This window comes from Rhinolophus ferrumequinum, chromosome 15 (assembly GCF_004115265.2).
Source record: "Rhinolophus ferrumequinum isolate MPI-CBG mRhiFer1 chromosome 15, mRhiFer1_v1.p, whole genome shotgun sequence".
Lineage (NCBI taxonomy): Eukaryota > Metazoa > Chordata > Mammalia > Chiroptera > Rhinolophidae > Rhinolophus > Rhinolophus ferrumequinum.
Genome location: NC_046298.1, coordinates 27,459,137 through 28,035,852, shown reverse-complemented (window position 1 = coordinate 28,035,852; position 576,716 = coordinate 27,459,137). Strand labels below are relative to the sequence as shown.

General features: G+C 46.7%; 5 protein-coding genes, 1 long non-coding RNA gene and 1 pseudogene across 11 annotated transcripts; 4 read left to right on the top strand and 3 right to left on the bottom strand.

The window, feature by feature from the left end:
* Nucleotides 1-4,181: 4,181 nt before the first annotated feature.
* On the top strand, nucleotides 4,182-21,644 carry MPHOSPH6 (M-phase phosphoprotein 6). The gene is made up of 5 exons (XM_033129478.1): nucleotides 4,182-4,317; nucleotides 9,808-9,920; nucleotides 17,700-17,790; nucleotides 20,058-20,152; nucleotides 20,966-21,644. The coding sequence occupies exons 1-5, from the start codon at nucleotides 4,267-4,269 to the stop codon at nucleotides 21,096-21,098; spliced, it is 483 nt and encodes a 160-aa protein (XP_032985369.1). The 5' UTR covers nucleotides 4,182-4,266; the 3' UTR covers nucleotides 21,099-21,644.
* A 22,801-nt stretch (nucleotides 21,645-44,445) lies between these two features.
* HSD17B2 (hydroxysteroid 17-beta dehydrogenase 2) lies at nucleotides 44,446-92,782 on the bottom strand. The gene is made up of 5 exons (XM_033127086.1): nucleotides 92,515-92,782; nucleotides 58,967-59,179; nucleotides 54,492-54,677; nucleotides 49,563-49,700; nucleotides 44,446-45,559 (listed from the first exon to the last, which is right to left on the bottom strand). Exons 1-5 carry the CDS (start codon nucleotides 92,780-92,782, stop codon nucleotides 45,186-45,188), a joined length of 1,179 nt encoding a protein of 392 aa, XP_032982977.1. The 3' UTR covers nucleotides 44,446-45,185.
* A 336-nt stretch (nucleotides 92,783-93,118) lies between these two features.
* Nucleotides 93,119-124,584, top strand: SDR42E1 (short chain dehydrogenase/reductase family 42E, member 1). 4 transcript variants are annotated; one of them, XM_033127088.1, is made up of 3 exons: nucleotides 93,119-93,202; nucleotides 121,339-121,433; nucleotides 121,985-124,584. In XM_033127088.1, exons 2-3 carry the CDS (start codon nucleotides 121,366-121,368, stop codon nucleotides 123,093-123,095), a joined length of 1,179 nt encoding a protein of 392 aa, XP_032982979.1. In that variant the 5' UTR covers nucleotides 93,119-93,202; nucleotides 121,339-121,365; the 3' UTR covers nucleotides 123,096-124,584. The 4 variants fall into 4 exon arrangements, with proteins under 4 accessions (XP_032982979.1, XP_032982981.1, XP_032982978.1 ...); XM_033127090.1 differs by lacking the exon at nucleotides 93,119-93,202 and adding an exon at nucleotides 93,905-94,157; XM_033127087.1 differs by lacking the exon at nucleotides 93,119-93,202 and adding an exon at nucleotides 114,145-114,389.
* Nucleotides 124,585-141,566: 16,982 nt separating this feature from the next.
* PLCG2 (phospholipase C gamma 2) lies at nucleotides 141,567-288,977 on the bottom strand. Of its 2 annotated transcripts, XM_033128135.1 has the most exons (34): nucleotides 288,845-288,977; nucleotides 283,364-283,601; nucleotides 236,431-236,574; nucleotides 234,170-234,263; nucleotides 233,409-233,456; nucleotides 218,097-218,181; nucleotides 216,349-216,432; nucleotides 211,990-212,033; nucleotides 210,224-210,296; nucleotides 205,856-205,957; nucleotides 204,985-205,103; nucleotides 203,229-203,314; nucleotides 201,451-201,571; nucleotides 200,914-201,082; nucleotides 197,607-197,711; nucleotides 196,493-196,582; nucleotides 195,702-195,877; nucleotides 194,244-194,444; nucleotides 193,122-193,241; nucleotides 190,326-190,506; nucleotides 188,758-188,829; nucleotides 185,406-185,515; nucleotides 182,130-182,226; nucleotides 180,696-180,762; nucleotides 178,694-178,851; nucleotides 175,883-175,985; nucleotides 174,256-174,465; nucleotides 172,589-172,734; nucleotides 171,511-171,625; nucleotides 170,376-170,543; nucleotides 162,347-162,435; nucleotides 146,206-146,390; nucleotides 145,397-145,460; nucleotides 141,567-145,297 (listed from the first exon to the last, which is right to left on the bottom strand). In XM_033128135.1, exons 2-33 carry the CDS (start codon nucleotides 283,554-283,556, stop codon nucleotides 145,418-145,420), a joined length of 3,798 nt encoding a protein of 1,265 aa, XP_032984026.1. In that variant the 5' UTR covers nucleotides 283,557-283,601; nucleotides 288,845-288,977; the 3' UTR covers nucleotides 141,567-145,297; nucleotides 145,397-145,417. The 2 variants fall into 2 exon arrangements, with proteins under 2 accessions (XP_032984026.1, XP_032984025.1); XM_033128134.1 differs by having other exon boundaries at nucleotides 145,120-145,460.
* Nucleotides 171,484-174,181, top strand: LOC117034807 (uncharacterized). The gene is made up of 3 exons (XR_004425140.1): nucleotides 171,484-171,639; nucleotides 172,316-172,403; nucleotides 174,054-174,181. It is a non-coding gene; the product is annotated as an uncharacterized LOC117034807 (long non-coding RNA).
* Nucleotides 288,978-328,990: 40,013 nt separating the features above from the next.
* CMIP (c-Maf inducing protein) lies at nucleotides 328,991-565,826 on the bottom strand. 2 transcript variants are annotated; one of them, XM_033128172.1, is made up of 21 exons: nucleotides 565,195-565,826; nucleotides 420,999-421,124; nucleotides 409,642-409,692; nucleotides 383,674-383,835; nucleotides 378,969-379,010; nucleotides 373,306-373,368; nucleotides 370,808-370,888; nucleotides 365,010-365,113; nucleotides 363,390-363,494; nucleotides 355,715-356,068; nucleotides 346,979-347,044; nucleotides 345,682-345,708; nucleotides 345,344-345,392; nucleotides 342,692-342,799; nucleotides 340,031-340,147; nucleotides 338,322-338,462; nucleotides 337,513-337,560; nucleotides 336,240-336,386; nucleotides 335,294-335,399; nucleotides 333,834-333,904; nucleotides 328,991-330,958 (listed from the first exon to the last, which is right to left on the bottom strand). In XM_033128172.1, the coding sequence occupies exons 1-21, from the start codon at nucleotides 565,492-565,494 to the stop codon at nucleotides 330,905-330,907; spliced, it is 2,322 nt and encodes a 773-aa protein (XP_032984063.1). In that variant the 5' UTR covers nucleotides 565,495-565,826; the 3' UTR covers nucleotides 328,991-330,904. The 2 variants fall into 2 exon arrangements, with proteins under 2 accessions (XP_032984063.1, XP_032984064.1); XM_033128173.1 differs by lacking the exons at nucleotides 420,999-421,124; nucleotides 565,195-565,826 and adding an exon at nucleotides 418,351-418,497.
* Nucleotides 359,807-360,085, top strand: LOC117034825 (cytochrome c oxidase subunit 6C-like; annotated as a pseudogene).
* Nucleotides 565,827-576,716: the final 10,890 nt, after the last annotated feature.

Sequence of the window (576,716 nt, the reverse complement as noted above, 5' to 3'; positions counted from 1 at the left end):
GACATATTTAATTCTCCCATTGTCATAACCACTAACTGAAGTTTAGTAATTATTTACCTGCGTGTCCTGTAAGGCCACTTCTTGCATTAATGCTCTAATTTAGCCAAGATAGCCACAAAAAATTGATAGGACTTGGTAAGTAGCTGAATGTAAGAGCGGAAGGGCTATATTACACTCGATTTTTAGGCTAATTGACCTCGAGTCACAATTTACATATAAACAGGCAGCCAATAAATACTTGCTTATTAAATGAAATAGGGAAGCAGGAAGAGGGAGCACATTTTATGAGAAAGAGTAGATTTGATGTTGGCTATTAGTTTCTCAACTGACACTCTACCAATTATTTGTCCTTCAGGGCTGTGCTCTTCTTTCCTGCCTTAAGTATATATTTGTCCTTGCCGTTGCTGTTTTTGCTATTTTAAGGATTATCTCTTCTTTGGGTTATGGCACCCAATTTCTCTTTAAAAAGCTTTCCCTTCTCCATTTTATATATTAATACATGGACTATAAATCAGGTCTTGCCCTCTCTTAGCTAAGACTCAATGAGACTCTCTCGTAGACTTTGAAAACTTGAGTATCCTAAGAGCAAAAAAATCAGCTGGTGCTCATCATTCTTTCAGTGGCACTAAATTCTTGCTTACTAGATCCCTGGACCACTTTGGTTTCCATCCCGTTAACTAGGCCTTGCTCTCAGGCCTTTTCATTACTTCTATGAACTACCCAGTATCCTTCTAAGAAACCCCCATTTTATCTTGATAATAGCTAATAAGCTATTATCAATGTCGGGCACTTGCCAAACAACAAAATAACAGAAGCTAACACAGAAAGGAAAGAAGGAAGGGGAGAGAGGAAGAGAAGAAGGGGGAAATGCAAGCCATATATGTAATTTTAAATTTTCTAGCAGCCGCTTTAAAAAGGAAACCGCTGACATTACTTTTAATGATAGGTTTTATTTGAACCACTGTGTCAAAACTATTATTACAACATGTAATCAATATGAAAAAATACTAAGATATTTTACTTTTTTCTCTCCAAGTCTTTGAAATGTGGTATTTTAACACTTACAGCCCATCTCAATTCAAATGCTAAATTTTCAAAAGTTAAAGTAAAATGCAGTCCTTCCAAGACCATAAAATGTGTATAACAGGAAAATATTTTATACTGCTAGTTTTTAAATTTAACTAAAATATTCAGTTCCTGAGTCACATTAGCCACATTTTAACTGTTTGGTAGCTACATATGAGTACACCTACTGTACTAGGCTGAATAGCCTTACATATAATTGGCTACAAGAGTGAAGAGACTCGGGACCTTTTCTTGATGGATGTAGTAGTTGGAAGGAATTGGGAAGTTTTCATACTTCCCAGAAATTCCATTATGAAAGGATTCAGAATTGTGAGAATATGTATAGAAATTTCTCTTCCCCAAAATGATGTTTCCTTGGCTGTGTAACTAAAACAGGTTAACACATTATTGTGAGACCCAGACTCTATTCTACAATTTAGTAGCATAGAGAGATCAGTTACCTTCCCTATCAGAGAGTTTAATTCAAAGTTAAAATTACATTATCACATACTCTTAAATCAGTTCATTCATTACATTTTGATGGGTATCAAGAGATTTTGAAGATTAGTTTTAATTATAAATATTTTCACTGTCAAATAAAAATGTAGAAATTTGAATGACAGGTTGGAGAATCTGAACATTATCCCTCAGCTAACAGTTATTGTACATATTGGAGTAGGAGAGTGACATAATGAAGTCAATGTTTCAGGAAAACAAATCAAAATCCAGTGTGCAAGAGGTCCATAGGGAAGGTGTGGAGTTTCTAGCATCCTTAGCTAGTGTACATATACTCTTATTTCTGTCAGGAATTATTATCCTTTTACACTGAGAAGATATGTGCTCATCCTTCAAGGTCTAGTTCAAAGTCAGCTGTTTCTTGGATGCAGATGGCAGTGACTTCTTCACCTCTGATCCCACAGAACTTCTTTCAAAATCCTGAAGAGAAGTCAAATTCAGAGACAGACAGTAGAATAGTGGTTGCCGGGGGAAGAGGGAATGGGGAATTATTGTTTAATAGGTACAGAGTTTCCATTTTACAAGACGAAAAGTGTTCTGTGGATGAATGGGAATGATGGTAGCACCAAATTGAATGACTAGAGGGCCTTTCCCCAGCCTAACTCCTTCCCTTTCAGCTCTCAACTTAAATGTCACACCTTTAAAGGCCTTCCCTTTTCCAAGCCAGAATGGTTTGCATACCTTTGCTACACCCTCTCATGAACCCTGCACTTTTCTATAGGACTCTTATTACAATTGTAATCTATAGCTAATTATATGGTGTAATTAGTTTGCTAGGGCTTCCATAACAAAATAGTACAGACAGGATGGCTTAAACAACCAAACTTTACTTTCTCACAGTTCTGGAGGCTGGAAGTTCAAGATCAAGGTGTAGGGAGGTTAGGTTTCTCCTGAGGCCTCTCTCCTTGGCTTTCAGATGGGCACCTTCTCCCTGTGTCCTCACATGGCCTCTCTTCTGTGCGTGTGCATTCCTGGGGTCTTCCTGTGTGTCCAAATTTCCTTTTCTTAAAAGGACACCAGTCAGATTGGGTTAGAACCTACCCTAAAGGTTTCGTTTTAACTTATCACCTCTTTAAAGGTCCTATTTCCAAATGCAGTCATGTTCTGAGACAAAATCCAGATGAATTTTGGAGGGAGACAATTCAACCCATAACAGGTAACTAGCTCTATTGTTCCCACTTGGTCAACTCTATGACGACTCGCATCCGCATTTAAGGACCTTTGCAGTTGCTAGTCCCTCTTTTTAGAACATGCTTCATACAGCAGGTTTTTCTTAACTTTCAGGCCTTAGCACGATGGTCTTGTAAGAACCATCTCAGACCATCTTATCTAAAGTAACCCCCAAAGTCACTGTCACCTCCTCATTTTCTTTCTTCCATGGCACTCACCAGAATGTCAGCCCCAGGCAAAGGAGGTCATGTGTTTTTCTGAACTACTGTAGCACAGAGTTTAGCCCAGTGTCTCACACAGTGTGGTGAATGAATGAGTTTTGATAACCACTTACCAAACTGTAATTTTATTTAATCCAGTGAGAAAACCTTCCGAGGCAGGGCTACCTTTTCATGAAGCTTTCCGAATCTCCCCTCGTAACACTTACTTGCTGTGAGAACTCTGGCAAGTCCCTTAACCTCTCTGGGCCTCCGATTCCCTAAATATATGATGACAGTAACACCTTTTCAGGGTTCTTCCGAGGATTAAATAATACCCGTATGGTACCCAGCACAAGAATTTGGCATGTAGCGCATGTTATCAGCTGAGATGCCATTAGGCTGGGTGTTTCCCAAAGTGTGGCACCTGTGAAAGGTGTGCAAAATGTTTAGCGGTACAGAGCACTGAAGCTATCATCTTTTCAACGATTTAATTGGAAATAAGGTTGTGTTCTCGCCCTCATGTATCTTTGATTATCTCTTGCTATTCTTCCTATTTAACAGAAAGATCATTTCGGTTCAAAGACGCACACAACAGTTAACAGGTGAATTTAACATGGTTTTCCATTGTATTGCTGAAGCCAGAGCGCCAGGGCTTACACCCACCTCCCTCAGTCTGACTTCGAACTAGCGAAGGACCCTCCCTCTACCTCAGTTTCCTCAACTGCAACACGGGGATAAGAACAGTACCACCCTACAGGGTTATCGTGAACATAAAATGAACTATTACACGTCATGTGATGCAGAACATAGCCCGCCATCCGTGTTAGAAACACGTGAAAGAAAAGGATGGGGAGGCAACCGACTCAAAGGTCTCACGAGGACAACTGAGTCAACGACGCGCGACAGGACTGAGTCCGTAAGCGGGGTGGGACTCGCCACTGCCAGGCCCTGGGTCGCTCTGCCCCGTGCGGAGCCTGAGGGGCCGGGTTGAAGCCCTCAGGGGAAGGCAGCCGACAGCTCGCAGCGACCAGAGCTCCGCCCTCCTCCGGCTTCAGCCTCTCTGGGGTCTCCCTCCCGGCGTTAAGATTCTCTGCCCCCGTGGCGGGCGGTCGCGCCCTTACCCTGAGCTTCTAGGAGATGCATGCGCTCCCTGAGGCGACACGCGAAGAGCCCCTGACGCCTTCGCCCACGAGAAGCAGGGGCGGGGCCACAAGGCACGGAGACGCGCTCTACGTAAAATGACGCCGCTGCGTACGCAGCAGCGCGCGTGCGCAGTGGGGCTCCTGGAGGAGCGCGGGGCCTAGCGGAAGCCAGCATGGCAGCGGAGCGCAAGACCAAGTTGTCCAAGAACCTGCTGCGCATGAAGGTACAGGGACACTGGGGAGCCATGCCGGGAGGGTAAGGCCACCTGATTCTCCCGGCCTGGCCGAGGCCGAGGCACTGGGCGTGCGGGGGCGCCAGAGAAGCGCCGGAGGGCATCCACCTCTCGCGCTCATTCATTCCCTTAGCGTCTGCTCTGCGTTAGGCACTGGGAACCGGATTAGAAATCCGGCGTATTCTCTCTTAAAGCCGGCGGGTGGGAGACGCAGACACGTAAGCGAGCAGTTAGGATACAGCGTACTACGTGCGGTGACGCTGGAAGCGCCCGCACCTCGGGGAACTTAACGTGGGCTTCTGCGGGAAGTGGTCCTAGAGACTGAAGGGTAGGTGGGAGGGTGGGGAACCTAACAACATAAACTGCGGGAAGAGCGAGTTCAGAAGTTTGAGAGGCAAAAACCAAAAACCCATGGTGATTTTTAAGAACTAAAGATAATTCATTATGTCCTGAAGGCAAGTAGCAAGAAATGGGCCTGGAAATGTAGGCGGGTCATTAACATGCAGGAAATTTTAGGCCAGATTAAGGAGTTGTTTTCTTTACCTTGTGAGTGTTGGGAAGCTATGGAGCACAGGTAGCAGTTATCAGCTGTGCCTCTTACTTTTCAAGGTTACATTAACTGTCCTGTGAAGAATACGTTGGTGAAAGAAAGACTCGACAGGACAAAATTGCAGTCAAAAAGACCATCTAGAAGTTTAGATGATTTGAGTGAGGGGCACAGTGGCATTGCAATGGAATTATAACAGTTCAGGTGAAAGTGAGTTATGTCACCCAACGTTAAGCAAAATTGATTTTTATATTTCAGATTGGATCAATTTAACCAAATGTCAAAATGGCGGAAAAAGACAAGGATAGATAAAATAAATACAGGAATTAAAATAGGAAAAACAACCAATCCTTAAAACTTAAATAATAATAGCAAACATTTACAGTTCTTGCTGTGTGCCAGACACAGTTCTAAATGTTTTGCATGTATCAACTCAAGAAATCCATATACGGTGTTTCCCCGAAAATAAGACCTAACCAGACAATCAGCTCTGATGCACCTTTTGGAGCAAAAATTAATATAAGACCCGGTCTTATTTTACTATAATGTAAGACCGGGTCATATAATATAATATAATTAATATAATATAATATATACTGGGTCTAATATAGTATAAGAGCGGGTCTAATATGATATAAAATATAATATAATACCGTGTCTAATATAATAGAATTCCGGGTCTTACATTAATTTTTGCTCCAAAAGACGCATTAGAGCTGATTGTCCAGCTAGGTCTTATTTTCAGGGAAACACGGTGATAACTCTTGAGGTGAGTGCAGTTATTATCCTTCTCTAATAGTCATAGCAACTGAAACAGGGAAGTAATTTGCCCAAAGTTACTGCTTATAAGAAGTGTAAACAAGACTCAGACTCAGGCAGTTGGTACCAGAGCCCCTTGCTCTTAACTACTTCTGGTCGCTGAATACTTATAGATGTAAACTGTTAAATGTCGTGTTTAGAGAATTGTGGAATTTCCAAGAAGAGGAAGCAAGGCATAAATAATGTTTTGAAAGATTGGACAGTAAATATTGGATGGGCAAAATCTGAGTGGAGTTGAGCTAAGGTGTAACTAGGAATGGATAGGGTGAGGGTAGCGGGTAAATCATAGCATAATTTAGTTTCCAAAGTACTTCTTTCATGCATATTAGCAAACTTTGAATCTTTACTGAACAGTTTTCTTGTGGCTTATGGTATGTAATCATGTAGATTTCAAAGAAGTGAAGTGGATTGACAAAGCAGACCCTGAAAAGATTTTAGCAGTTGTTTTAGCTCTTGGATAAGTCAAATGAGGCCGTACTGGGTGATTAGGGCTCAGATCAAAGAGCCCTGACTTTGGAAGTAGGAATGAAGAAATTGACTAAAATTATTCACCTCTAACGCGAGTGGTTCAGAGAGACTCGACTACACATTGGAAGCAAAGGAGAGGGAAAAAAATACCCAGGTTCTCTATTTGGGTTAACAACTTCGGGCATTGATAAGAAAGAACTTATTGAAAGGCTAGCACGAGACACTATATATACAGACAGAGTGGAATGTTTTATGAGAAGGAATGAAGCAGCTGCCTGATGTTGCAGTATACAGTATAGCGCTTCAGCCAGAGCTAAGTATAGAGCAAGAAGGAGAGGGTGGAGGATTTAATCTTGACTCAGTTGTTTTCCAGTGTACTTGAAGTCCTCTGACTTGGGTCAGCTGTTGGGCTGGAGGTTGATCCTGATGGGAAGTAAAAAGTGAAGAATGTCAGTGGAATGTCTGTCGGTATGATGGAATTGTTGTAGTGAGGGTGCTTATTTGTGATTTTAGTTCTTTTGGACTCTTAAGACATTTTTCTGTTAAGAGACAGATAAATACTTGAGGCTTGTGGGCCAGTCTCAGTTGCAACCACTCAACTCTGCCATTGTACCTCAGAACCAAATGCGCGTGGCTTTGTTCCAATAAAAGTTTATTTACAACAGAAGTCAACCCTAAGGGCTGCAGTTTGTGATACCTGCTGAAGGTCCTCAGTTGTGAGTACAGCTAAATCACTAGTTTTAAAGTGTGTTCTTAGATGCTGTGGAGTCAGAAGAATTGAATTTCTGTCTGAGTCTGGAGTTGCTTTATTCCATAGTAACTGGGTGTTCTATCCTTTCCATATGCTTAGAAATGTGTGTGTGTGTGTGTGTGTGTGTGTTTCTGTACATACTTGTATGTATATGGTTATTTTGTGTACCATAAAGAATGTCTACTTGACTTAAAAATAGGAGGAAAAAAGGGCAGTTGGCAAGATTGGTGAGTTTTACTACCAAGAACATGAGTGATGAAATGAGACATCGGGACTTAAAGAGAACCATCCAGAAAGGAAATCTGGAAAAATAAGACAAGTCTACAGTCGGTTACATTCAGAGAAGCTTTAGTGAACTCTTTTCTGTGTACCAGGTGCAGCCTAAGTACCAGTAATGCAAGATGAGCAAGAGACATGGTCTACGTTCAGAACCTCAGTCTGTTGGGAGACACGGAAGAAGCATAATGAACGATAAGGCACTGTTTATAATAAGGCTCTTGTAGAAGCAAGGAAGGCTTACCAAAGGACACATGCCCTGGGCCTTCACCAGAGAATATTTTCTCAGGCAGAAAATGGAACAGAAATGTTGAGTAACAGAGGCAGAAGGACTGGCTATGCTTTCCATAAACTGCCAGTGCTTTCCTGTGATAAGGATGTAGGTACAGAAGTAAAAGAATGAGGACAGGTGAACAAACAGTGCAAAGCCAGGAAATTGACAGTGGTACAATCCACAGAGCTTACTCACATTTCACCATTTTACATATACTCCTTCATGTGTGTGCATTTGTGAGTGTGTGATACTTCCATACAATTTATTGTGTGTAGATTCATCTACCACCACATTCAAGATAGAGAACTGTTCAGCACCACAGGTTCCCTCAAGCTACCCCTGTGTAGCCACACGCACACCCTTGTGTTATCCCTAACCCCTGGCAACTACTAATCTGTTCTCCATTTTTGTAATTTTGTTATTTCGAGGATGTTATATAAACAGAATCATACAACATGTAAGCTTTGAGATTGATTGGCCTTTTTCACTCAGCGTAATTCCCTCGAGATCCATCTAAGTTGTCGAGGATATGAGTAGTTCCTTCCTTTTTGTTGCTGAATAGTATTCCATGCTGTGGATCTACCACAATTTATTTTAACCATTCACCCTGTTGAAGAGTATTTTTTTTTTCCTCCTTCCTACGCCTCCCCCCTCCCTCCCCGCACCCCATTCTGGTTCAAGCCGTTGTTTCTCAGTCTAGTTGTGTAGGACACAGCTCCTCGTCCCATGCTGGTATTATGAGCCTTGTGCTCCCGGCCGCTGAGGCAGTCATTCGGCCCCATCCGCCACTCACAGCAGCTCACGGCAGCCCAGCCCCAGGGAGAGCTGTTGTTCACAGTCTTAGCTGTAGAGGGCGCAGCTCACTGGCCCACGTGGGAATCGAACCCGCAACCTCAGCACATGGCGATCCAACCACCTGAGCCACCGGGCCTGCCCCTGAAGAGTACTTTTGTTTCCTTTTTGGGGTTACTACAAATACAGCTGCTGTGAATATCTGTATGAGTTTTTAAATAGACGTAAGTTTTCATTCGTATGAGATAAATGCCCGAGAGGACAATTGCTGGGTCATATTGTAAGTTCATGTAAGAAACTGTGGAGCTGTTTTCCACAGAGGAGACCCAGCTTCCCCACATCTGCATCAGAACTTGTTATTCCTTTATTTTATTTGTGAGCATTTTTCAAGTTTCGTCATTTCAGTAGTCATTGGTAAAGCCATTATGTCTAAAAATGATGGTGGTTTTGGAAGAGTTAGAATGGAGGGAAAAGTAATATGGAGCCTGGATAAGGGAAAGAAATGAGGATAAAGGGAAACCAGTGGAATCCTAGACTTCACTGCTGGGTGTTTTCTGAATTTCTTTTTTCCCACATTGATACTTTATGATTTTGCTGTGATTGACATCTGGGTGTGTTCGCCTGTCCCTGGAAATAGGGCTATTTGTGCTAGGGAAAGACTAGGAGTAGGACTACTATTTTCTTTACTGGCATACTTTGAGTTGAGCTTCTACAAATTTTAAAATAAAGCATTTCAGAGGCTATAAGTGCTGAGCAAGCTTACAGATCTAGCCTTACTTCAGTCTACATTCATAGAGCCCTTACTGCACAGCATTCGTTATGCTGGTACTGATGAAGGAGACTCCACACATAGTCCCCGTCCGGAAGTCTCCCGAAGAGACAGATGCTCAAGAAATTAAAATGTGGTGTATTGGTTTGAGGGTGCCATGGGAAGCTTCTAGGAGAGAGATGCTGGTTTTACCTGTATTGGGGACAACTTCACAAAGGTGGAGTAGCTTTGCCTATATCAGTTACCTGGCAGAAGAGAGTGAGAAGGGCGTTCCAGACCAAGATCAGCAGGTGCAAAGACCAGTGGGCTCCGTGGGTCAGCGAGAGATTCCGAAAATACTGAGCCTCTCATCCTTTTACTGCCCCTCACTTCCTTTCTCCACCTACCTCGCCTGATCTGTGGATCAATCTTTTGTCTTAGTCCTTCCTCGCTTGCCATTATGTACAACTGGCCACACGTAGTGTAATACTTATGGAATACAGTTGTTTTTGGTGCCTGTTTTATTAAATCCAAAAAATCTAAAATACGGTAAAGGTCTTTTTGAAGTCTTCTAAAGGAAGTATACATGTTGCTTTTGTTTCCGCTCTGGCAAGCTCCCAGCCAGCCTAGTGTGACCTTGTCAAGGGCAGAGTTAAGCTGCTCGATCACCCTCCCCCCACCTTCACTCATGAGATGGGATTCCTGGAGAAACGAGAAGCAAGTGGAAGGATAAAATTATTCGAGTTTTCTTTAGCTCCTAAGTTGGGAAAATTAGTTGCTGACACTGATTTTGTTTGTTTTGACAGTTCATGCAAAGGGGACTGGACTCGGAAACCAAGAAACAACTAGAAGAGGAAGAAAAGAAAATCATTAGTGAAGAGCACTGGTACTTGGATTTGCCAGAGCTTAAGGAGAAGGAGTAGGTTGATTAGAAATTCTTTTGCTGACACTTCGGGCGTTACAGAGGGAAATCCCTGTAAATGGGACTCATTCCAGTGTCCTGAAGCCCATGAAATAGCATCTGTTCGGTTTCTTGAGTTAGTCTTCCCACTAGATTTCTTAAAATTATTAAACCTATAAGAGGTCTGCTTGGATTTATATATTTTTACTGGCCGTCGGCCATCATTTATATGTTCTTTTTTTTACATTGAATAAAGGAATCTAGCCCATATGTCTCTTGTAACAGCTGGGGACCTTTATGCAAATCTGTAATGTACTCTCTATATTAAGTTCCAAAGATTAGGTGTGTACTTCAGGCCTCTAACAGTTTTTGTTGTTGTTGTTGTTTTTGTTTGTTTGTTTTTCAACAGAGGTCTTTATTAGGCTGAGCTTCTCAAAGGCAGGTCAAGAGCGTTTTGTTTGTGTCTTTTTTTTAAATGTTTACTATTAATGCCAATCATCTTAGCTAACATTTGTTGCATCTATAGTGTGTGCTAGGAACTGGTCTAAGCACTATACGTCTTAATTACTTAATCCTCATAGCAAACTTGAGAGCTAGCTACTATATTTCATCCATTTTATAGTTGAGGAAACGGAAGCTTAAGAGAATAGCTTGCTCAGTCACCCAACTCATTGTTGCTAAGGCTGGGGTAATGCACTAGATCATTTCTCTTCTGCCTTTAAGCTTGGTTGGTACTTGGTTGGTACTTTAAGCTTGGTTGGTACCTAGGATAATTTTGAATAAAGAAGTGGTGGATTCACATCATCCATTAATTTATCTAAATTCTTCTGGAAGCTACGTGTCATTTCTCCTTGATGCTTTTCTTACCATAGTAAGCTCTGTGGTCTGGTAGTTTTACTTAAACTTTGTCAAATGACTGAATGCTGCTTATTATCTTCAGGCACATTTATGTTTTTCCTTTTTGTTTTTAACATGTTACATTCCCTTGTTCACTTGACTAACGTCTGGATCTTTTTGGGAAGGTTAGATACCCTTCTCTAAAGATAGAAATGTGTCGTACCAGCAGGGACGGAAAGAAGGTGCTTTGTTTTCTGGGCTTGCTTCTCTTTGTACTTGCTTTTCTTTACTGCTTCTCTGAGGATGGAAGATATTCGTGAGGAAGGGGAAGATAATGCCAGAGATGGTTTGGATTTGGGAGCAGGGAGTGTAGAAAGGGGCCATTACTGGTAAGGAGCTGTAATTTAATTTTATGCCTTGACTAAGCTAGCACAAAGAATCCCAGAGACCTGGTTACTTTTATTGCTAGGCAGGACGATTTCTATCTTGTTTTCAGTGTTCCCCTACCCCAATACAGCACATTATCCCCAGACAATGACATTTAGATTCCTTTCCTAGGAGGTAAATGTCTCAGTTCTTTTGGGCTACTATAACAAAATACCACAGCCTGGGTAGCTTATACACAACAGAAATTTCTCTCGGTTTTAGAGGCTGGAAGTCTAAGATCAGGAGAATATGCCTGAATTTATATTCCCTCAGGGTGAGACAGTCCTGCAGGAAGTGTGGTGCTGGCTGAGCTAGATAGGGCCCATGAGAGAGGACCCTACAGAGCAGTAGTTCTCAAAATTTGGGGCTCAAGGACCATTTACATTTTTAAAAATTACTTAGAAACCATAAAGAGTTTTTCTTTGTGTCATGTCAATATTTACTATGTAAGAAATCAAAACAAATTTTTTTAAATACTCAAGTAAGAAACAACTGCACTACTTAGCATAAATAACTCGTTTTGCATGAAAAATAACTTCCAAGACAAAAAAATACTAGGGAGAATAGTGGCATTGATTTACATTTTTGCAAATCTCTTTAATGTCTGGTTTACTAGAAGACAGCTGGATTCTTTTAACTCCTGCATTCAGCCTGTTGTAGCATGTTATTTTTGGTTGACGTATATAAAGTCCACCCTCACCCAGGTGATATAGTTAAAAGAGAGGGGTGAAAACAATGAACTTTTCATAATCATTGGTCTAACATTTTGAATAGATCTTTTGTTCATGCATAATTTCATAACATCATGTATTTCTCATTTGGAATATATTAGTTTAATGAAGTATATAGATTTTTCAAATAACTCATTTCATTGTACAATATCAAAAATCACATTCATTAATATCACCATGGGCTTCATCAGAAAAGCCTTTAAGTATTGGGAAGCTGTCAAGCCCAAAGTGACACATACAAGCTATTCAAAATTCTAATTTTTGCTTGGAAAGTTGAATTTTGTTATTGGGAACAAGTATTGTCAGTTGTTTCGCTTGAGGTGACAAGTTTACTTTATTCATTTTCAAGAAAAATGTAGCTAGTTTAACTTACAACTTGATCACACAAGTGCATTTTCTCAAAACAAGTCATCATACCTCAGCCGTCACAAGTACCTTATTATATATACTTCCTATTTTGTGTAGAGAATATTTTATGAAGTATAATCAAGGGCTGGAGATTAGTAACAAATTGTTACTGCTTAATCAAGCACATAATTATTGGCTTTTTTTTTTAACTATGAAAGTCAACAGTGAACAATGCAATGACTGCTAGTACAATCTGGTATTACTACATTAATCACTAAGATGTGATTTTACCCATAATCGCTTTTGCACTCACTGTACAAATGTCAACATAGTGAAAAAGACAATGTCTTAGTGTTACCGTGAAAGTAATTTTGACCTTCTACCATTATTCGCTTCTCTCACACCTTTCCAGTCATAGAGGCCTCCTTTAGTCTAGAAATTCTGTCTCTCAGGCCACTTGCATTCCTACATTCCCCCCTCAGGGCCTTTACTTTCAACTAGTCTCTCAGGTGTTCTTCCCCTATGTATGGGGAATATATCTTGTTCCTCGCTGTCTTCTAGACTTTGGTCAAATGTCACCCCATCCAAGAGGGCTGCCTAGACCACACTTCATAAAGCAAACAAAGACAAATTCTTTAGATAAAAAGAATTTGTATGAATTGGATAGAATTCTGTTTGCATGTCTCTTGGTGAAAGGTTGAAATTGCTGGATCATCAGGTTGGTGTATTTTTAACTTTAGGAGACGCTTTCAGACCAGTTTCCAAAGTAATTGTACCATTTTACACTTTCACTAAGGAAATACAAGAATTCTGGTTCTCCTACACCCTTCCAATATTTGGTGTTAATCTTTTTTCTTTTACCTATTCTCCTTACGGTTCTTAATTTGAATTTTCCTGGTGACTAATTTCCTGGTTACAAAATGCTTATGTGTTTATTAGCCATTTCCATATCTACCTTTGTGAAGTTCCTATTCAAATCTTTGGTCCATTTTTTCAAAATGATGTGGTTTTGTCTTTTTTTCTAACAGTCCGTATCACATATTTTCCCACTCCTCTATACATCTGTCATCTGTTTTATTTTTGATATATTTCACAGTAAGTAGCAGGTGTCAGTACATTTTTATCCCTTAACTAGAGTTCGATGTTTATATAGGATTTTTATTTTCTTTTTAAAGTAGAGCTTACATACTTCTATACAGATAGAAGTTCTTTATATTCTAAATACAAATCCTTTGCCAGATGCATGTATCATGAATACTTTCTCCCAGTCTGTGACTTGCCTGTTTATTTTCTGGGTTTTTTTGATGAGCAGTTATTAACTTTTTTCCTTTTATAAAGTTAGTTCTTTCTAGATCCTGTTTAGTGAATCTTTGGCTGTACCACGGTTGCAAATATATTTTCTGTGTTTTTGTCTAGAATTTTTGTTATATTAGCTTTTATATTTTTATATGAGATCTGTCTCTAATTTTTTGTGTATGGTATAAGGTAGGAATCAAGGTTCATTTTTTTCTGTAGATAGCCAGTGGTCCCAGTACCATTTATTGAAAATACTTCCTTTGACTCATGCATTGTTTTGATGCTCTGGTCAAAAATCGAAAGTCTAATTCTGGACTTTATTCTGTTGCATTAATGTATTCCTCTATCCTGTTGGCTTGATGACGATTGTAGTGAGTCTTGAAATCAGGTAGTGTAAGTTTTCCAATTTTATTCTTTTTCAGAATTGTTTTGCTAGCATACATCCTTTGCTTTCCCATATAAATATTAGAACCAGATTGTTAATTTCTCCCTACCATCCCCTTACCCCCCAAAAAAGTAGGACTTTAATTGGCATTGCACTGAATCTGTAGGTCATTTGGAAAGAATTGATCTCTTAACAAAAATGTGCCTTCCAATCCTTAAACACAATATATCCATTTATTTAGCTGTTATTTAATTTCTTTCAGCAGTGGTTTATAGTTTTTGGTGTAGAGATTCTATGTATATGTACCATTAAATACAGCTCTACATATTTCACGTTTTTAAATCCTATTGTGGCCCTTTTCCCCAAAATTACTTGTTGTTGTGTACGTAGAAATTGATAGTTATATGTTGACTTTGTATTCTGTAACTGTGCTAAATTAACTCACTGACTCTAGTAGTTTTTTGTTTGTTTGTTTAGTAGTTTTTTTGTTTTGTTTCTGAAGATTCCTTAAGGTTATCTACATATGTAACCATGTCACCTACAAAAAAAAGTTACACATTTTACTTTGTTTTCTTTCTTTATTTCATTGGCTAGGACCTCCACGGGAGCGATGAGAATGAACAGCCTCATATTGTTTCTGATCCTAGGGGAAAGCATAAACTTACACTATTTAGTATGAAATGCTGTGTGTTTTCACAGATGCCCTTTGTCGGCATGAGAAAGTTTCCTTTCTCTTTCTAGTTTCTTGAGGAATTTCATGAATGATGTTGAGTTTTGTGAAGTCATTTTTGATGAGATAATCATATAATTTTTCTTATTTCCTCTGTTAATGTGGAAATTATATTGATTTTTGAATGTCAAAACAACCTTACATTTCTGAGGCAAACCTGTTGGTATTTATTTGTAACATAATTTATTTTAATTTACTAATATTTTAATAGTGATTTTTGCATCAATGTTCATAGAGGATATTGGACTATATAGACTTCTTTAGTATATCTAGAACTATTCTGATTTCTTAATTCAGACATTGCTTTTTTTTTCCTGTTCTAAAACTTCTGTTTGGTAATTTTTCATAGTTCCCATTTTTCAATTCATGTTCCTATTTGTGTCTTCCTTACATTCATATTTTTCTTTAAATCCTTGAACAGATTTATAATCGCTATTTTAAAGTTCTTTTCTACTGATTCGATCATCTTTCTTTTTGACTTGTTTTCCTTCTGTTAATGGGTCACATTTTTCTGCTTCCTTACATGTCAATTTTTAATTGTGTGTTACATATTGTGTTATATTGCTGAGCATCTGGATTTTGATGTTTTCCTTAATAAAGGGTTGAAATTTGTTCCATTAGGCAGTTAATTTACATGCCAATCAGCTTGAGCCCTGTTTTTGTTAGAGCAGCTTTTATAGCCTTTATTATAGAGCTAGATTAGTCGCGCTCTTAAGATGTGACCTTTCTGTTCATTGTCACAGGGTATTCAGCTTGGTCTCTCCACTCTGGGTAGACACAAGTCAAATATTTCCCTCCTCTGGGCAAGGTCTCGTCTTTGTGCAACATACAATTCCAGGGTAAATTTTCTTTCTCAGGTGTGGTGCACTGGAAAGTGGTCCCCAGATAATATCCAGGCCTTCATCTCTGGAATCTATGTTACCTTATATGCCAAAATTGACTTTGCCAGTATGATTAACGTAAGGATCTTTAGATGGGGAGATTATTCTGGATTATCTGAGTGGGTCCTGAATGTAATTACATATATCCTTATAAAGGAAGACAAAGAGAGATTTCATGCACACAGGGAAGGCAGAGTGACCATGGAGGGCAAAGACTAGAGTGATGCAATCACTATCCAGGGAATGCTGGCTGTCAGAAGCTGGAGGCAGGGAATGAATTCTCTCCTGGAGCCACTAGAGGGAGTGCAGCCCTGCCAACATCTGATTTTGGTCCAGTGAAAATGGATTTCAGACTTCCAGAATTATAAGAGCATAGATTTCTGTTGCTTTAACCCACCAATTTCGTGTTAATTTGTTACATCAGCCCTAGGAAACTAATGTACCAGTTAATTCTTCTCCTCCTTGAAATCGTTATTTTTCCCTTGGCACTGTGGACTTACCCAGCTCATGTACAACCTACTGCCATGTTTCCCTGAAAATAAGACCTAATTGGAACATAAGCCCTGGCATAATTTTTCTGGATGCTGGTAATATAAAATAAGCCCTAATGCGGCTTTTGGAGCAAAAATTAATATAAGACCCAGTCTTATTTTAGGGGAAATATGGTAGGGCTTATTTTATATTACAAGCATCCTGAAAAATCATGCTAAGGCTTATTTTCCGGTTAGGTCTTATTTTTGGGGAAATACGGTATTCAGCCAGGGATTCAAAGGGACCTCATAATCATTTCTGGAATTCCTTTGTGCATCTCCCTTTCTCTGGTATCTTGACCCCTATATTTTAGCCACCTCTGTAGCCCCAAACATCGATGTGTCCCTTCAGTTCAGTGAGACTGGGCTCTGTTTGAACTCTCGCCCCCTGCTTCACAGTCTACAAATTGCATCCAGTCAGAAGGCGGGCAGTCATGGGGCTCACTTCGTTTGGTTTTCTTCTCTCAGGAATCACAGCCCTATGCTTTGATTTGTTCACTGTTTCTTATTTTGTTCCATTCTCTAATTGGTTGCAGTAGGAGGGGTAGTTTGGTACCAGTTACTCCCTTATGGCCAGGAGTGGATTAATCAGCTTCTTTTTTATTCATAATATAAGTGTTTTATTTATTATCTGGCACCACTCTGTGGAATGTAACCTTCATGAGAGCACAGGACCTCTTATTCACGGCTATCTCCCCAGCTTCTAGAACTGCCTGGCATGCAGTGCGGTTTAATAAGTGTTTGCTGAGTGAGTAAATGAATGAGTGACTCTTGACAAGAAGCAGGGCCTGCTTTCCACCAAGAAGCCATAAAGGCCAGGGATTTGCTTTCCTCGCATGCTTTATGTTTGATAGCAGGACTATAGTCAGGTGTGCTTACCTGGGATTGGGGTCATGAACTGGTAACTCAGAGGAGAATCCCTTTTGGAGACCGAAGCATTGTTTCCTGCACACTGTTTCCAGGGCTAGAGTGGTCTGCCTAATGCCCTCGGTGGTGTCCAGTATTTGTCCCTCTTAGTAGCAGCAGCAGCGTCATTTTTACTAGCGTAGTTTTATATTTTATAGCCTGATAGTACTTTTGGGTCGACCACCTCTCCACCCTTATTTCTGCCCATTTTCCAGTTCTATTCATCCAGCTTTCCGAGTGATTCTGTGAGATACCCAGTAGACTTACAATGAATTCCTTCTCTGCTTGAGTCATCCAAGGTCAGTCGTCGTTCATAGCCAAGGGTTCCGACTAAGAAACTCTATTAAAGCTGCCCAGGACTCTGACTTCTGGGTATTTAATAAGAACTTGGTGGGGGACATAAACGTCAAGGAAACTACTTCAAATTTGGAAAATTCAGGCTTATTATAAATACTTTAGGTATCTACATTGTATAGGCATTTATGTAAATTAAACGTAGTATTTACAAGAGGCTGTGCCTACAGACTGCAGCTTTTGTCTCCTAGTACCTTTGCTGGCCAAATTAGTCACTTTTCATTTCTAAGCCTCGGTGAGAAATCTTACTGTATTTTTACTTGATTCTACTGAGAACTGTAAGATCGATTTTTCATTTGAAATCTTGACTTATATTTGCTCTGCTTTGTTACAAGTAGAATGCTATTAATACAGGTTCATTTTTCCCACTCAGGAGTTTCATAATAGAAGAGCAGAGTTTCTTGTTATGCGAAGATCTTCTCTATGGAAGAATGTCATTCAGAGGATTTAATCCTGAGGTTGAGGTATTAAATATAATGGCTTCAAATTTTTAAATTTTCCAATTGAATTCTTTCTGCTGCTAATTGGGTTTAGGTTTTCCCCCCACCAGGTACCATTTCTCCTCATTGTATAGAAAATAACAAGCCTTGAAATATTGCCATAGCTATTTAAGGAAATCGCAGGCATTGCAGTCTAGTGTTATGGTAGAATTGAGTGGATAGTTTAACGTAGCAGTATCCGCCCCTGACAGTGCCATTGTAAGTGTTCGAATTTTAGCTCGGGTCTTTTACAGGAATGGCAGGATTTTATTCACATGACGATGCTATTATGAAAAATTATTTCCTGGCATTTATAAATATACCTTTTCTAATGGAAAAATGTTACTTAAAAATTTAGTAGTTTGACTTTTTAATGGATAGGTTTTAATCCAACCTTATAAATAGGTTTTTAAATGAATTCTTTGGGTAGTTTGTTTGAAAAGTAAACGTTCACCTTATAACTGAGCTATTTGTTTGAATTTTCCTGCCTCAAGTTTATAAAGAAGCACAGGACTTCATTTAACAAATATTAGAATTCTGGCTGTGTATTAAAAGCCATCCAATCAGGTATGTGACCAACCAACTGGATTTTTGTGATATAAAGCATTAGTTGTATAGCTAACACGTAAAAGCCAGGGTTTCTTAGCCCTGGGTACTATTGACATGGAGCCAGATCATTCTTTGTGGTGGGTGCTGTCCTGTGCATTGTAGGACATCTAGCAGCATCCCTGGCCTCTGTCCTCTGCCCACTAGATGCTAGTTACATGCGCGCGCCTACACGTACATACACACACCAGTTGTGACAACTAAAAATGTCTCTGGACATTGCCAAAGGTCGTCTGTAAGCAGAATCTCCTTGGTTGCAAACTATTTCTGTAAGGATGCCTGTGCAGGCCCACAGCAAACCAAGATAATTGCCACCGTTTACTTAAAGGTATCAGTTGGTTTCCTTTTTTTCCCCTTTTTGATTTGATAATTAAGGTGTTCGATTTACTTTATACAACATCGACACCAGAAGTGTTTATTTTTAATGTATGCTCTCCTTGTTTTGGCCTGCATAAAGCTTTAGATTGGGAAGAGAGAGAACAGTGGGGCAAAGGAGAAAAAAGTGAAGATAGTGGTGTGTGATGGCCAGAGCCTGGGGCAGTGGGTAGACACGTACTCCAAAGTGTGTCTGTGACATGGGAAAAGAAGTTGATATGGCCCTCAGTATTTGATGTGAGAGGTCACTGGAAAATGATTTAAATTACTGGCACTCTGTACCACTGAGTACATTCTCCCTGGGGAACTATTTGGCTTGCAGATCTGAGCTGTTGTAAAATGTCAGAAAAGTTCAGTATGCCTGGGTATGAAAAAAAATGATACCTACTTGAGAGTACTTATAAGCAGGATGTATTTAGAACACATTTAATATTGTATATATTTCTAGTGACACCTGGCATAAAGTTTATTTGTTCAGTAAATACGTATTCTGTGCCTGTGGCGCACCAGCCCTCTTGAGGCACTGGAAATGCAGTAGGGAACCCAAGTGTATACCCTCACAGAGCTTGTATTCCTGAAATAATTGTATTTTCGCTCCTTTAAATGTATAGCCTTTGATATAAATAAAGTATTATACTTTTTTTTTTTTTTAATAAATCTGCCAGAGGGTAACTGTCAAGAAAAGATTAATGTGAGAAAAAAAGTTGGAGGAGAAACCCATGGCACATGGATATCATGTTGGGATGCATTATCCACCCTTGTGTTTGGGGGTGAGACAGGTCCTCCCCATTGTTCCAGGGCCAGCCTTCCAGTTCTTCTATCCAGAAGATACTTGGTTCCCCCAGCACCACCACCACCAAAAAATTGCATTGAAAATTACTCTTGACTATAGTTCGTCTTCCATTTGACTCAAAGATTGGAAGTTCGGAGGAAATCTGAAAGTTTACTTTTTCTTTCCCCCACTCACTAGAGTGTGTAGCAGTGTGCCTGCTTTACATGTAAATAACTAATAAGATTTATTACCTTAAATACAGTTTGAATTCATTAACAGGAGGTCTAATCTAGTAGGGCTTTGTCTTAGTATTTGTTTAATTCAGAGCTGACTTATGTTAGCACATTGTGGAATTAAGTGTTACAGAGAATCCCTTATAAATTTTGACTAGTCCTGTAAATTCTGTGACTTCTGTTTCTCTACCTTCAAGTACATTTGACACCAGTTCCTTTCACAAGCCTTTTCCAGCCCTGACAGCCAGTGTTGGTGTATTTTCCAGAAATTAATGCTTCAGATGAATGCTAAGAACAAAGCAGAGGAAGTTGAAGATGAAACAGTGGAGCTTGACGTGTCAGATGAAGAAATGGCTAGAAGGTACCCATTACCTTGGAACAGCTTTGTCATCTGGGCCCAGCATGCATGGGCCTTCACGTGTGCTCTCTTACCCCGTGGTCTACCCAGCAGGAAGATGGCCATTTCTGCTTTCTCTACCATGGCCTGGGGGACCTCCATACTGTCATAGGCTAGCAGTTGAGGGCTCATTTCTAGTGCTGCTTCCAATACATATTTCGAATATACATCTTAGTTTACTTAGGATAATCCAAAAATAAAAAGAGTGGAGAGTTTAATCATTCTTAGAGAAGCTCATAAACCAGACAGTTTATTTTAATTATAGTTTTGATTCTTCTCACTCTTTGTTGCATATTTGGTGATATTCTTTTTTTTTTTTTTTAATTTTTTTTATTGGGGAATTTTGGGGGACAGTGTGTTTCTCCAGGGCCCATCAGCTCCAAGTCGTTGTCCTTCAGTCTAGTTGTGGAGGGCGCAGCTCAGCTCCAAGTCCAGTGACCATTTTCATCTTTAGTTGGAGGGGGCACAGCCCACCATCCCATGTGGGAATTGAACCGGCAACCTTGTTGTTGAGAGCTCATGCTCCAACCAACTGAGCAATCCGACTGCCCCTCCGGAAGCTCAGCAGCAGCTCATTGTCTTCAATCTAGTTGTGGAAGGCGCAGCTCACTGGCCCATGTGGGAATCAAACCGGCAACCCTGTTGTTCAGAGTTCACGCTCTAACCAACTGAGCCATCTAGCCATCCCATGTTGCACATTTGGTGATATTCTTGATAAGACTTAATTCCTACCTTTTTTATTTGAAATCAAACGTGTACTATCTGTCATCTTAACAGATATGAGACCTTGGTGGGGACAATTGGAAAAAAGTTTGCCAAGAAAAGAGACCGTGCCAATTATGAAGAAGATGAAAATGGAGACATAAAACCAATGAAAGCAATGAAGATGTTCTTAAAGCCCCAAGATTAAAATAGATGATGCCCTGAGATACGGCTCAGGGGTGCCTTCCTTGTGGGAGTTAACGTATTTTGGAACTCATTCCAATGGTTTTGCTATAGTTGTTAATACTGTAATGTTTATTTGTAATGTTTATTGTAAAGAAATGTATAATTCTGGTAACATGCTGTTTTTGAAACAGATGTGCGATGGATGTTATACATCCTTTGCTTAGTGGTGTATAAAATTCATCAAGAGTGGATTTTCAGTCCTTGATCTTCAAATGTACATAGGTACATAGTTTCTTCCTAAAGATTTTTTTGACCTCAGATTGTTTTTTAAATATATCTCTCTATTGACTGAACTTGAATTGACTCATAAGTTAAAACCAGTATTTAAATTGTCCTTGAGTATACAATTTATTAATCACGTCAAACCAATTTGCACATACATTTTGGAGTCAAATATTGTGACAGTTTATTATGTGTAAATTCATAAAGAACAAACATACCTCTACAGTCTGAAATATTTGCATGCTTCTAGGTCATTGTCAGTTTGTGGATTTCTTTTTTTTTTTTTTTTTGTATAAAGCCTTAACAAAAAAACAATTATTATTCTGTAATAAACATGTTTTCATATACTTTTTCTATTCTCTTATATTTTCAAATAATAATTTTAGTCTAGTTCCGTATTTTTCCAAATAGTAAGAAAACAGCCGCTAATTTAGAATATGATGATATGTATGTATGTGTGTGTCTCTGTTTGGAGATATATACCTAGAACTTCTAAAAAAATACTGATTTCATTTCACTTTGTTCCTAGCAACTAAATGAGGTGTGTGTCTCCTCTCTCTCTCTGAATCTCCTTAGATTTTGATTGTTCTGTGACCTCAACTCTGGTAAGTTACTGAAAGTTGTGAATTTGAAGTTCCTCTGGCTCTTTTTGATTGTGGAGGTGAAAGCAATGCACCTTCCAGCTCTCTACGTCCTGGAGCAGAAGCCAGAAGGTTTCCCCAATGCTTTGCCAGCACCACAATCCAGGAATTTATGGCATGTCTTATTCATCCTCATGATATTCTGCACAGCATTACTTAATGTAGATACCATTTTGCAGTAAAAGAAATGGGGCAGTGGGCTCTGGAATTCACTGGTCTTAGCCCATACCCCATCACAGGAGCAGCAGGCATCACAGAATGGTGGAATGGTCTACTTAAGACTCAGTTATGGCCCTAAGTGGACTACAACACTCCATCTTACAAAATGTAATGTATTGAATCCATGACCACTCAATGGGGCTGTTGCTCTCCTCATAGTCAGAATGTGTGGTCTGGAATCAAGCAGAGGTGGAGAGTGGCTCCCCTCACTGTCACACCCACCAACGCATTCACAGATGTTTTGCTTCCTATCCCTCAGTTTTGAGCTCTGGAGATCTGGGTTACCCAAGGAGGAGTGCTCCCACCAGGGAACACAGCCGTGGTTCCATTAATAAAGAAATTGCAACAACCTGGTAATTTTATCACTAAACAGGCAAAGGAGTTTGCTCTCCTGGCCCATGCCATGTGATCTTGGGAACAAAGGGGCATTGTGTCGTTCCTACACAATGGGTAATGGGGAAAGATGTGGAACCCACGGGCATCTTTTAGCACTTCTGTGTCCAGTGACAAACTAATGGAAAACTACAACCACCTCAAAAAGGCAGGAAGATGTAGACCCTTTAGGCAATGAAGTTTTAGGTCACCCTACAAGGTATGAAGCCTGAGCGTATGAGATCCCGTCTGAGAGAAGAGGAAACATGGAACATAAAGAGGAAGAATGAAGCTTCTTAATTACATCCTTGTGATCAATTATAGAAACAAGTGAGCAGTTAGGCATATTTTCTTCCTTGATGTATGTGTACCCATTCTTTCTTTCTCCTCCTTGCTCTTACTGTATACGGGATTCAGTCTTGAAGTATTTAGTCTGGAGATACTAGAATATTCAGATGGATCTGGGACTCAATTCCAGTTAGTATAAGTAACACAGTCAGGGGATGAGTGAAGAGTGTGACTATCTCCCAGAAACAGATACGATGTCAGATGGGACTTTTGTCTCCTTTTGGAGAAAGGGTGAGAACGTTTTTTGTACAAAGTATGTTTGCAATTTGTTAAGCAGAAATAGAGTTGTTTTTCTTGTTATGGGAAGTTTAAACATGTTTAGAAGTGTGTGCGTGCGGATGCTGAATGGCCCAAGGGGACGGACTGTAGCAGATACTAACCTGTTTCTCGGATTCAAACTCACCCTTTGATATCAGCTTTTGGTGCTGGGCTGGGGACTCGGCAAAACCCATTTCTCCTTTGCCACCTGGCTCCTTATTGGGATTGGCCAGTGGAGGACCAGAGGGAGATGGCAAGATTAGAGGAGGAAGAAGGAACAGGTCCTTTCTGTCTGCTTCTCTGCTTCCTGTTCTTGTCACCTCAAAACATCTCTTCACCCCAGCAGAGGCTGGTGTTTCAGTAACAATCATTGATACCATTCAGTGCTCCTTCCTCAGATAACTGCCGGGTACCCTGGCCCATAGGACCCCCCACTCAGCTCAGACACTGGTATTAACCTTATCAGAGGTCAAGTTTCAGCTTTCTGGTCTCTCCACGCTTCTAAAATTGAACAATTTCAACCTCTTCCCTAAGAGTGACAGCTTGCTGCATGATATCCTAAATGTTGTCATTTTGGCTTTTTTAGTTCTTTAATCCCAATGAACAATTCTTTTTTTTTTTTTTAATTAAGTGTATTGGGGTGACAAAATGAGGGTAAAAAAGATCAATGAACAATTCTTCATATTGAATTTGTTGAAATAAGGGTGGCTTTTATCTCTTGACTAGATTTTTCCTGATACAGACTCATCCCAAAGCATCTGTAAAATCACAGGTTTGGTGGGCTTGAAATGCTTTTTCTACTCAGCATTCAAGTTTACAGTTATTAAAGTAAAAATGTTCAGCCATGTGCAACTTCCTGGAAGTTATCGGATGTAACCAGTAGTTACCACATTTTGGGAACCACTGCCCGCAGCACAGTAACACCCATTGACGTGGTTGCCACTTCCTTCATATTCATCTTCGTTGTCAAGCTACTGTCCTCTGGGGACTGTATCTTATCTTTTCATTTGCCCCTGTGCCTAGCAAGGAATGTGGCCCACATTTAAGCTTTTAGCAAATGTTTCTTCAGTGAATGAATGATAGATGATTTGGAAACCAGTTGGCCTACAAAGCCTGTTTCAAGCACAGTGCCATGGAAATGAAGACCGACAAAACGAGAAAACTTACAGCAGGGGAGTCAGCCAGCATCATTTGTGTTTTAGCAGAGACTCAAAGACAGGTAGAGGCATGGGAAAGCCTTACTGGGAATAAAAAGGGACATCTTCAGAGAATGCCTCGATTGGAGGCTGTTGGCGAGGCAAAGCTGTAGATTGCTAACTAGAAGCCGGGTATCCTATGTGATTGGTTAGTGATGAATATTTGACTTTCTCTGGTTGGTCCTAAGTTGGAAGTGGGGACAAACATTAGGGACACTGTCGGTTATTAATCAAATCTTTACCATGTGGAGCCAATTGTTAAAGAAGTTACTGTTTAGCTTCCTAGATTGTTGCTGGAGGTAACCGTCTGGCTTCCTTCAAGTCTGACATAGAGTAGGCTGGCTTCCTGAGTTTGTTGGAGATAAAGGCGTTGGTTTCTTGGGCTGCTGCAGGTTATGGGTCAAAGTTCTGTTTTTATATATGGTCTGGCCATTGTCTGTATATTCAGTCTCTCAGTGCTCGTTTAGTTCTAATCACACTGTAAAATACAACAGTTTGACCATGTCTCTGTGGAAATAGGTAGGCACCTAATTTAAGAACACTCCACTTGTGGCATCAAGGATGTTTGTGGCTCCAGCTCTTGTGCTGGAGATGGACACCTCAGCATTCAGTGCCTCAGAGACAAGGCCATCAAATCAGGCAATTGAAACCATGTGCTACCCCAGATCTTGGGGAGGAAAACTGAATACCGTTGGCGAATGGATATAAAATTCAATTTAACAGACAATTATCATTTCACTCATAGATATACAGCCACCCATTCACTGACATTCACGTTGGTCGATAAACTTCATCAAATTGGGCTATTTGGGGAGAGAGAGAAGATGTAGCTATAATAGTAATTTCAAGAAAATCCCTAGAATCTTCCACTTTTTAAGATGACCTTTATGAAGATACCAGTTTCTCCACTTGCCTGCCAACACACATTTTCCCACTCCTGGCCTCAGAGAATACTCCGGTGCCTTATCATTTGAGTCCAAGGTGTGTTGGCAGCTTCTTAAAGAGAGTCTCTCATCAGGCATGCCTTCTCTTTGTAGGAATATCCTTCCATGAGCAGTTTATTAAAATTATTTGGTGATTCTGTAAGTTCTTATAAGCTATAAGCTTCTCACTACGCAGTAAGTTCTAGTTTTCATTTTAATCATTGTGAAATCATTAACCCAAAAATGTACCGTTCAGCTCTTTTTGGAGAAAGAAATCATTTGCATAGAAAGGATACCACTTTCCAAACCAACAGCTCAGTTTTACATCCTGAGTTTCCTTTCAACCTACGCAGATTTTGCTGTTTTCCATGTGCTCCTGTGTCGTCACTTGCCACAAGAAAAAGGGATGCCCTGAGTTTCAGATGGTCATTGTAAAGCACCCCCTGGCCAGATCTGTCCAAAATCACACTGTTCTCCATAAGGCATATTTAACCTGGATGGTATCTCTTGGTAATATCTCTTCCATCAGCATTGAATGTGAGAAAATTCTGCCTTCCCGTGAGTAGCAGAGGTAACCCGATGTTGCAAAATTGCAACAGGATCAAACAAGACCAGGTCATGATGACCATCGGACAAATATTGACACTGTGATTTCCAGTGTCTTCTCTCTCTCTTCTCCCACTCACGCAGACTCTCACACCCACAACCCCCTCGCTGACTTCTGCCCTGACCATTGTCCCTGATGGTCACTTCCCCACCTGTGACACTCATGTCAGATGGATTCTATCCTTGAACTTGACACTTCCCTCTTCCTACCTTGGACTCTCATTATCCTCATGGGGATGGCCATAGTCAAAAATGGAGAATAACATAGGATCAAGTCTGCAGTTCAAACCATAGACCAGGCGTACGTTAGGAGGGTACTGTACAAACCCACACTTGACCATTGGAGATTCTATCAGGTATTTAATCAAGAAGGGAACTGATAATGGTGGGACGAAGGTGTTACCTGGAGGAAAATAAAGCAAGGTGGAAGCAGTTGCTCTAATGGATGGGTCCCCAAAACAGTAACCACTCTGCTGTTTATGTTATGAAATGAGATCTGTCATTCAATGTCAGCCATGTACCAGGAACATTTCTGACATTATTCCTTTGACTCAGCCAGGCAATAAATTATGGCCGAGGGTGTAAAGTGTTGTCTCTATTTTACCCGTGAAGAAACCGAGGCACAGAGACATTCAGTAACTCACCTACTGTCGCACAAAACTGTTAAGTGATAGAGCGAGGATTTGAACCTAGATCTACTGCCCTTAAATTCCATGCTCTTTCTCTAATGTCACACTGTACAGAAAAGCAAAAGAATAGAATTGGGAAACAGCCTAGCCCCATAAGACCCTAATTTTTTACAAACAGAGTCTTTCGGAATAATATTGCCTTTTATATAACTTATCTTTTACAGATTATACAAGTTAAATTTACACTAGCAATCACTTTTTAACACAAATGATTAATATTGTAAATGGCTTATTCTCAATATTAGTAAACCCATATTAAGAAAGATTGTACATGTAAATCTATGGTAATAAAAAGAATTGGGAAAACAGTTGATGAATATTCACTGGGAATATAACCATATGTCATCACATATTCACTTAGGTCATATTCTATAAAATAGTATCCAATTAAAGCAGGGATTATGCCTCAGTCTTCTTTGTCTGGTTCGAACCCCAACTTCCTCGTGCAGAGCCTTGTAAAAAATAGGTGTTTAATAGATAACAGTGAATGAATGAAAATCCTGTCTCTAGTATTTACCCAACCTCACATAAATTTTTTTTAATGACTCTCTCTGTGACTTTGTTTAATAAATATTGGACTCCTCAAGGATTTTGCATACTTGATTGTTTCACAAGGTAAGTTTATTTGCAGGCATACTCATAAATTCACAAACTCAAAATCTTCAGTTGTTCAAGTCTCCAAAGTAATGGAGTAGGATATTAGTATTTTCCCCCAGGAAGTCAGAATTATTAAATTCTTAGTTGGGATGTACTGCTTCCTTCTGATTTAATCCAGGTATCTGATTCTACTCTCTTGTCAAGTGAAAGATGCAAAACATTTAAGGCTAGTTCTTCCCAGAAATTAACTCCAGGACCTGCTGCATCTGGTAAATCTGGCTGGGGAAATTCTGAGGCAGAACATTAAAAATGACAAATGGCTTCTTTCTGGCTGCCTATGGTAAAATACAAACGAGATAGAGAGAGAAAGTACTGAAAGAACTGTTTAGTTCTGTAACTGAATTCAGAGAAAATTTGAGGGCTCAGGGTGGTCTTCCTAGCAAGTAAAAGGTTCTCAAAGTAAGAAAATGCAAAGATCAAATCTGGCGGGTTGTCAATAGAATTTGGTCTCAGGGTGAATTTGGAGGTAAATCCTCAAAATCGGGGATTCAGCTGTAAGACCATTTTCCCATTTTGAAATGTCAGAAAGATTTAAGGGTGTGTCTCCTAGGCCATCTTTGTCATATAAAAGAGATTCCAAGTATCTTAAGGGCATTGTCACTGAATTTGGGGGTAGTTTGCTATGCAGCATTGTATACTGAAACACCAAGTTTAAGACGTTAGCCAATCCTATGTGTACAAGGTGTGGCATCTCCATGTTTCTTTCATTTGCATTTTTCTGGCTACTATCGAGTTTGAGAAGCTTTTTTTTTTTTTTAATCCCTGTGAATCCCCTATAAATTAGATGACAAGGTTTGGAAGGACAGGGAGGACAGGGGGAGGGGGGCGGGGGGAGAAGGGACGGAGGGGGAAGTTGCTCTGAATTCACCAGGAGAAATCAGCTATATGGGATAAACTGCAGTGTAGATAATGCTGGAAAGAAATTTCAAGGGAAGAATCCCAGAATGTTAGGTTGCTGGTTGACTCATCCTTATATAGGTTTGTGGAGCTACTATAGCTGATTTCAGGAGACTTGTTCAATAGATCATGGCCTCTGCCCTTGATTATGGGAACATTGGCATCTGGATTTCTAGAAATTACAATCCAAATGGCCAAATGTACAGTTCTGGGGTGGCTTCTATCATCTTTAGCGAAAGTGGCAGAAGCCTCGAGAGCCTCCAGCAGGAAAATAATAGAACAGGAAACCACTGAGTCAGAATCCTCCCTGGTTTTAAAAGAAAGTGAGGCTGAAACTGTTTCTGCTCATGTTGAGGCAGACACAGCTGGGTGCCAGCAGAGAGCTTCAAAACGCCCTGCAGTTCCCATGGATTGGCAGTTAGCCATTCTTAAATCAGAAACTGGATATTTTCAATATGTATACCTGGGAGCAGAAGAGCAAAACAAATAAATACTTGAAGTCTTCCTGAGTTTACTTCTCATAGTTGAAGAGATTACCAAAAACAAGGCCACTAATAGATGCCAATGATTTCAATGGTGGGAGGAAACTAAGAAAAGCTCTCTCGCAAATATGAATTATGCACATTGGAAGCTTATTGGCTTTAATACTTAAAGTGTTAGAATTTGTACTGTCTTATTCCAAAAATTCTAATTCATATTGAATCAACTCAATCTAATGATTTGAATATGAGCTTACTCTTCGTTTCCTTGATCAAGAATAAATACTTGCGCTCTCAAAAAAGAAAAAGGGGGGAGGAAAAATGGAAAACTCTTTCTTTACTGGACTTCCCTAAGAAGGGCCCAAGGAAGAGATCTGCTTCAAGATGAAGATTTTAAAAGTAATTCTTTTAAAAGCTTGGGACCAAATCTTTACCATATAGGTCTCTTTTATTTTGACAGCCTCTCAACTAGTAAAATACATTACTGTTTTTAGTCAGTACTGAGGTATAATTTACATATGATAAGATTCACTTATTTTAATTCTACGGTTTGATGAATTTTGACAATTGTATTCACTCGGGTAACCTTTACCATAGTGAAGGTATGAAGTGTTTCCCTCCATCCTAGAAATTCTCTCCAGCTTCTCGAGTCAATTCCCAACCTCCTGTCTAAGGCAACCACTGATCTGTTTCTTTTACATTACATTAGTTTTGCTTGTTTTAAAATATCACATAAATGGAATCTTACAGTACGTATTTTTTTGTACCCAGTTTCTTTTGCTTAGTGTAATGTTTTGAGATTTATCCATGTTGTTGCCTGTTTCAGTAGTTTGATCCTTTTGAATTGATTTATGCTAAATCACTCTTGATTCAAAGAAACTAATGTAGCCTAGCTCATTCTTTATTTTCTTGCTAAAGAATAAATAGAAAAGTAAAGAAAGGAAAAGAAAGAATGCCCCAGAAAAACCTCTGAACCTGCAGAATCAATCCATTTATTTTGACAAATCTATCTTTGTCTAGAATCGTTCCCTGCCCTATCCTGATTCCCACACTCTCCTACAGGCTTCGGTTCTAGATAAAGACAGTAAGAGGGGAATCTAAAATGGGTGGAAAAGAGGGAAATAACAAGTATTCATTGTAATGTCAGACTTACCTGCAGCAGCAGGGACTGTAATCTGTCTCACTAATCCTCCTATTATAAATTTTTATTGTTGACATTCTGACTGGCCACCACCTTGCAGAAGCACTGACAGAATGGAGGGAATTAATGTGGAGAACAAGTAGGTCTGAGTAGTGTAAGGAGCGGACTGCTGCAGAAGCTCTTTTTGCTCTGCCCATTTTCTTAGTCTTACCATTCAGCATACTGCAGCCGACTATCAACATCTCTGTGCCAAAGCCTTTTTCCAAATTTGTGGAAGAGCATTCTGCCTGGCACAGCACCCTGGAAGTGCCAGAGACTTAACTTCTTCTGGAAGCAGCCCTCAAGCAATCACTGATCAGAGTTGGTATCAAAACACCCCATCATCACTCAGGAGGGATGTTTGGAGGTGTGTGTGCATAACAGTACTTCAGAGAATTTTCCCAGGAATTGGGCTCCAGTGGACCTCAGTGCTAACTTGCTGGATAAAGCAGCGTATTGGCTGCTTTCCTTTCCCCTCACTACCCTCCAAGTTTTTCCTGCACCTCCAAAATACACTGCTTGCACTTGAATCCTCACCTCAGAGTCTGCTTCTGGGGAACTTAAGATAGTAACTCAGAACCAGGCATTTGAACAATTTTTATTGACAACGGAAGAATAGACAGACAGATGAAGAATAGATAGATGATAGATGGATGGATAGATAGATGATAGATCGATAGAAGAATGGATGGATGGATGGATGGATGGATGGATGGATGGATGGATGGATGGATGGATGGATAATTAATACATAAAATCAAGAAAAGAATCATTTGAAAGGAGAAAGATCAGAGACATTTTTATCTGGAAATTTTATATTGATTAAATTCAAATTTTCTTATTGAAAGTTTAAAAATCACAAATTGCTTTTATTTTTTTTCAAAGATTTTTATTTTGGAAATTTTCAAACCTTTATAAAAGTAGATAGACTAGTGTCATAAATGTCTATGTACCCATTTTCCAAACTTCAACAATTATCTATTTATAGCTATTTTGTTAATACTTCCACTCACTTTCCCCACTCTATATTATTTTGAATCGAATTCCAGATATCATACCATTTCATCTGAAAATATTTTAGTGTGCATGTCTGAAAGATAAGGGCTTTTAAAATAATTGTTATCACATGTAAAGTAATTAAAATTTCTTAATGTCGTGAAATAGCTAATTAGTGTTGAATTTTTCCAATTATGTAATAAATGTCACTTTTTAAATAGTTTGTTGTTTAAATTGAGCTCCAAATAAGGTCTCTACATTGTTACTGGTTGATGTTTCTTTTAAGTCTCTTTTAATCTGTAGGTTCCCCACTCCATCTCCCTCTTTTTCTTGCAACGCATTTGTTGAATAATTGCTTGATACATTTTAATTTAACAAAACATGACTAAATCTAATGTAAATTACATTTTTCCTTCCTTTGAGTCATGCAATTTATAACCCAGGGTTAAGCCAGTGCTTTGACATGATTTCTTCTTTTCTGCAGACTAATGTTGGAAACTTTTATTTATGTTGTGGGAGGCATTCTCAAAATGTAAATGCTTGGAGGCTGTGGAAACAGACATATGTATATGAAAGTAAAATCAGGACTTTCAGAAGCTGGATAAGTAGAGAGAATGAGAAAGCCAACGATAAATGCCAAATTACTTTTTGAGTCTGGAAATTGATCATGTCACTTTGCTTAAAATGTTTCTATGGTTTTCCACTACACTGAGAATAATACTCGAGACTAAACAGATGCAGACTATTTCCAAGTTTAAAAACGTATAACCAAGCCTAAAAACATGAGATAAAATGTTCCAGTAGCCACCAGGGGAACTTAGCCACAGTAATAAGCGGAAATCAAAAGTGTGTGGTGTGGGAATGTAAATAGTACAGATACTTTGGAAGACAGTTTGGCAGTTTCTTACAAAATTAAACATACTTTTACCATCTGATCCAGCAATTGCGTTCCTTGGTATTTACCCAAAGGAGTTGAAAACTTATTTCCACATAAAAATCTGCACACGGATGTTTATAGCAGCTTGTTCGTAATTGCCAAAACTTGGAAGCAAGCAAGATGTCCTTTAGTAGGTGAATGGATAAATAAACTGTGGTACATCCAGACAATGGAATATTATTCAGTGCTAAAAAGAAATGAGCTATCAAGCCATGAAAAGACATGGAAGAAACTTAAATGCATATCACCAACGAAACCAATCTGAAACGGCTACATACTGTATGATTCCCACTGTATGACATTCTGGAAAAGGCAAAACTGTGGAGACAGTAAATAGATCAGTGGCTTCCAGGGGTTGGAAGGAGTAGGGAAGAGGACAGAATAGACGAAGCTCAGGAGATTTTTAGGGCAGTGAAAATACATTGTGTAATACTACAATGATAGATACATGTCATTACACACTTGTCCAAAACCAAGAGTGAACACTAAGGTAAACTGTAGGATTTGGGTGATTATGACGTGTCATTGTAAGTTCATCAACTGCAACAAACGTACTGCTATTTTGTGGAATGTTGGTAGTGGGGGAAGCTGTGTATATGTGGGGACAAAAGTTATATGGGACATCTCTGTCCTTTCCCCTCAATTTTGCTGTGAACCTAAAAGTGCTCTAAAAATGTGGCTCAGCTGTGAATCTAGACAAGATAAATCCTTTGGGAGCTAGGTCTTGAACTCAAGTTTAGAAATGGAATTACTCTTGATAGTTCACTTGAGTATAGAACATTGGATTGAGATTTGTTTTCACAAACCCAGAGATCAAGAGCTGTTATCCCTCCCTGAAAGAAGTACTGAACGATTAATTTAAGAAAATAAAGACAATGTTATGTCATGAGAGAAAAATTAATGAAGACAGAAATCAGCAAAAATTGGTTGGAAAATCTGAATATACATTGATTGTAAATCATTAATTATTTAGAAAATTTAAGTATGCATTGACTATAATCAAATTGTCTGGTTTTCAAAATAATGTAAATGGAAAAAACACGGAAGATGGGAAGGAAGCATTTTGAGGGAAATTAAATTGTGCTAATAATATCTTATTCAAGAGGAGACTAGAAATACACATTTATTTAGATATTGTTTTTTAAACTATAACATTAAGTGCACATATTAAAATTTTGAGTAACCATTAAAGGAATTGAAATAGAATATGGCTAAGTTAAAAATAGGAGCACAAAAAAACACAACTCATCCGATGAGACAGAAAAAGAGAAAAGAACCAGAATCATATGGTATTGGCATAGGATAGACAAAAAGACACATGGAATAGAAGAGGGTCCAGAAATAGACCCATATCTATCTGGTCAGTCATTTTTTTTTTCTTTTTACAAAGGGGTCACAGCGATTCAGTGGGAAAGTCAAGTCTTTTCAACTGTGATGCAAGGACAACCGGATATCCATGTGGAAAAAAAGTGAACCTTGATCCTTAATCCCACCAGTGTGGACTACACAAGTGTATTCATTTCTCAAAGCTCATGTGCTTAAGGTGTATTAGACATGATTATGTCTCATTCCTCCTTAACCTTTGTTCTCACCCTAAATGTTACCCCCTCAGAGAGGTTCTCCATAACCACTCTGGACTGTCAGCACCTTCAGCATTCTGGATGGTACTGACTTCAACCTGCTATATAGAGGTAAAAGGTTCTCTGGCCAAGATTCCTCATCCCCTCTGCTCTACAACCCACCTCCATCCCCCATGTTCACTGGCTCTGCTTTCCTCGCTGAGCCCCTTCCCCGATAGGTTTACCCCACTCCCTCCCACCATCTCCAGCACCTTGCTCCCTCTGTTACCTCCTTACCTCCCACCCCATCTCCTCATCTTCTTCCACTGGAAACGCTTGCCAGGCTGCCTCCTGCAAGATGCTGAGGATAGCAAGGCAAGAGGTAAATAGTAACCACTCTTGGTTGTTAGTTTGAACGTTGAGACCCCAAATTTTCCCTGCTTTCTGGGTGTTTTATCAGAGTCTGTGTAGTTAGTTATTCAGTACCTGACGAATTGCTGCACAAGATCCAAAATCATTCCTGTGCCCCTAGAGCAGAAAGCTTTGCAGGGAAGTGGAATCAAAGCTAGATGACTATCTTCTTTCCCTCCAGCTGCTACTTGTTTATTCCCTTCAGTCTGATGCTAACTTAGGTCTTGCAGGATTCATTCTAAGAAGGGGATGACAGAAACTGTCCTTGGAGATCATAAAGACTCAGCAAGGCTGACATGCATGGTTGCACAAGTTGTGCGTTTCGAAGTATACCCTACTAAGGCAGGGAGAGGGGCCTGAAATCCCGCCTTCAGTCCTCTTACCAAGCCATTTACCCTTGGGACTGTGTCTGTCTGGCTGGCAATTAGCAAAATTGTTTACTAATCTGCAAAAGGTACCACAGAAGCTAGCATCTACCCTGAAACTTAGCCTGGGGAAGACAGGAAGGGACACTGGCTTTGGCTGGATTCAGAATTCCTGTAGCGTTCAGGGCCCCAAGGTCCTGGAAGGCAAGGGCAAAATGGCCTTGTTTTACAGGTTTTCCTGAGCAGGTCTGAAGGAAGGCGGCCTACAGACATGAGCCAGTTTTCAACGAGGCCCATTATCTGATGTTTAGTACAGCTAAACCACGTACTAAAATCATCCACAGCCCCTGCCCAGCAAGTTGCATCCATCCACTCAGCTTTGGCCAGAGCTCCCCTCACTCCCTCCTGGGACTCTGCCACCTGGCCTGTGCCAGGCATTTCAAAACCAATTACCAGATCAAATGGATTCTGCCACTTGTCACCTCAGACCAGACCTGTGGACCTGGGTGCTGAGCCCCTACGTTGGGGCTGACTTTACAATCAGGCCCAGGCAGAACTGTGAGCACCCATAGGTGTTAAATGGGGATTGGAGTCATTTCTCAAGAGTCTAGGAGCAGCACACATCTGAGTTGGAGTGGAGTTAAGCACCCTGGCGTGTCAGGCAGTTATTCAGGGAGAGCTGTCATCCTTCTTACACCTCCAGGGGCTGGTTGCCAAGGTGTTCCATCTGTTACTGGGTTCTTTTCAGAAGAGCCAGCAGTGGTTGGTTTAGGGGAGCCCTTTGTGCTAGGAGAGCCCTCTGGGCACTCACACTTAATAGCACTGATCGCACGTTTCCATCAAACAACTATTTATGGAGTTGCTGCCTGTTTGTCTTCCCCGTGATACTGTCAATTCCCAGGAGAACAGGGATCCTTTTGTTTTGTCCCCAGATGTGTCCCCCAGTGACTAGCATCATACATGGCACAAGGTAGGAGCTCCAGAAAAACCTGCTGAGTAGGAGGAGGAGTTGGTGGGTGAGAGATGAAAGAGAAAACCTGAAGCTTGGGGTGGAAACAGGACTGCCTCCTTTGAGCAGTGTGGACTGGGTCTGGCTTGGCATTTGTACCCCTGAGGGGGACCAAAGACAGAGTGGAAAGGAATCACAAAGCAGAAGCGTTTGAGCTCCAGTTGGGCAGGATATATAATACCGGAAATGCTTCTTCCCTTAAAGTCTACTTTGTCTGGCATTGTACATCTTTACTAACTTACTTTTGACCAGTGTTTTCCATGGCAAATCTTTTTTTGTTTTCCTGACTTCAATCTTAGGATGTTTCTCTTGTTGCCACGTTCTCATTTTCAATGTCTTTGTAGAGACTGACCCTCAGAAGTCTGAGGTCAAGTCTTGGTACATTCCTGTCTAGTACACAGTGAGTGATTTCACTCTTAAGTATTATAACAATGAAGCAGAAGTCACAGGATGCGAAGACAGAGATGTCACATGTTCCACTTTCCCTTTACTGCATACAAATCACAATGCCAGGTATTACCTGCTCGGCTTCTAGCCTCTGCCTCCTTGTGCTTTCCTTATGCTTTTCTTCAACTGTCCATTCACAGCTTTCCTGAGAGAGAAAATGCTCTGTCCCCTCTTATCATTTCACTCAGGACAGAAATGAAAGATTCGTGATGACACTGAATTAGTGTTCCTTTACCTTATTTGAAACATTGATGAACCATCAATATCCCAATATTGCATGGAAATATAAATGTCAAGTGTCATTTTCAAGCAGGAAATTTTGTTGACAATTTGAACACTGCATCATTATAAGAAATAACAGTTCAGCAAAGGACATTGACACACAGTTACGTCTTTGCTCTGACTGCAGATTTATGTGCCTTTATGAGACGAAACACATAGGCCTGAGCTCTATCACCTAGGAAACTTGTTCTAGAATAGTAGCAGAAGGCTCCAACAGCTTCCAATGGACTTCAATAAAGCTTGGTACATAATAGGTGCCACTGGATGCCTTGGAATGAATGAAGGATGATTGCTTCTCCTCCTCTGTTCTAATCTTCCCATTTCTCTTGATAACAGCAGGTCCATGTACTGGATGGAAGGATCATACACTCTGTAAGGTCACTAGCAGCACCCAACATAATTCCCTTGTAAGCTCCTCACCCATTTAACACAGAATTCTCTGCACCTGATACGATCAAAACAACTGATCAGTGTGAGATAAAGGGCTCTGAAGCCATGTAGCTTGTCTGTGAAACCCTGACTTAGGAAGAGCAAATGAACATCCATGTAGGATGGAAAAAAATAGCCTTCTTTGAACTCTCACCTTCCTTCAGTGAGAGATGATATTTCTCTAGTTCTTTCCTCGTGGCTAAGCCAGAGCTTTGACTTAGTCACTGGAATAGCATCCACTAGCCATGGGAGATGCTGTCTGGAACTTCTACACCAAGTCATCATCACCATCGAGGGCTGGACAAGTCAATTTCCTGTCATGCATCAGTTCTCATCAATTGGTAACGGCTATAGGCGTATGTGGAGCACAATGCAGAAAAAGCATCTGAGGCTTTATTTAGGCTTGGTGGAAAAGATTTTCTGATTGCTTAGCAATCCATACCTTGGTTATTGTTATGAAAAAAACATCATCTAAAACTTGGAAATAAGTCAACAGTATATCTGTGGTCTTTTTAGTATCATGCCCAGAGCATTGTCTAAAAGTCTACCTCAGGACCACCTGACTCTAAGGAAATGTGACTTTGCTTGACTTACAACTTACATATTGAGTAGGGACCTAGCTCTATAAGAATAGGTATTAATTTGGAGAAAACCTATAGGGTGAAATTAGGAGATACATTCTGATCAGTAGAGAAGATAGACCTGAAGATGAGTGTATTGTTCTGTAGAATCTTAACCAGATTTGTATCTAATTTAGCAATCTAATTCTAGCATCCTTTTATGATTTTAAGACCACTATATTGTACATCATCTTCTCATATCCTATCTGAGGCCAGCTTTACCATCCTGCTGGTTCTCCAATTAATATGTTAAATAAAACTTTGATGCATGCACATTGTGTATTTGTTTTAGGTTTTAACGTCTTCTGAAAATTATTCCTTGACATGCGGGAGGAGGAAGTCATGAGTTTTGCATGGAGTGGAAGTCATGAGTTTTGCATTCCTGGCCTGGAGCCCAGAGAAGGAGAAGGGTTTGAGGATATTGCCTACCCAGGCTTGCGTTCTGCATCTCATCCCAGGCTCTTCATCTGCCAGGGAACCAGCTCTGTCGGTAGAGACTCATATGTGTTATTAGTGGCCTGCTGGGGCCACCAGGTTATCTAGTTATGAGAGAGATCATGTTGCCTTTCAACACCATTAGTGACTTAATGAAATCCCACTGATGTTATGTAAGATAGTGATATATCACGTCAAGCCCAGCTCAGAGAAGTCAGAAGGAATGAAACTTGAAGTATGGAGTAATAACTAACATTTATCGTGTGCCTACTATTTACCAGGTAAGTTCGAAGTACTTAACATAGACTACGTTATGGAATATGATGGCCACTCTATGAGAGAGGTACCATTAATCACCATCCTCTCCGTTTACAGATGAAGGGACTGAGGCATGAGGTAAAAGGAGTGTCTCATAGCTCATCAGTGGCGGAACGGAGATTTGAACACTAGAACAATATAGGCTCTTAACCCTGCACAATTTGCTCCTTTCACAAATTAGAAGTTAAGCAACTCAACTTATAAAGCTCAACTCTTGGGATGATGAGAAAGTTCTGGAGAGTTCTGGAAATGGAGAGTGGTGATGGTTGTACAACATTGTGAATGTTCTTAATGCCACTGAATTATACACTTAAAAATGGTCAAAATGGTAAATTTCGTTAAGTATATTTTACCACAATTACAAAAACAAAACTCAGTTCTATTACATAGTAGACATGCGACTTTATGATGATAGTACCTACGTCATGAGGTTGCTGTAAGAATTAAATTGGTGAATCCAAGGAAATTGCTCAGCAGAGTTTCTGGCACATAGGAAGCCATAAATGATTGTTAGCTTAAGAGAAGGGGAAAAAAAGACAATAGGGATTATTATCAGGAAGAGTAGGAGGCATGAACTTCATTGTTTGTCTCTGAAAGACTCCCTGTGCTCTCCTGGGTGGAAGAATCATTAACCAACCAGCAGTGAAAGCTCCCCTTTGGATCAGGGTGTTCCTTCTCTCGGTTGCAAAGATTCAGAGCTGCACTGGCCTTTTCACTATCCAACCTCAACCTAGAAAGGCCACACCAATGTGACCTTATCTCCATAACGAATGTGCTCAGATACAAAGAAGAAGAAAACAACGGTTATTCCTATGCGTATGGGGCCCTTATTCAATGCCAGGCATTATAACTAAATCCTTGGCATTACTATCCTACTTCATGATCACAGCAACTTTATGAGATCAGCATTAGCATAGCCCGTTTTTTAGAGTAGGAAAAAACAAAAACGCAAAAAAACCCTGGGATGCAGAGAAGTTTAAACACTTGCTGAAGGTTGCCCAACTGCTGAACAACAGACTCAAATTTGAACCCACGTCTATGCATCTTCGTTCCAGCTGCTATAACAAATTACCATAGACTGGGTTGCTTAAACCACAACCATATACTTCGCAAAGTGCTGGCATCTGGCAAATCCAAGATCAAGGTGCCGGCAGATCTGATGTCTGGTGAGGGCCTGCTTCCTGGTTTGCAGATAGCCATCTTCTATCCTCACATGGGAGAGACAGAAAAGCAAGCGCTCTCCTTTCTCTTCTTATAGGGACCTAGACCCATCACAAAGGTGCCACCTTCATAACCTTATGACTTCCCATAGATGTTCCTAATACCATCACACTTCCTAATACCATCACACTGGGGGTTAGGATTTCAACACATGAATCTGGGGTTGGGGGAGGAACACATTCAGTCCATAACACTGTGTGCCCGTATCATATCATACAACCTTGCTGCTCTGCCACCAAGAATGTGACATGTGTAGAGTGATAGTAACCAGAATTCAAAACACAAAACAAAAACAAAACACTGTACAGAGGGAGAGGAAAGTAGTCCTTTGATCTTAAAATAGGGAGAGACTAGAAGAATCCCCCAGGTTCTTTTTATGAGCCTCCCTGGAATAGTGTCCCCTTGACCACCTCTCTCCCTTTCATCTCTCCCAACCTGCCCAAAATCTTACTCTCACCCCTTACAGTAGAGCCCAGAGCCTTCGGTCTGGGGCGGCCACTTCAGGATCTGGGGTGATGAAGACGTTTCTCAGTAGAAATCAAAAACAGGAGATAGGAATCCAAAGACTGTCTGAGGCCCCATCCTGCTGTGTCCCTGCAGATGGGGCAGAGTCCGAGCCAGAGCAAAGAGATGGAGAGAGTGACGGGGAGGGTGCACAAGGGGAAACACACACACCAGCCCTTTTGGAGAGGGTGCACCCTTCGGGGAGACAAATACCCTGAGGACCATGCAGATGTGGGGCTGCGTGTTGGGAGTGAGCCCGTGAAAACACTACAGTGACGATTGTGATGTAAATCAGAACGCTCGTGATGGCAAGTAACAGAAACTGAGTTCTGGTTGTCTTTTAACAACATGGGAGTTATTCGATGTGTGTGTGTGTGTTTCACATGATCAAGGCAAGGCTAGATCAGGCTTGAAAAATTGGGGGCCAACTGTCTCCAAAGGGCCAAGAATCGGGAAACACAACCACTGTCATTTGTGGGACACCACCACCAGTACTCTTTGTATCCCTCAATCAACATTCCGTATCCTGGGAAGGTCATATGTTTGTCTTTGATGTCCAGGTTCTAGAGGCCAAGATGCTGAAAGAGGCAGGATTAAGATGTCTGGCTTCTGTAGTTGAAGGAAAAGCATTGCTTTCCACCAAGACTTCACTCCTAGGGAATGATTTCCAAATAGGAAGGTAAGTGGATGCTGAACAGCACCCACCCCACGCCTCCCCCTTTACAAAATCCACCTGTACAATGGCAATGACACATATAGGCCTAGCCTTCTTCTGAGTTTTCTGTCCTGTTCGGCTATTCCCCATGAATAGTCAAGATGAAAGTGTGAGTTTTGAGTTCATCAATGATAATTTCTTGGATGAACATTTAAGTCTTACCTAAAAATCCTACCCAGAACAAAGAATAGCATAGCATATTTCAAGTTAGGACCCTCTCTATATACAGAATCAATTCAGCATGGGATGGTCAGTAGAGAGCGCACAGGGCAATGCCCAAGAGAGAAAACCTCATTGTATCCAGCCATGAATCACTGCCTATTATCAAAATAGGGGGAAGAATAAAAAGTGGAGCTAAAACAAAGATATCTCTGTGTTAAAATTCCCAGGGAAATTACCTGGTGGCCAGAACACCCTCGTAGGGATGGAGTGACCTGAGAAGAACAAATAATTTGCTTGTTGACCTTCCTGTTTCCCATGGCTGGGATTTGTCATGTTAGTCACCTCCATATTTTGCAATATGGTAAATAAGTTCTGTGATGATTCAGGACAGGATTGTATAATGCTAGACTCAGTGTACTTTATGCAGTTATCCCAGCCAAGCATGATTCCAATTGCCAGTCTAGAATTGCCAGTGATCAGCTGAAATCTTTGGTTTCCACTATGAGACTCGGCAAGGATTTTTGTTTCTCCTTGTTCCAGAGGGACCATGCTCACAGACTGTGGGGATAAAAACCCAAAAGAAATTTCAACTGAAAACTTGCTTTCCTACAGGAGAGGGCTACTGAATGATAATATCACCCACCCTAATCTTTTTGTCTTTAGTCTCATCTCTTTCTTTCTCCCCTAGGACATTACTGCCTTCCCTATTTTTTTTCTGTCAAGCATTATTTTATTCCTCGTTCGTCACTGAACCCTTCCCTAGAGTCTGTACTTGTCAGGAATTAATTCTATTGTAAAAGATAGAAACCCAACTTGAAATAGCTTAAAAGAAAGGTATCGGTTCACACAACTCAGAAATCAATGCAAATGGTAGCTCTGCAGGTATAGCTAGACCAAGGGGCTCAAGCTATGTCATCAAACCTTGATTTTTCCTCATCATTCTACTCCATTTTCCTCTATCCTGGCTCTATTCTCTACCAGACTCTCCTCTTGGTGGGCTCTAGAAGCTTCAGTTTAACATGGATGTAACAGCAAGAATGGATACTCTTTTTCTCCCAGTGCCCATTAGCAATACTTCCTTCATTGGGAGACGTGATTGGCTCTTCTTGGGTCATGTGCCTACACCTGAACCAATCATTGGAGCCAATGGTATAGGTTGATGAGCCTGGGTCGTGTGTGCACCCCTATGGTGGGGAGATAGGGTGCCTTGAATGACAGTCTTACCAAAATCCTCCAAAAAGGAATTCTGGGCAGGCAAAAAAGTAAACAAACTCAGACTACAAACATCTTTAGATCTCCCTGTCTTCAACCTTCAAATTAGTGCCCAGTCTCTCCTTCTTCCTTTTGCTTCTTGTTTCTCAATGTGGAATTCTGAGTTGGGTGTTGAGCTGGGACTCAGAAACACCCATTTAGTCCTGCCATGGCTACCCGTACACCTGAGACCCCAGAGAGAAATATTGGCTTACAGGACAAATCAGTAGACAAACACTTTATTTTGAGCCACTCCAGAGATGCCAGTGGTCCTGAGTGGACCACTATGAGTTGGACAGGAGGTACCACCACCCCAGCTGTTTGCATGGAATTGCTCTAGCTCTTCTTCAGAATTACACCATCGAGAATGGCATTCTAAAACATTCTAAAACATGGTCTTTATCACTAGTGGAATGAAACTGATGAAATTTAATGTTCCATTCAAATAAAATAGTAAAGTTTATTTGTAGGTCTTTATTGGCCCCCTGTTTAATAAAAGAAATGACATTTTCACTGAGTGCTTTTTCTAATTTTTCCTTTTTGCCTGGGACTGCCATGAGAATGGTCCACTTTCCTCTTGCCAGCAGTGGGAAAATACAGAAGAAGAAGAGATAAAGGGTAGTGGGTAGGGTTTGACATGGGATTTACATGGGATATTATGAGGCCAGGTATTAAATGTACCTTGCAACCTTCCCTTGAGCAGAAGAGCAGGACTGGGGGGAATGAAATACTTTTTGCCAGGAGTCTCGTTGTTGAATCTCCTGTTCACCATCCCTTCTCCCAATAATTCAATAAATTGTGGTCATAATGGGGGCTTCCCTCTGCCATTAGTTCTTACTGGTTTCTAAACCAGCAGCATCAATTACTGTACAGACATTGTCAAGGCATGGCGGTGTTATGTATGTAATACTTGTCTCTTTTTTCCTGAGGTATTGTGCTAAAAGTGAACTATATTGGAATGCTGATTAATTTTTTCAGGTAACTTAGCCTCTTCTAGTTTAAAATAGGGTCCTCCTGATGAACGTGCAGTGGAATTCCAGATTCTCTTTGCCCTTTTCCTCAGAATCTGAGTTCCTAGGGCCTGGTGTATTTCCCCGGCACCAGGGAAGCGGCACTGTCTCTTCTTTACCTGCCTCCAGTTGGATTTCTCATCCTCACTTCAGCCCCCAGCTCAAGGCTGTCCCCCTGGTGGCCTCTGCTATAGCGTTGTCCCACCCACTCCCCAGGGACCCGGGCTTTTCCTTCCTACCACTTATCCCTGCTCTTGCCCTGAGACTCATCAACTTTTCCATACCTCCCCACTCCCACCCAAACCCAAGGGAGTCATGATGGGAGGGGCGTAAGATGTTGTCGGTCTTTCTCGGGCTAAAACAAGCCACCCTGTGGTTTCTTTCCCTCCTAGGTAATCTGAAGATAGCGTGGAAGCTCTCCTGCAGGAAACCAGTTAGCAGCTTCTCTGATACGGGATTATCAGACCCACCTGGGTTTCCAGACAGCATCTTTTCCCCATGCCTCACAGAGTTTTCAACCCCTGGGAGGCTGCAGAACAGAAAGTAGGCCCCACACTCAGGTCTCAGCCTGATGTCTCCAGCTCTCCCCCACTGTCCTCAAAGAGCTCCCCCACCCTCCTGTGGCCTGACCCCGTAACCCACAGCCTGCTTACTCTCTGCCTTAGAGTAGTGGTTCACAAACTTGACTGTGCATCACCTGGAGACCTCATTCCGACACAAGTGGCTGGGCCCACCCCGAGAATTTCCAATTCATTAGGAGAGGTCAGTAGAATAATGGTCCCTAGCAATGCTAAGGGCACACAAGTTCCAAGAACCTGTGAATATGGAACCTCATATGGTAAAAGGGACTTTGTAGATGTGATTAAATTAAGAATATTGAGATGGGGAGATTATCCTGGATTATCTGGGTGGGCCAATGTCATCACAAGTGTTCTTATAAAAGGGAGGGGGTGGGGTCAGAGTCAGAGAAGGAGAGGAGGCAATGGAAGCAGAGGTCGGAATGAGGCCGCCAGGAGCAAAGGAATACGGGAGGACTTTGGAAGCTGGAAAAGGCAAGAAATGAATTCCCCCTTAGAGCCTCCAGAAGGAACACAGCTCTGCTGACAACTTGATTTTAGCCCAGTGAGATCCATTTCAGAATTCTGAACTCCAAAACTGTAAAATCATAATGTTTATTATTTTATCTGTATATTGTGTTGAGTGGCCGAGTCATTAGTAATAGGTTGCTGCAACCATAGGAACCTGAAAGGCGAGTGGGTTGGCTCCTGAGAACCTGCATTTCTAATAGGTTCTCAGGTGAGGCCGTAGCTGCCGGTGTAGGGACCACGCTTAGAGAACCACTGGCTTATAGTGAAGAACACAATGCTCAGTCTTCCTCCAAACTCTGGACTGCAGGTTAGACACACTCTGCCTACTCCGTGTCTGAACTGTGGAAATGGAAGTGCTGGCCTTGACAACTCAAAAAGTGCCTATTGTGGAAATCAGTGGCTTTACTTGACTTTTTTTTCCTTTCTGTTCTGCCCTAAAGCAATGGTGGAGAACCACTGGGCGGCTGGCATGACCAGACATTAAAAATGCAATGTATTAATAACTTCCTAACTGTTATCTCACTATATTGTTGTTTATTATTTTCTTGGGGGGAAAATTGCAGAACATTGTCAGTTTATCTACTTGCCCCATATCTCCATGAAGTTGGGAAACAGAAAAAGAACCTGCACATTCCAGAAAGGAAATGAGACAAAGGGAGGGTTACAATGAGCAAGATGACTGGACCTCTGCTTCCCTTATGTCAGGCTGATATTTTTTCTAATTCCTTTTATGCCCCCTCTGTTCACGAGTTCCTCCGCCCCTTTTGCCCACCCCAGGTGAACCTGGCAACACCTCCCTTAGTATCTGATATTGCTCTCTTCAGCCAGGCTTCTCCTGGTAATAAGGCTGGCTTTCCATCCTAGGAGGCTGGCTTTCCATCCTGGGATGCTTATCATGGAGGTGATAGGGGTGGTTACTATGGATACCAAACCAGCCAGTCATTCGACATTTCCTGTCATTTGACATTCCCTGGGTCTGCCAAAAGGCCTTTGAGAACTTTCTTGAGATGAGAGACCTAATCCTATTATCTCCAGGACTCCTGGTCGGTAGAGGAAGGGAGAGGAGGTACACAGAGTGCTGATTACATACACTACATCCAATACCTTGGATGCAGTTGTTATGTCAGGACATCAGTGCACAGTTAGAAAGAGTCCATTTGATTGTGGTCCTTGCCATTTTCTCCTCCTCTTCTCCCTTCCTTCTTTCATTTTTTTCTCTTCATCTCTCTTTCACGCCCTTCTCTCTTGGCAGGCAATGGAGTCCAACCTGGATTTCTGTTCTAGCTCTGCCTTCTGCTAGCTGTGTGGCAGTGAACTAGGAACTTAACTTCTCTGATCCTTAATTCCCTTACCCATTAGGTAGGGGTGACGACACCTACCTTGATTCTCGGATGAGAACTAGATGAGAGAATATCTAAAATGTATCTGATGCAGAGTAGGAACTCAATCAAAGCTCTCCATGGTGGTCATTTCTACCCTCCAGTCTTCTCACCGCTAGGTCCCAACAGAGTTCACAAGAAATGCAAGGCAGGACACCACAAATTCAATGAGAAGCTCAGGTTTCCCTTTCATTCCAAAACTATAGCATTCCCCACTTATTTGCCTACGTGGCCTTCTTCTTCCATGGAGGCACGCTTAGTGCTCTCGGCAGGCTACTTTCAAAGCAGAGTTTTCTTCTATACATTTTCTTGCTAAAATAATCAACTATGCCAGTCGGGCAATAGGAAACGAAGCAGAGCCACAGGTAAGTGCCTGAACCCGGCGTGTAAAAGGCAAAGGGCCTCTTCGCAGAGATGGCGTGCCGGACATCCAGGAGCACGGGGCACACATCGGGATTGGCATACTTCTGCGTCAGGCTGACGAAGTTCCGTTGCTCAAGGATATAGTCCTGGCCGTAGTCCTCCAGCACGTCAGGGGTGAGGTGGTCCAGGATGTCCTTCTCCAGCTTGTCCCACATTTCACTGGAGCCTACGATATCTGGGAGGCGAAAGGAAAGGGAGGCTCAGATGGCGGGAAGTCCCAAACAGGCACGACTGCCCCCTAACAGGGAAGCAGGCCCTTGTGAATTGGCTTCTGTTGGGAAGGATGGGTCTTCCCAAACACATTTTAATATGTGTGTTTGATGATGGTATTATATATATACATATATATATTATGTGTGTGTGTGTATATATGTGTGTGTGTGTGTGTATTTATTTATATTTTACTGAAAAGTGCACAGATGACTGGGTTTCCACAACCAAATAGCCCGTGTAACCAGCAACCAGATCAATTAAAGGACAAACCGGACTCGAAGCCTCCTCTTTCAGCCCCCTTCCCTGGAGCCACTATCCCAATTAATGAAATAGAGTAGTTTTGCCTGGCTTTGGACATTATATGAATGGAATCGTACATTACGTTGAGAGACTCATCCATGTTATTGCATGGTCACTCTCATAGTTTTCTGTTATGTGACTATGCCATAAATTACTTATCGACTATACTGTGATGGCCATTTGGGTTGTTTTCAATTTGGGGCTCTTAGAAATAATGCTGTCACAAACATTCCAGTACATATCTTTCAGGACTGTTATATACAATATGAAATATAATGCATACACTATAATATATATTATATATACACTATGTATATATTGAGAAATAATATATTTCTCAATGTGAAAATAAGTAAATAATAAGGAGATGTATATGTTTTTAAAATTAATCTTCTCTGAGGTAATTTAGTTGTGTGTGTCTTTCTACATTTCCTCCTTGTTCATGCAAACATATATACACATAGAGGGCTTTGGTTTAATTCTATTTTACCAGGAACAAACCAAAAAAAAAACCAAAAAGGATCATACTATATGTATTTTCCAGGAATTTGCTTGTTTGTTTGTTTGTTTGTTTTTGCTTTGTAATAAACCACAGGCCTATCTCCTGGTCAGTGGCTATAGATTGAAACCAGGAGCAGCAGAATTTTCCATTAAACAGCTTTTAGTCAACCATTTCTCTATCAAAGGATTTTCCAGTGGTTCCTAGGTTCCACCATTTTACGTGGTTCTACCATAAACCATCGTGCACAATATATCCTTTTGTATTTCGGCATTTACTTCTGTAGGTTCCAGTCCCCAAAGTATGGGTGCCTGGTCAAAAGGCACATGCATTTTGAATTTTAATAGCTACCAGATTCTTTCCAGAAAGATTGTAGCAACCCACACTCCCTCCTGCAAAGTATGTGATTGCTTGGGGATCGCTGTGGGAATGAGATTTTGTTTGCTTGCAAGCTTGTGTGACTCCCCAATATCAAGACCACAGGAGAGCCTCACTGTGAAAGCCAGTGAAATCCAATTATACTCGTGGGAATGCAAACAGAGTTCCAGTGGCTCGTTTCTTTTCATGAAGGCACAACACTCTATTTAAAGAAATGATTGCCCTGACAATTACTCTGGAGGCTTCTGGGTCATGAAAAACATGTTTACATGAACTATTATTGTTCTTACAACTACCTCTCCCACAGTCTCTTTCACAGGCTGGAAAATTCCTTTCCCTCGCCACTTGCTCTTTAAACACCTCATGGACTATCTAACCACTCTTGTGGGTACCCTGTCTAGAGTCTCCAAAGCTCCCTTTATTGGTGACAAAGCCACCAGCCCTTTGTCAACCTTCATCTGCCCCTTTTGACACACACCTACCCATCCCCTGCCACTTTGGGGCTACACACAATGAAATTGTTAAGACTACCTGGATGCAAATCCCATCTCTGCCTCATGTTGCTTCATATTAGCTCTGTGGCTTAGGAAATTTCTTAACTCCTCTGAAACTCAGTTTTTTCCCTGCAAAATGGAATTAGTGTGATGCCTACCTCAGAGGTGAGGATTAAGTGAGATTGTGCATGTGAAGTGCTTAAGAACTGCTAACCATGTAGTATGTTTTAGCTATTGTTATTGCAGAGCACCAGAAAAGCTGGCGCAACTCCTTGAATGTCTTCAGATGCTTTTTGTGCCTCTGAAGATTCCTTTTCTTATCCCCCACTTCAAGCATCATTTCCCAAACTTGAGTCCTCAGCCCTCCTTTGTCTAGCCTCTTGCCTTAAAAGAGCCCATCAGATATCAGCTTTAAACTGAGGGCAGTCTGGTATGAAATAAAGGCTCCGGGCACTGCACCTAAGAAGCTGGTTTCAAATTCCCCAGCATCGCGGTGTGCCAGATACTCATACTGGGTTGTAATTTACCCCCCTCCCCCCACTGTCCTCACCTAGCAAATGATATCAATGAAATCTACCCCTCAGGGCTCTAGTACAGATTAAGACTCATGTGAAAAGGATGGGAGTATAAATTGGAGCAATATTTTAGAAAACAGTTTGGTATTATCCAGTGACATTAAAGGTAATTAAACTTGATAATCCAGTCATTCTGCTCCTGGGTACGTATGGTAGGAAAAATCATGTACACATACACCACAGTACATGTGCCAGGAAGTTCATAACTGAATTCTTCATAATTTTCCAAAAGTGACCTCAATAACCCCTCAACTGTAGAAAATTTGTGACATATTCACAAAATACTACACAGCAGTGAAAACGAATGAACCTCAACTACACACAACAGAGAGGAATTTTGGAAACATCATGTTGAGTGAAAGAAGCCAGACACAAAAGAATGCACACGTGTTGATGCCATTCAAAAACCAGTACAGCCAAACTCGATTGCTTGGGGATGCGTGTATGGATGTAACACTGTAAAGAAAAGCAAATGAATAATTATTACAAAAAGGAAGAGAGTGGGTCACGTGTTGGGAGTGGACAAAACTGGAGAGGACCATATAGAGGCTTCCAGGTGCCGGAAGTGTTTTCTTTTTTGATTTGGATGTTCAGTACATGAGTTTTTATTATAATTTGTTCAACTACATGTGTATATAATATATTTCTCAACTAAAAAATAAAAAAGATCCACAACATCAGGACAGAACATGTGGAAAGCAGCTAGTGTCTGAGAAGAGCAGCTCTCCCTAAACGTTAGCTATACCAATTTCAGAGAATCCTCGAAACTAGAACTTAACTGCAGAATCCAGGCACTGCTCCTAGGGAGCAGAGTGGCTCTTTGGTCCAAATGGCGCCACATCTCGGTGTTGGAAGTTTTCTTTGTCTGTGTCACTAAACCCTCAATCCTCCAGCCAAGTTCAAAATCAAATCCATCATTCCCCGCTTTCCACGAGCTCTCAGTCAGCTTTCTTCTTTCTGTGTCGTGTCTTCTCTCCCAGCCTCTCAGTCTGTCAAATTTGGCATTATCTTGGACCCACTGAATTCCCCCCTCTATCCAGGGAGTCCCCACGGTGGGAACCCCTCTCAGGGCTTCATCTCTCTATTCCTACTCCCCTGGTCCATCCTCTCAACCTGGGTGGCCCAAGTGTCTTTCTCTCTGTCTTCCGCCTAGAATAGGCCTTTCATACAGTCCTGCTCCTCCTGGCTAACACTCGTTTGACTCTAGGGTTTATTTTTGAGTATGTTAGCCATCCCTCCCAGTTTGTGGTCTTTTATTAGACAGGCTTTTTTTTACATCTTCACTTGAATCACCAATTAAAGGTTTAATAGCCCAGAACTAAGCATTGAGCCATAGGGGTAGCCATCTGCCCAGAATTCAGAAATTCAGGGAGAGGAGAGGAGAAGAGAGGAGAGGAGAGGATGGCCATCTCCTTGGGGGGCGAGGGGCAGGTAGAAGAGAGGTAGGTCATATTCTTCAGAGGGGAGGAGGTGGTGTTTGAAAAATACGTGACATCAAAACATGACAAAATACGTGACATAATTCCTTTGTGGAAGGATGCAGGGTCATAACCATATATGGAAGAACTTGGCACTTGCCCCTCTGTTCTTAAAAGAGCCCCACCCATCCCAACCCTCTTGGCTGGTTGACTTCTGAGGGGTTCAGTTTGAGCAGAACAAAGGACCTTTAGCATCTCTTCCAGGATGAACATTGCAAGACCCTTCAGCTCAGATACCCACTTGTTCTGAAGCCTCCAGGCTGGATGACAGAGACTTTAACTCCCCATTTAGAAAGCTCTTGTCTCATGACCGCTGAAAACATCGTCAGAGCCGCTTTGGATGAGCCATAGGCTGCCAGCTTTACCATTGGGACCCCTCCTATGGAAGTAATGGGAGAGAAAAAAAATCAGGTCTGATGTTTTCAATTGTTCATCCACACAGTATTTAAACAGCACCTACCGCATGCCAAGAACTGACATCAGTGGTGACTAAGGCATACAGGACCCTCTACTGTCAGGTGAGTGCATATTCTTGGTCACCACTATTCGTCTGGCTTCTTTCCTTCTGCCTTCACGGCTGCTCCATCATATCTGGTCCAGGGACCAAACCGAGGGTAAGGTTCGATCTCTGCCAGCTTGTAAGCTAAATGTGATGTAGGTGGATAAAGAGCACTTGCCTCAGCCTCTGACCTTCTTGTTCAGCCAGCCGACATTCTGAGATTCCCGGTAGACATACCTTCCCGTGGTAAGGGGTGAGGTGGGGAAGAGGCACTGTTCAGCTCATTACAAAAGAGAGCAAAACATTCCATGGAACCATGGGGCGTCTCTGAAAGAGTGTGTGAGAAGGACTTATTCTCGGAGGGCTAGTTAGGGCTGAAAAAAGACGCTCTTCATCCCACCTAAGTCACGTTTAGCTTAGAAGCTAAGTGAGATTGAGAGGGTGGGCGCAGAATGTTTTCCTTATTGTGTGAAATACATATAACATAAAATTCACCATTTGACAATTTTAAGATGTACAATTCAATGGCGTGTAGTCCATTCACAATGTTGTGTAACCACCCCCACTGTCTAATTCCATGTTTTCAATACCCCAAAAGGAAACCCCATACCCATGAAGCAGCCACTTCTTTCCCTCTCCCCTCAACTCCTGCTTTCTATCTCTGTGTGTTTGCCTATTTGGGACATTTTATATAAATAGGATTGTCCAATATGTGGCCTTTTGTGTTTGGCTTCTGTCACTTACCATAACCTTTTCAAGGTTCATCTATTCTGTAGCGTATATCAGTGCTTCACTCCTATTTATGGAATACCATTCCATTCCATGGATAGACGACATTTTGTTTCTAAATTCACCAGTTGATGGACATTTGAGTTGTTTTCGCCTCTGACTAATCTGAATAAAGATACTATAAACATCCATGTTTAAACACTTGTTTTCTGTTCTCCTGAGTATATACTTAGGAGCAGGATTGCTGGATCATATGGTAACTCTCTATGTTTAACTTATTGAGGAACCCCAAATGTTTTCCGCAGAGGCTGCCTCATTTAACATTCTTACTAGCAATTGAGAAAAGTTCCAATTTCTCCACACTCTTGCCCTCAAGTGCTATTTTCTGGGGTTTTTTTTATTATAGCCATCCTCGTGGGTATGAAATGTTATCTCATTGTAGTTTTGATTTCCTGCAGTTGTTTTTGAATAGCCCTCTTGGTGATGCTAATGCACCTGAAGTTTGAAAAAATTGTCCAGGGACGAGTAGCATCCACTTAGGAACTAGTTATAAAAATGCAGAATCTTAGCCCCTCCCCCCTCAGACCAAACTTAATCAAAATCTGCATTTTAACAAAGATCCCAGGTGACCAGTACACACATTAGTGTTTGAGAAGCACCAGTGTAAGAGACAGTCTTAAATTGCTAACAGTTCCTAATTATCATTTAAACACTAGAGTTAGAGTCTATGGTTTTGGGGGGGTTTTTTCGCCCCTGTTTGCCTAGTATGTCCTTGCTTGATAGTTTGGAAAAGTGAGAGGAATGCAGAACTTAGAGTGAAACTGATAGACTGGGTTACCGACCCTGACTCCAGCGCTTGCCAGCTGGATGATGCCGGGCTAGAGTGCGCTTGATATAGAAAAGGAATAAATACCCACATCCTGTAGACCTTATTGAATTAAGAATTACATGACTTTAGGCATGTAAGCATCTAATACAACTTCGCCCAGAGAAAGCTTCTCAGTCTCATTATACTCTCTTCCCCTTGGCCTACACTAGCCCTGGCTATTGCGTGAGAGTTTCCTGGAAGTAACTCAGCTCTGGCTTCCTCTCCGATCACGGAGCAACTAATGGACCGGCCGAATAATTAGCCAGATGATTCTCTTAAGGCAGCCAGCTCAGCAAGAAAATGTCCAGCAATGACCCCACCATAAACTTCTCTAGACTAAGACCCAGCTCAAACTGGAACCATGAACTTGGCTAGATACCTATAATTTATAGACTTGTAACAATCTCCAAGGCCACTTACTTTGGTGTAAAGTAATTTTAATGCATTTTAACCAGTAACTATGCTAAGCACTCAGACCACACAATACATTTACATCTACAGCCCATACCAGAGGTTCTCAACTGGGGGCGATTTGGGGTGACTCACCCCCAACACACACACAATGGACACATGGCAATGTCTGAAGATTTGTCAACCCTGGGGGTGGGTGCTACTTACATCTAGTGGGTTAAGAACACAGATGTTGCTAAACGTCCCAGAGTGTATCAGACAGCTGCCCCACAGAAAAAAATTAGCCTTGCCCCAAACATCAATAATGCTGAGGCTGTGAAACGCTGCCTTAGGCTCAGGTGCTGGGTCACCCTATCATTAACAGATGATAAAACTGACACATAGGCGAGTGAGGTGACCTGCCCCAGATTACTCAGCTACTTCATAGAAGAAGAGGATTCAAATCACAACTGGCTCAAAATTGCTGAGGCCTGAGCCATTCTGTAAGGATTTTTTTTTTTCCAACCATTCTATTCAAGCTGAGCTTGCAGCTGTATACAGGTTTGACTCTGTAATTTCTTAAGAGGAAACTGGCCAGGAAAAAGTTTTGAGATCTCTCAACATAAAGATTTTTCACCCGCTCTTTGCACAACCTATCAAAAAGTTGCCTCTCAATTCCTCTGATCCTTGGTTAAATATTTATCTAACCACCCTGCCAGGATTTGGGTTAAAGAGCTATTTCATTTCTGTGGGAGGGAGAATAAATATGATTACAACAGACAAAATTCTACCAAAGAAGGTAGGGTCAAATCTAAAAGCAGTGACTTGTTAGGGGTTAGTGTGTGACAGGGAACAGCAGGATGGATGGTAACTTAGGGTCACAATCAGGGGTGAGGATACCAGCAGCTGGCAGGATAAAAAGCTACAGGTTGATATATACAGCCAGCCCCTTCCTAAATGTCATGGCAGATGGCTCTTGAGTCTCCAACTCACGCTCTGCCTAGTGTGAGTGATGATTAAACGTGTGTCACTTTCTCTCTCACACAGCCCTAAGAAGAAGCAATTACTATGATCCCCAGGATATAATGAGGAAGCTACAACTCAGGGGTCCAGGACTTTGTCGTAGGTCACTCAACTGTCAGTGGCAGTGCGGCCTGGTGGCTCATTTAGTTAGAACACGAGCTCTCAAAACAAGGTGGCCGTTTCAATTCCTGCATGGGATGGTGGGTTGTGCCCCTTGCAACTAAGATTGAAAAACGGCGACTGGACTTGGAGCTGAGCTGCGCCCTCCACAACTAGATTGAAGGACAACTACTTGGAGCTGATGCACCCTGGAGAAACACACTGTTCCCTAATAAAAAATTTTAAAAAAAGAAAAAAATGTCAGCGGTAAAGACAGGATCAAAACCTGGGCAGTTTATCTCCCCTCCGCTTAGCTGCCGTCTTCTCCTTTTTGAAACCTTATTTTACCTGTATAACTACATGAGGTCTTTTTCACTCTTTCTATTTCTTGTTCCTGTTTGGTAGGGATAGGAGGTGTGGGAGAGAAGGATGTATATTAAAAATGCGGTTGACTCTTCTGTGCATCTCCTAGAAAAGAATTTAAAGAAACATGTTTCTACCCTAACCTAATCCTTACAAGAGCGAGGCAGGAGGGTCAGAGTCAAGGAGAGATCGGAAAATGAAGGAAGGGGCCATGAGCCAAGGAATGCAGGTGGCTTCCAGAAGCTGAAAAAGTCAGGGGAACTAATTCTCCCTTAGAGACTTTGGAAGGAATGCAGCCTTGCAGGCACCTTGATTCTAGCCCAGTGAGACCTCTGATCTGTAAGATAAATTTATATTGTTTAGCCACTAAATTTGTGGTTATTCGTCATAGCAGCAAGAGTAAACTAATATACCTGGGTTGATGGTGCATCTACCCTCCTCCCTGCTTTTCATCCTCCCCCGCCCCGCCTGCAAAACAAAACAAAGAAATAAATAAACAAACTGTGTGGGCTGACCTTAATACCTAGCATTGGCTGTCCATATCTAGTCTCACTCTGCCCCCCAGCTTTCCAAGCACTCCTAGAGGACATCTTTTATCACATGAATATGATGTCACATACATGAGCATTGTTTATGAAAGGAAGACTGTTAAACCCTTGACTCAAGTTGTTGACTACTGATTGAAATGGAGAGAGGTGTGTTTTCAAATAACACGCCCTGACCCAGTTGCCTTGAGATTGCAAAATAGTGGGAATGATCTTATGGGAAAATACTCAGAGCAACCGAGACATGAGTCTCTGACAATGCCAACAGTGTGGAAATATTTGCCCACTCATCTTACAGGGAGAAAAAGAGTCTGCTGAGTTTGGGAAGGTTGAAACCAGATTACCTGCAATGCTGACATTAACCATTTGTAGGATTTCCTGTCCTGTCTGTACGAGGAAGCTTGTGCGTGGACAGTCACATTGCAAAGATATGCAACACCCTTAAATCTTCAGTAATGAATAGATGAGTTAGAAGAGTTCACACATGAAAAGATTTGAAAAGCAGAGAAAGCTTTGATTGTATTAAGAACAACAGTAAACATCCAATTTGACTAATCTTGACCCAGCCCTGTTTGAGCGTGTCCTGCTTTCCTGTTCAGCCCACAAAGAATGCAGCAAGCCATGTCTTGCACGCCAGGGAAAAGACCAGCTTACCCGCCATGCTGCTGATATTCACCAGCCTCCCCTTGGATTTCCTAAGAAGAGGCAAAAATGCCTTTGTGACTTCCACGGCCCCGAAGAAGTTCACCGCCATGCATCGTTTGTATTCTCTCATGGGAATGAGCTCCCCATCAGCAGGTAAGCCAAGGATCCCAGCATTGTTGACCACAGCCCACAGTCCTGAGAACAGGAAAGAACGCCTTTACGTCTGGGTAAGGCTGGAGAACAGGACGATTTTTTAACACTTCAAGTTCTGGAGATTTAGGACCTAGGCAGATCACTTAACATCTCTAACCTCAGTCTTGAATACCTACAACGACCTACCTTAAGGGGTTGTGTGGGGAGTACATTTGTGAAATATTAAGCAGTGCTTTTTTGGAGGTATTTTCTTTTGCTTCAAAGCCCTTTCCTACATCCAGGCAGCTAGAGATTTGTTACATCTGGAGAGAGATGACACATCAAGGGGAAGGGTTGTAAGAGTCTACCTTGTGTTTCTTTCTCTAAGGAATATGTAAAGACCATATAATATCTTTAACACAATGCAGGATGACATAAGAGCCTGCCTTCCCTTTTCCTTAGACTAGAAGGATTCCTAATCCAGGGAAACAGGAAAACTAGAGCACAAGGGCCAAGAACTACCATGTTTCCCTAAGAATAAGACCTAGCTGGACACTCAGCTCTAATGCATCTTTTGGAGCAAAAATTAATATAAGACTCGGTCTTATATTATAGTATATTATATAAGACCAAGTATCATATTATATTGTATTGTATTATATTATATTATATTATATTATATTATATTATATTATATTACATTATATATTATACTATATTAACCTGGTCCTTATATTATATTATATGACCCAGTCTTATATTATAGTAAAATAAGACCAGGTCTTATATTAATTTTTGCTCCAAAAGACACATTAGAGCTGATTGTCCAGCTAGCTCTTATTTTCGGGAAACAAGATAAGAAGATTGCTGAGTCCAGAGCCCTATTTTTTTCCCCAACCAGCCTGATCCCCTTGATCAGAATCACTAGGAGGGCTTGTTCAAACACAGATTGCTGGTCCCCCTCCAGAGAATCTGATTTGGGACATCTGGGGCAGAGCCTGAGAATCTGCATTTCTAACAAGTTTCCGGGGGATGCCGAAGCTATTCTAAACCATACTTGGAGAACCACTGTCCCCACATAGTGGTTTGAACCTTGACTGAACATTAGGGTCACCTGGGGGGCTTTTTAGAACCCCAATGCCCAAGTTATACCTCAACCAATTAGATCAGGAACTCTGGGGTCGGGGAGTTAGAGGAACTTGGCATTGGTAGTTTGTAAAATTCCCCAGGTGATTCCCATGTCCAGGCAAGCTTGGGAACCCCTGCCGTAAATAGTAGGAAAGAAGCAACACTAAAACTCCAGATGTTTCTGGGGTGAGGGATCTGGAACAGAGGTGAGAGAACTGCGTCTTCTTTATCTGGGAGAAACAGAGGTGACAGGGCCTGGGGTGTGGTTAGCTAGACAGACCGGAAGCAAATTCTCTGAGTCCACCATGCCTCAGCATGATTTAGAACAACAGTTCTCAAGCGTGATCCAGAACCAGCAGCATCCTCATCAACTGGGAACTTGTTGGACATGCCAGTTCCGGAACCCTACTTCAGATCCGCTGGATCAGAAACTGGCGGTCAGAAATTGTTGAAGCTCAGCATCTGATACAACCTGCCCTCGAGGTGATCCTCATACACACTCAGGGGTGAGAAGCTGTGGTGTGTGCAGGAGAGGAATAAGCCTCGGTGCTGGCTGAGGCACCAAAATGGCAGGAGGAAGCACCAGCCCTAACAGTGCGTTTCTGATGGCATCAAGGATGTAGGGAGCAGCCAACCTGTGTGAGGAGTACATGGAGCGCTGGGCATCTCCACAGGGGCCAGCATGAAGCACTGACAGTCCAAGACAAAATGTCCCATCCCCAGGAATTTAGATGCTTCCCCGGAGAAATGAGATAAAGCTCAAGATGACAGAAATGGGCTTTGCCACGTGGCAGAAAGATGGCTCAAAATAGAAATTGAGTTCCGTCATAGAAAATAAAGTTATGATTTCTTGCACACCTGAGTTGGTGGTCTGACATTTGCACACAATAATGATTGGGAGCAGACAGCGAGAGGATGCCTGGCACATAGTAAGGCTCGACAGCCCGCACGAGGAGGGTGACGGGAGAAGAGGCTGCCTCCACTAGCATCTCCAAATGAGGGTTTTAATTCACTCAGCCTGATGCACACCTTTGACCTGTCAACACGCAGACGGCAGCTTGAGAATGCCCCTAGAACAGCAGTCGGCAAACGTTTTCTATAAAAGGCCAGATAGTAAATATTTTAGCATGGCAGGTCATACGATCTCTCAACTCTATTATTGTGTGAGAGCAGCCAGACTATCTGTCAATGAATGGGCGTGGCTGTGCTACACTAAAACCTGATGCATGGACATTGACGTTTGAATTCCATATCATTTACATGTGTCAAAAAAATCCTTCTTCTGATGTCTTTTAACCATTTAAAAATGTAAAAAATATCCTTAGCTCACAGGCTGTACAAAAACAGGTGGCAGAGCTATATCATAGTCTTTAAATGACAAAGTTAAAGAGATAGACAACAGATTAGTGATTGCCAAGGGTTAGGGATGAGAATATGGTTCTAAAAAGGCAGCGTGAGAAAGCCTGATGGTGATGAAACAGTTCTGTATTTTGATCGTGTTGATTTTTGCACAAAGCTACACGTTATAAAATTGCAGAGCTACACACACACACTTGCATACATAGACGGTAAAATCTGAATAAACTCTATGGATTATATCAATGCCAACTTCCTGGTTTTGCTATTGTACTAGAGTTATGCAAGCTGTTAACATTGAGGGAGACGGGGCGAAAGGTACACAGGATCTCCCCGTACAGTTCTTTCCACGTTCCTGTCAACATACAATTGTTTAAAAATAAAGCATTTAAAAAAACAGGCAAGGTCATTGTTTGGCAATTCCTGCCACAGAATTCTAAGCTGGATCCAGACACGCCCGAAGCCACCTGGACTTTTCGGTTACATGAGCAAATACATTCCCTCTATACTTTAGCAATTTTGAATTGGGTTGTGTCACTTGCATCTGAAAGAATCTTGATGGAAACATGGTTCTAGTTGTCAAGGAACCTAGTGGTAAGGAGTGGGGGATGAACAGATATTTATAATAATGCAGTAACACGGGTACGAGTGAGTGGCCTGAAGACAAAGTGAATAATGTCATGGATGACCAGGAAGGTCATGCAAGAGATGTTATGTTTGAGCCAGGTCTCCTGTGGGAATAGAGTCTGCAGCTGGATGAAGGCAAGAGTCTTGGAGAAAGAGTGAGACCAAGAAGGAAATTTTGGCAAGAGGAGGCTGGATATGCAAAGATATGAACTAGAACATTCTATTCTGGAAACCATTCAGAATTGACTGAGTGGATCAGCAGATATTGCAGATTAAGGGTTTGACAGAGGCCATTCTCCTGCAAGTCCTTCAAATCCTTGTTTAGATTTGATTTGATAGTGGATAGAGAATCACTGAACCACTTAAGGAGACAAAGCAAAACATATACCACAGGCCTGGCTCATGGGAGGAACTCAAGATGTGAAGGCTCTGTATTGTTGAAAGGGTTGTTCAGAGATGGACGACATTGTGAGATGTGCGAATTATAAAGGTCACGCTCCGTTTGGACAGTAATGGGGAAGGTCAAGCCCAGATGCAAGGAGGCCATTGTGGGAACCCAGATGGAAGATGGGGCCTGCTCTAAGCCATAGCTGCCTGGAGACGATAGGAAGGGGCTGGGATGATAAAGATCTAGGAGGTAGAATTGACAGGACTCGGAACCAAAAGGATGCACGGCTCAAGGGTAGCTGCAGGTCTAAGTGACCCCCAGGTTGCCTGCTGGAATGACAGATCAGGTGGCAGTGCCAGCATCCGAGCTGTGGGGTGCAGGAGGCTAAACTGATTTGCAAACTGGCCGCAGAGGAAAGTAAAATGAGGTTGGTTTTTGACAAACCTAGGTGCGATGTTGATAACCATATACATATAGTTCTGGATGTTGAGGAGAGGGCTAGGTGGGTAATACAGATTTGGAAGTTACTTACATCACAGTTGCTTAAATCTCAGTGTTTCTCAATTCTAGCAGAGCAGTAGCATCGCCTGGGGCGCTTTAAAATATACCGATACCTGGACCCCCCCTAAATAGGATCTTATTTACAGCTGACATGCCCAGCAAAAGGCGGGCAATATTACGGGCCTTGTTCTTGAAGTATTAGCTGAGTTAGTGTATGTACATACTGATATAATTGGTTAGGGCTGGGGTGCCCAGGACGGGTGGGTATCACGGGTGTGTGACCTGTGCAGTCACACAGGGTCCAGTGCTCCTGAAGGAGGCAAGTGAGGGTGCGGGTGGCTGACGGCCGTACCTCTGTTCTGCACCTTTTGCACCACTTTGCTGTATGCATCTTTTATCTGCTGGGGGTCCGTGATGTCCATCTGCAGCACAGAGAGGCGCGTGGAGCAAGTTCTTCGCAATTCTTCTGCTCCTGATCCCTTTTCATTCAGAACTCCGGCAAACACTGTGAAGCCCAGCTCGTCCAGATACTTGGACAAAGCATGGCCAATCCCGGAATCGCCACCTGCAAGGGGTCAAGGCAAGAGAAAGTGGGCTCAAGCCAAGAGGGCAGGAGAATTATTTAATAAGGAAACACTGCATGGTGGTCCACTCTGGAAAGAGTGGGTCTTGAGGAAGTTTCTTGATTTGCAAAGTGAAAAATGCGCAGAGAAGCCTCAACAGACCAATTTCTCTGTATTAAAAAAACGGGGAGATGAGGGAGAATTTGGGGTGGAATAATACATAGAAGGGGAAACACTGATGGGGGGATGGTCCAGGAGTGACTGGTGGCCAAAGAATTTAGGAGAGAATAAAATCTCTCCTTACTAAATCTGGATTTGTGTTATATTTGACAGTGAATGAATAAAGCCAAAATTCACAGGAGGACATTTGCTTGTACTTACTCGTGAGGAAGGGTAGCATAAAGGCCTGGCCCCACCATCTCTACCTGTGCAACCCAGATTAGGTTATTTAACTGCCTGTGCCTCAACTTCCTCATCTATAAAATGGGCCTAATGATAGTACCTACATCAGTTAATATTTGTGACATGCTTCACAGTGGCTGTTCCAAGTAACTATTACATAAATCTTTTTCTTTTTTCGTTTTCTTAACAAAACTATGTCATCCCTCCTGATTTTCAGGTCTTTATATGCACAATATTGGTAAATGGGTAGTTTGACTCTACTGACAGCTAAACACCTTGGTTAAGACTCAGACTGCCTGATTCCACCTCTTCCATGTCTGAGCTTTGGGAAATATTACATATAATTGTGTGGAATCTCCACTTCATCTGGGAAGTGGGAGTATAAAAATATCTCCTACCTAGACTGACCTTGGAAGTCAACAAGACAGAGTATGTTTCGCACAAGGCCCAGCACGTTCTACATAGCTATTATCAGACATCATTGTGGCTCTAACCCAGATATCATTTCTGATTTACAATGTTAGAGATCAGGTAGTGCTGGCCCCAGTGTTATAAGGCTATGAGTTTGTACAGGGGTCAGAGGACCTCGGGAAAGTATGTGGCTGGCGAGCCACTCCCTGCCAAGATAGGATAACCCTTGTGTACTCCAGAAACCCAAAGACGAGGCTGGGGCCTTTGTGAAAAAACTAAGAGTTCCATCAGTTACCCAATAGTAGCCTCTGAAAATGATCATACCTAGTACAAATTGAGTGTTCATCAAGTGCCAGCCAGCCTCATACATATTAACTTAATGAAATCTTCCAAATACCCTGGGAGGTAAGTCATTTTACTATTTAGGGGGAAACTGAGATACAGAAGGATTAAGTCATTTAGCTGGGACATGGCAGAGGTCGGATATAAACATCTAGAGTATGAAATATTCACTTCTTCCAGAGCACAGGGCTTGGTGGTCAAAAAAAGCATGTGTTGACTAAATGGGCATTTAGGAGGGCACTGGAATGTGAATTCCTTAGGAACAGAGAGTCCTGTGTCACTAGTATTGTGGGTACCTGACTCAAAGAAATGCTCAACAAACGTTTGTTGAGTTGGATGCCTACCCCAATAGCAAAGTGGGGGAAATGCTGGGGTTGGTTTTAAGTTATGCCCTTTGAGATCATTCTGTCTCTAGTGGCCTGGAAACCCATCAACTTGGAGCAAACAAGGAAGACTAGAGTCGCATTTGTGCAAGATTGGAATGAATTTGAAATAGTGAGTTATTCTAAAAGTATTAATAAAGTCTCAAATTACGTGCAAAACGGAAACAACGTAAATCACTTTAACTCAAAAGGGTTCAAAACTGTTCTAACTGTAAGTAGATTTCTGCTGTTGCCACATGGGGGCGCCATATTAGCTGGTAAACAAATCTATCCCATCATTTCTTGGGTCAAGTCTTAAACTAGGCAAGTTGTGAATAATTTGAGTTTAGGAGTTCTTCAGGGTTAGGTACCTTGAGTGAAACACCCCATGTTGTAAAGATAAGACGGCACGTGTTCTTGGACACAAGTTGGATGCTACATTCAGAAAGAGGGATGAAGGGGGAAAAGTCTGCAAGCCTTTCAATGGTTTCTAGTCATTATTAAAACATCATAGAAGTAAAAGAAGAAGAAGAAGAAAAGAAAACAAACTTTAAGATCAGCAGTGGGATAAGGAAAAGAAGAAATTACCCATAACTTCATCAATCAAGCATAACTTTTACATTTTATTTTGTTTTTTTCTTCTAGTCTTTTTTCTATACACTGCTCTTTAATAATTACAGTTATGGCACATATAATTTGACAACTAATTTTAAATTAATATTATATAAACCAGTTTTACATGTTCTACATAGTCTTCAAAACCATAAACCATAATTTTTCACTACTCGATAAAATTCTCCCTATTAAAAAATGCAGCAGAGAAAAATGGTGAGAGCCTGGATTCTGGAGCCAGGGCACGTAGGTTCAAATCTTGACTCTGCCACTTATCAGCTGTGTGATTTTGGCCAATCACTTAACCTCTCTACATATCAGTTTCCTCATCTATAAAGTGGAGTGACACTAGGAACTGCCTCATAGGCTTGTAAGTGGATTAAATGATTTAATATGTTTAAGTAATTGGAACAGGGCCTGGCACATGGCGGTCGCTATCCAAGTGTTTGTTAAATAAGTGGAAACTTTTTAAACATTCTTTCATTGGCTACTTCTAGTTCCTGGAACCAAAAGGGTTTTCAGTTCAGCGTTTATCTCAGAAGGTCATCACAGCTATTCCAACCACAGTGATGAATCAGCCAAGGACCATGGCTCTGCTTTCTGCCAGCAGTCCCATCTCTCTCAGACCCTGGCCCTAAAGCTCCTCTATGTCCCCACTTTGTCAATAAAGCCTTTGACCAATAGCTGCTTAAGGCAGAGCTCCTCGGCAGGTGGGTATCTTCAGAAGCACCAAGGCCCTTTTTCATACTGGCATTTTACTTCTAACAGTGACATGAACAAACACAAATTGAAGACCTTCTCTGTATCAATAGCAGAACACACTCTGAATATGTGTTTGGCTTGGCCCACATAGTGTGTTTTGTAAAAATTTACACAAATACTTCAAATCAGATGATTTCACCTAAAAATCCAAGTCCGTGGTTTTTCTTGATTAACCGGGAGATGGGCCAACGCCAGGCCTGCATTCCTACAATTCCTCTGAGTTGAAGCTGAGTGGCTTCCCCCTCAGTGGCTGCCTCCTTATATGGGCCATTCTCTCAGTTATAACAAGGCTCAGTGCTCCCTCGTGTGCACACATTTCCACTGCCAGCATTGCTTCATAATGTGAGCAGGATGTGGTCAAGATGACGGAGGAGGTAAATTCGTGTTTGCCTTCCCTGACCACCTCAAAATTACAACTAAGCTACAGAACAACCGTCATTGAGAATTACCGGAAGTCTAGCTGAACAGAAGTCCTGCAACTAAGGACATACAGAAGAAGCCTCATGAAGACTGGTAAGAGGGACAAAGACGCAGAACAGGCTGGTCCCACACCCGTGTGTGACCATTAAAGATCAGGAGGGATATCTCAACTGTGCAGGTTTCCCCTGAGGAGCAAGGGGTCCTGGCCCCACACCAGGCTCCCCAGCCCAGGGTTCTAGGGCTGGGAAGAGCTCAGCCAGAATCCCCACCAGTGGAGACTGTGGCTGAGTGAGACGGAGGGGAGCTGGCGTCCCAGTATTCCTCTTAAAGGGCCCATGGTGGGACTTACATGCTGACAAACTCACTCACTCTGAACTCCAACACTGGGGCAGCAGCTCAAAAGGTGCCAGGGACATACAGGGAGAAACTAAGTTATCTGGCTTCCAGGCAAGAGCTGGAGGGGCAGCTTTCTCCCCAGAATTGTTGGCAGAAGTCATTATCCCCGTCTCAGTGTGCAGACGCAGGTGGCCATCATATCTGAGTCTCCATCAACCTGGCTGACACCTTTCCCCTAGCTTTGGTAATTGTCTGAGACCTCGCCCCACCCAACTTGCAGGCCCACCCAAGCCTCTCAGTGGCTTTTCCATACAATGGCCTGTTCCTAAAAATCTCAAAGGTTCACAAACCCCAAACAAGTAGCATCTGGCCTCTGCTTGCCCCATATCACTTGCTGAGCAGCCCCAAGCCCAGTATTGGTGGCAGCTGGCCTTGGTTTGAGGCTTGGCCTCTTCTGGGCACCTCTGAGCCCAGTGCGAGTAGCAGCCATCTGCGGAATGCTTTGTGGCTCATGCCAGGTGGCCCCAGGCAGGTCACAGGCTGCGTGCGTGCGGCTGAACTTTGCTTGGGTCAGGGCCCCTCCTGAGTACCAGCTGGCCTCCTTTGCACATGACACACTCAAAGGACAGTCTGGGAAGGCACTGGAGCCCTGCAAAAGCAAATCGTGCACCATAGGGTCAGCCCCTCCACTGTAGTCATGGCCAGTACTCACAACCAATGAGGCCAAGGATCAGTCCCTCCCATTGATGTGAAAACAGCAACCAAGTCTCAGCTACAACAGGAGGGCACTCATGACCCACAGAAGGGACACACCTGGAGCACCTGGCTCATGTAACCAGGGAGACTGTGCCACTGGGCCTCATAGCACACCTCTACATAAGGTGATTCTACTAAAGCAGGGAGACATAGCAGCTCTACCTAATATATAGAAACAAACACAGGCAGGCAACCAAAATGGCAAGATAAAGAAAGAAACATGTCCCAAATGAAAGAACAGAACAAAGCTCCAAAAAAAAGAACTAAATAAAATGGAGACAAGCAATCTACCAGATTCAAGAGTTCAAAACACTGGTTATTAGGATGCTTGATGATCTCAGGGAGAACTTCAACAAAGAAATAGGAAACATAAAAATGGAGATAGAAAACATGAAAAAGAACCAGTCAGAAATGAAGAATACAATAACTGAAATGCAGAATACATTGGAGGGAATCAACAGTAGATTAGATGAGGCAGAGGATCAAATCAGCAATTTAGAAGATAAGGCAGCAGAAAACACATAATCAGAATAGCAGAAAGAAAAAAAAAATGAGGATAGTTTAAGGGGACTCTGGGACATCAAGCATACCAACATTTGTGTCATAAGCCCAGGTAGTAAGAGTCCCAAACAAGATACACCCAAAGAGGTCCATGCCAAGACACATTATAATTAAAATGCCAAAGGTTAAAGATAAAGAGAGACTCTTAAAAGCAGCAAGAGAAAAGCAGTTAGTTTCCTACAACGGAGCTCCCATAGGACTATCAGCTGATTTCTCAACAGAAACTTTCCAGGCTAGAAGGGATTAGCATGAGATATTCAAAGTGATGAAAACCAAGATTACTCCACCCAGCAAAGCTATAATTTAGAATCAAAGGACAGATAAAGAGTTTCCCGGATAAGAAAAAGCTAAAGGAGTTCATCACCACCAAACCAGTATTTCGAGGAATGTTAGAGGAACTTCTTTAAGACAAAAAATGATTAAAAATATGAATAATAAAATGGCAATGACTACATATCTAATAACAATTACTTTCAATGTAAATGGATTAAATGTTCCAATCAAAAGATAGGGTGGCTGAATGGATAAGAAAGCAAAACCCTTACATATGCTGCCTAAAAGAGACTCACTTCAGATTGAAAGAACACAGACTGAAAGGAAAGGGATGGAAAAGATATTTCATGCAAATGGCAACAACAACAGGAAAACTCTGGAGTAGCATGACTTATACCAGACAAAATAGACTTTAAAACAAAGGCTATAACAAGAGACAAAGAAGGACCCAGTGATCTCACTTCTGGGTATTTATCCAAAGAAACCCAAAACACTACTTTGAAGGGACATGGGCATCCATATAGTCATTGCAGCGTTATTTGCAATAGTCAAGATATGGAGGTAACCTGGGTGTCCATCAATGGCTGAATGGCTAAAGAAGAGGTGGTACGATGGGATATTACTCAGCCCTAAAAAGAATGAAATGTTGACATAGATGGACCTAGAGGGTATTATGCTGAGTCAAGAAAGTCAAACAGAGAAAGAAATATGCCATATGGTTTCACGTATATGTGGAATCTAAAGAACAAAATAGATAAACAAACAAACTCATTACAGAGAACATTTAATGGTTGCCAGATGGGAGGGCATTGGGAGGGGTTTGAAAAAGGTGTAGGGATTAAGAAGTACAAATCCGTAGTTACAAAATGGTGATGGACATATAATGTATAGCAAAAGGAATATAGTCAATAATATTATATGTGGAACCTAGAGAATAGGATAAACGAACAAACAAAACAGATGTAAGCTCATAGATACAGAGAACATTTTAATGATTGCTGGACTGGGGGGACATTGGTGGGATGGTGAAGAGGGGAAGGAGGTTAAGAGGAACAAACTGGTAATTACAAAATAGTCATCGGGATGTAAAGAGTATATATAACATGGAGAATATAGTCAGTAGTATTGTAATAACTGCATAGTGTCAGACGAGTACTGGATTAATTGAGGTGATCACTTCATAACTTATATCTATGTCCAATCACTGTGTTGTACACCTGAAACTAACATAATATTGTATGTCAACTGTAATTGAAAAATAATTTTAAATATATATTTAAAAAAGAGTATATAGCTAAAATAACTTTAAAATAATATTATAAAGGTGCGTACAGTAGTTAGTTCGTAAAAATATTGTTATGGCTTCTGTTCTCATTCTAAATAAGTATTCACTTTTCATACCTAAAAAAAAATAATAATGTGACCTGCCACACCTCTGTAGCTTTTGAGCCCAAGATCCTTGATATACGTTGTCCCATTCACACATGTTCTCTAGGTCAAAAGCTGTTTGTCTGGAAACCTGTAAAAAACTAAAGAGGAAAGGATACAAGCAATCCATCAGCTTGCCACCCTCATGTTGACACTGCCTGTTCCCTATAAAGTAGATTAAGATATGATCAAAGAGTAGATAAATAAGACTCAAGTGCACTTACGACTTCCGTGAGGGCCATTCAAGGCTCAACTCCTAATTCTGGAAGAGCAAAATGCTTGACAATTGTAGCACCAACAACCCATCTACCTTGCCCGTGGCACTCTAAAAGGATAGTAATTGTTGGGTGGTGAGGCCCTGGGGAAAAAATCTTTATGTCAATTTTTTAATGAAAATAAATGCATTTTTCCTGTAATACAATCTCTAATTCTCCCATACTATTGTTATTCCTATATTAAGATAGGCAACTGAGATGCGAGATATTAAACACTTGTTCTAGGCTACCCAGCTGGGATGTGCTCGGGTCAGCTCTCAAACCCAGATTTGCTCTTTATAAAGCATGTTCTTTTACTGCTATGAGTCACTGTCTCCTTGAGCACCTGAACAGGGGAAGGGGGATGTAAAAAGTGCGAACACCAATGATGGGAGCGGTCTTTCAGAGAGGGGTTCCCATCACTGATGCCAGCTCCCTCCACAGAGAATGGACTCCCATCACCTGGGCAACAGCATAAACTCCTTACAGCTGCTCTTCCAGAAGGGAAAATGCACCACTTCCTCAGTGGTGCATGAGGAAACAACTCCTAGCCTTGCTGCAAAATAGGCAACCAATCAGAGTAGCCCTGGGGGGTCTGAGCACGTGGCTGGATTCCCAGACCACAGTCTAGTCCTCATGGCTCTCCTGAACTCCACCTGCTGCCACCCCAAACTCAAGCAGAACTCATCACCAATTGCCCCCAGTTGCTTCACCTTCTGGAATTCCTTATTCTCCTAAATGGCATCACCCTCCTTCCAGTTACCCAGGGCCAACATTTTCTCTCCCAATGCTCACCTCCATTCAGTACCTATACTTTCCATACCAAGATTTTGGCATCTCTCTCCATACTTCCTCTTCTGCTCCTTACTGAAAAAACAAACAAACAAACAAAAAAAAAACAGCCAACTCATCTAAGCTCAGCCTGTCCTCAGATCACCACCAAGCTGGGGCTATACATACTCAAGAGCAACAGAAAATAAAACCATAATTGTCCCAAATTTCATATTACACCTGTTGAGAGTATTCCAGTTAAGGAACACTAGATTGAACTCTTGATACTCTTGACATCCCGAAATTGATGCTGATGGGGATTATTGTGCAGTCAGCTGAGATGGCCAGGATTTCAGAAATCCTCTGCCAAGACCACAGGCCAGTATCCAGACAAAGGTGGAAAAACTCTCTCTTGGCAGAACTTAGGGGACTCAGCCAGGACTTCCTAGCCCCATAAGACTCAGAGAATACTTTTTTAAGAAATCTATCAAATACCCACCTCCTTAAAAAAAGAAAGAAAATAAGAAGTCTATTCAACCGTTGATATCCATGACCTTAAAAAAAGGTGGTGCTCTGGCTTTCCCTAAATGCCAGTTTTAACTCAAGTCCCCTCCTTTAGTGAGCACTCCATGGAGAAGAATGCAGGCAGCAGAGAGAAGGAACTAAGTCCCCCACATCAGGGCAATGACTTTACTGGGATACCTAGTCCACTCTTCTATATCCCCTGTGCCTAAGACAGTGCTGAGCACATTGTAGTGGCTCACTAAATACGTGCCGAATGACAAAGTGATGGGCGGATTAAATGAAAGTATCATAGTCCAGCCACCATCATCTTCTCTGTTACCTTGCACTACACTGGTTTCCTGAACTCACTTCTCCTTCCTCAAGCCTGCCTACCCTGCCCTGCCATCTGCCTGACTCCGCATCTCAAAGGAGATCTCAAAGTCTACTTTTCTTCCGCTTCACAGCCTCAGAGGTTTTCACCTCCCCTACACTAAACTTCAAGTTCTTTTAACCGGCATCAAAGCCTGCACGATCTGATTCTAATCTGCCTTTCTGGAGGCATCTTCCATTGTCCCACTTGTATCCTGAATGCCACACATCCTCATACTCGAACTTTCCTTTGTTCTTCCTTACCCACGTCTTTGATCACATCGGACTTTTTGCTATTCCTTACCAATTCAATTTTTTAAAAACTTTTCTACAAAAGAGCAGAGTATTGTATCCTGGACTATGTACCCACCTTCCATCTACAAGAATTACCAACATTTTGTTTCTTCTATGCCCTCCCCACACACTTTCTCTTTTTCTTGTATTTTAAAGCAAATCCCACACTTAATTTCATGTTATCCGTAAATCTATAAATAGGTCAGTATACACCACTAAGAGACAAGGACTTTTTAAACTTAACTATATCGTCATTAGAAACCTGATAAGATGAACCATTTTTGTTCAATGTCATTGAATACCCAGCACGTATTCACATTTCCCTGCTTATTTAAAATATGTCTTCTTACAGTTGGTTTGACTCAAGGTACAAATAAAGTTCACATATCACATTTGGTTTTCATGTCTCTTAAGCCTCATTTATTCTATACAATTCTATTCGCCCCCCTTTTTTATGCCATTTACTTGTTGAAGATACTGAGGCATTTGCCCTTTAGATCATGCCCACACGCTGAATTTGTTGAATTGCTTCCTTGAGCTGGCGACCTTCTCCTCTGTCCTTCGTATTTCCGGTAAAGTTAAATCTAGAGGCTTAGTTAGGCTTAACTTTTTTTTCTTTTTAAGATGGCCTGGTACACCGTGCTGGGTGCCTTCTGCTGTACCATGTCAGGAGATGCAAGGCTGAGGGATGTCCCACTTTTAGTGATGCCAATTGATCAGTGTATTCAATATAAAGTTCCCCATCAACCTTTCACATGAGGTTTAGCCTACGTTAGTGACATTAATAATTGTTGCCTCCATTCATATTTCATTCAAGATTTACAAGTCATGATGTTTCTACTTCTAATATTTCCTCTGCATCTATTAGCCAAAATTGTGGAAACTGACAAAAAATTTAAACTGCACTCATTAGCACCGTAATTAGTAGTAATGTTGTAATTATTTTGAACTGTCCCATGTGTGTCGAGAATAAAGCAAATGAAGTATTATGTTAATGGCATTGGGAACCAAGATTTTTAGCCTAAAATAAAAGAGATACAAGTCTAAAAATCAAACAAGTAAAAGTCTTGTCATCTTAAATTTGAATTACAAGTATCAATGTGAATGCGTGATTTATTTTCTTTTCAAACATCACATATTCCCTAGTTCTGTGCCTAGAAGCAATGACCATCCCCCAAATTAATATGTTGAAACCCTAGTCCCAACGTAATGGCATCAGGAGCTGGGTCCTTTACGAGGTGATTGGGTCGTGAGGATAGGGCCTCACCAACGGGATTAATGCCCTTATAAGAAGGAGCTATTGAGGCTTGCCCTGAGAATACAAGAGAAACCTGCGGTAAGCAACCTGGAAAGAGGGCTCGCTCTCTCTCACCAGCACTGGACTGCGCTGGCACCAGAACTGTGAGAAATACATTTCTGTTGTTTATAAGCTATCCAACTTATGGTATTTTGTTACAGCAGCCTGAGCCGAGGAAGACAAATTTTAAGGTGTCAATTGTTTAACAATTAGCTCCCCACATTTCTGAATATTTCGCAATTGACTCTCTAGAGCCTGTACAAGCTGACTCCAGCACCACCAGAAATACACAGCAGCTTAAGGAAACGTACAGGTGGTTATCAGGAACCTAGAAAAGATGCACCACGGGAAGGAAAAAGAATATTTTACTTGGTGCCTAGAATGTGCCAAGTGGCTCATATCAGCGGTATCGGTACTAATTTATTTCCTACCTCAGGACCTTTGCACATATAATACTTCATCTTTTCTTTGCCTTGCTAGGTCATTCTCATCCTCCAGGCCTTAGCTTAAATGTCCTGACGATTGTGTTTAAAGTAGATGTCCCCTACTTCCCAGAGTGGACATTCCTGTGACGTACCATCCAGACTCCCTTCTAGGAAGGACTTGCCCCAGATTCTGTGAATGCTGTCAGCAGATATCCTTCAGAAGTCAGCTCCTCTGGGGATTGTCTCAGCTATAGGTCCACATTCCCGAATGTGGTACACATCCAATATCTGATCAGTGCAGGAGCACACAGGCCTATCCATTTCAGCCCAACTTGGGAGAAATCAGAGGGTCATTCCCATCCTAGAGCTCCCCGTGGCATTGGCCACCCTGCTTCCTTTTCTCCCTTCCATCGGTGCATATCCTAGGGCTCTCCTTCCTTAACAAACATCTTGCATGGTCAATTCTGCCTCAGAATCTTTTTCCCACCGGATCCAACCTGCACCATTTCCTATCCCAAATCTTAGACTGCATTATTTTTTATCTCAGCCTTTTCGCTGTTTCTTCAATTCAAAAGTATTGTATTTGCTAATTGAATTGCTTTTTTCTTATTTCCCTAGTGGAATATAAAGCAATGATTTATGCTCAGAGACTGTTTGTACTTCTATCCCTATGCTATCAACAACAGTGCTTGACTTGTATTAGGTATTCAATAAATTTTCAAAGTAAATTAAATTCTCAAACTATAGCCAATGGTGCACTGATGGGCCACAAACAGGTAAAATTCAGATCCTTTATTAATGACCGTATTCATCCATTCATTTTTTGACATACATCTAACTTATCAAAATTTATATTCACAGATGAAACTGGAGTACACAGGTGACTCTGATTTATTCAGCATTCTACTGAGAGTGGATTCCCATGAAAATTTGCATTAGCATATGGCAACCAACACACAACAAGGCTGGTGTGGGAATGGGTGGAGTACGTACATGCTAATGAATTTTGTCCCATACAAGGTAACTAAGTCCCAAAAGTTTGAGAGCTTTATGTTTATATGTGTTACCTCAGTTCATGCCTAAGATCTCAAGATAAAGTGGGTCTTTTTTAAAAAATAGATTTTAATTATTTAAAGCAGTTTTAGATTTACAGGAAAATTGGAAAGACAGTATAGTTTCCCTATGTGCCGCATAAAATTTCCCATTATTAACGTCTTACATTGGTATGCTATATTTCCTACAATTAATGAACCAATATTGATACATTATTATTAACCAAATTCCATACTTTCTTACTTTTTACTTAATGAGTTTTTCTGTTTCAGAATTCCATCTGGGATCCCACATTACATTTAGTCATGGTGTCTCCTTAGGTTCCTCTTGGCTGTCACAGTTTCTCAGACTTTTCCTTATTTTTGACATCTTTGATAATTTTAAAGAGTACTGTTCAGGTGTATTTTAGGATGCCCCTCTACTGAAATTTGTCTGATATCTTTCTTTTGATTAGACTGAGTTGTGTGTTTGGGGGAGGAGATCACAGAGGTAAAGTGCCATTTTCATCACATCATATTAAGAGTATATAGCATCAACATGATTTATAACTGTTGATGTTGCCCTTGATCTCTTGGATGAGGTAATGCTGTCAGATTTCTCCACTGCAAAGTTCTTCTCCCCTCACCCCCCAATACCATACTCTTGAGAAAGAAGTCTCTATGCATAGCTCACACTTAAGGAGTGAGAAGTTATCTTCTCCTGTACAATGGAGTATCTACATGAATTATTTGGAATTCTTCACATGGAAGCTTTGTCTCCTTGCCTTCATTTATTAGTTTATTCAATTATTTATTTATATCACTATGGACTCATGGATATTAATTTTATACTTTGGGTTATAGGTAATCCAATACTTCTTTATTTTACTGCTCAAATTGTTCCAGCTTTGGCCATTTGGAGCTCTTTCAGTTGGCTCCTATGAAAGTAATACATCTTTTTATTCCCATTTTACAGATGAGGAAAACAAGCTTCAAAGAATATAAAGTTTCCACCATCAATCAACTAACAAGAGGAGAAGTGCAATTAGCATCATAAGATTCTAAGGCACACATTTGGGTTTTTTGGGTTTTTTTCCCTATTCACCATGTTCCATCTGAATATAGTCAATCTTTGTAAATCAATAACTAGGGTATATATTGCCTGATGGTTACTTAAGGCAATAATAGTTTTGAGATTATCAGTCTGCTATGTACATTATAGAAAACTCCTTTAGGTATTTTTTTACTGATTATAGTGTATACCTCAATGAATTTTCACAGAGTGAACCCACTCATGCAACCAGCACCCAGATTAAGGCACAACATTACCAGCTCACCAGACATCTCCCTTGTGCTCCCCTATAGTCACCCCCACCCCACAGGCTACCACTATCCTGACTTCTAACAGCATAGATCAATTTTGCCTAATTTGTATTTTAATTAAATGAAATCATACATGAATCCTTTTTGAGGCTATATTCTTTTGATCACACTCCTCTGATTTGGTTAGTGGAATTTTTTTAAAGCTTCCAACCATATATTTCACAAGAAAGGTTACAAGCAAAGTAACACTTGTAAAAACATGTTAAGCAACTACATAAAAAAAGTGCATACTACTACATAAAAAGTAAATTTACTTAAGATTAACGTAACACAAAGATACAAAAACCACCCAGAGGTGTAATTAAATTGCCTCATTATCCCAAGTTGGCTTAGTTCTTCCTCCCTATCATCATCTAGAGTTTCATCTACAAAGGCTGCCTTCATAATGTCTCCGTGGGTCTTTTTCACAGGAAAGGTGGTTTCTGACTGACAGGATGTCATTCCTGCCAACACATAGCCAAAAACTCACTCGGCTGCTTCAAACATATAGGGGTACAAGACGTGACCTGCCAACTTTGATTAAAATGATTGCCTTGAAATTCAAGAGATTTCTGATTTACAGAAGTTCTCTATTTTCTGTTTCATTAACAATCACCACCTAGTGTTTAATAATCTGACATCATATCCCTTTCAACAGGGATGGCAAATCCTTGACACTCTTGCCACCACATGCTTCTAATGCCACCATGGACATTGTTCAATCAAAGCACTCTCTCCCTTAGAACCTACTTGCCCCAACACTCCTAACCAACCAGAGATGGCACAAAGGAGGAAACCTATCTGCCATCCCACTCACACACAAAACATTGTGTTATTTTCTGGTAGGATCCAGGCTTTCATTGTATTGTTTTCTAGTGAGATTCAGGCTTCTAATTTCTACTCCACCTTTACCACATATGTCCCCCACTCGTGAACCTACTCTGGCTCCCACTAGTCTGATAAGTAATGGATGAAGTACCCACCTGGGTTTCAATTATCTCTCTAATTTGTTCATACCAACCAAGCCCAACTTCAGGACCAACTTTTTATTCCAGTCAGGCTGGTTTCTTCAGTATCTCACACAATTCTGCTTTTTCCATCCTGTTCCTGCCTATCCTTCTAATAATCATATATTTATTCATCGATTCATTCTTTTAACAGCTATCTATTAAGTGCTTACTATGTGCCGTTATAAAGTCCTCTAGATCATGGAAGTACAGCAGTACCTAAAACCACCCAAGTGCCTGTCCCATGGCATTTACATTGAAGAGGGAGATGGGATACATTCAAGAAACAAACAAACAAATGCATATGGTGTCAAGTGGTGATGCAGCAGAATAGAGATGGGGAGGAGAACGATGTGTTCTGAATGGAGATCAGGGAAAGCAACTCTGAGCAGGGAGCAGCCAACAGATAGTCCAGGGAGGCTGCTCCAGGCATAGGGAAGAGCAAGTGCAAAGCCTCTTGGACAGAGACATAATTGTTAGAGGAGGAACAAGGCGGCCATTTTGACCAGAGCAGAGTAAGTGAGGAAGAGAACAATAGGAGGTGAATCAGAGCAGTAGTTCAAGGCTAGTTCATGTGTGGCCTTTAAGCCCGTGGTTCTCAACCAGGGCAATTTCCCCCCTCCCCCAGGGGACAGCTAACAAGACCTGAGACACTTTTGGTTGTCATGAGTTGGATGGTGCTACTGGCCTCTACTACGTAGAGTCTAAAGACTACAATGCACAGGACAGCCCCACAACAAGGAAGTATCTGGCCTGATGTCAACAGAGCCAAGGTTGAGAAACCCCGCTTTAAACCATGAGGAAGACCGTGGCTTTTGTTCTAAGTGTTATGAGATATCATTAGAAAGTTTTAAACAAAGGAGGGACAAGAACGGACTGAGATTTTAAAAGGATCACTTTAGATACTGTGTAGTAAATCGTAATTTGAATAAGTAGAGTGATATAAAAAGCTACCATTGATAGTTGAGACACTGTACTAAATACCTTACCCAAGATATCTTGGTATTTTTCTTCATTGTTTCTACCACTGATACTATATTATAATTGGTCTATGAATTTCTAAATATTTGTCTCTTTCAATAGAATGTAAACTCAATGAAGGCAAGAATTTTGCTTTGTGTCCTGTTGACTCTCCAGCAGCTAGGATAGGGTCTGGCATACACTGGGTACTCTGTATTTGTTGAATAAATTAACAGGTCCAAGGGTCAATCTGTTTATTTCACAGACACGAGGACTGAGTTTTAGTATTTGTTGCCTGAACCATGGCTATGAGCAAATCTATATTTTGTGGCAATTCCCAGGAGAACAATCTCCAAGTTTGGTGACAGTCCCCAGAAAAGAAATTTCCCAGTGGATGATAGTCTAGGTGAATTGTCTAAGTAGCTATTGCTACACTTTGCTAATTTTTGACATCCATGTCTATTTATTCATTGGCTCACTCACCAATAAGTTTTTATTGAGCTCATATTATGTGCCAGGCACTGTGCTACATACTTGGGATATACGGGCGAGGAAGATAGATGTGATCCCCATCTGTATTAGTCAGCTCAGGCTGCCATAACAAAATACCACAGACTGGATAGCTTACACAACAGAAATCCATTCTCCCACAATTCTGGAGGCCAGAAATCAGAGACCACGATGCCAGCATGGTCACATTCTGGTGAGAGCTATCTTCCTGGCCTACAGGAAGAGAGTTCACTGTGGGCCTCATCACTGTGTCCTCACATGGCAGAGAGAGGAGAGAGAAGAGTGCTCTGGTATCTCTTCATATCAGGAAACTGATCCCATCATGAGGGCCCAACCTTCATGACCTCAGCTAAACCTGATCACTTCCCATGCACCCCATCTCCAAATACCATCACATTTGGGGGTCAGGGCTTCAACATATGATTTTACAGGGAACACAATTCTGTCCATAGCACCATCCTTACCAAGTTTACAGTCCAGTCTGAAATACAGACAGCACATGCACGATACAAAAAAGAAAATCATGAGCTGTGGTAAGTGCTACAAAGAAACGAAAATGAGTGTTGGGATGAATGACTCAGGTGGAAGGGAGGGACCTGCCTTGAGGAGGCAGATCATGGAAGTAACAAACAAATCATCAAAAATTTAGTATCATGAAAAATTCCTCATTAATACCTTTTATGCTGATTACGTGTTGAAATAATACTTCAGGTATATTGCATTAAAAATATATTATTCAAATTAATTTTATCTGTTTCTTTTTTGCTTTTTCAAAGGTGACTATCAGAAAATTTTAAATGACTTATGTGGCTCATGTTATATTACTATTGGACAGCACTGCCATATACCATTGCCTCCCACTAAAGACTCTAACGGGGAAGGAGAAAGGGTAACACACCAAAGAGATGAGCAGGGGTGGGAAAGGAAAGCCACATGTCATGAGGCTGAGAAGTCCAGTTGGTGGAAATGACTAAGTGACATTTTAAGAACAGGGCAGTTTCCTAATGGTTACGGGTTTCTTTTGGGGGCGATGAAAATGTAGAATTCAGATAGTGGTGACAGTGGCATGGCCTTATGAATATACTAAAAACCACTGAATTGTATGCTTTAAAGGGTGAATTTCATGGTATGTGAATTACAGCTCAATAAAAAAGTAAGATATAAAAAAAGATTTGGGCAGTCTAAAATCTAAAATGTCTGCTATAACAGAAGACCCTGGAAATATTTTCTAGAAAGCTTACTACTTCCAACTCATCCATATGCATAACTTGTGTGTGTGTGTGTGTGTGTGTGTGTGTGTGTGTTGAGGGTGAGTAATTAAGAAAAGGGGGCTCTTACATGTTTTGACTAAAAGCAGGGTAAACAAAGAGTTCACCTTCACTAGAAATCAGAGTCAAGGTGACCTGGAAAAAGATGAGCAAGATGAGCTTGAGAATTTGCAAACATTTTGTGGAAGACATGGATGGATCTCTCACAGGAACTCAAGCAGATGATATCTTGACCTAACAGGGCAGGGTGACTCTTCCTGATAGCTGAGTCACTTAGATTATCAGGAACCACTGAATAATTAAATAAAAACATAAAACTTCTATCTATGATTATGTGTCCTAGCTTAGAACCTCCCTTGCATGATGCAAAGGGGATACCGTGACCATTGGGCAGGCTCCATGTCTACCATGTGTTGGTTCCCTAGCAGCAAGCTGAGATGAAGCTTTCTCCCCAGGGGCAATAGCACACAAGGTCAAGTTTTCTCTGTGCGCAATCTCAGAGTTGATTTAGAACATCTTTAGAAGCCAGCTGCAACCAAAATACCTCATTCAGGAGCAGGCCCGGTGGCTCAGGTGGTTGGAGCTCCATGGTCCTAACTCCGAAGGCTGTCAGTTCGATTCTCAGTGGGCCAGTGGGCTCTCAACCATAAGGTTGCCGGTTTCGACTCCCGCAAGGGATGGTGGGCTGTGCCCCCTGCAACTAGCAACGGCAACTGGACCTGGAGCTGAGCTGCGCCCTCCACAACTAAGACTGAAAGGACAACAACTTGAAGCTGAACGGCACCCTCCACAACTAAGATTGAAAGGACAACAACTTGACTTGGAAAAAAGGCCTGGAAGTACACACTGTTCCCCAATAAAGTCCTGTTCCCCTTCCCCAATAATACCTCATTCATTAGTTTACTCAGCTTCTCTGTACCCTATACTGGGCTGGGTGCTCAGAGTAGAATGGTGACTGAGGTGGACCCAGTCTCTGCCCTCAGCGGGTTTACAGTCCGGTGGGGAACTCTGCGTCCATGGCTGGCTCTATGGACTGCTGCAGTCCTGCTAAATTTATCATCTGTTATGCTGGTATTTGTTGTCTCAGTTTGCAATCTCTGTCATTGTCATTTTTAACTCAAGAAAATAAAAAAGAATGGTAAATGATATCAATGATCTCTTATCCCTTCTGTAGATGCTGCACATGGGTGTGTCAGTCTTAACCAGTTTGGAACTTGTGCTTCTTCCAAATCTCCCCTGCTCTTGATGTTTTGGGCTTGGCTTCATTTCTATGCAGGCCAGGTCCCTAACTCCCTGGCTTGCATGGGCGTTGTGGGCTCCTGCTGAATTCTGCACGAGCCACACAGCCAAAGCCTGTGCTGGGAGGAAAAGAAATTCTTGCAAGCTCTTTTAGTTAATGTGTTACGACTAGTTGCAACAGCAGAGGAACACCAAGAAGCGTAAGTCATAACCAAGAGCTGTCATTTAGCAAAATGTTTATTTAATTGGGAAATAACAGTAGAACAAACATTTCTTGGAAGTGTAGTGGACATCTGTTGTTTTTGCTGCTATAAAAGGCAGTATTCCCTAGAGTAAAGAAATGGCAAATTGGCTAATTGAAAGAAAATTCAATAAAGGGTGTGGGAAGAGTCCGAAGACAGTGGGACACCCCCGGACATGTAAAAGTCAGGATCTCTTTTCCTAGGCCTAAAGGGGCAAGGGAAGGGATTTGTTACTGGAATCTGGAGAGAATGAACGATAGCCTTTAGGCAAGGGAGTTAAGCAGTGCATGGTGACCCTGCTGGAAGGGAGTCAGGGGGCGTAATCTGATGTCACGATTCTCCCTTCCTCCAGCCTGTAGCCTGTGCGCCCCATTGGCTGAGCTCGGCCTCCAGGATAGAGAGCAGAGTGGGGAAGATGGATGGAGAAGGGTGGATGCAGGGTAGATTTGCCTGTAGCCAGCACATCTGCTCAACATCTATCTCCTCTTTTTCTGGTAACAGGACCCTACTTTGGTGTGGGGAATGTTATAAGTTGAATTATGTCCCCTCCAAAAAAGATATGTTGAAGTCCCAACCCCAGTACCTCAAAATGCGACCTTACTGGGGTTGTTGCAGATGGAATTAGTTAAGAGGAGGTCATATTGAAGAAGGGTCAGCCCTTAATCCAGTATGACTTGTGTCCTTATAAGAAGAGAGAAATTTGAACACAAACACATTGGGAAGACAGCCATGTGAAGATGGAGGCAGAGATTAGAGCTGTGCTCCCCACAAGCCAAGGATCACCTGGGGCCACCAGAAGCTGGAAATGGCAAGAAAGGATCCTCCCCTGGAAGCTTCAGAGGGAGTGAGGCCCAGCTGACACCTTGATTTTGGACTTCTGGCTTCAGAACTGTAAAACCACTTGAAACAATTGTTCTGTTGTTTTAAGCCACCCAGCTTTAGGTGTTTTGGTACAACAATGCGAGGACACTGGAGAGGGAGCCACCCCTTCCCTAGCACATGTGGTCTTGGTTGAACTGCCCAACCTACCCGGGCTGGGGGGGAAAGATTCCTGTTTCCTGGAATGTGGATTTTGAGCATGAAAATGGAGAGATGGACAAGACCTAGAGTCAGATGTCAGTGATGCCACTTACTGGCCTAGTGGACTGGGATGGGGGCTAACCGCTTCTTGAGGATTTCCGAGCACGTAGGACACCTCAAGGGGGTACCTGCTGAGAGAGCTTGGGTGGTGAGCAAAGTGGAACTCATTGGCAAGTCTACTCACAAGAACTCTGTGCTAGAACCATTTTGGAGATATGAAGGTTTCCTTCTGTGGCGAAGGAGGAAAAGGGGAGCATTCCTGCCCACACTCAGTTTCCTGGGTTTAAGAGACAGTTGGACAATATCAAATTCATTATTCCCCACGCCTGGAGAAGACAGAGAAAACAGAGGCTAAGAGGACCCTGGCCTAGCATCCCCATGTTCTGCAAGAAGCCAGAATATGCACCTGAACGTTGGGCCACCACACAGAGGGACCCGGCCTCGCCAGTCTCATGACCCACTAAGGAGGGACGTGAGATTGGTCATTTTTCCAAGGGACCAGCCCCACAAAAATGATCTCATCTGACCAGACATGGCTCTATCATTAAAGCACAGATACAACTTGACCCTTGGTCACACTACACAGAGGTCATTGGCTGAGCATCTGTGATTTGCTTCACAGCAAATAAGGCACTGAGAGTACGGTGTTGATTCCTGTCCTTGATGATGGTGAGCTGCACCAGCTTCCAAGGGCACAGGAAGGAGTATCACAATCACCTGGGGTCTGGGAGAGAGCAGGGAGGACTACACAGCTAATCAGACACTCAAGGATAGTATCCCCATTTTGCAGATGACTAAACTGACGCTGTTAATTAAGCTGTCTCGGGTCATGGAGAGCTAGGAAGCCAGAACTTGCTGACTCCAAAGTCCATGCCCTTTCTGCTCTGCTAGGTCATCTTTCATCCTAAGAGGACGGCTCTGCATGCCCCAGAGTCCCAACTTGCTCCTGCATTTGTTCATGCATGTGTACATTTGTTCAACACATGTTCATTGGGTACCTACTGTGCACCAGCAGCGGTGATAGATGCTGTAATACAGAAATAGTCCAGGAAGTTGAGTGGTGTCTGGGGGCAAAGATACTTACTAGATAAATAAATGTACATTTAATTTCAAGGTGAGGAAAGTGCTATGAAAGTGGCAAAGAAGATATGCAGATTGAGAATAACAGCTGGAGACTTAAAATCTGGACACCAGGAAACACCTACTCAGGAAGGTACTATCTGAACCAGTAGTGTTTCAACTGGCCAGTTATGTTGCCACCATATGACATTTGGCACTGCCTGGACATTTTTTGGTTGTCACAGTTTGGGGGGCTGGGGTGCCATAAGCATCTAATAAGTAGAGGCCATGTTTGCTACAATGCACAGAACAGTCCCGACAACAAAGAATTTTCTGGCCTAAAATGTCAATGGTGCCAAGACTGAGAAACCCTAATTTAAACTAAGATAAGAAGGTGAAGAAACTAGTCCTGTAAAGGGGCTCCACCTACTTCCAAGCATTCCAGGTGGAAAAGAATGACATATGCTGAGGCTGTAATGCCGGGAAAGGGTGTAAGATGAGAGGGACCAGATTTTTCAGGGCCTCAGGTCTTGGGCAAAAGTTTGGCTTTTTGTTGTCTACAGTAGAAAGTCAAACCAGAGAGGCCCGCTGTCATGCCAGATCTCATGCCTTGTCTCTGATCCCGCTCCTCACACATATGCAGGATATGGTGAGGCCAAAAAGGAACACCAACGGAGCCATGGATAGGTGATTCACACCACTATATTATCGCTGGTGGCTGGGTTGGAGACACAGAAAGCAGGAGCCACACAATCTGCAACCTGCCATTGCTCCTCTGCCAAACAACCAACCAACGTAGCTACGGCAGTTATATCAGTGGCTAATGGCTAACCGGTAACGGCTGATGGCCACCTAGTCACAGCTGATGGCCGTCTACTACCCAGAACCTTTCCACATGAGGCCGAGAGCCTGGAAACTGCTCTCTGGGACTCTGTCCCCACACCTGCTCTGGCTACCCTCCAGAGAATGTGTTAGAGTGTCAAGAGTGAAATCCCGGAGGCCGAGAATAGCCCAGGAAGAAATGGCGGCAGCTTTGACTAGAGCAGAGGTAGTGACGGACAGCAGTGGGTGTAGCAAGGTGCATTCTGTAAGTAGCCATTACAGCACATAGGGGGAGGAGGAGAAAGAGGGATTAAGGCGACTCTCAGGATTCTGGTCTTCACAGAGTGCCGGTAGTGTGGGGACGATATGGGGAAGACGGAGCCAGGGCCAGGTAGGCGGGGGTCCCAGGTAAAGAGCTCCGATTCAGACATGTAAAGTCTGAGGCAGCCAGTGGAATTGGGGACTAGGAATTGAGAGGAATGCTCATGCAAGACATTGAGCTGTGGTTCATTCTCATTGTAGGGCTATGCATTGGTTTCTAATGAAACACCAACGCTCAGGTGACATGCCTTAGAGCAGGTAAACCCAAGCTCTGGGAGTAGGGACACAGGCATCAGTAGCTATTAAAATTCCACAGATTTCTGGCACAGGGATTGTTGATGTCCACCAGACGTGAGGCACTGCCCCAAGGCACAGACCTTCTCTGTGCGCATGGCAGCCCACAGTCGGCTGAGTAGCCTCTGGAACTCTCTCTAGTTCGTGTCTATTTAAAATTCTGTCTCTGCTTTTTCAGTGGTTGGCTGAATTCTACCTGTCAAAACAATGAACTGCTCAGAGTCTTGGGTGCTCTTGGGTTACTTGCAGTGCCGGATCTTTTGTTCTGAAACTCTCTTGTTTATAGCAGTTATCAGTCTCCTGGCGAAACCCCAGGGCTGCTCCATCACGTCCACCCCTTTGGAGACGGAATATTTGCAACCACCTTTGCGAACTTTCTTTCCAAACAACTCCCAGCGCTCTTCACTTCCGTGGACTCAAAGCAGAAGAAAATACATTTCACACCTGTTCTAGTCTTTAAGTTCCAGTTCAATACCAATGTATTATTCTCATTAGGCATCCATCATGTGACATGCTTTGTACCTGGCACTTGGGGATACCATGATCAATGAGAGGGATATGGACCCTGATCTAGAGCGCTCACACTAGGGTATCTCAACCTCAGAGCTACTAACATTTGAGATGAGGGGGCCATCCTGTGCATCGTAGGATGTTTACCAGCATCCCTGGCTTCTACCTACTAGATGCCAGTAGCATGGTTCTGTGCCTTCCCCCACAGTTTTGACAACAAAAAACATCTTCAGGTATTGCTAAAAAGCCCCCTGGGAAGCAAAACTGCCCCTCGTCAAGAAACACCACTTTAGGAGGAAGAAGATATTAAACAAATACTCATGAAGGTTGATTAAAGGTGATGAAAGGGGCATAAAAAGAGAGATCTAATTTAACTTGGCTGGAACAAAGAAATAAGAGCTCATAATGGAGACTACTTGTTCCAGCCCAGAAAATAGCTGGTATTATTTCCATCGTGATGCTCTCTGATTATTTTAATGTCTTTTGTCTTCTCCAATTTCCTTCCATACCACTCACTGATTGTGTATTATGCAGCCAGGCACAGTGTTAAGAATTTGGCATGCCTTATTTCATTTTATTCTCATAACTATCCTGTAGCCATAACTGGCACCACAAGCCATTGAAGATTTGCTTTATAAGGAAATTGCCTTTTTCAACCGATAGCATTGCATATTAGTCTTGTAAACTAAATAGAATAAGAGCGGAGACACCCACGGCTTCTACTTTTTCTTTGCTCCTTAGACAACAGCCCTTTACTTCATCAGTTAGCACAGTCCTTTTGGCACGGTGAGTGTCTTCTGATTTCATTTCATTAGTTCTAGTCTGGTTTGTATCACTCATACCGAGATAGTACACTATGTTAAATCTGAGTCAACATCTCAAAGGAATGTCAAGAAACTAAAAATGGTCCAGAGGACGCTGAGTAGAATGGTGAAGGTTCTGGAAGCCAGACCATGGGAGGTATAGTAAAAGGAATGGGAAAATATAGTGCAAAGCAGATTTGGCTATAATATGATATAGTCTTCACACTTTTCAATGGCTATCATGCAAAAAGAGTGCTTAAATTAGATTATGTAACTTCTAAGGGAAGAATTGTTATACTGATGGATGATTCAGGGAGGCATATTTTGGGCCATTATAAGGAAAATATTTATAACTGTTAGCATGGTATAAAAATAGAATGATTTCTCTGAAGAGGTACAGAGCTTTTTTTTAATTCAAACAACCCCAGTAGATGAAATGGATGATCCTGAAAAGGGCATTCAAGCTTTGGGAGATGGTTAGTTGAAATAAAGTTCAGCTATGACTTAATGTAAAACCGAAAGTGGCAGAATGAGATGCTCTTTCCCCCTCACCACTTTTCCCCCAAATATCATAACTGACCCGTAACAAGTAGAGTGGGTCAGGGGAGATTCCTGGCACGTGGCCAGACTCTGCCTAGGGAACAGGATGCCATGAAACCCTAACCCCCTACATTGTTGTCCCTACAAGATGCTCCCCTAAAAAGACTAATTGGTTTATCTGTATGTCAACACACACTTCCTGTGGCTTATTCTAGAAGCTTTTCTCAAACTTGAAGTGGGAAAAAGTGTGTGTGTTGGGTGGGAGAATTCTCAGGAAGTGACTCCCTCCATCTCGTATTCCAGGGCCTGTTACACTCATGCTCGCTCTCCTCTTTCCAGAGCTGGGGGGTAAGGGGGGTGAGGGGAGAGGGATCCTATTTTAGCAACCTCATCTTTTGACTATCTTGTCACAACCCTCATGCTGCCATGTTTGGCTAAGAATGAAAGTTACCATCTCAGTTGCCCTTTGTGTGTTGTCTGATTCCATGCTGGCAACAATCCCAGTGAGGTCAGTAATATAATTATCTCCATTTTATAGAGAAGGAAACTGAGGTTCAGACAGGTTAATTAAATTGTCCCAGGTCAGAAAGCTATTAAGTGGCAAAGCCCGAGCTGGTAGCCAGATCAGTCATTGTATGAAGTGTGTGGTCTTAACCCCTGCACTCTACTTCCCACCCTGAATGACAGTGACCAGAGCTACACTTAGATAGACATCCATTATGGCTTTGTTTCAAGAGAGGAACATAGTTTTGATTTTGTTTCTAATCCCCTTCTTGATGCCCAGGTTTAGTTTGACTCTGGAGGCCACGGGACCTCAGTAGATATGCATCTTTAAAACATAGGATTCATTGAAACTCGGATCGCTCTCCAGTGTTTCAACTGACCTATCAGAGCCTTTTGTCCATACGAGTAGAATTTGGGTTCTATTCAATCTAAGATTGTGTTGGGCATTCTGTCAAATTAAAAAGCATCTGGCCCAGTCCCTGGACCTTGAGTCCTCTGTACACAAAGGGCATTCAACACAATGTTCATCATGGCTTCTGTTCTTGAGTTTTAGAATTGTTTTTCAGTGGACACGTATCTTTTCAATGTCCTGTTTATGGCACAAAGTCCATGGGAGTTGGCTGAACACAGAGGAAGGATGTTTTGACGTGAGCCAGTGGGCAAGGGGGAGTCAGGGATTACCAGAGTATTGCATGTAGTGAATCCTGTGTTAAAGAGGAGATGCTGTTTTGTGACGATGGTGGATGGGATGAAAGCCCCAGGGGGTCCCTCGATGAGCCAAACCAAACAAGTTCCCCCATTCTACTCCATCTCTGCACTAGACTTCCTCATGCCCCCTGCTTACCTCACCCCATCTTGTCTTCTTCGGCACCTGGATTTACTGATTTTTCTTTCCCAGTCATCTGTTTATCTCCATTTGGTTCAGCACAACAGAACTGTCTGAACCATCCACCTATTAACTTGGTGTCTCTTGCTTTGCTTCAGAACCTTTGCCCATGCCGTGTCCTGTCACACACGATGCACTTATACGGTGGAAAGTTCACGAACTTAATTGTCGGACCCCGTATATTGACAACCTATGATCGAGTCTAATCCCTGATTCTGAGGGCCCAGCATTGAACGTAAAAATTGGAAGGCAGGGGATGGGATGAAGGAGAAACATCTGGGAAGGGTTCATCTTTAGAAGCATAAACAGGGGATTCCAAAATCATGGGGTGATCAAGGTTCAGATACTGACCTACACAAATGGACGCGGCAGTTTGGGCCTTGGGGGTGTAGACAAGGACACATTTTTATCATTTTTTGAGGTAAGAGCTTGTTTGTATTAGGGGTCCTGCTGAAAACTTTGGGTTTTACATCCCTGGCAGCTCTTGACTTTAAAGGTAGTAATATCTTTTTTTAGTACAATACTTGGATAGCATACAACTTTTTTGAAGAGCTGATAGGTATCTAGAACTTTCCTGGGAGTTTGGGGGAAATATACCATATGACCTCCATTGTCAAGGATCTTTGCACTCGAGAAATTTGGACTTTATAGGGATGAGGGGCTATAGAAGGATTTTATAAACAGGGGAATGTGGATTGATTAGCTTTATATTTTAGAAAAGCATTCTTCTGGCTACAGAGTAAGGGTGGAGAAATGAGAGGCAGGGATAACAACCGAGACACTATTACGATAGTCCAAATGAGACACAAGGAAGCTCTGAACAAAGGAAGTAGCGTCAGGAATAAAAAAGGAAGGGAGAGAATCAAGACGTAGGGGAAGGTCATTGAGTTATGAAGAAATGTCTGGTTGGGTGAGGCAGTGAAAGAGGAGTCAAGGATAACTCTCAAGTTTTTGATTTGGGCTAATTGAGATGAGGATTCAAAACTGACTGTGAAATCTCTGACTTAGGCAGATGGGGTGGGTGACGCTAGTGCCATCAACAGAGAAGAGGATATGGGACTGATGGCAGGACTTAGGGGGAAGTTAGAGAGTGCAGTCTGAGATATGTGGACCCTGGGACGTTCAGGAAGCGAAGGATATGTGATCCAGAGTGCAGGAAACAAGTCTGGGCAAGGTGTAGAGACTGACCATCCCCAGAATACAGATGTCAAGGGATGCCATCCATGGAAATGAAAGGACTATGGTAGGGCACGAAAGCTGTAAATAGGTCCTAAAGGAAAGCACAGGGAAACGTGGGGTATACGGAATGCTGGCATTCAGGGGGGTAGACAGAGGAAGATGAACCCATGAAGAAATTACCAACAAAGAATAGAAAGAACCTGCAGAAAATGGTTGATGTAAAGAAGTGGAAGCAGGGGTGGGAAAGAGGTGGAATAGACAGAGTTAGGGAAAAGCTGAGAACCCGAGAAGTTAAGAAAGAGGATTAGGTGATGGGATAAGATTATTTTAAAATATGCCAAGTTTAAAGTTTCAGTCTAAAATCCTGAAACTATGAATCAGGAAGTCAAAAGAGTGTCAGGTACACAAAACTACATAGAATCCATTGTTACCACAGGAGCAGGTAGGACTTAAATGGTAAAGAATGTGGCAAGATAAGAGAGCTAAGGACAGAGTCACAGGGGCCACCTTGGGGGCGGGGGAGGAAAAAGAACCTGGAAGGTCAAGGGACAGAGAATGCATGGAATTGCTGTATTCTGGAAGGCAACCGAGGCCATGTCAAGAAGGCATGGAATGGAAATCAAACTCTGGTGACTAGAAGGGCACCAGTCACCCTTAGGAGAGCAATTTAAGCAGCCTGCTGAGAGCCAGAGGATGTTCTGTTTGTGCCACATCCTGGATATGCAGAAGCACACTTGGAACCAAGTCATCACAAAGCCATGTCCACAGCAAGCCAACAATTCAGGGCAGAACAATGGGGCCTCCAGAGCTCAGTTGTGTCACTCTGTCCTTTCCACACTGGTGACTCCAGCAAAAAGAACAGGCAGAGATAAGGTGACCCCAGCAAAAAGAACTAAGCAAGTGAGCAGATTGGGACAATCCCATTGCGTCCAGCCAAGGACCACAAAAAGGGGAGGAAATGTCACCAGCTTGGTTGTTTTACTTATGGCTCATTCATTCATTCATTAAAACTGTACTGGGCCTAATGTGCTCAGAGACTGAGAAGGGGCACATGGTCATAAAGGAGAGCTGGTCCTTGCCTTCATACTGCTTGCAACGTATAAGGGGGAAGGGGCTTTCATTCCATGAGAATTTCCCCAACCAAAACACCTCATCAAGAATGCCTAATAAAATCACTATTCAAACTTTTACAAAATTACCCAGGTTAACTAGACCTTTCTATGCTTCTCTGTAGAGGGCTAAGGTAAAGCTTAAAGTGAATTATAAAAGGATATGTACACATGTAAAAAATTCTGATAGACTGGATTATAGGCTCCCTGCAGACTGTAATGATTCTTTATTATATACTTCAAGGACTTCTTCCCTGGCACCATTAACCATCACTTTGTTGCTTGTGTTTCTCCAGTCTTTTTCTCCAAACTAACCAAGGTCTAGTTCTCGATTTCCATCTGCCGATGGCTTTCCACCTGCACTGCCCCCTCTCACTGCCCTTAAATTCAAACTTGTCAGTTGTACTCTCAAATCATCGCCCTTTTCAAACACCCCTATCCCTGCCATTGGTCCCTTCATTTTATCTTTTCTCACCTGCATCTCTTGCATCCAATCAATTGCCAAGGTCTGTATCAAGCAGAGTCTTGTGCGCATAATAGATGTTCAATATTTCCTTGCCAGTTGAGTGGACACATTTTAGATCCTGGACACTTTTATAGGCTACTAGTAACCGTGGCTATAACACTGATAATGACAGTGGTTTAGAGCATGGCTTTGAGTAGTAGATGGGTTTGATCTGGGGTTAGTGATTGGACATATAATTCCTTCAATCACAAGATGTTTGTTATTAGAATTGTGAAAATCAGATATAAAATGTGTGTAAAGCTCTGAGCCCAGAGATGTTATTTCTCTCAGTGCTGTCAATGTTTACCATTTCAATAATCTAGTGTTAAATCCAAAGGAGCCCAAATCCCAAGCTGATGCCAATAGTAAATTTTAGAACCTTAACCGGACTATTTAATAGGTCCCAGAAGGAGTCACCAACCACCTATGACCTTTTGTTTAGAGCATAATATAAAGACCTTCACATAAAACAGATCCTTCTTTCCCTGCCTGATCCATCCTCCACTGTACCCAGTTTCAAAAATTCCAATTAAAAATTATTCAACTCAGCGGAGTACAGCATTAAGAATAGAGACAGTGGAAATGTAATGGCTCTGTGCGATGTCAGAGGGATAGTGGATGGGGGGGACGGGGGTTCACACAATGTGAGGGATATAAATGATAAACGTCTAAGTATTACTTTGTCTTGTGCACCTGAAACTAATTAAAATAAATAAATAAATAAATTATTCAACTCAAGTTTTAAAACCAATTAGCCTGGAAGACCTTCTTAGTTTTCCTCTAGAAAGCTACCTTTTAATTTAAGGAGGCCCCTCCTTTGTCAAGCTTTCCCCTTTCCTCTACACTGGAGCTGTATCCACCCCTGAGCTCCATGGCTTTTGGGGAATCCTCCTGGAGGTGCCCTCTGTAGCCCATTGCATGGCTATACAGAGTTAGGTATGGCCAGATCTCTTCCATTGGACTGTGATGCCCTCCAAGTGGATGCCCTGCTCACAGTAGATGCTAACTTGGTAGTTAACACACAAGATGAGTGAGAAAGACTGGAGGGGCCAGAATGAAAGGACTGAGGGCCGCAAACCACAGTGAACTTTGCATCTTCTAACGAGCTCAAAGGGTAGGCAGAAGAAGTATAACACACATCCTCAGAGGAGGAGGGAGTAACCCCCATGAATGTGGACCAAGGTCAAGGAAAACAAGGAACTTTGATCCCATCACTTGACAACATAACAACTCTTTAATTTCCTTCCCCCATTGCTTCTGGACAATACATGGCACGTACTGAGAACTCAATAAACAGCTGTTGAATGAATAAATGTATGTTTGTTTTCTCCATTTCTTTGTCAGCCTTTTTTCCTCTTTGTTCTCTTTTTGTCCTCCCTAACCCCACTCCCCAACCTTTCCCCTCACCATCCCAGTACACAAAGATCACATTTCCCTCTCTCTTTCTTTCTCTCTCTCTCTCTCTCTCTCTCTCTCTCTCTCTCCCTCCCTCCCTCCCATTCTCCCTTCTTCCTCCTCCTCTCCCTGTCTCCCATCCACTAATTCCATGTATAAGAGTGTGTGTGTGTGTGTGTGTGTGTGTGTGTGTGTGTGTGTGATGATTCCCAGTTTACAGAGAAGAAAACAAAAGTTCAAAAGCCCAAAACTGGGTACCAAAGATCGCACAGCTAGGAAGAGGTTGTAGTGGATAATGTCATACTGCCCTAGATCCCTTAGTCATTTTGGTGCACTCTAAGCCATAGTGTGCTTCACTCCCTACAGCCATTCCCTGTGACTTTGTCTGAGGGTTTGTCCAGGAAGCTGGAGCTCACTTAGCCAGTGGCCAAGGAGAGCCAGAAGTGCCTGGAATTTAAGTCTTCCCTTCTCCCTACCTCTGAGAGGGGTGGGGCTGACAGCCCTTAACTAACGATTGACAGGAGTGAGGGCATAAAGACTGCAGCTCCCTGGTGGGCAATGGAGACAGCTCCCATGTGTGACCCCTACTGCCTCCAGCCATTAAGCCAACGTGACCCTCAGCGGACTTCCCTTGATGCTGCACCCCATGTGGCCTCCGCCCCTTCCTGGTCTATCTTTCCTACTCTAGGCCCGGTGTTCCTTGGAAACTTTCCCAATAAATCTCACTCACACTGTAGGGATCCCTAAAATGATCTCCCTAAAATGTACCACTTTGGCATGGGAACTATTTTGAGCTGAAGGTAATCAAGACCCTGAAGGCTCACGAGAAACTTTTCCTTTTCCTTTAAAGAATTTAAATGAGGGGTCTTGGCCATACATTATAAGAATTGTCACCAGAAATAATTTTTTATGACCTCTCTATAGGGTAGGGAAAGCTACTTAGTATTGAACATCTACCCTTTTTATCATCCTGCAAGGACCTTACTCCCCTCTGAAGGCCCGAAAGCACCTTACATCACCCTTAGCTCAGAATGCCATATACACTTCATTTTAATTTTCTGTCCCTGAACCTCTCATGTGTGGGGGGTTCCCATATATGCACACGTAATTAAATTTGGTTATTTTCTCTTGTAAATCTGTCTCATGTAGATTTGATTGTTAGACCAACCAAAAGAACCTTGAAGGTAGAAGAAAGTTTCTTCCTCCTCCACAACACAAATCCTCATCAAGCCTGCCTCTGGAGAACCTAGCCTAAGACAATGTAAATACAGGATTCAAACTCAAGCCTGACATACTTCAAAGGTTTTTCCCACTAAATTGTGGTTGACATTCTATTGCAGTCACACAGGCCTGATCTTCATTAATTTTATCGTCATTTTAAAAATGGAAGGGTCCCTGTAGCTTCAGGTACTTTGAAGACAAATGTGTTCAGACACTCTATGCTAGCTTATTTCGTCTTCTTACTATAATTACACGCATATGTTTCTGAGACAAAACATCTTGGAATATCTTAGCAAGATAAACTAAGTGACTCAAAGAAAAAAAACCTTATTTTTTTTTAACTTGTCCTTGTAATTCTCCTATACCTGGGTCCATAATTAGACACTAAAATGGACTTCACTCTTTTAATGTGATCCCTTTTAAAAATATTTTTATTATATAAGTAATAGAAGTAATATTAGAGAAATTCTAGGAAAAACATCTAGGGGGGAAAAGATCCAAGTACCCTAATCCAATCATTCACAAACGATTTCCTTCCAGTGCTTGTTTATTGTGTGTGTGTGTTTTGTTTGTTTTTTTAATTCATGTGACATGGTTGCAGTCTTGCTCAAACACCTGGATCTCCTGCATGCTTTCCTTTAGCTTAGTTTTCCATGGTGTAACACAGTCCTGTGGTTGTCATTTTTAATGGTTGCTCATTCTTCCACCCGGGGCATATACTGTAATTTGTCACCATTTTGACTGTTTTTGCTATTTCACTATTTTAAATAAGATTGTGCTGAACAACTTTGTGAATATACCATTTTGTTTGACAGCTACCCCTTTTCCATATTTCACATTATTTCTTTAAGAGAAATTTCCATATCTTGAATTATCAAATAAAGGAATGATATTTATGAGCTTTGATATACACTGCCGCATTTCTCCCAGTCCCCCCACACACTAAAATGTGTACCAATTAATGACATAAGCCAACCTGACACAAAGGTTATTCCAAGTCATGGTGACTTATGTTTTTTGAGTTCTGATCTAACTAAATGAATTCATTTTAAATCTCTCCACTTAGTACAAAGATCTTGAAACCTCTAGAATTACACTGAACCTATGGCATTCCTCATTAAAATGACAAAGAACCTGATGGGGACATTTTACTTACCCTAAAACATATGTCATTCCTTTCTTAATTCTAAACTTTCGCTGAGGGATTAGTCATTGGGCTTGAGTTGCCTAAGAGAATCAGTCATTTTACATACCACTAAACACAAGTCAGGACATTTCAGTGGCTGATGTGGACTAACTGACTTAGGTCAGTAATTTGACAGCATTTCTGATTGCCTACATCTGCAGAAGTAGAGGGGGAAGAATACTGACAAGATAAATAAGCCAGAGAGGATTCTTGTTTTCTCAGTTACCTTGAAGTTTGCCTGAGGTTTCCTAAGGTTTAGTATTCTTATTTACTAGCCTTAGAAGTGTTGCTCCCTGAAATTGATTGCCCAGGAATACTTGGACCTCCAGGAGATCATGTCACATTAGTTGTAATCATGGCATTGTTTTTTTGTTTTTTTTTCTAACATGCTTAATTGTCCTTGCTTTTCTCACAAGTGGAAAAGTACTAAAAATAAATTCAACCGGCAATTATTCTGAAAACCATTTGTACTTGCTACTACACACAGGACAGAAAGACGTAGACCGCTATTACAGCTTTTCACCCAGCCCACCCAGAAAATTCCAGTAAAAAAGTAGAAAACCCAGCCAGTCTTCTAGCTGCATGAGTCCGGGTGATACAAGACATTCATGTAGGTCAACATCCCATTGATCAACTGAGTTTATTTTTTACCTTTGAACTGTGTTTTGTTTTTTTTTTCTGGTTGTTAAAGTTGTTTTTGAAGAAATTTGTTTTCCATAGCACTTCTAAACTCATGTGCCAACTTGCATTTCATTTTAAGAGAGAATTTAATTGTTGGATTAAAGTAAAAGGCAAAATAGATAAGACACTTTACAGTCCATTTCTCCATGAATTGAGAAAATCCCTGATTTGCTTCCATCAACACCCCATGCTTGCTTTCACCCCTAGCAGGTTATAGCCACTGGGTGTGGGGTAACAACAAGCCAGCAAATAATTCTGCAGCTGATTTCCTTACGTTGGCAGAATTTACTGGGTTGAGATAATACTGGGTAATCCTAAATTACCAAATCCTAAAACCCAATCCAAGCTCAAACTTCACAACCAAACAAACCGGTTTAACAAACCACGGGAATTTAATTTGGCCTCACACTTGCAGCGGAAAAAGAAACACAACAGAAGAAAAAATGCTGGCAGCTCAGCTAACAAGCAGTCGCCTTCTGGACTCACTGCCAGCTTGATCCAATTAAGGAACGTTAGGGGTCTAATGACAGATATGAAGACAAAGGTTGAAATGAGACACAAGTTTCTGGACAACAGCCAGGCAAACTGCAAAGTTTCTAAACCTAGTGAGTCCCATCAATATTTAAAAAACACAGAAAAGTACAAAGATAACCTGGCTTTACAAGCTTCCTTGCATATTTAGGGAATAAGAGCCAAGGTCTAGAATACAGCCAAAAATTAATCCCAGAACAAAATTCCATTTAAACCCAGGGGACTGGATATAAGGAAACACATGAAATATGCAGGTTTGCTTATGAGTATTTATCCTGGGAGATCAACAAAGTCATGGCTTAGGTCCACTTCACCTTCCCCGTTCCTCTCACATGCAGCTCCTAAAGAAAACAGACCAAAGCAATGTCGTGAAAGCCACTTGGGGGATGTGCTTTCATTCACTCCATGCCAAGTGTTGAATTTTTAAACCAAATTTGAAAAAGTCCGGCTGAGGCACAGCAAGTGCCAGATTCTGCCCCGAATGAGAATCGCAGCGCAGCGCCGTCCACTTACCTGTGATTAGCACTGCCTTTTGATCCACAGGTAACAATTCTTGACCAGATAAGTAAACATACACGAGAAAACATGACAAGGAGAAGAGAATCAAGCCCCAGAAGAGGGACAGGCTGAGCAGGTAAGCCCCGCCACAGAAGCCTGCCAGGCAGAACACCGTTCTCCCCACCTGCCCTGGCCTCTTCTTGAATTTGTAAAGAACCAGTCCTCCCAGCGCTGCTGTGACAGCCAGGCAGAGCCATGCTGTCTCAGAGAAGACAGTGCTCATTCTCAGAAACTCCGCTGCACCTTTTTGTGCACAGGGCAAGTGGGCAAAGGCTGGCTTGGAAGCAGCCTGGGTTGTATGAACGGAGAGACAAAAAGGGAGAGGTGGTGGGGGGAAACAGCCTCAGCACGCTTTGAATGAGCCTGGATTAATCATACTCATACAGGCACACATTTCCTAGTGGTAATGTAAACCAGCGTGCAGTATGATATAAATACCAAAGCACTTCCTATTTGATTGCTCCCCCCACACCCACTGCACACGTGACACGTACGTATTCTCATCCACAATAAACATGCATTAGTTTTTTAATGACCTCTGGAGAGATAACTAGTTGGATAATTATTGACAGATTCAATCTGAGCTGTGAATTACAACATCTCCAGCTCGTAGGAAAACATGCTTCTCCTTTAGGAGTTTACGGTATGTCTGTGTCCAGTACTTGTTCTGACGTGTGTGTGTGTGTGTGTGTGTGTGTGTGTGTGTGTGTGTGTGTGCGTGTGTATGAATCCAGGCAACTGGTGAGGTTTGGAAGATCGACTCTGGAAGGGGAAGGCGTCGCTGATTTTGTCTATGTCCGTAGGATTCCTGCTACCTGAGCCAGGCTAAAGGGTAAGTGGAGAGGGAATATAGAAGAAGAGGAAGAGATTTATGGCAGATGTAGTGCTTTGGTCTTGTCAGAAAAGAGAGATGCCAGGGTGAGATAACGATGACAACACAACTGATAATGGCCCATATCTATTGGTACTTTTCTGTGCCATGTTTAGCTACTGATCCATTCGTTCTCTGCGTTGAAACCCTATTCTCTGCCAGTCTCTGCTCCAGGCACTGGCACGCGACAATCAACATGCTTGGTCTCTTTGAATACCTTAGGATGGTAGGTTCTATTATTGTAGTAATTTTACAGGTGAGAACACTGAGGCACAGAGAGGTTAAGAGACTTGCCCAAGATCCCGTGACAGTGGAGTCCAGCAGCCTTGTTTCAGAGCTTTATGCTGTTAACCATTCTATTCTACTGCCTGTCTTAGGCAAAAAATAAAAGCCAATCAGAATGGTATGTACTAGTGCTCCCTTACCTTCGCCTCATTGGAACCTTAGGGAACACTTCAAGGTGGATATTATTACACTCACTTTAGAAAGAGGAAAATGGAGGCTGGGAGAGGATAAGTAATGAATCTGGATCCACACCCATGATTTACTAAAAGCCAGGACTTAGAGAGCTGTAACTACTAGAGTCAGCAACAAGCTGACTGTCCCAAGAGGGCGCCAAACCACCTGGGCTTACAGCATGCCGTGTTTGTGCCCAGCACCTGGCAGGGAGGGATGGAGAATTCCAACAAAAGCTGGACACTGCTGTATCTGGAGTTCTCACTTTAAGGTCAGATTATCTATATTCAAATCCAATCGTAGCTCTGCCACTTACTAACTAGGTTGTCCTGGGTGGGTTACTTCACCTCCCTAGACTCCCACCCCTCAGCTGTAAAATAATAAAAATACCATGAGAAAGCACTTAACATATCCTGCCTGGAACACAAGAAGGAGCTTCATAACTGCCAGCAATTTGTTTTTTGGGTTTTTTTTTTTTTTTTTTTTTTAGACAGAACAGGCTCTCTGGCTGGACTAATAACCAAATGAACATAAGACAGAGTAACCGGAGAACATAACCAAATTGCATTACGTATATACGAGTACACATGGGTGTTCCATAAGAATATGAGACTGTAGGGCAAATCGGGAAGTTAAGTCTTAGATGCCATCTTGAGCTAAGGAGAAGGAGGGTTGTTGTCTGGGACTTCAAAAGGGAGAAAGGCAATTCACATGGAGATGGAAAAGCAAATGTTTGGTAAATAAATGTTGGCTGGGCCACCTTTAACAATGGGACACAGAGAGAACTTTGGGTTCCTCCTTGCCTGTCACACAACAGTTTCTATTAAACTATAGTTATCTATGATAACAGGCTCCTTTCCTGAAGCAGGTCCCCTGCCTAAATTCTTTTGGGCAATTAGGGCAAAGGTCAAGGGTTTTTCCTGAGTCTTTTGTTTCTTGAAAATCACAAGCTTAAAATAATCAATATCCCCAAGAAGCATATTTTGGTGTGGCACACTCTGCTTCCCTTCTCAGGAAGAGCAAGAAGAGTAAAATAAAGTGCCCAAATGAAATGTTGACTTGTCCTCAAATGTGGCTGAACTTAGCACGAATTGAGGAGAGGGAAGAGGACTGCAATGACAGATGATCTGGAGGAGGCAGGATTACGGGAGAAATGTACCCAGCAAACAATGATGTAAGAAGGTAGATAGCGCTTTGCACTGGGTGTTGGGAAGCTGTCTCTGGCCTCAGATGAGCCTTTGGTGAGTCACTCTTTGGCCAGCTCAGCTGTAAAGGGAGCCAACCTGGGCTCAGGGCTATTTCAAGACCCAAAGGGAGCGGGAGGCTGGGTGTGAAACATACTGTTTTGTGGGACTACGAGGGGTGATGACAAAGTCATTTAAGGGGTCTCGCATGGGGCCATGGCACCTCTTGTCTGCCCTCCCAGCTTCATGGACAGCTGAGGTGGGGAGATGTTGCTAGCTCCAGGCCAGAAAGCTTAGGGAGAAGGATCTAGAATTCCCCTTGGCTAGCCCTGAGATCTCCCTCTCCCCCACAAACCTCATTTACTCCTGTCAGCCATGAGTACACCTGTCGCAGGTGCAGGTACCTCTGTCAGGCTATTGGCCTCACCAGCCAGGAGGATTCAGACAAGGTAGACCAGGTGTCAGATAGCTTTCCAGGTGAAGATACAGGATAGTCATTGCTCTATGTGGGGGCCTCAGCACTTTGTCAGTGGCTCTGACCCTGCAGTTGGGGTCAAACACTCATGGTGGGTTTTCTGATGGGCCCACACCACCAGAGATGAAAAAAATCTCCTGGTGGCAGCCCACGTTGCTTCCTAGCTGCTCAGTTCTGGCGCTCCCAAGGAGAGCGCAAACGCTGCTGTGAAGTAGAAGTCTAGGTAAGGATGGTCCTTGCCCTCTGATGGGGAAGGAGGTACACAGTATTAAGAGGGTGAGCTTTACAGCCTCACACAACTGGGTTCAAATCCTGACTTTGCCACTTACTAGCTGTGAAGCATTGAGCAAGTTACCTGCCCTTCCTGAGCCTCAGTTTCCTCCCCACCCTAAAGGAAGCCCAGTGCCCTGGCGTTTCTAAAAGTGATCGGCATAATTCTTGCCTTATGTCTGGCAGGACAATAGCCACATTTCTCATTGTTAGGAGTACTCACTGCCTCAAGAGGGCTAAGGCCCTTTTCTCCTGGGCAGAGGGAGTGGTTCTTGCCAGCTTCCTCCCCCCTTCCCCCGGCCATCCTTCACACATCTGCTTGAATGTCAGCGCCACATCACCTAACCTGAGTAGCTTCTGTCACCACACCCTATTAATTCCCTTTGCTGCACTTAGCTCAATGCATAATTCTGTACATTCTACATTTTTAGGGTTTTCCTGTCTCCCTTACTAGACTACGAACTTCACGAAGGCAAGAATTGTATCTGTTTTGTTGTTGTTGTTTGTGTGCTATACACCAAATGCCTAGTGCCTGGCACATTTCATGTACTTAATTAATATTTGTTGAATAAATATGGGAAGGAGAAGGTCTCTAATGAGTGCCTTGTAGGTGGCAGGTTTTTGCCAGACAAGGAGGAATTCAGCAGTGAATAAATGGACCCAATTCCTGATCTTGGGGAGCTCTCAGGAGTAACTGCCACAGGAGCAGTGACTAGTGGGGGTGGGTGGGGGTGGAAAGGAAGGTGTTTTTTTTTACCAATTGGAAACAAAGATGGAGTTGCAGAATTCCTAGGTGAGAATTAGCCCAACACCTTCTGAGCCCCATATGTTTGCATTCCTTTGCCTGAGAATTTCAGGGTCCTGGTCCTAGAGTAGCTGCTCTGCCTCTCAATGAAGACTTAATTCAGAAGTCTGAATTGAATTGTGTCTCCTTGTTGTCCCCATCGTTTTGTCCTAGAGCTACCTTCAGCCATCCCTCTTTGGCCAATGTCCCATTGCTGGTTCTTAGCTTTTCAAGGGGAAGGAGCCAATTGGATCAGTTCATTCTTGCTAGTGATGCCAGTGGGGGGTCAATATGGTGCTTCGTTCCTTTTTGAAGGTACCTTCTGAACACAAAATATCTTACCCAAAAGAGAGGATTTCCCAACCTGGGGGAAAAAAAGAAGCTGAGAATCCTAGGATGTATACTTTCTTAGAATCAGTGAATCTTGAGTTTAGAAGGGAATTTGAAGAAGTAATTCCCTATCTAAAATGGGGATTCTCTCTGTAACATCTCCACCAAGTGGTCATCTAGTCCACTGTCAGGACAAGTGGACTTTCCAGTTCAGGACAGCCGAGGGTATCAGAAAGCTCTCTTCTAGAAAGAGCTCGACTGTGGCATTTGTCTTTCCTTACCCACTTGGAGTCACACAGACCAGATCTAGCCCCAATTTCCTTCAGATATTTGAGGACTGCTATCATGCCTTACCTTCTCCAGGATGATGGTTCTAGGTTCTCTCAATGGCCCCATATGTACGGTAGAATGGTTTCTCTGGTGCTAAGTGCCTGAAACAGTCACATTTTTAAGAGTTCAAACGTTAAAAAAAAAAAATCATTGTGTTGCAATAACTGAAGAATATCTTGCTATGGTGAGTGTAGCATGGTGATGGAATAATTCACCAAGTAGAGAATGACCAAATGTTGATGTCAGGATGACCTAAACTTTAAGATGTGGGCAGGGCAGTACAAGAAATAACAGAGCATCTCAGGGACATCAGGGCTTTCTGGTAACACAGGTTTTGTTAGTGTTTTCAAGATTTGGGGTGATGACTCGTGTTTTAAATGTTAAATTATAATTGTGCAAATGTTACATATGTTATTTCAAACAGTGTGGTGGGGAGGAGAGCCAGGAGAAAACAACCAGAAGTTAGAGTTGGATTAAGTCATTTTTTCTGTCATTGAAACATTGTAGGGTAAAGATGTTTCAACTCTACACTTACCAGGCAGAGTCCGATTCCAAACAGGTCAGATCTCGTTTATTATATGTCAATTTTCAAGAATCCTTAGCGTGGACAAAAAAGAGGTTCTATGAAAAGTAACCTCACAGGGTGATCTGATCATAAATTCCTAACTGGTCATGGTGGGGAGTCACGCCCAGGCACACAGCTTTTTAGAAAAAGGCTTATCTTTGCCATTAGCAAGCCCTGCCCATTGTGCATCTAGGTTAGTACACCTTTGAAATAAGTAGTAACCACTCCCAAGAGAGCATATAATCTTATTAACCATCCTGTAATCCAATCCGCGGCTTTGTTTTCCCCCACCTTCATGTAAACTTCCTTACATTCCTTCCTTAATTCCAAATGCATAAAAGAAACTGCAAACTGTCATTCTTGGGAGCATTTGAGATCTTGCGTCCCAGCAACTGTCATCAGTTTGGGCTCAAATAAACTCATAAAGATTCTCTACAGGTTTGCATGTCCTTACGTTGATATTAGCAGCCTGGCCCTTCTTAGAATGGTATTCAATTACTTATATCTCCCCTGGAAAGGCTGGGCCCAGAACGAAAAACAATATTTTCAGTACAGTTGTGTATATATATATATATATATGTATTTTCCATCCCCATCTCTTTTCAGCACTCACCATAGCAAGGGGCAATAACCACACCAAGAATGGAAAAGTCAATCACACACACACACACACGCACACACACGCACAAACATGCACTCTCCTTTCTTTAAATTAAATAATTATGTTTAAGCACAGATTATGAGGTTGTTCTCTTTCTGTCAAGGAGTTTTGTAATCTCAGTAAGAAAGATTTAAATATTCCTCTATAACCCTGATGCTTTATGTATACACAGATAAATGACCTGAATACTCCCAAGTCTTTGGCTTTCCAGGACTTTTCTTCTCTCTCCTAAGGCTGCAGGCCTAACGCCTCACACAGAACATCTACATTATCTTGGAGGATTTGGGGGGATTTACATTTCTCCTAAAACTTTTTCTGCTTTTTTTGGTTTTTCTGCTTCCAGTAGGTCCAGAGAGTTCTGGCTGCCACCAGCAGCAATTCAGTTCCCTTGCGCCCTAGCAATTCCCTTCAGGCTGCTGCTTAGGACTCTGAGCTCAGAACCTGTTCTGTACCCAACTGAGCCACCAGCAGGTTGGCCTCAGCACAGGGCTAAATTCGGACAGGCTGCACTTCCTTTAGCGGTCCTGCCTCACAGTTTTCCACAGCCCCAGTGAGACAAGGCTCTTGTGTATAACAGACTTTTGCTAGAAGCTGGGAGGTAGCAGGGGGAGGGGGCACCAAAGAGGGCTGTACAAGGAACACCAAGAGCGTCGATTGCTCACCTCCCTGCTCATTGAGGCCCCTTGGCCCTGCCGGCCCCTGGAGAGATTTCTCAGGCTGACCCTCTCTCCTGGGACTCTGCAGTCTGCTCATTTGCAAATTTTTTAAGCCATGGACCCTTTTGTGCAAATGAAATAAAGCAAAGGCTGATAAAGCAAAGGCAAGTTTAGCTGTCCTGGTGGAAGCTGAGATGAGGGCAGGCAACCACCATGCTGGGCTTTTCCATCATGACTGCGGCAGCCCCGGGGTACCTGGACACAAGAGCAGATGATCATTGATTTATCTCAACTTGCAGTGAGGAACCTGAGGAACAGAGAGGGGACAGTACTTGACCAGATTCATGAGGGCAATGAGCATCAGAATTCGGTGTACAACCCGGGCTTTTGCGGTGTGTGTATCTATGGGGGTAGGTGCATGTATGTGTTCGTGCGCACGTGTGTATGCATATATGTGTGCAGATGTGTATGTATATGACTCTGTGTGTGTGCATTGTATATGTGAAAGGCTGATGCGGTTCCATCCTTGCTCCTTTACAGCTCTCAAGTCCGGCTGCTAAGCATCTCCTTAGGCTCTGTCGTCTGTGCACTGCAGATAACAGTAATATTTCCCTCATTGTGTTCTTAGGGGGGAGTATGTGAGCTCAGTAAAAAAGGTATAAAGACTTTAGTTGTTGTTTGTTTTTTGAGGGAAAGGAAAGTAATTTTGTCCTGAAGTGAGGCTGGTTGTTGCAGAATGGGAAAGAGGGAAAAACAGGGCAAAATCTAAATGTAAAAAGAAAGTTGTCAAAGTTTTGTGGAAAGGTCTCTTGAGAAAAGAAATTTTGTGTGGTTAAGCTAAATAAGATTGGAATGAATTTAATTAAGTACATGAATTTAAATATCAAAAGTAAGCTGATGCAAAATTAGAGTCTTTTTTGGGACCTGGAAATGGCTTTAGGGTGTTCCAGGAGGCCCCTGGAATACCTCAAATGATTTGTTTTCTCTCCCTCTAAATGAGAAGTATTAGGTTGGTGCAAAGATAATTGTGGTTTAAAAGGTTATAATTGCAAAAACCGCAATTACTTTTGCACCAACCTAATAGTACACTAATTATACTTGTTTGGTGTATTGAAATGACATGGGGGGGTACATTGTCAAATATAGTGACATTGAGTTGTTTTTTTTTTTTCTTATGTTGTATTTGTGTAAGGACAGGTGTTCAAAAAATAATGTGAAGATCCTGGAAATCTGAGATATCCTGACATAAAAACTGTCACTAAAATATGGCATGTGTAGATAAAGTCCATTCTGTTTCTGCAAAAATGACCCCTCATTGCCCGACTTTTGCCATCCTGATATCTTTGTAACACGGCAACCAGTTTGCTCCCAAATCAGAGAAAATAAGATGGGTAAACAATGGCTGTAAATGAAGTAAATCATCAGGGCTGTGGGAAAGCCAAGACGGCCACTTGGTTCTTACAGGCTCCCTAACAAACCCCATATTTCCATTTTTGCATTCCTTCATTCACATAGTGCGTGTAAGCTGGACTTCATTCAACTGCCACTTCGTATGTGTTGTTAACATGTTCTTGTTCTTGTACATCTATTTTCTGGATGAGATGAAGCATTTCCTTGTCTCAGTCGCTGATGCCCTCACAGTGACAAAGAAACTGTTAGGAAATGTGTGTCCCACTTGGGGTATACCTTCCAAGTGCTCCCTCAAGGCTATTTACCTAGCCTCACCACATGCCATGGGACAGTGGCTAAGGACCTGTCACTGTTTTCCTTCCCAACCTCAGTTGAATGGCCTCTTTATACCGATGACATAATGCTGACCTGTGAAGATGTGTCTCTGCTACAGAAAACCTTGCAGGCTTTCCTGGACCACCTACAGCAGAGAGCACGGGCAGTGAAGCTACAGGAAATTCAAGGTCCAGTCACCACAGTAAGGTTTTTGGGAGTCATATGACTGTCACAGACAAAGTACAAGCCTACCCCATACCACGTAATATAAAAGAAGCACAGGCTTTCTAGGAATTCGGGGGTACTGGTGAACTTTCATACCTCCTTTAGCACAATGCTTTTGCTCATTTTATCACCTAGTTAAGAAGGAATATATATGTGACTGAGGAGCTCAACAATAGGCTGCCTTCAAAAATGCTGGTTAAACAGATGATAACTCTTGGAATCCCAGGTGGGAATGCCGTTTGAATTAGATGTTTCAGTTTCTCCGGAAGGCCTGGGCTGTGCATTATGGTAAAAAAAAAAAAAAAAAAAAAAAAAAAAAAAAAAGAGAGTGAGTATCCCTTGGCTTTTGGTCCCAACTGTAAAAGAGGGCAAGAGATCAGGTACATCCTGACAGAACAGCAATTATTGGCAGTGTATACGGTGCTCCTGCAGGTGGAGGCTCTTAGTAAAGAACTGCCAGTTACAGTAAGAGCTTCACTTCCCATCACGGGGGGATGACAACGTGCTCCACTCACCGGCCTCTGCCACAGCTCAGACCCCTCTGCTGGCTAAATAACATGCCTATTTATCACAGGGGAGTACTATCCCCGAATGCTCCTGCTCCTAGTCCTGTGCTCCTATCCCTCCAACCTGCAAAACAGAAATAGGGGAAACTCTGGCTTGGGCCTGACGCCTCTAGCGATCGAGAGCCACCGATAGCTCTAACCAGGGCTTCTACCTACTTGCATAAGAGTTGCCATTCAACCATCCACTGATTCTATCTGGATGGAAACAAGAATAAGTCACAGTCGCCGTGGGCTGAGTTAAGAGTGGTCTGGTTGATAATCACACATAAACCTTTAGCAACTGACCCGTTAGTGGATGCTGCGAGCTGGGTAGATTAAAAAAGTGGGCACTGTAGTGCCTGGGTAGGACAGCAACAGAGCCAAGAAGGATGCACTAGAGCTTGAGCTAAGGGCAGTGCCTCTAGAGCCAACAATGGTTAGAGTCTGTCTATCTATTCACCGAAGATCCTGACCAGTAAGGGACTAGAAAAGTTAAGTACTATGTCTGGATAACCCCATCAAACAGATAGTGGCTGGGGGTCACATTTCAAAGGACTTGATATACAAGAGTGGACAAAAGAACATGATATGGAATGGAGGTTCCTCCTTCCCTATTATCCACAATCAGTTGGGCTGGTGGGACACATAAATGCGGTTCTTAAGCCACAGATAAAATTGCTAAATTGAAAACCTACCTTGGCCAGGTGGACAAAAGTGTTTCCCAAGCATTAATACATTGAAATGACCAACCAGTGGGACCTATTGCCACATATGCCAGCTTAGGATCTCAGACTGAGACCCCCAACATGGTAAAGGTGTGGAAAACGAAGGACATGGCAATAGCCTGATGCTTGCCATGGACCAGTGAGCTATAATAATAATGATAGCACAAACCAAGCTCTATTGTCCCTGGAACAGGGGCCATTTGCTGGAATCTGCAATGGGACATTCCACCAGGATGGGTCAGATACATCATGCCCCTGAATGGGGTGAAACTGCTCAGTCTTAAGTGAGACCCTGTCATCCTAATGCAGTTGGGACCCACGGAGACGCACTGTACGTGGATTGGTACATGCACCATTGAAAGAAAGGAGAAAGTAGGGGTCCTAGTCTGGCATATTCCTTTCCCATTCACCTCCTCACACCAGAAATCACCACTTCCCCTGGCCAACATGTATGGTTTACACAGCCTGGCCAGATTCCCAAGGCCATGGCTATATTAACATCTGAAGGTAAGGGACCAAGTGTCATTCTCATAAGAGAAGACCTCCCAATTCGGTAACACGTATAAAACCTCAAGTAAATGCCCTCCGTGATCGAACCCCAAACCTAGGCAACCTATTAGCACACTGGTTCAAATCCTGGGGGCATGATGAAAAAAGTGACTAATACTTGGATTGCTTCTACTAATTGACATGTATCTGTATTGTTGCTGTGAACTCTATCTCCAATGCAGTTGTCTGGTGACTAAATGAGTAACCTCCCTGCTACTGAAGCCCTTCGCTGACCACTCAGGACACCTCGTGGAAAAGGAGGACGCGTGAGGTTGTTAAGAGCTGGTCACGAGAGGTGGAATGTAGAGGAAAGACTATTCCATGGCATGACTGCTGCCTGAGCACTGCCAGACCTGCCAGCTAGATCCGGGGCACAACAGAGATCGCTTCTCCTAAATTCCCTCAGAGACTATCTTATGGCTGCCTCCCTTATGCCCAACAGTGTGCTGGTTTGTGCCAGTTCTTGGAACAGGCCATTGCCCCACCCCAGCAAACATGATAAGCATCTCATATGTAAGATCCCTTTATGAACTCTTAATGTAATGATACAGTTGTCAGCCTCTTCCCCCAGTCTCTCCGGTCTGGGAAATTTTTCCCAACACCATGTATCCAAATATTTCTGTCTTTCTCCTTATTCTGCCTGTTAAATGTCTTTAAACTAGTCTACATTTCCTGTCTCCACTTCCTTTCCTCACTCTTGGAAAGGACCAGAGTATGACAATTCTACCTTGAATGGAGGTGAGTGATGGCATGGATGCCCTGCTCTCTAGGCTGAAAGTTTTGCCAGCTTCTTGCTGCAGCAGAAAGGGGGCCATGCATCTCTTTCCATGTCTGTCAGTCAAGCCAGAGCAACCATTCCATCAAGGCCACAATAACAATAGGTCCTCTGGAAGCAATACTTAAATGTGGTCTAGAGACAGTGCCCAGTTTTCTCTGGTCCATGGTGGGAGGATGGTCATCAGAAGGACACGTGCTGCATTTTTATAAGATTGAATTCATTTAACTTAAAGGAGTATCTTCGGAGATTATAGCCTTCCCCTCTATTTGGCATTAAAATATCTTCACGTATTAAATGGGGGTGATAAGATATCACAGTTTAGTTATTTGTTTGTTTGTTTGTTTTTCAGTTTTGATGCCCTTAAAAAATTACAAGTTGGCAAGCTACACACTTCCCCAAATTTTGGTCTGAAATCTACCAGTGTTCAAAATATAAAAACATGGGAGCCCCACTAACAGAACATGGTGGATATGAGTTAGACCAACCTTGGGTGGAAATCCAACTCTGCTACTTACATGATTGTGTGAACTGCCCTCTCTGCTTGAAGCTACAGGTTTCTCATCAATAGTGGGATAATAATTCATACCTCGTATTGGTTATAAAGATAATCTATGTAAATGGCTGGCAGAGTTTTCAATGGCAGTCATTATTACAAGAATTTTTTGGGTCTCACTGAAAACTCTTGCAATGTAATTCTTTCAGTTTTTGTCCCTTCTTCTTAAGACTTACAAATTGAGAAATAAGAGCTGAAGGCAACCAATAGCACAATTTGGCAAGGCTTCTCTCCTGTAGTCATAGCTCCCCAGGCTGAAGGTTCACAGAAGGAAATACACTTGCATCTGTATCTCCAGAAGGGAGATTAAATCTAGGATGAGTCTATTACAAAGAAGACATTTCAAAATTTGAGCACACAGCTGAATACCAAAAGTAAATTACACCATAAGCCAGATGTTCCAGGAACTTCTTTTCCATTTTTTTTTTTTTGCCTGAAGGAAAAGTTTTAGTTCATAAAGAAAACAATGAGCAGAAATTGCTATCACAAAATTGTTCATCGTTATTTAAAATGAGCCCATTTGAAAATAATCAAAGATGTGCACCATGATTTATAGAGAAAGTTGTTCATTTCAGTGTTATTTATCATATATAAAACATAGACACATTCTAAATGGCTTACCATAAAGGATTTGTTACATAAATGACAGTACTTTCATTTGATGGACTGCCATACCACCGTTAAAAATCATGTTGTTGAAGAAAAGTTAATAACTTGAAAGAGGGTTCGCAATATTATTGAGTAAGGAGAGAAAGTTACAAAATAGAATATGCATTGTAATCATATTTTACATCCAAGATATGAGCTGGAACTTCCTGTACTTTGGCATTCAGATTAAAATTGGCTCAAATTCCCAATCCTATGGCCTGGGGACATTAAAGCTTTCCCAAGATTTCTTCATGATCCTAGGGACCTACCTTCTCACAGTTTCTTCTGCCTCTTGTCAGTTACCACTTCTGTCTCTCATTCTGAACTCTGTGTAACTCAATCTCTCTTTCTGTTTGCAAAACAAAATTTATCACAGTAAAGTCAACTTCGTTAAAGTTCCTCCTACCTTTAGTGGTTTGGGAGTTGGGATGGAAGAGATGGAGCAGATGGAAGAAGCATTTATATCACTGTAGTGAGGGGAATAGTGGCCCCCAAAAGATATGTCCATGTCCTAACTCCATGAACCTGTGAATATGACATTATTCGAGGGGGCTGGGGAAGAGTATTTGGAGATGTAATTAAGTTAAGGATCTCTAGATGGGATCATCCTGGATTAGGATGGACCCTAAATCTAACAACAGATATCCTTCTAAGAGATAAAAGAGAAGAAAACAGAGGGAAACTTGGGGTAAACCATGCGAAAATGGAGGCAGAGATTGGAATTATGATAACTCAGCCAAGGAACACCTGAAGCCACTAGTAGCTGGAAGAGGCAAGGAAGGTCTTCCCCAAGAAACTTCAGAAGGAGCATGGCCTTGCCACACCCTAATTTCAGACTTCTGTCCTCCAGAATTATAAGATACTACATTTCTGTTGTTTAAGCCACCAAGTTTGTGGTAATTTTGTTATGGCAGTCCTAGGAAACTAACGCAATCTCCAAAGTGCATATAACAGTAAAGGGAAATCTGCTTGCTAACAAGGTCCTTTGTCTCCTCCCGTCACCACCACTGTGGAATTTCACCAACCTTATAGATGCTTCCTTGAGCTTCTCTTACTCTCTCCTTAACCCCCTCCTCTTCCTCCTTCCCTTATTATCCTATGGACTCTAACTTTTATTCCCTCTATCCTACAGAGTTATCAGCTCACAGCTCGCTCTAACTCCTATTCCCCAACTTACATGTTATAAATTTATTCCACCCACAGTCTTCCCCATCTCAGTGAGGGCAACTGCATCCTTCTACTAGAACAACATACAAGCCTTGGACTCCCCTGCTCTTTGACTCAACTGACATCCAACCCATCCAAGAAATCTTGCTGCCTCTACCTTCAGAATGTATTCACTACTTGACCACTCCACTGCTACTAACCTTGTGCAAGTTACCATTCCTTCCTACCTGGATGACAGCAACAGCCTCATAATAGTAGGTCCCTCTGAGTCCACCCTTGTCTCCCTACAGTCCATTCTCAACCTAGCACCAAAGAAATCCTTTTATAAACTCAGTGATATCCTATCACCCATTTGCTAAAAACTCAGCAAAGGCTCCCCACCTCACGCAGAGTAAAAGCCAAAATTCTTAAATGGCTCCATGGCTAGACGATCTGGCCTCCATAGCTCTAGGACCACATCCCAGATTTCTATCACCTCATTCATTCCATTCTAGTCACAAGGACGTCCGAGGCACTCCTCAAACACATGGGTACACATCTGCTCTGACTTTTCCCTTGGAACACTTGTCCACCTGCCCAGCTCCCTGGCCTCCTGCAATTCCTTGCTCCAAGATCTCCTGCCCAATGCGTCCTGCCCCCATTTCCTTCCTCGTTCACGTGCTCTAATTTTTTCCATAATAATAATCTAAGTAATAAATTCATGGCAACAACAACAAATTTCACAATCAATCAATCAATCTACCTACCAAAAATGAAACAGTTGCCACAAAGTTTCTGTTATATTTATGAGAACTGAAATATGAAGTCTTTTTTTTTTTCTAACGGCTAAATCATTAAATATACTTTGAGTCATATAACTCAAAAACTATTCGAATACTTTGACCTGGCTGATTGATTTGACAACATGGAACTACTTGGTCAATGACATGATAAATATTTTCCAAAATTTGCATGAGGTATACCTCCCGTTACGTCGTTGTTTTAAAATATATTTAAAACACACTATCATATTAAAGGATTTTAGCAAAAATATGGCATTCGTCTTGAAATTAACACTATTTTGATTTACCCACCTCTGAATGCACCTAGTTAAACAAGATGCCTCTGACTGAAAGAATAACAGCCACCCCACAGAGCCACTCTGCTGATAGAAAAACCGTTCCTCATTTCCAAGACCCTAGGATCCATGTTGTACCCTTTACGCCCACACCCTCCCCGACATTGTCTCATTCACGTCCTCTTACCTAAGGCTCTCTCTTGGTTTCATCTCGTTCCACAGGACTTAGGGGAGTGGTGTGGAGGCGAGGCATCTTTGGACCTTGAAGGGCAGGAAGGGAGTGAAAAGGCAGTGCTTGGTCTGGCCTCAGGATGGATTGTCTAAGAGATGATCAAACCTTGCAGACTGCCAAGATTAACTTGCTGATGCTCTGCATTATTATTCTGGTTAGAAGGCCACCAGGAAAACAGAGTGAAAGCCGAAGGAATCGAAAAAGAAAGAATGAATCCAAGAGAATCTGCTAGGCAAATTAAACTAATATGAGAATGAAGGAAAAGAAGGGAGGCGTCAAAATGGTACGGCCAAGGCCACATATTGCTGGAGATAAGGAATCCCCTTGTGGACATTAGATTAAGATCAATGGACCATCCCCATAAATAAATCCCAGCGGCAAGTGTATATATGTTTTGGAGTCATCAGCTCAGTGGTCAGAGTTGAAACCAAGAAAACTGAAGAGTTTTTTCAGGTGACGGGTGTACATTATAGAAGAAAAGAAGGCTGAAGGAGGAATCTTGGGTTTGACCCAGTTAGGAGCTGGCAAGAAAAGAAAAGGGAGCCAAAGAAAGAAAATGGAGAGCAGAGCTGAAGTAAAAAGAGAACAAGGAGAGGAAGGAAAAAGAGGAGAGGGGAGGCAGAGCAGAGCATAAACAGGCAAGTGTTAGTTAAAGAAGAAGGGATTCTACAGGAAAAAGTGATCCTGTCAGTGACAGAAATTCAAATACCATCTTTCCCCCAAAATAAGACCTAACCAGAAAATAAGCCCTAGCATGATGTTTAGATAAGACATCCCCTGAAAATAAGCCCTAATGTGTCTTTTGGAGCAAAACGTAATATAAGATCCGGTCTTATTTTCGGGGAAACACGGTAGCTGGCAACTAGTGAGGAAATGTTCTTTGCAAAGAGGAAAATCTAAACAAATGGTAAGTTTTAATTTGTCTTACATACTGAACCCCTAGTGAAACATCTGTGCAAGAATTGCAATTAGTACCACATAAGGAACTCCTAGCATTCGCAGCACTGCCTTTAGTTTTGTAGATGCATCTGAATAGTATGTACATTGCTTTTCAAGAAATACCACCTGAATGTTCCTTACAAACAAGGATGGAGAAGTAAAAGGAGTTTCAGCTCTGTACCATGCACCACTTATTTATATTACATTGTACTTCCATGGTCTCTGAGGGAGGGAAACATTGGGGTATGCTGTGAGTTAGGTAAACACCCACTAAATATTGATACATGCATAATTCAAATGACTAAAATAATCCCAGCATAAAATTACCCTTGCAGTCAGAGGAGAGACAACATGGAGTAATCTGATCACGAAAATTAATACAAGTCAATTCTCAAATTTTAATGTAGTTAATTGAAAACCACTTATTATTCAAACATCACTTCCTCTCCTGGCTTTTACCTTTCTCTCTTTTCCCTGAGTAAGAGGAAGGTAAGAGGACAGCCTCATGGGCAAAGCCGTCACATTGAGATGGTGGAGCAAGAGAATTATGTTTATTTTTCTAAGGCAGTGGCTTCTCAACTTTTACCCACATTGATTTCGCCACCTATGACACACTTCTGTGGGCATATCCAGGGTAACAGGCATCCTGTCCTCTCCCACTCAAACAACATTGAAATTACAATGACATCAGTGTAGGTGTAATCTTTTTTAAAATAGTTTAATGAGGTATAATTCACATATCACAAAATTCACCCATTTGAAGTCAATGGTTTTTAGTATTTACAGAGTCATGCACCACATTTTGTCATCCCAAAAAGAAATCCTATATCCATTAGCAGTCACCCCTCCCCACCTCATTTCACCTCGAACCCCCTAGCTACTGGCAACCACCAATCTGCTTTCAGTCTCTATGGATTTGCCTATGCTGGACATTTCATATAAATGAAATCATGTAATATGTGGTTTTAGTGATGGTCTTCTGAAACTGGCTAATAAAATATGAGCACATTGTTTACTAGGCTTATCCATTGTAGCATATATCAGCACCTCATTTCTTTTTATGGCTGAATAACAGTCTACTTGTATGGACAGATCACACTTTGTTGATCTGTACAGTCATCGATGGACATTTGGGTTGTTTCTTCTTCGGAGATATTATGAGTAATGCTGCTGTAAACTATCCCCGTACAAGTTTTGCTCACGTAATCTTGAACTTGATCTCTAACAAGAGCAGCTAACCCTGGCCACGGGGTGTCTGTGGGGGAACACAGGCATTGTCTTATTTCTTCATTTCAGGAATCCTCTGTGCAGAGTCAGGGTTCAAATATTTATTGCTTCGACTCCAAAGTCCATGCTTCTAATCTCCTTGCCATAGTTCCCCTAAGTCTAAAAACTAAATAGTTCAATCATTCATTACTTTAAGTTGATGACTATTCCATAGGTAAGACATTAGTTATGACACCTCCTAGCTGATCGTAACACATCCTATTTGAAAACCACCACCCCTGAAAAGGTGGCTCCCTGGAGAAATTATAATCAGGGGTAGAAGGAGACCCCTAAGAATGCATGAGGACAGTGCTTTCAGATGCTGCAGTTCCCCCAAACCAAAGCAGGACTCTAAAGAAGCTCCAGAAGCAGTCAAGAGGGTTACTCTGACTGCTACCTTCCATGTCAAAAAGAACTTTGCAGGTGTGATTAAGTTAAGGTTCCTGAGATAGGAAATTTATTCTGGATTATCTGTGTGGGCTCTAAATGTCATTATAAGTATCCTTATAAGAGGGAGGCAAAGGAAGATTAAACTATAGAGGAGGGAGAAGGCCATGTGACAACAATGGAGCAAAGAGAGATTTGGAGCTGCTATATTATTGACTTTGAAGATGGAGGAAGGAGCCATAAGACAAGCAATGCAGAGAATGTAGCTCATACGCTGCAAAAGACAAGGAAACAAATTCTCTAGAACCTCCAGAAGGAACCAGACCTGCCAACACCTTGACTTTAGCCAAGTGAAATTGATTTCAGATTTATAGCCTCCAGAACTGTAAGAGAATAATGTGTGTGGTTTTAAGCCATCAAGTTTGTGGTAATTTGTTACAGCAGCCATTGGAGACTAATTTGACATCTCGGGCTGAATAATCAGTCCCGGTCAGTTGAAATATACCATCTCCCAGCTACAGTGAATGGTTAAGAAATTATCACATGACCCATGACTGTCCAATCAGAGTCTTCCTTAGGACTTGTGATGAAAATAAAAGAAAAACAGTCTTTCTCAAAGATCCAAGGTATTAGGAAGTTGTTGTCTTTGATGACCAGTGAATCCCATCTGCTGCCACAGGAAGATTACCAGCTAAAACAGTAGTAGGGGGAGCTGAGAGATGTAGAGGCAGAGCTCCGATGATATTTGAGGCCCTGAAGCTAGATCCACCTTCTGAGCTTCCAGTTACAGGAGCCAATCATTCTTACCTATATCGGGATGGATTTCTATGATTTGCAACCAAAAGAGACCTAATTAACATAGTTGGTATCCACACTCTTCAATCTCTGAAAACAGTAAAGAATAAGTGTTAAAGATAAGCTTTACTATCTCAGGAGGTCCTTGGTGTCCTTTTAAGAAAGCTCTAAATGCTTGACCCCTAAACAGAGATCCTGTGGCCAAGACACACAAAGTAACATTTAGTTTTAATTGGCACCATTTAAACATTTAGTGTAATCAGTACTGAGAGAGGCATAGGTAATAATAATGAGCTATTTCTAAGTTTTTAAAAGGAAAAAGAAAAACTATTGACTCAAATAAGATGTTTGATAATTCTGAATATGTGCAATGAATGCTTATAAAAGACTGTTAAGATGATTAATTGTTGAATAAATAAAATATAAACATTCATTTTATTACTTGGAGAGTTCTTTAATATATAAGGGGGGAAATTTTATCAAATGCACTGAAAGTGATCAATGTTAGTTTCCCTTTCTTAAAAAGAAAATCAATTATTGAAACCATTAACCACCAATTCAAAGTAACTCTATGTTTTCTATTTATTTCTCCCTTTTAATTTTTTTTTTTCATTTGTGGAAGAACATAGATTAATCCAGGAGCTAGAGCAGCGTAATGGAACGAGCATGGAGTGTAGAGGAAATTGGAGTCAGAAGCCTTGGCTTTTAGTCTTAACTCTGTCAATTACTAGTTCTATAACCTTGGCTAGTCACTTACCCTCACTTGGCTTCCAGGTATAACAAGAAATCTCTTACCCATCTCAGAGAGTTGTAGTGGTAAACACCTTTAAGAGCAATATCTCTCAGCCTTAACTGTGCATGGGAATTCCCTGGGAAATCCAAATTTGGTTAGAATTTTTGCAGATTCTTGCTAGGTGTGGAGTGGGACCTGAGAGCTGCATTTCTGAAAAGCTCCTAGGTGTTGATGCCGTTTTACACTTTTGAGTAGCAAGCTTTTAGGGTGTCTTCCAAGCTCACAATGATTTCTCTTCTCTAGAAACTGCTTTACTTTATAGCAGTGGGCTGTTAATAGTTGTCCTTCTACCCCATTGCCATGGATGACTATAGAAAAGGTGATTTCTGACGCAGCCTGGGCCAAAAGAAGGTCTCACCTGCAAATCTGGTTTTGAACAAAGACAGCCAGAGATGTGACATTTATTCACTTGCTCATTCATTCAGCAATTCTTTTTAAATTCTCTCTATGTCAGACACTATGATAGACAGTGGATATACACCAGTCAATAAAGCAGGTCTCTGCCCTGATAATGCGTTAGCAATGAACAGGATCCTTTTAGATGGACAAAGTGATGTGAAAGGATAGGAGGATTTCAAAAGTTACAGACACCTGATTGAAATAGGGGTGTTGGGGAAAGCCTAGTTCTTGCTTCCCTTTCTGCAGAAACCTGAGAGGCCACATGTTGAAGACAATGGCATAACAAATGAAACAAGACTGGGTCCCTGTGTGATTGTGTGGAAGAGAGCCGCTTTCCTGCTTCCCTGCAGACTGAATTTGACTACGATAAGAGTGAGAAATAAACTTTTATCGCACTAAACCACTGAGATTCAGAGTTTATCTATTATAGAAGCTAGCTGTAAATACATTTACTGCTTACTGTAAATACATAAATAGTCACCTCTTTCTGAGACTCTAAAAATTGCTCTTTTTTCACTTAAAGTAACTAGAGCTACTCTCTACTACTTGAAACCCAAAGAACCTTATGCATATAATTTCTGTGAGGATCCAATGAGCTAATAGGTGTGAAAGTACTTTGTGAAGAATAAGGGTACACCTATGAAGAATTATGACTGTAAATTGATTTTTCTGTAAAGTACCCACTCTCTGGATATATTAATGGGGGAAAGAAACTAAACAAGCATTGACATATAAACTCACACTGCGGTCATTTCTTTCTCTGGTCATTTCTATCTTGATTTCTTGTTCAGACCTTTACAAAATCAACTTTACTAAATTCCACTAAATTGCAGTGGAAAGTAAGGAAGTAATTATAAAGTTTGTAATTTTCCTTTAAAACGTGCTTATTTTTTAAAAGAGTCCTGGGTGGCACAAGAATATTAACATTGAAATTTACCATACTTATTCTCATGTGCTATCAACTTGCCATAGATCTGGGCATCCCTGAGGGGATCTGAAGTCCCCAAGGGAAATCTGTCTTCTCTATTACATCCTCAGAGGAGTCTTTTCTTCTTTGGCTACTGGTCCCAAGAGCATGTAGCTGGTCTCCCAGCCCCCTCACTATCTTTCCTCTTCCCCTCTTCTAATCTTTGTGCATCTTGGGCAGCAAGAGTAAAGCTGTTCCTTAAGACTATTTGGTACAATCATATCTCAGTCTCCTACAATTTATAGCTGGATCACAGTTGACCACAAGACAGGCGGACAAGGTCAGAGATGCCGGTTCTGGAGACTTAGCTTTCTTCACCTGGTCTTCATTAATGTTTGGATCCCAGGGCTTGAGATTGTTCTTGTGACTTTGTGTTGTTAGTGGAAAGTTAGCAGGAAATGACATACTTCATATGAGGTTCTATGAGTCTGAATGTGGCAAGAACAGCACACGAAGTCAAAATCTTCATCCTTTGAGCCTGCAAAACGAAATCCTCCCCAGCCAGGGGTCAGTTCGTGTGTGTGTGTGTGTGTGTGTGTGTGTGTGTACACAGAGCCTGCAACTCTCCATAGAACCAGATTCCTGATGAGCAGACACAAGATGGGCCTCTCAGGGAGACCTTTGAATACTGATGCCAGCTTTCCTTTTTACATGACTTTTAGTCTTTGGTTCCAGCAACAAATGTTAGTCTTGGCCTCATTGCCTGCTCAGTGACCAGACGAAGTAGAATTGGAAAAAATAGTGAAAATTAGGGACACAGGAAAACATATGGACACACATAAATGTGGAAACTCAGAGATAAATAGAGACTTTAAAAGATACAAGGAGACTTTAAAATATTCTGGAGTCTCATAAAGCCTCATCCATCCGTCCGTCCATCCATCCATCCATCCATCCATCCATCCATCCATCCATCCAGGCAATACTGACTGAGCTGAGCCCCTCCTATTTATCAGGTACTGTGCTCAACATTAGGGGGCACACAACGATGGAGGTGGAAGTCTAAAGGCAGAAACTGGAGGTGGGAATAGCAGTAGTCCTGACTCTGTAAGGACTCCCACGAAGTTGCAATACAGGCAGGGACTGGGCACATGTGGGAGATTCGTGAAGTGAACCTGCTGCCTCAGCACAGGTGAGGGTGGACGAGAAACCTGCACATCATAGAGATGCCAACACCTCCGGGCTTCCTAGAAAGATCAGAAAGTGGCTCCAGGAGGCCAGTCAGATGGCTCAGGAGGTGCCAAACAGGGGTGGCACCAGGCACTGTGGTCTGGGCCTCCCTGTTTTGTGCAGTTCACTGTCGTGGCCGTTGTACGCCGGTGTGCTTGGGCCAGGGTAGAGAGGGCCGCCCCTGCGCGGGGACCTGGGCGGGGCTTGCAGGAGCGCGGCAGCTTCAAAGAGCGTGGCGGCAGCTGAAGGTGACCCTGCCTGTACCTGCGCGGGGTGGCAGCCCAGGTGGGACGAGCTCAGTCAGCGGTAGGTGGTTCGCAGCGCCGAAGTGAGTAACTGACACAGGTGACGGGAAAACCCTCCCCTTTGCGGTTCTTGCGGATTCTAAGGAGCCAGGCTTTCTTCTAGCTTGGCTTTCTAATAAGTGGCGAAGGCCTGAAACACTGGCTCGCTCCTGGGTGGTTTTGTTTGTTTTTTGGTTTTTTCCCCTTGACTTTGTTAAGACCGCAGGCCGCGAGCTCAGAGCTTTCAGCGGCATCTGTATATGGCATCTGTATCTAGCTACACTTGATTCACATCTTTTATTTTCATCTCACTTTTTTTGGAAAGATTACTTTTCTGACACATAATTCTGGTTTCCCATTTAAAGTGGCAATGTAAGGTTCCCATTTAAAATGGATGTATTTCTTGTAAAAAGGTAAGTAGATCTAAATTAAAACATAATAGGTAACTCATAGTACCAGAGGTACCAGGTGTGAGAGAAATTGTGAAGGTGGTAAGTGAACAATACTGCACTGTCCCAACCCAGCTAGGGAGTCCTACATGATAGGTCCACCGGGAAAGGAACGCGCATGGTCAGGTAAATTTAGTAAGTTTTTATTGTAAGAGAGCAAGAGTTTATCAAGCTGAGCAAAGACAGCTGCAGCCCAGGCTGCATGTCTAAAGGAGACTTGCAGCCCCGAAGGAGGGGGTGAGGAGGGTTTTATAGGGGCTATGCTGACAAGGTAGCATTGTTTGAATAGAAAATGTTAACTGCCTGCAAAGCAGTCGTTGGTTTATGGCGTTTTCTGTTATCGCAAGTTTGGCTCTGTCTACAGGTGCAGGCCAACAGACATTTTGTTGTTTTCTTGCAGATGTGGCTCTGTCTCTAAGTCAAGGTCTCTGAGACCTAACATTCAGACACCTACATTAAGTCAAGGTCTCTGACATTCAGAGAGCTAACACTACAGACCTCACTTCAAGCCCTGGGTTTAACTTGCTGCTTATGACCGACCTGCTTCGCCATGGATCAGTTTCTTTCTTGCTTTTTCTTTCTTGCTTTCTTTGATTTTTTTTTTCCTTCCAGCTTTATTGAGATATAATTAGCATATAACATGGTGAAATTTTAAGGTGTACGCTGTGATGATTTGATCCATATATCAACTGTGAAATGATAACCACAATAAGGTTAGTTAGCATGTCCATCACCTCACATAACTAGAATTTGTGTGTGTGGCGAGAACTTGAAGGATGTCTTTTTTAGCAACTTTCAAGCATATCATACAGTATCATTAACTGTAGTCACTGGTGCTGAGTATTAGCTCCCCAGAACTTATTCTAACTCATCACTGGAAGCTTTGTTCCCTTTGCCCAGCATCTCGTCATCCTCCCACCCCACCCCCACGCCATTCTAACCATCATTCCACTGTTTCTATGAGTTCAGGATTTTTTAGATTCCACATGTGATTGACATAGTATTTGTCTTTCTCTGTCTGACTTTTTTCACTTAGCATAATGCCATCAAGGTCTATTCGTGTTGTCACAAATGGAAGGATTGCCTTCTTTTTATGGCTGAATAATATTCCATTGTGTATCTATTTACTACATTTTGTTTATCTATTCCTCTGTTGCTGGACACTTAGGTTGTTTCCATGTCTTGGCTATTGTGAATAATGCTGCAATGAATATGGGGGTGCAGGTATCTTTTCGAGGTAGTGATTTCATTTACTTCAGATGTATATTAATATATACAAGTTTCTTCACCTCTGACCCTTGGTCCTCATATCTGAAAAGCTGAGGATAATAATAACAACCTGACAAGATTGTCCTGAGGCTTCAGTGGTAAATCTTTAAAGCCTTTAAAGTTCCTAGCCCATAAAAAATAATAAATATAGCTATAGTTGCTATTTTCATTTTAGCAAAGAGGAAACAGGATCAGAGAGGTTCAGTGACTTGCGCAGGGTCACACGGGGAATTGGTGAGAGAGCCAAGTCTAGGACCCATATTTTCTGATTTCCAACCTAGGAAGCTTAACCCCACACCCCTACTACCTCTACCTCATGGGACAGGATAGGGCACCTCCTCCCTGCCCCTCTGGGAATTGGAGAGACCACTATGAGGTCGCTGGATATATTAGCTATGAAAGCCTCCACAGGAGTCAGGTCAGTAAATTTGGGATTAACAAATTAGTACTGGTCTCAGAGGGTTATTAGGAGCATCAAAGGAAATAATTCATGGAAAGGGCTTAGCATAATGCCTGGTATACTGTAAGGGCTTAATAAATGGCAGCTGATGTTACTTGGATATGTTGAAGTGGCAGACATGCTGAGCTAGAGAGAGGAAGTACAAGTGTAATACTCCTTGCAGATACAGCAGAAAGGGGCATTTGAAAAGGTTGCAGAGTACTCATTCCATTTGAATTTACAATCTGCCAGATACTTCTTGTCCCTGTAGATATTCCTGGAGAAATGGCCAATCCTCACAGGCAGTTTACATAGTAGTTTGGGAAGCAGATGGGAAATACCAGTTATAAAATTTTATAATTACTTTTGTCATAAGCATCGTGAAGAATTGCAAGGAGGTTTTGTGCAATAATTGGGTAAAAGGAGTTTAAGTGGGGAGCTGGACAAGAAGATTAAATAAGGTGGTGAAAATAGACAGCTGCCCTGCCATCTTTAGTTATATTGAAAACGATGTGCGCAATTACCCCTCTCTGTCATGAGTATATCGACTTTCCACTTGGTGCTCTGTCCTTAGTTAATTTTCTCCCCAAATGCATTTGGCCTTTTTGGTTTTACACTTCACATCCCTTTTACCTGTATCAGGGTTATTCTCCTTATCGTCTCTAACTACTTCATCGTTACTGCTTTGACTGCTTTATATTAAATACAAAAATATTCAGATCACGCATGGAATTTGAACAGCACGGTTTCTAAGCCCTCTAGCCCCAGTGTGGTTTCCTCCTCTGGATACAGTAAGAACACAGTTACCTTTTGCCTCCAGTCAGTAAGTAGTCAGGCAGTCATTTAAAACACGCCATGGTAGGATTAAACGACCTGGAGATACTTTTCTCTCCCTTAAAGTAAATAAAGTAAATTTTAATTTTTATGAAAGCAGTCTTCAGTTCTCCTCTGTGTTTCATACTCCAGTGGCACTCGATTTGTATATTGTATTATAATACCACAGGGCTAGTCCCATCATCACGTTGAACTCATGGGATGAAGAAACTGTGTGCACAATCTAAGGTTCTTATTACTAATCCTTAGCATTTAATTAGTTCTTTGTAAATCTAAAGCACTCCTACTCATTTTTATGAGTTTCTTCTCATCACTTCCCCGTGAGATGTCAACTTTATTACCCTCACTTTATCTTCGTATTATCAAGAGGTCAGGCAGGTTTTAAATTTCATTTTTTTCCTGTTTGTAATTAAGATTCCCTTTTCTTGATCATGTATTTAACTTTAACCTGTTTCCACTGAAACGTCTGCTCGGGTCAGATGTGACCCTTCCCACTGACCTAGAGGAAAGCAATTACTGAACAAAGCCACATTTTAGAGGAGCCGTAAAGCAATTGCAATTATAAAGGCCAGTCGGAGTGCCCAGGCCTAGAAGGAATCAGATGGAAACAAATTAATAAAACAGAAGCCATAAAGTATATAAAAATGAGGCAGCTGATTAAAAAAAATAAAAGAAAGAAAGAAAACGTGTATACTCTCTTTATCCCTGGCTTAGTGTTTACGGGAATTTCTTGTGGTTTTTCTGTGAAATGTGTTCGCTGCAGTTTTTCTGTGCTGATTTTAGGGAGCCAGGAAGGGAGGAGGCGGCTCCTGTGAAGTACCATTAATGACTGATAATGTACAATCTGTGAAGGTTTTACCGACCCGGTAGATAGGCTTGTTTTCTTTGGTGTTTGTCCTGACAAATCATTAATATTTCCTTATTCACCTTTCTCTTCTGACCATCCTGATCAGGTCAGTTATCTAAGCTCTTGCCTCATATCATCCTGGAATTAGCTGGAAGGTACTGAGGAGTAGCATGAATAGGCCTGGCAGGTCTTCTGGAAGCACTATTCATTTAAACTTGTGCGTCCCCAGCTTGATCGATGTGCACATGAGCCATGAATGACCTGTGGCCTTGAGACTGGACTGGAATGTGCAGTTTTAAAAACAAAGCATAATTAGAGATTAGGAATAAATTCTGTTGGAATTTTCTTAATTGGACTCTCTGAGGCCTCGTCCGTTTCTGAACCCTTCCAGTGGAATCCTTGTGGCACAAAGAAGAATATCTTACACTTTGTTCTCTGGTATCGTAGTAATCAAAACTCTATGAACCCGGCAGAGCATTTCTAACACCTGTGTGTGCTTTTTCAGTTTGTGGCAACACCTTCCTCAAACTTGTGGGCACCGCCTGCTGCCATGTCGTTGAGTTGCCTCCCGCTCTCGTCCTAATCTCAGTTTAGCCCACTGACACTTTATCCTCGCCGGTAGCCCAGATCCTCATCACTCCTTACTCTTACTCTTACTCTTGCCGGTTTCCAGGCTCTCCCTCCTGCAGGGAAAGCATGATCTTTGGTAAGGGGCAAAGTGATGAGGCCATTCTGTAAACCTCCAAGGGCTTTCTGTTGTCTATAGAATGGAATCCAGACTCTCCCGAAGGGGACTCAAAGCTGTCTCCAAGCTGACCCCAGGCTGTCCTTCTGCCCCAAGTCACAGCCACTCCCTTTGGCTTCCGTTGGTACGCCAGCCACAACAGATTTGCCATATTAGCTGCCCTATACCAGCCTTCCCTGTTACCATTCCACTAACTTATGAGGCTCCCAGCCTGTTGTAACCCTCTGCCTCATCTCAGCTTGCCTAGATCTTCCTCTTGTCCCAGTACAGCTCTCATGCTTACTCTTTGACAAAGTCTTCACTGATCAGACCTTCAGGATCGATTTCTGCTCCCCGCCACCCACCTTAGTGCTCTCACAGCACCTTGTTTTACCGGCATTATTACACCAATCTTGTTTTCTCCTTTTCGCCTTGGACTTTAGGTATTTGCAAAATATCTAAATTCAAACTTGTAAGCTTCATTGTAAGCTCCAGGATGCAGGAGATCTGTCTAATTTAGCTTCATGTCCTTTTCACTCCAGAACTTTATAGGAGATAAATTAAAGTGACAGTGTTAATTGGCATATGTAACAATGACTCTTCTTAGCTACTGCAGTGCCCTGCATAATGTGTGCGCCCCATAATTTTACTCAGTTGGATGTATTTCAGTGTTCAAAATCATCCATAAATTCAACACCTACTTGTTGAGCGTCTACTGTGTTCTAGGTTCCAGGGGGGACATGCCAGTGAAAAAGGCTAAAGGACTCAATTCTCATGGTACTTAACGTTCTATTGGAAGGCGATCAATAGTAATTTTAGATAGTGAACTGTGCCATGAAAAAACAAAGCAGCATTTATGGTACGGGAGAACTGTTTTAGGTGAGGCGATCAGAGAAGCCTGTCTAAGTTGAGTAAGTGACATTTGAACAGATCCAAATATTGAGAAAGATGCAGCCAGACAGTGATCATAAGGTCACTGTTAGGTAAATTAAAGAGATGCTGGTACGTTATTCTTCATGACTTTTCTTGTAAGCACAGCTGTGGCAATTGCTTAGTCAAACCTTTGGAATCCGTCAGGCATCCTCCACCCATTTTGCTCAGTGTTCCTAATATTTCTCACTCTTCCCTTCCTGCGTACCCTCAAGCCACGGAGACAGTCATTTGCTGAATCTTGTCTTCAGCTGTCACACCTATTGATTTCTGCATGGATGATCTGGTTAGCTTTCCTGGCAATCTGACCTACGTAGTACACTTCTCCAGGAGAATTTGCGAAACGTTTTGTAACCCTGTGCTTTTGAGAGACCTCATCATGCTATGTGGGAGTGTAAAAGAATACTAGAATCCCCAAACTCTAGAGCTTGCAGAAAAGGAAATTCAAGAAATGACATCCATGGGGCACCCATATCATGTCAGGCGGTTTGCTGGGCACTCTTTATACACTATCCTATTCGGTCTTCAGAAGCCTGTGAGCTTATTATCAACTCCACTTTTTAGAGGCAGCAACAGGCTCACAGGGATTAAGTTGTCCAGGTGACGCTGGTCGCTTGCAGTCTCCCCGCCTAACCACTCCTGTGAATGTCTCCATGGACTTGAGTGAAGGAGCCTGTGCATTCCCAGTGCATTGGAGGGCCTGTGTGCTTCCTGCTCCCTTTCTTTTTAAGTGGAAAGAGCTGAGTCGCCCACTCTTTGCTTGTTTTGTCTTGTTCTTGAGAGAATAGGGTCTTGGAACCTTGAGAAAAAATTATAGCTATTTTTATAAGATGTAATTTATAACATAATCATTATTATTATTTTGGCATAGAAGAGGAGGGACGGAGAAGTGTGACCCCCATACGCATTGAGCACATGCAGTACTTGCAAGATTTCCTGGAGGTGGGGAGTGTGGCTTGCTGTATGGAGGGAAATTTTTGCTCCCCTCCCCCCCTTTTTTTTGTATCTAGGGTTACCAGAACACCAGTATTAAACTATGTTGCCGTGTGAACTTTAAACAAAAGATGTTGGAAATTTGCTTTAGAGTTCTGTCCTTGATTTTTCTGATGCATGGGGGGAAATGCCTCTCCTTACCAAGTTGAATGAATTCTTTTCAACAAGGCTCTAATTTTTCCCAAGGATTAAGAATAATGCCTTATGTTTGGAGAGTGCTTTGTGGTTTCCAAAGCACTCCCAGGTAATTATCTTATTTAACCTTCATACCTACCTTGTCCGGGAGGCAGGGCAGATGTTTCTGTTCTCATATTACAGAAGAAGAAATTTGAAGTCCAAAAGTGAAAGGGGAGGAGACGTTGGCTAACATCCCAGTTATGATTAGAACCTAGGTCTTAGCTTTTCTTTCTATTAGCGGATACTGCCTTTTTGTTTTTGTTAACCCAAATTAGGGACAGTCAGGTTTGCATTTGGATTAGTAACTGTGTTGCATATTTCTTTCTTACAGGTCCAGTTATCCTTTTGACTGTCACATATGGACTCCCAAAAATCTCCGAAGGATAGTGTCCTCATTACAGGAGGAGGTGGCTATTTTGGTTTCCGGTCAGCACATCTATAAAATATGTCCCTAGAATTATTTTACTGGTAGTTGCTGGAAAAAGTAGCTTTCAACTCTGACATTAATACAGTATAGACTTTTACTTGTTTGTATAGCGTTAAGCCAGGAATGAACTATTTTGTCCACTGCTCAGATACTGAAATTGAGAACTGCGGATATATTCCAAGTTAAGAAAAAAAGCCATTGAATCTGAGAGGGGAGATATTCACATCACGAAAAACAATTTAAAATAATAGTGGTTCTTTCAAAGTTATTCGTCAGTATTCCACAGAATGGATGGTGGGTCCAAGAACAGAGAGACAAAGTGTAACACATAGATGCCACTGTCTTTGAAGATAAAAGCCTCTCTCATGTAATTTAAGTAAATTCGAGGATTCTCATTTTTGAATATTTGCATAAGTAAGACTTGCCCCAATGAACATGTAAAGCGAGGGACTCAGGATAAGCTGTGAAGACTTGGTCGGTTATTTTACATACTTTTCCTAGGCATAGCTTAACAGTGATTTCATCTAACTGTTACTCTTTTTCACTTCAGCTTAGGCTGTGCTCTGAACCAGAAGGGAGTCCACGTGATTCTGTTTGACATCAGCAGCCCTTCTCAAACCATTCCAGAAGGAATCAAGTTTATACATGGAGACATTCGCCACCTCTCTGATGTAGAGAAAGCCTTCCAGGATGTGGATGTCACTTGTGTGTTCCACATTGCCTCTTATGGTATGTCAGGGCGGGAGCAACTGAATCCAAACCTGATCGAAGAAGTCAATGTGGGGGGCACAGACCACATCCTCCAGGCTTGCAGGAGGAGAGGGGTGCCAAGATTAGTTTACACTAGCACTTTCAATGTCGTCTTCGGAGGTCAAGTTATCCGAAATGGAGACGAATCTCTGCCTTACCTACCTCTTCACCTCCATCCCGACCACTACTCTCGGACCAAATCAATTGCAGAGAAGAAGGTGCTGGAGGCCAACGGTACAGCCCTGGAAAGAAGTGATGGGGTCTTGAGGACTTGTGCTCTGAGGCCAGCTGGCATCTATGGGCCTGGGGAACAAAGGCACCTTCCCAGGATAGTGAGTTACATCGAGAGGGGCCTGTTCAAGTTTGTGTTCGGGGATCCCAGGAGCCTGGTTGAATTTGTCCACGTGGATAACCTGGTCCAAGCTCACATTCTGGCCTCAGAGGCCCTGAAAGCGGACAGGGGCCACGTTGCTTCTGGGCAGCCCTACTTCATCTCAGATGGCAGACCCGTGAACAACTTTGAGTTCTTTCGGCCTCTGGTTGAAGGCCTGGGCTACCAGTTCCCATCCATCCGCCTGCCCTTAACCTTTATCTACTGCTTCGCTTTCCTAACAGAGATGGCCCACTTCGTTGTGGGTCGACTCTACAACTTCCAGCCCTTCCTCACCCGCGCGGAAGTTTACAAAACTGGTGTCACACATTACTTCAGCCTAGAGAAGGCCAAGAAAGAGCTAGGCTATGAGGCTCAGCCGTTTGACCTCCACGAAGTAGTAGAATGGTTTAAAGCCCGTGGTCATGGCCGAAGTCCTGGGAGTCATGATTCTGAGTGTCTTGTTTGGAATAGGCTATTAGTCTTCCTCTTGGTTATGGCAGTTCTCACATGGCTGTCTTCTGTGATTCTGTCACTGTGAACGAGGTACTAAAACTAAGGAGCCGATCACACTTGCTGAGATGGTTTTCAAGAAACACGAGTTTTAAAATATAGATAGATAGATAGATAGATAGATGATAGATAGATAGATAAAGATATCTGGTGCCAAATTTTGGCTCTTCAAATTGCTACTCAAGAATAGATTATTGGATTAAGTCTTCATTTCTTACCTCCTTGCACTAATCCTAATGGAAGAATGAAGAAGCAAAGATAAATTTGAAATTTGGCTTCTTGTGTGTCCTCTTTCTTTAGATGGGTGCAGTAGAAGTCATTTTGTAGCCATAGACCTAAACTTAGTTAGGTCTGGAAATGTCTTCCCTGAATTTCTCAGAAGCCAAAGACATACTTATTTCTGTTCCATACACTACACCTACTTAAAATGGACTAAAACGCACACTGATACGGACATGGCAAAATGCTAACAGGCTTGAAAATGTGTGAAAAACACCAAATTGGGCCAGATCCCTACAGACCAACCCTCTGAGGAGCTGGTGGCTATTGCAGGGGGCCATTAGCTATTTATTGTGTAAGTTTTGAGAATTAGTTTTTGCCCTTTGTGATATAAAGGCATTACCCGTGTGACCACATGCTAATGTTTGATGTTTAAACAAATAGACCTTTATCTGACCTTACAGGATTCTTTGGAGGATTAAATTAGACATGGTTATAAAGTGCCACTCAGCATGCTTAAGCCATTATTTTTATTAATATTGTTATTATACATTCCTTATGAGTGTTTTCTTCCTTTGGGGTATTCTGTTTAGACAGGGCTGCTGCTGCTAACCTTTCTGGAATGCCTTCGTGGTGTGCCCTCAAAGTCTGTAACAAATGTGTTTGAATATACTCAGTTTTTGTGAAGTTTTGGTGTTTGAGGCTAGACTAAAGTTTAAGAAACAGCTGTAAGTCTGATGATTAAGGAAGATGACCAAGCCGGTGATGCCATTCATAATTAAAAACGAAGCAGAACTCTAAACTAATAGACTGGCTTTCTTACTGGAAGAATTTTTGGTTCTCTGAAGGCCATTTCCAATGAGGAATGTTTTGAACAAGGGCCTTGTCCAGCCATCCACGGGGACTGCCTTGGAAGACATGCAAGTTGTTGCATAGGAACCAAAGTGGAAAGAAGACAGAATCTTGACCCAGGCCATGATTCCAGCTACAGAAAGGACAGTATTAAAACATTGTAAAATAGCATAGATTGCCCTGGAAAGTAATGTTAGAGTTGTTCTGAGAGTCATGCTGGAAGAAGGATGCCAAATGAACAACCCCTCCTGAGTGCTGCTTGGATGTTTTAGAAAAAGTGCTCAACTTGATACCAGAAGAACTATAACCATGAATAGTTTGTGTGACCTTATCCAAGTGACTGAAGCCTCTTATGCTTTAGTTCCCTCATTTGGGAAATGGGAATGACTGTATTTGCCCTTTCTATAAACCCACCTCACACAGTTTGTTGGAAGCATAAAATGAGACGTGGTGAAATATTTTTAATATATAAATTGCAACATAAATGTGGTGGCAGTATTGTTTTCGGTAAAATATTTTTGGAGTCTTATAAGATGCTTTTGCTTTTTAGTCCACGGGGAACTTCTATAAGCACCTGCAGCTATCTAACACTCCAGGTGCTATGGGGCAGGTTTCTCTGCCCTTTACAGACTTACAGTCTAGTAATGACATGGTGTGTCCATACGAAAAGGTCACTCATAGGCCAGATAAGTACAGTAAAACATTCATCCATTGCCACTGAGAGGTATCGCAGACTTTCAAATCATGTTTTTAATGAAGTCCTTCAAAAGAATGATAGCTACCGTGTTTTCCCCGAAAATAAGACCTAGCCGGACCATCAGCTCTAATGCATTTTTTTAATTTTTGCTCCAAAAGGTGCGTTAGAGCTGATGGTCCGGGTAGGTCTTATTTTCGGAGAAACATGGTACTTCTCAGTTTTCTCAAACCAAGTATACTGTACATAGCGGGGTTTTCCTTGTTTTTGTTTTCCACCATCAAGATATCTCAATGAAATTCAGGATTGATATATGGGCTTTATTGCCATCCAGGTCTGAGACATTTGGCCATTCCACAACATTTGACACAGTTGTCCACTCTCCCTTTGAAAAAATAGTTCATTTACTTTTCATGAACTTGCACTCTTCTGGCCTTTTTCCTGTGATGTATTATCTATTGCGACATAACAAATTACCCCCAAGACATATCATCTTAAAGCAATAAACATTAATCACCTTCTAGTGTGTAGGGGTCAGGTATGTGGATACAGCTTTACTGGGGAGCTCATGCTTAGTTATGGTCTCCCAGGAGAGTCGCCTGACGGCATTGGCTGGTGCAGCAGTCATCTGACAGCTTGACTGAATCTGGAGGATCCACTTCAAGGATGGTTCATCTACATGACTGTTGGCAGGAAACCTCAGTTCCACAGCATGTGGGCATCTCTGTAAAACTGAATGTCCTCGTGACCTGGCAACTGGTTTCCCCCAGAACAGGTGATCCAAGAGGGCAAGGTGGAAGCTGCAATGGCTTTCATGACTTATCTTCAAAAGTCATACTCTGTCACTCCACAATATACTGGTTACACAGGTCAGTCCTATTTAGTGTGGGAGGGAATTACCCGAAAGTGTGAATACCAGAAAGGAGGGCCATCTTGGAGTCTGGGCTCTGGGCTCTACCCTCTGAGTGATGCTCCTTGTCCATGAAAAGTAGCCCACGTTTACAGCTACATAGTTTCCTCAGCCTGCTTTTACCCAGTAGCATTTTGGGGGTCCAAAGCCTCTTTACATTTTATACTGTAACTCTCAGTCCAAGCTGATAGTGTCATTATGAATATAATTCTTTTGAACACTTTATGTGTCCCCTATGGGGACAGTTCACTCCATTAGGCAAAAGCCACCCCCACAAATTTCTTTGAGATAAGTCCTTCTCTACCTCGGGCTTTTGCTCAGACTGCTGAGGGACAATACTCTTTGAGATCCTCACTGTCCGAACAGCTCTCTGAGGTTCTATCTTAGGTCTCTCTGAGGTCTTGAAGGGTTTTATAGTCACAACCTCAGTCATGCACTGTCTTTCCTTCAGTATCAGATTGGCTACTCAGGTTAGTCCTATTCCATGTGGGAGGAGACCTAAGCAAAGACATCAGTACCAGGAGGTGGGGATCATTAGAGGCCACGCTGGAGTCTGCTACCATCAGACAGACTCCTGCATCTCAGCAGTTTTCTTATCTCCTCCACTCCCATTTTAAATGGTAGATTTCTTCAGTGCTCAGAGCTGGGCCCTCTTCTAATACCATACTTTCTCCCTAAGTGATCTGTCCAAGCCCCTGGCTTTAGTGTCCATCTCTATTCCAAAACTATACTGCTAAATTTATATTTCTAGCCCAGACCATTTTTCTGAGTTCCAGACCCATCTACCTCTGCATCTCCACCTGGATATTTCACCTGTACCTTCCAGGCAACGTCCAAAATGGAAATTCAGAGTCCCTCGAAATTCTTATAGGCTTTCGTTCCTTAGTAAATGTCACCAGTATCCAATGAATTTCACACACACACACATTCCTTTTTTTTTGACTATAGAAGGTTTATTTCATGTCTCAGCTTCAGTCTCTTCTTCCAGAGGCCTTCCATGATGCCAACAATTTAGGTTTGGTCCTTCTGCTCCAAGCTCTTAGAGCGCTCTCGTTTTCTTGTACAGCCTTTATCACGACTGTAATAGTCTAATTGTCTAATGCCTGTGAGCTCCATGAGGGCAGCGACTTTGTCTTGCTTCCTACTGAATCCCTAATGCTTAGCACAAAACAGGAGCTCAGGAGGTACTTGTTGAATGAATGTTATCTTTTCCCTTTTTTAAATAATTGTTTGTTTCTAATTTACTGTTTCTAACCTGTTGAAGCCTGGGAAAAATAACCAACATAGTAGAATTGTGTGTAAACTAAGTCATGATGAGGCCTAGATCAGCATGAGGGCTCCAAGTCCTCCCCAACCTGGGGGTGAGGGCCTCCGCAAGCACTTCCCAGCCCACAAGGCCACAATGACCTTAGCTTTCTCTGGCCAGACTTCCTGGACTCAGCCAGGGCCTCTCAGGGCAATGCCACTCCCTCTGGGCACAATACGTGAGGCCATTCCGCATGTGACATGGTAGAAGATTAGGTGTCGCAAGATGTTCAGAGAACGGGGAGGGATGTGGGCAGAGTGGAAGGTTATCTTTCCTTCCACTCTGTGGAGGGAAAGCTTCCTCCACGTCTCAGCTGAAAACGGACCACTTGAATCAACTCAGTTTATTACCTGAAAGCTAACTCCCTTCCTTTCTACGGCCAAGAGATACTGCAGTTAAGGAATTCCATTAGCTTCAGGGTTCCCAGCTACCCTCACCTACCCTCACCCTTGGATTGAATTCCCAAACCTACGTAAAACTATGAAACGACGCTCATGCTTGTGCATGTGGGGACCCTCCTACACACCTGGGCATCAGCCACCCAGCACCGCCACCCCAAGGTGGGCTGTCACGCAGGGCGGCCTGCGGGGTCTCTGGTCCCGCTCCCCACATAAGAACGCAGGACATGGTGAGGCCAAAAAAGAACACCCACGGAGCCATAGATAGAGGAGTCATACCACTATATTCTCCCTGGAGGCTGGGGTGCAGACACAGGAGGCAGGAGCCACACTGTCTGCAACCCGCCATCCACTTGTCTCTGCCAAACAATCTCACTTGCTAGCAATCCGCTTCTCTGCAATCCGCAATCCACACTCTGCCGTTTGCAGGCTCAGCCACCATCTTCTTGCTAGCCCCATTTTTCTGCTAGCGTTGCCACGGCAGTTGTATTAGTGCCCAATGGCTCACTGGTTACAGCTGACGGCCAACTAGCCACAGCTGATGGCCATTTACTACCTGAGTGAGCACCTTTCCATGTGAGGCCAAGAGCCTGGAAACTGCACTCCTGGCTCTGTCCCCACATGGGCAGTTATCCATTAGCCTGTTGGAGGATCACTTCATTAGACGAAGAGTCTTGTAGTGGAACACAGGTAATGCCCAAACTGCACATTCCTGGAAAAAAAAAAGGGGGGGCCAAGTAGGCCTGTTAAAATACTTGATTCCCTTACTGCTGTTCTGGTCCTGGGTGGCAGAGGTGCTACATTAGGAACAGTGGCAGTTACTGGAGGCCAAATGACTAATTCTGGCTCCATCTTACCTAGGCTATACTATTTCTCAAGCTTACGGAATAGACCTAAGGATTATTTTCAAGAAAATTTTTGTTTTTATACCACGTATCAGTGAAATCATATGGTTCTCTATTTTTCCTGTCTGACTTATTTTGCTTAGCATTATAATCTCAAGATTCTGAAATCTATGTAACTTTACTAACAATTGTCACCACAATAAACTTTAATTAAAAAAAAAAGAAAAGATTTTATTTTCCTCAATCACCTAATGTGGTGATTATAAGAAAACCAGTATTGCTTTGTCACAGATTTATTAATAAGTTTACTAACAATTATCGGGGCATCTCCTACTGTTGTGTGGGGAGTCATGCGGGGCAGCCTGCGGGGTCTCTGCTCCTGCTCCCCACATAAGAACGCAGGATATGGTGAGGCCAAAAAGGAACACCCATGGAGCCATAGATAGGGGAGTCATACCACTATAGTCTCACTAGAGGCTGGATTCACACGACGTGCGACCTACCTGCTGCCCGCTTTTCTGCCAACAGACCAACTCTCCTCGACTCCCCTCGACTCCACTCCCCAACATAGCTGTGGCAGTTATATTAGTGGCCAATGACTCAATGGTTACAGTTGACGGTCAACTAGCCACAACTGACGGCCATCTACTACCCGAGCCAGCACCTTTCCACGTGAGGCCAAGAGCCTGGAAACTGCACTCCTGGTTCTGTCCCCACACCTACCTTGTATTCCTTTCCAAATCCCCAGCAGCTCACCTAGCCTTACAAATAGGTGTAGCCTGCAGAATTCTACTCCCAGGCGGGACCCAGCTGGGTACCCGGGGCTAATGCCTTCCCCCACCCCTCTTGCCCCGTTAGCTTGCCTTCGCAGCCAACACCAGCAGTTAGTATCTTATTAAAATTGTCACTGTTTTCTAGCATTCCTTGCTTTACAGTGACAACCCACTCCCCTTTTCCATGAGAGAAACCCATCCCCAGCCCTTCCAGGGGGCTGACCTCCACCTGCAAGGCCTGGCAAATCAGAAGACCATTGCCTTTCTGATTGCAGTCAGTGGGACAAGTTGGGCCAATCAGCGTCCTCTTCTCAACTTTTCTCTGGGGGCTGTGTGGAGTAAATTCTTTCTGCTCTGGTTGCTTCATGGGGAGGTTAGGCTTTGGTACTGCCATGGACTCTCCTACACCGAAGGAGAGACTGAACTCTGATAATGGTTGGTCTCCAGGCCCCAGCCATGAGTGAAGTATAGCAGAACTAAGAAATGGAGAGAGAGCACTCCATTGGGCCTTTGCCAACACCACTGGGCCTTTGCCACCCAGGCATGCCCAAGGCTCACTTCGTACTGGATCACCCTGTCACGTGAGTCTCGGTATATTTTCTTTTCTGCTTAAAGCCTTTTGAGTTTGATTTTTCTCCACGAATTGGTCTTTGCTTACATTTCACTCCTGGGCACAGGTGACCATACTCCGTGGTTTCCAAAGGTACTCACTCTGCATTCACCTGCGTGCCCTCTTTGTTCAAAAGGACTCTCTTTGAGCCCCTGGGGAACTGAACATTTTCTGGTGTTCTTCTTCCAGAATTGGACTAATTTCTTTTACTTGAATCATGTATATTCGGGCTGGACCTACCTTTTAGCAGTCTAATTTAAACTCGCTTGTTCTATGGTAAGAAAATTGTTTGACAAAGTGATATGTTCCCCAGAATTTTGGTGCCTCGTGAGGGACTTTGTCTGTTTTGTCAGCTTCTATATCCAGAGAATATAGAACAGTCCTTTCATCTGCCCAATAAGTGTTTGTTGATTGACTGAATGCATTCATCAGCCAGGTAATTTCATCTGACAACTCTGATATCCTAGTTATCTCTTCCTTTAAGCCTGTGACTCGCAGTCCTACCAGTAAAAAAAGAACACTGGAGGCCTAAGGTGAAAGAGAGAGAGAGAGAGAGAGAAAGAGAAAGAGAGAGAGAGAGAGAGAGAGAGAGAGATGCCAATATTTAATACAGTATTATTAACTATAGTCCTCATGCTGTATATTAGAGCTCTAGATTTATTTCAGGTGCACTCATTACAAAAGAGGTACTATGTGAGGAGAAATGTTAATTAGCTTGACTGTAGTAATGTCACTTTCTATATGTATATCAAATCATCATGTCGTACACCTTAAATATATACAATTTTTATTTAAAAAAGAAAATGTATTCCAGTCGCGTGATGTCATGCAGAATAGCAGAGTGGGAAACTCTAGGAGTCAGTCCTTACCAAAACAACCAGTAAACTGGGGGGGATAAAATGATCAGAACCAACAGTTGAGGCACTCTTGATATTATGTCTCCTTTACCACAATACAAAATATGTCTGCAGACGCCAAACTCTGCCCCTGGAGGTTCTGATTCAGAAGGTCTGTGCAGGCTGGGAATCCTCACTCCAGGTGTTTCTTATCTTCCCACAAGGAGGTGAAATGCTGCCGGATACCAAACATGTGCTCCCTTAGCAACTGCTATGTGAGAGGCTCCTGAATTCTCCATTGCTCTCCCCTTCCCAAGGCTTTGCCATAGCAGGGTCTCAGCACACCTTTGCTGAATGAATGCATGGGGAGATGGGACCCACAAAAGGACCTCTCTGCTCCTTTCTACAGGCCTAGTTGTTGTTTGTTGACTGACAAGCAGTGCCACATCTCAGTGCTGACTTCTCCAGCCCACTTGGAACCTGCTTCTTTTGGCCAATGGGCTCCTGTTGTGGCCCATCCAGTTGGGCCTGGTACCTATCTTTTAGCCCTAAATAGCCATTTGCTATTGAAAAATCTAACCTGGCCAGACCACAGTATCTCTAAATTGGGCAAATCCCTGTGAGGTGACACTTCTGTATTTTAGAACTCAGGCACACCAGGAAAGATAACCTTTGTCATTGAACTGAAGTACTGATGACTGAGGAGAAATCTAACTCAAGAAATGACACACAGCAAAGTGACCTGAGCAAGTCTCTTTCAGCCAACAAACCAGGGATTTATCTGCAGTAATTTGCAATGTTTATTTTTAACAGAGCTGGTTGAGTCATGCAAGTAATTTCAAAATTCTGCTTTACTAATATGTAGGATTTTAATCCTGGCAAATATTCTAGATGTCTTTCCCCCCCAGTCCTCCAGGGAAGCCTATTACAGATATAAAAGTAAAATACTGTCTTCCCAATATATATTTTTAAATTATGTTATAAGAATAAATCGCCTCGTTCTCCTAACCATCCCTAAGAGCTAGTGTCCTGAATAGGGAATATGGGTCTGAAATGCTCCCCAGCTTAAAAGAGGAATGGTTTGCTATGTTGCTGGGGTAACTACAAAACCCCCACTGAGTTGTGGCCAAGTCACTGCCATTGGGATTTTGCTTCTGGATCTGTCCAACATTGGGATAACGGTAGATATTAATCTGTCACCCTCATTGACTAAATTACTCAAAGACAATCATTCTTAATAGTTAATTGCTACTATTTTTTGAGTGTTTGCATACTATGTGTAAGGCTATTTCTTAAGCTCATTTAGTTCTCTCAATGACTTTAAGAAGTAGGTACGTAAATTTCCAGTTTACATGTAAGGAAATGGATGTTTAAAGAGGTAGAGAATCTTGCTCAAAGTCACCCCAAATCACTAAGCTAGGAAGTGGCAAAGCTTGGATTTGAGCCAGGTCCACTTGAATCCAGACACCAAACTCTTGACTACCATGTCTGAGGTGACTTTATGGTATTAGCATAATACTGTTCAAGACCAAACATCACCCAAACTGCATTTGCAATTTAACTATTTATTTGTTGCAAAAACACCATGTAATTGTATGTAGTGACTTTTGCTGCACAAACTCATAAGTTATATCAAGAAGCAAAGCAATATTGTGCCATGTGAATGTGTGTGTGGCAGGGCTTGTGTGTGTGTGTGTGTGTGTGTGTGTAAGTAGGTTAATCTACTACAATTCTACTTCATTAAAATAAGGAGTATAGCATGTTAGAGCCCTAATAACCCATTGGACATCCTCCAAGAACAGTTGATTTGCTTTTGTACCTAATCATATACTGACATTGGTCATATTGCACATGTCTTAATCTCCCTCCAAGTTGGCATCCTAAAGCAGGATCTTGAGAGGAGAGCCCATGTATTATTCAGTTGATTGATAGTTGCCTCCCTTTCAGTCTCTTGCATCATTCTGGGCATGGAACATGGGCCGAATAAAAAAATAAGCCAAATAAAAATGCAAAGTCCAACTTGTAGAGATACCCTTAGTTGTTTAAATTCTCCCACAGAAAGGTGGACTTCTTCGAAACACTTCAGAAATTTCTCTAAGCACTGGGAAGACCTTAGACCTTTGGTTCAAGTGGAAAAGAATTCTTTGTGCTCATGGCCCTTCTTTGCTCAAGGGACTTGTGCGTTTGCTTGCACTTCCTTAGGCAGCATCTGTCTCTTCTTTGCCATCTCTTATTTGCAATTCAACTTTGGGCAAATTCGCCTCATCTGTAAAGTGGAGATAATGCTTTCCCTATTCATCTCACGTGGGAGCTTGTGTGGATAAAATGACATGAAGGCCCTTTGGTAACCTGCAAAGAACTAATGCACATAGATCCTTAATTAATGGTAGTTCCGCTGGGAGCTGAAGGGTTTGGAGGAGAAGCCAGTGTGTACAGGAAGAGATATAAGACATGCTATTTGGGTTTGAGGCATTCAAGTGGAGTGCTCCGTAAGTAATTAGCAACGTCGGACTGGAGTTTAAATGAAAACTGGAGGTTTAGATAGCGATGGTGGTCATGAAAACATTTCATTGAGTCACTACTATGTAACAGGTGCTAGTTTGTTTACTGTGGTTTTAGATACCGCATTTCAATGATGTTTTGAGCTCTAAACTGAAAAATGTGTTATTTTTGAAGTTGCAGAGTAGATTACACCATACTATAGAAAAAAAATGGTAATCTTTGCCACTCTCCTTTAATTTTTGATGTATTTAAACACTCACAATGGTGTTGTGAGTTGGTTTTAAACTGCAATGGACTGAAAAGCCAACTCAAAATGAGATACTCAGCCATATCTGTCAAGCTCTTAATTCTATAAACGCAGAAGTCTTCTCTTTAGTTTTAAAAGGACCTATACAAATAATGCACGAATTAATACATTTTCCTTGTAAAAAGTTGAAACACTGCAGATAAAGCCAAAGAACGCTTTTACCCACGTGACCCAAATATGGTTTATGTATATATTTGCATAGAAAATAGGGCTGAAGTGTTTGTTTTTCCCCATACTTTTTTCCCCCACAGTTCCTTCTGCTACTTGTGTTTCTCACTAAAGACTACATCATGGTGCTCTACCAGTATTAGTACCTATATAGGTAGATATTTGTATATTAGTATTCCTTATTAGCTGACATAGGTATGCAGGTATATAAATATAGTGACTGTATGTCTCAGTTTGCCCAGGACCATTTCAATTTTGTCTGTAGTCCCATCCTAATTTTTAATAGTGTCCCCTTTCACTTTCAAATGCACTGCATTTTGCGTAAGTTATATAGTCACCTTATTATAGAAGATATTAAAATGATATAAAGAATTAAGTATTTTTTTCATATTATACGTATCAGACATTTTTGTGAAGTAGTTTAGAGTGGGTAATGTCATTTTGTACCTGCATAGTAGAATCTAGTAGGAAACACTAAATTCTGAGTATGCAGTAATAGTCTACCAAGACTGAAATATCAGTATAAAATCAACTAGCTAAATAAAATTTTATGTACATGTTTGTCAGTGATCCTTTTCTGTAACTCGCAGCAAAACACATCTAGTGGGTTCAAAGGAATTCCTTGACAATACATGCAAAATAAAGCAAGTATCAGTAAAAATTGATGAAACCATGCAGCAAACAATAATAACACATTCGAATAAATTCCTCTGCCAGGAGCCATTTGTGCATGTGGAAAAAATTAATATTTCAGTAAATATTGGTACAAATTATGCACCACAATGATACACTTGAAAGAATTCCAATATCAGCCTTGTGAATGCATTAAAATGAACTCTTTCACAGAATACTACAGTATTCAAGCAACAAAGAAAACTTCAACTTGATATATCAACTTGATATTTCAGTAAATATAGCAACATAAGTCCAAAGGTATTTGTAAAAAGCATCATAAATGTTTTACTCAGCATTTTCTCAAAAACCTAAAATGCCATCTGCGCTGCCTGAGTGTAGGTAATTCTCCTTATAATTCTCCTTGTAATTGGCCACCGCTGCATTAGTAGTAGAGTGAATAACAGCATCAAACAATGAATTGTCCTTCTTGATATTGTGATTGTTGTTCTAGTAATCCTGCCTCAAATTTGCAAAACAGTGAGACATACCCTGCTTGGACAAGGATGGACGTTCAGAGCAGGTGGAAGTGCTGGCCTTGCCCACACCCCAGGCGGGAAGACTTCTTGTTCTGTGTGCACATCAGAACTTTCCTAACTCATGTGGGTGCTACAGCTGCGAGGTCTGACAATTAAGTGCGTGAACTCATCCTAGAAAAAGTGCTACATATCTCATTGCTGAATATCACTATGCTCACCTTCGAAGTCCTCCCCTTGGAAAGTTATGCACCAACGCCAGTGCCTGGTCTACCCTTCAAAGCAATTTTGGAACTCTTTTTCTGGAATGGCTATCAGAGCTGTCATCAGATTACCTTGATGTCCTGAATGTCATCCAAATGTCTTCCTTTCAATAGTTCCTTTATCTTTGGGTAAAGAAAGAAGTCACTGGGGGCCAGATCAGGTGAGTAGGGAGGGTGTTCCAATACAGTTATTTGTTTACTGACTAAAAACTCCCTCACAGACAATGTCATGTGAGCTGGTGCATTGTCGTGATGCAAAAGCCATGAATTGTTGGCGAAAAGTTCAGATTGTTTTCATCTAACTTTTTCACACAGGCTTTTCAGCACTTCCAAATAGTAAACTTGGTTCACTGTTTGTCCAGTTGGTACAAATTCATAATGAATAATCCCTCTGATATCAAAAAACGGTGAGCAACATTGTTGCAATAAGTTCATGAACTTAACTGTCATATCTTGTACCTCTCCCACCTCCCTGCTAATCTCTCCAAGTCACCAGTGTGACTCAACTACCTCCAGGGATGAGGTCTGTGAGCAGGGAGATCTAATTCTTAAGACTGCAGTTCTGCTCCCCACCCTGGGCACACCTGCTGAGCTGCAACCTAGCTCCAAGGGAGGAGCCTCAGCCCGTGAGCTTGGTGGCTCCCAGCCTAGATCTTGCCGTTGTAATATAGGACCACTAGAAGCATGATACTTTTTGATATAATGATGTCATGGAATGTGTTTTATTTATGACTATCAAATAAGGTAGCTATCTATAATTTTTGTAACAGTGGCATAGCATACCATAGTGTAAGCATACCACTATTGATTTAGCCATGTCTTTGGTGGTGGTTATTCCCTTTCTTTCTAGCTTGCCACTTTATCAAACAACACAACCATGAATGCTCTTATACACATCTCCTAATGAGTCTTGACAGTAGACACCCAGAAGTGGAATTAGAATTTTAATAGGTTCTACTGTGTCAGACGTTCATTTAGCTACTCATTTAAAATATTACCTCAGAGTAGCTTAAAGAAACAGGGGGGTTTTGTTCTCATATAACAAAAGGTCCACAAGTCAGCAGGTCTGGCAACATCAGGTAACAGCCGCCATCTTTCCACACTCTTTCATTCTACTGATCCTCACCTCACGGTCCTGAGAAGGTGGGTGTACTTCTAGGCAGCATTCTAGGCAAGAAGAAAAGAGACGATAAGCAAGGTCAAAGGGAATGCCAGCTGCCTCTGTTTCATTTTCAAAGTTTTCCTGAAATCCCATTCATTGATTTCTTCTTACACCCGTCGTCTAGGACTGAGACCCATAGCTACCACAGGACCAACTCTGAAAGGTAGTGAGGGCGATGGAATTATGGGTGGACATTTAGTCATTTTCATTTTAATGTAATATTGCCTATTTGTTTATGCTCCCAAATGTCTTAATGTAAAGCTGAGTGTAGTCTTTTCCCTCTTTTTTAATCTCCTCTATAGGTACAAATGATCATTTTTTAAAACTCCTGATACTGTTCATTTGTGCTTTCTTTTTTCTTAATTTATCTATTATATTAGTCTTTTTTTAAAAGAGCCATTTTATCAGTTTTATTAGATTTTAGTTCTCTGCATCATGAATTTCTTTTATATTAATTTCCTTTTTTACTTTTGAGGGTTTTATTTTTTTCTAGCTTTTAAGTTAAAAGTTCAGATCATTTATTTTAACTTTATTGTTTTAGAATAAATGCACTTAAAGCTCTAATTTTCTTCTTTCTGAGCAGAAGTTTTGTCCCTTTAACCTAGAAACATATTTTAGAAACAGGTTTTAAAGTTTTCAAGTATAAGCACAGTGGCAGGGATATCTTTTTGTTTGTGACCTCCATGTGGCAGTGAATTTGGACTTGTATTAGAGGAATTATAATAGTTCTCCCCCAACCCCCCGTCCCAAGGCTTGGTGTACAGTCAATATTTGTAAATGTGGTGTGCCTGAATCCAATTCTGGTTACAAAGTTCAGTGTGTGTTAGTAGGAGCATATGTGTGCATTTGATCGAATTTGTGACTTGTATTATTCAGGTTCTCTATGTCCTTAGGATACGTTATCCTAAAAATAAAAGGCCAAAGTGAGAGGCAACAAGTATTTACTTGAGATTAAAGAAAAAAAAAAGCTATTAGGGAAGCACTGATTCAGGCAGAAACCCAATTAGTGTTCCAATTAGGAGACAAAGGCAATGGGTATTTATGAGAAAGGGAAGGGGAACAATTATATCAGTAGAAGGAAGGCATTTCTATCGGTGCAGATAAACTAACATAGTGACATTAATTCTAAACAAGGTTTTTAATTTTCAGCCCGATAACTCTCAGTTCAGCAGTCACAATATCTGCTGTCTTGTTATTTTTGCAAGCAATCGTTTGGGACATAATGTTGTTTTAGGTCCAATCCAAAGGTTCTTTTGCCCTGTTTTAACATTCCAGATGTTTGAGGCATAGACGTGCAAGGCAGTTCCTCTGGGATGGCAGCTCTGACTCCATTTTAAAGTGGCTCCGTTTGTATTATTATTATTTTTTTACATTTCTGTCTCCTTAAACTATAGTTTTCAGAGAGAGAATGTTTAGACCCTAACTATAATTGTGAACTTATTTTTTTCTCCAATCTGCTTTATGCTTTTCAAAACTATGCTGTGAGAAGCATACACGTTTGTATCTGTTACAGTTTGTTGAGGCAACGTTCCTGTTACCAACGTAAAATGGTACTGTTCTTCATGGTGCTAATATCGGGAAGGGGCGCGAGGACTATTTTTGCAGAAGAGGGAGCTAAGAGGTTGTATTCCAGGCGTGCTGCCTACGTGCTCAGGCACAGAACTCAAGCAGACGTTAATCGATGACAAAGAGCAATCTCTTCAAAAGATTAGAGATTCCACTAGGACCAACCCTGCAGTTAAGTCCATGGCAAATGAAACACAGGTTGTGCTTTACAAGAGTTAAAAACCAACCTGCCCCTATTTTTCTTGTAAATTACTGAAGTTAAAGATAAACTCACCATTGTTCTTCTAGCCTTCTTTCCCCTCATACCAATGAATTTTCCATGGAAGTGGAAAACACATATAAACCCAGCCCAGGGGACAAAGGGGGTCTCTCTTCCACGAGCAATTAGAGACCGCTACTCTTGTCTATGGGGTGGCCTTTGTTTTCTTACTTTCTGCTAAAAAAACTTACTTTTACTTCAACTCTATGTCAGCTCACGTTTGAATTCTTCCCTATATGAAGCCAAGGACGCTCTTCTCCTGAAACAGCACCTACCTGGCATTGTAATTTGTCCAATATTAACAATGCTGCACCAGTTTTATTTTTATTAGAATTTGCCTGATACATCTTTTTTATACTTTATTTTTTCCTTTAGTCTCCGTCTCTCTTCCTCCCTCTATTCCGCTCCCTCCACCCCTACCTCTCCTTCTCCCTCGCCCTTGTTTTTTTTTCATTATTATTTATTCTTCTGTTTAGATCTTCACCTATGAACCAGAAAGCTTGACTGTATCTATATCCCTCTTTGGTAGAGCAACCCTGCTGTTACATTTGTGCCAAGCATGGTGACGTTTCTAATATTTAAAAAGGAAACATTTCTAATATTTAAAAAGGAAATCAAACATAACAATGAGTTAAACTACCTTTCCCTATCTCAGTCACATCGCTTTTACCTTCCCCACTTGACTCAATCTTTACCAAGATGTTCCTTTCAGTCCATTTTTATACGTTTACCTATCTTATCTGCATGTCTATTACAAGCAATATTATTTTGCCTGTAGTTTTTTTAAAAATGTGTGTTAATGGCATCTCTGGGTATGCATTGTTTTGCATTTTGCTTTTCTCAATTTATTTAAACGTATCCATGTTGTGTATATGCTGTGCTCCATACCATTTCACCACTTTATTCTATTCCATCTTACAAATACCCTATATGAAGGTCTGATAATTAAGTTGGCAAACTTGTTGCAACGAAGTTGCTAACCTTTTATCATATCAGAGGGATTATTCATTATGAATTTGTACCAACTGGACAAACAGTGAACCAGGTTTACTATTTGGAAGTGCTATGCATGAAAAAGTTAGATGACCTGAACTTTTCGCCAACAATTCACGGCTCTCGCATCACGACAACGCACCAGCTCACATAGCACTGTTTGTGAGGGAGTTTTTAGCCAGTAAACAAATAACTGTATTGGAACACCCTCCCTGCTCACCTGATCTGGCCCCCAATGACTTTTTTCTTTACCCAAAGATAAAGGAACTATTGAAAGGAAGACATTTTGGGTAATATGACGATGGCTCTGATGGTCATTCCAGGAAAAGAGTTCCAAAATTGCTTTGAAGGGTGGACTAGGTGCCGGTGTCAGTGCATAACTTCCCAAGGGGAGTACTTCGAAGGTGACCGTAATGATATTCAGCAATGAGGTCTCGAGCACTTTTTCTAGGATGAATTCGCGAACTTAATTGTCTGACCTCGTATTCTCCTATGTCATTCTAATTTATATTGTTCCATTTTTTACTTTACTACATTTTTGAGTCTAGTTTCTTTCACTCAACTTGTATTTGTGAGATCCATCCATATTGTTACATGCTGTTATAGCTGAGTCATTTGTCATTGCTGTATATGCTCCATTATAGAAACAATTTACCAGTTCTTCAGTAGCTGGACAATAGGACTCTTTTTCATTTTTGCCTATTGTGAATAACAGTACTGTGGACACTTGTAAATGTCTCGGTAGCACACGTAAGCATTTCTATTAGGTATATATCTAGAAGTGGAATTGCTGGGTCATGAGGTGTGCATATAGTTAACTTCAGTAGAGAGTGTCAAACATCTTTATTATGTAGTTTTGTACCAATTCATATAACCAGGGTGCCAGTTGCCCTTCATTCTTGCCAACAGTTGGTAGTATTGTTAGGCTTTTTAGTTTTTGCCACTCTAATAAGTTGTGGTGATACCTCATTGTGGTTTTAATTTGCATTTTCTCTAATGGACACCTTTTCATATGCCTACAGCCATTTTCATATACTCTTGTGAGGTGCTTATTCCTGAAATATGCCCATATTTTTTTCTAACGGATTGTCTTTTCCTTGTCTTTTCCTTATTGACTTGGAGTGATGAAGTCATATTTAATTGAGGTTGTTTGTTAGATATATTATTGCAAATTTCTTCCATCCTGTGGCTTGCCTTTTCACTCTTGTAACTATCTTTTTTAATAAATTTTTTAAATAAATTTTTATTGGGGAATATTGGAGAGCAGTGTATTTCTCCAGGGCCCATCAGCTCCAAGCTGTCCTTCAATCTAGTTGTGGAGGGCGCAGCTGAGCTTCAAGTCCAGTCGCCATTTTCAGCCTTTAGTTGCAGAGGGCACAGCCCACCATCCCATGGGGGAATTGAACTGGCAACCTTGTTGTTGAGAGCTGGCGCTCTAACCAACTGAGCCATCCGGCCGCCCCTCTGGCAGCTCATTGTCTTCAATCTAGTTGTGGAGGGTGCAGCTCACTGGTCCATGTGGGAATCAAACCGACAACCCTGTTGTTCAGAGCTCAGCGCTCTAACCTACTGAGCCATCTGGCCGCCCCTATCTTTTGATAAATACCAGTTGTGAAGTTTACAGAGTCTAATTTAGCAGCCTTCCTTTGCTGTTTTGTTTAAACAAGTTTTTCCCTACTCCCAGGTTGTGAATACCTTCTAGAAATGTCATTGTTTTAGCTTTTACATTTTTATCTATAATCTAACTGGACTTGATTTTCGTCTGTGGTATATGTAAAGTAGGCATCAGATTTCATGTCCATCATCTGTTATACTGAAATAAATGTGCTTGGTAGATACAAAACTAGTCAATATCCTGGATCAATGATCAATTGAATCTCCACTAGACACAATTTGCATTTCTATGGACAAGAATCATCTGAATTACTCAAACAATGAAAGGTGTAGAATCAGATAATGCAGACAGCTGCTAGCCTATATATTATTGTTTTTGAATTTGCCTTTGAATCAATTGTAACATTTTATTGGTTCCCTTGTTAATTCATGAGTTAAGTACATTTTTTGACGTGTTTGTATTATATCTTTATGAGAGTTCTGATTTTATCTATTTTAAAAAATGATCTTTTATCAGTTCTAATTCTTTCTTTGCTTTTAACCACTTGCTGTTCATCTTCTACTGCAGGGGTTTATCATAGTCCTTAAATTTTTGGACCAGGGTGATTAATCCAATCTTGAGGGGCTGAGGGTTGGGGGTGGGACCGGCACAATAACACAACACTGGAGATTGTTGAGAAAACACAGTGATTGACAGTTCTAGCATGCCATCCTAACTGAGAAATACCTCATTGCCCCTCTAGCACCAAACATTCTTCCCATGTTTAATTCAGTGATGAATTAAAGAACAGTCATGTATTAATCTTATAAAAATGGGTTTCTGCATAGAATGAGTTTTTCCGAAAGTAAGATAGAGCTGTAACCTAGAGAAAAGTGTTGTAATAGAATAGAAAAACACATTAAAAAAAAAAAAAAGAATTGTAACTATACCTAGCTCATGGCTGAAGTATTTCTTTATTGTTTTACTTGTGAGCAAAAATGAGTAGCTTTAAAAAAGAAAAGAAAAAAAAAAACCAGTTCTGCAGATTGTTGCATTCATTCAGACCAAATTTTTATTTTTTAAAAATGTGATACAGCCATTTAATTTTCACAATATTAGCCAACATTTATGTGACTCATACACATATTTCTCTATGTACACACAAGCACACACTATTTATATAAAAAATAAATTAAGCTTTAATAATGAAACACAAGTTTACAAATGCAGCTTTTTAAAGTCTAATGGAAAATAAGAAATGTAGAAATTTCTGAGAGACAGGATCTCTGTGGAATCTGGCTCTTCAAGATGAAAATATATTGAAAATTAAAAACCTGAGACAAATCATTGTGTGTTTTTCAAATGCCAATTTTGTAATTCTGCATATTTCTTAATCTAATTATTAACTTTTTGGTAACTAGAATATGGCTTTTAGGGTTGCCTCCAAAAAGTTAAATGTCATACAAGTTGAGAGTTATTACATTCCTTTTAAGTGTTAAAAAGTATTTAGCCATCCTTCTTGCTTCCAAACACAACTCATCATTGAGTGACCCTTGATGAGCAACTTAAAATTTTATGCTCAGATATCTCTTAAGTGAATTTTTTATTTTTGTCTAAAATTTTTCATCAGACATAGTTACAAAGGATGTAAGTCCTGGCACATTGTAGATACTGCATCTTGAAATAAAACTGGTACATTCCTTTTTAAATTTAGCCAAGAGGCTCTAAATTCAATACTTATTTGATAAGCACCATCATCCTTTCACAAATCAAATGAAGAAAGCAATTTTTAATAGTAGGAAACGTCACATTTTTCCTTTTACTCCTTGGATTTGTGTTTTGAATCTACTCCCCCCTCAAAATTTTAGCCTAATTATTTTTGGCCTTTTTATGGCTTAATGGGAGAGCTGTAACACAATTATATAATATCCTATCACCATACGGCTCTATATATTTAAATGTTTCTTTTGGATTGAGCTTGATCGATAAATATAGTACAAATTTGAATAAATTGTTAAACATAGTATGATTTCATTGGCAATGTATTACTTAGGGATATAAGGAAGGTTTTTTCCCCCAAATTATTTCATCTGCCTGTAGATTCTCTCTGTTAGGATGGCCATAGTACAGCATCAACTCTATTCTCCTTTTAAATTTTCCATATGAAAGTGTTGATAACCCCTGTTCACATAGGTAAGTAGATGGGAACAGAAGGAGTTTTGTGATAGCAGGGTAACTGAATTCTTCTAACTCCTTCGGAGTTACATGCTAAAATCTTCAGAAACTTGGGGTGTTCCTTCAATTTTGTTGAAAGCAAAGAACAGGGAACCACCAGACTTGCAAAAGGACTTGTACCCTGTGGTTAAGAGGCATTCACTGTGTAAACATCTATCTATGTTTTGAATTTTATCTCTTGAGTCATGCTCTACAGTAAAACTGAAAATGGGGAAAGATATGTTTTCTTTTGTAAGGGAGAAAATGGCGTTTTCTCAGGCAGATGAGTCTTAAGAAAATGTACAATAGGAAGGTGAGGATATGAAAATTGATCCCCTAAAACTATTTGAGCCTGTGTATTCCTTGCCAAGCTCTGGTAGACTGCTTAAGTAAGGCTGGCCTAGTTGAAAGACCATAAGCCTCGGTGGCTTAAGTTGAGACTTTTTTTTAACTAGGTCACAAAGCATGTACAGTTGATCCTTGAACCGCACAGGTTTCAGCTGCATGGATCCCCTGATACGTGGATTTTTTTTCAATAAATGTCATAAATGTATTTTCTCTTCCTTATGACTTTCTTAATATTTTCTATTCTCCAGCTTACTTTATTGTAAGAATTTAGTATATAATACATATAATACACAAAATATGTGTTAATTGACTATGTTATCAGTAAGGCTTCAGGTCAACAGTAGGCTATTAGTAGTTACATTTGGAAGGAGTCAAAAGTTATATGTGGATTTTCAACTGCACAGGGTGAGGGGGTGAGCACCCCTCACCCCCGTGGTGTTCAAAGGTCAACTGTGAATTATTAGATTATGTTACCTGGCTGCCTTCTTAATACAGCAGCAGGTCCTCAAATGTGTTCCAGTGTACCCCAGTGGCATGCGATATTCCTTGGCAAAAGGGTTCTGAGATCAAATTTGGGGCATGTGATATTCTACACCCCTCTTCACTGTGAACCTTAGACTATCCAAGTTTCACAGAGGAATTACTTAAATTTGTATAACCTAAGTTTCCCAAACTCAAATGATCCAATCAGCCTTCCCCCTTTATTTTTCCATGCAATAACTGATACCAAAATAATATCCTTAGGGAAACGATGAACAGAAGCAGTTTAAGACACATACAATCACGGTTTGGATCCATCAGTGCTGCCGTCATCTTTCAGGATGTTCCTGTGACTATTTCACTTGACCCGAATTAACTGTGCTTATCATTTGACGATTAAACCACAATCTCAGCTAGGTATTTTATAGGACTTGGGTTTTGTGTACCCTCAAACCCTGGCACCGTGCTTGGCGTATGTATGGTGGTGCTCAAGACATTTTTGTGGAATGAAGGGATAAGGTGTTTTGAGCAGACAGAGCCTGGTTGGTTTTAATGTACTCTTCAGCAATGCATACGTGTTAAGCCCAGGATAATTAGAGGACGGCTATGCGGGTTCCTAGGACCCAGATCTGTCCAAGTAAAGCCACCAGTCTTACTGCTAGTGTTTCCCTCCCCACCACAGTCATTTTTCAGTTATACCTTATTTCCCCTAAGTCGGTTCTCAATTCACTTGAAGTTGAGACTCTACTGACCACTCCCCTCACCACTGTCCTCATTTTTAAAAAGCCTTGTTAAATCATCACACTGTATAAATCTTTCAATTGTATCTTAAGAGGCAGAGGACTGTTATCTTGTCCTAGGTAGGTTTGTCCCACTGGGGAAGGCTGTATCTGAGATTTTTGGTAGCTTTCTAATGCTTAAGCTTTGCTGCTCCAGAAAACTGGGTAATCCAGAGAAATACCCGCCCTCCCCAATGAAGTCTAACTTACATCACCTCATTTAATTAATCACTAAACGACCTCTTGTCTGTGGTAGCTGCAGAGCCAGAACTTCTCTAGCAGTTGTACAGCCAGCTCATTAGTGGGCAGAGCAGTTGTGCAGCCAACTCATTAGTGGGTAAGAAGCTGGCTGAGCCTTCAGTGGGTCTCTGTTTCCAACAGTCTTTTTAAACCAAAAAGTCTCCAAGATATCCACCTCCTACCCCCAATAACTCCAGTCACAAAGCCAGTCTCTACCGTTAACTAGAAATTGTCTTAATGAACAGAGATTCCAGCAACTCAGTTACTAGAGCAGGAGGTCTGTCTAGTCAGCTAGCCAGCTGCTGGTAGTTAAAGTGCATTGGGCCGAGCCCGCTGGCCTGGGGCAGGAAAGCTAGGCAGATGTGGCAGTCAGGCGCAGGGCTCCTCTCTGGACCCTGGTGAAATCTGATGGCCTTAATTTGGAACCATTTGCCTTTTAGTTAATCCTTTTTGGGAGCTAATTTATTAGTTCCTTACATTGCAGGCTCATCTTCCACGGAAGTCAAATTACCTGGGTCTTTAGAGGCTGGAAAAGGAATCCTGCTCAGTGTGTGTGCAGATTGTGCACAGACAGTTTAACTGTTCGAGATTTTCACTTTTTATTCAATGAGGTTTGGAACACGAGAGACCAAAAACGAGGAGCGTAATTTTGGGATCCTCTATAGAGAATTATAAGTTAAGAAATTGTCCAATATGAAAAAATAGGAAATCACCCCTACTCATGCTGAATGGATCTTCTTCACAAGTGTCATCTTGATAGCAGTCTTGAAGAGAAGATGACATCACAGATTAGCATAGTCCCAGGATCCGAATACAGCACATTCTCCTACTTACAAACACACGCACACACACGACACCCTTACTTTACACATGCATCCTGGCTTCTATGAGTAAAACTTGCTGTTGCTGACTCTCTTCTCTCTTAACCTGAAATAAAACACATTTCCCCGTCATCCATTAGGCTAAGACACAGGCCATGCACTCTGTAACATTTCTCTGTCCAAACACATCTCTGCCACTCACGGCTGGATGATACAGGGCTGAGTCAGGGAGGGGCCCCCTAGCAAGACATTTAACCTCTGTGAGTCTCAATTTCCTCCCTGGTCATTGCACTGGGGTGATGGCCGTTCTGCAGGTTGAAGCAAAGATGAAATGAGAATAGTATGGGTAAGGAGTCCACATACTGTTTCCCATTGGAGGCTGGTATGGTCATTTTTGGGGGGCTGGTTCTTTGTTGAGCAGAACTATCTGGCACATCGCAGGACACCAGACATACCTGGCTCTCCCCCCCCCATTACATATCTGTAGCACAATCAGAGGTATCCCTGATGAGGGTGGGGGTGGGGGTTCTGCCCTGATTTAGAACCACTGGACTAGCCCATTCTTGGGAACTTGCTAGGGGCTCTTTAAAAGGAGGTGGTCATCATTTATTTTCACTTCATATTGAAGAGTCCTTCTATGGATGACGTCTGACTTAGGGAAGGTGCAAATGCTTAAGATATTACTGTAAGTTAATTTATAGAGCAAAGAGAACTAGACCAAGGCTATCAGTCAAAGGATTTCTAAAGATGATGGCACCTCCCTGAAGCCTGGCCCCAGGTACCCAGGGTCACTGTACTTGAAGGAGAAAGACCTGAGGATGTGCCTGCAGGGGGGGCAGGGGCTGGTCTACCTGCGGTTGCACTTCTCCTGGTACAGCTGGAGCTGGTTCTCGTTGACGTTGAACTCTTTAACCAGTGCATCCCGGTTGGCATTGCGCAGGTTCTGGTGTGTGTCATACAGGAAGAGCTGGTTGTTCAGCTCTTCTTGCCGCCTCCGCAGCTGGCGACAGGAGGAATACAGCTCCTCTTCACTCTCCTGGAGAGCAGAGAAGAGAACAAGCATGTGGTGACCGTGTCTTCCAAACCAGAATGTGGGCCATGGCATCTTAAGAGTGTGACTGAAGGGAGCCTGGGGCAGATGCTTTGTAACTAACTGGGATTATCCCAGAAAACCCAGGGCCTACTTTCACCAAAGAAAAAATGGGTAATTATTTATTCCTTTAGAAGCAAGCAGTTTAAAAAACGCTTGTTCACATCAAGGATGGTTTTATTGTGAAACCCTGGAATAACAAATGCCGTTGCCTGTTGATCCTATTTCTTAAACAAATCTGGTTTTGTTCCCACTGTTCTATGTCGCCTTCAGGCCCTTGTCCCAACTCAAAAGGTCTAAGCAGCTCTGTGCTTAAAGCGGGCACACAGCAGGCAAGGGAGAGAGCAGCCGAACACGAGGACAGCAGGGTAAGCAGGAGCCAGCAGATCATTAAAGTCTTACACGGCCCTTAAAAGGTAACACACTACAATATGGATGAACCTTGAAATCATTACAGTAAGGGAAAGAAGCCAGTTCCAAAGGACCACATACTATGATTCCATTTATTTGGTTGGTGCAAAAGTAACTGCAGTTTAAAAGGTTAAACTGCAAAAACCTCAATTACTTTTGCACCAACCTAATATATGAAATGGCCAGAACTGGTAAATGCATAGACACAGAAAATTGCTTGGGGTGGGCATGGAGTGAGTGGAGACAGCTAATGAGCAGGAGTTTCTTTCTGAGGTGATAAAAATGTTCTAAAATTGATCAGGGTGATGGTTGAAAAATTCTGGGAATATACTAAAAACCATAACCCTTGACTTGTACACTTTAAATAGGTGAATTGTATAATACATGAATTCTATCTCAACAAAGTTGTAAGCCCCCCGCCAAAAGCCAAGGGCACACAGGTTATGCCCCCAGAGATGAGCATGTGACTCAGTTCTAGCCAGTAATGATGTCTTGCTCCCCGACACCACCATCTCCAGGCATGTGATCCAAGCCAGGCCAATCAAAAGCCTCCATAGAACTTTGGGTGAGGCTCTTGGCTTGGTAAAAAGGTTTTTTTTCTTGGGGATCACCTGAGAGAGTGACGAATGTTTCCAATTGCTAGTGGCCCCTCTGCTATCATGTAGAGAAAGTTGGGAATTAAGCCAAAAGAGGGAAACAGAAGCACTGGATGAGCACCTGAATCCAGCCATGCCTAACACAAGTCCAATCCCTAAACTCTGCAGTTGTCTGAGACAAAGGATTCCCTCCTCATGCTTAGGGGGGAAAAAAACCAACTTATCAGTGTAAGAAGTTTGGGTTTTCTATAGGAAAAGGAGAAGGATGTGTTTCCTTACTGATGATTTTAAAAGATTACTGACTGTTGTGTAAAGAATGGCTGCTTGGGAGGTCGGACTATTGGCTGCTACTACTGATGGAGCAGTTCAAGTGACAGACTCCGGGGCTATAAAAACATTGATATATACAAATGAGCTCCTTTGTCATTTGTTTTTACAAAAAAGAAAATGGACTCAGACCACACCTTGCTCTGCAAAATTTTTTTTCCACCTTCGCGACCTAACAAACCACCGTGGATATCCCCCAGGATAACAGGTAGCACTCTGGCTTTGGCAAGTAGAGAGGGTGATGGTGACGGTTATTTTGGCTACTCACAAAGATGCAGAGGAGTAAAAAGACAATTTTCTTTGCACAAGGAGTGGAGGTAAAATGGACAGTCCCTGGTGACTAATTCAATGTACTGTTGAAGGCATTGGGAAGAGTCAGTAATGACTTTGCTTAACTTTACGCCCTTCCTCGAGGAGACCAGCTTTCCTCCCTATTAAGAATAAAGCAAAGCAAAACAAAAACTCCATGTAAGTCTTAACCCTGTACTACAAATGGTCTCTTTTCACCTTCTGTCCAGCTAGAAGAAAACAACTTCTGTTGTTTTCATATACATGATGACTATTTGTTATTTAGTTTAAATTCAAAATCTACCTTTTATACGAACACTTCTGTAATTAAAGCCCTTTATCTCCTTTTCTGAATTCCAAAGCATTTATAGCTATGTTATATAATTTAGTCCTTAGTATTCCAAATATATAACATTATATATATAACATTCAGAAAAGTATATAAACATATACAGCAGGTCCTTGAATAACGTTGTTTCCTTCAATGTTGTTTCATTATACCATTGATTAAAAAAAAAAAATTGATTCCAGCCTGAACCACTGTCCGTGTGGAGTTTGCATGTTCTCCCCATGTCTGCGTGCGTTTTCTCCAAGTACTCTGGTTTCCCCCCACCTCCCAATTATGTGCACATTAGGTGAATCGGCGTGTCTCAGTTGTCCCCGTCTGTCTGAATGGCGTGGGTGTGAATGTGCCAGGTGATGGAAGGGCATCCTAGCCAGGGTGGGGTCCCACCTTGCACCCTGAGCTGCTGGGAGAGGCTCTGCCACCCAACCCTGAACTGGAATAAGCAGGTTGGAAAATAATTATCTTTCTTGTTTTTATTAAGCTTCCTTAAATGTATGTCTAGCTCACATTCATTTCAGTGTTGAATATTATCAGTGTTTGAGGTCTTTATGTTGAAGCTTAGTGATGTGTTTGTCACCAGAACTATGCCACGAAACTCTTGCCATTAACTCTTATTTTTATCAATTGGCCTATGGTAAAATTGGTTTCATTATATATCTTTTCGCTTCAAGTCGCAGCTTCCAAGTACCTATTGAGGACGTTAAGTGAGTGCTTACTGTATATATTTTAATGAGTAATTAATTTTAATGAGCAAACAGCTATGGAGCCATCACCAACTCAAACTAGAACATTAACCACTCTAAGCAACCCTCCCAATCAAGACCCTCTCCGTCCCTCTTAGAATTTGGAGACAATTATTTCCTGGTGTCCTTTTGAGTCTGAGTTGTCACACAAAAATTTAGCTTGTTTTCCAAGTCTCTAGTTATTTCTGTTTTCTCATATATTTTACTGATTTCTTTGTTCACCATTGTTCTTTGCCTTATATTGCCTCTTGCTTAAGAGTAAGTACTTTGGTAATTCTTTTAGCAAAGGTTTATTAGTACTAAAGTATCTGCTTTTGTATGTCTGAAAATACCTTCATTTTGCCCTTACTCTTGAATAGTAGTTATTAGGATATACAATGTCTAGACTTATAGCTATGTGTCTTGATCAATTTTGAAGACATCCCTTAGTCTTTAGGCTGTTATTGCTGTAGATGGGGGTATTACGGTCATTGGTCGATATTTTGTAGGTAACGTGTATTTTCTCTGTTTTCTGTTTTATCATTTTCTCTTTTTCTTCGTACTGCCAATTCAATATGAATTATCAATACGCAGATCTACACTTATTTATATTGCTGTGTTTATAACTGGACGACGCATGTCTTCTATGCTGGAAAATTCTCAATCATCAACATCTCAAATATTTTATGTTGGAGTTTCTCATACTACCCTCCTTTTTTTTTTAACTCTTGTTTCTCATATTTACATCTTATGCTGTGTTCAAAGCAAATTCTCCAACACAATCTTCACATTTACTCATTGTTTCAGTAACTACATCCTTTCTGGAATTTCCCCCTTACTAGGCTTTAAAGCAACTTTTTTCAAGATTTTTCAAATTGTGTTTCCAAAATTTCTAATTAGTCCTTTCATTCCTACATGTTCTTGATTAATAGTAAGAAGAGTTTTGTTTTGCTTTTTAATTTATTGGGGTGACATTGGTTAGTAAAATTACATAGGTGTCAAGTGCAGAATTATATAATACATCATCTATATATTGCACTGTGTGCTCACTACCCAGTCAGTTCTCCATCACCATATATTTGACCTCCTTTTCCCTCATCTACCACCCCCCTCCCTCTTTACCCTTTGGTAACCACTTAACTATTGTCTGTGTCTATGAGTTTTTGTCTTACTCATTTGTTGCTTTCAGTCTTAAAATGCATGTTTACTCATTGGGTTCTTTTCAAAGTTATTTTCAGATTCACTGGAGTGAATTCCCTTGCTTTTACATTTGTTGTCTATACTGGCGTTGTTTTCCTCAAGTACTTTAAAATTTTAATATGTAAGCCCATCTTGGATGGGAAGGTTGGTTCCTTCCTTGAATCTATATGTTGGCGTCTGGTTTTCTGAATGTTCTAAATGGGGATCTCACAAGGGCCGGGTCAGCAAAGTGTTAGGGTGATGGCTTGGAGCTCGAGGTTCTCAGGAATACTACACACCTCAGTCTGTGTCCGGGCTGCAGGGCTGTGTCCACTTTTATCCCAATCCCTCAGGCAAGCAGCTGACCACTGGCCTGAGTCCTGGCCACGGCCAGATCTCTTTTTTGGGAGGGTGTTTCAGTGACGCCTACCTTGCCCTGAATCTTCTATTTGTGCGCAGCCTTCAGGCCCCATTGCATCAGCCACAAAAGTGAAAGAAATAAATGAAGTATCCAAACACAAGGAGTTTTAAAAAGAACAGAAGTTGAAAGAAAGCAGACTGAATCAGTGAAGATAATAGTTGAATTAGAAAATGAAAAAATAAAAATATAAAATAAATGCAAGAGCTGGGTTGTTTTGTAGGGAAAACACAAAGTCAATAAAATAGATAATCCGTTATCTAATTTAGAAATGTGTCATAGCCCAAATAAGACATAAGCATAGGTATACAATTATGGATAAAAAGAAATGGAAAGAACCTGTGAAATAAATCAAAACCAAGCTGATAATAGAATGAATGTATGTATTCATATTTATTATCAGTCTCTTATATTCCATTATATATGGTAGATAATACATACATATTTCCTATTATAGGAAATTATCCCATGAGAGAAAAAATTGAAGAGACTAATTTTATCCTAGAAGAAAGTGAGAAAATGTTATAATCATGCCCAGAAAGTTTCACAAATGGTGTCTTTAACATCTGTTATATATAGGTAGCAGTTAACTTCAATTCTATTCAAAATGTGCCAAGCCCTGAGAAAGAACGAAGATCTTCAAATAATTTTAATGAAACCAGCATAACAAAGCCTTACCAGAAACTACAGACTGAACTTTCAGGGGGCTGGTAAAGGGGATCAAATGTACGGTGATGGAAGGAGAACTGACTCTGGGTGGTTAACACACAATGGGATTTATAGATGATGTGATACAGAATTGTACACCTGAAATCTATGTGACTTTACTAACAACTGTCACTCTACTAAACTTTAATTAAAAAAAAAAAGAAAACCACTGCAAAAATCCTAAATAAAATGTCAACACATACACTATAGAAGCACATTAAACAATATCACCCTCCTATATTTTGCTAAGAAATTCTTTTTTCCTAATTTCTTAAAATGACTGTTTTACACCTATGCTCTCTTCTGACCTCTCCAGTCTCAGCTGATGGCCTTACTTCTTGTTTCACATAGAATACAGAAGAAATTACATGGGAAATCTGCCCCTCCAGGCCTCTGTACCACATCCCATGCCTTCTTTCCTGCTGGCCCCAGGGTCCCATCTCCTCCTTCCTCATTTCTTCACTCCTGCACATACCCGTTCTCTCTCCTGTGTCATTGCTGCCCTTCTCTACTAAGTCATCCCCATCACCAGCAAACACATCTGTAAAGGCTCTCCCTTGACCCCACATCCCCCTCCAGCTACGGACTCATCTCTCTTTTCACCTTCACAGCAAATGTCCTTGAAAAAGTCCTGTGCTCCCCATCAATGTGTCATCTACTCCCACTTGCATTCTCAATTTTAATTTCGGTTTTTATTAATTATGTATGCACGGAGTTGAAAGTGTCAGGAAGTACTATAAGGATTATTACCAAAAACCCAGCTGTCTCCTTGTTTGCCTTCCTCCACCCCTCATGACCCCTGCTCCCCAAAATCGATAGTTGTTTATTTTGATTATTGACAGTTCTTTTAAAAAAATGCTTATACTGCAAGTTCTTGGTTTTTCAGTTTTTAGGGATTATTTGCAGAGAAAGATTTGGCTCATTTCCCCACATACTCTTTTATCTTCCCCCATGGAGCTATTTCCAGTTTGGGTTATGTCAATTTATGTTTATGTTGTGATTTTATTATTATTCCCACTTGTACCTTCGGTAACCCCGTTATACACACACACACACAAACATACAGAAGGTGCCAAAAACATGTATACATATTTTAAGAAAGGAGAAAGCTATATTAAAATTACGCTGATGGTAACCACTTTGAGCACCTCTTATAATTGCAGAAGTCAAACATGACTTGTATTCATCTTTTGTTATCAGTATATATTGAGTATTACAATTTTAATACAGTTTTTTCCTGTCTTAAAATGTGTATACATTTCTTTGGCACCCTCTGTACGTATGTATGTATGTATGTATGTATTTTTTTTTTTTTAATTTAAGATCCTTGAATTCTTGGAGAACATCTGTGGTAAATCATACCCAGCCTGTGACAAAATCTTCATGGGAGTTCTCTAGTTTTTTCAGTTTTTATCTCCCATATCTCCCAATTATGAGCAATGCTTTTTTCTCATAATTATTTTATGATGAAATTTTAAACAATAGAACAGAGTTCTCATACACCCCATGTCACCCAGATTCCCCAGGGTTAACATCCTGCACAGCGATTGCACAATTATCAAAACTAAGAAGTTAACACTGATGCACTACTTACCTAAACTACAGATTTTATTCAGTTTTCACTGGTTTTTTCACTAATGTCCTTTTTCTGTCCATGTTGCATTTAGTTCCTGTGTCTGCTTAGAATCTTCCAATCTATGGCATTTCCTCAGTCCTCTTTTATCTTTTGTGACCTTGACACTTTTGAAGAATACTGGTCAGTAATTCTGGGTTTGCCTGGTGTGTTCTCATAATTTGTTTGAGGTTATGCAGCTTTGGCAAGAATAACACAGAAGCAATGTACCCTTCTCAGGAAATCCATCTTATCACCAGTGGTAATGTTGATCATTTGGTCAAGATGGTGTCTGCCAGGTTCATCCACGGTAAAGCTGCTATTTTTCTCTTTCCAATTAATAAATTTCTTGAAGGAAGATACTTTGATACTATGCAAATATCTGTTTCTCCTCAAACTTTCACTCACTAATTTAGCATCCATTGGTAGAACTTACCCATAGCAATCACTTACTGTGGTGTTCCAGTGGTGATTTTTGATTTCTTTCATTCCTTTCACAATTTTTCCATCGGAATTCTTCTATAAATAGGAGCTATCTCCTCTCTCATTGAATTAGTAAATATTCACACGTCCATGAATGAATAGTTTTATTCTATGGGTTATAATCCAATATCATTATTTTGCTCAAATTGTTCCAACTTTGGTCACCAGGAACTCTTTTGGGGTGGCTGCTATGCCCCTTTGAGAACTTCAAAATAGTCCATTTTATATTTTATGTCTCAATGCTGAAATCAACCACTGGTCTATAGAGCTTTGACTTCTTTTACTGGAGAATGGTATTTAGAAAGCAAAATGTGGGTGCTTAGGTGTGCTCATTGCTACTGGGGTGTCATTGGTTCTCGGCTTTCTCAGCAGACAGCCAGAGTATGTATGCATGTATGTATGCATGTATGTATGTATGTATGTATAGTAACCAATGCAAGCACACATTTATTTCTGTATCTACCTATTTGTATATCTCTCTATATTTTTTTAAAGTGAGTTTATACTGATACTTCTTATTCCAATCAAAAATTAATTTTGGAAGGATTGATATATATTTCTACATGTTCAGGTGTTGCTTTATAAGCCATGCACTTTATTTAAATTTCTCCTAATATGTTGTTATAGTTTTTGTTAATATCATGAATGAGATTTCCCATCTATCCCTGCTTCCCACCCCACATTTCCAACTGTTATTTCTAGAATAAAGCAGTTAAACGTAAGAAAAACAAGATAAACAAAAATCAGTCTCCTCAAAATTGGAATCTTTGTTTTTTCAAATATATAAGCATAAGTTGTTAATAGATAGTTTTATAGCTTCATCACAATTTATACTGATTATTTCATTTGACTGGTTGTATTTGCAGCATCTAGCGGTTTTTGCTGTTTCTCACTAAACATATTGCTAATTGTGCCAGTGTTAAATCATCCTTGCATTAGCAGAATAAACTACTTGGTTGTAATATATTGTTCTTCTGGGAAATAGCTGAAAATGACTAATTTCTTTTGGTATTTTAACATCTGTATTCAGAAGTAGCATCGATCTATGATTGTATGAGGGGGAGGGAAGGCATACTCTCTCCAATTTTGAAAGTTATTTAGCTTCAAGACATTGATTGGAGCATTTCCATTTTTCTATTGACTTCAGTGGATTAAAATCAACTCCAAGTAGAACATAGCTATAAAACCATCTAAATGTGATACCTGTTTTATCCAATAGGTGTTTTATGACCCTTCAAAAGTTTCTTATAGGGCTTTGTTAGTTCTGTACTGCTTCTTGAAACAATTTTAGCTCTTTTACATTCTTCAAAGCAGTCACCCATTTGCTGTCACTTTTCAAATTTATTTACATCCTCATTATTTGGTGTTCAGTCTCCTTTTCAATACTTACTCTTGTATGTTTTTGCTCTTACTTTGCCCCTTGATTAAGCAGTCACAGAGTTTATTTCAGTGGTGTTTTCAGTGAATCAGTATTTGTTTTTTCTTCTATTCTCTTTGTTTTTGTGTGTGTGTTTCATTCAGTTGGTCTTTATCTCCTACTTTGTTCCTATTAGTCTATGAAAGTTTAAAAAATTTTTTAAGATGAATGATTAGTGCATGTGTCTTAAGTCTTCTGTGGGTTTTAAGGCAAGTACTTTGTTCTTCTAAATATAATTAATTATGGCATAAATGTTTTACTACTTTGTGTGCAATTTACTTGACTTGTTCTAATTTATTTCATCTAGGAATTTGTTATTTTTAAACAGGAAACATTTTGGCCATCTTTCATTTTCTTCCAAATTTTATCAGGTTGTAGATAAATAATGACTTATGAAATCATTATTTTTTAAAATGTATGAAGGTTTTCTCTGTGACCAAGTATGCAATCAAATTTATAAAGTTTCTGAGAAATTGAAGAAAACAGTATAAATTATCCACTTATAGGACACAAAGTTGTGTGTCTCTTAAATCAAACTTGTTGGTATTAATTTGGTCATCTGTCCTTGCTGATTTTCTGTATAACTAAACCTTTCAAATTCTGAAAGATCTTTTATGTAATTTGTTTAAAGTAATCTTTGTATTTATAGGTGCTTTTGTTTTATATATTTAGGTACCACAGTGTTTCCTAATTAACCACTTATATCTTGTATCCCTTTTGTAAACCAAATATTCTATCATTACATATTGTTCTTCTTAGCTCTTTGATACTTTTGATCTTAAATTCTACTTTGATACGAACTTTTCTTTCACGGTTTTTCCCAGTAACTCTTCCATTCCTGTTTTTTTTTTAACCTTTCTTCCTTTTTTGTTTTAGGCTTATTTCTTCTAAACGTTGTGCAGTTAGATTTCTTTGCTGCTTTTCTAATAGAGAATTCAGCCTATTCATTGATTCAACTATAAGTTATATACATTCCATTTTGATTACTGTACATTTTTCATTAATTTCTTCTTTCATACTTTTCCTTATTTTTCTTCTCTTGATTCAAGTTCCTATGTATCTTCTTTGTTTTCTCATTTCGCCTCTGCTTTTCAATTCTTATAGTGGTTACTTTCTGTGTTTTAACAATCCTAAGTAACATTACATTTTCTTTTTACATCAAAATATCAGAATTAACTCTCCCCTTGCAGAATGCTTTGTTTTTCTACTGATCCCCCAGGCATCAAAGTTGAAACTTTGTAGGACACCTATATTTTACTTCTTAACTCCTGAGTTCAGCTGGTACTTAATTATTTTCAATTCCAGACTATTACAAAATTTTTCATTACAATGGTTCTTCTATTTCAAGAACCCTATGTGACACCTAACATCACAAAATTTTAATCAGACTGTTATCATACTGTAAAATTTAACTGTACTGCAAAATTTATTTTTTTATTAGTTTAAGGTATACAAAACAATGCTTTGGTTAGACAAAGTGATAACCTCCCTCCCCCAATCTACTACCCCTCTGACATTGTACATAGCTGTTAAAATTCCACTGACTCTATTCCCTATGCTGTACTCCACATCCCATGACTATGTATATATGTATTAAATTATAGTTGACATTCATTATTATTCAGCTTCAACTTCAGGTGTTCAGTGCAGTGGTCAGGCATCTACACCATCCATGAAGTGGTCTCCCTAATAAGACAAGTGTCCATCAGATACCCTACAAAATCTTTACAACATTATTGATTATATTCCCCAAACTGTCTTTCGTATCTCCGTGGCACTCTTGTGGTTACCAATCTGCAAAATTTATTATTTTCGTCTGTTTATCTCCCGATCTAGAAATTTCTCTACTGATCAGTTTTCATTGATTGAGATGCTTTCTTGATGTCACCCTTGAGTAGGATACATGAGGTATATAAAATCTTGCACATCTACAAATACTGTCGTGTTGCCTCGATATGTGGGGGGCTAGACACTGAATTCTTCTGTCTTTTTAGTCTGTAGATGGCATTCCACTGTCTTCTAGTTTCCAATGCTGAAGTTGACAAGTCTGATGTTGGATTTCTTTGATTTTCTTTGTAGATAACTTACCGTGTTTCCCTGAAAATAAGACCTAGCCAGACAATTAGCACTAATGTGTCTTTTGGAGCAAAAATTAATATAAGACCCCTTCTTATTTTACTATAAGACTGGGTATAATATAATATAATAAATATAATATAATATAAAATACCAGGTATAATATAATATCAGGTCTTATATTAATTTTTGCTCCAAAAGACACATTAGAGCTGATGGTCTGGCTAGGTCTTATTTTCGGGGAAACATGATAGTGTGTTGGCAAGTTCAGGTTTTTTATTTATCTTTGGAATTCAAAACTTTTACTAAAATACAATTGGGGGTGGGTGGGTGTGCTTTCTCTTCATCCTTTTGGGAATCAAGTAAGTACTCTCAAGCAGCAAATCAGAGAAAATTCCCTCTGTTAACTGTTTCATTACTACCTCCCCACCCATCTCTGTTCTACATTTTCCTTTGAAACACGCATCTTAGGTCATTTGCATCTGTCCTCTGAGCCTATCTTTTCCTTTATGAAATCCATGGTAGTACTACTCTGGACTGTGAGATATTTCTTCCACATGTTGGGTCACTGATGTGAATCTCTGTTTATGTAGTGGATTTTTAAATTCAAGAAATTTCAAATTCTAGAAAGTCTTGTTCGATTCTCTACTTGGATATTCTTGAATAGCTCTTATGACTTATGTGATAGAGTTCTCATCGGGTGCTTCCAACAGCTCGACTTCAGCTGTCAGCTACCTGTACCAGGTATCCACCTGGGTCTGTCTTCCTCTTGTGGCTCTGTGCCAGTTCTTTTTTTTTTCACTGTGTGCTCATGGTTTGCTGTTCTGTAGTCACGTCAAATTGTTGGGTCTTGGTGGCAGGCACAGCAATTTCTGCTCTTTGAGTCAACACTGGGCAAACGGGCAAACTTCAGCTGTCAAAGCACAAGGAGGGTCTTTCTCTGTGCCTCTGGGTCTCCCAACTGTAAGAAAATCTTCCCCAACCTCAAAAACCAGGACCAACTCAGAGTGCAGCTCCCCCTCCTGGTCCTCTAGGATTCTAGAGTATGTGCCTTAGCCTTTCTGCAAAGGGATTCACACATCTCTTCTGGCGGAACCCTCCCCAGGAACCACAGCTTCCTAGTCCTTCCACTAGGCTATCCCACCCCTTGCACCCAGTGCAGAGTTAAACACCGTCCACCCCAGAATGAGGGCAGCCAGTTTTCTCAAACGCATCCTCCAGGTACTGCCAGCTTGCCCATCAATAATGGAGTATTCAAGTTTCCATACTTTTCTCCTGTCCCATTCTTCTGAATCTCATAAGTTTAGATCATTTGAGTGGAGGCCCTTTCCAATTAACAGCAATATTGGATCTAATACATCAACTTAAAAGAAACTATTTTCTTTCAAAGAACAATTCGACATGTATCCAAAACTATATGGTCTTTTTTTTTCTCTTTGATCTATTATTCCATTACTAAATACTTTGCCTCAGGAAATAATTTTTAATCAAAAAATGTTATATAAAGACTTCCATTATTTATAAAGTAAAAAAACTACAAACAACCTAACTGTCCATCAGGGAGAGAATGGCTAAGTGAATGAGGGATCCCCACTGATGAAATAGGCATTAATGGCTTGGAAAATCATATAATAACATAGAAATATGCTTAAAGTCATCTGTGAAGTGGATAAAGGGCACACATTTCATAGGTATCAGTTGAATATAACTATGGATATGTCATATGCAAAAAAATTATCAGGCAGACAAAGGAAATAGTATACCAAAATGCTAATAGTGGTTATGTACAGGTTGTTTATGGGTATTTTTTCTCCCCGTTCTTCTTCCTGCTTCTCAAATTAATAGAATGGTAATAGAATGGCGTTTAAAATACTTTTTGTAAAATACTCTTTGTAAACCATATACACAGCTGAGTAAAGGTCTAAGAATTGATAAAGTAATTGTGTCATGTAAATGGCTTCTTCAGAAGGAGCTGATAATGCTTATTGACAGTTTTCCGAGACTTTAAACTCTCTCAGCAAATGTTTTGTGAGTAAACTCCATCTCGGCCCTCACTGGATCAATCATTTACTAAGATAAATCTCCTGTGAAGCTGTTTAACAGAATCTCTCACTGGCCTCACAGAGGATACGATGATAAATAAAACAAGGTTTGACCTTGGGCAACAAGAAATCCCAGGTCTATGGAACACAACCCAGCAAGTCCTCATCACACTGCAGAGCAGAAACACCAAACAGCACCTGTGGCTTAGAACCAGGTGACAGATGTGGAATTACATAAAAGCTTGAAAACCAGCAGCTGAAATGAAATTTGCACATACGAAATTGGCACCTACTCAGACAGCTTTTCTGCCAAAACTCCTTCACAGAGCAGATCTGCGTGAGTCAACTTCACTTGGAACCCCACCCTATGCCCCCACTTCTCTGCCACACTCCAGGGGCATCCCCAACAGTACCCAGTGTGTGACGCTTCCCCCATACAGGAAGTCAAATCTGAGTAAACACATTTTCTTTTAAATATAGTAATTTCTCTGCTGCCAGTGATACCTAATTATTTAAATTATGTATAATGTTTCCAATAAGTTTACGACAGCTTTGCACAGCAGTGTCTATACAAATGCTTTCCTACGACCATCTGCACCACTTGTATCACTTCATTTTTCTGTGAATTGTCTGCAAATGGGCTTTATGTACACGGAGAAGCAGCACTGGTTTCCTTTCCCCAGGCAACAGCATCCCAGATCCTTCAGTGGACTGGGGAGAGGAAAGCTTGACAACGCCAAGAGTCTTCAAACTTACTTCTTCCAGGCTTTTGCTGGAGGCCCTGGTTTTACAATTTTACCATCCTGCCAAATGAACTGATCCTACTAATTCCATATCTGGGAATCGATCCTAAGGAAATATTTCTGAATTAAAGGAAGGAAAGATTAACAACATGAAGATGTTCCTGAGAGCCTTATCTGTAAACTGATTCCATCTAAATGCCCAGCTTAGAGGAATGCTTAATCTGTGGTTGATCAGCTTGATGGAAAAATCCGTCAGTCATTAAATGTCAATGAAGATTAGGTAATGGTATGAAAAGTGCTTAAATTTTGCTTTAAAGTGGTCGTTCTCAACAAAGGATGATTTTGCCACCCAGGGGACATTTGACAATGTCTAGAGATAGTTTTGGCTGTTATACAAGGGGAGAGGGTGCTACTGGCATCTAGTAGATCTAAGGCAGGGATGCTGCTAAACACCCTACGTTGCATTGGACATCATCACAAAGGATGATATGGCCCCAAATGTCAAGGGTGTCAAAGTTTTAAAAAAAAAAAAAAAAAACTTAAAAAAAAAAGTATACATGTATACATGAATTTGTATTATTATCATTATTACACTTCCATAAAGAATTCATTGGCCTAGGAAAGGAAGAAAGCAAACAAATGAAATACTAGCTTTATCTACTCATCTCTTTCCCTAAATAATAATACTATACTTTCCACACAATCTGGGCTGTGTGTGTGTGTGTGTGTGTGTGTGTGCGCATGCGTGCGTGCGGTTTTTTTTAACCATTTATACAAAATAATATATTGTGGCTTAAGTCTTTTAATGGATTTCTTAAAGACCTCAGATAGTCTTACTAATGATAGATTGACAAATGCATAATTCATTCTAAAAGAGGAGAAATTTAAGACTTGGGCATTCTCAACAGGACCCGTTGGCTGACTCAGTTGCCTGGTAAAGGGAAGAATTTATGTAAACTTTCATGACTGAGCATTTCTATCATTGTAAGAATCACGAAAGGTTATTTTTTTTGATCCATAATTTAAGGTTCAAGTGAAAACTATAATATTCACATAAACACTACATTTATTTTGACAGCCTAAAGCATTAACATTTAAAAATTTGTTTCAATATGGAGAACTTTCCATTTTCCATCCCCTTATCCTTTTAAGACAGAATTTCATCATCATGAACTTATTTTTTACCAACAAAAAGTGATGCCTTTGGCTGTCACTGAGGTTCTAGGACCCCCACCTAATGTGCCTTTTAAGTCTCTGTTTCCTGTTTTTACTGCTTTCTGACTTATTTTTGCATCCATCTCAATGCTTCTAAAATGCTTTGGAGTGTAAAACTATCAAGGTTGCAAAAGCTGAATGTAAGGGAAATAGCTCTGCAGATAAGCCTAATCTCTCCTCTGAGTCAAGTTCATGAATTTTTACTGCATGGACTATGGCTGTTAAACGGCTTCCCATCCCTGTAATCCTCCTTCCCCATTTGGTAGGACTCAGCTATATTCTGGAAATTCCCTAAAAAGCAACTTCCAAACCACTGTTGAGTTCTTACAGCCTAAAGAACCGTACAGGCTGTGACTTTTCTACCCAGAGAACAACCAGATGTGCATCCAGGAGCACTGACCAAGCCCACGTTAGCCTGCTGGGGTCCAGAACCACAGTTTTTCTAGGTTATTCCAAGAGAACTGGAGTGACCATAAAACCCCCCTAGCCCATGCTGGGTTTTGTGGTAGGGGGATGGGAAGATCTTGGGAGATCTTATTGGCCACATATGAGGCCTTGCAAAAACACATGCCAAGTGGGTTTCATCCTCTGTGAGAGGCCATCAAGGAGATTCTAAAGCTCCAGAATCACAGTAAGTATCCACATCTTCTCCCACCAGCAAACCCCAGACCGGAACTACTCACAGCTTAGTGCTACGTCCTCAGCCATCTTATCCTCTTCCATGGTTCAAGGAGGCCAAGTCCTTTCTGCCAAGTCTACCCTAACTGGTTAAAGGATGGACTGAAAATATCTTCAAGGACTTGTCAAACCAAAAGGACCGAGAAGGCAGGCTCCTCAAGCAGCATAGAGAACCACAAGAGGAGTGGCACTCACTATGGAAAGTTGCGGTCCATGAATTTCTTTCCCAGGAACAGGCCATGACAAGGCCTTGTTGGATGCTCTCAGACCTTTTCAGGGATTACCAAAGATCAACAGGCAGAGAAAGGCACCCGGTAGGATGAACTTATCTAGAAGAGCATCGTCTTGCCAGGCTTTTGCTAAAATGAAACTATGATGAACTTCCAAAGAGCTTCACGTTTTGCAACTCCGTAGCCTACTCGTAGAATCGTACCACATTCTTTAAGGATGGATGCTGGGAGCAAAACCCTAGGACCTCTGGGGAAATCTGTAGCTGAAAAGAATTCTTCTGTAATGATGTGGCGTGTTTGGCTAGATAATTCTCAATGGGTTTAAGTCCGTACGTCAACTGTACTCATTGGCCATTTACACCCCCACCAGCAGATGTACTGCAGGGAACCCCAACACGTTTCTCCACTCACCAGGACTGGCCGCATCTCACAGAACACCAGGAGGGAAGCCAGCTCAATGTCTTCACTGTACCCGTTCTTCAGAGGAACAGATCTAAATCCTGCAGCAGGATGGAAAAACAATGCAAAGGCAATGATTTACTCAGAAGAAAGTAAAACCCACAGAACATTACACATTGAATTTAGAGTGGCTGCATCTGTGGTTCAATTCCTTAAATACTCCTAAGGCCGAAAGACTCAAAAGAGTAATGAATCCTCACATTCATTTCCTTTACAGAGTGTAGGACGGGGAGTGTCTTTAAAGATTTCCAATGGGAGGAAATCTTCCTGTGCCTCCACTGTTCAGAGAAGTATTGATCCTCCTCCTCTGACAGCCTTCCCAATTTACAATTAGGTCCTATGTCTGGCAGTCATTTAAATGTTTATTTAGAGGAGGGTTGAGGTAGAGCTGAATTCCCTGGCCACTACCATCCATTAAATAATGTTTATACATCTCAAAGGTTGGTTGGTTGGCTTGTTTTAATTTACTATAAAAGAATCCAGAATAAAAGTGAAAGTCTCCCACCCACTCATAATGCCTTATTCCAGAAGGAACCATTGTTAACAGTATCTTCCCAAGATAATCTGTGCATGTGTTTGAGTTTCCTTTAAAATCACAAAGGAAAGTGCCCTGACCTAAGCCATTCTGAATCTTACATTTAACATTGTGTCTTGGGGATTCACTATATGGCCCTAGATTGACTTGAAAGCTTTATATATATATTATTTATTAGGGATTTTTTCCTGCTTCTCGAGGTAGGCCTGTATAACTATAATATTTCCTCTTATAACTGCTTTTGCTGCATCCCATAAATTTTGTAAGGTTGTGTTTTCATCTACATTTGTCTCGAGGTAGTTTTTGATTTCCTTTTTTATTTCTTCTTTGATTCATTGGTTGTTTAGAAGCATGTTGTTAATCTCCATGTATCTGTGATTTTTCCAGTTTGCTTCCTGTAGTTGATTTCTAGTTTCATGCCATTTTGGTCAGAAAATATGCTTGATATAATTTAAGTCTTCTTTAACTTATTGAGGCTTGTTTTGTGGCCTAGTATGTGATCTATCTTGGAAAATGTTCCGTGTGCATTTGAGAAAAATATGTAATCTACAGTTTTTGTATGAAATATTCTATAAATGTCTATCAACTCAAACTGGTCTAATTTGACAGTTAAGGCCATTATTTCTTCATTAATTTTCTGTCTCAATGATCCATCTGTTGAGATAAGTGGAGTATTAAAGTATCCAATTATTATGGTATTACTGTTAATTTCTGCCTGTATGTTCATTACCATTTGCTTTATATACCTGGGTACTTCTATGTTGGGTGTGTAGATATTTACAATTGTTATATTCTCTTCTATTCTCTTCTTGGATTGACCCCTTTAAAATTATGTCATTCTTTGTCTCTTTTTACATTCTTTGTTTTGAAGTCTGTTTTGTTGGATACGAGTGTTGCTACCCCAGGGTTCTTTTCATTTCTATTTGCATGGAATATATTTTTCCATCCTCTCAGTTTGTGTGGGTGTGTTTTGATTTAAAGTGAGTCTCTTGTAAGCAGCATATAGATGGGTCATTTTTTAAAAAATTCATTCTTTTACCGTATGTCTTTTGATTAGAGCATTTAGTCCATTTACATTTAGAGTAATTATTGATAGGTATGTGCTTATTGACATTTTATTCATCGTTTTTTCATTGTTTTGTTTTTCTTCACTGTTCCTCCTTTTCTTGATCTCTTTCCTTTTGATTTGATCGTTTTCATTAGTGTTTAGACTGGATTACTTTCTCTTCATTTTTTGGTGTATTTTTGTTAAGTTTTTGGTTTATGGTTACCATGTATATCCTTCCATATCTATAGCAGTATGTTTTAATCTGATAAGCATTTCAGTTCAGTTATATGCTGAAAGCACTACATTTTTACTCCCCACCACTCTTTGTTTTTGACACCATGTTTTTTATCTTTTTGTTTTGTGTATCCCGATTGTTTATTGTAGTTATAGTTAATTTTGTTACTATTGTCCTTGAACATTCATATTGTTTTTTAAGTGGTTGATTCACTATGGTGATTGTATATTTGCTTTACCAGTGAAAATTTTTCCTTTCCTAAATTTCTTATTTCTGGTTATGGCCTTTTCTGCATAAAGACCCTTTCACATTTCTTGTAAGGCCGGTTTAGTGGTTGTGAACTCCTTCAGTTTTCACTTGTCTGGAAACTCTTTATCTCTCCTTCAATTCTGAATGATAACCTTGCTGGACATAGTATTCTAGGTTGTGGATTCCTTTCTTTCAGTACTTTAAATATCTCCTCCACTCACTTCTGGCCTGCAAAGTTAGTTGCTTCTGAGAAATCAGATGATAACCTTATGGGTTTCCCTTGTATATGACTTAATATTTCATTCTTGCTGTCTTTAAGGTTGTCTTTTTTACCCTTAACTTTTGCCATTTTAATTTACAATATATCTTGGTGTGGGTCTCTTTGGGTTCATCTTGTTTAGAACTCTCTGTACTTCCTGGACCTGGATGTCTGTTTCCATCCCCAGATTAGGAAAGTTTTTCTTTCCTAATTTCCTAATCAGACATTATTTCTTCAAATATTCTTTCTGTCCCTTTCTCTCTCATTTAATTAATCATTATAAGGATCTCTCTGGGATCCTTATAATGTGAATGTTAGGAGGTTTGACGTTATCCCAGAAATCTCTAACATCATCAAAAAATTTTATATTTTCATTTTGCTGTTCTGATTGGGTGATTTCCACTACTCCTTCTTCCAGGTAGCTAATCCATTCTTCTGTATTAACCAATCTGATGTGGATTGCTTCTAATGTATTGTTCATTTCAATTACTGTATTTTTCTTCTCTGATTGGTTCTTTATTACATTTTCTATCTCTTTGTTGAAGTGCTCTCGGAGTTCCTCTCTTGTATTCTCAAGTTTATTGACCATTTCTTTGAATTCTTTATCAGGCAAATTACTTATCTCTGTTTCACTAGGGTTTTTCGCTGGAGTTTTTTTCTTGTTCATTCATTTGGGACATATTCTTCTGTCTCCCATTTTGCTTGACTTTCTGTGTTTGTGCCTATAAGTTGGATAGAATAGTTATCCCTCCAAATCTTGAAACAGTGGTCTCTGTGTAGGCTACATGTTGAATAGTTTTGGCGGGCCAGTTGTAGCCAGGGCAGGCACGTATGGTACCTGGTATGTCTCTTGGCCTGAAGGTATGGATTACAGGTGAGGCAGCCTGGTGTGTACACGCTTCCTTGCTCTTCTAATCAAGGTGGGGCTAAGGGAGCTGCTAGTTGCGTTCTTGGTGTGCCCTGTTTCTTTAACTGTCTGTGATCAGAGCAGACTCTGGGTGAGGCTGCTCTGCATGCTTGTATCTGGCTTGTATCCGGGCTATCTCAGGGTGGGGCAGTCCTGTGTGCATGCACAGTTGCACTTTGCTAGTTCTCCCTCCCTTGTGAGCACACAGCAGCACCCCACTCACTCCGCAATGGGCATCCCTGTATGTGGGCATTGCAAACTTTTGCTAGCTCCACACTTTCTTGGGGTGAGGCAGCCCCCATGGGCAGCAGTGCCCCTCTATCGCCACACTTTCTCTGAAAGAGGCAGTCCTGCATGAGGGTACCACAGAGTTTGGCTGGCTCCACACTCTCTCTAGGAGGGGCAGCCCCACATGAGCACCCGGTAGCACCCCACTATCGCCACACTTTCTCTGGACGGTGTAGCCCTACTGGCCGGTACTACAGCGTTTTGTTAGCTCTGCAGGCAAGAGAGCCCATTGTGTGCGCAGCCCACGTGGATGTACCCACTGGGTCATTCTCCAGGTAGAGGGGCTCCTTGTAGGCACACTATGGTGCCCTCCGGGGACCCAGCTCCAGGAGGGGTGGCTGGAGCCTGCAGGTCAGCCAGAGAACCGGGATGGAGCTCTGGCCTGCTATCCATGTTCAGGGGAAACGTAAACAGTGGAGATCACCAGTTCTTCCGGTCCTGGGTTGTTCCCTCAGCTCCTAGGGAGCTCTCGTGGTTCCCCTCCTTCTCTATGAGGTCTCTCTCTCTCTTGCTTATTGTGCAAAAGCTGTTCAATTGACTCACAGTTGTCTCAGGAAAAACTGCTCTGTATACAGGTGTATATTTGATGTGTTCTTGGAAGGAGGCCAGCTCATCGTCTACCTCTGCTTCCACCTTGGACCCGCCTCTCTGAATTGAAAGCTTTTATGTACATTGTGGCTACTGATTCTCCAGGAAAAGCGATGCACAGACACTATTTCCTCTGTGCCTTCCATCATTCAGGTTTGGGCTTGTTTCATGATGATTCTTACTTCTCTTAGAAAACTTCTTATACTATCAGTTGATTTATAACCTTTAAATAATATCTTTTGAATCAATCACTTTCCACTGCGAACGAGGAGGAAATCAGCATGCCCTCTCTCCCTTTTCTTCCCCTATTTTGAGTAAACCCTATTGCTTCTACTAGACGTGGTGTGTAAGGTGTGTGTTCAATTTTGTAACCATAATTTTCCCACAAAGGGATGCTTAGTTGTATTTTTCTGACATTTATACAGCAAAGCTAAAAGAATATTATAAGAAACACTTGCACACTCACTACCTAGATCTCACCCTTAACCTCTACTACCCATGTTTTATCACATTTCTCCACCCCCCAATCTATTGTGTATGTGTGTGTATGTATTTCAAAGATGAAGGTATCTGTACATGTCACCCTGAATATGTCAGCCTTTATCTCATTAACTAGAGCTCAAGAGTTGTTTACAGTGTTCTTTTTCTGATAAAAAAATTTACACACAGTGAAATGCACAAAATTTTTAAAACATGTTCCAATGCTCACCTTTTTCATTTTCTTCAGTATGAGCTCGTGGAACATATAATCCCTGAACTGTGCATGTTTGAATGCATCTGCCTGTTACTTTTATGCTTGAGTGACAGTGTGAGTGGGTATAAAATGCTCACACTCTTTTACCTGGAGGATTTGGGGGGACATTGCTCTCCTTGAATACTATTGTAGAGAAGTTTTCTGACCTATTTACCCCTTACAGGTGACGAGAATGTTGGTTATCGGTTTGCTGGTTGTTGTTTTTTTGCCTGGCTACCCACAGAATTCTTGCTGTCTGGCCTAGTGCTTCTCTAAGTTTAAAGCAGATGTGAATCACCTGCGAATTTTACTAAAATGCAGATTCTGACTCAGGAGACCTGAGGTGGGGCCTGGGATTCTGCATCTCTAATGAGCTGCTCTGTGGACAGTGGGGAGTTAGTCCGTCTAGGTGTTAGTCTAGGTGTTGACTGACCATTAGAACGTACCGGAATGCTGAGCACGCATGGTGTCCAGAGAGGCTGCCCGGCAGCCCATAACCTCTACTAACATGGTTCCACGCAAAGTGGCATTGTTGCACTCAGCACATGCCCCCGAATTTGGAGCGGTGGGCTCTGTGCCCTCTACTGAATGTCCCCGTCTCCATGGACCTCCTCTCACTACCCACGTCTCGTGGTTATGAGCAGCCCCTTCATGTTGGCGTCAGGACTGAAAGCTATTTGCCTCGTTCCTCCGAAATAGAGTCTGATTCTGTTTTCACTCTTGTTGATGTTAGTTGTGTCACAGAGGAAAGGGAACTAGAGAGCTCTTTGGAAGTAAGATCAGTATTTTGGCTTAGGAGGTGCCTCCAGGGTAGCCTGGACAGTAGGGAGAACCTGGGGTTTGAAGTCAGACATTCCTGGGTTTGGATCCAGCTCTGGTCTTACAGGTTGTGACCTTGAGCAAGTTAATCAACATCTCTAGGCCCCCCCAATGTGCTCATAGTTAAAAGTGGAGATGCTAAAACCCCTTTCACAGGGTTGCTGTGAGGATTAAAAGAAAGAGTTTAAGGCACCTAACTAACACAATAAATGATGTTTTTCTTCCTTCCCGAGCTCCAGCTGGCTTAAAAGCTTAAGTGCGTCCCTAATGACAAAGGGCAGTTTATTTTTGAGTTTGGAAGGCCCCCATTGCCTTAGGCTCAAAGGATTATTCATTTTATTTCACTGCCTCCATGAATATGAATGTGCCAGGCAGTGTTAGAAGCTGGAACAGAGAAAGAGAGAGAGACAGAGAGAGAGAGACAGAGAGAGAGAGTCCTTACTATCTCACAGTTGGGGGAAGGGTCAGTTTTCATCATCCTTGAGATTTTGTTCTTTGTTAAATCTCCAAGCTAAGTCATAGCATTTTCTAGATGAATTGACACAATTGGGTGGCCAGTAAAGAGAGTTCATGAACTCCGACCTCTCTCCAAGGCACTGGGAGGGGCTGCAGTGCTCAGGTCCCTTATCCTTTAAGAGGACGTGGGTAACGAGGGGCAACAGCAGAGCCGCCCACCTGTGCAAGGTGAGAACAGTGGACGTGGGTTAGGAATGGGGGGGCACCCTATTCCTAACTATAAAACTAAATCTGTCTTAAGCCTTAATTTATTTGGCTAATGTAAAAGAGGCACGTTACAAAGTTAACAACTGCAGCTAAATTGCTGGGTTTAACATAGTTTAGTGTGGGGAAGTGAACCAAGAGGGGTTGCCAAATATCTTCGCCTTACAAATGAGTACCCGCTGTTATTATTTATTTAATTAGGAAGCTCAATATTTCTAAAACGCTAGAGAAAAAAAAATCAGGCTGTTTAAACATTTCTCAGGTTCTTAATCTACTCATTTGCTTAGGAATTTGTTTCCCTGATGATAAGAGGGGCAGCCACGGTCTCACTCAGTTTTCTCCACGTGCCATCCCAGGGCCATCTGAGGCGCTGTCTAAACATGCACATTCCTAGGTCCCACCCTGCACAGGGTGAATCCACACCTCGGGATGGGCTCGGCAACCTGTATTTTCCAGACTCCCCAGCATGCCTAATGAGGCAAGTGCCTCGTGGTGGAAATGATCACATTTATGACACTAATACGAAAGGTAGAAGTTTAGGGAATGACTGATATGTTCCACGTTGAGGGGAAGGAAAAAAACACACCACAAAACAGGATCCAAGGTTTCAAAACAACATCAAGAGAAAAAACTATCTTTGTACATAAATCACTAAAATGAGAGTGAACTTTTTCACTTGAAAAAAATAATGCTTAGGAAACAGGAACAATAACCTCATGAGGAATCTAGAAGGATCTTATGTCTCAAACAAGGGAGGAAACAAATGGAATCTGACGAGTGAGGGCCTGGTTGTCAAACATTCTACGTAAAATCCAGCAGGAAAGTAAATTAGAGAAACTGTATACAAGATAAGCATAATCACATTTACAAAGTAGCACCTTGGATAAATGGCCCCAAATCGCCTCTCCTGGGGGAGTGAGTCTATCTGCCTTGTTGGGTGGGACTCCATCTCCTGATAATTAAGAGTTGGTCACAGGACCCAGCTTGGCGTGGTCCCAGGCAAACACAAAATGACCCTTCTCAAAGCATTAAGGGTTTTTGTGTTTTGTTAGGCATGGAAGAAAATCAACAACTGGAAGAAGAAAATCATCTCAATTTTACAGAAGGAAGGGGAAGTTCTGAAAGCTTCAGTAACTTGCCCAGGATGACCCGGGGAGGTGGACCTACGATTAGAACTCACAGCAGTTGCTAAGGGCCTTTTCCTTCCCAGCCAGAGAGAGGGTGGGAGAGCCAACCAGATGTACGTAAACCCCGAGCCCTGGCTGAGGCTAGGCAAACAGCTTCTCACCTTTCCAGATGAAATCAAACCACAGGGCCAGGTGGAAAATCAACTAATAATCCAATTCTGCAGGCAGACACCTGACTTGAAGGGCCCAGCACCCCATCTCATCACCTTCCCCTGTGCGTGCTAAATGATGGGCTGCACACATGCCAGCTCGTGGGAACTACCGCAAGCGCAGCTGTTCAAGCCCCCTAGCCAGTTTTGCAGGCATTTCCTAAAACACCAGGAAAATGCTCTTTCATTCTTTTTGAAGCCAGCAGCACAGAGCAAAGAACAACGCTAGCCTAAATGGAACATCTTCCTTAAAATGCCTCTTACCTGATTTGATGCCTTTAATGGGGTAGGTAGCATGAGCCAGAAAGTTGGGGTCGCTGAACATATCTTCCTCGTATACCACAAAGCGCAGAAATGCGAGGTTCGGGTCATAAATTTCAAATGTCACCTTCTCCTGCGTTGGAGCCCAAACAGGGCTGAGGCCATTGTCATCTGGAAGGTGATCAAAGCTTATTAGAGGTCCCATTCGTCCTGCCCCCCCACCCCCCAAAAAACCATCTCCACGTTCATTGGCTTTAAATCTCCTTAGCAACTGGGTAAACATGCATCTATGCCAAGATCTAAGAAAATCCGAATAATCTTTTTTCCAGTAGCAATCCTGGGAAAGCTATTGTAACAGGCCCGGCCCTCAGTAAGGACGGGGAGGAGACCACCTCCCCTTTCTACAGCTCCCATCTCCACTACCTGGGAGGTGGAAGGGACAGGTGGCAAACGACCCAGCTGGAACAGGTGGGTTTGGAAGAGGTGAGATGGGAGAGGAGTGGATTCGGCTCTCTGAAGAGGCAGAACCAGCGTGGGTTCTGTAGTTGTCAACGGAAAATCAGCTTCCTAGAGCAAGGCAAGTAGTCAACCTGCCACCCTCCATAAATGCCAGTTTCACTGGTCAACATGTGAGTTGTTCACTATGCTACCTTTCCCCAGGGGCAGTGATCCCGGGTCTCACCAGGCCCACAGCCCCTTCCTGGCTTCAAACAGAAGAACAAGCATTTCTCTTAGCCTCCCTGCCCTCTGTGGGAAAAGATCACCCAGGTCAGGCTGCAGCCTTTGGGTCAGGGAGCCACATCCTCTCTGTGTCTCTGCTTCTTAGTCTGGGACTCAGTTGGCGGAAGCAGATGGGGGCTGTTGCACAGAGAGGATCCCCCCTAGTGTCACAGTGCAGAGAGCAACAGCCTTGTCTGGCATGAGGTACAGGCAGAGAAACGCAGCACCGGGTACAAGTCCAACTATTTAATCACATGGCCCTTTGTTTCCCCTCCCTGAGCTGAACGCAGGAGCAAGAGGGATGAAGGAAAAGACCTGGGCAACCAAAGCACATTACAAAATCCCCAGTGAATAGCATCCCCACCGTGTGACTCTACTCACTGGAAGTTTAAGGGAAGAAAGGACCCAGGCAACTTACTCACAACTGTCGTCTTAAACTTGTTGTTGTCATATTCGGCTCCACAGATTTCCACCTCCACAAAGGGACATGCAATACTTCGTCCAGGCTTGGGGAGGTGGCGAGCCCCGAGAACCTAGGACACCAAAGGTAAGGACTGAATTCTCCCAGATCTGTCCTAACAAGTTCTCACTGGTAGAGTAACAAGTGCTGAATGGATGGGCTAGCACGGAGCTCAGTTTGGGCTCTGGAGTCAGACTGCATGAGTTCAAAGCCAGCCTCAGATCCTCCACTGGAGAAGTCCTAACAACCTTCTGAGGTGGACACCACCACTGTTGCCTTCTCGTGGATGAGGAAATGGGAATGGAGAGTTGGGGTGGATTCCCACAGCTGTTAAGATGAGCCAGGATCAGAGGCCCCATGCCATCAGACTCAACAGGTGGTCCTCACCTGAGCACAGAAACATCCACCCAGGGGGCACCCTCAAAGACAGAGCATTTAGTCACTGGCTTTCCCAGCTCCCAAAGGATGGGGAGAGTACATGACAGTCTTCTTGTAATTGATCTTCTTTCAAAGACCTTTGGTTACAAAAGTTTCATTGTTTTTCTTCTTTAATCTTAGGAGAAATGTAATTTATCCCTCTACTTTGCATAGTTTCCAAAAGAGGTAGAAAACAAACATTCTTACAGAGACAACACATTTTCTGAAAGTTGAATGAATTTTTAAAAGCTTCCACCCTTAACTCTGGCCACTGGGGAGGAAAACGCTCCCTTCCATGAAGACGCAATGGCCATTTCCCACATGCTTTCTTTCCTTCTGTTTCTAGCCAGAAAATGTCCTCATGGGGACCCAGGAGATAACCTGCTGGACCCCACAAGGGATGGATTCATACCTTAGCCCAGCAGATGACACGGGTAAGGTGACCGAGATGAATTTGGGGACTATCTCCCGCCCCTTTCCCTCTAAAATGACCCTGGAGTACACTGTATTTAAGATGCTCAGACCATGTCCCACAACAGGTGTGACTAGGCACAGGGCTGGGCCCTCCCAGTGCCACAGCCCTGACTCCCTGGGAGAAGGAGGCGGGGGGTGGCCTTACCTTGACAGTCAAGGTTATGAGGATCTTTCTCTGGCACTCAGGTGGCATGGGGTCATACTTCTCGTTCCTCATGCTCTCGGGCTGTAGGACGTAGCCTGTCCGCCCATTGAGTGAGAACAAGGCGTGATTCATCTGCATGTATTTATCTGGGAAGGAAAGGGCACCGCTGCTGTAAGTGAGGCAGGAAAAGGCTCACCTCCTGGGCCAGGCGGTGCTGGGTCAGAAGTGATTGACACATTTTTCCAAAAATAATTTGAGTCAGTTGTTAAGCTAGATATCTAACTCAAAGAAAATGAGTTTTTAAAGAAATCCACTGGAAACCCGTATTATTGGAAGAAAATATGGGCTTTGGAAAAAAGTCTCAGACCAGGGAACACCTTTCCAAGTATGTATGACACAAAATCTAGAACCATTAAAAAAAAAATTATTAGAATCTATTACTCAAAGCTAAAAATTTCTACATAGAAACATTTTCCCGTAAGTTCAGACATGCTGTGGAAAGAAAAATCATTTTAACTCAAATGACTTTAGATGTATATATTTATCTAAGAGATCTGATAAATGCGTGCTATAAATACCTACAGCCCATTAGAAAAACTGGGTCAGAAGCATCAACAGACGTTTGTGGAAAAGAAAAGGCAAACACTTCCTTAATACATGAGCAATGGGGTCGTGTGATTTATAAGAGCGATACCAATAAGGGGTGCTCTAACGACAATGTACCATCAGTTTTCACCTATCACATGGGCCAAGATTGACAAAACTAAGTTGGGGACGTTATGCTGAAAGGGTGTATGTAAACGCTTTATCCATTTGAATTTCCACCCACAAACTGTCTGGAGGCCCGTGGCCAAGTGTCTCAGCTCAGGCACCCCTGGGTCCAAATGTTCACTGGTTGTTGTCGGGGCCAAGCTGATCGAAATGCCAGTGCTGTCTGACCCACCCTGCCCTCCTGAGAATTCTGTCCCATAGATGCACTCCCACATCTGTGAAACGACGCTCACAAAAGGTTATTACAGAAGGCAGTGCAGCTGTGATAGCAAGTGATGGGGAATAACTCCAATGTGCCTTAGCAACGGTTGCATAAAGGGTGGTTCCATTCAGTGGAATCCTCTGCAGACATAAAAACAATAGAAAGGACACTACTGATGAACAGATCCCCCAAAGAGGCTTGAATTAACAATAGTGCAAACCACCGTGACTTACGCTACCATTTGTGTAAAAGAGTTTTGCATGTTGGTTTCTCCCAGCATGTGAATATGTCTGGAAGAGAGTCTGAGAGTGAAGGCTTCAAAGAGAGACGAGACAGGACAAGAGGAAAGCGTGCTGAGGAAAGCCACTGAACACCTGGATCCAGTTGTGCCTGAAGCTGGCTCAACTCCTAGCCTTTTTTATTACACGAGATAATACATTTCCTTTCTCTCTTAAACCAGACTAACTCAGTGTCTGTCTCTTGCCATCACAGGGCCGGCCGTCAGGCGTCCCCCTCAAGCCCCTTCATCACTCCATTCAACTGATGGGCCTCTCACTAGTGTGTTGGTTGAACCGTTCCTAAGACAAATCAAACATTCCGGGACGCTATGTCCCACTGGTGGCCCCAGCAGACAGTGCCTGGAACAGCACCGTCACCATCTTGGATTTGCTGGCCACCATCAGTCCCCCTTTACCTGCAGTCTGGAAATTGAGCGCCACCATTTGGGAGCCACAGAGCCAGAGGCGGAAGGGATCGTAGTTGGAGGAGTCTACCCTCTGTCCCTTTGGGTAAACGCGGGTCAGGCCCTTTTGATTGTACTTCAGAAGCTCGATGGGTTTCTGTCTGACGACGCTGTCAGCCTTTGTCTCCACAAAAGAGCGGATTTCTCGGAAGTCGGGGTTTTCTGCACACACAGAGAAGGAGTCACCATTTATTCTGCGTCTCACGCACAGTCTCAAGGCAGAGGCTGGATGAGCGGGTTGTACCATGAAGCCAGGAATGTCTGTCCCTGACAAGACAGGCACATGGTTCTAATGATGATGTCATACCTGGGGCTGCTGCAGGCTCCCGCCCTTTGCGAATCCCAGATAGTAAAAGGGAGCCCAGTCTTCCCACAGCCTTTGTGTCTGGATTGCTGTCGTTTTCTTTTTTGTTTAAAACTATCAACAGCCTTCCACAAGAAAACACAAAAGTGGTACAACTGTAGAAGAAGGGAGGGTGGGGGCATGGCCTCAGGGATCAGCAGGTAGGAGGAGATCTTAGGAGTGAAGGACCAGACGGTACATCTGGCTTCCTCATCACAGATGTTGGAAACACAGATGAGTGAGCCAAGCTCTTGGTGGAGGCAGAATCAATGGCCCGCAGGAAGGGACGTGAGAGGGGAGAGGGAGAATGAGTGGGAGGAGAGGGTTGGGAACGTGCAAACAGTTCTTTGCTTGGGTGAAGCTTTGCTTCTTCACATCGGGCTGTGGTGGGACAGCCCCCAAACCTGCAGAGCCTGGCACCTCTCCCTGCACGTGGAGGTGCCCAGGGACCATTAACTCTGGGGTTTAGTACTGTTTCGCTGGCCTTGTCCTGGAATCACAGATTCGTGAGATCAAAGATAGGAGTTGCTCAAAAGGCTCAAAGAAAGGGGGAAGAAAATGTGAACAGGATCATTATTAGATCAAAGAACTGTATACTTCAGAGAATTTGGTAGAAGATTATGTTTTAATCCTTCTGTTTGAATCATGGCCCTCAAAGATAACTGGGTCCTGATCCCTGGAACCTGTCAATATGTAGTTTTGTATGGCAAAAGAGACTTTTCAGATGTGCTTAAATTAAGGAGCTTACAATGGGGAGATTATCCAGACCCTAAATGTAACCACAGGGTCCTTATAATAGGGAGGTAGAGAGAGATTTGACCACATAGAAGAGAAGGCCATTTGACCACAGAGGCAGAGATTGGAGTGACGCAGCCACCAGAGCAAGGAACAGATTCTCCCCTACAGCCCCTGGAGGGAGTGGCTAAAATCTGTCAATACCCTGATTTCAGCCTTCTGGCCTCCAGGACTATGAGAGAACAAATATGTTGATTTCAGCCACCAAGTTTGTAGTAACTTGTAACAGAGCAATAGGAAACTAATTCACCCTATGCGAGGCTTTTCCTGAAGATACCACAGAGGCTGTTTCGTCAGCACTGTGGCCCTAGGATAAACTCAAGGGCAGGTTCCGCCTAGAGCAGTTAAGAAGGAGTAGAGACCACACTCACTGTGCCCTGTGACACAAAAGGAAACCAGAGTTTTCACCGTGTCAGGAGACAGAGTCATGGGAGACAGTACCTAAATTGTCCTTGGTCTTGCTGGTTGGTTTGCAGTAGACGACCAGGTCCGAGAGCTCGATGGCGATTGACTGGTTCTTCTCCCAGTACCTCATGTTGTTCTCCTGTTTGGGGCCAACCATCTTTAGTTTCAGCGCTCAAGCCAGCACCTGAGAAATCCCATCCTCCTAGCTCACCTGGCAGGACTTTTCCATCCCTCTGAGTCCCTTCCTCTCCTCTTGGCCCTCCCTCCCGCCTGCTCAGATCTTTAATATACCAGGGGGTGCCAAAAAAATGTATACATATGACTTGGATTCATCTTTGGTTATCGGTACATAGTATTACAATTTTGACACAGTTTTTTCCTCTCTTAAAATGTGTATACATTTTTTGGGGCACCCTCTGTCGTTGGATGTTTTCCTTTTCCCTACCTCTCTTCTCTTTCCTTCTCTTCCTGCCGAAATTCTTGACCAAGTAGTTTCCACCCAGGATTGGTGTCTGTCCAGTACCCCACTCTCCTTAACCCTCAGCTCTAGGCTTCCTGCCCTATCCCTTCCCCTAAAACGACACTCTTGTAGTTCATCCCATTGTAGTTCTCCAACCCCATGACCTCATGTCCTCCTGGGCTCTGTGGACCAAAGCGTCCCTGTCATCATAACTTGCTGTGTCCTGCATCCCTCGTCTCTGCAATGTACACAGCCTCCTCCTACCTCTGACTTCCCCCATCACGGCTACATCCCAGGTTCCCCTGGGCCCAGGCTACATGCCAGGGACTTGGGAACCATTTCCGCTTGGAGGAGCCGCTGTCAAATCCATTTCCATCAGTCTACCGAACAATGTGCACGTGAGACAGGAGTTAGCAGAATAAGCACTTGGCACATTCTTAAAACAGCAAAATGGGAAGTTTTCATCCCCAGATGCATATACATTTTTTTGGCATCCTCTGTATAATAAGACTTTAAACTTTTTCTCATGAAATCTTAGCAAATGTAAAAAACCAATTAAAGAGGAATGTAGATCAAAGACAGACTCGTTGCCTTCAACACCTAAGCTTAATTTCAGAAGCCTTCAGGTAGGAGAGGAGAGAAAGCAGCAGGGAACCCTCAAGGGATGTCACATTTTTCTTCATGAAGAGAAGTGGAGAGCCAGGATGGACCAGGACGAGAGTATCATCACCATGCCTGTACCACTCTGAGCTCTACACTCGGCCCACGCTCAGGAGAGGTTCGGGGGCCTCAGGAAAAAGTCTATGGAGAATAGTTGCAAAGGGCTTCCTCCCTGGTCTTTTTCTCCATTCTCAGCGAAAGGGGCCCAGAATCACAAATATGAGCACATGCTGAGGAGGGTCACATGCTGGCAAATGGTGCCATACATATCATGACAACTGTTCAACCGGGCAATGAGGAGATGGGGGAAACGATCTTTCAAATGAACCTTGGGACCGTGGCGCCCCCTTGTGCCACAGATCAGTACTGCACTGGAGGCCCGAGATAGCAGATGAGATGCTCCCATTAGGAAAAGTGGGAGCAAACAGCCTGTGGACCACAAGTTCATGGTTTCATCCCATGGGACTGGTGATGGTGTGGAAGCTTTGGGAAGAATGAGGACCCACCTGAGAGGCCTCTGACTAGACTCTGGGAAAGGAAAAAACGGCAGGCCCTGGCAGGGAGGGTGCTCGTTCATCCCACCAGCCCGCTGCAGAAAGCCTTCTAAAAAAGTGGAACTTCACTCCAGGATGTTCAAAGGGTGAGACACAGTAGCCAGAGACTGGCCAAGAGGTGAGGCACCCCAGAGAGAAGGGAAGACCAGGCTGATGGCAGCTGACCCTCCAAGAACACTGAAGGAGGGAAGACTCATAAACTATAACGAGAGGTGGGAGGGGCCCAAGGGGTCCTGGGAAAGCTTTAACATCAATCAGTCCTGTGGGTCAAGACCTATCTTAGAAGCAAGTGAGTACATGGGAGACCCTAGAATGTCTTCCCAGTTGTATGGCCACAAAAAAGGACAGCTGTACCTTGCATTTCCCCATGTCCTCCTGGTACAATGACGACGTGATGATTAAATACTTTCGTGAACTGAGCCCTTGCTGTGTGCCAGGCACCAAGCCCAGCAGTTTTCATGCTTCGTCCCATTTCATCCTCACTTCATCTTTTGAGTTAGGTACTTGGCTCCCCATTTTGCAGACAAGGAAACTGAGGCCCCAAGAAGTTTGGTTACGTGCCCAGGATCCAGCCCTGCCAGGATGCAAACTCCAGTATGCCGGGTTCCAAACCTCCCATTCTGACCCAGAACCTCATCCTTCTCAAAACACTTCCAGCCAAACACTAATGCTCCAGTCAGGATCACCCCGGAAATTTTATTCCTGTCTAGAGCGGAAGTTCCTCCACAGGAACACAAACTTCTGAAGGGAAAGAATGGGGTCCTGTCAATCAGTATTCCGAGGGCCCACTGTGGGTCCAGGGAGGTGAGCTCAGTGAATGCTCGCTGTGGAAAGGATCCAGCCTGCTTTCAACAATATTTGGAGATAAGAAAACACTCACAATAAGGAAGGCCAAACTTTCTTGTCAAGATACAGCCCCAAATATCTGGAATCACTATACTCTGAGCCTTCTGACCATTCAAACGCAACTCAGCTTCCCGGGGGGACATCCTATATCCACTTCCTCTTCAAAATGATTGGAGTTATTGTCTGAACCGACCGCATCACCTCTGTGAGTTCTGTGGGGCCCCTGGGCCTGCTCTTCCTGCTGCCCAGATCCATCCACATCTCAGCAGAGTGCCAGAGACCTGAGCATACCAGGCCCACCTGAGCCCAGGTAAGCAAAGGGCCTACCTTGGTGTCAATCTTCCAGGTGATCTCCCGAATGCTCTGAAACCACTCGAAGAGCTCTTCCACCTTGTCCGTGGCAAACTCCACCGGAGGGTCACCCTGCTTCTTGGGCTCCAGGATAAAGACAAATGACTTCTGGTTTTTCCCGTGTGGGGCTTTTACTTTGGGAGAGAATAACCAAAGTCCTGATCAGCGAAGAAAACCACGAAGACCAGACTTCACGCTGCCTGAGCCACTTCTGTCATAAAACCAACCCAACCACCATTGCTGTAATCATGGTCAGCATTGACTGGAACATCTGCTTTGTATCAGGCAGTGTCCAGAGTCTTTACACACGTTACTGCTTAAGGTATGCAGCAGCCTGAGTAGTGTTTGCCAAAACGATATGTCCGCATCCTGACTCCTGATACCTATAAATGCGGCCTTAGTCGGAAATAGGGTCTTTGCAGATGTACTTAAGAATCTCAGGATGAGATCATCCCTGGATTTAGGGTGGACCCTACCTCCAAGAACTAGTGTCCTTCTCAGAGGAAGGAGAGGGAAATCTGAGACACAGACACAAGGAAGAAGGCCATAAAAGACAGAGGGAGAGATCAGAGGGATGCAGCCCCACGCCCAGGAACACCAAGGATGGCCCGCAGCCACCCGAAGCTAGAGGCATGGAATAGATTCTCTCTGCAGAGGAAGTGTTTTCTAGATAAGAAAATTAAGGCTACGACAGGAGAAATTATCTGCCAAATAACATCATTTACTAAGATCTCTGAGCTCTTAGGTGCCAGGCAATATACAAAGCAGATGACATGCACTGTCTCTTATTTAATCCTTATCATAACCTTTTAGGGGTGCTACTCTTGTCGTGCCCATTTTACAGGAGAGAAAACAGAGACTCGCTGAGGGAAAGTAACACATGGAAGGTCCCATACTTAGTAATGGCAAAGCTGAGTTCCCTATTCGTAACCACTAAGCCATGCGTCTGTGCTTTGCAAACACGGTACAGGAGACAATACAAAGAGCAACACAAGTGAGTTCCAGCTCGTCAATTTATCCACCTGGGGACATCAGGCAGGGCTTGTGGTCACTTAAGAGCTTGGTTTTCTCATCTGTTAACTGGGACAAAGAATCCCTCTCCTACCTACCCTGTTGGATTGTTGTCAGGAAGAAAAAAGAAAAAGAAAAAAAAAACCAGATACTAAATGGAGAAAGCAAAGCACTGTCACTAGAAGCAGAAAGTTCCTCGCCCTGCAGAGACCACGCTCAGGCCTCCCCACTGAGGGCCTTGGAGGGACAAAGCCCAGCTAAATGGACTGATGAATAGTAGGGAACGTGGAGGCCTGTTGCGGAAACGTGGACTGCCCAGAAAAGGAAGCTGTTGGGGCCTCTTGCCCAGAATGTTCTCCTAATTGCCTTCTGTCTCTTCATATGCAAGCTACTATATCCTCACTTAAAAGCGGGCATGGTTGAGGCTCAGAAAGTTCCATATAAATCACAGCCCTGCCACCGGTGTATAAGCCTGCATGCCTGGGGCCATGCATTCACTCCTCCCTTGCACCAGACTCCAATGAGGGCAGGCTCAGCGGAGCAGCCAGGAAGTGGAAGTTCAGAGAGAAATGACAAGGCCCAGGGTCTCATAGCAACTGAGAGGCAGAGCTAGGCTTAGAACTGGACACTCCCAACTCTGTGTTCCATCGCAGCCCAGCCTACAGCCCAGCTCCTCTTAGAAAAGCATGGGAAACCCAGGAGTATCTCTGAAATGACGTTGGGAATAACATCTAACACTTGTCTAGCACACACTCTGCACATGGTGACTGTGTTAGCACTTTACAGATATTAAGAGCAGACAGAACATTGTAATCAGTGACCAGCCTGGCCCACAACTTGGCTTCAGCATCCAAATCAAGGCTAGAAGGACCAGTGACCGCCACCTCCTCCTTGCCTGGGGCAGTTCTGAGGCCAGGCAGTGGGGCATCTGGGTGGGAACCCAGGCTAAGACCACATGTGCACGTACCAACGTTATAGGTGTTGAGATCTAATATTCCTCTGCAAAGAGACCCTAAAGGATTGTCTTCAATAATCTGTGAAGAAACAAGACATAACTCACGTTAATCTTAACAGGAATAATCACAAAAGACAACCAGTTTCCAAAGCACACCGCTTAGCAGAGACACTGCCTATGGAACTGTTTAAAATGCATTTTCATTACAGGAGACGTCCAGGGGGAGAGAGCTACATAATGAAATGTGTTGCTGATATGGACCGAGCAGTGAGCAGGTGCCGGCAGGTTCAGCGTTTCATTTTTCCAATCCATAAAAATGTGCCTTGTGATTTTCTAGAACAGGTTTTGAAGCGTTCCCATGGATCTGCTTTCAAAAACAAACTAGATCCTTTATTCTGACATGATGATGAAATGGGACTCTCTGGACTCCTAAAGCCCAGCTCAAGAACCCTCTACGATGCCCCGTGCCCTGTGGGACCGGCACCTACGCTCTGTGATCTGGCTTTAAGGCCTTGGTTAGCCTTCTAGCTCTACCTCTACCCACTGGACATTTGAACCCTCCCAGGGTCCAGGTAAGATGGGAAATATCTTGGTCTCAGGAGAGGAGGCAGAATGGTGCACCCGGCCATCGCTTGTATTCCCCCATCCCTCCACTAGGACAGTGCTCACTGCGTGGGGAGGGGCACCACGAACAGACACAGTGAGGGAGGAAGGAGTCACGTCTCTCCCTCAGGTCAAACACACTGCACAGAACTGCGTTCCTACCACCACACCTTTGCTTAAGCTGTGCCTCCCACTTGGAAATCCCCCCTGCCCATCTCTTGCTGTTGATCTCTAACTTGACTTTTAAAGCTCAAATCCCCCTTCCTCCATGCAGCCTTCCCAGACTGCCTCAACTCCCTTAGAAAATTCCTTGGGCTCAAATAGGACCTTGAAGTCCTTATTACAGAGTTCCTCCCTGGTGCAATGCTGTCCCACTCAAAGTGGCTGCTCTTTGCTCCTTCTGGGCAAGAGGAGGTAGGGCACGGAAACCAGGTTTGCAATGTCACCAGGAGGGCCTCAACTCACCTTCTACTTAGGCCCGCTTGCTTATTCACACCAAGCACGTTCTGAATGTCTGGCTGGCCAAGCTAAATGTGTTTCATTTGCAAGCTGCTTTAAGCAAAGGACAAATTCCCCATTTGGCCATTTTTCACTCCAGAGGGAATTCGCCTGCATATTCAAAGCCTTCCAGCCCAGCACAACCTGACGAAAACATAACGGCTTGTCCCAGTGACTTTCACCCACAATAGCTCGGGGGAACACTCCTAATTTCCACGTCACTCTGTTGTCCCTGTTCCAGAGCTCTATGGAGACCACACGGCAGTGCGTGTGCTATGTGCCCACTGAGATGGGATTCCCCGAAGAACAGCACCACCAGGTACTTCCCTGCTGATGGAGCCTTACCTGCTTCTCTAGTTCCTCCACATCGACTGTGGAAGTGTCCTCGACGTAATTCGACGGGAAGTACTGTTGGATTCTGGTTCCATAGTCTCCTTTCCACCTAGATGTAAAGAGAGGGCATCAGAGGGCCTCCCCTCAGCAGTGTTAATAATCCATCACTGCTTGTTAGAGCCCCGCTGCTGGTGGAGGAAAGAGAGCAAGTGAGCGCAAGAGGTAGTCATTAGCCGGGACAACAGAACATTTCAAAGGGATCCTCTGCTTTTTTATCAGCAATGAGTGATGAGGGGGAAGTCCTCAGCCCATGAGCCTAATGCTTGGTCAAAGACATCAAAAGTCAACAGTGTCCATGCTTTACACGGACATCAGAAGCCAGAAAAGGCACAAGCTCTAATCTGAAGCTGGTGCAATCGCATTTCAAGGAGGGCCGTGAGTTTAGAGACAATGGTGGGATAAAGAAGGTTCCGGAGCCGGAGAGCCTGGAATCGAATTCCAGTTCCATCACCAGTTCCATGAGCACTGTGTGGCCCGGACTCTCCGTCTGTAAAATGGGAATAATCCTAGTGCCTCTTCCAGCGGGATTGATTGGGACTACAGGGGTTAACACATGCTGAGAGCTTTAAACAGTACCTAGTATATAGTAAGTGCTCAGCGGTGTTAGTTCTTGTTGTTCAGCTAAAATACTGCCAGGGACCTTCTTCCCACCTCTGCAATGGCACTAATAACATGGGACATAATTGATCTGTGTATGTATCTCAACTCCACTACACGGTGGGCACCTCTAAGATTCTGACCCCAAGTCCAGCACCCGGGCACAACCTCTCGTGTGGACCCCTTTCTGCAGCCAGGGGCGCTTTCCAAAATGCGTCTCTGACCACACCACACTGACAGCTCCCGAGGCCTTCAGAAGCAAGCCTAGACTCCTTAGCCTGGCCGTCAGAGCCTATAGGGTCTGACCCCAGGGACTCTCAGACCTCAACTCCCACCTCTCCATGACTCAGACTTGACATTCATTCCAGGCAACCTGTCACACACATCCCCACGGCGCCCCCCGCCATGCTGCCTAGTTTCCATGCCTTACCCCATACCCTTTGTATTCAGCTTGCTCCTACTAACAGTTGAAGACTCAGCTCAAAGGTGCCTCTTCCAGACGTGTCCCCTGACTGCCACCTAGGCTGAACACTTCTTCTGTGCTGCTGTGGCATCGTGCCCACAGCTGTCAGAACACCCTGCACCTTGCCGTTAATTTATACCTTTCTCAAAGGTGTACGATGTGACACCTTTCTCAAGCTTATCACATCTGCACTTCACTAATGTTTACTGACCCGAGTAAGCAGGCGAAGGACCGACTGTCCCGTGGCCTGGTAGAAATACAGGCTCACCAGCTGTAAGCCATTTTCACACCCTGTCACCTTCACTTCTCCAGCCCCGTCTCAGGCCAAGGCGGGCTGTCTTCAGGTGCCTCTGTGCACCGTTTGCCCAGAATTACGTGGTCTGTGCCTGTTGTCCAGGCGTAGTTATTAACAAGAGCATTTCCTTCCCTCTCAGATGCCTCCTAGTTTACACAAAACGTATTTGGTCCCCCTTAGCTATCCTGGAACCAGTTAGGGAGGATGCAAAGATAAAAGTGTTGTGATGCAGGCATCCCACTAGGTGGCACTATTGCCACCAGAGAGAGCATGAGGAATGGGGGAACCTCAGCTGGGCAGTTTGCTCACGGTCTCCCACCAAAGCCCTTTATACCAGTCTATTATTTCATCTCAATACGAGAGCCTGGGAAATTTGGAGAATGCCACATCGGAGGTGTGGAAAGGGATGAGGCTCTTCACACCTGGAAAAGTGTGTGATTTGGAGTGATTACCTGGGCTCTACCCACAACTCCCGATGTCAGTCACCTGCATAGAAATGGAACCTCAACAGAGGCAGGGTACAAAAGCATAATGAGGGGGCACTGGGGCCTGGGGGAGACGCTGATTCTGGCTATGCCACACAGAGTGGACGGACTTTGGGAAAGTCAAACCTCTGTCAAAGGGAGAAGCAGATGGGTAACACAGTGTTTGGCAAGCTGGGGCTGGGAACATGCGAGGAGGAGCTCTGGGGGCTGCAGTCGGAAGGGCAGATGTTAGCAGGGAGGCCAGACAGGAGCTCCAGGCCCCCACTCGAGGTTCAGCAAAGCACTCCGCTGTTACCTGTGTCTGACTCTGGGAATCCTGGTAAGAACTGGCTTGGAAAGAGGGGTTTCTCCAAATTAAAAAAAAAAAAAAAAAGACTTTGAAAACCTCTGGACCTAGTATATGAGTTAAGGTTAAGAGTGTGGGCTCTGGAGTCAGAAGGCCTGGCTTCAAATCTCAGCCTGCTGTGTGGCCCTGGACAAGTTACTGTACTTCTCTGTGCCTCCGTTTCCTTGCCTGTAAAATGCAGATAATAAAAGAAAGAACCTTATAGGGTCATTGTGTGGATTAAATTAGGTATTGAAATAAGTGTTTAAAATGGTGCTTTGACACAAAGGTGCTCAATTTGAGCTGCTATTCAGATTTCTAGGTCAGGCCCAGCTGTCTTGTGGGAGGAAGAGATGCGGGCATTGTGGGGTACTTGACTCTCTGCCAGTGCTCATGGTTATGAACGAGTTCTTATTGGTCTAAGGTAGAAATCATCCCACAAAACCACCTGCCCTGGGACCTACGGATGGGCAGCAAATTTTTCTTCCCAGGTGAAAAGGGGTTAGAGGTAACTAAACCCTAGCACACCTACGTACTTTTGGCCTAAAAAGTGTGCCCTCTTCAATCCAGGACGGGACTATTGCACAGGGCAGAGGACTAAGCCATAGCATAAGCATTTGAATTTAAAATAACGCACAAGCTTGTGTCTGGAAGAGCCTGTGCTATTAGTAGTTGTGCCATTTTGGAAAGCCTCATTTGCCGCGTCCGTAAGGTACGGATAATCATAGTCATAACTCCACAGGTTTAGAATGCGGATTTGGTTAGATGACATATGAAAGCAATTAGCATAATGCATGGCACACAGTAAGATCTCAATAAATGATAGCTGCTATTACAATTAAAATAATATATAATATGATGTGATATGATATGATAATTATTACTGTTGTTTATCCACTTTTTCGAATAGAGCACGTATACATCAAGCCACTTCCCAGAGCAGGTACCACAGATGAAAGCTAGCTCAGAATGCAGATAAAAGGGGTCAGAGCTCAGACAGCAATTGAGTCTCACCACCAAGAGGGGACCAGTCAAGTTCATCTACTAAGCGGCTCAGCCTTACCAGCCCCCGGGCTCCTTGGAGACGTTGTGAATGAGGGCACCACGGCAGAAGCTCAGCTCATCACTCTGCTTGGCTTTGTAGTCATACAGAGCTTTCACGGTTCTCTGAGGCTTTCAGGGAAAACAAGAAGGAAAAAGGTCAGGCGGACGAGAGCAGAGGGAGGCGGCTGCATTCCCTGGCACATTTGGTTCTTCTCATTAGGAAGTGGGAGGCTTCAGTCCAAGGTTACAGTGCCATCTGCTGGCGAAGTTGTGGCATTGCAAAGGAGGCATAGTCCCCAAAAGTCTCCAGGGAGTGAAGCGGGGGATTGACCCTGTCAGCCATACCACCACTTCTAAAGTCCTCAGTGCCCATGCTCAACAACCTTCCCAGAAGTTCAAGCTCAACACTCCCTGGCCATGCTGGGCCTCGCCAGTATTTCACCTAGGTCACAGGTCCCCTAACTGAACTCCTACATGACACTGACATTTTGCAAGCCTAACTGAAGTACTTCTCCATTATATTCACCGAAAGGCGGTCTCTGCATTGGCAGGAACAAGCAAGCCGGAACTTACTCAGGATAAAAATTTTCTGCGATGAATTTGCTTTAACGCCTGCTGTTTGTCAAGCATAAACCTATGGCAAAATGAACACCCAACACAGCAAGCAAATATTAATGGGAAACACCTCTGCAATTGTCAAATCTGCTTAGATAGCAATTTTCCCCTCCCCTTTCCCAAGGAAATGGGAATGGGTTTTATAAGGAATCCAGGAAAAATGTTCCTCAGAGCACAGCCTATGGAGGCAAATATGTGGGTTCAATTTATTGCTCTGTCCCTTGCTAGGATATAACCTTGAGGCGCTCGTAGCCTCAGTTTCCCCATCTGTGAAATGGGAATTAAAACGTAATTTGCTTCACAGAGTTGTTGAGACCATTAAATGAGACAAGGCACGTAATGATAAAAATGACGATATCTAGCATTTCTTAGGAGCTTTCTATAGTCAAAGCACTACTCTAGGCTTTTTATCTATAGTATCTCCTTTAATCCTCTCCACAACCCAAACAGGTAGGGAGCAGTATGTTTATGCTCATTTTATAGATGAGGAAACCGAAGCACAGAGAGATGAAGTACCTTTACCCAAGGTTAACCAGCTGGTAAGTGGCTCAGCTCAGAGATGAATCAGTTAATGTGAGTTATTGCCATACTCATGATGTTCCTTCAGAAGCGATCTAAACTGGGTTCTATAAGCTCTGCCACAGGAACCTCCAATCAGAGGCTAACCAGATCTCCTGCCCTTATCTCCCCCACCTGCAAATGGAGCCTGCTCTACCAGCACGTCTTGCTTTCAGGGTGGACATAAGGATCAGAGCCACATCTTTCCCCATGAAATTCCACAAGTCACTGCCAGGCTCGAAGGCCACAAGGAAAATATAGCCAATACTAGAGATGGTGGTGCCATATAATGGCTTCCATAGGGAGCAAGTCTCCAGCCTGACAGATGGTCCTCCATGAACTGCAAAAAAATAAGCCATCCATCAGATGACCAAGTAGACATGTGGCAATGAAAAGTGGCTAAGAGCACACACATCACTCTTAGCACAAAAGCTTTCCTAGCTATGTGACCTCAGCAATTATTCAAACTCTATGTGCCTCAGTTTCCTCATCTATACAATGGGCACAAAAAAACTAGTATCCATTGCACGGGGCTTTTGTGAAGCTTAATGAGCTATCAAGTGCTTAAACATTGTTTGATGTGTGATCATCGATATGTTACCTATTATTGATCCAGTCATTCCAGTTCTAACAACTCATCCAAAGGGAATAATGCAGAAAATGCCCAAAGCCTCACACATGGAGAAGTTCATTTTAGGGTTAAATAGAAGAGCGAAAACCAGATATGACCCAAATGGCTATTGAAGGGGACAGAGTGAAACTGGTGCAGCCACCCAGAATATTGTGCAGCATTGAAAACATTCTTGTTTTAAGTTAAAATTCCAAGCCATGTATTTCATCTCAATCAGGTGGCCTACCAGGTTAAACAAAAATAGTCATTAAAAAGATAAGCAGTGTGGAGAAGCCCCCACATGGCCAAGTGGCAAACGAACAAAGCAAAACCGGCAGGTGCAGGTGGTAGTGACAGTAAAATACATGCAGGTGAAGACCAGAGGAGACAGAACACCCCAAAATGTAGACAGCTACCGCGTTAGGATGGTGAGACTAGGACTGGTGATTTTTCTTATTTTCCCAAAGTGGGTTTTTTTTAATTGTTGTATCATTTTTCAATCATCATACTAGTGATGATTTTATTTCGAGGCGTTCACCCCAGTTGGGCAACTAGTGATCAATTTCATCAGGCAGTCGTGTTTTACGTGGCTCACCTGGTAGAGGAACATACTTCTCTACAACTTGGTTCAGTTGCCAGGATTTAAATATGGGGAGATTTCACATAACACATCTAGATTACTGGCTTGTCTTGAGAAATCGGGCCTGGCCTGCTCCTGTTCACGGGGAGTGGCTGCCCTTGAGACAAGCTGTGTGCTCCTCAGCTTACTGTGGTCTTCACCACCCCCTGACATCCAGCTGACATGAAGCCACGTCATTCTCATTACCAAAGCATCTGTCACTTCTAAGAAAAGCTTTTACAATTCAGCTAAGTCCCCTAACACATTTTGCACACAGCTCCATTCGCCTACAACTTTTTGAGACTTCATTTCTTGTTGAAAAGGATGTGCTTTGGCCAAGGAGTATACGTTTTAAATAAAGGAAAAGATATAAGTCTCTGGACTTCTACAGAGCCCACCAGAGGGGCCACTTCCTAGTCAAGAACTGTACACTAATCACGTGCCAGGCAGCCCCCCAAACAGAAACTTCACGTCATTCTTCCTCGGCAGGCTCAAACTAAATGTGAGATGAAACCAGAGCCAGGAGGAGCTGGGGGCTAAGAGTAAAATCCATCCCTCTCTGCAGGAAATTACACAACAGCCAGGGTGGGAATACGAGATAGCGTTCACACTGCAAGGAGGTCAGTGAAACAAACGGAATTTATAAACGCTACCAACTCAGTCGGTGAGCAAGAGACGTTTGAAAGACTTTTAATTAGAAGCCATCTGGCCCAAAGGTGGTTCATCAAACCTCAGAATTATAGCAAGGCACAGCTGCATTTAGATGGATTTCTATTAACCTCTTCCCTGAAACTAGATGTCATATTGTCAATCATCATTTCTTCCAAAAGAGAAAAAAAAAATTTTTTTTGGCCAAGTTTTCCAAAATGTATGACCAGGAGTAGCGGGTGCGGGGGGATGAAGGGAGTGGTGGACTCCATGTCCATCTGGGGACCAGGAAATAGTGTGAATTAAAGGTTGGCACTGTACCATAGAAGGATTGATTTCACTGGGATCCACATACATTCTGCTGACGTCATACAGGGAGTTTATATCTCTTTCCTGAAAAAGAACAAAGAAAGATAAATGGAAACATCCATGCTCCTGGGACAACCCTTAAATTGAACGAGGATTCCAGGTCCTCCTGGGTCAAAGAGTTGAAATGTCACAGTGTACTCATGCCTTGTGGATAGACACAGTGAGGAGCTATCAAGAAGTTCCCCAAAACTTGGAAACTTTACCCCAAAACGAGAAAGTCCCCTATCCTGGCCTACTGTGTGCCAGGCGCTGTGCTCCTTTGTAAAAACAAAAAACCCTGACTGTGCTAGAGCCCATTATGATGTCTCTTCCTGACCTGCATTTAGTGTCAATAGCTTGTAACTGGCCACCGTGGAAGTATTTACACCATGGAAATTGGCAAATGCCACGGACCAAGGCTTCTTTCCTCAGAGAGCTGGTTAAACATTGACTGCACACACTGAAGACCCATCCTGCCCTCTGTCTCTCTCTCACTGGGCTCCAGCCACACTGGCCACCATTCTGTCCCTCAGAGTCAGCTCAGGGCGTGCTGCGGCTGCTCCCCCACCTAGAATCGGCTTCCTTCCCAGCAGCCATGGCCAATTCACTCCCTCTTCTAGGTTTCAGCTCACATTTTAACTCTCTGCAGGAGGACTTCTTTGACCTCCCTCACCTCAATCTAATGTAATGCCCACCCCTTGTGGCCCCATCCTTTTTGATTTTCTTTGATTGTAATTCACACTGCTTGAAGGCGTTTTATTTATGTGATTATACGTTATCCAGTTCCCCTACTTAGAACCTAAATTTCCTAAGGGCGGACTTGTTCCATCATACTCCCAGTATCTAGAACCGTTCCTGGCACATGGTAGGTGCACAATAAATCTTTTTTCAGTAAGTTAATAAATGCACTGGGTAGCAACTGAGACATGGTGATGAGATCAGGTCCCTTTTCTGCTCAGAAACTTCCAATCGCTCAGGATCAAAGCAAGTGTCTTACAGTGGCCCTATACCTGCAGCCTTCTATCAATCCCCATCCTTATTAAGTTCTACCCTTACCCTGGCTCACTCAATTCCAGCCACACCGGCTTCTTCTCTGTGCCTCCAGGCACACCCTCACCTCAGGACCTTTGCACTTGCTGTTCCTTCTTGCTCTATAAAGCAGCATGACCCACTCCTTCACCTCCACTAGTGTCTGCTCAAATGTCTCCTTCTCAGTGACATCTTCCCAGACCACCTTTGAGAATGGCAACCACTTACCCATCCACTTGTCCACGTGCCCAGTTTGTTTTTCTCCATAGCACTTATCACCAGCTGACATTTGATTTGTGTTTTTTTTTTCATTCATCTCATTTATTATCTGTCTTCCCCACACTGGACTGCAACCAGCATGAGGGCAGGGTCTTTGTCCACTGTGTTCAATTTTGTATCTTCAGGGTATCAGATACATGGCTAAGTGCTCGGTAAAAGTTTGCTGAATGAACAGATGAACTAGAACCTCAGACAAGATACTCTACCAAATCCCTAGTGAGTCAACCGCATACCATATTGTAGCGTTCCAGGAGCTCAGGGGTCACAGGGTAGCGCAGTCTCATCTTTCGGTAGAGCGCATGCTTCTCATAGTAACTGACGAGCTCCACCAGGCTCTCGAAATAGGCAGAGGTCCCCAGCACGAAGTGCCTGCCGTCCCGGTTGATGCGACAGTGCTTCACCTTGCCCCTGGCCCTGGAGGGGGAAGACCACACTGGGCTGACACACCGAGATCCTGGCAGCCAGACAACTGCTATATAATCCCTGCCTCTTAGGAACAACCTAGTTGTCCATCCTTAGGGGACCAGGTCATAAAAGGATGTAGCGCTCCTATGGAATACAATGATGTGGGTCTTTTCAAAACGGATACAGAGGAGCCTAGGAGCCTGTACCTCAGAACAAATACTGGGGAGTGATTCAACAGCTGGTTCATCTTGCCCTTCCACTACTTCCCAACTGCAGGACTTGACTTTTGGGGAAATACCCTAATGTCCAGGTCAGGGTCGGCAAACTATGGCCCACAGGCCAAATCTGGCCCACCCCCCCATTTTTGTAAATAAAGTTTTATTGAAACATGGCCACATTCATTTGTTTATGTATTGCTTATGGCTGCATTCACTCTACAAAGGCAGAGCCGAGTAGTTGCAACAGAGATCACATGGTCTGCAAGGTCTAAAATATTTATCCTCTGGTCCTTTACAGAAAACATTACCAGTCTCTGCTCTAGAACTCAGGGACTTGGTGCCCAAATCCTTAAAACATATCTAAAAATGGACCAACTAAAGCAACAGTGGAATTTTCTTTTCCCCAAAAGGAAACAAGTCTTTTATTTCCTCACCCATTTGAAACAAGAGGCAGAAAAAAATCCAAAACAGAACAGGCTCCTCAGTTTTACTAGCTTTCATCAGCAAGAATAGAAACATTTGGGAAAATAAGTTTTGACCTTAACTTTACAGCCAAGAGCATCTTTTCATTAAAACTGTCTAACAGCACAGTTACTATGGGAGAACCACTCATCTTTTAAAAATGTTGCACCGGAGAGACACTTTGTATGGTTTTAAAACACATGTCCTGTTTAAGCCATTTTTTCAAAAAGCCCTGTAAAAATTTCTGGAAGACTTCTGCTTTCATAGCCCTTTGCAGAGTTACTTTAATAAATTAAATTTAAAAAAAAAAGAAAGAAAGAAATACTGCTGAGTGGAAGAAAAAGCTGCAGAATGAAACTATAGTATGATTCCGTTTTTTAAAACTAGAACAGATTACCCACTCACAAAATGGCACCATATATTTTCCACAGGTATATACATATGCATATAAATATTTTTTTCAAGTCTCGACAGAGACACCAGTGAGAAAACTACTTTCTACAAGATAAGAACTAAGATGAGTAGGAACACAAGGGGCTTTAGTCTTCATTGCAATGTCTTCAATTTTTATAAGGAGACTATATTTATACAATTAAAAATTCATTTTAAAGCTTTTTACAAAAGCCCCCTAGGGCAGGGTGGCTCTAGGATATTAAGACCGTGGGTCAGGTTCTGGTAACCTCTCTGAGCCTCAGTTTCCCGGGGATTTCCCAGCAGTGCTGGGGATTCAAAGCTCCCGTCTCCTGGCAAGTGTTAGGTTACCCAGGGCAAGCGCTATGCAATGTATCCAGCACCCAGAGGGTACTCAATGCATGAATGCTTAGGAAAATATAAACAAAGGCAAGCTAAAACGAGCTTCCCTGGGCAAGAGAAGGAAACAGGAGCAGAGCTGAAGTATGAGTTGTGACTTCAGGTCTCCTGGACTGTGTTGCTATATGTCAGCGGGTGCCACGTCCTGAGGTCTTATCTTTACCAAGGAGCCCCTGGTCCCACCAACGGACACCTCCCATCCATCACTCCCAGACGACTACATCTCTTTGCATGGATTGGAAAGCAGTGAAGAAAGAGCACAGACTTTGGAGGTGAACAGGCCCGAGTCTAAAATTCTGACTCAGCACAGGACTAGGCTGTGTGGCTCTAGATAAGTCACTTAACCTCTCTGGGCCTCCATTGCCTTATTTGTAATAAGTACAGAACCAGCACAGACACAATGGGCTTGAGGATGCCTGAAATATGGCCCCAGAAACCACTGGATCTACCCCTCACCAGCTATAATGAAGGACTCAACCAGATGAAGTCTCAAAGACAACCCAGAATCTGAAACATTAGCTATCACCATCATCAAGAATAAACTGGGGCTGGGAAGACAAAGAGACAGTAGGATGAACTGGGTCTGAACCACCCCCAACATTGTCATTGGTAGAAACTGGAGAAATCAGGTGTCTTGGGGTGGAATTAAAGTACAGAACCACAGTCCTAGAGATGGTTGGTCTATACGGCTTTCCCACTGGCGGCGCTGGGTGGCAAGTGAACATGGGAGGAAGTCAGATCTCTAACATCACTGATCTGGGCTGCCAGGGCTGCCGGAGTTCGAATCCCAGCTCCACTACTTCCTGGCTACCTGTTTCAGCCAGTTACTTAACCTCTCTGTGCCTGTTTCTTCCTCTGAAAAATAACGATCATGGGTCACGGACTTGTTGGAAGATAAAGTGAGTTAATATAGAACATGACTCTCGAGAAAACAGAGCAGGGCCCAGCACTCTGAGAGCACATGTTAGTGTAGGCAGCTTTTGTTATCATTATTGTCGTCACTGTTGCTGACCCCCTAGGGAGAGGGGCACTGTGAGCGAACCCTCCACCGGCACTTCCCCCTTTGCTCTCCACACCTGGCCTTCCTAAGCCTCCTCTGGAGAGCACGCAGCAGGCTCCAGCCTGTGGACGTACCTGAAGGTGATGGCGTAGGAGTCGCTACCTTCCCGCTTCCGGATGAGAAAAGCTCCATCTCGGGGAACCCGCATCAGCATGTCCTCCGCTTCTCCACGGCTCAGCCCATCATAGTACCACCTGCAGCACAGAACCAGGAAAAGGGCCAAGTGAGAGGGCCGCCCACAGAGGAGGACACAATGGGCTTGAGGATGCCTGAAATATGGCCCCAGAAACCACTGGAAATTACACAGTGGGTCTCCCATCCAAAACGCCTCTGAAGATAGCTTATTTTTTCAAGACCACTAAGACATACACAGTTTGGGTGAAATGTTAATGTAGTGGGTCTGTTTGGAGCACAAGAGAATAAATCAACTAATCTTTCCTCCCCCAAAACCCCCTACACACACATTGGCCCAACTCTGAAGAGCCAGCATCAGAGGGAGGTACAGTCACTGCAGAGCGTCTCAGAAAATCGGAGGCACAGAACACAGGGGATAGGGTTTTAGACAGGTTTTGTTTAGTTGGTCTTTGGTTACTTGTAAAGATGATGTGAAACAGCAAATTTTAAAAGGCAATCCATATGAATATAGACAAGAGAAATAAAATATAAAGGGGCTGATATCTGGCTTTCTCAGAAATGTGAATTTTAACAGCCTTCTGCTTAAACCTTGTTTTTTTCCTTTATTTCCAGAATGTGTTAACCCTTTGCAAGGCATAACTGATACTCACTTTACCAGGTAAAAAAATAATGAAGGGAAAACCTTTACAATTACTCTTTCCTTGTTCGCTTTCAGAACAGGAATAAGCTTTGACAAGCAGAAAGATATCACCAGGGCAAAATTAACCTCTGAAAATCAAGGCCCAGGCGCTCAAGAATATGAAGATAAAGTAGAAGAAAGGAAGGGAAAGAAAAGAGACAGTGGGGCAAAAGCAAAGGAGAGCAGGTATTTGGAACTGTGGCCACCCTGGGAAATTTAAGAGACCCCGGAGGGCCCGGGTGGTGAGCCACATGGGCCCCAGCACACCCATGAGACTGGCTTTTCAGATTGTTGAACACAGTCTGCAAGGGTGTCTGCATTCCACTAAACCCCTGGAGTTGCCGCCTGAGTTCCGCTGCCCTGAGAACCCAGGTTCACGTACGGCTTTGATTCATGGGGGTTGGGGTTGGGCACAGGGTCAGTGAGCCGGAGCTCGAAGTCGGCACAGCGCAGGTGCGTCTCACGGTAGTGCTGGATGAGGGCATAGATGCTGGTGAACATGAGGTTGTCAGTCAGGTAGTACTTCAGGGTCCCGCCATCCATGGTGGAGCGGATCCGGCAGTGCTGAACCCGGTTGGACCGCCTGCGGGGAGAGGGACAATATCAGTTCCCAAGTCAGGCTAGCTGACCCTTTCTGCACCCTGCGTATCAGAGAACACAGGCCAGGGCCAGAATTGCAGCCAGGGATCCCAAGAGGTAGACACTGGGTGTGACCATACAGGCGTCCCTTTGCTGGTACAACAGGCCCAGGGCTTTAGCACAAGTTGACCCTTTGGCCTGGATTCCGGGACATCCTACTGACTTCCTCCACCCACTTGCTCCCTTTTACCTACACAACTTCTACTTTGGAGCCAGATGACCTAGGTTCGAATCCTGACTGTGCCACTTACAAGCTAGTGACCTTGAACACGACCTGTCCTCTCTTATTATCTTAGTGGCCAAACAAGGATAATAACAGTATCTGTCTCATGGAGGTTTGTCCTGAAGACTGAACGAGATCACACACAAAATGTGCTGCCCGGCACATAGTAAGCATGTGTTACCACAATTACTCGTACGTTGTTATTATAATCTTTATCCTTCAGGTTTCATCTTAAAGCCACTTCTCTCAGGAAGTCGTCCCACCCCCAAAATTACCTTAGATCCCTCTCTAACAGACTTGCATAACATGTTGCATTTTTCTCATTGCACTTATCCAACTACAATTATGTATCATTTGCATGAGTACTTTTTCATTGTCCATCTTCCCCACCAAACTCTAGTCTCCATCAGGACAAGGCCCCTGTCTGTCTGGTCACTGCTAACTCACAGTACCTACCACAGAGCAAGCACTCGATAAGTATCTTTTAATGAATGAAAGCATGGATGGATGGAAGAATGAATGGAGAAAGACCATGACAGCTCCATAAGGCTGCCTTTAGAATCTACTTTAGAGATGAGGAGATGGAGAATCCAGGAGGTTGAGTGAATTGCCCAGAGTCATACGACCTGATCCAGGACCGGAACTCAGGAGAGGTGAGTGGAGGTCACATCATATTAAGTGCAGGGTCAGATCCTGTCTTTATTTAAAATGTTGATATTTTGTTCATCATAAATTTTTTTTGTATAACTTCTGATTTTTTTAAACCTTGTGTTGAAACATCGCTAATCTTGATTACTAAGTTTTTTGGGCCTCACCCCCCTCACCCAAGTCCTGCCCCATACAGCTCACTAAATGAAGTCCGGGGTTCCAGTTCAGGCCTGCCTGAGTCTGACCTGAGCTCCCACCACTTGCCACCCAGCTTCCCATCTGGCCAGCTGCGAGGGGAATGTGGGCATGCCCAAGGCCGAGGGCCATTACCAGAAGGACAGAGTGTAGTCATTGGGGAACCTCTCGCTCTCCCGCACCAAGAAGGTCCCATCCTTGCCCCCTGTTTCATTGCAGTATTCCTGCAGCAGCTTCTCGGCACTTATCCTCTTCTCCACCTTCTTGTGGAACCACTTCTCTCCAAAATGCAGCTCTGTGGGAGGGGTATCCTGGACAACAAAGAGAAGAGGGGTTTCTGAAAACCTGGACAAGAAACCCAGCAACACCAGACTGGTCCCTCTTTACATGCTTACTCGGAGGGCTGGATACTGACAGAGGCTGGCCTCAGCCTGCCCTCACTTCAAGAGGTCTGGGAAGACAGCTTCCCATGCTACCGCTGCCTGCCACTTACTCCTGACAGCCCCCATCTGCGGTAGCCTCCAGGAATCCTGAGACATGGATGGGGTGAGGAGTCACCAGTTCAGCCCTCAACTCTATTGCAAAGGAAGTCTGAGGGCCATAATGCCCTGGGGGCTATACTCAAGAAACACTACCAACGAGAGCCAACAGCCCAAGGGGAGAGGGCAGCAAAGCCACGGACCAGGCCAGGGTGTGGGGCTGGACAGAACATCCAAATGTCCCCATCCTCCTTAGGGAGCACAGGCCATTCAGGTCCTTCAGAGAGCGGGAAAGACCCTTGAACCTCATTGGTTAAGCCCCTGGTCCAGCCAGCCAATCAGAGAAGAGCAAGGCAGGCCTTGGTACCCAAAGAGGCAACTCCTTGGGCTGAAAACGTCCCGGTCTGGTGGCCACAGGATGAGAGGAACAGTCTAGGAGGTCTTCACCTGGGGCAGTTCCTCTTCCATAGTCTGTTCGATGTCATCACTGAAAGACAGCTTGGCATCCGCGATGGCACAGTAGTGCCGAGTCCATTTCTAGAAAGCAAAACCTGCATTAGCTCTTCCCCAAAGTCTCTGCTCCATCAAATCTGGAGTCCAGGGCCCCCACCTGGAATCACCCAGCATTCCCTGGGGGCTTGCCTTAACAACTTCCACAGATATTTACAGTGGTTTCACAGAATTTGATCCTCTTTGAGATGTTTCTTTTAAAATATCTATTTTTTGGGGGGTTCTCTTGGCATTTTCAGGATATTTTTTATTCAATGTACCTAAGGGTAGATATGACTTAATATCAAATTTCTATTTCATATTTAAATTGAAGCCTTTTATGAATGATGGGATTGTTTTTTTTGTGTCCTTATGACTGTCTTTTTCTATTTCATCTACTTTTTAAGACTTTCAGGATTTCTCCGCCAGTTTGTCTAGAGACCCTTTCTTCAATATTTAATTGTGATTTAATTCTTTATTTAAATTTTAACCATTTTTAATGTTTATTTCTAGGATATAAGAGACATGTGAAAATATACTCAGATGGATTTGCCTGTTAGGTTAAGGAATATAAGAAATGGTGTTAGCACTCAAAATGCCTTCTTCTCACCAAAGAAATAAGATTTCCAAAGGAACTGTCCTAGATTGGAAGATACTAAGGAGTTAGGACAACTAAATGCATTGTTGCAACCCGAGTGGGATCCACCACCACAAAAAGCACATTAGTACACAAACTGGTGATATTGTAATAAGATCCAATGTTAACTTCCTGATTACAATAATTATGCTCTGATTATGTAGGATGTTAGTATTTGGAGACTCTAGGTAAAGGGTCTATGGGAATTCCGGTGTGTGTGTGAGTGTGTGTGTGTGTACATATGTCGTGTGCCATATTGAATACAACATTATTTCCAAATAAAACATTAAAAATATAAAAGAAAAATAAAGTTTCATTATAATGATAAATTCACTTGGGTCCAAACGGGAGTAAGACAGGAATATTCTCAGAGCCCTCCAGCCGTCCTTGGATGCATGCAAGGCTCTATCTAACAAGAGGAGCGAACAGACCCACCTGATCGATGGAATCCCACATGTACAGTTCACCCTGCTGCTTGTGCTCGTCTTTCTTATCCTCCATGTTGACATCTACGTCGCCTCGGGGGCCCAGCTTCTTATGCTGAGGGGGAAAAAAAAAATGCACATAGCCCGACTCCCTCGAGACCCAGGTTTAGGATATCTGAGCCAGCGAACATTCATTGCCATGAGCCGGCCAGCAAGCAGGCACGTGCAGCAGCCTACTTCAGGGCCTTTGCACTGTCTGTTCTCTCTGCCTGGCTCCTCTCTCACGACATCCAGCTCTGTGCTCGGTGTCACCTCCTTGGAGGAGCTTTTCTCAACTATTGACCTAAACACAGCCCACCTTCCCTTTCCCATCTCTTCACTCTTTGGCCCTTGGTAGTTATTTTTCATGCTCTTAGTCCTATGTCTTTCCATGTCTCTGTTTGTCTGCTGTCTTCCCTGCTAGAATGTTAAGTCCCATGAGGACCATTGAAATGGACCATTAGAAATGGTTAAAAGTTCCCTGGGACTTGGTTTCATTTCCTGTTGAATCTCCTGTGCTAGCTCAGCAGACAGTGAGCGTGCAATAAGTACTTGGTGAATCAATGAGACCACCCGTGTGCCCGACATTCTCCAGGACACAGAGAGAAAGGCAGGATCACAGTCCAGTGAGCACAGAATGGGCAGGGCAGCAGAAGGCATACTGAGGATGTAGAGTAAGAAGACCTGGGTATAAACAGCACTGCTGCTACTTTATCAGCTGTGTAACCCTGGGCAGGTGGCCACACTTCTGAACCTCACATTTCTCATCTGTAAGACTAAGGTGATGACTACAACACACTCACGTGGGTGAGTACTGACCACCTAGACAAGCATTTATATATCCCAGGTTGTGGTGACCTGGTGGAAGGAGCTCGGGATTGAGAGTCAGACCTGGGTTTAAATTCAAAGCCTATCACTTTATTGGCTGTGTGACCTTGGCTACGTGACAATCTCTCAGTCTCAGTAACTTTCTGCATAAAGTGGGGATAATGACACCTCTAAAGGATCCTGTAAGCCAAAGGGCATGTAAGATACCTGTAAAAGGTAAAGCATGACAGAAAGTGTTCCATTTTGAACAGCCTTTAATTATTTCTTTGGCAAGAACTAACTGTGTAATCTCAGCTGAGTCATTCAACCTCTAGACCTCAGTGTCCACATCTGTAAAGTGGGTGAGGGGCTTGGGTAAGTTTTGCAGGGTTTTGATGAGATTGAATAAGAAAATACTTACAACCATGCCTAGCTCTAAAACCAGTATGGCACGCACTGGTTTTATCACAAATGCTGTCTCCACCCCCTTTCCCTGAAATAGAAAGTGGTGAGCCATGAAGTACCACCAGTGGGGCAATGAGTGCTGTAAAAGGAGCCTTCACACCCTGAAACGGGGGTACACAGAGAGCTGTCCTAGCAGAAAGAGGGAAGTGACAGATGCGCTGGGAACAGAAAAATGCAATGAGGTCCCCTGAAGACTCACTGACCGAATGCCTGAGAAGACGGGGACCCTCCCTGGCCCAGCTTCCTCTGTCATTTGTCCTGCCTTTCCCATGCTGGACGCTTCCCTTGGCGTCTCAAGTGAAAACTGTCCCAGGATCTTAGCCAAATCCTCCAAATAGGCTGGTACTTTTAGCCCCGAAGGTACCAATGTCCCCTCCTCTGAATGGGCCTTAGCCAAAGCCCCCGCCCCGCACCCCACACCCCCCACACACACTGTTGCTTCTCTGTTGATGGGTCTGTCTCCCCACTAGACCATGACCTCCTGGCACATAGGGGATTGTTCCCAGTATATCTTGGTGACCCGTGACAAAATCTGCCTAGTAAACACCTGTCCATCCTTCCATCTCAGCCTGCTAGTTGTCAACAAAATCCATCCAGCTCCTTCCACTAATGGCTGCCCTACTAGAGACTTCACATCCCAGCTTCCCTTGCAGGTGGTGTGGGCATAAGACTAAGTTCTCACACAGAACAGGACACACTGGGACGTGTACAACTGACATTCACTTGTTTACTAGAAATCGCTGGCCCTAGACCCCCTCACATTCCCCTTTCTGTGAGCTGGAGCTCTACCACACACACCAGGATGGTGCCCTAGGGCAAAGCCTTTACCATATACACCATGGGCACATACACCCCCCACCCCACCCCTTGAAGTCTGGGGAAGGCTGTGGACCCCTTTCTCAGAATAATATTTATAATGCATAAAATTATCAGGGAAACTAATTCTATTGGAATATAATTATTAAGATAATAAATAAAAATATTTGCAATATACTAAAGATGTTCTTTTTTTATAATATCTTATATAAGATCTAGAGGCAGATCCACTAACTACCATAATTTCAAAATGGTGATGAGTACAACATTATTCTGACATATTTGCAATAACTGTAAGTGTGACATGAAAATATCCAGGATTTCTGCTGATGACAAAGCCCCAAGTGGCTTGTTGCCAATATTCATAATAGAAGGAAATGTTAAAATTTTACTTACAGGTTAATAAAAATAGGCAACATTTTTTTCCCCAAAGTTCACACACCACCCCTCCTGAATTCTATCTGTGGATTCTTTGGAGATCTGCGGAACCCCAACTGAAAACCCTTTCCCTAGGAGACTGTAGAACAGGACCTAGGGTCCCTGGATAACCTTGTGGGGCCAGAGCTCAAAGCTTCTAGAACACTCTCCCTCAGATGAGGAAAAAATGAACTCATATGCTTTACGCCACTGTCTCTATCCTCGTAATACAAACACCCAAATGTCACCCTTCTCCGCGGCACCCCTGCCACTCTTGGGCACAGCGATCACTCATCTCTCCCCACAGCACTTGGTACACCACCCCATTAGTGAATGCAGCCTTTTGGGGCAGCTGCCAACCTCCAGTCCATCTCCCACACTAGACTGGGAGCTCCTTAGGGCAAGAAGAGTGCCTGGGTCACGGGAACACCCCCAACACCTCGCACGGGATTCAGAGAGGGGCGTGGCGGAGGCTTGCCAAAAGAATGAACGGTCATGAGTTAATACTTACATGGAACGTGCTATGGGACAGGCACAGTTGTAAGCCCCTGCCCACGTCCTTTCACGTTATGCTCACAGCACACCACCCATGTAGGTTCTATTATTATAGCCAACCCCCTCCCAGCACACAGAGCCACCAAGAGGTTAAATGACCTTGGCCGGGGTCACAGACTAGGAAGGAGAGCGGTATGAGCCCAGGCAATGGGACCTGGAGTCCGTGGCCTGAGCCAATGGCTCTCCTGAGTGAATGACAGTAGCCCAAGGTCGCCTACCTTGATGATGATCTTCTCCCGCAACTGGCTGGGTGAGGGCAGCTGGTCAGCACTGGCCTCCGTGGGCTTCGTCAGCAGCAAGTCACCGAACACCTCCTTGAACACTCTGGCCATGTAGCGCTGCTGCTCCACGCAGCAGTGCTCCTCGATGGACAGGATCACTGGGAAGCTGTGGACAGGGGGGTGGGGGCCGGCCGGCTCAGCAAGGGGGGCAGGCGGCCCATCTGTCGGCTCATTAAGGGGGACAGTCTCATGGCTTCCCAGCACCAGCTTCCTCCGGGCTCTCAAACCAGGAAGTGACATGTGCTATTGGCTTTGTAGGGGGCGCCAACAATCAGCTAAGGAAGGACTTCTTGGCAGTGACTTTGGTCAAGATGGAGCCCAGCTGGTATGTTTGTGTCTCTGTGTGTGTGTGGGGGGGGGCAGTGGGAGGGAGCGGCGGGGGCGGGGGGACGAGGTTCGGATCTGTCTGACTCTCTGCTCAACCTTAGCTCCCTTCTCCTTAAAGGTGAACCACCTGGAAATCAGACAACTGACCTTGAGGCGACAAAGGCGTGATCTTTGATGGCCTGCACGACGTCATCAAACTTGATCTTCGTGGTCCGCGTCCAGCCGTGATAGATGATGGGCTTCCCATCCGGCCCATCCCAGCAGTCCACTGATGGGAGAAACGTGCAGCCTCATCACCTGTCCGTCACGCCCCACCTCGCAAGTCCACTGATGGCAGACACGCTGCCCGGCCAGCCACTAGATCAGCCCTGACCCCCAGGCCAGCTCAGTTATTAGAACATGGAGGCCAAATCAATCATTATACTCAGGGGCCACCCACGTGAGGATATGTGTTATCTGTGCACATATGTTACTTGTGTGGTTACGGGAAGATTTTGGTTGTTTAATTAAAGGTCCCTTTGCAATGCAATACATTTGTCCAAAAGAAACGGTTTTAAATATTTCTTTTCTAAAAAGACATTTATGTGTATGTTACTTTCTGATTTTACTGGTCTAAACCTTGGCTTGCTTTTTTTGCTAGTGGAAATAATACACAGCAACATGAAATGTTCTTCTTAAAGGTTCATAATAAAATATTCAAACAGAACTAGATTATGTAGAAGGTGAACATCCCCTATATCGTCATCCCTCAGAGGTAACAGGAACTCACAGTTTCAAACTTAATTCTCTCACATTTGCTGTTTCCCATGGGGGAGAAAGTATAAATGAGGCAACAGTCTGTAGGAATAACTGTTGTTAAAGTTTGATCAAATATATGGTGATGGAAGGAGAACTGACTCCGGGTGGTGAACACACAATGGGATTTATAGATGATGTCATACAGAATTGTACACCTGAAATCTATGTAATTTTACTAACAAGTGTCAACCCAATAAATTAAAAAAAAAGTTTGATGCCATCATGAATTTTTATTTTATTTTTTAATACCATTGGAGCCTAATTCAGTGGTTTGTGCCTTTTTTCAGCCCAGTACACCTATGAGCCTCCAGTGGTTAGGTCAGGCTGGGGAATAAGAGGTGAGGAGAAGGGAGGAAGCAGCTGGCTTCTGGGCATGTCCAGGTGCCTGGAATCACCTGCATTGGGGTGTCTGTGAGCAACCTTGACAAGAACAGTAAGGATGGCATCCATGGCTGGGCTAGCTGCTAAAACACGAAGGGCATTTATTTCCCTTCCTCTAAAAACAGCCCATAAAGAAACCAAGGGAGGACAGAAGGACAGTAAAGCCATCTTTGCTACTGGCTCCCATTGCTATCAGGACCCTTTCTAGATGCCCAGAATTGCCACCTAACAGACTGTGGCTCCAACCCAGCAGGCTCAATACCACTCCTTGTCTTGATGGCCATATCCCTTACCCCAGATGCTACGGGTACCTGGCTACTCCCTCGGCCTCTCCCACCCATCCCCACTATTAAGGTCTTTAAGACAAAAAAAAGGAAAAAAAAGAAAAGCATCAAGTAACTACTGTGTTTCCCCGAAAATAAGACCTAGCCAGACAATCAACTCTAATGCGTCTTTTGGAACAAAAATTAATATAAGACCAGGTCTTGTTTTACTATAAGACTGGGTAATATAATATAATATAAAATATAAATATAATATAAAATAAAACATAAATATAATATATAATATAATATATAATATAATACAATATAATACAAAATATAATACTGGGTCTCATATTAATTTTTGTTCCAAAAGACGCATGAGAGCTGATCATCCGGCTAGGTCTTACTTTCAGGGAAACAAGGTATAAGGCTACCCTCAGTTCACTGTAGGTGTTATCTCCACCGGAAAAGGCTACTCACACTCAATGCAGCGACAGCCCATGCGCAGACAGCGGATATACGCTTCCGGAGATGACTCACTCCGCAGCTGGTCACCTGTGAGGTACCTGAAGGAGAAGAGGTGGGCCTGCACCTCAGGGAGTCCCTGGGGAGCTTCTCATCCCAAGCTCCCAAAAGCCTGAGTTCTTCCTGTCTAGAAAGACCCATGGTTAGGATTTAGGCCAGACACCTGCCATCAGGTGGCCATGCCTTAGACTCAGGCCATGATCGCAGGATGTGAATAACCACCTTGGCAATCCAAGCGTAGGGTCGAGACCATGTGTTCTTTTGAGGAGAATTTGGTCAAAGGGTGTCAAGAGTGAGACTAATAGCAGATGATAAATTAAAGATCCCCACATGGTACCCACTGGCCCTCAGTCTAAACAGGGCAAAGATGGGCCATCAGTACCTGGAAACCAGGTACTGACTAAATGATCAACAACTATTAGTGGAATTTACTATGCTATGAACTATGTCCACCAGACATAAAAATACATATTTTTATGCCCTCTCCTCCTCCTCATGTCCTCCTTTTTAAGAGTTTACCGTGTTTCACCAAAAATAAGACTGGGTCTTAGGTTAATTTTTGCTTCAAAAGACGTATTAGGGCTTATGTTCAGGGGATATCATCCTGAAAACTCATGCTAGGTAGGGCTTATTTTCCGGTTAGGTCTCATTTTCGGGGAAACACGGTAGGTTCCTTAACTCGCTTCTGGGTTTGGTAGAATTGACAGGTGTGACACGAACTGTTAAACCAATAGACATGGTGAGGAAGAGAGAACCATGAAATCAATTTGCCCCTGAAAAAGACTCTAACTTCCAAAATGCCTGGAGATAACCTTAAGGTTTCCTCTCCAAACGCTAAAACCCCTTCTCTCCAACTCCTGCCTGGAATGATACTGAGGAAACCATCAATCTACAGCAGTCTAGGTGCCCATGGTCCAAAGTCTTCACCCTCTCTCCTTACAAGGCAGACTTAATATTGGAACTTGAGGGTAACACCATTTCTCTCTTCCAGTCTATTGTCATTTTTCGTAATCAGGATAATCTTCCAAAGATGTAAATTTGAGCATATTGCTCTCTGGCTTAAAAGCCATCAGTGGCTCCCACTGTGCTTGCCATCACTCAAAGATTCCACTCAAGCTGACCCTGCTAGCCTCCTCTCCTGGCACTCACACCCACGCCCCGGAATTCTACAGTCTAGTCTTAACAGACCCCTCTCAGTTCCTCCTGCCTCTGGACCTTTGCACATGCCATTCCTCTGTCTGAAATCCTTTATCTTGCTTGGCCACCTGTTCTCCTCTCACCAATTCCTGTCCATCATCAAGATTCCCCTCCAAGCACATGAGAACAGGGCTGTTCTGTTCTGCTCTGTTCACTGCTATATCCCCAGTACCCAGCAAGCACAGGGTAGACACTCAGTAAATACCAGTTCAATGAGAATTCAATTGCTTTGCCGTGGCTACTATGAGATGTCCAAACCATGAAAACGAGCTTTCTGATTGACTTTTTAGAGCCACAGGAAAAGGATTATAGCAATATTATTAGTATAACAATGCCAACTGGGCAAAAGAGGTGCTATCCCCGACCCCTTCCAGAAGGGTGTACATATTCCAGTCTCAGCAGTGTGGCCCTACACTCCATCCACTTCCCACATGCTTTGCCAGGGCAGTGCCATTGAACACCTGCCATATTCCCCTTCATCCACGACCCATCCCGGGCTGGTGGCTAAACTCACGTGTTATGTGATGAGGAGATCCAGTAATGAGACAAGGGATTGTTCATTTCCTGCATGTCCACCACATCATACTTTTCATCCCAAATGCTGTTCTCTCGTGAAAACAGATACGTGAGGAACTAGGAGAGTCACAAACACAAAGACGAAATACCGTGGTGAAGATAAGGATGGGTGGTATCTGGTTGTTTCGGGTGTGTGCCAACACGGGGAAATAGTAGCTCTGATATGTTCACTCAACAGATGGTCTCTAGGTCTCCCTTACCCAAATTTTCAATACAGAAACTCAGATAGCAACAGGCTGTTTTGACATGTTTCATTGACCTATACAATGGTTTTCCTTTTAATATGTATCCTAAAATATGTTTCTACAAGAGTATATGCTTGCCTTATATAAGTTTTAAGGCAAAATAATACCCTGAACATTTGTGAACCCACCAGCCAATTGAGAAACAAAACATTGACAGCCTCATAACATCTAAAAGGCAGGAAATTTCATATCCCAATTCCTGACCCCTTTTTTTTTAAAGGCAGAAGATTGAGTGGCACAGGGGTAACATTCTGCTTCCTGGGAAGAATCTTACAGGGGACAGGAGCTTCCTGTTCTCCCTCAGTCTCACCTCCCCTGCTGCCTCACTCAGGGCCAAATGCAACCATCCATTTTCACAGCGCGAAAGTACCCCATAAACCTTTGGATTTGTTGGGCTTATAATGCATTCCTGGGCTCCACACGCCCTCTAGTGGCTAAATCGAAGAACACACCCAGGCAACAAAATCAATAGAGAAGGATGAGAAAAAGGAAAGGCTGCAATAATAATTCATTACCTGGAAGAAAAGGAGCCCTTGACTAACTTGTCACCAGGAGCCCACTCACCTCATCGACAAACAAGAAGGGCTCGGCAGTTTCCCTCATCGTGTCATCAATAAACTTTGTCATCCGCTCACGGACTTTGTTCAGATCCTGAGCCCAAAGCTCCTTAGAATGACAAAGAGAACAAGAAGTCACCAAAAAGAGGACAGGCAAAAACGTTAGGTCAGACCACCAGGGTTACTTGCCTGGCTGATCCTGGGCAAGCCACCTACCCTCTCCGTGCCCCCTCACCCATTGCACGGGAGTAATAATATCTACGCACAGAGTTTCTGCGAGAACACACATCATAAAAGTAACTACTGTTTTCCTCTCCAAACCCTAAAACCCCAAGTATTCATCAGACAGAGGGATGAAATAGGACCCACAGACTCAACTTTGACTAATGCTTTCTGGGTTCCAAATAGTCTAAAACTTCTACTTTTAAGAATCAAAGCAAATGTGCTACCAGATGCGTGTGTGTGGTTGTGGGGGAAGGGTCAGCCCAGAATGTATGAAAGAAAGAAAAGCTTAAGGACAGATACAAATGAGGTGGCGAAGAAATGGCCTCCCTAGCATGTGGGTACAAATCAACAATGAGCCTTGCGGTTGATTCTTACAAATCCACCTGGATAAGGGACACAAAATAGGGAGGAGAGTGGGGAACAGTCAGTTCATTTGAATAGAGGTGTTTTTGAATACTGAAACACGAAACTCAAATTATAGGATATTTAATGCAAAGGCCTTGCCAGGCCTAGATGTCCTCAAAAGGCCAGCAGCTTCCTCCTTCCTGCTACAAAGATTTCGCACAAAAGTCATGTGTATTTAGCTGATATAACCGGGAACTAGTTGGCTGTGAATAAGAAATCTTTTGCCTAAAGGAGTTTAAAATACAAATAGTCTGGAGGTTAAAAAATGAACCTACATAGGGTTCTGTGCTAGGCATCTAGAATAACAACAATGAAAGGAGTAATAAATGGTGATGGCAGTTAGCACTGGGCACCGACCATATGCTAGGCTCTGTGCTATATCTTTTTCACGTAGTGGCTGATTTTGAGCTCACACAATCCCAGGAGGTACATATAATTCTCCATGTTATATAAATGGAGAAACTGAGGCTTCAAGTCATTAACACCTTGACCCAACAATGAGCCTAGCCTAACCCAAGCACATTAGTTCTCGGGTCTTCTTTTTAACTCCCTTTCTACAGTGTCACCCATCTACCCAGGGCTGGATTGGGGCACAGTTAACCAGTCCCCTAATGGAAATTTAGATTAGTTTCAAGGTTTCATTTCTTAAAAATGCTGCCATGATTTCTGTAGGATAAGTTCCTAGGAGGACAATTATTTAATCAAAGTGCATAAACCTTTTTGCAAAGTTTTCATTTTATTGCATATTGCCAAAGTGCTTTCTAAAAAGCTTGTACTAATTTGGACACCAAGTGCTGCAGTGATTATTCTACCGTGTTTCCCCAAAAATAAGACCTAGCCAAACAATCAGCTCTAATGCCCCTTTTAAAGCAAAAATTAATGTAAGACCTGGTCTTACTTTACTTATAGTAAAGTAAGACCGGATCTTATATTTATAGTAAAATAAAACTGGGTCTTATATTAATTTTTGCTCCAAAAATTATAGTAAAATAAGACTGGGTTATATAATATAATATAATATAATATAATATAATACTGAGTCTTATATTAATTTTTGCTCCAAAAGACATATTAGAGCTGATTGCCCGGCTAGATCTTATTTTCGGGGAAACAGGGTATATGTGAGCACCCATCACCCCAAACAAATGTCCTAGATGATGAGCTCTGCTTCATGCCAACATCCCACAGAGCACCAGGCACGTGGGACATTAAGGGTCACCCAGACTGATAACTCAGGGTCCCCATCCTTGACATCATGTCCATCATTCCGATTGCACTCACACAGATGCCCACAGGCTGTCTCGCACGTGAAGAGCTCCTATACTTTGTTCCTGGCCTGTATCCCTGATCTCTGAGGGCACAGCCCAGAAAAAGGGCTAGGGTGGGGAAAGCCTGTGATTCTCCCCTGTAATAAAATTAACCAGCACTCGGTGGTAAATTCTAGGCTATAAGGCTACTTGTGTCCAGGAGGTTAGCCATTTAACTTCTGACAAGGAGAAAATTCTGAGATGCCCTAAATTAAATTACCGCAGACTAGAAGGTGGATAGAAGGGACAGGAGAGGTTAATCAGTTAACAACTGCAGGGCAAACTCAACAAAAGACTGCTTCCATTCCTGAGTTGAAATGTTGAATTAACTTCCAGGTGGCTACGTACTTCCACGATTATCTAAAGAGAATTGCCAGGCGCCACTGACCACCAGGAGCCTCAGCTTCTTGCTTACGCATGAACTTTCCGGACTGTCACCCACCAGACTCTGCATCTATCCCGGAACTAGCCCTGCTTCACCTTCATCCACGCATACACACCCCCTTTATCTATAGCCAATGTAAATTCTTTCAAAGCAGCTGTGTCTTTCTTCCCCACACTATTTAAATTAAAAAAAAAAAGTCAACCGCAGGACAATGGTATGTTTGTCTTCTCCATCTAGCCCTGGGGCTGGTGGTGCAGACTGCAAGCCCCCGGACCTGGTCCTTTTCTGGCCAGCATATAGCTCTGATAAACCCTTTCTTTCAGAAAAGCTTTGGACCATGTAAGGTTTTTAACACTTCAATAGCTCCCTACAAAATTGGGTAAATCAATGCAAGGAAGAGCATGGTGAAAAAGGAAAAAACCCTACGCCTCTCTCTCTGCTTCACTGTACTGGCAGCACAGTACCTAGCATGTAATTGTGCCCAACAGAGTTCAGTCAGCCCCCTTCATTTGACTTCTCCTCAGTGGAAGCTCAGTGATTACTCGCATTCAACCTCCACATGGGGAAACCATGACACCTCAGTGTCCTCGGTTGTCATTTATCACATTACAGTAGCTACCACTATTGCCTGAGCCCTCTATGTGGCTGGCCTCGCACAAACTGTGTGTCTCTGTTCATTATTTTCTCTACAATCAAAGAAATCTGAACACAGGCTGTGTGTTGGATGACGTTAAGAAAGCAGTGTTGCTTGTATAAAGTATAATAGGAGCGTTACGGTTATGTTGTTGTTTTTTTTTAAAGAAACCCATTTCATAAGAGAGACATACTGACGTATTACACGTGAAATGATAACATTGTCTGTGGTTTTCTTTAGAATTTTCCAGCAAAGAAATGAAGAAGGGGGAAAGGGAATGGAGACATGGAGATGTAGAAATGCAGAATAGATGTAATAGAATTGGCAAAATGGTCATAATTTTTAAATCTGAGTGATGGGTACATGGAGGTGCATTATACCGGCCTGTCTACTTTTGCACATGTTTGAAATGCTCAGCAATACAAAGGTTTTTTAATGAATTGAATAGAGTTATGAACCTAAAACTGCTTTAAAAATAGTCTATTAAAAAAATAGAGAAAAAACGTAAATGAGACTCCAGTGATATCAATAAAACATTACATATGTATGTGACTATGCATGTAGACTACATATACACATATACAAAGATCACTACAATCTTCTCTGACCTCTACAATTCTGAGAGGCGGGGCTGTCACCCCCATTTATAGAGCATGGGGTACAGAAAGGTCAAGCTACCCGCCCAAGGTCGCACAGTTAGTAAGAGGATCTCAGATTTCTCTCAGTCTAACTCAGTTTCTCAGCTTGGACACTACTGACATTTGGGGTCGGGCAATTCCTTGCTATGGGAGGGCTGACCTGTGCATTTTAGGATATGGAGCAGCATCCTCGGCTTCTACCAATCACATGCTATTAGCACCCCCTGCCCAGCCGTGGCAACCAAACCTATCTCCACACATTGCCCTCGGGGGCAAAACCACCCAGTAGAAAAGCACTGCACAACACAGGACTCCTTAGGCTCTGCCACCAGCTTGGAGCCCCTATGCAAACACCGGGAGACTTCCCACGTGTCATCAGCTTAGGGACACCTGTGCTATTATATCCCCCAGAGGACCTGGCAGGCTCACCCACCTTAGTCACATCCTTCATCAGGCTCAAGGGAGACTTCCTGGGGAAGTGACACCTAAGCTGAACCAGGAGGAGCAGAAGCCAGCCAGGTGACGACACACCTGCCCGCAGGCCCTCACTCCATCGCCTGCCTTGGAGTCCTCTCACTCTTACCTTTGCTCAATCTATGCCTTGAAAAGGAGCTAATGTGAGGCTGTTCTCATCCCAGAGTCTAAGACACCAAAGTGGCGTTGGACAGGGAAACTACCACGGTTCCATGACAACAGATGGCCAGGTGAAGGTAGGTGGTGAGAAGGTAAGAAACTGTCCAGGCAGCTCCCCCCGGACCCCGCCCCCCTGTTGTTCTCTCACCTGCTGCTCATGTAAGAGAAACCGCTGGAAGTCGTGCAGGTGAACAGCAGAGGCGTCAGGCCGGTCAGTGTTGCTGCCCTCAGGGAAAGAGAGGGTGTTTAGATAGGGACACGTTTCCACAGTCCAGAGGTAATCCCAGTCAGTAGGCTGGCCAACCAGGCAGCCTGCCACCCGGACACGCCGCCAAGTCCCTCCACAGTGCCAGGTGCCGGCTGGCCAACGGAAAGAAAAATGGGACCTAGGCGACATCCATGACCTACAAAGGTGCAGAGAATGCCAGGGCCTCGGAGAGCAGGCTCTAGACTCTGCCCTCAGCTGTTCCCAAGTGGTTCTGCTGCTGAAGAAGTGGGAGAGGGGAAGGAAGAACAGCACGGACGTGCATGGGCCTTGAAAATGCTTTGGTTGGGCTGGATGTGGACAGCATTTAGGGGGAGCTGGAGAAGTCACTGGGCCACATCAGAGGGTCTCCTCAGAAGCCACAATCCAGTGTTTGCTGAGCCATCAAGCGCTCTGAAGCAGGAGTGGGGGCCGGAGGAAGCCCCACAGACTCTGAGAGGATGGGGAGAACCAGCTGGAACATGTAAGAGCTGGGCCATGGAGTGAACAGAGGCCCACTGTTGGGAGAATTTTCCATTAGAAACCAGGGAATCCTGCACTCAGAATAAAAGGAGACTCTACCTGGGCCAGCAGCTTGCTGACAGATGGCCTTGTAGAGAGATGTTCGTGGATATCAAAAAACCGGTACCTCACTAGCAGGCACAAGTAAGCCTGGTTTCTATGGAAAGTACATTCTATAAAGCAGAGCTGTCCAAGGGAATGTGTACTTTTCCCTGAGCACTTGCAGAGGGGTGGGGAGAGAGATCTTTTTAAAATATAGGAGATAAACATGCTGTAAGCTTTCTTCCCTTACTAAACACTCAGGGTCCAAAAGTCGATTGTCTTTCATAATGAGTGTATTTCTAACCTTCTTTGCTAACCAGCTTCATGGTCTAACACTAATCTTTTCGTTAAAATACTATGTAAAAATCAGGTTCGTTTTATATATATATTGGAGTCTGGTTTACAAAGCGACAGAGGGAAAAATTTCTGGAATGTCCACATCAGTGAGGGCTGGTTCCGAAAAGCAGGCGCAGATCAGCATGCCGCCAATCGTGTTCTAAGTGTTTGACACCGTGGCAAACATTTCTCCCAGGCACATAGGCTCGGGAAACAGAACACTTCATAATGAAATCCCCCACATGGGGAATTAGGAGCACAATAAAGGTCCTGACAAGTCCTGCAGGACTTTTTAATAATATCATTATTATTATGTACAGGCCCTTGCCACACACCACGTGAAGCACTGTATACGCTTTGACTCGTTTTATTTCAGGTTAAACTTGCTAAGCCAGGAACTACACCGATGCACTTGGCCGCTAACATTGTTTTAATTTGTGTAAAAAAAAAAAAAAAAAACCTATTAACCAGTAATGTTCTATGAATGTTCTATGAAGCCCACTCCAGGAAAAGAGGTCCTGAAGCATGCAGACTTCTCTATAGAACCTTCTGGGCCACCCTCCCAACACTCTACAAAACCTGTTGCTACTGTTCATGTTTATCCATGCCACAAGCTCGGCATGGCCAACCCCCTGATAGGGGGCACCCCCACCCTCACCCCACACAGATGGCCCTCCTGGAGCCAGCTGGCTGGGCTGGGAGGACCCAGAAGAGCACCAATGCCTGGCACAACCACCCAGAGCAACAACAATCCAGAAGAGAAACCTCACCCCAAAATGAACACGGAGGAATCCTTTTTGAATTCATCGAGAATCTGAAATAGAAAATAGAAGGAAAACACACACAAATAAGAACTTTAGAAAAGTCAAGCCACGTAATGCAAATAAACAGGTTTGGGGGGAGGCGAAAAAATGATCACTGTAATTTGTGTGACGCATTCCAGCAACTGAACAGATTTTTTTTTTCTGTTGAAAAAGTATCATCGTCATTTGTGTGACTGGTAAACATTCAAATAGAACTGAAACTTAGGAAGCAAAAGGCAGACGTCTTCCTCACCTCTTTCATAATCTCATTCCTGAGAAGAAATCACTCTTAATAATTTCGTAGGTTTCCTTCTAGAATTTGTTTTACGGACATTAGTTTAATTATCTTTTACCATAACTTTTTGCTGTTGTTTCAAGCTCTATATATTATTCTACAACCTCAAACAGTTCTGCCTTTACTTTGAAAATCCACACTGTATTCCATAATATATAGTATATTATTGATTTCCTGCTATTATATATCGCGTGTTATAAAAAATGGCGTTGTATCTACCTTTGCCCACTTCAGTATTTCTGTTGGGTAGATGCCTAGATGGGGAAACACAGGGACACGGGGTGTGCGCATGAACTTTGGTAGATTCCACAAGCGGCTGTCAAAACAGTTGTCCCGACCGGCACCCCCGCCAGCGAACACACTGACTTTCCTATATCCTCACTGCTACATAGCAAATCCTTAACACTTCAGGGTATTAGGTAAAAGTATTTAAGGCAGGATTTATACAAAATCGTACGAGAAAAGGCAAGTGGGTTAGGGCACCGATGAAATAAGACGGCCATGGGTTGATGACTGCTAACGCTGGCTGATGGCTACGTGGGGGTTTGTCATACTATGATCTCTACTGGCATATGTTTGAAATTTCCCTTTAATACAAAAGTTTTAAAAATGAACACCAATGGCTGGGCACTGAAGGTGGGCCAAGGAGCAAATCCTAGCTCTGCGGCTTACTAGCTGCATGACCTCCAGCAATTAACCTCTCTGAGCCTCAGTTTCTTCATCTGTAAAATGCGGATGATAACAGGACCTTTCTCACAGGTTTGTATAAATGTATGTCAAACACTCACACAGTGTCCAGCATAGAGTGCACACTTAGGAAATGTTAGCGATGATCTGTATTCGTAATATTATTATTACAGCCTAGTTAGAGGTATATCCCCTCACCTGGGGGACATGCGTGGAATTACATTTCTTATCATCCTGCTGCTGCCAAACTTTTGGAAGCTCTGAAGCTTCTGAGAGCAGCAACATAAGCAGGTGGTTAGACACAAAGAAGAGCTGGCAACTTCAAGTTGGAATCCTACAGCTGTGCACCAGCAGGAACCCACTCCCTAGATTTAGATCTGGGGGTTATCAATCACCATAAACAACCGTATCTCCCCATGGGGTCCAAGAAATCCAGCTGAGCTCCTAAAAGCACACAACTGATGCTTTTCTCTGAGACTCAGAAAGTAAATTACATGCTAACGGTTGGGGAAGGGAGTATTTACCTACATAAGAGCAGTGAAGTTTCTCAAGTAAATGGCCAGTAACTGTCTATAGAGCTTGGGGCTTTGTTATCCAAATTCCAAGTTGCTGAATTAATATGTGCAGTGGCCAAACTAGACAGTTATACCATCCAGTGGTGCAGCTCACACACTGTCAACCCAAAAAGTCTTTAGGGCCAGGTAGACTACATAAATCAGTAGAGAGCTGGGTAGCAGGTAGCATATCAAATCCTTAACACTCCAGGGTATTAGGTGAAAGTATTTAAGGGAGGATGTATACAAAACCATATGAGAAAAGGGAAGTGGGTGAGGGGAGAAAAGGGAAGTTGCTTCCTTTCTACTCAGATGTCACCATGGGGAATTCAAGACCCACATATAACCAGATCTCAATTTTTGTTTTCGAGAGAAGCGAAAAACCTGAAACTTAATATGAAATCTCCAAGTTTTAAGTATAGGCAATTCATTAGAAAAATAAAAATTTAAAACCACTAGGCCACATACAACCAAATGCAGGCTGAATGTGGCATTCTGGCCACCAAGGGCAACCTCTGGTACAGACTTTTTTCCTCCCAAAACTGAGCAATCTAGGGTAACCCCAGAGGATTCAGGAATTCTGCAGAAATCTGACTCAAATTTCTTTCTCTCCCTTTTCCTTCTCAAACACACATACACATTAGCCTTAAAAAGAACCACAATGAAAAGTGCAGGCTGAAATATATCTTATGTGGAGTTTTATCACAGTCGAGACCATCAATGGGTTAACCTGTGCTGACAGGTAAAATAGCTCTTATGGAAACCTTATTCACAAGTTTTGCCTGCCATCTGCCTGATGAGACAGCACCCTGAAATTTCAAGGCAACCGATTATAAGAACTGTTATTTGCAACTACTTATCTTGAGTGACTCAAGCTTTTCTCAATCCTGGTCAACTGCACAAGACAGCAATTGTCGCTACTCTTGATTTCACAGGTACACTGCCATCAAAACATTGTCATCGTTCTCAAGGACTGACTATAAATAAAAGTTACAGATCTTAACTTAAAAAGTATTTTGATGAGCTTTCATGCAGGTTTACTTTTTGTAAGGTTTCATATAAAAGAGGGGAGGGGAGCTATATAGTTTTCAACTTTATAACCAATGACCGGATTTAATACCATTTTGTGAGGAAGAAAAAGACTGCTTTCGCCAAAATGACTTGCTCAGTTAGAAGTCAAGTTGGGGCTGGAATCCAGGTCTTTGAACTCCCAAAGCCTACAATCTTTCTATTCTATTTGGCAAACCAAGAACTAGTTATCATATATGTGAAAAAGTGAACACACTGTAATTGAATTTTTGTACTCTATAAAGTAATGTATTTTTCCCCAACCAGATAGACAGGAAATGCTTCTCTCATGTCTCTACCTCAGATACATTTAAAATCCCATGACCAGTGGTACCTATCAAGAGGCCTTACCCTGTGGCCTGCAGGCCTGCATGCAGAAGACAATTATAACTATCTTCTAGCGACTTTCATGCTCAATACTTAATACACTCTCAACCCCTAATCCCTTGCTCAGTCCTCAGGCGGGTGAGGCAGGAATCACCCCCATTGCACGGAGGAGAAGACTGAGGCTGGGAGTGGTCAGTGGCTGACCCAAGATCCCACAGCTGATTGGAGAAACCAGATGATACATGGCTCCGAGTCCCACATACTCTCTGCTCCCTTACAGCTCGGTTCTGAACCCACCTTTGCCACCCGCAAAGCTCTTTCCAACAGTAACAGCGTCCATTAGGCACTGTGCTCTATGTATTACATCAAATGCCCCACTTTTTAAGTTTTATGTTCTCTGGGACTTTTTTTACTGCAAAAGTAATGAAACTACTTGGAACAAGTCAAAGGAAATGGAGGTGTGCAAAGAAAAATATAATTATCTCTCTTGCCCATCTTCCCAAATCCCTCCCGGACACACATAAAATCAATATTAAACGAGAGGTGTGCATTCTTCCAAACTTTCTCCTTGCTCATTAAAAAAAAATGCAAACAGTATAAAGGAAGATTCTTGTATTCTGTTTTGTTTTTACAAAAAAATTGGACCTAGCTCCTTGCGTGAATGGCTTTCCTCACAAAATGTCATGAACATCCTTCTAGATCGAAAGAAACACAGCTGACTCAGAAGTCTTCATTAGCTGTAAAATGTTGCATAGTATGGATGGATCATAATTTACCCAGCTATTCCTCTACTCAGAGGCATTCAGATGGTGCCCAGGAGTTTTGCCCACATAAGTAATGCTACAATAAACATTCTGGTAATATATTCTTAGGTCCCAGTGCTTTAATTTCTCTAAAACAGAGTCCCCAAAATGTCACTGTCAGGCCCAAATGTATTTTAAATTTACAAGAGCATATTATCTTAAAAATATACTCTCATAAAAAAAGAGTAAAGTTATAAAAAAGAAGGCACACACATATAATCCCTCAACACAGAGATCGTTACTATTAATAATTTGATAAATTTCCTTCCAGTTGAGTTAGCTGAACTTTTTTATTGTAATAGACTCAGATTAAATTCCAATCAGACTTACAGCCCCACCAAGAAGGTATTCACATTCCCACCAAGAAGGTATGCAAGCTGAATTCCCCACATTTTCCCCACAGCTCTATCACATTTAAACACTTTTGTCAATCTAACAGATGAAAATGGTATGTCACTGTCATTCCCACTTTATATTCCCATGACTAGAAAGGAGACCAAACACTTCTCTGGTTTTCTTTGGAACATGCTGGACTTTGAAACACAGGGGAAACAAAAACATCACTTGATCCTTTGTTCAAGAATCATCTTACCGATTTTTGCTGCTCAAACATAAGTTTTTTATAGAAGAGATGGAATTGTTCAAAGCTGAGTTCATCTTTGTATGCGCCTATTTCCTATAAATATATATAAAAAAACAAGTGACCACACGATTTTTGGTGTCCACCACAAAAACGCCTCCACCCTGGTTACAGAAATAGAACAGCTTTTTTACAACATTGGCTAAACTCAAACTGGCATTCCCCTAAACCCAAACTGTCCACATGTTTCCGAATTTATCTGCCTGGAGAACACAACCACCAGGGACCCCACGAGGTAAGACCCTTCCCTTGACCCCCAAAAGGGAAGAGTCTCGACCAGAATTCAAAGAGCCTTTGGGGGACATTGAAGACAATTTCAAATCTAGACATGTTTATAGGGTATATACATACCCCATTTTTAAAAGCATAAGGAAACTAACCAAGCCTTTATAGATTAGACAGAGCTCAACTCCGGTCAAGGCTTGTCCCCTGACTTGCTTAATGGCTTTAGGCAATTTACTTGACCCTTTCAGAACCTCAGTTTCTTCAGCTGTAAAGTGGGAGAATACCACTACCTTTCTAGGACTTCCCTGATACCAAACCAGATAACATATACCTAATGACTGTTCAGGAAAGGCTAGATAAAGAACAAAATTCTGATTAAATGGTAATCAATGGTATATACTTCTCCCATCTCTCTTCTTTTCTTTCAATCCCCACCCTTCTCTGTTTTTGCCTTTTAAATTGGGAATTCAAAAAGTGGGAATGTTGGGTCAGGTCAAGAGATGGCTTGATACACCATAAAGTGGGTTAACTCTTCCAGAAGCTCATTGGTACGGAAATGAATGAGCTTTTTCAGCTGAGGAATCCTATGACTGTAGCTGCCATTAACATGGGCTTGTGAATCCTCCATCCGGGGTTACTGGGATGGAGTGCTGTTGGGTTTTTGACAAGAGTTGGTATCTCTCTGAGGGCCAGAGAGGGTGCCTTTACATCATCTCCATCCTTATACCACTTGGAAAATCCCCACCTGACCTACTCTACCCTATGACTCCTGGAGTGACTTTACCTGCTCCAGATCTACCAGTAGATGTACTTAATTATGTACTTAATTATACAAGTACATAAACAAATTAAATGATGGGTGGAAGGAGGGGGTGGGTGGGAGGAAGGGTGGATGTGAGGAAGGGTAGATGGGAGGATGGATGGATGGATGGATGGATGGATGGATGGATGGATGGACAGACGGATGGATGGAGGGGAATTTGGATGGATGGAAGGATGGATGGGTAGGGGAGAGGTGGGTCGGAGGACTTGACAGGTGGCATGCAAGAGAAAGGGCGAAGAGCCAACTCTGATAACTACCCTATCAGAACTAGCATACAAAATGTCACATTCCGAGAAACCTACATGAGGAATCTTTCAAAATATTCTGCCAAACAAACACATTTATTCCTATTACTAGAAGGAAAATAGGCTGCAGGATGGTGCTGGAAAAGGAAAGTTTGGACTGGTAGAAATATCTCAAGTCAAGCAGTTCCATAAACATGGTCTGCTTGAATGACGTCCTCTGCTAGGATTGAGAATGTGGTCCTAAGATCTTCACAGGATCCCTCTGTCAGGACTGAAACAGACGAATCTCAAGGTGAAGAACTTCCTTGGGCACCACTCAACAGAACTCAAAGATGTAGGGGACTTCATATGAGAGGGACAAGGAGCCCTGAGTTCACAAGAACACCAGGCCGAGCTGTGAAACTTACCACAAACTTATCTTTGAGGAACTTGGCACTGCTCACTTTGAAGTTGACCATGGGCAAGATAGTCTTCAACTCTCGGAGGCTGATGCTACAAAAAAAAAAAAAAAAATGCCAGCTCCGTCAACCTTGAGGGGTTTCAACAATGGAGGGTTTGGCTACGCCCATGAGCTACCGCCTCAGGCGGCCCTCCAGGAGGAAACCCTGCCAACAGCTGTTAAGTGAGCACTAACTGAGAACCAGAGACCCAGTTCAAGGGGGGGTGACAGCTCGACGCACAAGGCTGAGCTCCACCTTTCAGGCATCAGACATGCACTGTGGGCAGAAGATGGTGTCAGATGACCAGATAGCCTCTGCAGATATGAAACGTCACAGGGATTCAAACCAAGAGGAGGTCACTGAAGGCGAAAGAGGGAAGGGGGAAGGACCCAACCTTATCTGAGCACCTCCGATGAGCCAGGCTGCCCTGGGTGTCACCCAGACAATCATGTTACCTAACCCCTCACAGTATGCATTACCGACCCCCAGGGCTCAGAACGGGCAATGACGGGGAGGCATTGGGGGATTGCTACTCCAGGTCAGAGCTCAGTGGCAACAGAGCCTGGGTCTGAATCAAAGCCCAAAACATACAGTCATTTGACTACATCACAGAGATCTTCATGAGTGTGTGCCTCCGGGTCTGCCTGTAACCACCACGTTTGACTGCCTCTCGGGGAACAGCATGCATGGTGGGGAGGGGTGGGATTCGGGGGGCGGGTCAGAGGCATGAGATCCTGTCCCTTGTGTCCAGCTGAGTGATAGAGCGTGGTCTGGGCATGGTGGAGGGGAGTGCAGAGAACACTGCTCTGTGTTCTGGAGACAGCAGATTGGTCAGGGGCTGTGCATGGCCAAGGAAGAAAGCCTGCCCAGGTAGTGGACAGAAAACGGCCCAGTTTGCCCAACGCTATCACCTCAGCCTCTGCCAGTCCACCCAGAAGGAAGCAGCACGTGACATTCAGCAGCTGCCAATGGAGATGACCAAGTGGGACTCCTGGCCATTCAAGTGTCCCAAGTCCAGCTTCTGACCTTGTCTAACAGCCTCCCTAATGTCTTTTAAATGCAAGATGCTTCCCTACCCATCCCCACTACCGGGTTGGCACTAAGAGCTTCCCAGAGGGATGCTGAGAGGAACAAAAGGCCTCTGGCAGGCTGGGTGGGGCTGGCCAGGCAGAGAAGTGAGTAGGATGGCTGAGACCCCCTTCTGACCCAGCCCCTGGGGTGTCCAGGAAGAGCACGACGAAGGGAGAGGAGTGGTGGGGGCTGGTGCTGCAAGACGCGGCAGTGGGAGGGTCTGGCCAAGCTGGTGGCCCAGTGGAGCTTATCTAGAACCAAGGGCAAAGCCAGAGTCCCCTCGGGAACCCAGAACTTCCAGGAAGAGACAGGACCAAAAAACCTTTCCCACATCCAGGAATAGAGACTGGGGGCTGAGATCCATTGCATGTTCCTGGGGGCCAGTAGAGCGAACTCAGGGCCCAGGGGCATGAGAGTCTGAGCCATGGGACATACAAGCTCGCTTGCTCCAAAAGTCCCACTTGATGGGAGCACTTGAGTCCCCAGGTAAAGGTGGGGGCTGAACAGCTTCCTTGAGCTCCTATGCTGGGACCTTGCCACTCCACTCATTCATCCACGCCCCTCCTCCACTCCCCATTCTGGGCAGATAGATCTGTACTGCACGGCATGACCCCAAGCCAGGAGAGGGACTCTGATTCCCCAGCTGCTGGAGGATAGGAAACCAGTAACTCCCAACTTCGCCCCTCTCCCTGTCCAGGACTTGTCATCAGATAAAGAGAGTGCCCCAGCCAAGTTGGCATCCAGCATTCATTCAGTGACTGGTCAGAGTGCCCTGCCTTCTGGCCTCAATTCAGGACACCTCTGCAGGGCCATCCCAGGAGCTCCCCTTGGAGCTGACTGAGGCTGCACTTGTGATTACATCACAGCCCAACTCCCCCTGCTGCCTTCACTGCCACAGGAACAGATCCCCTATGTATTCGCCAATCCTGCACACAAACCCACATCTCAGATTCTATTTCCTCCGCAATCAACCGGTGACAGTGCATTAGGAACCAGGGCAATCCTTTTGGGGAGGGATGGAAAAACTGATCTGTGCCATGGGCCACAAACAGGCCTGCCTCTTCCATGGCAGACATCACTAAACAATCATAACATCTTCCCTTCTCACTGCAGCCCAGGCAGCCTTTACTAAACAGCTGAGGTGGGCAGCCCCGGGAAACCTACCTGCTACCCTGAGTCTGGACCAACACCTCCACCACTCCCTGCTTCTAACAATAATGACAATAATAACATTTGGTAGTGTTTACTAGAAGCCAGGTACCACCCCAGCCGTTTCATGCACTCACCCATGGAATCCTCACACCAACCCTATTATTGTTCTTTTACAGGTTAGGAAACTAAGGCACAGGGAAATTAAGTAATTTGTCCAAATTCATCCAACCAGTAAGTGTTAGAGCTGAGATTCAAACCAGCGCTGCCCAGAACTTTCTACAATGACGGAAATGTTCTAGATCTGGGCTGTCCCATGCGGTAGCCACTGGCCACTGGAAATATGGCTAGTGTGACCAAGGAACTCAATTTTAAATTTTAGTTAATTTTAGTTAAACAGCTACATGTGGCTCATGGTCCCATATTGATCAGTGCAGCTCTAGAAGCTTCTCTAAGTCAAGTTCCTGGAACAGCAGCATCAGCTGGGAATTTGTTAAAAATGCTAATTCTTGAGCCCCCGCCAGAACATCTAGTGAAACAGAATGTCTGCAAGGGAGGCTGTGCACATCTGTGAGACAGCGCCCCTCCCCCCAGGTGGTCCCAAGGGGCTGGAGCCACAGATATTAACCCCAAGAAAGCTACTTGCATTCCTGTTGAAGGAGAGAACTGGACTTACACACCTATCTCCCACCTGCAACCCTGCCCCCGTCGTCTCCTGAAGGCCCATCTCATTCTTCCCTATGCCCTGCCAGGCTGAAGAAACATAGGAAGTACATTCAGCCTATGCCAAGGGGCCAAGGACAAAGAGGGGAAAGAAATGTTCCCAGGAGACAATCTGCTATCAGCCCTTGGAGCTGCTGCGCCCTCTGTGGAACTCGGCTCCTGTGAGCCTCAAACTGACGAACGCAATTCCAGGGAGCCTCCTAGAAGGTGCAGGGGCTTTCTCAAGGGGCATTCTGACTGCAGAAATCTTCACCTTATGCACTGACCTTAGAACTACAGTGGTACCTCAGTTTTCGAACATCTCCGTTGACGAACATTTCGGTTTACGAACGCCGTCAATTTTATGGATCTATGGTATCATTAGACAGTAAAATTCATGCTAAATTTGCAGTTTTAGGGGTTGATTTTAAAGGTCTGGAATGGATTAATCCATTTGGCATTACTTTCTATGGGGAAACCGCACCTTGGTTTTCGAACGTTTCAGAACTCAAAAGGTCTTCCGGAACAGATTATGTTCGAAAACCGAGGTACCACTGTAATTCCCAGAAAAGAGACAACTAAACTCAATAGGCTCAGAAAGTGGGGTCTCTGGAAATCTGGCCAAGATTACACCGTTAAAACATTCATGCCTTTGACGCACTCTCCCCAGGCCTGGAAATGTCATAAGGAAAGCTTCTAAAACTAGAACATTCTGTTTGCCCGTCGTTGTGTCTAGGAATGAAAAGGGAGGAGTTTTGTTCATCCAACAAACACTAGTAAGACCACACCAGCCAGATCTCTGACCTCAAGGAACACCCACCAACATGAGCAGCTGCAACAAGGTAAGAGTTAAAGAAAGCAGACGCATCAACCGGAGTGGGGACTGAAGGATCATGACACTAAGACTGAGAATCCTCTAGTGACCCCAAAAATGCTTCCCATGAGGGTCACGTCATAGGTTCACTTTGAACACATTCTGTGAAAATGTGAATGTAAGGCACAAACTAAATGACAAACAAAAAGCAACTCTTCGAAATTGGGCGAGCAGGGGAAGAGGGAAGGAGTGGAATGGAGACGTGGCCAGCATCTGGGGCGGTGGCAACGCGGCCAGCATCTGGGGCGGTGGCAACGCGGCCCGCATCTGCAGCTGCAGAGATGCAGGGGATCCCAGGACAGAACAGAGAACACAAAAGCCAGGAGGTGGGCTCTTTCCCTGCATCCCACAGCTGATCTCTCCCACCAAGGGGGCAGCATATCCAGCATTTGAAGCAATAACCTCCGCTGAGAACTCCAGTTGGGCCCGAGGTCGGACAAAGGACACAAACTCCATACCTGGGCCTCCCCCTTCCAATCCTACCCCTGCCCTTCCAGAGACTTAAACTGGCCCCTGAACTGAGGAGTAGTGTCAGATTACAGAGGAACCTTAGTGCTCAGGCTCTGGGAAGACTGGCGTGCAACTCTGACCCAGGGAAGAGGCTGGGAAGAGTGTGATTTTTGCTGGGTTAGGAGAGAAGAGACTCCTCCACCCCCAGCCACCACCTTTTCTGGCCTGCAGGAAGAGTGTGACAGGCCTGGGCTGGGAGAGAGAAGACCCCTCCATCCCCAGCCCCCACCCTTTCTGGCCTGCCTAGGGCAGAACAATTACAACTGCGGAGGCACTCCCAGGGATCAGCAGTAAGCGGCAGACGCAGCTCTGGGCTTTCAGCAGCTCAGAAGTCTCCCACCCGCCACACACACACACACACAATCACACACACACACACACACACACACACACACACGGAAGAAGTGCCCTAAGAGTCAGGAGAACTGGACACAGGGCTAATGGTGCTACTCTCAGTGTGCATATGTGCAGGCAAGGGCAGAAACTGCACTGACTTTATAGAAACTACGATCCAGACCCCTCAGCCCCACGCATCTAAATCTGCAGTCCCAACGTCACTCTGGGCACAAGGTGACCGGTTCTGCCTGCACAATACACAGAGGACTCTTTGGTACAGCAGAGGACAACCTGGAGATTACTTGGTGGGCTTAAGCCAAGACTGGCGCTGCTTTTTGTTTTGTTTTGTTTTGTTTTGTCTTTATATCTTTGATATCTTTGCCTGTGTTGAGTGGGGGTTGTCGGTTGTTTTTACATGTGAAAGTATTTGATTTTTTTCTTTGTTGTTGTTGTTGTTGTTGTGCTTGGTGATTTGCTTTGTTCTGAAATTGCCCTACCAGGGCCCAGCTCAAGAGGCACAAGATTCAACACACCCAGAGGCCAACTCCAGACCAAACCAGAGTACTACCGGGTTTGACCTACAAGTGACACACCCAGAGGGAATTCTCTACAGGCACAAGAGCCCATAGAGGCCAAACCACATTTAAGTGATCAACCCTCACACAGCAGAACACCCTGCGGTGGGCAGAGCCAAGTCTCACAACTAGTCAGCCTAGGAGTAAACCCCACCTACTCACAAGCGAAAAGCAATTAAAGATCTTGTTTAACAGGACAATATACACAACGCACGAGTCACCTTTGGAGCACACACAGAGGAGAAGAACAAAGTAGTGCAAGTCAAATGGAAAGGACACATACTACAAAAGATAACCCAGCAAGAACTAAGAACTCTAGGGGATCTACCTAATACATTGAAGCAAACACAGAGAGTCAGCCAGAATGGAGAAACAAAGATACACGTCCCAAATAAAAGAACAGAAGAAACCTCCACAACTGGAACCAAATGAAGCAGACGTAACCAACCTTTCAGAGACAGAGTTCAGAACACTGATGATAAGAATGTTTAAGGAGCTTAGAGATGACATAAAGAAGGATAGAGAAATCATAATGAACAACCAGTTAGAACTAAAGAACACAATTACTGAAATAAAGAACTCACTTGAAGGAATTGACAGCAGGTTAGATGAAGCAGAGGATCGAATCAGCGACTTAGAAGACAAGTTAGCAGAGATCACCCAAATAAAACAACAGAAAGAAAAAAGAATAAAAAACAATGAAGATGGTTTAAGAGACCTCTGGGATAACATAAAGCACAACAACATGCGCATCATAGGAATACCAGAAGGTGAAGAAAGGAAGCAAGGGACTGAGAACATATTCGAAGTAATAATGTCCGAAAACTTCCCTAACCTGATGAAGGAAACCAACATACAAGCCCAGGAAGTGCAGAGAGTTCCACCCAGGATAAACCCAAACAGGTCCACACCAAGACACATTATAGTTAAAATGGCAAAGGTTAAAGACAAAGAGAGAATCCTAAAAGGAGCAAGAGAAAGACAGAGGGCTACATACAAGGGAACTCCCATAAGACTATCAAATGACTTTTCTACAGAAACATTGAAGGCCAGGAGGGAGTGGCAGGAGATACTCAAAGTGATGGAAAACAAAGGCCTACAACCTAGATTGCTTTATCCATCAAGGCTATCATTTAAGGTTGATGGAGAGATAAAGAGCTTCCCAGAAAAGAATAAGCTAAAGGAATTTATTACCACCAAGCCAGCATTGCAAGAAATACTAAAAGGATTTCTGTAAAGAGAAGAAAGATGAAAACAATCTAACTACAAATTTAAAAATGGCAATAACGATGTACCTATCAATAATCACTTTAAATGTAAACAGATTAAATGTTCCAATCAAGAGACATAGGATGGCTGAGTGGATAAGAAAGCAAGACCCTTGTATATGCTGTATACAAGAGACTCACCTCAGATCAAAAGACACACACAGGTTGAAAGTGAAGGGTTGGAGTAAGATATTTCATGCAAATGGAAATGAGAAAAAAGCTGGAGTTGCAATACTTATATCTGACAAAATAGACTTTAAAATGAAGAACATATTAAAAGACAAAGATGGGCACTATATAATAATAAAGGGATTGAACCGACAAGAGGACATAACCCTAGTAAACATCTATGCACCCAACATAGGAGCACCTAAATATATAAAACAGATATTGACTGACATAAAGACAGAGATCAACAGTAACACTATCATAGTAGGGGACTTCAACACACCTCTGACAACAAGAGACAGGTCTTCCAGACAGAAAATCAATATGGAAACAACAACCTTAAGTGACACATTGGACCACTTGGATTTAATCGATATTTTCAGAGCACTTCACCCCAAAGCTGCAAAATACACGTTCTTCTCAAGCGCACATGGAACATTTTCCAAGATAGACCATATATTAGGCCACAAAACAAGTCTTGATAAATTTAAGAAAATTGAAATCATACCAATTGTCTTCTCTGACCACAGTGCTATAAAATTAGAAATGAACTGCAGGAAAAAAACCAATTCATGGAGGCTGAATAACATGTTACTAAACAATGAATGGGTCAACAAGGAGATCAAGGAAGAAATCAAAAGATATCTCGAGAGAAACGAAAATGAAAACACAACAACCCAAAATCTATGGGATGCCGTGAAAGCAGTCCTAAGAGGGAAATTCATAGCATTGCAGGCCTACCTAAATAAACAAGAAAAATTACTAATCAACAGTTTATATTCACACTTAAGGAATCTGGAAAAAGAACAGCAAAATAAGCCCAAAGGGAGTACAAGGAAGGAGATAATAAAGATCAGAGTGGAAATAAATGAAATAGAAACCAGAAAAACAATACAAACGATCAATGAATCCAAGAGTTGGTTCTTAGAGAAGATAAACAAAATCGACAAACCTTTAGACTCGTTGAAAAAAAATAGAAATAGAAACCAGACTCATTGAAAAAAAGAGAGAGAGGACCCAAATTAATAAAATCAGAAATGAAAGAGGAGAAGTGACAACAGACACCACAGAAATACAAAAAAAATTTAAGAAATTACTATGAGCAACTATATGCCAACAAATTTGACAATTTGGAAGAAATGGACAATTTTCTAGAGGCGTACAACCTTCCAAGGCTAACTCAAGAAGAAACAAAAAACCTGAATAGACTGATTTCCACCAGGGAAATTGAATCACTAATCAACAATCTCCCAACAAACAAAAGTCCTGGACCAGATGGCTTTACAGGTGAATTTTACAAAACGTTCAAAAAAGAATTATCACCTATTCTCCTCAAGCTCTTCCAAAAAATCCAGAAGGAGGGAAGGCTCCCAAACACTTTTTATGAAGCCACTATCACCCTGATCCCAAAATCAGACAAAGACATCACAAAAAAAGAAAACTACAGGCCGATATCTCTAATGAACATAGATGCAAAAATCCTCAACAAAATATTAGCGAACAGAATTCAGCAATACATTAAAAAGATCATACACCATGATCAAGTGGGATTCATCCCTGGTATACAAGGGTGGTTCAACATCCGCAAATCAATTAATGTGATACATCACATTAACAGAATGAAAAATAAAAGTCACATGATCACATCAATAGATGCAGAAAAAGCATTTGATAAAATCCAACAGCCTTTTATGATAAAAACCCTTAAGAAAGTGGGAATAGAGGGATCATATCTCAACATAATAAAGGCCATATATGATAAACCCACAGCTAACATCATACTCAATGGGGAAAAGCTAAAACCATTCCCCCTAAGATCAGGAACAAGGCAAGGTTGCCCACTTTCTTCACTTCTATTCAACATAGTGCTGGAAGCTCTAGCCACAGCAATCAGACAAGAAAAAGAAATAAAAGGCATCCAAATTGGTAAGGAGGAAGTAAAATTGTCATTATATGCAGATGACATGATACTATATATAGAGAACCCTAAAGACTCCACCGAGACACTATTAGAGATGATAGATGAGTTTAGTAAAGTAGCAGGATACAAAATTAATATTCAGAAATCAGTTGCATTTGTATATGCCAATAATAAAACATCAGAAAGAGAAATTAAAAAAAAAATCCCATTTACAATTGCTTCAAAGACTATAAAATACCTGGGAATAAATTTAACCAAAGAAGTAAAAGATCTGTACTTAGAAAATTACAAGACACTGAAGAAATAAATGAAAGAAGATACAAATACATGGAAACACATACCACATTCATGCATAGGAAGAATTAATGTAGTTAAAATGTCCATACTGCCTAAGGCAATATACATATTCAACACAATTCCTATCAAACTACCAATGACGTTTTTCACAGAAATAGAACACATAATCCTAAAATTTATATGGGACCATAAAAGACCCCAGATAGCCTCAGCAATCTTGAGAAATAAGAACAAAGTGGGAGGTATAACAATACCTGACATCAAATTATACTATAAGTCTACAGTAATCAAAACAGCATGGTACTGGCATAAAAACAGACACATAGATCAATGGAACAGAATAGAGAGTCCAGAAATAAATCCATGCCTATATGGCCATTTAATCTATGACAATGGAAGCAAGAATGTACGGTGGGATAAAGACTGTCTTTCAATAAATGGTGCTGGGAAACCTGGACAGACACATGCAAAAAAATGAAGCTGGACCACCTCCTTACACCATATACAAAAATAAATTCAAAATGGCTTAAAGACTTAAATGTAAGATCTGAAACTATAAAATTCCTAGAAGAAAATATAGGAAGAAACTTCACAGACATTACCCGGAGTAAGATTTTTATTGATATATCCCCTCGCGCGAGGGAAGTAAGAGAAAAAATAAACATGTGGGATTACATCAAACTAAAAAGTTTTTTCACAGCAAAGGAAACCATCAATAAAACAAAAAGGGATCCTACTGAATGGGAAAAGATATTTGCCAATGATATATCTGATAAGGGGTTAATATCACAAATTTATAAAAAAACTCACTCAACTCCAAAAAAAAAAAAAAACAACCCAATTAAAAAATGGGCAGAGGACATGAAGAGACATTTTTCTAAAAAGGACATACAGATGGCAAACAGACATATGAAGAAATGCTCAACCATCAGAGAACTGCAAATAAAAACCACAATGAGATACCACCTCACCCTAGTCAAAATGGCTATCATCAATAAATCAACAAACAACAAGTGCTGGCACGGATATGGAGAAAAGGGAACCCTTGTGCACTGTTGGTGGGATTGCAGATTGGTGCAGCCAATATGGAAAACAGTATGGAGGTATCTCAAAAATCTGAAAATGGAACTACCTTCTGATCCAGCAATTCCACTCCTAGGTATCTATCCGGAGAAATCCAAAACTCTAATTCAAAAATCTTTATGCACTCCTATGTTTATTGCAGCACTATACACAATAGCCAAGACATGGAAACAACCAAAATGCCCATCGGTCGATGACTGGATTAAGAAACTGTGGTACATTTATACAATGGAGTATTACGCAGCCATAAAGAAGAAAGAAATCTGACCATTTGAAACAACATGGATGGACCTAGAGAACAATATGTTAAGTGAAATAAGTCAGACAGAGAAAGACAAATACTATATGATCTCACTTATATGTGGAATCTAAAGAAAAGAATAAGTGAATGAACTAATCAGAAACAGTTTTGGAGACATAGAGGAAAAACTGAGGGTTGCTAGATAAGGGGGAAGGTGAGGGGATTAGAAAACAGTCAGTAACCACAAGATGGCCAAGGGGTTTTGAAAATTAATTTGGGGAATGTAATCAATAATGTTGTAAAGATTTTGTAGGGTATCCGATGGACACTTGTCCCATTTGGGAGACCACCTCAGGAATGATGTAGATGCTTGATCACTGCACTGTACACCTGAAACTGAAGCTGAACAATAATGAATGCCAACTATAATTTTATATATATATATGTATATATGTATGTATATACTTACAAGAAGCGGACTACAGCATTAGGAATAGAGACAGTGGAAATGTAATGGCTGTGTGCAATGTCAGAGGGATAGTGGATGGGGGGAGGGGGTTCACACAGTGTGAGGGATAGAAATGATAAATGTCTAACTATTATTTTGTCTTGTGCACCTGAAACTAATAAAAAAAATGCAACTCTTCAAGCCAAATATCAAATTCCCATTGGTTGAATTTTAAGGTAAACATTGACATAACGTTCCTGAAGAGTTGCAATGAAATGTAAGTCCTTATGGATTAACATGGGGTGAAAACAGTTTAATCCTTCCCTCCCATATTGTGAACCTAACTTAATAATGTATTCCCAAAGAATAGTGTGTGGGGCGGGGAGCGGGGGAGTGGGGGTGACTTTACAAAGGAGAAATCTGGAAAATACTACCTTGGCCAGGTGATCAAGGTTGACATCACTATTGACCAGCCCTGTTGAGAGCATGCACCCCCTGATATGATACAATGAAAAAGATCTTCACCCCTGTGATAGTCTTCCCAAACACCCACCACCTCTGGCTACCCATCACTCCAGTCTAATCATGACAAAAATATCAGACCAACACACATTAAGAAATATTCTACAAAATACCTGCGATGTACCCCTCATAACTGCCAAGGTCATAAAAGACCAGAGGAGACCAAGAGGATGGAACAACTAAGTGCAATGTGGGCTCCTGGGTTGGATCCCAGACCAGGAGAAGGAAGTTGGTGGAAAAGATGGTAAACTCCAAATAAAGTCTAGGGTTTATTTAATAATCATGTACAAATGTTGGTATCTCAGTTTTGACAAGGGTAATGTATGATGTGAACATTAGGGAAAACTGGACAAAGGGGAATATGGGAACTCTCTAGACCATCTCTGCAACTTTTCTCTAAACGTAAAGTCATTCCAAAATTTAAAAATTAGTTAAAGAACAGGATATAAGATCATATGGGTTGTTAGATTTCAAAGTGAAATAAACAAATTAAAAAAAATGTTGAGGATGGAAATCTACTGAAAAAATTGTAGCCGGAGTTAACCATGCTTATACCATGTAATACCAAATTTATACATTTTTTTCTATGTTTCAGTATTTCCAAAATTTTCTATAATGAGCATGAGTTACTTTCATAATTTAAAAAGTCCATGTGCATTTTTTTTTTTTCTGTAAGGGTAACAATACGTGGAAGTAAAACTGAAAAAATCAAAGCTTGTATAGTACCTAGCCCAGGGTCAGTGCTTAGAAGTTGAGCAAGGATTAAAATCATAAGGTGAAATTTTAAAATGGGCAAAGGACTTGAATAAACTTTTCTCCAAAGAAGATACACAAATGGGAAAAAGCACATGGAACGATGCTCAGCATCACTAGCCACTGGGAAAATGCAAATCAAAACTGAAATGAAATACTATTTAACATCCACTGAGATGGCTATTATCAAAAAGTAAAAATAAAAAAGAAAATAACAAGAGTTGATAAGGAAGTGGGGAAAAAATGGAACCCTTGTGTATTGCGGGGAACGTAAAATGGTTGTACCTGCTATGGAAACAATATGGCAGTTTAATCATTTGACCCAATAATTCCACTTCTGGGTAACGCACAAATCAATTGAAAGCAGGGACTTAAACACACCTGTTCACAGCAATAATACTCACAATTGCCAACAGGTGGAAGCAACCCAAGTATCTACCAAAAGATGAACAACAGATAAACAAAATGTGGCATATACATACGATGGAATATGAATCAGCCTTAAAAAGGCAAGAAATTTTGACACATGCTACAGCGTGGATGAACCCTGAGGACATTATGCTGGTAAAATAAGCCGGTCACAAAAGAACAAATACTGTATGATTCCACTTATATGAGGTGACTAGAATAGTCAGATTCATAGAGACAGAAAGTAGAATAGAAGTTAGCAGAGGCTGGGAGGCGGAGGAAATGGAGATTTCTGGTTTAATGGGGAAAGAGTTTCCGTTTTACAAGATGAAAAGAGTTCTGGAGATGGATGGTGGTGATGGTTGCACAATATTGTGAATGTACTTAATGCCACAAAAGTGTGCACTTAAAATGGTAAATTTTAATATTATGTATACTTTACCACAATAAAAGAAACTAAATACTTTTTTAGTCATAGGTCATGGTGGGGAAGGAAAGATTTTGCCTTTTCCCAGCTTTCAAAAGCACAATTAAAAAAAAAAAAGGAAAGGCAACATCAAGTAGTGACAGGTGAGCATCAAACCCTAGGGCCACACCTGACAAGGCAGGTTGCTGTAGACAAGTTATTTAACATCTCTTGGCCTCCGCGTCCTCATGTAATGGATCCAAGGGGACCTCGCTCAACCAATCTGAGCATTTCATCAGCATTCCATAATTCTGTAAGCATGAAAAGTGCTCAGCATGGTGGCTGTGCAAAGCGACTTCTCAACAAATGCCAGCTGCTACCATTTTGTCCCCGAGATGTTGGAAATTAAAACAGGGTGTTTCGGCCAAGGAAAACAGCTGGGGATTGGGCACTGCCCGCGCTGGGCCAGCTCAGGGCCGCCGCCTGCCACCTTAGGTCTTTCCTTTGCTTCTGTTGCTCCTTTGTTTTCCTTCAGGAAATGTGATTAGTTGTGGGCGACAGGAAAGGAGGGGAATCTGGCAGAACAGAAGTCAGTTGGCCTTTCATTGGCACCTTGGTCAAAGTTCCTTTTGAGAAACTCCCTCGGGGCCTCGGAGTGCCACGGGAAAGGTGGGATTTTTCCACATGTTGACAGACAGCAGGACTCTGCCCACTGGAAGCGAGGTCGGGAAGAGGGGGTGGTAAGCAAGAAACAAGGAATCAAATTCAGAAACAGACTTCCTCTCTGCTGAAGGTTCTAGACCAGCTGACGGAAAGACCGATCTCCGTAAAAAGACTTGCAAGATTTCATTCTGAGCAAGAGAGCTGGAGGGAGGCTTCCATTTCTTGACAACAGGAGACGAAGAAGCAGACCTCAGAACCAGATCAACAACCTCGTCTCACTACTGCATGGAGAGAGGGCCCAGGAGGCTCCATCCATCAACGCTGTGCCAAACTCTACTGTGAGTCACCCCTAAGCCACGGAGAAAGGAAACACTCTTAGGAGACACCACCTCTGGGGCTGAAAGAGACCAGTGTGTACAAAATCCTCCAATGCGGGGACCTCATTTGATCTACCTCTGTAACACCAGAGCACGGCCCAGGGTGTGGACCACACAGGGAGTGCTGGAGGAGAGGAGGAGAAAGAGGGCAGGGAAGGCAGGTGGACAGACAGACATGAAGTAAGCTGCTGGCTGACTTAACAACATTACTAAACTTTTCAGCACTTCATGTTTACATCCCATCAGGTATGTGTAGAGAGACCATGGAGGCACCCCCACACTCTGAAACCAATGAGTGATGGAGGCCACTGGCCTGACACAAAAGCGCCTTAGAGATGGAAAGGCTTCGAGGAACAAGAGGGGAAGAGTTGTAGAGGTTAGTTGTTCCTCGGCTAGGATATGGACATATCTTAACAGAGAATGGAAGGAAGGAAAATCATTTAGAAATGGAAGAAAGGCCTGATGGGAGACTCAAATGAGACAATGATTATCCGGTGCTTAGCACAGTACCTCGTGTGCTCAATAAATGGTAGTTTTTATCGTTATAGTATTCACAAGAACTGGCTCATACCTAAGAAAAAATGGATGAGAGGATGTTCAACCTCACCCATAAATAAAGAAATGCAAATTTAAGCAAAAATCTGTGTTGCCATTCACCCATCAGGTTAACTAAGGTCAAAGTCCAGTGATACAGGGCATAAGGAAACGAGCTCTCCTGCACCACTGGTAGAAATATAGATTGCCACCACCTCTGTCAAAATGCTAGATGGGAAGACATTTTGCTGCTGGTATTACAATTGTAGGATTTCACACTGCTCATATCCTCCTCACACAAGTTAACAAAAAGGTGTCTAATCCCAAAGGTTACCATAGCAACATTATCACAAACACAACAAAGGACCAGGGACAACTCTGCGTCCATCAAGAAGGAAATGATTTCTCACCAACAAGGAAATTACATTGCCTTCAATCAAGGACAAACCATGCTTGTTACAAAAATGTCTGGCATAGCATATTGTGTGTGCTGACAAGGAACCATTCCACGATGTATTATTAAGTGAGCAGGTCAAATCCACTGAATTACATGTCATCACGTCACTGTCTCATGTCTGCCCAGCCCTTCCTTATAAGCATCGCTATTTAACTTGGTTCACTTCTTTATGGTCAATCTCTCTCCCATCACAAAGTAAGAGCAGGAGCCATGGTGATCAAATGTGAACGCCTAACTGATGAACTCCAAGTGGTCTGTGGCAGAGAAGTTGTCTCTGCAGATGGACTCAGGTTTTCCACTGGAAAGAGGCTCCACACAGGTGGAGCTGCTGTCACCATCAAACCCCCAGCACCTCACGTAACGCCTGGCCCTTTGTAGGTTAAATCTGACCTCCTCAGGACCTCTCCACACCACAAAGCATACTCCATCCAACTCCCTGGAATATTTAGAGAAAGAACGAAAATCGGAGTCCACAATGATCCAGAGAAAAACCACAAAAACGGGAATGAATCTTACCTGTTTCTCCTGGTTTGATCCACAGAATAAATCTGCTTTCTCAGCCAACTTGGAAGAGAGTGGAGACAAAAACAAAAATGAGAGTGAGAGAAAGTTAGAAAATAATGCAAGTCTGAGTTCTACAGGATGGGAACAAAGGAAACTGGGAAGGGTTTTCCAGCTTTCTAACTCAGAAAGAAAGCAATTTTCTCCTTGTGGTTGAAATGCCCTAGCTGAGCCGAGGGGCCTCTTCAGCTCGCAGGGGCTGGCATTCTTTAAATGCATGATTCCCTCTGATGGGATCCGTTAATCCCCAAAAAGCTGGTAGGAAAAAAATGGTGGAAATCAGTGGGCCTTAGTTTACTAGGGGGACAATAATTCACACACCAATCCCATCCAGACATCCACGACATTGACGAGACAGTCCTAAGTGGCAGACCTTGTGTCTGACCGTCCTTGAATGAGTCAGCTTAATGCCTTCTTACATCCTGTAAGAAGGAAGCCCTCCAGCCATCCCCTCAAACAAAACCCCAGTGCGTGTTTCTGTCTCAGTTCCAATGCACTCTTCATCCCAACAGGCCAAGGCCCCAAACCAAGAGAGGCTCTTCTGTGGGACATCGGAGAGTCCACAGCCACTATTAGGTACCTACTGCATGCAAGGCACTCAATGAGCCTCCAAGATGAAATGTCCCATTTTTCTTTCCTTTGCCTATGTTGGCTAAAGGAAGCAGAAAAAAGGAATGAGTGAGCGAAAACAGAGACCAACAGGCAAAAGCCCATACCTCTCAATGATGGTAGGTGTAGACGCGCTCATCACTTCTTGGTGTAAGATTTTCAAGCCCGAGAGCCACTTTGCTGCATCTTCCTTAGAATCAGCTAGAGAGGTGAATGGGAACAGAAACGTTGTGTTACTCCCTGGGAAAACCTCTGCTTAGAGAGTCCGGCCCCGGCCTCCCGGGCCTCCCCAACCCCATATAGACGGTGGGGATGCGAAAAGCCTGTGTCGGTTTGTAGTTTTGCAAGAGGGCACCAAGAAGGCATCTCCATCCCACCGTCATGATTCTAAGACATGCTTTTTGTCTGAGATGAGGTCATGGGCCCAAAATGAGCCTTCGACAAGAGTGACAAGGAGGCAATATTTTTTTAAAGAGTTTTAGCTTCTAACCCTATGCTAATGAATCAGATGCAGGGCCTGGAGTAGCCTGTACCACAATCCTGAGCAGCCCTCAGCATTTCCCATTTCCAACCAAGGCCAGAGAGAGGAGAGGAAAGTAGGTAACGCTGACGCCCATGTGAGAAGCGGCAACACGTGGCGGTGAAGAGCGTGGCATCACCACCAAGTCCCACGGTACCACCTCAGGGCTGTGTGACGTTCAGCTGGGGACTTAACCCCTGTGCGCCTCATTTCCTCATCAGTGACATGGAGCTAGCAATGCCAACACCTCGTCGAGCCAGTAAACATCTAACCACCAGGTGTCTTGTTAGTCCAGACCAGACCGTGCCAACATTGCTGCTCTCGTTCTTCCCGCGCAGATGAGGAGAAAAAACAAGGCTCACAGGGTTTGGAGTCCTGTCCAAGAGCCAGTAAAAGAAGCTGGGATCTGAATCTGTGTCTTGCCCACCGCTCGACCTGACCTTGAATTCCAGAGCTCTGGAAGAGGAACCCCAGAGTGGGACACACATCAAAGCTGGCATCCTGTGCTCCAAGTCCTGCTTGGATTCTCATGGTCTCCCTACCAAGAACCACAGCCAGGCCTCAGCCTACAGTGGGGCTAAGTGGACACAGCTCTAAAGGTTCGTGGTCACGAGCCCCTTTCTCTCCTGCCCATCTCTGCCACCTGCCACCCACCGCCAATCAGACACGCACTCATCATTTCCCACATCCAGCTTGCTATTTCCCTCCTTCTAGCCCTCGCACATGCAATGTCCTCTCCTTGGACCATCTTCCCTCTTTCTAACTCCTACTAATGCCTCAATAGCCAGTTTAAAAGTCGCCTCCTCCGCAAAGCCTTCCCTGGCTGCAGGCATTCTGTACTCCTCAGCACAGTGCATTATGCATGGACTACTGCTCTTATCGCAGTGTGCTGTTAACTCCCTGTCCACATACTGTCTCCCAAATAGACTGTGAACTCCTTATAGGCAGTGACTGGATCTTCTCCACCTTTATAGCCCCACTGCCAGCTGGCACAACCTAGTTCAGAGCATCTGCTCAAAAGACACCTGGCGGAAGAATGAATGAGAAATTAAACCAATGGGAGCTATTAGACCCTAAATGAAATGTCCCGAAGGCGGCTCGTCTTTCATAGTTTCCCCGCACTTTGGTCTACCTTCAATGGTATTTATTTTCTGACTTATCAGTCATGAGTATGGATATGGTTCTAAGTCACTAAATTCTAGGATTGGACCTGAAGGTAGCTCCAAGCTTCTGCCCCTGAGTAAAATGCCTGAGCTTTTTCACACCTCTTCTTCTGGCCTCTCAGAGGCCTCTTTGGCTTTTTGGTGGATTTACAGGGAGGGACAGAAATCTCACACATGTTTGTCTATGTGTGTATGTGTGTGCACATGCGTGTGCATGCATGTGTGTGCATGTATGTGTGCATATATGTGTATGTTTGTGTCTCTCTATTGTGTGTGTGTGTGTGTGTGTGTGTGCGCACGTTTACGTGTGTGAGACACAAGAGTTCAAGGAAGTTCCTTTAGTTCAGTCACGTTGAATAAATGATATAGGCTAGCCTCAGTTGGACAGTTACATAGGTTTCAGCCTTTAGCTCTCAGCATGAGCCATAACATAACCCTTACAAAATCCCAAAGAGGTCAGCGTTATGATTCTTCCCATTGCAGTTGAGAAACTGCAGCTCAGAGAGGTTGTGTAGCTTGCCCAAAGTCACACAGCTAGAAAGGGGCAGGGTTAAGATTCAAAATCACGATGCCCCGAAACATGCCTTAGCAGGCAGGCAGGTGTGAGCATCCTGCCATTAGAGAACGTCCTAGGAAGGAAACTGAGGCACAGGGAGGATGAAAAAGGACCCGGATGTGTACCTACCTGCTAAGCTGAGTGTGCTGAGGACAAACTGGCTGCCATACAAGATGGTAAAACAGCAGTCTTCCTTCTGGCGGACTGCTTTTGCACGCTCAAAATCCTTGGAGTTCTTCCCTGGGCGGATTTCCTTTATTTCCATGATATCCACTAAAAGAAAATTAACATGAGCCAATTAGAAGCCGAGTTCACCACCACCCGCCGCCAAGGATGCAGCCACATGCCTGCACTCCAGACACAGAGCCCAGCTCCTTCATCCCACAGAATGAAGATGAGTTGTCCCAGCCTCTCAGCCCTGCCCAAATCCCATGATTATGTGCAAATAAATAAAATGCTTGTCATTTTAGGCCACTAAGTACTGGAACAGTTGTACAGCAATAGATAACAAAAACAAAGAAGAAATCCATCCTAACCCAAGCAAGGGAGACCCCCCTCTCCTGCCACAGGGTGATCAGTGAACTGTGCACTGTCACAAAGAGACAGACTCAACCAGTCCCTTCCTCCCATTTCTTCTGTCAAAAAAAGCACCTTTTCCTGGGTGGGACCCATTCCACCTGCTTCAGATGAAATTGATCCACGCCTCCCAACCTCTGACCACAATAAGCCAAAGATGGGTCCAAGGGTCCTAGGCATGACCAAAGTGACCACCCCTGGCATAGTGACTGGTTCAGGGACAAGCACATGGCCCAAGCTGGGCCCATCAGCATCCTCCTGGGAATTATTTGGCCAAAGCTATTCATAAAATTTTTCCTGCTGCGGCTGCTGCCACCTGACTGATAAAACATGAGTCTGGGGTAGCAGGGACCATGTTACCTGCCGTGTAGAAAGAAAAGATTGAGCCCTGATACACTATTTGAACCCCTGGGTCCAGTCAGGCTTGAAGCCACTTCTGCCCTGAAACGTATTACTTACGTGATGCAATAAATTCTTTTTTTTTTCATTAAAGTTTATTGCGGTGACAATGGTTAGTAAAGTTACATAGGTTTCAAGTGTACAATTCTATAATACATCATCTATATATCACATTGTGTGTTCACCACCCAGAGTCAGTTCTCCTTTCATCACCACATATTTGATCCCGTTTACCCTCATCTACCAAACTCTTTTTTCTTAGGTTTGTATGAAATGAGTTTCTGTCCCTTGCTACCATAAGAGTCTGGGTACATACATCTAAGTGCTTGCATTGAACAGAAAAACAGGAAAGAGAGGTATTCCTGGAAAAGAGAAGGTAGGGAAGGAGATCTCAGCTCTGACCTGGGATCAAGGAAGAAGACAGATGTAGTTTAGACAGATGAACAAAGGCACATAGAGTCAGGGTTGAAAGCAGGAAAGGTTCATGGCCATTCAGAGGTAGCAGCAAGAGTGGGGATACGGAGAATGAAATCATAGGAGAGAGAGGGGATGAAATGAACTGAAAGTTTTCTGCTTTTTTACCAGGGTCTAGCTAGATTGAAAATACTTTGGGGGACCAGAATCATGAAGTAACATGAAAAGACTTTAAACAAACACCATTTATTCTGTATCATGTGCTTTGGACAGTGGTTACACAAATCTATACAGGTGATAAAATTCCACAGAACTATTCACCAAAATATAAAGGAAATAAAACAAAAAGCAAGTGCATGTAAAAAATGGTGAAAAAACAATGAAGATCTGTAGTATATTGCATAATATTGTCAAGAGTCAATTTCCTGGGTTTGATAACTATGGTTATGAAAGATGTTACCACTGGGGGAAACTGGATGAATGGTACACATTCTGTACCATTTTTGCAATGTCTGCATGAATCTAAAATTGTTTCAAAATAAAAAGTTTTAAAAACTAGTTATTAACTATGGGTGGCCCTATTATTGGGAGGGGGGTGGTGTCTATAAACCTTGGACAGGTAGAAGGGTGGGGGGTCATATCCCCATTTTTCACCCATCCCTGAAACCTGGGAGTCTTATCTGTTCTCTTTATCTTCAGTCCTCAAAAATAAACAACAAAGCACAGATCCTTTGTGTGCTCCGAAATTCATAACCTTCTAGGAGGAAATCAGCACTGCTGATTTAACTGCTTTTGCAGTTATCTAAGAACATGAAAAGTATTAAGGTTTGTTCTCAGAAATGAGTTTCTCACCCATCCAGTTGACTGTCAGCCAAGAGTCTAATGATTCTAAACAAATACTCTTTTTCTCTTATCTAGTCAAACAATGATTATCTCACCAGTCTCTTTCTCCATAAAACATCTCCAAGAGATAATCTTTAAATTAGTCTACTGTAAGCTTTTCCCCTTGCAGCCAAATTATAGTAAAAAATTGACACATGTATGACACAAAAAAACATCTTCGGATAATGTAACACAGTCTTCAGGCAGTCACCAAGTTCTTACCAATTCTACGTCCTACATTGCTCTTGAATCTGTCACCTTCTACGGTATCCATTTCCATGGGCAACACCATAATCCAAGCCACTGTTATCTCTTGCTTGGTCTACTGAAATGGCCAAAAGTTACCCCCAGCGCCATGTTTATGAAACGCAGATATGCTCATGCCTCTCCTAGGCTTCAAACCTTCCGATGTTGTCCCAATGCTGTTAGGACGAAGAACCAAGGCCCAGGGTTGACCCCTGTGTGCTCTCAACCTCCATGCTCCAGCCACAGTTGCCCAATCTCAGCACCTCCAGTGAGTCACGCTCACGCCCACCGTAAGACATTCGCACATGCTGTGGGTTCTGCTAGGAATGGTCTTAGCTTGGTTAGCTCAAAGTTCTGCCTTCTCGGTTCAGCTTAATCACCATCAAACTCACAGGAGAAACTCCAGCTCCTGCTCTTGTGCAGACCAAGCCCCTCCCCCCGACAGCAATGGCCAGAGGCAAATACTCACTGGTGTGAATCGTGGATTCAGAGCTCTTTCCCTAGGTGGTGCTCCTTTCCTCACCACTGTATCCCCACTCCCAGTACAGGGTGTGGTGTACAGCGGAGCCCAGGAAATAGTTGTGGAAAGGGAATGGGGACAGAGAGAGACAGGGACGCAGACAGGGACAAAACTGGAAATGGGGCTGAGGGAGACACACACACACACACACACACACAGATATGAACAAACACAAATGGAGACGCCCAAACAGGGTGAAAGAAGAACAGAGACACCAGCCATGACCAGAGGACAAGCCACCCAGATAAGGAGAGAGGTGCAAACATGCACACATACAAACTCAGAAAGAGAGAAAGAAACATGGGAGACAGAAAGAGAATGAAATATCAACATGCCACTCTAATGACACAAACCTCCCTGATCATACATACACCGCCTTTCAATTCAGCGTAAGCAAGCATCCTTTGGAGGCCAGCCCTGCCCCAGAGAGGACTGCAGGTATCCACCTTCCTCCGCCAGGACTGGTCACCTCCATTACGGCATCTGACCACTTCCCTCTTTCTTCTCCCCAGATAAGTATTGGCTTATTCATCATACTTCTGAAAAGACTATGCTCTCGTCATTGAATTGCCTTTGTTCCTTTGTCAAAGATTAGTTGACTATATTTGTGTTGGGTCTATTTCTGGGCTCTCTATTCTGTCCCATTGATCTATTTGCTTATGCTTTCCCTAATACCACACTGTATTGATAACTATTAATATATAGCTTTATAGTAAGTCTCAAAGTAGTGTAGCATGTCCTCTGATTTTGTTCTTCTTCTTCAATGTTGTGTTGGATATTCTGGGCCTTTTGCCTTTCCATATAAACTTTAGAATCAGTTCGTCAATATCTACCAAATAACCTGTTGGAATTATTATTGGGATTGTGTTGAATCTATAGATCAAGTTGGGAAGAACTGACATTGAGTCTTCCTATCTGTGAACGTGGGTTAGCTATTCATCACACTTTTAACCGTTAGCCAGATCTTCTGCTGGATGTACTTACGTGGTCCTGGCCCTCAAGAGTCTTACAGACACATCAGCATGATCCGTGAGGATAAAAATAAAGGCAGTAAGAATCACGTAAAACTCTTACTTACTATGTGCCAGGCACAGGGCTAACGCTTTCCACGCCATTGTTGGCTAGTTCCCTGGAAGCTGAGCCTGAGGTAGGGATTCTTGTTCAAGAGTTTACTGGGGGGATGGAAGGCGCTCAAAGGAGAAGGGAGTGCAGGAGCAGGAAGGGGTGGGAGAAGAAAGCGAAACTAGGCGGTGGTCCCAGTGGAGGATGGGCTTCGGACTGGTCTCCTGGGGGCTCTGGAGCACGGACCACACGAGGTAAGTGAGTTCTCCTGGAGGCAGAGAGGCTGGCCTCGCGTCCTCCCTGCCTCCAGCAGCTAGGAGAGGGGTGTACAGGCCGGGTAACACAGTCTGGGTGGGCCAAGATAGCAGCTCTACGCTGATTCCTCAATTCTCACAACAACATTGTGAGGCAGGTACAATGACTGTCGCTATGATACAGATGAGGAAACTGAGGCATGGAGAGGTGATGTACATTGGCCAGGTTCACCAGCCAGCAAGCGGAAGAGCCAGGATTCAAACCCTTACATTGCTTCCTGTGGTCAAGCAAGCAACTATGAGAGCAGCAGCGGGATGTGCAGCCCTCTCCGCACTGCGCTCCAGCAGCCCGTCCCATCACATGTGCACGCACGCTCGTGCAAGCACGCATGCACACACAAGCTGCCTCCTGCCCACATCCGTCTCCGGTAAGTGACTTCATCCCAATATGCCCTCCTTCCCCACCTCCCTTCATTAATCCATCCTGCTATTTTCATATCTGTGCTGTAAAAGTCTTCACTAGCACCATTTGCATTGACAGGCTTATTTGTTTCTCTGTGTATCCACTCCCTCCTCTAAGCCCCAGGAGAACAGGGAGAGTGTGTGTCCCATTCACAACTGGAGGCTCACTGCCACCTACATCAGAGCCTGGCTCAGAATAGAAACGCAGACACCCACAGAATGAATGCATTAGGTTTCTCGGGTGTTTTGGTTTGGCTTTCCCCAGAAGCAGACCCCGAGACAAGGATGTGAGCACAAACAGTGTGTTTAGGAGGTGATCCCAGGAAACACCAGGAGAGGAGTGAGGAAGTGACAGGGAGAAGGGAAAGAGTAGATAAGGGGGTTGCCATGTTATCAAGTTGGTATCCCGTGGACATCGGGAGTTGATCCCACAGGGGACTCAGAATGCTCAGAGTTGATCCGTCCCACCGAGGAGCAAGGGAGCTGGGGTATTTATCCCCCAACCTCCATCTGCTGTGGGTTGAGAGCTTCTGGGGGCCTTAACTCCCCAGACCTCAGGCAGAGGGCAGGAGTGATCGGACACCATGCTGCCTTCAACACGTAGAAGCGGGTTCTAGTGCAGTCAGGGTCAGCCCATGGCAGCCTCTGCTACCTCAGGCTTTTGATTTCTGCTCCGCCCCAACAAGACGCAGGGAGCAGCATGTTTGAGGGGGTCAAAGGCCCAGTATCTCTCTAGTTCAGACAGGACAGTGACACATGCAGACAAGTCCCAGTTATTGAAGAGAAGGGTTTCTCTGGGCTTCCCCAGGACAGCCGCTACAGGGAAACAGGACAAGGTGTTACTGCCCTCTGTCCGTCCCATATCCCTAACAGCGTCTCAGGTCAACAGGTGGTTCTAGAATTACAAACATCAGCGCATGCGCTCCCGCTCTCTCTCGCTCCCCATCAATGTTACATCTGTGTTAAGATATAGTTCACATATCATGCAATTCATCCAATTAAAGGGCACAGTTCAATGGCTCTTGGTGGATTCACAGACTTGTACAACCACCACCAGAGTCAACGGAAGAACACTTTCACCACCACAAAGAGAAGCCCATACCCTTTAGCTATCACCCCCCAGCCCCCTCTCAGCCCCACACCAGCCCTTGTAAACCACGAATCTACTTTCAGTGTCTATAGATTTGCCTGTTCTGCACATGTCATGTAAATGGAATCATACAGTCAGTGGTCTTTTGCGTCTGGCTTCTTTCACTCAGCGTGATGTCTTCAAGGGTCGTCCGTGTTGCAGCATGTGTCACTGCTTCATTCCTCGCTACAGATGACTAATATTCTATTGTATGAAGAGACCATCTTTTGTGTATCCATTCATCCACTGAGGGACGTCTGAGTTGTTTCCACCTTTTGGCTACTGTGAATAGTGTGGCTATGAACATTCACACACAAGTTTCTGTCTAAACACCTGTTTTCAATTCTTTTGGGTATCTCCTAGGAGTAGAAAGCAGTCCCCTGCTGACTACACCATCAGGGCTGCAGGTGTATTGGTGAGGTACCCAGCCATCAACCCAGGCCAGGAAGGGCACTCGAACGTAGGTGGAAAGTCACCTGCTGAGCATGAGCATGAGCCTGTGGCTGGGGCCTCCATGAGGAGAAGGTGGCAGTGGAGCCACCACCAAGCCCTTCCCAGCTGTCACTACCACTTCCCAGACCTTCTGGGCAAGCAGGGGCCAGCTCCCGAGGCACCAGAGGGCTGCCTATTGTGCAGCCACCCCCTTGACTACCAGGAGCCCCAAAAAGGTGGCAAGGAAATCCCTTGCCAATGGGGATGTTTTTCTATTTGGAAATCCGCAGGGTCTGAGCGGCACTTTTGTTGACGTGCCCAGCAGCGACAGGGATAAGGCCCACTGTACTCAACTATGTGAATCCCAAACCACATTTCTGACCTGTGGCTGCAAATAAAATCCTGGGACATTCTGGGATTGTAAACTCGCAGGTTCCCAGGGGCCTCCCGAGTCAGGAGAAGCGTGTGGTTGGTGATTAGCAGATGGACTCTGGAAAGCAGTTCGCTTGGGGTCGAATCCCAGCTTCCAGCAGGTGGCGCTGAGCAAGACCTTCATTCACCTGTCCATGCCTTCATTTCCTCATGTGAACAGGAGTGGTAACAGTCTTCTCACACAGTGCTCTTTAAGGATAAAATGAGTGTGTGTCTATATATGTGTGTGTGCTCGTATGTGTGTATTAAAATAGTGCCTACTGATTTTAACAAATAAAGATGTAGTAACTTTTAAGCTCTTGCTAGCTATTATTTTTAAGATTACTAATGCAATGGAATAAATCTGGACTCACATTAGGCATAAGAAAAAACAGTCCCTCAATTTGTCTATTGTGGAAATTGAAGAGGCAGATCCATACGTATTGATGTGGAAAAAAAACTCCACAATGGCTTACATAAGTAGGATACTGGATGCATGTGCTTGTGTCTATATGTGCGTGTGTACCCACATGTACACACACCCATTTATGCATGCATATATTTATATTGTACATAGGTGTCTGTCACTGTTCAACTTCTCACTATCTGAATATCCACTAGAACTTGCAAACATTATTTACCCAAAATGCACCACCCAAATCGCATACCTGCTATAGGACATTCAGGTGCACGCACCAGTGAAAATATTGGTGTGTATCAGTCTGCAACAGGAAAGGAGCATGTCCAGTGCTCTCATGTTGAAAATCATCATGCATCAAACCTAGTGTCCTGCCCACCCTACTGGGTCCTTCTTGAGTCCTCGTGTTTACTTCTGACAAGCAAACTACCAACCAGAGTCCAATTTAGATGACATCTTCAGTATTTTTAACAGACTATTTCATTGTCATTTCTATTAAGTTACAGAGTAGTTAGAGGACAGGAAAAAAAAATCAAAATTCAAAACCAATACCATGTAGTAGCCTACGTCCTTTTCGCAAACATGCCCAGTAACAAGTTGACTAAAGTATCTAATAATTAGGTATTGCATTGGTCGCTTGCTGTCAATGCTTTGTAACAGTGCAGAAATATTCGGTGGGTTGGTTTATAAGTGTTTACAAATGTTCAGCAATACTGGGGAAATTGGATGGGTTTTCTCCAGTTGATTGTAACGCACCTCATTTGTATCCATGTAACATGCTATGCAAAAAACATGCTCTCCGTCGTGTTTTCAGGAATGAGTTAGGCTCAGCTAAGGGGGATGCTCATATTTGTACACATGCACATGTGTGTGCAAAAGTGTGAGAAAATGTTTAAAATAAAAAGATTACCAATTTGCTGATAATAGTGGTTACTGGTGGGTAGGGTGATGTGCAAATGGCGGGCAAGCGGGGGCTTGATCTGCACTGGTTGCAATTTTTACCAACGGCGCCCACAGGCATTAAGATGACCGACTTTATTTTCAAAGGAGGCTCTGGTGGCCAGAACTGAGACGCTGTACACTCATGCGGTGGGGCTCAGCAGCCCTGTTTCCTGCTTGAAGAAGTGAGATAACACAGCCACAGAAGCAAGACCTCATCTTTGCTCCACGTCCCCCAACTTTCCCAGCATCACCTCGGGTCTTTCTCAGCTCTGGCTGACCTCCTACTGCCCTCTCCACCTGTCACCTGCGGAGGCACACTTGGGTTTTCAGCCCCCTCCCACTCTCTCCCTCCCTCCACCACCACCCTTGCCATCTGTCCCCATGACAGTGTTCTTCAAACTCCTGTTTCCTGTCTCCTCCCACTCTTGATTCTGGGCTGCTCCGAGGCTGCCCACCACCCTACCTGGAACATCTTCCTACTTTCACGCCATGGCCTTTTCCCCAATTTCCACACCTCAAGTGGCACCATCTGCCAACAAGCTTAACAAAGTGTCTTTAAGGAAGCTCCAGGCGGATTCAAGAGGAAAAGAAACAGGCAAGGCTCGGACACTTTCCCACATGTCCTCCCACTCTCCTTTCCTACTTTCAGTCATTCAGTCAGCCAGGTAGTGAGTGAGCATCATGCTGAGAGCGGGAGTGAAGCAGACAGACCCGGTCCACTTTCTCGGAAGCTCCAAGCCTGGAAGGGAGGACAGACCCTGTCCAAACCAGACAAGAACATACAACCGTGCTAACCACCTAAGAGGAACAGAATAATGTCTACACTGGGACTTCTCCCCAGCAAGGGTGAGAAAGTCTTCTCTGCGAGCGTGAGTCTTGGCTGAGTTCTGAAGGCTGGAGTTAACCTGGAGAAGGGGGAGGAGACAGACCTATAGGGAATCCTGGAGGGCAGAGACCTTGGTTCAAATCCCAGCTCTGCTTTCTAATCCCCTCACTTCCCTGTCCACTTCAGGAATGTACAGTGTAGATGCCTGACCACCTGTGTACTTCACCAGCAGTGCACACCTGAAGCTGAAGCTGAATAACAATGAATGTCAACTATAATATATATATAGTCACAGGATGTGGAGTACAGCACAGGGAAAGAGTCAATGGAATTATAACAGCTATATACGATGTCCGAGGGTCGTAGATTGGGGGAGGGGAATTATCACTTTGTGAGGAGTATAAATGTCTAACTATTACATTGCTTTGTACACCTGAAACTAATAAAAGAAAAAAATCCTAGCTCTGCTCTGTAACGGCGGTTGGGAACTTGGGCAAGTCACCTCTGTGCTTTCTTCATCTGCACACACAGTGATACTACCCTCACTGAGCTGCTCAGCAATCAAGATGCAGTTACATGAAATAAAAACTACAACCCCCCCCCCAGGAGGTCTCAGTCAAGGTTAGTTTAACTATTGGGATGAATGTCCTCTCGTACCACCTTTCAGTAACACCTTCACCACTGCCGGTGGTTTCACTTTGTCTCAGTGTTGCTATGTCTCAGTGAAGAACCCTGCTTTAAAAGCCTAGGGTATCGGGTTATTTCACATACACAGCAGCATCTGACCTTGAAGTCAGATAAATAAGATACGCTGCAGAACACGCAGTTAGAAAAGGTTCAACATGGGAGAGTGGAAACAGCCCAACTTCAGAAAAATCTAGCAGCCATGTGCTTCAAATCCAACTCGACCTACCCCAGCTCTGCGACTTGGGATGGGTTTCTTTATTCTAGCTGAGCCTCTGCTTTTCTCATCTGCAAAATGGGGAAATAATACCTACCCCATAGGTAGATATACCTGAAAGAACTTGGTAAACTGAGTTTTAGACATTAAAAATTACTTTAAAGCCTAGATAGAGATGGGGGTGGAGGCTGCCCTCATCTTCTTTGTTAAAAAATAATTAACAATTGTTGACACGGTGTTGACAGCCACAGGCAAATATTTGAGCTTCACACTTCCATATAAAGAGACTCTTTAACAACACTCAAATAATTGGGTAGTATTACTGTAATGCTTTGTATTCACCCCAAATTTTTTCCATTTATATAATATTCTTTTTTTTTTTTTTTTGGACGGACTATTTCATGGGTGTTTAAGAGTTTTAAGTGATACTGAAGAATTGACCAAGCTTCTCTTCCCTCCAGGGGAGCAGGGAGCACTCTCAGACAGGAGAGTCCAGAAGAAGAAACTGGGCATGCCCCGATCCGCTTCCTTGTCCAGGTCTGGTCCAACGTAGGCCCCAGGAACCACATGCTCTGCCCTCCTCCCTGTTGCTCAGAGTGGGGCTGACTCTAAGAGGCCTGTGGGTGCCAGTGAGCAAGTCAAGGGTCAGGGGCCAGAGATTTATTCTAAGCCAGACTCTCCAGGCTGCTCAAACTACAAAACAGACCTTCTTGTAGGAATTTATCAGTTACCTGTGCTTCAGTTCTCAATTGTTTCCAAACTCAGGAGAAGAGAAAAAGAGGAGCTTTATGAACTGGCCAGCTAAAACCCCATACACTGACCATCAAATAATTCTTTAAATAGTCATCATTACAGTGTCACTTAAATTTGATGCTTTCTCCGTCCTGCTGGAAACTAAATGAGAAGAATCCCATGCATGTGATATGGGAGATGATTTTATAAGGCACTCACATTGCACGTACACCTTAATTGTGATGTATTTTAATATGAATTGGAAAAAATACACATCCAGTACCTCTAAACTCTGAGATCAAAGTTCCCTCTACATAAATTTTACTGAAGAAGAGTGAATCAATTTTAAATTATGTATTAAGTAGAAAACAGGAGGTGTGCAGATGTGTGACAAAATGATTAAAGCATTCAACAAAGGACTCATCACCTTATACGTGGCCTATTAAAATTTTAATTTGCTCTGCTTTAAACCAGCACTGTATTATCAAAATTACACAGAAGGCCTTCATTGTACAAAGACTATATATATGTGTGTGTGTATATGTGTGTGTGTGTGTGTGTGTGTGTGTGTGTGTGTATATATATATATATATATAAAACAATATTTTTTTTCTCCCACTGGCTTGACCAGTTTTGGGATTGCAGTTTTATTGGAGCCATATATGCTTCTGATACTATTTCTCAAATTTCAGTCATTTGATTATCAATTTTATAAAGTTTGCCATATCTGCATAGTGCTGGCACTGTCTGTAATATTTGTCTTTAAGTCAACTCACCTTTTCCACTTGAATAGATAATATATTTTAAGAATGAGTTCTTTGGTGAAAAAAAGAAAAAAAACTAGTCCCACCCACCCTATATGAAAGGAATGTGTAAAATAACAAAAGTGAGTGGAAATAGGGCACTAGCACTAAATTCTGCCTAGAAACAGGTGATGCTGAAGGCACGGTTCTCAGCCTGGTTCTGAGCTATAAAGGGAGGGAACGATTGTTAGAGGGAGGGAGGCAGAGTTACCCGTGCAGGACTCACAAATGGAGACAGAAGTCAGGACGGGGGTTACTTCATGGGGACAGCACGTCTCAGAGCTTGGGGGGGTGGTCCAGACCCAATCTGGGGAGTGGGGGTGGTCACAGACATGTGCACATGTGTACATTTGAGCCTACACTCCCTATTTGTGCATTTTACCATACGCACCTTATACCTTATTAAAGAAATCTTCGGTCTTTCAGAAAGATGTTCACATTTCAGAAATGGAGGTAGGTGTGGTTATTATGAGGGAACCTGAGGGATCCTTGTGGTGAGCGATCTGTTCTGAATCTTGACTGTGGTGGTGGAGTCAGGAACCGACACATGGGATAAAGCTGTATAGAACTAAATACACACAGAGAGCACAAGTAAAATGGGAAATCTGAATGAAATTGGCCGTGGATTGAATCCATGTCAATATCCCAGCCGTGATCTCACACTATAGTTTCGCAAGATGTTACCATTAGGGGAAACTGGGTAAAGTCTACATGGGATCGCTCTGCGTTTCTTACAACTTTATGTGAACCTGCAATTGTCTCAAATAAATTTTCAGTTAAAAAAATACAGAGTATCAAAAAAAAAAAAAAAGAGAGAAAGCATGCTAGTACCACACAGATGTTGTCCCTGACATGATCAGGACGACCATAAAGGAACTGCGAAGGAATCGTGCTCCCACCATTGAGTCAGGTCCCCTGGACGCTGTCTGGAAATCATGATTTGCCATGGCACGCAAGGCCTGGTCTCCCCTGGAGACACTGGAGAGGGCATTCCTCACCTCCTCTCCATGGGCCTCTTCTCCATTCTAAGAGCCAACTCCATGCTCTGCATTCCGCCAGGATCCATACTATTTCTAGCCAGACCAGAAATAGATGCTCATGCGGCCTTCTGATAAGCCAGTCATTGAAACCCAGAGGAAGTGGCATTACTGGGCCTGGCTTGGGGGCCCACCCATTCGCGAAGGACAAAACCGCTGAGAACATAATTTCTATGAGTGTCCACAAGGAACGCAAGTGCTCTCAGCACCCACGGAGGAGCCAACGCACTCTCCCCTTTGGACACCAGCTTCTTCTCTCATCACACCCTCCCCTGACCTCAATCCAGCCAGCAGCACTGCACAGAAACATAGTCTCATTCTCTGAGTCTGATGGTTCACCCGTTGATTTTTATAGGAAAAGAAAGGTTCTAAGAACAGAGACAATTATCTCAACTTTGACCAGTTGGGATAGAGAAAATTCTAGAGGTTGACTGATGTTGAATCCTCCCAAGGAAAACACTAGTCCTCATCTTCCTACCTGGCTTCAGAGAAAACCAGAGGAGAAAAGAGAAGGGAAGCCACATTTATAGAAGCATCTGGTACATGTGTACTCCTGTGAGGTTTAATAGTCATCGCATTTCCCAGATGGGGAAACTCAGGAGGCAGATTCAATAACTTGTCCAAAGCCACTCTGCTTGAGCCAGGCTTTGAACTCCAGCGGTCTAGCTCCCAAGCCTGTGCTCTTAACCACTGTATGAGGTCTGACAATTAAGTTCATGAACTTGTTGCAACAATGTTGCTAGCCTTTTTTGATATCAGAGGGATTATTCATTATGAATTTGTACCAATTGGACAAATAGTTAACCAAGTTTACTATTTGGAAATGCTGAAAAGGCTGTGTGAAAAAGTTAAGACAACCTGAACTTTTCGCCAACAATTCATGGCTCTCGCATCACGACAATGCACCAGCCCACACGGCACTGTCTGTGAGGGAATTTTCAGCCAGTAAACAAATCACTGTATTGGAACACCCTCCCTACTCACCCGATCTGGCCCCCAATGACTTCTTTCTTTACCCAAAGATAAAGGAAATATTGAAAGGAGACATTTTGATGACATTCGGGGCATCAAGTGTAATACGACGACAACTCTGATGGCCATTCCAGAAAAATTGCTTTGAAGGGTGGACTGGGCGCTGATGTCGGTGCATAGCTTCCCAAGGGGAGTATTTCGAAGGTGACCATAGTGATATTCAGCAATGAGGTATGTAGCACTTTTTCTAGGATGAGTTCACAAACTTAATTGTCATATCTTACACAGTGAAAGATAAGCTCCTTTCCAAGGAAGACCTGCCCCCTCAGACCTCACCCTGGCCAAGTTGGGTCCTGTAGGATTCTCCCACTCAGGAGCATTCTTGGAAGGATCCCAGCCCAGAAACCCCTCTGGGCAGCAGCAGCTCTGAGCGTTCATGGTCCATTGACTGCCAGCCAAGTTCCTATGTCCATCATCTCAGTGGTGCCTCCTACAGCCCTAGCAGGTGAGTGGCCACTGCTATCAGCATCTCCATTTTGCAGAAGAGGAAACTGAGGCTCCAGAAGATTGGGTGAGCTGGGATCTGAGCACGACCAGTCCCGCTCCAGAGCCAGCGTTCTCCAAACCCACCCACATCAGCTCCTGCACTGAGATGCTCACACAGAGTGACCTACCAATTCTGCCAGCAGAAAATAGAGCCCTGCCAAGGTCAAGCCCAGGGCAGACACACCCGACTTGGACAGAGAAAAGACTGGACTCTCCTTATGAAATATTTATTAGGTACCAGAGCTGACTTCACCGTCTCCTTAATCCTCCCTTTAACCTTGGAAACAAACGCCCATTTTTCCAGAGACAGCTCAGGAAGATGAAGTCATTCACGCAGGGCCGTGGGGCTGCACTTTGATGCCAAAGACAGCAGGGCAGTGATGTGGGGGCATCTCAGAGAGTCTGACCTGCAGACAGCCAAGCGCAGTCCTTTCCCTCCCCATTTCCGTTTTTGAGGGGGCTGCTCCCCCAACAGCCTCTCAGAAAACCCTGGAGTGAATGGAGTGAATGGCTAAAGTAGTGGGTAATTTCTTTGAAGCCAAGTATCCACAGGCCGAGAGAGAAGCCCAAAGTGCTCAGGGCTCCCTCTGCCAATGTCAGTCCTTAGAAAAAGCAGGCAGAAAGACCTTTTCACTTTGTTAATGATCAGGACAGGCCAGGGACTTCCAGATGCCTCCCCACAGTGGGGAGTCCTCCCACCTCACCTCCACCAATGGGGCCACACTGGCCAGAACACGGGTTCAGGACCCTCAGGCTGCCTGACAGAGCCGGGAACAAGGGAGGGAGCTCAGAGGGACACAGACAGACTGCAAGAGAGAGGCTGGTCTTCCAGAAGCCCTTCCTGGGGCCCCAGGATGAACCCACACCAAGCCCGGGTATGGCCCCACTGGCCCTCTTGGCCTAGAAAGCCCTTCACCCAGAGGTAAACCCCTCATTCTTTCAAGGGGTGATTTCATCCTGAGGTCTGTGAGCCTTCACGGGGTCCCTGAACTCCAAACAAGGTGCCCTCATGTTGTGCACTTTTGTAGGTAAGAACAGGTCCTCTGAGGAGTCCATGGACAGGAAAGAGCACTTATCTCCGCTCAAGGCCCAGCTCAAATGCCTCCTCTTTGTGAGGGCTTCCCTTCCTCTTCTCAACTTCCCCTTTCCTGGTTCTCATCACATTTACAGTAATTACTAGTTTCCCTGTATTAGCACCTTGTGAGCTGGGAACACAAAAGTTTTCAAGCAGCCCCTGACGGGGATACCTGGACCTCCGGCATGTGAACACCTCGCTATTCTAGCACCCACCCTGCTCCCTTACAGCTAATTGGGCATCCACAGTCTCCCCCACCAGACCCAGGGCAGGAGAAATGGGGTCTGGCCATCACTATGCCCTCGGTCAACTCCATAGCAGACTGTTCACCAAAGTTGAACTAAAATGGCAAATTCTTCTAGAAAAGGAAACGAAAAGCACGCATCAAGAGATCTCCCTTTATCTCTTTATTGCTTAACCTGAGGATTACTCCTAAAAAGAGACTACCATGTGCAGCAGAGGCCAGGAAAGGGATGGGAACGGTGTCCACCACCACCACTGAGATAACGATGGCTAATGTCCCCCATATAGTCACAAGGAGAAGGTTTTACATGCGTTTCCTCATTTGAGCTTCATGATTATCACCACGATATTATTATTCTTAATTCCCATTTAACAGAGCAGAAAACTGAGGTTGAAAGACTCAGAAAGCCCGCAGCCGGTAACTGTCTCCCAGCTCTCAAGCCCAATGATGGGGCATGACTGGTTCTAGCAAGATGGCGGCCTGCAGAAGCCAGTCCCTTCTGCTGGGGCCAGAGAAGGGCCTCACTGCCCATGCTTCACCTTTGCAAATGAGTCCTCACTGTGGTTAGCAAGCCAGCCCTTCATTTCCCCACCAGGCTCAGAGTTTTGCAAACCAAGGTTAGGGGGGTGGGGGGGTGGCAGTTCCTGTTACAGCGAGTTAGAAGGTGAGAGTCTTCCTTCCCTTTCAGAGAAGACAAGATTGGGGCAAGAAGGTCTCCCAAGCACTCCAGCCCAGGCAGGTCCCTCCCAAGTCCCCCCCGACCACGACCACCACCAAATCCCACCACCCTCCCCCGCATAAGATCTGAGTCTAGCCCGGGGGATATCAACACTTGTCTGACTCCAAAGACTGGGTCCGAAACCCACAACCTGCCTCCCTTTGGGACACAATGCATGTGCTCCCTGGAGACCACAGGGTCCGTGTGGCCTGCCCACCTCACCTCTCCTGCCTACACATTCTGATCACACCATCTCTGCATCCATACATCGTCACCGGCCTGGAAACCACACCTGTACAATCTTTGCACTTGCCTGGAGCCCCATCCCCTCACCTTTTTTATCCCTCCCCATTGCCACACACTGTATTCATCCGACTCCCTCTGGGGTCCTCTGGAGCTGCTGCAGTCCTTGGTGGCTGGTCTTGCCGTTATTTATTTAGTTCTGTCTCCCTGCTCCTCAAAGGCAGGAACTGTCCTGCCCATTTCTGTATCCACAGGGTTCAGAAAAGTTCCTGGTGCCAAATAGGGACTCAGTCAAGAGGCAAAATGAGGCCCCAGCAAGCAATTTGGCAATTACCATTTACGCTGGAACGGCACATTCCTGCCCACCAGGGGATTCCACCTCTAGGCACGCACCCTCCAGAAACTCCCACCTATGCTGCCTGCAGGCTGCTTACAACTGCAAAGGACAAAGGAAATCATGAATGTCCCACATTGCGAGAGTGAGCAAACTGGCTCCCATCACCAGTGGACTACTCTACAGCAATTTATAAAAGATCTGTCTGTATTGACATGGATAAATCAAAAAAATTCAATGGATGGATCCTGGACCAGAAAAAAGAACAACAGTGGAAAAGGTGGCGAAATCCAAATAAAGCCTAGCATTGAGTTAATAGTCACATAGTGTTTATTTCCTGATTTGGGCAAATTCATAATGTAATATAAGATGAGATCACCTAGGGGAAGTGTCTGTGGGAACTCTGAGATCTTTGCAACTCCTATGTAGATCCAAAATTATTCCAAAATTAAACATTTATTTTCAAAAAATGCTGAGCAAGAAAAAGGTTGCAAAAAGTTTTAAAATTTAGACAAACGGTAATGACATGTAAAAGACACGAACCTATTATCATGGGTAATGGGGAGTCCGGTGATTCCAGTTATTTCAGTATATTTAAAGTATAAAACATAAAAGAGAATGGTACACACCAACTTCACGAAAGCCCTCTGAGAGAAATGCCAGAGGGCTTTATAACCGTATCTGTAACATTTAATATAAAAAGATCTCAAGCCAATATGACAAAGAAAATGCTAAGGGGTAGAAAAACTGGGTCATGGTGCATAGGTATCATTTATATTATTTTTTTATGCTCTGTTATGTGTTTTGAAATATTTCAAACTTAGAAACTCACACATGTATTAACTAAAATAAACAAAAGCTCATGAATGGGTGAAACCTACAAAAGCAGAAAAAGACAGGGCAGAGCTAAGGTATATCTCTCATAATCATTAAAACCCAGATTCTGTGATTTTCTGACTATTTCTGAGTCTACAAATGTCTCAGAGATTCAGCATTCACAACAGAGAATTCACTCAATGATTCCTCTAAAACCAGGCTGCCATCGATGAGATAAACCCACTTTAGGGGATACTATGACACAGTCTATTAAAATGTTCTTGAGATTATTATGCTAAGCAAAATAAGTCAGACAGAAAAAGCTGAAAACCGTATGATTTCACTGATACGTTGGATATAAAACTGAAAACAACAAAGGAACAAGAAAAACAAATGAAGAAACAAAAACTTATAGACACAGACAATAGTTCGATGGTTACCAGAGGGTAGGAGTGGGTGGCAGATGAGGGTAAAGGGGATCAACTATATGGTGATGGAAGGAGAACTGACTCTGGGTGGTGAACACACAATGTGATATACAGATGATGTATTACAGAATTGTACACCTGAAACCTATGTAACTTTACTAACCATTGTCACCCCAATAAACTTTAATTTTAAAAAAATGTTCAATGCACACACCCAGGAATGCCATTGCGAGGAGAAATGTCAGCACAGGTGCGCAAAGACGCAGGTATACAGGGGGATTTCCATTCTAGACTATGGGAAATGACCTCCTGTCCACCAGTGGGGGACTTTGGTTAAACAAACTACAGCACAGTCACCCTCTGAAATACCAGGCAGCCATCAGAAAAGAATGAAACAGATCCACGTGTACTGCTGAGAAAGCTGACTATCCCAGAAGACAGTAAAGGAAAAAGGGCACACGCAGAACAACAGGCAGCATGTCCTATTATTGTTTAAAAAATTATACACAAACTTAGGTCCATCAGTACATACGTGTATGTGGATAGATACACACAGGAAAGATGTCCAAAAAAGTACAAAAAAAAAGGGTTAATACTGGTTACCTCCAGGATTTGGGGAAGGAAGCACAGAGAACATTTTTTGTTTATTTTCATTTATATTGCTCGAGTTTGTTATAGTAAGCAGGTATTATCTTTATAAATAATAGAGCAAGAATGAGGCCCCTTTATCTCAACGTTTGCAGTGCCTACATTAAAAATTAAAAATCTAGAAACACAGGGAAGGTAGAGGAATAGCTCAATTAACTGTGTGGTTCCGCCACACCGTGGGTTATTATGCAACCAGTAAAAAGGATGTATTAGACTATCTGTGGCAGCTGAACTGGATACATTTCAGAGCTAGTTTTCAGTGACAAAAGCAAAATGCTGTGTACATACACAGATGGTCAAGCCATACAGAAAAGCAAAGAGCTAGTTGGGAAGGGAAAGGATGGGGCGGGGGGCGGGAGGGACGACACACGTGGGACTTCTGGGAGCTGGCAACGTTTTAGGTCTGGATATGAGTGATGGTTACCTGGTAGTTTGTCTTGTAACTTCCTTATACTCAATATTTCACATGTGTTGCTTAAAAAAAAAATGAAGCTTCAAAACACAAGACAAAGTTGATGCAGTTGAGTCCCTATAATGACCACATGCTCACAGCTCACTGACCTCATTTCCAGCCGTGCTGCTCCAAACAACACCCTGCCCTCCTCGCTGTTTAAAAAGCAAACAAAACAAAACAAAACAAAAACACAGCAAACACTGACCACACGGCCTTGGCACGTGCCAGGATCCAGAACCCATTCTCTTGCAGCACTCACTCTCCCCTCTACGCCACGCTGCCCCAGTGCATCTCCAGACCCGAGCCAAGTCTGAACAAGACCAATGCAAGCAAACAAACAAACAAGAAACCGAAACAGCAGACTAGGTGTCAAGACGCTTGGGGGCTGTGCAATGTCACCCTGGAAAGAGGCTTCTTGTGATGAACCTCAGGCGCTGGACTTTCTCGGTTCCTTTTTTTTCTAATCCAAAAATTGGAAAAGAGAAGGAATGTAAATTGAGGGTGAAGGAAACTCATATTTATTGAAACCTTTTATGTAACACACCCTCCCCGAGGTGCTCTGAAAAGGGCTGCTCCATCCGAGCTTCAGAGCGGCTTTGGAAGGCGGGTGCTGAAAGGGCCGGCTTCTGAATGAGGACACCGAGTCTCACACGAGTTTCATAACTCGCATAAGGTCACACAAGCGGGTCTTTCCAGGATCCTGGGTGAATCCCAAGGACCCGCCAATCAAAACTGTGGCTAATACAAGCAAAGAAGGAGCCATCACATGCCACACAACAAGAAGAATCGCAACAGTCCTCAACAATCTAAAACAGACTAGAAGTCGTTGGCCTGGGAACTGCAGCTGACTGCGGATATTTGTTTGAGTCAGCACTTCTTTTAATTGAGGAGGTTTCACAATAACAACCCATATTTTCAGCCATAGATCTGTGACCTTGAACCTGCAGCATGGGATACCGTCTGCCCACCTTGTAACAGGCACGGGCTCCCCGCTACCACGGTTCCCACCCAGCCTGGCATCTCGCCCACTCTGCAGCCAGTGTTTCCTGTCATTTGTCCCAGCCCATTTCTCTTCTTTAGGTCACCTGCCTGGCCTCCTACAGGTGGTTGAGTTTCTGATCACTCATCTGGAAGAGAGGAGGTGAGACTTTAAAGGGATAATGGAAAGTCCTAGTCTTGGGTCTCAAACCTTAATTGCAGTTGCACAGAGCAGCCAGAGCTGCACACCCCATCAACCCTCTATAACTGCAGTCGACATTAATTTACTAGGCACCTTCCCATGTATCCCACCTAGGGGGTCCCGTGAAATAGTCCAGTGAGTCATATTTCAGCACAATGTCAACAGGGAAACGCATCCTTAGGCCACACGAGCAAGGTCACCGAGAATCTGTGGAGCACGAGGCAATTCCTTTTGGGAACTAAGGAGGCTGAATGCGGAGACAAGCTCTGAGCCAAGTGTCTGATCGGTTGTCCAGGGAAAACAGGAGGTGGGTTCTGCAGATCTTCAGCAGTAAAATCCAAGACTTCCAAATGGATACAGGAAGAACTTTCCAAAAAACCAGAGTTGCTCAAAATTGTCTCAGGCTACCATGAAAGACGTATTAGAAAAAACCATGGCAGAGTTATTCCAGCTAAGTGGCTTCAGGAAAGTCATGCTACTTTTTGAGACTCAGGTTCCTTATCTTTAAAATGGGTAGACTACTCAAAATGCATAAGGAGGATTGATCAAGTGTCAAGGACAGAGATTAATAAAACCACTCAGGGGACATAATTAGTAAGTGGCTATTGATTTTATGATTTTTAGTGGCTTCTCTATCAACCGCCACTGCCATTTATTGAGCATGTTATTCTAAGTGTTTGTTTTTTTAATATATTAATACATTTAATTCTAAAACATCTCTATGGCATGAGTACTACTGTTATTCCCATTTCATCAGTGAGGAGACTGAGGCCCTCCAGATGAAGCAACTTGCCCCCAAGGTCACACTGGTAAGAGAAGAGCTGGGATTTAAACCCAGGAAGTCTGCCATCACAGTCCACCCTTTTGGCCTCCTGCTACCTGTATGAAGAAACTGGATGTTTTTTCAGTCCCCTCCACTCCTGAATTCTACTGCTCTGCCCCTGGCAGGAGGGAAACATATCTCCAAATGGGGATAAAACCCACAGACCTGGGGATGGACTCAACATAGAAGGTGAAGGAGAAAGGGGTCGGGGGGACTCCAGTGTTCTGACGTGGGCAGCAAGGTGGGGAAACAAGATGGGGGAAACAAGAAGGAGTTTTAAAAGGGGAAACCTTAATTTTTGTGGTGACAAGTTCCATTTGGGACAGGTTGAGTTTGAGAGACTTATTAGATGCCCAAGTCGACATAACCAAGAGGCAACTAGACATTTCCACAGTTCGTACTCCACATTCAAAGTTCCCCTCAGTGAGAAACCTGCTGTGGCCCCAGTCTGATTTCCATGCATTTCTCTACCCTCCATGTATCCCACGGAAACATCATCACCTTTTTGTCTATCTCCCCTTTAGATTGTGACTCCCTAAGGGACGGAACCTTGCTTTATTCAATTTGGGAACCTCAATGCCCCGCAGGGTATCTAGTAAGAGATTGGTGTTGAATAAATATTAACTAAATGGGCCAATGAAAGGAATCTCGGACGGAGATACTTATTTAGGAGTGTATTCATTTCCTAGGGCTGCTCTAACTAATTACCACAAACTCAGCGGCTTAGACAACACAAATTTATTAGCTTACAATTCTGCAAGTCAGAATTCCAACAGGGCTCTCACAAGGCTAAAATCAAGGTGTTGGCAGGGTTTCATTCCCTCTGGAGGCTCCAAGGAGGATCTGTTTCCCTGCCTTTTCCAGATTCCAGAGGCCACGTGCATCCCTTGGCTTATGGACTCGTCCTCCTTCTTCAAAGCCAGAATGTTTCCATCTCTGACTCTGACCATCTACGCTCCCTCTTCATCTTTTAAAGACCCCTGCGATGACACGGTACCTACCCGATCACCCAGGTTAATCTCCCCAGCCGAAGCTCCTTAAGTTAAGCACATCTGCAGTCCCTTTTGCCACGTGAGGCCACAAATTCACAGATGTGTGGGCATCCTTGGAGACCACTATCCTACCTGCACGGAGTCATCATCCAATGAAAGGGGACGTGGTGGGAAAGGAAAAGGGCAGAGGTCACAAGATGGCAACCAGCGAGATGAACATGACGCCAGCCATGGGTTGTGTTTCCTTTCCCAGCCCCGGTGTTATTCCTTAATTAGAATACTCATTCCTGAATTGGAATGCCAACTCCCACCACCCCTATCACCTCACGCACATGGCACAGGAGGAACATGGAAAGAGAGTCCAAGGCAGATCCAAACAAGGTCCCAACAGAGAGTCACATTGCTGAGCAAGGCTCTGCTTCTCCTCAGGGACCAGCAATGGTCTCTAACACTCACATCTCCAGGGTCCATTGGGTGCCAAATCACAATGAAACAATGTTTTAAAAAATTAAACACAAACCCACACCAGACAGAGAGGTGCTTGCTTTAGAAAACACACAGATGTGAGCCCCCATGCCCACCCTACCTGGACCCACATGTGGGGGTGTCAGGCCGTGGCAGCACACAGGAAGCCTGGCCTCCGGGAGCACACAGCTCATTTGCTCGAGACAGCAAGAGAGAGGAAGCCTCTTTGCAGCAGTTATCCTGGCCACAGGAGCTTGCGGCCACCCGATTATAGACATTGAGGCGCCCAGACCGGCCCCTGGGGAGTCAGAGCACCTCAAGTTCCAAAGGCCAGACCAAGATAGTTCATCCAAGACAGAAGGGCAAAAACCTAAAAATGAACAAATTGCCATGATCTAGGTTAGCTTCCTATGAAACCGTAATAAACGTAGCATGTGGTATAAGTTTCCTATTGCTGCTATAACAAACTACCACAAATGTAGTGGCTTAAAGCAACACAAATTTAATCTCTTTCAGCTTCAAAGTCAAAATAAATCTCATTGGGCTAAAATCAAGGTGTGGGCAGGGTTGGTCCCTTCTGGAGGCTCCAGGGTAGAATCTGTTTCCTGGCCATTTTCAGCTTCCAGTGGCCTAACCATCTGCACTCCTTGGCTGGAGGCCCCTTCTTCCAACTGCAAAGGTCATCACTGCAACATCTGCTTCCCTCATCATGTCATCACCTCTACTCACTCTGGCCCTCCTGCCTCTTTCATACAAGAACCCTTGTGAAGACATCGGACCCACCTGGACAATCCAGGATGATCTCCCCATCTTAAGGTCCTGACCTTAATCCATCTTCAAAGTCCCTTTGCCACATAGGGAGCAGATCCACAGGATCAGGGAATTAAAATGTGGACACGCTTGTGGGCACTGTTCATGCCTAACACATACACCTACCTTTCAACTCCCTCTCCAGTGATCTGCAGAGGTGGGGTGCAATACTTCAAAGATAGTTCTGGAAGCATCTTCCCAGAAAAGCCAAAGCTTACCCCTCCCCTTTTTCCTGCCATGTTTAGGAAGCTAATAGAAACTGAGGCACAAGTTCTAGGACAAGGAAAGAGGAGAAAATGAAAAGAAATTTTAAAAAGACACTCCATATTTGCAGCATCCCACCATGTGTCACATGCAGTGCAAGGTGCTTTGCATACACACTTGACAGTCTGGTCTCATCTTTGCCAGTTAACACAGGAAAACTGAGGCTCAGAGAGGTGAAGGAACTTGCCCAAAGTCACACAGACTGCAAATGGTGGATCTGGCATTCCAACCCAGGCCTGTTGGGCTATCACTCTGTGCTGCTCAGAAAAATCTTGGCTCTTTTTGAGATTTTTTCTTTTGATCCCAAAAAGTCGTTCACAGTAAAACCTTTTCTTTTTGGTAGGAAATTATGCAAAGCATTTGCCACTGCCCCCACTCACTCGGCTACTTAGCAGCGAAAGATCTATTTTGGGGCTTTGCGCTCCAGTGATCTGCTCACTTGGCCTAAAGCTCACCATCCGCTGCTTATATGTGTTTTTTTTTTTCTACAGAGGCCACTTCCTGAGGCTAAAATGAGACAAGCTGGTGGGTCTGCCCAGCAAGACCAGAGCCAAGCTCAGAGCAAGACACAGAGTGAGAAGCAGAGCCAGCACTGAGCAGATCAGAGCCCCTGAAACAAAACACCCAAACCTCAAAACATAACCCACCCATCTCAGAAGAAGCAGTGGCTGCCTATCAGCCCTTTGCCAAAATACACAGTGTCCCAGATGAAAAGAAGGCAGTAGCCATCAAGTAGCCCTTTTGATTATTTTATTCGTTTATTCATATTATTCAAAAGAGTTCCAAATTAAAAACACCTCCTATGTCTTTCGCTAAGTTCTGGGGGCAGTTTGTTACACAGCAATAGATAACCGAACCATTTTTATCACTACCAAGAACCACCACCCTTCATTTAACACTTGCTTTGTGCCAGGCACTCTTCTCGTCACTCACTGGAACTCATTTAAACCTCACAACAATCCAACCAAGTCAATCAACTTTCCTCCCATTTTACAGAAGGGGAAACTGAGGTGCCCAAGGTCACCCATCCATCAGGAGCATAAGTAAACAGATGGAGGTGTATTCAGACAATGGAATACCACTTTGCAATAGAAAAAAAAAAAAAAACAGACGAAGACCCACAACAGCACAGATGAATCTCATGAACATCACACTGAGTGTAAGAAGCCAACCACAGAAGTGTACATAGTATATCTTTCCATTTACATGAAATTCTGAAACAGACAACACAGACCTCAAGTGGCAGAAAATAGACCGTGGGTTGCCTGGGGTGGGGAGGGGGTGCTGACTGCAAAGGGACATGGGGGTGATGAAGTGTTCTTGGTCTTCATCAGGGTGCTGGTGACCCTGTGTATACAGATGTCAAAATGCACTACAATAAAATGGGTGCATTTCATTGCATGCAAATTACACTTCAATGAAGTTCACTTAAAAAGTTTTTAAAAAAATACCAAACACATCTTCTATCTCCCAGAAGATCATAACCCTTAAAGATGAAATATGATATATCTTCATAGAAAAACAACCAAATGCTAGCTTACTTCCAGTGATCTCTGGATGGTAGGCAATGCGATATGTTTATCTCTTACCTGTATTTTTCTGTACTTTCCAACGGTTGTACAATGAACGTGTATTCCTCTTGTAATGGAAAATAAAACCATAGTCAATGTAACTTTAAAAACTAAATGGGATATAGTCCCGCCTTCCTGAGATGGCTTAGATGACCACTTCCCCCAAGGAAAGGTGAAAGAGCACTGGACAAGGAGTCAGGAGGTTTGCCTGGCGTGGCCTCAGACTTCCTGGATGCCTTGGGCCCAATCCTTAGCCTGGCCGTACAAGGGGACTCATAGGAGCCCCCTTGCCAACTCTGCCCAGCCGTCTGACTCTGGAAGGAACACGGACTCACCCCAGGAGCAGCCCTGCACCCAACATGGTTTTTGTGTTCCACACCCAAGCCCTACCATCCCCCACCAAACCCCAGAGACAAAAGACCAGGATTTGGATTCCTAACTCTGCCACTCCTTGGTGGTGTGGCCTTGGGCAAGTCATTGTACCTTTCTGAGCCTCAGCTTCCTCGTTTGTAAATCAGGGGAGTCACAACTGCCTATGAGAGGGGGCTGGAAGGATGAAAGAAAATGATGGTATTGGGTATACCCTAAGTTCTCACTAAAAGGCTGTATTTATTTTCATTTCGGACTCAAAGAGTCCCCCATGAGGAGAAAAGAAAATTCTATAGGTTCCCACTAATTTACGGAAGAGGAAGTAAATCGCCCCCATCCACGCTCCATTTAAACACCAACTCCCACGACGACCCCCTCCACACGCCTCCCTTATGCCAGGGTGATGGGTTAGGCGGACTCGGTTTCCATGGAACCTCATAACAAGGACACAATCACAAAATCTATTCCAACCATTTCCCTCTGCTTGTGAGCGCCAACCCGGCCTGCCACATCTGACGAAGGCTGTGCCGGATGGTTGGTTCTGGCCTGGCTGTTGTCCAAACCACTGAGGCCTCCAGAAACACAACTCTTGCCAGACAGATGGGTCCTGAAGCTCAGGCCTCCAGAGCTCCATTTCACTGCAGCCAAAGGGTATCCCCAAGGCCCAGGCAGAGGGGGAACAGCATTCAGCCCCTCAGACAATGTCTGTGATGTACCCGGTGTGTGACGGTCATCATGCAGGGTGCTGGAGCAGCGAGCTAGACAAACACAGGCCCCCTTCCAAGGGCCGACAGAAAGGGAGGAGGCATCACCTGCCCAAAGGAGTAGTAATTACAAGTTTGACAAAGCTCCCAAAGAGAAGGGCGTGATAGACTGAGAGAGACAAACAGGGACGTATACTGGATAGAGAGGCGGGACGTGAGGAGCTGACTGAACTGAGAGGTCTCTGAGCCAGGAAGGCCCTCCCCAACGAGGAAACCAAGGCACAGAGAATGAAAGTGACTAGAACAGTTGTTAACAGCTTAGCAGCTCACTGAACCCTCACAACAACCTGATGAAGAATTGTAACCCCCACTTCACAGACTGCGGACTGGGGCCCACAGAGAGGAAGTGACTGGGCCCAGGTCACGTGGTAGGAAGGAACAGAGAGTAGATGACAGCCAGGTCTCTCTATCCTGTCCCTTCCCTCCCAGAATCTGACTTCTCCCTTGAGTTCCTGTCTTCAACCCCACAGGTTCACTTAAATCCCTTTCTTTTCCTTTATGTAGTAAGGGACACTACACTCTATGCCCCACGAGGGCAAGGAGTTGTCTCAATTTTGCATACCCTGGCTTGGCCCAAGCCTGACATGTGTTAAGAACTCAATAAATATGTTAAGTAAAAGGATCACCACATACCCTCTGATATTTTGCATACACATGTAAAACCTTCTTGGAGGGTAGATACAATTTGAGACATTTTCTTTTACCCACTGTGTTTACGTAAGCTGTCGTCACACAAAATACAATTGATAAAAGGTATTCAGAACTGCTCTAGTGCCTTGCACGAGGGAATAGACACTGACTCTCAACACGATGATGATGGATGGAGAGGGCACTATAGTACATTGAAAAGCACGGCCATGACATCGCACAGCTCCTCCCACCAAAAGAGGGTTTATTTCCCCTCCTTGAATCTGAGCTGGTATTGTCACCTGCTTTAACTAATAGCATGAGACAGAAGTGATCTTATGCAAGTTTTAGAGCCCAAACCTCATGAAACCTTGAGGCGTTTGCCTCTCAGAATATTCCTTTGAAACCACCACATGAGGAAGGTGGGCTTTCCTACTGGAGGATGAGAGGCCATGTGGACAACAGAGGCACCCAGCCAACAGCCAGCACCAACTCCCAGCCACGTGAGCAAAGCCATCTCGGAAGCTCCACACAAGTGAGGCCAGCACAACCAGCAGAGAAACTGCCTCAGAATCAGGCGAAACAGCAAATCGTTTCAGGCCATTAAGTTTTGAGATAGTTTGTTACACAGAAATAGACAGCAGAAACCATTATTATCACTACCAACAAGCACCATCATTCATTTAGCAGTTACTATGTGCCAGGCATTCTTCCAACCACTCATATATCAACTCATTTAATCCACACAACCATCTGATAAAGTAGATTCTTCCCCGTATTTTAAATAGCAGGAGAAACTAAGAAGTGGAGAGGTGAAGTGACTTACCCAAGGCCGCATTTGAACTCAGATGTCTGGCTCAAGCCCACAGTCTTAATCCCCTACAAATAATTATAGCTTACATTTATTCAGCCCTTTCGGTATGCTAGGAAATTAAACAAAGCGCTTTACATAAATTAACTCACTAAAAATTCACCGCAATCTGCGAGGTAGTTGTTTTGCTTATCCTCGTTTTCTGGGTGAGGAAAAAGAAGCCTAGACAGATGAAGAAATTTGCCCAAGGTCACGGAACTAGAGAGACAGCACTCCAGGATTTGGACAGACAATATGATTAGACAATATGGTTAACCTCTACCCCACTGTGTTTCCCGGAAAATAAGACCTAGCCGGACAATCAGCTCTAATGTGTCTTTTGGAGCAAAAATTAATATAAGACCCGGTCTTATATTATATTACATAAGACCTGGTATTATATTATATTATATTATATTATATTATATTATATTATATTATATAAGACCTGGTCTTATATTATAGTAAAATAAGACCTGGTATTATATCATATCATATCATATCATATCATATCATATCATATCATATTATATTATATAAGACCTGGTCTTATATTATAGTGAAATAAGACCGGGTCTTATATTAATTTTTGCTCTAAAAGATGCATTAGAGCTGATTGTCCGGCTAGGTCTTATTTTCCAGGAAACACAGTATACTCGTCTCCCAAAATTCTTTGAGCCTCCCAAACTGGTACGTTCATTCTGCAACCACAGGACTGTTAGCCTTTCGATCAACACTGCCCACTTCTTTGTCAAACATGCTGAGAGGATGCACAGGGTACCACTCTGTAACACAGCCCACTTCCAAGCTTAATAAACAGGCTAGAACACCATCCACGGTCTCCAGGCAACAAAAAACAGAATTACTGAAACGTAAATGTGGATAAGGACCTCAGGAAGAGCCTGCAGCTTCCTCCCTCCTTCAATCCTGATCCCGCACTCTCTGCCTGGCTCTCCCCTCCCTGTCCCCACTCCCCCACCCCCGGAAGCCAGCCATCCATCATGTAAGAAGTCCAGGTACTACGAGACCACCATGCTGTGCGGAAGCCCAAGCCAGCCATGTGTGATCAATAAGGAGTCATTCAATGCAGGACTAATGGGAGGACTGAATTCAGCAATAACGAATGCAAGGACAGAGACAACCAATTAGTGGTCTCTCTCTTTGACACCTACAGCCAAGACGTGTTCTTCCGAGCTCACACCTCCAGCATACCAGCTTTTACCACCTTGCAGTAGAAGAGCCTAATTCTTAAGAAACAGGCCTCTTCCCTCTCACACCTAAGTTCTGGTACTTCCTGGAACTGTGGGAAGAGCAGGTGGAAAGTTCTGAAAAACAGGACCTCGGGCTGTGGGTTTTACCTTAAGACTTCCAATGAGCAGCTTTGAGGGCAGGAGATTCTCTCTCTCTCTCAAGCCTACGCAAGAAGCCAGATGCAGGAACTCCCACCTCTCCTCTGGCCTCCGCAGACCCAATTCTTCTAGAATTCAGGTCGTCGGTCTAAGTGGTGGGCCCCTGACAGAAGCACAGCTGGAGCCTTACCACTGGATTGACAGACAGAGCCAATTCTCATCTTCCACAGCAGTTACATTCTGTAAAGTCACCATAAATACTGACTTAGCACACACTGAACCCGTGCTCCTGGGAGAAATACAGGGTCGGGTTCTGGTCAGCCTCTGGTCACAACATGCGCATCAACCGATCGGAACATGACCGCATTTTTCTGTGTGTTTCTGTGTGAAGTCACCTTCGTTAATATACACTGATTCCTTAACACTGAACTCAGGCAGCCCTACGCAATATGACTCATGCCTGAACGAAGCTTATCTGACGTGTGTTATTTTCTCTATAAGGCACATCACAGCCTACTTGTGCTTAGAAACACTGGACAGCACTTGGGGGGCCAGGTTAAATAGCAAAATCACCAATGAAAAGCACAGAAATGAGAAAAATGAGGCTGCAAATAGTCTGTGACAAGGACACTTGTTAACAGCAGGAGAGCTGGAACAAAAAGTCAGCCAGTTGGGAATGTGCACGTAGGATGACTCATAGTTTTGATCGCTCTATGCATGTCCACGGATGATTTCGAAAGTGCCACAAGATTTGGTTGAGGAGTGACAAGTAAATTTTAGCCAGGAGGTGAATTTGGGAATAGGGAATCCACATATAATGAGAACCAACTGTGGACACAGAAAGAAAGCAGCATTCCCGTGGGGCTGCTGGGCTGGGCGGCTCATGGCCACATGATCTGCTCTTTGGACGAGGTCTGTCTGGGAAAGGAGAGAACAATGAACAGAGAATGAGAGGCAGTTCCTGTTTCTTCTCCCCAAGGCCCTGGCTCCTTGGACCTGGTGAGTTACAGAGCATTCTTCTCCACCACACGTTCCAGTAAATTCTCTCTTCTGCTTCAGCGAGTTTCTGACCCCACCAGCCAACACATCCCAATGTGTGCATTGGGCAGTGGGGACTGGGCCCTCTGACACACTCTCTCTAGAATCAGGACAGGTGACAGAGAAGTCTGGGCAATCAGCAGCAAGAGGAGAAAACACACACACGTATGTACTGGCACTGAAAACAACCGTGTGTGCACACACAGAGAACAGAACAGAAAAACCAGGGAGTCCCAGAGCAGTCCAATTCTGGCCCAAGAGCTTCCCGACAAAGGGCCAACGTGTCTCTGCGTTAGTAGAGGTTCTCACAGAAATGCATGTTGAGACCAGGATGCACATCTAAGTCATTTATCCATGAATCACTAGGAGGAGTGTGGGGGAGTGAGGTGGGGAGGGAACACAGCCAGTCCAGGGTGTATTACCAGGCCCGTTACCCCTATGGGCAAGTGGGGCTTACACCCACGAGGCACTGTAGGAGCCAGTGGAGGACATGCCTCGGAGTTGTTCCAACCAAGAGGAGGGGCACTGGGGTATCAACCCACCAGCTTCCCATCTGTCCCTGATCCTCTCCAAAGGCATTAAGTCTCCAGGACTTCCTTGTACGAGAAGCCAGCAAAAGCCCTCAGGCACAGTCTCAGGTGTTGGCAGAGGTCTGTGCCAAAGAGATACGGGGAGGCACCAACAGTGTCTACAGCAGGTTCTGTTCCCAGCCACAAAACCAACCAGCTCATGTCACCAGCGGGCTTGAGGAGACCACGACCCGGCTCATGCCGACTCTACTCTTCTCCCAAGACTACATACAGCTCATGCCCTCACCTTTGCCAAGTGGTTGCTCACATGTGACCTTCTCAGTGAGGTGTTCCATGCCCCCAAGTACATCCCTGACCCTCACTACCCCCCTCCAGTACTCTCTTTCTTTCCATATATACATAGTTTACTCAGTTACAATGTACAAGACTAGTCACCAACCTCTGCCACACACTGGCAGACAGTCTATACCCAGGGGACAGTGCAGACCCGAGTCGTGACGTGCACCAAAGCTGATCAGTGCCGCCTGGAATGCTGGACACCCCCCAGGAGAAAGTTCTACGAGGACTACCCAGTAATTTGCAGAAGCACAGTTGGAACCGGATGCTCAGATCTCATGACCAAAGGTTACACCTAAATCTAAGACAGACACCCAAGCAGGTGGCAAAGCCAGCAGACACGCACGATTCCACATTTTCAGTCTCTGAGGGAAAATAAAGGCACCTGACTTCCTAAAGTGGGACACAGATTCACCATCATGGCCATTGCAGCAGCTGCCACATGGAGAACACCTTTGCTGCTTGGGGAAGAAGGAAGACTATGGAGCTAACAAAGGAAGTGGACAATGCAAAAAGAGGAAGGAGGTATATTCTAGAACTGTGTTGTCTGATACAGTTGCTACTGGCCAGGTAAGGCTGTTGAGCACTCGCAACTGAATTGGTCCGACTTGAGATGTTCTGTGGGTATCAAGTAGACACTGGATTTTGAAGACTCAGACCACAAAAAGAATTTAAAATCTCATTAATAATTATAATTTGTACATGTTGAAATAATAATAGTTTGGATATACCAAGTTATGTAAAATGTATTATTAAAATTCATGTCACCTCTTTCTTTTTTCATGTCACCTCTTTGTACCTTTTTTAATGTGGTGATTAGAAAAATATAAAATATACACATGGCTGGCATTGATGGCTCATGTCGTGCTGGTCTAGAAGTAGCCCAGTTTGTCTACTGCAGAATGGAGAGGTGGGTGGGGAAGAGGGAGTGAGGCGGTGTCTGTTCAGATCTTCTGCCCACTTTTAAACTGCGTTGCTTGTTTTCTTATTGTTGAGGTTTAAGAGTTCTTTTTATATTTTGGATACAAGTCCTTTATCAGCCATGTGTTTTGCAAACATTTTCTCCGAACCTGTGACTTTTCAATCTCTTAATCTAAGTTTTTATATACACGGTGACTGGGGAAACCTGGCCTGATATGGTTCCTCTAAAAAGCCTGATACCCTTGGGCAGATCATCCAAGCTCACTTAACTCACCAGTAAAAGGGCTTAACTCACAGGCTTATCGTGATGACTGGAAATTATACATGAATATCCATACACGTGATGAATGGCTACATATGTGCTTGTAGCGCTCAGTGCAATGCTGACTTATGGCACTTGTTCAAGAAATGCAGTAATTACGACATCTTAAAGGTGCTCCAAAACTTTTAAGAACACTCCCTGTCCTGGTGCCAGCAGTGCCTCCCAGTTCCATTTCCCCTAACTCCTCGTAGGGGACGGCTGGCAGCCAAACAGCAGACAGAGGGGCTCCAGTGGGCAGTTAGGAAGTGAGAAGGCATTTCCAGGGCTGTGTGAAAAGATCACTAACTATGGGCACTCTGGGTGAGGCATTAAACCTTGAAAAGATGGAACATCTGTGCCAACCTCACCCACCGCATCCGGGTGAACTTGAACATTTACTGAGGAAACTAAGGCAAGCTACCACCTTCAAAAAATGGTCATTTTGTCCCCCAAAAGCAGAAGTAATGGTTAAAAATTATGGCTCTAAACTCAAGCCAGGAATCACATCCCTGTTAATCAGTGTCCATGCCCATGTGCTCATGCTAACCTTTCCAGAGTTTCTTCACTCGTTTGCCCCATGGTAAGCACCAGATACCATGTTTCCCCAAAAATAAGACCTCATCGGAAAATAAGTCCTAGCGTGTGATCTTTTAGGATGACATTCCCTGAACATAAGCCCTAATGTGTCTTTTGGAGCAAAGATTAATATAAGACCCGGTCTTATTTTCTGGGAAACACGGGTAGCAATGCTAGGCTCCAAGAAAGTGAAAATACGATGAGAACGCTGCCCACAGAAAGCAACTGTTGGATGGGAAAACACTGCATCAACTAAGAAACATAAATAATAAGTTCTATTTAAAGTACAACAATGAGCCATCAGGGAAATGCAAATCAGAACCACAATGAGATGTGACTTCACCCGCACTAGGATGGGTATCATCCAAAAGACAGATAATAACAAGTGTTGGCGAGGATGTGGAGAAATTGGAACCTCACACAATGCTGGTGGGAATTGTAAAATGGGGCAGCCACTCTGGAATACACTCTTGGCAGTTTCTCTAACAATTAAACATAGAGCTACACGTGACCTAGCAATTCCACTCTTAGGTATATAGCCAAGAGAATGAAAACATATTCACACAAAACTTTGTACACACATGTTCACAGCAGCATTATTCACAGCAGCCAAAAAGTGGAAACAACCCAGATGTCTATCAACTAACGAATGGATAAACAAAATGTGTTCCACCCATACAATGGAATATTTATTCAGCCACAAAAAGGAATGAAGTGCTAATACACGTTACAACGTGGATGAACTTTGGCAACATTAAATAAAACAAGTCAGATGCAAAAGGCCTACATATTGCATGATTCCATTTATATGAAATGTCTAGAATGGGCAAATCTATATAGACATAAAGCAGATTCCTCCTCAAAAAAAAAAAAAAAAACATAGCTCAACAGCACACATTTATTAAGCACCTACTGGGGGCACCCGGTGACAGATACTAGAAGTAAACAAGACATCACTCGCCTCAAGGAACTAGAATCCAGTCTTTTCATTCCAGACTTAACTCTGGTTGGCAACTCTGCACAGCCATACATTTTTGAAACCATCTTCAAAATGGAAGGTCATTCAAAGACTTATTCTTGAGAAAGGAAAATGACACCCAACTCATGTCCCAGTAGATGAGCTGTTCTACTAACAAACACATGAGCTGAGCAATCAGAATAACTAAAACTAAATCCTAGTTGTTAACCTTGGAAAGTTCCTAGGCTTCCTTCCACATCAACTTTCTCATCAAGAAGATCAGGAAAATATCAACGTCGTGGGGTTGCTGTGCGGACTAAATGAGGACACATCCGCAAACTCGGTCCACAGCACAGGCTCATAAGTTTTCCTACCACCATCCCAAGTGGTCAGGCTGATGCCAAAGCAAGATCCACAAATTTCTAGGGGAATCATCAAGCTACTGGTTTCACAGCCTGGGCCAGAATAAATGCCAAACCAGGAGGAGAAGCAAGCACAAACCGCACTCACAAGACTCTTCATTTGCTGATGGATTTCGTGTCTGTAACAGATGGAAAGCTGATGGACTCCCAGGTGCTAGCAAGGGTGGAGGGAGACACATGAGTCGGAGCTGCTTTCCTGGGGACAACTGAACACTTTGTGCCCTGAGCCCATGATACAGGCTTTCCTTCCTCCCAGAAATTCTCTTACAAATGTATCCTATGGAAATTACCAAGGATGTGCCTAACTAAGAGTTAGCTATAAAAATGTTCCCAGCGGCAGCCGGTTAGCTCAGTTGGTTAGAGCGCAGTGCTCTTAACAACAAGGTTGCCGGTTCGATCCCCACATAGGCCACTGTGAGCTGCGCCCTCCACAACTAGATTGAAACAACCACTTGACTTGGAGCTGATGGGTCCTGGGAAAACACACTTAAATAAGTGTGGTTTTTTTAAATGTTAAAATTAAGGGGAAAAAATGTTCCCAGGATCAATGTTTGACACAGCAAAATAATAAAGTATATAATATCCAAAATTAGGAGATTGGTTAAAAAAAATTAAAATAAAAAAATAAGGTGGAAAACTATAGCCATTTAAAATAAAACAGAGGCACATACTTGGAATGGAAAGATTTGCACAATTGGAAACAACCTAAGTGTCCATAAGCAAAAGGACAGGTGAATTTCTCCAGGTGGACTCACTGAGTGAAACCACTAACAGTTTATTGATACCAATGTAGATACATCACAAACATTATATACTAATTATAGATTAAAATTTTTGAAATAAATGTAAAAAAATGCATGGGAATGATAATTATCAAAGTATGATGGTTCCTCTAGAGAGAGAGAAGTATACGTGAGGACCTGGCTATATTTATAATATTTTATGTCTTAAAAACAAACAAAAAAGGATCCAAAGCAAATACAATGATTTGTCTTAAGTTGGTTAGGAGGGTGTATTCATTTCCCGTGGCTGCTATACAAATTATTACAGCCTTAGTGGCTTACAACAATATAAATTTTATCATCTTACAGCTCTAGAGCTCAAGAATCCAAAATGAGTCTCACGGGGCTCAAGGTGAGCGGCAGGACTCCAGGGGACAGTCCTTCTGGGACTTCCCAAGAGAGTTCGTTTCCTTGCCTTTTCCAGCTGCTGGAGGTCACCTGCACCCCTTGGCTCATGAACCCCTTCCACCTTCAAAGCCATTGATTTCATTGCTCCAACCTCTGCTTCTGTCATCGCATCTCAGACTCTGACTCTCCTCCTTCCCTCTTTCACTTATAAGGACCCTTGTAGTGACATCAGGCCCATTCAGATAATCCAGAATAACGTCCCATCTCGAGATCCTTAACTTAATCGCATCTGCAACAAAGCTTTTACCGTATAGAAGAGTCATAAATTCTGGAGTTTAGGATGTGGACATCTTTGGGAGGTGGGGGGGGGTCACCTTTATTTTGCCTAACAAAGAATATATATAAATAATAATAGTAACACCAACAATAATAAGAGTAGCAACAGCAGCTAACTCTGAGTGCTTTGGGGTTCTTTGAGGCAGTATCCCACAGTGTGCTATATAATTAGCTTACCTAATCCTCATGGGAATCCAGTGGGAAAACACCACTGTTATCCCGCTTTACAGATGAGTACCGTGAGAAGCTACATAACTTGGCCATGGCTACAAACATTGTAAGTGGCAGAGTCTAGATGTGACTCTGGCAGTCGGACCCTAGAGGACATGCTCTTGAGTGTGTAGGTGTTTGAGTCTCTACACCACTCTTAACGTCTAAAATAGCTCATAATAATAATAATAAAACATGGTAACCATGTAGCACAGAACTGAAAAGGGCACAATATTAAAGAACATTATGAAAGGATTGCATTTTGTAAAAATGTATCCATGTCTTACCAGGAAAAACAAAAAAGACCAATGATGTCCACACCCCCTCTGGAGGGGGTGAAAGGGTTGTTACCCTCACTCAGCTGTAGCTCAAAATGTTTCTGCTAATGAATTCATGTTGCTCCTACAATGAAAAAAAATAAAATAAAAGTCATTGCAATTAGGGGAAATAAAACAAGGTCAGAGGGGACCAGCTCAGAATCGTCATCTTAAACAGGAAACCAGTAATAACTTGCACCCTTGGCCATCCCGTTTGGGCCCGTCTTGCCTCCCCAGGGTCACAGGTCCTCCTCCAGCCAGTCCCCAGGCGGGTGTGGGGGGCTGCTGTCACCGGCAGAGGCTGGGAGCAGCCCAGGAGTGGCCTGGAGTGTCTGGGAAGGGTGGGAAGGTGACACCTGGTCACCGGGACCACCATCCTGAGGCTGGCATCTCCCCGACGAGCCCTGCAGGGTCTTCTCTTCCTGCCACATTGGCTGTCTACTGTGCCGCGCTTACTGTCACTTTGCTCATCTCCAATCTACAAATTAGTAAGTTCCCACGTTTTTCTTCCTCCAAACAGAAACTTCCTTCATACGCACAGACACTGCCCCCCACTCCCCAAACCCACTCCCACCATGGCCGCCAGCACAACTCCTGTCAGATGAAAGCAGCATCTTACAGCTTCTTTGCAACTGTGCCAGGCGAGCGGAAAAGACCTCTGTAACCCTACACTGGCATCCTCACCGATTCTCTTTACAAAACGTCACCACTGCCCTGTTGACACACTTCCTCCAAGTCCAGGCCTCCCCAGACTCGCAAGGGGGAAAAGACAAGGAGTTGAGCTGCCTCCCTACACCTCTTGCTCAAATTCAGGGACCTTAACCACAACAGGACCCCGACTCTCAGGCTGCAAAATAGTAGGAGGAGGAGGTCTCTACCCTCGTGGTCTACACCACAGCCCCCTCCCACACCCCCAAGCACCCACAAATGCAGGCTCTCACAAGCCATCAGGCAGCATGAGCACAGGGCAGCTTCTGTCAAGTGCATACCATACATGTTACATACATTGACAAATGTCATGATGACAATGACCCTACAGGGTGGCTCTGCCATTCCCCCATCTCACAGATGAGTAAACTGAGGTGCAAAGAGACTAAGAGGCTGAGTGAATTGCCCAGGGTCATGTAGCCAGTAAGCACAGGACCAAGACCGGAACTGTAGTGTGTGGTTAAAGAGGAAGTTGTCACACAGATGCCCTCTCTTAACCCCAGATACTGCCATCTCTAGAGAGAAAGAGGGAGGCAGAGGCTAAAAGGGCATCCTGGTCCTTTCCCTGCTTCATCTGCTAATCGCATATTTATGAAGCTCCCACTGGGGGCCAGGCACGGGCTAAGTACTGGGAATTCCTCCCTGGTGGGCAGAACAGACGGGTCCCTGCCTTCCGGACAGTCCGACATAAGGATGCTGAAGGCCTGGCTCTGAGTTCAGGCATTGCCAGAGGGCAGGGAAGGTGCCACCAGGATTTCTGGCTTCCACTTCCAACTGCACAGCATTTAAGTCTGTTCCAAAAATGAAACAAGACACATCATTTTGCTTGCCTGAAATGCGAAAATGCATTCCTATATCTAAGGTAGCCTGGGGGGCAGGCAGTGGGCATGGTCTTTCCAAAAGGATTCACCAAAGTATTCCTTCTAACAGCTTCCTCCCCCAGTTAGACATCCAGAAGAGATATAACTTGCACCACCTATTCAGAAGCCTCGAATTACACAAAGTGGGACACACCTGCGTTCCAGAGCTCGCTTGGCCCTCTGGCTTGTCAGAGCAGGATGTGTCCACACTCCAGATGCCTCTCCTCTCCCCACTGACGGTGAGATGGCGGTCTAGGCTGGGACGCCTAGCTCACCGAAAGCTAGATTGAAAGACACCCACGTCCACACTCCACAGCCATGGGAGGAGCACAGACAACTGTATAGACCACAACCAGCTGGACACGCCCCAGGCCCTCCACAGGGGAGGCTCGGTTGCTTAGAGTAGAGATTTCAAGGGCAGAAGGGAGAGAAGCATGAGGCGTAATAGCAAAAACAAACCTCACTAAGTGATTTACCTCCTTTCTAAGTGATTTACCTTCACGAGTGCATCTGATCCTCCTGACAAACCTATAAGGTGGGTACTATTATTCTTCCCGTTTTACAGGCAGCACAGAGAGGTAAGCCTCTTGCAAGGTCACACAGCTAACAAGTGATAGAGTCAGGATTCAAACCCAAGCAGGCTGGTCCTCTAGTCTCCACATGTAAACAGTGCACTACACCGCCTCTCAAGCCCGCAGGGCCCAAACCAAATGCAGTGTGACCAGGACATAAGACGACACTTGGAATACTCTTAGAGTCCTTTACAACAAACTCCAACTTATCCATAATACCTGTGGCCAAGCGGATACATCAAATGCCAGGCTTACCCCTACTGACCCTCGGGCCCCTTTTAAAGGGGAGTATATCATTTTGCTAGGGCTGCTGTAACAACGTACCACAAACTGGGCAGCTTAAACAACAGAAATCTCATAGGTCTGGAGGCTGGAAGTCCGAGATTTCGGTGTTGGCAGGGGGATCTGTGCCGTGCCTCTCTCCTAGCTCTGGTGATGGCTGGCAATCTTTGGTGTTCCTTACCAAATGCACCACTCCAATCTATGTCCATTGTCATATGGCCTTCTCTCCCTGTGTGTGTGTGTGTTTTCTTATTAGGTCAACAGTCATATTGGATTAGGGGCCCACCCTATGCCAGCATCACCTCATCTTAACTAATTACATCTGCAGTGACCCTATTTCCAAATAAGGTCACTCTGAGGTACTGGAAGTTAGGGCTTCGACATATGAGTTGGGGGCGGGGGACACAATTCAACCCATTACACGACCCACCTCTGCCCATAAGCCTGAAGAAGACAGGCTATGTTCTTCAATAGGAGGCGCCATCTAATCCCCCCCCGAGACCCCCCAAAGCTGACCAGAGAGAACACTGGCCTCAAAACAGCCAATCTCCTGGCACTGGCTCAAAAAGACCTGGAAAACCAAAAGGCTGGAAAACCAAAGCCTCTGGGCACAGAGTCAAGGTGCAGAGAGTCTTTGCTAGGGAGGGTCTAGCAATGGCGGCAAGTAATCCCAAGAGGACAGATGAGGCCATCTCTATGGAGAGATGTCACCACCAGTGGCTCTCGTCACAGATAGGACAGGAGAGTCTTTTGTACCACCACCTCCCCCACTTCCCATGAAGCCCAGTGGTAAAGGCTGTTCATGTTCCTGGATTCCTGCAAGACACCCCAAATCCCTACAATCATTCCACTCTCTAGCCATCAGTGAGGCTCCTACAGTCACCTCTGCACCCTCCAAAATTAGGGTCTGTAAAAGAGCCTGGGAGGTGCCCCCCAAACCCATTTCCCACTCTTCCTGGCACAGAGCTGGGCCACATTTCCCAGCATCCTTTGCAGCTAGTCACAGGTCGAGTTCTGGGCAATGGAAGGTGGGAACCTTTCACCTTCCAGGCTTGGCTCATAAACACCTAACCCATCTTCCGCTCTTCCTCTTCCCCGACATGATCACTGGACACAAAAGTGGCAATGGTAGTGCCACCAGAGAGCAGAGCCCCACCCCCTAATCCCACTGATTCATGACTTGAGTGAGAAATTTGTATGGAGAAATCATTTGTCACTGCAGTTCGCCTAGACTGACTCCTACAGAAGCTTCACAGTTATATCCTCTGTCTGGAATGCTCTCTCCCCAGAGCTTCCCATGGCTCCCTCTTTCTCAGCCTTCAAATCTCTGCTCAGATGTCACCTCCGCAGAGAGGCTTCCCTGATGCCCGCCCTATTAAAATACTGCTCCTCATTGGTTCCTCTTTGTCATAGGGCCCTGTTTCTTTCCTTCCTGGTATCCATTACAATCTAAAGTGATTCAATGATTAGTTCAGCTTTTTCTGTCTTTCCTACGCAACTGTAAGCTCCGCTAGGGATCACCACTGTCCTGCTCGCTTAGTCCCCGTATTACCCGACACACACCAAGTCCTCATGGGGTATCTGCTACATGAACCAAGGAATGAATCCTAAGAACATCAAGCGATTGCCATCCAGGACGGAAGACAACCCTTGCACGACCACAGAAACCAGTTCTTCAACCGTCCAGCATAGAAGCAGGTCTGTATAAATGCCAGGAATAAAAACAACAGTTCTGCTTTTCACACCAGCAGGCTCCACCATGGAGAATATATATCCCGGGAGGGGCGCAGGACAGTCCGTTGGGTGCAGCAAGGAAAATATTATACAAATGGGAGTTTTAATATTTATCTCTTCCTTTCTACAATGTCATGTCCCTTTATGTTTGATATCGATGGCAATGATGATGACGAGGATGACGAGAGCAGGGAAGCTGCCTCCTGTGGGCCTGGCCTCGTGGAAAGCAGGTTATATTACTTCATTTAATCCTCCCCAGAGCCTCGTGAGGCAGGTTCTTCTATTATTTTCATTTTACAGATGTGGAAATGGAGGCACAAAGAGGTAACATGAGCGGTCCAAAGTCACAGCCCAACTAAGTGGCAGGGCTGGCATTTGAACCCAGGCACACAGGCCCCAGGCCCCACAGCCTGTGCTACTGTAAACCATAACTGCACTTCTATAATGGAAAAATAACTAAGTTTACAGCCACTGGGGACATTGGCTGAATCTCATTTCTGATGGGTACTTGACGGAAGGAACTTGGGGACCACTTTCAGACACTGGATTTCTTCTTAGACAGGAGATGCCACTGAGAAAACATCAACATCTTACTTTTTTGAAAACATTTTGATACAGTAACTTTCAAAAATACTCATGTTTTGATGGATAAGAAGAAGCCCAAAGATGGATTTCAGAACTAGGTGAGATACAGCACAAGCCCATTTCACCCGGCTCTGTGAGCACTTGTCCACGGTGCTGGGTTCATGGTCTCCTCCTAGCACATCTGTCTCCCCACTAACCAGGGCACCCCTACCGTCTCCTTCCTCTCAGCTTCTCCAGCACCGGCAGAGCTGTCCTCTGCACACATCAGGAATGGGTGCAGAAAGTCGGCACAAAGCTGTGGTTCTCGGGTCCCCAGCAGGGATCTTCTCTGTCACACACAGAACTGAAACATCTCTGAGGTGAGGTAGAAGGAGAAAACAACTCAGAGCAGGAAGAAGATCTGGGACTCCGAAGGCAGACAGAACGCGTGCAAATTGTACTTCTGCCCCGTCCTGGCTGTGTGGCCTTGGGCATGTCACCTACTCTCCCCAGGACTCAGTTTCCTAATAAAGTGGGAACAGTTCCTGCCTCACAGGGTCACTGCGAGGATTTAATGAGTTTTTACACGTAATGTGCTTAAGGGGCTAGTACACAGTAAACATTCAGTAGAGACGGCTATTATGAATTATTGTTCTTACTAATTATTATTATTAGGCCGGCAAGCCAGGAAGCTAACACCAAGGAAACAGAACTGCTCCTATTTTTGAGAATCCCTCATTCAGGAGCAGCCATAACTTGCCAAAAATAAGCAGACGGAGAGGGGAAAGCGAAAACTTCAGGATAAACGCCTATTCAGTCGAGATGGATGCCATCCAAGCCCTCAAAAGTGGTTCATCACCACACCAACCCTACCCAGACTCCACGAACAGGTGGTGTCGCAGCAGCTCCCGGGACACATCCCAGACCTCCCAAGTGGACGAGATGCAGGAGGACCCCAACGATTCAACACAGAAAGGCCCTGAGCAGGCCACTTCCGACCTGCTCAGCTCACGCCCCAGGAAAGAAAGAAAAGCCACATAGGCAGCAGCTCCTTGAACTCCCTCCCTACATTCAGAGATTCACAAGGAGGCCAGTGCGAGAAGGAATCTCTTACTGTATTCTGTTTCAGCTGTGTAATATTTCCTACATATAAAAAGGTACACAAAATAAAATCCATTTAATTATCGCCCAACCAGATAGGAATGACTGTCATTTCACTTGACAGGTCGGGGAACCGAAGCACCTACCTAGTAGATAGGAGAGCAGAGATCTGAACTCAAAGTCTGGACCCAGAGTCCAGCTGGGCTCATGGTCACTTGGCTCCAAGGTGGTCACCATCAGTTTTCTTCCCACCCTGGACGTGTGTGCCACTTCTTCTCTAAGAAGGGATTTCCCATTCCTTGAACCTGAGCTGGGCTTGGTGACCGAGCTGGTGCAAGTTGACTTTCTGGACTCTGAGGCAAAATCCTGCAGCTTCTGCCTGGGACTCTTGGAACACTCGCCTGGTGGTTTGGGGGATGGGGGAACAGGGAAACACCAGGAGTCATGTAAAAAGTCCAACTACCGTGGGACCGCCAGGCAGGAGGTGCTCAGTCAATAGTTCCAACTGAGTCCAGTCCTCCAATCGTCACCACCAAGGCGCCAGATGTGTGAGCAAAGATTCTGGAACCTTCCAGAACTCAGGATACATACCAGTTCAGTACCATCAAATGACCTCAGTCTAGGGCCACAAAGAATAGAAGAATCACCCAGCTGAGCCCTGCCCAAATCTCTACCCACATATCTACCCAACTCATTCAATGACACCCAATGATTCCTGCACGACTGCTGGCCCATCCTGGCAAACCCCCTCCCTCAACTCTCCACGTAAGCAGCTGCTCCAATGTGAGGCCTCTCATGCCCCATCTCCGCCATGCCCAGGTGGACAAAGCCTTCTTCCTCGCATGGTACCCAGCCCAGACCCTCCTGTGGTACTGACCACACGGTCCCGCGACGGCTGCTTGCTGAATCTGTTTGCCCCGCAGGGCATAAACTCCATCCCTCTTCTTCTCTCTCAGCGAGTCTAGCACCCAACATGATGGCACATATGGGCTGGACATGTAAAACAGCTCTGTCATGACCGGGTCCCAAGGGAAACCCTAACATACCCAGCGGTATTTTATGGCTCTAAGCAAAACAAGCACGTGACTTCAGACCAGAGTTTCTCAGTCTTGGCACCACTGACCCTGTGTGCAAGAAATTATTTGTGGTGGGGACTGTCCGGTTCATTGTAAGATGTTTAGCAGCATCTCTGGTCTTGAACTACTAGATGCCAGGAGCACCTCTTCCCAATGATGACAGCTGAAAGTGTCTTACAGACATTGCCAAATGCCCTGGAGGGAATGGCCCTAGTTGAGAATCACTCACTGCTTTCGACAGTGGGATCCATGTGTGTCTGCCATCACACAGGCCCACACCTGGGGTGTGATACCTGCCAGAAGTCACATGCCACTTGCCAAGTACCCCATAAGCACACACTGTGCTCCCTCTCGCTTGCCTGCTCCTTTGCAGACCTCACAGTCACCTGAAGGTTTCTGCTAACTAGGACACCTGAAGGAACGCTACAGCTGGGGGGGTTCCCATAGGACATCACATTTACAACAGGCGGCTGGAAACATGGCCCTGAGAGTCCCCACCCAGAGCCTGAAGTGGTCAAGGGAGCACCATTTCTAAGCTCTTTTCCTGCCTCTTTCCAGACCCCACCAACACGGCCGTCTCGCACAGGACTGCCCCTTCAACACGATCCATCATCCCTCTTCTAGAAGCCCTCCAGTGGATTCCCCACTGCCCTCCAGAAAAAGTCCAACCCCCAAAGCCAGACTTTGCCACCCCACAGAGCTGGACGCCACTCGTTAGCAACGACAGTGGCCAAAGTACCAGCAGCAGAGCCGCGGGTTGAGTGCTCATCCCGTGCGAAGTGCTGTGTTGAATCCCTCAGATGTATCTCCTCCTTTATTCATTCCCAACCATCACTCTGTGGGGTGGACACCAATATTATTCCTGTTCTTACCATAAGAGAATTTAAGCTCAGAAAGTGGATGTAATTTGCCTACCAATCACACAGCAAGCTCATCAAATGTGCTAGAAGTCAAGCCCCACGCTGCTCGTATTTAATGAAACAATCAGTGTAGGCTCCAAGAGGATTTGAATCTAATTTAATTGCTGCGGTATCTCCAATACCTAGAACAGGGCCTCATAGAGCAGGCATTCAAATATGCAAGGTTGGAAAGGTAGAAGGATGGGTGGGAAAGTGGGAGGAAGGCTCTAGAACAGTATATACCAGGATCACCTTGGGAGCCTATTAAAATACAGTACTGAGACCCCAACCAACCTAGTGAATGAACAGTCCACCTTCAGCCAATCCAGGGGAAAGGAATTTGCTTTTAGTTAACTGAATGGGGAGAACTACAGGGCATGGATTTCAGGAGACAAAATCCTATCTCATGCCCCTCAGAATGAGCTTCAGGAGAAGGTTCCAATAGCCTCTACTTTTAAGAGCCCCCCAGGTGTTTCTTGGTGGTCAGGTAGGCTTGGGACCGGCAGGTCAAGAAGAGAAAGGACCCCCTCCACTCTCAGCATGGCACACCTGTATTTTACAGTCAGTGTCCTTCCCACCCCCTGCAAGCCCACCCCCACCCCAGCAGCAACAGGTTTCTGGGCCACCTGGGCAGTTGAGTATGGCCAAAGGAAACAAAAATTGGGAGGAAAGCTGGCTGCCTCCACACATGGGGTATTTTCAAAGCAGAGCTTCTGGCTCGGGGCATCTGAGGCTTGCTTGGCTCAGAAGCCGGGAGAAACCTTTTGGAAAGCTGTTTAATCTCACTAATGGTAAGAGAAATCAGATGAAGAACTACGCCAAGCTACCAGAGGCTACCTGTGAATGGCCAAGTCCAGAACCTCACCACAGTGTGGATGAGGATGTGGGGAACAGGTACTGTCACCCCTCATGAGCTTTTGTGGGCCATTGCCAAACTGCCAAAGTTAAAACATCCTGGAAATACCCTTCAGCTCGGAAATCACTCATAGGAAGTTGTCCTTCAGATATACCCATACGTGTGCATAAAAGGAGAATGCAAGGGTAACTCTTACGCACTGCTGGTGGGAATGTAAAATGGTGCAGCCACTTGGAAAATAGTCTGGCAAGTCCAAAATAATTGAACACAAGTTACCACATGACCCAGCAAGTACACTCCTAGGCATAGACCCAGAGAAATGAAAATGTACATCCACACAAACTCTTGACCATCAATGTCCTATAGCAGCACTATTCCTAATTGCCAAAAGTGGAAACAATCCACATGTCAATGAATGAATGAATGGACAAACAAATTGTGGAAAATCCATGTGATGGAATATTATTCAGCCATAAAAAGGAAGGAAGTACTGATACCTGCCACAACATGGACACAACTTGAAAACAGTATGCTAGTAAGTGAAAGAAGCCAGACACCAAAGCCCACGAGACAGAAAGTAGATGCATGGTTGCTTAGGACAGCGGAGGAGGATGGGGAATAGAGGGTGATGGCCAAGGGGTACAGAGTCTCTTTTTGAGGTGATAAACATGTTCTAAAATTGATTGTGGTGGTGGTTGCACATATCTGTGAATATACTAAAAACCACCGAATTGTTCATTTTAAATGGGTGACTTATAGGGTATGTGAATTAAATCTCAATAAATCTGCTACTAAAAAAAAAGAAAGAAAAAAAAAAAAGAAAGAAAAAGAAAAAGAAAGAAAAGAAAGAAAGAAAGAAAGAAAGAGAAAAGGATAGATAGGAAAGGCAAGAAGAAAGAATAAAGAGAAAAAGAAAGAAAAGAAAAGTAAAAGGAAGAGAAGAGAAAGAAAAAGAAAGAATAGAAGAAAAGAAAGAAACGGCAAGAAAGCAGAATAAGAAAAGAAAGAAAGAAGAGAAGAAAGAAGGAAGAAAGCTAAAGAACACAAGAAGAAGATAAGAAAAGAAGAAAAGAAAAGAAGAAAAAGAAGAACGGAACAAGAAAGAAGAAAGAAAGAAGAAGGAAGAAAGAGAATAAGAAGAAAGACACGAAAAGAAAAAGAAAAAAAAGAAAGAAAAAGAAAGAAAAGAAAAAGAAAGAAAGAAGAAAAGAAAGAAAAAAAGAAAGAAGAAAGAAGAGAAAGAAAAAAGAAAGAAAGAAAGAAAGAAGAAAGAAAGAAAGAAAGAAAGAAAGAAAGAAAGAGTTGTTGTTGCAGCTAATCACAAAATACAAAATACTGGAAACAGCCCGAATGTCCCTGTCTAGGGGTCACACGGTTACACTGCTGCCAGAATGTTATGTAGCCATGAAAGAAGGCAGCAGCACATCAATGCGCTGATAAGAAACCACCTCCAAGATAATTATTAAATTTAAAAAAAAGAAATCAAGGTGCAGACGTGTATGTGGTAGGCACCCATCTGTGTAAAAAAAGCACCACACACACATTACACAGCATAGAATACTTCCGGAAGACAAAAGAACTGATAATGAGCTGCCTGTGGAGCACAGGATGGGGTCTGAGGAAGAGAGACATTTATGTATGAATTTTTTTTCCCCCATGTGTACACTTTAATTTTTTCAATTAAAAGGCAGTCAATAACAAATGCAAATTAAAGCAAGTCTCTGCAACTGAAAATTGCTTAAGTCTCCTTACGTTCTTAAAAACAGTCTTAGACACTTTAGGAACTGAGCCAATTGCCCAATCTATGGGGGTGGGGGCGGGGAAGGGAAGATGCCTCCACCCGGACCAGAACCTCATTTGAAAGCTGCAGAGCATTCAATGATGTGCTTGCTCTGTCCACATAGAGTGAAAGTAAAGTGAGCCTCTCACTTTGTGGTTCGCAGCAAAATAAAACCGGCATTTATGTGGCTACCAAGCTATAAGTTTCCGCAAACGCTGGCCAGTTGGCGCTTAAGAGGGCAGACAGCTTGACCATCAACTGGAACCAAACAATCCTGATGCTGTCAGAGAGAGCCCACCCCATGCCAACGCAGGTGAGTTGTCTGAATGTCATTGCCAAGGTGGGCCTCTGTTACTTCACCAGTGAACTGGCTCAACGTCCCCCATCAGCTCTGAACCATCTGCATCAGAGCCCCAGATGAAGTGGCACACTTTCATTTTTAGAAGACTAGGAGAAGGCAGACCAAATCAACAACAGCCGCAGTGACAAGTGAAGGCAGCAAGGTGCGAAACACAGGCCAGGGCTCAGGGAAGACAGGCCACGCTGCCCTGTGCAGTAGGTACTCACAGAAGCCCTCGATCTTGTCCGCCGTCTTACTCCAGGCCACCTGCCGCGTCTCCATGATCACCTGGACAGTCCTCCGCTCGGGGGTGGACTTGCGGAAGCTGAAGACGGTCATCACAGTGCCCAGCTCCAGGGCTCTCTTGATCTGACTCTTCTCATATTCCGGGAGGGCGTCCACGTTGACCATGGTGGGCATTGTTGGCCACTCCAGGGAGAAGGACGAAGTGAGGGAACAAGGAGACTGGAAGGGCAGAACAGAGGAGCGAATTGGTTTTCGTTAACGGAAGGGGATTTAGGTAACAGGGCTTGGAGATCAAGAGCCAAAATCCTGTCTCGTGCCCATCAGGATGAGTTTTAAGAGAAGGTTTCAAGGGCAGCAGATTGCTGACAACTCAGAGCCCACACAGGACCCAGGGAGGTTTAAATGGAAGTGGATGTGTGGGTGGAGGCCTCCGACCTCAATGACCCAGCCCCCCAATGACCCAGTTGTTATGCAGGCTTTGAATAACCAAATCACCCAGCAGGGCAGTGAGCCCTTCCCTCCCCACACACTTTTATGCTGTAGAATATTTGAATAACCAAAGCCACCCAACTGGCTCCCACCTCCACTCCCAGCATCTGTTACTATCCTGCATAGAGATTCCTAACCATCCCTTCAGTTTCTAAGTAAAGTTGGGAAGAGAAGGGGGGGTGGGGGGGGACTTCAGAATGTGTCTGTGGAGACCTCTATATGGAAATGGGGCCAAAAGAATAAAACATGTCAGGGCCCAGCAGCGTTAAGTTCAAATGCTGGTGTAGGTTCCTCCTGACCATGTGGTCCTGGGCAGGCTGCGTGACCTCTGGAAGCCTCAGTTTCACCCTTTCTAATGGGAGTGTTAGGACACTTAGGAAGCTTGGAATGCAATGCCACCAGCAAAGCACCTAGCGTGCGGCTCAGCATCCAACAGGTGTTCTGAATCTCCACTTATTTCCACGCACAGTCGACGTTTATCAGAGAGGTACTGGGACCCCAAATATTGGAGCCATCTTCATCTGGCCTCTCTCACAACCACATCCAATCCACCAGCAAATAAAGAATCCAACCCATCTCACCCCTTCACGGGTTCCTCTTAGGATCTTATACTTGGATTATTCTAAGCGCCTACTAACTGGTCTCCCCGCTTCTGCCCTAAACCCCTACAGTCAACCCTCAGACCAGTCGCCATGAGAATGCTTTTGGAACAAGAGTGAAATCGTGTCACTCCCCTGGTCAATCCTGCTGTCGCTCCCCGAGCCTTTGCTCTGCAGACCACCTCCCTGCCAATTCTGCCTCCCAAACATCCAATGACACACTGCCTGCCACTCAAGAGGGGACTTGAACTGAAGGCTGGCTTACTACAGACACTGTACCAAGGCACCTAAGCCACTGGGCTCATTTCCACGCTTGTAAACGGGGAGGATAGATTACAAGCCCCTCCAAAGATTCTGGTGAGGATGAAACTGGATAGTACATCTCGGCCCTTAAGACAATGAAGCAAAGTCAGTGCTACTCCGATTTAGCTATTGCTCCCACTGCCATCAGTTGTTCTGCGCATCTTTCTTAGCTCCTCCCTTCCCTCCAAATTCCATTAGGAGCCCACAGTTGTTACCCTGTGGAGAGGCAGGTGGCCAGCCAGGAATGTCTGGGCCTCCAGTCTGCCTCTGATCCCCCACAGCCTCCTGACAAGCTGCTCAAGCCCAGCGCCTCAGTTCCCTCACCTGTAAAATGGGGCTAACCACCCCAAGGGGAACTGGAAGGACTGAAAGCTGTAATGTAAGCACATCCCTCAGCAGGTAGGAGGGCCTCCGATAATATTAATCAGCCAGTTGGTCAACACATTAATCTAGTGTCAACTCCATGCCAGGCAGTAAGCTGGGGGCCAATAAGCAAATGAGGGGGACTGGGGAGAGGCCCAGGCCTTGCCCTTTGCCCCCTCCTCCAACCACCTCCCACCCATGGACAAAGGCAGCTATGCAGGTAGGCTGGCAGCCGGAGAGGAGGCCATGAATTACACCTCCTCTGTGTCCATTTGGAAACAGATCCGTCGGCTCCAGGATTCTAATGTGAAGAGGTCAGTACAGCAGCAGAGACACTGGGGCGGGGGTGCCAAGGGAACAGTGGGAAGGGGCCCCAGGCATAGTCTGGGGTGAGGCTGGGAGCTTCGAGGGCTCAGAGAAAGCTTCTGGGGGAGATGGCATCTGAATCCATTTTTTTAAAAAAATGAAGCAAGAGGGAAGAGTTTTCTAGGCAGAGGAATAGGCTTAAGCAAAGGCTCTGCGACAAGACTAAGAGGGTGTGCACAGAACTGTGCCTGAAGCGAGCCTCCTGTCTCTTCACCCTCTCATCCAGGTCAAGGGGAAGAACAAGGTGCCCGTGGCCAGTCTCATCTAAGAACTGTTTACGTGCTCTGCCTAGGTGCCAGCATCTGCCACTCCTGGTTCATCTCACTTATCTCGATGAAAACTGCAGTCCCAAGAGGTCAAATGACGTGATCAAGCTCGCGCAGACAAGTGGCCGCATCAGGATCTGAGCCCCGGTCTGAATCCCACACTTGCTCCTTCTAGCACCTGCTTTCTGGCATTCAGAGTCCTGTGGCAGAATTTGGCCAGACAGTAACTAATTGGGCAGCCCCTGTCTCTCTCTAGAAAGAAGTTTAAAGGACATGTCCAAGGTTACACTGCTGGAAAGTGGCAGAACCAGTATTTGAACCTGACCCAGCTCTGCAGCAATTCCCTATGCTGACCACCCCAGCCAGGCGCCTCTGGAGTTCCCCATTCCCAGGTCACAAGTCCAATGTACAGGAGGAGGGCTTACATAGGAAACACACACCCTATCGCAACACCTCCACCTTTGATTAAGCCCGCTGGCCGGGAGGCACTGAAGCCCTCTGACTGGCTCTGGGCGGACCTTGGACTTAACCGTCCCAGGATTCTGGTTATTTCCAACTCAGAAGCCCAGTGGATTGGCTCACCACATCAAGTCTCTTGTGCTGCCTCTTGCCAAGAACTGAAAAGACACCCTCCTGGCCACATAGTCCTCGGAGACAACCACCAAAATCCAGCCGGGTCCCTACCCAGGTTTGCAGAGTGGGACACTTCAGCAACTAAGGCAAGGAGGTCCCCAAGGTCTTGAGCCCAGGGGAGGGCACCAGCCATCACAGACAATTTCCATTTTGCTTCCGCTTTCAAAAAAAAAAAAAAAAAATGAAATAGCCTTGAAATCCCTTTTTTGTTCCTGTTTCTCATCTTCCCTGGGTAACTCTGTAAAATGACTGACGGTGTAAAGAGTATATACGTGGCTGAGATTCGATAAGGTTTTGCCATTTCTACTTTTCATGTCCTTCTCTTTGAAACAAACTTCTGGGACAAGGACCCAGAACCAGGAAGCAGGGGAGTTTTCTTCTCTTTGTTGCTTTCTGCCCACATTAGTCCAGTACAAGCTTTCATACAAAATCCCCCCAAACAATTCTGTTACAATTCAGCACGGTCACATCCCTGAGAGGTCACCATCCCCCTTCTACAGCTTGAGGGATACTATTGCTGCACTCACACCCACCCACCCTGCAGCAACAGGATACCTATTGTACCTATTGTCACTGGAGGAAGAGGCAGTACCATCCATTGCAGGTAGGAGTGTGAATTGGTTCAAATTTTTTTTTCTTTGTCTTTTTTTTTTTTTAGGGCAACCTGTGAGCATCAATTAAAATATAAAACAGGCATATGCTTTGATCCAGAAATCACATATGGGCAGAAAGAACCATGCGCAAAGATGTTCCCGAAAGCATCATTTGTAATAGAAAAAGATTACAAAAAAAGATTACAGATTATTGTAACAGAAAAAGAAAAAAAAAACAGAAACAACTGCTCATCAACGGGGGGTGGAGAAGGGGGTCTCCTTAAATAAATAATGGGACACACATATTAAAAACTGCGCCATAGCTATTGGAAAGAATAAGATGATTTATAAGCAATTTGATCTGGAAAGATTCACGAGATAGGTGACAAATAGTTATCCCAATAGTATAATAGTATAATATAACTACATTTTAAAAAGGCTGTCTGCTTATAAATCTAGGGAAAGTAGTTTTGGGGGGAGCAGAAAAGGGTAGAACGGATGACAACTTTTTATTAAGTGGTGACATCATGGATGAGTTTCACTTTATTGTGTTTTTACTATTTCCTAAACTAAGAAGTGTTTTCAAGTTTTCTCACTGGCCATTTTCCACTGACTCCCCCCAGCAAAAGGTCTATTGATGGGGTCCCTGCTTTGACTTCCAGAGTTGCCTACCAGGCTCAAGGTCCAGTGGTGGGGAGGGTAGGCAGTGCGGGGAGTCAGTCACATCCACAGGCAATTTCAGCATCAATGAAGCCTGCAGTGGTTCTTGCCCCTGAGCTGGTACACACGTGGCCCACACACCTTTGTAATGGGGTAAGGGCCTGGGGCTGGCATGGACCCCTAAATTAGTAAGCCCTCCCTATAGAACTGTACAGCTAAGGCTGATGGCCCAAGTACCACGCAGGGCCCTCAACCAGAGGATGAAGACTAGCCTGCACCCTTTGCATAGATAAGCCCCAATTCTCAACACACCCTTGTAGTGTACACTTGGGAGGCCCCAGTGTCCAGGGGAAGAAACTGAGGCTCGAGAGGTTCTTCAACTTACCCAGGATCACACAGCTGGAATTTAAATTCAAATTAAGTTGATTGACAAGGCCCCCTGTTTCCCTTGAGCTACATCAACTCCCTCATCCCCACTATACTCTCAGTGTAATTAAAGATTAGGATGCTAAAGAAGCCCCTCCCCAGCCCGGACCGGAATACAGGCGCCAACCACCAGTCCAAATGGGACACATCTTTCCCTGGAATTCTTCCGCTATGAGGGTAATGACCTCTTTGGGATTCCAAAACATAACCCAGGAAAACGCACAGATGTACACACATAATTATGCAAATCACTGTGGGGTGGGAGAGGGAATCATGAATCCCACACTCTCCTGGTCTCTCCCGGGTAAGGGCTGCGCCTTCGGTATCGCCCGCCCACCCGCAACCACCTGTACAATACGGGGAAGTGCCGGCGCCGGCCTGGCCGCACGGAGTCAAGGAGCCCTGGGCACAGAGGTGCCCAGAAACACGGCCCGACTCCACGCAGGACCCCGCGGCCACCGGAGCCTTGAACGTCAACGCCAGCGCTCTCGCTACCCCCTGACCGCAAGCCGCGCCGCTTCCTCCGGATTTCCATTCAAAGCCGGGACCGCCCCAGGACACCCACCGTCGGCCCTGGCCGAGGAAGTGGCGGGCGGCCAGGCTCGGACCCCCGCCTTCACCGCCTGGACCCCTAGCACAGCAGACGAGGACCCAGACGGAGCTCCCCTAAGGACGCTTGCCCGCGCCAGCGGCGTCCTGGCGAGTTCTCGGGACACCACGTGAGCTCCCTCCCGCCGGGCCACCCACCTGGCCATGCCACCCACCTGGCCGTGTCCCCGCTGCGGGTCCCGGCTCCAGGGTCCCGCGCGCAGACGCCCGCCGTCCCGGCTCCGGGCACTCCCTGCAGCGCACGCCCTCCAAGGCTGGCGCTGCTACTTCTGCTTTGGCCAAGGCCACGCGCCACGTGACTCCTCCGGGGCCGCCCCCCGCACCCCGACCCGCCCCACCCCTGGCCCAAGGCGGGTCCTCTACCACCCGCCGCTCCGAGCACCCCAGCGGGGCGGGCCTGGCCTGGGACCCGGCTTCCGCGGGCAGAGGAAGAAACCCAGGCAGCAGGAGGGGAAGCGAGGTCACTTGCAAGGTAGAGATAAACCTTCCAGACGAGTAGCATCTATGCATGCACGTGTTTCACATACAAATGTCTTCGTGGTAACCCTGAAGTTTCAGGGTTACCTTCAGAGCTGTCAGAACATGTTTTACTCCTAAATTGCTTGAGTTACGGCGTTTCTGGAATCCATGAATGTTGCTGTGACTGAAAAATGTTATATCTGAAGCAACAGGACATATTCCATTCACTGGCTTTAGAAAATCCATGGATTCATCTCTTTCACTGCTCCTGTCTCAGGGGTGCACCAGTGCTATTCACACAGATCATATACTGCACTATTTTTTAAAGAGATCGTTGAAAGGCTTGTTATAACATCAGTCACTTGGAATCACTGGGCCAATTCCCCAAGAATAATGACTAAATCTGGGTTAAATTTTTTGGCCTCGATGTGTTTGTTTGTTTGTTTGTTTGTTTGTTTTTAGAACTTCAGCTTGTATTTTCACCCATCCTTTTAATTCTTCCATTCTGGTACATATTATATAACATACATGATATGTTAGTACAACCATATATGTGTATAATTTATTATTACAAAGTCTGCGCGTATAGGGAAGCATGTTAAATCTCTTGCGGATACAATGAGACTGAGAACAGGCAGAGTCTTAGAGACCACTATAGGAAGCCTTGGCTCCTAACCTCTGTCCAGACAGATGCTATTTCTGGCCCAAGTTTTCTCTGGTCCCCAGAGATCAAGCAAGAAAAGATGTAAAACATGCTTCCATTGAAAGAACTGTCTTTTAATCTGGGGTGGTGAGCCTCCAGCATTTGGGGAGTTAAAATGTCTGTTGTGTGTGAGATGATGGTCATAGTTGATGGCAGTTTGCTTTTTTTTCTCCCCCATATTTTTAATTGCTTTTCTCTTTACCTCATTTTTTACTCTCAGATGAACAGCGAAAGTCACCCCGTGCAACGAATGGGAGTGTTTGGGGCTCCTCGACTCCTCTTTTTCTCAAACTTCAATGTGGTTGTTTAAAATAAAGTAACTGAAACAGCAGTTCCCGTTCTGGAAGGACTTGAACATAAAATTACACTTCTTTTCCAAAGTGTAATGGGTAGGGGGAGAAGCCAGCCTGTATATTCAGTCATAGAGGGTAGAAAACTGGTCACAGGTTGGCTATGGTAGGACATTAAGTCGGTGGGGGGTGGAGGCAGGATTTGAACCTGGGTTTGTCTGGTGCCAGAGCCTATGGGCACGCAGGCCCCACATCTTTAACTGCCCACCCCCAGGATTAACAGGAGGCATTGAGGCAGGGAGAAGTGAGTTGGTAACCACTCCACGTAGATTCTTCACAAATGGGTCAGGAAATGACCTCAAAGGGTGGAGGGAACTTTCTTTTCCTTTTCGTATAAAAAGAAAGAAGAAAGGGGAGGCAGGATAATCTAAAAGAAAATAGTCTTTCAATCAGTATTATTTCGACTTTTTATTCTGGGCCCCTCACCAGTCCTCAGGTAAACACATGTTTGTGTGTGTGTGTGTGTGTGTGTGTGTGTGTGTGTGTGTGTGTCCCATAGCCCTCTTCCATTTGCTAGCAGCCGTGCTGCGTTAGACCATTAGCCCCTTTGCACCCCAGTTGGCCTCTCTTCAAAATGGGTATAATAACTGTACCTACCTCCCAGGGTAATTGTAAAGATTAAATGAGACAATGGTGGTGAAGCAGGCATCCCAATTCAACCATAAGGGCTGACGTTTTAATATTGTTATTGGGAAGAAGAAAAAGCCCCATGGTGCAGTGGGAAAATACGGACTTGGAGAAAAGGGAAATTTGCAGTGGAAGGTCTTTCACTACCTTAGCTGTGTGACCTTGAGCTGGTCAGTTACCCTCTCTGAACCTCCCAATTTCCCCATCATTCGATCTATCTTTGGGATACCCAGAATAGGTAAATCTAGATAGACAAAAAGTAGAATAGTAGTTTGATGACTAAGGGATACAGGGTTTCTCTCTGGAGTGAGGAAAATGTTCTAAAACTGATTGGAATGATAGTTGAACAGTTCTGTGAATATACTAAAAACCATGGAACTATACACTTTAGATGAGTGAATTGTATGGTATATGAATTATATCTCAATAAAGCTGCTCAAAAAACAAAAACAAACAAACAAAAAAAAACACCTACCTTAGAAGGTTGTTTAAAGAATTCAAGTGGGGCAGCCGGTTGGCTCAGTTGGTTAGAGCTCAGTGCTCTTAACGACAAGGTTGCCGGTTCGATCCCCACATGGGCCACTGTGAGGTGCACCCTCTGCAACTAGATCGAAACAACTACTTGACTTGGAACTGATGGGTCCTGGAAAAACACACTAAAATAAAAGTTTAAAAAAAATATTGTCAAAACCAAAATAAATATTAAAAAAAGAGAAGAATTCAAGGTAATGAGTAACAGACCTTAACACAACACAGCTTTTGATAAGTAACAGCCTCTCATCATAATAATCATTATTGTGTGGTGGACCTTTCAAACCTTGGCCTCCTCTCCCCAGCAGCCAGCCAGGCGGAGGCCACCACCCTGCCCCAGGGAGCCTTGCCAACCTCCCCCCAACACCCCCACAGCCAAAAATGACCAGAAAACCCCTGAGAGCCTTAAATCTGGTTTCCTTTCCCGACATTGTTCAGAGAAGTGCTTGTCCCCTGGGGACAAGCCGAGTCCCAGCTACTGGCTGGCAGACCTATGTGACAGGAAGTACCACCCAGAACTGGCTCCTAGAACTTGGCAGGGTTACGCCCAGCCTGCCGCTTCTGCATGGGGGGGCGGACCCCTCTACTTTTCTAAAGCTTTATTGAAGCATAACTGCTACATAAAAAACTGCATATATTTAATGCACACAATTTGATGAATTTGGACGTGCATATACCTGTGTTACTGTAACAACGATCAAGGTAATAAACATATCCATCACCTCCAAACATGTCCTGTTCTTGCTTTTTGTGCTGTATTGTGTGTGTGTGTGTGTGTGGGTGTGTGTGTGTGTGTGTGTGTGTGTGTGGTACTTAACATATCCACCCTTTGAACAAAATTTTAGGTATACAATACAGTATTGTTAGCTATAGATGTTGTAGAGCAGATTGCTAGAATTTACTCACGTATAACAGAAACTTTATACCCGTTGAGTTCCTTCCCAAATCCCTCCCACCCAGTCCCTGACAACCGTCATTCTATTCTCCGCTACCGTAGTTTGACTGTTTTAGAATACTCCACATGCGAGGAATCAGGCAGTATTTGTCCTTCTGTGACTGGCTTATTTCACTTAGCATCATGTCCTCCTGGTTCATCCATATTGTCACAAAGGGTAGGATTTCTTTCTTTTTCAAGGCTGAATAATATTCCATCATATGTATGTACAACATTTTCTTTATTCATTCATCTACCGGTGGACATTTACGTTGTTTCCACATCTCAGCTATCGTGAATAATGCTACTGTGAACATGGGAGTGAAGATATCTCTTTGTGATCCTGTCTTCAATTCTTTTGGATATATATTCCCACAGGTGGGAAGGCTGGATCATATAATATTTCTATTTTTAATTTTTTGAGGAACCTCCATACTGTTTTCCACAGTGGCTGCACCAATTTACATTCCCACCAACAGTACACACGGGTTCCAGTTCCTCCACGTGCTCACCAACACTTATTATCTTTTGGGTTTGGTTTATTGGTTTTTGGTTTTTTGGTTTTTTTATAATAGCTGCCTTTTATCAAAAGGTATTGATCACCTTTTCATATATCTGTTGACCATGAGTATGTCTTCTTTGCAGAAGTGTCTATTCAAGTCCTTTGCCCATTTTTAAATGCTGTCATTCGTTTTTTCGCTATTGAGTTGTAGGAGTCTGCTATTTAAACTGAGGCCCATGGTTTTTCTTTGGGCTTCTCAAGCCTCGGGTTCCTGCCACTTACCTACCTTGTGCCCACAACAAAGTAGCTTAGTTTCTCTGAGCCTCGGTTTCCCAGTCTGCACTGCTGAAGACAAAGATCCCCACCTCTAATAGCTGAAGTATCGGTTAGAATGTGTTCAGCATCCACAAAGAGGCCATCTATAATGTCATGTCTCTGGAAGCCCAGGAAGGGTTGAGAGGTGAGCACGGAGAAATCGGAAGCTCAAGTACATCGATGAGACAAAGACTCTTTCCATGTCTGCCACTCCTGGCAACTAGACCTGAAAGGAAAAAGCTAGAAAGAGGAAACCTTCCCCCAAAGCCCCTGGCAATGTTCCCTTCCTGTGCCATTGACTAGAATCGGGTCACCAGTTCACTCTGCCTCAGTTACTCTCCAAGCACTAGGATTCCACATCCGGCTTCCACATCTGGCTAGACGTTAGGGACAGAGTCGGCTTCCCCCAAGTCATGTGAGGGTCCCCGTGGGTATGTGACAAAACAGGGTAGCTGTTAGCAGTGGAGAGGGGAAATAATGTCACATGGGCAGCCCGAGGGTTCTGCAGTTGTCCCAGAGCTACATGAGGCAGCCAGCACAGAGAAAGAAATCAACCCAGCACCTCCCTATTGTTCCCAACACAGGCCAGCAAGCTCCCTTACTCAGTTCTTTCATTCATTCAACAAACACAGAGCCCTTAGTCCACACCAGAGCCTGTGTATTAATGTCCAGGGGCTGCAGGACAAAATACCACAAACTGGGGCGCTTCAAACAACAGAAGTTTAGATGCTCCCTCAGTGCTGGAGGCCAGAGTCTGAAATCAGTGTTGGCAGGGTCGGTTCCCTCTGGAGGTGCTAAGGTACCATCCATTCCATGCCTCACTCTTAGCTTCTGGGGGCTGCAGGCGATCCTTGGCATTCCTTGGAGAGAGGCTGCCTCCCTCTGATCTCTGCCTCCATCTTCGATGGCCTTCTTCCTTGTGTCTGTCTCTCAAATATCCCTCTCCTTCCTCTGATAAGGATGTAAAGCCCACCCTAAATCCAGGATGATGTCATCTTGAGATTCTTAATTACATCTGGAAAGACCCTATTTCCACCTGAGGTCATGTTCACAGGTATCGGGGGTTAGGACTTAGATATTCTTTTTGGGGGTGGGGCGGTCACAAGTCAACCCACTATACCCTGACTTAGGTAAATAGGGCAGCCCATTTACCGCTCCAGGGGGAGACAACAAGAAGACACATTCCTCCCACTGAATGGTGCCCGCTGGGTTAGAGGAATAAAGCAAGGAATTGGGAAGACTTCTCAGATAAGGTGACCTCAAAACTGGGTCTTGTAGGACGTGCAAGAGCTCTGCAAGAGCGCCAGAGAGAGAGAAGCTTGTTATAAACAGGGGTGTCTGGGCAAAGCTGATCGATGCCATTGAAGTCAGAATAGTGGTTCCCTTTGACTGGGAGAAGGAAGAAGGAAGGATCTTGGGGGGAGGAAGGAGGGGATGTGATGTTCTTGATTTCGATCAGGTAGTTACATGGGGTAGACTCTTGATGACGATGTATTGAGTCATATATTTACAACTTGTGCAACTTTATGTATGTTCCATCTCAATAAAAAAATAATATTCTTAAAAGGCTGTTTCCATGTTAACGGGTTGTCTCTGATTTGTTTTTCTGCTTTCAGTGTTTTCTAAATATTCTTTACTGAGCATGTCTTAGTGAATACTAGAACACCAAAACTATTTTAAAATCAAAGCTGTTGGAGGTCAGGAGACTAGTTGCTTTGGAAGGTGGTGACAAGAAGTGAGCCGAGGGGCATCCTGGGGATGTAGGCGTGTTATTTCTCAAAGAGGCATTGCCTACATGGGTTGTTCCACGTGTCAAAATTCACTGAACCGTCCACTTATATTAAGTGCACTTTTCTGTATTGTGTTATGCATCAATAAAAACATTACAATATAAGGCAGTTAGCTAAGGGGGAGGGAGGAAGCATTTAAAATCTGTGGTTTACCAAAATCAGTAACATTTATTGAATACCTACCTTGCACCAGGACCCTTCATGCAGTAAACACATTTAGTCTTTACAGCAAAGCTGGGAAGCTCAATTATTTTCATGTCTATTTTACAGATAAGGAAACTGAGGCTCAGAGGCACTAAATGATTCACAGAGGTGACCCTCCAGTTGGTGGCAGAGCTGGAATCTAAAGCCCACAACTTCTTCATGATCCGGAGTTATTTCCACTCCTACAGAGGACCCTTGCCTCTCCTGGGAGCTCTCAGGGAGACCTGAGACCCACCCAGGGGTGCTGGGCCTACTGATTCAGGACCTCAGGGGTGAGGTCTTGGGGGGTTGGGAATCTGCATTTTAACCAACTCCCACATCCACCCTATGTTTCTTTTGTACCCTCTAGTATGAGCACCAGTGCCTTCTGCTGACACAATAGGAAAGAAAAGCTTCTCAGAGATGGAAAGCAGTCTGGGCACTTTGGGCAGATATAGGAAGGTTTTACATATAACAATAAGGAGGTTTTGCCTGATAGATTACAAAAAGACCACCTTATAATGAGTTCCTTTGGGAGAGTGGGCACTGACTAACCCTACCTCCATGGAACCTGAGGCCAGTGCTCCTTGAACACCAATTTAATGGGTCAGTCATTCAGTCATTCAGCCGACGAGCATTTACTAAGTTCCTCACATGTGTCAGTCACTACTCCAGACTCTGAGGATAAGAAGAGGAAAGATTCATTATGTATCAGGAGGACACAGCCGGTGGGAGAGACTAACAGGTAAAAAAGAAAAAAAGGATTACACACTTGTTAAAATGGCTCAACTGAAAATAACCAACAAAAAACAAAAAACCACTTACAATACCCAGTGTAGCAACTCATGGGAACATGGGAACGTGAAATGGTGCAGCCTCTTGGGAAAACAGCCGGGCAGTTTCTTAAAGAGTTACACTTACTGTGTGAACCGGCAGTCCCACAGCTAGGTACTTACCCAAGAGAAATGAAAACATATGTCCATGCAAAAATCTGTGCACTAATATTGATGGTAGCTTTATTCATCATCCCCGAAGACTGGAAAGAACCCAAATGTTTTTCACCTAGTGAGCTGGATAAACAAATGTACACTAAAAGAGCACTTGGTGACAAAAGGGTATACACTATTGACAGACACGGCACAATGAATGAATCTCAAGTGCGACCTGCTAAGTAAAAGATGCCCAAATAAGAAGTCTACAAAAGCGTGACTCTGTTGATAAGACATTCTGGAAAATGCAAAAACCACAGGGACAGAAAATAGCAGTGGTTGCCAGAGGCTGGGGGTGGTAAGAGGGGTTGACTCCAAAAGAGCATAAAGGAATTGGGAGAGGGGAGGTGGAATGAATATTTTGATTGTGGTAGAAATCATACAACTTCCTGCATTTGCCAAACTCATAGAACTATAATTACAACACAGGTGATAAGACAAAGCGGGTTGAGAGAGAAGGAATAACTAACGCAAGTTTGGGAAAAGGTCAGGAAGGCTTCCTGAAGATGGTAGTCTTTACGCTGAGACTCACGAAAGGATGAGAGTTGTGAACTGAATGGAGAGGAGAGGAGAGAGGACAGGATTTCAGACAGTGGGAATAGCATGCATGACACACTCGGGGGGGTGATTCATTTCTGCTAGAGTGAAGGGTGTATTGCCCGGAAGGAAGGCAGAGCTCAACCCATGCAGGGCCTGTTGAGTCTTGCAATGGCATTTGGGCTTCACCTGGGGACGATGGGAGCTGCCAAAGGTCTTAGAGCAGCAGCATGACCTGGATAGATTTCTGGTTTGGAAAAATCATTGTGTGAGCAGTGGGAGGGTGAAATGAGGGAGCCGAGCTGGAAGCCGGAAAAATGGTCGAGACATTCTTTCCTTATGGGTATGCATTCTTGGCTGAGACATGTTGTCACTCAACAGACATTAACCAAATACTTGCCATGCGCCAGGCACTGTTATAGAAGCTGGGGCTACAAGAATGGATCCCAAATCCCTGCCATTCTTACATTCTGATGGGAAGACAAATTCCAAACAAGGAAACACATTAACAAGTTCCTTTCAGATGGGGGTGAGTGCTTTGACAAAGCAGATGAATATAATGGGGGAGGTGAGGGAGGCATTTAGATATGGCATCACCAAGACCTCTTGCAGGAGGGAATATCTGAGCACAACCTGAGGAGAAGGAGCCCGCTAAGTGAGGGTCTAGAGAAGGAACTTCTCAGGCAAGAGCAAAGGCACCAAGAGAAATGCCTGGTTGTTTTTGAGGGTCACACAGTGGGTGCAGAAGGCAGAGTCCCTGAAAGCTGGGATGGAGGTCAGCTATGCCCTCCCCGGCGTCTCCATTCCAGAAGAGGAGGGGCAGAGCCTTCCTCTAGGAGCAGCTGTGTTTCCATCTCCTGCCCCATGCCCTCCATATTTTCATGAATCACTGTTGATAGCTCTGAGTGTGGAGAGAAGGCCTGAATCCGTGAGGGCAGCTTCTGTCTTGGTCCTAAACATCACAGCTGTTGCCACTGTAAACAGTGCCCATGTTGACCGACACACACCTGCTCCAGAGACAGGGACACAGGACACACCTGGGAAAGCCAATCTGGATTTTGAAAAAACCAAAATGAAAAAAAAAACAAAAAAATGTTCAAAAGACCTGAGCACGCAACCACACATCTGTGTCTGGTGACTCGTCTGTCACCGGCGTCCTCCCTGTCAACAGAGCTGGCTCTACCCAACCTTTCCTGGCCTGTCACCTCCCTCAGCCACACAGCAGAGTGGCCGCAGGGGACACTCTCTCACAGATGGAACATTTGCATCTGCCTAAATTAAGCTGCCAACCAGCCAGCCAGACCACCACTTTGTAAGGGGCCAAAATGTCACTGACAAGGCGCATTCATTTACTGTGGCTTCAGCAACAAGGAACCCCTAACTGGGTAGCTTGAAACAACAGAGATGTATTGCCTAATAGTGCAGGAGGCCAGAAATCCAACATCAAGGTGTTGGCAGAGTTAGTCCCTTCTGGAGGCTCTGAAGGAGAGTCTGGTCCATGCCTCTTTCCCAGCTTCTGGCAGCTGCCAACAACCTTTAGTGTCCCTTGGTGTGTAGATACATCACTCCAATTGGTGTCTCTGTTGTCACATGTTGTTCTCCCTGTGTGTCTGTGAGTCCTCACAACACCTTCCTTCTGTGTCTGTGTCCTCTCTTCTTTTTATAAAGACACCAGTCAATGGATTTAGGGCCCACCCTAACCCAATGTGACCTCATTTTAATTAATTACATTGGCAAAGACCCAAATTTCCAAATATGGTTACATTCTGAGGTTCCAGGTGGACATGAATTTGGGGTTGATACTATTATTCAATGTGGTAATAAACAAGATGGAGAAAACTGGGCTTCCACAGGCTTCTGAGGGAACTGGAATGGCCAGAGAGCTTTGCCTGTAGCTGAAATGTTTGCTGCAAGGGGTGAGGGTGAGACCCCCACAGGACATGCTTGGGAAATAACTGATGGTAGTTAAACTGCCTTCTGAGAAGAACGAGTCTATTCAAAAGCCAGCTTTGGGTGATTGTATTTTCCAAGACACCTGACCATCCCATCTTCTCTTCCACAATGTGACACTGACATTTGTCCATGGAGAGGTGGGGTCCAGGTTCTCCTCCCTTGAACCTTGCCTATCCTTTTAATTATTTATAACTGACTCTATAGAATGCGACAAAAGGGATAATACATGACAGCTTCTGTCCAGCTCAGGCCACATACCTTGGGAGCCCCAAACTGACTTAAGAAGACCAGCTACCCTGAACTCACCATACCGGAGAGACTACATAGAGAGAGCGCACAAAGAGCGTGAGAAGCACAGCAAGTCCCAGATGCTCCAGCGGCCCCTACGGACAAGTCTTCCTACCCCAGGCACCACCCATGAAAGTCAACAAGCCTTTAGATGACCCTAACCTAAGTCAGCACCCATCTGCAACTGCATGGTAGACCCTGAGCCAGAACTGTCCCCCATGCCCAAATGCCTGACCCACAGAAACCATGGCAGGTAATCAATGTGTTTTGTGATTTTAAGCCAGTAAGTTTGGGAGTGATTTGTTACATAGCAATAGCTAACCGATACAAGGGGTTTGCTTTGCTGAGTGGGGCTTGCAAGTTTGGGGCAGAGCAGAATTGTCCAAGAAGTGGAAGACAGGTAGGACCTTGCCATCTAGAACTCTCCCCTCTTTGCCCTTTCCTGAGGCCTCATCTTCCCCCTCTCCTCTAAATAAAATCTGAACAAGACATTTAAAATGTCCATTTGAAGGGACACTGTATGATCGGCTTGCCTCGGAGGGCCCCGTATTCCAGTGTGGCACTCCTTTGCATAAGCTGTTCCCACTGTCAGGAAGTCCCTGCTTTCTCACTCTTCCCTCCACCTGACAAATTCTGTTTCATCCCATAGGACTCGCTCATGCGGATAACGGGAAGGGCAGCACAAATTTTACTCACATACTACTTACACTAATAGTTGAGACTTGCTTTAAAAAAAAAAAAATAGTGACATATGTATGCATCTGCCGTTACTCTGAAATGCATTAAAATTAAGATGCATTAATGACTGGAAAGAGATATAGATGGGTAGAGATGTGCTAAATCTCTACAGGAAAATATTCCTGGTGGAATCATAGGCGATTACATGGAGGCTTGCTGTACAATTTGTTCACCTTGTCTGTGTGTTCTAAAATGTTCATAATAAAATGTTGGGAAAGTAACAAGCACAAACAACTACACAGTAAATATGATGGGCCAGGCACAGTTCTGAGCCTCAACATCTGGAAACTCATTCAGTCCGCAGCCTAACCCCACAAGGGAGGTTCTGTTATCATCCCCAGTTTATTAATGAGGAAGCTGGGCATAAGGAAAACCAAATCAAGCCTAAGGACACAAGGCTGATAAGGGACAGAGGTCGGACTGGAACCCAGACAGTCAGCTCCAACACGGTACACACTTAACCATGACAACATGTCACCGGTCACTCATGGGCTGCTTTTCTAATCAAAAGAATTCTAATTTTATAATTCAAACACACCTAAAGTTTTATACAGTGGGCTTCTGCCATGCTTTTTGGCTGCCCAGTGAAAGCTGCCCTCCTACGTCTGGGGCGTCCTCCCTGTGAGACCCTCCTGGCCAAGGTGAGAGCCAGCACCTTGCCTTCCCAGACGCCCCTGCTGCGAGAACGTTCCCATCTGACCTGTCCGTTAAGGACACCCACGCCAGGCTTGTGGTCAGAAGCTGGTGACTGGAGAAGCAGGTGTCAGGGGCACACCACTGGCGAAAGCAGTGACCAAGACACTCAGAGTCCAGTAGCATCAGGATCCAAGTCTGAAGCCTCCCAGCCCAGCAGAACCAGTACATCGTATATGTCCAGCCCAAGGGCTGGCAAAGCACCACTGTAGTCAGTCATCCCACGCTTGTGTTTGCTTTGCTTCTTTCCATGTAGATTGTAGACTTGCTCTCCTGGAGAGTCTGCAAGCCCCTAATAGCCTTCAGCAGATTCCTTGGTTTTGCTGACACTAGAATGGATTCCTGTTCTGCCTCCTATACCTTATAAAGATACACCGTCTCTTCAGGGTGATTCCTAACCATGTAAAACAAACTAGTAGCATAGAGCTAAAAGGCTGGAAAGGAGCTGTTGACAGGTGCTGAGGAGAATGAGCAATACCCTACCAGGCAAGAGGAAACGGACGTGTACATGTCTATAGGTATAAACTGGCTCAGAAAAATCACCAAGAGAGTGGCAACCGTGGCTGTTCCTAGGGAGGAGACTGGGCAACTGGGGAGGGGAGACTCAATTTAAACCTTTAGCATCTGTACCTGTGGAAATATTACCTGTCAAGAAATACATACATAATTGAATTGATTACAACGACAAAGAAAAAGGAAACAGGATTAAATCTAATTTATGGTGGTCTCTGGGTGGCTATTTTTCAACCTCTTTATACCTTTATGCACTTTTCAAAGAGCTGAGCATGAGGATGTCTCTTCTAATAATCAAGAAAAAAGGTACAATGAAAAAGAGCTGGAGCCCACAGAATGGGAGAAGGTATTTGAAAATCATATATGTGATAAGAGATGTGTATCTAGAACATATTATATAAAGAAGGCTTACAGCTCAATCAGATGAATAATCTCATTTAAAAATGGGCAAAGATGCAAATAGACATTTTTCCAAAGGAGATACACAAATGACCAAGAAGCACAGGAAGAGAGAGGCTCAACATCATTAGCCATCTGGGAAATGCAAATTGAAATCACATGAGAAACCACTTCACACCCACTAGGATGGCAAAAATAGACAATAACAAGTGTAAACAAGGATGAGGGGGAAACTGGAACCTCATACCCTGCTGCTGGAAACGTAAAATGGGGCAGCTGCTTTGGAAAACAGTCAGGCAGTTCCTCAAAAGGTTAAGCATAGAGTTATCATATGACTCAGCAATTCCACTCCTAGGTGTACACCCAAGAGAATTGAAAACATATGTCCACACAAAAACTTGTACGTGAATGTTAATATGAGCATTATTCACAATAGCCATAGGGTAGAAACAACCCAGATGTCCGTCAACTGACAGTTAAATAAACAAAATGTGGTCTACGCATACCATGGAATATATTCAGCGCTAAAAGGAAATGAAGCACGGACGCACGCTACAATGTGGGTGAACCTTGAAAATGTTATGTTGAGTGAAAAAAGCCAGTCACGAAAACAAAACAAAACAAAACCCCCCACATACTGTCTGACTCTATTTACATGAAATGTCTGGAATAAACAAATCTATAAAGACAGAAAGTAAATTTGTGATTGAAGGTAGTTGGGGGGAAAGGGGAAATGGGGAGTGACTGCTGAATGGGGACAGGATTTCTGTTAGGGTGATAAAAACATTCTAAAATTGATGGTAGTGATGGTTTCACAATTCTATAAACCATTGAATTTTGTTAATTGGGTGAATGGTATTGTATATGAATTATATCTTAATAAAGCTGTTAAAAATGTAAAAAAAAACTGGAGGAACATGTCAAACAATGGCTTTTTTCTGAGACTTCCTCTTTTGTGTGTGTGTGTGTGTGTGTGTGTGTGTGTGTGTTGTTTCTGGGGCCTGGCACAAAATTGGCGCCCAGCAAATGTTTGTTGAATGGACAGATGGATGGAGGATGGATGGATGGATGGATGGATGGATGGTGGTAGCCAGCCTCCAATATGGCCCCCAAGGATTCTCATCTCTTGGGATTTATGCCCTTCTGTTGCCTCCGCCAGTACTGAAAAGGGCTGACTCTGTGACTGCCAGAATTCTGTGAAAGGGACAGTATATAACATGTGAGGCCAGGTTATAAAAGACACTGCAGTTTCCACTTTGGTCCCTTGGGCTGTTCTCTCGGGGGAAGCCAACCACCATGCTGTGAAGATACTGGAGAGACTCATGTGAAGAAAGGCCTCTCACCAACGGCCAGCACTAACTAGCCCGAATTCCTGACCCTCAGAAACCACAAGATAATAAATTATTGTTGTTTAAACCACTAAGTTTTGGAGTCAGGAAGCAACAGATTACTAACAGACATTTATAAAGGGAAGGGTGGATCATGGGTGGGTGGGTAAATGGATGAGTGGATGGATGGATGGATGGATGGATGGATGGATGGATGGATGGATGGATGGAATATTCAATTTGGGTCCCTCCTAGAACTTTCTTTTTGCTTTAAGTCACCCAACAGTAAAGGAGATGCAACTACTCCAACATGATTCTCTTTTCAAAACTGCATTTCAGCAGGGTTCAGGCTAATACAAATATCCATGCATAAAAAGATAGGAGAGCACTACACTTCCTGCAGCATTTCCTCTCCCTCGCCCAAAGTAGCAGCAAGCGGAAACAACTAGGATCTCTTACATGATTTCAGAAAACATGTATAGAGGCCTGGTGTGTCTGTTCCAGGCCTGGTGTGTCTGTTCCAGGCCTGGGATCTAGGTCCTGAGGTTCCCAAGACGGGTCAGACTTGGAACAAACTGTCAAGGAAGCAAGATAAGGTGGTGGGGTCGCTGAAAGAGCAATCAGTGCTCTGCAGTTGACACCTCTGGTTCAAAACGTAGCTCCCTTCCTTGGGCAACTCACTTAACCTCTCTGTGCCCCCAGTTCACTTAACCTCTCAGAGCCAGTGACACCCTCCTTGTGAAGACTGTGACTCTTCAACACCAATATTATTGAAAAGTTCATGTGGGACCTGGGACCTAGAACTTACCTTCCTTCTTTCCTCTACCCAGCTCTCCACCTGTCCTCTGCTGGCTCATGACCGGATGTGCAAGTGACAAGCTCTGGCTTTGGATGATCTGGGCTGGAGTCCAGGTTTGGCTCCTCCACTGTGTGACCTTGGGCAAAATACTTAACCTCTCCATGCCTCAGTTTCCTCATCTGTAAAATGGGGATAATAATAGTAGCTGACTCATAAGTTGGCTGTGAGGATTAAAGGAAATAATCTTGTAAGTCTCTTAGGTGAGTGACTGGCACATAAAAAGCACCATGAATGCTGGCAATAATGACACGGAGCAGCAGCATGTCACCACTACCGGGTTTCCCCAAATATAAGACCTAGCTGGACCATCAGCTCTAACGCGTCTTTTGGAGCAAAAATTAATATAAGACCCGGTCTTATTTTCTTATAACATAAGACCCGGTCTATAATATAATATAATATAATATAATATAATATAATATAATATAATATAATATGATATAATATAATATAATACCGGGTCTTATATTGATTTTTGCTCCAAAAGACGCGTTAGAGCTGATGGTCCGGCTAGGTCTTATTTTCGGCGAAACGGGGTATCCTGTTAGGCTCTCTCTGACAGGCAGGAGGGGTGGTGGCAAGTTATCCAGTTGGCCAACCAAGGGAAATGCTGCCCATCCACTGGGCCTCCCTGACTGTCCCTGGGCGCGGCCATCCTATACTTTATCCTGGGGGAATAATGATGGCTCTATCATCTTTGCCTGAACTGTGTGGAACATTCTTTTCCCGATAGCCTGGAGCTCTGGAGAAGAGCACAGTTTTAGTTTCCAGGAGGGGTGTCCTCCAAGCTCCTGCAGAAATGGCTTCAGGAGCTGCGGGCAGGCGTGTCAGTTAAAAGCACAGGCAGGGGGCCTTGTGTCCCAGGGACGGCCACCTGTCTGCTCCAACAGGCAGCACTTTCCTGTTTGCCAAGACTGACCACTTGTTTTATCTCATCTGACCTCCACCCCAACAGACGGGGAAGGGGTATTTCCAACCTCACTTTACCGATCAGGAAATAGACTCAGAGAGGCCAGGCAATTTGCCTAAGGACACACAGCTGGTTTTTCTTCTTCTTGTATTTCCCTCACTTTGTGCTTTTGCCAGGGTGGTGACCTTTGTGGGGTCACCACTTCTGATGCCCAAACTGGGAAAGTCAGCTTGACTCCCAGGACAGAATTCCAATATTGCAATATGGGGACATAGTAGTCTGTGTTCAATAACTCTTTCTTTAAAACAATGTCCCCCTTTTATACATCATAATTATTTTTAAAATAAATAATAATAATAACTTTTTAATAACTACAATGTGCTAGGCATTTTTTACATGTAATTCTGCTTAATCTTCGTGTCATATTCTATGTAATACCCCAGGTATTAGTTCCGCTTGTGGGATATCTGCAAATAGTTAAGACAGGCCTGGTTTTGACAAGGAGAAGTGTCAGGAGTGTGGGGGGTCCCCATTAGTGAGCTCTGCCAGAGGGCCATGCAAAACGTCATTCACTAAAGCAGGTACTGAGTGGTGACTCTTCACCAGGTCCTTGATGTTGATAAATTATGAAGTACAGTGCTTTGTGAATTTCCAAATCACTTACCACCTGGTATGAGGTGAAAGGACCAGAGAAAACACAAATGGGAAAGGAAAGAGCATAGAAAAGGAAGGGAATGGGGGTGGGGGGAGTCCCAGAGGCTTCTCTATCCCCTCCAGTCACAGGTGGAGGTGGCAAACCTAGAAGTGGGTCCCAAGGACCTGGTGTTCCTGGGTCAACCCTCAGGCATGGTCCCCAAGAACCAAAGTCTTCAGCCTGCCAGATCTGGCCTTGACCTTCCTCCTGGAATCGCCCCAGGTCAGTAGAAACACCTCCCCAAGGACAGGACTGTGATGGGGACCCAGACCAGGCAAGCTGGCCAGACAGCACCCTCCTGGCCCAGCCATGGAGCCCTGGCTGCTGGTCCAGGGACAGGGGTAATCGCATCTCTACAACCACCCCTCACTAACTGAGTCCTCCAGCTAACTCTCCTCAAAATGGAAGCGCCAAACCATTGGCTCCTTTCATCCTGCTCTAGAACACCTCATTTCCATCCCTGTAATCATGGTTATGGCCTGTCTTCAGTCACCCTCCCAGCTGCCCTCACCCCCTCCCGAAACTCAGGGCCCAGACTGGACCTAATCACCCAGAATGGTGCGGTCAAGGTCAAAGGGAAGAAGACGGCTCCTCTTCGCCTGTGCCCATGCCAGCCTGTTGGTCAGTGTCCTCAGTTTCCCCTCTGGTCCTGGCTCCGGCTCTCCTAGAGTTGATATAAGGCTTTTACTTCTTGGCTTTTGTCTTCAACAACTTAAGCCATGGACAGGGAGAGAGCAACTCCCTCCAGAAAGAGATTCCCAAAGAACCAGAAAAAGGGGAAAAAGAAATCTGAGTCCTAGGGAGGGTCCGGGGCCAGCCCCAAAGGGATGCTTCAAGGAGGGGCCAGGCTGGTGTGATGTTGTGGCAGCACTGACATTTCGGGATCAGATTTCAGCAAGAACATAGGTGCACCAGTAACCAGAGGTAACAGTAACTTCCTGGGTGCCAGGCACCTTCTAGGTAGGTACTGTCATTACCACCAACCCCGTGAGGCAGGTACTGCTCTCATCCCATGTTACCACTGAGGAAACGGAAGCACACAGAGGGTGAGTGACTTGCCCAAGGACACACCCCTGGGAAGTGGCAGAGCCAGGATTTGAACCCAAGATGTCCAGTTCCCAAGTCTATACCTCCCTGTCCACAGTATAGCAACAGGGACTTCCCCAAGGCCTGCGTCCTACTTAAAGCCCTAGGGCTTTGGGCAGTTCCTAAAAAAAAAAGTAATAATAAAAAAAAATAAAAATCACACAAATGATCCAGCCATCCCACTTCTGGGTATCCACCCAAAAGAACTGAAAGCAGGAACTGGCACCCTCATGCACACAGCAGCATTATTCATAAAAGCCAAGATGTAGAAGCAACCCCAATGTCCACTGATGGATGAATGGATAAGCAAAACGTGGTCTATACATACAACGGAATATTATCCAGCCATAAAAAAGGAAGGAAATTCTGACACATAATATGACATAGATGAACCCTAAGCACATTATGCTAATTGAAATAAACCAGTCATAGAAAAACCAAAAACAAATACTGCATGATTCCACTTCTATGCGGGATGTAAACAAATTCAGAGAGACAGAAGGTAGGATGCTGGGTGCCAGGGGCTGGGGGGGTGGAAATGGGGACTGAGTGTTTAATGAGGACAGAGTTTCAGTTTGAGAAGACGGAAAATGGTGGCGATGATTGCAGGACAATGTGAATGTGCTTAAGGCCACACAATGGTACACTTGAAAAACGGTAAGATGGTTCCTTTTATGTTATGTGTATTTTACCACAACAAAAAGCAAGCCCGAGCTTTTGGCACAACACTAGGCTGGGCACATCCCAACAATACCTGACACTGGTGTTTTGCCAAATGGGCTAGATAAGGCTAAGAGGCTATAAACTAAAGAAAGGTGGTATTCCTTATCGACCTGAGCTGGAGGGCCATGTATGATGCAGGTACAAAGCCAGCGGCTGCTGGGACAGGTGAAGTGGAGGCAAGACAGAAGCTGGGAACAGACCCGGGGTGGCTGTGGGTGGTTTTCCTCAGCAAGGGTTAGGGAGTGGGGGTTCTGAGTGGTTCAGGCCAGCTGCAGACTCTGCCTAATAATAGTTAATATCATTATTAAGCACTTGCTGTATACCAGGCTCTATGCGTAGCACGACACATGTAGCACCTCATTTATTACTTACTACAACACTTGAAGGTGATATTATGTATGTCCATTGCATGGATGAAGAAACTGAGCCCTCAAGAAGAAAAACCACCTGCCCAAAGCCCCCAGCTAACAAGCAGCAGAGCCAGGCCTGAAATCTGCAACTCTTGATGACCATTCTCTTCCCAGGCCACATGGGGCATCCCTTGAGGTGCCCAGGGCTGGAGTCCTTGCCTCCCTGGGCATCCTGAGCAGTCTGGCTGCCTGGGCAGCGGTCCTAGATTTGGGCCACATCCTCCATGAAAGTTGCTGGAAGCAGATTCAGCCCATGGGGAACCTGAATGGAGGGTGGCCAGCCCCCGGGTCAGCATTTTCTGTATGGCTGAGGGAGAGTCTGGGGAGCCAGCTTAACCCCTTTTCCTCTCCCCCACACTGCTCTCTGGGGCTCTGGGGAGGGCCTTGGGGAGGAGGGGATGGAAGTGAAGAAGTGCCATCAGCCCAGCTGGATGAGCCCTTTCAGGAGCGGCTCAGAGGCCTTCTCAGCCACTGCCTGGACGGCTGCCGTTAGTACAGCCACAGCTGCCTCCGCCCCAGGGAAAAGAGGAAGTGGTCAGAAGCAGCAAGAGAGAACCTTAAAAGAGGACATGTCCCAACCCACACTGCCCCCTTAGCTCGGGGAAAAGGGAAAAACTGGCCCAGCACTTCTTAGAACCTCCCACCTGGGGAAGACAGAACCCCCTTTAAGCCCACAGTGACATCCTGAAAAGAATTCTGAGGACCGGCAGGCCTCTAGCCTGGGGGAACCCCAAGGTCGAGGGGCTGGCATACAGCAGGCTCCTAACTCATGAGGAATGCAGGAGTGGGCCAGGGTGGCAAGAATGCACCTTGAGAGTTGTGGGTTCAAATCCTGACTCTGCTGCTTATTAGCTCTGTGGCCAGAGGCAGTCGCTTACCTTTTCTGGGCCCCAGTTTCATCATCTGCAACATGGAGAAAACAAAAGTCCTTACCTCTAAAGGTTGTGGTGAGAATGCAATGAGGTGTTCGACGTAAAGTGCTAAATGCAATGCCTGGTGTGCAGTAAGAGTTTCGAAAATCATTGCTATTGTTATTTCAGGGGAATCTCTGAGGACGCAGGGCCCACAGGGTCCCTCCCTTCTCCAGGAGGCTGGGCCTAGGGCTGGTAGTCTTCACTAGGAAGGACTCAGCAGCAGGTGGAGGCTGGGCGCAGGATCTGTCCAGAGGAAAACAGCCATGCTGCTACCACCAATAGAGAATCACAAAAACTTTTAGAACAGAAACGGACGCTCCCCATCTCTCCAGAGGTCCACTCTGATCCCCTTCCATTTGCAGAGTCTGATCCTCACACAGCTCCAGAGAAGGAGGCTCCACCAACATGCCAAACCAACAGGTCTCGGGCTATCACAGAAGCTCAGCCAAAACTCTGCTGCCTTGCCCAGAGTGCTCACTTAGTAGCATTTGCTGCCACCACCATCTTGCGACTAGTTCTGCGGAAAGAGTCATCACCACTCTAGCCTTCTGGTGCGCTGGTTGGTCACAGATCTTTTGTTCTGCCATTAAGGAGCAATCAGCAGGCTGGGACCTGCGTGAGGTGAGTTAAGTGCATAGAGTGGGACCCTGAGAGTCAGGAGCTCCTTAAATTTTGTGTGTCTTTAAATTTGGCAACTCCTGAATTTTCACCCTCAGGGTGTACTTTAGCCCTGGCCTTGGCAATCAATCTCTAGTTCCCATCACTCCTCCCTCTTTGAAACGTCCACCTCCACTTTAAAATTATTCATCATGAACCAAACAATATGCTTTGTAAGAACATGCTAGATTTAAAAGAAGGAAAGAGTTAGGAGTGATGCTTTGGGCAGAAAATTTCCTTCCTTATTTTTCAGAGCTCTTCAGCTCATAGGATAATTCTTTATAGGAAGACTGAGCGTGTCCTCTGCTTTAAGTTCAGAAACATCTTTTCCAAAATGCCCTCATAAAGGAAGTATTGGAAATCTAAATAGAAACTCTTGTTATGAGACATGGTGCCAGGATTTTACCTCATTTGTGTGTGACAAAAGCCAAGGTATAGTAATATTTCAGCAATTCACACAAGAGGAAACACAATTGGCCAACTTGAAAAAAAAAAGATCAGCCTCACTAATCTTCAAAGAAATGAAAATAAAATACCATTTTTATACTCTAGTCAAACAATTTGCCATCTAACTTTAAATTGTTTTCTAAGTTTGTTCAAACATATACATGTCTATGTGTATATATGGTCATAGCTAACTTTTTTAATGGGATCATGTTTTTTTATTTAAAAATATATTGTGGACAGCAAATCCAATAAACCTCTTTTTTTTTTTTTTTTTTTAAATCAGCCATAGCACTTTGTACCTTGTCTGGATGGAGCCAGTTGAGTTCAAAACTGGTCTACTGATCTGTGTCTTTTTCTTATAAGCAATGCATCCTTGCACATGTATCTTTGAACACTTGGGTGAGTATATTCACAGAAAAAAATCATTAGCCATTGTAAATGCTGGATCACACACCAAAACACATATGTATGACTTAAATTTTAACAAAAATACCAAATTGCCTTCCAAATACTTTACTGTTTAAATTGACAACAACATCCATCTATTCGTGTTTTTTTAAATTAAAAAGACCACTTTGTTTAAGGTTACAGAGATGGTAAAAAGCAGCCCAGATGGGCTCAGGGAAGAGGTTCTTTGGCTGAGTTGGCTCTTGGTCTCCCCAAATAAACCCAAACCAGTTGTGCATGAACATGTAAATCAAACCCATGCTTTGGGCACCCAGCATCAACTTCCGTTTCCTGCTTGGAGAGCCCCGTGCAAAAGCAGCAGCGGGAAGGCGCTGGGCTGGGCTTCAGTGAGCGCCCAGAGCGGGAGGTCAACTCCACCTCTGCCCTCCCACGCTGGGCCCTCTCCTGCCACTTCCAGCCCTCCGTGCTAGGAGGGGGTCACCTACAAGAGAGAAGGAGCCAGGCTGAGTCACTAGGACTAGGTTTCCATCCCAGCTCTGACAGTGTCTCACTGTTCAACTTGAAACAAGTTGGTAAGACTCTCTGAGCCTGTTTTCCTAATCTGTAAAATGAGCCCAATCAAACCTGCCTGGCTCACTGGGTTGTGATGAGGATCAGATGTGGGAAAGGATGTGAAAGTAACTGTTTTCCCTTCCTTCTGTTTTGGGTTTGCTGTCAGGTCAACAGCTGGGGAATAGGTGAGCCCCGTCTGGGGTTTTCTGACCACAAGTGCTTTCCCAGAAACAGTCTTCTTTAAAGTTATTATTTTTCTTATCTAAATAGGTTATACATGCACACGATACAAAATTCAAAAGATCTAAAAGTATGAGAAGTCTCCCCACCACACACACACACACACACACACACACACACACACTGCCGTGCAGTTTTCCTCCCCAGAAGCAGTCTTTGTCACCTCTTTCTTGCGTTTTCTTCCTGAGTGAGTCTTTTGTGCATTTCCATAAAAATGCAGCATTCTACATATATTGCTCTGCATCTTGCTTTTAAAAAATATTTACCACTGTTTCTTAAAGCTTTTTCCCTATCAGTGTATGTGGAGCTTCCTCATCCTTTTCAGTCTTACAATTTTTAATACTATAAAAAAGTTGCAAGAATAGGAAAATGACCGATCATATTTTTAAACTTAGATTCACCAATTATTAATATATGCCAGATTTGCTTTTTTTCTCTTTTTTTCTAAACTATCCAAGAGTTAGTTTTTCAATCCTAAGTACTTCAGCAGTTATCGCCCAAGAAGAACATTCCCTTACATAACACACAGAGTGATCCCATTCAGAAAACTCAATATTGATACAATGCTATTATCTAATATATAGCCTATAATCAAATTTTCCTAGGTGTTTACTTAAAATGTCCTTTCTTAAACTCCAGCTTCCAATCAAGGATCACCCCTTGCCTTCAATGATCATGTCTCTTTAAGTCCCCTTTAATCTAGAACAGTTCCCAGCCTATTTTGTCTTTTATGACATTGACATTTTTGAATGTCTATGCTAGTTACGCAAAATAACCTTTGTTTGGATTTCTCTGATACTTTCCTCACAATGGATTTACGTTTAAATTTTTGCAGAAATGTTAACATAGATGATGTTGTTACACGTCATTATTTTTAACGGCAGCATAGTATGCCAGTTTATGGATGTACCACAATTTATGTAACTCACCCTCTATCCATAGATGTCTAGATGACTTCTAATCATTTGTTTTATGAACTGTGATACAATGAATATTCTAAAACTTCTGTCATTTTGGAAGTGTCTAGTATGTCTGTAGGATAAGTTTTTAGACGTGGAATCGCTACAGCTACATAAATTGTCCTTTCTAGAAGATATACATACTTATTAATACTCCCATTGACACTGTGTGAGGACGCTTGCCCCAGAAGCTTGTCTTACTTTTTTAACTTTCACCTCACCGAGTCCTGGCCAGTAAAGTCACACATCTATGCTGAGATTCTGTATGACAAGATTTCCTTATATTTTCCTCTATGAGTTTTGGCTAGAATTGGAATGAAATCCCACCTACCAAAGACTAAGTTCCTCTCTGGGAGCAGAATTCTTGCTCTTTATTACAAAACACATCTGTTTGCTCTGTAAACTGCCATGATTAAAAAAAGAAGAGGGATTTGTTAAGCAACTAGGGTGTGTTAAGTAAGTGTACTAGTTGTTTGATCAAGGTTATCAGACTACCACGTGTGAATTATTAATATGTCCATTTTACAGATAAGGAAACAGGCTCAGGGAATTAAGCTGTCAGTCTAACAGAATATATATAGCTTTTATTCTCCGCCTCCTTGAGTGCTGGGAGTGGAGAGAGACAAAAGCAAATTCTACACATTAACTATAATCCAAAAATTGTTAATCCTCTGCCACCTTGTTGGACTCTGGTGAGATTATCCCCTGGGATCCCACCGCTAGGATCTGGGACTACTTGAAAACTACCTTCCCCAGAATGCACCACTCCCAGCATCTTCTGGACTCTGTGAACTACACCTCCCAGAATACAACGCGTCCGCACCCACTGGCACGCCTCCGCTTCCGGCTCAGGTGTTTTCTGGGAGTTGCAGTCTCTGCGCTGGGGGCGGGGACGCAAGGACAGAAGGGGCCCCCATGTGGCACAAGAACATCTGGCGGGAATCGATGCCGCATTTATAAGCCTGGAGACACTGGGCAGGCCTGAAAGCACTTTCTACCTTCCTTTAGCCAGTAGGCTGGCTCTGTCTGTGACCACACTGCCCCCGGGAGCCATCAATTGAGATTTTTCTCTGACCGACGTTAAGGTTAGCAGAGGTTCCTTTAAGATCCTCTCATTTACTTTGCTGTTGATTTTCTAGGGGCCATGAATGAGGTTCCATCCTTTATTCTGTGGCATGTTGCCCCAGAAGCACACTCATGTTCCTCCTTGAGACACCCACTCCCTTCTAAGAAGAAGAAAAGGGAAGGAAGCACCTTTTAATAGGCTTGTTCCTACAGATAGTCAAATAGTTGTATTACAGTCAGGAAGCTCAAGAATAAGGTCTGGTCACCGAAGTCAGCTTCTGAAATGATAGCAGAAAGCAGAGGTTTTCAACCTACAGCTCTTTGTTAAAACGCACACACCAGTGGCAACCCAGATCTGCTGAATCAGAGTCTGGACAAAGCGCCCCACCTAATTCTAACCTGCAGCCAAGGTCAGAACCTCAAGGAAAACGTGAAACGCCTGTATTCTAGATTTACCTGTTTCTTACAGAAGCTACTAGACTGTCTGCCTTGAAAGTAATAAATGTACATCATTTATCTCTGCATCCCCAAGACCCAGCCCATTCTGTCCACAATAGGGAGCTGATATCCAGCTGGTATTCGCCACATGGCCAGTTGCCTGTGGCCAGTAGCCGTTCATTCATTGGTCAGTGCTCCTGTCATCCTTACTGTTAAATATTTTGAATAAATCCCTATGTTATAGTTGTATGGAATTCAGCAAAATTCAAGCTAGGAGAGACAGAATGATCAAGGGCAAAGATACTTAGTGGCAACACTAACGAGTATGGAACTTAGAGAAAAGAAAGATTCATGTGCCACAGGTCATCATGGAAGGCTTCTGGCAACCCTACTTATTTCTCATAGGTCAGCACCAAGTGACATGCCCATTCTGTCCACTCAGTGGGAAGAGGACAGGGAATGCCATGACCGGCTTAGACCCAATGAAATTCACTCTCTGTGGTTGGATATTCTAGCATTGGGTCAGCAGGGAAGAAAGGGAACCTATGTCACCACATATAACGGAACACACCTTCTCTAGTTCAGTCCTGCAGTAACCTAGATACAAAACCCAGCCCCTTCGCTGGGGTTCATTTACAACAACCATTTAATGACTCCTACATTCTTTACTGAACGTTTATGAAATAATGGGAAACATTTCACTGCATAACATTCTTTTTAAAAATCCGTGTTAGTGTGGGGGTTAAGATTAGACATTTTTGTTCTAGAAAAAGCAGCACTTCCATCTCCCCTTCCTTCCCTGCCCAGTCTTGTTGGAGCCTCTTTCCTCCTCTCCAGATTTCTCTCAAAAATTGAAATTCCTTTTCCTGCGATTATTCAGAGCAATTCAGTTCTTTCCCAGCTCCTTTTCCACAAATGGCCTCCTCATCACCTGCCACCACCATCATTACTACTATTTATAGAGTCTGTTGCTGTGTAATTGGAATCTTTGGTTGCAAGTGAGAGAACAGTCAACTCAAACTGACTTAAACAAAAAGGGAAATGATCAGCTTATGTAACTAAAAATCCAGGGCTACGGTCCCGGCTGCATCCAGGAGCTTAGACAATGTCATCGGGATAGTCTCTCTCCATCTTGCCCCCCTATTTCCTTCTTGGGGGGCCTTGCCTTCATGCAGGCTCTCTCCCATAGTAGCTCCAAGTTTCCTTTCTCCCAGCTTCCCACCCACAAGGGGAGAAGAGCTCCTGACCCACGAGTTTCAGGGAAAGCCCTGAGCCCAAGTTCTCATCAGCTCAGTGTGGACGTGGTACCTCTACCCGAATCCCAGTGTGAATGAAGATGGAATATAGGGACTGGCTTTGGTGGGATTGGGTCATCTCCCCTAAAGCTGTGGGAGTCAGGGACAGTTACTACCCATCAAACCATGGACCCAGAGCGGGTAAGAACTGGTTCCCTCAAGGAAAGGGGGAGGCCATCAGCAAAGAAGGGAGACGGCTGTTGGGTTAAACCATGAATGTCCACTAGGGTGTGCACCATGTTAAACACCTCGCGCGGACATGTTAATCCTCCAATTAACACTACACAGGAGTGGCTGCTATCCCCAGTGAGCGGATGAGTAAAGTGAGGCCAGCAAGTGGAGGCAGTGAGATTTGAACTCCAGAGCCAAGTGCAGTCAGATGCTCAGGTGGTCCTCCTGTCAGAAGGCCAACCCTTCCCCCCTAGTAGGTAGGTTAATGCTAGTCTTCACTACTGAGCACGCCTTTTGGGGAAGTCTCACCTTCCACCCTAAGCAGCGTATCAAAAAATGTCTTATAAATAAGCATGGCTTTCTCCATTAGAGCGAGTGTTCTTAACCTGGGGACGCTGGTTAAAGGGAACCATGAACTTGGAGAGTTTAATGGACTAAATGTGTCCCCTCCCCACTCAAATTCATGTGTCGAAGCCCTAACCCCATGTGATGGTATTTGGAGGTTAGGCTTTTGGGAAGTGATTGGGGTTAGACGAGGTCATCAGGATGGGCCCCTGCGATGGCATTAGTGGCTATGTGAGGACATAGAAAGAAGGCAGCTCACAGCCAGCCAGGAAGTGGGTCCTCCCCAGGCACAGAATTGGCTGACAACTTGATTTGGGGCTTCCAGCCTCCAGAACTGTGAGAAATTAATGTCTGTTGTTTAAGCCCAAGTCTATGGTATTTTGTATGGCAGCCCGAGCTGACTAATATAGGTAGGGAAAAAAATTACACCTTTATCTGCACTAACCTTTACCTGAAATTTAACATTTCCTTCCATAATGGCCACAGGCAACTAAACAGAGAAGTATCAGTGGGACCTGCGACTTCCTTATCCATATAAATCTCAGATATGTTCATATCACATTATAGTCGTTGCAGGTGTCTCTCAAAACATCATTGGCGCTCATCACTACTTGGAAATTCTAATGTTATCGGACTGATTGCTAGATCTGATTATTAAATATGTTAGTAACAAGCACAGGTATTATATCACACATTTGGATTTTTAGATCTTGATAATTGTATTCAATATAACTGGTTTATTCAAGACTCCTCTGAGTTTATTTTTTGTTCTTAAAAATATTATTCGAAGAATGGCACAGGCGTGGGCCTGAAGGAAGCCTGGGGAGCAAATTGTTCTCTTTCTTGTTATACGTCTCAAGAAAAGAATCACTGGAAGGACCAGCAATGTTCTGCTCAAAGCAGATAAGCCCCGGGGATGTGAGAGCCATCAAGTCTCAGGGATGTTTGCAGTTAGGAGCTCAGACTCACGATGGAAGCTTCAGGAATACGAGTCGGGTTCCCATGGGCAGGCTGTTCCTCACCGTGAGTGACCGCACCTGAGTGACCTGCTCTGTGAGGTAATGAGCTCCCCAGCATGGCAGTTCCGTCCTCTCTTGCCCCTTCCCTACACCTGCTCTTTCCCCCTCCAGTGAGTTAGGCTCACTGTTGCCAAGGCAATATTTTAGAAGATAAATCAGATCACATCACTCAGTCACTACACAGCCCCTGGCTTTCCCTAGCTCTCAGGATCTCATCCAGACTCTGCTGTGGCCAACGAGTGCTGACAGTCCAGCCTCACCTTCTCCTACTTGCCAGCCAGTCCCTGCCTCCAGCAGCACTGGCCCCGGCTCCTGGAATGTGCCTGGCTCTCTCTAGCCTCCTGGCCTTTGGCCAAGCAGGTGCCTCTGTCTGGACTGCGCTGCTTTCTGCTCCTTGCCAGGCTGACTGCGTCCATCCTGTGTCACGGAGTCCCGCCAGGAGACGGAAAGCTCGCCAGTTCTTTTAACAGAGAGAATGTAATGTAATGTAAAGAATTGTTGACCAGGTATTGAGGTATCATGGGTTCATAATGACACAGGGCAGCCACCACCCCCAAGGCTCGAGGAACAAGGGAAGCAGGCAGATTAGAGAAGCTTGGGGGCCCCAGGCCTCTGAGGAGGGGCTGGCCTGTCCACATCACCTCCCTGGAGAGGTGGCCCTGATCCTGGTAACAGCCCTGCCCGAGCACCTGTCTGTCCCTTCCCGTCAGGCGGCATCACAGTGTTTGTATGTGCTGGCCTCAATCTGCCCTCCCTCCCCTGACCGGAGAACGGTCATTATACCACATTGTAAAGGATTGAGCTACTGTGCCATTGTTGACAGAATCATTTCTTCCTGCCCTGGCTGGCCTGGGACTCTGCCAAGCTATCTAAATTCTCCTTGATCTTGAACCTAAGCTGGGGCCAACCCAGGCTCTTGGAGCGCAGGACTTAAGGCAGTGCTCCCTCTTGGGCTATGCAGGTGTCCGGTCAACCCCTGAGAGTGCCACCTTAAATGCTGTGCCCTGGGCACCTCATTGCCTCACCTTGAACGCTGGGCCCTGTCTTGAATACCAACTGGCACCTAGTAGGTGCTCAGTAAATATGTGAATGAATGAGGCCTAGCCTCTATTTTCCAGGGGCACCAGCCCACTTTGAGTAATGAATTCTCTAGGTCATCTTTTGGCTGAGAAGGGCAATACAGCCTTTAAAAATCCTCCCCTTGATGGTAAATTTTGGGTTTTATTCCATTAAAAATATTTTAATGGGGAAAAAAAGGGCCCCCTGCAGGTAATAAGCCATTTGGTGCAGTGGGACATGCCCCTGCTTTGGAGCCAGACTGCCTGAGTTCAAATTGAAGTGATTTCACTTCCTGGCTGTGTGGCCTTGGTCAAGTCACTTTACCTCTCTGAGCTGCAGTTTCCTCACCTATAAAATGCAACTAAAATAACATCAAAGCCCCAGCACAGTACCTGGTACACAGTAGGTACTTTATACAAATTTGTTTCCTCTTGTTGTGAGGCCTAATCACCACTCAAATCTAGAGGACCTGCCTCTGTGAGTGAGTCATTGACCCACCGTGGGGCTGGATCCAAACCAGTGCTGAGGGCCCCAGTCCATGGCAGAAGGGGACTGCCTTGGGGGGGCGCCCCTCCTGCTTTGTGGAGTAAAGAGGATGTATGATCAGAACTCTATTCACACTTGCTTGAGCAAAATGGGAAATTTATTGGGAATCCCAGGGAGGAGACGGGCTTCAGTGTAGGCTGGTCCAGGGAATCAGTAAGACCTTCATCACATTGGGCTCGCTCATCGACCCAGTGATGATCAGGGCAGTGACTGATTGGCCTGGCCTGATGTGCATGCCTCTTAGGGGAGGGCAGAGTTGGTGGCTGTGACTGACAGCTCCACTGAACCAGCTCCCCAAAGGAGAAGAGTTGATGTCACCAGAGAAGGGAGGAAAGTAAGATAAATAGTAAACCGTACTACCTGCCACATGCTGTCCTAAGCACTCATACTTGTGAAATCATTGAATCCCTGCAACAACCCTGGAAGGCAGGTATAATTTTCATCACTCCCCTTTTGCAGATGATGAAACTGAGGCACAGGGTGGCCCTGGTCACAGTTAGTGAGGGGTGGAGCCAGTATTTGGCCCCAGACAGCCTAGTCCAAGTGCAAGAACTTCACCACTTCTCCGTGTCTCCTCTCCCCATCAAACAGAACTAAGAGAAGATTGTCAGGGGGCAGCCCCAGAGGAGCGGGTCCCAGTACTCCCCTGGAGTAAGTAGTATGGAGGGTAGCTGGGAACTGCAGCCTGCCTGACCTCAGCAGGAAGCCTGCCTGGAGTGCCTGTGACTGGGAAAGGCTGGGGGCTCCCAGAGAACTTTCCAGAAACATAGGACATTCCTAGGTTCCTCCCCAGGGGCAAAAGTCCTGGCCTAAAGAGTCAGACACTGCCTTTGCCACTGCCACAAGCCAGCCCTGGGTCTCCGAGTCGCTGCCCCTCTCTGGGCCTGTTTCTTCCTCTTGCAAACAAGAAGGTCGGCCCGAATCCCCATCACTCAGGGCCTGGGTTCTCTCTGGGGAAAAGCTAGGGGTGAACTGCTTCAACTTGTGGTCAGCCACAAACTGCTCTGTCCCCAACAGCCCCAGGTGCTGGGAAAACAAGGCGGTACCCTCCCCCAGCCTGGCCCGCCCCCCCCCTCCCCCGCACATCTAGAAGGCCCAACTGTGAACCCAGCGAACCCAGCGAACCCAGCTTCCTCCCCAACAGATGCCTCTAGTCCAGGGCCTACTGCTGGGCCTGCCCCCAGCAGCATGCTGGGTAGGAGCCACCACCCCTGCTGCCATGTCCCCATCTGCTGTCTTAGCCTCCTCAACAGGCACCAAAACTCAACGGCGCAGGAGTTCTCAGCCGGGGTGATTTTTGTCCGCCAGGTAGGGTTTGCAGATTTCACAAATAAAAACGCAATCTCTGGGACATAATTATACTAAATAGTTAAGAGTTGCTTACTTAAAATACAAATTTAACTGGGAAACTTGGATTTTATCTGTCAACCTTTCACCCAGGGGACATCTGATCATATCTGGAGACATTTTTGATCGTCACAACTGGGGATTTCTATTGGTATCTTGTGTGTCCTGGCCAGGGACATAGCTCAACATCCTACAATGCGCAGGGCCGCCCCACCACTAAGAACCATCCCGTCCCAAATGTCCGCAGTGCCTGAGGCTGAGAAAACCCTAGGTCCTTCCCCCTACTGACACACATACTCACCTGCAACCTCAGGGACTCATCAGAGGGAGGAGCAGTGGTTATTCTTATATGAAAGCCAAAGAAACTGAGGCACAGGTTAACACAGCTGGCAAGAAGCCAAGTAGAGTCCTCCATCTGTCTGTGCCTTCTCCTCTCTAATACACGCATCTGTTCTCCTAGATATGGAGCCATGCAAGGTCAGCCAAGAAGTACAGTGGGGGCGCGGAGACAGGGGAGCCTTGCAGGGTCCCCAAATCCCTGGGGATCAGTTGTTCTGGGCTATGTGCAGGCATGCCAGTCCTGGAGACGGACGGTCCCAGGTGTTTGTTACCGAGGGCTGTTGTCAGTTATGCCACCAGGGGGCAGCAGAGACTCTAAAATGAGTCTGCAAGCAGGGGCCTCCAGGGTCCACCCTGAGATTCTGATTTAGCTGGTCTGCGGTGGGTGCCGGACCTTGGTTGTTTTGTCTGTTTGTTTGTTTGTTTGTTTTGTTTTTTGTTTTTTAACAGTTCTTAGGCGATTCTACTATGCAGCTAGAATTGAGAACCACTGGTCTAAGGCCTTGCTCGGTTTTCATCCCTGATTGCCCATCAGAATCACGAGGGAGCTATGAAAAATACCAATGTGAAAACAACCCAAATGTCCATCAATGAATAAAAGGATAAACAAAATGGGGTATCTACAGACAATGGAATATCACTTAGCCATAAGAGGAATGAAATTTTGACACATGTGAAAACATGAATGAACCCTGAAAAATCACTGTGCTAAGTGAAATAATCCAGACACAAAAGGACGAGTACTATATGATTCCACTTATATGAGGTACCCAAATTTAGAGACAGAAAGTAGAATAGAGGTTATCGGGCTGGGGGAGGAAGGGATAGGGAATTAGTATTTCATGAGTACAGTTTCCGTTTTGAATGATGAAAAAGATCTGGTAGTACCACAATGTGAATGTGCTTAATGCCACTGAATTGTACACTGAAAAGTGGTTAAAATGGTAAATTTATGTTACATATTTTTTGTCACCATAAAAAAATATAGTGGAAACGTATTTGGGTTTTAGGATTAAAGTGTAAGATCTTTCCACAAAACACAAATGTCCAAGGGTCTCCCCAGACCAATTAAATAGACTGTCTGGGGTTGAGCCCTGGGCTCTGATATCCTCTAAAAGTGTCCAGATGAATTTAACATGCAGTCATTACAGAGAGTCTGTCTCAGGTGTAAGATTATTCTAAGATTCCAGCATCCAGGAAGAAGAGTGAATGTGCCATCCATTTCTCTATTGTGATGGTTTTAAATCTGTTCACAAATTCTTTGATGGCCTTTCTTCAAGAGGCGGAGTCTAATTGCCCTCCCCCTGAGTGTGAACTGGACTTAGTGACTTCCTTCTAACAAATGGAGAAAAAAGAAGCAGGAGTGACAGTGATGGAGAAACTGAGGCTTCCCACCAACAGGAGTGTGAGGGAGCCATCATGGAAGTGGGGCCCCAGCCCCAGCTGACATCTGACTGTAACCACATGCGAGACCCTGAGCCAGAACTACCCAGCGAAGTCACTCCCAAATTCCTGTCCCACAGAAACGGTGAGGTAACGTTTGTTGTTTTAAGCCACTGAATTTGGGGGTGATTTGTTACACAGCAATAGGTAATTAATACATCCATTTATGAGTCATTGAACCGTCCACTCATCCCTGTACACACCCACCCATTAATCTACGCACCTACTCACCCGTCTATATCCACTGAACCACCTACCCATCCATCCGTACACCCACTCAGCCCCCCAGCCCAGCACACAGGGAATGGCACAGAGTAGACCCATGCAAATATTTGTCAAATGAACGAACATTTTCCAAATGTCTCCTCTCTGTTACTGGCTGAGACAGGCCAGGGGACTTACTGAGAAACATGGCCCCCAGATCACTGTGGCATGATGGGACTGGTGCCTGGCTCTGCTGGACAAGCCTGGGCAGCCCGGGAACATACTCTGGCCTACAAACTGTCCCCGCCCCAGGCAGCAGCTTCCCCACCTGCACCCATCCAGCCTCATTTCTTCCTGCTGAGAACCACACCCAACCTGGCCTGCTTGATAGAAAACACCTGGTTCTATCTCTCCAGCTCCCCCCCATTCTCCTATCCCCAGTCCCGGGGGCAAATGCTAAGGCTGCTGGCTGTGACTCAAGAGAGCTGGGCTGTCAACCAGGAGAAGGGAAGTTTGGGGGACAGGAGAGGCCTCACTATCTTCCCAGAGAACGTTACAGAGGCCTGGGCCCTCCCCAGCCCACACATACCCAGCCTAATCCCTTCTTATCCCTCAGGGTTTATCCTACATGCTAGGGCCTCAGTTTTCTTATCTGTACAATGGGAATAACAAGAGTATTTTGGAGGTGAGATGTCATGGTGCCCAGGAGAACACTCAGAAAAGGGCAGACGGCAGCATATGCTGCAATGTGCCCGTTGATCCACTATGAAAAGAGCAGTGACAGTAAAACCAAAGTCCTCCCAGCAGCCAGCAGGGTCAGAGGTGATCGGCCTTCTCTTTCCTCACTGCTTTGCTCACTCTGCTCTGAGAGCTGCAGCATCTCCTCCTGTTCTTCTAACATTCCATGCATGCTCCAGCCTCAGGGTCTTTGCACGGGCTATTCCCTCTGCCTGGAATGCTCTTCCCCCAAATACGGACGCAGCTCCTCCCTCCCTCAGGTCTTTGCCCAAATGTCACCTTCTCAGGGAGGCCTTCCCTGGCCTCCCTTCCTCCACTGTCACCATCCTCTTTTGGGTTCAGGGGTTTAGTCTTGTTTATTCACTGCTAGATCCCCACATCTACCAAAGTGACCAGAGCAAAACTTTGTTTTCCCAAAAATAGGATCTAGCCAGACCATCAGCTGTAATGCGTCTTTTGGAGCAAACATTAATATAAGAACTGGTCTTATTTCACTATAAGACCGGGCCTTAGATAGCAATATGATAAAGACCAGGTCTTATATAAATTTTTGCTCCAGAAGACGCATTAGAGCTGATTGCCCGGCTAGGTCTTATTTTCGGGGAAACACGGTAGTAGGTAGTAGGATGGATGATGATGGATGGATGGATAGATGAATAAAGGGTTAAAGTAAGAGGATACTGAGTGGGACTTCTCCAGCAATCTTGAAATGGCCTCTAGGTGTGAGTTGCCCACCTTCTAGAGAACACCAGAAAGGTGGGCAGACTCCAGGGCTTATTATTAAAAAGTGGCTGCGAAGGTTCTGCTCTCCCCCTATATCATCCCAGTGCCAACAAAAGACTGGGGTGGGTGGGATGAACGCGGGGGAGAGAAGAGAGGAAACTTCCCTCCCCAGGTCCCAAGTTCACCACTGCCCTGCACACACCTCCAGTTAAGGAGGTGGTGCTGATTCCACACAGCACTTTTGCCCCAAATAGGCAAAAGAGGACTGCGGAGAGGTGCTGGGGCGAGGAGAGGTCAGCGAGATGGGAGTTTCCGGGGAATGGCACCTGGACACCGGAAGGAAGCAGGGACTGAGCCGGCTTCCCTGGATCCCACCCCGAAGGGTTGGCCCCAGGGTGAGGAGACCACAGTAGGATGCAATGGGAGGTGGGAGATGAGCCACAGGGGGAGGGGTTTGGGGTGGGGGTAACACGCCATGGGGATCCTCACCTCTGCCCCCATCCCACACGGCACCCCCCAACAGCTCACGCTCGGGCTAACATTTGAACACGCCCATGGCCACCAGGGAAGCAATAAGGACCAAACAAGTACAAGGACACCACCAGCTGAGTACTAGACACGTGTCCCTTTCCACCTTAACCCCCACTGGAGGAGGAAGGGGCTCAGAAACGGGAAAAGCCCTAAAATGAACGTAAAATTGGACGAGAGGCTGAAGTTTTAGACTAGCCTGGACATTTTGCTACAGCAAAGTGTCGTTAAGAAAGTGGAAGGAAAGATTTCGGAGAACAAGGTTTAGAGACCAAGAAAACACCCTTTCATACGTGTGCTCCACGGATTCCTGCTTGCAGTAGGACAGCTACATGTGGGGTTGCCCCTTTGCCCTTGCTGGGTCACTGAAGATGACCTGAGCTCGGCAAGGCCTTTGGCACACGGCCTGGCACCAGGAGAGCCTTGGTAAATGTTTGTTGATTGAAGGGGCATTGGAAACAAAACAATGGAGCAAGGAGTGTGGGGTGGGAGGGGTCTGCCACTGCGGGGAAGGGCATTGGGAAGATGCCTGGACTGTTTTGTGCCAAGGATCTCCAGGAATGCAAGAAAGGATCTGTGTCTGGACAACAGGGCTGGGGCCGGCTGGGAGGCTGCGGGGAGGCCCTCCCGGTCTCGGTACTCTGCCCTGTTGCCGCAGGATCGGTGCTTTCGGCTTCCCTCAGTCCTGTCTGCAATGACTTCCCAAGCCGGGGGTCTCTAGCAGCCGCAACGCATACAGAGGGGTCTCCATGGCAACGTTGACGTCATGGACCTGGGGTCCGGAACGCTGCCTCCCGCCCCCACCAGCCGGCCTGTCGCATCCCCAGCCGGATTCTGCAGCAGCTGAGACACCAAGGGGCATTGGAGCTGCCACCCTGCCCTCTGATCTGCCCCATCCTGGTCACCAGGAGCAGACAGGTGTGAGCCAGTCCAGCCAGGTCACACGGGCCTGCCACCTTCCAGATTTCCGGCTTCCTCCTGCCCCTTGGTCCTCAAATTGCTCTCAGCGGGCCGCTAGCTAAACAGATCTTTCTTCCTGTTTCATTAACAGGAAGCCCCCTCCCAGGGAGAATGTGCATTTTAATAGGAAAGTGGGAGGTGACCTGCTACCCCTTTTCCCCTCCGGGTCTGCCTCCCTTGTCCATTTCACAATAAAGCCACGGAATTACACCACTCCCAAATTATCATAGAACCCCTCCCCCACAACTGCCTCCTTCCCTTATGGCTTCTCCGGGCGCTGGGCCTTGCCCCTCTCCTGAGGCTCATGCCTCCATTCTCCTCCTCCCTTCTAGTCTGTTCCCCCCAAGTGCCAGCGCTGCCTCGGGGCCTCCGCACCTGCTTTTCCCTCTGCCTGGAAGGCTGTTACCTCCCCCACCTCCCTTCTCAGCTGCTCATTTCCTGCTTCTTGTCCAGATCTAGGCAAGTGAGCTCAGCGCTGCCCCCTCTTGAAGGCGCCCATTCCAGCCTGCACTTCCTTTTAGCTTTCTCCACCGCTGTCACCAAAAAGTAGTGCTGGGATTATTTGTCTACTGGCTGCCTCCTCCCTCAGAATGTATGTGGTTCCAGTAGGTGCTCAATACGTGTTTTGTGTTTGTTTTTTTTTAAACAGCCTCATTGGGATATAATTCACATACCCTACAATCTACCCGAGTGTACAATTCCATGGTTTTAGTATATTTAGAGTTTTGCAGACAGCACTGCAGTCAATTTTAGAACATTTCCATCACTCCAAAAAGAAACCAGTGTGCTTTAGCTATCACCTCCTTACCCCTCCAACCCCTCAGCTCTAAGGCACAGTTGACGGGCTTTCTGTCTCCACAGAGCTCCCTATCACATAATACGAGGTCTTTTGTAACTACCTTCTTTCACTTAGCACAGTGTTTTCAGTGCAATGCATTTTTGTGCGATGAATGAATGAATGGGTGATTGAATGAATGAAAGGCTGTGGGAAGCGACTGGAAGGCGCTTTCTTGGTGGGATGATGGCGGCAGGATGACAGACCCTGGGTCCCTTATGGGATCCAGGTCGAATAAGGGACGGAGCTCTGAGTGAGCCTGCGGCCTGGCAGCCTCAGGTCAGCTCCAAGTCAAGAATCGTCCCGCTGCCCAACCCGATGTTGTTGTAGGTCAGATATCCAACCCACTGTCCGGATTTCATCAGCAGAGCCGCTTTCCTTTCTTCACATCATAGTTTTTCATTCATTAATTCATTCACTCGTTCATGTTCCACAGAAATGCATGGTTATGATCTCAAAATCTCTTGTAAATGAATATACTCTTCTTTAAAAAAATCAATAAAATAGGCAGATGCTTGCTTTCTAGCAGGACTAGGGGCTAGAACTGTGAGCTTGGCAGCGCTGCAAGTCAGTTCTGTGAGTGTCCCCTGCGGGGGGGTCAGGCCAGAGAGCTTTTCCTGTTTCGGGTCTTTCCCAGTGGGCTCTGAGGTAGACTCTCAGCATGTGCCATCTCAATAAAATCCACTTTACCAGTATGTAAATGCTAATTCAAGTCCTGTGCCCTGATTACTCCCCACTTCCTCCCATGTCATTGCCACGCCCCAGCTCCAGGTTTACAGAAATGCTAGAACTGTGTTGTCCATAAGAGAGCCACTGGCCATATATGGCTGCTCTCGAGCACTTGAGATGTGACTGGTCCCAATGGAGAAGGGCTGGAAATACAAAATACATCCCAGGATTCGAAGACTTCGTAAGAAAAGAATGTAAAATATCTCAGTAATTTTTGTATTGATTACATATCGAAATGATATTTGGGGTATGTTAGGTTAAAGAAAATATATCACCCAAATGAATTTCACTTTTTTTTTTTTTAAAGATGTGGCTAGTAGAATATGTGGCTTGCATTCTGTTTCTAATAAGACTGCGCTGGACTCGCACAGCCACTCATCAGGGGAGACAGCCCCCCCCCGCCCATGCTCGGGATGGACACTGCTGGAACTGCAGAGCTGTGAAGGGCTTCAGATGCACTGTGATGCTCCACAAAAAAGCCCGTGAGTCATTGCCCCACCTCCCAATCCAGCAAATCCCCTGTAGCCAGTGGGGGTGGAGGGCGGCAGAGAGCAGCTGCTGTGAGAGGTATCCTGTGCCCCAGAAACAGTGGAGATTCCACACCCCACTTGCTGAGCCTCCTTCCCACTGGACCCAGTAGCCCCGTCTCCTCCCTGGCAAATCAGAGAGGAGAGACAAGCCTGCTGTTTTAGGGAAATAGTTGTTCCTACCATTACATTCACAGGAAAGACGAACAATAGTTGTTCCCTACCGTTACATTCACAGGAAAGACAAACAGCCAAGAGGTCAGTTGCTAGGAGCTTGGTGAACCTTTCAGACTGTCCACCACCTTCGCCTTCTGTAGAAATGATCAAAAGTGCTTCGGGAAGGTTTCATTTCTGAAGATGGTCCACAGGTCAGGTTCCCATATACTGAGGAGTGGATCAGGGACCAGGTGGATTTCATTTCCCTCATAAATTTGAGAGGCTAACCCAGGCTAGCCTTACCCAGCCGATGAGAACAGGAGGGAAGGCTAGCACAGAGGTTTTCAAGGCTCCATCCAAATCTGGATAAACTGAAAAATAAAGCAAAGTCACGTATCCCCCCATGTACAGCTGTGCAGGCTGTGCAATGCACAAGGGTGCCAGATTTAAGGCAGTTGGCACATCTATTATACAACCTTGTATTGTTTATGTCAATTTTCCAGCAGATGGCAGTGTTGTGTTTTGAGGAGACACTTGGAAACATTCACCAAGAGGCTTCAAAAGGATGGACTAGAATGGCTCTGAACAGTGGTGGCATTAAACACCATTCACCTTCCCAGACACACAGAGGGGAGCAGCAGCCAACTTTTCATTTATAAAATTCTCTTTTGATGCCACGTGTTAAAAAACTGAGGCAAAATTCATGTAACAAAGGAAAGCAATTTAAAGTGGCATATAGAACACACAATGTTGTGCAATCACCACCTCTATCAAGTTCCAAAATTTCTTCATCATCCTAAAACAAAAGCCCATCCCTATTAAGCAGTTACTCCCTGGCCCCCAGTCAACACCAATCTGCTTTCTCTCTGTACAGATTTGCCTACTCTGCACATTTCATATAAGTGGAATCATACAGTATGTGGTCTTTTGTGACTGGCTTATTTCACTTACCGTAATGTTTTAAAGATTCATCCATGTTGGAGAATGTATCGGAGCTTCATTGCTTTTTATGGATAGGTAATAGTGCATTGTCTACATACATATATCATTTTTATTTATCCCTTCACCCATTGACGGATATTTGCGGTTTCCACCTAATGCCACTTTCAAAAAGTTGATGTGTAACATATACAGATTACACAGATCTTAAGTATGGGGCTCCGTGAGTACGTAAACATCTGTGTATCTACAAATCAAGATGTAGAGCACTGACATCATCCCAGAAGGTTCCCTTCTGCCTTCCCAATAACACCCCCACCCCGTTGCAGAGATAACCACTCCTGTGACCTCTAGCATCATAGATGATTTGTGTCTGTTCACGAATTTTACATAAAAGGAATCATACAGCAAACCCTCGTTTCTGGCTCCGTTTACACCACGTAACGTCTGTCCAATTAGTTGATGTCATTGTATATATCTCTTGTCGGTTTTCTTTTTCTGCAGGATTCCATCATATGAGTATGTCACTGTTGATAGACACTTGCGTTGTTCCACTGTGTGACTGTCCCCCAGTTTGTTTATTCATTCTCCTGTGAGTGAACTTTTGGGTTGTTTCCACTTTTTGTCTATTATGAATAATGCCGCTACAAACATTTTTGTTTGTCTTCTGGTGGACATGTGAGCTCATTTCTCTTAGGCATATACCCGAGTGGATATGCAGGGTCATAGCTGGGCAGATGTTTAGTTTAGTAGATACGCTTTCCAAAGCAGTCAAACCAATTCCTACTCCCACCGGGAATGTAGGAGAGCTTCCGTCAGTCGCCACCCCCACCTCTGAAAAAGGGTGCACGCTGATTCTCGGGACCCTGAGGGGCAGAGTCATTCTAGCTCAGCCGGGAGGTGCCTCTGTTGCTAAGGTCAGAGCAGGAATACCTGGTGACCCTGAAGTGTCCTTGGCAGAGTTTTCCCAAACTGTCCCTCTGTCCCCTAGCATAAGATTAGTCACTGTCTTAGTTTGGGCTTCCCCAGAAGCAGGTTCTGAGATAAATATTCCAGCACAGATAGCTTATGTGGGAAGTGGTCGCAGGAAACATAATGGGACTTGGGAAAGTGAAGTGGGAAAGGGCAGGAAGTCCTAACAAGCAGGTGAGCCCTGTGGGCAGCTGATTAGTCCCAGGGAGGGTCTCTAGGAGCCAGGTAAGAACTCAGCCTCGGAGGTCTCCACCCCCACTAGGAGTGACAGAGCCTGGGCATTTGCGCACCAGACCTGCCTGTCACTGAGGGCTATTGCCTGGCAGAGGCGCTCATTCTAGGCCCTCACAGACTGCCTCAGCGAATAAACCAAGAAACTGAATGTCACCCTGACTCCTTGCTGGCCCTCCTTTCCTACCAATCACCATGTCCTGCAGTTTTACTCCTAAGCTTCTCTTGAATCTGTTTCTCCACATGGTCTCTGCCCTGGTCCAAGCTCCAGCCCCATCCATTCACCAACCAGCAGTGGAGAGATTTTCCCATAATGCCTGGTTCTAAGCTTGGCACCGTCCCCTACGCCTTGTGTGACCTTGACCAAGAGACCCAGCCTCTCCTGTCCTCTATTTCCCATTCTCTTCTTGAGCACATCTTGTTTGCCTCTTGGGGACATCTGGGGGAGGGAGGTAGCTGGATGGATGGTTCTAGGCTTTTGAACTTGAAGAATTCTAAGTTCCATGAACTAGCCTGGAGCTCTGAGGAAATGCAGCTTCTCAGGCCCACCAAGCCCTTAGGAATCAGAATCTGCATTTTCTAGAGACTCCCCAGGTGGAGAGAAGGCATATGCGTCTGAGAAGCTCTGGAGTAGAGCTTCCGTGAGGCTGTTCTGTACAGCAGTCCAGATTGACGGCAGGGGTTCTCCACTGGGGGTGATTTTGTCCTGTGGGGACAGCGGGCAACATCTGGAGACAGTTTTGGTTGTTACAACTGGGGGACGGGTGCTCCTGGCATCTAGCGGGTGGAGACCAGGGATGCTACTCCACATCCCATGATGCCCAGGGTGGCCCCACCACAAAGGACGACCTGGCCCCCAGTGTCAACAGTGTCGAGGACGGCGAGCCCTGGGCACTGAGCGGGTGTCCACGCTCTGCCGTGAGCCCCCAACTCTCAGCCGAGGTCTTGCCCCTCCTTTTCCCCCACAAGGCTCCCGGGAAGCCATACAGAAAGGTCAGATGTCAATGAGTCACTTACAGTTTATTTTTGCCTGAAAGTATTTCACATCTCTGAACACAGCTACGTGACAGTAGTATAACCATCAGGAAAAGCAACAGTGCGAAGGGAAAGGTGGCATGTCTCAGTTCATCTTTTTTTTTTCTTTTTAAAATTTTTTTTTTTGCTTCTGCTTCTTCCTGCACCAGAGTGCTGTAAAGTATGGGACTGGAGGGGAGAGAATAAAACCAAACAACAGAAAACAACAACAACGAAAACAAAACACAAAACGGAACACTCACACACACTCAAAATAAAACCTGGCACGTAAAATGAATTAAGACTGAAACCCAATTTCTTTTTTTTTTCCTTTTTTAAAAAAATGAGGGCATAGTTGGGGGGTAATAAAGTCTACCTAGCAAAGTATAAAACGACAAAAGCATGGTTTCCATTGAATAAGATTAAATATATATATAAAACAATTACATTGACTGGGGGTTGGGTCTGGAGGTGCCGGAGGGGGAGTATTTGTGCTAAACCAACAGAAAAAGGGGCTTTGGGGAGAGGGGACCCCAAGTAAACCGTAAAGGGGCTGTTCTGTACAGTGAGGGCTTGTTAAGAAAAAGCCGACTGTTTATAAAAGAACTGGAGGTTGGTTTGTCGTCGGGGCAGGGTGGGGACAGAGGGATGTCTGTGCTGCAGTGGTCACATCATGGGGCGGGAGGGAAGTCAGGCTGGTGGAGGCGACGTCTCTCTCTTCTCCCAAGAGACCATGCAAGGAGGCGGCATGCATGAAGAGACCACAGGGAGCACAGGAGGATGGGGAGGCCACAGGTCTCAGTCAGGAGCAGGGAGAGCAGAGGTCACCGGAGATGGGACTCTCCGGGGGACAGACGGGGGCAGCTCTTCTCCAGGGATGGGTGGGGGAACAGGTTAGCAGTCCCCCTCAAAATGTGTAAAAGGGGCGGAGAGAAAGCTGGGCCCTTAGAGGAGCAAGACTACAATGTGGGGACCCCACTTCTCCTCCCCCAGCCTGACCCCTACCCCGTGAGGAAGTTGGAGACATCTGGGAAATGCACAGTGGTAGGTGGGCAGACAGACAGACAGACAGAAGGGAGGAGAGAGCTTTACCATACAGAATCCATTACGAAAAAGCAATTAATTTTCCAAGGAAGTTTTTTTTTTTTTTTGTCTGTTTGTTTCCTTTAAAAAAATAACAATAATACTACCACTACCCCGACAGCTGACTGGTTTATACAGTACTCCACGCCAGGGGCAGTGGCGGGGGGGGGGGGGGGGGGGCAGGGGGGAGGGGAGGGAGGGAGGGCGGGTCGAAGACTTCATAAATAAGAGGCAGGTCCCAGACCCGCAATTTGTCAACATTTCTTAAATAGGCGCATTAAATCTTATGTACAACAAGAATCACTTTGCATAGCAATGGTGAGGACACAGGACGGGTGCAATGATGGGACTGGGCCTTCTTGTCCCAATGGCAGGGCTGGTTCTCAGCGAGAGCTTCTGAGGAAGAAAGCATCCTTCTAGCCCTGGAGGCCCATCGGGGTCGAGTGATGGTGGCATCGGAGTTGACTTTTCCCACACGGCATTAAACACAAAGGCAAAGAAAATCCACGAGGGGTCCCCCCTCCCCAAGCCCCCCACCCACCCCCTCCCCGACCCGCTGATGCTCCTCTGGTTGCTACAAAGTCCATTTTAGATCAGGTCAAGGTTCCAATTATGAAGCTAAGAGAATTAGGCGGGGGCTGGGCGTGCTTATGGACCCCCTCCCCACCCCCTCCCCCAGCGCCCTCTGCCCCCAGAAAGACTCCCCCATCTATCTCACAGCCAGGACGCTGGGGCGGGACCCCAGGACTGGCCGCTCTACGGCTATTAGTCAAGAGTTGTGTGTTGCGGTTGCAAACTGCTTCCTGCCGAGTGGAGCTTCACCAGGCTTCCGTGTAGCGGACATCCACCTCCTTCAGGTTGGGAAGCTTGGCCTGCGGGGAGCAAGAAGGATCCGGTCTCTTCCAGAATCTGGCTGTGCCCGCCCCACCTTGCTGCTCCCTGGAGCTCTGAGCTGGGTGACTTCAGAGAGAACACAGAGCAGGTGGGGTGTTCCTGGCTCCAGAGAAAGTAGGCGATGGCTAATGAAGGCAGGCTGCTGGGGATTCCATGTCCCCACCTCAGAGGGGCTCCGGATCCACCTGCCAAACGCATGACCTTGGACACCCCACCCCAACCTCCTGGAGCCTCAGTTTTCTCATCTGTGGAGCGAATCTGTGCCCAGTCCCAGGGTCAATGCTAGGGATTAACTACCAAATGCATGGTGAGCCCAGAGTGGCCTGGCCCACACAATGTCATGCGCTCTAGGGAAGGAAATGTCTCACTTTCACTGTTGCTTATATCCTCGTCATTCTCAGAAATGGGGCAGGTGAATGAAGTACGATCTCTATAAGCTGCAGGGAGCTGGGAGTCAGCAGAGAGACTTCCCTCTCAGGATTCCCCCACGTCAGATCCCAGATCCACGTGACCACCCAATTCCACCTGCTGTTCTTCAGAGCAGCTTCCTGCTCTCCATCCCGGCCACCTAGACACACTTCCTCTCTTCCTTCTTTTATAAGCAGTTGGTTTTTTTCCTACCAAGCCTGCACTGCACAGAGAGGCTGCTGACTGGTCTCGTACCTTTACTTACCCAATTCCCAGCTTTCCTGTGCACTGGCCAGTGCGATCTTTTAATGCACACACACACACACACACACACACACGTGCACGCAACTACACGTAGACACACACACATGTGCACACACACACAATTCCTCATTGCTTCTGTCCTGAGTTCAACAACCCTCAATGGCTCCCCACTGCCCAGGCAGATGTTACAAACTGGGGCCTGCAGTCAGCAGTGCAGTTGTGTAAAAAATATTTTAGTCAACCTTTCAAAATTAGGAGATTGCACAGAAGAAACTAGATTCCCAGGTTCTCTTGAAAAATGAGCTGATCTGTCTAGACTGCAGTGCACTCTGGCCTCCCCCAGGCAGCTATCTCCAGTCTGCCCGAGGCTCCGCAACACGAGGCTGGCTGTCACCGGCCAGTATCATCAAGTTGGCACCACGTGTCTCCCGAATGTGTGAAAATAAAACACCTACTGAAAGTGACTTCTGCACAGCGGCTCACTATAGCTCCTTTCCAGCTTGGTCTTGCTAGCGATTAGACCTTTGGCACTCTGAACTCAGGGATACTCTAGCACAGTGCTTCTCCAGCTTTCACGTGCACAGAATCCTTGGGGGTGGGGTTCAAGTGCCCATTTGGATCCAAGAGGTCTGGGAGGCCCTGGACCAGCATTCTTGACACGTGCCTAAGTGAGGCTGCCAGTGCTGAGGTCTGACCCTGTGGGTGGGCACCCAAGCTGGCCCTGCCCTGGCCTGTCCTGTCCCCCTGCCACTCCTCTCTTCATGTCCCTCCAGACCCTATAGACGGTTCTCTCTTCCAACCCGCCTGGCAAACTCATTTCTCAAGACCTCCTTTTGTGAAGGCTTTTCTGCCCCAGTGACTGGAGCTGGCCGTCCCCTCCCTGCTGGCTCCTGAGCCTTATCCTGCCTGTTAGCTGGGTTTCCTCTTGGCCACGGGTTAGCCAGAGGCACCTCAGCATTCCCATCCCCGCATGGGCCTGGCACACAGTAGGTACTCTGAAGGCATCTGGAGGCTTGGACAGTGACAAGCCCTGGGCTGCAAATTTGGCTGAGCTGGAGGTGGGAGCGGACAGGGGAGCCCTGCTGAGTGCGGGCCTTGGACAAGAGCTGCTGGAGGATCCCCTTCAAGAAGCTTGCAGGGCGCACAGGTGCCAGTGCACTTGGGGCACATGTGTACTTCCGGGCCCAGCCCTTCCTTGTCTGTGTGCTGGCTCTCAGTGGCCTTGACCACCTTTCTGGGGCAGCCGGTACCGAGCCCAGGATGATGGGGAGACAGGAGGTTGCTAAAGGCCCAGCCCCTCCAACTCTCCCAAGATGTGTGTTTTCACAAACAGAATGTGCCTGCCTTCCAGCTCTCCGACATTCTTTCTTTCCCCAGTTTCACCTTGCCAACCCAGCCCAGGCTGCCAGTCTAGTCTCTTAACTGTGTGACTACACCAGCCCTGTAGACATTCTCCCTGCTTCTATTCCCCCTTAAAAAATCTAGTTTCCATGTAATGACCAGAATAAGCTTTTGAAAACATAACTCACTATCCTGCTTAGAGCCTCTGAAGCTTTCTACTGAACTTGGATGATACTGTGTTTCCCCCAAAATAAGACCGGGTCTCATATTAATTTTTGCTCCAAAAGACGCATTAGGGCTTATGTTCAGGGGATGTCTTCCTGAAAAATCATGCTAGGGCTTATTTTCCGGTGAGGTCTTATTTTCGGGGAAACATGGTATCCAGAGGCCTTCTACAACTTACCAGGGCTTATTCAGTCTGCCCCAGTCTACTCTCTCACTTTCAAGTCACACTTGCTACAAAGTCAGTTCTTGCAACCCTTTCTGCCTCAGGACCTTTGTATGTGCTCTTCCTTTTGCCCTTTGCATTCTTGGCTTAACTCTTGGATCTCAGCTTATGTGTGGCCTTTACTTGAAAGAGACCACTCCTGATCATCCCATGCCAAACAGGCCCTCCCTATTTCCAATCCATCAATTCCCTGCTGGCTTCCTCTTTATCACGCTTTTCAACCTGCCATTCTTTTCTTTATTGGCTTGTCTGCTGGTGTAATAGCCTTTCCTAGTGGAGAATTAGCTCCAAGAGAACAAAGCACCAGTATCTAGATGCTGGCTGGAAGCAGGGAGGGACAAGAGAGGGAGGAAGAAGGGAGGGAGAGAGGAAAGAGGGAAGGAAGGAATTACCTTCAGATCTTCATAGGTGTCAGCCGAGAGCTTGGTGCTGTTCATGTTTAAACTGCAGAGACTCTTCATGGCTGTACAAGGACAGACAGATACAGTCATTAGGTCAGTGAGGTCCCACAAGGGGCAGCTGCAGGTATGGGATGGTCAAGCTCAGGGAGTGATTACAGATACCAAGGTCCCTGTTCAGATGAGGAGGCGGAGGCACAGCCATGGGGCCGCTTGGTACAGAAAGTCTATTTCAGGCTGAAGTGGGCCCCATGTTCTGGTCTGAAGTGGGCTCCAGTTCTCTCCTTGCCCTCTGAGCCTCCATCCCTTCTGGTCCTTCTATCGTGTTCCTCTACTGCCTGGACCAGATGTTCCCAGAGCTCGAGTGCCACACCCCAGATCAGCCCCAATGGAACGGGCCTGGCCCTACCTGGAGGGAACCCCGGAAGCTGACTTAAGCCCTCGGCTTCTCACAAGCAGGCCTCAAACTTTAGTTTGCATTAAGAGTTGCTCAGGGAGTCTGTCAAATACATGAATGTCCTGTCCCACTTCCGGAGATGCTGGGTGAGGGCCTGGAGCCAGGCCCAGGAATCTGCATTATTACCCAGGGCCCCACCCACACTGTGTGACGCCAGTGACGGTGTCATTTGCAGAGAAGTGGCTGTTCCTCTTTGCTTTCCATTAACCCTGTCACCTGCCCCCACCCCCTCCCAAGCCATCCCACATTTGCCAACAACCTTGTAGGAGGCAGGGCCACTAGCCAGCATGCTGGGCCCTTGGCTAACTCCTATGTATCCATCTTTCACACCCCAATGCCACCATCTCCCTGGGAAGCTTGCCTTGATTCCTCCCAGCTGAGGCATGGGGCCTCCCGTCTAAACCAATGGGGCTGCAACGGGAAATGCAGATCCCCAGGCTCAGCGTCACCCAGGATTTCCACTCAGTAGGTTAGGGTTGGGTTCAGGAATTGTCATTTCCAGATTCCTTGAGTACTGTGTGGCTCCTTCTATTAGGGCAGTGCTTCTCAAACTTTGATGTGCCAAGAATCACCCAGGCATTTTTTAAAATGCAGTTTCTAAGCCCGCAGGTCTGGGGCAGGGCCTCAGAACGTGCATTTCTCACCAGCTCCTAGGTGATGGCTCAGGTGGTTAGGGGAGCACAGTAGCACTGGAGCATTTTCCTTGAACTTGGTCCCTCAGCGGCTATGACAGCATTAGGAGGGTATGGGCTGGGTCTTACTCATTTTTTTCTTTCTCCTCTAGAATTTAAGTTCCATGAGGATAGGGATATTTCCCCCCTGTATGGTTCCTAGTGCCTAGAACGGTGCCCGGCATATAGTAGGTACTCAATAAACACTTGTTCAGTAATTGAATTTGTCCAAGTGCATGGTGACAAGTTGAAGGAAGAAAGGAAGGAAGGAAGGAAGGAAGGAAAAAGGGGGCCCTTACCCACCCCGGCTGCCCCTCAGTACTCACAGCTGAGGGCCAGCAGGCCAGCATCGGTGACAGGCGTCTCGCACAGGTTCAGCACCTGGAGCATGGTGAGGTGTTCCGACAGGAGGCGCAGGCCGGCGTCTCCAAACTGTGGGGCACAGAACCTCTCAGCCCTGGAGACTGATTCTGGCCCCCCAGGGCACCCTGGGACATGACGCCGAGGCTGAGGCAGAGGTGGAGGAAGGGCATGGGGACAGAGCCTGGCTCTGAGGCCCGTGGCCCGCCCTCCCAACCTCAGGGTCGGGGCTGCTCTCACTCCTCTCCAAAGACTCAAATGCCTCTCCTGACCTGGGTTCCAATTCAGCTCCTGCCAGCGGCACATGGGTGCCCTCCCTGAGTCAGGTTTGCTGTCTGTCAAGGAGGGTTCTGAGCGGAAGCTGAGGTGGCCTTTCCCCAGGTGGGACAGTGGGATATGGAGGGGAGAGTTGGGCCTGGACGGCAGGCTGCTGGGAACGCCTGGTGTCTGTACAACTCGGGAATGGTGAGGGCTACGCTTCACAGGTGTGAAGTGGAGACCACAAGTGCTGATCTAAGTGCTGGACAACTCCATCGATACGTGGCACGTGCAGCGAGGATCGGAGTGCCGTGGTCATTATTACAGCGAAGAGGCCCACAACCACTCGCAGGTCTGCCTCTCGGCTTTGCCTCAGCGCCTCCAAGACTTTGTCTGGCACGTCCCTGCCCTGAGCCTCATGCGGCCTCCAGGAAGTGGGTGCTCAGACTGGCAGGGGGTGTGGTAATCAAGTGACTGGGCCCAGGGGCTCTGGACAGAAAGGGCAGCCAAGGAGGAGGGTGCATGAACAGTGTGCGAAGGGGCAGGGAAGAATGTAGGGAGCAGGGAGGAGGGGGCTGGGGGAGGAAGGTGTAAGGGGCAGAGGGAGGAGACGGGGACAGTGAGCAGGGTGCAAGGTGAGCAGTATGCACGTACCTGAGTGGACCACAGGTTCAGCTGCTTGAGAGAAGGCAGTTTGATGAGGTGCTCAGCGCAGGCACTGGTTACATTGGTGAAGGCCAAACTGAGGTTCTCCAGGTTTCCAAAGGAGCCAGAGCTCAGCAAACGAGCCAAGTCTGCGTCCTGCAAACAGACCAGCAGTTGGGGTCATAGGGCTGCCTGGGGCTGCAGGGAGCTCCCGAAGACCCTGAGACTTCCCACTTTCTTTCCTTTGCCCCACAGTGAGCTGTTGTTGGGGACAGCAAATCTCTGGGAGCTGAGGTGACAGCATGACTTGGTGGGTTGGGCCAAGATGAGGGTCAGGGAGGGAGGGACTGTCCCTGTGGGTGGCAGCTGTTGGGCGGAGGAAAAAGCCTTCAGTGCTGTGACTCACACCCTGAGTCACCAACTGGGGTGTTCCAAGGCCACGTCCCTCCCACAGGCGTGCGTGCGTACGTGCGTGCGTGCGTGTGTGTGTGTGTGTGTCTAAAGACACATCTCACTTTCCTAGGCAGCAGCCTGTGTCCATTTCCCACGTGGGAACACTGAGGCCCCCCCTCAAATCTCAGGACTGTGGAGGTCAGTGAATATTTGAGCCCTAACTATGAGGTTGTTGAGGGTAATATCCATTGTTCCTTCTCTCAGTAACAGAATTCTTGAGTTTTAGCTGCCACCTGGCTGCCTTGAATTAAGACTAATTTCTCAGTTCAGCGTGGCCATGTGCTAAAGCCGGACAACCGTCTACAAGTATATGTGTCAAGCGGAACTTCCATGAAGGTCCTTAAAGGTCCTTTCATGTTCATCTTTGCCTCTTCCTTCTTCCTGCTGGCTGGAATGGAGACAAGATGGATGGAGCCTGAGTAGCCTTTTCTGGACCATGAGATGAGAGCCATGTGCCAAGGATACTGAAGTAGCAGGTACGAGGAACTAAGATCCTCGCAAAACGGGGGTGGTTATAAGAGGCACCAACCTTACAGGGTTGTTTGAGGACAAAATGAACTAATGACACATAAATGCTCAGTGTATATTAGCTATTACCAACCACTATTATTAATCATAACTGATAACATTAATATCAATCTTTGTCATAATGTTTGGTTTCCTGCAACCCAGTTTTTTCCTAGAGAAGCTGGCCAGTCTAGTGCTATGGGGTCCTTGCTCACCTCCCCCCACCCCCTTCCACAGACACTGCCTGCCATTCCCCGGCAGGGAGGACCAACCCACCTTCTTCCCTCCACCTGGCCCCGCCGAGAGAACAAAACCAACTCACTGTGGACTTGGAGGGCAGTGTTAGCCTGGTGGGCCCGCCTTTCCTTTGCTGCAACAGAAACGAGGCTGATTAAGATGCGTTCTTTTCCCTGAGTTTCCTCCCTGCACCCCGCTTCTGTAAACACCACTCATGGTGCCATTTTCATTTCTTAGTGGTAGAAGGCAACGTCGTGGCCTTGACCTCAGGAGCAGACCCTGAGACAAGGTTTGAAGCACAGGCAGTTTATTTAAGACGTGATCTGAAGAATCACCAGCAGGGGAGTGGAGAAGACGAAAGGTCACTGGTGGAAGGGGGTGTTGTCAACCCAGCTACCACTGTGGGCCTCTGAGAAATGGTGGAGGAGTCATGTCTCAGAGCTATGGGAGCTGGAGTGTTTACACAGCCTCCCCCATTAGTCACTGGTCGAGGGCTGCTCCAGGAGAACGGCCTGTGCATTCCTCACCACTTCTGTCCTGCTGTGCATGCATATGGACAGAGAAGGCTCTCTGGCCAAGAGGTGCGGGTGCCGGCATTTGGAAGTTGAGCCCCATGCACTGAAATGCGAGTGTGGGCACACACAGTGATGGCCATGCATGGCTCTGGGAGTGGGACAGGATGAATAAGCTGTGACTTCTTCAGGGCACTGACTTCACCTCTCCGTGACTTTTTGATGATCTGGAAAGGGGCAGGTACTTATCTGGACCTCTTTGGATCTAGAGGGGGATTCCATGAGCTAGAGGCCCCCACAGGTGCAATGGTCCCTGGGCTGTGCCCCACTGCACCCCCCCCCCCCCCCCCCCGCTCTCTGGCCAGCCTGGCCGTGGGCTCACCAGCTCCTTCAGCTCCCGCTGCCGGTCGCACAGCTGCTCGTACATGCGCTTCCCCACGCCGGTGCTCTCCAGAGTTGAGATGATCTGCAGCTGGGTGTCGTTGTTGTCGATGATGTTGTATTCCAGCATCAAGCACAGGATCTGCAGAGCGGGAGGTGTGTCACCGGCTGCGACTCCAGGTGGGGCTTCCCCTGGAAGGCGCGGGAGCCAAACAGCCCCTCCCAACAGCCCTACATGCTGGTCTATAGGTGCACCACGTGCACCGCAGGGGACTTATTTTGAAAATCTGCAGCCCCGCCTCTGCATTTCTGGCTGTGTGACACTGGGCAAATCACCTACCCCAGCTTCCCTTCTGTAATGGGAACGTTTGTATACGCCCAGCTGAGCGCACAGCAGTTCTTGGTAAATGCGTGTAAGAACAATGCGTGCCAGGCCCAAAGATAAGACACCTCTTTGTATCCCTGGTTCTTCGCCAGGTGTCTGGCACACAGCAGGTGCTCAGACATGCTCTCTGAACTGAACTGGAGCCTGGGGAAGTGTGCACCACACCACCTCCTGGAGGGCCTCAGGCAGCTGCACATGCACACTCTCCTTTCCTTCCCCTCCTGCCAGGGGTCCCCTTTCCTGGGACTTCTCACGCACCCAGGAGAGCCTGCCCAGACAGGCCCTCACACCAACACCTCCTCTTCTCCACTCTTCCCCCCAAGTCCCAGCGCAAGGCACTCAGGACGAGCACTTGGACTAAACTCCAAGCTCCTCACCAGGACTTTCGGGCACGTAGTAGGCTCTTCACACATGTCTGCCCACTCCCGAGCTTCTCGCCCCCGGACTCACTATATTCCGGTGCTCTGGCCTGCTCCCTGTTTTTCTGCAAAGCCTCTTCCTGCTGCTGTCCCCACGGCCCTCTAGAAGACTCCGTTCCTGCCTCTCACTAACTTTTCCTCGGCCCCTCAAGTCCCTACCACTTGCACAGGAAGCCAGTGGTTTGACTCTCTTCCCACTAAGAAGTGAGGTCTAACACCTGCCCCTTGACTATGGGCCAGCCTTAGGGACTGAAACCTAATGGGCAGAAGTGGCAGAGCTGGTGCTGCCTAACTTCTGAGGCTAAGTTAGGGACAGCGATGTGGCTTCAGGCTGGCCTTTGTTTGGACAGTGGTTCTGGGGACTTTGTGGGGAGTTAGAGAATAGCAGGCAGAGGAGACATGAGGGGTTGGGGGTGGGTGCATGCAGGCTCCTTGGGGAGTGGGAACGCGACTACCGCAAGCTGCAGTGTGGAGAGGCTTGGGCACCCCAGCTGGTCCAGCCTCCGCTGGTTGAATGAAGACGCCTTGGAGATGACCCAGCCCAGCCCGCATCTGACTGTGAACCCATGAGAGACCCAGAGTGACAACTGGTTACCACAAGGCCCATGAGCCAAATAAATGGGTATTATGATTGAAGCCCGCATGTGGGGTGGTCTGTTACGCAGAAGTGGACAAACGAAACAGAACCTTCCCTGAGCCCTTGGATGACACAGACCATAAGTGCCGTCAATAAATTGTTTGACGAACGCCTCGTGCTTGCTAAGCTCAAGAGGGCTGGGACTGCACCCGCTTTGCCCCTGCTGTGTCCCCAGCTCCTGCAATAGCTCTGGGCTCGGTGCTCAATCACCAAGGATGAAGGACCGGGTGAGCCAGCAGCGTGGTCGGGGACTCGGGCCAGTTCCTTACCTCCACCATGGTCTGGTTGCCCCTCAGCGCCAGGAGCATGCAAGGTCCCAGCTTGTTTTCCGCCAAGGACAGCAGGAATTTTTTGGTCTTGTAACAGGAGCCCATGAGGATGTGCACCTGGGAAGAGAGATAAACCAGGTGAAGGACAGTGACCGCTGTGGGGCTCTGGCCTGTGGTGCCTGCGTCCCGTGTGTGGAAGGTTTGGGAAACCAGAAGATGTTGATCAGACCCATCCCGTGCTCTACGTGGACACTGAGATCAGACTTGATCACCAGCACCCCCAGGATATTCAGAAGACCCCTCCCTGACACACGCTCCCCTGTGGACCAACCTCGAGGACGTCATGCTAAGTGTGCCAGTCACAAAAGGACAAATCCTGTTGGATTCAACTCATGGGAGGGGCCTGGAGTAGTCAGATGCAGAGACAGAAAGTAGAATGGCGGGGGCCAGGACTGGGCTGGAGGTGGGGGGGGGTTCAGTGTTTAGTGGGGACAGTTTTAGTTTGGGAAGATGAAAAAGTTCTGGAGACGGACAGTGGTGACGATTGCACAACAATGTGAATGTATTTCATGCCACTGAACTGTGCACTTAAAATGGTTACGATGGTAAATTTGTGTTATGTACATATTACCGCACCTCTGCCACCACACACACACACACACACACACACACCCTCCCCGCTCCCTTTGGGACTCTGTTCAGCACTGTTGAACCTGGTGGAAACTTCCGGGCAGTGCTTGCGCAGGGTGTACAGGCCCAGACAGACACACAGGACACAACAGTACGAAGCCCTGCCTCCCCGGCCCAGAGCCCTCTGTGAGCTCCGAAGGTATTCGGAGTGACCACCTGCCCCAGAAATATAAGAACTGGCAAATTCTACTCCATCCTGATTTAGATGTGGGGCAACCATTAAGCAAACTGTGCTTCTTCCTTCCCGTGTATATTTATATCTGGAGACGGGACCTAAGGGCAGGGGTCCCCAACCAACAGGGCTGGGGGGCCCCAACACCTTGTTTGCTCTCTCCCTGACTGCACACAATAGCAAATGCCCTCCCATTGTGGAAATAGCAGCCTAATCGAGGGAACCTCTTCCTCGCTATGCATCTCCATGGAAACAATGAAGTGCCGTCCCAGGGGCTGCTTGCTTCCTTCCTTCCCATGTATATTTTTTTCTGCTCCATCATTAACAACTCTGGCACACAAATGCAATCTCTTAGGCTAGGAAGCTGCCAGCTCCCTGAGGTCTCGCTCACATTAAGGGGTGGGGGGACCACTGGATGTTGCCATGGGAAGCTGTGACATCAGAGGAGCCCCCGAGAGAGGTGAAAGAGAGGTGGTGCAGGCAGGGTTGGCACTTCCAGGATGCACAGGGCATTCAAAAGGGACTCATCAGGCAGCACGCAAGGAACGGAGAGCAAGTACGTAAGAAAAAGGACCTAAAAATAAGTCCCTTTCAAGAAAGGTTCCAGAGGCAGCACCTGGATGTGTCGTCATAGCAGAAACATCGCAGCGAAGTTCACTGTGGAGAGCTTTATGAGCCACTCACCACGCGGAACAGCTGCCCCGCAGAGATGAGAATAACCACAGCCATCACTTCCGAGTACTGACTGTGCGCTCGGCCCTGGCTGGGTGCCTTGCATCTATTATCACAGTAATTACCATGGTAACCCCGAGAAGCCAGTACTACACTTCCTATTTTACAGACGAGGAAACTGAGGCACAGAGAGGCAGGTTACCAGCCCAAGGTCGTCAAGCTAGCATGCAGCATGGCTGCGATCTGAACTAGGTCTGGCTAACACTCTTGCTTCTCAGGCTTAGGAAGAGGCGTGATCGCGAAACCAAGCTGGTTTTGTCAACCGGAGGGATAGCTGAGATGACTGGCCACCTGGAGGGAGCCTCTGTCCTGGGGGAAGGGAGTCTGTACTCATTTCAGGAGACGGACACTCTGCCACAGGAAGGAGGGGCCAGCTCTGGACAGCTTGGGCCTAGGTCAAGGGAGAGGCTAGGAGGATGAACGCCTGTGTGACCTCAGGTGAGCCACTGAACCTCTCTGGGCCTGTTTCAACATGGGTGTAGTTAAGGGATAGGGATGCCGTGAAGAGTAAGAGACAGTGCATGAGAGGTGTTTGGCACAGGTGTCCAGCACAAAAAAAGAGCCGGAAGTCACCATGGGTGCAGCTCTTAGTTTGGGGAATTCACATCTCTCATCTCCAAAGGTGGGATGATCACCCTGACCTTGGCTTCTCACTGTGAGGAGGAGATGAGCTCGTGGACCTGCAGTGCCTCCCAGAATCCCCATGGGCATTAAGCACTCATGCCCTTGGACTTAACGTGGTCACTATGATGAACTGTGTGAGCTGGGGCAGCCAGCACCTTGGTCTTCAGCCTCCTCGTCTATAAAACGGGGTAAGAGTGTCACCTCCTCACACTGCTGAGTGACATTGAGAACAGAATTGCAAGGCCCTGGCTAAGTGGCCGCTCAGGCAAGAAGCGAGGAAGTGACACTGTGGTTGTCATCATTGCCATCTTCACCATCAGCACCATTTTAGCCTGGAAACTCCTGAGCTGGCCACAGAGGCCACACGTAGGTCTCTCACTGTCAGGAGACATGACCCCCGTGCCTGCCCGCAGCTCCAGTTCAGGGGTCCCTGCCCTACGTACCATGCTGGCGAACAGCTCCCCGTCATCATCGCAAGCCACCCCTCCAGGGCTGTACAGCTGAAACCAGCCATCCTTGCCAGCCCGCACGCTCAGCAGGCACGAGTGGACCTGCACGGAGGAAAAGGTCCATCGGTCAGTGCCTCGCAGACCCAGCCATAATATAGTGACCAGTACTCTACACACACACACGTGAAAGGTTCAGGCAAGTCCCACAGTGAAGAAACATGTTTCACTTTGTTTAGTCCAGCAACACCCCCTGCTCCCTTCCACAGCCTTCACTAAATTCCATGGAGGGCCTTTGGGAGAAACTGCAGTATCCAGAAACTGGGGGACTCCTGCCATCAGCTCTGAGGGATGGAGGGCAAGACCCAGCTTGGTTAGTTACCCTCAATAAATAAAGCAAAACTGCAGCCGAATCAAGGGAGAGAGAGAGGTTGAAGCCATTGCTCAGACAGTCCCCCATTTCTCTTATGCTCTTTTGGGGGGGGTGTGGGGCATTTCTTTTTTCTCTTTTCTGTCTGGGTCTCTGTCTCTCCCTCTCTGTGTCTCTAACTCCTCTCTCTCTAATCTTCACCTGCCCTCCTTTCTCTCTGAACCTCTGCCCCCTACTCTTTGGGTTTCTGCTCCTCCCATAACTGACCCTCATTCCTGGGGCACCTGCCTTCTTCCCGCCCAGAGTTTCCTACTTCACCCTCGTGGGCACGATCCCCCTCACTGGGTCTCTGTCCTGCTCATCTCTTTCTCTCTCTCACTGGGACACCACCGCCCACCCCCTCGGGAGATCCTATCTGCACCTCCTGAATCTCTGTCCAGGGTGAGGGGCAATTTCAGTGCCCAAAGCACAGCTCTCTCTGTGGCTCTCAAGCCCCTTCCCCGTGAGATTGGGCATGGGTGTGCATGTGTGCACACACGTGTGTGTGTGCATGTTTGGGAGGAATTCCACATCCATCCCAGCCACCGCTGTAATTGCAGAGAGAGAGACAGACAGAGACAGAGACAGAGACAGACAAAGGCCTTTGTTTCCTCTCCTCCTCCCCGTCCTCAGAAGAAAGCTGAGAGAAGTGCCCCATCATTTCCTTCAGGAGTGAAGGACAATCTGCTGCCAAGAGTCCACTTACTCATAGATACTCAATTGATCACAACCCACACACAAGTAAACAGAAAACACAGGCGGTGGACCTTTGATTTTGCCTCTGAGTTGGAGGAGTATCAAATGTTAACTTTATCAACTTCAAAGAAATAAGGAATCAAGAGCCTGGAACCCTATTCAACAAATACAGCAAAGAATTTATAAGAGAACAACTCTGGCCAACAGGAGAGGGGGGCGAGGGGCCTGCTTGGGCAGAGGCTCCGCTCTCACCAGCCCCCAGGGCCTCCGCATGTTACCCTCACTTGGAAATTTCCCTTGGCTCTGCCTCTCTGCTCTGTGAAGCAGCTGGTACCACTTTTATTCTTCAAAGTTTGTGTTTGAAATAAAGGCTCACTTTGCAGGAGAATTCTGAGAACCCTAAGAACAACGGGATCAGCATTGGTACCACCTGGTTCAAAGCTCCCATCTGCTGTTCTGCTTTGGCCCGTCGTGCCTGAGGGCTGCTTTGGGAACCCGGGTTTAGGGTCAGGGTGCGTTAGAACTAGATCTTCCTAGAACTAAGTTTCACGGTGTGGCCTAAAGAGAATATATTCTGGCTGCACTGAGAAGAACTCACTCTAATCCTCTGCCCACCCTAATCCTATCACCGCTGGGGGAACGTGTCGTGGGTGCTGCTCCCCTGGCCCCCAGAGCCAGACCCCTTCACATCCTGGTATCCACATGCACAGAGAAGACGGGGCCTGAGCTATTCAGGGCAGGGCCAGCATCCAGCTTTCTCTGCAGCCCTTCCTGGCCCAGGGTTCATACTGCAAAGCTGATTACTGCATAGGCTCTGGAGCCAGACTCCCTGGGTTTGAATCCTGCCTCAGCCATTTACCAGTTGTGTGACCTTGGGCATGTAACTAAATCAGTTTTTTCTACTCTAAAAGGAGGATAATTCTGCAGTAGAATGGGGGTAATACTAGAACCTACTTATAGGGTTGTGAGGATTAAATGACAACAGCACGTGCCTGACGCAGGGTGAGCACCTAATAAAACTGTTACACTGATGCAATGGAAAGAGAAGGGCTGTGGGCGTTCGCAGCCCCTTCTGTGTCCTTGCTCACACACACAGTCTCCAGGTGGAAGACTGCCCTCCCCCTGAACCCCTGAAGCCCAGCTGTCTGACGGACAGAATGGAAATGAAACCCAGCTCAGATTTCTTCCCTCCATTTCTCACAACGGCAGGATCACAGAGGAGCCAACGCCGTTTCAGAGCTGGATGGGGGCCCATGTGCCAGCCCGCCCCAAATCAAGGCCTGCGATCTGAGGAGAACCTGCCAGGCAGTGGGAAACCACCTCTGGGTAGCCTGAGTTTACAGTAAAACACTGACATCACGGCCGGGCTGAGACACCCAGGCGGGGGCTATGTTTATGCATAAGGCAAGGAGCCTTTGTAAACTGTTCTGAATGCCCGTGGGTGACGATGAGGCTCTGACAGAGCCACAGAAGGCTCGAAGAGGCCCATGTGCGTCCTGCTGGAGCACTGACAGTGGGCTCGTGAGGAGAAAGAGAGGTCTCACCTCTTGTCTCGGGTCTTCAGCAAACCTCTGAATCACGTACTTCAGTTCCCTGAAAAAGAGGGGTGGCAGCAGTCATTCCCAGGGTCCTGACTTGGGTGGACCAGGGCTGGGGGCTGAGGAGAGGGCAGAGGGGCAGGGAGCCTGGCTGAGTGGGCAGGATGAAGAAACGCCTGGACGGGCCTGGACGTGTGTTGCAGAACTTCCCAGAGGAGCCATCACTGCCAGAATGCACATGACATGAGAACGGGCCGGAAGGAGGGCTGGCCGCTGGGGACGACCTCAGAACAGAGGGCATTCGTACCAGGAGAAGGTAACAAGGGCGTTGCCCAAATACTCACTTGGTGAACTTCTCATGTGCAAGAGCTCTGTAACAAAAACAAAGGGAAAAGTGCAGTTAGCAGGGCATTTTGCAAATGGCACAATGATCCAGAGCTCTTCCTCTGGGGACAGCTAGGTGTTATGTCTGCCTCAAAGGATGAGGAGGGAGTTGAGAATGGAAAACACCGACATTTTGTCCCTACTTGAAGCTGCAAAACAAAGCCCTCCTTTGATGAGTGAACAGACTGAGCCCCACACCCCTAAACTACCCGCAGGTCCCATACCTGTAAACAGGAGTGTGCTCACCGCCGTGCATGTGAGTGAGTGTGTGTCTGCATGTGGGCACCAGGGACCCAGGTGTGTTTGTTAATTGTTCCACAATTAAGGTGCGGCCGCACTAATTAAAGCCGTACATCAGGGTGGCAATCAGGGACAATTCTCCAAGCGAATTGCATCATGGGCCCACTGTCAAGTGTGTCCCCAGGGCTGTGGGGACAGGGGCTGCAGCCAATGACGCCACTGCTCTTGGAGACGGTAGCGGCTCTCAGGAGTCAGATTTCTCCGGTCTCAACTCCTGGGGGCTCCAGGGACAGGCCAAGCCAGCAAATGGGGCAATTACTGAGTGTAATATCCCCCTTGGAGAGCCACATTTCATAAACACAGGCTCGTTAATCGGCTCCTGAGAGAGCCCTAGCTGTCTCCCCAGGCCTGGTTTTTTCACATCTATCAAAACAGAGACCTGGAGGCATTTTAGGGCCTGGTTCTTTAGACAACATTTCTCCTCGGGCCATTCTTTATCCACCAGGCAGTTTTCTCCCTATTTTCCTGTGATAAATTCAGTATTGGGATAAGGGCTGGCAAGAGAGAGACAGAGGGTCCATTTCTGGCCAACTCGCTGTGGAGCGTGACCTAATAATCATAATGGACATAATAGAGCTCTCAGCACATCGCGGTCTGACATATAAAGCAATTCCACACACATTATCTTTTGCTTTTCACCACGGCCTCAGAGAGACTAGAGGCAGGTACCCCTGTTCCCGTCTGAGGCATAATAGGAATCTCTTAACTTTATGGCGTGAATGCACAGTGCGGATGGCTTTGTTTGCATTCTCAGCTCAGTTTGTTTTTGTTTGTTTTGGTGGGGGCTACGCCTCCCCCGGGGTCCCGCAGCTGAGAACCAAAATATCTACCTCCCACTTCTGCCCATGGTGTTCCCAGGGGTAACTTGGTATGTCCTGGGACATGACTGCCCCCCCCGTTAAGGCCTTGGTGGACAACAGGTTTTTCTCATAGGTCAGAGACATGTGTGGGACTTACTCTTTGGGGAATGGAATGGGTTGAAGCAAGCTGGCCAGAGACGGTCTCCAGTCATCATAGTCCGACCTAGAATGAGAAGGGGTGATGGTCAGGTTTGGTCTGGACGAGGAAAGGTTCACAGCATGCTGTCATGGATGGGAAAGATGACTCTTGTGGCACCAACTCTGCTCTAACCACCTCAGCTTCCAAGCCTCTGGGAGGACAAGCAGCTGGTGTGTGTGTGTGTGTGCAGCGTGGCTGGGAGGCCGAACAGACAGAAGAACCTGTCCAGAGACGTCCTTATGGCAACTGAAGGAGCTGGCAGGCCGACTCCCAGGAATCTCATCCTTCCTGGCCCCTGAACCCAGGCTACCGTTCCTTCTGTCTTTGGAACTTGATGGGGGGAGGGTTATGGGCTGAAAGGCCCCTCCCCAAAATTCATATGATGAAGTCCTAGCCCCCAGCACGTCAGAATGTGACTGTATTTGGAGAGAGGGCCTTTAAAAAGGTGACTGAGATAAAGTGGGTGGCCCTAACCCAAGCTGACCGCGGTCCTTATAAGAGGAGATTAGGACAGACACACAGAGGGAAGACCACGTGAAGACACAGGGAGAAGACGGCCGTCGGCAAGCCAAGGAGAGAGGCCTCAGCAGAAACGGATCCTGCCCGCACCTCAATTTCAGAGTTCCAGCCTCCAGAACTGCGAGAAAATAAACTTCTGTTGTTTAAGCCGCCCTGGCTGACTAACACAGGGGTGTAGGTTGGGAATGCAAAGTCATTCTCATCTTTGATTGACCAGAACTGAGGAGCAAATGTATACAGACTGATTCATAAAAAATAAAAATTATAGGCTGTTTATTTGTAGCTTAACCCTCCTGATTTATCAGATACTTCTAGTCTTGTGTCCAGGTAACATTTTTTTTTCTTACAGTCACTGTTCATGGCAGTATTAACACCAATGGTGGTAATAATAATAATAATAATAATAATGAAAAAAACAGCAGATACGATTTTGTCAACATATTCATTGTACACGCACTGCACCTGTTCATGTATTCTTCACAATAAAGATGATTATAATTATAAATGATTTTGTACGTTTCTATAATTGATAATATAATTAATATATATGACGATGATGATTAGCCTCGCTTGACAGATGAGGAAACCGAGGCTCAGAGAAGCTTGAGCTAACACCTTGAGCTAACACCGCAGGGGCTGATGAGAAATTGAATCCAGGCTTGTCTGAATGATGCCAGACCCCTGGCTCTTGCCTGCCTGACTGCAGCTGAGGTCTTAGGTGAGACCGGGCACAGGAGGGTCACATCCCATTTATGCAATAACAGCCACGAGATTAGCATGAAGGATAATGACAGCTGCGCTGAGCACCATGTGTCAGGACCAGCTCACTCATGGAGTCAGCCCCATGACCAATGTGAGTCCACATTACAGGCGGGGAGTGGTTAGGTAACTGGCTGAGGTGACAGCAGAGCTGAGCCCCCAAGAGGTCACCACAAGGGAAGCAACAGCTTCTGGAGACCGCTGTGGAGTCAGCACGCTGCTTCCCACCTCGCACTAACACAGTTTCTTAAAGAAGCGAATTCCTCTGCCAACTGCCCTCTGAGAAGCCAGGAGGGTCAAGAGAAGGGGAAAGAATCTGAGGGGCATGGCAGCAACTGAGCCTGCGGACAAACAGGCTTTCACCAGGCTCGGGAGCATTCACACATGTCCCAGGTAATACTCACACACCTGATTCTTGGTCCTGGGGCCCCAGGACTCCTTTACGTTTAGCATTCAGTGTTCCTCAACCTTTTTTTTTTTTTTTTTTAATTATCTGGTGCCCCTCTGCCCGCTGCCCCAAGCTTTCTCGACATTTCTTCCTAATTGTTCTCCCAATACACTGCATATGTTTATGTGCTGTAAGTCTATCTATGCTTTATACCAAAAAAGAGTAAGATCTTCTCACTCCTAGAACCAGTATTTGTTCCCACCAACAATGCATTGCTTAGATAGGTAACCCCTGGGTGAGAGCTTTCCCACCCTACCTTCCTCCAAATACACAGTGATAAAGTGACAGCCGTCAGAATCCAGCTCATACCCTGGAGGGTTCTGAGGAAAGACTCAAACACCGGACATGTAGAAAAGAATTCCCAGAGCTGAGGTGGCCTGAGCTGAGTTCTACAGCGTACTGGCTGAGGTTTACTAAGCATTTACTAGGCCATGCACTGGTCATGAACTTACTTAATCCTTAGAACAGGCACCCAGGTAAGAGACAGAATCACACCTGCTTTACAGGTAAAAGGGTAAGGCCCCAAGCACCTCAGCGACCCATCTCAGCAGAGCAGGAATTCCCAGCCAGGTCCATGGACCCCAGTGCCCACGGATGGGCACATGCTCTATGCTGCGCATGGATGGTGGAGGCAGGGTGTCCTGAGGCCCAGCCTGGAGCTCAGCCTCCTGTCGGCTCCACTATGGCGGCTCACATAGGACCAAGCATGGGGACATGCAAGTAAAGAAAGAACAAGAGGCAGACAGACTTCCCTCCTCACCTAGGCCCAGCCCAGCTCCAAGTCTGAGGATGGCTCCTGGCCCTGCTACAAACGTCCAGTCTGACCACTCTGGGGGTGTGCAGTGTGTATGCTGGGCAGAGGCTGGGTGGCCAGGCCCAAGGGGTGAGGCGAGGGTCAGCAGAGCACCTGCCCTGAGCATCTGGTGAGTAACACCAGCCGCAGGGATGGGAGTGAGAGCAGCAGGCCAGTCTACAAGGCCTGATCACTCATCCTCAGGAAGGAGAAAAGACAGCCGGGCCTTCTCTGGGCTCAGGTGAGACCTTAAGCATCCTGAGGCCCTCCAATGGGCTTCAGGTTTCAAGCACCAAAAATTTAACCCTCACATTAAGGGGGTCAGGCTGGCTCTGGAACCTCCATTTATAGATGAGAAATGGAGGCCCAGAGAGATCAGGACACCTGCCAAAGGTCACAGAGCTAATGAGGGGAGAAGTTGGACTTGACTGAGGCTCTATAAGTACATAAGCAGTTTAGAACCCAGATGACTGAGGTTCCCTTTTGCTTCCGGGGTGTGGGTGTATTACACCAGGGACCAGCTGGGCAGGTAATGGGGTGGACATGCGAAATGGACAGGCAGTTCTGCGGACTTGGGTCAGCCGCCTTGGTCTGGAAGAGACACAACACACACTCAGTGGAATTGTGGATAGACGCTTCCTCCCTGCACACCATTTCTTCTTGATTCATGGAATCTGGGGTATAGCCCAGTGGAACAGTAGCTAATGCAATAGCTTGACGTAGGTGGGCTACGGGAGCCTCTGAAAAGCCAGACGTCCCCAGCACACTGGCCGAGGCCAGGTAGGCCTCACTTCGATGGCTGCATGTATACAGAACCCAACCTGAACCCCAGCAATCTTGGGGCCACAGCCCAGGGAACAAACGTGGTGGTTCCCTGGGGTGGGCTCATGGGGTCCTCAAAGGGGGTTCTGGAGGTTTGGGGAGTGGGGGTGAGCTGAGGCCTGAGAGACCAGTGGGAAATCCACTGGCGTTTTTAGAAGACTGAGTGAGGTGCCAATACAGCCCTCCGATGCTCAGAAAGGACTGGGCGCAAGAAGGCTGCACCGCGGACATTTCATCCTGCTTTGCTCCTGCCATGCACACACATTTAGAAATATGTGCTCCCTCAAAAGGCAAACCAGCGGGCCCAGGGATTAAAATCCAAGGCGAGAAATGAGTGGCCATTATGTCTGAGGCTGGGGACCCAGGCAAATTCTCCCTCTCTCTACTTGCCCCATCATCCCATCAGGGACCTCCCAGGGCTGCACAGCGAATCCGCCAGCCTCAAATGCTCCGGGGAACTTCCAGTTTCTATAGTGACCTCACACTCCAGGAATTTGCATGTGAAAATTTCCAAAGAAGTCAATCCACCTACTCGAATACATACAGACACATAGACGTGCATATATGATTTATGCTGCTCTGCAGGTATCACCTAAAAGCCTTGCCAGAAGCCTGTACATGAAGATGCTAACGGTGGAGATAAGAGCACCTGTCCTTGCCACAAGGCCACTGGGAGCCAGGTACTGTGACAAATGCAGGTACTGAGACACACCAATTCATTTAATATAAAGGCAGCCCCGAGAACCAGAATGCATCGAGAGGGATCATTATCCTTATTTCACAGCTGGGAAACCCGGGCTCAGAGAGGTGGGGTTATTGTCTAAAATCATACAATCAGTTAAATGCTGGTGATGGAGTTTGGACCCCAATCTGGCCGACTCCCAAACCAGTGGACTCCCAGCCGAGGAGGTGGTCCTTCCACTCACTCCCCTGCAGGCACACCCAGCTCCTGACCCCAAGTCCCACTGGGAAGACAGTGGCCAGCGGAGGGAGAGCTGACCTTGAGGAATGACTGGCAGCGTCGTGCCTGTGGCCAGAGGACCGAGGGAGGAACAGAGAATGCTGACTGGGGCCCAGTCCACCCACTCCCAGCACCTCGTCAGACTCCCCAACAATGCTCACCAAGTTGGCCCTGCCCCACCAATGCTTCCAGCCTCCCTCTCCATCTCTCAGCCTGTTGGAGGCCATTCTTTGTCTGATGGGGTTTCCAGCCAGCCAACCAATCCCCGTTCCCTGCACCAAACTCCTGGTGTTTCTTCTCAGTGGAGCTGCAGCATCTGGCTGCAGTGGGTCTTCACTCAGTAGGGCTGTCCTGAGTGACGTATGACGTTTCCCGGGTCTCCTCCTGGGGCTTCCAGTCATTGGGATAGCCCCATGTCCGTCTGCATTTTCCCTAAAGGCCTTCCAGCTGATCTTCAGCCCATCAGGCCTCTTTTAAAATCCAGGTGTTTGCAAAAATAACATGTAGCCAGGCTGGACCTGATCGGAAAGGAGTGGCTGTGCCCACCTCTCCTTCACGATGACTGCTCTTTTCTCTTCCTGGACAGAAGAGCGTCCCCTTGCCCATGGTCTCACGTGTGCCAGCAGCTTCCCACACTCCACCCCACTGGGCGGGTGATGTCACTGCTTTTAGCAGCTGGTGCTACTCAGGACTGAGAGCAGGGTATCAATTGGGACCCCCAGCATTTAGCGGAGCCTGGCCCAGCCTAGTGCACAGTGAACGTCGATAAAGGAATACATACGTAGATGGATTTTAAAAAGGCATGAATCACACACAGGTGCCCAGCAGGTTAAGAGCAGGACTCCAAACCACTACAGACCCAAACCTGCTCTGTCCAGCAGCCGAGTCCACATTCTTTCCATCGGACCACCCAGCCTGGGCCTCACAGGGTGATATTTTCAGCGTCAACCTTGACCTGTGTTGGGAATAAGTATTCCCTTTCAAGGGTCTCCAGGGAACTTTTTGTGGCTTACATTCCTTTTCAGAGGTGTTAAACGCTAACGATGTGTGGGCCTTCCTATGGGAACGCGCTGATCAGGGACCTGCGCCTCTCAGGGCCCCCAGCTGTGGGGTGGGCTGCACTGCCCACACTCGGGGACCAGCAGTGCCTGCTCTGACAAACAGGGTTGGCCAGCTGGGCCAAGGCACTAAGCCTGGCTTCCGTGGCCCCATACAATGCCCTCCTCAGACCCCCAAATTCCACACTAGAGCCTCTGTGCTTTCATTCTTTACACGTAACTCTCATTTAGGGAGCAGTCCGGTTAATCACAGCAGTGGGCCAGCCTGGACACAACGTCACTGAATTATCATAGCAGCTCTCTGAGAAAGGCACCCATTTTACAGACAAGAAAACTGAGGGCAAGAGAAGCCAAAAACGCTGCATGCAATTACACAGCAGATTGTCATACTGTCGCATTTCCTAAATTCCAAGATGCATGCTTCTTGCCATCTGAGTGTGCTTTAAATGCTGTATTGCTTTTTTCCCCCTCTCCAAGTGTTGTTATTAAATCTACGATGCATCGTACTCTCAATGGTGTCTTAAAATAGAGGAAAGACAACTGTGATCAGGAAGTGTGGTAACTCCCGTTTGCCTGGTGTCTACACCTGCAAGGCCCAGGGCCTCGCCCTCCATCTCACTCGAATGCCCAGGAGCAGCTCTGACTCAGAGAAGACAAGTAAGTCATCCAAGGTCACAAGCTAACACTGGTGTCTGTGGCCCTCGGGCCCAGCGTCCTGCCTCTGAATCTGCTCTTTCCTATGTATGACACACTGGAGCACTTGGAGCTGCTGGGGTTTTGGGGGATCCAACATGTCCTAGGCCCTCCAGTGTGCCAGTGACCCAAGCAGGCAGCAGAGATGGAGAAGGAAAGTTGACAGGAAAAGACGTTACCAGGCCCAAATTGTGTTTTGAGCTCCCCAAGGTAACCGAGGCTTCTGGAAGTCAACCTGCTCCAAGGAGACCTCTGAGCGGGCTGCGAGGTGCTGCTCTGAGCATCGGCGCGAACACTGCTGGCTCCCAGAAGGCAGCGCCTGACCGGGCCTCCGACCCCCACCCACTCCCTGGCAGCTGGATGATACAGGCAGGCAGGAGGTCTGGAAGCAGGTCAGGAAGAACAGAGTCCTCATTCATGAGCGTGTTTGTGAAGAAGGAAAAAAAAATGTGTGTGAACTGCATGATGAAACTCAAACCCTTAGTGCTTAATGAGAAATATGAGTCAGGGCCGAGCCGGCAGGAGGCCTGAGCGTCCCAGGTGTTTGCAGAAAACAGCCAGAGCGCAGGGCCTCTCGGCCTCAACCAGGACAAGAAGGAGACGAGGGCCATCGCTGACCCTTCTCAGGGGGCTGGCTGCCACTCCTAGGAGACAGTGGGGACGCCCCCGCCATGCCTTAAAGGAACTGAGGCATGATCTCAGACATGCTCTCTAAGTAGAATCTGGAATTTCCTTGGGCCAGGGTGGGGGCGTGGGGGTTGGGGGCGGGAGGTATCGCGAAATGCAGCTGTGCCCTCAGCTGGCCTCTGCTGTTAGAACCACGGGTAAAGTTGGGGCTGACCCCCTAGGAGGCCTCTCCCTCTCCTCTTGGCGGCTAAAGCAAGGGCACAGGATATGTCTGGGTATGATGCATCCAGATTCTCCTTTCAAACCACAAGAAGCCACTGCGTAAGGTGTGTGTGTGCACATGCATGCGCACACATGTGTCCACCTTCACAGACACCACAAGCCCTGCTTTCAGAGCACGGGGGTAGCCCTGGGCACCTCCCAGACCACCAGCTCACCCCTATGGACCCTGAGTTCACTCCAGGCAGCAACACATTCATGACAGAGATGGAACAAATTCTGCACAGTGTACAACAAAGACACGGAGACTCAGACACGGTGAAAAGCCCCAGGAGCCCGGCCTCCCCCAGATCAAGGGGCCCTGCTGTCCAGCCTTCAGCTAGGTGCCGTACATCGGTTAGATGGGATCACTCCATCATACCCCAATCCCTCTGCAAAGCCCATCACCCACCACTGAGTGCACCTGGCAATACCAACTACTGGACTCAGTCCTGAGAGTGGCCAAGCTCATGGGACAGGACGCATGGGAGCAAGCAGGGCAGGCATCTGCTGGGTTCTCCAGACCCAGCTGGCCCGTAAAACCACCGGGCTCAGCACAGGTCCCTCCGTCTGGGCTCTAGGAACCAGGCGTGTGAGTGAGATGAGTCTGAGTGGTACAAGGGCAAACGGCAGAACTGGAAAGACTCCCGGGGGTCAAAGATTAAGCCCTTCACCCCATTCTAGAGTCACCCAACTGAGGCTCAGGGAGGGGTTGGACAGGCCGAAGCATCCAGCTCAGAAGTGTCACCACCTCGAGCAGACCGGGTTTCCTAGCTCCTTCTCAGAGTTTTTCACACCAGCCAGGCCCGCAAGAGGCTGGATCTGCACACACCTCCCTCCCTGCCGATGGCAGAGCTCACAAGGAAGAGCAGAGGGCCTGTTCCTCGGCACAGTCCAGGGGGGCCGATTTCCCAAAAGATACGCCCTGCACAGAAGACTCCCACACGCGCACACAATACAAATGCATACACATAACCACTCAGACACACACAGGCACACACACACCAAAATAAAGCAGAAATCTGTATAGAGAGAACCAACCACACAGCACACACAACATGCACAGAGCACACAACACAGGAACACACTCACACACAGGCTAACGGCATACTTGTACACATGTACAGAGAAACACACAGACTACAACACTCGTGTACAAACACTCATACCCACATGTACATGTGTATCATTGCCACTCAAGCATAAAAGCAGCACAAGTGCCCAGACACACCCACACTTGTACACGTACACACATACATGTGCTTAGGCAATCCCACATGTACTGTCACAGTATATCCACTCAAAGCCACATATACATATAAAGACAGTCGTAAGCTCAGAATAAGCGCACACCCTACACAACGTGGTGAGCTTCACACACTCTGACTGTACCTGGCAATGCCAACTGCTGGACTCAGTCCTGAGTGGCCGATGTGGGCACCCGTGTGCTCATACACACTCACACACACATTCTCAAACTCATGCACACACGTATGTCTGTGTACCTACCTACACACGTGCCCAGATACTGCAGCGTCCATGCACACACACACCCAAAACATGTGCCCTCATATCCTGCATCTGTGCACCCACACTCGCACTTTTACACACCCCAACTCAAGTGTGCACACTCCCACATGTGCACACACGCACACGCAGCACGCACACCCTCGCACGCCTGGAACAAGCGAGTGCAGAGGGCCCAGCCGCGTCCCCGGCCCCGCCCCGCTGGCAGCGGCTCGCAGGGAACACTCACAGCAGCTTGAGGATCTCCACGTAGCAGCCGAGTGTGCGGTCAGCCTGGGGGCCCAGCTCGATGCTCACGGTGCTGCAGGCAGGGCTGACCATGAGGCAGTCGATGAGGTTGGGCTCGCTGTCGTTGCCTGCGCTGGCTGTCAGCGCCGGCTTGGCAGTGCTGCTGTGCTCCACCTCCACGTGGATCTCGCTGGAGGCCACGACCACCGACTTGAGCCGGGCCTCGGACAGTGTGGCTTCCTGAGACACCAGGTCCGGGCTGGGGTGCAGAAGGCGCAGAGGTAAGGTGGGCTTCCGGTCGCAGGGCTGCTGGCAGCCATTCCGGATCTCCTTCAGGCTTGGGGAGTTGTCGCGGCTGGGGGAAGAGGTGGGGAGGGCGCGTGAGTACAGGCGACCCAGTAATAGCGCTGAGCTACAAGATCCAGTGAGTGCTTCTGGCGCGCCAGACTCCGCCCACCGTGCTGACCGCCTCCCTGAACCCCCACCCCACATGCTACCAGCAAGTGCTATGGATTGGTTTCCACTCCACAAGTGAGGAAACTGAGGCTCAGTCTGGGAAAGTGGCTTGTTCATGGTCTCAAGACAGGGAGAGGGGGAGATGGAATCCAAACCCAGCTGTCTGTCCCTAGAGCATATGTCCCTGCACATTCACATAGTAGGTGCTTAAACCATATTTGTTGAATGAATGAGTGAATGTGAACCTCTATGACATACCTCCACCAAGATGCCTTCCCTGGCCACCTTCCTGACACACCTACGAGGCCTACTAAGCAATTTTCCTTGTACTAGTTGCTTCCTGTGGTCTAAATGCCCCCTTCTTCCCCTGAAGCCATAATGTCCTCCAGGGCAAGGCCCAGGCCCCACCTCTACTGCCACATTTGCTGCAAGGTTTTCGAAAGCTCAGCCTCCCCTTTCTACCTGGGAACCTATCAAGGGGATCCCAAACCCCAGAATTCTAGTCCGCGGGGGTCTGCAGGTCCCTCCTTGGCACCGCGCTCCCCCACTCTTGGCCACCCCCAGTTACAGCATCTCCAGCCACCTGGAGGAATGATGACTGTGCAGGGTGTTAACAGGTGTTAACTGAGAAAAGGGCTGTATGCCTCACGGATGGCACACTTGTTTGGGAAATCAACTCAGCCACACACAATGAAATCAGGCTTCTTCATCACAGAACTTGTCAGTGCTTTGAGCGCCTTCTCACTGGGTGCTTCCAAACACCACCAGGAGGCACATCAGACTGAAGAGAATTCTAGCAATGGGTTTCCATTGTTGGTGGCTCTAGGCTGGCACAGCGCTATGTGATATCACACCGACTTCTCCGGTATCTCTTTATGGCAATATTACCATCTCCATGTTAAAGGTGAGGAAAGATGCTCCCAGCGGTCAAGTGACCTACCCTTGATTACAGGGCTGTAAGTGGAGGGCGCTGGGATTTGAGCTGACTGCACAGCCCAGGCTCCTCACCACCATGGTGGCGTCCAAGACCCCATATGTTCCTGTGGTCTGCCTCCTCCATGAAGTCTTCTCTGATTTCTTCCATCTGCTGCTCTCCTCCTGCCCCCAAACCAGACATGGCTGGATACCAGTGTCTCTTGGGGTGCTTCAAAACATCTTGAAGCCCAATTAGACCAGAATCTCTGGTGGGGGGGTGTGGGGTCTGGACACCAGTAACTTTCAGGGCTACCTGTGTGTGCAGTCAGTGTTGAGTCCACTGCTCCAAGAGACTTAGAGAACAATGGCATAATCACAAACAGCCGCTGGTACAGTCCCTCCCTAAACGTGCCATCCGCGTGTGCCCTGTGCTTCCAAAGTCACATGCCCTCCTGCGCACAGGGACTGGGCTGAGAGCAGAACGTGTACCTGACGCACACGGCGGGCCTGCATGTATCCAGCACGTGCTACAAGCCAGGCCTGAACTGAGCCCACCAAGGCTGTTTGATAAATACACTTCAAACTTTGCTAGGGGAAAAAAAAAGCCATTGGCTAAAGTCTGAAAATTCTAAGGTTGATGGAAAATTGCGTGTGGTCCATGGGGGGAGGGATGGCGTAACTATCTCTGTGGGTTCGGAGCTAATTTGCTGCTCAAATGCTCAACACTCCATTTCCCTTTGTTTGCCTTTGCTCGGGTGTAGAAGTGGCTTTTCAAGGCTGTTTGGCTCAGAGCAGGTGATTTTCCAGTGAGCTGCGCTAACCTGGGTCAAGTTGTCTGTTCTTTTGTGTGTGAGTACATCATGTACCACTGAGAGCACCGGGGATGAGCCCTGAGGGCATCGCAGGGCTTTATCATCCAAGGACTAATCAACGGGGTGGGATGGGCCGGAGCCCGGTAAAGGTCTGGCGGTAACGTGGTCCTCGGGCGACTTCCTGGAGGAACTAATGGCATCACTTAAGAACCCAAACTGCTCCGAGGGTCTGGGCTGTTTTGTGCCAGGAGTTGGGGCAGGTGTGCAGGAGGCAACAAGACCCGCCTCGCACTCCCCATGCCTCCACCCTGGGTATCTGGTTACAACCACTGCCTCAAGGTCCCAAGGTCATGCTTGCCCCCTCCAGTCCATCCTCCATGCACCTGCCACAAGAGGGAAATTTGGAAACTGACATCTCATCAAGTCCCCTCTTTACTTAAAACCCATTGGCAACCCCAATGCTTTCAGAATAAAAACTCCATTAACTGAAACACAGGCACAGCTCTGTCACTCACACTGTGTTCCCTGACCAGCAGCATCAGCATCACCGGGAGTCTGTTAGACAAGAGGCATCGCAGCCTCTGCCCCAGACACGTTGAAGCTGAACCTTCATTTAATATACAACCCCCAGGCACAGCTCAGCACAGGGAGTTTGAGGAGCTCAGAGGTACAAGTCTCTCCATGGCCTGCCCTCCTCTCCAATGCATTTTTTGCTTCTCTCTCCCTCTCTCTGCTGCAGTCAGTTTCCTTCACTTCCTCACCTGCTGTGGCCCTTCATCTTTAGCATGGAGTGGATCATTTGAGGAGCTTGCTAAAAATGCAGATTCCTGGGCCCAACCCAGAAATGCAGCATCCAGGAGTCTGCTTTTTAGAGAAGCAGTCCAGGGGATCCTGAAGCAGGTCCTTAAGGACCATAGACAGGAAAATGTGACTAATGGCAACTCCACCTGCCCCGCCAGGCCCCTGCATGTTCTGTCTCTGTCTGGATCACCTCGTCTTGCCTCTTGCCTTGTTGATAGTCAGGAGGTCTCAACTTAAATACTACCTCCCTGAAGGATCCCTTCCTCACCTGAGAGCAGGGGTTCTCAACTCTGGCCATGCACTCGACTTGCTTGGGAGTTAAAAAAAAAGTCCGATTGCAGTGCTAGCCCAACAAAATCAGAATTGCAGTGGGTGGTACCCAAGTACCCTCCACCCCCACCCCTTTTTATGGAGACATAACCAGCAGTATGCTAGTGAATGTCTAACAACCAATAGCACAGAAAAAAGGAGCCCTGCTTTACCGTTTGCCAATTTCCTTGGTGTAAATACTCCCACCATGACCGAATTCAAGATACCAGGAAGAGGTGTGCTTCCAAATGGAGCAGGGCTCCAGCACACTGTGGGTATAACTTAAACACAGAAGAGTCAAGTGCATAAACCTTAGGCACAGAGCTTCATGAATTTTACATGTTCCCCTGTGGAGTAACCAGCTACTAGATCAGGATTCCTGCACCTTGGCACCGCTGTCACGGTGGGCCAGATAATTCTGGTGATCCTCTGTGGGGGGCTGTCCTGCAGGTGGTCGTATATTTAGCAGCATTCTTGACTTCTACCCACTGGATACCAGAAGCATCTCATCTCCCACCCAAGTTGTGGCAACCTCAGATGTCTCCAGACATTGCCAAATATTCCCTGGAGGTCAAAACTACCCCCAGTTGAGAATCAAGGGCCCAGATCAAAATGTGGAACATTTCCAGGAACCCAGAAGCTTCTCTCATGGCCTTCCACCTAACTCTCCTCCCCAAAGGGGGCCTCTATCACCATAGATTCATTTTGCCTATATAATGTCAAGGAAAAAGAATCACATTGTATGTATCTTTTGGGTCTGGCTTCTTTCGCTCAATATTATATGTGAGATTTAGGTCCATTTCTCCATCCGGAAGGACGTTGGTATTAAGGGAGAAAATAGCTACCATGTCTTCCAGTGCTTTGGCGAAACCTCAGATGCGTGGCCTTCTGGCTGGCCACGCATCTGCGATTTCTTATTGTTGGAGCAGTCCTTGTTTCTCTGGGGGTTGCAGCTTTCTATAAGTTTGCTGTGGCTGAACCATGGAAGAAGGCATATGCAGAATTTCTACAGAAATTATGATTCCATGAAAGATTTTGAGGAGATGAGGAAGGCTGGTATCTTTCAGAGTGCAAAGTGATTTAGGAGTGTAAAGAATTTCTTTGACTTCCATGGAAGTTTGTCGCTGACCTATATTCCTGAACTATGAAACATGCATATTTGGGCTTAGGGATAGTTTCTCTTGACAAATAAACAAATATTGTAGACCGTAAGTCTTTTGCTCAGTTATTGATGTAATTCTGGGCACTTGCATCAGAATTGGTTAGGGATTTTAACTGTTTACCTTATGAATACTTGATATCAGTATTAAAACTTTAATTAAGGGAAAAAAATGAAAAAAAAATATGTGAGATTTACTCATGGTTGCACTAGTTCATTCATTCACTCCTGCTGCTGTACAGTATGCGTTTGTGAAAATAGAACACAGCTCATTTATCCATTCTACTCTTCTAGGAGACTGGAGTTGAGGCAGATTTCAGTCTGGGGCTATTACAATTAATGCTGCTATAAACATTCTTGTACACATCCTCTGATGAATATGCCAAAAGCTATGAGGAGTTGGGTCACAGGGCAGAGGCATGTCTAGTTTCACGTTCTAATTTTGTAAAGCCTTCCCAGGTGACTCTGATATGCAGCCAGGGTTGAGACTCCACGCTGGAGTCTCCATGTTAATCACACCCCTGGCTTCTGCCATCGCAGCCCTGATCAAACTGTACAATGACTGCTTGCTTACTCACGCCCACCCCTCCATCTGCTGCTCCACCATCTGCACTGGGAGGGCAGGGGCCCCACCAGGCCGGTTCACTTTTGTATTTTCAGCACATAGCACATAATGGACCCTCACTAAATGAGTGTCGCGTGAAGGAGAGAAGGATGAAGGCTGGCTGTTGCTGTCCCCAGTCCTCTACCTGTGCAGCAGTGTGCATGGTGCCTAATCCTGGTTCTTTCCACCTCTACCCTTCTCCTGGGCTGGGAACTGGGAAAGAGATTTCCAGCATCTTTGTCTTTCTGCCTCCTGTTCCTGAGTCAGGAAAACCCTGTTCCAGGGAACCCAGGCAGGGATTTGGAGACACAGAGGGAAAACTCTGATATGTGCGGTTTCCTGCTCCTGCCTCTGCCCCCAACCCGAGTCCCAGTTCAGGCGTCCAGGGAGTGGGCCCAGGGAGGCTTCAGGAGAGAGAGAGGGGGAGAGAGAGAGAGAGAGAGATTATGTGTGTGTTACTCCTGATGCTCCTCCTGCTTCCTGGGGTGGCCTGAGTTTGAAATCCTCGCAGATCAGAGCTAGAGTGTGCCAGGCCAAGGGCAAGTGCTCGTTCGGGTATACAGGGGTGCTGGGATGGCTGTACAGGCCGTGCACTACCCTCTGAACTTCTTTTTTGCTCGTAATGTAACATGTTGTAGGGCATAGAACAGGCACTCGGGAATGAGCAGCATGACATCTTCATGTTCTGGTTACCTCTTTCTCAACGGGGAAATGATTCAAGATTGGATATGGTCCCCTTTGAAATCAGGACCCGGGGCCGAGGACATTAAAACTAGTCATCCTCCCTTCTCAAGCCTAGTCAGATGAAAATACCCTCTTATTAAGGTTCTTTTGTGGTCCCTTCCCCAAGAACTCGAAGTGTAGTGTTTGTTTTAGAAGTCCCATTTGCAAGGGTTTTCAGTGACTCAGAATGCTCCACTGCCTTTTCTTTAAGGACGAAAATATATTCCTGCTGTGTCCCCAGCTCTAGTGGTGCCCAGACACATTTTGGTCCCCCTGGAGTTGTGCACTGTACCACCTGAACAACTGGACAGGGTGACTGCAGCAGCGGCCACCTGTGCCCTGCATATTATATCCTCTCCAATGACCCCCAGAGGTCACAGTAGAAAGTTCTACGCAAACTAAAGGCATCTGCGTCACTCTGCATCCCAAGAGTGACCCTCAATGAGGGAAGAACGGGAGCTGGTAAGTAACTAGTCCAGCGTCATCATCCCTCAGAGGAATAACCGTGAGGCTGTTCCACACAGTCTCCCAAGACATCCAGGGAACGCACAGGTGCCCGCAGTGGTCACCTGCTGATTAATCCAGGCTCTAGGGGCTGTCCTCCCTTCCCGGGCACCTTCCCTCCTTTCTGGGCTCACTTCTCTAATAAGGCTTGCACCCAAACCCTGGGGAACCCAAGGCAGTGGCCCTGCCGTGCCCTGTTCCGGTCACTGCTCTGTTTCCTTGTTTGCACAGCATTTCCCACCATCTGACATGATCCTGCAGCCCGAGTTTCCCCAAAAAGAAGACCTAGCCGGACAATCAGCTCTAATGTGTCTCGGAGCAAAAATTAATATAACATCGGTCTTATTTTACTATAAGACTGGGTATAATATAATGAATATAATATATAACATAATATAATATAGTATACAAGATCTTATTTTACTATAAGACCTGGTCTTATATTAATTTTTGCTCCAAAAGATGCGTTAGAGCTGATTGTCCAGCTCGGTCTTATTTTCGGGGAAACATGGTATTTACATGTACATTATCTCTCCCATCAGAGGACAAGCTCTGAGAGTGAATCTGTGGTCTCTTTTACCCCCAGTACCGTGTTTCCCTAAAAATAAGACGGGTTCTTTTATTAATTTTTGCTCTATTAGGGCTTATTTTCAGGGGATATCTTGTTTTTCTCATGTAAAACAATCTACATTTATTCAATTACAGTCATGTCATCTTCTTCCGGAACATTGTCATGACGTACTAAACGTGTCCATCTGGCTGAGATCTTAACTGGGGCTTATTTTCGGGGAAACAAGGTAACTACAATCATGCCTTGCACACAGTGGGCCACAGGCCAAATACAATTCTATCTTTATAAAGACAAAGTGAGGAGTAAACCTTACTGCCACCCCGTGTGCATCCACGCACACATGTGGGCAACATCCACACCCACATGTACACACTCACACGCATGCACACTGATAAATGTGCACACATTCACACAGGGCACACGCAACTCTCCATGCACACACCATGCGTCCACACATCCTCTCTCTCACACATACCCGCACACACACATGCCCCAATGCGTCACATGTGCCAAGTGGTGAGAAATCTTCAGAATAAAACACTTGTTGCTAAAGCCAGGTCAACACAATGGCCTTGCAGTTGTCAGTGTTGATGGACAGTGTTTGCTTTTCCAGTAACATCCCTGGGTTCGGGGCCCTGGAATCAGTGAGCACAGGCGACTTGGCAAACACACTGGATGTTGGCCTGGCGAAAGCCACTCCACCTCCCTGGCCTGGTCAGTATGTGTAACCCACCACCCTTGATGACTTGGCCCCGCACTGTCCCCACCCTGGAATGGTATCATGCCCGTGCCCAGACCCTCCCCATGGTAGCGGTCACTAACCTGTTGATGAACTCTTCATAGCAGGAGTAGATGGCGGCCAGGCACACGGCCACTAGGTTGGGCAGGACCCGGGGGTGGGGGCAGTGCCCTGTGGGGCCATGCATGCTGGAAAAGAGCAGAGGGCAGGGTGAGAAGGAGCTGCAAGAGTGGCACCCACTGCAGGGAGGGGGGTGGGGGGAGACAGGGGAACTAGTCAGACACAGCTTTTGGGATGTGGGATTTGGGGGAACACTGAGCTCTCTGATGGGGAGTTGGCAGCACTGGAATTTCAGTCCTGGCTCTGCCATGCGCAGGCAGCAGAGAGCAAAGCTCCAGGCCATGGGCTCTAGCTCCACGGTGCCTGGATTCAAGTTTAGCTGAGCGGCCTTGGCAAACTACTTACACTCTCTCCGCTCAGTTTCCTTCACTATAAAATGGGGACAGCGGCCCTTGCCTAATGGGTTTTAATAAGGACCCAATTTTCTAACACATGAGAAGACAGCATATGGAGGCCATATGTCTGGGACAGTCACATTTATGTCGGTACGTTCTGGAATAATTATTCGTAATACCTCATTTCACCCTGCTTTAGAAGAAAAATTATTATGGTCACCCTGGCCTAGCATGGAGTCTGCGACACAGTAGCTAATGCCTCTATAAATGAAGCTGGTGTTATTGATCATGGCTGTCTCTGTGCCTCAGTTCTCTCATCTGTGAAATGGGGCTAATACCCCTATTCCCAAGGCAGTTTGGGGCCTGAGGACAAAACCTATAACATTCCTGGAAAAATTACTGTGGCCACTGGGACTAAGAGAGAACTCAGTTGAAAAAATTTTGCAAACCTTAACTGGGTGCTTTAAAGGGACCCTGAAGTCACCCAAACTCTGGCAGAAAGACACATCATTTGGATGTAGAAATGCTTTGTGAATTCTAGGTGAGTATATTTAGGAAACATGTAACTTCAGAACCAATTTAACCAGGCTATTTTGGTTTTCTTAGAAAATAAGAGTCATGACGAGGACCGCTAACGCTCCCATCACGTTTATGCGTTGTCCTTAGTGTTTATGCGTAATAGCTCACCGAATCCCTCACATTAACTGGATGAAGTGGGTATTATGAGTCTCATTTATAGAGGAGGAAAATGAGGCACAGAGAAAAAAAATTTAAACATCAAAGCAAAAGTAACTTCCCCATCAGAAGGGAGGAAGAACCAGAATATTTGGCTTACTCTTGGCCAAGTATGGGAGATGGCCAGCTATTTAAGTCCCCAATGATGACTCTCCAGGGCCATCAGGGGACCGTTTCCTACACAGCAGGCACCAGAGCCCGAGACTGTGAGACCCATGGAAATACTCATATTATTTAGGACTATTACCATTTCCTGAATTCCTACTGAACATCAGGCACTGTGCTGGGGGCTTCCTCATACATCATTTATTTAATTACACAACAACAGGACAACAGGATCAGAGTGGTACAGCAACTGGCTCAATGTCACACAGCAAGTAGCGCCTCAGCGGGAGGATCCAGGAGACACTCAGGGCCTCTGAACACCAGTGGCTCCTCTCCGGAAATCAGTGCAGTGCATGGTTCTGGGGTGGAGAGGAAAGCTGGCTCGCAGGCCAGAGCTGGGAGACCCACCTCTGAATGAACTTCTTCACCACTTCCATCCCCGCGTTGAGCTCATTCAAGGCAAGGATGTACTCCTGAGTAAACAGCCTCAGTCGTGGACACTTCCCAAAGTCCTGCAGAGAGAACAGAGGGTAGGCGTTGGGACACAGAGGAGGCCTGCAGAAGGGGTGGTGGGACCCTCTCTGTCCAGACCCATTGGTACAGAAGGCAGTGGGAGATACCAGCTATCTCCGTTTTCTAGAAAGCACACACATTTTTCACTTCAAAGAACTGGCTCCATCACTCTTGCTTATACCTTCTGATGACTGCCCATAGAGATCAGGAAATGTCCTGTCACAAGGGGGTTTTCTGGCACATGTAGGGAACCGACTGGCATGGTACCAACCCACTCTAGTGGTGGGGTGGGGTCAGTGTGCCACACAGATGTGCTCAGAAAACAGCCAAGCTCGGGCCCCTGTTCTGCACGGCCATGAGGGAATTGCAGATGTTGAGCCAGGCTCCCATAAATGCTTGGGGAAGCAACGAACTTTTCTTCTGCAGCCACCCGAGAGTTTTCAGGCCCCCTGCTTTGTATGAGCTATTCTCTGAGGCCACTCAGGACAGCAAAGTCAGAAGATGCCCCAATCTGGGATCATCAATTCAGGAGGCGGTGCTTTGGGACTTCCTGGGGGTTTGAAGGAGATAAAGGTAAGTACACTGGACAAACAGAATGCCCTGTGTCCCCAAACATCCTTGGTGAAGAAATACTTGATCCTTCTGAGCAAGAGGGCCACAGCTGCCCAAGAACAAGATGTGGCCCTGGTGGGAACGGTTCCCAGTCGCTGGCTTCTCAGGCAGCTCCCTCCCTCTTGAGGCGGACCCAGCCACCCACCGTGCTCCAGAACTAAACTTAAGGAGCGTTTGATGATCTTGTCCTTTGGTTATAGAAAAAGCCATGTTCAAAGGGCACATGGATAAAATGAAAATGCAGATGACACAGATCGATGAACTCAAAAAGGGCTGGCTAGACGAGTAAGGGTGAGTTTGTAAGATGTGGAGTTTGGGAGGAGGTGTGTGTAAGAGATGTGGGGTTTGGGAAGAGGGGTGTGTGTGTGTGTGTGTGTGTGTGTGACAGACGTGTTGTGTGGGAGGAGGTACGTGTGGGAGGAGGTACGTGTGTAAAAGATGTGGGGTATGGAAGGAGGTATGTGTGAGAGACGTGGGGTGTTGGAGGTGTGGGTGTGAGAGACGTGGACGTAGGAGGAGGTGTGTGTGAGAGATGAGGGAGGAGGTGTGGTAAAAGACAAGGAATGTGGGAGGCGCGTGCGTACATGTGTGCGTGTGTGTGAGTGGTGGCCTGGGAAAGGAGGTGAGGTGCTGGGCGGTGACGGGTGTGGAGGGAAGGTGGCTGGCATGTGGCTGCAGGTCAGGGAGGGGGGAGGCAGGATGGAGGAGTAGGAATATCTGTCCAACATTAGAAAAAGGCTGGGTTCCCAGCCTGCAGGCGGGCGGGGTCGGGGGGACGATGCTCCATGTTCATCAACCAGCTCAGCTGACGGGAGCCCATATCTTACCTCAGCTGAAGCCTAAGTAAGGGACACTAAGCAAGGATAGAGGGACTCTGCCTGCTCCAATGAGTGACATTATTGGAGACTGACATTTTCTCAGCTTCCCCAATGCAGCACGTTAACAGGGCAGGTGACAGAGCTCAGCTAAGTGTGGAAAGGCAATCTCCGTGGTGGCTGTCGCCTCGGAGGCCTGTCAGAAGAAACACAGACGGTGCAGGAGAGAGAAGCGTGGCCCAAGAAAGGACCCTGCGTCCATTCCCAGGCCCATGATGAGGGACCAGAGGCTTCGTTACTGAACGTCTAAATCCATGAGCTGGATTTTAAACAGTCAGGAGGGCAAGTGAGTGTGGGCATGAAGTTGACCAGCCAGAGGGCAGCCTGGTCTCCAAACTCATCTGCCCCTCCTGGCCTCGCTCAGTGGGACCCACTTAATAAAAAGCAACCTGAATCAGAACTAAGACAAAACCAGTGGAGGCGCTCCTAATGGATCTAACTGATCCCACGGGCTTTCATGAAAGCTCAGAACGGATTGTGTCCCTCCCCCCCCACACTCTCCGGCCAGCTCACAGGGGCATTTCTAGAGCTGCCTGGTGCTTCTTCACCGGGAGTCCAAGGGGCTGAATTAGGGTCCTCAAGACAATGGGAGGGACTCCTCTGGTTATATCCTGACCACTAGGATTATGCCTTTGCATCAGGAGGGCAGCAGAAGCCATGGAGAAAGCTCAAAAGGAACACACATACATATGCACGCACCCCCCCAAACATGCACACACTCATACATGTACACACATATGCACACATGTACACACACACACATACAAGTATGTATGTGCGCACGTGCACACACACACAGGACTTGACTAGAAGATGAGGTCCCTGCATGAAGAGAAGAGTGAAGCTTGATTGTGCTTTCAAATTGAGGATGATGCCTAGACTTTCCTAGTTCCCTGGAAAAGGGTAACAGGAAAGCTGTGTGGCCTTGGGCTGTCAGGTCCCTCTCTGGGCCTCATTGTCTCCACTGTGGAATGAGGTTCAGAAGAACTGATCCCTAGGCCCTTTTGCACATCTAAGGTTTTATGATCCTGTGAAAACTACTTTAACTGAACCTGCTAAAGGTAACTGCCATTATCTTTGCGATTAGATTTTTGGATAGTCAAGGTCACTTCCTTATACCACGTGCTTCCCACACCTGGTATAAGCCACAATCACTGAACGTTAGAGATGGGTCTGGTGGCCGTTCAACACGTGAGTGAGGGACATTTTGCCTCTTCGGAAAAGTCAAATATGCTCCCCTTGGGAAATAGGAGGTCAGACCACTCGGGCCACTAGGGCCCACAGCCACACCATGCCTCCTGTGTCACAAGAACACTCTGATAAGTGGCATGTGGGCACAAGGACTACAGTCATTCCTGGGGATGACAGAGGAACATACTGAAGGGCTGCTTCCATCTGTAGCTAATTTTACTTTCTGCCCCGTGAGTAACTCTTTGAGACTCAACCTCTCTAAGATTCAGTATACTCATCCATGAAATTGAGGCACATGATATGTTTACAAAAGATGCACCCTGAGAATGGGAGAAGCTCCAAAATCCCAGAACACCACTGTGGTGTATGATTTCCCCCATTTCCCAAATGTTCAAGTGCCTCCTTAATGAGGAACAGTGCCTGTGAGATGAAGAGAAGTCACAGGTCACGCTATGTCGACAGGCCCATGGCTGGTGGCAGACTAGGCCCACTCACCAGCCAAGAGCCCCAGCTCCAACATGATGCCTCTGGCCCACAGATGCTTACTAAGCCTCAGGAACATTCAACGAATGACACCAAAAGTCTGCCATGCTTCCTGCACCTGGTATAAGCCACAGTCACTGCTTAACCCATGTCTGTTCTTCTGCAGGAGAGGCTGCTCCCCTTGGTCCCGTCTACAATTCTCTCCCGACACAGCATGTAATTAGGAGACACTTTATAGCATCCTCAGACTCAAGGATCACTTAGGGGAAGTTCTTTAAAAGTGAAGTGAGAATTCGTGCCTGAGGGTCCCTGATCTCTGCCAGGCCACAACAGATGCTATAAATTCTGGATTTGCCCTGTAGCCGTGCTGATTTTTATCCAGAAAATTATTACATGGTCAACACTCCAGGCCCATAAAACTAGCCAAATATAAGGGAGATGTTGTATGGTTAAGCTGTTGGAGGCTGCCTGAATTTTGACTTTTTTCCCTTTGAAGGCAGATGTCCCAAAAGAACCCTTATTAAACAGTCTATTGACTACCACGAAATATGCAAAAGTGTTTATGAGCTGAGGAGGCATGGGCCTGCCAGTATGCCCTGGAGTGCGGCTCTGTCATTGACAAGTTATGATCGGAAAGGGTCCTTTGCGAAAGAAACTCCAGAATCTTTGCCCTGGATTCTGAAAGGGTACAGCCCTGTCTTCCCACTATATCCGCAGTGATTTTAAAATCAACAATCAGAGACCCTTTCCTCCCAGCTGTCCGAAGAGAGGGAGTACTCTTAAAACCAGTAAAGCCCAAATTAAAGCAGAACCCCACCCACCCCCACCATCACCACCAAATAGGGAATTTCTTAGTCCTGGGGAAAGAATCAGATGGAATATCCCTCTCCCTGTGCTCAGAAAACAAGAAATTTATTTATCTCAAACCCAGAAATATCTCAGAAACAAGCAACAATTCAATTACGGTGTGTGACCGTTCAGGGTAGAGAATGGTAAACGGAAATTGTATGGTACCAACAGGGTTCAATTGGTGGTGGCTGCTTGGAATGCTGTGTTGAGAAAGATTCTGAAGCTATCTCTGGGCTCTTTAGGAAGAGCACTGCAATCGATTAATGATGTCTGCCATGAGCACGGGAGAAGGATGACTAGCACGTGTCATACATTTCCTTTCCTGATTGGGGAAGGGGGATAGGTTATATAATATTCTTTAGGAGCATGGTGTGGAGACAGGAAAGCTACTTCACAAAGCCTTTTTCAGAGTTGTTTCATGAGCTAAATCTTGACAGGGGCGGGGGCAGTAGTCATGGGCACCCCGCCACTGATTCAGTGGCTCAACCTGTACTGAATTACTCCAATGCCTCCATGTCATCGAGATGAACTTAAGCCTGGCTGGTGGCTGGCTCGGTGGAGCATGTTGGAACACCAGCCCTTGCTTCAGACTGCCTGCTCCTTGGTATCACTCATGAGTAATCACGGCTACTCATAGGTTCCCTGAGTAACCTATGGAAACTTCTGGGTCTCAGCCTCCTCATCTGTAAAAGGAGGTCACAGGCTGTCATAAGGGTTAAATGATGTAATACACGTAGAGCCATAATATGGTTGGCTCTAAGAAGATGTTCAATAAATATCTGTGAGTAGAGATTAGTTATGCTTATTCTTAGCTGTGGCCCTGGGGCCAGTAAACAGACCTTGCTGAGACTGTTTCCCCACATGTAATATGGAGAAAACAATGATATTTGCTGTTCTCATCAAACTGATCAGAGAATGCAAAGGGGCCACACAGACTCTAAGTGCCTGGTCTACTATAAATGTGCAATTAAATTCTGCTACTGTATTTTTTAAACATCGACTAAAGTCTACAGTTAATTCAGATTTCCTCCGTTTTTCCCTAACATCCTTTTGCCAGGATCCTACCCAGATACCCCATTACATTTAGTTGTCATGTCTCCACAGGTCTTCTAGACTATGACAGTTTCTCAGACTTTCCTTGTTTTTGATGACCTAGACAGTTTTAAGGAGGACAGTAGAATGTCCCTCAATTGGGACTGGTCTGCTGTTTGTCTCTTGATTAGACAGGGGTTGTGGGTTTGAGAAAGGAAGACCCAGAGGTAAAGTGCCCTTCTCCTCACGCCATATCCAGGGCACATTATCGCCATGACATACATAACTGCTGGTATTGACCTTGATCATCTGGCGCAGGTCGTGACTGTCAGGTTTCTCCACTGTAGTTACTCTTTCCCCCCTTTCCCCCCTGTACACTCTGGAAGGACGTCACTGGGACAACTCCCAGTGAAGCACTGAGTTGCGCTCCCTTCAAGGGCAGAGTACCTACAGACACTGCTGTCTTACTAGAAAAGACAGAACCAAGGAGAGACAGGCTGCACAAAAACCCCAACCTAAACAGAATCCCAAAGACAGTCCCTGGCTGTCACGCCAGCCAACCCCGCCCCAAGTCTCTGGAAAGGTGAAAGGCTGGGGAGGCCTTGTGCCCTTCTCCTCCAGCTTTGCAGTCAGGGAGGGCAGGGAACTCACCATGTTATGCTTGAGGATTCTCTGGACCACGGGGGTGAACACTTCGATGACCACCATGGACCGGGGCCGCTCTCTGCAGTGCTGGGGAAACGGGAGGACATGGTCAGCGCTCGCCCGGCAGGGTCCAGCCAGGGCCCTCGGAACTGTGAAAGCCCTGACTGTGGCTCCTAGCAGGGCTCGGGGGCAGTGAGCTCAGCACTGTGCCTGGGTTCCCTTGCTGAATACGGTTGCATAGCTTTTTATTCCCTTTTTTTTAAGAGAAGTGGGTAGGGTTCGGATCATTTGTTTGCATTTTGTTTTGATCTTCAAGTGTGAGATGGTTTCAGATGGGACAGACAGGAGTCGGTTCTAACGTCACCCTTATTTAACTCAGTGAGACTTTCGCAGCACTAAGATCCAGAGCGCATGGTCTAACAGCAGTCTCTTGAGAATCAGGGCAAGAGTACCAGAGGTTTGGGGTTTAGACACCAGAATCTTGAAAATTCTGTGACGTTTCAATTGTGGGCTTTCATAAGCTGGCAGCAACCTGCAGGCCAAATGCAGCTCTCAGATGTATTTTATTTCATTGGCAGGAAGTTTTGTTTTCAAACTGAAATTGAAGGACTTCCATTGGAGCAGATAAGACCCCGCCACTCCAACGCACGTGTGGAGGGCCTAACAGTGCTGAGTTTCAAACCCCTGGATAAGGACACTGGACTTGGGATATTAGAAATCAGGGCTTTGCTGGGAAATCCAAGATATACTGGATAACTTTCCTCAGCTCTTGGGGTCCCGGTCTTGAAGTCTGGTAGTAGAAACGGCCTGGTGTGTCCAGAGAGCTGGCCCAGGGTGGGGTCAGTGGGAGTGGCTTTGTTTCCCTCAAGCTCTCCTTTCCCCAGGCTGCCTGTGAGGCCAGGCACTGAGCCTGCAGCTCTGACCTCCACAAAGGGAAAACAGCCAAAAGGCCCACAGGCCCACAGGCCCACGTGGCTGGGACCCCTCCCTCCAAATGGCAGAGCTGCCCTGTTTTAGCACCAGTGGAGAGTTGGAAACTCAGCACTTTTAGGCCCTCCATACGTGCATATTCAGCAAGGACTACCAGGAGTCTCCAGGTATGATTTACTTTGAACAAAGGTCCATTGTTCTAGAACAAGTTTGAAAACCATGAGATCTGGGAGAAACCATACAGCTGAAAGGAGAACAAGAAGATTTGGATTAAATTGGACCAACTATCAAGAGATACCGGCTATGACAGGTAAGTGAACCACTGGCCATCCTCAGGAGCTCAAACACCGGATTACCTGACCCCACTCTGCTTGGGGGCAAAGAGGCCCATCTTAGTTGTCTTCAGTGTCACCAAACTATTACTTCTCCCCTTCCTGTGCCCCGAGGGGGAGGGGCTTGATACCGCACACAGGACCGCGACGCCTTTGTAGGCGTGCTCTTGCATGCACACATGCTCAGGCACAACTGTCAATCGGGTGCTCATCCACTTGGACCCACCTTACCAGCTTGGACCAGAGGACACACACAAGAATGTACCCGGGACCCTGCAGGCCCGCAGGCTGGGCCCACCCTCTGTTCTGTGGGGCACTGGAAAAGGTCTCCTGATGGAGCGATAGGGCCAAAGAGGACGAGGCAATCCTGTCTCCCTAAAGCTTGTGTCCCGTCAAACAGACACGGGCGGGCTCCCTGTGTGGGGTGTGGGGCAGGGCTGATGGGGAGTGGATGGGGGCAATAAGTGTACCCCAGTCCCCCTTTCCTCCGGAAACCATCAGGCCTCCTAGGTGCCCGCTTTGCCAGGCCACGTGGGAGGGAAGGAGCATGAGTGAGGTGAGTCACCAGGAGCGAGACCAGGGGCGCGCTGGAAAGAAGCAGACCTAGGCACTGTGCCTTTCCAAGGACGTCAAATCATCACATAAAATAATCATACAGCAAAGAAATAACTGGACTGCACGCTGGTTCAGCTCCGGACCGCTGAGGTGTGCCTGAGGAAGGAGGGACGCCTGACGTGCCCTGGGCGTGTTCCAGGTAAATCCCACTGTGAAGCTGGCGCTGTGTCCCTGGGAGCGGGTATCCCGCTCTGTGGCTCCTCCCAGCTAACCTGGCATTCCCTGCCTTCTTTCCCTGCTCAGGAAAGCCCCACAGTCGTGCTCCCACTGTGGGCCAACTGGTGCTCAGAGGAGCCGTGGCTAATAATAACCCGGCTCTGATGTCAGGAGCCCAGAAAAGCTGCTGCAAACTTCTCCCAAGGCAGCCATGAAGACATTCCAAGGAAAAGCTGCATGCTCCTCTCTGACCCACTGGTTTGGACCCTGGGCCTCCAATATCACCTGTCTGGCAGAGAGGGGGTTGTAATTCTAAGAATGGGGTAATTGGATTGCATTCCGGCTGTGTCGAGGGCCCTGACCACAGTCGGTGGGGCCTGGGTTTACAGCAAATTATGCAAAGCCAACACCCAGGGTGTACACACAGAGGCAGGCTGATCCTGCGAACAGCCCCCTTCAGCAATGCCATACCTTGCAAAAGAATTCACAGAGATCTGGTGGTGGATGGTTGTTTTCCAGCAAAGGAGCGATTGCCTGAAAGACAATAAAACAAATGTCAGTTGGAATCTCTTGGAAGGAATCATACAGAGGGTGTGAGAGGCACGATGGACAGCAAAACCTCCCTGTCACCCTCTGGGCAAAAAAGGCCCATTCTCTAACTTGCAGGCTAGGCCCCCTAAATTTCAGGTGGCACATGGCTCCCACTGAGAAGCTGCTAAAGCTCTGGGTTTCCTCCAAGAAAAATATATACAATGATGCATGTAACTTCAGGGGTTTCATGACCTGATGATATCCCTCTCAGATCAATAGTCCCTGACTACAGTGCAGCATAGCATAGTGGTTATAAGTCCAGGCTTTGGGGGCAGAGTCCTGGGTTCAAGTCCTGACTCGGGTGCTTACTATGGTGTGACAATTACAGCAAGTTATTTCCTTTCTCTGGACCCCTGGGTTCCCACCGGGAAAATGGAGCAGAGAGTCACTGTGAGGGGTAGAGCTGTCATACGTGCAGAGAGGGTTTCGCAGCCTTGCACTATTGACATTTGGGGCCAGCTGTTCCTTGTGGTGGCAGCTGCCCTGTATACTGTAGGATGTCTAGTAGTATCCTTGTTCTTGCCCCACGAGATGCCAGGAGTGACTCCCAACTCGGTTGTGACAAGCAAAAGTGTCTCCAAATACACTTCATTGTATATTAAGGAAGTTTAGAATATTTAATGTCCCTTGAATTCATTTTCACCAAGTATTCTTAGGCCAGCTGCACAATAGTTACTGCTTCCACTGCCATTCCTATGCAAGGGTCCCATAGCTTGAATGGTGTTTGATTCTTGATTTTTTGGTCCCTTTCATAATTTGTTTTAATGATTCTGCTAAATTTCAAATTCAAATAAAAATTTTGAAAAATTAAAAAATGTGTTCAGACAATGCCAAATGTCCCCCAGGGCCCCACCTGAGAACCCTTAGTGTCAAGTGCCTCTCAGAGAGCCTGAAATAGGCCAGCTTTCAGCGTTAGTTACTAGATGGTTAATGCCTATGTGAAGTCCACTGTTTTTCCTGTTTGCCACGCTGTGCACAAGATTCAGAAACAGGAGACTCAGAACCCAGAACCAAGACTGCAAGAACGTGTGACCTTGGGCGGGCAACTCAGCCTCTCTGGGCATTAGTCTTCTAGTCTATAAAATGGGAAAGTCTAGAGTTACTGATTGACAGCGTTGTTGAGGGGAATTTGCTAAGAGAACACTATAGAAGCTTTCGAGTCTCAGGCTTGGTAAGCCCATTGCCTGGAGCACAGCATGTCACTGACACCCTCGCAGAGGGACCATCCTGGGCTATACTGGGCACAGCAGCAAGAGGTGACGATTTTGCCCAACTCCCCAGGAAGGCTCCATGATCACGTGGTCTCCTCATCACCGACTTCCGCAGTTCAGACCTTGCCCTTGGTTTTGGAGGGTCTCCTTGCTCTGCCTCCTACAGCAATGCCCTTGGATACATAGGGGCCTCTCAGTGAGGCCTTCTGCTTGTCTTGGGGCCATTGGGGAAAGGAAAGGAAAACTGACACCAATAAGAGGTGACCCTCAGTGGACTGGTTACGCACGTGAGCACACCTCTGTGAAAAACGAAGTCCTCAGAATGAAGCTTCTGTTCTGCAACACCAACAATCAGCTGACAAACACTTGGAGAACAGGCCCAGGGCCTTATTGTCTAGGACTGCACATGGGACTATCCAAAATTTCACTGACGTGCAACTAACTAATTCATTTTAAATGAAATAAAGAATGCAGTTCCTCAGTTGAACTAAACACATTTCAATAGTCAAAGGAAGTTACTTGCTCCCATATTGGATAGTGCAGACAAAGAATATCCCATCATCGTGGAAAGTTCTCCTGGACTGTGAAGCTTAGCATCTGGCGGCTGTGTGGGGACTCTGCTGCCCCTTTCAACGTGCTGGCCCGTAAACAGCGGGAGAGGTGACGTTACAGCAGGGGCAGAGGGACTGGGAGCCTCCCCCAGCCTGCCTGGTCTGAGGCTCTGCTCCCCAGACCAAGCTCTGGGAGGAGGTACCATGCGCAGGGGGCATCCTCCTCGGTTGAGCCCCTTTAATCACACTGACATCCCGCTTTTGTGGGAATGAGTCAAGGAATAGAGGCATGGGAACGAACTAAAGGCCCACAGTGGGTGTCCGGCATGGGCCCCATGTTTTCACAACTACTATCACATTTGATCCTCATTACAACTCGGGCAGTCAAGCAGTAGTTATTTTCATTTATGTAGACGAAGAGACAAAGGGTCAGGGAGGTTACAAGGCCTGCCCTGGTCACAGAACGATGATAATTTAAAAACGTATAATTAATAAGAAAGCTTGTATTTTTGTGGAATGTTTGTATGAGCTACGCGTCTTAGGTGCACTCATTCACTTAACGCTTCCAGCAGTCCTGTCACACCCATTTCACAGCTGAGGAGGCTACGGCTTGGAGCGTCACGTTAGCTGGAAACTATCTGAATAGCCACCTGGTTAAATACAAATATTCTTGAACCACTAGCAATAATGGGGTAGACCAGTGGTTCTCACTTGGGGTAACTTTGCCCTCCAGGGGAAATCAGCACATCTGGAGACATTTATGATCATCACGACAGGGGAGTGCTACTGGCATCTAGTGGGTCAAGGCCAGGGACGCTGCTCAACGTCCTACAGTGCACACGACGGCCCCCACCACAAAGGATTATTCATCTCCAATTGTCACTAGTGCCAAGGGTGAGAAACCTGGGGGCACACATGTATATAAAGCCTTGAAAGAATCTTCAAGACATGTTGTAAAAAAAACCAAATGCATACCACATACACCATCACATCCTGCATGTTAAAAACAAAAAACAAAAACACAAGCCTGTCTTGTCTGTGTGGGTTCACCACCTGGAAACCCCCAGGGGGCTGTCTCTGAAGAGGATGCTAGAGTGGGGGCTGAAAAAAATTTTTTTTACAAGGAAAACACACTCATCAAAGACTTGCAAAATTAAAGATAACTTTAATAAAACTAAATAAAATGTAAAGTTCTTCCATTACTTCCATTACTTGCCCGAGATGACAGCTAGTATGGGGTGGGCCTAGGCTCTGCACTTGAACCCATATTCAGCTTTAAACACACTTTCTTTACCAGCACAGGGGGACGCAACTGGGGTTGGACCTTCAGGTCCATGTTTGCCCGGTGACATGCCAACTGTCACCAGCCAACTGTCACCTACTGCATGGGTGCCTGACTGATGGAGCGAACAAAACCAACTCCAATTACTTGTAAAACTACTTACAAAAAATAAGTATATATATACATACATATACATATATGTATACATATATTTATTTTATACTTATACTTATTTTATATGTGTATATATATGTGCATATATATGTGTGTGTGTATACACACACACACACACACACACACACACATTTATTTATTTATTTATTTATACATACATACATACATACATACATACATACATACCAAGCTCTGTTGGGAGAAGACTAATTGCCAACAGGTCAAATCAGATAATATAATTGCTGTAATGAAAGGAGGCTCCCTACAGAAAGCTTCATAATAATGGGAACAGCACTGGGAATAAAGAATACTAAGAGAGGGGTGAGGGAGCTTAAGGATCAGAGCCTCAGATCAAATTCTTCCCTGTTTTCAGGCATTCCTGCTGAGCACAGAGGCTCAGCCCAGCCCAATTAAGGGGTCAGCCCAGCCAAATTAGCTGGATAAACGCAGCCTGGATTTCTCAGACCAAAATTCCTTTCCCAGGCTCGTCCTAAGTCCAAAGCCCTTGCCTTCCCTTCTAGGGCCAGGGCCCAGAGTGGGACCCAACGTGTCGCCAGCAAGGAGCCGAAGATGCCGATTCCTTCCCTGCCCCCCACGTTCCAGCCTATTTCTCCACCAGCAGGCTCATCACTTTGCCTCAGCACGTGCTGGGCCCACTGTCTGGACTGCCTTTCCTTCCCTGGGAGTACTCCTACCCATCCTTTAAGCCTCAGTTTGCGCTCACCTCCTCCTGGAAGCCCTCTGTCATCTTCCTACCAGCACCCTCCCTGACAGAGGAGGTTAGGTGCCTGTCCTGTGTGCTCCTCTGTCACCCAGAACAAATTTCAACCCCTGACCATGTAATTTCTTGATCATTTGTTGACCTGCCAGGTTCTCCCAGGAAACAGTAAATCCCTCAAATGGTGGTTTTATTCTGTGAAATGGACACTAGTGTCTGGCACATACTTGTACTCACATGACAACAAACATCTGTGAAACCAATTTATTAATAGCGTACCAGAGAAGAGTAGTGGTGGGTGATTGGGGGTGCCCAGGTTGATGCTCCCCCTGTTCTGACCAGATATGCAACGGGTGCTCAGGCTAGAGCATGGGAAAAACCTCTCTATTTTTAGCAAGCACCCACTGAGTACCCACTACATGCCAGACACTGTGGTTGGGACTCCACAGAAGCTGCGGCCTTTACTCTCGGCGATAACACGCGTAGGGCTCACCTCCTTTGGTGCCCACAGAGCCCAGCTGCAGCAAGGAGGGTAATTCTGTGGACTGGGCTTGCCAGGGCCGAGTGTGGGTCTCTAAAGCCCTAAGTAAGCTCAGAGAGGCATGGTATCTGGGATGTGGCCCTTGTTTGAAACGCTGCAGCCATGGGAGCTCTTGGGCAGATGGTCCAGGTCCTTTCCCAGGCATATAAGCCTCTGCCTGTCACATCGATTTCACGTTCTGCCTCTCTGATTCTTATTTCCTTATGCTTTATGTTCCAGCAATGCTGAAACTTCCAGAATAGACCATGTTGTTTTAAACCTCTGTGCATGCTTTGTTTCCTCTCTCTGGAGGGCCTTTATTCTGTTTTGCCATTTGGCAAACTCCTACTGATCCTTCAAAACCCAGCTCAGACATCACTGCCTCTGGGAAGCTCTCTGGCTTCTTTACCAAGTGAGTTGATCACTCCACTCTCTACACAATCCCATTTGTTTTCCTACAGGAGGTAAGGCACTCCTTGGGAGCAGGGCTGTCTTAGTTATCTGTGCATTCAAATACCCAGCAGAGTCCTTAGCACCAAGTAGGTGCAATCTTATTTCTCTTCTCTCTAGTGAGAGTCACAGTTCATAGCTTAAAATCACGCAGGAAGAGATATTTTACCCCAAAGATGCTTACATCATAGTCAAAACCCAGAAAATATCTCATTTTGTGTATCAAAGGGTATTAAATCCAGGTTCTATTTGTGGGTTAATTAGGAGACATGGCCTGCGGGAAAAAGAGAACGTTTACCTTTCCACTAGTAGGGCTATGCCTCTGAATAAATTATATGGTCTCTGCCATATCCTGCCTTCAACTCCCTCAGCACAGGCAGAAAGGAGGAGTCGATTAAGACACATTTGCTACAAACCTCAAAGACTCATAATTATAACCCTCCCTTCCCCCACAATCAATTGGGGCTCTGAAATGTGCAAAAGCAGGAGGGAGACATCTCTGGCTTGATAGAAAAGACAATACTGAGCAAGGACGCAGTGCTGGTGGATTACACTGGCGCCTGAAGAATTAACCCAAACGGGAAGAACCGTGGGCACCGGGAGGTGGGCAGAGGGAGAGGGATGGCGAGAGACTTACCACAATGATGTTTTCATGCTCCTGGGTAGTCAAGTTTGTGTTCTAAAGGACGGAACGCAGAAAGCAAACAAAAAAAAAAACAAACAATATTAATAAAATGGAACATTTGTATCTCGAAGGCCCACGCAGTCACAAAACGCTTTCAGCCTCTCCGACAGAGCCCTGCTGCCACTTTTCCTAATTAAACAGATCAGAAGACCCTCAAAGGCATGGTTAGGGTCGGAGAAAAGTGCGGCTTTGGGGCAGGGGGAACTGTGTTCCAAGTCTGTTTCCCCGCTTGTGAGTTAAGTGACCTTGGACTCGGTGGGAATCAGTTTTTTCTTCCGTAAATGGGATCTTCTTTAAGCTGCTGTGAGAGGATGGGGCTTAAACCTGTGGTTGCCCCTTGTCACAGCGATGCCACTTGGAAGCCAGAAGACAGGTTCATAATAAACATGTAAGGAACAGACTTTTAAGTCTTGACTCTGTGCCAGGCAGTCTTTCAGGAGTGACATGCATATTATCTCAGTGGCTCTCAAACTAGGTTCCCAGGTAACACAGGTGTTCTGAGTTGGCCCAAGATGTTTTAGCTAAATTCACATTCTAACAATTAACTTTTCAAAAAGAGTATTAAGTTGAATGGATTAAACTTGTTTAATTCTTGGGTTTCCTCTCCACCCCTATCTGGAATTTTCTTACACAATTGGTACCTGTACAGCCATCCTGTGAGTATGCAAATGAGGAAAGGAATGAATACGCGATAAATGAGAACTCATGGGAATACTCAGAAACAGCCACTATTATCTTTTTTCGCTAGTTTCGTGGTGCGTTCTGCTTTGTCTGTCTTTCTCGGTAGACATGGGCTCTCTTTGGTGCCACTTCATATTTCCTAATAGAGCTACACTGGCTGCTTGTAAGGTGCCTCCTCACTGCACAGTGAACTTGCAAGATCAACTGTTCCTGGGTTCCAGAAAGAGCCCCACGGCATCCACCACCTGGAAAGGTTTAAGAAGTGTGTTGAGGGTATCTAACGTGTTTAATAGCAGCTAAAGTGAAAGAAAAGCTAGTGAGCCATGAATCTGCTTGTGTCTGGCTGCCCGAGGGATGAAGGTGGGCACCGAACCAGTCTTAGTGTCTGAGCTCCACAAGTGTCCAGGTTCCCATGGAGACAGCTGACCCACGATGCTTAGAATCCAGAAACATTTGGGAGGATGGTTTTTGGATCCAAACGCCTTTTCCTTTTTGTGGATGTTGGAGTCTGAGCAGCCCATTTATGGCAGATTATTAGACATCAGTCATTTTTCAGCTCAGGATAGATGAAAGCCTGGCTTTGGTCTTTCTTCCCTTATGACTGACTACAAGTTCGCTCTGCCTCAGGCACTATGTCAGAGCTTTGTAATACTCATCCCACCCATTTTTCCTTCTTATGATAGTTCTCTTCTACTGTGTCCTACTATTCCATTGACAGATTGAGTTAATGGAGACTCAAAGAGGTGCAGTCACTCACCCGGGAACACAGCCAATAGTGGCAGAGTGGGGATTTGACCCATCTGTCCTGATCCAAAGCCTGGATCTCCACTGAGCTATGGGGCTTCAGCCACGTAAGTGGAGGCTGCATCTTTCAGGCTGCAGTGGGACCAGCCTGTCCCTCACCATACCTGCACCCCTTTCCAGAAAGAGCCTTTGGCGAGCACAGATACCACTTCCTTTGTCCCATTCACCGGTGGCAGCCCATGCCACTCTGCAGGAAAATGTCTCTCCACCGAGGCCATTTTCAATCCCAGGTTGAAAGTGCTAAGAGCCGCTGCATTAGAGGGGACACCTGAACCCCAAGCTGAGTGGTCATTCCACACAGTCAACTCAACGAAAGCCCAGGGGGTCAGAAACGCCGGCTTGGCTTGGCTGGTAGATGGACGGTTCTTTCTCAGAACTGTTTTGCTGCCTAATAACTCCCTCTTCCCCTCCCTCCCTCGGGATCCTGCCCACCTTCTGGTCACTTAACTGATGCCTGGAGCCTCTGAGTGAGAGGCCTTGGAAACAACTTGAGTAAAGAGAACAACGAATCTAGCCAAACATATTCTAAACAAAAAAGGGCAAAGAGGAGGGAGGATTTGTTTGTTTTTCCACCCAATCCCCTCTAGACATGAAGCTGAGGGTGCTTAAGGTCAAGATAACAAACATCTCCTGGAACAATAAAAATGTGACCATTTCTCAAAGGCTCCGTGTGTTTGGCACAATGCCAGGCACGGTTTATGTTTTAGAATGTTGACCCCCAGTCCTTTGAAATGGGTACTACCCTTAGCCCCAGCTTGTGGATGAAAACGGGGCACTGAGAGGTCTAGGAACCTGTCCAAGACCAGTTAGCTCCTGAGGGCGGAATTAGGTCTTTCTGACTCCAAATACCTGCTCTTAACCGTGGTCCTACATACTAGGTGCATCTGCCCCTCACTAAAAAGTCTCTCCCAATTCAGGTTCGTGTCACACCTTTGCACAAGAGCGTGAGCGTCACAATGGGGCAGACCTGGGCCTGGGTCCTGGCCCACCACTTCTCCGAGTGACCCTGGGCAGGCAACTTAACGTCTCAGAGCCTCTGTGACTCTCTGCACATTTTAATACTTCCTTTGCAGGGTCTCTGGGAGAAGTGTGAAAGATCGGCTCTAAATGCCTGACAAAGTGATTGGTTACAGAGCGTGCGCTCAAAACAGTGGTAGTGTCACTCAGAGAGGTGGAGGCCTTACCGGAGGGAGTGCTGCCTGTCCCAGCTCTGTCCCTTACCAACGGCCGTGCTTATCAGTAAAACAGGGTGGTACTGACCCCTGCCTGACACACAGTAGGTGCACAGCAAATGCAAGCTTATTCTGTTTTGTTTTGTTTTTAAATGCCTTTGTCTCTCCACTTTAGCACTTGAACATCAGCTGACTTTGAGACAGTTGATTTAAAGCTGAAGAAGACAAAGGCACGTGGTCACATGAAACATATCTGATGGGAAGCAAATCCCACCAGAGGTTGGAAACAGTGTCATCTGTCACCTCTGCCAACGTCCTGATGATGAACTTGACTTAATGATGGTGGATGCTGTGGTCTTGCAGTAAGAACTAGGCAGCCCAGAGGTAGAATTTCCAGCCCCACTGCTTTCTTGGCAGGTTGGTAGCTCTGTGCCTCAGTTTCCTTATCTGTGAAATGCAAACAGCAACGCCCATCTCTTAGGGAGAATGTGAGTGTTAAATGAGATGCTGTATGTGTGGCATCTGGCACCCACCTGGCACCCAGCAGGTACTCACTGAAAGTCAGCGGCTTCCCCTTCTTCAGATGAAAAGCCAGCCGCTGGCCTGCTTACCAGACCCCTTCTCCTGCTCAGGGTGAGAAAGAAGCCTGGACTTGAGGTTGGGTGTCCAGCGTCTGCCTCAAATTCTAGACCTTGACCGTCATTCCTTTCAGAGGCTGAGTCTTTACTCCTCTTTGCAACAAGGCTATTGTCCCACGTGAGGACACAGCCTCTGTTCTTCTGCTTGTGACCATTAGTCACTGCAGCCCACTTTCTACCTCTCACATCTACCTCCTCTCAGGGTGAGGGACTCTCTCTAGTCAGCAGACACAGTAGGCCTGGCCAGTAGTCTGGGCCTGCGGACAGAGGGTCAGAGCGAGGCAGCAGGGAGTTGAGCGGGTGTGTAGGAGCTACCCAGAGAAACAGGGTGTCAGAAGAGCAAGGACCACCCCAGGGGAGGGGACAGAAGCCTCACTCTGGTGACCATACATAGTTTAAGTCAAGAGTCATCAACTCCAGTGGACTCAGGGGGCCAGGCAGGCAAGTCAACGAGAGGTGTATTAATACGTGTAAAGTGCTTAGGCCAGCACCTGCGACAGAGTAAACATGAGTGTGTTTCCTAGCACCCTTTGCCTTCTAATGACAGCATGACTGCCATGTGGACTAGGTCTCCCTTGTGTTTCTCCCATGCCCGAACGGAAGCTCCAGGAGGGCAGGGCCTTGTCTTCATTCAAACGCCCAGGATGGCGCCTGGCACACAGCACACACTCAAAGCGTGGGGCCGCCCGGCAAAGAAGACGGCTCAGATGAGCGGCACTGAGAGCACCAGCTGCTAACTGCTGCCGGATTTTCTGACTGATTTTAAAGAGAATTTGGAAATTCCCATTTTTTTGTGAAAGCTCCTGATTTTAAAAATCCTGTGTGAGTTAAAGCACAGCCGTAGGCTCTGCGGGGGTATTAGGGCAGAAAGACATATTGCTTGGATGGCCAGAGCTGAAGCGGGACAGAGCTGGGGGAAGATGGCGAGTGGCCGGGACTATGAGCCCCAGCAGCCCCAGGGCAGGAAGGAAGGGCAGTCTGGGGGCTTCCCTGATGTGTCCCACTTGGGAACGAATGAGAATTCTGAAATCAGCTGCCGTCATCACCACCGCCAGCCCAGCCTAAGGCCCAAGACCAGGACTCCCCCCCGACCCCCATTTCCCATACCCAGTTCGGTCAAGTGGCATGGCAGGGTGGCAACAACTCCTCCTTCACCCCTGCCACAAGCCCGAGGCGGCTCAGCTGGAAGCACTGGGGCAAACCTTCTCACCACCCTTGAAGCACTCACTGCCTTGGGCATCGGGGAGACACCAACTTGAATCCAATTCTGGTACAGGGTTGGTGCTCAGGGTAGGTACAGTGAAATAACTTCAATGGGTGCGGGGAGTGAGGTGCAAAATCAAGCAAGAGGAAGCGTCCTACCTCTGAGAGCAGTTTCGAGACGATTTCCAGTGGGGCTTGGTTGATGGAGTCATCTTGCAGGGGGGATGTCAGGGCCATGTCCACCAGAGTTCGGATCTCCTTCAAGACAACTTCCCAACGGCTTGGGTTACTCAGAACTTTCTTGTATTTGTAAATCTTTTTCTGGTCAGGAGAGAGAGAAAGAGACACAAATGTTTTATTAATATGCCAAGAGCGGAAGATACAAGATGATCAAATAATGAGGTGCATTAGGATGTCAAAGGCTCCAAGAAACTGTCAGTGAGGACCACTCTCTCCCCATAAGAAACGGACATCTGAAAAGGGAAGATTCTTGCCCCACGTCACGGGTGCATTTGCAGACGGCCAGGCCTCCTGATCACAGCAGAGGAATTTCCACGCCATTTCCAGTGACTTTAAAACAGAATTAAGAGATTTCTCTTTCAGATCCTATCTTCTGCCCAACTGATTTCCCAAATATTCAAATGCAACAGGAGTGGAAACATTCGTGGCCCCACAAAGGAACTTTCTTTGAGTTGGAAGTACTGTTTCTGCTCATCCCGATCCTTGGAGAGTGGAGTTCAGCTAAGAAACAAGACAGGCTGGGGGCCAGGCATTGAACCCCAGCCAGGCAGAGCCGCGCCCAGAATGGCCCCCAGGAAATGTAAGGTCACTGTCAGCTTCCACCTGGTGAGGAAAACGGGAGCATTCTCACCTTCGCTTAGGCGCTACTTCTGAAGCTGAAGAGAGAGCAGCTGGGGCAAGGGCTGCTAGCCTCCCTCGATTTAAGGCAGTTCGTTCCGCCTCTCTGACATCATGGAAACAGGAGCCCTGGGAAGGCGGAGGTCCCAGCCAAATGCTCCTTCCCGGCTCTGCGGCTGCCCCCACCCCCAACCCACACACACACACACACTGCTGCCCCAGCTTGCTGGGGAGTCTCTCTTTCTAACTGGATGAACTCCTTCATTAAGTGCACTGCTCCATGGGGAAAACCTAATTTTAGTGTCACTGTGCCAGCAGCCAGCTGGGGTGACATGTCACAATCTCTGAGCCAAAGTCTGAATGAGGGAAGAAGGAAGGAAGAGGTCAGGGGCCCCCACTGGCCCCTGAGGCCCCCAGGGTCTCCACACCACTCAGCTTCTGAGCTAAGAAGTGGTCTTGGAACCCAGTGCCTCAAAGGAAGTATGTGGGGACACAGCCCATGGCAAACTGAGTAGTTAATTGTGCTGGGCGAGGCTCCATGGTGGAATGAGTGGGAGAATCCAGGGTCGGACAGACCTGGCTCTTCCTACAAAGTACTGCGCCCGCTGCACCTCGGTTTCCTTTTTTGTAAATTGGGCATGGAAATGCCTTGCAGCCTCTTCCAATATGTAACCCTTATAAATCCTGGACCCACGTGGTCCACTCTCTGTATGGAGTTACATTCGAAAGCATAGTCCAAATAGAATAGCCACCAGTAACAAAAAGGGGAATCCGGATACTTAACTCGTCTCTTTTGAACAATTTTAAAAAGATGAAATGTGCACCACACAGCAATACAAAGAGTATTCCATTTTGTTTCTTCCATTTTTTTCACATTCCATGATTTTCTGGAGCCTCTTACTTGCTAATCACACCCCTATCAGCCACCTAGTTAACTCACACCTTAGTTTATTTCCCCCTCAGCCTCCCAGATCTTTCTTGTGTAAGTCAGTGTAACTGTCTCTCCCTACACACACATTCTCTCTCTCTCTCTCTCTCTCTCTCTCTCTCTCACTGTTCTTTGCCTGTTCATCCATTCCCCATCAAGAACTAGAAAGGGACAAGTTCTCTCAGAGGCCCAGCAGGACAGAGAAAACAAACGAAGTGAAGACAGCATAGTTTTCATCAGGTGGGGGAGAGGAAAAGACCAGAAATTTTCCGCCGGCCATCATTTTGGATCTGAGAAGGACCTGAAGAAAGGCATGGCAAGCTCTGTCGGGGGAGGGTGTTTAGTGAATAGTGAATGTGCTGCTGATGGGGATGATGGTGACAGTGAGCATTTGCTGAACTCCATGACGTTAGGCTTCCCTGGCACTGTGACCAGCCTCATCCTAGGTCCCATCAGCCCAGCTCCCTGCCCACAGCTGTGAGGCCGGAGGCTGTCTTCCCCGCCAGGTCTATGCGAACACAGTACCCGAAGCCTCACGGCGTGGAGACACTTCCCAAGGCAAGAACCCACTCCATCCTAGGAGATGAATGCTCCTTTGAATTCTGGACACTGTGGTTTTGTTCCGTACCCAGAGAATGGCTTAACTTTTAAATGACCATGAAATGGTCACAGAAACTTGCCATAGATTAAGCCCCAAAGAGAACCGCAATGATGAACATCCATGCCTTCCCGCAGTAGATTCTAGACTTGAATGCAGTCTGAGCTTTAAGTGCCTTTTCATCTGATCAGCTACAAGTTATTTACCTTTCAAAGAACAATACCTTCATTTTTCATGTGTGTGAAAATGATGCATGCTTATTCTAAGAAATTTAAAGCATGCTGAAAAGCAGAAAGAAAAGGGTAAATGAAAAAAAAAAAAAAGCCTCAAAAATCCCACAACCTCGAAACAGCCAGCATTAATCTTTGGTGAACACTGTTCCAGCCAACCCTCATTTAAACTTTGCTGAATACAGCCAGCCCGTGGGGTGGGCAGCCACGGGTACAATGCCCCGCTCTCTACACTCAGACGTCATTAGGACTCCGGGGCAGCAATGCCCTGGCAGAAGGGCCCACTGGGTGCCACCGGCCCCCACGCAGCTTCCATTCATTCCCTTTAAGGGTGGGCCCAGCCTCAGCGCTCACCAGCACAGCGCCCTCTGTAGAGCGGGGAGGACAACTGCTCTTCCTCGAGCGCAGGAACCCTGCTCAAGAGGCATCCACAGGACAGTGGTCACAGAGGCTGCATTCAAAACCAGAAGGTCCCAGGGGTTGTAGAAGGGCTAACACTTAATGAGCACATACTATGTACCAGGCACTGTGCCGAGCGCTTATGGGCATCATCTCATTCCATCCTCACAGTAACCCCAGGAGCTGGGGACCTGCCACAGGCTGAGCAGCCCAGGGAGCAGACAGGAAGACAAAGACAAGTGGGTTATCCATTTGAGAGGGGCTGGAGGACACATCAGTGCGTGGTGGGGAAGGAAGACTGGGAAGAAGAGGTGGCATCATCAAGCATTATGACTGGACAACTGGCAACGTTAGCCACTGCGGGAATGAACGGGTGCTGAATCGTACAGGGGCCTAGCGGAGACAGTGCAGCTCACGCCTTAGAGCTGGCCCATCCAAGAAGCAAGGGAGTGGTGGCATTTATCCATAAATTTCCTGAACACTGCAGTACTCTGGTGGCCCTGTGCCCAGGCCAACGTGCTCCCACGGCCAGGAATACACACGCCCCCCGTGGAGTCACACAGGTACACAGTGAGCAGCCCTCAGTGGGACGGTCAGAAGGTGAGGCACCTGCCGCTTCTGCTGTAGGACTCTAGTATCCTGTTTACACAGAAGACTATCACAGCTGGAGACGGCACATGACTTGCCCAAGGTCACACACCCAGAAAGGGGCAATTCAAGAGTCAGAATTGGCTCTGATCAACTCTTTCTGTCACATCAGTCAGGGCCAGCACCGACGATGGAGAGGAAGGACAGACGCAGCAAGAGACACTGTAAAGGGGTCGAGAACGCTTGGTGGCATGGGGTGAAGGCCAGGAGAAACCCACAGGCTCTTAGAGCCGGGGCTCAGGTGACGAGGGGTGGAGGAGCTGTGGGAGAGACCGGTGGGAGCCACAGGTGGACAGGGTGGCCGTGACATCGTGGTGATGGCCGTGGGTAGGCCACTGAACAGGCTCTAAGCTCTGGGACAGCGCAGCCACCGGCAGAGGGAGGCCTGTCCAGTCACTCTGCTGTGGGTGATAAATGAGCAGGTTTCATCCCAGGAACTCTGATGAGCTCATTTGGTGATGAATCGCAGTGGGGCTGAAATAGGGTACTTCTGGAACCCTGACTGCCAGGCTCCCAGGAGCCCGGCCCTTGTTTTTGCAGTGTGGTCACCAAGAGATGTGGGGGGCCTCTTGCACGTCCAAAGTGGATGGGCCGCGGGAATGCTTTCATGGGCCCTTCGCACTATCTCCCTGCTTGTTTTTGTGCAAAAGAAGCCAAGCACACCTCCTTTGATGTGCCAAGCACTGTGTCTTACATTTTTTTAAGGGTTGTGTGGGAAATAAAATATGTGACAGTAATCACGTGTGGCCACAAAGCCCCACTTACTATCTGGCCCTTCAGAGAAAAGGCTTGCCAACCCCTTGCTGAAAAGGTCAAACCCCAGCCCAGCAGTAAATGCATAATGCTGCTGACACCATGAGCTCTCGGGGCCATGCCGATTCAGGTCACAACGAGACACAACTTCACACCCACCAGGCTGCCTGTAAGCGAAAAGACAGACGGTACCAAGTGTTGGGGAGGGTGTGGAGGAACCGGGATCCTTGTGCCTCGCTGGTGGGAATGTGAATTAGTACAGTGTCATGAGAAAACAGTTTGGCAGTTGCTTAAAACATTAAACCTAAATTTATCATGACCCAGCAATTCTGTTCCTAGAAATCTACTCAAGAGAACTAAAAACAAACTCTACATAAAGACATGTACAACACGAGTGTCCACAGCAGCATTATTTACAATAGCCCCAAACTGGATATGACCCACACGTCTATCACCCGATGAATGAATGAGCCAGATACGGTCGACCCAGACAATGGAATAATATTTGGCGGTAAAAGGGATGGACTTACTCATACATGCTACAATATGGATAAACCTCACAAATATTACGCTGAGTGAAAGCAGACAGATGCAAAAGACATATTGTATGACTCTTTTTATATTAAATGTTTAAAAACGCAAATTTATAGAGACAGAAAGTGGAACAGTCATTGTCTGGGGAGGGTGGGTGGCAACGGGGATTAGACTGCAAACAGATTAGAGGGCATCTTTGAGGACGATGGAAATATTCTAAAACTAGATTGTAGGGATGGTTGCACATCTCTATAAATTTACTGAAATCATTGAATCATACACTTGAAGTAGGTGAATTTTATAGTATGTAAATTATAACTCAATTAAGGTGTTTAAAGAAAACCCTAACCTGGGCAGGCAGAGGAGGGCATCACACAAAGCCAGAGGCAGTATGGCTTAGTGGTTAAGCACTCAGGTTTTTGTCATCAACAGACTTCAGTTCAACTCTAAGCTTTGCTTCATCCATCCATCTATCCATATCCATCCATCTATCCAACCAATCATACAACAAAACTACTGGCAACCATCTACTGTGATATGCCAAGCACTGTGTTAAATACTAAAGTGAGCAAAGTAGACAGGCCCCAGGATTCATGGAACTTACAGTCTATTACTTGCACCCTACTTTCCTAATCTGCAACGTGGGATAAGAATAACTACAGGCTGCCATGGCTAGTTAATGAGATAATATACAGAGAGTGCCAAAAAATGTATACACATTTTAAGAAAGGAAAAAAACTATTAACATTGTAATACTCAATATACACCGATAACAAAAGATGAATACAATCACGTTTGACTTCTGCAATTACAAAAGGTGCTCAAGGTGGTTACCATCAGCGTCCAGACACTTCTGATTACTGCGAACTACTGCTTGAGCAATGTTGAGCGAAGTGTCCACTTGTATACATTTTGGCACCCCCTGTATATAAAGCATCAAGCACCAATCCTGGCTTAACAGCAGCTCTCATTCTTACCACCTACCAAGTCCTGGGAGTGAGTGGTCCAGAGCAGGCAGGACTTGGGAGGGATCCTGGCCTCCGTGACTAAGCCCCACCAGCTCCCGAGACAACAGAGCCAGCAGCAAGAGCCTCCTGCCTCCCAAGAGGAACAGCCAGTCACTCTGTTGCAGTCCTCACCCGCTGCTTGTCAGGGAGGGGACGTTACCTGGGCAACATCCGCCATCTCTCCAGCAACTGCTCCCACAGCAGAGGCAACCACAGAGGCCGGGTTCTCTGGCCTGGGAAAGCAGAGCCCGTTGGCTTCTCCGCGGGGGACAAGCTGACAATGAGGATGTGCCCCTCGCCAGGAGAGGTGTGACTCAGAATGTGCTGGAAGCACGCCTCCCAGTGATCGGGGCTGCTGCTTTGCCGCTTGCCGCAGCCTCCGAGGCTCAGGCTCACACAAGACGCATGCTCCCCACCACTTGTCATTAAAGGAAAGGCTGCACGGCTCTCCGAGAGCCACTGAGAAGAATGATTGAGGGAGGGAGCCTGCCTAGTTTTTAGAACTTCTTTCCAGCCAAGGTCCCAAAGCTGTGCTCTCCAGCAGGAAAACACGTCAGCTCCATGTGGCTACTTAAATTTATCTTAATTAAAATAAAACAACTAAAACTTCACTGCCTTGGTCCCACCAGCCACATTGCAGCTGCTCTACAGCCACATGTGCCCAGTGTGTGCCATACTGGATGGCGCAAATAGAGAGCACTTTCATCACCACGAAGTTCTGTCCTTACGTCTTGGAGTCCCCTGTCACCATGCCCCCAGAGGACCAGTAACGTGCTGGCTGCCTCTCCCCATCAGGCAGGCAATGCTTATGTGCCGGGGCCAGAATGTGAGTGGCACCCTGCCCACCTGCTCAGCCCCTCTGACTGTCCCTCCAGGTCTACAGGCTGCTGTCCCAAATGTCCCTTGCACACCCAGGGAGAATGACTGGTTAGGTGACTTCTCTGGCTGCCCCGATTCCTTCACAGGGGCCCTTGGCCTCCTCATTCCTTCAGGATTCGCTGGGGCTGTGCATGTTGACGTGTGCTGGGTAATCACCATCCCTGTCAAGCCCGTGTGTTTCTGGGGGCCCTGACCCTTGGGCGGGTGTGGGGGAGAAGCATTTTTGGCCTTCTCCTTAGTGTTCCAGAACAGCTTCCCTTAAATCCTTTTAGCATCAAAGACCGTCACTTTGCCTTCAGATACAACCCAGGCCTGTGACTGGCCCGTGTATGTCACCCCCAAACTGCCCTTGACCATCAACCTCAGACTAGCTTGTAACCTCTCAGACCACCTGGCGGCCTCTGCACAGAGACCCTACTTTAGCCAATACAATTACTCAACTGTTACCTCCTGGCCTTACCTATTGACAGATGGACTAATCAGATTACTCTCCAGGGACTCAGGGTTTTCAAGGTAAGTGTAGGGATACCTGCTCTGTGAACTGGCTCTACCGAGGGGGAAGGGAGTGGAGGAAACAACACAAAATGAGACACAGCCCAGCCCTGGTCATCCCTTGTCAGCTGGAAGGTCAGGCACAGCTCAATTCATTCTAACAAAGCCACTAATTACAGCAATATTGACTACCACTCATCCAGTGCTTACAGTGTTCCAGGAACAACCATAATAGTTTGTGGCAAGTGATACCTGGGCATAATTATCAGCACTTTTGGAGGGCTCTCCACAGGCTGGGCCCTATGCTAAGCACTCTGTATATACAAAGTAATTTTCTTAATCCTCACAACCCCTCAGTGAGGTGAGTGGTATAATTAGCCCCATTTCTCGGATGAGAAAACCGAGGTTGAGAGAGCTTAGCTCATGTAGCAAGTAAGAGCCAGAGCTAGAATGGGGACCCAGGTCTAGCTCTGGATCCTGGGCGCCCGACCATGCCACTCTGTGAGGCACACCTGAGTGCTTTCTCTGTCTCCACTGATGCTGCTGCCTGCTGCTGAACGAACAAGAAGTCCGTTCAATTGGAGAGTTGAGCTGGCTACCCAGGACAGTTCCAGACTGGCTGCAGCCGGGCGTCCAGCTGACATCTACCTGGAAAGCTGGGTCCTGAAGAGACGGGCAATTTGTTTGAAAGCGGGGAAAAGAGCCTGGGCACTCAGCCCCCTAAGTGCCCACCAGAGGCGGTCTCCCCACAATCATTACTGCTTCCAAGGAAACAGCAGGAACTTGGGCCCAGTGTCCTGCTCATCATCTCTGGAGCAGCGGCTGGTTGCCTGGGCAACCATGCATCTGGCTGGTGAGATGAACTGGCCTTGGTGCCAGACTCTCAGCTGGGTACCACATCTTACTGGGTACTTAGGGCCTGCTGCATCCTTGGCAAAATCCAATTACCACATGCATCCGTTTGACTGCATAAAAAAAACTGTGTATGGCCGTTTTTCTCACTGAGCTCTGGGCTCCTTGGAACCTCATTTGTTTCTTTACTGTTTTGGGTGGTGACTGAAACCACTTCGGGCACATGGAAGGTGCTCTCAGTGTTTGTAAAAGGGAGGAGAATAAAAATCAGGAGTAACAGCTAACATGGATGGAGTGCTTCTGCTGTGCCAGGCACTGCACCAAACCCGTTAACCCTCCTCAAACGCTCCTGTGCGCAGAACTACCTGGGGGCCTGGGGGGGGAGGGTCTTGTTAAAAGGCAGATTCCAACTCAGAATCTGGGGGAGGCCTAGGAGTCTGCAGTTTTATGGAGCTTCCAGGTAAGAATAATGTCCTTGAACCCTAACCTGCACGCCTCGTTTACTTCTCCCTACGTGGCAGATACACTCACTCTGTCCCCATGATACACAGGAGAAGGGGGCACTGAGGGATTAACACCTTGCCTGAGGTCACACAGCTGGTGGTGTGCGTTGAACTGTGTCCCCCAAAATGACATGTCCAAGTCCTAAAATCTGGTATCTGTGGATGTGACCTTATTTGGAGATAGATCTTTGCAGATGCCATCAAGTAAAGATGAGGTCATGCTGGATTAGGGTGGGCCCGGAATCTAACCACTGGTGTCCTTAGAAAAAGGCCCTGTGAAAACACACTCAGATGCAAGGGAGAGTGGCCCATGCGAAGATGGAGGCAGACACTGGAGTGATGCAGGTACAGGACAAAGAATGCCGAGATTTGTGGCAGCCCCCAGGAGCTGGGAGAGGCAAGAGAAAAGAACCTCCCATAGAGTCTCTGGAGGCAGCAGGGCCCTGCCAAAACCTTGATGTTGGAGAGCTGGGAGATGATAAATTTCTGGTGTGTTAAGCCACCCAGTTAATGGCACTTTGTTACATACAGCAGCCACAGGAATCTCATACAGTGGTGAGCTGCAAAGGACGACAGATCCCAGGACACCTGGCTCCCCTTCGCTCTGTTGTTCTGCTCCCGCCATGTGAGCTGACCCTTCCACCCCTTTTATCTTGTGATGGTGGCAGCTGAGGGCCCTCTGGCACTGTGGGTGAGAGGGCACTAGAACCCAGGCACCCGCGCTCTCAGCAGCCTCTCCCAGCTTAGCCTCAGGGTGGAATTAGTTGGGTTTTGTCTTCCGGGGGGAAGACTTGACAACACCCCCCATCTCTTTCTTGCTCCCTCAGGGGGTGGGCATGCTGGTGTCCACGTACACACCGATAACCGGAACGACTAAGCCCCGGGTCATTTGCTGCCTCGGGAAAGACTTGACGGGGACACCTGCACACTTGGGCACCTGCCCCATCAGTGACATCGGGCGAGAGGAACTACCTGGTCACCCAGAGGGGTGACAACAGGGGGACCGCCCAGGAGAATTCGGGCAGGACATCAGCACAGGGCTTGCTTAGGGTCCTTGGCAAAGAGAGGTCATGAGACAGACTCCGGCTGAGAGCAAATGGAGCTCCCTTTCCTTTTATAAGGGTCACACATCAGCCACCAGTAACCCCCATCATGCCATCTGACAACCCAGGCTTCCTACAGCGGGCACTGAGTTGAGGCGCTCAGCCCAAAACAACTATTTCAGGGTTCTTGATCCTGGCTACGTACCAAAACCACTTAGGGGGGCTTACCAACATTCCAGTAACAGAGTCCAACCCCAGGTCAACCCCATCAGGTGGGTGTTGGGGGCAGGGTAGAGACCAGGCATCCGTATAATTTTTAGCACTGGTGTATTTTAAAGTATGTTTAAACACCAATGGGCATAGCAACATTATTCACAAGAGTCAAAAGGTGGAAGGAACTCAAGTAGCCACTGATGAATGAATGGATAAATAGATGTAGTCTATCCATGCAATGAAGTATTATTCAGCCATGAAAAGGAAAGAACTTGTGACACGTGCTACAACATGGATGAACCTTGAGGACATTATGCTAAGTAAAATGAAATAAGCCCATCACAAAAAGACAAATACGGATGATTTCACTTATATGAGGGACCAAGAGTAATCAGATTCACAGAGACAGAAAGTGGGATGGTAGGTACCAGGAGCTGGGGGAATGGAAATGGGGAGTTAGTGTTTAATGGGGACAGAGTGTCAGTTTGGGAAGACAAAAAAACTCTGGAGATGATGGTGGTGGTGGTTGCGCAACAATGTGAATGTATTTAGTGCTACTTAAAATGGTTAAAATGGTAAATTTCATGTTATGTATATTTTACCACACTAAATGAAGTGTATTTAAAATCCAAACGTGATTCCAGAATGTAGCCAGGGGTTATAGGACTGGTCCAGTCTAAGGGGGCAGGTGTGAGTCCCCCCAACACACAAACTTAAGATGAGGAGACCATGACATATAGAGGGACAACATACTCTGGGTCAAAGCCAACTGTCTCTAAACCAGGACTCCTTCTCGGGGTCACCTCATCGTCCTGAGTCATGGTCCATGAAGAGACCCTGAGCTGCACAAACACAAGTACAGCCCTGGACCTGCTCTCAGCATCTGGATGTGCCCTCCTGTCTCCACGTGGCTCTAACCCCAAGCAGGCCATTTCTCCCAGCAGCGCCCTGCTATGGCATACCATGGACAGTGCCCAGAGCGGGGCTGTACATGCCTTCCAGCCTGGTCACAGCACGCAAGGGAGGCTGGCGGGCTCCTAGTCCTATGCTTAGCACACCCAACACTACATTCTCACTGTCCTTTGCTCACTTGCCTCGCCCACCAGCCTGTCAAATCTGGGAAAACAGAGGCTCAAGCAAGGCCGTTTTGGCTTTCAGGTGTACGAACCAAGAGTGGGACACATCAGCATTCGAACTTCTGATCTCCCACTTATAAGCTGTGCAGCCTCAGGCAAATTAAAGCACCTCTCTGAACCTCAGATTCCCCATCTGTAAAATGGGATAATGGTAGCAGCCGTCTCTTGCAGCTGTTGACAAGGTTAAATGTGATTATTTCATGTTGAATGCCCTGCACTTTGTAGGTACTCAATAATGGTAGCTATTGAATTCAGTAGGACATTGATTAAAGATAGTTAACCTTTGAGAAAAAATAAGGGTGACTACAGACCCCTAAATGCCCACCGATAGGGACATAAACCATGGCCCACATGCACAGTGTAATACTTATAGAGCAGGGGTGTCCAAACTGCGGCCCGCAGACCAACTGCGGCCTGCAATCCACTTTTAATTGGCCCACAGCAAATTCCAAAAATATATTTAGTTTACTTAAATAAACCAGGTGAGGCAATACGTACTTCACCTCGAGGGAGTGGCCCGGCTGTTTGTGTATTTTACCGCATATGGCCCTTGGTGAACAACGTTGAAAAAAGTTTGAACACCCCTGCCATAGAGCAATTAAGACTGAAGGAGAGCTAAAAGGTCTGCCATAGAGTCCATTCCCACGGAACACTAAGTGGAGGAGCAAAACCACACGCATGCCTATGTGCATATACATGTTTACACGCATGTACTGCACATATACAGGTCCAACACACAGGGCGGGGGGTGGGCAGGACATATGTCAGGCTGATGACAGCTGTCTTCCTCAGGGAAGGAAGTGGCTTGAGAGAAGACTGGGGCGGTGGCAAGGGGAAGCTTCAGCTTTGTCTATAATGTTTCAAATTGTCACAGGAAGCCATATCCATGTATCATACACTTAATTCAAAAGAAACAAAGGAACAAATCCCCAGAGATTTCAGAAACTGGGACCATGGAGATAGTACAGTCCTGTCCCCAGAATTCTCCAATTGGTCAGAATCCCACATTCTTAGAAAGAGCTGGAAGGTATCTGTTATTTTTGACTTTTTGGTGCTCTATCAGATTACCTGGTTTTTGAAATAACACATGTTCACTGATAAACTAGAATCGTACAGAACCGTGTGAGGGAAGAGAGTAAAGGGCATAAGAACTCCATCGTGTGGGCTCACGGCCTGCACTTTGTGTGCCGGTGACCACTGTTTCATGGATTCTCTTTCTATGCATGAGTGCGCACGCACACACAATATCAGTATAAAAGTGTACACACATTCAGCCCATATCATACATGTTGGCTTTTTTTTTAACCTCACCTCTGCCCCCCTACTTCCCCTCCCCCCCCCGCACCCTCATATCCATGTTAACACCGGGATATATATCAGCGTTTGCAAACAATTTCTGTAAATGGCCGGAGAGTAAATATTCCAGGCTTTCCCGGCCACACTCTGCTGTTGTAGCCTGAATGGATGGGACTATGTGCCCATAAAACCTGCTTATTTAGAAAAGCAGGCGGTGGACCAGATAGTCTACTGACCCTTGGTATAATCAGTTCAGATCTTTCTCCACGGTCACATATAATCACATGCAAATGCAGAGAGAGATTTACGTTGGTCCTCAGTTTTTGTTGCTTTGTTCTTCATTTTGTTTTACAGAAAGGACATCACATTATACCTAGGTCTCTGCCTCTTGCTTTTTCTAACACCTGGTGAAGTTGCTCCATTATCAATTCGTGTACATTGTCCCATGCTGTGTGTTTTCGTAAACCACCTCAAACACCACTGGGCAAACGGAGCATATATATTTAGAAAATAAAAATGAGGCAAATCCTCTGTGCAAATCCTCCCGACGGTCCTTCTGGCAGGTGCCATTAGACACTGTGGCTGCCACACCTCAGTGACCGGGCGTTCCCCTGCTGACCAAAGCTCTTCCGCAGGGGGCCACTGCCTGCCCTGCGTTCGTCCCCTGGGTCCAGCGCACACCTCCAGGGTCGCCAAGAACACAGCCCACCCATCCTCTCTAGGCTTCAAATATCCAGAGACTTGTCCTGCTTCACCTTAACTATAACTGTGACGGTCACTTCACACACAAGCATGCGGAAGACCCCATGTTTAAAACATTCTGGGTAAGGAGATCCTATTCCTTCCCAGTGACTCTCAGTGATGTTTCTAGTGCTGGGAGCCCCGTGCAGAACCTGATCATGATACTAAAGGCTGCAGTAAGTACCGCTTATCAATCATTAACAGGAGATGCCATTTCCTGAGGAAACCCCCGAGTCAGAGCCACCCACCAAAGACTTTTAAAAATGCAAATACTGGGGTGGCTGGATGGCTCAGTTGGTTAGAGTGAGAGCTCTGAAAAACAGGGTGGCCGGTTCATTCCCGCATGGGATGGTGGGCTGCGTCCCCTGCAACTAAAGATTGAAAACAGTGATTGGACTTGGAGCTGAGCTGCACCCTCCACAGCTAGATTAAAGGACAACAACTTGGAGCTAATGGGCCCTGGAGAAGCACGCTGTCCCCTAGTAATTTTTTTTAAAAAAAAGCAAATTCTGTACCAGAGGCCGCTTTTCCTGCCGTGTGAGAGGGGTCAGCCCCTACTGACGTTTGCTCCCCTGAAACGCAGCACCCAGTACAGGGCGGTTTCCTTGGGGCCCACAAAGGGAAACCTCTGTCCCAAATAAGGAGCTCCTTGCTTGGCCTCAAGACAGGAGCTCCTCCACGGGAGCCTCGGCTGGTTATGGGAGTGAGAACTTTATCTAGAGCTCACAATACTTCAAAGGCCATCTCATCTGCTCATCCCTTTCTTTGTTTGGGAAGCCTCCATTCCTTGTCAGGCTGTCTCCTCTGGGCTGCAGCCATGGCTCCGTCTACAAAAGGCCTTAATTTATGAGCACCCTGGAGGAGGATCCAGTTCCCTGACAAATTAATTTACAGTTGATCCCCAACATACGTAGTCCGGCAGGTAGTGATGGTGTGTCTAAATCTAGAGTAAGGCATACTCCTGCCTGCCTTCCTGGATAGGGGGTCTTGTGGAGAGGCAGGATTTACACAGGGCCTCACCTTCCTTGTGGAGGAAGGTCCCTCAGACAGGACGCCGAGGGAAGTCCAAGATAGAGTCCAGGAATGGGACTTGAGGGTGGCCATCGTGGTGAAGTCTAAGCTACCTGCACAAATGGAAGAGATGCTAGCAGAGTAATCCAGAAGCTACCGATATGTTTGGCTATGTATGCCTGATCTCAGGCTGAGAGGGACCTGGCAACAGGGCCTAATGGACACAGAAGGAAGTTCAGGCCTGGGTCTGAATTCTGGCTGGAAAACATGGGAAAATTATTTAATCTGAGAGTCGGTTTTCTCATCTGTACAATGGGGACAATCCCCACCTCCTAGGGACACTGTATGGCCTAAATAAGATAACACAGATGAAGTGGATGGTAAATAGTAGGAGCTCACGAAATGTCTACTGCTTTTCCTTCAAACTACTGCAGTGGTTCTTGAACTGTGGTGTGTATCAGAATCACCTGGTAGGTGTGTAAAACTCTCCAGTTTATGAGCCACTCTCGAGTTTGTGAGACAAACATTTGCACTTCCAGTAGGTTCCCCGGCCATGCAGATGCTGCTGATCTGGGAACCCCAGTTTGAGAACCACTGAGCTGTTGGTTCAAAAATCCCTGGGACCATCATGGCGGGGAGGCCTGGGAGGAGATGAGGACCGTCCTGGATGGAAACTTCAGTGCAGACATTGACAAATGCTTCACAGATGAAAGAGCTAAACAGATGCCAGTGGGTAGCTCATGTCCATCTCTGGCCAATGATGAGTGGGCCCCTGACCTCCCAAGTGTGCATTTTAGGGTCCACATACTCCTGGACATCTGCTCCAGTCCAGAGGTCAGATTCAGCCCACTCTGTCAAAGGGTTTCTTCCAAGGACTGGCCTGCCTCAGCCCCCACCCAGAAATAAGCCACTTTGGCTTCCTACCACTGTGGTCAACAGGCTCAATCAGGGGTGGCTTCAGGTTCCTTGAAAGCAGCTCTCTGTCCATTTCAGGGCTTTCTGCAAAACTGTCTATTTGTTCTAAGAAGGCACCAGGGTCCTTCAAGAAGCAGGGCTGCAGTTGTTTCCTGGTCAATTAACTTCTCTCCCAAACACCTTTTCAACCAGAGAGTTGAGCTGGCTGCCCCACTGGGTATTTTCTCACCACTGGGTGAGGTGACATCTAACTCCTCTGTGGGGACAGGCACTGCTCTTTTTGGGATCTCTGGCCTCATCTCCGAGCCAACAGGCAGGCAGGAGCCTCAGGGCAAACACAGAAGGGCAGGGTACCTTCCCTCCGAGGCTGGACCCCTGCCATGACTCCATCCAAATACTGGCCTGCATCCCATCTCAGGGGTGCAATTCCAACTGCCCAGCTTTGAAAGGGACCTGCTACAATTCCTGTAGAACAAAAGGCCTTGCTAGTCAAAATATTGCCTCACGTTTATGTTTTAAAGACTTATTTAAAGAGGAAAAAAGAGAAAAGAAATCTGCCTTAAAGGGCCAAAACAAGTTCACCCACAAACCGTTTACGTGAAAAAACTTCCTTGTATGGTTCAGTGACTCATCAGCCCCCATCAAAGTGTGCGTGGGATGACACACAAAAGCTCTGATCCCTCCCTCCTTGTCTGGAAGAAAGCAACAACCCACAATGCACTTCTTTCTTGGGCATTTGAAGAGCTGGCTGTCATGAGCCATTCCTGGGGCCCAGGGAAGACCTTCACACAGGAATGGGTGGGGGTGTCTAGGATGTCCCAAAACAAAGCCCAAGGCCGGCCCTCTGACAGGGACTGGGGAAGCCCTGCCTGGGGCAGGAGGGTGCAGGGAAAGGCTTGGGGTTCCAGGGACAGGGTGCAGACCCAGCTCTTCCACTTCCCACTCTGTGGCCTGGGGCAGCTCATTCCACCCAGGACCCCTGGCTTCAGGTTCTTGACCTTTCAAGTGGGGATGGTTAGAGGGTGAGGATTGTAGGTAGCAAAGCGCCTCCTGCTGTGCTGTGTCTGGTCCATCAACAGTAGGTACTCGACAAATGCCTGTCCTTTTCCTCAGGAACTCAGTTTCCCCATCTGGGCAACAGTGTTTTACTATAAAATCTAAACTTCCATCCAGCTTGACCCTGGCCTGAGTGGAAGACTACAAAACCGTGAAAAGGAAAGGAGGAGATCTGTATGTGCTGCTATGGAGACCTTGCCGCCAAGGTCCTTAAAGGGTAAAGAAGCAGGAACACAACAGTGAGGGTAATCAAACCTGCGTGGTGTTTGAAAAGGAGTATTCATAAAAACCTTTGGAAAGGCCCCACAGGACATCTGACAGGACTGCCTTTGGGGGAGGAGGAGACTGTGTGTCTTATATCTTCCTATAATTTTTAGAATCACCGCATACATGCGTAACTTTCATTTGTCTTACATCTTAACGGAGGCTATCTGGGGGGAGGGGGGACTGCATGGAAAGGGACACGAGGGAATTTTCTGGGGTGACGGGAATTTGGGTGGTGGCTATTCAGGTGAATATAATAGTCAAAACTCACCACACCCAACCATTAAGATGGATGCATTTTGTTTTACGTAAATTATAGATTGATTTTTTCTTTTCAGCTTAAAAAGTGTTAACAGAGGTTTATGGACAGTGGGGATTTTTTTAGTTCTCTTTGTCCTTTTCAGTATTAAAGTAAAACCTTAATAAATGTGATTTTTTAAATATCCTGTGCCTTAGGACTCTTGTGCACAGCTGGCGGGTGTGTAAACTGGTACGACCACTTCGGGAAACCGGTGGCAGTGTCCATTAAAGGGGTCCCTGTGCCCAACCTATGGTCTACGCTCACTAGAATGTGGACATATGTTTGTCAAAAGGCATGTTTGTCATGGTTCTGCTCACAATAGCTAACCTGGAAATATGTATTTGTAACAGAATGAACAAATTCATAACTGATTCATTCAACAGAACACCATCCAGCAAAGAGAATGAATAAATTATCGCTTACATACAACACTATAGATAAATCTTATAAACGCAATGCTGAGCCAAAGGAGGCAGGCACAAGAGTTCAACCTGCATGGTTGAACTCTTTACACAAAGTTCAGCTGTATGAAAACATATATGTACCTACGCTGCTAGGAGGCAGGATTGGGGTTCCCCATGGTGGGTGTGGTGTGGAGGGAGTGGAGGGATTGGAGAGGCCTGGGGCTCCTGGGAGGCAGTCATGCTCTGTTTCCTGCTCTGGGTGCCAGCTACATGGATCAATCCCGTGAGAAGTTGTGAGACTTTATCCAGCAGTATTCTTCTCACCTGTGCACTCTTCGCTATCTATGCTATCCTTTAATGAAAAGTTTATTTAAAAAACAGACCAAAATGTCCCATGTCAACGCCAAAGGGAGCACTGATTGGGGAAGGTGGAGACCACTGCAAGGGCTTGATGCTTGCCTGGGGCTTCTCTGCCTCTGTGGCTCAGAGATGGGGCTCCATGCACATGCCCCCACCTTCTCCAGGTCCATAGTGGTGCCACCTCCCACTGGCAGCAGGAGGCTGGGCTCAGAGACCACTACCCTGGGTTCAAAAACAGCTCTGCCTGGTTCTAGCTGTGTGATGTGTACGAGTCCTTTGCCCTTTCAGCTCAAGATGAGTCTAATCAAACTTTGACAAAGTTGCGAGAGATCACACACACGACAGCCCTCAGCACAGCACCTGACATTACCCAATAACTGTTTTCTCCATCTACTGTAAAGAAAGCCCACAAGAGCATGAGCTCTGGTCCCCAGGCTGCCCAGCCCTCTGCCACTTGTTAGTTTCAATCCCTGAAGCCTCCCTTATTAGTTACAGGGTCCCTAATGACGCACTGAGAGGTACGAGCTGTGCCTGGGAGCTGCCGAGGACTGTGGCACTCCCAGGGGACTGGCAGCCTGAGCTCCTGTGGCCTCCCCTCGGTTCTGCTGGGCATAAGCGCTGATGCAGCCTGGCTGGACTCGCCTCTGTAAGGGCCTCTGTTCTCGGGCTCAGCGCCACCACTGGCTGCATCTCCTGCCATGGCCGCTCCTGAAGTCTTGGAATGTGGTGGGCCCCCTGCCTTCTCAGAGCTCTGCTGAATCCCTTGATCCCCTCTTAAGAGGTCACAAAGCCCTCTGTGACCAAGTGCCAGAAATTAATCTTGACGGAATTCCTGCCTTTTTGACCTGGATGAAGCAGACCTGTGGCTGGGGCAGTAAGAGCACTGAGGCCAATTCCCACCCACCCGTCCTGGTTCCCTGTTTTGCCTTCCTTCTCAGAGGCACGACAGTTGACATTCTTGACCCCAGGACTACGAGGTCCCTAAAGCAGGGGACCTCCTTCTGTGAACTCAGGTGGACCAGCAGGGGGCTATGTTGAGCAGAGTTCTGCCACGGCAAAGAGGGCAGTGACTGATTAGTGATGCCTATCACGGGCTCGCGGGGGGATGGTGGCTCACACACTATGCATGTGCCTCCTTTCTTCTAGAGCTGTCTTCTAGGACAGGTCTACACAAAGGGAAGCAGGGTCCTTGATCATTAAAGAAGAATAAGAATAAGAATAAATGATCCAATACTCACATGGCAGGTGCCGTTCTAAGTTCTTTACAGCTATTAACCCATTTAATCATCCCAAGAACCTTGATCTTATTATGAACCCCATTTTTACCCAGGAGGAAATAAAGGCCCAGAGAGGAAAGTAACTAGTGTAGGGTCACACAGCCAGGAGCAGTGGTGGAGCCCAGATTTGAACCCAGGCAGTGTGGCCCAGAGTCCTCACCCTTAAGCATTGCAAAAATCATTCTTTTGGGAACAAACTAACAATGTATGGTAAGACAGACACACACACACACACACACACACACACACACACACACACCCCGCTCTGGAAATCTGCCCTGAAAAATGTGGTTCCAAAGAAGAAAAAGCTGTAATATTGGGATAGTCATGTCTGCATGATCTACAATACGAACAACGGGAACCGCCCAAATGCCCACAAGGGTGCGTCCACATAGGCCTGGACACGTGCGGAAATGTTTAAGCTGCAATGTTGAAATGAAGCAGCAGGACTGTCCATGCACCTGCCCACAGTGGTCAAATGTCCGTGCAAAGATGGGCGAAGCCTGGAAGGGCCTTGCAAGGGTGCTATCAGTCACTGGGTGGGACTGGCAGGAGCAGAGCTGCTGCTGCCCTTGATGTGGTTGTAAAGATGTTTTCCTGACTGCTGTAAAAAGGCAGAGACAGAGTGGGAGACTGACAGAGAAGGGCAGCGAGGGACGAGGCCACCACAGAAGTGGTGCAGCGGTGAAGCAGGGCTCATGTCTTCCCTCCAGGCAAAGGGACAGCTTGGCCAGATGAAGTGAGCCGAGCCAGAAGCCACACAGGAGGGTGGTGGCCCAGTGCAAAGGGGAGTTAGGAGCAAGCGTAGGTCCGGGCACACAGGGCCTTGATACTGGAATCTGAGGATACTGGTGCCCCTTTTGTTTGGGGCAGATGTGTAAGGGGGCTGGCACTGAGCTTGACCTTCTCAGGCTGGTCTGACATTGTGCTATGCTACATGCCGGACAGCTCCTACCCCTGACAAGCAGGGAATTGCCAAATCAGAGGTTAATTTACATAACCCTCATGGTGACGTTTGTGAGACTAAGAGAAAATGTAGAGCTCAGAAACACAAGGCCCCAAACATGCAAATCACAAGAACAAAAAGGAACTGCGGGGATGGTTAGGAAGTGCAAGCTCACAGGTGTGAGGGACAGTCTAGTGTGTATGTATACATGTGTTTGGCGTGGGCACTCACACATGTGTGCCATTGGGAGGTATGTTCCAGGTGGCTAAGTTCCCAGGTTCTGCAATCTGTTGAACTTGTGTTCAAACCTCACTTCTGCCACTTAATAGTTGTGTGACCCTGAGCGAGTGGTTTCATCTCTCAGCCTCACTCTCCACACTTGTGGAATGAGAAAATAGGAGGACGAGGCATCTCCTCAGGATTGGGAGGATTCAACAGGGTGATTGAGCAAGTCCCTGTGAAGGGTGGTGGAGACCACCTGCTATTTTGTGCTCGAGGGGGGCTGGAGGAAGACTCAGGGTGCCTGAGCTCGGGGGGCTTAGCAGTTGGGTGGAGAAAGTCGTCTGGGGCCACAGATGCAGGACTAGAAATGGCTCTTCCCTTAGGAGGAAAGGCCTTGGGGAGGGGAGTGGGAGGTGGGTCCAAGAGGAAGGTCAGAGTGGGGGTGATAGCACCCACTAGAGGGTCCCATCTGTCCCCCAGGAGCTCCCCCTCAGAGGAGGCTGCATCAGCTCAAAGGTCTTCTGTCCCTCTAACCTGTTCTTCAGGAATCTTGACACCAGCTAGAGCCTCTCTCCCTGCATGGGAATGGGGGTGATGGGCCCAGCCTTTCCCAGGGGGGAGCCTAATGAGAGAGAACCTAGGCTTCCAGTCCCCACGGTCTTCACCTCTGAGCCTCTGGTTCTTCACCTGCCCACTGGGGACCCTGATGGTGGCTGTGCCTCAGCAGGGCCTTCAGGCATAGGACAGGCTCCCCCAGGGCCTTACGTGGAAGCTAGATTGTGACATCCTTAGGAGCCGGCTGTCCCTGGCAATGTCTTTTGTCCCTTAGACTCTCGGTCCCCTCATCTACGGGAAAGGATAGTGAAGACCTTGCAGAATCATTACGAGGATTAAGGGAGAATGTGCAGTAAGTGCCAGGCGCAGTGACACTCCAAAACCTGAGAAACACTCCACGGCCTGTGCCGCGAAGGGCTTCCTGAGGACAAACTGCCCGCATCCTCGGTTCTTACAGACATGCCACACTGGGGGTCCAGGAGGGGCTGGGAGGGGTTGGGAGAGGGAGCAGAGGCTGAGCTGGCTGCTCCCCCTCACCAACACATAGGAGACACACCAGTAGAGGTGCATGCAGTGATGCTCCCATAGCACTGGCTCCTGGGGGCCCCTTTCTAACTGCTTCACAAACAACGGAGCATCATATCCTCAAAAAGACCCAATGAGCAAGGTACTAGTATAGTATTATCCCCATTTCACAGAAAATTGAGGCCCAAATAAACACACTCTATACCCAATGCATTCATAACATGGTCACAATCCCTCATCCCCCACACGAACCCACATTCTTTTCCACCCTCCTACTCTGTACAGAGGAGGGACAGAGCCCTAAACAGGGGTGACCATGAGGCTTTGGTTACCCCAGGGGCTCGGGAAACCCTGCTGGGGAGAAAGAGGCAGTGTGGCCAGGCAGCCAGCCAGAAGAGACGCAAACCTGGACTGGGATTTTCCCAGAGCCAAGGGCCTTCGTCTGCCTTGTAGCCTTGGGACAGGAAAATAGGGTAGCTTCTTGTCTCACATATAATCTGCCGTTCTTAGTGACCCAGCTTCCCCTAGGGATAAAATCATTGGGGTTTTCAAGACTTCTGTGCAACGGCCTGAAGAACCCCTCTGAGGAAGTGAAAAGGCTGGTTTTCAGAGCTGGAGGCACCAGAAGTGCCGCGCTGGCTACGCAAAGCAGGTCTCTCGCTTCTTAGGGCTCCTTTACGGGCCTGGTGCATGTCTCCTTCCAGCCGGGTACTCAGGGCCTGTCGCCTCAAATCTTGGACACAGAAACAGACCAGTCTTCTCACAGCTTTGTAAACACACACCCTCCTTTCAGAGCCCGGAATACATTCTTGGCTTTGTCACACAAACCAGGCTATCCCCTCCCAGCCATGCACACATGGACAGGCCTGTCTCCACAGGACCTGGCCTCCAAAGTGCACCTGAGTCAGAAAGGAGGTCTCATTAACTCAGCACACTGTTTATGCCTCCATACCCTCAGGAATTGGCCTCAGGGGCCAAACCACCCAAACCAAACAGGGCTGGCCTCCCCCGGGAGGCCTCAGGACAGCATGCTCTGCTCCAATGGACACTGGGAGGGCTGCAGTGGCCATTCCGATGTCCCGAGGAATCCCATCCCACCCGCTTTCCTGGGTCCAGAGATGCTGGTTGTCTTCCTTTGGGGCTCCAGGCCTCCTCTGGATCTCCCTGACCAGTTCTGGCTGAAGGTGGGAGGGTGGGAGGCTGAGAGGAAGAACAGAGCAGCTGGGGTGGGGACAGGGAAGGGGATCCTGGGGCCTAACACACTGTGGGTCAAACCCTGCTCCCCTTCAGGGTGGCCTCGAGACCTCGCGCAAGTGACTCAAATTTCTTCACTTGCAAACGTCGATAACGAAAGACTATTCAGTGAGACAGATGATACTCAAAACATAGAGCCCAGTGCTGAGGAAATGCCCCCAATGGACTTGGATGGCCTGTGATGGCGTGTGAACACACAGGAATTCAGAGCTGCAGCCTCACATAAGGGTGTTCGGAGGACGGCTCAGAGATTGCCAAGCATATTATACAGATATTTTATTTATACTCTGTCTCGCTCCACAACGCAACATGAGGTAGCTTCTCCAGCAGTGTATTTCAACCTTTCTTCATGATCGTCTCCCTAAGGAACCGTTTTAGACACTGCATCCCCCCATGCCTCCTCCCTTTGAAATTAAATAGTGAAAAATAAGATTTTCTTGAGTAGAGCTGAACTTTGGAGGGCCATACACTATTGTAACAAGGTTTTTAAAGCCCCAAACAACCAGTTTGGGTCCTCTTGGGGGCAATACCGCCCGTGTTGAGAATGCCCTAGACATACCAGGACAACTCGATAAAAACTAAATCAGTGGGAAAACAGTATTTAAGAGGAAATGTTCTTTACAAGTAGAAGAATGTATTCTCTATGTGCACTGTGGCTACAACATGCAAATACGTATTTGGTGTAGGGGGAAAAAAGACAAAGACAACATTTAGAAAATTTAAAACCCAAACCGAGGTTGTGGGAATTTCTAAAATCCTTAATTTTGAAGTTCTACTGATTCTCTTTTTTAATTAACGATACAGAAAAGAAAGGAAAAAACGGGAAAAAAGAAAAAGGAAACACCCAAAATGGTTGGTTGTAACTATGGAGGAGACCATGGCTGTACGAGGAGAAACAGAAGACACATCCTGAGCGAGCTGAAGGGTTTAGAACTGGGTGCTGCTGCACGAAGGAGGCCGGGCAGACCCACAGATCTATACTGAAATCTGCTTGTGACTATGGGCAAGTCACTAGACCTCTCTGAGCCTTGGTTCCCTCATTTGCTGAATGACAATGAGCAGGAAAGAGCCTGGCCATGCCTGGTACATGTAGGTACTCGGTAACTGCATCTGAATTAGTGAATACTTGCTAGAATCTATGCAGACCACAAGGCGAGTAAGCTACAGAACCAGGATTCGAATCCAGGTCTCTTAGTTCATTTCACTAGCCAGCAGTGCCTCCAAAACACCTTATGTATCTTTGCCATTTTAAAAGGAAGGAGAGCAAGCCTCCTCCAATCTCATCAAAACTGGGTGGCAAACAGCCACAGGAATGAAATCAAGTTGCAGACACTGAGAAACCACTGCCACCTGGTGGCAGCATACCTGGGGGGGTGGGTGGGTGGGTGGGTGGGGGTGTGTGTGTGTGTGTGTGTGTGTGTGTGTGTGTTATGTTAGTAGTAGTAGTAGTAGTCGTCGTACAGTGACAACTGTCAAAGAGGAAAAACACCTAAGGGGTGTGTGTGTGTGTGTGTGTGTGTGTGTTAGTAGTAGTAGTAGTAGTAGTCGTACAGTGACAACTGTCAAAGAGGAAAAACACCTAAGGGGTGTGTGTGTGTGTGTGTGTGTGTGTGTGTGTTAGTAGTAGTAGTAGTAGTAGTCGTACAGTGACAACTGTCAAAGAGGAAAAACAGCCAGTATCTTACACATGCCTAAGACATAACTGAATGCTTATAGTGAAAACAAAAGTCACCACCCACCCCCTGGCTAAAGGGCCACACACTGCTGAACACTTGCTGGTTCCTTGACACCATATCTTGGGTTTCCTGGATGCTTTCTTTTATTTTTAATTTAACTGATTAAATTTCACAACCATAAATAAACCGAATGTCACCAAAATTTAGTGCAGACATCCAGCTGTTTATGAGAACTGCTAGAAGCCCTGGGATGTCCAATTCTGTACTTTCTCAATCAACAGTCTGAACCCCACATGCAATCCTTGACATTTGAATGTTTATGTTTCAAGTCTGTCACTTTCCAATCATCCTTCTAGGCAGTCTCCCGAAATTCAGCTTTCTATGCCCACCATCTAATGATCCCATGGTATTACAAATTTCACCAGCACTGCCCTGTTAGGTGTTCCCAGTAAGTCGCCGTTGAAAACAACATTGACCAAGGCAAAGCAGAAAGCAGAGCTCTGGGGAATATCACAAAAGAGAGCCTCTCCCTAGACACCGATCTTGGCCATCTTTTCAACGAGGCATTTTCCCATCCTGCTGGCCAGGCTGTATGTCTCTAAGTACTCTCGGCCCCATCCTGAGCTAAGGAAAAGCAAGGCAATCGTTTACTGAGGACTCACACGGGAAACACATGGAGAACAAAGAGGGGAGACGTAGGCAGCCGCTGTCAGGGGCAATGAAATGGCTTCCTCCTTCAGGCAGCCCCCTAAAACCACCATCTCTGCTATCCTCCCTCCTTCTCACCTGCTCTGGCACTGAACTTCCAGATGGCTCCCAGTAGGTCCTGATGTATGCCCTGCCTGTCCTGGAACACAGCTAGCCGCAGAGAGCCAGGCCTTAGGGACAATTTCCCTGGGGAAATCGAGCTCTCAGTAGCACCTGCTGACTCCATGAGCAGGCATGTGCCACCTTGTTTTTTTAGCTGCCACCCAGTGCCTTCTACCTATATTCAGACACCTACAGGTATGGGAAAGACGTAGGTCTGAACCCCGCATCAGGCCCTTACTAGCTATGGGAGTTGTCTAGCCTCACCTTTCCTATACATAAAATGGGAACAATGAAAATAATCAGCCTTATAAGACTGTGGTAAGAGTAAAATGGACATGAGCCCAGACACAAGTTCCTGGAACACTATAGGTGCTCAATAAATCTAGTCCTTTCCCTTAGGAGCCCCAACTTGGAGACTCACGCTCAGCTTCTAAGATTGCCACATGGGCAATAAAGCGAGAGAACATGCAGCTGTCAGGGGGAGCAGAGAGGAGTGGCCCTCTTTGGGACCAGGAATGTAATTTTCCGAGGTTTTATTTCCGTCCTCCGCCTGGCTACGATGAGAGCCCCTCCAGAGACATGAGAGGCATTCGGAGTGTCCCCTTGGTCAGCCCAAGATGGCACATGGCCTTAAACCCTGCAGAGGGCCAGCCACTCATCCTCTGGGGCTCCCCGACTTCCAGTAAAAATGATAGCTCAGGACATGTAGCGGCCATTCCAGCCAGACCCTGCTGGGTCCGTGAGGCCACAAGCCTGTCACAGCTTATTCTAAACTAAAAGATCAGAAGGCAGGAGAGACAGGGAGGCAGGGCACATTCCATGCCCCCTCGGTCCTGAGCAACAGAGGTAGACAGAGAAGGTCGTGGGGTCCCGGGGTGGGGTGGCTAGGAGGACCCTTCTCAGCAGATCTGGCTCCTGGGTTTGAAAGTGACCAGTAGAAGACTAATTTTCCTTATGTACTGGAAGGTTCTAGACCATCCCATGAAGAGCTAAAGCCAAGAAATTGGGCCAAAGATCCAGGTAACTGAAAGGGAGTGGAGACTATGGAATTGGGCCTTTCAATGTCTAGTAAATTTACCTTTGCTGCTACCTTTACAAGTTATATTCAAACCAACATCTCGAACCCCTGAAGTCCAGCCTCTCCCAGCCCCTCAGGTAAGCCCCTGTTCTGAGAGCAAGCAGGTCTACACCCTTCTAGAAGCAGGCACAACGCTATAAGGCTCAGGAGCAAAGTCAAGGCCAATGGGGCAGGAATGCCGCTTCAGCACCGCACGGAGGATATCAAACGTCAGTCAGAGGGCGAAGTGGGAGATGCTTTGACACAATGCAGCAAGGTTCCTTGGCTAAACCATGTGAAAGGCAAGAGCTCTCCGCCTTCATGCCTCTGGGTAACAGGCCAGCTTTGAGCCATGCCCAAATGAGCAACCGAGTCAGGACTTACCTTCCACTGCAGAGAATGGAACCACTGGTCTCGCAGGTAGCTGTTGGCAGCCTGCAATGACAAGAACAGGACAGCAAAGTCCGGTCACTGGCTTACAGCATTTCAGAGCATTTCACAGGCCAGTACAAGAGCCCCAGCCTGTCTGTCCAACCTTTTGGGTGTAAAACCAAAATAAAAGTGTAACCAGGGGGCCTTTTCTGAAGTAAGATCTCACTGCTATCGTGTGCTTATTTTGCTGGGTAGGAGTGACTTCAGACACGGGTACCTGGAAGAGCTTTAACTGCATGCATATCTCAACTTAGTTAGGATCACAGCAGTGGCCTGGATGAACGGGAAAGAGGCATGGTGGTGGGATGATGATGCTGGGAGCAGTTTGCATGTCTCCTTTGTACCAAGTACTCCGGGCACCTGGCAGTTGTTATCCACATATTCTGTTATCAACCCTCACAACAGCCCTAAGATGTGGGTGACACTATACCCATTTCACAGTGGGAAAAACTGAGACCCAGAGATCTCACATCAACGCATTTCAACTCAGGCTCCCAAGCCTGCAGGTTTAACCACTGCACTTCTTGCCAACTGCAGAAAGTCATGGTAGAAAAGCAGCCAGCCTTGAACTCATGCAGAACTGAGTTAAAAATCAACGGGTGGAGAGCAAAACCTTCCTTTATCCACAACACCTAGTTCAGAGACCTTGGGCAACTCAGCCTTGATTTTCTTATCTGTAGAATGGGGACAATAACCGCGATCATTCAGGGATGTCATGAGGACTGGGTATGATACCCATAAAGCCTCTCAAAGCATCTGGACACACAGGTGCTCACACAGAAGTGAAGCCATCATTATTGTTAGCACCACCATCTTCAATTCCTCTCAAATACAACGTAGCCGGAGGAAGGCCCTGCCGACTCTGATGCATGTCGCTGCCGCTCCGACCCCCGCTTCTAGATTTGCTGATGGCAACAGTAGTATTTACAGGACATTTAATGTGTGCCAGATGCAGCACTACACATGGACTATGTAAGCCCTACATGGATTGGCTCATTCAGTCCTTGCAGGTCTATCCTGGGAAGCTGGGACTGTTAGCAGTTCACCCTACAATACAGATGAGGAAACTGAGGCTCAGGAGGTTAAGAATTTTCCCGCAGGCTCACAGGCTGCAGACATAGGGCCAGGCCTTGAAGCCAGGTGGTCAGGCGCATGCTGCAAAGCACAATGTGATGGCAGTCCCAGTTTCCCACCAACCACCTCCCAGGGCAGAAATGCAGCATCACTCCCTGCCTGACCCCAAAGCCCTCTTCTCCAAGTGACCCTGGCCCTGACGGTCAAGGGACTCTCACAAAGACCAGAGCCTCTAAACATCAAAGGCCCCTTCTGCCCCCAACCCATGCACATGCAGACTCGTGCATACACAAGCATGTACAACTTTGGGTCACCCTCAGTCAGGAGATCCGGGTATCCCCAAGTTCTCACCCCAATCGCCATGGAAACATCAGCTGCTCTGCCAGGGCAGAGTTCGGGGAAATTCTGGGCTTGAATGAATGAGGGGAATCAGGCTCAGAGGCTTGTTCCAAACCCTGAGCAGATTCACACCAGCACCTGGAGGCGAGCTGCGTCTGCCCAGAGTGGGAAGTGGGCTGGGGGACACCATCTGTGTGATCAGGGACTTCTGCAGTGGCTGAGTCTCCAACAGACCTGGGTTCAAGTCTGGACTCCCCCATGGTCTAGTGGTGTGACCTGGACCAAGTCCCCTTATGACACAAAGCCTGTGACACCTGACTGAAAGGAGAAGACCGAAGGGGACTCTGCCACAGGACTAGCAGCACTCTGGAGGGTCCACGGCTGGGTCACCTCCTGTCAGTGCTGACCTAGCTCTGTGGTCTCATGACAATTCTTGTTCATTAGGATGACAAAATACATCCCATGCACACGGAGAACGGTGCCAAGATCCCAACGATGAGATTAATCCATGTAAAATGCTTACTTAGTGCCATGCCCGGCACGTGCAAACACTGCAGACAGAGGTGCTCAATATCGGTGGCAGCCACGGCCAGTGGTGTACTGATAAATGTACAACAACAGGCTCTCCGGAATAAAAAACACTGATCACAGTGTGTGCCAACTTCTGTGCTGTGAATGATGCTACCTTGGCAGATTCTGTTCCTGGACCAAAATTGGGAAAAGATACACGATTGGCTTTCAGGAGCCGGTACAAGCCGGAATGAATGGCTCCAGGACGCTCCTGGTCCACAGCTCTTTCTAAGCCTAACAGACCAAGGTGGCCAGCGAAAGGGGCAGGTGTGGGAAGCTGAATAAAGGACCCCCAAAGATTGTCCAAATCCTGATCCCCTGTGAATATGATATCATAGAGGGCCAAGGGGTTTTGCAGAAGTGATTAAGGATCTTGAAATGAGGCCGTTATTCTGGATTAGGCGGGTGAGCCCACATAATCAGAAGGGGTCCATACAAGAGGGAGGCAGGAGGTCAGAGAGTCAGAGATGCATGTAGAGGTTGGAATGATGTGGCCATGAGCCAAGGGATGCGGGCAGCCTCTAGAAGCTGGAAATGGCCAGGGAACGGATTCTCCCCTCGAGCTTCCTGAAGGAACCAGCACTGCCGACACCTTAATTTTAGCCCAGTGGGACCTGTGTTGGACGTCCAGCCTCCAGAACTGTAGATAACAAATTTGTTTTGTTTTAACCACTACATTTGTGATTATTTGTCACAGCAGCAGTAGGAAATGAATCTTGGAGGTACGGCAAGGTTGGTTTAGTGCTAACATGGGTTGTTCCATTAGTTCTGAGGGTGCACAGTGAGCCTGGGCAGTGTTTAGGTCTCACCGGCTGCATTGAATGACCAAGTGAAGACAAAAAGGAAGAGAAAGGACAGAGAAGAAGAGAGGAAGGTGTAAGAGAGGGAGAAGGAAAAGAGACCCTCAATCTCTTTCTGTTCTGTGCCACTGGCCTCACTATGCTGCCCTATAAATACATGCCGGTGTGTGACCACCACAGTGGTGACTGAGACCTGCTGAATGAATGAGTGAATGAATGAATGAATGAATGACTGGACTATGAGCTCCTAGAGAGCAGGGTCTTATTCCCAAATCCCCAGCGCTGATCAGCAGTACCTGCTCCGACAGGATCTGTCGCACAGACAATGCAACAGTGTGGGTGGTGGTAAGTGGTAGACGCTGACTCCCTTCCTCCGTCTCGGCAAACAAATCCAACACAGACCTGTCTCTCCCATGACCAGCCCAGCCTCTTCTATTCTAGGAACCTCCCCCATGTGTGAGCCCTGGTTAGGGATCTTTAAAAGGGCCTCCCAGCCCCTCCCGTGGCCGTGTGTGAGCAAGGAATCTGGGCCGGGTCAAGCAGAAGCTCTTGCCCAGGACCTGGGTCTTGAGCAAAATGATGTCAAGATGAGGGGCGTGAGAGTTCATTATGAGGTAGGGGCGGTGTCTTCCTGTAAAGAACGTTACTGGTCCCCCACCTGCCTTAGCTCCAGTCCATTTCCTAAGCCTACTCTCCAGGTTCCCATCAATCCTTCTAGTATATTCCTTTCCTGCTTAAGATAGCTGTGCCCATTTCAGCTGCTTGCATCCAAGAGTCCTGATGGATATGTATGGCCCCACTGGTCCTTCTTTCTTCTCGAAAGTGGACGTTCCAAGGCATCTTCCCTGCAGCGGTTCCTCTGGAAGGAGCCAGCCAGCTCCCAGAGCAGCGGCTGCTCCCCGTTACACCACGAGCCCTCCTGGCATTTCCCAGGTCCCAGAGCTCACACACCAGCTGATTTCTGGCTCCGATCAACAGATTTTCTCTCCTGCCCCCATGCTCAGTTGGGTCCACTGTGTCCTGCCTTTCATAGCGGTACTTGCTCTCTAGAAGGGGTGGAGGGTTTCTTCAGTGACATCAACTACCACCTCACTTGCGTCTGTCATCTCCCCTCTCAGCCTAACCTTTTCAGGCAGAACAATCTGAGTTTTCCAAGTCTTTCCTCATGGGGGACAGTGCGAAGCCCCCTTGCCCAGTCACACCCAGCTTCCTGGACAGCACAATCCTCCCTGGGACTCTCAACCCTAGGAGTCAGCGTGGCGTCTGGAAAGAAGGCAGGTTTGGGTGCAACAGAGCAGTCTGCGGAATCCAGCTGAAAACACCTGTGTGACTGTGGACCTTCTCATCTGTAACACAGGCACAGGAAGCCTGCTTTCTACGTGGGGATCAACTGAGATCCTGCAGGCCAATAACAATAACCGGATGTTACTGAACAAGATCGTGCAAAATGCCTTACACACATCACTGTGAGGTGAGGACGTGAATACGCCCATCTTCCATCTCACAGGTGAGGAAACACCCTATGCCCACCTAGGAGTCTGACCCAGCCCCTGACCACGCCATCGCCCCCACTGCCCACGGCTCCTCATATGCCACGTGCTCACCTTTCTCTGCTTTCAAACCCCCTCGCCATCCCCGATGCCTCAGCCAGGACCATCCTTCTCTTCCACTTGCCTGTGCTTCTTCTTGCCACGCGTAGAACCCTTATCCCAACCCTGCAGCTTACCAGTCCCACCCTCAGGATTGGGAAACGAGGCAGGATTAGAGGCGACCTCCCCAGTGAGGCCAGTGTTAAAAGTTTCACTGAATGAACGAAGTACATGTAAAGCAAAGCGCAAGAATGCTGGACAAGAAGAGTCATGCTGCCCAGCTCTCCTGCGCTTCCTCCCAGCAGGGAGTGTCCTGGACAGCAAGGAGATCTCGAATGTCTCCCACCCCACCCACCAGGCTTATTATTCCTCTGCCCAAAGAGGAGAAGTGGCCACATGCCTCCCTCCCCCCCCTCTAGGCTGCCTGCACTTCGGAGGAAGACAGAGGCCTCAGCCGCATTTGTTCATTATAATGAAGGAGGCTCTTTGAATCTGAGCCTCAAAAGGATTTTAAGGGCCACCGAGTCCAGGGATTCTCAATGTTTGGGGGATTTATGAGAACCTGAAACAAGCTATGAACTCACACCCAAGTAATATACACATTTGTGCACCACACACACCCATACAATGGTGCAGGCAGTTTCCAATTATACCATAGACCACAGGTTAAGGACCAGACTTTAACCCAACTTTCCCTCCCCTGCCATGTTTCTGAGGCCTAGACTTGCTGTAGTCTCATCAGTGTCCTTCCCCAGTGTTTCTAGCTCCCTTCTAACATATGGTAGGTACGCGGAACCAGGCGACTTGCTTTGGCCAGTAAAACATGAGCTGACGTGACCTGTGTCATTTCCAGTGGAAGCCTTTGAGAGCCAGTGCACTATTTAGTAGGTTCCCTTTCCCTGGTAACCAGGTAACCAGGAACGTTCCAGATGGTGCATGCTCCTCCACCAACTGAGCTCCCAGCTGACCCACCATGAACACTCGGCATGAGTGAGAAATAATCTTTTACTGTTTTAAGCCACTTAGAATTTGGGGCTACTTGTCACTGTAGCATAACCTAGCATAACCTGCTTGCCCTGGCTGGCTGGCTCGCTGGCTGGCTGGCTGGATGGATGGATGGACAGATGTATAAATGGATAGGTGGGTGGATGGATGAATGGATAGATGAACACATGGATAAACATACAGGTGGATGAATGAATGAGAAGATGGATGAAAGATGAAGATTGGATGGAAGGATGGACAGATGGTAAGTGGGTCAATGGATGGACAGATGGATGAAGCATCACTATACCCATTCTGCTCATTGAAGAAAATGTGATGTGTAGCAGAGCTTCAAAAGAACTATACAACCTTGATAGCTTCCTTTCTCCAAGTTGTATTTGAGTGCGTTAGAAATAATCATGGCAGTCTTTTCCTGAATACCTATTATGTACCCAGCACAGTGCCACGTATTTTACATGTAACATCTCTGATCCTCACAATATCCAGGGAGACAAGTATTATGGGGCCAGTTCACAGATAAAGTAGAGGTCCAGAGAGGTTACTGCTGCTACCCAAGGTTACACAGGTAGAGGATGATAAAGCTGGGCTGGGACTCAGGTCTGTCTGACCCCACAGCCTGTTCGCTCTACTGTCCACCCCAAACGTGAAAACACGCTTGGGCTCCAACAGGCTCCAGGAACTGGTCTGGGAAATCTGAAAGCATTATGCTGACGAAGGGAGAGAAAATGAAGGACCTGGTGCCCAGTCCAATCACCAGGAAGCCCCACCCCACAAACAAGAGGGTGGGGCCGGAACTTTCCTCCAGAAGAGGGGATGTGGCTCATGGCACATATGCTTCCACACGACCACTCCCCATCTTGCTGATGGAGTCAGAAAGGTCGAGGCAAGCGTGGGCCATAAACTGTTCCTTCCTTCAGCTTGTCTAGTTTCAGCTGCTGGGGGATGTCCGGATCCCTGTGCAGGCGTCTCTGAGTGCCTTCCAAGGACAGGAGAGAGGACAGGGCTGCGCCCGGCTGGGAGGAGAGGAAACGTTTCTGGACAGACTCCCCATACCGCCCTGTGGGCAGCTAAGCAGGGGTGACCTGATCCCCTGGGACACAGGGCACAGCTCAGAGTCCTGAGGGTCACTCAGAGGAGATGAGATTCCAGCAGAGGAGACGCGATTCCAGAGAAAGAGCCCTGGAAGAGGCAGGCCTGCTCAGGCCGGCGCAACTTCTCCTAGTGATAAATCTTTCGAATACAGAAAGGGCCTCGTTCCAGGCAAATTCTGCTTAATTTCCTCTTCGAAAGCTGCCAAGTTCCCTCTCATTGTTGCATTGTCTTGAGAGGTGAGAAAAACAGCCAAGGGTGCACTGGGGGTGACTGTTCCCAAGTTCTCCTTCCCCAGGCTGACTTCTTAGGGAAAAAACAGCACGTGCTCTTCAGACCGGAAAGGTCTTTCTCTCCAGCTTCCAGTAAGAAGGGAACCCGCCTAGTCCCTGCCCCTGCTGCCAGTGTTTGCGGTAAACAGTTGCCCGGCCTCCTGGGGGACTTTTGGGAAAGTCATTGAGAAGAGCAGGTCTTGGGAACCGCTCCAGAGGGAAGCAGAGGCTCGCGGGGAAGAGGCTGTCCCTGGTCTTGTCCCGCCCGCCGGTGGCCTTGTTTTAGGAGCAGTGGGCCCTCTCCACTGCTCACTGGTGGGTGGAGGCAGAAATCCCCGGAAGAGAATCTGCTGCCACGACACCCCACGGGCTGGGGAGGAGCCCCCAGGATGCTTTCACAGCACCATTTATGTGCTTATGTAGCTCCCTCCTCACAATGAAACACCAGCAGAAAGGGCATTAAGGGAGCAAAGAAGATAAATAGGTCCTTTCTACACCCGGGGATTCTAATAACATGGCATTAGGGAGCTCATGCTGAAGATCACAAAGCATCCAGAAACACACCAATTGGACCTAGGCGCAAGGCTGGCGCCTTTGTCTGGTGACTCGACCTGCTGGCAGATTGCTCGGTGTCTCTGAGCTGGAGAGAAGGCACGTTTGCCTAAGAGTGTCTCTTAACCTTCCTTGAACTCAGATAGGTCAGCTCCTGAGGTCTGAGCAAGGCACAAATTCAAATTCCAACAAAGCAGCTTTCTAAGGAGGTCCCTGAGAAAGGGACAAGGAGAGAAGAGGGAAGAATGGAGAGAGGAGGAGAGAGACAGAGAGAGTTAAGTCAAGACACACAGAGAGAAGGACAGGGATGGAGAGAGGGGCCTGGAGAAGGAAAGCAGAGAAAAAGAAACTGTCAGAGAAGCAGGGCACGTAACAGTAAGAGATAAAAGAGAGAGAAGGGGAAGGGAGGGGAGGGGAGAATGGAGAAAAAGTGTCAGAGAGTGACAGGAAAACATGGATACGGAGAACCTTGGGGAGGTGGGGTGGGGAGGGAGAGAGAGAGAAACCAGGCAGGCTAGGGACCCCAGCAAGCCCTGACACGGACCCCATGGAACGAACAGCTGTGCCGGATTGGACGCAGCAGGATGGGACCCTCTTCGGGCATGTAGGGATGTTAGAACACTCCAGACCCACTTGCATTCTAAGGCTATTTCCCCTGGGGGTTGGGGGGCATGGAACATGGGTCAAAATCAACAGTTCTAGAGCCCAGCCCATCCAGCAGAACTCTGGGTGACAATGGAAATGTTCTTTATCTGCATTGTCCAATATCACAGCCACTAACTACATGTGGCTATTAAGCATTCAAAATGTGGTTAGTGGACCAAGGAACTGCATTCTTAATTTGATGTAATACATTCAGTTTAAATGCAAACAGACCTGTGTGGCTAGTGGCTGTGGCAAGGCACTGTCATCCTCAGGTGACCAGAAGCACCCAGGTGAAGCTCTTCAAACTGGCCTTGCCCCTCCCTGAGCAACCCGGGCTGCTTCCTGGGCCTCCCTCCCACCTGGAACAGGGAAAACTGCTCTGTCACGCCATGGCTCTGGGTCCCATCACATGAATGGGGACAAGCCCAAAGCAAAGGATCCCACCGACTGTCACAAAGGCATGTGAAGGGCGCCCTGCCCTGCATTTCGGGCCACTATCCTGGGGCTCCAGGTGCCCCCGGTCACTCCGTAACCACATGGACCCCTCAGCCTGGAGCCCATCTTCAAGATGACTCAGAGCCGATTTCCATAATAAGACGGCCACACACCACCTATGAATCATGGGAGGGAGGGCAGGAGGGCGACATTAAGAAGGAAGCAAGGCAGAAGCCGATGGAAATGACAGTGAGTGAAAGACTGAGGCAGGCAGGGACGAGCTGCACCCACCTGGGCTCCCCTGGGTGATGGGTGGAGGCTGCGTCTGCTTCCTCCCCCCAGCTGAGTCCAGCTCTGGCTCCCAGGAAGTGCTGGCCACCTCTCCCTCCTCTTCCCACTCTCCTGCTCCAGCTCTGGCTCCCAGGCTATGCGGCTGCACTGTCCACTGGAGCGGAGGGGGGCGGGGGGGGCAGCGAGCAATGGGGATGCTGGAGCAGCCGCGGGCCCGCCCGTCTGTCAGCACCGCGGGGGAAGCTCTGACGTGAGGCCACTGCCGGGTGTAGCCCCAGCCAGGCGAGTCATCCCAGCCGGCCTGCAGCCACGGCTTGGGTTAAAGAGACATTCCAGGCGCTGCCCAGTGAGCGACACCCCTCCAAGCCTCACTGCACCTCTGTCCTCTGGGCCAGTGACACTCAGGGTACTTCCTTGGGCTTCCCACTGCCCCCTCCAGCTCCAGAAGCAATGAGGGCCCCCTGCCACTCCTCTTGGTGGAGTGGTGACCCCTATGCCTGGATGGGGGCTCAGGCTCTCCTTTCTCTAGCTGGGCTATTTCAAGGGTTTCCCTCTCTCGTGCCTCCCTCTGGCCCTCACACATCCAGGCTCCTCTGCCCTGAATCAGACTGATCCCCCTGCTGTCCCCCACCCCCCTGGGGAGCTTTCAATGGCTCCTATTGCTCTCAGAACATAACCACAGCTTCCATACTCTGCTAATAAGACCTGTATGATCTGGCTGTGACCTAACAGTTCCGGGTGCAATCACAGGGCCTGAACCCCCTTCCCTTCTCCTGCAGGGCAGCAAACAGTCCCTCACCTAATTCATGCTTCGCTCCCAAGTTCCCTCTGCCCAGAGTGTGTGCACCCCATCCTGACACACTCCTACTCATCTCTCTACGCCCAGTTCTAATGTTGCCATCCCAGGGGAGCCCACTCTGGCCCCCCTAGGCTGAGTGAGTCACTCCCGGTTCTCCAGCGCATGCCTCTATTTTAGCTATTTGTTTATGACTCCGTCTCCCCAGAGCGCCCAGGAGCTCTTCAAGGGTGGGGCCAAGGGTCTTATTCACCTTCCTCCCCCAGCAGAGGGGACAGGCCAGCTCAATATTCTGTGATTCAAATGGGATTTTCTTGTTACCGACTCCTCTCAGCTTTCCATGCAATCTTGCTATATGTATGACCTCCCTCATCTTCCACTGCTGCTCCGCCCCCAGCCCAAGGGGGCAGGAACTGACCACCTCTTCCATAGACTCAGCAGACAGGCAGGCACGGTTTTGGTGTCCTCCAAGAGACGATAGTAAAGAACGGAATTTTTCTAAAGGATGTTTAGCTATTATACTGATCTTGTTGAGCTCAGCATTCCTCAGAGGTCAAACTGCGTGCCTCCTGGCTCCAACGTTGTTACACAACCCAATGGTCACTTATGAAATGGGTTTTAGGGAGCATCTCTTTGGGCTCAGAGTAAGTCTCCCTGCAGTGACAGAGTTAGAAAGAAAATGCCCCTCAAAGAAAGGCTAAGGCAGAATGTTCTCTCAATGATGAGAGAATACATTCTCTCTAAATGAGGGGGTTTCTGACTTGGAGTCCTTGCTGGAAATGGGGGTGGCTCTCCCTGAAATGATAGAGAACACGTCACATGTATGTACTTCAGCAGCCATGTTATTTTTTTCTGCCACAACTCCTTTCTTGGGGGACCCACCTCTCCCGGTCCACGAGGTCCCGGTAAGGCTATCAGAATATACAGCTGACTGTGGTCAGGGTGGGCACGTAATCCAGGGTGGGGCATGCCCTGGGGTGCATGGAGCCAATCAGAATCTTCCATGAGACTTTTATAGAAATATAAGGGAAGGAAAATGGGCTCTCACATTTTTAAAGATTACAAGCTCTAAGACTGTAGCAGCTTGAGGCTGCTAGAAGTCCATTTTTTCCCACTACATGGAGACACCGCGCCTAACAATAAAGCCAGCACATGGAAGCAGAGCCAGGAGATGAGAGAGAGACAGCAAGAGAGAGAGAGCGCGCGCGAGAGAGAAACGAGACTGAATATTAATATAATTGACTCCTGGATCTACCTATGCCTGAAGTCCTTTCTCTCTTAGACTTCCCAGTTACTTTAATACAGTTACAGAATCAACTTCTCTTTTGTTTCAGATAGTTTGCATACAGATCACCTCCAACCAACAGTCCTGGCCAATAACGCGCACTTTTCCAAGGACACAACTCATACTTCCAGAGTCTCAAAGACTTAAATATATGAGAAGTAAGAAAAACTGCTCACTCAAAGTAAAGCAAAAGGTGACATCTGATGCCTCCTTGCTTTTTACAGCTTTTTAAGCCTAATAATGTGCCCGTGTACCTCACTTTTCCCATCTGTAAAATGGAGATCAGAAAATCTATTTCTCAGGTTTGTTAAGAGAAATAAAAATACAATGTGTAAAGCTCCTAGAACTGTGGCAAACATGCAGTAGGAGCTCTATTGGTGCACATTCCCTTTTCCTTTCCTCCAGTGAGCCCTGGTTTATACCCTTCTTGTACCTGGAGGAAAAAAAAACACCCTACATTAAACCACCTTTGCTCCTGATAGTTGGCTGTCTCCCTCTGGGGGAAAAGAGGAGGTGGGCGAGTGTGGCTGGGAGAAGAAACTGCTTACTCATGTTTATTTCTCCTACCTGCAGCAAGACAGTTCCCCCAGGAATTGTGAGCTGTAAACAGTACTTCGGGGCGTTCTCCCAGGACAGCAGCTGAACGTCTTCAATAGCGCTGTAGGAGACTGAGTTTTCCATGTACCCAGTTGGCTGCAGCAAAAAAACAAAGAGAAAAGACACACATTGGTTACAAGATCAGGCACAACATCTACACTCAGAAGAAGGTTCCAGAAAACATCCCCACTGTGGCAACAATCAAACCTCGCTGGCACAGACACCTGGCAGTTCTAGGGACCAAAGGAACTCTGTCTTTCCTAGGTGGCGGCATCCAGCTGGAGGGGAGGAGCCATGGTGGAAACGCGCCCATTGCTTAGGGATGCAGGTGGGACCAGACTGAGGGACCCCTCAGGGAAAGGCCTGTGCGTTGTTCCTCCTGGCATCAGCAGGTCCCAGCATAGGCAGAGCCTGGGCCCTCCAGCCCTTGCTGTGTCCAAACCGCCACCCTGGCCTGCCCAGAAATCAGTCATAGCCTCCCGCACCTCCCATCTCCCTGCCTCGTCCCCCTCCCCAGTATAATCACTCTCCACTCAGCACCACAGGCTCACATTCCACATCGGCACTCTCAATCCCCCTACACCCCTGCTCAGCTCCTGGTGGCCTGACACGAAAGGACACCCCACCGACCACCGACCGGCCCCACAGGTATGGTCTCACTTCCTCCTTCAGCCCCTGTCCAAACTCCCATACACAGGCCTGCTGACGGTACCACACTCTTAACCTGTTCTTTGTCCCAGAAAAGCTGTGACCCTGTCCCTGTCATCTCCTCTTTTACTCTCTAAGTCTCAGCTCAACAGGACTTCCGGGGGCGGGAACCTGCAACAACTCCGGACACCATAACCCACCCGGTCACATCCTTGCTGGAGCCCTCTACACTCATCACACCCGAGTTAATTACTGTGGACTTATGTCGCCTGTTATCTATTTGATGCCTGCCTCCTGGCCAGGCTGCAGCTCCACGAGGTCAGGCCGGTGTCTGTCTTGGTCCTTGCTCTCTCTCCCCAGTGCCTGGCACCTGGCAAGGGCTCAACAATTTGTGTAGAAAGAAAGAATGATAAAAGCCATCATCATGGGTCAACACTGGGATGAGAGTAGGGCCAAAGAAATTCACAGCCACTCACTGCTCCCTGAGTGAGCTCCGCTGTCACAGAAGGAAGGCACCAGGCACCAGGGGGATGCACGAACCGCCAGGTACTGGCAGCGTCCATGTCACTCTGGCCCCAGGAAGCCAGACTTCAGCAGAATCAGAGGCAAGTACAGCACAGCTAAGAAGGATAACAGCTAATATCTCCCAAGTCCTGACATGAGCCAAGCACTCCCCAGGCACATGACAAGTGCTACTTCCTTTAATCCTAATGGTCCCACAAGGCAGGTGCAGAGCCATCCCGTTGCACAAAAGAGGAAGCTGAGGCTCAGGAGGTCACGTGACTTGCCCAAGGCCACCCAGCTGGGAAGAGGCGTGGCCAGGATTGAACTCAGCAGCTGACTCGGGAACTGGCTCCCTGACCACCATGCTGTGCTGCAACCAAGAGGCAGATGCAATTTAAAATCCATGGCCCAACAAGTTAATTTTACCAGGATTTAGGACCTTCATGAGGTCTTTAAATTTCAACTTCTGTCTGCCAAAGTTGAGATATGGTGGTGGTGGTGGAGGCAGAGAAGGCTTAAGCTGCCTCAAATTTCTCTACCTTATCAGTCACCAGGCTGTGGAAGCAAGATTGACTGATCACTTGATTTGTTCATCCACATGTTCACTCATTCATTCACCTGACAGATATTTACTGAGCACCTATTACATTCCAGGTCCCACGCTGGGTGCTGGGGCACAGCACTGAATGAGACGGGAGCTCAGTGGGGCAGAGAGACAACAAACAGACAAAATACCCAAATAAATAAACTATTAGAGAGCAGCAGTGCTGCACCAAGAATCAAAACAGAGTATGGTGACAGGTGGCTGAGAGCTGGAGCGCTGTGGAAAGATGGAGGTAAAGTGCATCCCAGAGCCTACGGCCAGTGCAAAGGACCAGTAGTGGGCACAACCTGGGAGTGTACAAGGAGGAACCAAAGGCCAAAGGGAGGGAGAACTGGCGTAAGGAATGTCTTGGAGAGGTGGTTAGACCACTCTAGGAGGGATGTGTAAGTGCAGCTGGGGCTCCAAGTATTACTCCCCCGGTTATTCCCCGGGGGGTGGACGGAAGCAGAGGCTTTAGGTAAATTTCATATAGCATCACTGAGGGTGTTGCATGGAGAACAGACTTGGGAAGAGTGCGTGGAATCAGGGAGGAATGATTCCTGGTTGTTCACCAGGCCCTGGAGGCTCCTGCACAGGTCCAGGTGAGCAACCAGGCTGCTCGGACCCTGGTGGGGAGGCAGCCAAGTTCGTCCTGCACTTCTCACCAGCACATGGCCTACCCCTAGGCACCAATCCAGGACTGCCATGTCTGATGAAGATGGTCATATCAGCGTACCAAAGGCACACTTGGGGGCTCCCCTTTTCCCTCTGCCCTCGGCCAGCATCCCCTGCACGTTATGTCCTCAGTACTCTGCAGTACGCGTACGTGACTCAGCCCTCACAGCACATCTTGTCCTAAGAGCACCAGTGAAACCAGAGGCTTGGGGGGGGGGTTGGTTATATGCTCACTTTTCAAACCCACATTCAAATATCCATTGTGCTTGTTGCCGATTTCCTGTCTCCCTGCTAGTGTTTCAGCACCACAAGCGCAGGATTTCCCCACCATTCTGTTCCAAGTGCCTATACAGTGCCTGACACTGAGAAGGTGATTATTTCCTTGATAAATGAAGAAATAGTTTCCTAAATAAAAAAAGGCTCATCTGTGTATTACTTAGAATCATAAATCATAATACACGTGGGAAGATGCTTTTTTCGTTATTTAAAAATTAATACATTTTTTAAAAATCTCCTTTAGGAAGCATTGGCACTTGGGTGCCCACTTGTGCCAAAAGCCTTTCCTTGGTGGCCCACATCCAGCTCTCTCCCTTCTCCCGGTCCCATCGGCCTCCCAACTCCAGCCCACTGACCCCTAGAGATGCACAGGCCACAGGACATGGGCTATGACGTGACCGCAAGGACATCCGGAAAGTGGCTGGACCATAACAAACGACGGAGAGATACAAAAACCCGTTCCGAAAATCCCAACAAGGTCTACGACCACACGGGCTGGACTTGGTGATCCAAACTAAGCACATGGCCAGGCTCGTTTCTTGAAAATCACATTTTGGGCACTCAAGCAGAAGGCCTTGGACTTCTATTTCCCACCACAGGAGGTTGTCGGTCTCCTCGGAGACCCTGCGACATGAGGAGACACTGGCCAGGGCCCACACCAAGTCCGGGCAACACACTCCAGATGACCACTGCTGACATGTGCGATCTGACATGAGGAGGGCTCGCTACCCGCCTGTGTCTGCCTTTCTCATGACCCCAGGCTTTTGCTGTGTCAGTGTGGCCTTGATTAGAAGTTGCAACACAGGCTCTTGGGGGAAACGTTGGGTATAAATAAATACATAGTTTTTTTTTTAATAACAGATGTATTGCTTTCCCACTGTTTGAAGCAGCATTGGCTAAAAGCAAAATTTGTAGAATCTGCGAGACCTGTGTTTGAGCAACTTACTGTGTGTGTCTTTTTGCAAGTGACCACATCTCTCTGAGTCTGTTTCCTCTAACGGTAAAATCAGAATTTAATAGAATTATCAGGAACCTTAAAGAAGATCCAAGTTTCAAGGGCTTAGCACAGCATCTGGAACTTACTGAAAAGCTCAATGAAGTGAACTACAGTGAGAAAGACTAAACTTTATCTCTGGGGTCTTTCTCCCCTAAACCCACAATTCTGGTCTAGCCATGAGAAAAACATCAAACCCTAACTGAGGGCCAGCACTCATCAAACACAAGCAAAGTCTGAGCAAGTATCCCAACCAAGATTAGACTATGGAGACACAATGACTAAATGTACTGTGGGATCTCGGGTGGGATCACGGGACACAAAAAGGACATTTGTAAAAACTAAGGAAACTAAACAAAGTAGGACGGAACGTTAATAGCATATTGACATTGGTTCACTAGTTGTGACAAATATATCATGCTTCTGGAAGATGTTAACCCTGGGGGAAATGGGGTGCGGAGTATATGGGAATCTTTGTACCATCTTTGTTACTTTTCTGTACATCTCAAACTGTTCTAAAACAAAACGTTTATTAAGAAAAATTAACTGCTGCCACTACCACGATTGTTACTGTTACCATCATCGTCACCAAGGGGAGTGGACAGATCGGGGTCCAGAGCCCCCACACGCTGCTCTCTGGGTGAGGCATGAGCTCCCGCTGACCAAGGAGCCCTCCATCCGAGGTACTTTCACACTCTTGGGAGGATTTTACAGATAACTGGTAATTCCCTGGCAGTTTGAACATGATGATCAGAGCTGCAGTGGACGAGATTCTGGTGTGGGGTAAAGGCTGAGTTAGATTAAAAAAAAGAAAAATTAAATTCTCCTCCACTGAGGGAAGCTAGGAAATCCAGCTCTAAGAGGTACATTTAAGAGAATGATACGCAGATTAGAAGTTATTTCTACATGCAAAAGCAGTGCAAGACAAACTGTGATTCTGTGTATATGACATCCCAGAATTAGCAAAGCTATCGAATGGAAATGAGATCAGCTGAGACGGGAGGAGACTGGGTACCCAGGGGTACGGGGGAATGTTTTGGGGTCCTGGAAATACTCCGTATCTTGATTGCAGTAGTGGTTACTCAACTGTATATGTTTGTCAAAACTCAGCTCTGCACACTAAAAGGGTGAATTACACTGAATGTAAATTACAACTCACACTGGACAAAGAAAGGCAATGCATGAATATTCAAGATAATTTGGGAGATGATGAACAGAATGAAATCTTTCAGATAAAATCATATCAAGATCAATCATTAGCGCGCTTTGATATATTACCTTTCTGATTATTTTTTTATACATAATTTTTTTTTACACAGCCCAAATCAAGCAGCACATATAATTTTGTAACTCGTCTTTTTTTTTTAACATAATGTTACAGCATGTGCACATCCCATATTCTGAACAATAATCTCCAGAACCACCATTTTAGTGGCTATAAAATATTCAGCCACTCATTTATTCACCACCACTTCTTCCCCCTTCCCATGGACAGTGAGGTGGTATTCATTTTGGCTACTCTAAACAACTCCACAATGAACATCCTTATGAAACATGTTTCTCTACCCTATATTTAGGATTCTTTCTTTAGGCCAGATTCCCAGAAATGGAATTACTGGGACAAAGGGTAAGAGCATATTTCACATCATTGCCAAATTGCTCTCATTAAAGAAACATTAACGAGAACTGGGGAGCCCTGCTTAAGACTGGTGGAGCCTTCATCCTGGGCTCCCGGACGACTGGGTCCTGCTAGAAGCCACGCTCTGACTGGGTGAGCTCAGTGCGACCACCTGGTAGCTGAGTGCCTGCCACATGACGCACCCCAAGGTGTTTGAGTGGCAGAAGTCCCCAGGGTCCTGGCTCCTGGTGACACTGCTTTCCCATAGGAGTCAGGGAACAGGTTGGGGGTGCCTGTGTCCTTCTGCTCAGGGCTTGAGGAGGGGCTAGGTTGGGGGGTCTTTGCATTTGCCAGACCAGGAAAAGAATACTCTCCCTCTGCTTTTGTTTCCAAGATGAGCTTCTTTCCTGGTGTCCCCTCCACACCTGGACAGGGGCTACAGTAAGCAGGACCTAGAGGGGGCTCATCAGGGCCTCCGATGACCACCCCCCCCAAAGCCTTCAGAGCTGATATTCCAAACTGGGCACCTTCTTGGACGTCCCACGTATCAGATAGGCATGGAGAGGGGGGACCAAAGGCTCCTGACACATCCCCCACTGAAGCCCATCCCCTCATTCCGTCTTTGCCTCCCCTGCCTTTTTGGGAAGCCAGCTCCCTCCCGCTCAAACCTGCCTGCTGGTTTCCATGGGGATTTCTCTAGAAGTGAATATGAATCATGACATCAGAGGCCCGGCCCCCAACACGAGGCTTCAGACTGACTCAAGGCGCGCGTCAACCAGGCGCCAGCGCTGTTCCGAGGGAGGAGGCTCTGGACTCCAAAAGGAAAAGCTGGTCTGGAAACACCCTCAAGGAGCTTGCTCCAGGGGGAGGAGGAAGTGGGAGGCTGGGAAACCTTGGCCAGCTGGGGATGTGGGCCGAGACCAGCAGGCTGTGTGTTACGGGAGGGGTTGGCGCCGGGCAGCCTGCGGAGTATGCCCGGCTGTGGACGCATCTCCATTCTCCACAAGGGGAGGTCACTGAGTCACGGTGCAGGGGGACCTGCACGGCACAGCCTGCTTCCAGGTGGCACCGCCCCACTGGCATAAGGAAGGATTCGTTCCCAGCGCACGCACCCCACGCGAACCTTGGCCTCAAAGGAGAGATGTCAGGTTGGAGGGCAGGGGCGCCCCCCACCCCACCTTGGGCAGCGAACAACAGCGGCTGTAACAGTAATGATGACGCCATGACCACGGTGGGTACCAGGGAGGGGCTCGGCTGGGGGAGAGGCTTCAGCCCTCACCTCCCCCTGCTGCTTTTTAAAAACTTGAGATAAAATTCATGACATAACATTAAACATTAACTATTTTTAAATGTATTATACAATTCAATGGCATTTAGTGCATTCCCAATGCAACTTTCACCTCCATTTAGTTCTAAGACACTTGCATCACCCCAAGAGGAAACCCCATACCCATTAAGGGGTCACTCCCTGTAACGGCCCCCCGCCCCCAGTCCCTGATGACCACCAGTCTGCGATCTGTCTCTATGGATTTGCCTGTTCTGGGCATTTCATATCAATGAAATCATACAATATGTGGTCCTTTCTATCTGGCTGCTTTCGTTTAATGTTTTCAGGTTCATCCACGTTGTACCACATATCAGTATTCCGTTCCTTTTTATGGCTAAATAATGTTCCATTGAATGGACATTAAGCTGTGTTTTATTTACCCATCTATCAATTGATGGACATTTGGGTTGTTTCTACCTTTTGGCAACTGTGAATAGCCTGCTGGGTATTTTTTCCAGTGACAGGAAGGACGCATGCTCTGCAAGCACCACCCTCATGAAGTCCCTCACACGGGAAGGCACAGGTGCCCTTGGTTAACGTCTATCAGGCAGTTCCCAGCGGCCAGTACCAGGCTTGTATGTATTATCTCATTTAACCACATAACAACATGGGGGGGGTCTGCTGCATGTATCCCTATTTATCTAAATGCTACAGAAAAAGAAATTGGGGCATGGACAGGTGATGGCATGTCACTGGTCCCTGCTTTTAAGAGACAGACAGACCCAAGATTCACTCTCACAACCCCGAAACTGCAGCCTCCATTCCCATGCTCCGTCACACTCCTCTGGCCAGATCCAAACTCCGACGTGCGTACCTGTGTGCACACACATCACAGGTGCATGCTAAGCAACAAAGGAGCCGGGACCAGAGAGGACACAGCCGAACCTGGCAGAGCAGGGCTCTCAGAATCTGCCTGCCCGCTGCCACCCAGCCATGCAGGACGCCAGGCCACCTATGGCTCCACATGGCCTCAAGGGCAGAAACCCACATGTGCTCATTTGGGAAAGGCCTGTCAAAATATTTTGATGTTCTCTTCAATCCCACAGAGGGAAAGTTATACAGCAAAAGAAAGCGGCAGGTAACAATCCGCTGCTAAACAGGCCAGTCTGGGCCCCAGCCCCAGAGCAAATCTCCTCAAATGCCTTTCACACTCCCCCTTGCCCCTTGTTTCCATAAACCAAAAATACTGAGCATGACGTAACCTTTTCTGGGTGCCCCAGGGCCATGGTATCATTGCGACTCTCCACTGGGGAGCAGGGCAGCCCAGCAATGGTCTTGGTGCCACCAGAGGACGGAGAGCTGACTGCTGCTACACTTGCTGGCCGTGGGGAGACTGTCTGTTTTGTGTAGTGACTCCAAACATTCTCCTGATGCCAAAGGGCTACTTCCTTCTGCTGCCAATGTACCTCCCCTCATACCCTACCCGCAAACGGTTACTCCTCCTCTGGGGTAGCCTATGAAACCAGAGTGCCGAGCCCATCAGAATTTTGTGTAAAGTAAAAGTAATTGGGTTTTGAGCAAGAAAACTTCTTGTGAGAAAAATACATCCTTCTTGTGTGTCACGGCGTTTCGTTTGATCTTATCTTGGCCGTGGGGGTGATTACTCTAACCTCTTCACAGCATAAACGACTCTCGATCAGCACCGTCTGACAGAACTTTCTGTGATGATGGAAACGAACCGCGGCTGCACTGCCCAATGCAGTGGCCACCAGTGGCCTGCTGAGCACCTGAAATGTGGCTACTGCAATGGTCTTTTGGGACTGAATTCACGTATTCATTCGACAAGCAGAACCCTTCCCACGTGTGACCTAATGCCAGGGCCTGGGGACATGGCAGTGAAAGGCAGGGACACAGTACAATCGTGGAACTGAGGAGACAGATGACCCCCGAAAAACAGGCGGTCAGAAGGATAGAAGTCTGTGTCCTCAGGGCACAGGGCTTTCATCGGGTTCGCTGGGCACCTCTGACAGCTGAGCAACTGATCAAGGCTCAGAGGGAGTTTGGAAGGGAGTCTGGAGTTCGGAGGGACTGGCCCCGGCCCCTGCTCAGGCCCAACAGAACACCTATCCCTGCCCTAGTGTCAGGACCTCCCAGGCAGGGAACACCGCTGCTGGCTCCCCTCGCCCACTTCCCAGATCTGCATGGTCCTTCCCACCTCCACCAATCCCCCGAAACCCACAGCCCGCCTGGTGGCAAGTACTGCCATCGACCCCCGACAGACCAGAAGTGGAGGCTCTGAGCAGGGACATACCTTAACCAACTGTACATGGCTGGCTACTCAGGGCAGAAGGGGAAGAGAACGGAGAACTTGGGGCTTCCGTCCTGGCCTTTGTCTATGTGACAGCCTAGGGAGCGGGAAGTCAGGAAGTCTGTCCCAGTGTGACACCACCGCACCGTCCTCTAGCAGAACTGGTAACTCTGCTGGTTACCCCGGGATGGAGACAGTGCTGGAAAGGGGCCAGAGGGAGCTTCTGGAGGCCTGATACCATTCTAGGTCTTGATTCCTGTTGGTAGTGACACTGTGTGTTCTCTTTGTAAAAACTCATCAAGCAGGATTCCACGTGTGCACTTTTCTGTATGTATGTTACACTTCACTAAAAAGATGCTTACAAAAAAATCAGAAGTTCTAGAGTCGAATCCAGGCTCCACCACTTGCTGACTGTGTGGCCTTAGGCAAGTCACTTGGCCTCTCTGAGTCCATTTTCTCCCGTGGAAAAGCTAGCTAGTATTCACACCCACTACGACGGCTACTATTTTAAAAAGATAATACCAAGTGTTACAGAGGATGTGAGAAAACTGGAATGCTCGTACACTGATGGTGGGATTGTGAAATGGTACAGCCGTTTGGGAAAACAGTTTGGCAGTTATTCAAAAAGTTACACAGTTTCCATATGACCCACGTGGGGAATTTTATGGTACGTGAATTATATCGCAATAAAAAAAGGTAACAGTATACCTATCTTAAGGGTGTTTGTGGAGAGAAATTAAGTGTGTATAGCTCAGCACCTCGTAAGAACTTGATAAGTAACTATGCTCATGCTGTCACCCCAAGAGAGTATTACACAGGGTTGCCTGAGAAAGAAGGCCAGGACTTGGGGGGCTGCAGGCAGGGAAGGATGAGAGAGTTCAACTCCCAGCACGGTGCCAGGTGCTAAGAAGGAGCTCATTATACCCGGGTGATTATTTTCCAAAAGCCTCAACAAGAAGGAAGAAGGGGCTTTGCACAAATGCTCTGAGTCCCTCCATCACCCACAAATTACCCTAGAAAGTGAGAACAGAGAGGACGGCTCTGGGTCGGAGTGAGCCTGGTGCACAGGACACCAAGCAGCTCTGGAGAACGGATGATAAGCAGGACCTATCAGCTATGGACGGTGTGGGGCCGGGCTCTCAGCTGGCACCCCAGGAGCTCTGAGCCGTGCAGCACTGCCCACCTCAGGCGTGCCCACCTCTTGCCCCATCTCAGTCAAGCCCTGTCACAGCCCAGCCCTCCTTGGGGGCTCAGGAGGGGCTGCCTGGGGGGCCGTGGGACATTCAGGAAGAGCCCCTGGACCGTCTTTCTCCAGCCCGGCCCTCAGCAGAGCCAGAGGCTGGGCCAGGAGGTCAGTGTCAGGGCAGGCCCGGCTGTTCTCCATGGACCGGGCTCCGTGGAGACAGGCGGGAGGCACGCTGGCTCATTAATCACGAGACCGGCCACGGCAGCTGCCCCCTTTTAAGGCCAAATGGCTCAAGAGGTTTAATAATAGAGCGAAGGGCTGTAGTTCTACATTCAGACCCTTCCAACCCCAGTTGCCATCACAGACATGGAAAGATGGATGGGAATCTGGTCTCCAGGGCGTGGTGCTCAGCATCTGTGCCACCGGGCACCTTCTCCATCGGAGCAACTGATCAGCTCTGGAGGCCGTGACGCAACGTCAGCACGCTTCCACCCATTTGAGTCAGCAGCCCACATAGGTCAAGCATATCCCACAGGCCAGGCCCGCAGCTGGGCAGTCCCCAGGCACCATCTCCTTCACAAGGATCCTGTAGGACCCCTGTATAAAGAGGAACAAGGGGAGACTTGCAGCAGTTAAACAGTGGGCCCCAGCTCACAGTGGGTCAGCAGACAGACCTCGCTGTTGACTTCAGAGGCCAGGTCCGTATCCACCATCCCACGTCCCTGGCCTGTTCTGCGACACACTGGCCTGGGAGCCCCAAGATGACCAGGGCCTCAGGCGCCAGTGTAGGCGGGGACAGAGGTGTACAAAGGTAAACGACAACACGATGTGATAAGCACCATAATTGAAGGGTGTAGGAACAAAGGGCAAGCGGGGGTGGAGGAGGAACACTCTGGGACATTGGGGAAAGCGTCCCAGAAGTGACCTCTGAGCTGGGTCTTCAGGTGGGTAGGGGAGTGCCAGGCACTCCCATGGAGGAAAGGAAAAGCACAGGAAGCCGCAGCGTGCTGGACTCTGCTCGGGGAATAGGAAGGTGTTAGATGAGACTGGCATGCAAAGACTCCCCAGGAAGGCCTGAGACAGGCACAGCCCTCGACTGCCCAACCTTCTCCAATTCTTGGATTTTCTCTCTCTCTCTCTCCCTCTCTCTCTCTCTCTCTCTCTCTCTCTCTCTCTTTCTCTCTCTCTGTCTCTCTCTGTCTCTCTCTCCCTTCCTATTTTTTTTTAATTAAAGTATACTATGTAAACAGGACAATGTCAAGTCCAAAGGTGCACAGCCTTCCGTGGTTAGCTGGATTCCCTTCTGCACATGCAAAGCCCTGTGTGGCCCCCGCAGAAGGTCCCCTCGTGCCCCCTCCCAGTCCACACCGCCAGGAGGTGTCCGCTGTCCTGGCGTCCATTGCTGCAGATTGGTCCTGGAACGTCTTACAAGGGGAAGCGCACAGCACACACACTTTTGCGTCTGGCTCCTTTTGTTTGGGGCGTCTGTCTTTTCACTGCAGAGCAGTGTTCCTCCCCACCTACAATGTTGTTTATGAATCTTTGGTTGTTTCAAGTTTGGGGCTATCGTGTATAAAGCTGCTGTGAACGTATTTTGTACTTATTTTGGGGGGAGGGGAGTGGAGTGGGGAAACCAAAGCACTCTTTTGGGTAAATACCCAGGAGTGGGATTCCTGGGCCACAGGATAAAATGCTTATATTTAAGCCCAAGAAACAGATGTTTGAGGGGAATTGCAGAGAGGTTTTATATAAAAACGAGCTTCTTTGTAGGGTCTGCTCTTTCTCAGGTACCTATGCCTTTGGGAGAAAGAGGATTCCTGAGTTTGGGGGATGGAAATAGGCCAGCAATGGATCTCCATTTCCTCATAAGGTGGAGCGCATCTTTCACACAGGGCACTCCTGAGACCTGCAGGAGAGGAAGCGTGCTTCTCAAAACTGGACTCAGGGCCACAGAGGAGGTGATGGCAAAACACACTTTTTTCATGGCTAACGTGGCAGAAGGGGGCGTCTCTACTTCCCTTCATGTTCAGTCTTCTCGCCATGCTCGATCTAGGCGTTTTTGCAAAAAGAAAGGGCACGTTTGTTCAAGATTAGAGCTCTGAGTTAAAGGCTGGGAACGGCAACTGTATAGTTTTGTTCATGTTAGTATTGATTTAACTCCAAGATCACATGCCAGTGTCATGCAGGCCTGCACCCATCGGACGTAAGGATACCGAAAGGGATGGGACGGCAAACTTTCCGGTCTTCAAAAACACATGCTAGTTGATGACGTAGTTCAGCTGGTGAAAAACCATAGCCCATGACAGCCTAGAAACAGGGGCACCTGCTTCTGGGTCCTCATAGGCTGGGGCATGCTTCAACCCTGGTACCTTCCTGTGCACTGGTGTCAACTGCTTGTGTGCCGGGAGCTGCTGAGAACAGAGACTGTGCATGTCAGTCCGCCACCTTAGCCCATGTCCAGAGTAATTGTCCTGATTAAGGGTCATCTTTGTGCCTCCTATGTGGGTCAGCTGCTTGCAGAGTCTTCTCACTGACCCATGAGATGGGTGCCAGTATGATTCCATTTTACAGCCGAGAGAAAACCAAGGCCCAGAGAAGAGAAATACGTGGCCCTACGCCACGCCCCCATTATTAATGAAGTCAGGACTGGAACTCTAGCCCTGTGATCTAACCACAGGTTGGCAAACATGTTCTGTGAAGAGCCAGACACTACATTCTTTAGCCTTTGTGAGTCACATGGTCTCTGTCATAACAATTCAACAGTGCTGCCATGCTGTGAAAGCAGCCATAGACGATACACAAATGACCATGGCTGTGTTCCAATAAAACTTTATTTACAAAGGCAGCAGGCCAGGTTTGACCTGGGAGCTATACCTTGCCAAAGGCTGGTTTAAACCATTCAAGGGGTATAAATATGTTGTGGGTGGATGGATGGATGGATGGATGGATGGGAAAGAAAAAAGAGTAGAACGTTTCCTCTCCTTGTTTTCTAAGGTGACTTTTAGCACAGAGCCACAAAGGAAGTTTCAGTGGGTGGGTAAGTGAATGGATGAATTTGCTATTTACTGTGTCCTCCAGGGCTCCAGCAATGTCCCCTCTAAGGACTAGCCTTAGTTCTAACCCTAAATTCTGTGGACAAATCAGACAAGCTCTGAAGAAATTTTCCAGAAGACAAATTTAGGGAAAACCCCCTTGGGCCCATCCCTAAATGAAAGCAAATGACCTAGAAGCCAGGCGACGTGGCTCTCTCTCCCAGAGCTACCTACACACATCCACTGGGGACATAAGGCTGCTAGAAGTGAGATGCCAGGCCCAGGCAGGGTGACCGCCCACCTCGCTCTTGTTCCCAAAATTATAGGAGCAATGGGAACAAGGCAGCATGACTGAGTCTCATTCAGAGAACCTGTGACAGTGTAAAGAAAGCTGGGGACAGGGCCTCCCATCAACACAGTCTTCTAAAAACGTAATAGGAGAGAGGGAGGGAGGGATAAAAACGAGAACCATGTTTTGGTCCAATATGCGTAAAGTAAGCAGGCTCAGAGAGGTATGGTAACTCCCCAGGACCAGCCAGCTGGGAGTGGCAGACCCGAGGTGGGACCCCTGAACTCTCCAAGATAGGGCTACCTGTCGGGGGCCCCACTGTTGACCTCCCTGAGGCTCTGACTAGACCTCAGGGTGGCAGAATATCACTGGTGGGGGGCAAACACGAGTTTTGGGAACAATCGTTCACTCTGCCCTATGCTCCAAGGACACTCCCTGCAATGTGTCTGTCCCTCAGTGTCCATCCAGCCTTCATCAACCCACACTCCCACCCACCTAAGCAGGATTCAGCACCACTTCTATGAGATCACGGAAGACTCAGGCAGATGCCAACTTATGATCACACATGATGTCACATGTGGAAACAGTCTTTTTACTTATATTCTTCACTAAACCGATGAATTCAGTACGTGGAGTTTACCTTACTCCCCACAATAAGTTAACTGAGGGACGGAAGGAGGGAGGGAGGGAGTGAGGGAGGGGGGCGGGCGGGAGGGAGGGAAGAGGGCTACTTTCTACAAAGGCTGAAGGTGCGAAGGACTTTTCAAGCATCAGTTCATTTTCATTAGAACACCGTGAGGTGTGCAGCACTGTTCTTCCCATTTTACAGATGAGTCAATGAGTCACCGAGAGGCAAAGTCACTTACAAAGAAGCAGTGGAGCCAAGACGGGGCTCCTGACTGTCCAACTCGCGTACTTCCTGCTAAGCCCTGTAATGACGATAACAACAATGCTGGCAGCAGTGAACGCCACTGAGCAGCCATTTGGCTACAGAAAAGAGAGGAAGAAGGGAAGAAATGAGAAAGGGGAAGGAAGAGGCCCTTGGGGAGGCAAAGTGTGACGCGTCACTAGGTTTTCCTGTTCGGGGAAACCAGCCTCTGATGTCGGACCGGCCAGCCCAGAGCCCACTTGGGAATCAGCTCAAGCTGCCCAGAGTCTGTATCTGTCAGTACAACAAACAAGTGGATGAAAGAGAAAACAAACTCTAATTAAAAATAAAAGCAGTACCCAGTACAAATGAGTGGCTGGCTGCCGGCCTGATCACGCTGCGAGGCCACAATGGCCGCAGACAGCGCAGGGGCCGCGGAGCAGGAACCCTCCGGGTACAGGCCTGGCCCAGAGCAGACGCAGGTCCCACAGCTTTGAGCCCTCGTCTCTGTTGATTCATTATTTCCAGAAGGTGCCGCCCTGCACTAATTACACCAAATGGATGTGGCCATATTTGGTCAGAGCTTCAAGGCTGGCCTTTCATATGCCACTTAGGAAGGGGTGTTGTCATTTCAAGGCTCCTGGGGGGGCCCCACGGAGGTCACAGAGGCAGCTGTTTCTGCCCTAAACACCTATTCAGCTTCTGCCATCTCTTCCACTTCACGAGACACAGAACTTAGGGTTATGATCCGATACTGAGACAAGAACTTGGGAACGTGAACAGGTCTTTTCTTGCAAAGAGAAATACTGGTGTCCCCGCAGGCATGAGGCTGCAGTCGGGGTCAGCCTATTGAGACAAGTGTGGTTCTTAAGTTTCCACCGTCCAAGGATGTCCTTTCTCTCTCGGCTGGAATCCCAATACGCAGCTGTCACTCCCACCAGTAACTTAATTCAACTCAATAAGAATGTACTGAGCGCCTACTGTGTACTAGAAGCATCACAGTGATTAGAAGACACACTGCTGGTGGTACACAGGCACCTCCAACAACCTAGAATAAAATTACCAATTTTCAAGACAGATATCCAGACAAATTCATTAAAACGTCATTCTTCTGAAATCAAATGAAAACCACCAGCTAAACACTATGCCTACCAGAATGGACACACACACACACACACACACACACACACACACACACAATCAACACCTATCATTAGGATAGCCACTGTCAAAACAAAAACTACAAAATAACAAGTGTTGGTAAGGATATAAAGGAACTGCAACCCTTGTACACTGCGGGTAGGAATATAAAAACGGGGTAGCTGCTATGGAAAACAGCAGCTTTATCTTGCAACACTGAAACTCTGTCCTCAAAAGGTAGGTTCCTCAAAAAATTAAACATAGAATTACCATTGATCCAGCAGTTCCACTTCTGGGTATCTATCCCAAAGAACTGAAAGGAGTGACTTGTACAGATATTTGTACACCTGTGTTCACAGCAGCGTTATTTGCAATTACCAAAAGGTGGAAGCAACTCAAGTGTCCATTGATGGATGAATGGAGAAACGAAATGTGGCGTATGTAAACAGTGGAGTATATTATTCAGCCTGAAAAAGGAAGGAAATTCTGACACATGCTACAACATGAATGAACCTTGAGGACACTATGCCAAGTGAAATAAGCCGGTCACAAAAAGACAAACAGTGTATGATTCCACTTATATGAAGTACCCAGAGTAGTCAGATTCACAGAGACAGAAAGTAGAATGGTGGGTGCCAGGGGATGGAAGGAGTGGAGGAAATGGAGAATTACTGTTTAATGGGGACAGAGTTTCAGTGTTGCAAGATAAAGAGTTCTGGAGCTGGATGGTGGTGATGGTTGTACAACAATGTGATTGTCCTTAGTACCACAAACTCTACACTTAAAAATTGTGGAAGTGGTAAATTTTATGTTATGTGTATGTTACAATAAAAGAAAAGAAAAAAAAACACGGGGGTGAAAAATGACAGTATCCTGTGATGGCCGGGATGTGGAGAACGCTGAATGCTCCTGCACTGCTGGTGGGAACATGAGCTGGGATACAGCACTCTGCAAGGGGGCCTGTCAGCACCTGACAGAGCTGACTCTACCCCTACCCGCTGCGCCCCAGGATCTCCACCGCTACATACCCCAAACAGGAATGCGTACACATGGTCACCATGCCCCAAGATCCACAGCGGCACTTCACAAGTGCCCTTCGACAGTAAAACACATAAATACACAACAACGAATTCACCCAGTGGAAAACTGTACAGTGAGAGGGAACAGACCGCAAGCCTCCACGGCAATATGAGTTTCACTGACAAAAGGGTACATGAGTTCATTTATATAAGGACACTGGCAAAGGCTAGGGGAGCGGTCACCTTTGGGGGAGTGGTAGTGGGAAGGGGCCCAAGGAAGGTCTCAAGGATGGTCGTACTGTGTCTCCATCTGGGTACAGGTTACAAAGATCTGTTCGATTTGTGCAGATTTACCAAAGCATACACTTAGGATCTGCGTGTTTTTCTGCAGTACTTTATTCAATTCCACAAAGTTTCCTTGAAAAGACTATATTCCTCTGGATACCGCTTGCCTCTCTACGGACACAGACGATGGCAGGGAGCTGGCAGAATTACTCCGCGATGTTTTGTCCCACCACGCATGTCGGCAGCATTCAACGGAGAGAGCCCACACGCACCAGGCACAGGCCAGGCTGGGGGACACCAGGGTATGCGAGACCCGTCCCTGCCCACAAGCATAGCCTTTAGATGGAAAATATGGAATGTCTGCATATTCGTGTTCACTGCAGCTCAAATGTAGGTAGGTGCTGCTGCTATGAATATACATTTGCTGACAAGCAAGACTGAGTTCAGAATAGCATTATGGCATTCTACAGATTTCTCAAATTATAATGGTAAAGAACCCAGGCTTGGGAGTCAGGAAGCCTGACTTCACAGCCCAGTTCTGCCTCTCACAGGGTATGGGCCCTGGGATACATAGTTTAGTCTTGTGGAAACTCAGCTTTCTCATCTGTGAAATGGAATGATAACAGAGCCCTGCTGATTGGGTCATTATGAAGATGAAATGAGAGTATGCATGGAATTCACTTAGCACAGTATCTAGCACACAGTCACGAACGTCAGGGCATGCAATATGGAGGACCTACTGTGTGCCATGAAAAACAGCATCCCTGCTCTCATGGAATTTCCCTTGTGGTGGGGGAGACAGACAGAAAACGAGATAAATAAGAGAAATACACAGGAAGTCAAATGATAAGTTCAAGTGAAATAGACAAAGCAGACAGAGAAAAAGGGCATGTTGGGTTTTGGCATGGCCCTATAATTTCATAGGAAAGTAGAGTATGACTTAACCATCACACGGAGGTTATATGTAATACTGGAGAAGTATGGGGAACCACTGCTCGATATTCCCCAAGATAAGTTACTCCTGGCCTGAAATGAGAGCACTCACGGTGGGGCAACGGGGCCAAGATAACAAGGCCCTTCTGGCAAAGGATCAGAACTTGTAGAGGCAGCGACGATGCACACGTGTACCCCAAACCTCTGTAATCCGCAATGGGGGAGAAGACAGAGAGAAGGGAAGCAGGGACGGGAAGGGATCTTCCCCGCAGGATAAACGTGTGTGCTTTTCCTGGTCAGAAAACAACACTCACGTAAACCTGCTTCCCTCTCGCTGCCTCCACAGAAAGCTCGGAGCTGCCAAACAAGGCCTAGGGTACTGGCCCGTCTCTGGGGATCCAGAGGGCCTGTTCTATGAGATCCTAATTGCCTCATTTCACACGGAATCTTAGCTTTGAGAAGCCGCAGTCCTCTTGGAGGCAGGCAGGGTATAATCTTAGACAAATAAACACAATAGTTCTTGGGGGAAGCAAGTGCTGGCAGCCACTGCCATTGCCTTTCAAGTAAGGAGCAGGAAATCCCTGATTGTTCCTGGCTCGGATCTTGCCTGGGGGGCTGCCGGCTTCCAGGACCAGGGAATTCTTACACGCCGGCTGCTTGTACACACACCACAGACCTGGGGATCTTTCTCCAAGGAAGGTGGGCTGCAGGGCCAGAACCATCTCTAGGCCCATGTATGCTCTCACACACCACTCAGAGGAGGGGTCTTTAGAATCATCGTTAAAAATCTGCTCCTGAAAACTTAGGTCCACACGAAACCCTACACACGGATGTTTATAGCAGCTTTATTTGTCACTTCCCAAACCTGGAAGCAACCAAGATATCTGGCCTTCAGTAGGTGAGTGGATAGATAACTGTGGTACCTCCAGACAGTGGGAAATTATTCAGCACTGAGAAGGCATGAAAAGACTGGCGGAAACGTAAAGGCATATGACTAAGTGAACGAAGCCAATTGGAAAAGGCTACCTACTGTGTGATTCAAACTATGACATTCTGGACAAGGCAAAACTATGGGGACTGTGAAAGATCATTGGTTGCCAGGAGTTCAGGAGTGGGAGGGACAAATAAGAGAAGCACAGAGGAATTTTAGGGCAGTGAAACTATTCTGTATGACACTGTAATGGTGAGTCCATGTCGTTATACATCTGCCCAAACCCACAGAATGTACACCGGTGAGCGCTGATGTCAACTATGGGCTTTGGGAGACAGTGCTATGTCTGTGTAGGTTCACCAGTTGTCATAAATGCACCCCTCTGATGAGGATGTTGACCTGCGGAAGGCTGTGCTGTGTGGGGATCAGGGGTACATGGGCCTCTCTGGGCCTTCCACGCAATTTTGATGTGAACCTAAAACTGCTCGATAAAAATGAAGTCTAAAAAAAAAAAAAAATCTCCCCCAAGGCAGGAGAGGAGGGAGACGGGCTCAGTCACTTCAGGAAGCCAGGCAGGGTAGAGGAAAGTTCTGGAATGTGGGCTCAGATTACATGGCTCCCTGTCTCAGCTCTTCTCATCGCTCATCTGGCAGCCTCGGGAGGCCACCTCACCTCTGGGTGCCTTGGTGCTGTCCCTGGTAAAACGGGACGTAACTGTGAGGGCTGCATGGTCTGCATGGCCGCTGGGGAAGCCGAGGACTTCCTATGTGAGGGCTCGGGGCAGGCAGAGACGACGTGAGCCTCCAAGTCCAGGGCCCCATGTGTGCACACGTGACACAGGTTAGCCACCTCACTGATCCTACCACAGGCATTCCAACTTTTGACAGACAAAATCTACTTATGACATAATAAGCGGAAGTGATAGTAAAAGTATTTACTATCTGGCACAGACTAGGAACAGACAGGTCAGAATGGACGCCAGTTGTAAACATGTGGGCCAGCCGTCCAGGTGCATCCCACAAGACCCCTGCTCACGGTAAGGAGTCACACATGTCCCCGTTGTCACGAACAAAAGGCCCTCTGTCCCTGTCCACCAGAGTTCCGGATCAATGCATGTAACTAGTACTGCAAAATCAAATGAAAACTGAATACATGATACAGAAAAACAAAAGGCAACCACCCAACCCCATAGATTTTTATCTCATGTTCTTTACACTTTTCAAAATTAGGCAAATAGCTTATGGGTCCCAACAGATTTATGTGAACCCCGAGAATTCGGGAACCGCCTTCCCCCAGATTTGAATCCAGAGATCTCTCTTCTTTGAGTTCGCTACTTGCTTGCCTCCTTTACCCAGCTTTACACATCTACACAGATACCTCATCACTAACTTGTCAAGCATTTGCTCTAAGGAAAAATACAGTCTAGAATCCCTTCCCTTAAAGACCTCACAGCTGATGGGGAGAATCAGACACGTCTATAGATTAGAAGTCTGGGTGCATGATATCTGCAGGTATGGAGGCATGGAAGTCTGGGGGAGGTGGACTCACTCTGCTACTGGGGCATTCAAGAAGCCTTCAGAGTATGTGATGTTTGACTTGGGTTTTGAAGGGTAATAGGAGTTTATCGGGCAGAGACAGAGGTTGAAGGAGATGAGTCAGAAAAACTGGTCAGATCCAGATGATGGACAGCCTTGAACATGAGGCTGCAATGCTTAGATTTCCTTTGGATGACTGAGGAATGTGGGGGTTCACAGGGTTTCGGTTACCTGAGCGCACAAGACATCGAGTAAGCTAACGTGTGTGAGCAGGCCTGGTAAGAGTGACTCAGGGACTGGCCCCCAGGATCGCTGTTGCTGCGTCTCTAGGTGACCCTTGAACAACCATCGCTTCCCGCTCTCAATGTTGCTTTCATCATAGTCACAAGCCGTCACCTCCACGAAGGAAGAGCCACATTGCAGTTCCACTGGGTCTTTCCTCTCAGGGACACAGGCCACGCGTGATTTCTGCCATGTCTATAAAAAGCCTTTCTAAACCTTGTGCTATCAAAATAGTGGGATAAATGCTGCTTTGCCCATGTCAGCAAGCCACTTACCCAATGGGCTCCAAAGTCCCATCACTGAACAAGCCTCCTATTAGATCCTGAAGTTGGACGGCTGAGTGTGGGGTGACAGCATTCTCTACAAGTAGCTGTTCAGACCTAAACACATCCAAATCCCTTCTGAAAAAAGACAGGAGCACACAAATGACAACATGACAAAGCACAGAAGCCAGCAAGAGGAAGCAATGAAGTCTGAGTGTAAGAATACCATCAGTTTCTTCACTGGATCACTTATTCACTCAACAAACATTCACTAGCAGTACCCTGTACTCTGTCCTCCAGGAGCTCATGGAGCATGGAGGGCATGGTTAGCACAGGATGAGACCAAGTGCTACAAGAGGGCTACTGACTCTCCCGTGGGGATAAAGAAGAGAAACACTAAATCTGCTCAAAGTAGACTCTGGAGAAATGGGTAGGAGTTTGCTGGGCCAAGGAGATGGAAAGGCATCCAGGGCAGGAGGAAAAACATGTTTGGGGTACGGTGGGAAGTGGGTGCACAAGGGAGAGGGCTGGGCGATGAGATCGGAGGGCCAGATTGGGTTGGGAAGGCCACATGACAGGTGTGGGCTTTGTCCTGTGGCTTTGGCCAGGCTGAGGGGCGGCTGGAGATCTGAGCACAGAAGAGGACTGGTGGGGCGCTTCTCTAGCCAGCGCCTTGTCAAGGAACTGTCAAGGGCCAGGAAGAGGGATGAGAGGTGCTATATCATGGGGCGCCTGCAAATTCTGTGAGTGGATGTGAACTTCTCTGCAGAACGGGATGAATTCATACTGAACACGCTACAACACGGACTGACCTTGAAAACATTATGCCAGACAAAAAGAGCCTCATCATGTCTGATTCCATTTCCGTGAAACATCCACAATGGATAAATCCATAGAGACAGGAAGCAGATCCCTGGTTATCAAGTGCTGGGGGATGGGGAATGACCACCAATGGGCACGGGGTGGCCCCCGCCAGTGATGAGCGTTATTTTGGAACTAGATGCAGGTCCTGGTTGCACAGCCCTGTGAAGGTACTCAAAGCCCCTGAACTGTATACTTTAAAACGGCCAATTTTATGTTACATGAATTTCATCTCAATCAAGAAAAAGTTCAAAATAAGTAACAAATCCTGAGAATTTTACGGACTGGAGGATCATGGTGGCTGGAGTGGCTGGCTCGAAGGCCCTGTTCTTCCTTAGCCAGCAGCCTGGGCTATCAGAGAACACTCTCCCACGCAGGTGTCCGGGCCCAGCAGACTCACCACAGCCGGCAGACGCAGCTTCCCTTCCCTGGACACAGAGAGAGGAAGAACCAGTGTCTCAGGGGACTCCTTCAGAGGCCATTTCAAGAGTAGAAAAACCATCTCCTGGCATCTAATCATGTGTTGATAATTCAGATGATGGATGACACCAGGCTTGTTTGTACAGGATGAAACAGAGTTTATTTCCAAGAGGACTGGCCTCCCTTATAGGAGAAACCAGGCCATTGTGTGTTACTGCAATCAATCGATGTCGACACACTCTTAACACGAGATCAATGGCCTCATCAATTTCCACGGAAAACTCTATGACCAGTTTAGGTAAAAAAAAAAAAGGTCATTCTTTCAGCAGACAGAAGGATGACTTTATACACACACACACACACACACACACACACACACACACACACACACACACAGCCTAGTACTCAGCTTGAAATAAATAATCTAAAACCTGGATTAAGAGTCTATTTCCTGAGCTTCAAACTCACAGTTTATTCATTCATCAAATATTTACTGAGTGCTTCCTGTGCACCACAAAGTGCTTCCAGCGTCTGCTGGGTATGGGGGACGCGTCATCCAACCAGACAAAGCTCTCTGCCTCCATGGAGGGCTTACACTCTGGTGACGGCCTGCTGGGTGCCACCACCTTGATGGCCTACAGGTTCCTGGGATCACCACCCAAGTGCAATCCACCCAATGGGTTCTTCCTAAGCCTGGTGTGTGGCAGCCACATCTGTTAGTTGGCCGCATGCAAAACCTAACTGTTCAGTCATATTCAACAGCCTCAAGCCCTGAATTCCGTTAGTCACCAGGGTCAGGTCCAGCTGCTAACTTGCCCCTTCAATTCACCGGCGCTTCGCCGCACCCTCTGTCCTGCCGTCTGCTCTCATTGCTCTTCTAGCGTATTGCAGAGGCTTCCTGTCTAGATTTCCTGCATCCAGTCTTACTTTCTTCACCTCCCTACAATCAGAGCACCGCCACCAGGGTTTTCTTCCTGAAACAACTCGCTTGCCTAGCTCTTCTGCCCCATCACTCTGGGTCGCCCTGCTTTGCCTTCAGAGAAAAATCCAGCCCCTCTGTCCCTGTACTCAGGGCTTCCATGAAGTTTCTCAGATGCTCTCATCTTTCCTGGAGCCCAAGCGGGAAAAGTGTGCCCTGAAGTACCTGTGTAAAATCAGAGAGGAGAGAGGAACTTGGGTCCAAAGAGGGGGAAAAAAAGGTACCCCAAGAAGGCCCAATTGGGGGTAACAGTGAAGACAAGGGATGCTGAGACAATGGGCCTTCTTTGAGGTCTTGACTGCTACCCTCCCTATCTTTGACCCAACTGTGGGAGGTGCTATTGACAATTTTCATTGAGTGCTGGTCCCTCTCGCTGCCTAGGGACAAGTATTCCCAATGATTTATTTTTAAAAAGCAAAATTGGGCGCCGATTGAGAAAGAATTCCGATTTAGCCCAGGACATTTGCTCAACAAACAACAAGAATAGATTGGTGGCCGTTTGCAGTCAGGGTCAAAGAACAGAGCCTCCTTTGCTGCCCGTCTGGGACCACAGCTGTCGGAGAGCTCCACGGCCAGGCCTCAGGGGCCGTACTCGTGACATAGTGGGACATTCACACAGACAGGAGGCCCAGGACTCTCCCAACGCTGCCTGCCATCAGTGGGGAGACAAAGGGGCCAGGCAGCCCAGATGTTGGCAGGATCCCATGTGCAGCCCCAGGAACAATTCCCTCTTTCACTGCACAGTGTCAGGCAGCCAAGGTCAGAGGCAACGCCAGCCAGAGCTTACCCTCCGAGTGCCAAGGCCCTTTAGAAAAATTTTAATAATTTTAGATAGAAATGTCTCCTTTTTCCTGCTTTAAACAGACCATTTGGAATATCCTTTACCCTTTTCTTGATGACATAATCATCATTCAGAGATCCCTTATAGCACACTGCCACCATCAGGAGCTCTTGTAGCAGTGGCAAGATGCTGGCCCCTGTATCAATCGTCCCCGACTGCTGTGCATTTTGTATCTTTACTTTCCGGCTATCATTTCCCCCTCTTTCCCTCCAGACTTCAGGCTGTCAGGTGTTCCTGCTCTCTGAGAACAACATGTCTGTCCAGGAAAGTCCCCCTCCCTCCTCCTAATTCGCTGCTCCTAATTCCGTGGTCTTGGAAACCTAAGCAACACACTTGTCAGGTCTGTGTGTGGGGTGCGAACGAATGAGACCTGGAAACTCAGTGTGTAGCAGCTGCCACCTCCCGGGACACTTCCTCCTGGGGTTCTAGGCTGTGTTTGGGATTGGTGTGCCTGTGGGAAAGTGGCCTCGGAATAAGTGGGGTAACCTCTGTTTACTGGCAACAAAGCCCACTACTGACTCCAAGAGCAGAGGTCCCTGCAACTGAAAAGCACTCCATCTGAACACCAGGGAGGAATCCAAGGCCACGCACTGCCTTTTAGGGCAGGCCCTTGATTCCGAAAGGAGCCCTTCCCAGTCCCCACGCCTCTGGCCCAGCCTGCCCTTCTCAAGCCCAGTCTGACAAATGGCTTTTTAAAGAATCTCCTTGGCCCCATCAGGCTCAGAGAAATGGGGACTGAACTGGAAGCTGGCAAACAAACATTCCAGGGAGGCATTCCAAGGGCAGCGCACTGCGCCCTCGGCCTCCCCACACGTAGGGAACAGCCCCTTGGTTTCTGAGCCCTCCCAGGAGGAAGCAGAAAACAGGAGCTAAAAGACCCTGGGCGCTGGGGACCTGATTCCCTGGGTTCAAATGCAAGCTCTGACACTTTGGAGCTATTTGATGTGAGGCAAGTGGTTCCATCACTCCGTGCCTCAGTTTCCCCATCTGTATCTGCTTCAGGGTGTTATTGTAAGGATTAAAGGAGACACTATTCCTAAAATGCTAAGCTCAGCAGTTCTCCTAGTTATGTGCCTCTAAAATAACTGAAAACAGGGACTCAAACAAATACTTGCACACAAGTGTTTACAGCAGCTTATTCACATTAGCTACAAGGTGGAAACAACCCAAATATCCATCGATGGATGAATGGATACACCAAACATGCTCTAGCCATGCAGTGGAATGTTATTCAGCCATAAAAAGAAATTAAATACTAATACACACTTACAACACAGATGAACCCTGAAAACGCCATGCTAAGTGAAAGATGCCAGTCACAGAAGACCACACGGGGTATGATGCCGTTTATATGACGTGTCCAGGACAGGTGAAACCACTGGGACAGAGCACAGATCGGTGGTCACCAGGGCATGGAGCAGGGGAGCAGGGGGAAAAGAGTGACTGCTGACGGATACGAGTTTCCTCCTGGGGCGGGGAAAATGTTCTGGAGTTAGACAGAGGTGGTAGTTGCTGAACATTTTGAATATATTACCCGTCCCTGAATTCGTCACTTTAAAATAGCTAATTCCATGTTATGTGAATTTTATCTGAATTTAAAAAAAAGTAAGCCTTACTTAGCTCAGTGCCCAGCACATAGTTCACCGTGTCAAAGGCTCTGGTGCCAGGAGACCCGGCCACCTCCCTTCCCTGAGTCTCAGGTTCCTTATCGGCCCATGAAACAGATCTGATCAGGGCTGCGCCCACATGGGGTTGCTGGGGTGATACACTGAGACGATGGATGCAAGTGCTTGACATAGTGCCTGGGGCATGAGTAACAATTCTCAGTGGGTGATGGTGAGGGCAGAAAGGAGAACCCCCACCTGCTGGTGGGTCTGGAGAGGTGTGGGGGGAGGGCTGTGGGAGCCGATAAAGCAGCTGTGTCTGGAGGCAGGTAAGGAGGCCCCTCCCTGGTCCTTACCCTTCCTTGCTTACAAGGATGCTAAGAAAAGGGACTCTTCGGAGCCGACACTAGTTTAGTTCTACCACAAACATCTTTCTCAGTAAGACAGGCTGGGCCACAGCTTTCCTAGATTAGTGCTTTGCAAACCTGTTGTATTGTTTGGTTTTTTTTTAATGGCAAACTCTTTTTTCAAATGAAATCTTTCCCAGAGTCCCAACAGGTAAAACATAAGGCAGGTGTCACTGGGGGAAGTGGTGCTCGGGAGGGCCTGGGCCAAGCCCCTCACCTCTCCCCATCCTGCTCTGGGTCAGGAACAATTTCCTTCCATCTTCCTAGTGAGACCCCCAAGAACTGACCTGGCAGGTTTCTGCTGATTCTTTCAAGAAGGAGGCTCAAGGTGAATCATTTTCACTATGGCTCCAGGGCAGCAGGGGCTTGGGCTACCCTCTACCATCAACCCTCCCTGAGGACCAGGGCGGGAGGAAGGTCTGGCTTAGCTGAAATAGCACCTCCCTGCAGCCAGTACAGGCAGGGAGCAGGTGCTGCTGCTTTCACGTTGTGGTCCCCAGGGAGGATGACCAAACATGCCTGCACACAGCCTTTCGTCATGCCTTCCACGTGGAAAAGCCTAAGGTATTTTTATCCCAACTGCTCAGAAAAAAATACCCTGCATATCAGCCCATCCATGAAAATTTCATACTTTCTGAGCTGAAGAGATCAGGAAAAGGGAGGAGAAAATTCATAAAGACAACTCTCTCTAATGTGGATTCCAAGACGAGATTGTTTTTCTGGACAAAAGAGGGAGGGATGGAAAGAAGAGGGAGAGAAGGAAGAAAGGAGAGAGGAAGGGGCCCCATAGACAAATACGTTTGGGAGAACAGTCTCTCTCTGTTATTCCCCTCACTGAGGTTCACAATTCGTACTAATATTAAAGGCACTGAGAAGTCCTGCAGCCAAGAAACCTGTCTAAACATACCATTTCTACATCTACATCGCAGAACCTTTGGTTTTTGTATTGTCATTGTGGCTACTGTTATTCTTACTTTTTGCTAGCATACCTATTAACATTATGGAACAAAACTCATTTTAGGAAATGCTAGGCTAAGACATTGCTGGCACCACCAGGAAGGCAGAGGTTGGAGATGAGGGTGACAGTCTCTTTATTTGGGAAAGAGAAATCCATTTCAACTGCAAGGAAAATATCACTGCCCTTCTTCATTAAGGAACTCTCATGATACTGCCTTGGCTCGTGGAAAAAGTCCAAATTCCTCAGGGTGGTATTCGAGGCCCTCGACAACTGGGTGCTGGTCTCCCTTTCAGGCTAACCTGCCGCTCTGCTCTCTGCTCCCTTCACAGGTGAGGACACGACTGGCCCTTTGGCATTCCAACCTCAAGGCTCACTGTGCCTCTAACAACATCCCTTCAGAAAAAGCCCTGGTAACAATCATTTAAGCTCACCAGGCAGGAGAAATTTTTCAGAAGAAAAATCACACGTTTATTTCCCAAAAGTGTACAAGAAAAAGGAAGTGTGGTGAGGGAAGGAGGAAAGCATGGGAATCCTAAGTGAATTCAGCGTACGGTGCCCATTTCACAGACGAGAAACAGAGGCTGATACCTCGTCTCAGTACTCTCTTAAGTTGTCCTGGCCCCTGAATGGAACCCGCAGGCTTGTTGTCAGGTTGGAGAAAAGGACTCATGTTGCATTCCATCTTGGTGTTCCAGAAAGAATCCATTGAGTGGTTTCTCTCACTCCTTCCCGGCACTCACATAACTCCAAACATTCTCTCTCAAATTAAATTTTATGGCCTGTTATTCCCAGCATGGGTGTTGAGCACTTAAAATATTCTCTCCTTTCCTTTCTGAAGACAGGCATGACCTGGACATTGTATGAACAATGTGAAGACTGCACACTAGGAAAGACCCGGCACTCACATGACTCAGGGTGGGGATTCCCACTGGCTGGCGGAGGATCAAGTACACTGCATCCTGCGTGAGTCCCAGGTGAGCAGGGAAGAGACCTTACGTACGGTGCCTCACACTTTGAATGAAACGGTGCTGGGGGTGGTTGTGAGGGAGGCGGTGATAATGGTGGTGGTGGCGGTGATGGGGCTGGTGATGACGACGACAGTGAGAGTGGTAGGAACGGTGATGGGGGTGATCACAGCCTTGATGGAAAACGGCCTCCACTGTGGCCAAGTGCTTCTAAAGCTTCACCCAACTTAACCCCTGCTATGACATTTCCATTTTATAACTGAGAACACGAAGGCTTGGAGGTACTGGGACATCTCAAAGCCGCATGGGTCTGTCTAACTCCACACCAGTGCTCTTACCCACTGTTCTACAGGACGCTTCGTTCCTGTGATTCCACAGCACACTGCAGTGGTTGTGACGCCAGGCTCTGGCAACAGGCTGCTAGGGTTTGAATCCTGCCTCTGCCTCTCACTGGCTGTGTGTCCCTGAGCAAATTACCGAATCTCTGTCTCTGTGCCTTGATTTCCTCATCTAGAATGAATACAGTAATACCATATTTCATCAGTTCAAAGATGCACAGTTCAACTTCCCTTAAAGTTGACGGGATAATAAACCTCTGGCCACTTTTTTTTCCTCTAAAGGTACAGAAGAGCATGGGGTACCTTACAAGCAATTGGGGTCTCAGATCTGATGAAAGATGGTGGTACCTACTCCGTAGGGTTGGTATGGAGACTAGCTGAGATAATACATATTGAGTGCTTAGAATAGCACCAGGCACGAAGTAAGGACTTATAAGCATTTGCTCTCATTTCAGAACATTTTAAGAGTTTAGCCAGTCTACAAAATTTATTCAAGTGTTCATTAACAGATCGAAATGTTCAGACCTTAAGCCAGACCCTTCGCCAGAACCACGCCCCTCCCCCGAGACCATCAGAGACCCTGCCCACACACATCCCTGTCAGACGCCAAGCGCACATGGCTCGGAAGGGCCAGAGGCAGGACTTAAACTCACATCTCCTAACTGCCCACACACCGCTCCGAGCACTCTGGCGTGGCGCTCCAATGCTGTCACAATGGCAGTAATTCAAGCGTCTCAGGAGGCAGGGAAGGAAAAGAAGGGAGCAGGGCGGCGTGTCCCGGTCACGGGCTGCAGCCTCCAGGGCCCATGATCTTGGTGTTTATTCCGCACTAATGGATGAAGTCAGCCTCCACGTGGGACCTTCCTTCCTGGGGCCCAGATCATCACTCTGGAGACCTGCAGGCTTGACGTGGGGAAAAGTTTGCTGTTCCCTGTAGCCTTCATTGCCCCTGCTCTAAGCCTCCTAGAGTAGTCGGGGAGTGATAGTTTTGGAGCCGTCTCCACTGGAGAGTGAGGGCAAGGGAGTCAGTGCCAGGGTCAACACAGTCCAAATTGGCATCTCAGGAATGTTCTGAGCCTGGCAAGGCTTCAGAGGTGGCCTGGAAATCCCCGTTCCACCAATGCACAACTTGGGCTCCACTGACTACATTTTCTGTGCCTCCGTTTCCTCCTCTGTAAAATGGGGTGATAATAATAGGCCCCTTGGCACATTTTTTGTTGTGAAGGTTAAATGAGATAATCAGGGTAAAGTGTTTAAAATGCGCCTGGCACATAGTAAGTGCTCAGTTAATCTTAGGTATTATACTATAAGACAACTCTCCTTGAGTACATTCCAGAAGCAGCAGGGCATGCCTCTTTGAACTCCACAAAATGGGGCAATGACTATCCCTCTCTGAGGATGAAATGAGGCAGGAATGAGAAAGATATCAGAGATAACAAAGCCCTATACAAATGTTCCTCCAGCAACCACTTAATGAGCACCTACTGTGTGCTGGGCCCTGAGGACACCAAGGGGACAGCACAGCCCTTGCCCATATGAACTTATATTCGGTCAATTCAGTATCAGCAATGTAAGCACAAACTGAGCTGAAGTGTGACTATTTAGTCCTATGTTTGTGTCTCCCCTGGGTCTGAACCTGAGAGCAGGGACACGGACCTGTCCCCAGAGGTCACCCATGTATCCCTGGCACTAAGCACAGCGTCTAGCACATCAATCCAGCTCACAGACAGGCGAGAAAAAATGAGGTGAGGGACTATTTCAGGTCAAAATCAAAGCCTCCTTCTTACAGAACCACCACAATCTTTCCCTCCATTTCTTAGTGACTGACAGTTTCTCAACTTGTCCAATACGAAAGCCTCCAGCAGCTTCCTAGTTTTTGCCAAACCACCACCTTTTCCTGATGGATTACGTAGATACCATGAGCCCAGGTCAGTGCCCTCCCGATCCAGCTAAGCCAGCAGCGCCAGGTGCCAAGCCTGGCACCCCGTCCATGTCCTCTGCCTGCCAGTGGAAGGACTCCTGGGGCTGGGAAGGATGTGAGCGCCAGGTGACGGGCAGCCCCAGGATGCGCCAAAAGGTGGCAGGCTGGGGTGGGGAGGGTGTTGGGGGTGGCGGGCAGTCTGGACAAAAGAGTTGAGGGGGCCCCAGAAGACCTGCAGAGGAAGGCACACCTGCAGCCTGCAGCAGGACGCTGAGCATGGGGGGTAAGGCAGGTGGGCGCCCTGGGCTTGCGGCTGGGCCGCCCCGGCAAGTCCCAACCCGCTAGACCAGCGCTGTCTTAACTGGCCTTTCTGTGATGATGGAAATGTTCTCTGCTTGCGCCATCCAATACACTGGCCACATGTGGCTACTAAGCACTTGAAACGTGGCTAATGGGACTGAGGAACTGAATTTTTAAGTTGACTTAACTTTCATGTCCAACAGCCACATGTGGCTCGTATCTACTGCATGGACCGTACAGGTATAGACTCTCGAGGTCAAAGCTAGGGTGTGGAGGTTACAATGCACCCCAGGAATCAGCAGAGAACGGAGGGCAGACGAAGGAAAGCATGTAGGGTCCTGCTCCCAGACACATGGTCTCCTTGCTTCTCAAAAGGCTCCGAATACTAATGGCTCAACTCACAACCCCAGACCCCGCCAAGCACCACCTGAAGTGCTTTATTTATGTTAACTCACTTAGCGCGCACAACCCCCAGGGGGGTGGCACGATTACAGCGCCTACTTTACAGATGAGGAGACTGAGGTTTGTGTCGCTAGGGTCACAGGATTTGACGAGCTTCAGCCACCATACTATATTGTCCGATTCTCCCCACCCCCCCACCACCTCATCCATTTATACACCCCACTCCCGAGGCGGGGATGCCTGCCTCCCTCCCGCAGTAGGAGGGGTGGCTTGGTTCCCCAGTTTGTGCTTCTGAAAAATGGGGTTCAGGGCAACTGGGGGGTGGGTGGGCTGGGTGGCGCAGAACTCCGGGGTAACTGCGATTCCTCTCAGGTGGCTGCAGGAAAACAAAGGTTTGCTAAAACAGGACAGAAATTTCATCGATAATTCGCGTCCTCAACTTAAAGGGTATTCCTGACTCCTCAGCTCTCCTTCAAGTACTCACTTCTGCTGGGAGAAGAAAGCCTCAGCCTCTATTGGGTGTGGACTGTAGGTCTATTTTTCTCTCACTGTTGGGAGCTGTGTCCGCAGGAACCTCTCTACCTCCATCCTCCCACCCCTGCAGCCCCCAACCCACAAAGTTATTTTCAATAAAATTGACAAATATTATACATTGTGCTTGCTTTTAAAAAAAAAAACACCAAACAACAAAAAAAACCCTTTCCTTTTTTCGATTCTGAAATTTGAGTCTTGGCATCCCCATTCTGCCCCCCAAGCCAACAATCAAATTCCTCACTGCTTCTGCCCTACATATGTGGAAGGATGAAATAGCAGGTGCACCTTCTTTTTTAAAAGAAAGTTCTTGTCCTGTGGCTTCGTTTAACATCCTGACCGTTCCTATAGAGTGAAGACACATTTTTTAAATCTCTCTGTTACAGCTTTGATATAGGGACAAGAGGTCATTCTATTTTATTATTTTATATTTATGTTTCTCTGACTCTGAAACTTGAAGAAATTTAGATGGGAGGTAGGGTCACCAACCAGGCTGGTTTACCCGGGACCTTGGGGCTTTCTAGAAAGAGGGCCTTTCAGTGTTAGAACAGGGAAGTCCCAGGCAAACTAGGACGAGTTGGTCACCAACCTCAATCGCCAGGAGCTGACTCTCCCAGCAGCACGTCACTTTCCATGAGAAATCAGGCTGATTTCACAACCATCACTAGGGACCTTGGGCACCTCCGGCTGTGGGGCTGTTAGTTACCAAGCAAACAGAGGCCATCCAGAAAAGAGTCTGGATTGGAAATCAGATGGAATCAGGTTTGAGATCCCAGCTCAAGCACTGCAACCTGGCACGCTGAGCAAATGGCTTCTTGGAGCCTCAGTTTCCTCATCTGCAAAATAAGGACAGTAAGACTCTCCTCCCAGGGCTGCTATGGGGACAGCAAAACAGTAAAAGTGCCTGCACACAGTAGGTGTTCAAAGAACACTAGCTTCTGTCCCTTCTTTGCTGTCACTGGTAAAAGCCTAGAAGACCACCAAACAAAGCTTCTAAGTAATTCCAAGAAAAAACTCAAACTATCGCATTTAATTAACATTCCACACTCCCACCCCACCCCATGAAATTTGCAATGGAGGGGGGGGGCCTCTTTCCAAGACTGATACCCCTCCCCTCCACCCCGAGTCCCACCTTGGAATGGGAGGTTCATCCCAGCCCAACAGTCCACAGAAAGAGTTGGCTGAGGGTGGACACTGCAGCCAAGTGAGAGGCTGATTTGATGGACAGAAATGGGAAGTTCAAATGGTGAGCTCAAGGTCTAGGAAGCCTTGGGAAGAACATGCAATAAAGCCCCGGGAGGAGAAGGAGGGGAACTGGCCCAAGGACTGGCCAGACACTCCATCAAAGTGTCCCGGGCGGGTGCCCAGGGTCAGGGCCAAGGATGCCTGCTGAGTCCACGGAGGATCTGATGGCGGAACGCTCTTCCCAACGCCCTGCCTCCCGAGAGACGAAAGCTGAGGGGACGGGCGTGGGGGGCACTAGAGGAGACGTCTTTCAAGCACAGGCCCACCACGAGTACAAAGAGAGGCTGGGTTGTTTCCTGGGCATTGTGGGGAGGCTCAAGGTGGGAAGCACTCCTGGCTTCGGAGGCAGGGCTGCCATCTGGTCAGGGTGTGACCAGCCCAAGTGACAAACGGGGCCCACCCCAGCCCACGCTGCACTCCGTAAGCTCTGTGCTGTGGTTTTCCAAGGAGGGGCCGTGTAGGCCCGCACCTCTCTGGAAGGCCTTTTCTTCCTTGAATGGATTCTACTTTTGAGAACAGTTTCCCATTTACAGAAAAACTGGGAAGCTAGCACAGAGAGTTCCCATTGGCTCCACACTCAGTTTCTTCTATTTATATTAGTGGGGTGCATGTCCTACAACTAATGAAATGTTGACATATTATTATAACTCACGTCCATGTTTTATTGATTTCTTTCGTTTTTACCTAATGCTCCTCTTCTGCTCCAGGATCCCACATTACATGTAGCTGTCATGTCTCCTTAGGCTACTCTTGACTGTAACAGCTTTCTCAGACTTCCCTTGTTCTTGAAGACCTTGGCAGTTTTAAGAAGTACTGCCAGGTGTTTGATGTTTTTCTCATGAGTACACAGAGAGGAGTTGTGGGTTCTGGGAGGAAGACCCCAGAGGTAAAGTGACCTTCTCCTCACATGACATGAAGGGTGCAGGCCATCACCACGACTACCAGTACTGCTGTAGAGCTCGGTCACCTGGCAGAGAGATGTGGGTCCGTTTTCTCCACTGTAGTTACCCCTTTCTTTCCCTTTTGCATACTTTCCTCCTTGGCAGTGAGTCACTCCCGGAAGACTCGTAAGGGATGGCCAATGCCATTCCTACCTCTTTACCAAACAAACCGTCCAAGGCTGGGGTAACAGGGGCTGGGGGGAGACGAAGGGAGCTCAGCAGCCGGGAGACAAATCAGGGCTGCTGATCGGAGTTCAGCCAAGCTCCTGGGAGCAAGGCTGACATGAGCATGCAACTTCTGCTACCACGCCCACCAGACAGGACTCATAAGCACACGACGCAAGGTGGTGACTGGGTCTCAGGGGCCAGCAGTGACATCTGTGAAACACCTGGCACCTGGGAGGGCTCAGGAAATGTGGTGGCTGTGGCAGAGGACTGATGACCTGAAGGCCTGAAGGAGGGGTGGACAGGGCACTGGGAACCAGGGGCCTGCAGAAACAGAGAGCAGTGTCTTTTTCTAGCACCACATTCAGAGGACCCTGTTCAAACAGATGTTTTCACTAGGGAAAGCCCTTCTCGCACCCCTCCGCTGGGCCTGCTGGAGCCTAAAGAAAGAAGGGGTTCCACATAGAGACTCTCAAAGTCCCCCGCCCAGGGCCCAGAGCCTGGCGAGCCCAGGCCTGAGACAGCAGAGTTTGGCCGAATCACTAAGAACGCAATGAACCACACAAAAATTTTCAGCATCAACCTCCTTAAAACTGCCCCCCATTTTACACAAACACTTTAGAGTACGTATTACGTGCAGGCACCATACAAAGCACTTTACACGTATTCACCCATTTACTCCTCACAGCAATCCTATAAAGTAGGTATTATTCCCATTTTACAGATGAGGAAACTGAGTCTCAGAGAGATTAAGTGACCTGGCCGAGGTCATCCACTTGGACGTGGTGGTATGTGCTGGAGGTGGCTCTTCCTGGCTTGTGGGAGCCAACTTTGCACAATCCCTTCCCAATCTGCACTCAGTGGTCTTGTTTTGGCCACAGGAGAAAAATTTCTACTGTGGAAATAGGCGAACACTACAAATCAAGGCTTCCCCCCAGAAAATCTGCCACTCCCCAAAAAGCAGATTCGCTAGCTCACCACTGATCTAACCCAGGTAGTCTGATTCCTCATCCGTGTTCCCCACCATCAGGCCATACCGCTCTGAATGTATACAGATGTGTGTGCGTGTGTGTGTGTGCGTGTGTGTGTGATGTTCTGCCCTTCATGGCTCTCATGCTTCAGGAGAAATCCACACCCCAACCCAACCCACACTGAGGATTCAGATATTTACGGGATGATTTTTGTCCGCATGAGCAGGAGCACTAATCACTACCTGGCCAAGCTATGGAGACACCTCTGTAGCCCACTGTCCTGCTTGGCAGGACTGTCCTATCCAATCAGCCCCTGTGGGCCATGGGTGCTACAGGTCAAAGCGAACACCGGAGATGCCGGGACCATCTGGGTGCCTCTGAGAGAACCGGGGCAAATGGTGGCCAGAAGGCAGACAGAAAGAAGAGGAGCTTGGCCAGAGTTATCTCTGGGTTCAAATTCCAGCTCCATTACCCACTGTGGGATCTCACTCAGGTCACTTCACCATTCTGAGCTTCAGTTTTCTCATCTGCAAAATGGAGCAATAAGCTGGCTCACATGGGTTGTCCAGAATGAAGCGATATGTGCAGAATGCCTTACACATAGTAGGTACTCATGGATGGTAACTACTAACATCCTCAGTAGATACAGTATGAGGGCAGTAGGTCACAGGATGAGGTCACCCAAAGACTAACCAATTTAGAAGAGGGGGATTGAGTACAGGCCCAAATGGGAGAGGGTCCAAACAGTGCTGAAGGCACCCCGCTTCCTGGGAAAATGCTTTATCATTGCATGTCTTTTCAATAAAATAAAATAAATCTTTGCTAGTTTTCCAGGTGAAAAATTGCACCACATTTTTGTTGTTAATTTACCTCTCCTCGATTATTGGGAGGTATTATTGGCTACTGCATTTCTCCTTTTGTTCTTTGCACATTTGTCCTGAGGAAGTCTCAGTTTCTTATTGATTCATGCACACTTTTTGCGTATTAAGGTTATTTAGCCCTTTATGGGTCAAATATGCTGCAACTGTGTTCTTCCAGGTTGTCATTTGCCTTTCAAATTGGTTTATGGTAAGGCTGATTTGTTTGCCTGTTTTTCCACGCTCAAGGGTCATTTTTTTAATGTAGCCAAATCCAGTTCTCCTTTCCTTTGTGGTTTCTCTCACAGAAAGAGCCAAGGTTCGGGGCTGCTGTTGATCTACGAGGTTGATCCCTGCTAGCTGGCTTGAAAGCAAGAAACAAATGTAGAAGTTTCCACTCTCCTCCCTCCTGCCCCAGCAAGCCAAGGGCTGTGCCGGGGCCTCCCCCCGACCAGGCCTCCACTCTGTGGGGTCACTCCCCAGTCCCCCAGAGCTCCTGCCTGGCACGGAGAGAGAGTGCCTCCTGCCAAGGCACCGTGCCCTCACCCCGGGCTCCAGCCGGGCCGAAACAGGAAATATGTGGCTCACAGGCTACAGTTTTCCCTGAGCAGCCCCTGCCTCACTGAGGGTGAAGAAGGGCACAGCTGCCTTCTGATGCCCCCATTTCCAGGGGGCAGAGGGTAGGCATGTGGCCAGAGGCACTGGGGGAAGGGGGAAAAGTCAGAGGGAAAGGCACTCTCGACAGACCAGACCATGCATGGCCCATGGTCAGTGTCAAGGGGTGAGTCCAGAGGTTCTCTCTCTCTCCCTCACCATCAAAGATGCCCTGCAAGGCAAGTCCCTAGCCCTTCTGGGCCTTAGTCTCCGTATCTGCAAAATGGGCCTCTTCTCTATGTGGTTACTTCCAGCTTAAAAAAAGAATCAGATCTAATACTGAACAACTCAGGCTGTTTAGCCATATGCTCCCAGTAACCCTGGGTGAGTATATTCATGTTTTCTGAACTCAAATTCCACCTAACAGAAAGCCTGGGACATGAAAAGATTAGGAGTACCTTGTAACAGCGGCTAACAAGTCAGTGCCAAGGCAACAACTACTAACTAAGCACCTACTTTATGCCAAAAGCTGGGATTACAGTAGTGAACAAAACAGACAAAGCACCCTGCCTTCAGGGAGCTGACAGGAAGCAATGAGTGAATAAAACAAACGCACTTTAGGTGGTAATCATTTGTGTGGAGGAAACAGAGAAGGGGTGGGGCATAGCGAGGGAGAGAAGGAAAGCCCTTGACGGCAAAGTGGCAGTAGAGCAAGAAGGGGGAACTCAGCTTTGCTCCGAGCCAAACAAGGGGCTGGCACTTCACACTTCACACATGGCGTCCCTGTGTGATCTGCACTCATCCCTCAGTGCCCTCGTTCTTACAGAACAGAACCTGAGACCCACAGAGGTGGTGTCCTTGCCCAAAGTTGCACAGTGAGGAGATTTCCAATACAAGTCTATATGTCTCCCTCCTTCAACCACAGGGCTAGGACTCCAGGATAAGAAAATGCTCCCGGGGCCACGCTGTTTTCCTGACATGGATGCCACATGCAAGGATAGAAAGTCATCCCACTGAGCAGCAACAGTGCCCCCATGCCGGGCATGAGTCTTCAAGGACAATGAAATCCCTCAAGGGACTGCAGCTGCCACAGGCACTTCCTTGGTGGGTTCTCCCGCCAGGTGGCAAGGGGCGGGACTGTACTTGGGGATTCCTCCTCGTGAGCAGCCACAGAACGGTTATGGCTGCAGGATTCTTCCCTCTGGGGAAGGGAGCATCCAAGGTGTAATTTGCACAGGCATGTGCACTGATGGCACACACAAGCCTGATGGACATTCACACACATACACACCTGTGTGGCCACCACCCAGAACCAGAGCGCTCCCTCGTGCCCCTTCCTGACCAACATCTCTTCTACCTCCATCACCACGGGCTAGTTAGCCTCCCCTTGAACTTCATTGATGAGGGAATCATGCAGTATATACTCATCTGTGTCTGGTTTATCTTGCCCAATGTAATGTCTCTGAGATTCATCCCTGGTGTTTGTTACTTTTCATTGCTGTGTAGTATTCCATCATGTGATTACGCCACAAGTTGTTTATCTGTTCTACTATTGATGGATACTGATGTTGTTTCCTGTTTTAGGCTATTATGACTAAGGCTGCTCTGAATATTCTTATTTGTGTCTTTTGGTGGACAGAGCACTCAGTTCTCTTGAGAATATAATTGGGAGTAGGATCGCTGGGTCCTAAAAGAAACAGGAACGAATGCATTAGACCTTTGCCAAGATCTGGTAGGCAGGCAATATGAGCCTCCTTGTGTAGACGAGGAGGCAGAGAAGTCAAGTAATGTGCTCAGGGTTACACAGCTAGAGGGTAGCAGAGCCGGGACACAACCTAGCTGTGCGTGGCTCCAGATCCATGCCTCCTCTCCCAGCCTCGCTTGGGTGGGTGCATTGAGTAGGACCTGCTGGATAATGAGATGACGGAGAAAGAGAGCTCGAAGGAGGATAATGCTTCTTCACTCCCTGGAAGAACAGCAAGGCCCCAATCTGTCCCCAGGAGCCTGGGAGACCAGGTACAGGGCCTGGCAGGCTGAGCAAACAGAGACGCATGAATGAGGCCTAAGTCCACTCAAACCCCAAGCACATAATTTCATCTGGAAGCAAATGTATCCAGCCGTCCCGGCGCGCCCTCCTTGGGGAGAGGGCAGCATCCGATCTGAAGCGTCTTTGTCTCCCCTGGAGTGTCCGAGACAGAGTGGCAGAAGCCTCGCTTGTCCAAACAAATGACAGTCAACGGTCCCCCACGTCCCCCGCTGCCCGATTTCAGCCTCAAAGAGTCAACTATTTCCCCTGATCTCTCAAGTTCTTGCCTGAAGTTTCCTGTTGGCTGTGAATGCCCAGAGAGGTCACGCTCTGGTCCAGGTCCTGAAACCTGGAGGAGGGGCGAGGTGACACCTCCTCCCGTGTGGTATCTGTGCCGCTCACTGTGCGTGAACCCCGACACAGGGCGGGAAATGCTGATGGGCCCGCATGTGCTGAAGGAGGTCACAGCTTCCGAGAAGATAAACGTAACAGACGGACGTGTGTTGAATACTACCTTCCCACTGACAGGATGAATGAATGGCTGAAGAATCAAGGAGGCACCTGAACTCTTCCTGGGGGTGGGGCACAGGCGCAGCTACTATCTCTGTGTCACGCCCTCACCTCTAAATTTTCCCCCTTAATGTCCCTGTTCCCACTGCTTGTGGGGTCATCGTGGTTACCGCAGGAAGTTGCCATGTGTACACTATGACCCGACCAGGTAGCCATGTTGATTGGTCCAGAGGCTGACATCCGCTGCCCTAGCCCCGTGTATAGGGTCCTTTCTTGGGAACTTGGAAACTGGAGAGAGAAAGAGCAAATAGTCTCCTTCCTAATGAGAAAATGTAAAGTTTCAGCTGGACATTTGGAGACTGTGTTTTAGTGTGAGGGGTGCAGAAGGAAGTAGAAATAGAGACAAGTGGAGGTGAAGGTGCCAGAGGCTTCCAGTCCTGCTCCAACTGCTTTCCCATGGCCCCTTGAGTCGGGCTGCTGTGGTCTGCACCTGGAATTGGGAGAGTTATCGGGAGGTGGAACATTTCAGTGGGTCTTAGAGGACTCACAGGAGTTTATTCAGCGAAGACTAGGGAGAAAGGCTCCTTTCCTCTGAGTAAGCCAAAGGGGCAAACTTCCCTTTGGAACGTCAGCCATGCAGCTGAAGGCATCCCTCCATGCCCAGTTTGGGGTGCAGACTCTGGGCTAAACTTCACAGTAATGCCCCAACCTGGGTCCAAGTAGGGGCCTTCTGTAGATTCCGTGGTAACTAGGTCATTTCTGCCTCGCTCCCAGAACTGAGCCCATTATCAGCCAGAATGTCTTAAGCTCCCTCCTGGGGCACCCAATCATGACACACCAGAGCACCAACCCTTCATCCAACCCACTCTGGAGGCCCCTGCTCCATGCACCCCGCTGTCCTGGAACCCGAACCCACATACACGCGCCCCAGCACGCATGCATTCGCTGCTTCCCGATGCTCTCCTTTGTCACATTGTCATTTGCAAGCTCATTCTCTACACATACATCCATTAGCTCATGCATGCTTTATGCACTACTCCTGCATACACGCTTCCACTCTGCATGTATTTAATGAGCACCTATTATGTGCCTGATTTGCTGCCTCTTTCCTCTTTCCACAGCACCCACTTTCCAAAAGTGTGATCTGCAGGGCTACCAGCAACAATCACCCAGGCTTGCCTGTTCCAAGCACAGAGCAGCCCAACCCGCTGTCACCCCACCTAGGAACCAAGCTCCTATAGCAGCAGGCTCTCTGCACGGCCCATGTGCACTCGAGTTCAAGAACTGCTGGCCTCAGAGTGCTGATGGAGCCAGACTTGCTCCTTCTCCTCATCCCTATTCATGTCCGTCCCCCATGGACCCTCAGGGATGCCAGGAAGGAGCTCAGAACCACAGTACATGGAGACCAGATTCCTCTCTAATAGCTTTGTGGCTCTGTTTCTGTTCCAAGAGCATTAAACATATAACACCCACACACCAAGATATATATATATACAAAGATATATATATATATATATATATACACACACACATGCATATACATATATACATACACACACATATCTATACGTGCACACTTTTAAATCACGTCTCTGGAGGGCCTCACAAATACATCTTAGGGAAGCTCCCCCAAGAAAGGTGATTTAAGTGGGGTGGTGCAGGGCGATGCTGCTGAAGGTCCCAGTGCAAATAAGTCTTTATTTGCGGCCCCTCCTGGGCCACCTGACTTCCTTGTCTGCGTGAGGGCTGCATTCCTTTCTCCCCTGGGAGATATATTTGGCCAATTAAAACCTGGGCTCCACCATGATGTAACAGCTGCCTGCTTCTCTCCCACTCACCCAGGACTCTCTCAGACCACATATATCGATTGGTGCTAAAACTGCAGGGTAGAAGAGAGAAGGAATGGATGAGTGGCGAGCCTCCGGGCCCTGGGCTCAGGCTCTGCAGCTCTTCTGGCCTCACAACGCCGGCCTCTGCTCTGAAGGCCAGGTCCAGGCACCACTAGCTACAGCCACAAGAACCACACCCCAAGCTTGCAGTGTGTGATGGAAGTTTGACTCTACAAGGCACCGTAAATGGCTGGATAGCACCAACCCTTAGCAGGAGGGTAAAAAGCAGAAGCTTTCCTAGGTATTGATCTGTTTTCCAAGGCATCTCACCTCTGCACCATGAAACCCCGTAATAACAAGAGTTCAGTGTGTGAGACAGGCAGCTGGACTACACAGCTCAGAAGAGACAACAAGCCTACCAAAGCAGCCTGCTGCCTGTCCTCAGCAGTATGTGGATCACCTTGAACCTCTCCCTTTAAATGTGCACATGGATCACCCGGGGAGTTTTGTGGGGATCCAGATTAAAATGCAGTGGGTCAGGTCGGGCCTGAGAGCCGGCGTTTCTAACAAGCTTCCTGGTGAGGCTGATGCCACTGGCCTGTGGACCATACCTGGGGTGGAAAGGGGAGACCCTACCAGGCACAAGAAGTTGTTATTATCATCTTTCTCCTTTTCACAACAAAAAGGAAACTGCAACTTGCAGAATTCATGGCCTGCATGGAGTCACAGAAGCAGAGGAGGCAGAGCAAGGATTTGAACTTGGGATTGTGGGCTCCAAGGCATGAATTCATGACCTCAGAACCAAGATGCCTCCACTTGCCACCCTTCAGGCTTTGCTGCATTCTTGCTGTTTCTCTGTGTGTCATATGGGGTGTCAGCCAGGCTGTAGAAATGAGAAAATGAAACCCCTCTTAACCAATATGGGCCAATGTCTGGTGAGTTGGGTGAGTTTTTATGCAAAGAACAAAAAAATGCCCTTTTCTCTGGGTGGGTCAGCACCTTGCCAGGGCACATAGGATTCCAGCCCACTCAAGCTTTGGCCGCCGACAAGGTCTGAAATGAAAACTGCATGGCCCTCTGCGGAAAGTCCTGCTCACCAGTGCTTCAGCATGAGGTGGTGGGTCCCAGTGGTAAACATAAGGGCTTTGGATTTGGACAGCTCTGATTTCAAATCCCTCTCCAACTTAGCCACTGTGTGACTTCAAACAGGTTACTGCACCTCTCTGAGCCTCAGTTTCCATATCTGGAAAATGGGGGAAAGGCCCACCTACCTCACTGAATTGCTGTGAAGTATGAACATGGAGCTCTTTGATGCTGGCAGCCAACACTGGATAGATGAGGGAGCCAGGTGGGGTGCTCAGGAGCCCGGTGGGGGCAGTCTGCCCGTGATAGAGGAGGGCAGAGCTGGGAATGAAGGGGAGGACAGCCCCGCTTTGCCCCATGACCCACTCTCACGGTCATAGTCCAGTGAACACTGCCCTGGCCCTAAAGGACCGTACTGGGGGCCTGCCAAGCACGGCAGCACTACAGGTTGATCCCAAATGAATTCACTTGGGGGCAGGAGGGCCTGGCACCTAGCACGCGCTTTCTGGGATGGGGGCACTGACAGTGAGGTGTCCTGTAAACAGCATCAGAGTCGAGAAGACCCAGGTTTGAATCCTGGTGCTCTGAACCCCGAGCTGGGTGAGCCTGGCCGGCCATGCCCCTCCGTGGAACCCCACTTTCTCTGCTGTAAAATGGGGCTGTTGTGCGGATGCCAGGAGACCCACGTAGGGTTCTCAATCTATGTCCGGTACAGACCATGCGCTGAGTTGGAATGAGTTATATTACCATCTGCGCCCTCATCTCATAAATGGGCTCTTCAGCCAACCACCACTAAGCTACCCTCGGCTTCCCTCCCTCACTCATATACATCCAACCCTTGAGCAAGTCCTGTCCTCTTTACCTTCAAATATGTCCTGAGTCTGACCGTTTGTCACAGCCCCCACTCATGCTACCAGGCGGCCATGGGTCAGCATTGTCTCACCTGGCTTAGTACTACAGCCGCTGCCAGGTGGCCGGCATGCACGCCCCTTAGACAACTGGCCAAGAGAATGTTCTGTGATGGCAGCAATGCTCTATAGCTGCCCTGGTTAGTGAGTGCTTGAAGTTGGCTACTGTGACTCAGAACTGGATTTTCAACGTCATTGCTTTTCAGTTAATTTAGATTTACATGGCCACATATGGCTAGTGGCAATCGGGTTAGAGGTTTAGACTATTCTCCATCCAGCAGCTGAAGGATGCTTTTTAAAGCCAAAGTCGGATTATGTCCCTCCTCTGCTCAAAAGCCTCCAATGACTCCCTTCTCATTCAGAAGAAAAGTCGAGAGCCCTGTCAATGGCCTAAAAGGTCCCTTGTGACCTGTGGCCTCCACTCTCCCCACCCTCTTCCTTGCTTGCTCTGTTCCAGCCCCACTGGCTTCCTTGCAGTTGCTGAAACCTGCCAATCTCATCCTGCCACAGGACCTTTGCATGTGCTGTGCTCACGACACACACTTCCTCTAAGTATCTTCAGCTGGTTCCCTTCATTCAAGCCTCTATTCAAATGTCTTTCCTGACCCCAGGAAATGAAACCCAAGTCCCCTGTGTCTCACCTCCCGTCTTGTTTCTTGAAAATACTTCTGGCAACCTGAAATCTTATGTTTTCATATTTATTGTCTCTTCCAGAATGTTGGACTCATGGAAACAAAGACTTAGTTTATCTCCTGTGCCTGGAACAGCCCTGAGCAGGCACATAGCAGGCCCTGGATAAAGACGAATGAGTAAGACGTCCCGCACACAGCAGGTGTTCAATAAACAACCGTGGTTGTTGCTGTAATAATACATTTTCATCAGGATTCTTGTCACAATCTCCAGCAGCCCATGTTCAGGGCCTGATACCACATGGCTTGATCCACTCAGCCATGCCTGGTGTTCTCATTAAACAAAAACCAACACTGGAACGACATCCCCTCCAGTGCCTGGCCTGCCCTGCCTGTGGGGGCCAGGAAGGTAGAAGCCCCACACCAAAGAAGGAAGCCCTGGTGGCAGCTGGGCAGCAGGTGGGACTCGCTGGCTTGGTTGCCAGGTAACCCCACGCCATCACTCACAAACACGGACAGCATGAGTTCCATCGGGAGGGGCTGTGTGTTTACACGGCCATTTTCTCTGCTGGCCTGAACCACAAGTGTTTGTGCTTTCAAAAGGACAAAGTACCTGGAAGAGCCAAGCTGGTGGGGATCAGAGTCACGATCTGCACAGGCCCTGGACCTGCAGGGAGGAGGGGAAGCGAGCCCCGGTTCCTGAGGGCCTACTGCGCATGGCCCACTTTCACCAAGTTCTCGGCCGCCTTGTGGTGGTGTGGGTTTAAATTAAGTAATGCAAGAAAGGCACTTCCTGGGGTGCCTGGCATACCGAGAGGGGCTCAGTAAATATTAACCGCTGCTGTGGTTCCTTCTGTTCTTCTAGGACATGCTCATCACAATTTTCAGGGCAGCCTGCCTAGCTGGGCCCGCCTCCGCCTCTACAACCTCATTCCACGTCTTTCCCTCTGCCCCTCTCTCACTGGAATCCAGCTTTTCTCCACCTCGGCAACATGGAAAACAGTACGGTGGTTCCTCCAAAAAGTAAACACAGAATTAGCACATGACCCAGCAATTCCATTCCTAGGTATATACCCCAAAGAATTGACAGCTGGGGCTTGACCGGACAGCTATACACCCACGCGCACAGCAGCACTATTCATAAAGAGATATGGACATCTCTTTGTGGTGGGGACTGTCCTGTGCATTGGATGGTACCGAGTGGTGGGACCACCGTGGGCGCCTCCAGCCCTGCTCAGCCACTCCCCTCCGTATAACGTTGACCTCATCCCACCTCAAGTCCCAACTCAGAAGTAACTTCCTGGGGAGCTGCTCACCCCAGTGCACAAAGCAGAGCCCACACAACCCCGAGCCCTAGGAAGTGCCCTGGGTTTTAGCACAACGGGAACTACTCAGAAAGATGACGTGACAAGGATCGTCCAGGGATAAAAAGAAAGGTTAACAATGAAAAAAAGTCTGGAAGAATATAGTACCCCAAAATATTCACAGTGCTCTCTCTGGGTTGTGGGATTCTAAGTAATTCCTGATTATTTTGTTTTGTTTTATTAGCTATACGTAAATTTTTTTTACTTGTTTTTGCTCTAAAAATTAAAAATTTAAAAAATGAATAAAGGCATTTCACTCACAAAGAGAAGAGCTAGTATTCAGGACATTACTTTAAGAGCCTGGTGAAGTAACTAATAGGGTGTTGGCACTTGAAAAACACAAGCTCCAGGTACTGAGACCATTCTCTTGGGTGGAGCACCAATGAAGGCAGTGGCGATTCAGTTCTTACAGGAGCTTAAATGTACCAAGACCATACCAGAACTCTGAGCTATCTCAGGTGCTGTTCCTTCGGCCTCCACACTCTTCCCGCCCAGCAGGCCTGACTTCCCTCAACCTCAGATTAACCATCACTTCCTCCTGGAAGTCTTCCCTGACCACTCCCAAGCAGATCAGACATTTCTCCTTTTTATAAACTTTTCAATTTTAAAATCATTTTAGATTTAGAGAAGAGTTGCCAAGACCGTACAGGGAATCCCACTGAGCTCTGGTATACCTGTCACCCAGTTTCTCCTAATGGAACATCTTCACAACCAGGGAGCATTAGTCACAGCCAAGACACCAGCATTGCTGCATGGCTATGAACTGAACTCCACCTTCAAGCGGACTTTGTGCTGCTTCCTCCAACGTCCTTTTCCTGTCCTGGGAGCCCAGCCAGGACCCCACATTTGTCCTCATATCAACCTAGCCTCCTCTGGTCTGTAACAGCTTCTCACACTCTCCTCGTCCTAGAAGATCCTGACAGTTTTGAGGAGTACTGCCCAGGTGTTTTACAGAACGTCCCTCAATTTGGGTTTCTCTAATGTGGCACCTCCTTTCAAAAAAAAAAAAATCCTATGCTAAAATACATATAACAAAATGTATGGTTTTAACTATTTTTAAGTGTACGGTTCAGTAGCATGAAATTCATCCACACTGTTGTGCAACCATCACCACCTTCTGTCTCTAGAACTTTTTCATCTTCCCCAACTGAAACTCTGTCCCCATGAAACACTGACTCCCCATCTGCAGCCCCCTGCCCCAGGATAACCACTGTGCTACCTTCTGTTTCTATGAATGCAACTCCAAACCACAAGCAGATGCCGCTGCACACCCGTTCGGATGGCTAGGACTGAAACAACAGAAAACAACAAGTTCTGGGGAACCTCTGGGGGAACTGGAGTGCGTGTGCACTGCCCGTGAGAATGGAAAGTGGTGCAGCCACTGTGGAAAACAGTACGGTGGTTCCTCCAAAAAGTAAACACAGAATTAGCACATGACCCAGCAATTCCATTCCTAGGTATATACCCCAAAGAATTGACAGCTGGGGCTTGACCGGACAGCTATACACCCACACGCACAGCAGCACTATTCATAATCGCCAAAAAGGTGGCAGCAAGCCAAATCCACGGGCATCTTTTAAAACAGGCATCCCTGGTAATAACCAGTTGGACACCTGTCTGCTTGCCCTCACCCTGACCTCTCACCTCTCCTGTCTGGGCCTCCTTGCTCCCTGGGGCATCCAGCCTCACAGGTGTCCGGCACATAGCCTCACAAGGTGACCTGTGGCCAGCTAAGGGTCCTGCTCCACTCTTGAGGTCCCTGGTCTAGGTTGCATCAGAAGGTGGTGCCATGGTGGAGATGCCATAGCAGGACATTTCTGGCCCCGGGGCAGCCACGGCACAGCGGCAGGCAGCACCGGGCCGCGGTCCACACCTTCATGGCCCTCAGGGCTGCCTCGAACATTACTGACACCAGCTGGTGGCTCCGGTGAAACGGGGGTTCTTGGAGCAAGCGTGGGAAAGCGAGGCTCCCTTCTGGGGGGAGGGCTCCGACAAGCAGCCCTTCCTCCTCGGCACGTGCACTGGCACCCAGAAAGGAACAGCCACTCCGTCCACTACGATAATAGTCAACCTGCTAACAGTGGTCCTCACTGGGCACCCATAGGGTGCTGGGCACTGGGTTAACTAAGCACTTGACGAGATTTCGTTCAGACTTCAGAACAAACCCCGAGACTGGTATTATAATAACCACCCCACCCCATTCCACAGCAAAGGAAACTAAAGCTTAGGTGAGGAATGTGACTTGCCCAAGGTCACACAGGTATCAAGGTCACATAGTGTGACACTGGAACTCAAGTTTCTGACCCCAATGAAATGCCTCTCCCAGCCGGAGGTGTCAGGAATTAAGGGATCCTGTCGGCAGGATTTCCAGCTCATCACTGGGTCTGCATTTTCAGAGAAACAAAGGCTAAAGAGAAAAGAGACGGTGATTCAATTTGGTGGTCATTCTATTCTCTTACACCTTTAACTTGTAAGAGAAATGAGTGAAAGGCACAAAGGAGTCCCTATTTATTAAACACTTACTGTATGACAAGGTTTATCTCCTAACTGTCATCTTCACAGCTCCTCACTGGTAGGCATTATTATTGACCCACTTTAGAGATGAGGAAACTAAGATTCAGAAAAGAACCACTTGGCAGGAATCAGGCTCCCCCAATCAGGACAGAATGTAAACAGCCACAGTGGCATTCATTGGTACCAAGGAGTTTCACCTACTCTGGAGTGCATGGTCAGATGTATTAGGGCCGAGGGGGGGGCAGCGGGCCTGGACACAGGCCGAACAGGGGAAGAAAGTCTGTGAGGCGGAGACAGCTGTTCTAAGGTCCTGGGGCCACAGGGAAGGGCCAGGAAGGCAGCCCTTCTTTCAACACTGACCCACATCAAAACTCTCTCCTGGATGTCACATTTCTTGCCTCTTCCTTTTCCAGTTTTTTCCCTACCACAAGTTTTATTTACTCATCCATGGTAAGTTCCAAAAAAGGTCCAATATGTGTTCCAAGGAGGCAACACAGCTCCATTGTACATGCACTGGAATCAGAGGAGCTGGGTGCACATTCTGGCTACGCCACTTAGAAGCTGTGTGAGCTTGGGCAAGTCGCTTCACCCCTGAGCATCAGGCTCGGCAACGTAGAGTGCAAGGAATCGTATACACTTCCAGGGTTGCCGGACTCCTTAAATGAAATTGTGGCTTGGTAGCACCTGGAGCAATGTCAGGTACAAAGTGGCTATGTGGAAAGCTGGGAGGAATCTGAACCAGTGCACACAGCAGAGGAAAAGGCTCCATGCTCCCAGCAGGGGGCAAGGAAAACGAAACACACCTGCGCATGTAACACACCCCAAAAGCTACACATGACGGCAGCAGGAAGCACAGAGAGGCCAGGCCTTGTTCCCGGCTTGGTGCCTTCACACTCCCTTTCTGGCACACTCCCTTTCTGGCAGGCCCTTTCCATTTGAGTGATCTGGAACCTGCTGGGGGCCACCCCACCCTGGCCAGCCAGGGTGGAGTCACCATATCCATGTGTCTGTCCCCCACCGGGGTGTAGGTCTGCTCCCCAAAACTAAATCAAAAGGAGAAAATGTCGCCACCTAAGCCCAAGGGAACCTTGATTTCTCCAGAGCCACAGAGACCACTCTGGAGAAAAAGGAACCAGGGGTATTTTTTCCACGTTTTTCAATCACGTTTTCCCCTCCCTGGGTGATGCCTGCTGTTTATTATAACTGTGACAACATCGGAAATATTTCTTGTGGATTTCCGCAAGAAGGGAAATGACAGGCTTTCTTCTCCTTCTGGCTTTGTATTGGCTGCTGCGGACCTGAAATGAGGTCTTTCAATGTGGGATGGGTCCCTGGGGCTGGGAGGCAAGAATGCAGAGGTGAGGCACCAAGGTGTGAGAATGCCGGGGTAAGGCTCCCTCCCACTGCAGCAGTGTGCTGAGGAGGGCTTGCCAGAGACCTGGGAAGGCCCAACGCTGCCTGTTGCCAGGGCTTCAGTCTGCTGAGGGCTTAGGGGGAAGACTGATGCATTTTAAAATTGCTATCATTTCTTGAGTCCCCACTAGGTGCTAGTAGGCACAGTGCTAAGTACTCTGTGCTTTGGTTGTGTGTCATGGGGTTTTGATAGATGTTACAATTATCTCCATTCTACAGACAAGGAACTAAGGCCTGGAGAAGAATAAAGTGGTCTGACCAAGGTCACATGGCCAGTGAAGTGGCCACAGGAACAAAGACAGCTGTTGACGCTGGTGACTGAGGAAAATGAGAAAGTGCAGTAACCATCCTGGGTCAGAGAGTAGACATTTGGAGATAAGGTATGAGATGAATTATATCAGATGGAGATATCTAATAATTTGGTATTTTGCAAACATCTCTAGTGCCTGGAAGTATGTTGGGAAGGATTCCGTAGCTGCATCTGGGCTCAACAGGAAAGAGTGGTCATTGATTACTGATGTCTGCCCTGGCACAGCTGTGGGAAGTGGCAGAACAGACGCCACAGTTATCGTCAGTCGTCTCCTGCATATCCCCCCGATGCAGGAAGTTTCTCTCAATCTTCTGCTCCCTCGCTTCCCCTTGCATTAAATGAGCTCAGGTACAGAACAAAAGGTAGAAAGAAATGCCTTTGAAGAGATTTTTCTCTGAATGTTAAACTACATACCTGGTATTTGTTAATTCAGAGGTACAACTTAATTCTTATAGGAAAGTTAGGTTCCATCAAATTAGACTTATTAGGCATCAGTTGTGTACTAGGGTCTCTGCCCTCACTGCACTTAGCAAGGAAGACAAACAATTAAGTTACTAGTTAATTAATACAATTGCTCTAAATGCCTCAAGTGGAAAGTACAGGGGGCCATGTCACAGCCGCCAGCAGGGCATTCTCTGCCTCCTCGGCAAGAATTTGATTCTGACGTGGAAAATTACCTTTCTGCCCACAGTCCACTGGAAACACTTGCACAGTGGCTCCGGCACGCAGGAGGGTGTTGAACGCTGAGGAATGTGGGTCCGAGATATAAAGGGGACCTCAGGAGGCTGCAGCACACGAAGCCGAGGGTGGTCCCTCTGCCAGCGATTTGTCTCTCTTTGCTAATTAGAAGCTCATGCTTCGTTCTTTGATTTTTCCACCCCAAAGAGGAATCTTGGCCATGCTGCCTATAGCTTTTGGCAAGGGCGAGGGCACAGGAAAGAGAAAACACAAATGGCATCTCCAGGGCTGAGAGGAAAGGTGTGTTTGAAGCCAGCGGAGTGCGCCCAGCTTTTATCTCTAGGCTGTACTTAGAGGTCTCGCTCTCCCCGTGGCCTGAGCAACCTCACCCACCGCCGTGGGGGGGCCACAGCATGTCACAGTCGCCTCCCCTGTTTGAGGCTGGCACCAGGACCGGCAGCAGGGTTTGTTTAGAATATATGTTCTTCATCAGAGGGGTCGGAGACAATCTCCCTTTCTGGCCCGAGGAAGAAGAAGGCATCTCTGAGGCGGGCACTTCCCCCAGAGCAAACAGCTGAACCCAGCCTGCTGGGCCCGGCTTTCAACTTTGTTGCTTTTGCAAATATGGCCCTGGGTCCCATTTCCCACATCCCTGCAGCCAAGTCCGGCCAGCCTCCTTGGGGGCATGGCTCGCTCCAGGGCCAGAGAACGGGACAGGGAGGAAGCTGTCCACTTCCAGAAAGTATCAGGCGGAGGGGTCTGTGCAATCAGAACAGACAGAAACGAGGAGTGACTTGCAGAAGGAGAGGGAGCTCAGGTCCCAGATGCGGGGACCAAGTGGTTGAGCCACCCATCTTCAGAACTTAGTCCCCAGCTCACTCTCCGAAACCTCCTCCTTCCTCAGATCACAGCTGACAAGTCACCCCTTGTCTCCAGAGGAGACTGTGCCACCTGACAAAACGTGCTCACAAAGCTCCTGTTGAACATCAGTCTCCACTCTGGAATGGACTGGCAACTCTATGAGGGCAGAGACTTCGTCATGCCCAACTCCCAGCACAGTGTCTCGCAGGAAAGGAAGAGCAATGGAGGAACGAGGAAGGGAGGGAGGAGGAAGATCACCTGGTTTCTCACACCAGGGCTGGCCCACTGCAGGCCCCGAAGACGCCCTCGTCCTAATCACCGGAACCTGTGCATACGTGACCGGACCTGGCCAGCGAGTCTTTGCAGGTAGGATTCAGTTAAGGACTCTGAGGTGGGGAGATGACCCTGGCTCATCCAGGTGGCCCCATGTCATCACAGGTCCTTATAAGAGGGAGGCAGGAAGGTCAGAGGCAGAGGAGAAAATGTGACAACAAAAGAAGAGGTCAGCGTGATGCCACCACAGCCAAGGAATGCAGGCGGCCTCTAGATCCTGGACCAGGCAAGGGAAGAGATTGTCCCCGGAGCCTCCAGAGGAAACATGGCCCTGCTGACACCTGGATTTTAGCCCAGGGGACTAATTTTGGACTTCTGACCTCTAGAACAATGAGATTTTGGATAACTTGTGTGCTTTTAAGGTACAAATTTTGTGGGAATATGTCACTGCAGCGAAAGGAAATTAGGACACCCCTGCAGGACACTCTCGGTACCTCCAGTCAGCCATCATCAGCCCCACTGAACCCACACTCGTGACATGGCAGACATTACTAATGGCCACTGAGTCCAGGTTTCATCCTATTTCCTGGTACATGAAGGATGAGGATTCCTGCCCCCTTGAAGCCAAGCCATGGTGACATGACTGGTGCCGGCTGATCAAGTGTGAGAGGAAGTAACCTGAGTCACCTCTGAGGCGGAAGGACTGCACTGCCAGTGCTGAGCTCCAGCCCCCCGGCCCCCGCACACCCTGACGCTTCGCATGGAGGTAACAGCAGAACCAGGCGGGAGAAGCTCCGCCAGCCAGGCCCCTGCACACTGCCCTGCTGACCCTCCATGTCAACTGAGCAGTGGTTACAGGAGCACAGCCTCACCCACCCAGATGGGGGATCCGTCTACAGAAGCAGCCGCCGCCACCCCCTTGCGTCCGGTGGCCCTGTCCACTGGAGGTGTCTCAGCATCTTTGGAAACAGATGCCGTCGTGGCCACAGATGCCTAGAATGTCTCCAGGGTCCCCTGACAACTTCTACCTTGGATGGGGGAAGTCTACCTTAGTCACCGAATGATGGTGAAGTGAAATCACTTCTACCAGACAGTACAGAGGGAAAGAGGAAGGTGGAGCAGCTCCCCGCACCTCCCACACACGTCCCACGTATGTCTCTGAGGCTCAAACCCGCAGCCACCTGCGGCCACCTATCGGCACACCCAGTGCAACTTGGTCCTTTGTGCTTCCTTCCTGGGGACCCACAAATGTCTTCTATCTGTTTCTCTGCCAGGCCCTCTGCCATGTCTGTGACTGGGATTCTAGGAAATCGATGGATATTTTCAGAGCTTTATTGTCCCATTTGTCACTTGCTAATTAGCTAGGAGTGACTAATCAGAAAACAGTGGTGAGGCAGAGAAAATACTCCCATTTTCTTGGCTTTTAGTTGCCGGTGGTTACCGAGAACCCTCTGGACTTATTTAATGGAGCTGGCGGTGGGGAGGGGGGTTGTAAAAACTGGGGATGGGATTTTCATTATCCTCTCCTGGGCAAACATGGGGATCCTTGGGGGCTGTCAGCAGGGAAAAGGGGAGCAGCTTCACATAAGAATGACAGTGTTGCAGTCACCAATGGGCAACACCCAGGTCTCCAGAGCCCCTGACTTCAGCCTTCTACTAACTTCTACCCGTGACCAGGCAAGCGACGGGAGCACCAACAGCCCCAGGGAGTTCTGGCCTCTCCTGGCACCACAGGCCATGTGACTGGGCCACGATGGGACGAGACCTGTCTACACGGTCCTGCCCAATGCTGCCAAGGTTTCAGAGCCGGAAGCAGGAGGGGCAACTAAAGCCCCTACTGCCCTCCCAAACCCCCAGTGGCAAGGCCAGAACTCTCCAAAGATGGGAGGACATGTCATTTACTGACTGCCCGCTCTCAGCCAGGCCCCCAGCCACACACATCCATCACTCACGATCCTCACTGAAACTTCTCAAAGTTGCTCTTTTATTCTCCCATTTCACAGATGTGAACACTCAAGCTCAGAGAGTTTGCATGACTAGCCTCAGGTCACGCAGCAGTGTCAAATCCAGGTCTGCTTGTACCCACCGTGCGTGAGAACCGGGGAGACGGGCTAACAACAGCACGTGCCAGGTGCCTGGTGTATATTATCTCAGCCCTACAACCACGGGGTGGGGTGGAGTCATATCACACACAAGCGTGCAACATGTATGCCTGCACACAGAACACATGTAAATAGGCACACACACACACAGATGTGCACACATTTCAGTACTCACATAGGCACACAGACATGTACACACATGCACACATGTAAATGTACACACGTGTGTGCACACAGATGTGCACACGGGAACGTGTTAATACACACATGCGCACACACTCAACATAAACACACATGGTTTCTCAACACAGAACGGGAAGAGGACACGCAATCACCCACGATGGAGCCAGCCAGCACCCTGTGACCTGCTGGCACACAGGTCCTGCTCCGGCTGCACGGGTCCAGACCCCCAGCTTTAGCAAAGACCAGTCCTGCCACCTCTGCCCTTCGGGGGCGATTTCATCACTGACGGTGATTTCCAAAGACAATAAACAAACAAGGAGGCCTCAGGCCTGCCTCTCAGGGCCAGTTCCTCAACACGCCCCACTACCCCCCGCACATGCGCACGCACACATACACACACATGCACACACAAAAACACACACTCACACAGCAAAACCCAGCCCTGAAAGCCCTCCAGGTGGGACAGTTTCTCGGGGGACACATAGCAGGCTAGGGCTGGCAAGGAAAAGAGGGAGGAATCCACTTGAGAAGAATTTCCCAACAGCCTTCAGCACTGCTCCTGACCTCGCGGGTAACGCAAGTTCGATGAAGAAAGAGCAGATGTGAGACAAATGGCCCCGCATTTGCAAGGCTGGCATTTTCCAGGGTAAAGTTCTGACTATCAAATGATTTACCAGCTCAACTGGGTTAATCATTGCCTAAGAAGTACAAACGGCTCCCTCAAACCCTCAAGCCGGTCCCCTGGAGCTACTACAGGTCGAGAAAGTCAGCGACCAGCTGGGGGTCAGAGACCCTGCCCTCCCCATCCTATATTTCCAGAACAGAGGGTCTGGTTTGGATATCGAAGAAGCCAGTGATCAATGATTAAGGTCAGTGACCACCTACTATGCGCTCAGCCTTGGGCTGTGCCCTTTCCACCTAAGCCAACAGTAAAATAGAGTTAATGGCCGACCGCCAAGGCCCAAAAAGACAGACCCAGGTTCATATCCCAGCAACGACTATTGGCTCTCATAGCAGCTGGTTCCTTGCCTCCAAAATGGGTTGCTATGAGAAAGAATGGGACAATATGTGTTAAACAGAGGAGGTTCTCAGTTGTGGGCATTTGGCAAGGTCTGGACACATCTGTGGTAGTCACGATGGGGGCGGGTGCTCCTGGCATCTGGTAGGTCAAGGCCAAAAGTGCTGCCAATATCCTACCATGCACAGGATGGTCCCCATCACAGAGAATGATCCAGCTTCACATGTCTAGTGCCGAGGGTGAGAGATCCTGGTAAAGCATGGAACACAATGCCTGGCTCAAGGTAAGCCCTTGATAAACATCAGATGCCATTATTATCTCAAAATTGTCCCAGTAGCCCTAGAGTGCGACAGTATTGTCATCAGACTGCAGAGAAGGAAGCTGGGATCAGAGAAGCTGTGACTTACGCAGGTGACAAGCAAGAAGAGAGCTGAATGGGCTGCCTGACTCCACCTGAATTCTTCTCCCTTCTTTCTCTCCCATGTCACTAGGAGCTGGGGGGTGAGGGGACACCAGCGGGTCCCAGGCCTGGGGCCCCACTGCCCTGTGGAACTTCCAAATCCCCGCTCCTTACTTCCCCAGAATCACAAGCCAGCCACTCGGCTTCTCCTTCCTCCTGCAGTTCCGCAAAGGGGGGAGGGGCCGTTTCCTGACCTGTCTTTTTGAGTGCCAAATGCACAGACGCCTGTGTCTGGACCCTGCAGACAGTTCAGAGCACATACTTCCATCCCCTTCCTCCTCCCTCTGCCGTCCTCCACCTGCCAACTCCAGCTTTCGCCCGAGAGGGCAGTCTGTCTCCAAGGTCCAGCTTGCCCCTCTGAGGAAAGTGCCTTCCCTGGCCCTGCAAGCAAGACCCTCCTCCAAGCTGGCTGTCCCTGGCTGTGGGATCCTCCACCCGCACACCCAGGGAAGGGTCTGTCTCCAAAGGTGGCAGAGGATCCAAGAGCCTGTATGGCCTGGTCTCTGTCCACCTCTGGCTGGTCCCTCACTGCACACTCCCCGTACTCACAACCATATAAACACACACAAGGTCTATGGCCAGCCACACTGAGCACCTTCTGTCTCTCCAGCCTTTCTAGAGGCCAGGCCTTGACACATGTTCCTCCTTCTTCCCGGGACACAGTGCCCCTCCCCTGTGCCCCATATCCTCCTCATGTGCCTGAGGCTTTGTCAAAGCATCCCTGCTTCTGCACCCCCTGTATCTCAGCACACATCACTGTGTATTGTAGTGGAATACGTGCTGGTCTTTCGCCAACACTGCGAGATTCCAAGGGCAGAGAGCCTTTCTGAGCACCTCACCTTAACAGCCTGGAGCAGCGCTGTCCATACAACTTCCCACAATCATGGAAATGGCCGGTATCTGCACTGATATGGGAGCCACTACCCACATGTGGCTACAGAGCACTGGGAGTGTGGCCTGTACACATGAAGAACTGAATCTTTAATTCTGTTTAATTTTAACTAAATTTGAATAGTCACATGTGGCTAGCGGATACCACACTGGACAGCCCAGGTCTCGAACAATCCCTAGCGCAAAGTGCTCAGTACCCACCGGTTGAATGAATGAATGAATGAATGATGTTCACTTCTTTATTACCCAGCTTTATAACTGATTACCCATCTTCTCCAGCAGTCTGAGAGCTTCCTGAGGGCAGGATACAGTTCATTTTTGCTCATCACTACATACCCCAACATTCTGTACGGTTTTGGGAACGTAGGCCCTCAATAAATATGAACTGACTAAATGCATGCATGAAGGAATGAAGGAATGAACTGCAGCTCAGCCCCCCTTTCCCCTCCCCACCAAGCCCAAAGAAAACTGTGATGAAAAGGCAAGCGACCCCCGGGCTGGCTGCTGAGGCATGCCCAGCCCAGCTCCTCCATCGCACTGCAGTGACCATGCGTCCCCCACATCCTGGGCTCTGTCTCCCGGTGTAGACAGTGTGACCTCTGCAGCCGGCGAGTGAGGCACTGTTTCTCAAGTGTCCTTCCCTCTGCCCTGATGCTGTGGAAGAAACAGGGTGAGTCTGTTTGCTCTAGACTCAGAGTAAAGGATGGGGGTTCCTCATTCCCCCGGGGATGCTGTTCCCTGCCTCCCGGCTCAGGCGGCAGGGTCCCCAGGAGGTTTCAGGAACAATTACAACGCGTAAGAATGAGGATGAATGTGAGATTCTATTATAAATCAAATGCCTTGCATCCCTGACTGTTGGCTGTGGGGTTCTCCAACACTCTGATTCGCGGCAAGCATCATTCGTGTTCCTCATCCCACCACCCGTCCCACTTCCTTTCAATGGAGGTCACAGTGGGCTCTCCCTGAATACGCCAGGTATACCTCCGGTGAGGGGGGAGGCACCATTGGGAGCAAAATTAGGAATTCCCTTACAAGCAAGCATGTAGGGACCATGTGCGCTCTCATTCAGCTGAGACCCAGACTTGCAATCAACTGCATGTGGAAATCCTGTGCAAAGACCCTGGGGCACGTGGGAGGGCAGGCAGGAAGGCGACGTGGTTCCTATAACCAAGAAAGTTGGGTGGCTTGGGCTCGAAAGACATCATCACATGGAAACAATGCCAAGGAGGGTTTGCTGTCCAAAACAGAAGCACATCAGTCAACGGTGAGTATCCTGGACCCACCACATACAACCTGTGTGACCTGGGGCAAGTCGCTTCCCCTCCGCGAGCCTCACTATTCCATCTGTAAGTGGATAAGAAAGCCAGCACCCGCCTCACAGAGTGGTGTAGATTAAATGCATTCATAGACGGAAAGTGCACAGAAGACCCTCTGTGCACTGAGGGAAGACCCTCAATACACAAATGTTATTATTGATGCTGATGCCATTTGCCAGAGGCTCTTTCAGTCACATCACATAAGCACCATCCTACGAACCTGAGCTTCCGCTCCTTCATTCTGATGAGCACTGAGGTGGCCCCCGCCAAGCACTGTGCTAGATGCTGGGGATGGATCAGGCTCTGCACCTGCTCTCAGGTAGCAGGACATTCGCCCGGATGACGGATGCATTAAATCAAACACAGTGGTGCACATGGGAAGGTGTCTCACAGGACGGGAAGGCTACAGAGCCCAGTGGAGGGGGCTGGACCTGGGCTGGCCTGGGAGGTTTCACAAGGTGTGAGCTGGGCCGGGAAACAGAAAGAAAGGGGATCCCTGGCCGTGGTCCTGGCATCTTCAAAGGTCTAAAAGGGCACAAGATCACGGGCTCTTTGGGCTACAGCAAAAGGTTGTTTGTGGCTGGGGCACAGGGTGCCTGGTAAGAAACTGGCAGGAGATAAAAATGAAAAGATTGAGTTTGGGCCAAATCTGGCCTTCTCTGCCAGGAAAATAAGGAGTTGAACTTTGTCCTGTGGATGACAGAAGGGTTCTGAGTACCATTCATAAAGTTACTCAACTCTGGATACACGGAGCACGCACGCGCACACACAACACATACATATACAGACACACACATACCCTCCACACATACGCAAATATACCTATCCACGCATATACCGAGAGAGAGAGAGAGAGAGAGAGAGAGAGAGAGAGAGAGAGAGAAAGAGAGAGAGAGAGAGAGAGAGAGAGAGAGAGAGAGAGAGAGAGAGAGAGAGAGAGAGAGAGAGGGAGGGGCCTGGCTCCCTTCACTGGACCCAGAGCAGAAATGGGAGCCCCCAGGCTCCACGATATAGCAAAGAGGATGTGTTCTGAGAGCCTCAGAGAGGCCTGGGAGGCCAGTTTCAGGCTGTCGGGAGGAGGATATGTTTATAAACAAAAGGTTTCCTGCGTGCGGACGTGCACACACACGCATACACAGCCCTTAAGGACAGGACAGCTCTACGGGTAATGCTTTCAAACTACTGCCTTTGCAGGTAAGGTCTACCACGTGTGGCACCAAAGAGACTTAGCAATAAAAACCCAGTATTTTTCACTTGCACAACTTTCCAGTATGAGCCTCATTTTAAAACACAATTTTCTCCCCTCTCCATCACCCTCACTTAAAAAGGAAGTGTGGATCTGCCTTCAGAAACCCAGAGCCGAGGTGCAGGAGGTGGAAGTGATCTGGGAACCCCACCAAGGACGGGATCATCGGGGTGTGGAGCAACTTCACGCAGCGACCGTCCGCACTCCTTCTCTCTCCTCCCTTCCTCTCCTGAGCTGACAGGCTGTTTTCTAAGGAGAATGGCTACCCCGAGGAGGCTCTTTCACAACAAAAATGTCTTGTGGCAGGTGGATGCAAATAAAAACGTGCTCAAGTTCCTTAAAATAGTTGCATTCTAAGTAGGATAAACCTTTCCCCCAGCGATATGGTTCATACCAGCAATTAGCTCGGTAAACTCTTTTCCTTAGAGAGAAAGTAGAAATTGAAACGGAAGGTACTTCAGGAGTCACAGCTAGGTTGGAGGGAGTCACTGTTCAAACAATGAATTCAAACTTAGTTATTAGGTTGGTGCAAAAGTAATTGTGGTTTTTGCAATTATATTTAACCTTTTAAACTGCAATTACTTTTGCACCAACCTAATATTTCCTTAAAGGAGAGACTGCCTGAGCCAAATAAGGATTTCTCTTTGTCCTAGAGAATGAAACGCCATCTTTGTTAGGCCTGATATAGAAGCCAGGCACTGTTATAAGGTAGCAGCTTGTTTTATTCTCACACTAACTCTCAATGGGAAAACTGAGGCACAGAGGGAGAAAGTGACTTTCACAGAGCATCAGCTAGAATTGGAGCCCAGGCCGTCCAGCTCCAAGGGTCAGGCTCTTACCCCACAACCCTGGCCTCCCTCCTGGCACAGTCAGCCCTATTGCTCTGCAAGGACCAGGCAGGGCCCAGGAGGACAGCGGCCAGGTCCTGAGCAGCCCTAAACGTGAACATGGGGATGGCTAGCCAACACAGTGCCTTAGCAACAAGCGGCCAACGATGGGGGTGCATATGATCGTCTCCAAATGTTCTCATGGGGCCAACAAAGAGGGATCTTTGGCTGCCGTATGGTCTTGGCTGTGATGGGCGGGGCATCATTCTGCTCAGGGCAAAGGTGGCCACGAAGCTTGGCCATCTCTGTGCCATCTCAGGGCCACACTGCCTGAAGATTCCCCAAGCCTGACCCAGCCCACCAATCAGATGGGTACACTGAGGCCCAGAGAGGTGAAGCAATTTCTCCAGAGCCTACACAGCAAGCAATCAGCAGAACCCGGAGTGACGTACGATCGATCCCGTGATGCCAGACCTGCTCCCTTCCCACCTCACACATTCCACGTCAGCAGGGGTCAGACAGTCTTTGGAATACATCCCTGAACTTACCGTTTCACTAGACCTAGGATAGAAAATTCACACCACTAGTCCCAAAGAGCCAAGACACACGTCAACTTATACACTCTGTCCTACTATAAAACGTTCCTTTCTCTGCTCTTCCATGCTGGGATGAATGTGTGTGTCCCCCCCAAATTTGCATGTTGAAGCCCTAACCCCCGAAGGGACGGTATTGGGAAGTGGAGCCTTTGAGAGGTTATTAGGTTTAGATGAGGTCCTGAGGATGGGGCCCCCTGATGGGATTAGTGCCTTTATAAGAAGAGGAGGAAACCCAAGCTCACTCTCTCAGACACATGAGAGCACAGAGAGAAGGCAGCCACCTGCAAGCCAGGAAGAGAGCCCTTACCAGGAATCAACCATGCTGGCACCTCAGACTTCCAGCCTCCAGAATTGTGAGAAATAAGTGTCTTCTGTTTAAGTTACCCAGTCTATGATATTTTGTTATGGCAGCTCTAGCAGACTAAGACAGATGAAGAATATTACCCTCAGACTAAGGCCCAGAAAATGACACTCATGAAGTCTGCTCTCCCAAATACGGAGTAATTTTTCCTGCTTCTCAAGACCAGGCACGCTGTGCGGGGATTCTCCCACCTCCCATGCCTACATGGTCTCTGGCACACAATGGGAGGTCGAGAAATGCTTGTTGAACAAACAGGCCTAAGCACTGGGTGAATATCTGCACATTTAACATCCTGTCCTCATTGGAACCTTCATTCACAGGTGAAAGACTACTCCTGCCTCCTGGGAGCTCCCAGCATGGAAGCCTTCAACTTCAAAATCAGCTAGTGCCAGCCTCATTTAAACGAAGAATGCCCACACCAGCAATTCTGCATCTCAGCATCTACTCACAACTGATTTGTGCACAGGAATCTCGGTAAGGCTGTTTGTTCCTGTGCTGTGTTGAAGAGTGAAAAGCAAGAAATGACCTTCACATCCATCGGTGGGGGTGGGGTCGCAAGACGCACCGTTTTATGGAATTTGATGTAGCAACAGCGGAGTGAGCTAGGTCCACAGCTATTAGAACCAGTGGTTGTCACAAGGATGCCAGTTCAATTCCTCGAGTCCCGCAAGGGATGGTGGGCAGCGGCCCCCGCAACTAAGATTGAACACGGCACCTTGAGCTGAGCTGCCGCTGAGCTCCCAGATGGCTCACTTGGTTGGAGCGCGCCCTCTCAACCACAAGGTTGCCGGTTCGACTCCCGCAAGGGATAGTGGGCTGCGCCCCCTGCAAGTAGCAACGGCAACTGGACCTGGAACTGAGCTGCGCCCTCCACAACCAAGACTGAAAGGACAAAAACTTGAAGCTGAATGGCACTCTCCACAACTAGGATTGAAAGGACAACAACTTAATTTGGGGAAAAAATAAAAAGTCCTGGAAGTACACACTGTTCCCCAATAAAGTACTGTTCCCCTTCCCCAATAAAATCTTTAAAAAAAAAAAAAAAAGAATCAGTGGTTGAGTGATGAACCCAAAATAAGTCAATCATCACAAAAAGAAATAAACGTGTTATTTTTACTGAAAACATGTAAAACGTGCACTTGCTCTCCATCTTTCATGGTTGGGCCAAAGCCTTTTCCTTGAAGATGGCCCCCACCGCCCGAAGTTCCTTCTGTCTTCCTCACATAAACCCCAAGCAATCTGCAGTTGGCGATCTGTGATTCCCGTTCTTTAAAGACCCTCACCAGGCCATCTGATTGTTACGGCTTTTCCCACTCTTTTATGGTTCTTTCACCCACGGCAGCTATTGTTTTATTAGTGGCACTCTACTGACACTTTCCTAAGCTTTCCATTCAGTTTTCATAAAAAGAACCATGTTCTTTTTCACACTCACATTTCATAAGTGGAGGCGATCTTCAAGTATACTGTGTGACTACAGTGACACCAATAGCCAGCACAACCAGGCTTGGGAACAGACACAGCTGGCTCTCGGTAGCACACAACACGACTCGCCGGAAGAGCAGTGCAGGGGTTTCCGGAGCAGCATGTGCACCAGCCAGCGTGACTTGCACAGAGAGTAGACCGTCGGGTGGCAGTGTCCTAGCCAATCTATTAAATAAGTCTTCTGCCATTTAAAGTTAGCGGAGTGAGTCATGACAGCACAATTTATATGGTTCTACTGAACTCTAATAACATGGACACATCTCCAAAGAATCTTATTAAGTGAAAAGGTAAATTACAAAAAGATACATACTATAACGACTCCTTTTATATTTAAATAAACAAACTTATATAAAATTATATGTAAAGTATATACATACACTTTCTATTGAACCATCTGTTTGCGTATAAATACATAGAAAAAAGACTGGAAGGATGTGGACTGTGGGGTAGGAACAGGATTAGAGGTGAAGGGAGGGGAACTTGATATCAATGAGGGGAGGTATCATTTTTCACAAGAAGAACAGATGTATATAGTAAGTATCTAATTGTTTTATTTAATCAGCAAGATTGAACAGAAGAGTTCAGCATATAAAACAAGCAAGCCCAGAGCCTGACAAGTACGCAGCTTTTTAAAAAAAAATCAAATTAACACTGCAAATAAGAAACATTTAACTGGCTTCAAAGAAACAGCTGTCTGCCTCAGCCAGGGTTAGCAAGCAAATGGCATGGTCAAAAGCATTCACGGGCCTGAGATCTTCCCTGGGCAGGACTAAAAACAGTCGGTGGATTCATCAAACCTGCATGTGCTGACCAGACACCATGGTCAGTGTATGCACTAAGCTGCCACAGCAACCAACTGCTTTTGGCCCTTGGTTTGTTTCTCCATTTAGCTGGAAATGCTGCACGCCTGACAAATTCACCAAGCAGCAGCATTCAAAGGGACCTTTCAAGATGGCTGAGATTATTCTGCAAATCAGAGAGCTACGTTCAGCCTCATTCACTGCAAACATTTGTCTCCACCATTCATTTATCAGTGATTTAGTGGGTCCCTCGTACACGCTAGGCATGGTACTTAGAGCTGGGGACAGAGTTGTGAACTAGAAGCTGGTAACCTAGCACACAGGGAAACAAAACCACCCACAAACAAATCATTACTTCATGTGAAGTGTGTTCATGCTATAAAGCCTATAAACAGAATGACTATCCTACCACGGTGGGGAGGACATCAGGGAAGACCACGAAAGGTCCCCCGTGGAGGTGGCACTGAAGCTGAGAACTGGAAGGGAATTAGGAGGGAGGGAGTGGAAATGGGAGAGAAGAAGAGGGGTCTTGCGTGCACTCTGAGGCAGTCAGAAGGCTGGCTGGCTGAGCAAAGGAAAAGGACTTCCTGGTTGCAGCTGGGTGGGACATGATGAGGAGGGAGAGACAGGTGCACGTGGAATCATACCTAGGTCAAGAATTCCTAAAAGCAATGGGGAACCATTACGGGATTCTTGAGCAGAAGGGGAATTTCATCACGCACATGCCTTTCGTGCCCAGCTGAAAACATTGTTTTTTCAGTCTGTGCTTCCAAAATGGCCCTCATTTTCCTCCATCACGGTGGGCCCCGCAAACATTTGTCAGGCCCCCTAGGACAGCCAGCCACTTTGCAGCTGCCCCAGCCCATCACTGTCAAACCCCGAGGCCACCCTGGTTCAGAAGCCTTTCACCATTATGCACAAATCCTCAGACTGCTGGGAAACATTCCCAAAACGTTTTTCTGTGCAATCGAGACGCCTGCTTGGAAAATCCCGGCTGCAAGCATTTCTCTCTCCCAGGCGGTTACACCCAACTGTTCTGCGAGATTCTGCGTCACAAAAGGGATATCCCCAGCTAATCTGACATTCGAATGGACTGGAGAATCTGCCTGCTGCATTCAGGGTAATCATGCCCCATCAGCGTGTGTGCCTGTCCTGAGTTATCTAATCGAATTTCCTGTATGTGTGAATATAAATACTGTTGTCCTGACCCACGATGAACTTGGGAATTGACTGATTACATCAGTTTTAATAGATTAAGGTTTTCAAAAACAGATGGACACCATTACTTTTATTTTCATTTAAAATGGACACAATTTCCACTGGGTACGGATAAAATTAATGACCTTAGAAGGCATCAACTTGCCTGTGAAAAACTAAAATCAGATAATCATATCATTGCCTGAGATCGTAACACAGTCTTAGTTTGAGATGTCACATGCTAGTTCCACCTTAATGCCTTTTTCTATTTTCTTGGAACAAGGCTATTCTAACACATTCTTTCGGGTGCACTGAACGTCAGCGTGACTTGGCTTAAATGGCAGGGGATAGATCACCACCCCAAAATTACTGAAACCAAGAGAAATCCACAGGATCAAGACCAGACCAACAAAATCTTATAAAACGGTAATCAAATCAACTTACTACCAAAACCAGGCTCTTCTTAAATCGCAGATATCAACTTACTCAGCTTATGAAGTAAGAATATGGAGATACGTGCCGGCCTCAAGCAAATCCATTGAAAAAGTGCCAGCTAACCCACAGCACATTCACTAGTGATGGTGAAACCGGTTTCAACAGTGTTTCCACTTTGTTCCAAGAACCCTTGTAGTCAGATATGGCAGCCTTTTCTCTGTGTTTATACTACTCAGGCTCCTGGCAGCAGGGGACCAACGCTGGCTCCCTATTATATGGGAGTCTTTACTCCATAGTTTCCATGGACAAGCCATGGAATGTGGGGTTACGGGTGAAGTTCTGAGAATGAGACAGCCCAATCCCACCTCTCCTCCTTCTCGATACCCAATCTGGGGCAAATCACTTCACCCACAAAGCCTTAGTTTTCCTGTGTAAAAATGGGTATGATGGTAGCAGGGACACAATAGATATACAATGTGTTGGGCACCGTGTCCAACTCAGGGCAAGCCCCTGGCACATGTCAATTATCACTGTTACTGCTCTCTAGAACACCTGGGCTTTGCCCCAGACTCACCCCGACTCCCACATACACCCAACACTCCCTACCTACCCAAGACTCCGAATCCTTGCTCTCTGAATCTTCACTCACTCCTTTGGCTGACCTTGGCTCTGACCTTCCCCCCGTCATCTCCCACCACCCCAGTGTCTCACTGTCACTTAGAACACAGCAGGTCATTTCGCTGGCTCAACAGGAGGGGCTCCTAGAACACCCACATCTAATTCCTGTTGAACGTGCATGAGCCCCCTGATATGGCCATTTCCATCCCACTTTATTTCTTGGGATTCCCCCACACCCCAGGTCAACTCATACTCCCAAGTGCCCCCTAAAAGGCAGGACGGGGCAGATGGGGCAGACCCAAGTCTGCATCCCCCTTCTGCTTCTGACTGGCTCTGAGGTATCCAGCAAGTTCCGTGCAGAGTCACACAAACAAATCTCCAAAAGGCACCGGACGCAATCGTACACGCTGAGACTGTACCTCTGTGATGCTGCGAGACAGGCAAGACTACTGGATGGGAACAGCAGGCAGGAGAGCAGTTAGCCCTGGGGTGGGGAGCATGAGTTAGGTGAGAGGAAGACTGCTCATTACATTTTGCTTCTTGATGTGGATGCTGGTTACACGAGTGTGTTTAGTTGGCAAAAATTCACTGAGCTACATAGTATCTGTGCACATTTCTGGATGTGTTACATTTCAGTAACATTTACCCCCCAAAAAAGCAATGACAATTTGTGCCTCAGTTTCATCATCTGTAAAATGGGACATAGAGGAGAGGCAATCATGCCGACTGCTAAGGTCTCTGCTCCTACTGTTTCTCCCTTGGCCTCCTGCCCTAAATTCTATCTGCCTCATGTAAAGGTCATGAACTAGGTGCCCATCATGGGATTGGCTCCAGGACTTTGTTTCAAACAAACTATAAAGTTCTGTAGACAGGCTACATAACAATGACTATACTTACACTACTGAACTATACATTTAAAAATGGTTAGTTAAGACGGTAAATTTTACATTATTGTACCTCGATGGAAAAATAAAATAAACTACATGGGAATATTATAATCTTGGAGATGAATTTATAACGCCCAGAGTTTCCGACTGCTAAGGAAGGCATCAAGGTGTGCCCTTGGGCTTATATTTTTTAAAAATCTTGCCTCAAGGCATGGAAAAATGAATAAACAGCAAAAGCCGTTCAAAAAGAAAACTAGATAAAAAGTCTTATGTATTTGGACAAATATGTTAAAAAGTAGAGGGATTTAGATAAAGACTAGGAAAAAGAGCCACGAAGAACAGGATTTATTGTTCTGGAAAGCAGAATGCCTGATGATTTTCTTTTTCTATTTTCTACACTGTGACTATTTTACATTCATATTTCTTAACCATAAAAGTAAATGAAAATGAATACCTGTATCTAGGCGTCATGGTCTCCCTCCACCCCTGTGTGGTCTTCTCAGCCCGCAGTTGTGTCTGGAGATTACTACCTCCTGTGTCTCCTGTAGATTCCCGTACGTGAGACATCGGTGAGACATCGCTCTCCTCCTCAGGAGAGGAGATTTCAGCCCTCTTTCCTGCCGCGCTCCAATCCAGCCATAGAATCGTTCTCAACTCAGTGGTCAAAGCACTCCCACCCCAACGAAACACATCTGCCATGCACAAATACTTGCTCTCTCTCTGGTTTTTCTCTGTTTCCTGCCATTAGCCCTAATCCTCCAGCGCAAATGTCGGATCCTGGGGAAGGGAGGCAGAGATGTATTCTTGCTCTCCCCAAGTCGGGTCTAAGCAGAGGCCACAAGAAGCCCAAAGATCACACTTGTGACTGACCACCTCTCAGACTGCACACCTCTCTCTTCAGCTGAAAGCTCCCTCCTGACGTAATTCCAAATCAAGAGCACCTATTTCCAAGCTAAGGAACTATCAAGCACGGCTTCCTACAGATACAGAGCATGACGGGAGATGGTTTCAACCTGACAGTTAATAAGAACACCGCCTGGGTTTACCTCCCTGCATTCAAGATTGCAGGCAGGCAGAGGGGACGCGCCTCTTCCCAGATGTGTGACATGAGACGGCGATTTCCGAATCAGCAGGAAGGATGGGGAGCCCATCTAGGTGCCTTTGGTCACACCCTCCAAATGTGTTCAAGGAACCAGCTTTTAGCTTTCATGGCAACCAGGACTTTCTTCGTGTAATTTTAAAATCACTAACACTTATCTGATTGCCAAGATTTTACAGGGAAATTGATCTTTACATTGGCTATTCACGGCTGCCTTGCAGACATGGGGGTGGGGGGTGCCTTGGGGCCCTGCAGACAGGATCACGTTGACTCAGAAGTGCACACTACAGGACACTGCAGACACGAGGTCCCTCGTCATGAGGTTCTCCAGGCCCTTGGGTGGCACAACTCTCTGGGAGGAGATCCAAGATGCACTTACCTTGATGTCAGGGTGGACAATTTTCTCAAAAGCCCAGAACACATGAATTGACCAAGAATCCTGGTAGCTCATGGAAATGTTCAAGTATATAACTTCTTATGACTGTAATAGTTTATCAGCTCTTTTAGAGTTTGAGGCTATTAATAATTTATTAGGTGGATGGGCAACAGAGCTGACTATCTGCCACTGGGAATATCCTGAAAATTCAAGGATCTATGAATGCAGTGAGGACGTACCTTACAGGAAGGTAAAAACATCGATGGAAATGATTGTTTTATAATTAACAGATTAATGGCCTTTGTGTGTCAGGCGTGGTACTACGAGAAGGTCAAATACGCTGCAAATGAGATCTGGAGACCCCATCTAGCTGTGCAACTTCGGGTCAGTTACTTGATCTTTCTGTGCCTCAGTTCTTTCATCTTTAAAATGAAGGGGCTTAACTTTAAATCACTATGAATATAGAATGACTAGACCAGCACAGTGATGGATCAAGAACAGTAAGTCAGCAGTAACTAACAGAAAACCTAACAGAGACTTTAGCACATATTTGAAAATTTTTAGTATATGGTAATGGTGATATTTTAAAGCAGTGGAAAAAAGAAGCATTTAAAGTGACTACTACACAGTCAGTTAACTGTTTGGAGGGAAAGAATAGCATTGTGCCCCACCTCACACCTTATACCAAAAATTAATTCCAGATTAATTTTACAGCTATATGTTTAAAAAACAAAAAAAACAATGGGGAATGTTTGCTCAATCTTGGAATTTGGAAGCACTTTTTACACCACTAAGACATTACATTCAGAAGCTACTAATTAAGACACTCAGATCTGACCACAGAAAAATATAAAACTTCTATATATCAATATGTACCCCACACAAAATTAAGAGGCTGGAGAAAAAAAGGAAGTAGGAAGGGGTAACAATCCCTACACACATGATTTGAAAAAGGACTAATAATTTTTTCTATATTAAAAATAAAACGCTTACAAACTAGGTTTCTAAAAGGGCACATACCCCAATTAAAAATAAAACACACAAACAATCTAAATGACGTGCAAAAGAAATGCAAAGAGCTACTGAACTGAAAAAGTGAGGAGAGTGAATGAGATTTAGGGTAAGAAGTTCTTACTGAGGGCTCCATGCGAGGTTCACACTCCTTTAAGAGTTCAGAGTTCACTACAATTGGGCATGTATGGCCTTGCTTGTGTGGTCAAAAGGGTACATTCCTGAAAGTCCTGGCCATGAGACGCAACCTGACCACAGGCTGCCTGGGACGTGCCTGGGTGCAGGAACCCCGACAGAGACAAGCACCCCAGCTCCAGCCTGGTGGAGACACGGGTGGCAGCAGAGCTGTGAGCAGGGCTCTCACGGGCCCCTCTCCTCACCTGCCCCGAATAAGACGGCAGGAAAAAGAAATCACTGGTCTCCAGGACCCTCCCCATCTGAGGCCCTCTGGCTGCCCAGAGGATGCTCAAGGCTGGGTGACAGCGAAGGGAACAGGAGGGGGTCTACCTGCCGCCTCTTTCAGACTAGCGCTTCCCTCTGCCCTGCACTGACTTAGCCCCTGCTCCGTGCGACTTCTGGCTCTTCCCCAAAGTCAAAATGACCATGAAAGGTAAACATTTTAAATTGCTTCAGGACATCGAGGCAGCCACAACAGCACAGCGAAAGACACTCACGAAAGAGGACTTCCAGAACTGCTTCAGAAAGAACGATGGGATAAGTGTGTGCAAAGCCGGAGGGGGGGGGGGGGGGGAAGGGGGGTATTTTGAGGGGGATTAATGGCAATGTGTCTTTTACTGTAATAATTTTATTTAAATATTCACCGTATTGCTTTATTGTTTGATCACCCTTATATATTAGCTATATTTTTAATAAAAATCTCTTTTTTAAAAAAAGGAAAAAGAAATACAGTCTGTTAAAGTATGGTTAACTGCTAAGGACAAAAAGGCAGGGAACAAGAAATAAAATATTGGGGGGGGGGAATGTCTGTCAACATTTTAGATGGGACAGCCAGGGAAAGCTGATTAGGTAACTTCTGAGTCAAGATCAAAAAGAAGTGACGGAATGGGCGGGGTGGATATTTGGGCAGAGACACCCCAGGCGGAGAGACCAGTCAGGGCAAAGGCCTCCAGGTGCAGTCCAGGGAGTATCCAAGGAGGGGGCCCAGGTCACACCATGTGTAAGCGATGAAGGAAGCTCCCACTGGGCCATACTGCCTTTGCAGCTGGCCTGGGAGGTGAGGTGGTCACCCAAGGTCACATGGTGAAGCACTGAAAGACCAGCCAGGCATTGAATGCACTATAGGAAAAGGACACAGAGACCCACACTAGATGACACACCTATACCCTCCTTTGGGGGGCTGGTGGAGAAAAGGCCTGGGTCCCACGAACCCACTGCAAGGCATAGAGTCTCACAACTCCACCTCCAGCTTCCTTTGGCTCCCAGGAAGCTTCTCCGGACTCAGTTATGGAACAAGCAGAGGGAGCCTCCTGAAGCCCATAGGACAGAACTGAGGACAGCCAGCCCCAGTCCCTGGGGAAGCAAAGAGCTATCGGCGGGATTTAAAGGTACCTGCAGAGACTGAGAATAAGCCCCAGGATTTATCTCTTGGGCTCAACTTATTGGCCTGTGGGGAGAGGCTGTTTGGGAAAAATTTTCAAAAGGAGTGATGGTCAACATTCTCAAAGACAGCTGCATATATGCATAGGCCTGCTGCATAAGTGTGCATGCACACGCGCACGTTCTCTCTCTCTCTTCTACCAAACACATACCTAAACATGAACACTCCATACTCGCTTTTCTCCACCATCTAACTGTGAAGTTGTTTGCAGTTAGCATGCAGACAAGCAGGGCAGACTAGAATCTGGAGTCCGAAGACTGCAGTTTGAGAGCTAGCTTGCACGCATATGAGCTGTGTGACCCTGGGCACCTCACTTCCTTAGCTGGCCTCGGCCTCAGTTTCCTCATCTGCAAAACAGAGTCCACCAGTTTATTGTGAAAACTACATAAAATTAAATAAAGCACCCAACTCAGTGCCTGACAGTCGGAGTTCCATAAAATGGAAGCTATCGAATCACAATATGGTTTTAGAACTATTTGCAGTGTAATCATTTCATTTTAGAGGACAAACCAGACCCACGTAAGCAAATTTATGAGCCATTTCTAAATACAAATGGCAACAGAGGTGAGATAATCAACAACTAGCCCCAACTAGTCATTTGCAACAGAAATGAATGTTTCTTAGTCAATAATCTTTTTTTTTTCCCTTTCCTGGCTGTGGCTTGGTTTGAATCAGCCAGTCTGGGAAAAGCCAGGGCACATGGTTTGACCTCTTGAAAGCGAACTGCAACTCGGAGTGATTCTTGAACCCAATAAACCCAGTTCTCCAAGCAAGGGTCGGACAGCGGACCTGGGCTTGATTACATTGACCAAGACCCTATTTCTAAATAAGGTCCCATTCACAGGTATTGCAGGTTAGGACCTGAATGTAGCTTTTGGGGAGGGTGGGACCACAATTCAACCCATAGCAGTGGCCGTCCCAGACAATATCAGAACAAGCTAACACTGTTAGCCAGTGGCCAATGTCCTAGGGTCAGCCGCAGAAGGGAAGCGGGCAGTGACTAGGTCAACACACTGGGTACTAGGCTTAGCTTTGCCTTCTTAACCCTGGGATGTTAGGGGAAAATGTTTTTAATGCAAGGGTGGCCATGATCAAATAAGATAATGCATGCAAGGGACAGCACAGTGCCTACACCCAATGCCACTGAGGAGGCCGCTGTGGGTAGTGTCTGCAGGAGGCGCATGGTTCCATCACTCAGTGATATTTCCATTTCCCACTGACACACAAGTCTTAGAAGCAGCAGTCACACAGGCGCCCAGCTAAGGAAGCGGCGTGGGAGGGGGGCGGGAGAGGCTCTGCTCTGCTTCGAGGGAGGGAAGGGAGCTGAACAACGAAGCAGGCTTTTGTGAGCAGGAGGCAGGAGATTCAAGTGAATTGTCAGGAGTGTCAGCTGCAGAGGGTGCTGGGTTGAGGTGCTGAGTCAGACGGGCTGCACCGATCCTACAAATGATGAATACTCCCACCAGAAGAAATCTGTTTGACTTCAGAAAAGTACAGGTTACAGTGATACTCACTAAACACCCCACCTTCCCACTCCAGAGATGAGAGGAATGAGTAACGGGAAATCCATCAAGGTCCCGGAGGGATCCACCACTTTTTCTGAGATTTCCCCCCCAAAGTGGGGCCCTATCACTTCGTATTTGCCTGGGATGACGTATTATCAGAATCCCCTTGTAAAAAGGTTCAAACGTCATAATGCGTGAGGTAATAGATCAGGATCGGTAAGTTTCCCTGACAGTAAATGAGGTTCCTTTTCCCCTGGCCTTAATTGTAACAACAATCTCTACCAAGAAAACCACTCGTAGCTGCCTGATTGGAAGACAAACTCTCTAAGAGGGTTTTCAGGTAATGGTGATGGTCTTACCGCTCCTGGCCAAAAAGTCCCACCCTCCCCAACCCTTAAACCAGACCCTGGTACAAAGGTTTTCAGATGACTGTACACTTAGCCAGTGTTTCAGTTTCCTATGGTTTCTGTAACAAGTGCCCACAACTTAGTGGCTTAAAAATCTCACAAATTTATTCTCTAACAGTTCTGGGCGTCAGAGGTACAAACTGGGTCTCACTGGGCTAAAATCAAGTATCAGCAGGGCCGCATTCCTTCTGGAATCTCTAGGGGAGTCTGTTCCACTGTCTTTTCCAGCTTCTACATGCCACCTGTGTTCCCTGTCTTATGCCCCGTCCTCTGTCTTCAAAGCGGGCAACAGCATCACTCCCACCTCTGCTTCTGTCCTCATAGCTTATCTGTCTCTTGACTGCTCCTTTCTCTCATGGGGACCCCTGTAACTACACGGCGCCTGCCTGGGTAACCCAGGATCACCTGCTCATCTCAAGATGCCTAACTCAACCGTACCTACAGTCCCTCCTGCCGCCTCAGGTCACACATGCACAAGTTCTGGGGATTAGGACAAGGCATCGTCGGGGGGGCCATTAGTCTGTCCACCGTACCCCATAAAAGAGCCACCCCAGTGTCCCATAGCTTCACAGTCCACACTCCTTGGAAGAGTCCCAGGCCCCACACACATAATGTGCTCTGCTGACGGCTCCAGAGCCCTGTCTCCCACCTGACCCTACACTCTACCCACCTACACTTGGAGATTTGAGGCTCCCTGAGTGTCCCAGGCACTGCTCACCCCTTTGTCTCCTTCCATCAGGGAAACCAGCTGCCACCCCACCCCATTACCCTCCCTCACTCGGCTGTCCCTAGACACCCCTAAGACACAGCTTCAACATCATGACCTCCAGGAACTTTTCCTGATCCTCCTAGCCCGGCCTGGACACCTCTTCCCCGCACCCCGACCACCACCACCACCACCCCTCACTTATCCCACCGTAAGTGTCACACTGTATTATGACTATCCGGTTACTCATTTGTCTCCTCCAATAGGGGGTATTAGGAGGACGTCAAAGGCAAGGGCTACAGGTCATTCATCAAGTCTAGCCCAATGCCTGACTTGCAATGAGTGCTCACTAAGTGCTGGGTGGATGGATAGATGGATGGATAGATGGATAGGCCAACACACAGAGGAAAGGAGAGGGAGAGAGGGAGGAAAGGGGGGAAGATGGGTGAGTACCTGGAATAAAAGCACATGTTCAATAAATATTTGTTGAGTGAAGGAAGGGAGGGAGAGAGGGAGGAAAACGGCATGAATCAGAGCCACGATCTGCAGTGGGAGAACTCAGCGAAGGACTGGCCAACCTGAGGAAGCAGCTCCCGACGTGGGCATCCTCTGTGCCACGTCGGACAGCAAGGCCCTAGTGAGGACGCATCTGTGACCGGGAGGGAGCCAGGAACAGGCAGACAGTCAACCAGAGCTAGCAAACGTCAATGAACGATTTCATTTCCCATGCTGACTCAAAAGCAGCCTCTCTAGGAAGCAGCAGGAGGTGTCAGGACTTCCTCCAGGCCAGACGCCAGCTCTGAGCCCCACCTCTGTGGCACGACAACTCAGCGCATAAGCGCAGCTTCCAGGTACTCCAAACCTCACCCGGGGCCCCAGCCTCTGCCTGCAGCCGACGCTTAAAACTTCATCCAGGACTTGGCAGCACGGTGCCCATGCCGGAGGGGGAGCCACAGGGTCACGGACGTCAGCCCGGCCTTGGGGCTGCCCACAGTGAAGAGATGTGTCTTTACTCCAAGGCCAGACGAGTGCCAATTTCAACCATTTTCCTTAAAAATATCAGGAATTTTCTATAAAGTTGTTAATATGAGTGTGACATTTTTGCCAAATTTTACGAGAATTTTCAAACATAAAGAAAAGTTGAATACTGACACCCACCAAAATGGCTAAAATTTAAAAAGACTGACAATAACAAATACGGGCATGGATGTGAAGCAACCGGAAATCTCATATATTGTTCCCAGCAGTGAAAGCAGGTACAACCACTTTGGAAAAGTGTTTGGCATTATCTACAAAAGCTGAATCTACGCATGCCCTGTCACTACCAATTCCTTCCTAACTATAAGCCAATAGCATTTCAGGGACATAGTGCCCAATAGGTGCAGGCAAGAATTATTCCTAGAAACCTAGCAATATTATTTATAGAAACCAAAGAATGGTACATCAGTACAATGGTATACTCTCAAGATAAAAATATTATCTAGGGGTCAGCCTAGTGGCTCAGGCGGTTAGAGCTCTATGTTCCTAACTCCAAAGGCTGCCGGTTTGATTCCCACATGGGCCAGTGGGCTCTCAACCACAAGGTTGCCAGTTCAACTCCTCGAGTCCTGCAAGGGATGGTGGGAAGCGCCCCCTACAACTAAGATTGAACACGGCACCTTGAGCTGAGCTCCGCTGAGCTCCCAGATGGCTCAGTTGATTGGAGTGCGGGCTCTTAACCACAAGGTTGCTGGTTCGACTCCCGCAAGGGATGGTGAGCTGTGCCCCCTGCAACTAGCAACGGCAACTGGACCTGGAGCTGAGCTGCGCCCTCCACAACTAAGACTGAAAGGACAACAACTTGAAGCTGAATGGCACCCTCCACAACTAAGATTGAAAGGACAACAACTTGACTTGGGAAAAAAGTCCTGGAAGTACACACTGTTCCCCAATAAAGTCCTGTTCCCCTTCCCCAATAAAAATCTTAAAAAAAAAAAAAAAGAAAGAAAGGCTTCAAGGAACAAGTAATATTCAAGTTGCACCTCTAAAAAAAAAAAAACAAAAGTATTATCTAGCAACAAAAATGAATAACCTTCAGCTGTATACAAAATATGGCAAATCTCACCAATGTAAATCTCACCCCGAACACCCCAAAGGCCAAAGAAACCAGACATGAAAGAATACAAACCTTATGATTTGCTTTCTATAAAGCTGAAACCCAGGAAAGACTAGACTTATAGACATACAATAGTCAGAAAAGTTACCTTTGGGGAGAAGCACGAGGGTGGTTATTAAAAGGGCCTAAGGATGGTTTCTGAGGATGGGAGCCAAGGTTCTAATTGATGGCCTGGGTCACAGGCACATGATATGTGACAATTCATGGATGTGTTCATTTCGGTTGTGTACCTTTGGAAATAAGCAATGTGTCAATAAAAAGAAAGTTGAAATGATCTTACAGTGAGTCCCATACACTCATCTAGAATTTGCAAAGACCATTTTACTATTCTTGCTTTTTCAGCTATCTATCCATTCTTTAGCAGTCCATCAAGCAGTATTATTATTATTGATGACAATGATGAATGATATTTTGACATGCTAGCTATGAAGCCAACTTTCTCAACAACCCAGGCTGGCCTCTCCCACCACAGCTCTTTGCCACTCCCATGTCACCTTGTTCCCCCTTCCCCGCCCACTTTGGGCAGATGAGCTAGAAAGTGGAGATTTTCTGAAGTGGATGAAAACTGAGGAACACATTCCTCTTCGGGTTCAGACGCGTCAGGCCGCGTGTTTGTTGTCTGAGCTGCAGCGTCACCCTACATATGCCCTCCTTTAGTGAAACCAGCCCCGAAACTGCAAAGGTCTCAACCCCAGGTGCTCACTCCTGGGGGCCCAGAAGGGCTCAAAACATGTCCAAAGCCATCCCAGAAACAGAGGTTTCTGGTAATTAAGAAGTGAGATTTCTCTTCTTACCTTTGGGGGTGGGGAGAGGCTGCAAAACAGCCAAAGCCCAGGACCCCCAACCATCCTTGAGAAGAAACTGGTCCTCTCCTCGGAGTTGCCTGGAAGCAGACGATGAAGACCTGCTATGGGGTCTGGTTCCTGTACTGGGCCCTGCAGAGGCACCCCGAGGAGACCAGTGAGCCGTCATGTACTCAGGGGGCGCGGGACAGAGCACGGGGTCTTCCTATCCTTTGTTGTGCCTTGGAGCCCTTGGCTGTCTGGTGAAGAATCTGGACCCCGTCTCAGAGGCATCTTTTCAAATGTATAAAATAACTTCACAGGATCGCAAAGGAAACTGATCATATGGAAATATTTCTTACAATTTGTGCTAGAACAAAAAGGTGGCTTCTTTACTGCACTAAATAGCAGTATCTAGATGTAGGTCTGATAACTTCCCTAACTCTGTAGTGACAAATGAAACGATATTCCGAGATAGCTACGACAGGAATGGGATATGAACACATCTGTGACGTCCATGGCTGACCGACTCCCAGGCAGGGCTAACACCATTGCAGCTCTGCCTACAGCCATCAGGGAGGAAACGCTACATAGCAGTTATACATCAGTGACCACAAAGATTCCTTTTTTTTCGCATTCAAAGATGCCCTGAGTTCTGTGTACCCGAAGATGAGAAGTCCTGGAAGTTAGGAGCTTTCTTTCGATTCCCTTTATTTTCTTCCTGATGATAACATGCTCCCTGCATCGAGGTGTATACCCAAACGCACTGAAAGTTGAAAACCGGGGTTCAGATACGAGTACACGAATGTTCACAGCAGTACTATGCACAATAGGCAAAAGTTGGGAACACCCCGAATGCCCATCAATGGTGAATGGATGAACAAAATGTGGTACGTACACGTACACACACACACACACACACACACACACACACACACACACACAGGAATATTATTCAGCCTCAGAAAGAAAGGAAATTCTGACGTGCTACAACATGAATGAACCGTGAGGACATTATGCAAAGTGAAATAAGCCAGTCACAAAAAGCCAAATACTGTACGACTCCACTTACACGAGGTGCTCAGTCAGATTCACAGAGACAGAAAGTAGGATGGTGGGTACTGGGGGAGGAGGAATGGGGAGTCAGTGTTTAATAAGGCCAGCGTTTCAGTTTGGGAAGATGGAAAAGTTCTAGAGATGATGGGGGTGGTGGTTGCACAACAGTGTGAATGTACTTAATGCCACTGAACTGTGCTCTGGAAAATGGTTACGATGGTAAACTTTGTCAGGTATATTTGACCACGATAAAAATAAGTAAATAAATAGAACCACTCCCTGCAGAACATAGGGACGCTGTCCGGCAAGAAGAGGAACAGACTAGACTCCCTTGTGGCCAGGGGCAGAGTTGCCTGTGGCTCTGAGCTGGGCTGGGCTGCCACACACAGCTGGGCTTGAGAGCTGCTATGTCACCATGGGCAGGTCACTTCACTTCTCTGGCCTCAATTTTCATCTCTGTAAATGAGGGCTGCGGTCACAGGTGCACTGTTGCGGCCTGGGCACTGATGCCTTCCCAGCACGGTGATGAGTAATTGTCTTGCCAAGACTTCCTGATAAGCCTGTAAGGTTAGTAGTATTGTGACTGTGCTTACAGATGATTCAGTGGACGGACCCAGGTCACCCGGCTGGGACTGGCAGCCAGGCTGATGGTGGCGCTCCGACGACAGCTGTGTGATCTGCCTGTTTACTGCCTGCCACTCTCCCACTAGGCTGCAGGCTCCAGCACGACAGACACGGTCTCTGTTTCATTTGCCACGTAATCCCCAGAGTGGGCCGAGCGGGAGGCTCAATAAATACTGCTGAGCAACTGAAAGAATCAAGTTCTGTCTGATCCCCAAACTGGATAGTGGCATTTAGAGGGCCTGGTTTTTCAGGTGTCTACGTGATATTGTGATAACCCTGCAGGTCACAGGTCAGTGACACCAAGGAGCCACTGCCAGAGTTGGGCCCGAGGAGGCCACAATTAACAGGACAGAAAAATAAATCTACCCCATGGTATACACCTACCCAGTCACAAGTACACACACACACACCTGGGGAAAACACCAATGACTCAGGAACCAGTAGTGGCAAGTTTCTGCCAGTGTACAGGGGGCTCACGCTTGGTTCCAGAGGCCCCAGCGCTGGGAGAGCCAAGAGATGAGGTCAGCCTTATATCTAAGCTCTGGGGGTGCGGAAGCTGTGCCTGAGTGAATGCTGAGGTTTACCTGATGTGTCTCAGCTCAGGAGACAACTCAGGGCGTTCCCAAAGCTGCTTTTATAATCCTCTTCCCAGGGGCTCCACACAGGAGCTGAGGGTGGTCCGGAAAATGGGCACAGCAGTCTTCAAACAAAAGCACGTCATCGCGTTTCCTTTTCAGGCAGCGGTCTAAGCCACGGGGCCCTTTGGGGGAGGGATGGTTGGCAGTGACCTAAATTAGGCAAACATGGCTAGGCTGGGTGTCTCGGGAACCTGGATTCAACAGACTGGACCAGTCAGCTGGTTGGCCGGAGCCCAGGCAGGCGTGAGGTGCCATGAGGGACACCCTACCTTTGGAGTCCAATCAAAATGGGGCCAGGGTAGAGTGGTGACAAAGCCCATCTTGAAGCCAGGTCCCCGTCTATAAGACGGGGTGAATCTGTCACCCAGCTGTGGCCACCACCCTGATGGAACAAGAGGGCAAACACAGAGTTACTCTGTAGCAGTAAATAGAAATGAAAGAAATCTGCACGTCAACAGGGGCAGATGTCAAACACATGAGGATACAATGAAGAGCAGAAAAGCCAAGTTGCAAGCTCCTTTCAGAAGCATGCACCAAGCCACGCTACACAGTGTTTATGGTTATGGGTCTATAGAAGTATTTAAAATCTACACAGTGTTTACAGTGATGTGTGTATAAAAGTATTTAAAATCTAATTTCAAGATCCACACCAAATTTATCAGAGAGGATACCTGGAGGTCAATGAGGTGACTGTCAAGGTCATTGTAACTTCTCCAATAATGTTTTATTCCTTTTACTTACAAAGACAGAGCCAAGAGGACAAAATATTAACAATGGTCAATTCTGGCTGGTAGAAATGTGGGTTCTGGTATGAGTCTTTGCTGCTTTCTGTTTGTTTATTGGCTAACCTGAAAGTCACCTTGACATCTGTATGTGATCAAGCACGAATCCTGCTGATCATGTATGTCTCCTAAAGTGTGCATTTATTTATGTATTTTTATTCTCAAAATTCAAAATGGAAAAGTCTCTCAGAGCAGGTAGTGTTCAAAGTGCATTCCTCTCCACAGGAATTAAGAGTCCAGGTGCCCCAGGGCTCTGCCAGAAGGCACTCCTCTGACCTCTGATGCTTCAGGTACGAAAGAAATGGTCTGCTCTGCCTGGGGCCCTGCCACTGAGCCGCCTCCCGCAGGACAGGCACCTGAGGAGCCCTGCGTGTCCTGCACTGGAGGCACCGGCACTAAGTGTCCAGAGGACTCTGCAGCCTCCTGTTTCAATCCAGGTATGGTCACCTGGCATATGGCTCTGACAGCAGGGTCCGATCCACCAGTCACACTCCAGTAAACACAGTGACGTCACTGACCACCAATCGGAGCGCCTGACCAGCATGAGTGAATGGTGTTGCCACACTAGGTTGATAGGATTTCAGCCAGAGGCAAAGACACTTGACATTTCCTTCCTCATGGGCAGCCTTATCAAGTGTAAATGTAGGGTTTACGGAGGGCGGAGGGCGTTGCCCATCACTGAAACCAGCCAGCAGCCCCCACGTCCACCCCCACTTAGCTCCTAAATTTCAGATTTACTCTTAAATTGTAACAGGGCCCCTTGAATCCTGCTTACACACTTACCCTACTTCGTTTCTAGATAAAAAAGAAATCACATTCTGTACTCTACATTTCACTGTATCATTCGCTCCCTGTCTATGGAGAAATTCGATCTGTAAGATTATGGATGTCAAAATGGAAAAGAATTATTCAGTATACTTTTGTTCTTTCCCTGATCTCAACCAATCCCCAACTGAAGAAAAGTGACCCCTCCAAACTGTGACCATTTTGAAACCTGGATGCAAGGTATAAAAGGAGTTTTTAAAACCATTTGGCTCCCCTCCTTAGTCCACCATCCCGCATCTGCCTGCAAATAGAGGTGGCCTTGGATGAGAAAAAAAATTCACTCCAGGGAGCCAGAGGGAGGGGCTTTTTGGAGAAGCTCCCCACAGAATTCGGAGCACACATAAAGCCCCCTCCCCAGCTGAGGTGCCCCTGAAGACATTCAGGCCCTTCATCTTTTGGAAGCAGAACTGCCCCCGTACAGCCCAGCACTTCCAAGAAGCAGCAGTGGCATTTCGGGGAGGCAGCGACCTCAGCAGTCACCATTTTACATAGCAGAGCGGCGGTGGGGGCAGCTCGTGTTGTGCTGTTCAGGGGGGCGGCGAATGCAGAGCCACCAGATAACTAAAACCTCTGCTGTCTTCCTGCTGCTGCGGACCATCACCATAGGAACCACATCCTGCTGCTACCATGGCAACCACGCAGTACCCTCTGCTCAGTGAGCAACGATGCAGAGGCCACTCAAGAAGCCTTGCTGCAACGCCTCAGGGCTGACAGGGTCTTGTAGCCCATAGTCACAGGGAAAGGGAAGTGACAAAGAAAAGCCTTCCGAAGCAATTAGTTTTTTTTCTTTGTTTGTTTAAAAACCCTCCTCCTGCTCAAGAATTAATTTACCGCAAAATTAAATCCTTTTAAAGTACATTCCTATTTCTGAGCTGCAAAAATCTCCAGGGCAAAACACATCAGATATAAGCCCAGTGGGTACTTCTTTCAACACATGGCCACTGCTCAAATGGAGAGGGCAGGAGGTGACACCACGGGCTCCACAGTCAAACCACAAGCTCACTATGGCTGCCCCTAAAGCAGCAGGCCAGGCACTGAGTGAAGACTTGCCAGAAGTAGCATCTGATTTCATCCTCACTGACCTGCCCATAAATCTAATCTCCCACTTTCTATCCACATTTTACAGAGGACTGAGCTCAGAGAGGTTAAGTGGCCTGTCCAAGGTCACAGAGCACACTGGGCAGGGCTGTCTGAATCTCTTACTCGCAGGCACTAAGAAATTCTGGCCAGCAGGCAAGAGGCAGATCTAGGGTTCAAACACAGCCAGCTGGACTCCAGAGCCTGGGCTCAGGACCACCCACTACACTGCTTCTCAACTACATGGGCAGCTGAAAGACAAACATTAGACCCAGGCCACCCAGCACAGCCTCCCAAGGCCTCCCACCCATCTGGGCTGTGCCTATCACCCCATGACACTGAAACAACCCTGCTTGGCCACACAGGGGCACCTGCGTCAGCACCACAGCCGCGCCCTGCAGCCCCCGCCACACATCCGGCATGTGACAGCTTCAGTTAACTGCCCGCTTCAGTGTAGACGGGACCTTCCAGGAAGGTACGATTTCAACGCTCCCTCTTCATTCCGGGGCAGTGATGCCAGAACTCACTTCCTATTCACCACAGTCTAGGACGATGGAGCCCTCGACGCTGAGGGCTTAAGGGGAGGAGACAGGAGTCCAGTAGTCCCGGCACCTCAGGAAGGCATCTCCATGGAGTACAGATTTGCTGGAGCCACATGAAATTGCCACTTTGCAGTGGTCAAACGCAGCTGATCTCATCTGGTTTATCCTAATGTCTGAGCCTTACATTATAGCAAATCCACTTTATTGATGAGGAAACTGAGGCTCAGAGAGGTTAAACGACTGCCCAAGGTCACAGAGACAGGAAGTAGGAGACACAGGACTGGAGCCAGGTCTGTGGGTTTCAAAGTCAAAGTCCTTTGCATACAATGCCCTTTCCCTGACTTCCCGGGGGCTGAGAAGCCCAAACTGGGTGTGACTGAGTGGAAAACAGACCAGAGAAACCACTTCCTGCGCTGTATGAGATTCGAAGTAAGGGGCCAGGGGGCTAGGACGCTCTGTGGGGCCCAGGCTCTGCTCTCCAACACAAGCAGGTTTCGTGTCGTGGAGAACAGCAATCACAGGGGTTGTGTTTTACATTTTGTAATCAATACCAACAGACACGGAACACAGGAAGCAGGTAGACAGTTACTTAATCGGTTTCAGCCCAGCTGGCTAGTATGTAGGGTAGGATGCTAACGCCTACTGAACAGGGCTGGTTGAGAGATAAAAGCAGTCATGTGAACCAAGAGCCCGGCACCACGCCTGGTACACAGGCGGTGCTCAGAACATACTACTTCCCTCATCCACAGCTAGTCTGGACCTCTTGTCAAGTGGGAGGATCCAGCCCAGCCTGGTCCCTCCAGGGACTTCAGTACAAAGCCTCTCTGGTGCCTGTCCCCTCCTCCTTTCCCAGACAGGTCTGGGTTTCCTGTATTCCATGGGACGTGAGAAGGCCGTTGTTTTTATTCACGACCCTTACACCTCTCTCCACTTCCCAACTCCACGGTACCAACAAGCTGAGAGGACAGCCAGTGGGCCAGGTGAGCTGACCCCTTAGCAGATGGCAGGTCCTGCTTTCAAAATCATGACAGATTTTACGTGCTTAGCTATCTTTGACCAAATTGAGAGCCAAATAGGAAATGGAGGGATGAGATAATCCATAGGCTTTAGCCATGGGGGTTTCAAAGGTGATTCAGGGAAATAGCACCCCATTGACTCAAGCCTTCCAAAGAACAGCGAATCTTCAAATAGTTGCATTACCCGCTTTCACCTGCACATTCCTCTCTCTCTCTCTCTCTCTCTCTCTCTCTCTCTTAACCATGGTGGGTAGGGGTCACTCAAAAGGACTCCTTTCATTTACTTTGCCTGCAAAGAAATTCCACAAATCCACTGGTGTCCATTTTCCTAAAAAATCCAAGAACTAGAAAAGGTTCCCATTGTTGGGGCAGGAGGTCAATGTTGAAAATAGATGTTTTAGGCCACTGCCAGCTTTGTGCCATGGCTGTATCTTCCAAACCTCCAGAGAACATCTAACTCCCAAAATGTCATTCCCAAAGGATGAGATAGTTTCCAACATATTCCCAAAACAGTCATCATTGCTCTGAGTTTCTTCTGGAGAAAACGTTTCCAGCCTCCCTGGTGTTCTGAGGAGAGATTCCTAGGATACACTGGCTTAAATGTTGGGGGTTTCTTTCCCTTAATAGCCCATTATTTATTTTGCAATTACGCAGCTAACACGTGAATACAGCCTGTCACAAAAATTCAAACAATACAGACATATGTAGAGCAAAACGAAAGAATCCCCTTCGCCTGGACTCAATCCCACTTGCTACTCCAAAATTCCTTTTGCTAGTTTGAGATGATTCCTTGGAGTCATGTTTCTAGGCATTTATGTACATGTAAAAAAAAAAATCCTTTTGTTTTATCCTTTTTGTGTAATAATGGGTCTCGAACAGTAATATGTCTTGGACATCTTTCCACAGCAATGCATTTTAGATTTACCTCACTCTTTTTTACTGCTGCATCATATTCCACACAATAACTGTATTAAAATATACTGACCTGGTCCTTCATTGATGAACTTGGATGCTGTCTCTAGCTGCTCCCTCTGCTCCCTTACGCATCCCCAGGCATGCGTCTAGGCCCATGAGGGAGAATCTCTTTAGGACGCTCACCTAGGTGCTTTGGTATCCAGGGACCTGGAATCAGCAGTGCAGACTGACCTGATCCCTGCGCCCGCAGAGCCAAAAGCCAAGAGTGAGGGCAGGGGGCCTGGCCACGAAACACCCAGGCTGGGGAGGCAGGGCTGGCTTCCTCTAGTGGGGACACCTGAACTGGGTCCTGAGGTGGACCTGGCCAAGAGAACAGACATTACAATGTCCAGAGAAGGGCACTGGGGAGAGATTCCAAGCCTAGTAAGAGCACATGACTGTAAAAGGCAAGCAGTGAGCCAGAGTGTGGTACTTCAGGAAGAGAAAGCCATCTGTATGGCCAAGACCCTACTGGGAAGGTGGTGGAGAGTGAGAAGAAGCAGGCTCAAAGCAGAGAAGAGTGGGATTCGATTTGTACTTCAGCAAGTGCCTACGGGAACCAAGAACGAGAAAGGGGCCAAGATGGGGGTGGTTGAAGAGAAGGCATCGCTGTGCATGGAGAACTTCAAAGGGAAAAAGAACTTATGGCCTAGACCTGAGGTCAACCGATGAGACTGGAAATCACACTGAAGCTGGGACTGCATTAGTACGGGTCTAACCAGGAGACAGAACCACCTTCAGTGTTTGAATGGAGGCACTTTAATGCAGGGAAATGGGTGCAAAATGGGGACAATAACGCGACAAAAGGTCAGCACCAGCAGGAAACTGCCACTACCCCTAGACCTGAGGGAGGGGGTAGAGGTCCTGAAGCCCAGGGGCTGGGGACAGAACCAGAGGGCCGTCCAGTGGGGGCTGCAGCCATGGGAGAGTGGCAGCTGCTGTCAGAGAGACTTCCGGACATAGACACAGAGAGAGAAATCCTCCAACCTGCCACCGGCTCCTCCCACTGTCTAAACCCAACAACTGGGGCAACTGGGACATGCAGCCTGCAGGGGTCACCCCTCTTCCCCCTACACTCAGTGGAGCAAAGGAAGGGCAGGCAAGGAATGGACCCAGGAACAGGCCCAGCACAGCAGAGCAAACCTCCAGTACCTGGAATAGCACCTGGTGCAGGAGACACATTTGTGAAAAGAATAAATAGAGCCAGGGATGGCTTCAGAGCACGCCCCCGCCAACCCCACCCCAGGCCTACAATTGATTTCCTGATAGCCATCCAGGCTGCTCTCAGCCTGATGAAATACGCCTCTCATTATCCCCGACCCTGGCCATGCACTCCCGAGCACTCAATAGTAAATCGATAGTGTGTTCTCTGCAACAGCAGCCAAGTGGTGCCGGCCTGCCGGCCTCAAAGCCAGGACGGGATGTGCCCAGCCCCTCGGGATTCCACACATGTCAGCATCAGCACCACCCAATCGAGACTGATTTCCACATTTTAAAGCAGGAGGGACCCCAGAGGTTCAAGGACCAGGAGGCCAAGGGCTCTGTTCAGCTGCGAGTCACCTTGAGGCATCCAAGCTCAGGTGAGCAGATTCAGCTTCACCTGCCTAGTCAATCCTGAAATCCTGGGCAGGTTCTTTGACACATCCTGGCACAGAAGAAAGCCAGTACATTTTTCTCTGCTAGAGTCAAGCTTCGGTTCAGTTGGGAGAAGCTTTGGGGCTACCCAGCTCTGCCAGGAACCAGCCATGGGTAGCCTTGGGCCCCAGCTCTGGGAATGGGAAGGCTCTGACCTGCCTCCATGGCTGCTGGAGATTTAGCAGATTGTGCCTGGTCCTCAAATGAGGACGCACTGGTGAGCAGTTCATTGCATATCTATCACTGGGACAAAGGGTCCCATTCTGGGTCCACCGTAGCCTTATCTGACTGGTATTTATATTAATATTAACTAGAGTGGTAACGCCTAGCACTGACCCAGCACCTAGACATGCCAGGCATTAGCCTAAGGATTTCCTATCTATTAAGTCACTTAATCTTCACAACCACGTGAAGTAGGAAATATTATTATGCCCATTTTACCGATGAGGAGAGTGAGGCACAGAGAAGTCTGGAAACTAACCCATGGACGCACAGGCAGTTTATAAGTGGTGGAGCCAGAGCTCACTTCCAGGCACTCAGGCTCCAGAGCCCACACAATTAACCACTACACTAGTGTCTCCAGTACGGCATGCCCACTAGATACCAGGAACTATGCTAAAGGCTCTGTGTGAGCTTTCCCATTTAATCCCCACAATATCCCCACTTTGTGAATGAAGAAAGGGAGGCTCAGTGAGATCAAGCCACTTGTCCAACGTCACAGACAGGCCAACTCATATGGGTTGGCACCTAGGAGGTCTCATTCCAGAACCACATTCCTGACTCCCAGGGTCAACCTTGTTCTTCAGGCTGAATTGAGCTGCCCCTTCCCCCTTCCTCATGCCATTTCTGGAAACTTCTCTCACTCTGATCCTCTGGGGGTGGTCACATGCCCCCCCAAAGGGGAAGCTTTCTTGGTCACTCTCTCCTGGCTGCCCCACCCCCTAACTGCAGGGGCTGCAACACCTGCCCTCCTTGCAACAGATCCAGACACAAATCCACCCCTCAAATAGACCAGGCGTGTCACCGGATTCTAGGCTCTTATAGAGTAAATACATGAAGTCATTCTCCACAAACAAACACATTATTTTGGGGATGAAGATTCTCTGGACATCAACAAAGCTGGCAGCAGCGTTTTTTGTGTGTTGTTTTTTAAACTAGCAACAGCAACCAGAACAGAAGTGCCATGGTCCCTTTTGGGGCCAAATCACAAAGCCATCCTTTAGCCCATGATCGCACTGGGCCATGGGGGTAAGAATGTGCAGCCAGGACTCAGGGGAGCAAAGCAAATATTGTTGGAGCAAAGACAACAGGGCAAGGGCTCCAAGACTGTAGAGGGAAAACCAAGCCGGAGGTTCTCAGAGCTGGAATTTTAAAAATTCACACCCGGAAAGAGCCGCGCTACTGAGTCAGGAGCTACTGAGTCAGGGGCCGGCTCAAGCTATGTCTACACCCCCTGCAGAACAGCTCAGCCTGGAAATGGGGATGGCACCAACTCTGGGAAGTGTCCAGATCCTACCCTCGTCCCCCTGCCTGCGCCCCGCTGCCTGCACCCAGCCAGGCCGGGATGACGGGCGCTCGCTCCCCGACAACACCCTCGGCATGACCGTGGAGATGAAATGCCCACTCTGCATGCATTTCGCTCTGGAGAGATGTCCTGACACTGCAGAGAATCAAAGGCCAGCTCTATTTGTGAGCTGGCCTCCCCGGAGATTCCCAGGACGGAAAGGAACTCAGTCCAGCCAGGTGGTGTGAGAGATCAGCTTTCGGTCCCTTCATTCACCCGACAGCCATTTCCGGAACACCTACTATGCGTGGGGCCCGGGCCAGCAGTGCTGGCCTGGCTCCTCCACTCCAGCCTGTGGCTGGGACCTTGGCAATGAGGCCAGAGAGAAAGGTGGCACCTATGAATAGCCCTTGGCAGGAAGCCCCCACATCCTGGGCCTGGTGAGCAGCGATGAATGCAGGCAGGCCCCACTCTAAGAAGACTCCATCTAGAAGAAGGGGAGTCTTCCCACACTAAAGAGGAAAGAACTTAGAGATTCACAAAGGTTTAGGTGAGGAACCAAAATCAGAGTAAAAGGCTCCCGCTTTCCAAAGATGGGACGATCAGAACAGCAAAAAGAAGAGTAAGTGCATCGGATTCGAACTCATCAACTATAAATTTAAATCCATGAATTCATACGGAGTAAAAACATTAAAATAAACCTTTGGAAAAATCATATAAAATCAGCTCATGAGTCTAAAATTTGGTAAAAGGGGAAAGAATGAAGCTTTTTCCCCTGCCTTTCCTGTATATGCTGAACATCAGAGCCAAGTAGTTGATGAAGTGAAGCCCTTTTTAGAACAACCCCATCTAAGAAATGAAGATGGAAGGTAAACTTAAAATATTTTCACTTTGCGTCCCTGATGAAATAATGGACCTGAGCAATGGTGGTGGATGACGACTAAAACATGAGCAGAAAAGCTGATGGATGGGTCAGGCAGCGCACCTGAACCGGCTGTGCATCACACCCAGAGACCCGACCCCAGGCGGGAGCTCCCTGGAATGCACGGTGCCACCTAAGAAAGGATGTATTTTATTTAACCCAATATATTCAACATGCTATCGTTTCAATATGCAATCAATATAAGAATTATCAGTGAGATATTTTATGTTCTTGTTTTTTCATTCTAAGTCTTCAAAATCTGGTGTGTATTTTATACTTATGGCTCATTTCAATTTGGACCAGTCGCATTTCAAATGCTCAGTGGCTTGTGGCTAGAGGCCGTTGTATTAGACAGCGCAGGTCTAGAATTAACTACAAAGTCACAGGATATACAAGGAATACGGGGCACAGAAGAACGTGTTCAATGACACCGTGAGGAAGCAATTAGCAGAACTAGGAACTGGGAATATGGAAAATTCCACAGGACAGATGACCTGATTCAAAAAGAGATTTAAAAAAAATCCTTAAGGACATATTAAGCAAACACAGTGTACAGACCATGTTTGGATTCTTATTTGAACAAATCAACACAAATCATCTATGAGACAATTGGGAAAATGTGAATATTAACAGGACAGCTGATATCAAGGAATTATTATTTCTTAGGTATGAGAATAGTATCGCATTTATACTTATTGATTTTTTTCAAGATACCTTATTTTTTTTAGAGATACCTAAGTAAGTGATTTCCAATGAAATGACAGGATGCCAGATTTGCTTCCAGATAATTCAGTGGTTGGGGGAGAGGGTAGTGGATGGGGATAGTCATGTGACAAGATTGGCCAAGAGTTGGTAACTGTTGAAGCTTGTGATGGGTACACGGGTCCATTTACTCTTTTGTGTTGTTAGTATATGTTTTCAAATTTCCCAGAATAAAGGTCTGGGTTTTATTTTATTTTTATTTTTTTAAAAGCAGCCATTAGTCTCAGGCTGGTCTGAGGCCTTAGCTGAGAAGGGCAGTGGTGGAGGGTAGTTTTAAAGACAGCCAGCTCCAGAATCACACCTCCAGGATCTAAATCCTGACATTGTCACTGGCCAGTTGCGTGACTGCATGTCTAAACCTCAGTTTATTCCTCTGCTACTGGGAGCTGATGATAGCAGTGTGTTCTCACAAGGCTGCTGTAAGGATGAAATAAAATCATATGCGCAAAGTGCTCAGCCACGGGCCCATAATGTTAGTCAGCGACAGCAGTGTTGTTACTGGTCTCATCATCATCATCTTTAGAAAGAACACCGGAGACGAGGTGTCCTTCACGGACGCATTTCCACGCTGAGCTGTGGTGTCTTCATCCAGGAAAAAGGAGGCCCTGATGCCTGGTCTGTGTAGCTGGGGGGAGCAAATGTCTCCTGGTCCCCGATCGGAACTTGAGAGCCATAAATGGAAGAGAAGGCAGTATGGTGGAAGGACGCTGACGACCACCATCTATGCCTCAACAGGGTGTTCACAGGGGCGAGAAGTCAAAGCCAAAGTCAACAGGGTTTCTGACAAGTGCCCCATCAGAGATGCAAGAAAAGCCTTGTCTGAAAGTGTAACACAAACTGATCGGAAAGCCAGGCTCCATTTGCCAGCCAGATCCCATGTGGCTCAGTTCCTCCAGGGCAGGACTTCTATCTGTGTGGAGAGGACACCTGACGTTCCCGACAAGGGCCCGCATCCCCCAGAGGTGGGCCAGGCCACCCATCGCTCACACTTCCTGCTCCAGTCCACCCAGGAGGCCAGTTGTTCCCGCCCATTTGGTTAGGAGAAGCAGGAAGATAGCAGTCTTGGGGTCCTGGGTCCCAGGTAAAACCCAGCCACGGAGATGTAGCTGGGGCAGGTGGGCCCAAGAGACACAGATCAGACCATGCCCCTGGGTGACCCAGGCAGTATTCTGGAGCCATCCTGAAAGTTGTCCCCACCCCAACTCAAGGGAAGAGCTCTGTGTTGGGACCACACTGGCCAGACCGGCTCAGGATGACCAGAGGGAGATGAACAAACAGGGCAGGAGGGAAAGACAGGCCACAACTTCCTGAGTGCCTACCTTATCAGAAAGGTCATTCCCATTCTTAGTGCTGAAAAACCTCAAGTTCAGAGAGGCGCAGGGGTGACACAGGCAGGAAGCAGAGGCGCCTCTATTTCAAACACAGTGACTGTCTCCAACGCCACGCTCCTTCCACACTGCATGCTGCACTGCGCCTGGGTGACAGGGATTAAACCAGAGAAGCAGCGAGGCATGCAGGCCAAGGGCATGCACGCTGGGTGGTCCTGCCTGGGCCACGGCCACTCACTCCTCTCTGAGCGGCACTTGCTCATCTGTAGGATGGAGCTAATAAGAGCCTGCTGTAGTAAGGATGAGGACCGCAGATGCAGGAAGAGGGCCTGCACGAGGGAGGCACGCTTCACCTTCAGAGGCTGCTCATGAACCTGCTCTTGGTGGGACGTGCTGGCTTTTCTCCCTGAAGAGTGATCTTCTCTCCCTTCCGGTGATGCAAGCTGCCCCTCTTGAGGCAAAGTGAAATGGAACCAGAATCTCATTAAAAAGTGAATTCCTGGCAGTGCGGGGATGTCACACCAAGCAGGAACTGGGGCTTTGCATTCCAAATATCCAAATTCCACTTCTGAATGAACGAATGTATCATGTGCTCAATTTTGCAAGTGACCGGCCAGCAGGGCCAAGGGAGGCAGACTCTGGGCTGTGACACTTGTTCTCCTAAGCATTTCCCAGCCCAACGTGCATAGCTGATGAAGCACATGTCACAAAAGGCCCCGGGATACAATGAGGATACCCATCCGGGCACCTGCTCAGTTTGCACGCCATCCCAGGCCTCCACGAGCTGTCCTGAGACCTTTTTCAGGGGACACTTTCTCAGGGCAATTTGGTTTGGAAAAATCTATCAATATGCCAAAGGTACCTAACCTCTGACCCAGCTATTCCACGTCTAGGAATTTATCCCAGAGACACCCTTATAAGATAAATGTACCTGGCTGATCACCGCAGCATTACATGAAAGAGCCAAAGGCTGGAAACACACCCATTGCAAGGGAATGGTTATACAGATCTATACAGTGAAATATTTTGTAGCCACAGACAGAAAATAAGCTGTACTGATATGGAACAATGCCTTATTATTGTTCAGTGAAAAAATAATACAGAAACGTAGGATTCTGTTATTTGTTTAAACAAATAAAAAGGGAAATAAAAATACCCATTCATTTGCTTGTGTGTACCTCGGCTATCTTTGCCAACGACACGACTTTGTCCTTCAAAGACCCGCAAAGGCTGGCCTTGCTCCCAGGGCTCTTGGCTCTGTCATTACTAACCCTCCCCAGAACCCAGGCCTCTTGTCCCTCCAAGAACCCCAAATGTAAAGAAGGGCAAACACTCAGTGATCCACAAGCACCCCGTCAAGAAATTTCACTTGAGTCTTGTGTTTAATCTTAATAAGCCGTTTGAATTTTGCATTCCACTCCACATCTACGCTTGGTCTATTAGGAAAGTAATATTTGGAATGACTCCCTAATTAGACTATTTAACCTTTCCCCTCTCACGGTATCTTCTTCTAAGATGAAAGCTTCCAGAAAGGGGCACCGTGTTATAAATTATACACCAGTTAAATTACTTAACCTTTCCACCCCTCGAGCAAAACGCTCGTTCCTAGAGGCTGAGCCACGTTTAAAACTATATATTAGTTAAATGACTTAACCTTTTCCCTCTGAAACAACAAGTCATATAGGTAGACGGGGAAGACAGGACGAGTTAGCCTATGGTTTCTGGAACCCCTGACTCCTCCGTGGGCTGCACAGACCCTAGGTATCTACAGAGGGCAGGTACCCAAGACCCCCGAGAACCAGGACTGGGCCAATGGCCTTACCTTAGGGCACATTTAGGAAAATGGCTTTGAGCCATTTCAATTTCAAAACCCACTTTATTTTCTTCCCACCTAATACTTTTCATATTTGGAAAACATTTTCCCCAATCAAACCAGTGTTCTTAAACCATTATTAATTTTTATTTCCATTTTCCAGTGTTATTTTTATAACACATGGACAGTTTTCAAAAAACAGTAAATACTGGGGCAGCCGGCTGGCTCAGTGATTAGAGCGCAGTGCTCATAACACCAGAGTTGCTGGTTCGATTCCCACATGGGCCAGTGGGCTGCGCCCTCCACAACTAGATTGAAAACAATGACCTGACATGGAGTTGATGGGTCCTGGAAAAACACACTGTTCCCCAATATTCCCCAATAAAAATTTAAAAAAAAATTTTTTAAGCATTTAAAAACACGGTAAATATCAATAAAAGGAAAGATCAGGTTATCCTGTGTAATAAAATGGCTGAACTTAACATAGCCAGAATCTCTCTCTCAAGAATAAATGTCAAGATTTCACTGAGCTTTTTGAAAGGTTAAAAATGTCTCTGGAGAACCTTTCTCATTACTATCTTCTGAGACCCCAACTCAGTAAGTACTGTCAAAACGGTACAGGCTGCAAGCTTAGAATCACACAGGCCTGGATCCAACCCCAGCTTAGCCAGTGTCCCGCTGCATGACCTCAAGGAAGTTCCTTAACCTCTCCGAGCCTTGGTTTCCTCATCCATAAAACGAGGCTAAGAATAATCCAACCTGTTAGGGCTGCAGGAGGATGTGTTGAGATAATGTGTGTAAATTGCTCAGCACGATGCGGCCCAGCAACATAATATGCACCCAATAAATGATAGTGCGTATTATTCCTGACTTCACCCAGCCACTGTTTCACTAAGAAGAGTCCTGAGATCTGGGAGGGGAAATTATCTTGGCCAAAGTTTCAGGGCAGTTTCCTGACACTGCTCATAATCTCTTCCTTTGCACAGCCCCACGGAAGTCGACAAGACTTTCAGTTCCCAAACCAAGAAAGCACTGAACCTATCCTCTAATAGGAACCAGAAACCCAGTGCAGAGAGCCCCACCTGACGCTCTGGGGCCCAGGAATGTAACTGGTGGAACAAAATCAGCGGCTCGAAGACTGAGAGCTGAGCAAGGCCATCTGCTGAAGTGCCCTGGACATTAAGCATGAAGGAGAAAGAAACGTCAGCTGTGTAAAGCTACTGAGGGGCAGGGCTGTTTGTTACGACAGCACAACCTAGCCTAACTGGCTGATACAAGGGGTTAAATATAAAGCACAGTCCGTGGCAGCAGGTCTCCATCTATCGATGACAAGAGACCAGTTTTGATTTTGATTTTTAATATCTAATCCATTGCAGATCAATACGTCTGAAAAATATCATTGCAATATTAAATTACTAGAAAAGTTCCTGCCCCCTTATTCTCTCTTTCTGTATGTACTTATCTCTTCACAGATCGGTGCAGGTCTCCAGACCACACTTGTAGCAGCTCAGTGTGTGGAGTGAGACAAAGGTGGGCTCCAGCCCCAACTCTGACATTTTCTAACGGGGGAAATACTTTAACCTTTGCAAGTCTCTCCATTTGTAAAGTGAGGGTTCTTGTATGGGGATTTAAATATAAAGCCCTTAGATCACAGGTGTAAAGAAGGTGCTCAGTAAATGCTCGCTAGTCATACACTTCCTGTCCTGTTCCCAGGTGACAATGCTTGTGTCACAGGCTGCCCAGCAACGAAGGGATTAAGAGCAGAACAGAGGCTTCAAGCAACTTCAGAGAACAAGGCAGTGGGTCGAGATTCAGAATTCTGACACCTACCCTGAGCCAAAGTGACCAGCGTGACATTTAAAGGAGGCAGAGATGTCTGTGACCTGGCAGACTGCCTGGTGGTCCACTGAGACCAGAGGATAACGTCTACTGCCTTGTTACCATGGGGGAAATCTTAGAATAATTTACAACATTATGAAACCAGTGCTTACAGCCATGTTTGAGGTACCTCTTCCCGTAAATGAACACAATGAGCCTGGGAAATAGGTACCATTAAGGCTGTTAGAGGCTCAGCGTGACTAAGTACTGCACCTGCAGTCACACAGCAGAGCTGGACATGGGGCCCCAGGGCTGGCTTCGCTCCAGAGTAGAGTAACCAACTGTCTGGTTTTCCTGTGACTTGGGTTTTTTGGTTTTAAAATGGGGACGGTCTCCGACAAACCGGGACAACTTGGTCACCCTACTCCAGAGCCAGTGCTCTTTCGCCACCGTATTTAGCACGTGTGGAACTAGGGCAGGTTTTTAATAAAACATCAACCAGGAAGCCAGAGAAGATCTCTGGCTACTTAGCTGGCCTGCCTGGAAAAGCCACATCCCAGGACACCCTGCAATCATATCTAAGGACCGAGAGACAGAGTGCAAAGGATGAAATCAAAGATAAACCAATTCCCTTCTTGGGCATCTTGGGGACCGTGAGGTCTGCACACGGCCTGGGGACTGGCCCCGCCCCGAGCCTTTTCAGGAATGGAAACTTCTAAATACCAGTCACACAACCAGAGGCCGTTACTCACTTTCTTCTTCTGCTTTTTTTCCCCCAAAATTCAAACAATAGGTAATCAGAATGTACTCCTTAGTGACATACCATCATAATTTGCCAAACAAAGCAATGGCAATATGATCCTAACGGTAAGGTTTTGCATTGCCTAGAAGGGTGGGTCTTGGGTGTGACTTCATTTCCCAGAGCTGTGGGCTGCGTCTTCTGTCTCCCTCGCCCTCCTCCTCGTCACCCCCCTCCAGATGTCAGAGAAGAAGGGAAGGCTGAGGAATGACTGATGCAGGAGGACATCTCCCTTCTGAGTAACAAAGGCACCCCCAGACTATACAAGCTGCATCCTTTGGGGCTGTGTCACCTCCCTCTTCGCCGCTGCCATGAGCCCAGAGTCCACGGTGTTGCCGGGACTGTCTTCAGGGCTCCACACATAAGCTGACCATGTCATCTATCCTCCAAACTGGAAGATTCTTAGAATAAAATGAAAGAGGGCACGATTGATAAGTATACCGAGACTACAAGTGGGGCTGTGCCAGGTCGGAACGAGACAAGTGGCCACTCTGTTGATGTACAGCGTCTCATCTAATCCTATCTAGAGAGGCAGTGTCGCTCAGCGAAGACAAGCCCAGACACGGGGGCCAGAACCCCCTGGTCTAAACCAGCTATCTACCAGCTGGATGAGTTACTTAACCTTTCTGAGCCTCAGTTTCCTCATCTGTAAATGGGACTACGTAGTAGTTGCTACTGTGAAGATTACACTAATCTGCAAAGAATTAGTACAGGGCCTAGAATGCGGTAGGTGTCTTGTAAGTGTGTTTATTAAATTAAAAAAGTCCTCCGCCATCCCCAGGCGAGTACTAGAATCATCACTGTTTTAAGGAAACGAAGGCAAAGCAGGGTTATGTAACTTGCTGGTTAGTGGCTAGTTACGTGAATTACCCACCTGCAGTCCTGCCCCCCTCCCACCATCTGAACAGCAGACCACTCTCAATGGGAAACAACAACATTCTGTCTCCATTCTTCAGGAATTTAGGACACAGGTCAAGTAAGAAGAGCAAGGAGGAGAGACTCAACCCATGGCACAGGCACTGCCAGAGCTCGCCCTGGGCCCAGAGGTGGCGGACACAGAAAAGGGGCTCTGGATCCCCTGAGGCTTTGTAGCATTTGCAAGACCAAGAGACACCAGCCCCAAACGAAGGGCATTGCTGCCTGTGTCACAAGCCAAAGCTCCCTTTTTCTCTCGCCAAATTACTCGATCTCAGAAATTCCTTTGCAAGACAAGACTGAAATGCAATATCTAACCCCATTGGACCCAGTGGAATTTCACCAACACAAATTGCCGAGTTCTCCAAGAAAACGGAGGAAGCCTGCCTGCCGGTTCAGTTTCTTGGTAGGTCTTAGAAAGCTCAGGCACTCAAGCGGCTCCTGGAAGCGGCAGGAAGTGGTTGGCCTTTGCTTATTTTCTGAAGGATAACCACCAGATTTGCTCGTAAAAACTTTTAACCAATTGGCAGAGGGCACCTGCACAATCAAGTGATTTCTCATCTCCTTGGGGTTTTCTTCTTTTGTTAGTTCAACTTGTGGGGCTTCAAAGAAACCAGTGCTCAACGCTAGACACAGAGGAAGGAAGGAAGGAAGGAAGGAAGGAAGGAAGGAAGGAAGGAAGGAAGGAGGAAGGGAGGGAGGGAATCTGGATTAAGAATCAAAATTCACCTTAAGAAACGCTACAGAAGTTCCATCAAAGCGCCTGGCCCCGTCTCCAACGGCGCTCACGCAGCACTGACCATGAGTTCTAACAGAGGGCAGGTGCTAGAGCTGATACGACACACAGGGACGGAGGGGAGCAGGGGAAGAGACGAGGAATGGCTGAAGATGGCTGGATGCAAAGGAAAGGCTGGGTTCCTCTCTGGAGGAGGGTATGTTTTGGAGAAGACAAGAAGGGGCTCCTCGGTGAAGATAGCAAAGCAAGGCGCAGAGACAAGTAAAGGCCAGAGCGTATGGGGAGCCCAGCAGGTGAGGGCTGAGCCAAGGACACTGGGAGATATGGCCCAGAAGTCTGGATGCTTTGATGAGGCCAAAACAGGAGAGTCTTGCCCAGGCCGACAAGTCCAGACTTGATTCTGAAAGCAACGGCAACAACTGCAGGCCCTGGGCAGGACTGGGAGACGCTGCCCCCGGCTGGGGCTGCCGTGGTTCCCTCAGAGGGCCCTTCCGAGGTGGGGGAGGGGTGGGTGGCCTGGAAGGGACTCGAGTGGCTAGGAGGCCTGCCAGGAAACCAAGGCCTAGAAGGAGGAAATGTGAGTTTCCTGCCACTGACTCGCGGAACGCCTTCGGACCAGTCACTTCTGCTCCCCATGATGTAGCCGTGTCCTCAGCCCAATCCAGCATTATGTTCCCAGATTCCTGGGGGGTGGGGGTGCTGGGGTTCTATGCCATCCAAGAAGATACAGAGGAAGGAAGCCAAGTGGGGGCCCCAGCAGAAAGAAGAACTGTGGGGTGCTAGGAAGGCAGCTTGGTCACAGCTGCCACACAGAGGCCACAAGCCAGGGAGAGGGTGAGCATGGGTGGCCCGAGTGGGCTAGTCCAGACCTGCAGAATCACTTCCCTCTCTAAACGAGTGTGAGGAAACAAAGAACAATCTAGAAGGATTCTCTGAAAGGGAGCTGGTGACTGGATCGAAGATGGATAGAGGTTCAGGATACCTGTGAGAGAGAGAGAGAGAGAGAGAGAGAGGTGTGTGTGCATGCGTGTGGACACAGCATGTTCTCAGCATGTGTGCTGTGTGTCCTTCCATGCACATGTATGAAGCGTGTGCATCTGTGATCTTGAGAATGAGTGCCCTGTGATCACATATGCACACTGCGGGGGGCGTGTGCCATGCTCACACACGTTTACACCATGAGGTTGGCACATGCACACCATGGTCACAAGGAAACAGTATCGTGTCAGGATTCAGAGCCTGGACTGGAGCCAGGCTGGGACCGAAGCTTAGCCCTGCTCCGCACTAGCATGTGACCTTAAGCAAGTGACTTATCTGCTCCATCCCTCAGTTTCCTCATGTGGAGACAGAGAGATTAGTAGTCACTACCTTACAGTGCTGTCAGGGGATTATGTGATTTCGTATTTGTAGAGCACTTAGATGGGGCCCTAGAAATGCTACATATGTGTGTCAAAAAATATAAACACATGAGTGTAGGTAGGTGGTTGCACAGCTGGTCACAGGGCCGGTGTACACCTGGAGAGGTATGCATGGTGTAGAATGAGTGGGAGCGTGTGCACACAGGAGAGGGACATGTAGGCTGGGTGTGCGTGGATATGCAGGAGTGAGGTGAATTCGGCTATTCACGAATGTGTGCGCTGAGTAACTATGATGCCTGGGGGAGGAAGTGCATGCGAGTGCCCGAGACACATGTTGCTCGTGGGCCAGTCAGCGTACAAGTGAAAAACGTGTGTGTGCATGTGTGGGCGTGTTCATGGAGCATGCATGTGTATGGGCCGGACACACTTAGAGTGAATCATGGTGACATGGGACCAGGAACCCCAGTAAGAAAGGCAGCTCTCACGAACCTGGGCAACCAGGGGCCAGAGACTGGGAGCCTCGGGCAGATTCTAAGTGGAGAAAGGCTGGAGAAGGAATCCAGACCAGCAAGGCTGGGGACATGGGCCACCTCTGACTCACCCCTCTGCCTCAGCACATTATGTAGGAAGAAAAGAGAGAGAGGTTGCAAGCAAGGGTGGGGCACAGACACACGACAGTACACGGACCACACAGAGGACACGCTTGTGCCAGGGGCTCCACATGCGTTCTTGTATTTAACCCTTTCAACAGTCCTAGAAGGAGTACCAGCCCCGTTTTTCAGACAAGAAAACTCAGAGGTTAAATCATTTGCCCGCAGACCCACAGCTGGGAGCTGGGGGTTCCAAGCCAGCTTTGTCTCACTCTGTGACTGTCCTCTCAGTGACTGAGCTATTCTGAGAATGAATGAATGAACATGAATAACGAATGAATGAATTCATGCATACACGAATGAATAAACAAACAAAGAACAATGAAAGGAAACCGAAACTTCGTGCCCAGAAAAGGGATTAAACAAGGAAAGTGCTGGTGCAGTATGTGAATGCCACATTTGAGAAGCTTCTTGGGGGGCAGGGCTCGTTTCCTGAGGTAGTCTGAGGAGAACCCAGGACCCCAGGCAGCACAGGCAGAAGGAACTTTCCACACGGGCCCCAGGCTGCAGAGGAGGCAGCCGAGTGTGGGACGAAGGCCCCCAGCCGGCCACCCATCAGCCGGGTCAGAGTGCAGGGCTGCTGGCTTCACAGCGAGGCCTTCAGTGTAAATTCTGAAAACTGGCTTTCTGAGCTCCATTCAAGTCCCGTGGGATTTGGGATTAGCTAGATCCCAGCTGCCAAGGCCTGGACACTCAGAGAGCCAGCCTGCCGAGGCCGGATGTCACCACCAGGATGAGTTATCACTGTGACTTCTCAAAGCTGGCTGTGTCGTAAGGCCCCATAGGGCTCAAGCTAATGAGTGGAAGAAAGTCCCCTTGCCCCCGAGACCCTTCCCGAAGCTGCCAACAGGGTCCAGGAGCTCTCTGGAAATGGTTCCTTGAGCCCCTAGCTTGCTATGCTTAGCAGTCCTGAGCTTCAGCTTGGTAGTTCTGGGCAGCCTTGAATACGTGGTTCAACCTGGCCGAGCCCTGAGCTCTTCCTCCGGGGTAGGGAGCCATCATCTACGAGTGGTTATGGGTAGAGATAACCCCGTACAAGGTTGAAAACACGTCTCATAAGATACGTAGCAGGGAGGCCACACGATGGCTGTTCTTATGAATGGCAGCCATCAGGGGCCTGGAACTCCGTGGGCCCAACTCCACAAGGCCCAAGCTGTTGGACTCCACAGCTCTGGCTGGCTGGGAGTGACCTCAGTGTGGGTGCATGCTCTGTCTGCCTGCCCCCTGGCGTATCTAGGAGGCCAGTGTATTCACCTCCCTCCATACTGACGCCTTCCCACAGCCCCAGACACCCCTGAAGGGGCCCAGCGCCCAGAGCCTCTCTGCAATTCATGGGGTGAACAAACGGCCCTGCTGCCAGGCTGTGGGCAGTTGTCCCCAGCACTGCCTTCCACTGGCACTGGTTTCTGCCTCTTAAACCTGCCCTTTGCCCCCTCCCCTCTTTCTGTTTAACAGAACGTTCTCAGACCCGGATTAGAGGCCCAAGAGATAGAGTTTGAGTTTTCAGACTGTGTTCTCCAGGGCCCCCGAAGGGTTCCAGGGGTCTCCATGGGGGCTGACCCCCACCTCAACCTGGAAAGTACGCCTTTATGAAACTTCTCTGCCTGATGATGTCTGAGGAGAGCTGTGATACGAAAATCACGGAAAGCATGTCCACAAAAGTTCACTCAGCTAACATCGCAACACCCTTCCCCAGGGAACCCCTGCCCCTGTGCTGCTCGGCTCCTCTCTGTAGCACTTACCCTCATCCTAGGTATGTTTTACGCATTTCTCCATTTCCTGTCCATCTCCCCCAACTCATAAGGCTCAAGGAAGTCCGCGGTTGGTCTGTTTTGTTCACTGCTGTGTCCTCAGCACAATAGTAGGCACAACAAGTACTGATTCGGCCTTTATGTTTTAATTAACTAAACGCAGTCATTCATCATCAATAACAATAACCACAGTACTCACTGGGCCAGGCTCTGTTTAAATGTATTACCTGGATGAACCACCCAGTGCTCACATCAACCCTTTGAGGTCCCATGATTATCCCCGTTTTACAGAGGAGAACACTGAGGCACAGGTTGAGCTGATAACCCCGATTTGACAAGGTCTTCAAGGCCCCCACGCTAGGTCACCGGCTCTCCTGCTCCCGAGCCTGAGACGGGACCCTGCTCCTTGCCTCCCTCCCCATTTGGTCCAACTGTCTCTGCTCCTGCAAGTCTCAGAGCTGGAGGGAGTCAGGCAATTATCTCAAAAACATGCACATTTCAGAGGTGCGGAGACTGAGGGCTAAGAACTTCCTGTCTATGTAGGGGAATAAGGTGGAAAGAAAAACTAGCCAACAGCAAAGTAGCTGAGCGGGGCGAACTGACACTCCAGGAGGAATGGGTGCCTGTCACTGGGCATCAGGGAGGGCTTGTAGGAGGAGGTGATAGCTCTCAAAAATGCCAGATTGGGGATGTGTCTCTTCCACCAAAGGAGCTCCATGTCTCAAGGCCTCCGAATGAGAGGCCTTGGGGTCTTTGGGGTTTCAGCCATTCCTCCCACAAAAATCAAAGGAGGAGGGGCCCACGATATCTCAGATTAGGGGACACACCTGCCCACCCTCCACTAAGTGGGTCTATGACTTCAGTCAGCTCTGGATACAGTTCTCGAGCTGGGCAGAGCCACACCAGCAGCAGAGTGCAGGGACCACACTCGAGCAGCCAGTCTCATCCTTCCCTGGACACCAGAGCAGAAATCTGTACCTTCCCTCTGGATGGGAAATGGAGTGGCAGGCCAGGCTGGTCTGTTCTCCCGCAGGTCCTCTGCCTCCCACTCTCACAGGGACTCCTCCACCTGTCCCTACCCACGCCTGGCCCCTCAGATGAACCTCACCCCTTTGGATCTGCCTGGCTCCCACCTACCATTGTGCCCAACCTATCTGGGGTCTCACCCATGGCAGCTCCTCCTCTGCTTCCCTCAGGTCATGGAGTCCCACTCTGGCCACTGGTGTCTGTTCTTCATGAGCCCCTGTGTTATGCTGGCGGTGGTGATGATGGTGATGGTGACGGGGATGATAGTGACGGTGATGGTGACGATGGTGATGGTGACGATGGTGATGGTGACGATGGTGATGGTGACGATGGTGATGATGGTAATGGTGATGATGGTGAAGGTGACGAGGGTGGTGGTGACGATGGTGGTGGTGACGATGGTGGTGATGGTGATGGTGGTGATGGTGGTGGTGATGGTGGTGATGGTGATGACGATGATGATAGCTGACACTGGGCCAGGCACTTTACATTTATTAAGTCACAATTCAAATCTTTGCCATACAGAACACGATTAGGTCCATGTATAGAAGAAAACCCTCAAGTTCAGAGAGGTCCCCTCACTTGCCAAAAGGCTTAGAATGCCCATGTATAAGGCTTTAGTCACCAGAACTAGTGGAAATCCCATTTCTGACATCAGCTCTACTTGTCGGCTAGTTATGTCACTACTCTGTGCCTCAGTTTCCTCATCTGTAAAGTGGGGTCAAAGTGCCCATTGTCACAGGCTTCTTTAGCAGGCTAAATGACATCATGCAGGAAAGTGCCTGGTAACAAGAGGCTCTCAAAAATAGCAGCTGCTATGACTTACTCTTATTAAGAATATTCATCATAAATATCAATTCTGTGTTGTTTGGGGACAAGACTCCCAAGTACACAGAAGCACTTGGGCAGCACTAAGAAGTCCAAGGAGCCCAGGATTTGGACCCTGTATCCCAGCCACACCACTATGTGGCCCTGGGCAACATAAGGAGGGCAGCCCCTCTGGTCACGCCATGACACCCAGAACCGTGCAGAGAAATGTATGCAGTGCTTGGCACAAGGAGCTGCCCTGAACACTAGTCCCGGGAAAGGAACCAGCCAGGGCTCCTCTCTAACCCTCTCTTTTGATGTCAGCTTCCTGTGGGAAGTGTGTCCTGTTCCATTTCCTCCCCAAGGTGAAAGGAGGGTTGTTTGGCCTTCCCTTGGAAAGTTCCTGAGAGGCCCAGCCCAGCTCCAGGCCGTGAGGAGGAGGCCCACCCTCTCCTGGGGCCGCCACGGGGCTCCTTTCCCACCCTCTGCGTCAATACAAGCTGATTCTGGAGAGCTGTCCGCCCCTGCATCTGCTCCATTCTCAGCACACGTCTGGAAACACCCTCCGCTGACTAGGACCTGCTCTGGGGGCTCCACCCAGGGCTGGGGACAGACAGGAACCACACTGCAGTTAGCCAGCAGGTGTGCACGAGCTGCAAAGCCAGGTCGGAGGCAGCACAGATGAAATTTGGGCCTGCCATGGGCTGGAGACCCACGAAGAGACGGCTCCAACAGCCTGATGCCAACCTAACCCTGCCCCACCTTCCCCAGGTGACTGGTCAGCAGGAGAGGCTAGCGCCTAGAGTCAAGCTTCCTGAACATTCCTCACCCAGGTGAACATGGCTGTTACCTGTAAGCCAGGGGTTCTGGCTTCAACCTCTCAGATCATATATGGAATCACATTTCCACACTCACAATGACTTTTTAAAATAAATTAAAAAAAAAAAAACAGCTAATAAGTAAAGCATCTTTCCTAAGACTTCCTGAAAAGCACCAATTCATAGGCTGGGCCTGAAAAATGAAAGACAAACGAATCGTGGGCCTGGCCTGGGCTCTGGAGGTGCATGGGTCCAGTTCCACCTGGTTCTGTCACTTTGTGGCCATGTGGCCCCAGCAGCTCACTCCTCTTTGAGCTTCAGTTTCCTCATCTGTCAGTTCTACTATTGGGAGGATTACAAACAACACATATGCCTTGTGTACATTGGGCCTCAAAACCTGTTTGGTGCAGCCTTTGTTACTATTGTTATTATTACACTAACTGTCTGACCCTCAGTGTCCCTGTGTGTGATGTAGAAACATTCAGACCTAATTAGCCACACTGAGGGATTAACAAGGCCAGGCCCTTGCTCGGGGCTCCCACCACACTGGCTGCTGTACTGCTGCCATTGCCATTGTCACTGCAAAGAGGGCAGGCCCTGGGGTCCCACAGTAATCTGCACACTGGGCGAGGCCTGCCCCGAGGGCTTTCTATAGACCTTCAGTTAACCCTCTCGACCACCTGCGGACGCGGGCAATGTTATTAGCATCTGCCCAGGGCCTCCTGGCCTGCGGGGTAGCACCAGCTGTGGACCCAGGCATCCCGGCCCCAGCGTCCCTGCCCCTAACCACCCCCACAGACAGCCCTAGTCACACCCATCACACTGGCTTCTATTGCTCCATCACACTGGCTTCTATTGCTGGTTGGGGCCCCAGGGGAGGACCTGGCAGGGGTAGCTTTGTCACTCTGTGGGGACAGTGCCATCATCAGAGGCAGAACTGGGGTCACATGGCTAGGAAGGGGCAGCACTGGGGTAGAAACCCGGCTCCCAGGTACAACCTGTGGTGCTTTACCTCCCACTCAAGTTTCCAACAAACAACCCCGTCTGCCAGCTCCCTTCCCTAATGCTCACTGTGGTCCCGCCAGACTCAGAGGCCCAGCCAGCCTCCAGAGAGAGTAATGACTTCACACCAACTAAGGATTTATTCATCTCCCCACTTACCACCCCTTCTCCCATTTCCTTCCCTCTCATTCCCTCCTTTTTCTCTCTTCACCCCCTGCTATCTCTCCATCTCCGTCTCAGTCCCTCCCTCTCTCTCTGTCTCTCTCACTCCCCTCCCTACACACCGGGACTCAGAACCCTATTCCCCCTGGAATCCCTTGTCTCTCTATCCCCATCTCTACTCCCACCCCTGCAACATCTGCCAGTCTCTCCTCTTCCACATCCTGCCGTTCTCGTCAGCGGTTCTCCTCTCTTCCTACCCTCACTGCGTTTCCAGGATCTATTTCTGCAGCTCTGTCTTTGCTTCTCCCCGTTTTTTCTCCAGTGCACTCGTTTTCTTCCCCCTTTGCCTCCCGCTCCCCAGGCGCCTCTGACCCAGGCCCTCTCCAGACCCCATTCCTGTGGGAGCCCCTCTTCTCGGCTCTTCCCCCACGTGCTCTGCGTTCAGAGAGGAGGGGTGAATCTGCTTGGAGGGGACACTGTATCATCTTTGTTGCTACCGTGTTTCCCTGAAAATAAGCCCCAGTTAAGTTCGTCAGCCAGACGGACGCATTTAGTGCATTATGACGATGTTCCAGAAGATGACAGGACTGTATTTGAATAAATGTAGATTGTTGTACATGTAAAAATAAGACATCCCCTGAAAATACACCCTAATGCGTCTTTTGGAGCAAAAATTAATATGACTCGGTCTTATTTTCAGGGAAACACGGTAACAGTGGTGCTAAAAGCTGAGTGACAATGGCTGAATGACAATGGCTGAGTAACAGGAGAGAGAACACAGAACACAGCAAGAGCTGAAGACACCAGGGCATGTATCTCAAAGCCAGTTGTTGACTAACAACACTCAACACTGCACCATCGTCAACCTTTGAAGTTAATTTAAGAAAAACAATGACACCAAGAGTTGACTAGGCTATGTTAAAATGACAGTCACCCTTTGCCGATGGCATTACAAATGGGCCTGACTCTATCAGAAAGCAATACAGCCTCATCGATAGCAGAAGCCATCAAAATGTTCATACCCCTTTGACCAACTCATTTCCCTCCTGGGAATTTTTCCAAACAATTATTCATCATCATAAAGAAAGGGGTGTGGAAGCTAGGAGCACACAGATATTCACTGTGGCATACTCTACTCAAGAAGAAAGGCGAGAAATGGACTTAATACCTACCCAAAGGGAGACAGTTTCACAAAATATGGTGCAAAGACTATCAGGTAGCCACTAAAAATACTGATTGTGAAGACCGTGCAGAACATAATCTATACTGATGACGGCAGAGGAACAAATGAAAAAGAAACGCGGCATGTTCACTCTGTAATGACATAAAAATATGTGCACATGTGGACAAAAACCAAGAGGAACAATTAGTAAATCAATACAAGGAACTCGATACCCAAATCCATCCGGCTTCTGACTTCAGACAGCAAAGGATGACAAACAATCCAAATCTCTGTGGTTCGGGAATTTGGGATGGTGACTAGTGTGACTTTGGAAGTGAAGGATTTCTCTGAAAACACGTCCACATCTATTCGGCTGGGGCCTGTTTGGGTGGGATGGTGTATCCATGCTTATGTTAAGGTGGTAGAATTGCAAATAAAGGGTTTTCCTTTCTTTCTCTTTTATATTTAAACTCTAATGTTGCTTTGATACTGTTTTTGCAATTAAGTAAAGGAAAAATCAGGGTTCTCATGTACAGGGCTTTAGAGCTTGACGAAGGGCTTTCTCGTATATAATCTCACTTGATCCTCACAAAATCTCTGGAAGGAAGGTAGGGCATGAAGCTTTACCGGCCCCATTTTTACCAAGATGAGAATTAGAAATCAGAAAGGGAGCGACTCTGATTCCTCAGTGTCATACACCTATGTGGTGGCAAAGACGGGACGCTATCCAGTTCTTCCCGGGGGGGCATCGGGCCCCACACAGGGCCTCTAGCCCATCCTCACCGGGCTCCTGTGAGACCAACACCAGACACCAGAGCTCCAACCCCCTGGATGTCTCTGGCCACAGCGACCTGCTCGTGACACAGGACACCACTCCGGGCCACATCATGCATTAGCCCATCTGCACATCTGCCAACAGATGACCCCCACAAGGGCAACACCGCTAACTACATACAGGTGACCCAATGCCACGCTCCACACATGGTTCAGGATCAGGGGCACCCACAAACTAAAACCTCGACCACTGGTCTTTCCCCTCAGCCCTGCAGCCAAGTGAGGACAGCAGCGCATACACGAGCCAAAGCTGTGCAGTCAGCCACCACCCGTTCACATCCCAACCCCTCCACTTCCTGGCTGTCAGCTGAATCATCTTGAGCTTCAACAGGACCAATCAGCAAAATGGGAATAATAACAGGGTTATAAGCTCTTAGGGCTATGGTGTGTCATGAACCCAGTTCAATACCTGGTCAGAAAGAGTGCTTCTCCGTGCCCGCCATGTCCTCCCTTGGGCGTTGGCACTTGCTCCCTCTGTCTGGAATGTTCTACTTCAGAAACCCAGGTGGCTCCCCCTTCATTTCCGTCTATCTCAGCTCAAGTGTTCTCCTAGCAGAGGCTGCCCTGCGCACATCATGCACATCGGGACGTTCCCACCTCCCTACCCTGCTTTGGTCCTCGCCCGACATGCTAGGTATTCATTGGCTTAGTGTCAGCACCCACACCGCCTCGAGCCCTCAGAGCAGGGGCTTGGTGCACTATGGTGCCATATTCCTAGTGTGCAGCGGGAGCTCAGGAAGTGTGCACTGATTAATTACTAAGTGCTGGGGCAGATTTTGCCTGAAGAATAGGAACCTTCAGCCACCCTTAACCGAGGGCCAACACAGCCTTTTACAGATTCCCTGGGATACTGCAGGCCTCCGCCCAGGCCACCTCAGCTGGTGAGCCCCATACCCTCTCTGCTTCCCTGCACACTCCCCACAGACCCAAAGGTCACCAGCCCAAAAGCCTTCACTAAGAAGACATCAAGAATCCTGCTGCCCAGAGACATGACGAATCGCCTTGCCACAGCAGGAACGAAAGGTTTCAGTATATCTGCTGGATTCCAGGACCCCCGGAGAAGGCCAATGTCCAATTCCCAGTGCTGGACGACTGCGGAAGTTCCCTGGGTCTCTCCTTCCCCGTTACTCCTCCTGCCAGGGGGATGCCTGCCTGCAGGAAGGAGATGACGACTGCAGGACCCTTCCCTGTGCTGGGCACTTCGCACAAATCATGGCTCGGCTCTTTCCCCAACCCTGAGTTAGGCTGCAGGGCCATTGCACAGAGGAGGCAGTGGCTCCAAAAACCCAGATGCGTAAGCCAAGGCCACCTCCTGGGCTGGGTCCTGGGGGAAATGGCAGCCACGTGAGTCGTTTGGTGATAATGTGTGCTGAGCCCCTGCCGGTACCAACGGGCTTCCAGACATCCAGGTACAGTGGCACTTTTGGAACAGCGGACCCACAACCAAGACCTCTACTGCTGGTCTCTTACCTAACCCCTGCATTCAAATGGTGAATCTCACAATGGGGGAGAAGAAAGCATCACCCCACCAGAGATCTGGAAGCCTATTCTTTGCCTCAGGGGCCCTAAACCTCTGCAGGTAAGGACCCCTCTATAGGGAATAAGCACCACTCCACCAGGCTAACTCCAGCTCCCTCTCTAGGTGCCACTGAAATGTTTCCTCCTCCAGGAAGCCTTCCCTGACCCCTTAAGCCAGCCTCCAAGTGCCCCATCAGCATCTGTAGGGGCCATGCTCACGGTTGCATCTCCCATGCCCAAAAGTGAGGCCAGGACATAGCAGACATTCAATAAACTGAAAAATGAATGAATGGCAAAAGAATGAATAAAGAGGATAAATGAAAGCAATGAATGGGAACAGACCGGATGAAAATCACTGAACGAATGAAGCATGAATGAAACATGCAAGAATGACTGAGGCCAACTGTCTCTCCCAGTGACCACCCAGAGTCAGGAGTCACAGTCATGTCGAATGACAGTAGTACGCACCTGCCTTCACAGCATCGACTGCACCACCATGCTGGTCATTACTCCTCATCCCATCAAGACTACACTGGGTCACAAGAAAACAGTGAGTCAAGGGCTGGGCACGAGATCCCAGGATGGGGTTTGGAGGCTCCAGAGCCTCCTGACGCGTTCCTGGAAATCCCAGGAGCCATACTGGGGCTGGGGTACAGCGAGGAAAGCTAATGACCCCCTAGGGGGGCCACCGAGGGGAAGGAACGGCGTATCACACTTACAGCAGTCCCAGGAGCCTGGCATTTCCCACAGTCCTCCTGTGCAGAACCGGACACATAATCAAGACTTGTCAGAGAACAGGAATGACGACAGCACTAAAAGCCAACAGGACCTGCTCTGAGGGCTTTACACCTATCACCTCATTTAATCCTCATAACCACCTATGAGACAGAGAGTATTATCTCCACTTTAAAGGTTGGCAAACTGAGGCACAGAGGCTTTCAGCAAGTGGCCCAAGGTCACACAGCTAGCAAATGGAGGAAGAGGAATTTAAAACCCATGCAGACTGGCTCCGGAATCTGAATTGTTAATCTGAACTGGTTAATGTCTCTCAGCTTCCGTGTGCTTTGGTCACGTAGCTAATAATAATAATAACGGTAATGATAAGAATACTCTCACCTGTGATATGCAAAGGTCATATAGCCAACCACAGTAATAATACACAGGGCATAGCAATGGCCCCTCAGATTTGTACAGAGGAGGGGCTGGGGGCAGTAATTCAGTGAACCAAGGGGTATGGGCGGAGTATCTAGTAATTGTTGGCAGAACTAGCACATCTTTTTTGTTTATATTTTGTGCCACTGGGGGGGTGGCTCTGAGGTGACGCTGCGGCTAAGCCCTCTCAAAACTACTCTTTAATACCATGACTTTGGAGCCAGTTACCAGGCTCATCACTTCATGCATTTTCTCCTTTGGTCATCACACAGATCCTCTGAGGGTAGTCCAAGGATGCCCCCAGTTTGCAGATAAAGCAAGCTGAAGCTCAGAGATCACTGCCTTGCCCAACATCACACAGCTAGGAAGTGACCTTTGAACTTAGCCTCTCTCTGACCTCCAAGCCCAGACCCTTGCCCTCTGGCTCCGGCTTCCTTGGCCTTCGGAGGGGAGGAGCTGCCCGGAATCCGAGTGAGACAAGCCTGCCCGCCTGCCCATTCCCGCCAAGTCGGCTCCCTTGGCCTGCCACAGGCCCCGGAACCCCACACTTCAAAGTGATTCACTCTCGAGGGCTGTGTGGTTTGGTCTGGGCCTGGGGGGCGGGGAGTCAGCACCATGCTCACCCCTGACCACCCAGGTTTGAACTGGTTTCCCCAGGACCTCAGGAATCCAGGTGCAGCTCTCAGCGACCGCCCAGTGGGAGAGGGCCTGCACAGAGATGCCACCAGTGCCCAGGAAGTTGGGTTAGGGCCCCCGGGCACAGCGGAGATGCTGGGGGGACAGAGGGGTGCCCCAAATCAGCCCCCACCCCAGCTGCTCAGCCAGTTTTGCCTCTCTATTCCCCCAAAGGCTGGAGGCCAGTCGTGGCCCAGCAGGCATGTCCCTTTCTGTTTCTCCAAGACCCGGTGTGTGGAGGAATGCAGCTGCTTCAGCTGCCTCAGCCTGTGTCCCACGCTCCCTCCAGAACTCTTCCCTTGTCCTCTCCAACTCCCCCAACCCCCACTGCAGTCAGCTCCTGCCTGGTGCCCTGGAACCCCAGGAGGCTGGGGAACACTGGAATGTGCGATGCCTGAGGTCAGAGCCCAAGTTTGATTTGAGTTGGGTTGAGATGAGGGGAAAATGGCCAAGAACAACTGGCTCATTTACTTCATTTCCAGACTTGGCGGCTGCCGGGGCCGGGCTTCCAAACCCAGCTGGCCTTGGCCAGGACATCTGCAGCGGTGCCGGCCACAAGGCACATCTGGATCTGCTTAGGCAGTTAAGAGCCATAAAGTTCTCTTAAGAAATTAGTTCCTGGGGAGCCCAGGTCTCTCTGGGGACTGGGTGAGGGGCCCCTTGGGGCTAAGGAAACCCGGAAACCATCTGACTGGGGGCAGGGGACTTTCTGGTCTACTGAGAGAGTCACCTTGTGCGCTCAAGTCAAAATGGCTTGGGAGGGCACACAGGCCCAGCCCTGGCACTTCCTGGCTATGTGGCCTTAGGTACCTCTCTTGACCTCTCTGGGCTGCTGGACCTATCATTTCACCTCTCCTGGAGGAGACTGAACTCCAGGAAGGACCCAAAGTGAAATTTCCTAATCTGCCACTGTGTCTTGGGGCCTAGAGTATATCTGGCCCACATGAGGTGAATGAGTGAAGGAACCCAAGAATGAATGAATGAACCTCAGTTTCCTCCCCTGTCTAAGGTGTCAAACGCTAGTAGTGTGCATCTGACTTCACAGCATCAACTGTGACCACATCACCTCCTCGGGTTGTTCTGAGGACTGGCTGCTGCAACAAATGGAAGGCTCTGGCAGAGTGTTTACACACCTGTCCCTTCATTTTTAAGTCTGTCAACCACAGATGTCATGCCGGGGTCTTGGGAACTTGAACATACCTGAGAAAGCCCCACTGCGGTAGAACTACTTCATTTTCTTCCCCTAAGTGTGACACACACCCTCACACTGACCAAGCAGGTGACAAGCGTGCAAACCAACACGCAAAGAACACCGGGTAATAGCGTGAGCGTGGCCTTCACTGAGCCCCTCTCAGCCTGCCAGCCTCAGGCCTCACATCTCACCACCCAGCAGCAGATCTGGGAGCTCAGGGTCATTAGCCCCACGACACAGGCTCAGAGCAGCTAAGTGACTCAGTGAAGGAAGCGGCAGGGTCCAGACGAGACCCCAGGGCACCCCCTCCACAGGGTGACACAAGCAGTTCTGTCTGTCATTAGCAATATAACCTCCAGCAGCTTCTCTGGCCTCAACTTCCCCATCTGCACAGGGGATTACAAGAGTTGTTTCTTATTTGTGTGAAATGGCACCCATATTATAATACCTGATTGAGAGGCTGGGTTTAGAAATCACCTTGAATCTTCTATACTGAGCTCTCCACCTGGCTGCACGTGACAATCGCCTGAGGAGTGACGGGACAATCTCTGGTGTGGAACAGCAATCAACTACATTCCGCAAGTACAAGCAGTTGGTATTTCAATGGACAGGAATCACGTACGTTATTATCAGCTTTCTACAATTAGAGTTGTAAAACAGCTCGAAGACAATGAAAGGCAGAAATAGCTCAGATGGGTGAGCCAGAAAAGACATCCAGTAATCTTCTCCCACCCATTTCAAAGTCATTCACGCTATTTCTTGACAGACAAGATAGATGTAGACTGTAGTACAGTCGGAAAATATAGAAACAACTCGAATGTCTGCCATGGGAAGCAATTCTGGTACACACATGCAGAACTCTCTGCAGCTATTATAACAGATGATGTTATAATAAAAATGATGCCTGGGCCCCATCATACATCAGATGAATCCCAGCCTCTGGGGGTGGAGCCCGGGCATCAGTACATTTTTTAAGATTCCAGGTGACCTAATGTACAGCCCAGCATGGACACTGTCGATGGAAACCTAGCAAGCAAGCCTTGGACAGAAGAGAGAGAGGTCTTCAGGGACGGCCTGCAGGCAGGAAGGGCAGGAAAAGGATGACCCTGAGCAGAGCGTATGCCCAGGAGAGGACAGAAGTACAGTAAGGACGTCGAGTCAACCTACGACAGGCCGATGGCTGAGTAGGAGACTACACTCCACACCTGCTCCAGAAGCCACCTGGCATCTCCCAGGTGTGACTGGAGCCTCTGAGTATTGGATCTGCCCAGTATTTCTATCACTTAATGGTCTGCAGAAGTCCAATCACTGGTCCTTAACTAGCCGGGTTCGTGCACATTCCCTACTGTCCCACTCCTGCGTCTGCCTGGACCAAGGGGAAGGGGAGATGGTTTTTACTGCAAGGGGTTCTAGAACCAAGGAATCTTTCTCCATGAGAGTCAAAATTGAGACTCGGGGAGGTAGGCAGCTATGGCAAGTGCACCCCCAAAACTCTAGCCCAGGCCAGGAGCTGTCAAGCGTTGTCAGGCTCCTGCACAGCCAATTTTTGCATCTGCACCGCCCAGAATTCTTCCTCAGTCTCACAAATGAAACTCTGCCACTGCTGTGGCCTTTACACCAAAAGTGACTTTGCCAGAAGGAAGGTGGACCGACAGGATCCATGAGGGAAGAATAGCTTCTACCAGGTGGGCCTCCGAGCAGACCTGGGGTGATATATGGAAAAGGATGACGTCGGATCACGTCTGAAATTATTTCAACGTGTTTTCTTGCTTTCTGTAAAACTACATAAGAGAGGGCAGAAAAGGCACCTGCTTTGTTCATCACCAAATCTCACATCTAGCAGAAAACCCCCCTCATGGTAGGAGTTCAACAAATAATAACTAATTCCGTAATCTTAAAACGATTACATGTAGAATGAAGCTAAACCAGATGCTACTTTACAAAAGATTCCAGTGGGAGTCAAAAGTTTAAGAAGATATAGAATGGGTGGAAAACATGAAATGCAGATAATCCTGTCTACAGCCTTAATTTTTGTCCTTTGATTTGGATAATTATTTGGATTATTTGCCTGGAGAGATAATGCACTGCAGGAGAGACTGTGAAATTCTAGAAGCAGAGTTTGTAAATCACTGTGTTGTATAAATAGCAAAAACCATATCGTGAGGCTGGCTGGAGGAGGGGACAGCTGAGTAAAGTCCCCAGACCAGACTGCAGATGAAGCTGGACCCTGGCCTCAATGCAGCAGGCTTTGATGGGTCAGCCATTCCCATAAAACAGAGTGGACACTGGAGGAAGGGAAGGGGAGGAGGAGAGCAAGAGGGAGAAGGAGAGTGGGAGCGAGGGAGAGAGACACGCGTTTAGGGCCTTTGGAGCTGCCATTTTCTTAAATGTCTGCTCTAGCACAACTCACTTCTCCCCCAGCGTCAAAGCCAAAGTGCCTTCCAGGCCCTACACCATCTGATCCCCCAGTGACTCACTGACCTCAACTCCTGCCATCCTCCTGCAAATTGGCTCACTGTGTTCCAACCACATTCACCTCCTTGCATTCTTAGGAAATGCCAAACTCCTGCCCCAGGACCTTTGCACCTGCTGAGATAATTACAAGGCTTGCTCCCTTACCTCCATCAGGCCTCTTCTCAAATGTCGCCTTCTCATCCAGATCTTCCTGACCACCTTATTTAAAGTGCCACTACACAAACCATGCCCTCGCTCCTCATAGCAGCACTCCTGTCCTTATCCTGCTGTATTTTTCTCCATAGCATTTATCAGCAGCTGACATCTGCTTATTAAGAGATTATCTGTTTCCTTGTTCATTTTCTGCTTCCCCCATGGAATGTGGGCTCTAAGAGACCCCCTGTCTGCTCTGCTCTGTGCCCTGAACAGTGCCTGGCACACAGCAGATGCTCCAGCAATACCTACTGAACGAATGAGCGCGTGAGCCCGCTCTGCACAAGCCCATGATTTGTCTCACTTGGTGCCTCCTGACAGGTGACCCTGGGACACAAGCACTGCTGCACCCCATTTTACAGTTGAGAAAGACGGGCTCAGCTTAGAAGTGGTAAAACCTGGACCCACCCGGCTGAAAGGATTCCAAAGCCCAGCTGTATAACCCCCACAAAAGTGGAAAGATGCAGCATGTGTGGCCTGCCTGCCCCCAGACAGCTGCCACCTGATGGACACCAGTGCTCCCAGCTCTCCATCTTCCTGCCCAAAGGCTGTAGGAGGGGGCTCCTGTGTGGGGGTGAGGGCAGGGTGTTCTCTACAGGCTCCATCCTCCTGGGATTCATGTGTCCTCACAGCCTCAGAAAGCAGTAGAGGTGCTCTCCCCAGAAGCCACTTAGCAGGTGCCCAACCCCCAGTCCACACGGCTCCTCAGGCCTCTGCCATGCACCCCGCCGGCCGCTCCCGGTTCTCACCCCAAACACTCAGGCACCCTGCAGCCCCTCCTGCAGCCATGCTCTCTCTTACCTCCAGGCCCCCCGCCAACCCCAATCTCCCCGGCTGTGCAAGGCACAACTGTGACCCCCAAAGGTGTCCTAGTCCTAATCCCTGGGACCTGTGGACATGCTATCTCACGTGGTAAATGGGACTACTGCGCAGATATGGTTAGGTCGAGGATCTTGAGATGGGGAGACTGTCCTGGATTACCTGGGTGGACCCAATGTCATCACAAGGGTCCTTAGAAGAGGGAAGCAGGAGGGTCAGAGTCAGAGAAGCAGATGGGACGACGGAAGTAGCAGCTGGAGTGATGCCGCCATGATCCAAGGTATTGGAGCAACCTCTGTTAACTGGAAACGGCAAGGAAACAAGTTCTTCCCTGCAGCCTCCAGGAGGAATGCAGCACCTTGGTTTCAGCCCCATGACACCCATTTTTGGACTTCTGAGCCCCAGAAGTGTAAGACGATAAATGTGCTTTGTTTTAAGCGACCAAGTTCACGGTAATATGTTACAGCAGCCATGGGAAACTAATACATACCCTCTGCCCTCAGCTCATGGGGACCCTGCTCTGGCCTCGGTTTGGTCGGACCCTACACAGACGCTCTGGGACTTCCTCTTTCATTGATCCGTGAGTGGTTAGGGGCTTGTGCTCGGAAGCCAGACAGCCCTGTTCAACTTCAGCACGAGCTGTGCAACCTTAGAAATGTTTCCCACCCTCTCTGTGCCGCCTTTTCCTCCTCGCTTACATAGGGCCACAAAAGGGCTTATCTCCGACAACTGCTGGAGGCTGGAATGAGAACCCACGCGGAGACAGCGCTTGGCATGTCACTACAGTCTGTACCCTCAGCCACACCTCAGGACGGTGGAAAATAGAGAGTGCCTATCTTGTCCACCACATATCCCAGAGCCCCACGCAGTGTCAGGCTATCAGGTGTGAGTAATATCTGTTGAATGAATGAATGAATGAATGAATGAATAAATGAACCCCACAGCATTAAAAGATCTCAAACACAAACCATGTGACATAACATTCCTGAGAAAGACCAACAGCCATGCCATAGCCCTGAAGGACGCACGGCTTCTCCTGGGTCAGCTCCAGTGGCCCCCAAATATTTCAAACTGACCACTGCCCAGGCCTTGCAGCAGAAACACCACGTCCAGCTTCGGGCCTGCCCTCAGACCGGCATCACTCTGGCCAACGCTCCCTCTCCCTGCTGCTGAGGAGAGACCCCTGCACGTTGGCTGCCAGAGCCACCTGTCTCCGCAGGGACGTCTGAGCAAAGCACGTCCCCGTGAGTGTCAGCTCCTAGGGAAACTCATGTTATTCTGAGCGTGCCTCCCTGCACAGGGTTCCCGTACAAGTAAAATGAGAAAAGGCAGATGAAGTGTATAGCGCCTGATGTACAGTCAGAACTCCATAAATGCTAGTGAGATAGTGTTTCATTACTGTATTTTATCCCACGGCATTATATTTGAGTAGCTATAGGTCCCCCTTTCGAAATCACATACAACAGAACTAATTCAGAGAGGGCGAAGCAGCAGAAGGATCAGGTCACAGCTCTGGACTCAGACAAAGATTTGAAGCTGTGTGTTTGGGTTAGTTGCTTAACTTCTCTGAACCAGTTTCCTTGTCTATAAAACGGAGATCATATTAGCTGCCCAGAGAAGTGTTACAGCACAATGAAATAATGCACAGCAGTCATTCTCACATTGGAATCACTTCAGGAGCTGTGTGAAAAAGGGCAGCGCACAGGCCTCCCTTGGGCCAATGCGAGCAACATCTCCAGGCTGGGGCCAGAGCAGCAGGCGTTGTGAAGATCACCTGGGGCGATTTCAGAGTATGACCAGGGCAGAGAAATATGGATGCTTATACGGAGCTGGCACACAGGAAATCCAAGCTTTCATCATTGTCAACAAGAAAGGATTTTCTTTCCTTCACTCAACATACATTTGTACAGTGCCTAGTTATATAAATTCACAGATTTATAGCCACAAGCGCTAGGGGTAGGGGAGACCTGGAGTAACTATTAACGGGTACAGGGTTTCCTTTTGGGGTGATGAAATATTCTGGGACGCGACAGAGGTGCTGGTTGCACAACACTGTGAATGTACTAAATGCCACTGAATTGTTTACCTTACAATGGCTGATTTTGTTGTTATGTGAATCTCACCTCAATTAAAAAAAAAAGCAAAAAACAAAAACATCACAAAAGGACACATACTGCATGATTCCACTTTTATGAGGTACTTAGGGAACTCATACTCAGAGAGACGGCAAGGAACCTGGTGGGTGCCAGGAGTGGGGTATAGGGAGAAGAGAATGGGGAGTGAGTGTTTACTGGGTACGGTTTCAGTTTGGGAAGATTAGAAAGTTCTGGAGATGGAAGGTGGCGATGTTTGCACAACTGAATGTACTTGGAACTGCACACTTACAAGCAGTTAAAACGGTACCATTTTATGTTATGTGGATTTTACCAAACCAAACCAGTCACATGCTGACAGTCCACAGACGCCGTCGCCACAATACATGGAGCTGCGTGGTCCCACCTGAGCTGTCCTCAGCACACACCTCGCTTCAGTCAGAGATGACATCCTCCCAGTTTTTCCAGGCCAGCAACTTTGAGTAACTGAACGCCCTCTTTACAAACAGGATGGAGACTGCATGTGTTTTCTCTCTGGGGCAAGGCCAGATTAAGTTAAGAAAACACAGCAGATTCCTCCCCCTCCCCCCAGGAAAAACCCTGCCGGGTCAATAGCAGAACTAACAGGGCTGTTGCACACTTTCACTTCCCGCTGGCCCATGTCCCCCAGCTTCTCCTGGGTGTGCAGCAAAGCCCAGACTTGGGGTGGCAGGTGCTGCCCTGTCAGCGGGCTCCGGGAGGGCGGACTGGTCTACACTGAGCTCCGGTAAATAAGACACAGCCGTGCAGGCTCCAGGCGGCAGTCTCTGCAGCTCTGGGTGTCCTCGCAGGCAGGGAAGGACCCACAGGAGGAGACTGGCACGGCTGAGACGGACCTGAGTCTCAGAGCCTGGGTCCCCTGCCTGCCTCAGTATGAACCTCTGGCCCTTCATGCTCTCACTTGTAGAAGTGACAAAACTGGGTTCCCGCAGGCGAATGGGTTTACCTTCTATCAATAGGGAGGTTTCTCAGGTGGCATTTGGGGTCAGCAGGGCACCAGGATGGAACATACGCAGTGGCCTCGCTGACTGCCACATGTCCGTTCAACCTCTGCTCGGATACTTCCTGTCTCAGGAAGCCAAAATCACTGCCCTCAACTCTTTCCCAGCGGCCATGGTTCCAATTCTGACATCATAAAAAATAAACCATTTCTTTGTTCTACTTTACACCCTTGCTGAAGAAAATTTACATCTTACTTTGGCTCTTGTTAAAAGACTTAGTTCCTTCCACCATTCTACATGTGATAAAGTTTCCAAAGGATGGCCTCTTCTGAAAACATGAGGGTATGTCTGTGCCCCAATCACAATGTGTCTCCCTGATTACATTTCCCAGACTCCCTTGCAGCTAGGAGTTGCCGTGTGACTCGGTCTGGCCAGTAAAATGAAAACAAAAGTCTCCTGAAAAGGGTAGAAATCCTTCTCCACTCTCCCTCCCACTCCTGCTTCCTGCTAATGGAATGTAGATGTGATGGCAAGAGCCCACTTCCCACTAACTGGAATACAGAAACAATGGCAGGAACTTGAGCAGCTACTTGGACCATGAGGCAAGATGCTAAGAGTAGTGGAGCAGCAAGATAAAAGCAGCATGGGTCCATGAAGAATATAGACCAAGCATACTCATCCTAATATGACAGCCTATATGACAGCCTATGCCCTAGACTTCTTTTATATGAGAGAAAAAAACCAACTTCTGTTGCATTGTTGTTGTTCTTAATATTATATGAACGCTGAACCTAAATGTAGGATAAATAAAGTCTGATTGCAGCTGATGAGAGGGCCTGGCTGCCTTCCCACAACACAGAGCATTCTCATGTCTGCAGTGAGAGAGGAGGCAATCCCAGCTGTAGACCCTGCTGATTGCAACATATAGCTCATAGCATGCAGTAATGTTTGCTCTTTAAGAATTCAGGGCTAACATTTCGAAGGTTGACGTACTTCTGCAAAATCAATGGATGGACTGGCCGCCTGTTATCAAGCACCTACTATATGCCTCAAATGCTCAGCTCAATTCTGCAGGAATAATTTCAGCCCAGGTTGGAAACAGCCCTATTACAGATGAAGTCCAAAGACACCCAGCACGTTAGGGTTAAAACCCAGGACGCCAGTCTGGTGTTCTTTCCATGATTCTTCCCTGTCTCCTGAAAATTCTCAGGAGGCCCAATGCGTTGAACTTGGTTGCCCCTGGGAAGTAAGGAAAAGAGGAAGGGAGGAGTGGGGTGAGTTTAAGAAGAGGAAGGAAAGGAAGGGGGGGAGTGGGAGAAACTTTCACACTCCTGCAAAGGGAGATGTTTATAAATTCAGGGACAAGAGAAAGGCAGGGGGTGAGATCTGAGAGGGGCACACGTGGGAATATCAGGAATTGCAGCTGCAATGGTTTATTTCTTACACCAGTGGTTATATTTACGTATTATTCTATATACTGCTTTGAATAGCTGAAATCATTCAGTATTTTAAAAGGGAGAATGTACAGTTTACTGTATGCCAATTATACCTCAATAAAGAGGGTTTTTTTTAAATGCACCCAAAAGAGGAAGAAAGAGGGGGAGAGAGACAGACAGACAGACAGACAGACAGGAAGAGAGCGGAGAAAGACAGAAAGGGAGGAGGGAAGGGTTAAGGCCTCCAACACAGCGGCATCTCACCAGCCCACGCTCCTCTCTGCTACGTCCAGCCACACTGACCACAGCAGCTCTATCCACGAAACCACAAGCCCTCTGTGAAAGGGGCCACTTCACCTCCACGTTGCTGAAGACTCCGTAGGTGAAATGACATCTCAAAACTTCCAAAATGAGTCACTCCCAAGCTTGGCCACCCCACAACCACGTTCCACCCACCAGTAGTTTCAACAAAGACAAGCAGTGGCCATGCAACCCCCTGCTCTCCCCACGGTGGCACGGAGCGCAGCCAGGCTGGGGGGGCCTCAGGATGGACACCCTCCCAGGCTTGCTGCTGGATGGAGGTGGCCAACCGCAGGCAGGGGAGCCCCACAGGAAGGTACCTCAGGCACAGTGCCTTATGCAGCTCCTTCCCTAGGTGGGCCATGGATTCTCTGCACCCCCCCACCGCTCCCCTCCCACGGAAGTATGGCTGGCACAGGACAGGATGCCCGGGTGCCCTTCTCCGGCAGCCTGTCTCAGTTCATCCCTGAGATCCTCACGTAGCACCTCCCACTGGAGGTCTGGACTGAAACCAGGGAGCCTGCACAAATCCTCACACAGAACAGAAGTGGTGTGGGATCTGCCTGGCCCAGGTGGGCTCTGGGCGGGAGGGAGGGATAAATCAGTGATAAAGGACTTGGTGCACAGACAGCAGCTTTACTCCGATCACTCATCTTGACCGCTCCAAGTCCAAGGCCCCCAGGCCTAGGCCAGGAGGGTAAGGAACCCAAATACACTGGGCCGGGCAGGGTGGGGTGAACTGGAGAACATGTGCCCAGCCAAAAGGGGGCAGCCACCACCTGCTCCAGCCACAGCTGCCACGCAGGAAGGCAGACACAGCCAGGAGCAAACTGGGTCACTGTCTGCCTCGGTTTCCCCAGCTGTAGAATGGGATAATAATAAAGATAGCTGCACCACGGAACTGTCCTGAGGAGCAGAGGAGCGAATAGATGTAAGTCATGTAGGACAGCGCCAGGCATGGAGTCGATGACACAGAAGTGTTTGCTTTTGTTGTTATTATTAGAAAATGGAAATCCAGGCTTTTTATAGGGGAACTCTCCCGATTTTTAAATGTGGACAACTTACTGAAGCATTTTTCTTTTTTTTTTTTCCACAAACACTGTGTAGGCCAAGGAAAATATATCAGCAGACTGGCCTTGGTCCGTGGGTCGCCCGCTTGCAACCTCCTCGGCATGTTCCCTGCGTCCTCTAAGGCAAGACCTACAGGCATCGCAATCAGCAGTCGGAGCTTGTGATCACCCCACTTCTAAGGCCAGCTTCCAAGTCCAGGAATCTCTTAATGGGGAATAAACGTTGAAATCAACACCCTCTGGACTCCCACACCAAAAGGACAGGAACTACTAATTCTTAGCCACCACATCCAAGTCACCAGTTTTATTTCACAGGAAGGGGGAAGAAAAGAAGAAGAAGAAAGAGAAAGGAAAACCAACAAAGGCCAACTCGAAAATGCACCGCTGTTGACTTGGGCAACAGCCGCTGCCAGTCAGAGAGGAAAACAGCCCAGTTCTGAAACCCGTCCCAGACATGAAAATTATAGAGCAGCATTGCTGACGTACCCCTGCCCTTTCTGTGTCGTTCACTCATGAGGAATGCAATTAAATACCCCTCCCCCACGACAAACAAGAAAGAACGTCAGCACTGTGGGAGCTGAAAGAGACTGACCTCAGAAAAGGACATGGGGGAAGCAGGGCCACCAGGCAGGGAGGTGGGGGCGGGGCAGGGATCCCATATTCATGCCCATTCAACAGATCAGGACACTGAGGGCAGACAGACAGGATGTAAGCCTGGTCCATTGGACGTGCGGTGAATGGTTGTGCTCACACCCTCATGGAGAGCAGTTCAACAGACCACCCCTAACAACCCGCTGGGCAGCCACTGTGTGGCTGGGCCCAAGGCAGGCCCAAAGGGACAAGAGAAGAACAGGATACACAGTCTGTCCTTGATGCCTCTTTTGCCAACCTTAGTAAAAGGTCCTCAGATCCCATCTTGCCCCCGCTTCCCGTGGGGCTCAATAAAATCCAAGCTCCTTGCTGGTGCTGCTGTGACAGTCACAAGCGGCCACGTCTTCCCACCACAGGTCCTTTGCACTTGCTGTACCCACTCCTGAAATGTTCCTCCCCAGACCCCACAAGGCTAGCTCCTCCAACAGTGTCGCCCCCTCGGAGGCACTCCTTGACCGCACTGTCTAAAGTAGGCCCCTGCCTGACTGCTGCGTCACCCCAGCCCATTTCAATCCTCCCACTTGTCACCTCTGAAGGGGCCTTGGTCACTGCTGGCTTGTTTGTCTACTGTCAACCTGCCCCCACCCCGCCCCGCCCATGAACTCTAAGCTTCCGGAGAGCAGAGACCACGGGGAAATGCCCTAGAACAGTCCGTGGCACAGAGCGAATGCTCAGCAGTGTGGAACGAGTGGTAGAGTTCACCGTCTCCTCTCACCGGGAGAACCACGGACAGAAGGGCCAAATCCTGCACTTGTGGGCACACCAGGTGCCGTGGGAACAGTGAAGGGCCAAGGGGACGCCACAAAGAACACGAAAACTCAGAAGAGTTCATCTTAAGCACTGAAGGTCCTGGGCCTTGTGCGAAGCTTGTTTCATGCATTCTTTCACTGCGTCCTGACCACAATCCCAGGTCATAAATATTACTACTGATCGTACCTTAAAGATGAGGAAACTGAGGCAGAAGCTATACAACATGCCCAGAGACGCACACACATATCTAGTCAATTTGAATGCAAGGAGTGAAATGCCAAAGACAGCCTTTGAAGATGTACATATGTGTATACGTGTGGTTTATTCCATGCATATCTATGTATGCAGATGTCCATATGTGTCTATGCATATGGATGTGTATATGTGTATAAATGGGTGTATATGTGTGTATGTGTGTGTGTACGTGTATATATATGTGTATGTGTGTGCGTACGTGTATATATGTAGGTATAAGTGTGTATGTGTATGCATACCAATTATTATGTGCCTCTTTCTCCTCAAGAAAGGTTTTCTTTTTGTCCTGTTCTTAGGAGTCTCAGAAACTTCTAAGAGATGACACAGGAAGTCAGGAATTGTGTTTACTTACAAACTAGTAGGTCGACCTACATGAAACCAACATTTACTTATTTTGACTTACAAAATTGCAGTTCCCTATAGTTCCACCCAATCTAACCAAAGCATCCCCTTCTGTGTGAGACCTTAACAGACAAGCAGGTGGAGGGGAAAGCACCCCGGCCAGCATGTCTGGGTGGCCAGCACTCGCTTCAGTTCAGGTCCAGCCTTATCTTCAGCACTTTCTCCAAACACATGGAGGGGCAGAGAAAGCTACTCTGTGGTCACACTTCTGAAACATCTGTCTCTGCAACCTGGCCTCTGGGTGCAGACGCTCTAACACACAGGACAGGAAACACCATGCAGTGGCCTGGAAGCCTGACCTCTCAGCCAGCAGCCTGCATGTGCAAAGAAAGCTCTGAACGTCAGCCACCTCTCGAACCCAAACCCACAGGCCCCCCCTTCCCTGCATCCCAGAGGCCTCTGGAGGTGCCTTGTCCCAACCCTGAAAGCAGCAGAGAACAGAGGTGGCGAAGCCGCTTTATTTATCTAACACTTCTCAACTTCTTGCTTTTTTTTTTTTAACTCTCTTCAAACTGAAACTGTCAAATGTTGTGCCTGATAAATCTGAAGGCTGTAGAGGAAGTGGTTTGTCCTTCCTCCTGCTCATGACTTCTGCAAAAGATTAACACACAGACTGGGGGGCGGGGGGTGAACTGTCAGGCAAGGCCAGGGCTCCCACCAGGGCTTAAGCAAACACTTTTTACCTGAGGATGGCTGTCAGCATCCAGACAAGGTCATGGGTACAGGCTCCCAAGGTTCTCTACCCCACACCTGTCTTCTGGCGTTTCAGAGGGCCGGAGGAGCTCAAAGAAAGCCCTCCCTCTCCCAGTCCCCCAAAGACTTTGAGGAAACTTGATTCATCAACAGAGCCTTGACCTAGGAGCTCTTACACCCCTATAGCGGCCTGGGAGTTGACTATTATTATCCCACTTCCAGGTGGGACAACTAAGGGGGTCAGAATGTAAGTAAATGTGCTCAATTTAATGTCAGTAACTTGCCCAATGTCACACATAGCCAGAGACTGGCAGAGCTTGAATTCAGAATGTCTGACTCCAAAGCTCCATGTCACCTGCCTTAGGAACCCCTCTCTGGCCCCTACTGCCCTGGGCTCAGTCGGGCCCCCTCCTCTGTAATCGTGATAACAGCAGTAAGTGGTAATAATAAGAGCTCTCTCTTTTTCTTGGGCACTTTCTCTGTGCTGGGCACAGAGCTAACACTGAACATGCATTATCTCACCAAATCCTTTCAGAAGCCAGGGGATTGGTACCACTCCACATCGCATCGTACCAATGAGAAACAGAAGACCAGAGAGGTTAAGCCATTTGCCCAAAGTCACACAGCTGGCAAGTGGCAGAGCCCAGGGTGGAACTCCTAACTTGTTGTTCTGACTGTCCCAGGCATTCCTTTCACCATGGAAGACTAATCCCAGAGCTTCCAATACCAGGCAGTTCTCTCCACTATCTCGGGTCTAGATGCTTCTGGCCCAAAATGACCTCAAGGGCTAGCTCCTTTAAGTTTCCCCACCAACACCAAAGGTTGAGGGAAAGAGGCCATTTCCTCACTGGCAATGAACTGAGCCCCACCCGTCACCAGCTCAGTCTTTCCCAGGTTCTCAAGCCTAAGAATGACCAAGTCAGGGCAAAGAACAAGGTGCTTTCAAGGCTAAGCAGGAAGGAAATAGACGTTCGGGGGCATTCCAGGGACTCGGCTTCCATGTTCAAGTCCAAAGTCCTGAGCCCAGCACGCAGGACAGCTCACCCAGGCCCACACCACTGAACACACTCCTGGCGCAAGTAGCGTTTCCCTCCCCGAGATGTGGTGGCCCTGCCACACCTCCGAGCTCTGCCAATGCCTCTCTCGGCCTGGAATGCTGTTCCCTGCTTTCTCCATCTGGCCCAAGTCGACCCCTTCTCTGATCAGCAGCCTTCTCCTGGGGAACCACAAGCTACCCTATCACCCTTGTTTACCTCAGTCAGACAAGGGATTAGATCTGACTGTCCATGGCTCTCGCTCCTCCAACCCTTGGCGTAATACGTACCCAGTAGGTGCTCCATAAGTGCATACTTCAGGCATGATGCCTAAACACTGAGTGAGAAGACCCTACCACATATGGAGGAGGCAGCACGCAGGCACAGGGTGCATTTCCTCACTTTGTTCCTGCCCCACCTTGTGCAGAAGGCTCCACACTGGGAGGAAACAGGAGGACAGTCCTGGGACTAGAAGCCAGGCCCTCTGAGAGCAGAATTTACTTCTAAGACATAGACACACCTCCCTAGTGTGGAGTGGGTGGGCGGGGAAGCAGACGAGCCCTCTTTAGTTCATTTCAGACCCTGGAGCCCCCGACCTGGCCCCTGGGGGAAAGAGAACTACAGACCCCCCACCCCCACCCCTGCTCCCAGCCCCTGTCCAGCCTCTCCTAGTCGGTTCAGATTCCAGAATCACAGCGCGCCCCCAACTGTGCACTTCACCGTCTTGTTCACTGAGTCCCAGGACCACAGGAGCAAAAAGGGGAAAAAGGGAAGCCTGGAAAAGGGAAAACTAAATTCCTGTTCTTCCCAGACCTGAACCTGGGTAGAAATGGCATTTTGAGGGGACAGCATTCAGATTCTCCCACCTTCTCACAGGGGAGGAGGAGGAGATGGTGAAAGGGACAGCCTTGTTGAGAGGTGGGGGTGGGGCACCCTTGTTGGTGAGCCCCAGCCTTGCATGGGCCCTGTCTCCTCACTCCCTGATGAAGCTGGGGTTATCATGTGCCTCATTTGCAGGTGGGACCTGAGGCTGGGCACTCAGAGATACTGAGGGACTCACTGGGCCTCACAGTGAGTGACAGGGATGGTGACAAATGCAGGGCCAAGTCCAGCACCCACACCAGGGCTGTGTCACATGGGCCTGGCGGTACCATGTGACCTAACCAAGCCCTATGCCTGACAAACTGGAAATTTATTCAATTAAAGAAAGTCTCTGTCCAAGAAGGTTCCCGTCCCCACCCTACAAGGACAAGCGTGCCTCAGAGGGCAGTTTGGGGGCTTCTGTTTATTCTCCTGTATGTTCTGGTCATCTCTATCTGCTAACCAGCAGACTCTGGCCCCAAAGAGACACAGGAAAAATGGAAGAGTCCGGCCTTGCCGCAGAACTCCTGGAACTGGCTGTCGACACTCGCCTTGGCTTTCCCAAGCTTCGTCGGGAACAAGGGCCTCTTTCAGAGCTGGGCCCTTTTGTTCCTGTTCCCAGGGAGGAGACAATCTGACGCAGGGAGGAGATGCTGAACAAATTTGGTTTGGCCAAAGCTTCAGGGAAGCGATGCTGTGTCGAGTGTACACACTGGGTGCCCTGCTAGCCCCTCTCTAGTCAACCAATCCATTGGATGGGGCCCGTTTTGTCATTTTAAAACCACACAGTCAGCAACCTCATTATTCAATGACCACAGGTTCATAACGACAAGAGCAGCAGGCATTGTTGAAAACTTGCGATGTCCCAGGCACTGTACTTCATGAGCAATGTCACCATTAAGCCTCATCATAACCCCAGGAAGCAGACACGCCACTATCTTTCGTCAACAGACAAGAAAACGAAGGCTTGCAAAGCTTAAGGTCATTGCCAAGATCAGTGCTCAAAGTGGTGGAGCTGGGATTCGAACCCCATAACTGCACATACACCCCTGTCCACCAATCAACCAAGAAACAGCCAAATGGATTTTTTTTTTAAGAGAAAGAGAGAAATTTTAAAAAGAGAAAAAAAAGAAAACAGATGTATTTTTCTTAATCACATGTATTACCATCTGAAATTACTGTGTTCTTTTATGCAAGGGTGTCTCCCTTTCTGGAATATAAGTAAGGTCCATGAGAGGGACCCTCTTTTGGTCACCCCAGAGCCCAGGCACTAGCCAAGGGCCTGACACACAGGAGACCCCCAGCAAACATGTGCAGCGTTACTGTTGGGAGTAAAAAGGACCACGTGAGCCCAACTTCTTAGGGACAGAAGTGACAGAAGTGAGGGAACATGCACAGCGTTACTGTTGGGAGTAAAAAGGACCACGTGAGCCCAACTTCTTAGGGACAGAAGTGACAGAAGTGAGGGAACATGCACAGCGTTACTGTTGGGAGTAAAAAGGACCACGTGAGCCCAGCTTCTTAGGGACAGAAGTGACAGAAGTGAGGGAACATGCACAGCGTTACTGTTGGGAGTAAAAAGGACCACGTGAGCCCAGCTTCTTAGGGACAGCCTCTGCCTTCCCCAGATGTGAACAAAGACTCAGAATAGGGACAACTCACTATACTACGGCTACTCTGCCCAATGTGTCTGCTGCAGGCTGCAGGCAAAAGGGTCTAGCCTGAAGGGACACCAGCTACTCAATGACTTCAATTGTTAATTTCACTCATTCATTCATTCATTCATTCATTCATTCATTCATTCGGCTATTTCTTTATTCACTTACTCCATAAATATTTATTAATTGCCAACCATCACCAGGTGCTGTGCTGGGCAGCCCCCCAGGACTTAGATGGTCCAGCCAGGGGGCAGATACTAGGGAACAGAATAGGCAAAGCAGGACATGGCAATCAGACGGGGACGCGTCCTTCACAAACCAGGGGATGCTTCCAGGAGGTGGTGAATGTTCAGCTGAGTCACAAAGACCAAGTGGCACCTCCGCCCTCCGTCCCAGTGCCTTACACAAAGGCTTTTATACTTCTGAACAAAGATCTATCCCACACTACCAAAGACTATGCGTATAATCCTGCGTGGACAGGAAAAACAACACACGCAAATGAATGTCCTAGAAAAATGTTAATTATTATCTCCGGGTGTTAGCATTCTGGGAAATTTTATTTTCTTTTATTTGTATTGTCTAATTATTCCCAATGTAACAGAAGAGAGAGAGCGGAACATCTTTTAAAAATAAATGTCCACTCCTAGGTATGTATCCAAAAGAAGTGAAAGTAGGAGCCCTAACAGGTTATTTACCCCATACTCATGGCAGTATTAATCACACAGCCAAAAGTTTACTGGAAACAACCCAAGTGTCCATGAACAGATGAAGTGACAAACAAAACGTGATCCATCCACACCACGGAATACTATGCAGCCATTAAAAGGAATGAAATTTTGATATATGCTACAACATGCGTGGACCTTGAAAACATTATGCTAAGTAACATAAGCCAGACACAGAAGGGCAGTATTGTATGATTCCACTTACATGACATACCTAAGGCAAATTCATAGGGACAGAAAGTAGAACAGAGGTTGCCAGGGGGTGGGGAAGGGGGAGCTAGAGTTTAACAGGTACAGAGTTTACGTGTATGTTAGGGAGGATGACAAATTTTGAGTATAGACAGTGGTTATGGTAACACATCATGAATGTATTTAATGCCAGTGAATTGTACACCTGCATATGGTTAGAATGATAACTCCTATGTATATTTTACCACCAAAAAAAAAAAACAAGAAACACTCAGAATCTTAAATGCCTAAATAAACAAATAAGACTATGGTACCATGTAGTACATAAAGTGAGAAAATCAGAAGCTATATTACGGGAGGGCTGGTGGCTGGAGCAGTCTCTCTCTCTGGGCCTCAGTTTGAACAACTGCAAAATGAAAGAAAGCATCAGCCTAAATGGTCTCAAAAGACCGCGTGGATTCAGTGAGCAGACCTGTTCTTTAATCTCCTGACATGGAGCTGATTCTAGGAAGATACTACCGTGTTTCCCCAAAATAAGACCTAGCCGGACCATCAGCTCTAATGCGTCTTTTGGAGCAAAAATTCATATAAGATTTATATGAATTTTTGCTCCAAAAGACGCATTAGAGCTGATGGTCCGGCTAGGCCTTATGTTCAGGGAAACACAGTAGCAGGCATATACCTCCAGCTCATGACACCAGCCACTGAGATGCACCTCTTCCAGGTAAACAGGTTGGAAACACCTACTAGAACAGCTCAAGCTCAGCCTGGCCAGTCCTCTCATCTGAGTGGTCATACCCAAACCACCCTTCCCTTGGTGCCTCCATTTTCTCACCTGTGAAAGACACACAGGTAAGAAAGCTACCTTCACTGTAGTCCCCTTCCTTTACATACTGGTCAGGGCTGCAACTGGAAGGTCACACAGGCGAGGCAGATGGAACCCGAACTTCGTCCCAGAGCTGGCAGTCTGGAGAAGGCCACCTTAGCCAGTGACCAGGAGGGTTGGGACAATCTTGACCCCACCTGGAGAAACAGGACTCTCCAGGCCTTTCCTTGTTGTCAGACCAATGCCAACTTGTTTTTCCTTAAGTGGAATCCTACAAGGGTGGGGACATAAAGTACACCCAGGAAGTCCCTTGAGGTCACAGAAGAAGTGTGGGGCTTAGGATACATCACATGGGCTCGGGTCAGCCTGACCTGGGTGTGAATAGCAGCTCTATAACCTGCAGCTGTGTGACCCTGGAAGCAAGGGGCTGTCCCCAATCCTTTAATACAGGGGACACTACCCAATCCAGGGGATTGCTGTGAGTGAGAGATGAGATACATAAGCACCTAGCACATATCAGATGCTCAACAAATGGAGATTCCATTATTCTGCCCAGCCTAGCCTTTGGCAAAAGGTACCCAGCTAGACAGACAGCTGACTCAGACCTCTCTACAAAATATTCAGGGAGGGGAGCGGCCTCCATGTACACAACACACTTTTAAAAACGAATTTGAGAGTCATTTAAAAAAAAAATACACAACCGCATCCCTCCAAACTGCCAAAAGTGGTGGGTGTAATGAAGCAAACAAAAGGGCAAGTTCAATTCCTTTTTTTGGCTGAAGAACACGCAAATGCAAAATTCAGTAGCAAAGAAACCATCCCAGCAAAATTCCATGTCTAAATTTGAAATGGTCCTATGGAAGCATCTCTCTCTAGTCATTTAAATCATGTTTCATTCCAGGGCATGACTAAAGACGGAAGAGTCAAAGGCAAGAAGGAAACTCATTTATTGGGGTCCCTTTGTAGGCTACCAACCAAAGAAGACCCTTGGTTTCTTTTAACGATGCTGGTCAGCCTCCTTAAAGCCTTCTGTATCCAGGAGGAAGAAGCACATTAGAATGGTATGCATGCTGCACCTCACAGAAGACCTCCGCTCACTTCAGCTCCATACCCCAGACTCAATAAAAACAACCACCTCTCACAGCGCAAAGGAACCGTACTTCTGAGTCAATTTCAAGGCGATGAAATACAAAATCCACCGCGGCTTATTTGGACATTCTCTGGGCCTATTTTGTTCTCATGCTAGCTGTCCTTTAATCCTTGACCACAAGGGGTTCGTGGTCATCTCTGTCCCAGGTTCACAGGTCAGAGAGGTGAGGTGGCCCAAGGTTGGCCTGTGTTGCTCAGCAGGGCTGAGCGCTGAGCACCACCTGCGACGTTGGCGGGATCGCCTGGTGCTCGAGCACAGTGGGTCTGCAGTGATGCCCTCTCTTATCGAAGACGGAAGAACTGTTCTAAATCTTAAAACAAACACTTCAGGGGCAAGAAGTGTCAACCTTGAAACTCCAGACTAGGATAAAAGAAAAAATATTTCACTATAACAAGGAAGACTAAACACAGCTCAACGAGTATCAGAAGAGGCTACGTGGACAAACCTATTTGCCCAGCCATAGGAGTAGAAATCTGAATAAAAACCTTGATCTTTCATAAGTAACGAAACATTTTTTAATCATTTAAGTCTTTATTTCCATGTAAAGTTCCATTTCCTGCTAGTGAAGTGCCACAGGACTGCCAGACTGGTTTATAACCCGGGGGTATCCATTAATCAATCCTTAAGAATGCCTGTATTACAGATGCTACATTTTATGAGCCTGTCATCTTACCATTTTGGCAGCAGAAGGGTCCACAGCTTTCATCAAATTTTTAAAAGCAGTGTGTCCTCCAGAGAAGACGAAGACCCAGTGTCCTGGCACATCCATTCAGTAGGGAGGATTCTGTCATTTCAATTGTTTCCGACTGACAGACAGACTCACTGACCATCCGTCCCACAATGAGGATGGAAACGAGACCAGGAATAAAAGAAAAAATACATCACTTCCCAAAGCAAGTCATACGAAGCATAAAACAAGCCAGAATTTAAGTGGACGCAACAGAAGAGTTGATTAAAAAATAATAATAACAACAATTTCAAAGGCCTCTGAGGACATAATAGTAACAATACCATTTCATAGGCCTCTGAGAAGGAAGGAGGAAGAAAACCAGCATTACTTGAAACAGGCCTCATCTTCCTGAGGGCAGGGAGCTCCTTGAGGGCAGGGTCTCGTCTACAGGGCTTCACCACCACAGGCCAGGCCTGGATCGACAGATGCTGGATGTGGAATAAACATTCCATGTCATTTATTCCTCACAACCCAGGGTGGTACAGATTATAATTTTCAGTTTCACAGACTGGGTTCCAAGAAGTCACGTGATTTGCCTGAAGTTACAATCAGGAAGAGGCAAAACTGGGATTTAAACCCAGATCCATGCACTGCTTTGCAAAACCTACACCTTTCTTATTTAGATGTCAGACTTTTAACTCAGTCATCTCTCAATAGAAAACCCCCTGGTGTGGGGCAGGCTCACAACCCCAGTGACTCCCTCGAGGGTCATTTAACGTCTCTGGGTCTCAGGCGCCTCCTAATCTACACTGTGGGAGGCCTGTTGCAGGCCAACAACAATTGATTAGCAGTGGCTGTCTCCAGACACTGGGAGGGATCGAGTCTGCCAGGATCGATTAGCAATGCCTACCAGGGGCGAGGCAATGTGGAGTGGCAGCACATATGTCGTATATTTGCCATCCCAGAACTAGATGACCTGCAGGTTCTCTTCCAACTCTAGCTACCTCTGATTCTAATTATAAAAGTTTTAAAGGGGGAGGGGTGGAAAAGGAAAGAACAGACTAACATTTTCCAATACCGGCCATAGCTGAGTTCAGCAAAGCCCACACTGGCCGCCCAGCCAGTCCTCCATGCTCCATGCACACAGCACTGCCACATGGGAGGAAACGGAAAACACCAGATCTGCTGCCTGCACACCCAGTAAGACACTCCAATCCAAGCCAGAAGCAGCAAAAGTGTGAGTTTTGTCTGGCTTGGCTTCGGTTGTGAAACACCTCACCAGTGAGCACAGTAAGCTCACAGGAGCTCCAGTGGGGTTCGTTCCCTGGCCCGACCCGTTGCCCATCCTGAGCCTTGGACAAATTAATTCTGGGTAAGCCTCAGTCTCCTCATCCCGGGAGATCTTCACAGGATTGTCACAATAATTAAACACAATAGTGCACCCAAGTTCTTAACACAACAACAGGCCCATAGTAAGTGGGCAAATAAAGGGCCATCATCATCATCGCTGTCACCACCATGGTCATTTCATCACATCTGTCTTTGAAGGGGGCCTATTTTCAAAAAAGAGTTCAAGTGCAAGAGATTAGTTTCTTTTTCCCATGTTTACAACTACAGCCCATTTGGTTACTATGAACCCTAAAAAGGAAGAGGCTCTGAAAACAATCCCGTCCTCCTGAAGCTCCTAGGGTATCAGCCAGGGCCCCGGGAAGAAACAGATGGCAGACATAAAGTGGTGTCATTTGAAGAAATTGTAACAAAAGGACAACATAGCAAGGTGTGGGCAGAGCACAGTGAAAGCACAAGAGATGGTGTTTCTACCCAGTGTGAGGAACTGTCCCAGTTTGCCTGGGACTGAGGGGTTTGCTGGGACACAGGAATGAGTGCAAACACCTGGGACAGTCCTAGGCAAGCCAAGATGGTTGGCCACCCCATTTCTGCCTTATGTGTTCCTACCCCTAGGCCTGAAGAGACAAGAGGACGAACCAGTTCTAGAAGCCTGGGTGGGGGTTGACACTGCCCGCCCACCGCAACCCTGAAGGAAGGAGCCCAGGGTCTGCATCTCCTTCCAGGGTCCACACTGGCCAAACCGATCTGGACGCTAGAGAGCACAGAAGCCTGCTGACGAAGGCCACATGGCCAGGTCCTGGGTACAAAGAAGGGCAGACAAGAATGGAGTGCCAAGCCTCTCTGGGATCACCAGGGGCCAGCCCTCACCTCTCAGAAGGCTCCACAAGGGCCTGGCTGGGACTCAGAACACCCAGTCCTCATCCAATGGGGAGGAAAGGAACCTTCTCCCCCTTTGGGATGGGAACATGGGGCTGGAACCACCGGACTCAAGCTCCATGAAGCCCCGTCAATGGGTTTCGTTCTCAATAGTCAGGGCTCCGAGGAAGACAGCCCTCCCCTGGCAACGTCACCGCCAGCAGAGTGAATGAAACTGAGACGACACACTGACCTACCCCAAAAGAAGAGGGGCTTCTTGGTCTCTGTCTAAATGGGGTGCTCTGTCATCTCAGGCCTAAGTGGGGGATCAAAGGTGAAAAGCCCACTTGGGAGCAGGGGCGGTGGGGAGGGCTATAAAAAACACACCGGGGTGCCTCGTGGAAGGGCTATGAGTGGTGTCCCCACTGGCATGCCACCATTCAGGCCCTGTGCATGTGTCAGGGACAATATCGTTGAGAAAATAAAAGCAACTTTCAATTCTGTTTTTAAATTGTATTTTCCAAGATCAAAATCTTATTTCCCAAGCACTGCTGCTGGAAGCTGAGGTAGAAAACCACGAATAATACCTTCATCCTCCCAGCTGTGGGTTTCCACCTTCCTCTAGTCAGGGACATAGTGGCTGCGCCCGGGGCCGCGGGTCCATCCCAGGTCTGGGTGCCCAAGGGGCCTGAAGTCACACCCTGCAGTTCTCCCCGACAGAACAGCCCCGAGGTCACCAGACACAGCCGGGGTCTCCAAGAAAACTTAAGATGCTTTTCTGGTCCCTCACAGACTGTGATGTGTGGAGCCCCGAGACGCCCCATATGAGGAACCACACAGGCGTCCCTCAGTATCCGCAGGGGATTGGTTCCAGGACCACCTCAAGATACCAAAACCCTTGGATGCTCAAGTCCCTTATACAAAATGACAAAGCATTTTAATATAATCTAGGTATATCCTCCTGTATACATTAAATTCTCTCTAGATTACTAATAATACCTAATACAATGTAAATGCTATGTAAAAAGTCGTTATGCTATATTGCTTAGGGAATAATGACAAGAAAATAAAGTCTGTATAGGTTCGGTACAGACCCAAACCATCGTAGGCCTAACTACACACTGCGTATCAGCAACAACCTAACTTGTTTTCGAATATTTTCGATTCACGGTTGGTTGAATCCACAGATGAGGAACCCAGGGCTATAGACGGTGGACTACTCAGCCAAAGGCCTGTTCTGACATCGGGTATACCTGGATGAAAAGGGCCCTGCCTTCAAGAAGTTCACAGTCGAGCAGACAACAGGAACACAGGTGAGCAGAAGCAGCAGCCATGGTAAAACTGGTGGTGACGGCAGAGTGGGCATTTACTGAACACGACCCTACGCCTGGCATACCAAGCACTCTCCATGTCTTATCTCCTGTATCCTTAGGGTGGCCCTGGGAGGTGGCTACTGTTATCCCCAGCTTGCAGATGAGGAAACTGAGAGCTAGATCACACCACTGGTTACCCAACCAAATAGGAAGTGCTGGAATCTAAAAACACTGGCCAGCACTCTTGGTCACTTTGTCTGATGATCATGAGTGTCACCATTAGGGAAGGACTGACCTGGAAGGCAGGGTCTCTAGTACCTCCACCTCTACCCCAGGTTTCAAAGTGGAAGCAAGGTGTTTGCTGCTCCCCAGTCTCCAGTGCAGACCCCTCTGAAGCAAGGCTCCCCTGAAAGCTGAGCCGGTGTGAAGTGCACAAGAGCACCCAGCTGGAGACCATGGGCTAAGATCCAGCCGGTACTCGGCTCTCCTGGCGTAGAGGGCGCCCTGCTTACCACTGGGGCATCAGAAGAGCCCCCAGACCTCTGCTCTTTGCAACAGTCTCTGGTCTAAGACCTTTGCCTATTCACTGCCCCTGCTGGCAGGACCCACACACTCTAGAAGCTTCCTTTTTATATCTTTTCTGGTGGTGTGGCTCGGATAGCTCCAAAAAGCAGAGGGACCCAAGGCACAGCCCTGGGTGGGGCTTGAGTCAAGCAGATGAAAGCCTTTCCAGAAGAGCCATGTAAGCTGGGTCGCCTACCACAGCCCACTCTCTCTCCTCACTGCACCCTTTCCCCCCAAAATGCTTTAATTCAGACAGGATGCCAGAAGCAGGTTTCAAAGTCATTTTCCTCACACCAAAACTTTCTAATGCTAGTTTCTCTCTTTTTTTATTGGCATGATGCAATTCTCCTTTCAACAATCCAGATCTCTGAAGTCCTGAGTCATCAGGGAAGGCAGGGACAGCAGGGGTGCAATCGGAGGGATCAAAGGTAAAGGTATGGGGAGCTTGCTAATGCCCTGGCCAGCAAAACTTCCTCCCAGGGGCCCTGCTGGCTGTTGGCCCCATGCCACACCAGGCACAGGGATTAGGGCTCCTGCAGCCCCCACGGAGTTCCTGGTCACTCCTCCGTGCCAGGTTCCAAAGAAGCAAGGTAAGCAGGAATGCTCCCAGTTCTGCCTCTGGCCAGCTCGCAGCCAGGGCCACTCTGTCCAATGGGACCTCTCTGGGCAGGTGGCATGCTAAATGAGTTACCACAGTGTTTCTCAACAGAGGATGACGCCCCCCCCCCCCAGACACGTGGCAATGTCTGCAGATACTATGGATGTTACAACCGAGAGGAACAGAGCACGGGCATCGAGCGAGTGGGCCAAGGCCAGGCCTGCTGCTCCGCATCCCATGATGCCCAGGACGATCCCACCACAAAGAAGGATCTGGACCCCAATACCCACGTGGCCGAAGTTGAAACCCTTGAGATAATATATGAAAATGGCTTAGCATTTATGAATAAGACCTAGTCTCTATTCACTGGGCAAACGATCCCATGTATGTCATATGGACTTGCCTAAGAAAAAAGCACAGATGGCTATATGCCAAAATGTTCACATGGAGGATTTCTGGGTGGTGGGATTATGGGAGAATTCTTTCCTCCTTTATTTTATAAGATCATCGTCATCCCTGTGTGATTATTTTGGTTTCAATTTATAAGTACGGAGATGAAGAGCCAGTAGAGAAGACAACTGCCACCCAGCTGGGGAAGTGCCACTCTGCAGGACACAAGCCCTCCCTGCAGCTGGGGGTCAGGGGAGACTCCAGGGACAGAGGGAAAGAGGTGCTGTGCCAAAGCTCCAGGTGGGGGAGGGCCACGCCAGACCCCAGGCGGGGCAGGGTGCACAAAGTGGGCTCTGGACGTCCGGCTCACTGTGGTCGAGTCATCACAGCCAGCTCTGACAGGCGGCTCCTCAGCATCAGGCCATCTCAGTCAAGGAAACTGAGGCTCCGAGAGCCCAAGGTCACTACCCCAAGGTCAACAAAGGGCAGGTGAGGAGCAACCTCCACCACGGCTCTTCTAGAGATGGTCTGCAGGGAGATGGACAAAACCCATAGGGTGAAACGCTCTGCTCTGTCCACACCCTCCCCCTTCAGCAAGGCCCTCCTGTCAGCACACAGCCAGCCCTGGCCACCTGGGGCCTTTCTGACCCTCTGCTCTTGAGCCCTGCTCACAGGCCACACATAGTTATACTCTGGAGCCAGACAACCTGAGTTCAAATCCCAGCTCCACCATTACTATCTGGGTATGTAGTGACCTCTTCTCTCTGGGCCTCAGTTTGCTTATCTGCAAAATGGGACAGTGACAGCAGCACCTCACAGGGCATCATGAGAATGAAGCGAGCTCATCTACGTGAAGGGCTCAGAACAGCAAGAGCCGTGGAAGTGTTAGCTGTTGTTACCACTGTCTTGCTGGTGACCAGTCCTGGCTCCCCAGGCTCCCATGCTCAAACCCTGGCAAGGAGGCATCATGTTGTGGTGCAGACCTTGAGCTCTGGAGGCAGGTCGTCTGGTTTCCAGCTTTGTAACTCGAAACTCTCAGGGCCTCCTTTTCCCCATCTGTAAGCTGGAGCCTCAGGGGCTGCTGTGGGGTTTAACTGCACCAATATGCCCGGGGACTCAGCGGGCCGTTGTCCTGCAGTCACCCCACCCCATCCTGATCCGCCTGATCCTGCAGGCTGACCCTGCTCAGACCCCAGCCTGGGGGCCACTGGAACTGCTCAGATGGTTTGAGCTCTTTCATTTTCCCAGCCCCAAAGCAAGCCTCAGTCACAGGGTTGTGAAACACAAACCAACCAGACCAACAGACAGACGGACGTCACAAGTCATTGTTCCCCTTTCCAACGGGGCAGCTCTGCCCCTGTCACCCCACAGCCGCCAGCCGGAGTCCTCACTGCAGACACAAAGCAGAGCGCCACTCCTGCCCTGGGCCTCAGCCCAATGGTGCCACCTTCTCGAGAGCCCCAGGGCCAGATGGGCCTTCCCACCAAGTCTCCAGCAAGGAAGATTCCAGAAAGGGAGGCCGGTGAGCCAGAGCTCACAGCAGAGGTTTCAGGTCTGAGAGTTGGAAAGTACCCGAGGACTCTGGTGGAAGCCATCAGGAGCTCCAGGCTGGCCGGCTGCGCCCAGCAGCCTCAGGGGCACCGAAGGAGACCAGGAACCCTTGGGCCTGTGTGCAACCCGAGGTTGGCTGTGTGCACCACATGCTGGACACGCATACATCTGCTGCCCATACTGTCTCCTTTGGTCTTGGATAAGGGGGTGGTATTACATCGCCAGCCATGGAGGACCAGAAACACGCAGAGTTACAAGGAAGTGGCAGGGAGAGATCTGAACATGGCCCTTCCCTCTCCCCCTTTCAACAGGAGGGACCTCCCAACTAGACACCTGCAAGCAGCCTCGTTCGTTCATTCCTTCACTCATTCACCTATTCATTCAGCCAGAGAAGTCTCTGCTGAGAGGCAGCCTCAGTGTTCCCATCTATAAAACGGAGAGAGTAACAGCACCTCAGTGGGCTGTTGTAGAGATCACCGATGTGAGCACATAGCAGTGCTCCTGGCAAAAGGAACACTCATGAGTGGCTGCAGCAGTGGTCACTACTGTGACTAAAGCCTGGCCGTGGTGACTCAGATCCCTGCACTGCCAAAGTTTCCATTCAGGGGCATCCCGAGCTCCCAGCTGGCAGCCGGTCCCCTGTCTCTCTGCATCGTGAGCAGGGCCCACTCAGCTGGAAAGTGCCCTGGTGAATCCAGCACTAACCTTCACCCCCACACATGGCCCCCACTCCGGGAAGCAATCCTGCCTCCATCTTTACCTCCTACATTCTCTTATGGTGCCCACCCCTCGGGAAAAATGGCACAGACCATCAAGAACGTGCCCCCGCTGCTCTGGCTTTTCTCCCTCTCCTCACTGCTCCCTCTGCCCATTTCCACCCTTTGCCCCCATCCCCATCTCTGCCAGTCTCAACCCTATCTCAGTGCATCCAGATGTGTCTCTTCTCCAAAGTCCTTCCTGAAACCACCTGTCCCCATGGCAGCACTTCTTCCTCCCTCCAAAGAGCAGACAAGGCATAAACCTCTCTGAGGATATGTGCTTTGCTCTACAGTGTATCAATAATTTGTAGGGTACCCAATTTAATTGTGAGTCTTTGGGGAGCAAAGATTATAACTGACCCTGCAAGTATCATATCTGGGAGCACTCATTTGCAAATACAGGGTACCTGGGAGCACCCCCGTGCAGATGCAGCGCCTGGGGAACTCCCTTTGTACACACAGCGCCTGGTACTCAGTTCACTACCTAGTACCTGGAGCTTACCCTTCACAAAAATACTTGGCATTTACTTTCCAACACCAGTTCCCTCAAATCACTTGACAAATTCACAAAGGAATTTCTGCCAGACATTGGCAAACACAAAGCTGTTAAGCCCACTGATTCTCAACTAAGATGCTTCTGCAAGAGGCGGAAGTCACTTTATGCATCTCCACAGACGCGCACACACCCATGGACACACACCAGAGCATGGGGCAGACCTGCCTCTGTCTCTGACTCTGCGCTCCCAGTCCTCCTGTCTGAGTCTCCACTGCAGATCCAGAAAGCAGGGATAGTAACACCCACCCCACAGGATTACGTGGACAAGTAAATGAGCACCGTGCCTGGCACACAGCAGGTGGACAATAAATGTCATTGTAATGTCAGGAATGCATTGTTCCCTCCCTTGCAATAGAGTAGGTTCGCTTACTCTAGTTTATTCCCCACCAGAGAGAAGACTGCAGACTTTCCTGCCCTGCCACCAAACTCAAACCCAAAAGCCAAAAGACACCATGTCATTGGAATTTCTTCTGCTGCTGGTACCTGGAGACCCCCAGACCACTGCGGGGTCCCAGCGGACCTGGGGTGGGAGTCGTCACCATTCCATGGTCTCCTTTCTCCTGGACACAGCTCACCCCACCCCACCATCGCCTGCACTCAGAGAAGCCACGTGACTAAGCTGTGGCCAAGGGCTCAGCCCGTCTCCCTACCCCCCATTCAATGAGGTCCTGGAGGGGGCAGAAACCCCGACTGGACTGTGACATCAGCGAGAAATAAAGCGTATTGCATGAAGCCAGCTCGGTATGGGGACTGGTTGTTACAGCAGTTGGCCTGCCCTGACTGCACCCAGCCCTGTCTGCACAGAGGGCTCCACTGCCCCGCTGAGCCCCCAGCACAGTGTCCTGGCAATCAGATGCCCCTGGGCTGGCGAGTGAGCCAAAGCCAGAGGCAGTGGGGCCAGGCCTGGGCTTTCCCAGACTGTGTGCTCCCGTTTGCAGCTTTGCTGGCCCAGGACACCCAGGAAACTACCACAAGCTCCAGTGTTATCTCCCCTCTCCTGATGACCCCACCTGAGCCAGCCCAGCCAGGCCCAGCCCCAGGGAAGCCCTGGCTGCCCTGACCGGAGAATCCAGCTCTTCTGCTTCCCTCCAAAGCCAGTTTACTCAGCCTAATCTGTTTAGAAGCTTTCTCCATCGTAGCGTTTCTGATAGCATTTTGGAAGGGGGAGAGCCAAGAACAAAAGAGGACACTGGAAGGTGCTGGGAGGCCCTTCCTACTGTGAGTCCCAGCCCTACCGTTGAGCCATTTGTAAGGGTCTTTGGGCAACAAACTTCCCCTCACCTCTCCCCTCAATGATTACTACTGAGTTTCCCCGAAAATAAGCCCAGTTAAGATCGTCAGCCAGACGGACACATTTAGTGCATTATGACGATGTTCCAGAAGAAGATGACATGACTTTATTTGAATAAATGTAGATTGTTGTACATGAGAAAGTAAGACATCCCCTGAAATTACGCCCTAATGCGTCTTTTGGAGCAAAAATTAATATAAGACCCGGTCTTATTTTCGGGGAAACACGGTATGTTCTAAATCCTAGGACCCTTGTTACACAGTATGGACAAAGGGAGCTGGTTTTTAAAAGTTTTGCTGGGCTCTGTAATTTAAGTCTCTTAAAGCAGCTGGGTTAAATAAAACACACACACATCCCAAAAACGCATGAATGGAAACTCCACGGGGCAGGGAGCTGCCTGTATACCCAGCCAGCCGTGGCACAATCGGGGTGCTCATGAGTATTTTTTTAAATAAATGATAACAGCTCCTGGAAGGCAGGGTAATGACAACTGTAGAGCATTTACTCCATGTCAGCCACTTTAGTGGGTGACTGCTAAGTACGATCCAGCCTCAGGGCCTTTGCATTGGCCATTCTCTCTGCTTGGAATGCTTGCTCCCCAGATATGGCCTCCATCTCTGACTACCACATGCAAAGCCACCAGGCTTCCCGTCTCCAAGCCCCAAACGCCTCACCCGCCTGCCTGCTATCTTTACCCCAGGGCCCCTGTCACCGCCAGACAGATTTCATATTTTCTTGCTTAGCAGTTTACTGTCTGTCACCTACCCTACCAATGCAGGCTCCAGGAGGGCCGAAACTGGTTTGCTTTAGTGTCTAGAACAGTGATACTGATCTGTTGAATGAATGAGTGAATAACTGCCATGCCTTACCTTACCTAACCCGAATGTCAGCACTAAAAGGAAGTCCCATAATCCGAATTTTACAGATAAGGACAGAGATTAGGTGACCTGCCCAAGATCACCCACCAGCTAGAAAGCTGTAGGGGCAGGATCCAAGCTCTGACGGCTCCCCTGGGTTTGGCTATTCTCCATCCACCTCGCTGCACACCCCAGATGCTGGTATAAACCCTTTGTATATGACAGGTGTGAAGAAATGTGACTGAACACGGGGACCAATTTCAGCACCAGAAATGTGTTTTCTCTGCAGTCCCCTTTGCCTCAATGCACACGGACACCTTCCCCACACGCGTGCACACACATGCACCTCATCAGCCTGGTATGGCTCTGCTGATGTCAGCGAAGCTTCCTTTCAAATGCACACGGCCTCCCTGGGAGCCCAGCTGAATGCACTGGATGCCTTGTCACCAGAGCCACGAGCAGGGAAAGAGAGACAGTCTCACTTCCTCCCTTTTTCTACCATGGGCCACGCACGCGGCCTGGCTTCCATCCTGGGGAAGCAGGAAGCCGGGACAAAAATGACGCTCTCACGTGGAGCAGGAAACAGTTATCCTTGGCCGCTCAGGGAGGAGGTCAGCGTGACTGGTCAGAGAACCCTGCTCACCTGTGTGTAACTCCCTGCGGGGCCAGGTGGCCAGACCCTCTAAGGGGGCGCCCTAACTAGTGCCATTCAGCCAGACTGATGAAGCATGAGTCCAGGCAGCGATGAGCCCAGACAGCAATGCCCTTTCCCCCTCTGAGGTTGGGTCAGCTCGCCCTTGTCTAGCACTCTGAGACTAACGAAGTGGGCAAAAAACATTCAAATTATCAAGACAGAAACAATTCCAGTGAATAAAAATGGAAAGCGTCTTGTTCAAAACAGCAAAAGATTAGGACTAACTTAAATGTCCAGCAACAGGGGATGGTCTACCCAAGTTATTATAATACCGTTCTACAATGGAATGCTACACAGCAGTGAAAAAGAACAAGGCCACTGTGTATGCACAGATCTAGAATGACCTCCAAAATAAACTGTCAAATGAACAGTAATGGCACAGAACTATGTGTAAATGCCGGAATGGTCAGCAAGGATACACAAGGAATGGTAACAGAGCTTGCCTCTGAGGAAGAGAGCTAGGGGCTGTGAGGGGATAGAGTAAGAGGAAATTGGTTCTCTCTTATATGCCTTGGAATACTATCTAAATTTATTTAACATGCACATTACTTTTTCTATTTTAAAAAAAACTGTGGGTTGTTTTTTTTTTTTTTTAAAGAAAATAGACTGTGCCCCCTGAGGAATTTTTCTTAAACCGTTCAACAATTTCATTGCCTCCATACATACCAGATCTGCTAAATATCCCTAACTTTCCCAAACTCACTGCTCATCTTGGAAGACTTTTCTCTGGAGACTGCCCGTTTTTAAATAGCAATAACCCCTTCCATTCCTGCAGAATTTCATTAAGCTCTCTCAGGGCAATTAGGAAAACACGAATTGGGATACTGGCCCCTGGTCACACCCCTACTTTGTGCTGGCCGTCCTACTAGGTGCTAATCTGAATTCTATCCAATCCTTACAGCAACCTTGTCAATGAGGGAGGACTGCCCCACTCTCCAGGAGAAAAAGTAAGGCCCAGTGAGGTAAAGCAATGTGCCAAAAGTCACACAGCCAGGAAGTCCTAACTGCAGAATCCAAACCCAGTAGCAAGTGACGGCAAATCTGGAATTTGTTCTGCCCCACAGTGGAGACACCCTAAATCATTAGGTTTAATCTCATTTAATCCTTTAATAAAAGGTGTAACTCGACCATCTTAAAGGTCCTTTCTGCCAAAACACCAAGGTGGTACTATCCAGACGGGTCACGCCCGGCTGGCCTGGAAAGAGGCTGCCCTGCTGTCCCAAGGTTGTCAGCGAGGCAACAGAGACAGCTTTGGTGACTTGGCCACCAGGCGCCCCTAAGCCTTGCTGGACACAGTGCCCCAGAAATGACCTCCCTCTCCCACTTCCAGGTGAGTCAGCGGGCACCATGCAGAAGCCACCTGTGGGCCATGGAGCCCAAGCCGGCGGCGTACGTCAGCCTCGCCCGCCTCCATCACCAGATGGGCAGCAAAGCCCAGCCACACCCGAGCAGTGAAACCCTTTACACCTCTCCTGGAACAATTCTAAACCTGGCCCGAAAGGGCATCTCAGATTGTACCAGGCAAAAGAAAGGCAGTATCAAAACATACTCCCTCCTCAAAATGCATTTATCACAGCCCGGGGAAGGCAGACCACATTTATTATTTACAGAGAATTTAGATTTTTTCCTCTTCTCTGTCTCTACACCTCCCCTCCACCACTTCCAATCAGACAAGTTATTCGGGCAACAAATTTGATATATTATAAAATCTTCTTATGACAAGTGAAATTGAAAAAAAAACTCCTTGTTTGCCAACTGCCATGAGAAACATCAAATAAATCAAAGGCGGGAAAAACGGGCAAACCAGGGAGTGGTACATGATACCAAGTGAAAAAAATGAACACACGTACATTCGCGTATACACACACATACACATATTCCCATAAGACTTATGACTGCTCTGGAGGACACAAACTTTAATTCACAAGTGGAAACCGCACTGTCGAGATAAACTCTCCGCTCAGTACTCGACACCCAGTGGGTGCTTAGTAAGTATAAGTCCAAGTTCAGAAGAAGGCTGCTCTCCCCAAGAACAGACTAGACTCAAGAAACCCAATGATAATTAAGGTGACTTCTCTTTCCTTCTCCGTGACAAGCCCAGAAACATTTCAATCGGAGCAGCACAGTGGTGAAAATTTATAAACAAGTCACTGATGAATTAAGGCTTGAAAATAAAGAATGCTACTGTCACCTGTGCTCCGATCCCTATTTGGTCAATGAGTAAAAGACTTTTCGGATTGGATCCATCATTCTGAGATGCCGTGTGCTCCATGCACAAAAATGAGGTTAAAGAAAAGGTAAGCAGCTTATTTGTACCTCTTCAGTGCAGAGGAAACAAAGCACACAGACAAAGCCCTCTTCCAGTGGACAAACATGTCTAGCAGGTGATCAAATTCAACCCAAACACAAGAACAGCAAAATGGATTCTGGTCTCGCCGGACTGGGCTGCTTTTGCCGAAGGTCTGGCCATCAGTTACCACAACCACCACCGTGAAAGCCCAGGGAGGCCTGGGGACAGGGAAGTCTGGATGCAAAAGGGGAATGAGGTGCCTTATCCAGGCCACGGCCTGGGCAGGCAGGCCCTTCCCCCACAAGGTGTGGTCATGTGTACCCCAGGGAAGGGGCGGACGCTTCCCAATCACCCCTCACACGTCAGCCAGGTCCCTGTCGCCTTTGTGTTTCCTTCTTTGTTTATGAGCTTTCCGGATCCAAAGTCTCAATCACAGAGTGCATCAGGCCCGGCGCTGTCACAGGCCACGTAAGGCACACTGTTGGTTCTGCAAGGATTTAATCAGTAACTGGCTCAGGAGACAGGCACAGGGCAAGCTCCAACCTGACCCCACGGAAGGCAAAGTTTACAGCCAGTTCAGGGGGTGAGGCTGCCAGTCCCGGGGGCCCCAGGCTGAGCCCATCTCCCCAGCAGGGAACCAAGAGAGTTCCACCTGAGCGGTGTACCCAGGAGCTGCACACCAGGTGGGCCTTCGAGCCCCATATGCTTCCACCCCTGCCTGAGGCAGCTGTGGTCCTGGAAGCCTGGTCTTTATCTCTGACAAGAATCCAGTTAATTTGATCAGTGTAGACAGATTCTGAAGACAGTCTGGGCAAAAGCGTGTATTTGGTTTGTTTACTGGTTTTAATCCAGATCCATCACTCTGACTCTTGTTCCTGAAGCCCACACAATTAACCAGATAATTACCAGATGGTTCTGAGTTGGGCTGTATAGACAGTTTACTATATGGATAATGTACATTTCATGAAAGGATATGAAACATATCGGCAGCTGGAGGGTGGGCCAGGGGATTCTGCAAAGCTACACAGCTGCACAGGGCTTTTTCTTGTAGTGAAATTCAACTGCACTCAAATTCACCTTTGTTTCATTTAGGCTAATATTAATATTTCTCAATAGAGTGCTTGGGCCACACTATAAAATTCAGACAGATTACATAATGCCCTGGCCTCAGGGAAACCCCTCAGGGCTGCTTTGTTTCCCAGGGCCTGGATACCAACCAGGTGTCTCATGATGGGACAAGGTCCCCAGTAGCAGTCCCAACCCCACCTCTGCCCTGGAGGCCACTGCCACAACTGGGCCTGCCCTTGCACGCCCTCTTCCACTCTCACAGGCCCTGGCATGGAAAGCCATGCACCCCAATGGAGCCCACCACGGCAAGATTTAAGGACACCCCCTGCTCTGCCCACTGGGCTTGGTGATGGGAAGTGGAGGAAGGAGAGATCATGCCAGCTCATTGGACACTTGCTCCGAGTTCCTCCTTCCACATTTCCCAACGCCACAGCAAGTCTCTGCTGAGAAAATCTTGTTTCATGCACAGCCCTCAGTCCCCAGTCCTGAAAAATCACAGCTCCTCTCCAGAAAGGCCCTAGCTACAAAGGTACCACCCTTCTTGGCTGGTGAAGGTGGTGCCAGGGCCTCTGGCTGCTTAAGAAACCATCGCACAGCTTCAGCCTTTCCTCCTTTCCTCTCTCTCTCATATATGCCTCTTGAGCAATCAGAGGTAAGTCGAGGGCCTTGAGCCTCCAAAGCTGGCTTCCCCAGCCAGTGGCCAGCAGCAGCAGCAGAGGACACACTCCTGGCTTCTCCCTGGGGAGCACAGGAGCTAGGCTGTCCTTTCCACAAAAGATCTCTGAGCCTCTCAACCATTTTCTACCCCCCCCAATACCCTGCACTGTGAGGTATGGCAGAAAAAAAAATGATAAAGCCCCCCCTGAGCCAAGGGAAATTTCTAAAACCAGATTTGGGGGCTCCAGGTCCCTGGCATGGAACTACTAAGGACACTAGTTCTTCCTTGAATCTGACGCTGTGTGCCTGCGAATTTTCTGAGGCTCTCCCTCCATCAAATGAAAAGCCAAACACTGAGGCCTATGGCTCAGGATGGATTTAAGAACATGCAGGAGCCTGAAACTGGGCCTGGGCCACTTCATGGCAACCGGTGATCCTTCCTGAGAAAGCAGTCTTTGCAGACACTGCACCAACGTGCCCACAGGAAAGAAAAAAATAGGTGTTCTCAGCACGTCGGACCCAAAATTCAGAATAAAAGTCCTCATGTGCTTCAGTGCTCTCAGGAGGGGGGAAGCTGTTTCCAGGAGTATGCTTTCTTCTGCTAACTTTTCCCCCTCCCCATTCCTTGGAGCATGTGTCACAGCCTGTGACACACTGCCAAGGCAACATGGATGCCGGGGAAATGTCTACACACGCTACACGTTTGTGACATGCCATGTAAGCGACACCCTGTTTCCTGGCTGGGTTTTCTTGGCACAGGTGTGGGCAGGCGGTGGATTCTGCCCCCCCTCCCACAGTGCTTAGTAAACAGGATCACCGTGGACCCAGGGGGGAATGTGCATTCTGGGGAAGACCTGTCACCTCTCCATAGAGGAAGGAACCACCTCAGCAAGGCTCAGGCCCAAGCAGAGCTGGTGCTTTAAACTGTCCTTGTTTCAAAACACAAAGCATCCTGTTCAGGCTCCTGCCCACCAACCCCCACCCTGGGACCCCACCACAGCTGTTTTACCCCACCTTGCAGATTTGATTTCAGAAACAGATTAATGACTTCTTCCCTCCCTCTCACCCAGCTGACCCAGTCCTAGCTATATATTTTAAAACAATAACAATAACAAAATAAAACCGCCAGCAACAAAACACACATCTACACACTTCAGACAATGCAAGACCAGAGCCCCATAGGCCAGCTTCCACACTAGAACTTGACATCCCCCCTACCAAGGAGGAGACCGTCCAGGACCTCAGCCCCCTACCCCTCCCCTTCCAACCTCCCAATGCGCGAAAGAAATTTTTTCAGAAAGGGAAGCACCCAGTTTTGCCTGCCAGCCCAGGCAGGAAAAGAATAAAAGACGGGTGAAGCAAAGAAAGGAACTGGCTTCTGGAAATTCTTGGGGTTTTGGGGTTTTGAGGTTGTTCGGGTTTTTTGGTTTGGGTTTTGTTTTTTGTTTTTCGTTTTTTTTTTTCCTCTGGCTGTTTTGTTTTCCGCTCCAGAGCAGGTCCAGATGGGCCGCGGGCTTTCGGAAAGGGAACCCTCACCACCATCAGGGCCCAGCCCTCGGTCTATCCCACGATCCCATCCGTATGAAACCCAAGTGTTGGGCCCGGGAGGTCCCCAAATGCTCAGCCCGGGGTGGGCCAGATCCTCTCCAGAATTCTAAGGGTCTCCCCGAGGCTCCGGCTGGGCAGAGCTTCGGAGTCACAATCCAGCCCCAAGCCCAGGCCAGGAGGGGGGCGCCTCGTTCTCCCCGCCCCCGGCGCCCACCGGCGCCCCCAGCGCGCAGCAGGCCCGGGGCTCCAGGTGCAGCGGTGGGAGGGGGCGCCCCTCGGGACCCGAGGGGCGACGCGGGGGTTGAGGCGCGCGGCCGCGAGGAGCGACTCACCGTGGCGGACGCCAGGCTGTTGTCGGCCAGCGTTAGGTGGTGCGGCTCCCAGCGCCTCAGGAATTTCGAGGTGAGGATCTTGCTGAGAAAGGTCCGCGGGTGCCGGATGACACAGACCTGGATGTCGCCCTCCTGCAGCAATTTGTACCTCATCCCGTTGCACAGCAGAAGGGCCCGGCGGCAAGGGACGGCGCCCATCTTCGTGCCCTCGGGGGCCGGCACGTCGCCCCCCAGCAGCGGCTTGGTCTCCTCGATCTGCCGGGGGTCGCCGCCGCCGCCCGAGCTGCTGGTCAGATCCATGGCCGGCGGGGCCGGGGGCGGGGAAAGGGGCTGTCCTGGCTGCCGGGCGGCGGGGCCCCCGTTCGGCAGCCCGCACCCCCCCACCGCCCAGGAAGGTGGGGGGGTGTGGGGCTGGGGGCGCCCGCAGGGGAGGGGCCGGGGGCGGGCGGCTGGCGCGGCCGGCGCTCGGTCCTTCCTGCGGGGCTCGGCTTCCTCCTAGCTCGTCGGGTGCATGCTCGCGGCGGCCGGACCGGCTCAGCGGGCGGGCGGGGACGCGGGCAGCGCCGAGGGCCAGCGGCGGTGGCGGCGACAGCAAGCGGGGGCCGTGCGGCGGGCGTGTCTCGGCCCCGCCGCCCGCTCGTGTGTACAGTACGTGTGTCTGGGCGGCCGTCCGCGGGCGAGTGTGTGGCGGGGGCCGCGGGGGCCGGCTCAGTTGAGAGATTGCAGAAGCCGCTCGGCGCCCGCGCGATTGGTCCCCGCGGGGTCATGTGCCCGCCCCTCTGACGTCAATGGCGGCAACGGCGGCGGCCGCCGCGGCTTCGGCCTCTCGCAGGCGGAGTCGGCCGCCGGGCGGGGACGCGAGGGGCAGAGGCGCGGCCGAAGGGAGGGGGCCGCCCCTGGGGAGGGGGCTGCGAGGGGTGAGCCCTGGCAGGCCCCCGCCCGACCCCGCCCGGAAAGTGGGTGTGGGCGGGGGCCGCGGGGGCGGGGCACGTGACGTCACGCCCAGCCGCGCCCCCGCCGGTGCCCAGGCGGGTGCTGAGCCCTTGGACTGAACCTGATCCTGGACCAGCCGCTGCCCTTCACCCCACGCTCACCACTTTGGCCAGCCGCGATCAGAAAGGTCAGCACCCCAAAACATGTCAATGCGGACAGCCGAGATGCGGCAGTGTGTAAACCGGAGGGACCCAGGCTGGGCTGGACGGCTTGACCTCTGACAGCCCCCTCCACAGCTCAGGCTGCCCATCTAGCTGGCCAGATGGGGCCATAAGGCAGGGATGTTTCCTCCAATTGAAAATGTCCCCTCAATTATCCGGGTAATGAGCCCACATTGCCCTTGGTCAGCCTGCCAGTCTCTCTGCAGAAGCCCTGGCCTTTCACAGAAGTCTGCCAGCCTTGGCCCTTGGGGTCCTCACGCAGCCTGGGGAGAGGGGACAGGTTCCCTAGCTGCCCCCCCTCCTTCTTTTATGCGCCTGGAGTCTGACCCCTTCTGGGAACCTAGACAACAAAGTCACCCCAGAGTTACTGGGCAGCCCCTCCTCTGTCTACATCCCAGCAGCTCCAGCCTCTTTACCTCTTCCTCAGACCAGGACCTAACCATTCCTCTCTGGGTCCCCAGGCGGAACACAAGACTTGAGAGAATCATACTCGAAGCATCTTTGTGGAAAGGACCGCAGTGTCACTCAGGAACTCCAACTCTGCCATCAGGAGCAGGATCTAACACCACCCAACAAGTGCTCAGCTCCTGCACCGGATTTCCACAAGTCCAAGTGCGTCTGCAGTTAATACCATCAAAACCCCCAGATTTTTGCTTTTTTTGTTAAGTGAAGGTAGTGAACAGGTAGAGGCCTGTAGTGAACACATGAGTGTGTGAGCATGTGTTGAATCACATCAAGAATGCTACAGTTTGTCTACAGTGTCCCTGCAGTGGGATTAACCCCTCCCCACTCTCCCAGAACAAACAAGATGGAGGAGCTCCCCTAAGACCCTCTCGACCCTCTCCCCGGACCTGGCCAGGGCTGGGGGCAGGGCCCAACATGTGTTCCTCATGGAATAAGACTCAAACACCCAGGCTGCCCAGGAGTGGGGCAGAACTGTTCACTCCCTATCTGCCCTGCAGGAGGCACAATTAAGTGTTAAAAAAAAAAAAAAAAAGGGAGGGAACGTATTCAGCACCTCCCCACAATTTGCTGGCATTTCCTTCAAGTTCTAAGCTTATTAGAAAGCACAAATTAGTAACCACAATATTGCCATGGGGATACAGTTTGGGGAATATAATCAATAATATTGTAAAGATTTTGTAGGTGTCAGATGGGCACTTGTCTTATTAGGGAGACCACTTCATGGACGGTGATGGAAGATGAATAATATTGAATGTCAACTATCATTTAATATATATGGTCACTGGATGTGGAGTACAGCACAGGGAATAGAGTCAGTGGAATTGTAACAGCTATATACAATGTCAGAGGGTCGTAGATTGGGGGAGAGGGGTTATCACTTTGTGAGGGGTGTAAATATCTTTTACATTGTTTTGTACACCTGAAACTAATTTAAAAAAAAAAAAGGAAAAAATTCTAAGCTTCAATGGCCTTGAGAAAACCATCAAGCAAGAAAGGGACAAACCCAAGCCCCCACCCACCTTGTACTGTAGATGTAGGTACTAGGGATGATTGGGACCAAGACCACCAGGCCATTAAGGGGTGGGGTTAGGTCAGTTGTTCAAATCTTTATTGAGCTCCTGCTGTGTGGTCACAGCAGTAATTCCTATAATAGCCACCGTATCCAAAGCACTTCCTATGTGCTACAAGGGGTACCTCTGAGCACCTTTTCCTTCTCACAGCAACCCTATAATAGCCACCATCACCATCTCTGTCTACATCCCAGCAGAGGAGGGTACAGAGAGGCTGAGGACTTGCACAGGCTCACTCAGCTAGTCAGGATTGGGCCCAGAGATGGAGCTAAGAGTCTAGGATGATAAAGACAATGACCACGCTGTGCTTGGGTTCCAGGAACAGAAAGGGAACACGGTGTGGTGCTGGGGCACGTGGCCTCACTTCAGGAGGGCTTTAGGAATCAGGTAAAGAAGGGTTAAGGTGCTCCTGGGAGGGGGACCTTGGCCTGTGCAGGAAACTGCGTTTGTTTGCCAAGGCACACAAGGTGCCCCCGGGGAATGCAGGGCAGAGTCCTAAGAGATGAAAGTATTGAATTCAATCGGTTATCTTTAAATAATAATTTTTAAATTTTTAAGTTTGAAGTCAGTGACATAGAGCCTCCAAGACGTTGCAAGGAGAAAAGTTCCTTGGGGCGGAAACCAGGAGTTCGGGGTTGACAGCAGAGCACTAGCTCAAAGCCTGGACACGGTCAGGGCTCAACAAATAGGCAAAACTCACCTATTCCCTGGTGCTTCAGAACATGCCAGCCACAAGACCAGGTCAGTAAGTTGGCACACAGTGTTCAGTAGGTGATAGTTGCGTCCCCAGCCTCCCAGACTGGTATTCATGTAAATCACTGCAGAGCCCTCTTGCCTCCCACCATCCCGGGTTCCTGACCTAGAGATGAATCTGAGTCCCATCTATCAGATTCCGTCAGAAGCCCCCTCCCTGCAGAACCCCAACCCCTGTAGGAGACACCAGCTTGTCGAGTTTCCATGGATGGATATGCACCCACGTCACCCTCATTGCCACGGGAATCCAGACTCTCCAAAAAATGGTCCTGGCCTCTTAGAGTTCACCCTCCTGGCATTGAACTTGAGAGGTTTACAGAGCAGCAGAAAGAACACGGAAGTTCACGAATCCTTCACTCTCCTCAAGCTTCCACAGGCGAGTTCATTCAACAAGGTCACCAGAAAAACCTGTTATGTTCTGCATTCTTTGCTCTTGGTCCCTCCTGGTTTGAGCCACATCCCAAAGGACCACATTCTCCTCTCACCTGCTCCCTGCATCACTTGAGTTCAGCAACCCACTGTGGCTTCATCCCTGGGCCACAATGGTGGAGAACCTACACTATATCCAAGTGCAGTGGTGGGAGCTGGGGTTCTAGTGAATAGGTAGTAAACTGCCCTCCTGAGCCCACATCTCATCTCCCAAGTCCCTGAAGGCTCCCCTTCAAAGGGGATAGACAGATCTGCTGCCCTGGCTGCTGACAAAGGAATTTAATGAACTGCCCAAGTCCCTGGTGGGGGAGGAAGGCATCGGAGCACATGGCCGGCCCTAGGTGAGGTCCACCTGAGCACCCTCATCCAGCAGCCATGCCCCTTCCCGCAGACACGCCTGTAGGTGGGCGTCCTCCTCCTCAAAGTGGTCTCGTGGAGATCCTTGCCAGCCTTTGCACAGCTCCCTCCTTACCCCACCCCACCACAAAATGGTGCACAAACCCAACACTGTACCCTCAAAATGGGCATTCCAGTATTGCCCACTGTTGTGTCCAGTGCTGTGCTCGTAAATCTTTAATAATCAGCTTGCTGAAAAAAGGAAAGCCCTGAGGCACGGTGCTTGACCATTTCCCTACTGTAAATATGGTGGAAATCCACCATGGCGGATTTCCAGCTACCAACGTGCATGACTAGATGTGGAGTTGGGAAGAGACGCGCCCCACTATGGAGTATTTCCATCCTACAGACACAACAGACCAGGCATTAGTGAATAATGGCTGAGGGGCAGATTCAGCGTCTGGCCTGCAAAGGCTGAAACATTTGCTCTCTGGCCCTTATACAGAAAAAGATTGGCAAATCCTGCAATAGACATAAATAACCTCCAGAACAGAGATACTAGTAAAATGTAGTAAAATAACTAGGAAGTGATGAGTTTTATTACCTTTTAAAAATACGGTATATTTAATCGTAACTTTACATAATTTAATCTTGTTCAATGCTGTTTGACCACCAGCTTGCAAACTTCCTGAAAAAATGAACAATCAGCTCTCATGAACCAGCATAGGTTAGCTCCAGCATGCCACTGTCTGTTTCTCTGGGGCCTGGGCCAGAGCAGGTGCACAATGGTTATCTATTGAATGGTTGGAAATCTAACTGCAATGCCAGTGCTCTAACCACTAGAAACACCACCGTGCTTTCTCCCTTCATTCTTTCATCCCATTCCATTAAACACCTATCTATTAGCACCTGCTGAGTACCAGGGACTTTGCTGGGTGCTCACACAAAATGCTCCCCTCTTGGAGCTCACAGTTGAGTGGGGGGGAAACCAGATACCTGTCCCCCTGCAAGATCACTACTGCCCCCAAAAAAGTATACCAAGAAGAAAATAACCTCTTACTTGTCCCTTTACCAGCTGTGTGTATCTTCGGTTGATTTACTATAAAGTGGGTTCATAACAGTACCTTTTTCCAGAGTTGTAGAAATTAAATGAGATAATCAATGTCCAGCTCACAGTCTGGCACAGAGGAAGCACTTTGAATAAGACTTAGCTAGTTCACATTGCCACTGGCATTTTAGAACCCGTGTTTACATGGCCCAGATCATGGCCATCCACCTAGTCCACTTCTCCGAACCTTTCTCATTTGCCCAACAACTGGAATGCAGACATGCCAGATACAGCATTTCTGCAGGGTTCCCACCTTTGGCTCTATTGACATCTGGGGCTGGATAATTCTTGGTGGCAGGCAGCTGTCCTATGCAGGATAGGATGTTTAGCAGCATCTCTGGCCTCTGCCCACAGATGCCAAGGGCATCCCCAATTTGTGACAACCGAATAATGTTAAGATCCGGAATTGTCCCCCTCAGCCAAGGGCATCCCCAATTTGTGACAACCGAATAATTTCCAGACATTGCCACATATTACCTGGGAGGCAAAATCATTACTGGTGGAGAAGCCCTGGTTTAAAGGAAGATGTTTTTCTCACTCTCTCAGCGGGTATGGTCAGCTCCTGAGACATCCTGTTGGTCGCAGTCTGAGGAAGATTATATTGTTCACACATGCGACAGCACGTTCCTCCTCAGACGCCACTTCTGGGGGCTGGAGCAAACTCACCACCAGCTTTATCAGGCTGTCCAGGAACCTGTGGGCCCATCGGGTGGAATAAGGTTGCCCTCTGTTATGTCCTGTTTTGGAAGCCTACTTAAGGCATGAGGCCACACTTGTAATAAAACGCCAAGCAACCCAAAGCAGGCAACAAAATCATTTATTCTTAAGTGGTCCCAACTTCGTAGCTACCCATGGCGCTATGACTTTTGGGGAAATCTCTGAAAGCTCTATCTGAAAACTCTCAAAATTATTGCGTCAGCTAGGAGATCATTTCTGAACCTCATTTTTAACAGGCATGAGACACCAGCGTAACGGAACACACACTCTGTACTAATGCCATTTAATGTACTGATCACATAATAAAATGTGCTTATTCTTCCAGTATAAGGAAAGGAGTCGTGTTTTTATCCTGAAGTTGATGACCATCTCCCTCCTTCTTCTGAGCTGATGTGAAGTCATTTTCTAGGCTCATCAGAGGAGAATGGAAGGGAGTGGGAGCACGTTTACTACTTATCAGCCTGTGATACTTGGTAGCTGAATGATTGCTGTGCCACCTCCCACACACATATACACACACACCTTCTCTGGTTTCTGGGGGCAAAGGAAGGCATCGAAGGAACGTGAGATACTATGCTCTCCTCCTTTCTTTCTCACTTTCACCAAATGATTAAGTCTGAGGTTAATTCAAGGGAAAAAAAGTATTACAGAGGATTGAGCATGTATCTGGAACTAATATTTCTTACACACGATCAGTTGATTGAGTTACATACACACAGCAAAACCTTAACAGCGGTTATCTCTGGATAACCAAGATCAAGATAACCAAGGCAAGATCAAGGGTTTGTTGAAGATTACGCAGCATGACAGTGGGAATTACAGGTCATTTTCTTCTTTCCCCCTTTTAAAATCAATGTTATTGAAAGCATAATTTACGTAAAATAAAAATGCATTCGTTTTCAAAGAACAGGTGGGTAAGTGTTGACGAATGTACACACCCATGTAACCACCGCCCCAGTCAAGATACCGATGTGTTAAAACAACATTCCCACAGCCCCAGCGGTTTCTTTGTGCTCATTTGCAGTTGATCCCAGCCATCCACTTTCGGCCCCCGGCAACCCCGGATTTGCCATCTGTCACCATAGGTAGTTTTAACCCTTCTTGAACTTCATACAAATAGAATCAAAAGTATGTACTTTTTTGGGTCTGACATCTTTGACTCCACGTAACTGTTTTTGAGATGTATCCATGTGGGTGAATGTATCATGATCTGTCCCTTTTGTTACTGACTAATATATCCTAATATATTAGGGGACTAATATATCCCTTTTGTTACTGACTATATATATTACATGATGTAACACAGGTAAATTTTGTTTTCTTCTCTACATCTCCCCAAAATTTTCTACAAGGAGACTGCATTGATTTAATTTTTTAAAAGAAGATAAATCCCATTCATTTTTTAAAAAATTCACAGGGTCTTTATGAAGGGCCCAAATGCCAGGCTATTGCTGACGTGGGGAAATGGATGCCTGGCACAGCCACATGCAGGACTGACGGCCATGGATCACCTTTTAAAAAGTAAAAACCACTGTGTTTTTCAGATTAATTGCATCTCTCTTCCACACCAGCCTTTGCGGTGAGCTGTTCAAATTGACCAGTTTAAATGTGACCTCCTTTCTTTCCCCTCTACGTCCTCTGAGACAGTTGCTAAGAAGCAATGAGAGGAAGTATCCAGGGGGGAAATGTGTTACGTGTGTGGGGAACATGTCATTCTTCCAAAACCTACCCACAGCTCCCTTTGTATCAACCACTCCAGACAACCTCCAGAGGGGCAATGGTGATGGTATCACCATTTTGCAGATTAGGAAGCTGAGGCAAGATCAAGGGTTTGTCTAAGATTTCACAGGGGGAGAGTGGGAAGATGCCATCCAGAAGGGCCCAGGTAAGATGAGAAAGAGGTTAAAAGCATAAACTTCAGATTTGGATGCCAGCTGCCCACCTTCCTTAGCTGGGTTATGCTGACCAAAACAAATCTCTTAACCTCTCTGAACCGCAGTCTCTTCATCTGCGAAACAGAGATCCAATTGTGGTCGTTGCAATGGAGCTCATGAGATAATGCATCGTAAAGTGCTCAGAACAACGCTTAGGAAGAAGTCAGTGCTCGATAATAAATGGGAGGGGAAAAAATGGTTTCTCTTCCTTCTTCAACCACAGCACAAAACTGGAACTGATTTCTGCCTTCCTAAGCTGAAGGGAAAGGAGTGGACATTTTCTTGTAACTCCAGGAAAAGTAGAGCCTCGCAGATGCAGAGAAATGAGAAGACAGGCCCCAGCATCCAGGGGTTAGCCAAGACACCTAGTTACAACAGAAACCAATCTGAGTAGCTTCAACAAAGAGCGGAGATGGATTATAAGGACTCAAGGTTATCTCACAGAACCCAGTAGCATAAAGGTGGCCAGGACTTGGAAACAGCCAGAAACCAAGGACCCAAGAGCCTTCTTTCTGCTTCATGTGTCTGTGTCTTCTCTCTGCATTAACCCGTGCTGCCCCCTCCCCCCGCCGTCCCAGTCTGGCTTTCTCCACTATGTCACTTCAGCATGACAGAAGGTGGCCATTTGAGAGACCACCTGGGTTCAAACTGGGATCTGTTTGGCCCAGTTCCAAGGGAAGGACTCAGCATGGGCCAGATGCCCACCCCAGCCACTGTCCCAGCCATGCTGTACAAATATGGTTGCTGGTGACCGCTCTCTAGAGGTGAGAAGGATGGTCAGGTGGGTCATTGTGACAGGTTCCCAAAGAAATGTCTCCTTCCAAATAATAATCAGTTCTTTCATTGTGCTCCCCAACTCTGCACATTTGTTTATTTTATTAATAATAATAATTATTATTAATAATAATAGCAAATATCCATACAGGGTTTACTGTGTGCCAGCCACTGGTATAAGCACTTTGCATATGTTGATTCCTTTAAATGAAGCCTCACAAAACTGCAATGAAGTTTATTTTGTCCATTGTACAGATGAGGACACTGAGGTGTAGAGAGGTTAAACAACTTACCGAAGATCACACTTAAACTTGGTACCAGTTAAACTTGGTACCTGGTACCAATCTGGTACCAAACCTGCTCTTTCCTAGCAACCATGCTGTGTTACCTAATTTAGCCCCAATCATACATTTTATAATTCCTCTGTTAGCCCATGTCTCTCAAGATGAGAAAAAAAGATGAATAAGGGGAAGGATGTGATATCTGACATTTCATGAAAGCATTTAACAGTAGACGATGGAAAACACTGGAACTTTGCTGGCTGTCCTCAGTTTGCATTTCGAATTGGAGTTTGGGGAGCAGGCTGTCATTGCTTCTCAGGGCCTTATGTAGCCCTGTGACATTCCCCTTGGCCTGGGACCACCTGGGGCAGGCCCTGGAGCTTCTTCTTACCGTGTGCCTGCACAGGGAGGCGCTCAGTAAGGTTTGTTGTTGCTGAGAAAGTGTGTACCCCACTTTACTGTTCTCAGAGCCCTTTCTAGAGATACGCAAAGAGAGCAGTTAAAATAGTGTCCCTGTGATATCACAAGGAAGGGTATTTGTGGAAACAATATACACATGAGAAGCCAGCCAACACTGACCACCCAGGCCTCAGGGGGAATAGGGGTCACGGCAGAGTCTGCACAAAGCCTCCTCTTTTCCTGCTGTCTTTTTCCCTGGCCTCTCATGGAACACTGGCTGCCTCTGCTTGTATGTCTGGCATTGGGCCCAAAATGGCCTCCTCGGCCTAGTCCCCAGGGCTAAGTGGTCACTGTTGCCCAATTTCCTACCTCCAAATGTCTGGGTAAGGAATCTGATGGACTAGACTAGTCTTTGTCCAGCCAGGTTCCCTGAGTCTCCGGTTCCAGGCCCCAAGCTCAATGAAGGAGAGTAAGTTGCTCAAGGTCTCCAAGAGAGAAAGACACGGAGCCAGGATTCTGTCTGTCGGCACTTGAATGGGTTTCCTGGAGCTGCTATAACAAAGCACCACAATGAGGGGAGGGAGTGTGGGGCTTAGACAATGGAAATTTATTATCTCACAGCTCTGGAGGCTGGAAGTTCAAAATCAAGGTGTCAGCTGGGTTGGTGCCTTCTGAGGGCTAAGGAAAGGATTTGTTCAAGGCCCGTCCTGTAGTTTCTGGTGGTTTGCTGGCAATCTTTGGCTTTCCTTGGCTTGTCGACAAATGTATCACCCCAATCTCTGCCTTCATGTTCCAGGCATTCCCCCTGTGTGTGGCTGTGTCCAAACTTCCTCTTTTTATAAGGACACAGTCATCTTGGATGAGGGGCCCACCCTCGTCCAGCATGACCTCATCTTATTACATCTGCCCCAACCCTCTTTCCAAATAAAGTCACATTCAGAGATACTGGGGGGGCTAGGATTTTGGCATCGTGTTTTGAAGGACACGATTCAACCCATAACAGAGACCAAAGCCTGCCACAGAAGTGCCACTCCGTGCTGCCCCCAGCCAGTTCTCTCCACAAGGCACTGCATTGCTCATCCTGTATTCTCCGGAACAGGCACGGACAGAGGTCTGCCCTACTGTCCTCACGCTCACATCAGGGCATTCACAGGCAGCAGTCATGATGCCAAAGGACCAATTGCAGGTGCCCAGGCAGGACATGACTCAACTCTGGGTGAAGCACTTAGGGAGGTTCCATGCAGACGGACAACCCATTGTCTGCGTGTCTCCACATGCTCCAGTTTCACCAGGCAATTTCTGAGGCATCAAACCTGAACAGCTCACAATGGGCTAATGAATTTTATTCAGCGCAGTTGACCATGACCCACAAATCAAAGCTGGCTAGTGTGACCTCTGGCCAGGGGTTTGCACCATCGCACTGGTTGACAGGGGGTTTGGCCCTGGGCCAGGGATTCAGGCAAGTGGTTTATTTCTATTACTTATTCACGTTTACATTTTGTTGGGCTAAAAATTTTAAGCAGATTTTACTTGGCGGTTAACTCGCCAAATATACCCTGAGGATTAGTTGCATTTTGGAAGCCCTGGATCTGGGGTCAGGAGGGGAAAGCCGGCCCTGGCCATTTCTTCAGCCATGACAAACAACACCAATCCAATGTGAAACGCTACCTAAGATCATTCATAGGCCAGGAAATGGCAGAGTGGGGACTGGAATCCAGGATGATATACACTAGAGTCTATGTTCACTTCATACTTTGATTAGGTGACTCGCAGTTTTGAGCCTGTACCTGGGGTTTGCCATACTGAAAAGTGCTAAAGGGGCCACCAATACCTTCAGATCCCAGCAGCCTCAACCCCTTCCTGCATCCCCAGGGAGCAGTGAGTGAGATGGAACATTTGCCTGGCCAGAGCTAGAACAAACTCCTCGGGGTCTTCTGGTCCATCCTTCCTATTTTGCAGGTGGGGGAAACTGAGGTTCAGAGAAGGAAAGGACCCTTATCTAAGACCAAATAGGTGATGAGTGGAAAAACCAGGCTCAGAACTCCTGGCCCCCCAACGCAGAGCTCCCCACCCCTCTCCTGTCTTTCTTCCTTCTGCAGCAG

Coding starts and splice junctions, on each gene's coding strand:
- PLCG2 (XM_033128135.1), bottom strand. CDS start 283,556: ATGCCCACCATGGTCAACGTGGACGCCCTCCCGGAATATGAGAAGAGT. Junction 233,457..234,169: donor ACACCTACCATCATTGAGAG/GTATGGGCTTTT, acceptor CTCTCTTCCAAG/TTGGCTGAGAAAGCAGATTT. Junction 194,445..195,701: donor GACTACACTCTGTCCTTCTG/GTAATGGCCCTC, acceptor CTCTCCCCGCAG/GCGGTCCAACCGGGTTCAGC.
- MPHOSPH6 (XM_033129478.1), top strand. CDS start 4,267: ATGGCAGCGGAGCGCAAGACCAAGTTGTCCAAGAACCTGCTGCGCATG. Junction 4,318..9,807: donor AGAACCTGCTGCGCATGAAG/GTACAGGGACAC, acceptor TTGTTTTGACAG/TTCATGCAAAGGGGACTGGA. Junction 9,921..17,699: donor CCAGAGCTTAAGGAGAAGGA/GTAGGTTGATTA, acceptor TTTCCCACTCAG/GAGTTTCATAATAGAAGAGC.
- SDR42E1 (XM_033127088.1), top strand. CDS start 121,366: ATGGACTCCCAAAAATCTCCGAAGGATAGTGTCCTCATTACAGGAGGA. Junction 121,434..121,984: donor GGTGGCTATTTTGGTTTCCG/GTCAGCACATCT, acceptor TTTTCACTTCAG/CTTAGGCTGTGCTCTGAACC.
- HSD17B2 (XM_033127086.1), bottom strand. CDS start 92,782: ATGAGCACTGTCTTCTCTGAGACAGCATGGCTCTGCCTGGCTGTCACA. Junction 59,180..92,514: donor AAAGGCAGTGCTAATCACAG/GTAAGTGGACGG, acceptor GACCCCTTGCAG/GTGGCGATTCCGGGATTGGC. Junction 49,701..54,491: donor GAATATCAGCAGCATGGCGG/GTAAGCTGGTCT, acceptor TTACTTCCATAG/GAGGGGTCCCAATGGTAAAG.
- CMIP (XM_033128172.1), bottom strand. CDS start 565,494: ATGGATCTGACCAGCAGCTCGGGCGGCGGCGGCGACCCCCGGCAGATC. Junction 356,069..363,389: donor TATGAAGAGTTCATCAACAG/GTTAGTGACCGC, acceptor CTCTTCCCCCAG/CCGCGACAACTCCCCAAGCC. Junction 340,148..342,691: donor GGGAGCTGTTCGCCAGCATG/GTACGTAGGGCA, acceptor CTCTCTTCCCAG/GTGCACATCCTCATGGGCTC.